A 559,878-nucleotide genomic window follows, 5' to 3' on the forward strand; every position below is an offset into this window, starting at 1 on the left:
TTGTCCATCCCTTTATGACTCAAGTGAGTCAAACCTCTGATGGATGCTTCAGCAAAAAAGTATGATGTCATAATCTCAGACTGCTTTCCTGAACATCAGTTTAATCACATGACCACCACAGTCACCAGATCTCAATCCAGTAGAGCACCTTTGGGATGTGGTGCAACTAGATATTCACATCATGGATGTGCAGCCAATACATCTGCAGCAACTGTGTGATGTTGGCATTTTAACATGGAGCAAAAACTCTTTCAGTCTGTGTTATGAAGATTTAAAGCACTTCTGAAGGCAAAAGGGTGTCCAACCAACTACTAGCGAGCTCTGTCTAATACAGCAGTCAGTGAGTGTACATTTTCACCATAGAAAGGACATTATTACGTTGTGCCATTTTTGTACTTTTATTATATAACAAGTAGCTTTCTGACTGTTTTGGCAATGGTTGTTTTTGTATCCTCATTTTTTTCTTGCTTTCTTCCTGTTAGTCGCTGGGGAAAAACATCCTGTCCAATTTGAAGGAAAATACTATTTTTTTCCTGATTCTTCCACCTGGTGATGACTTGATTTTTCCAATTCTGTGACTTTTCAGTCACAGAATTGACAATGCAAACTGTTTTACCCTCAGATAAGAGTCTTGCTTTCTATTACCTGTGAAATCTAGTTTCCAAATTCGTAACCACACTGTCCTGGAAACACAGGTCGGTCATGACAGATGGAACAAACAGGGATTTTTTTTGTCCGATGCAGCAGCTGAATTTTGAGGATGTTACACTGATTCTGCATTCTCGCCCTCGAAGGGCAGGGCTTGACTGGATGAAGGATGATTTGAAGGACGTCAACTGTAAAGGATTTCCCTCAGGGATTTGGTAACATTATTACAAAATGAAGTAACACCTGTGAATATCTAATCCTATATCGACCTCCAGCACTGTGATCAAGCACCATTCACACAGTATATAACATGATTTATGCTGACTGGGGACATTTATTGCCAGAGCAGAAAGCAGAATGACTTTAATATACTTTGGTTTGGGGAGTTGGATGAATTTCCAAAGGTGCATTAATTTAACATGTTTGTGTGCATCAGAGGTAATATTTCACTCAACCACAGTTTTTGTAATGGTAACCAAGAGGCTTTATGTGCCAAAGGAGCCATTTTGTTTCAGTAACTATAATGCCGGAACGAAATAAAATGGAAATAGTTTGTATAATTTTATATCTTCACAACAATAAGCTTTGATTTATTGGTTCATGGCAAGTGTGTATGACATTTGAAGGGGTGTTTTAGCTGGCTTGGTCATCATGGACACACCGGCCAATTAGCATTAGCAACTGTAATCACAAAAAAATTGCTATAATAATCATCTTGTAGTTTATTATTAACGTCACATGACTGCATGCATGAGCATGTTTGATTTGTGATTTGACTGTCTGGGCTGTCACATTTCATGAATGTGGTTTGATTGGGTGGCTAAGCTTAACTTTTATCAGCTAACATTTTGTTTGGCAGCACATAATCCCAACTTGTTCAATGTCAGATGGTTCAATGTTAAGACCTGAATCACGTATGTCCAAGATCCTGCCTGGAGGCTGAAGCTGTGTGGCATGCATGCATCTTGTGCAACCAAATTTGGCTCACAGGTATGTCGCAGGCTGCTTAAGGTTATCATCTTTTACTGTGACATCATCATACTTCACAACTTTCTAGCTCTAGGCTAAATATACCTTTTTCAGCATTTATGCACTTATAACCACTTAAAAAAAAAGCATCATACCATTTTGATTTCAGCACAGTAACGTCTAATTTATATCTGCAAAACGTCGGTTGTAGATGATGATATTATCACGTCATCATGTTGCCTGGCAACCTAGGAACGGATTAAAATGACCTGTTTTGTTGTTTTGCACTTACAGTAGAACATAAAAGCAACTTATCAGTTTCATTTAATAAAAATAAATTCTCATTTATAGCCACAAAAGCTTAATTATACATGACATATTATAACGTCATCATATTGCTAAGCAACTACCTAGAATAGGGCTGAAATGACCCATTTTCTGCATCCATGCACTTACAACACTTCATTAAAGTTTCATGTCTAACAGCATGTACAGGAGCATCAGGCTGGGTTAGTTTGTAAATTAAAAACAGTTTGAGGTTGAGGTTTAAATTTTTCATGTTCTTTCGTTATCATTTCAACATTTTCTAGATTAAAATGTTTCCATTGAAATAGTTGCATGAACACTAAAAAGATTAATGCAGGCTCAGTCAATGGTCATGTACTGATTTCTTTTTATTTCATGTATCATACGTGACAAGTTGGATACCATACATATTAAGAGTGTGTGGGAACATTTGGCAAAAAAAAACATTCTTTAATGAAAGGTAGCAGCCTACTTTAACCCCAGTCTAAAATTTTAGTGGGACACTTCATTAAAGTCATGTCTTACAATAAATATAATGAGATTGCAAATGATCAGGGAGCTGTAGAGCTGCTTCTCTCTTGAACTTACTATAAAAGGCAAAGCAATCACTTTAAATAACTGCCAGGAATTACTTAAGAAAGATTTAATCTGCATATGACCAAATGCCACAGCTATAACCTCTTATTACAATTCTTGGTGGCAAAAAATACTGGAAGTGAATAAAACTTCAACTTTGATTAAATGCAAAATGGCAATATGAAGGCAATTATGTTCCTCTTATTTTACCTTCTCTACATTTATATTGAATCTTTCGCAGGCAGCAAAGCAAGAGTAATATGGCTGTCACTGTTTTTGTCATACTTTTGTTCATGTTGTGTGACAACAAGAAATAACGAGGTGAATGGCAGTGACTCCAGTTTATGGTAAAAACCTTCCCCTGATTTGTCATTGAGTACTGTTCTTGGAAAAGCTTTCCTTCCTTTTGCTGTAAGACATATGATGCAATAATAGGTAAGTAGGGTTTTCTTAAATGAGCTGAACAGATTTTATCATGTAGCATCACTGACTCAATTCAGGGAAATGAAGTGGGTGGTTAAAATTACCCTCAGATGATGAACGTTGGAGTAGTTTGTTATTGCACTCTACCACCTAGTGGCAAGATTGTATACCTACACAGCAGGTTACAGTTTTGATAGAGAAGCTTCTAATTGAGTTCTTATTGTTACACATTACCCTAAAGTGCAGAAAAACATGATCAGGCTTGTTTTAATGTATTTTACTATATATATATATATATACATATAAATTTGGACATATCAATGTTGTGATAAAAGGTAATTTCTTTGCACAAAGATGCTAATTTTTGAGAAGACTGAAGGACTATAGCACTATACCATTTACATACAATAAGAAAAGTAAAAGTATAGTGAAAAACTGCCAGAAAGCATATGAGGTACGGTTTGTATATCGAAAAGAACAATAACTCATAATTCCACTGACTGATTTGCCTCCAGCTGATGTGTAAATCTATCATAATAGTACCTCCTCTTTCTTTCGTTAAAATGCATTCAGGAACAATAATACAGAAAATTATGTGGTGAAAATGAGACAAGGGGGCCTATAATCTCATTTCAGAAGACAAACAGCTTAAACCTTAGAGAATTAAAAGTAAGGAGACCCCAGGGAGAGGAGACGTATTACATGACAGTTATTAGTGTGACACTAATTATCATAACAATAGTAACGCTGAGCTGGGAAGTGATCAATAGTTCACCCTCAGAGCTGTTGCATACTTGGATTTATAAAATGATTACAAGGAAATAGAACCACATACTGCAAATGCAAAAGCTCAACACCTTAATCCATAACTTGGGCAGAAGAGGGCGTCTGAAACTGTTCTCTTGGCCACCAGTGAGCACGTGGTGCAGTGCAACTGAATTTACTGCAGGTGGACTTCAAGTTGTAGAAACAGAACGTACCTGAGCTCAATTTAGAGTGTCATGGCAAAGGCCATGAATATTAATGAATTTCAAGCAAACTTTTTGCACTTTATCATTTCGGGGTGTGGTGTGTAGAACTTTTGGGTGAAAATGATTTTAATCCATTTTGAAATAAGGCTGCAACATGACAAAATGTAGAACAAGTAAAGAGCTGTGGATATTTTCCAGTTGCACTGTATCCCTTAAAAAGCAAAAATTATTATATCCCACATTGTACTTAATTTAAGTAAATTAAGTCAATTTTAGGTTATTTTCTCAGCATTTCAAGTAAGTAAGTGTCAGACCACCCTTAAACCTAATCCTAACCCTAAATAAGTAACCTGAAATTTGAGTTATCTCGCAATTTTGAGATAATAACCCAAAATGTGGACTTTCAGAAAGAAAAAAGAAATATTTCAGTGGAGAAAATAAGCGCCTAAAAGAAACACATCCAAAATGCACTAATATATGTGTTACACCTTTTGAAATATGATTTATGAATGTTCTGATTACACACATTTCTCTATTTTTGTTTCTTTGTTTTTCTGTGATTGTTTTTGTAGATGTATGACATTCATCACAATGAAAGGGGTTTCTGATGTTGTGTGAAATAACATTTAAATAGGTCTTTCAAGCTATAGATTAGATTTGTTGTCTTCAGACAGTGAAAAAGCTGAAAAGTTGACATTCGTTGCTCAAGAGTTGGCAGTTCGTCTTGTAATCGGAAGGTTGCCGGTTCGAGCCCCGGCTCGGACAGTCTCAGTCGTTGTGTCCTTGGGCAAGACACTTCACCCCTTGCCTACTGGTGGTGGTCAGAGGGCCCAGTGGCGCCAGTGTCCGGCAGCCTCGCCTCTGTCAGTGCGCCCCAGGGTGGCTGTGGCTACAATGTAGCTTGCCATCACCAGTGTGTGAATGTGTGGATGACTGAATGTAGTGTAAAGCATTTTTGGGGTCCATAGGACTAAGTAGAGCGCTATACATTTAGAGGTGGAATATTGAAGAATGACCTTAGCACTACTGTGATATACTTACACCAACACCATGGTCAAGCCTTTTGGAATCTATCAATTTTGCTCAAGTTGTACTATCACTGACAGTTGTAGTGAACATATACTGTTGACCTGTACATGTAGGTTTGAATGTTTCTCCAATCCGTATCTTTACACTGTAAGGTTAAGAAGGTAACATGAGTAAAACATCCTCTGTCGAATTTTAGGTGCAGAGGTTTAGCCTAACTAAGCATTTGTTTTACTTTATTTACTCATCGTGACAGAAGTACAACAACAAGAACCGTTGGACATGATGCATGTCAGAGGTGTTGAAGGGGCGTATACAACATGCGAGTTTCCTGCAGGACTAAACAAATAACTTGGAGTGAAATGATTGCTTACCAGACGCATTACTGAAATCAAGGTTGTGTTTTCTTTCCAAATAAACACAGTTCAGCCAGGCCTGAAGCAAATTGCAGGTTCCAGATCTGAATTCCTCTACATCTGTCATCAACTATCAAAGTTCTTACATGTTAGTAATTACAAGATCTTGCTGGGATATCCAAGGAGGAAGTTACGGCCAACTAAAATATTCCGATAAAACATTGCTGAAAAATATAATGAATGTGTTTGCAATGCCTTACTTACATTCCCGTTGCTATCCTTGAAGTTGCGAGGAAATCATTATTTACACAAATGTGAGGAAAACGTTCCTGAAAGTCTTTCATTCTCAACACTGGTTTCATTTTGATAATAACTTGGTACTGTGACCTGTAATTTCCCTGAGAAAGCAATCTTAAATACTGGACAAACAAAATTACATGATGTAAGAATGAACTTGACTGAAGACAACATTTGTTATATTTTTTCTTTTCATATCTCATAAATATACAAGCTCAGACATATTTGTTTGTTGAAGGAACCGGTGACACCGACATACATCTTTTGATGACAATTTCTGTTTGTCCAAGTGAGGGAAACCATCCGTGTTTGTGCGTATAAAGCAGATACAATTGTCTCCCACAAGGCTGTGCCTGGTCGCTGCTGTTTCTCACTGATATGCATCTGTTTCTCTGATTATATTCCACATCCCTGTCCATACGCATATCCCAGGATAACATTGCAAATTTCAAATATGTTTTTTTTTTTCTACAGAAGTGGTTTGTTTGCGGCATGTCTTCTGAATTTGAACCACAGAGATTTAGCATTTTTTTCTGTTTTATTATACTCTCTTTAAGGAGATGAACTCTAATGAGCTTTAGTGAAAAGTGAAATGAGTGAACACATGGAGGAAAATAAGTCGGTGCCTCAGCAGCACTGATTTCATTGGTCTATGCTTACAGACAACAGCTCTTGGAGGGGTTAATACATCACTTAGAGGATGCATAAAATGATACCAGGATCACTGAACCTTATTCAAACAATTAATGAATTAAGGAGATTAGCAAATAGGTTTGTGCTAATGGTGGAGTCATTTAACTCTTAGACAGTTAAAAAACGGTGTTGGTGGATTTTCCCAGCTTGTGAACTGTATATTGTATTATATGTATACTGAACTAATGATCCAAACACCGAAATTATTTTTAATCACACACTCCAAAACAACACTGTTTCCTCTGACAAATTCCCTCATGTTATTAAGAGTAATGAATTTTTATTTTACTAACAGCACAGCATACTGATACAGTATATGCCTATGCTACATCATAAAAAAATCATGTAAAATATTCATTTATTTAAAATGTATTAAACTAAAGATGGCAGAATACATTGAATACAGTGCTGTGAAAAATGTATTTGCTCCCTTCTTGATTTCTTAGTTTTTGCTTATTTGTCATGTTTCATCAAACAAATTTAATATTAGACAAAGATAAGATGAGTAAATAAAAAATACAGTTTTCATTCATTTATTAAGGGAAATAATTTATCCAAACCTAACTGGCCCTGTGAGTAATTGCCCCTAAACCTAATAACTGGTTATGCCACTGCTGCAGTCAAACATTTGTAATAACTTGCAATGAGTCTTTCACATCGCTGTGGAGAAATTTTGGCCCACTCTTCTTTATAGATTTGTTTTAATTCAGTTATTTGTTTTTGACTGAGCCACTGCAAACCCTTCATTTTGTTTCTTTAGCCATTCAGAGGTGGATTTATCCTGGTGTGTTTCAGATCCCACAGCCTTACAAATAGCTTTGTAACCCTTTCCAGACTGATACTTGTCAAGGATGGCTGGGCCTTTTTTTGTGGTGTTCTTGAATGTTCTCCCCGAGTCAGTGCGGGTTCTCTCGAGGTACTTCGACTTCCTCCCACGGTCTAAAGACATGCACATTAGTGGGATTAGGTTAATTGGTGTTCCTAAATTGGCTTTCAGTGTTAATATGTGTGTGAATGGCTGTCTGCCTCTCTGTGTTAGCCCTGTCACAGACACAATCCAGGGTGTACTCCACCTCTCTTCGGCACTCCTGCAACCCTGAATTGGAAGGATAGATGGAAGGATGGAAAAGTAGGAGTTTGTTTCTCTGCTGTTCTTGAGTGTTGCTTTTTGAGATCTTTTAACGTTCTTCACTTTGTCAGACAGGCTCTCATTAAGTGATTTCTGAGTGCAGTGAGAATGAATCAGGTCACAGCATAACAAATCTAAAAAATTGTAACAATACACGTCATATCACATAGGTGATTACTAAATGATGCATAATGACAATTCAGTTAATATACATGAATATAGTAAGTGTGGTAATAAAATTTGCATCGTCTCTTGCCACTATGACCTTTAGTACATTTTTAAAAGGCGCAACAGGATTGCCCATTTAACTGAATTTTAATCTTGATCACGATTTTGGCTTCCCACAATTGAATGAGCATGATCAAGGGACATTTAAAATGACTGGGGGCCAATTAAATGAGAAGAAAAGCAAATCAAGCACTCCCTAAATCAAAGGTCTGGCCGCATCTTTTCTGGACTTCTGGACGTCTGGCACAGAGAAGGCGAAGAGCTTGTCCCTCGAAGCGGATCGTCATCTGTTGTTTCAAAATAGAGTTGTTTTTGCACCCCACAGCAACACAACTAACTTATGAACCACCTGAAAACACGCCACAAACAAACTGCAGTGCAATTAAAGCACAAAGGCCAAGAAAAACAATGCGATTAGCAACAGGAACCACCCGAGATCAGCTCAGACGTCCATAAAAGGGAGCCTGTTTACACATCTGTGTATCCATCCTCGTCACATCCCTGAACTCATCAGCAAGTCACATTCCATTCGACCAAAGTCGAGTAAACATGGTGAGTAACAAAGGCAACAATATGAATGTGTATTTCTTCCAAGAGTTGCACTGAAATTTTGGTAAATGGTAAATGGCCTCTATTTGTATAGCGCTTTACTTAGTCCCTAAGGACCCCAAAGCGCTTTACACTACATTCAGTCATTCACCCATTCACACACACATTCACACATGATCAAGGGACTGACAGAGGTGCGCCCCAGGTCGATCGATTGTACGATTGTATTTTGATGCCAAATAATGGTGATGTCAACACCATAATGTCTCTTTAGTCATAGCTGTATTATAGAGTCCCTAAAAAACAGCTGTATGTCACTAAACACCATTACAATTTGCTACTTATTTCCTTTTATGTTTAAATTTGTGATCATATGTTGTTGACTTTCACTGTATTTTAGCATATTCTCTCATTTATATGGAAATGCATAAAACACTCATATCAAACTATTCCACAAAAGCCCACTTTAACGCTGACATTTTGGTTTCCACAGTGACCTGTCTTGAAGCATTAATTAGAAAAAAAAACATCCCTGTGGCTGCGCACATCTCCTGCTAGCATACAGGGTGACAACATCACCATGACAACAGGACAAGATGGCACTCAATAAGCTCTGAAAAATGCTGTGGACACACTGATTTTTTCCCCCTCAGCTGCTAACATTTTTTCTCTGCAAATTAGCAGAACAGTGTTAAAATGCTATTTAAACAGTGTTTCATTGTTACGGTAAACCTAGGGTGCGAAGAACAATCATTATTTTTATTTGTCTTTTTTCAACTTCTCTTGATGCCCAGCAATGTAAAGGTGTTAAATATGGAGCTTCTGCTGTGTTTTGTCTGAAACAGACACAGGAAGGGAGACAAAACTCCCCGGGGCCCTGGTGATGAGCCAACAGTTACAAGATGCAAACTGCAGTAAACTAAATGATTCCAAACCACTAAAGCAATATTTGTTCTTTTTTCAAACAACATCACTTTCACTTGTCAACCTTTCTTTGAGCAAGGGTTTGTTTGTGTGTTTTTTTCTTTTTTCAACCATTTTTTATGTCAGCTTTTATTTTAGTGTCTTTGGATCTCTCGTAAGTTGCTTGCTTTTCTCTTTTAAGAGGCAGCAGGGACGGTTTTTGCACGTTTTAGACGCCTTAGTTTGGACAAAATGAAGATAACATTTGGCAGCGACCAAGAATATATGTGGATTTCTAACAAACCCCACATACATATGCACCATGCAAGCTCTCTGTCACCTGCTTTTCTTTCCACTGTGTATTTATTTTATATGCTCACGGGAATATTCTGGCATGACTTAGGGAAGATGTAAATAATTGATTAGTTGAATGGATTTTCTTTCTGGGCTGTTGACAGGCATCTCAACAACGTAGAACATTCTCTGCATAACTTAGAGGGTTTTTTTTTTTTTTCTTTTTTCATTCATACGATGCATTTGCTCCATGGACTGCATTGATCACAGTTTTAGATTGTGATTGTTAATCATGGGGCAATTTAAAATAACCTTAATTAAGAATGAAGTGAATGAAATGCACAATCCTATCTGTTTAAATATCATGATTTTACTATGAATTTAACAATCTCAAGCACATTTAGTTTTTTTGTCCCAACACAAATAAAGAACATGTATTAAATAAAAAGAGTATTATAAGTATAATAAAGTATGCAACAGAATGAGCTAAATAGCTGTCTGGAGCCAAAACTTTGTTAAACTAAGGAAAGGGTCGATGCACTGTGCCCATCAGTGAATGTGAAGGACTTCTGATGCCAACAAGCATGTGTGATATTTTCATACAGGAATTTAGATCTTGAAAATTATCACAACAGGAATTTTTTTTATCTTTTATCTGAATCGTTGGGGGATGTTAGGAATGTATGCTTGCATTTGTAAAGAGTTTTGACTGATGGCAGGATGAGTTTGTTGAAATGAGTCAGGAGGAGGCTGCTTTTGTTCCACACAGGCTGAATACTGGGCTTTACTTCTTAACACTATAACCACACCACCCCTGCCTCCCCTTTTTCACCATCTTATGTAGTAAGGTTGCATCTTTTGTTTTCTGCCTAGTCAGTAGTGGTATAAGAAACTGTAATGGGCACCACAGATTACACATTAAATCTACTTCACTCTTAGCCAGTGTGATGAGTAGCAGGTAAATATAAGAGGGAAAAAGAGAAGGAAGTTAAGAGGAATTCAATTAACTGGATGGCTGGCTACAAGGAAGACTAATGTTGAGCGACATGACAAACTTACTGTACGGTACTTCCTGACTTATGGACACTCGCAGCTGTAGTGCTAGTTCTAATGCTTGGACATAATCTACAGAAGCAAGGTCCATGGCACGTTGCAAATGTAGACCCCAGCTAATGATCAGCTCACTATTCTCTGTTCTCTTAGCAAAATGACTTAAATGACATTACTGTGTGTGTGTTGCTGCATTTTCCACACTGCCTTATTCTTTCAAAATACATGTCAGATGCTTCTAATTAATATTGTATTTTGTAGTACTAACATTTTTACATTAAGAGAGGTTCTTATTATTTCTTCCTCTGCTGGACTAAATAAACCCTTCAGCTTTATAAGCGTTACCCAATTTAGGTCAAATACAGTGTACCCTCTGTTTTTTTTTCCTCTCTTTGTTCAGTGGGTCTGCTGGTGGTGCATAATTTTATAGCTCATTTGTTGCATCTTCAATAAACTAACAATTCAGGCATGTGGGTGGATGAGCTGTCAAAGCTAATTAGTTTTTACATTGTTTAATATGAAACTCAGGTCTTTCATTTTTACAGAAATGAATCGAATGAGCTGGCCTTTCACTCTTTTAGTGTTATTTATTATTGAACACAATCATCCAAACCATACCCCACCCAAACCTCCACACAACAAATGTGCTCTTTACTCAAAGGGGACCAGCAAGAGAACGAATATCTCAAGATTTCTGTCAAGTATCATTTTAGTGAAAGTTTATTTGGAAAGTTTATTTACAGCGTAAGCCAAACTTTCACTAGAACTCAATTTTAATGTGTGCACAAAAGTAATTCACAGGAACATCGGCTTTTCTGCCACATCTCACCGTTTGGTCAAAGACAGACTGCAAACAATTCTCTCCTGTGTCAAAGTCAATGCTTTGATTCATCCTGAGAGGTTTTACAGTGCTATAAAAACTTTGTGAAACCTCTGCCTTTGTTTGCCAAGAAAATGTAAACATCAGTGTCAGAGGTCAGTAACCAGCCAGTGCAGCTGTTTTTCTGCTGAGGACAGAGTGTGCTATGTTATGCTTTGTCAGACACATTTACAGACAGATCTCAGTGCTTTAGGTTTAGGTTTATGTGGAGAAGAAATGCCAGTGTTTATGGTTTATATTCCATTCAGTTTGATTTATATAGCACAAAAATCCAATGAACCCCTGCGAGCGACAATGGGGAGGAAAAACTCCCTTTCAACATGAAGAATTCTCCATCACAACCAGGCTTATTAAGGAGCACAGAGAAAAGAAAATTGAGTGGATAGGCAGTTGGGATAGAACACACACTATGAAAACGAGAGGTAAGATTTTAATGATATGCAGCAGTTGTATCTAAATACCTGAGGAATGAGTAGAGAAGAAATGCTCAGTGTAGGAAGCTCTGCAGCAGCCTGAGACTATAGCAGAATAGCTGATCCAGTCCTCGCTATAAGCTTTATCAAAAGAAAAGTTTTAAGTTTAATCTTAAAAGTGGAGAGGGTATCTGTCTCCCGAATCCAAACTGGAAGCTTGTTTCACAGGAAAGGTGCTACATTTCACTTTTAGAAACTTTAGGAACCACAAGTAAACCAGCAGTCTGAGAGTTAACTGCTCTGTTAGGGTGATATGGTACTATAAGGTCTTTAATAATGATGCGGCCCGCTCATTAAAGACCTTGTATGTGAGTAGAAGGAATTTAAATTCAATTCTGGATTTAACAGGGAGCCAATGAAGACAAAGCAGGGTACAGGAAATATGGCGGCTCTTTCTTTCAATCCAGCATTCTGAATCAACTAAAGAGTCAGGGAGCTTTTAGAGCAGCAATAAGTTTGATTTGTGATATCTGGCTTAATGGATAACTATAACTGGATATCATCTGCTTAACAATGAAAATGTATACCATGTTTTCTAGTAATATTATTTCCAATAACATTACTTAAGGAATGTATGTACATTTTGTCTCAGCACAGTGTAAAGAAGACTCAGCATTTACATAAGCAAATCTACTGGACAGATATTATTCACTGAATCCCAATACTGCTGTCAGAGGCCATGAGATCATTTTTATGTTATAGTGCTGTTTATGTATGTAATGTATGTAATATATGTATTATGTAATGAATTTGTACTCATACTATAAATAACTGGTGAGCCATGAGTTATAAATTTACTAACTGTTGTATGAGAAAAGGGTGAATAGAGCCACTTTATTATTCAATCTCTTACACCCTTTTATACTTTGTTTCATATGAACAGACTAACAAATTCATCCTATAATGGGAATAAAAAATTCTTACAGGTGGCACATTTTTAGATTTGAGATATTTGTAGGCTTTTCGAGTCCTCTTGTACTGCACAAACACAAACAACCCCCTCACACACAACTAACCTGCTTTTCTGCAATCCTAGGTCAGTTCAGGTTGCTTCCATTATTCTTTGTCAGTGAGGAAGAATAGTTTGCCTTTAGATTTACAGGATTAGGTGTCCTGGTAGCATTAACATACAACAGATTTGTCTGAGGGAGACAATTAAGGCCAGTGTTTTACCAACAGTGAACTAACTTTGTATTAAAATGACTGAAGGAGCACAAGCTCATTTCTTTTTGCTCACCTGTGGCTGTATTGTGCTCGAAATCTCCAGAAGCGTGTGCTTGGATGTGTGACAGGTGTTGCATACGACTGTTATTTCTTTATTTTGTGACTGGGATTGTCTGTTTAATGTTGTTAATTATCATCATGAGTCATGGGTCTGTCCATTTCTGAACACTGTTCATCACTGTCTTCTTTGCAGTTTAGCCTGAGAGTTCACTAGCATGAAACGCTATGCTTGCACATAGTTATACAATAGATTATGAGGTTAAGTGACAAGCCATATTGTTTCAGCTCAGTATCCTATGGATGTACTCCTATTATTAGATGCATCTGCAATGCATTATGCCAACAGGTAGAGTGTTCATATATATATATATAGAAATGCAGATAATCAGGGTTAAGTGGAGGAAGAGCTGTTGACTGTGACGCATCCAACTTTCTGTGTTAGTTTAAATTGTTGTCACAGATAATGTCTATGTTACTGTTTATGTTGCAGATTTCCATTTCTGCTAGCCTTTATGAGCCTTTGCCCACATGCACATGCACAGTATCATGCTATGATCTTACCATATGCAAAATATTCTGACTTTGAGCATTATGTAGGAATTCTCAGAGCTCTCTTATGTCAGTATTTATTTATTTATTTATTTTTATTTATTTATTTATTCTCAGGCTTTAGCTTTGTTTCCAGCTATAGCTTGAAACCAGATTCCTGGAGTATCTGAGCATACTCAGGAAGAAATCTGTGCTTTCTAATTTGGTGAGTAGCTTTAAGACTGGCTGCCAAGATTTACTCACGAACGTGATTCCATTCACAGAAGACGTGATATGCTCTTCACTGGCTCTTCTCACAGGGGCTCTGTGTAATATTTGTTTAATTATTGTTCTCCATCAGTGTGTCTCCCTGCCTTCCTTCCTAGCTTATTTGCAGAAAATGGAATAACTAAACAGGTTTTCTTGGTATATTTCAGTGAGCAGGAAATGCATTTGTCACTTGCTGTTTTTGCAGTAATATATCTAAGATTTTCTTCCTCACAACACAGTGATCAAGAGTTCTGTCATTCAGTGTTGCTGCAGAACAATCTGTCTGCATTTGTGTTGTTGACTAGAGAGAGAAAAAAACATTAAGGTGGGAAATTTGTCTTTCTGAATAATTTCCTTCTGGTTTTATACTGATGGCAGCAGGAAAGAACATAAAGCTTTAACTTGCTCCCACTGGTGCTATCGCAGAGAGGTACTGTTTGTCATTTTTGAGCCTTTCCATATAAGAACATCAAAAATGAGGGATCCAAGGGGTTTTTCAATTTTGCTTCCATTCTGTTCTCATTAACGGAAGCCATTTCACAATCTCATGGAAAGAAATGGATCCTCCTCTAAAGACATTTATGTTCTCGTATAGTAACGGTGCCGCAGTATTCCTTTGCAATGGCAGCCCAGTGGGCCCCTGGTTAGCAGTTAAAATGTCTACAGGTTCAATATAAACCAGCAAGGCTGCATTCTGGGACAAGCATTCGCTTTGAAACCTCCCGCGAGATCTGTTTATAAATGGATGCGAGTCATTGAACAGGACTTTGTAGCACTGTATATTTCAGATCCTTTGACAGTACACACACCATAAAACAGCAAGTATTCAAGGATGTGTGGCCTCCAAATAACATGGCTCTCTGCTTGCAAAGTCTTTGCCCTTCTAGTTTTATTAACCCTTGGCTTTATTTTGCAGTGTAGCAAAAATGTAAATCATGAAAACGTGACATTTATTCAGTTTTAAATGTTTTTTGTGGCATGTGTAATGAAAATATGGAAGACTAATTGAATGGACATCTTATTTTATCTTCTGCTCATGTCTTTGTATTTGTAATTTCATCAAACACAGACTTAGCTGAAATACTAATGGTAGTGTATGCTTCTTTGCAAACCATATTAAAGCAAATGAGATTAGTAAAAAACAAAAACAAAAAAAAATGCCATTACACACTGAAAGAGTAAACATTCATGAATGATGTTATACAAAAGTGTTTTAAAGGGTTATTTCAAAGGTTAATTGCTTTTCCGTAAACTAAACTCCATGTAAGCCAGTCAAGGTCTTTCAGGAAAAGATAACAACACAGAGAAACAAACAAATTATTCAACCACCTTTTAAAGCTTTTAACAAAGTTAGTAAATGGTACTCCATCTTAGCTTATTTTAAATGAATTAATATGGCTGTGATTCATATTGTAAGCCAAGTGACCTCTATAAATCAAGAATATGAAGTCAGAACACTACACTGGACCTATTGTTGAAGATACTATGGCAAAGACAAATGATGAACAGTAAAGCATCATTAGTTGAGGTGAGCGGTATCCGCGGGCATCCTTGTCTGGAACTATTGTGACAGCGGCAAGCTGGCAACACCTGCAGAATGCATTTGCCCCTGATTATTTCCCTCATCCACTGGGAAGCGAGTAGAGGCCACTGTGATTTATGCTTACAGGGACTGTCACTTAAAGCTCTGATTACCACTTCATGTTTGGAATTATCGTCGTGGGCACTGATAGGAGGGTATGAAAATATAATGACAGGGTGGTGATGAATCTGTTTTCCACAGCTTGAAGTGCTCTGAGTACTGCACCAAGTGCTGACCCTTCTGTTGATGACCCAGATAATGAGATAATATATTTCTTGAGTGACACTCTGTGGATTGAATCAGTGCAATCACGCAATGATAAAACTTGAATAAGTAGCTATTTCTTTCAACTTTATCCCCATTAAATATGTACCTACTATATGCTATTAGATGCATTAAAAGGTTAAACAGACTCAAGTTTGTTAATGACAACTGCTACTAGGAAATAAAATGTTAAATTAGATGTATTTTCCCTAAGAGACCCATATTTCATAATAACTTCCGAGCACAGAGGAAGCTGATGGTGTATTTCTCAAATCCTCTATTCATTTTAAAAGTAAACCAATAATTGTGATTACATAATCTTTTCCTTGGCCCTCCTGCAGTGCAGGGAATGCTACACATGTAGTGTAATTATTTAATACAATCATCCTCTCAGCAGGAGGTCTTTTCATCTTCTGGTGCGTGTTATTCTTGTGCACACAGCTGTATGCTGTGAGTCCACCCTACTGCAGAAAAAAAATGCATACATATATATATATATATATATATATATATATATATATATATATATATATATATATATATAATGACCAGCAGAGAAGCTGAGTGTACTTTCCATAATGGGCACCACTTACTATAACATGTAAAAACCCAATGTGAAACCCTTTCTATGGATGTATGCCACTTGGTAGATGGGCTCATTGCTTTCCTCAATTACATACATTCCTCAGGTTTGAGCTTCTCCTAGAAAAGTTGTACCGAACAAGATTTTTGTTAAATGGTGCACATTCCCAATGCTCAGCATCTCATATGTGTTTAAGTAATTGTAAGAGAAAAAAAGAGGGAAAAAAAAATCTAGCGATAAATGAACAATTATATTTGTTATTGAATAAAATTGTACCAAATTATATAAACTGCAAGAACTAATGAGAATATTTTGTAAAAGGTCACAATTCTTCTTCTGGTTATGCTGAATAATAACAATAACTATAACTCAAATATTGAATATCATTATTATTTAAGGATTAATTCATTCCTCAGATTCAACAAATGTTTGTTTTGTTTGTTTTTGTTTTATTTAAAAAATGTGACACTTCAGGTGGTACTGCTTGTTTCTGAGCACTCAACTAACCGATCAACCATTATCAAGAAGAGGTGTCGCCATCCAATAAAAACCCTATGTTTTATTTCGCTGCTGAAAGCTCCTCCAGGAGTTTCCAGCATAACATCCTTAAGAATAGTAGAGCGAGACTGAATAAGGCAGGGAGCAGAACTTAAGAGAATGGAAATCACACTGTGTCTCTGGAGGGAAATGAATAAATTTAATATGTAATATTAACCGATTATGTTACTTGGGCTAACTTGGAATAGGTCAAGGCCTTTAAGTGGGAAGTTACTTTGACAAGCTGGGGACAGGGGGTTAAACAGATCTGGCTATTTCGTTTGCAGAGAGACTCATTATTTTTGCAGCTCAAATTGGGCAAACTAAATTAGGCAGTAAGGGTAACAGTATGTCTGCTGCTTTGATTTTCTAATAATTTGTTTGTTTGTTACTTAAGTACCCCTTTTGCAGAAATTTATAGACAAGTTGGGATATTTTTTTACCATCACTTACCCAGATTCAACATGAAGCCATACTTATAGTGTTACGGAAACAACAATGTTTTAAGTCAGTTTTAGGTTTAAGTTTAAATTTACTCTAAATACTAAACTATCCTAGTCCTTTGAAGAGGGAAAATATATCCAAGAAGAGGCTAGGTGGTGTAATAACACTGTAATAATAACAGTGGGCACGATAAAAACAAAACAAAAAGCAAAGGAAGGCAAAACTACCAGTAAGTCAAGCTTGTATTAGGTTAACTTAATGAGATGACTAAGCTGCTATCCCAGCATAAAAAAAACAGAGGGAAAGACGAGAGCAAATTTTGCGCGTTAATTAAATATGGATGAATTTAAAGCTCGCCTTTGAGCAGTAGAAGGAAGAGATCAATAGGCCACACCTGCACAACAAAGCATTATATCTACAGGACACTTCACACTAAATTTTATTGTTCTCACAGACTATCTGCATCGCTGAACTGTGCTATGTTCAGTTGTTAAAATGAATGGTTAAGAAAACCTGCACAGAAGGTGGTTTGTGATTGATAGTGTGCACTGGTGAGCCAAAGATTTGCCGTTAATGAACTTCCGTAGTTTCCATGAAGGTGTGTGGCATTGCTGATGAGGTCAGCGACATGCCAATGAAAGCAATTTGACATATAACACTGCGCAAGAGGTTTAAGGTGCTTGTGAAGGTCGTAAAGGCGCTTATGTAAATTCATCTCATTGTTAGTTCATGTCATTTAAAGAGTGACCTTCCTTTTAATTGAAAACCAATCATGTTTGGTACACTTGTACCTTTTTCAAGGTAAGGTCACAATTTGAATAAGCTGCTTCTGTCTCTTAATTGATGATGTTAACATCGGGGCCATATCTGTTGCAGGGTACTTTATTGTTGTCATTGAAAAATATAATTTGTCACAAAGATATATATTTCAGTAATATGTGACTATCTAATAAAATACAGAGTTAAAAAACATATTTACAGTCATGCTGTATGAGGACTCTAGTACCATGTTTTATAGTATTATTTGGGGGGGTTGGTGGTATTAAAGAAAGTCATTTTTGTACACCCTGATTTTCTTATATAAATGACACAAGTGTGTGCTTGTGTACTATGGTGTATTATTAAAATAGTCAGAGACAATACTGGCTTTCCTCCTATTTTAGGGCTTCCACATGCAAAATTAGCTGCCTTTCCTGGACAAAAGCCAGAAAACTAATTACAACACACCCCCAAGGCCTTGTTGGTACATTTACTCGCAGTATTGTAGAGTGAATTTTGTGACTGAGAAGAAAAGATCTCTCTGGAATTAAACCTCTGCTTAAAAAAAACAAATAAATGAACAAAAAAAACCCCTAACATTTGTTATGGCTTTTTTCTGGTTTGACTATGCTATTACTTCCTCAGAGCATGCATTAGACAAGTATGAAAATGAAACCTATTTTTGCCCACCTTCTCTCCCTCATTCACTATGCTCTGCAGGTTGGGTAATTGTGAAGACCCAAGGTAGCATGAGGCTAACATTGTTCTTGCATCATGAAAACCCATAACTTTCAGCACAAATTGCAGCATTTCCCCTCACAGGGATGCTGCCGTGTCTCAGTTTTTTGGAGAGATATTCTGCCATTAAATGATAACATATGAAATCATCTTTGCAGCTTTTTAGGGAGCTGGGGAAACGGCAAAATAGGAATGAGTCATACCGTAAGAGGTGTGTGTGCGAGGGTGGATTGGCAGCGCCATAAACATTTGCATGTGTAGGTGATGTGGTGATGACGCAGGGAATACTTACACTGAAGATGATGGTGAGACTTGAGTTTACAGTAGTTTGATAGTAAATGTAAAGAGGCATTTTACAACAGCTCAAAGCTTGATTTTCTAGAGGAATTCATCCATCTGCAGGCTGGGTTGGGTGGGTAAATGGTGCTGAGAAAGTGCTTGTTGACCAGTGTAATTGTTACTTCAGTCAATAAACTAATTGTTATACACAAAAAGGGCAGAAAAGGACTGCTGCTGACATCATGCTGAATCAATCTGTTCTCGCTATTATATTATTGTATTATGCCTCAAGTATTCAAAAAGAATTCTTCAGTAAACTTCTTATTATGATTTAATAAAGGTTATGTTGTTATATATTCCATTGCATATTACTTTTATTTTGTATTACCAGCCCGTTCTTTCATTCAAAAGAGCTTGGAGCCTCTCCTGAGGGCTGTGTACCGGTATGGAGCTTACAAAGGAATCGTGCAAGTGCTGTGGTGCCACAAATTGACCTTTCTTCAGCACATTTGGCCCGAAGATATGAAAAGCTTTAATAGGGTGGTTGCTTTCAGATGAAAAAGTTAGACTTTGCAGGTCTCATTAAATGCTTCGGTTTGCAGTTCCTGTCTGCAAGATAATTTTCTCAAAAGCCACCTGAGCGATCTGTTTTTTTAAAAAAAAAAATCTGAATATAGTCTTGTATGAAAATCTAACAGATGGCACCACTCAGTTCTCAAAAGGATTGTGTTTGGGATGGAAGTCTGAGATTCACAAACACGCAGACAGAGAAAATGACAGGCAGATGTTGTTTCATTCTCACTCTAAATCCCATTGTAAGGCGTGCATCTCTGGGAGATGCCCCACAAGCTTATCTAGTCAGCACACTCCCAACAACCTCAGAGGCTCACAAAGCAAGCAGCTGGGTAATGTAGAAAGGGCAGCTCGATCACAAATATGCCACCTCCCCTCTGAGTGTGTAATAATCTACAGCACATTTCACAAACATAACTGCTTTTTTTTACTGGAGGAGAAACAGTCCCTTTCCACGGCTTTATTGGATCGCTCGAGATGGTCAGTAAAGCAAGCAAGATAAAAAGCTCTGACATTATTTAATGCTTTAGTCTCGGCCCTTCTAGGGATGAATATGTGCACATTTACAAGCTATACAACCATCCTGCCTTTGATCATACTTGACCTGCAGTAAATGGATATTACAAAACTAGCATGAGTGGGGAAAATGCATTACATAGATACATTGCTTTCTGATGCAGTCCATTTGGCATTGTCAGCAGCCAAGCGAGGATTCAGTAATGTCAGTGGCAAAAGAAAATAATGGCGTTTTGCTACAGTCAAGATTTCTCTCACGCATGATCCAAAGAGCTCAGTCATTTCCACATTTACTGTGAAATGACTTCACACACTTGCTAAAGGACGCAAGGCAGCCTTTAGATCATATCCAATAATAAATCATGTCTGACAGTAACTTAAAAGATTCATTTAATCTCATCTATTAAATCATGAACGATATTTAATTCATGGTTAAGAATGCCACATGAGCTAACAGCAAAAAAACAAAACAAAACAGAGCATTTAGCAAAAAAAAGTGTTAAAAAACTTAAGGGTTTTTTAAAAAAAATAAATGCACAATGAAGAATACGTTCAGATCACAGATCTGATCACAGATCAGGCCCATTCTCCATTTACCAAGCCAAAAAAAGACTTTTTCTTTTTTTCTAGTAAGATACTTAATCAAAAAGAATCAATCTATTTTTAGCATCCTCAACTGGAACCGCAGGGATAATTGTGGTCATATTTGCACTGAAATTATGCCCATTTAAATGCAATCTTTCTCACGCTCTCCCTTTGAAAGGCAATCTCAACACAACACTGCAAAGGCCCTTTTAGAAATCATATCTGATTGCCACATTGCATAAGATTTGAATCTGTAAAATCTATTTAAATTGATGTTGAATGGCTTTAACAATACTTCTGACCAAGTGATTCGTGATACACAGTGAAAAGTAGAAGGATGGAGACAGTGGAGTCAGACATTATATGGTGATTGCTGCTGTGATCATATTTCACTGGATGTAAAGATGTAAAGTGCAGTACAGTACAATGGCCGCCCTGTCTCGAATGGTAATGATTGACTGACAATAAACTATTGTAACAGAATTCACATTGTTTTGGCAAAGTACTCGTATGCCTTTTTCCTTGTTCCTGAAATGTATTTGATGGAATTTGATCTAAAATAAAGCGCTTTCTTAAGAGATCAATTCTTTGCAACAAATGTAACGTTCAGTATTTATAACAAAGCTGAAAAGTGAGAGCTGCTGATGTGCAACTGCATGTTGTTACATGTAATTAAGCTTTGTTTGCAATATCATATATCATGTAAGACTTGTGCTGTACGTTTTTTCATGTCGTCTATCTTTCTATGGGCAAAAGCTACACACGTTATTTTACTGCAAGAGAGAAATACCATTCAGATCGAATATGCATTATGTTATTCCAACATCAATAAGGTGTATTGCATTCCTCATATTCATTCTTCTTTGTGGTTCTTCCTAAACACAAAGCACTGATTACATAGCTTCAACAATACCCACAACCATCTGATACATTTGTGTTCAAGTGAGGATAATGCTAACCAGAAAGGTGGAAACAATGGAGTCGATAGTGCCTATTCTTGACTCTGGCAATCAAAAATGAAACAGCTATTGTATTCTGTGATGTGAATAACCCTTAAATAACAATGTAGAAAAGCCAAAAGTAAGCCAAAGCCAATGTCCTCATGGGATATTAACCTCCACTGTTGGTTTTAAGAAACTGCAGTCCCAATCACGCTTCCCTGTCCTAAATTCTTTCTCTTTGACTCACAGGATAAAGCAAGGGATTTTGTGAGCTAGGGGACTTCAAAACTTTAATATTCAGCCCCAAAGTACAGCGTGTTGTGTGTAGTGATGACCTCATTATGTGGAGAGAGCAATAGAAGCCAGACATTACAGACAGTTTGACAATCCCCGGAGCTCCTGGCCTCTGGGTACAGAGGAGTGTGCAGCTGGACACTGTGGAAAATATGAATATGAGTTCTGAACAGATGGGGTTATATAAACCAAGCCAATGGTTTGCACTTGCTATTTTACATACACATGTATACACACATGCTACACGAATGATTGCAGATTGCAGCACTCACTGACTAGACAGCAATTTGCTGAAATCAGAGGAAATCTCAGCATGAAGCTGTGTAGCTTTACAAGAATAAAATAGTTTAACATCTTGAACTGCTCTAGTCTACCTGCCTTGAGCTAAATATAATAAAGTAGTTAGCAACTATTCAAACTCAGAGATTTATTCCCAGTGTAGTGTGGTACCAGGTGGTTCAAGCCAGTGAGGCAGATAGTGAAAGGCTTGGATACACCCTGAGACAACTATACAGAAACCCTATAGTCACGCACCTCTATCTGACAAATGAGGAATAGCTTGCTAACATGTTGTGCTGGATTACTGCCATGCACTAAAAACACAAGCAGATGGGAGACAATGGACTGCTATTCCTGCTCTTTTCTTCTCCCACGACAAAGAAATGAGGAGACTGAAAAAGAATACTGGAGCTTAAAACAATGCACACAACTGGCTATAACCATTTGTCCCCCAAAATAAATGTTTTTGTTTTTCATTACCTTTACTGATTATCATTTTCACGGCAATCTTAATTCACTTTTTGTTTTTTCAAACAAACCCTAGTTTTAGAAAAATTCTCTTTCTAGCCTTACTCTTGAGTTGACGATAACATGGTCATTTCCCTAAAAGACTGTTGATGCTCGGCAGCAAGATTTTGTCTTCCACAGCTGCACAGCATCAAAGGTCTATCTAATTCAGTAGTGTCTTACTCACCTAATATATTGGCTGGAGCTCTGTGTAATCCAATTTCCTTGGGAGACATAACTTCTCTGAGGCTTTCAGTGATTACCTGCTCATTTCAGACTCTGTAATTGTCCTCAAGTTCAACGGACTAAGCTTGAATGTAACTTTGTGACTCTCTCCTCTGAGACTGTCTTGTGCGCTGACATAGTGATAAATGACTAATTAATGTAGCCTATTTCTGAAGTAGTTTGGTGGTTTGTAATGGATGACTAGATAGTTGAGTGAAATAAGAACAGAGGGACCATTTGTCATGAGTTCTGGGGATATTTTTTTAATTAATTTCTGTGTATTTTCCATCTCTGTTCTTTATGGTATATGAAAAGTCTGCATGATGCATTACTGTTACAACATAGCAGGCTTATAATATATAGTTAAACACTGTACAAATGATATGTAGAGGACAGTCAGCCATCTCAATCAAGTTTGAGCTGAAACCTAATCACAAAGCTTCTTTGAAACTACTTAGAGATAAATGGTTATCATTTGAATCCATCCATCCATCCATCCATCCATCCATCCTTTTTCTTTTGCTTATCCAGGGCCAGGTCGTAGGGTCAGTAGCAAAAGCAGAGAAGCCCAGACCTCCCTCTCCACAGAGACCTCCTTCAGTTTATCCAAAATTACACCGATGTAATCTCACCAGCATATCTTGGGTCTACCCCGGGCCTCCTCCCAGTAGGACATATCCAGAATACCTCACCCAGGAGGCATCCTGAACCACCTCAACTGGCTCATTTCAATGTGGAGGAGTGACAAATGACTGTTCTCTTCACCCTATCTCTAAGAGAGAGGCCGGCCAGCCTTCAGAGAAAGCGCATTTCTGCTGCTTGATCTGCATTCATTTGAATGGGAAAGCTGAATTCAGGTAGAGTAGCTGGGTTTATGAGTGAAGCTAAGAAGGATCTGGAGACTGTGAAGTGGACAGATAACACACCTGTGGTAATCCAGGTTCTGTTTTGGGGTATCAGTGTGGTAGGGGAGTTTAGCCCAAAAGCAAAGCTCACAATTAAAACTATTATTCTGTGTTCCAAATATCACAAATGGTCATGAGCTATGGGCAGTGGCTGAAATGAGTTTCCTTTACAGTGCATTTGGGCTCACCCTAAGGGACAGTGTGCGCAGCACAGATAACCAGAAATAGCTTCTCCATTCTGTTACATGGAAAAGGACCCAGATGAGGGTGTTGCAGCGTCTCCCCACTATCGTCAAGTGATACTGGATTTCTCTGTGCGATGTTGACAAATCTTTACCTTGCAATGTAAAGTGGCACAAGATGAATTGACAAATAAAGCTCAGTTGTCTTCTGCTGATTTACCATACATAGAATCTAAAAGCATCCCATGAGGTTGTTCCCGCCGTAAAGTCAAAGATCACCTATACCAAAAACCTACTAGCTGGTAGTGCAGGTTTATGCCTTATCAATAATTTGTTGGACAGTGACACCATTTTTGTAGTTTTATTTCTGTACACCACCATAGTGGAAAAATCAATAAAAATCAAACGATCAAAATGTGCTGGGGGTGCTGGTTAAGTTCACATGTTGTGCAGACAACCATATGCCCCAAGGCAAATGCCTCCAACCCAGGGCCCTTTGATGGATGACTGCCCTCACACTTTCTCTCCCTGCTTTATTATTTCTTCTTCATCTGCTATCTATTCAAGGAAAAGAAGATCCAAGAAATCAAAACAAATGTGACTGAAGTGCAGACTTTCAACTTTCATTTAACATTTAACTTATTTGACAACCGTATTACAGTCATTTTTTTATAGAAAGTCTCCCATTTTCAGAGGCTCAAAAGTAATTGTACAAACTATCAAAATTTTAAATACATGTGAAGGTATGCAAATACTTTCAGGTCAATGACTAAGAGTGATGGTAAATGGCCTGTATTTGTATAGCGCTTTACTTTGTGCCCCAAAGCGCTTTACACTACATTCAGTCATCCACCCATTCACACACACACATTCACACACTGATGATGGCAAGCTACATTGTAGCCACAGCTGCCCTGGGGCTCACTGACAGAGGCGAGGACCACCACCAGTAGGCAACGGGTGAAGTGTCTTGCCCAAAGACACAACGACCGGGACTGAGCAGGAGCTCAAACCAGCAACCTTCCAATTACAACACGAACTGACAACTCTTGAGCCACGATCACCACAGATAACCACACTCTTAGAAAGGATGTGTTAAAAAATGACACAAAAAATGTGTTGTTACACTATTAACACATGATGTGTCAATTTTAACACATCCTTTCTACACTGTAAAAAAAAATCTGTAAAAATACAGTACAATCTACTGTATAAACGTGAAGGAATTTTCCGTATTAGTCATTTACAACAGCGGTCTCCAACCTTTTTTACGCCACGGACCGGTTTATGCCTGACAATATTTTCACGGACCGGCCTTTAAGGTGTCGCGGATAAATACAACAAAATAAAACTAGTACCGGTACCGAAAAAAGAAGATTTATTCATAACACACGTGAAAAGACCCAGGAAAACCGAGTTAATGATAAAAACGATAACAAAATAACGCTGAAAACCGATAAAAACCCTGAAAACCATACATTTCACACCTGAGCCTCAACTCTTGCGGCTCAAACGACTCAGGGACCGGTACCAGTCCGAGGCCCGGGGGTTGGGGACCGCTGATTTACAGGTATTTTTCTGTATTTCTCAACTACTGCAATGCATTGTGGGAAAAAGAACCCGAAAAGGAGGGAAAAGTAAGCGCAAGAGCAGCCATTAGGCTTCTTTCAGGCTTCATCTGGATTTTGGACTCTGAAGTTGGAGAAACTGCCTTCAAATTTCTGTGGTAAGTATTAAAACTCATGTTTCCTTTTATTAAAATAATGTTTTTCAAAAGACTCCGCGTTTTTATTTAGAAAGAATTGTTAATTTATTTGTTAACTGGTGGCTGTCTCCAGACAAGTCAGGAATATTTTGCTGACTCATTTTTTTAAAATAATTGTTATTTTGGTTTAACATGACTTAAGCTTTATTTTAGTTAATGTTAAAATAATTTTTACTGTGATGCCACCAGTTTTGCCCTTCAGTGGCTGAACCAGTTTTCATAAATATTATAGTTAGCTGTCTGTGTCTCTCTGGGTATTACACAGCTGTGACTGCTAACTAGCTAATTAGCGAAAGTCAGCGATGTGGATAACTGGGAAAAGTGAGAACTTCATGGTCCTAGAAATTATTCTAGGACTCTAATAAGTACTGTATCAATACCCGTGTTTTACAGTTGGCTCTACTGTACACTTTAAAGGGTTTCAGGAAAAGTTACACTAACCCTGGCTGACGCTAGCAAATGCTAATGTTAGCCTCTGATTTGGGCTGCTAAAGTAAATACTTTTAGCTAGCTGACCAGCATAGATTATTTCGGTGGCTAACAGACTGTAGTGGTAATATTATTGAAAGTATAGTTTCACCTCAGCACATTTACAATTATGTCTATTTTGTAGCACATAGAAATGTTTAGTTAATATTTACAGACAGACACATTTTCCCTGTAACTGTGTTTTTACTCCAACATTTGTTGAAAATGTAATTTATGAAATGCTGAGCAGCATTTCTAATATGTGGAATATTTTTGTCACCCCACTGTGCTAATGTGATTAAATACTAATAATTATTACTAAAAAATTTCAATAATAAATCAATAATAACTATTTCTTGATTGAACTATAATGTAAGCACAGTGATGGTGTGCAGGGGCTTTATATGCCTTGTGGGGGATGCTGACATATTATAAACTGTTGTGTCTATATCAAGCTTTTAGCCAAATATAAGCAGAGATATTTGTATCTTTCTTAAAAATCCAGATCCTTACAGATTATTTGAGAAATGGATCAACAGCTATCACTACTTGAAGCACTCTAAGTCCTGCAGTGGAAAAATATCCCTTATTTCACCTTTGATCACACACTTTGGTTTTCCAGTGCAGAGCAATGGCCAAGAAAAGGACAGACTTCCCCGAGTGAAAAAAAAGATGAAGATACAAGCTGGTGATGATCCAGAGCAGCTGGTCTCAGGAAATGAAGAAAAACCCTGATCACCTTCTCTACAAACACAAGGTGAGTTTAATGTTGTGGTTGATTTAGTTTTTCAAGGTATGTATGTTACTTTAATTATAAACTGCTTTTGTTGCAACAGAATGGTGTTATGTGTATGCAACTCTACGTGAATTATAATCCTTTGTAGGGCTGTGTGATATGACCAAAATCTCACATCCCAATATAAGACATATCTCTCCTGATAACGATATATATCACAAAATAGTGCATTTTCTGTAAATTCTGTGATTCTCGGGCAAATCGACTTATGTGAAATGTTTTCAGTTGGGCGTCGTGTACCTGGAGTCGAGTGTTTTGACCGATGCATGAAACTATACATTTTTAGACATGAGTTTAAACGGCCGCCATTTTCTTTCTGAGTATTTATTACACGGCGTGCTGCAAGGAAAAGCCTGTTCTAACGTTTGAGTCTAAGGATTATTTTGAGCACCTGACAGCTCTTTTTTGCTTTTCATTCGTAAACTCTCTTGAAACTCTTTCATGTGATTCTTGTGTAGGTGGTTAAAGAGGTTTGTCGTGTTTGAGTGGTGGTGGGGACCAGTTTGTGGCATAATTTGCATAGTACAGTTTTCTGGGGCGTGTCAGTCTTTTCATAACCAAACCATGTCCATGCTACAGAGGTAGCCCCTCGTTTAACAATAAGGTCCTCAATTTCTTTTGACTGGTCCTTCTGTTTGGAGCTAGCTGGTTCTGCCTCATCCTTGCTGGCCATGCTGGTATTCTCTGTGCCTTCATCTGCGTGGTGACTGTAAGCGCCATTTATAGTTACTTGATGTTTTTATTTGAGGTCATTTGTTTGATGCATATTCTGAAATTTTATGTTTGAGAATAATGTATATCATTTCAGTTTATTTTGAAAAGTCTCAACAGACACTTGAGCTTTATTGTGAAAGGTTTATGTGGAAAATAAACAAGCGGACTGCGGAGCCACACAATGGTTTTACCGTCATTGTTGGTAACGAAAGTACGCGTAAAAACAGTCACTTGTCCGTCCATAGTGTGGTTATTGTAAGTATAAGAGAAAGAGAGAACTTTAAGAAATTATATAGCCACTACAGTGACCATCAAAATCATGAAAAAAATATTGCCGTGAACAGTTTATTTTGCAACACCACAAAACAAACAATAGTGTATAATATGAAACGATAGACATTTTTATATCGTCATCTGATATATATCGTCATGTTGCACAGCCCTAATCCTTTTTTTGTTTATGTTGTTTATGTTCTAGGTAAAAAAAATTATAAAAATACAAACTTTTTAAAAATGTCTTGTTGTTTCTCTTTTTTTCCTCAGAATAAATTGCGACTAGTCTCAATGGCTGAGATGGAGGAGCAACACAGCGATACGTTAACCCCGACTGCTGCAGTTCCTGTATGAACTGAGCAACTCTGAAAATCCAAGGAAAAGCTGAGTGTATTTTATTTAAAGCTCTGTTTGAAGAAAACACTTGGTAGCCACTTGAATGAATGTAAATAAACACATTTACATGAGGGCAACCTGATTTCAAGGAAATAAAAATGCTCAAATTTGAAAGCTTGTGAGTTATTTTGTTCATGTATCAGCTGTTTAGTAGTTTTATGACAAGATGGATGCTGTCATTATATTTTAGTATAGTTTTAGAGTTGAGAATAAAATAATTAATTGTACCAATGTTGTTGTGTACGAAGCACAAATTAATTTAAGTTTTAATTTATGAATTTTTGAGTACATGGTGTACTAGGTTGTAATTGCATAGAAATGTACGTTTAAGGATATAAAGAACTATATTTAATGAGTTACAGTGAAAAGAAGTGCTTGGAAATAGTAATATAAACAGAAATTTCAATTTTTCTATTAATGGAAAATATCAGTTAATGATACAGAAAATATACTGTGAATAAACGGAATTTTCCGTTTTATAGCTGAAGGAAAGGTCCGTAAATAGTACAGAGAGTATACTGTAAATCTACAGAATTTTCCGTTTTATCATTTACAGAAAAGTCCGTCAAACTTCCGTAAAAAAACAGAAAATGTACTGGCAGAAAATTACCAGGACATTTTCCGTTTTTCTACGGAATATTTTTTACAGTGTAAGAGTGCAGGGGACTGGGAAAAAAATGCATATAAAAAAGTTCCAGTAAGGCTGAAGGTACATATGACAGTATGTTACAGGGTTTTGGACTGGGTGAGGTAAGGTCCGTGTTCCGTATAGAAAAGATTAATAAACCTTTTATTATTAGAATATTCTTAATGTGTAATAATGTGTATGTGTTAGTCCCCGTAGGGAAATTGCTCCTCTGCATTTAACCCATTCACCCAGTGAAGCAGTGGGCAGCCACCAATGCAGCGCCCGGGGAGCAGTGTGTAGGGACGGTACCTTGCTCAGGGGTACCTCAGGGTAACCGTTCAGTGGAGTCGAACCCCCGACCTTCCGATCATGGGGCCACCACTCTACCTACTGAGCTATCCCTACCCACAGTTTTTTGTTGATTTCTTGATTTAAGTTGCAATTTTACTACAATAAACAAAGGGCTTCAGTCAATAACTGATATAAATGTGAACAGGAGGAGTGGGAGCCCTTGTAGATTTTTGATTTTCATCTCTTCAGTATTTCTTAGAAAGCAAAGGCACAGCAGTAAAAGTAATGTAAATAATACAATTACTGTTTCAGCTTCAGGGTCCTTCTGCGCATGATGGGTCCTTGTCACATTTTTCCTAACTTCCTGGAAAACGAATTCCTGAAGATTAGCAGTGAAAAAGAAACTGTAGCTGTAGTTAATAGAGGTGAAAAGAAAAAATTAACTTGGTAGCTTGCTAAGAAAAATAAGGAAAGTCTCAACTTTGGCTTTGGTGCATATTGATTTGATGAGGATATTTACATTACTGTAAATGATAAAAGTGTTTGCTTTTTTTGTAAAAGGAAATTGCAAAACCTATTCCTAATAATGTTTTTTTCAACTATTAATAATAAACTAAAACAGGCAAATTCAATCCAGAAAGATCCAGAAAGAACAAAATGTGATTTTGAAACAAAAATAAAGGGAAGTAAATACATTTTAAAAAAATCTAGCGAATCATGCAAAACTATTATAACTGCCAGGCACACATTAATTCTTTATGTATCACGCACAGCGCTGGCTCTCAAGCTGGTGTCACACTACCAAAATATCGAGTGTCTATCCTGTCTAAGATAATCAGTCACAACTTTCTGCAAATCACACCTAGTGTTATCCACACAGCTAATTTAGTAGGCTTGTTATTTATTATTATATTACTATATTTATTTCTTCAATTTTGATGATGTCATAAACAAAAATACAGTATATTTTTGCTTAATATTACCAACAGCTCCATCCCGCTCTCAGAGTCCCAGATTTCCTACACCCCGTAGAAGCGCTCGCACACAGGAAGCACGCATGCGTCAACGACGGAGACTCTCCTGATTTGACAGCCCTGGAATCTACCACACACACAGTCCACTATGTTGCAAGGCTTTCCGTTAGTAGCGCACCATCATCTGCACCTGCCTACTCCGTTGTTGTGGTTGGAGCGCTGGGAGGGGTCATTATTTCGCAGGGAGCTGTAGGAGGAGGAGGCACTTCCGAGACACCGACAGAAGCGTGTAGCTTTTAGATTCAGCACCACAAGACTGAGGAAAGCGTCCGGATTGAGGCTATTTGCACGTTTTGCTGTGGCTTTACTGAATAGGAGGCCCCCCCACCCCCTTCGTTTTCTGTTTGGGAAATACTCAGTGAGAACAGGCGCCGTGAGTAGTTTGTGGACCTACAAGAGGTGTCATCTCCAACGGTTAAAGGTATGTAGTTACTTGTCAGCTGAGAGATTTTTGCTGCTAGCACACTGGTAGCATTACACTTGCTGCACTGACTGACCCGCCGTGCTGCTAACATTAGCTTAGGCGAGGTCCGGCTTTTCATTCATCATTGTGCTTTAGCCAGTTTGGCGGGGCACTTGACTACAACCCCTCGTCGAAATACTTTACGCTTCATTATTACTATAGCAGACTCAAGAGACTTTTATAGACTGAGCTGGAAATTTCTCGTTAGCTAAAAATCTCAGTGTCGCCCACTCTGCTAACGTTTTCTAAACCGCACTCCCGAGCGCTGCTATCCAGTGAACCCAGTGCTGAAAGCCTGCCTGTGGGGCAGAGCCATGCTAGGCTGCTAGGCTAGTATAGTAGCTAAAGCTAAAAGACACCGGGGTACTTTATTGCCAGTAAAATAACGGACCCACACCTGCATTGGAAGCTGCTTAATTATTCAGGGGCTGCTTAGAACACCTCCCGTTTCTTGTTTTACGCTGAGACAGTGAAGCACGCACCAGTTAACAGCACTGTTGCATTACTTAGATAATTTTAATCCTCTTTGTTTAGCCGAGACTGTTACTTTGTTACTTGTGAGCTCATCACTCTTTTTCTGCGGCAGCCGAAGACTTATTATTAGCTCGCAGCTGATTTTGATTCCGTTATTATAACACCGTCTTCGTCCGAGTCGAGGATGTGAAGTGAAGTGGCAAAGTGACGCTACACAGCTTTGCTTTGTCTCAACGCTGCAAGTGCAAACCCTACTTTTAACGCCAAGTCCGTTCCTTTTTAAATGAGGAATAGCTGTTTTAGTAGCCTCTTTATTTAGCCCCCCCCCCCCCCCGAGTACACTTACGCATAGACTTTTCATGCCCTTAAATCGCCCTATTGTCACATTATGGCACAGTGGAATAAACTAAAGCGCTCTATTCAGCGGAAGCACTCATACATAGGAATAACATACGAGTGAGGGTTTGGCATATTATACATTTTTGAGTTTCTGGTTATTATTTTTTTTTTTTGTAAAATTCTAAGTTTGTGTGTGTAGTGTTTGCGTTCATTTATTACCCTGCTTGGTGACCCAGTGTAGTTTGCCTCATTCCCTTCCTGTAACTGGAGATCTGAGATCCCAGAAGCCTCTAGAGTTCACACAGTGTCTCGATTTAGAATCTGAACTTTTGATTGGCAAGGAGGCATGCTGAGCTGACACTGATGGGCTGTGCTGGTCTCTCCCTACTATGTTTATCTTCACATTTTGTTTGCTAGAAAGGGGAAGCCTGGAACAAATGAGACAGTCGAAGTTCAAATCAAAGAGGAATCTTGTTTAGAGTTTTAATGATTTGGACTTTAAAAGAAGTCTTGAGGAAGAAAAAAAACTATATGTGTGTCCTCCAAAGGCATCAACAGATGTTATGTTTACCAGCTGTCACAGTGATTACACCTATAGTGATTATTTCCATGTTCAGGTAATTCATTAGTTATTTTCAAATACACAAATTAATCATTTAGTTTATACATTTCCAGAAAACTAGTAAGCAATTTTATGTAAAATGTCTCTACATTTTAATTTAGTTTAACGTTTAACAGTATTACACATATTGAGGATAAATTAAATAAGGCAAAATGTGGAAAATGAGGCAGTTTTGCCTGTAAAATAACCTGAATGATAGCGCAAGTATGAAAACTGTTGACAAAACTGTCACATTAGTTTCTGAAGAATAGTTATCAAATAATCAGCTAATGATTTCAGCACTCAATTAGAGTCCCGTGCTTCGATTTGATGATCAAAGAGAAGACGTGTAGCTGCGCTAATTTTGCTATGTAAAACTATAAGCACTAAATATGTCTTTTACACAATACTGACAAGAGACAGCCAAAGCAAGAGCTGTGATTCCACACTGCCAAGAATGGACAGACTCTGCTCTGCCCTTTGGGAAATGCTGCATATGTGTGTCACTGTCTAACCATCTGCCTTAGACCTTATCTTTATGCAGGGCTTATTTGTTTAACCTTTGTGATTTATATATATTTAATTGTTGTCATTTTAACCAATGTTAAGTGTGCTTTAGTCAGTAGCATGACATTGTTTATTTACAGGGTTTTTAATCACATTGATCTTTTGGAAAAACCTAAAGGGGAAGCTCAGTTTCTTTAAAGTAGTTTTGTATGAGGTACTTACCCTTAATCACTGTATTACCTATAGCATATGCTGGCACTCCCTAGTTTGGAGAAGCAGTTTGTAGTATGGCGACAGAAGCTATGCAGTGCAGTGCTGTAGATAAGGTAGGTCTGCTGTGATTTTGCCAACAGGCATAAGTGAAATGATTAGCTAGAAGTGACGCAATGCATTTGCTATTGTCTATTGCGAGCTTGGCCCTTTTCAGAAAAGGACAACAAAAATGTCTGGTTAAAAAAGTTGCTAAATAGACAACAATGAGATCAGCTGAAGCTTGGTGATAGATTCCTTGAGTGAGAGGATTGTCAGCACTCAAGCTGAGAGGGTCCATGTTTCCTTATAAACAAAGCAAACAAGAATATCCAAATTATGAAACCTAACATCAATCTAACAAGCAAATATCTGAAGAGTCTGATAATGTCTAATGATTGGCTAAGTGGTCTAGTGCAGTGGTCCCCAATCCCTGGGCCACGGACCAGTACCAGTCCGTGAGTCGTTTGGTACTGGACCACGAGAGTTGAGGCTCGGGTGTGAAATTTATGGTTTTAAGGGGTTTTATCGGTTTTTAGCATTATTTTTCTATAGTTTTTATTGTTAACTCGGTGTCCCTGGGTCTTTTCCCGTGTGTTATGAATAAATCTTCTTTTTTTGGTACCGGTACTGGTGGCGCAAAAAAGGTTGGGGATTGCTGGTCTAGTGGCTTTTAAGAGATTATAGAAGTATATAACGTTCTCTGTTTCCCGATGGAAAGAGTCGTCTGATGGCAGGATAAAGAGGTGAAATAACACTTTAAATGATATCGTTGCATTTCTTTTTAGATAGACCTCTTTTTAGTTGGCTTAATTAGAGTTTGTTTGAACCCACCAGCACGGCCTGCTGGATTTCAAACTAGAGTTGTTGCATGTGAGGAATACATTTGCTGCGGATAAGCACATCATACACCACTGCTTCGAAGAACTCAAACCTTTCAACAACAATTTGAAATCAAAGTCACACAATCACAATCAGAACATTGTCCATTGTTGAGCAAAATAAATTTGAACTAATTGTGAGACAATTAAACTCTTTTCTTATCCAAATAACAAAAATTTTAGTTTTTTCCAGCCACCTTTATGCAATCATGGAAACATTTTGGCTCATTTAGTGTATGTCATTTACAGTATAAAATCCTGTTTCTGTCACTGGGGATAAGGAAAGGCCATAATTTATGGGTGTGACTGTGCAATCAATCGCAGCCAGGAGTGCATTGTGTTCTCTGTCTCCTGGGAGAGGAAGTGATATTGGCTGACTACCATGGAACCCCCTGTTGTTGTTATACCGAAGCAGAGCTTTGAGGTAGCCATGGTTCCCCGCTAAGTGGAACACGACTGCTTCTCCTCTTAAGCCCTCTTTCACTCCAGCTCTTGCACAAATATTTGATGGTGTTTAAGAGATGAGGGATGAGGCAATAGCAACAACAGCAAACAATCGATTCTTGTAGCACACTTGTCCACAGTGTCGATTTTAACTCTCCTAAAACTAGGGTTTATATTATCCTGCTGTGCCTTCATGTAGAATTGCACTGTCCAGACAGCAGGCATTTTCACTATGTATTCATTGTCTTCTATTTTCAAGGCATAATACTGTGCTGCTGCAAAACAGTGTTATTGGTCTGTGTGTGTGGGGACAGATAACTCTTTTTCAGCCTACTCAATAGTATATGACATGGGCATATGATGCATTGGTTAGATTAATCCTTAACTTTTTATAGAACATTATTCCACAATGGACTATAGAGGAAAAAAATAGGACTGAGATCTTTATTTTTTCAAGGGGGACAATAAATTAGATGATCCAGCAGTACTTGAAAATATCGTGTCAGCAGCAGTTTGGCACAGCCACAAAGAACAGGGGTATTCTCTTAAGTTACTTTTCATGTCTATTATTCTGCAAAAGACCACAACTGCAGTTACAATGCCGGGAAAAAGGGCCGTTTGAGTGAACATTTATAGTGTTCCAGCCAAGCTTGATTCTTTACAAGACTGTCATTACCAAAAAAGAGAAAAAAAAGAAAAAGAAAAATCAATAAACTCAATCTCAATTACTGAGGATGGTCTGTGAGTGGGTGTGGTCAAATAACATTTCCTCCCATAAAAAAATGCTCATGAAGTGTTGGAAGCCATCAGGAGACTGAAGAAGCTAATAAAATTTAAATAAATGAAAAGTGCAATGTATGTGCATCTCTTGTGTCATCACGACTTGACTTGTGTGGGAACAATTGTTAAATTTTAATGTTTTGAAACTTGGATGTTAAAACCAGGTTGCAGCTAAATTTTTTAACAGCACTTTGGAATTATAGGAATCCTGCCCTTTTCAGCCACTGTAAGCTGCGAACAGATATTCACAGATTTTAAGGTGTGGGATGGCTTCAAAATCAGAGTGTGATAATATTTTAAAAAATAAAACAAAAAAACATCCGTATAACCATCCATCTATTTTCTTTTGTTTATTCGGTTCTGAGTTGCAGTGGGCCGTGAAACTTATTCCAACTGCCAGAGGGTGAGAGGCAGGGTACACCAGGGACATATCACTAGTCCATCACAGGGCTAACACAGAGAGACAGATAACTATTCATGCTCATGTCCACATCAATGGCCAATTTGGCACTGTGCAAAGGGCTTGAGCCACCCCTCATTTCTTTATATTTTGCTTCCAAGGAGCAAAATATAAAGAAATGGTTTTGAGCAATAGTTCTTCAGATTTTTTGAAGGTCTTTCATGGTTTTTCTTTGGACATTGGCTGCTTATTCACCCAATGACTATTTTCAGAGGAATGGTTTGTTTGTTTGTTAAGCCACTCAATACTGATCTATGAAACATTCAAGCGTACAAGAGACACCTAGTTCAAAGGATGAACTAATGTGCTTGAACATAACAGACAACTTTGCAAAAAGACTGTTTTAAATTGTATCTTGAGGCACCTTTTACTAGTACACTGTCACAAAATTATATAATTTATTCGCATTTCTTTACTTCAAGCTACAAAAAACAAAAGATAATACAGGTTGACATTTAAGATAATGTTTTTGCGCCATTAAGGTGATTCCCAAAGAGAACTTGGCATATCTCAGCAGGGTGTTTAATATCCTTAAGAAATAAAAGGTAAATGGACATGTGGAGGACAAACGAAGAAGTGGCAGGCCTCAAAACAATGTACAACAGAGAAAAAAGTATCTGGAAGAAATAGGAAAATATTGAGAAAGGATCTGACACAGGACCTGAGAAATGAGCTGACCCTTTAGTTGATCTGTTTAATGATCGCTGAAGCCATGTCAGAAATAATCACAGTGGAACGGTGGCTGTCACCACACAAGAAGTTAACATCAGTGGCATCAGGTGCATTAGTCTCTACAGCCATGCATGAAACATAGTGGTCGTGTTTGGAGCTGCATTAAAGTCAGCAGCATTAGAGATATTGTCAAGATTAACTGAATTATGAACATGAATAAGTGCGATTCTAGTTTAATCCATCAAGCAATGGAAAACGTGGAAGACTGCAGACTTTTGCACACTACTTTGCATTGTCCTACACACTGTATTTGCACAGTGGTTTAATAGAGTCTGCAGATAAACGGTGCATACAGCAGCAGTTTTAACAAAAGTGGATAACATTGAAAGCGTCAGTTTATATTATTGACAAGCTATTAGCAAGTTAGATAGACTGTTACATTCCCCCTGTTTTAAAGTCCCATTGCAATACAGTGAGGTAGAAGGTAAAATTTGATTTTGCACTTATTTTAAAATTCCCTTCAGCACTCCATTAAAAATCGAAATATAACTTGAGATTTTATCCTCTTAGGCTGAAAGGTATCCAGGCAGCTGTCACTGCTTTCTGCCCGGTTTTTATAGACTCAAACAAATGGTGAGGGTTTTTTTTAATGATTGTAAGAATTTGAAGTAGTAAGACTTACTTATGGGAATTTTACTGGTAAATATTTCATCACTTTAGTGTTTAATGTCAAGTTAATGTCAGGATGTAATGTTCAGGACTTCACAGGGATGCTCCCTTTACACTGTGCTGATCTACTAAACTATGTACTTTGTTGTAGTCATACAGATACTGTGTTTACTGTGGCCAGCTGCCTGTAAGCATATAGCGCTTATAGATTCAGTAGCAGTAACAGCCCCTCGGGCTTTTTGCACAAGAGCTCTTTTTCAAACATGGTTTTAAGTTTCATGTCAAATTGGAGAAAATGAGAGAAACTTTTGGTGGCCATCTGGTAAACCAGGAGTTTCATAAGTATTCTGCTACAGCTAACCCAATTTTTTTAGCTCATTTAATTGATGTGAATTCATTCGGGAAGTCAGCATAAGGATGGGAAATCTGGAAAACACTGAGGCCAATATTTCTGCACAACTGGCCACAGAAAGTAGTGAAATCCATCATCTATATTTTTAAATGAGTCACTCTTCCAAAAGCAAACAAAGATGGCAATACTGTATTTTAAAGATGATTTTTCATTCTATACCTTGTTGTTTAACTGATATCTGAGACATTTATATTCCTTCATTTAGGTAGTCACGCCCACACTCGTGCCAGCAGCTCTGCCACACAAGGTCATTGTAGTTGACTAAAAATAAACTAAAATTACATCTGGAAAAAACCCAAAACAGTTATCTAGGATCTGCTGGAGCCACTCGCCCAGTTTGGGGGTCAATGCACCGAGTGCTTAGATTACCACTGGGACCACAGTTGCCTTCACCCTACACATCTTCTTGAGCTTTTCTCTCAGTCTTTGGTACTTATCGTGTTCCTTTTTCCCAATGTTGCTGTCATTGGGTATAGCTATATCTATCACTACGGTTGTCTTCGTCTGCTAATATGTCGAGATAGAGAGAGCTGGGTGTGTGTGTGTGTGTGTGACTTTGGATATCTACAACACTGTGATCAACTGCTTTCAAAGGTTCTGTGTTTTTATTGTAATACTTGCACTAATTTCCATAAATCTTGTCTCAGACATATGTTCTCCATATAATAAAATTTAATAAAGACTTAAACTAACACTTAAACTAATAAAAACTCAACTGAAATGAGCAAACTCACCTTGAAAAAGCAAAAAGTCAAAACAAAATAAAAATAAATAGTGGATAGTGTGGCAGCAGCTGGGTCTAACACCAAATATAAGTTATGTCAAATGCAAGTTTTGTTTTTATACAATTCACTGATAAACCCAAAATTTTGTAATCGCGCGTTTTGTCAAGGGAACACTTGCATCTGGGGAAAATGCAGTCTGCTTATTTCACAGTGAGCTGCTAGTTAGATAATGGAAATCTTTTGAATCAGCAAAACATAAAGACCATGGAGCTCCTTTTACAAAATTAAAGCTGTTCTTTGATAACAACTTTAATTAAGAAGTGGAAACAACCTCTAATGAAATTTTAGTCGTATCAGTGGAAAACAGAGTGGACAGTGGACAGAGTTCAGTTCTCCCGAGAGCTGTATATTTTTTCACAGCACAGACAGCACCTTTTCTCATAGAGGTTCTGAACTAGAGCGTTATGCCACGCTGCTGCCAAGAGTCACACTACTGTTGTAATGAGTCTCCCCCAGCCTCCCGCAGATGTCACAGTCTCTTGGAAGCAGTTATTGATTCTGACAAAATTGAATTGTTAATAGCATTTTTCTTTTTGTCTGCTGGTGGCCCTATCAGTTTGAGCGTATAAAATAACAACAAAGCCTAAGTTATTTTCCAGAATTTGTCCAGGTGATTTGGATCTCTCTATCACCTTCAGAGGAGTACTTGAAAGAGTAAAAATGAAATGCATTCATGCAGATAATTCATATGAGATAGCTGATAGTTTTTTTTTTTTTTATCAATTGCATCTGTTATGATATTGTTTTGGCATAATGTTGTATTTCAAAAAACAGAAAATTTTATGTCTGTTTTTTGAAAAGATATTTGATAGTGACATGTGGAAATTGCCCAAAATTGTGTTAACTTTTTCATCTGTTCAGAGATTAACGAAGTTCTGAGGAGAACAAGCACGTTAGTTTCAGTAGGCCTCAACAGCAGGGAGGTATCTCTGTAGGAATCCACTGTGTTTTGCAGATGTAGCATGTGCATCAATGAATGAGCACTAACAATGTTGTTTGGTCAACTGTATGTAATTTCAGAAATTCAGGGTCATCCTTACTTGCACATTTGTCATTTCTCTAGCCATGCAGTGCCATGTCAGCACACTCAGGTTGCTAGAAGGTTCTTTCTCGCCTTCTGCTTTGTCCCTATCCTTATTGTTTTGATCATCAATAATGACGCTGTGTGGAAAGTCTTGCTAGAGGGCTTTCAAGTCCCTCATCTTCTCAGTTGTTCTGTGCTTCTGGGGCCTCTCTTCTCTCTCTCTCTCTGATTCTTTTTACACCCCCACCTCAGGCTACATCTGGGACCAGCATGGGCCCCAAGTATTTGCTAGCTCCTCCCCCACAGTGTGTGTGTGCGCTCTGTCTTGGTGAATTAACTTCTCTATTGTTAGGTGACTGCTTTTCTTCTCTTTTCTTACAGAAAATCTATATGCTGACCAGGAGCAATACATTCATAGCTTAGCCTAGAAGCTTGGAATGAGTGGCTGGGGAAATAATTCTTCCCCCGCCCCTCAAAAGTTGATTTCAAATGAACCTCAACCTCAGTCAAGATAAGATGGATCTTTTCTATAAATAAACCAAAAACTGGGGTGTTAAAGGCTTAGAATCTGCAGCTGCTTACCGATTTTCACAGAAATGCCCTACAGTGCAGTGGCTGAATGCAGCTTTCAGCGTCTTTCCCAATTTCTCAGAAATTATTCCCATACTTCAGTGTACTGTGCTTCCTGCTGTTCCTTTCTCTCTTGCCTACAGTCGTTCATAGTTACCCAGTATTAACTCACTGCTTTAAAACTTTACAAGAGCTAGTGATCCTGTGTGTGAGTTTTTAAACGAGAGGCTAGCTTTCTTTTACAGTAACTTCGGTGGACAGTTTCAGTTGACTTAGTTTCTATTCCTGTTGATTTAGTGCTGTCTTGGGTATGGGTTTAGGGTGGTTGTCCTGTTAAAAGATACATCTTTGGTCCAGTCAGTCAGGTGCTTTGAAACACTAAAAAAAATGTTTTTATAAGATTAAGAACATGTACATTCTTTGCTTTGGTCAACTTTAGTAACCTTGGCTAAACAACTTGTTTCTGGACATTGATCACGTTCGCCATTTTTCTCTGGTTTACAATAAAACAAAAATGAAGCCAGTTTCTGTTGAGGTCTGTAAGAAAACATTTACCCTCTTCACATGCTGTAATGAACTAAGTAGGCACTTTTTTAGTTAGTTGATCCTCCTAATTGCTTGTCTAATTGAACACAACATGATTCATTTTGTAAGCTATAGTATGGTCCCTGGCCTAAGGAGCCCAGTCACAGCCATATGTCATGTTCCAGAATTTCCATCAATGTATTGCAAGACTGGTGGTCTGGATTGACCTCCAACCGGTTCTTTGGACTAAGGATTCTTTAAAAAAAATCTTTTGTAGACAAAAGTTTCTGTTATCAAACTGTTCTCCCACTAGGAGCTCAGTCTGAGTGGAGTTTTTTTTCTCCTCCTCTTACCTCATGTTATGTATTTTCGTTGTTTTTTTCCTATCAGCCTACCTTTCTGACATGTCTCCCCAATGTGATGTTTGTGTAAAGTTGGTCAGAAGGTTCCTTTGTAAGTGCGCATGCGCCATTAGCGTGCTGCCTGCTGTAACCCTAATTTCCTTCGGGATTAATAAAGTATTCTGATTCTGATTTCAGTTACCTTACAGTTTCAGTTACCAATTTTTACTGGAGCCAATCCCAGCTGTTTTAGGGTGAGAGGTAGTGTACACCCAGTCTGTTGCAGGGCTAACACATAGACACTCACATTCATACCCGCATTCACACCTCACAAAATGTTTTAAAAGCATTTAAAAAAAATAAAAATTCAAAGAAGAGTACTCAACCATGAAAGATTTCAACGTATTACTGTTCAGCAAGATGGGAGCTTGAGGCTTTAAGACAGGACTTTATTAAGCAGTTGGTTATGTAGCAGGGGACATGTACATTATGTGCATCATGGCATGAGAAGCCCACTTATGTGTCTTTCAAGCTGACCTGATAATGACCATTATGTTGTTTTGCTACAACGTACAGGGCTATGCTAATAATATTAAATATTAGATGGCCATGGAAAACCTGACCCATGACCTACACACATACATGTTCAGCATCCATGAAGAACATTTATGGCATTCAGTGTCCTGTTTGCTCTTTCCTCCCATCACTTTCTCATCTGGCCAATGAGTTTTGCTGTGCTCAAGTTCTACAGTATTTGAAATTAAACACAAATCAGGGAGCATTCCCCAAATAACATTTCAAATAATAATAATAATAAAAACAGTCATAAAAAACAAACAAACAAACAAACAGTGAAGTGGTTTTAGTTATCCACTAGATGGTTTGATTTTTATTTTTTTTTTAGAAGTTGCAGATTGCATGCGTCTTCATTCTTTTTAACTGTATCCCACTTCCACAGGCAAACCTCATGTCTGATGTGGGATTATAAATCTTTATTTACATGTGACCTATTTATTCTAAACTGCTGTCATTACTTAATCCCAGACAGTAAACATAACTAAACTGTCATGGGCTGCCATACATCTAGTAATAATATCTATGATTTTAAGTATATAGCTCTGTATTTTAGTGTATGTGTTTATGTACATATTTAACTTAACTTAACTGAAAGCTCAATCGCTGGAAACAAGCTAGCCTTTGCCTGCCTTGTCATATGTTTCATTACCTACAGGCTGGTCTGGTTGCTGCTGTGGTGGTCATTGATTTCATTCAGCTGTCTATCCAGTGAATCTGTAATCTTTCTTGTGTTCTGTACTTGAGTGCAGCATATCCAGTTCTCTTCATACTTGGAAGATCTGGTTGGCATAGCCTATAGATTGCAGCAAATTGCTGGAAACAAATATTACTGTTGCCAGCTTCATTCTAGGACTGTGGATCTGAGCCTGTTTGTGCAGCAGACTCACCATAGAAAAGTGACAATGAGAGGAGTGTTAATAATGATAGTCACGACAGTTTTAAATGACGTGACTTCAGCTGACTGAATGTTTAGATATGGTGTGATGAAGGTCTGACAGATTTTAGACATTTGTTCTAATAAAAAAAAATTTTTTTTTGACATAATTTGGATTAAATAAAAACAGATTAAAAAAAAAGCCCATTTGGGGAATGGCAAAGGTAAATGGCAACCCACTTTGGATATAAAACATAAATTGTTTTAGTTGAGTTTTCCAACGTTCAAGATAATTTGGGTGCACTGAATAATGAGAAAAACAAATTCCTGTTTGTTTGGGAAGAGAATAACAAATTGATTAATGAGTAAAAGCCAATTAGTCTAGGGTTTTGTTTTTTGTGTTTCTTTTAAGTATTGATGGACTTCACCTTGTGTGATGTATTGTTTTAGTTGCAGTAGAAGGGAGAAATGCCGGTAACCCTTTAAAGGGACATTTGAATGATAATTGCACAACCAGTGCCTAGTCATCCTTTTAAGAATTAGGTATTAGTTGAAAGCTACTGAAGTATTCAGCACTACGAAGTACATAATGCATTCTACAAGGTATACACTCATTGGTGTTTTTCTATGATACTCATCTTCTTTTGTGTTTTCATGATAAAAAAAACAAAACTTTTAAATTCACCAGCTGTCCTGCACCTTATACTAAAGCTTAAGAACAATAGTTATTCTGTTGTTTTCTTTTACTATATTTCTAGGGTTGCCACTCAAACAGATCCTGATGAGTGGAGTAAAATGCGATATACTCAAGATTACAATTTCCCTTTCTACTAACACCGACTATATCCAAAGGACAAAATGTGACTTTTTGGAAAAGTGTTTCATTTGATTGAGGGATCACTTCCAGTCAGTTGGGGGTAGGTTATCAGAAGATGTTGTAACTCAGCTTTTCGTTGCAGACATTATGTATTTAAAAAAGGGTTTTGAGTTCCTAAGAGAACATGACTGCTTTGAGAATTTCACAGGTTGTGCTCTACTTTGATCAGTCTTTTTTGGACACTCTAAAAACACGGCTCTGGAGAACAGTGATATGACAGTTTGAGCCTTGACTTCTGCATTTACAGATTCCCTGCTGCTCCACGCATCTGTGTGCATGTATTTAACTCTGCTTTGAATCTGGGTCAGTGCAGTGTTGGCATATTAACTTTACATAATGGCAAATGACTGGGATTGTAGTCACAAAGTTGGTGTCAGAGGGTAAAAAAAGAGCTGATGCCCATTTTCTGCATTGCAAGCAGTGTTTAAATGTTGTTTTCTATCTTTGAAAAATATGCATGTTCTTAGGGAGAAAAATGTGCAATATATGGTCCTTTATAACCATTCAGATATTTCATTTCAAATGCATTTTAAATGCCTCAGCCTTGTAAGCGCTAATACGTTTTTTGACTCGCCACTAACTTTCTTTGTTGGAGAGTTTAGCAGATGGTCTAGCAGTAAATAAGTCTATAATTTTCCTTTTGAGTGTTAAAAGTATTGCAAGCTCAATTTCGAGGACCTTCCTCTTGTAGCATTATTTTTACCCGGCTTCTCGCCCATGCTTAAAGTAGAAATTAGTCAGTACTGATAATATTATATATTACTGATATTAAAACTACTGTAAACATACTGAACAAGGGCCTGGGAAATAAATATGCTTCAGCATTTACCGTTTATGCATTTATATATTTTTATTGTTTTGCATTTTTGTTTGAATATAGTGTTGTAAATGTAAATATTATGAGTAATCCCCACTTGTTTTAGCACTTGGATTTGTCCTAATTTCTCTGCTCCTTAAATGCTTATCATGTATTAACCTCATTTGTTAATACATTCAGTGTAGTGACGTTAATCCATGTTTACACGCACATGAGGCAGGGTGACATCTTGATTGTGATTCTGCCTTTAAGACCATCACAGGAGAAAATAGTCAAATCACACATAAGGACTGTAGTGAGCTAGAATATTCTTTTTCATCAGTTTGAGATGCAATATGTGTAACTCATGAGACTTTAACATAAATGTTTTTTTTAATTGTTTCTTTTTATGCACTGCACTTTGCCAGATTTACAGAATATGTTAAAAGCTGAAGAGGCAATCCAAAAGAACAACTGAAAAAAGAACAAATTGGAAAAGGATCTATTCAATTTAGCAGTTTAAATGTTGCAGTTGTGGTAAGTGGGGAAGTGGCTCAAAGTTAGTTGTAGCTGGCAGTGAGGCTGGGAAATATAGGTTTGGACTGTTAACAGAGTGAGTTGAGGAGGGTGTCTGCTGGAATACAGATGGGAGAGGCAGGCTTGGTAGCTGGTGGAGTGAAGCTTGGCTGGTGTTGGCAAGAAGCAACTACACTACCTAAAGCACAGGAACAAACAAAAGTTTCTAGAAGGTCAAACAGTATTGGAAAAATGTTGCTGAACCACCATACTGGTGAACTTAATCATCTCAGGGAGAGTGGAGTAAATAGTTGGAGCAGATATAGGCCTACACTGCAAGAGCTTGATTTGTGGGTGAATCTTTGGTGTACAGCTGGATTCTAAATTCAAACATATTATCCAATATTAAATAATAAACGTAATAACCTGCAGGCAGAATCTAGAGTCATCAGCATAGAGGAACATAACATTCCTTAACACCTTCAAGTTCCAGTGCACATGTTGGTGACAGCGGCCCAAACCGGCCTAATGATGAAGAGCAGTCATGATAGGCCTACTGGCAGCTCTGAAGATTGTCTGGGTAGAGAGCCATCTGCTGTATTGTCCAGCAAACATGATTACAAATCTGTAGAAGACTGTGTGCTGACAGACTGACGAAATGGTCTTTTTGTGGTGTTTCTCCCTGTGGGCACCCACTTATTGGCCTGTCTTTGATGTTGCCTCTCATATGGCCTTCATTTTGGAGATGATTTCAAGGCTCATTCCAAATATTGCTGCAACTTGATTTTGCAAAAAGAACAGCTTGAAGTTGCCCTTTGGCACGGGTCCTACCCATATCAGTGAAATCTGGGATGCTTGGAGCAGACTCGAACTGTAGCAGGGTTCTTGCTCACAGGTGCTGCTAATTAAGCACCAGTTAGACACCTGATGAAACTCAAAGCAAGAGTCAAAGCAGTACAAGCTGTTTAGCATTGACAGAGTTCTTTATGGGGACAACCCACATACTGAACTCTGCTGCTCAACCCATAAAGTGCATTTTCCATAAAAATCTGGCACTGTTTAAGGGGAAATAAACAGACTTTCCAAAGGTATAAGATTTACTGCCAAGGAGAATTGTAACAAAGAAATGATCAACTAAACTTCCTAACTTCCTTCATTTTTTTGTGCTAAGTTTATAATGTTTGAGTTGATCATTAATTGCAAAAGAAAACATATATAGCACTGCCGATGGCTGTCTGTTGTCTAGGTGCTCAATTATGTGTTTCTTTCCCCCCCTTTTTTGTTATAAAGACAAAAAAATGTGATTTTTGGGCAGTTGAGACCTGTGTACAGGTGAACTGGCAGCAGTGCAGAAATAAAATGCCACAGTTGTAAACATAAACAAACCCAGAAAGGACAAACACGGAAACCAAAGAACACAAAGAAGAAGAAAAATGCAGCAGAAACACTACGAATCAGGGAGATGCACAGCTGGGACCATGACAGAATTGGATTCTATTTGTGGCTATAGCTGACGGGTGCGTGTGGAACTGTTGCTTCTGCCCTTGCTTGCTCTCCCACAGCAGCATGTTGGCTGCTGTATTCCTCTCCTACATCACTCTCTTCATTAGCTACAGCTTTCTCTTCCTGAACCTCTCCCGCTGCTTCAGCTGCTGCTGGTTGGAGGCTGGAAATATTCAAAACAAATGAATTGGATAGATAATTGCATTGCTTAGACTTTTCATATGCTTGGCACTCTGTTTAGCTAATAACTCTGGTCCATACTGTGTCTGTCTCTCCTTGGGGTGAGTTTTTTTTATGAGTCTGTCAAAATAGTTATCAAAACATTCTGTGAGAGAAAGGATAAACTCTCATAACTCTTACCCAGTCCACTCTTTTCTCAGTCAATTTAAGCAGCTTTGTGTACAGCACTGCACTAGTCACGACTGCTCTATTGTTAGTTAGCAAATGTTTCCAGATAAGTTGGCATTTTATTCAGGTTGTTTTTATATCAAACTATTGGTGAAAGCCTAATTCTGCTAGCAACCAAAGGAACCACATGGATATTTTTGGTTGTACACCCTCTTTGTGACCAATTTCACACAACTTCCAGAAACCACTCCCTAACCAGTTGGAGAATACACATTTTTCCCTTACAGGTTATCAGGCCATGGCCCACCAGTCTCTAGGCCTGACTGAGGCCACAGTAGCATGATATGAACATAGGCTACCCTGCCAGCATCAGCTTGAATCCACTCATTTTGGATACATTTATATGCAGGTTCATGACCATTTGGGATTGATTTTATTCAGGGATTCAGCCTCCTGTTTTCTTACAGGGGTAAAGTAAACAATAATCCTTTCTCCCATAAATGATCTTGTTTTGATTCAGTCTGCATAGAGACTGTTCACACAAACATACAAAAACAGAGGGTGGGAGAGAAAGAAAGAGGGAGCAACTGCTGACCAAAATCAATGCCCAGTGTAGAGCTCTTCACTGGGATTAAAAAGTCTTCAAAACAAACAAAAAACTCTATATGGTGGCCTGTGATATTGGTACTGTCACCACAAAAACCATAAAATATGTAAAACACTAGCACTGGCATAGAAATATATATCATATAACTAGCAGTGGCGTTTAGCACTGTCACCTAACCACAAGAAGGTCCTAGGTTCAAATCCTCCAGCTTTATGTTCTCCTTGTGCCTGTGTGGGTTGTCTCTGGGTATTTCAGCTTCCTCCCACAGTGCAGAGACGTGCATGTTAGGTTAATTGGAAATTCTAAATTGGTTGTAAGTGTGAATGTGATCACCCCGTGACAGCTGGGATATTGCTCAAGCCACCATGACACTGCATTGCATAGTCAAAAGAAAAATGGATGGATGAGTAGCAGGCAAGTGTCTAACAACAAATGAAGAGGATTGTTCAGTGGCATCTAAATTCATAGCAATAATGATGGACCTGTGGGACCTCCTAAACTATTAACCAGAGGGGGAGAGGCAGTGTATAGTCCAGACAGGTCATCAGTCTGTCAGGGTTAAATCATGTGTCTTTTGTCTTTGTCAAGAAATACAACTGGATAAAAATTAAAAATGGAAACTTTGATGACCTTTGACGGTGTGATTTGCTGTTTTTGTTTTTTTTAATTGTTTTATTTTATTTTTTTTTTACAGTTGAATCATTTGTTAGAGTGCACTTGAGTGTGTTTTGAGTATGTGGATTGTAACATTCATGAACCATGGGGGATAGAGATATTGTTTTTAGACAAAAATAAAAATTCTAGCTTTATATGCATTTAGATAAAGATACTCTATTCAGCATTTGTGTTGTGGTAGATGACAAAAATGTAGGGGCACGTTTTTCTGAAGATGTCTTGCCTCTCATCCAAAAACCCTCTTCAGTCCTAAAACAACTGATGATGAGTCCAAGGTATTAAACCCCTAGTGGGGGTTGTCCCCTTGGAGGTAGTCCACTATTAATCCTGTGAGTCATCACATGAGCCAGAAAAAAAACACATGGCCATTACCATCACAGAGGCCAAGGTGTGAATCACTCCTCCATCATGTGAGCTATTATCACAGTGCTAACATAGCAAGAGTGACAATCATTCAGAGTTACATCCATATGGGCAATTCAGACTCACTAATTAACCTAAACAATCATGTATTTGGACTGTGAAAAGTAAACAGCAGCACCAAGACAAAACCCATTTAGGCGAGAACACAAGATTAAAAAAAAAAAAAAAAGACAACTAAAAAAAAACCCAAATACCTATGCAAGTTCACAATGCTTGAGAAAAGAATACTTCATGCAACCTTGGTGTCTATTTTTATATTTTTTTATATAATAGATACATGAATCTTTCTCTATATATTTGTATAATATTTGAAATTCTGACCTTAATACAGGAAGTAACCACAAACAGTATATCTGACAGATCCTGGGGTTTGCATGTCAGCAATACATTCGATGGTTGTATAATCTTCAGTTGAACTAAGACAACTTCTGTCATCAAGTGGGAAATTAACACAATTAACAATTAATTATCTCATTCCTTATTAGGGAAAATAAATGTTCATGAGATTTAGACTTCTTGGATGCCATAGTTTTTAAGGCAGGCAGACTTAAACCTAGCACCTTGATTACTAGCTCTGAAATGCTTCTCGTGGCCTTAAAAATCTCTTCACCATCTTCCCCCTGGAGATTTTGGATTTCTACTCAGTGGTAAGTTCACACAAGGGTGCAGCTCATACCAAGGGGGGAAAAAAAAGCCTTGCTATCACTCAGCGATAGCAAGAGAAACCTCAACTTTGTCTTGCTGCAGTCTAAAAGCACCATTTTTCATTTAGTAACCAGTGCTTGATTTCCTCCTTTGACAGAGTGCTCATTTTAGGTTAATGATAGGACCTTCCTGCTTGATCTTTTCGGCAATATGTTCTTCAGGTGTGAGAGGTGTATCATTTGATTTGACATTAATCAAAATGTCACTAATATGTAAATGAATCTTTCTCTGACAAGATTTAATTCAAGAGTCGTTGCAAGGGCTACTGGTGTTCACTGAGTCTGAAAGGACATCTTAATGAACTGTCACAGCCCTTGTCTGCATCTCTCGCTGCTACTTATTGTTAGTGCAGTTAAATTTATATTGGTCTACTTCTAAACAAGATCCTCAGGTCTAGAGATGTGCATAGTCTGTCACAACTAGGCATTCACAATGCAAGAAAGATCTGTGAAGTGTGATAACCTTATTCAATTTTGCGCTGACAGTGTGACCTGGCATGAATAAATACAGAAATGTCTGCTTTACTACAGTACTACACATATCTGTTTTGATAGGTACACTAGCCCAGTTATGTGCAGCAGAACTCAAGCCTGTGCTCACTGAATAAAGACATGGAGCAAATTATTTTGAACACACTTTATTAATAAAGGTTTTATTTTTTAAATTTGTTTGTCTCACATTTTAAATATTTCTGTGACATTGAAAATGAAATGAACCAGACAAAACTAGATACGAGCATGAAAATGAGCTAAAAGGTCATACCTGATTAATTTTTGTCAACTTTTACCACAAGAACAACACAATTACAGCCTAACAACTTTAGCAATTTTGTTCATCTTCAGCAATTATTTATTGGTTACTTTGTTACATAGAGTTCGTCAACAAAGGATTTGATGAATTGTCTGTTATAGTAGCTTTCTTATTACTGTTATTACTATTAACTTTGTTATTATCAGCTTTTTGGGATTTCTTTACCTGGATGTTTTAGCATGCATTGTTGAACATTGTTATTACTGGGTTTTCTTCATTTTAGTTTTGCTCAAACAAAATTTAATTGGCTTTTGCACATCTCTCAGTTTTACGGGGTGCTTTTTTTTGGTAAAATATAAAATAGGATTCCTGTTGCTGGATTAACATTTAACTCAACAATTGCATTATTTTTCAATAGGCTAGCTAATTGCTTTTGGGTTGTTATTTTGCTGGTTAGTGATTGTATAGCTTAGGTCTTTGTGAGATACTGGTCGGAATCTCAGGGAATCGGCAGGGAATTCCTTGACCAGTATTAAGGGTGCTAGACCAAAACCCTTGTTGTCATCTCTTTGCTTGGCAGTAGAGCACCGCAATGGCGACATGTCTGTAAAAACTCGCCAAGTATTGACCAAATAGTGAAACTAGTGAAAAAATGCAATGCAAACTGGAAACACAGAATGTTCTCTTTCAAAATAAAAAATGGGTCTTAATGCTGAAATCAACATGTTTCAAGAGGTACAACTTTTACTTTGAAAGTTAATGATCTCTTTTTCCAGTTTCATTTTTCACTATTTCACTAGCACTCAGTGAGCACTTGGCCAGTGTTTCCAGTGAAGTCGTCATATTCCATGCGCACTACAGACAACTACAGCAACAGGCTAGTGACCAGCCAATGGTGTGGTTATTTTTCTTAAAGCACCAAATACTTTTTTTGACGCGTTACACTTAGTGATAGCCTGCAATTTTCAGCAACTACTTGCCACCAGTTGGAGAATATCTATATTTTTCCCTAGTGGTTTCCAGAAGGTCAATTAATGGTTTTAGATGTGAGTGGTTCTGGCTTTAGCAATAGTTTTTACAGACATCCAGCCACTACTCATTAGCTTGTTGAGTAAAACACATTTTTACCAGCAGCCAGTGGTTGCTAGGGGGTCATCGATCAGTCTTTAGGCCTACAACACCTCTCTATCTTCTGGTATCATTTATCCACTTAATATATATTAAGGTTAGGTATTCTGATCACACCAACTTATGAGGTGATTTGCACAACTGAGTGCACAGAAACCCACCTTTTAAACCCAGACAATACCCAGTTCACATCTGGCTGACTGAGGTAATTACTTTACATCCGTTTTCAGTTGTCTCTCTGCCATGTCATCAGCGTTATTTCAAAGAATAGCTGACACAAGCACAACCAGAGGTAATAATATTGTTTAATGGGCAATAAAAACAGACAGTATCAAGAACACCCTACATTAGGTGACAAATGAGCTGACTTGCAGAGAATGGCAGCATGTGGCGAACTTGCTACGGATGCCATTGTTGCCACTCCCACATTGCTGCCATCTCTGCACACTAATAATAAAACATGTCATTCAAGCTGAGAGAGAGCACTAAATATCTGTCCTGGTGCTCTCTCCCTCTGTGTACATGACCCTCAGCTTCACAGTTGTTGCTCACTTTCACAATTTTCATTCTGGCTAAAATTAGTTAAAAGGGGAGTTTTGAGGAAGCAGAAGTCAAAGTCACAAAAAATTGTTGGTGTTGTTCTGAATGCTTTTTAATAACACATTCGAAGTTGTAGGAGGTTTTACAATTTGTGGTTGACTTTGTTAATGTCTTGGTCATCTTAGTTCTTGCTTCTGTGATTTATTTGTGCTAAATTCATTATCATTCCTAGGTTAGATAGACAGAAGAGGCATGGAAGTTGGAAAATCAAAAAGAGCAGTGTGAAGCCCCAAGATAATACACTGGAAATCATGTGTGCTTTGCCACTGCTACATAAAAAATTCTATGGTTAATTCAGTGTTTTAGACAATTTATGAGTTCCTGCATATGGCTTTCAAAGTGCATCTGAAATACTGTCAGTCTGCAGTTCATGCTTGTATTTTAATCCATCCGTTTCCAGATATTATTTTTAAGTAGTCTGGATTCGACCAGACCAACATTAAGAATCCTTTAGTTGAAATAGCCCCACCATATATGCCTTTAGACTTAAGCGGAAACCACAGTACCTGAAGGAAATACGCTCTAATAAGGAAGAGTATGGAAATTCCATGTGAGCCTGCTGTCACCGCTAAGCATCTGTGCTGCCCATCTGTGTGTGTGTGTGTGTGTTTTAATCAGAAGGTGTTTCTAAGCAACATCACAGATGAGCAACACTTAACCTAATAAACATCTTGATTAAAGTTATGTTTATATTTTAGTTGCTCCGGCCAACTGAAGGTTTTCTAATGAGTGCAATTATTGTATGAGCTTTACAAAGCATAGTACTTAACACTACGAAAATAATAGGGGTGGGGGAAAAAATCGATTCTGTGTAGTATCGTGATATTTTGTTTGCTAATAATGTATCGATACAGGGACAGCAGAAATCGATATTTTGTTACAAAAAAGGTTTTAGTGCTCTGACTTCAGAGCATGTTGATCCTTTTTCTGAGCAAGAATCCTGACATTCCTTCACTGTCCAAATGTGTTTAACTTTTTTTTTGGCAGCAATAAACATGTTTTATTTTAATTAAATTTAAAACTTTTTTATTTAATGTAAAATTATATTTTGTTTTAATTTACTTTCAAATTCTTCAGTCGCTGAAAGGGCTGCATAGTTTTCATAAATTGCACAGTTCAGAATAGCTATAATTGTACCAGATGGTTGCATTCAGTTAGGTTGGACTAGACTGTAATACAAACCGTTCAGTTTGTCAACAATAAAACTGAAATGAGAGAAAGACTGAGTGCGAGACTTTGATATTAGATAAAATGAATATTGATAAAGTTTACCTTTATGTACAGAATCTGAATATTGCAAAATATTTTAAAAAATTGCAATAATATCGTATCGTGCGTTAAGTATTGTGATAATATCGTATCGTGGGATGTATGGTGTTTCACACCTCTAGAAAATAAGTATCTTTTCAGGACGAATCCATAATGCTGAAAAAACTGTGGTTCCACAGTAGTTTCTTCAACCGGTAAACAGAAACCTATATTAACGATCGGGCATTGAGTGGGCAGACATAATTAACGTACTAAGACAACTGAAGTATTATAAACACCAACACACAAAACAAGAAACCTAATTAACAACAAAGCTGCAATTTGGTGAGCACTCTTTGCCAAACTCGAAAGGCACAGTATCTGCAAGCTTGTGATTAATTGAGCAGTGAGGGTGCTGCTTTCTGGCACTGAAATGAATTGCTGAACAGCAGCACTTGATAAAACTAGCAGGAACTTCACTTGTGAAGTACTGAGTTAAGTTGGAGTTTGCAGTATATTATATTGGCTGCTTAACCTCTGGGTGGCTTTTTCTAAATTTAATTCAGAGGGGCTTCTTTTTACATACATAAGGTATTATGTACTGAATTACTCTGTGAACGTGTGTAACGTGTCAACTCACAATTTAAGCAGGGAGGCCTTCACCATAAAACTAACACATAAACATAACATGGCATTATTTTATCATTTGGGAGAGAGCATTTCAAAACTGGAATTGATCAAGCATGTGCTTTGTTGATTGTAATAATTTTTGTTTTGTAATTTTAATAACGTGGCTAATTAAGACCATAAAAACAAGTTTATAACAAGCCATAGTGCTGCTCATAAAACTTTTCTGTCCCTGATTTCAAAACTTTTTAAATTTCCGTTGATAACTTACTGTTCAGCCTAGAGGGTAGATTATTTATGCAAGTGTTGGTGCATCACAGGTTTTTTTTGAATAAATCTAAAAATTCTAGCACATGGCCCATTTTCCTTCTTTGAATTGTGCTACTCTAAACCTTCTGAAACCTAATCACTCTTCCCCAAAAGCCTGTCCTGAGGCAGGAGAAAACCGTTGTGTAATGGGAACGAGATGGTAAACAATTCTGCAAAAACTGGTACATCACTAGATTGTGTCTGCACATGTGTCTGTGAAGAAACAAAAACACACAAATTTATAGCATGCTGAAAACAGTGTGTGACAAAACTGTAGATTTCTTGTGCGCTTTAAAAAACCTGAATGTGCTTTTTCTGTATTTGCTTTTTTTTCTTACTCATGTGTTAAAGGCAGTCCCCAGAGCTCTAGAAACTTTTGTGACATCCTCCGTTCTGAATGTATCCCGCTCATCTCAGTGCAACAAATGACCCATTCTGGGTTACGCCCTGTGCTTTTCTTTTTCTTTTTCTTTTTCTTTTTCTTTTCTTTTTTTTATTTTTTTGAATAGATGTTGCTGTATGTTTTGCATACCATTATGTATCTTAGTGATGCTCAGTGTCCAAACAGTTAAAGATAACACAAATCTTCTACATGTTACACACTTTTTAAAGGTCACTGTGGACTTTCTATTTCCATTTATCAAAGAACATTAATTAAATGATTAACTCCACAGACAAAAAAATGTTAGATGGCTAACTCACAGGACAATCAGTGTGGACTGAATTAATTTTTTATTGCAGATTAACGTGCAGATTATTTTCATGATTGGAATGTTTGCTGTTTGGTCTATAAACTATCAGAATATGGTTAAAAAAAACTGACTAGTACCAGAAAATATTCAAATTCAAGAAATTGGAGTTAAGAGATTATCACAGTAGCTGGTGATTGATTCAGCAACCAATTCATCATTGTAGCTTTGGATCAAAACCCTTCATCATGTTTATAGGCAGGTAATTTCTTGCTTTTAATGTGGTTTTTCCAGTCAGTCTAAGAAACTTGAGATGCTTTTGAATAAAACATACTAATTAGACAAAATAGATCGATAAGAAAGAGACTCTGTGCCTTCACAGAGGACACTCTCCCTGGGGTGTTGTGGTACCCTGGAGTTTATTTAAAGTACAAAGCTATAATTGTAGCAAATGTAGTGCCACAATGACAAGTAGATAAACTATTGTCCCACTTCTGTAGCTATCTCTGGTAAATCTAGAAGCTGTTTGTGATGATACTCTTTTTGTGTCATGTTATCTCTTCTATTTTGAATGTGTGCACCATTTCACAGTGTTGTTAGTTGAGAACATGATGCCAAATCATGAAAGCTGTGAAACAGAATGCAAGTCACTTAACAAACTAACACTTTATACTTGTTTCTTTAATCTCGGGACAGCACTGTTGAGATAAAAATGTGCAGTGAAATTAGAGTGACTGCATAATATGCACTTGTGGTTCATTTTTATCAATATTTTTCAATGACCTCACATTATAGGCCCCAGTCTGGGGCATGACAATTTATTCCATTGTCCATTACGTATTGTTTTTGCCTGTTTGGTTTGCCAAAGCGGTGGGTAGTTATAAATAAGGCTATATCCAAATATTCCTCTGTTCAGCTATTTGTTAGTTAAGCAGGTATTCTTTTTTGGGACTGGGATCACCAGTCCCAAAAGAGTTGATCTCATTGTTTTTTTAAATAACACCTTTTCATACAATTTTAGTGGGCTAACTAAACACATTTCAAAAGTTTGTGGGGACATTATCATGGTGCTGTCCAATAGTGTTGCACTCTCAAGCCTAGAAATACTACTCTCTCGTTCTCTCTGCTGTATACATTGTGAAAGGAAGCAGCTAGGCTTCAGAGTGACAGCAGACATGCATGGTGAGAGGAAAAATTAAGGAAAACTAAGAGCTCCAGGGTTCTTTCTAACTTTATCCCTAATTGACCATTTTATGTATAAATATATCTGAAATCACAGCAAATTACAGCTAACCTCATCTCACTTGCCTGGTGAAACTTATATTATTTGCTGTTGATTACTACCGATGCTTTAAACCCGCCCAAAATTGTATTTGAAATGGCCCTAATGAGATGCACCAATTGCCGGCTATTCAGTTTGTTAACTCATGCTGGTGACGTGTGTGTTATAGCATTGCATGCAAATTGCACACTTCTCCTAACACCTGCTGTACATGCATAGTGGTTAAATGACCAAATCTTATCTGTAACCCAGGTTGTCAATTAAGGTTCTTTTGGATTAATGTCATAGAACCTTTAAAATACATTACTGTGTCACTACTCCTCCAGAACTCTGACCACATTGACCCTGAAACTAATGACCAATTGATTAACATTAGCTACCTCTGTTTGCTAATTAGCACTCACCCTTGCTGTGACAGTGACGAATTTTGTGCCCTTCACCTGCTTAAAGGGAGCGTTATTGATCTATCCAGATTGAAAATCCTTACAACTGCCTGTACCTTTGTATGTTTTCACTGTGGAAGGATCCTCCGTAAGATATATGTAAACACAGACAAAGTCAAGCTCTGGCAGGGACTTCACTGTTTTCAGTGATTGAAATAATGGAGTGGGTAATTTGTTTTCTTCATTTGTGGTTTAAATGGTAGAAAATTAATGAGCTGGTGCTGCAGTACTATGAAGTTTCCAATGTTGACCAGTTCGTTCCGTCGTGTGGCTCTCAATACCAGCCACCTCAATGAAAACTATGAATATGTGACTCCATTCAGTCAGATGGCAGTACTGTATTACTGATAAACATGAGAGTCTGATTTTTTTTTTCAGAAATGCGTCCCCACATATCATTCTGTTTCATCATATTTGTTGTTACACTGTGCAGCTGAATGTGGTGAATAATGATGTTATAGATGACATCTCTTTGACAGATGGCAGTCGCTCAGCTGTTTATATTCTGGCTCTGTGAAAGATGTAATCTTGTCGAAACATCCTGACTGAATTTCTACTTTCTTTCCTGCTTCTGCTTTGCATCATCGGAAACCCCGCTTTGGACTATTTTTGAAACATTTTGATTTATTATTAACATAGGTGCATTACAGATACGTGGTAGATGACAGTGAACTTAATATTAATAAAAAACAACCCATAAACCATCTGAACATTCACCTTCACCGGCTATATTATAGTAATGTTATTCACTTGCACACGTTGATTGTGATTTATTGTTCATTTGTGGTGTTGCAGTTATGAAAGCATTTGTGTAGTCATTACTGTGGAAAGCATGCTTTCTTTACTTTTCTCCATAGCTTATACTAATTCAGTGTAAAGACAGGAAGGGCTATCATTATCGGCATGACTTTATTATTGCACTGCAATTTATTATGGTTCTGACTAACCAATTAATTTTCTTTCAAATGCTGCTTGCTGTTCAGACTCTGTTTTCATGGGGTTACCCTAGTAACCAAATGTTTGGTGTTTAAAATGTCATTCAAATGTCAGAGGAAGATGAAAAATGTTCATAACCAACATTAAACGAATCCTAGGCGACATATGAAATGTCATGTTTGGTATGAAGAGCATTCCACAACCCAAAGATGTTTAGTTTATGATTACAAGGCATGGTAGTATTTCTATAAATACAAATAACCTAGACAATATGTTGAATATCAAAGTAGCTGGCAGATCGACTACTCGGCTGATTCAGTCAAAATAGTTATTATAAACTTTATAAAGGCTATTTATTTTCAGCACTTTTACTTTAATGCAGTCACCACTGGTTTTGACATTTTCCCTTCAGTTGTAACTACCATCTGTGACTTAAAACCAATAGCTCAATAGACACAGTCCCCTTCTTTTATGACTTGGTTAGATAAGGTATCACAAATAATTTGAATCTTGGTGTTTGAGAAGTTACACTGACATACACCAGTGAACTGTTTATTACATTACAATAGGACACTGGTATTTTTCACAGTGCTGCTGTTTTCCCGTCAGTGGCGTGTTCTTCTGCCGCAAGCATTCACATCACTTCTGCTTATTCTTATTGTACATACAAAGCTCTGCCAGGAACATTTTAATATCATAAAAACTGTCTAACTAGTTTTGACAAGAGAAGCTCTCATTTGCATTATCTTGACTCTAAGTAGCAATCTATTACTATTATTAAGTGTTTTAAAGTACTGTAGAAATGACGATGTTGTTCTAAATAGCAGACCGTATAGTTTCTTCCTTTACAAAGTCAACATAATGATGTTAAGAGTGAATTTACCAGAAAATGGCAAAAAACCTTTACTCATATTTCAACTAAGTACAGCGGATTAAACCTACTAGTAACACATGTTATGTCATCTAGTAAAATCAGCTATTACAATGAAAGCAAGCTTGCACTCATTTAAATACTGAATTATGGATCTTAAAAATATCTGCCTCATGTTCACTGCAGCAGTAGTTGCACAAATGTCTGTCTTTCAAGGAAGTAAGTGAGAATTCTGCCATTACAGCCAGCCCCCTACTCACTCTTACCTGCTAATACAAGTTTGTTACATTTTGAAAATGTCAGAGCAGAGAAAGTACATTCATCATTCCCTTAGGTTTTGTCAAAGTGCTGTGCATGATAGATTGATGAGCTGACGCACAAGGTCTGATTCATTGTCCCTCACATTTCCTTGCAGGCGACAAAAATGTAATGACATGAGCACAAGTACAAGCCTGCAAACTTTTTAAAAATAAAGGTCCACCATTATCAGTAGTGCCAGGTTGCTACATTTCCTTCTGTCCATCTATCTTAACCTGCTGTGTGTAGTTTTGGGAGCCTGTGGCCCAGATCTGTCATTCCTATTCACATTATTTATTCCCCTCTGCCTGATTGACATTGGCAATAGACTTGGCCAGTCCCAGTTGGCCCATTCTGAAATTGCTTACCATAGAAACATCCCCACAGTACCAACAGACTGCTACCCCCCATACCAGCTGTTCAGTAGTCACATTCACCTAATGTAACCTACTGAGTCCCCCCAGAAGAACCCTCCAAAAAACAAAAACAAACCTACCATCAAAAAAATAGTTCTAGTTTAGTACAGATTGTCTGAAGAACTGCCCAGTTGAGACTCATATTGCAGAGCTTAATGTGACTTCTGGTTTTGCCCTTTTCTGCAGAGGAAGCTCTTGAGAAGGTGGTCGGATTAACTGAAGGAGCTGAACTTGGGGCTTATTTTGTTTCCAAGTTTTATCAAGCTTTCATCCCATTTCCCACTCCTTCTTCACTGTTTCTCTTCATTTGCATTCTCTCATTGTACAGTTGCACAATAATGCAGTGTTTGTACCTGAATACTTTGACGTAATCAAAATGCTGCTCAGATTCTTCTAAAGGAGTGTGGACAAATGTAGGCCAGAACTCTACAGAATGACAAATACCTTTAAAGTGATACACAATAGAGTTCTCTCTGAACTTACTACAGCTATACTCAGTAGATTACAGATTAGCAGACATATATTGTACTGGTGGTGTTAATTAATAAAGTTAATTACAGTGTCTTAAGGTTAGAGAAGTCACCACTCTTTCATTGATGGTTTGATGGAATTGTTGACTGAGCTTTTTTATGTGCAGAGCCAGCATTTGCCGTTTCCAGACTCCACTGAAACTTTGCCTTCCATTGAAACGATCCACAACACAATGCTGCTGTAGAAAGGCTACCCCCCCATCAAAAGCCTGACCCACTCTGAAACCTGTTGTGTTTGTGCACTTATCATTTGGCTGGCTTTACATACATACCTGCACGTTTTTAATTCTGCCCCCCTGTACCATTATCAGCAAAACATTGCTTTTTGAACACATTATCTATGTAAATACCCCAGAATACCTTCAATAGCACATGGGGAAATTTACTTTGTGCAAATTGTAAGATTTTTTTTCATGTCCAATACATTTTAGATGAATATGTTTCTAACTTTTAATTATTTTGTTTTTAACAGAGACCATGACGACCGCCACCTCCCCTATCCTATTGAAATGGGACCCAAAGAGTCTTGAAATTCGCACCTTGACTGTGGAGCGGCTTCTGGAGCCCCTGGTGACACAGGTAGATAAATCTATGACATAAACATAACAAACGGTTTTTACTTACCAGCCATAGCCAGAGCAAAGTCATACTTTTGATAATCCACTCATTTGTTTACAGTAAATAATGTTTGGAGAATTTCTGAAGTCTAATGGTGTCAATATTAATGAACAAGTAAACAAGCTATAATTGTTACAGTTCAGTATCAGAGCAGCAATTACTTTCTGGTTGCACCTTGGCTGGATCACTTGTTACAAGGTTGTTAAACTGTATTGGTTTACAGCCAGGGGCTTTGGCTCATCGCAAATGACTTTGCCTTCTAAGCTGAACAGATGGCTGAAGCAGACTTTGATCACGTTGGCTTATTGTGACAGAGTTTCTGACTAGAATTGAATATTGTTTCTATTTAGTAGATTCACTTTCAGGTTCTTGTTTTGTCTATTATAGTATTATATTATATTATAGTACAGAGATCCCTCGCTATAACGCGGTTCACCTTTCGCGGCCTCGCTGTTTCACTGATATGTTTTTTTATTTATTTTTTTAACAGCGCATTGTGTTCTGCGTCTTGATTGGCTGTAGACCATTGTCAATCAATCTCGTGCCATGTCTCCTTTACAGTACAAATTGCGTTCAGCTTGTCAAATTTACATAAATCTTCGATTGCTAGCAGTGTGACTCTGAAGTGCTGCACTGTATGTTTGTAAGTTTTCTCCTCAACAAACACAACTGTGTCGACAAAATGCGGTAGCACCCAAATGCAGAGGAATATGCTAACCATCGCACAAAAAGTTGAACTTCTAGACATGCTAAAGGAAGGTAGAAATTACCGTATTTTTCAGAGCATATGGCACAACTGAAATGATAAAAAAAAAACAAAATATAAACCATGTGCAACCACTGATACATAAGCAATAAATAATTATGAAAGCAATGAATATGAGAAACTCCACATGGAAAATATTTACCTGTAGGAAATTGGAAAGGTTAGTGACCAGGGAAACATTAGTCAAAACATAGTTGTAGCTATGTTTAGCAGGTAAACAACAAGTCACAGAACCACTAATTCTAACATTCAGTTTAAGGAAGAGGAGCCAAATGTAAACCAAAGAGCAGACAAGTTGGTTTAAAGAAAGAAAAGGAAAAAAAAAAGATAGTATTTAAGTATTTGCCATAACTTGTTGGGCTAGTGTTCTGGCTGAAGAAAAGGGACTGTAACCATAGATCACAAAGTTAAATCAGAAAATGAATACCACACACAATACTGTGGAACAGGAACATGTACACAGACAGGTAACAAAAGAAAAGGAAAGAAAACACAGTGGAATAGTGAGAAAAGATAAACAAGGTAATGATGCAAGGGGAACACATTTTGCACCAGAAAAAACAAACCAAAGTAAACAAACAAAAAAAAAACCAAACTAAAGAAAAACTTTTTATGGTCTTTGGTACCCCCCCCACACACACACACACCCAAACAAACAAACAAACAAACAAACAAACAAACAAACAAACAAACAAACAAACAAACAAAAGAAAACCTTAGTTTGATTGTCCTCTGCTAAAGAACAAGAAAATGAGTTATATATTGGAATTATTTTCTATGGTCAGGTGAGATGAAGATAAATCTCTCTGTATAAGATTTGATCCAGCACACTTGCTGTGAACCTGGCCAGAACTGCCACATTGTTGCATAGTTCTGACAGTGAAGCATTGGGGTGCGAATGCAGCAGTACAAGGCTGCGTGAATGCCAAAAGCTTTTGTGGAGATAGCACTTTGAATTCCTATGGCTATACCGAAAATATGGGTAACAATGTCAGAAGCTCAACAGAACAGGAAAATTTCAGCATAACAATCCCAAAACACTGTCAAAAGACTCGCTACAGAAGAGGAAAAAAAACAAGTGAAAACCACGACCTCGCTTTGTGTGTTGCCTGGAATAGAAGAACTTTTGGGTGTTTTAAAGAGGTAGAGCATCATAACCCCTCCAGCTACAAGCTGCTGAAGAAATCATCTTTTTTTTCCAGAAAATGTATGCAACACTACGATCCTTCATGCTGAGCTGGATTCACTCCTCCTTAGTACGGAGGGTTTTATCAGAGACGTTTTGTCTGACTTCTAGCATGTGTTAAATATGGTTTAAAGGCTCAAACCTTGGATGAACAATAAGCAAAACAAAATGTGTATGTGTTATAGTGATTAATGCTTTTTAAAGAGTTGGTTCAAGCACATGAATATGGCATGAACTGCTGTTTCCTTCAAAATCAATACCAAAGACAAGAACATCCTTGGTGATTGTACTTGTGTGATCACCAATTGTAAAATACAAAATAGTAATACGTTCAACTCCAAATTTTAATCACTTGACCATTTCAAATAGATTACTGACTAATAAGAGTTTGTTTAAGAACTCTGCCTGGAAGTATAAACAGAAACCTGGAAACCTGGATGACTGAGAACCTTCACAGACATATAAACAGAAACACTTTTCTTGAAGGCAAATTATTATTTTCATAATAAAAGTAATTCATTATAGTCATTATAGCAGTAAAGTGCTTTATAGCTTAAAGTCAAAATAAAGTGGTCTATTATTATTGGTACAAATATTTAACTGTAAATGAGTACCAATGTTGTACTTATTTAAATCTTTTTAAACAAAAGCGAATTTATATAACAATGCAAATGTGAGGTTCCTACATCATTATTCAGTATGTTTATAAAGTTACCAAATAAGATGACATCAATCCTTTTCACTTTTTCACTCCATAATTTTCCTCACAACTGCTTTTATCTTTTGCTCATACCGAGGCTGCTGGCTTGCAACTGGCTCTGATGAGCTTTAGCTTTAGCCACTTTGCCTTTGTTAGCTTTATTAAAATATCCATGTTTAAGTCATTGAAGGTTATTTAAGTTTCTCATTAGGTTTCTTTGCACACATTGAAAAGTTCCATGCTAACAACATGTTAGCATATGGCTGTGAGTGTGCACAGATCTATTTGCATTGCTGTTTTGCTCATGCATGAAGCAGACTGGCTCATTATCAGACATGTTGGAGGCTGACCATCCGGTCACAGGTCCAGGCCTAATCATCTGATTTTGGTTCCTGGCCATTTAGTGCATCTCTAGAATTTGTATTATTTATTTCCACTCTGAGTGGTTATCAGTGCAATCAGCCCACTTGTGATTTAGGGAAGGTAATGGCTCATAGCCAAAACACATTTGTCTTGCCCAACAATAAATATTATAATTACAAATTCATTATCATCAAATGTACCAGCAGCCTTGACCAAAGATCCAAGCTTCTTTGCTTGGCTGCACTGTAGGGCTGCACGATTTTGCATAAAATGAGAATCACGACAGTGTTGATGGGAGCCATATCTTTGGTCAGGTGAAAAGTGATAGCCTCCGTAATTTCTTTGTGCCTGCCGGAGTTCGACGGGTATGGGGAAGCGCTGTATAAGGTTCCCGTTATTGATGTTTGGGTGGTTGACCGGGACGGATTTTCTCCTGTCACTTTCTTGGCCTTTACAGCTTCGTCATCTCTCACGTGCTTTTTTCCTTGCCAGCTGACTTCTGTATCACGTGGTATAAGCCTCCGCCCTTGTCATTTGTTGAGCAGGAAGAGTGAGCGCTTGTTTTCGTGCAGCTTATGTCCCGGATCAAAATGCGGTACAATCGTCATCTTTTTTTTTGTTTTTTGTTTTTGTTCTGTTTTTTTTAAATCGTTGTCATTTCGAAATGAGATCGCACATAAGTATGAAATGAGATCGCGATTTTCTGACGATTAATTGTGCAGCCCTACTGCACTGTGCTTTGTACTTTTAACCAAGCCCCTTTCCTCTAATGAATGGTCTCTGCAATGTTACGATAGCTTAGATCTTTTCTTTGAATCTCATTCCTTTCGTCAGCGTTTGCTGGGGCTGTATTTCATTTGCTCCTCCTGCGGACCACTATGTTGTTGTTTTTTTGTGTGTGTCTCGTGTCAACATTTGTTAAGACTACTACTTTCTCTTCCTCAAATTCGGTTCTATTTGGTTGTTGTGTAAGATTTCTTTGTTTTTTGCTGAAGGATATTATATTTTGCAGGCAGAACTATACAATGCATTTTCACATGTTTCAGTGAGTTTTTTCAGAAATCAACAATGAATTTTTAAGAGGCTTATTCACAGAAATCCTAAAATTACAAATCCTAAAAATACAGAATCCCACTGAGTCTGTTCCAGCAGGCATACTTTCTTTCCCCCAAGATGGCCTAATAAAGTTGCCTTATTGCAGGGCCGACCCACTGGCAGTTGTGGATATTGGATCTGTGAAGGTTAAAATTTCCTCACAGGCTGGGGCTCAGTTTGTTTACTGTTTGGTTCTCCAGAGAATGTTTCAAGTATTGATTTTATACTTTTGCCAGCTTTATCTGTTACAACCGCACTACATAGCCCTTTCTTCTCCTATGTCCAACCTTTACTGTTTGCTATTGTAAGCAAAAGATTACTATACTGTCTAGGTTTATCTGAACTTTGAGCTTTTCTGTCAAGCCATTTTAAAATCCTTCTGTCTGACTTAAAAGTGGGACCAGGTCTCGAAGGATGCCTTCCTCTTCCTCTTATGAGGCTTTACACTAAAGTCCAAAGTCCTCAACAAGTCATGATGCATATAGGTGGCGTTTTATTTACTGTTTTCTTACTATTTGTTCCCTCTTTTAGTGGCCAGGGGAAAAACAGAAATCTTCATAAAAATAAGTTGAAAGTTTTCATTACATCAGCTTTGAAAATCTCTGCATGATACATATGAAAAGTGATGAAAGCAAGAGTCTATTTGAAATAAGCCAGATCATTGGTATTAAAGTACAGACGGTGTTTCAACAATGTTCTGCTGAAATCAAACAAACATAGGACTTTTTTTGAATTTGGTCAGGTGACTTGAGGTGAAGCTTGTTGTCTTGTTTGCTGTTAGAGCCTGACCAGTACAGGATTTTTAAGACTGTTATGGATATTTGGTGATTTAGATATGTGCTATCTGTTTGCACATATGAAACATAAACATAACAGTTGTTATACATAGTTATTTATGATTTCTTATTAAGATAATATGACAGTGTAATTTGAATATTGTTTTATTATTGCAAGAACTCGGATGGATTACTCACTTCGACTCTGTCCAAGTCTGCTGGAATCAGCGGGTTGTTGTGCTTGTGCCATTCCAAACACATGTTGCCAAAAGGGAAGACGTAGACTATGCAACATCATCAGTTAAAACATAATGAAAGTGTGCTGTGTCTGTGTTTTTGTTTGTTTGTTTTTTCATTTTGTAAATTATTATTTATCAGATGTTATAAATACAGATACTGATACATTGGCAAATAACTAATATTGGCAGATGTTTGGTAACATCTTAGTTTAATGACCAAAGTGTATATATGTCTGTTACCTAACTCCTCCAAGAAGCATTTTTCAGTCTGGATGGGACTTACTATATAAACTACTTAGGGTACTAAGATTATCACAGGTCATGAAAATTTTCTTGCATATTTGTAAATAAATGTTCACCTAAAAGTGATGCCAATTGTGGCTTTAATTGATTACTTTGTTCTAAATAATAAATATTTATCTTGTAGAGGAGACCAGGATGTATATATTTTTATTACTCATTTGTTTTGCCATCTTATGATATAAAGTGATATAATAAACATAAAAGGAGTACTATAATGAATTAACACACATGTCTGTTTTTTCATGCATGAGTGAAGTAAACAAAGTCCTGTAGCCCTTGAAAGCAAAATCACCTATAGGGTGTTTTTTTGCTACTTAAAAAAATGCAGAGAGTAGAGAGTAAAACGAGTTTCTTCAGGGCTCTGATGTTCATATCAATGTCAAACCAAAAAAGCCTTTGACAGGGTAGTAAAAGTATTGAATAGGATCAGTGCAACCTTGCCTCCATTTTCTAATCCACTAAAATAACCTTGAAGATGACATGAAGTGCCACGTATTGAGTAAAAATTAATTTGTAGCCTATTCATCTGCAAATCCTGAACATCCTGCAGTCACATTGGTGCTAGGCGTCATTGTTTTATTTTTCCTGACACGGCTGACTTTGTGCCTTTCCTGCACCAAAACTCCAAACTAAAAACAGAAGAAAAGGTAAATTCCATATAGAATAATATTATTAGCATTAATAATGTTTTTGTATTGTTTCTTATGTTTCATGCAATGAAAGGGAGACGATAACTGTATATGCAGAAGCACAGCATGAGTTCAGTCTTTTTAAGCCTGAGTTATTGCTGACCATCAAACCTTACCATCCTTCTGCTTTTCTCTGCCTATAAACTTTATGGGTTTTGGCTTTATTTGTTTTAAAAGGATTACATTAAAATTAATAATGTACCACCATTGCTGTTTGCCTGGAAGAAAACCCAGACGTGCATGTCTCTCTAGTTTTCTGGCATCAAATATCTGAACTTTCCAAATCACTGTGTAATTTCAAGTCGGCCTGAGGTTACAGTAAGTTGTCTGCAGGTAGGAAGTATTGAAAATTTGAATTGCTGGCTTCAATTTAGTGTTGCGTTTTGTGTATTATTATTTTTCCAACATCTGTCAGTCACATCCTATGCTTCTCTTATGCATGGTCATCTAAATGACAGGTAGGTAATTGCTTACTGTTACTAGGACAGAAAGCTGATGAGCTTAGAGTTTTAACATGAAGTGATCATTATTAAATCTTAAATGATGTGTCTTCTGACATAGTCATTTGTTTGTGCTGATTTATATTTAGCTGTTTTTTGCTTCAGTGACAACCTAGGTTAATCTAAAAAGATTCATTCTGATTGTGTGAATTTAGTAAGATGATAGTTATTAATTTAGCCAACATATGAACTCAGTTGATGACTGTTTTCAGGTTTTCTGACATTTTCCTTTGACTTACTTAGAAAAATCATAGAAAAAAGAGCTTGTATCAGTGGGTGTGAATGGGTGAATGAGGCAAGATTTATAAAGCGCTTTGAGTGCTCAGGTAGAGTAGAAAAGCGCTATATAAAAACCAAGTCCATTTACCTTTTTGAAATGATCGATATTACAGTTCACATTATTCATCATTCATCTTATGTGCAGCAACAGTAAAAAGATCATACTCTGGCAAAATCCATTCTCCACACAACCAGGGGAATAAGCACAATAGCTAACTATGGTAGTTCATCTTTCCTGCAATTGCACTGGAAGTGTGAAACATTTTGGGATACAAACCAGACACTGTGATTGTTTTTCTTGTCAATTTGGATGATTCAGTGAGTGATGGAATAAAAGGTTGCCTCGGGAGGATAGACAAACAGGCTCACACTGACATTGCTGAAGATAGCAGCCTCGTTTATCAAGACCAAGCCTCTCCCACCTCAGAGACAGTACTGGGCAAGTCCTAACTAATAAAACAGAAAGGCTTACTTTATCACTGTGTATGAAAGCAACATGCCTCTGATATAGTAAACATTTTTTTATGCTGCAAGCGATGGCATTGTTTTTTTTTTCTTTTTGAAAAAAAGAAATATACAAAATTGGCCTTGAGAAGCAGGTACAAGAAGTTAGGGTATTTTCATCTACTGCAATGCAAACTTTAAGCATCCTGGAAGGGGAACATGGGAGTCAAGAAGAGAAACCAGCCAGAATAGTAAATAGGCTGTGTAAGGCTTTAATATACCCAGAGAAAATGATAGAAACTGTGAATTTTTAGACTGTAGCTTTACTTTGCTTTATTCACAGCCTGACTGTGAATATTTTCCTGAAGTGCTGTTAGCCCTCTTCCTTTGTACATGTCAATGAGAACCCCAGATGTAGTAATGTCTTCAGTCAAGACACAGTTGTTGATTCTTGAGGAACGAAGGACTAATAGCCATTGATTATGCAGATACATTTACTTGGTCATAAAAAGATTAGAAATTATTTGTGTGACTCTGCTTGCTTTTAACTGTAAGGGAGCCCATGTTCATGAAAGGAAAGTACATTTCCTGTTCTTCGTCTTCATTACGAAGTCACTCATACTGATCCGAACTGAATGGAGCATAAGACGTCTGGAATGACGTTAGTTGGTGCATTAAAAAAAGTGTATTTAAAATGGCTGATACTATTCATAACTGCTCTTGCATAATAATGTGTTTGTCATTTGATAAGGTGAATAAGTAAAAAATAAATTCAGCAGTTTGTAGGAGATCTTTTGTGCTAGGCAGTAAATTTTGGGGGCTATAAAGAGCAGTATTGACTCCCTGTCAGTGAGATTGTCCTTGCTGTGCAGTATATCTTGCTTCTTGTATTGCAGAGAAACTAGACTTATACTTTAATATATGTTTGCTGAGTCCAGGGTTGTAATTGTTTTGCAGCAGGAACCACTAATGAGATTAAAACTCTCCAACTTAAATACTGAGGTTACAAGTTGTTGTCTGTCAAATAATATATCATCAGAGAAAATACTGTTCTTCTCTTTGTCACAAATACACAACACATTGTACTCAATTTTTACTCACTTACATAAGTAAGTAATGCTTGTTTTGTTTGTTATGAGTTCATAAACCACTGACAGGACATCAAGGTATTTAATTTTTGAACAAAAAAGAGATGGACATGTTTGGACCGTATTTTTAAGTTACCCACTGGACAACAAGTTTGTATTGCTTTCAGTCATCTACAGTAGTATATTCATGGAGATGTTTGGCTTGCTTTGGTAATGATCAAAATGTAACATTATATGTAACGTTTTGTTATTACTCTTTAGGTGGCCAGTTGAAAACTGCAATCAGCTAATTTTGCTTTTTTGTTCTAATATAGATTTTTTATTTTCTGTCCTCAGCTGGAGGGAAAACCACAAGAACACTTTTACCTCTTTAGAAATGTAGTTTTCCTTCCTTCAGATTGTTTTTTTTTCCTCATTCAAGAGGAATTGTAGTCTAAAGGGGTTTTGTACTTCGTTTTATGTCTAATTATAATTCAGTTAGATGCATTAGCTTTGAAGGTCTTTTGCACAGTTCAGTGCGTTCAGCCCGATTCTTGCTATTGTGATGTACATGCCAAATTAATTGGTCTTAGACTGATTAGCTTAATATAAAATTTAATAAAAAAATATTCAGCTGATCTAAACTCAGACAAAGCAGTTTAGACTTTGGGTGTAGATTTTGTGCATTCCTCTGTTGTTAAGCTTAACATAATAATGACATGAGTACCATTTGTACATGACAAAAGTGGATTTACTACCTGGTGTCGCCTCCCTAATTCCATCTTTTAGATGGATTTTCCATTATTGGGATATATGATCACTGATGTGACATTCTGCCTTAATGTGGTGTATTGGAGAGCCTCTCTGCTGTGCAGTCTGTCCAGTTTGCCAGATCACAGAGAGCTACTTAGCCAGCTCCTAGTTATGGTTTCTTCCTTTAGTGGTCTCTGACTCCCTAGTTTATTTTTGTTACTCTAATATGGATCAAATCATGGTGAGTAATCATGCTTTGGTTGCACAGGAAAAAAAATGCAAATAAGTGTTGATTGCTTTTGGTGTTCTTATGGTGTTATTAAGTTGAAAGATCCTTTTCCTTGGTATATTAACTCCACAGCCTGGTAATAGGCTAAGGAAGAGCCTTAATGGCTGTCAGCAGTTGATGCTTTAATCACCTTTGTTTTTGTATGTCATCCAAGCCTAACATTTGGCTGCAAGTTACGGTTGGCACCTGACACACATATACACACTCTCTAGTCAAGGGGCTTAACATAAAGGGAGGGGAGACGACGACGGCGAAGGGATTAAGGCTTCATGCTGCATCACTGTCATAATCCATTAAGCTAGCGGAAAAGGAGGAAGCCTGGACCTCAAACAGACAATTTTCAGAGGCAAGAAGGGATGCTTTACTTCTCCTCAGAGTTTTAGAGTGAAACCACAGAACAGTCACTCTCAAAGTTGGGTAATTTGATCTAAGTTTGGAGAGTAGTCCTAACAGCAGTGTGGTAGGAAGTTGTAACACCTTACTTTTTCTGGCGGTAGAAACTTATTTATTTATTTTGTTTAGGAAAAAAAGAAAATCACTTTAAGAGGTGACTTTTTTGTATTATCCTAGAAACAAGTTTGATGTAGTCTTCTAAGTATTTGCTATTGGAAGACATCTACTTTAATTACCTGAGAAATACACATCTGTCAGATTACACACAAGCCATAGTCATGTGATATTACTCGTCTGAGTATTGCTGCTAAAATAGCTCTAGCACAACACTTTCGCATCATTTGTGAAAGCTTGGATTTAAGAAAGGAAGAAAAAGTTCTCTTCATTTGAGGCTGAGAAGTCATCCATTCTCTGCACTTTTTATTTTATTTCATTTTTTTTTAATTCGTTGTTTGAATTTGGATGACAGTATTTCGAAGAGGCTTTGAACACTGTAAGAGGCAGTGATGTTCAAAAGCCAGTCTGGATCCCCTGCTTCCCCCCGGCATACTGCTCACTGAACTCCTGCCATGTTAGAGGAAGGAATCCTTAAATTCTTTTGGTGGGGGAGATAGAAAAGACATCTGGATTATCAGTGACATCTTGTAAAGGCCAAAGTATGGTTTAACAATGGCTTGACAGAAACATGTGAATAATAAGATTGTTGACAGTTCAGATTTGGTGTGGTATAGTAATGACCTAAACATGTTTTCAATAGACTAGTATTATAGATGTTAAAGTTAAAGGTTCTTTGTGTAATATTTACCAAATCTTTGTTATTTACGAGACCGGTTAACTGAACTGTAATAGACAGGGACACATGTACAAGTATTCTGGGCAAGGCTTGTTGTGATCAACTCAAATCTTTAATATTGATCAATCTGTGGGCCTATTATTGCCATCTTAATAAAGGATCTAATTCTAAAAAAACTGTATTATTAAAACATGTTAGAAACTATATTTGTCTCTTCAGCACTGACATGCAATTAATAGAAGATGCTGTACAAAAATAAATAAATCTCAAAACATTAGACTATTTTACTTCCAATTACTCTTCCAATATATTGTAGTCTTGTTCAGCACATGCAACCACAATCTTAGCAAAGACCACTGACATGGCACTTTCCAGATGGTGATCCTTCCTAGGATGGTTGTTCACAGAGTGCTGTAAGAAAGCACATTAATGGAAAGTTGACTTGATGTAAAAGTGTGGCATGAAAAGATATACAAGTAACAAGCTTGTAGAATGACTGGCAAGAACTTAGGAAAGCTTTTCAAGGAATGGGCTGAGGCTGGTGTCTGGAGATGAAGAGCGACCACATGCACATGTCTTCAGGAAAGGGACTTCAGTTGTCACATTCCTATTATCAAGCCACTGCTTCTGTCGAGATAATAACAGACACATCGTATCTGGGCTAAGGAGAAAAAGAACTGGTGGGTTTCTTGGTACTCTAAAGTCCTCTTTTCAGATGAAAGTAATTTTTTGAATTTCTTGTGGAACTCGGTCTGGAGGAAGAGTGGAAAGGCTCATAATTCAAGGTGTTTGAAGTCCAGTGTGAAGTTTCTGCAGTCTGTGATGACTTGGGGTACCATGTTATCTGCTGCTGTGTTGGTGGTGTTTTATCACGTCCACAGTTAGGACACGATTTAAGAGCACTTCGACTTTCCATCTGGTGACAGAGTTTACAGAGTTGCCAATTTTCTTCACCATCAGGACTCGTTACCTGCTCACAAAGTCAAAACTCCTACCAGATTGTTTGCTGACATGTTATTACAGTTCTTGATTGCCCTGCCAACCTGCCTGAACCCCACAAAGAATCAATGAGGTATTGTAAGAGGAAGATGAGAAATACCCGACCCAAAAATACAGACGAGCTGAAGGCTGTTGTCAAAGAGTGTTACAAGACCATCACTTCTATGTCACGCTGTAATTTGTAGTCGGGGGTTTCCAACCAAATGCTGCTGTGTACAAATGAACATACTTTGAAGAGTTTTAAATGTAATTTATGAGCTGTAAGCCATAATCAAAATAATAATAAAGGCTTGAAATATTTGACTTTACGTGTATTGAATAGAGCCCTTATATGAAAGTGTGTACATTTCATATAAACAAGGGCAATTTCTCAAGTATAAAGTAGGACCATTGAAAACTGTACACATTATGTTCTGTGAATGTCATTTTTCAGCAAAGACATTGTGTCTCGACAGAGATATTGCAGTTTTCTAAAAACTCGATTTTCCTCCCCTGTTGGGGTGAAATTTTAGAGCAAGATTTCCAATTAAATCTACCTAAAGCAAGGACCTAGTAAAATTGTTTTATCTATTATCATCTTTAAAACTGTCGTATATCACTGTTAGCTCTGCTACTTTTATTATTTGGAAAACTGCAGGTGGTCAGTACATTAAGATATTTGCTATCCAGGCAGTGAACTCACAACAGTTTTAGTGTAGTGTTTGCATTCTGATGAAAAATCAAACCACTGGTGTTTCCTTCATATGTGGCTGTCAGACTCAAACACTTCTTCACCTGCCCGTGAGACAAAAATACACGTGCGAAGGCATAGCACATTTTTAGCTGATGCCTTGAGAAAGGTGGTAATAGTAAGTAATGCTTCACCTGTATGATAAGAATGACAGCTGTGTCGTTATGCAGAGCGCCTCCTGTTAGCGTACGTCTTCTCATTACTTCTGCCATTGCCCGGGGGTCATTGCTGGATCTTGTGAAACAACACACTCATCTGTCTTTGGGCAGTATCTTCTGACACTTTACTATGTCAGCATATGGCTTGCCCCAGGGTTCTGAACAGCAGTTCTGCACAGATGCTGGTTGCCTCGTTGCCTCTCTGCTACTCTACCAGAGAAAATGCATCACATCAAAAAAGATTGCCTCAGAAACACAGCCCTTCTAGTTTAACTGTTGTTTTTACTGTTCTCTTACCACTATGCCCTCCAGTCAAGAGAAATCTCGGCTTTATTATTCTAAATATAGTGCCATATAGAGGTTTGAAATAGTATTTCTCAAAAATAAGAGGTCTGTGTGATAAATACATACATTTTCATATCTGATAGAAATGATAAGTGGACGACAGGGATCTTTTTCGTATCTAATAGATGTCACAGAAATTAAGCTATACATGCAGCAACAATATAGATGACTGATATTTGACACAAACTTGTTTGCGATGTAGATTAAATAAATCTCACTAAGCAATATGATTAATTATGGCTCGATCCAATTTAAGGAGTGCTATGATATATGAGTTTGGCCATCAAGGAAGCTGAAACTGAAACAGCTAAAGGGAATTCAGCCATTATTTATCTTATTACCTATATTTATGCTTTTCTTACTTTGATGTGTGAGAAAGTCTTTATTAAAATCACATTTCTTTAAAAACTCTGCATAACAGGGTGTTATTAGGTTCATTTACTTATAGGTAGGTATAAAAAAATCAATACAGTCACACATTTTGTATTTTTGTCCTCATGGTTGTCCATTGTAGTGTGAGTAAATTTGACTGAGAAGCACAGCTCTGCATGTTTTATGAGAAGAGCCTTTGGTGGTTGAAGAAAAGCTTGTTGCTAGTTATGTAAGGCTGTCTCTTAAAATACTTATCTTTTTCTCCAAAGTAAAATCGGCAGGTCTGGGCCATCTATGCAAATGAGACTGCATGATTACAAAAGTGTTTTACTTTCCACAGCTCACAATCTATCTCTGTCTACATTATGGTTAAGCACAGCTTATCTCTGTGAAGCATTTTTCTTTTTCTACATGATAGAAAAAAAAGGTTGACGGTTTTTAAACATGCACTTAACCATAAGATTAACCAAACATCCCCAATGACATTTTTTTTAAGCTAAATTTCATTCAGCTTCAGCAGCCACGTGTTGTTGATGCTGGTTCACTCTGCCTAGAGTTCATGTGATCTGTTTTTTGTGTCAAAGCTGTCATTTTCCTGATACTTATAGATATACTTTTCCATGTCAGAAGTGTTTATTCATTCTATGTGACAAAACTGTAGAAGTATGTGGGAGCAACAGGGGAAAGCCCAAGGTCAGTATGTCTTGTTTATGTTTGATAATTTGTGAATCAATTTGCTGCTAAATACACTCATGGTGTATCAATATAGTTCTGGAAAATCAGATGTTTTGTGAACCAACACAAACATGATTTTGCTTGTCCGGTACAGAGCCTGGACTGAAAAGAGAATGGCAATATGCCAGCCTATGTTGTTTGCATCTGTGATAATGAGCCCACAGGTGTCAATAATCCGAGATTCTGGCTGGTAGTGGAGTTTGCACAGATGTGGCAGAAATGGGTGTCTGCTTTTTTGGGAGTGATATTTCCTCAATAAGAAAGTATGCTTTTTACAGTTTGTTTGTCTTTTATTTCTTGCAGGCAGCCAACGTCTTCCCTTATGACCTATAAACCTGGTTTACCTTGATAAAACAGGGTCTTATTATCGTAAGAAACAGACACCAAACAAGCCAATTTTCATGAATAACTGCTGAACAACTTTGGCCTCTACATTTTCTGTTATATATATTCTTTCAGCGTTAGTTGGTGTTACACTGCTTGAAGGTGGAGTTAGTAGTCGATATAGGTTATTACATGCACAGGAGTGAACCTAGTAATTATAGTTATTATTTTTCCACATATTGTACAGAGAACTGAATCATTAGATGTTGCCCACGTACTCAAACTATATTAGCGTAGCTGTATGTGATTTTGTGCTCACCATCTGGCCAGTAAAAAAGGCCTGAGACAGTGTGGTAATGGTCTACATTCTTTTTCCATCATCATAATCTTCACTTTAAACACCTAAATATTATAGTGGACAATAAATAATTCCCTAAATAGCAGACAGAGAGTAATTCATCTACACAGTTGTTGCGTGTCTGATCTGTGTCTTTAAATTCTAGGTTCTCTCTCTTGATGACAAACCCAGGGCACCTGCGGGCATATTTAAGTGGCCTCTATAGCTCCCTCTCTCTTGCTTTTTACCCCTTTCACTTTCCTCATCCTTCACACAGGGTCCCTTTGTTACACTTTTATTTTATTTTATTTTATTTTTTTATCAATAAACTTAATTAGAATCTTAACCTGTCTTTTGTCCCAAATGTTTTGGCCCTTTGAGCTTTTTGTAGCAAATCTAAATAAATTGACAGCTAATCTATTTTTCTGTGATCATAGTTTTCTTAGAGTCTGATTACTATATTTATCCAATACATTTAGTTTCTACCTTGAGGAAACCTATAGTCTGTTGATTGAGCCAGTGGGAACACTAGTTAGATTTGTAGGACTTTCTGTGTAGCGAGCATACAGCCGGGCCAATTTGTGACTCATGAAAGCACTGTTCACATAGTGTGTCCAGTTTTCATTCTTCTTGCATTCTTGTCATGATAACATGTTCACCTGAACTTTTTTCTTAATAAAATTGCTTTTCATTAAAGTTACTACGTTGCAATCTGTAGGTTTATTGACACTTTACATAGGCTATAAGATACAGTAACCCCAAGAAACATGAAAATGAAACCCGACCTTCAGTGTATTGATCCTTTAAGACTCCGAGCCCATGTTATATTCATTTAGTACACTGTAGAAATGACTCAATTATTTAGCAGCTTCTAAAATTGAAGCGGCAGATCTTTATAATATCAGCAGGCTTAATAAAATATGGAACTGCAGTGACAACACTAAGCCTAGTTTAGGTTCTTACTTTTTTGGACAGGGATCCTATTAATAGCTTCACGTTCACAGGGCTTTAAATAGTGGGGAATGAGCATGCTGTGCTGCTAAAATGGGTAAATACATGTAGATTACTTGCGATAAGAAAAAAATAAGATCTATTTGTGAAGTTTCATCATTAGATTAGCGCATGCTGCAGAGCAGTTATGTGCAGTCGTTCTAAATCCTCTGATTATTTGTTTGAGTCTGCAGTGAAGAAGGCACAGATACTGTCGATTCAGATGACTTCTGTTGTTAATCATCTCAACATGATATAAAATCCAAACTTTGTTGTACTGTAGTGATATTATTTTCACACACTCCTCGAAGCCCCCTTTTTTCCCCTGAGGATTGCTGCACTGATTCCTTTGACACTGATCCTTGTGACCGTACCCATACCATTTCAGAATGAGATTTAAGAAAGCTTTTATGTGGTTTGTCTTTGAAGTGAGCATCATTTTGGGTGGCACATATTTTGGCATTTGTTATGAAGATTATGCGCCTCAAGGGGTGTCATGCAAAGAAATGAACCCGAGTCAAATGGGGACTCACTGACATTTTCACTAAAGAATAGGTAAATCTACTAAACTTTCTTTCTTTTTTCCTATAGAGGTAGTTGAGAGTTTGACAGTTAAAATGAATGCGCTGTTGCTGAAATGTTCTAATTGGCCAGCCTTGCACACAGATTTAAAACCCACTCTCTCCCACTCTTTGTTTTCCTTAGATTAGTTCCCAAAGGCCTAATCATGGGCTGTTTTGCACACTAGTTGAAATAATATTTTGAGATAGCTCTTTTCATCCAAGCATTTTCTTAGGCTTGCTAATAATTTTCAGTGCACTACACTCAGAGTATGTGGATGTAAGCTTTGACTCCTTTTAGACCTGAATGCAAATGTGTTAACGCATCAAATGCTCCACCTGAAAACTGCTTCTACCATTTACTGCCCCACTCAGTTTTGTTCTGTCAGCTACACATCACATTGTCCTGTCATTCCTCAGAATGAGTGAAGAAACAGCACTGATACAAAGATATCTGCAGTGAGAATGATAATGAAGGAGTAGGAGGATCAAACAGGGATTTGAGCTAAGGGGTTACTAATGAGGAAATATTATGGGGAGACTGAAAGCCTATTGCTCTCAAAGCAGAATGAATGAATGCTGTTCTTAGAGGTTCACCTTGGGGAATTAGATGTGCGAATCATTATCGCAGAAAATGCTTTTAATTCATTGGCTCTGCTGTTCTACTGAATCATGTTTTCCTGCACTTATTTGTTCAGTTCTGTGAGTGTTCACGCCTGCAAGTTAGAACCACCAAATATGTTCTTGAAGTATAAAGATTTTGTACAAATATCACATATCAAGAGCAAACACTTGAAAGAATTCAAGTTCAAACCTGGCAGTTTTTAGGTGCATGAATATCTTTATTTGTCAGAAAATAAACCGGGAAGTAGAAAAATATTTGACAGCATTGCCATTTTTTATTTTTTAAATTCATACATTTTTTCCCTTCTTATTCATTGTTATATGACACAGTTTCTCTCCAGCATTTGCGTTTAAGTATGCTGCCAAGAGACTTTTAGAGGATATAGCTGCAAGAGCACATGTTGGGGTTAAGAATGTCAGAGCTTGACACCATTGCAGTGTGACACTTCCTGCTAACATTCTTCCTATTTGCCACCCGAAAACCTATTCAGGTACCAATATTAATGCTGGCTAATCCTTCTCGCCTTGCACTTCAGGACTTGTTAACTTCAAAAGATATTTTAAATAACACAGTATAACACCAGCTAAGCAAAGTCCTCGGTGACAAGGTATTCAGCCTTGCTGAATTTTAGAGCTGTAAAGCCGCCTCTCTGCCTATTCATTCGGTTTGACTCTGTAGTTTGTGTATGAATGGATGTTCAGCTTCCTGGTGATTAAGCGATCAGTAGTGTGTATTGTTCCTGCAGCCAAACACTTGGTGGTCAGCTAGTGTGTAATATGTGGCTTTAGGTCATCACAGCAGCTACACACGTTTTAGTACAGTCACAGCGAGGCGACTAAGTTGTATGCTTAGAAAAATGTAGAAGGCCCCATCTTGCTTTCGTCCCCTGGACACATTATGCTCTTTACACATCAGGGCTTGCAAAATTTCAAAATCCCTGGTAGCCCTTCGGGCAGGGACTCTTCAGTTTTTTGGTAGCCCAAAATAAATTTAAGTAGCCCAAATAAAAAAGAGAGCAATTTTTTGATTGATGTTTTGTTTCCTGTTTTGTTTCCTTTACAATATTATACATTAAAGTGTAATATTGTAAAGGAAACAAAACATTAATCAAAAAAATTGTTGAAAAACAAATTACAACATTGTATAAAAATTACAATCATCAACTCAAATACTTGGTTCTAATTGAACAGAAATTTCTATGAACTTGTAAGAACTGTGTAGAACATGAATCAGTCTGTGTCAGATCCTGAATTTGAAATTTCCACTTAAGTCACGGGTAAGAGGAAAGTGGAACCAAGATCTAGGCCATTTGCTTTTTGAAGTTTGCAAAGACTGCTAAATTTTGCCAGTGGTAGTTCACTCTTTGCAACATAGTACGCTGTTTTAAACTGATTTTCAGGTTTATTTTTAGTATGTTATTTGCAATTGGTGTTTGTTCTGGGAAAGATATTGCAGACTGAGCAATAATGCATTTCTTGCATTTCTCATGGGTTCTAATGGGGGCCTTTTCTTAAAATGACTGGTCCCAGTAACAAAGGCGCTTGTCAACTCAGAAATCGAGGGAAAACCAACAACACACCCGGCAGAACATTATGTTATTTACAGGGGTGCACATAAGTGGTCCGCATGTGCGCATTCGCTGTCAAAATAAAAGACGCGCACCAGATAAGTTGCTGCAACGCGCGTTTGCGTCCATATAAACGGCACTGTTTTTGTCCGCTAGAGTGGGAATTTTACGGCACGTTCCGCACCACATCTCTGTGCGTTCATCATTTGTTTGAAGCCAGCTCACCTCCTGCAACCACTTTTCCGAGAATACGCGCTTCTTTTGTGGTTCAGACTCCTTCTGACATTTCTTTGGAGGTGGAGGAAAACCAAAGTAATTGCTTAAAGGAGCTTACTTCTTCGACATCTTTAAGAGTTCTAAACAAATGTCTGTCCTCCTTCAGAAAATCCTATGTACGCAAACACGCGTTGCAACTTCTTATCTTGTGCGCGTTTTTTATTTTGACAGCGAATGCGCACCTGCGGACCACTTATGTGCACCCCTGGTTATTTAGCTTGTCATATTGCAGCCACAGAAATTCTTTTGTCCATGAAACCATAAAGCTGCACTTTCTTTTTGCCTTATAGTCTGCTTTGTCATAACTTTTCCGTTTTGTGGTAAGCTTTTCTTTGGCTGTCACTTCTTCACCCTGGCTCAGCATAACTAAAATATATATCCTGCTGCTTTTACACACGCACTCACATAACGCTCAGCGATTCTCTGCGCGATCAACCGCTCACATGTTTAAGCTTGCTGCGGAAGATTTCACTTGTCATGTTTGCATAGTAAGCTAACGATTGATAAGACGATGTCAGAGGAATTGGTGCGCAAATTATCATCACTCACCAATCAGTGCTGTCGCTCTCTATACACAGTTCGCGCGATTGCAAAGTGAAAGCAAAAAACAAGCGCAAATTCAAACGCGATTTCAATATGTCACATATTGACAGTGGCTCACCGATGCCAATGACATAATTACCCAGCTACATTTCCGAAAGAATGCAAAAGCATTGACATATATTTTTCCTTCCTACGATAGCCCGACGGGCAGGGCAGAGATAGATTTTGGTAGCCCGACTGGAAAAATCGCTAGCCCCGGGACGTCGGGCTAGCGATTTTGCGAGCCCTGTACATGTCTAAAAATGGTCTTGTAAAAAATTTTAACATAGAACCTTGAGTATTGTGTATCAGTTACTATATAACATGATAAAGGTTAAAATAATCTCTCTGGATATGTGTACAGGATCTTACATGTGTAGTTGGCTATTACGCACGCACACATGCACACGCACTTCTGTAGTGTTCAGTGGTTAAATCATCACTCATCCTTTGGATGCGAGTCTTAGAGGTTGAAGGCGGAAAATTGAATGGCTACGCAGAGTCAAGGGGATTTACTACTGACGGACGAGTCCACTGGTCAGTCTCTGCAGAGGAGTGGCCACATTGATCAGCAATAAAACTGGAACAAAAGACACAGCAACTCTTTATAACTAAAAGGAGGCATAAACCTCAGGACTTCTGCAGCATAACTATGATTATAAGTCTTTTTTTTTCCTTTCGGATATTTAAAGGATAAATTATTTCTGTTACTTGGAGTTAAAATTGTTAAAGTTTGATGAAAAAGCATGGGTAAAAACTGAACCAACATAAAATTGAGAGTGCAAGTTTTTTTTTGTGTCTGCTTGGGTATGGCCAGGAAATTTTGTTTTGGTTTTGTTCTAAGCTTGTTTCTTTCTTGCTCAGTGTCCGGGTCTTGATGTTATCACCCCTGTGTTCATCTCTCTTGTTTCCCTAATCACTTTTTAGTTTCATCTTATTACTGGCAAAACAATTACATGTGCGCCTGCGTTTTATGAAATGTATGTTCAGCTGAAATTTGTTGAAGATGACTCAATCCTTGTTGATCTTCTCGTGGTATCACAGATAAAGCTGTGTATCCATACAGCTCAGGTATACACAGATCCATCGCTAGTTTATTGGATGTTTCCAGGGTTGTGTTCTTGTGGGTTAGCAATAACTATAAATCAGACACATTTTTAATTAAATTAAATTCAAGTCAAGTCACATGACTCTCCTATGAGCAAGCACTTGGCAACAGTGGGAAGAAAAAAATCCCTTTTAACAGGAAGAATCCTCTAGCAGAACCAGGCTGGCATGACCAGTTGGGGGTGAGGGAAGGGAGACAAGACAAAAAACACACTGTGGAAGCGAGCCAGAGATTAATAATAACTCATGCTTAAATGCAAAGTGGTGAATAAACACAGAAAGCGTGAAAGAAACCCTCATGGACACCAATGTCTGTGAGGGTCTCGCAAAAGTACCACAGTTTAAGAAAACCTCGACCTTTTATACTTCACATTTTTCATTTCTTATATTGTGCTCAGCTCGCACTAGACATTTGTTGTAAGCAGAAGAACTTTATTTCATACATGCCAGTAAATAAATGGGATCTGACATATTGTGTTTACATCTGGCCGCTGGAGAACCACATAATGTAAAATAGCATGTTGCAGAATCACCATCTGTGTGGAGGGCCCCTGTGGTTCAGCACATAACAACATAATGAAACAAAGCGCTCAGTGTGTTTCTCTTCACCCTCAGGAAGTGTTCAGACAGAGATTTTAATTCTTTCCTCATTCGGAAGCACTAAACCAAACGAGAGTCTCCCTGCTTAGTTGGTTAAGAATAAATATTTTACATTGGTGCATCATCTGTGCAGAATGACTATGCCTTTTTTTTTTAATTTTTACATACCACCAATGATGCCATAATTTCTGATCATTTAATTCTAAATCTACTGATTAGACATCTATATTTAGGCTTTCATGTGATTACTAATGTTATGCTGGTTAATACTTTTATGCGCTTAGCGAAAGCCAATTTTAAAATTGGCTTAAGTAAAACTGACAAGTCGGTTCACTGACACGTGCACCTCCTGTCGTTTTAACAATGTATATCATTTCACACATGACCTCATAGAGTTGATGCGTAATCTTAAAGAATTAAATACCCTACCAAATATCTTGGAAGAAATACTCACTATTTCTAAGCTTAATGAGACAGATCTATATGGGTGTGCTTTACAGGTTGCATAGAGAATAATAGTCTAGCAAAGGCTGACTGTGTCTGAGCGGTGTGCGTTAAGGCTGAGAGGAGGACATAACTTGTGGTTGTTTGGAATGAACCTCGGTGTGGTCTTGCATAAAGTCCAAACAGTGCTGCTAATATGCACGATAAATGGGCTTACCAAGGGCCAATTACCAGCTGCCAGAAAGGGCAAGGCTGCCTTGCGCAGACAGTGAATTTATTTTGTTTTGTGTCAGAGCACTAGGGAGACATTATTGTGGCTCACTTCATTTTTTCATTTTGCAAACTACTTGTTTCTAACTCTTTCCTTGGGGCATGCATTCGATTATTCAGTGAGCACAATTCTTATTTTGTGCTTGCAAGTGATAATGTATCATTCAGACTTTCTTGTGTTAAAGTCATGATGTTCGGAAAATATCTTTAAGCCAATGAGCTGAGTTATGAGTTGGTGTCACAGTGCTACAGCAGGTACTATACCTCTCTATGATGTGTACCTTTATTACATACTTTCCCCCCGCTAACATCTTTAGACGAGCAGTAAGTACCGGGTTATGTTTAATGTGACACACGCTGCATTTAAAGATGGAAACAGCACATAATTTGCATTCATTACAAGTCTTAGAGAGTGACTTTAAGGTCAGCACCATCTCTCCTGGTTGGAGCCAGAACCCTCCAAATATTTTTCCCTGTTTCTTGATTGGCTGAGAATGGCAATGGCTTTTTGTAGTGCACCATATCAGCGTGAAAGTGACCGTGATTGAATTTAAATGACTCAGCCACAGTAAAAATCTTAAATATCTAAGGACCTCAAATCGCTATGTCATTCAGCCTCATGCAAAAGCACTGAAATACCCCCTGCAATGCTTTTTGCTCCCAGTAATGTTTGTTTGTTAAGTCTGATGCAAATTCTTCACCTAATTAGCATTATCCCCACTGGCCGTTCATGTAGGTCCTTAAAATTAATTATTTGTTTGTGCTTCTTGGAGTAAATAGCCTGTGTAATACATGGGTAACAGTTTTTAACTGTTATTGAAGTTAAAGTTATTTAATATGAAGTGAAAATGGTATAATTTTTGCTTCTCTAGAGCTCATTCTTGGGATATTCAGCTAAGCATACGCATGCATGGACAGTTAGGCAAAAGCAATACAGCTAAGTCTGTATGAAGGTAATGGAGTCGATTCCAGCTCGGTGCCTGCTGTGAGGTTATCACAGATATAATTAAACATACATAATTTTTTAAGCTACTGTTGCAGAACAAAACATCACCTAGGTTTGACTTTAGTGATTCTCTCCCTGTGGGAAGTAGCTTGGCTGATACAGTAGCGATCGCTGTGTGTATTTGACAGGCCAACCCTGTGTTTATGAATGGATGAGGGTTTGAAGAGCAGATAAACCACACAGATTGATAACTCAGTATGTTGTTCTCTTCCATGGAAGAGTTATATAAGACATTATATCAACACTCAAGTTCAAAAAGGGCTGATCAACTTTTAATGCAGGCAAGATAAGAAGGCAACTCTACAAACTTGGCCTCTAATAACTAGTAAGAGAAACGAACAGCAGCTGCTTGCATTTTAGGATAAACTTAATTTTTGCTTATTGGTATGTGGACTGGTTCTGACATAGCTCTTTCTACCCTAGCGGAGCATTCAAAGAGCTTTATAATGACTCTATATGACATGTAACTCTCATAAATCAGAAATGTGTTGAATGCGTATGCATATAAGAGACACTTGACTCTTAACATCAGTTAAATAAAAAAGGACTGTGGGATTGTTTCATTACCGTATCCATACTCTGCAAAACCTTAAAGACTGCTTGGAGTGTAGGTATAATAATATGGCACCGTTAATGGGTTAATAAAATTAGTAATACCTTATTCACAGGACTGGAGCAGAAGTCATTTTAATGTAAGCTTGCAAACTGACATTGGACATATGTTACTATGTGATGGATGACAAAGGGTGAGCTGGCCTCTTCTTTTCAAATGCTGCAGTAACATGGTGAACTGTCATTATCTGCATTGTTTCTGCATGCATGCACACAAGCCATTGACGCTAGAGTAATGACTAATCTGCAACAATAGAGCTGGCTAAGCTTAGCTGTTGTGTAACTTTATCTGTAGTCATGTAATTGTAATATAACTGCATTAATTAACTTACAGCTGTTTTTTGGGGTTCTTATCTTTGTCAACAATCAAAAAAATGTGTTGGTGATCTGCTTGGAAAAACCAGGTAGTTATTTTTTGATTGTGTTCCTGTGTTAATGAATGGTTTTATTTGAGTGTCACTAACTCTGAGTGTTTCCTTATCTCTGCGGTGAAGGGAGTTTTTGGTATTATAGACGAGTGTGAGTTTGTGCGTCTGTGTGTGTGTTTCTGTCCATTCATGTGTAAATATAATGATGAGTTATTGATTTATAACAACCAGGATTGAAATAAACACATCGTTGCACTTCATATTGAGCACTAATTCCACTGTGCCAAGTGGTGCTGAACAGATGACCTGATGGTTAAGATGTATCAGAGTTTCTAAATCCTAAAATAATGCTATTGAATCATGAATTCGTTTCTAGACAAATACACGATGACCTAAAAGTTTAACTTGGTCTTTCAGCTTTACTATTCCTGGATCCATTATGAGTGAAGCCATACATCATTAACGCTTATATTGCAGGCTAGAAGCCCTGAACTAATGCCGCCTTGACAGGACATAACTTTGCTCTTAGGGGCTTTTCAGAGTGAAAGCTTCTGGTATATTCCTCAAACTAATCATATCACTCTATTGTGCAAGTTCAGCTGCCGTCAGACAGATAGTCCAAAGGCAGTCTCTGACTGGAGTGTGGAATGAGCAATTCTGCCCATGTACTTCCTCCCTGGCTTCAGATGGGAGTGTATAATTATGTACAGCAAATGTGTCACCAAGATATAAGCAGCCAAATGTTTCTAGTCCTGATTTGCCTGTACAAGCAGCAATGATTGGTTATGCTCTTGCCCTCTAAGCTGAGTGACTTTAATGTATTCTTTGTTTCATTATTTGTCTTAATTATGCTAAAAGTAGGATGTTATTCTTTGAGAGGTGATCATTTTGTTTCTATGATGATATCACTTTTGATACAGTGCAGTGTTTGGTACTTTACACTGATAGCTAAATGTTTTTTTAATGTTGTGAAAGAATCCATAACTACAGTGCTGTGCAAAAGTCTTAATATATACCCTCAGATGTACTTGTAATTTTTTAAAAAGTTTTTAAGGTCTTTGAAAGTTTTTCTTTGTGCATTGGCTGCTTTTTTAGTCTTGTCTTTTTACCTGAAAATCTTCAGAATTGTTACTTTTGCTAGTTAAGGAAGCTAACTCAAGGGATGAACCAGTGTTGTGTCTACACAAAGATGGAAACAGCACATACACAAAATAATCAACAGCAAAGGTCTTGTTTTAATAATTTATATTTGTTGTCAATTTTTCCTTTGCATCTATAAATAAAAAAATACCAGAGATAACACCTTTTGACAAACATGAAGCAGTAATCTGTGCACCAAGGTGATTCACAAAGAGCTATTTACTAAAAAGTTGGCATATCTCTGCATGATGTATACTGTGTCCTAAAAAATGTGCAACTGGACAAGTGGAGGACAAAAGAAGACTTGGCAGGCCTGCAGACTATCTGCAGCAGGTGAACAGTATCTGAAAGTCATGGATCTGAAAAAATCCAGCAATCAAACCTGACACAGGACCTGAAAAATACATTTGATCCTTGAGCAAATGTACCTATCTAATGTTCACCAAAACCTAATCAGAAATGCACTCAGTGTAAGGGTGGCTCTCAGAAAGCCATTCATAACGATGGGAAAGAAGAAGAAAAAGACTGGTCTAAATCAGTGGCAAAAAAGGTCTTATGATAGCCATCTGTAACACACAATAAAAGCTGTAATGGTTTGTGGTTGAATTTCAGCCAGTGATGTTGGGAATTTTGTCAAAATCCACGGAGTTATTAACATAGATAATTGCTGTCAGATTTTGATCCACATGCAGTACTATCTGGAAAGTGTCTGATTGGCAAAAGCTTCATTTTTCAATGTGACAAGGATCCCAAACACACTGCCAATTTATTAAAAGCCTACCTGGATAGAAAAACAGAGAAAGGAACACTATCAGTCATTGACAATCCTCCCCAGAGCCAGGACCTCAACAAAAACAACATAATCCTGTAAAACACTGAAGTTTTAGTAATACAGTTAGATGGACTAACAGTATTAGTAAAATATATTTGTGTTTGTGCGTTCCTGCAACATTCCTGCAAAAGCACTGATGGATATTGTCAGTGGTTGCAGCCCAAGACAGGTACTTGACTGATGCTGCACACAGTTTAGCAGTAATAGAATCTAGAATGAATAACCTCATTATTTTTGTGAAGGTCCAAATTATGAACGAAGCTTGGACTATTTGTCATCTTGTTTTCGTTCAACTTTTTTCCTTTGTGCAAAACCAGCACAAGTCATACTCCCTGCATTATTATGGAATGTACAGAAACCAAAGAAAGAAGATTAGTGTAATTACATTCTTTATAGGATTGGGAAAATTGCCCATATTGTGTTTCAGTATTACACTGGGTAACATTTATAAAGTGTTTAGATAACAGTATGTTTACAGAGCTAATAATACAGTTTTTGACAATATCTTCTTTTTATGCATAGGTAGTCCCGTATCTCCCCCCCCCCCCCCCCCCCCCGTGATCCTGATTTGCAAAGTGTTGAGATCAGAATATTATAAATCACAGTAATATAATGCTCCCCTATATAATCCCATACTCAAACCACTATCATCTCAGTGGCACTGATCACCATGCCCAGAACAACTGAACATCTCTGCCATCAAGCCTTGAGTAATAATTATATTACTGACTTATTATACACTATATGAACTTGAACCCAGTAATTACTCATGACCTCGGTATTGTTTACATAAGAACATTATCAACATTTCAGCCAGATTGGTGCTGAATAACACAGTAGGGTTTTCACTGCCATTATTTCATAGTCATTTCCAAGGACCAAATGAATAGAAATAAAAATATATAAAGTGGGTAAAATGAACATGTTACTTAATGGTAATAAGTATTTTATATAAAAGAGAGGGTTTAGATGCATTATTATGCTACCATATCAGTGGCATAATGTCATTAAAATTACATAATTACTACTAATTATCACATAATAGCTATCAAAAATATCCTCTGATGGTTGGCAGTATGGCTGTGAGGGGGTTTCTTGGACTGTATTTGGTTTTGGAGGCTTACATAATACAGTGGCTTATGAATGTATAAAGATTTCAGCAAGCCCTGTAACAGGTACTAGGTTGTAGCAGTTTTTAATGTTTTAGAATAATATAATAATAAAATAATACATACTGGATCTTCCTATTACTTTTGGTGTTCTCATTATCTTTAATTGCTGGGATGTGCAGGTTATGTGCCGTAACCTCAGAAACAACGATGACCATACACCATAGCAACAAGCAGCAAATCAGTGTGTTCAGTAAGTTTTATATTTTCCTCTCCTGTTATGAAGGTGACTACTCTGGTGAACACCAGCAACAAAGGGCCATCCAGTAAGAAGAAGGGACGCTCTAAGAAGGCCCATGTCCTGGCAGTGTCTGTTGAGCAGGCTACCCAGAACTTTCTTGAAAAGGGAGAGCAGATTGCCAAAGACAGCCAGGACCTCAAGGAGGAGCTTATTGCTGCTGTGGAGGATGTTCGTAAGCAAGGTAAGCCCGACTGTTTGTGCTTTCATTTTTGTTTTTAAATTGTGACTGGTCAGATAACAAGCTTGTTAGTGTGTGTAATTCCTTATGCTTATTCACTGTTAGACATCTAGTAAATTTTTCTAGATCATCAATTTCTAGAACATCAGTTATTGTCTTTAAAATGTTTTTTCTTCAAAACCCTTTAAAAGACATAAAAAAAAGTTCCTTTATTTCCAAGCATCCAGTTTGCATATACTTACAATGGAATGGAGACTGGGTTGTTAACCTGTTTATTCTCTGTAACCTATGAAATCAAAATCTCTGTCATTCATTCTGCTTGAAGTACTTTCATTTAGATACGTTTAATTAAGTATCTGTACAGACCACATCTGTCCAGGTTGCAGCTACACATGACACTACTACAGATGAACAGTGAGGAAGTGTGAGATGCATGTGGAATTCAGAGTGTAGTCACATTAATGTTACTGATATGTAGTTAACAAAATCATTCCAATAATCAAAAGTAGTTCTGTATGGGTTATTTAAGGTCTCACTCACACAGGACTATAGACCGGTTGGCAACCACCTGGCAACCTTTAGTTGGTGGGGAAAAATGTGTATTCCTCGACTGAATGATTAATGGAGGTTGCTTCCTGCTGCTGGGTGAAATCAGTTGCAAGAATGGTGCTACACCCCTAACCTACTTACGATTACTTTGCCTACTAGCAGGAAATCACAAGATTAAGAAACCAAATGCAGAAATGAAATGAAGGAAGACTCAATAAACAGTCTAGTAATGAAATCCATAAACAAAATAACATAAATGCAGAGGCAGGAGTAACACGAGGAAACACACTGGGAGTTTAAACACACAATGTGACAAAGAGAAGACAGCACTATTTATGCAAGCACAGACACACTGAGGGATAGTAAGGCAAATGAGAAACACTTGGATAGCAAGACAACGAGACAGCAGAAGTCAAACTAGACATGACACGCTCAAGACTATCTGCTATCAAAATAAAATAGGAAATCACAGACTTGCATACTCAAACTTGAGCTAGAAAGACACATCGGGGAAGGCTAGAAAAATAACAGAAAATAACAAAATCACAGATCATCGCAGTATCTGGTATAACCATTAAGTCACCACAAAAATGGTGTTGGGAAATGGCTTATGCTAAGGCACTGTATTAATGTACAACACCCATGTTTCTACTATTATGACTGAAATAAGGACCCCTACTGACTTTTGCTATGTAAGTATTAGTATTCTAGATGAATAGGGAGCGTAATTGACATAAATGTAATGTTGTGGGAAAGTATTAAGTGTTTTGAATGTCATAGCAAGTCAGCTGTCTGCTCAACTTTAGATGAATGGAGAGTTAAAAGTGGCAAGCCAAATCCATTAAATATAGCAGATTAGTACCCATTAGATTTAGGCTTCACTTGCAGTGCGTGCAGCCTCACGAATGTAATGAGTCTAGTTCTGGAGTTGTTTACCCTAAAGTCATGCATCGTTAAAGCTTCGACTGTCTGTAATGTTGACGGACCTTGCTGAATTTAAGGGTATTATAGATGCCCATTCTCATTAACGATTTGAAACTTAGTCGCTGAAACTTCTGCATGGATGCAGCGCCTCACTCGAACAACAAATCATACTCTACTTTCTGGCGGCTTACACAGATGGAGCAATGTCACAGTACTTTGTAGTTCTCCGAAGTTTATTTTCTGTGCGGAGTGCAAGTCAGTGAGCCTTTATGTGAATCAAATGTTTGTCCCCAGAATGGAATTGGATTCCCTGTTCAGAAACCACATCAGCAGAAAGAGCAAATGGAGCTCAGCATATGTTGTGTTGTAGCCGTATTCCTCATCCTGCTCTGTCAGCACGTACTTGGCTGCTGGTACTGTTGAATATTGACTTGACTGCTTTGGCACACCGCTCTTCTGAGGTGTGAAATAGACTGTTACCATACAGGTCATCACCACAGCTGACATCAGAAGGTTCAAGATTAATCTTCTCGCTTGTTAGGCATGCAAAGCGAAGTGACAAGGTGTGTTAAAAAATATTCTTGGACATTTAAAAAATGTAGGACATGCTTTCAACTAACACTGCAGCATTTTTGTGTGCAAATGGCCATATTTATACTGAAGCAAATTTACAGTCCTTTCTGACTCTTTAGAAAATATGTCCCTGAAAAAAATATTAGACTAAAATACTTACTTCCTGACTTTAAGAAAATAATAGGACGTCAATACTAATACCCCACATATTTGGTAGGTTGTATATAAGTACTGTACATACCAGGTCATCAGGGAGAACAGTTCATATTAATAATGTTAAACTTATGAGCATGAGGATATGCTATGTTGTCTGTATCCCACAGACTAAAAAATAATATCGCAGTTTAAGTGACCTTTAGCAGCTGCTGGAAGCGTGCCCCTTTGAAAGGAATTGTCTGCCTAGTTAAAGTCATTGTGAATTATAAAATGGTTTTAAATCTGTCATCGCCTCATCAGGCCTCTCTCAATGTGACCTCAGGGTCCCAGTCCCCTTCATCTTGTCATAAATTAAATTAGAGATGCTGATTTCAGACCATGGAGGGGTTCAGTAATACGCTTTTCTCTGTCACTCTTCACTGGGCCAGACAGACGTATGGCACTACCAGTATCATCATGAGTTCATTTGCAGTTCTGTGTGTGTGTCCCTGTGTGAGTGTTTAGTTGAACACATGCTGTGCATGTTTGTGTTTAACATGCTGAGTTCTGTTTATCTGATTATGAGGTTTTCACTCTGGCATAACATAAACAACTTTGTTTACTCACTAATTCTTATTTATGCTAAGAAAACTGGTTTGCCAGTTTTTGCCTGTTGCCAGGTTTCTCCTGATCCAGGTGGAACATGTCTAATTATTTAGAGTACCAATGTTTGCATGCACGTGTGTATTCAGATTCATTTTATATGCTTTGATTTAATGTTGGAGATGTGGGGGATGAGTTTTGCTCAGAAATATGAGCCATATACATACTAGTATATTGTCTGTACTACCTGGCCTAAGCTGAAATGTCTAAGGCTTACTGTGGTTGCCATGCTAGCAAACTACTTGTTAAGTAGCAGTAAAACTTTGGAAATTTCAATGTAAACTGCAGAAGGAGAACATTTGCCTTCAAACTAAAAGCTGGGTCTTTTGAAATGGAAACTGTGGGTGACTGCAGCAATCAGTTAGCAACCAAAGCAATCAGAAGGTGGTTTTTGGTGCAGCACCCTTTTTCTGATTGATTTAACCAGCAAGCAACTTCTCTTGTGACTGGTTGGGGAATACATATACAGGGAGTGCAGAATTATTAGGCAAATGAGTATTTTGTCCACATCATCCTCTTCATGCATGTTGTCTTACTCCAAGCTGTATAGGCTCGAAAGCCTACTACCAATTAACCATATTAGGTGATGTGCATCTCTGTAATGAGAAGGGGTGTGGTCTAATGACATCAACACCCTATATCAGGTGTGCATAATTATTAGGCAACTTCCTTTCCTTTGGCAAAATGGGTCAAAAGAAGGACTTGACAGGCTCAGAAAAGTCAAAAATAGTGAGATATCTTGCAGAGGGATGCAGCAGTCTCAAAATTGCAAAGCTTCTGAAGCGTGATCATCGAACAATCAAGCGTTTCATTCAAAATAGTCAACAGGGTCGCAAGAAGCGTGTGGAAAAACCAAGGCGCAAAATAACTGCCCATGAACTGAGAAAAGTCAAGCGTGTAGCTGCCAACATGCCACTTGCCACCAGTTTGGCCATATTTCAGAGCTGCAACATCACTGGAGTGCCCAAAAGCACAAGGTGTGCAATACTCAGAGACATGGCCAAGGTAAGAAAGGCTGAAAGACGACAACCACTGAACAAGACACACAAGCTGAAACGTCAAGACTGGGCCAAGAAATATCTCAAGACTGATTTTTCTAAGGTTTTATGGACTGATGAAATGAGAGTGAGTCTTGATGGGCCAGATGGATGGGCCCGTGGCTGGATTGGTAAAGGGCAGAGAGCTCCAGTTCGACTCAGACGCCAGCAAGGTGGAGGTGGAGTACTGGTTTGGGCTGGTATCATCAAAGATGAGCTTGTGGGGCCTTTTCGGGTTGAGGATGGAGTCAAGCTCAACTCCCAGTCCTACTGCCAGTTTCTGGAAGACACCTTCTTCAAGCAGTGGTACAGGAAGAAGTCTGCATCCTTCAAGAAAAACATGATTTTCATGCAGGACAATGCTCCATCACACGCGTCCAAGTACTCCACAGCGTGGCTGGCAAGAAAGGGTATAAAAGAAGAAAAACTAATGACATGGCCACCTTGTTCACCTGATCTGGACCCCATTGAGAACCTGTGGTCCATCATCAAATGTGAGATTTACAAGGAGGGAAAACAGTACACCTCTCTGAACAGTGTCTGGGAGGCTGTGGTTGCTGCTGCACGCAATGTTGATGGTGAACAGATCAAAACACTGACAGAATCCATGGATGGCAGGCTTTTGAGTGTCCTTGCAAAGAAAGGTGGCTATATTGGTCGCTGATTTGTTTTTGTTTTGTCTTTGAATGTCAGAAATGCATATTTGTGAATGTGGAGATGTTATATTGGTTTCACTGGTAAAAATAAATAATTGAAATGGGTATATATTTGTTTTTTGTTAAGTTGCCTAATAATTATGCACAGTAATAGTCACCTGCACACACAGATATCCCCCTAAAATAGCTAAAACTAAAAACAAACTAAAAACTACTTCCAGAAACATTCAGCTTTGATATTAATGAGTTTTTGGGTTCATTGAGAACATGGTTGTTGTTCAATAATAAAATTATTCCTCAAAAATACAACTTGCCTAATAATTCTGCACTCCCTGTATTTGCCTAGCAACTGGAGGTTGTCAGCAGGTTGCAAACTGGTTGCTAGGACAGGCTATTTTAATAGAGCCTAAGATGTAGTTTTTCTGACAAACTGCTTCATGACCTCTGAGCTTTATGAGAAGAAGCGTAATTACACTTAATCTTCTGTCAGTTTTAACAATATGGGTGATTATAGTCTGCACACACATGCACTCACACTCACACAGATAATATCATACTCTCTGCTCCACTTACTGTTTTCTTCTATCCATTTTGCAGGAGAAACCATGCGTATTGCCTCGTCGGAGTTTGCCGATGACCCGTGCTCCTCTGTGAAGCGTGGCACCATGGTGAGGGCTGCCCGCGCCCTGCTGTCTGCTGTCACTCGCTTGCTCATCCTTGCTGACATGGCTGATGTCATGAGGCTGCTGGCCCACCTTAAAATTGTAAGTGCAGTGAATACCCAACCAAGTATACTTCTTGGTTACGTTGTGATGGAGCTGTACTTAGAACTGCAACACTTTAAATGTGTAAAAAATACTGACTCTCCAAATCTGTACGTGGTTTTAAGACTTGTATGCAGAGTTTGCTCAAAGAAGGTCAGTAAACAAAAAAGACTTCCAGTTGGTGTACAGTCCGTGTAGTCAGTGCAGACTTTTATAACAACCTCTGCACACATTTGCATTTAGATAAGGGAATAGAGGAGCATCCTGGAAACGGACATTATAGCATAGTGCTCTGGTGTGATGAACTACTCTCAGTGTAGTCATGTGAAGAACGTGAGCTGTTCATTCACTTAGACAGTAGCTCTGGGCTTTATAACTCGAGTTAATACAGTGTGCCAGAAAGAATGATATGTATTTGGTATAATCTGAATCAAACTCATGCCTGCATCCATCTGCAGTCACTCATTTTGTCCCTGTCTCACAAATGCACAAACACTAAAAATCCTTTTTTCCAGTCTCATTCTTCAGGCCCACATAGGGACTTAACTCAAGTCTGTATAAGCCCCACCATCAAAGGCCACTTAACATTATCTCTGTCTCGTCTCCCGTTTTCATTACATCTTCCGCAGCATTTTTAACAGGGATAAACGGGTTTATAGTTAGGATATATCAGCAAGATGGATTGACACTTACTGAAATTACACAACTACTAAAAACACATTAGATATTACAATTACAGAAAAGAAATGCTTTAACTAATATTGATTATTTAAGACGTCGTCTACTGGTTTGTGCACAAAGTTTTTGAAAGACTGTGTGCGTATGTGTGTGGCAGGTGGAAGAGGCCCTGGAAGGAGTTAAGAATGCTACCAATGAGCAGGATCTGGCCAACCGGTTCAAAGAGTTTGGGAAAGAGATGGTGAAGCTTAACTATGTGGCAGCCCGGAGACAGCAGGTACCTGGAATTCCAATGTCTCATGCTCTTTCAGAAAAATAACGTGTCTCTCTTGGATAAAAGGTCCTCCAAGTGTCCGCCGTTCTTCTTCTGTCTTGATAAACGAGGGAATGTCACAGTTGAAGCCTCAGCCTGTAAAATATTAGAAACTCAAACTCAACTCAAAGCTTTAATCAATCAGATTGCAAGCGTTGTGCAAACAAATGTTGCTATAATCTGACATCACTCTCTAGCAGATGTTAAGTGTTTGTTTCAGACAGCAACCAGTTTAATCTGTTTTGCATTAAGGGCATTTGTCTCATTAGAGCCAGCTTTAATACATCCAAATTCTTCGTGCCATGGAGTAAAATTGAAAGATTGCATAGGATAGGATAAAAAAAATACAATAGCCAACACATATTGTTTAAAAATGTATTGTAAAATTCATCATTTTAAAGTCAGAAATATTATACACATTTCTTTTAGATTTTTGGTCATTAACATTTAACACTAGAATTCACAGCTGTTGTAGATAGGCCACATTTGTGTAGTCTCCTTTGTAATGTTTTAGCAAATTATAAATGGTGCGGATTATTAGTGTGTAGGATTTGTTTTAGCTGGGATGTAGAGTAAGCAAAATCTCTGCACCAGCGCTTATTTGATCCTGGAGAATTACACATCAAAGTGATTTTTAATATGGCCCCCAGTGTGACAGAAAGCTTATAGAGGATTTTTTCCTGCATGTGTCATGTTGGCAAGCACCCATGCTGCCGAGCTGAACCAGAGCAAAACACTGAGGCTAATTCTGCCCAGCTCTATAGTTGCTGATCTGCTGACGCTGCCTTAACTTTGTGAAGTTGAAACAATACCAATTCATCAGATTCAATTCATCAAATGGGACATGAACTTGTTTTTTGACAATATAGTTCTCCAACTGTGACCTGTTCCTCACACTGTTTTCAATTTCTCAAGCAATACTCCAGGGTTTTACAAGTTACACTGTTATTATCGCTTGTCTGAAAATCAAAAAAAAAACCTTTGCTATCTTCTCAGGAGCTGAAAGACCCCCAGTGCCGAGATGAGATGGCAGCTGCGCGTGGGGCCCTTAAGAAAAATGCCACTATGCTGTATACGGCTTCTCAGGCCTTTCTGCGCCATCCAGACGTGGCAGCCACACGGGCCAATCGAGACTATGTGTTTAAACAGGTCCAGGAGGCCATAGGAGGCATCTCAAGTGCTGCACAGGCCACCTCACCCACTGACGAGAAGCATGGCCATGCTGGCATTGGAGAACTTGCTGCTGCCCTTAATGAATTTGATGTAAGTCAACAAGCATTTTTGTACTGCTTTAAAAATACAAGACTAAAGCATACATATATATCACGTCTCTAGTACAGGACAAGGCTTCTGCATGATATGTTGATACAAAGAGTACTGCGTAATATAAAAGGTTGGGTGTTTATGTGGGCAACTTCTTACAGGTTATCACTGATGCTATGACTACATGGACAATAGTTTTATGTATTTTACCTTTCATTTTGACTATATTTTGACCTTTGGCTCTCAGACAACAAAAAACTCACTAGTATATTCTTTCTTTCAACATATAACTCAAAATAATAATAATCATGTACAGCGATGGTTAATCGTCTTTATTCAGATTATACACAATCATAGACCCAATTATGGCCAGAAACCTCCATGAAAAGCATCATCTGCTGCCATCTAGTGGCCAGATGTTAACAGTGCTGTATTGCTGGATGGGCTTTTTGCTTCATGTCCTCCAGATGTTGAAAATTATCAGTCCTCTTTTTTTAAATTCCCTGAAACATGTTCTGACAAAAAATATTAACTGGGCTTGAAATCCAGGAAACGTGAGTCACTAAGCCACTAAGGAATAGGTTTAAGAACCCTTATTTAAGGATAAAAGTATTATTCAAGCTTGTGCCATGACTGATCAGGATCACACTGTCTTCACATGTAGATTTACTGAAAGGTATTTTGTGGTACACGGTATTTAACAGATAGCTTCAAGACATGAAATGTTGCCGTGTGTAACAAATTTATTAGCAAAGCCACCCAATGTAAGGTTTATGACACAGTTGCCTTAACTTAACAGTACTGGTAATTACCAAAATAATATTTTTAATGATTCTGTAACGGTTAAAAATAATATTTTTTATATTTTTTTGTAAATTCAAATTCAAATTTTTATTTGTCACGTACACAGTCATACACAGTACGATATGCAGTGAAATGCTTAGACAACTGCTCGTGACCTAAAGAAAAAAAGGAAAAGGCTATGAATAAGATAGGAAATAAATATGAAAAATTAAAAAGGGTAAAGTTAACTAGGAAGGAATAAAATATAAAAAAAAAAATTAAGGTTAAAAATGAAATAACTGTACAACACAAATTAGAATGAAGGGTAAATTTAACTGGGAAAGAATAAGATAAAATATATAAATTAAAGTTGAAAATAAAATAACTGTACAACAAAATACACAATACACAGTATAGAACTATATAAGAATGTATGAAGAAATATAAATAAATAAATATATATATACACACAATAACAGCAGCTGTACAAGTATTAACTGGAAATGAAGAATATAGTGACCAGTGTTGTGCAAGCCACATTGTCTTGTGCAGTGCAAATATGCTTAAAGTGAATTTAAGTGATGAAGTGAAAACAATGTCCAGAATGTCCAGTGTGTGTGTAAGAACTATATGTGTGGGTCAGTACTGTGTGGTGGTGTGATTGAGAGACCGTATCGCCTGCGGGAAGAAGCTCCTCCTCAGTCTCTCTGTGTTGGTCTTCAGGGAGCAGAATTGCTTTCCTGACCTCAACAGAGAGAACAGTCTGTTGTTGGGATGGCTGAGGTCCTTCACGATCTTCCTGGCCTTGGTCCAGCACCGCCTGCTGTAGATTGAGTGCAGGTCAGGGAGCTCGGAGCGGATGGTGCGCTCAGCTGACCGCACAACCCTCTGTAGAGCTCGCCTGTCCTGCATGGTGCTGTTCCCAAACCAGGTTAAGATGTTTCCCGTCAGGATGCTCTCTATGGTGCACGAGTAAAAGTTCCTGAGCACCTTGGAGGGCAGTTGGAAGTCTCTCAAGCGTCTGAGGTGGTAGAGACGCTGACGGGCCTTTTTCACCATAGTGTTGATGTGACAGGACCATGACAGGTCCTGCGTGATGTGAACTCCGAGGTATTTGAAGCTGTCCACTCTCTCCACTGGGCACTCGTTGATGACAGGGGTCTGGTAGTTCCTCTCCTGCTTAGTGCTGAAGTCCACTATCAGCTCCTTTGTCTTACTGACGTTTAGAAGGAGGTTGTTCCTCTGGCACCAGTTCTCCAGATTCCTAATCTCCTTCAGGTAGGCCGTCTCGTTGTTATCAGAGATCAGGCCCACCGCGACGGTGTCGTCACCAAACTTGATGATGGTGGTGGAGCTGGTAGTGGCCACACAGTCATATGTGTACAGAGAGTACAGCAGGGGGCTCAGAACACACCCCTGGGGGGCTCCAGTGCTGAGAGTGGTGGAGGCTGAGACATGTCCGCCCATCCTTATTGCCTGTGGTCTGCCAGTTAGGAAGTTGGAGATCCACTGACACATAGATGAGCTGAGTCCCAGATGCTCCAGCTTGGTGGTGAGTGTGGAGGGAATTATGGTATTAAATGCAGAGCTGTAGTCTATGAAGAGCATTTTAACATAATTCCCCCTTCTAGTGTCCAAGTGAGTAAGTGATGTGTGGAGGAGATGAGAGATGGCATCGTCTGTGGAACGATTTGGACGGTAAGTGAACTGTAGTGGGTCCAGTGTGTCTGGTAGTGAAGAAATGATGAAGTCTCTGACCAGGCGTTCAAAACACTTCATCACTACTGAGGTGAGGGCTACAGGGCGATAGTCATTGAGAGAAGCAGGGTGGGGTTTCTTCGGGACAGGAACAATGATGGACTCTTTGAAGCATGTGGGGATCACCGACTGAGATAAAGAGATGTTGAATATCTCAGTGAACACAGGAGCTAGCTGGTATGCGCAGTCTCTGAGGATACGACCTGGGATGCCGTCTGGTCCTGCTGCTTTCCTGGTGTTCACTCTCTTGAAGGCTCTCCTTACTTCATGCTTGTATTTCTGAAGTCGAGTCCAATGTTTTGAGTCAAATTTGGATACAAACAAACATGAATTCAGTTTATTCTTTGCCATTAAACAAGCTTGGGACAGATTTCTGCATCAACATATGGTGAATTTAATATTTTTCAGTTTTCACTCACAGCTACAACAGTCAGAGTAGAAAAGCGCAATGTTCCACTTACTGTGTACATACAGTTATGTTAATTAGACATAAATAAATTCTATTAAAAAATTCCTTTCTTATCAATGAATGGGTTTTATTGCTGTCTGCATACAATGTTTTATCATAGATTTAAGTAGCTATAATCCTTGACAGTATCAGTCCCAAAAGCTGAAAGAATTAACTAACAAAATCTCTCTCAAATCTCTCAAATCTCACTTAATCTGCTTATCAAAAAAACCCATACAACCATTAAAAAGCCCTGCAGTCTATTACCTATTACCCAGTACACTAATGGTACAACATTATACCTGATAATGTACGATTCTGCTCGACTGTATTTCTCTGTTTGGTGTTACTGAGCTGACACAACAAGTTAGTTACCTCACAGAAAATAATATTTTCATGATGAAAGAATATTTAGCTTTGGATTTGTTTTTAATATATTTATAGAAGAAACAAACTGTTAAAAAAAACTTTACAGCTTCACCCTTTAGGGGCCTAAGATATGCAACCTTATGTGTAATATTATTTAAATACAATTTAGACTTTAAGGATGACAATTTGGTTTGACTCTTCAGATTTACAACGGGAAGTGCAATAAACAATGGCATTTTTAGATCCCCCAACCTTGTTGTTTAAAAAAATTTACATTAAAAAACTCTTTGTGTAAAGTGTCTCCTTAAATGTGAGGAGATAAATTACAATAGACCCTGTGGAATGAAAATGACATTGTTGAATGAAAAGTTGACTGTAATTATGCATTCTCTAATCTCGTTAGCCCCACTTTCATATATATTGTTTGATGTATTTTCAGGGAGATTGTGTTCCATGTAGGGCTTTGAGTAATCAACATTTAACTCGGAGGAAATGATCTACTCTAGCTTAAGTGTTTAAACCTACACTTACATGTTGAAGCTTTCTCTTCCAATTTGATTTATATTTCCAGCTCTTCTTTATCTCTTTGGCAGCTCAAGTTTCCACCCCTTCAAACAAACTGTGTGTGTGTGTGTGTGTGTGTGTGTGTGTGTGTGTTTCCACAGTAAATGAAATATAGTCCCCCAAGTGCCATTTTCAGTACTTTCTTTTGGCCCCAAATATTGCTGGTTTGCATTGTGTTAGTGACACCTTGTGGTAACAGTTGGGAATTAAAAATGCAATGCAGCAGCTTTGAAGAGAACTGAGGGTGAAACACAGGCAGCTGAATATTAGAAAATAAAAGCTGTCTTGTGCTGAGGGATTAGACAGAGACCTATATTTTAGTTTCTTCTGAACTTCCTATCCTATTATTTTGCACAGGGCTATGGCCTAAAATAATCATATTGACTGTGTTTTCATGTAAAACAGTAGGACTTTTTAGAACAGCAAAAGACGTGCATAATTCGATTCTATTCGGCAGGCAGACAGCCAGCAGTTAAATGAGACAAATTGCCCTTTGCTAGGCCCTCTGTGCCGCCCGAAGCTGGTGCATGTTTAATTCCTAACTTACAACAGAGACACAGACTATGGTAAGGTCCTCTCAGAATAGTAATGAACTGATATACTAAGCTATGAGGCGAGATGCTTAAAGGGTTTTGCGTATGCACATGCAGCACATGTTTAGTGCGAATATATTTAATAACGGCTTGTGCTGAGCGGTAAAACACATGCACGCATACCCACAATACTGTATAGAATATTCAGTTTATATATTCTTCCAATGCAAAAATAGCTGCACATCTTTTTTTGTACACAGTGATTAACATTCATTCCTGTCGGTGCGCATGTGTTTTCGTGTTTTAATCAAATGCCATTGGATACTGCTGAGTTTCCTGATTTTATCTGTTTTGGTGAGATAGTCCCCGTCTTGACTCGCCATTGATCGGCTTCTAATCCTTTGACTCCTGTGCATTGGTTTGACACATGGATGGAAGAGCAGACTGTAGCACTGACTGCTGTGACAGATATACGGTAAAATGTCTCTTTCCAGTGGGTGGGTTTTTGGAGGAAGGGCTGCAGTATAATGGTACTCATTTCGTTTCACTAATGGATATGAGTGACTACATATAGACAAGTTGTTCCCTCTACCAGAGAGATCATAATTTTGCCTAGACTATCAGCTTTGACTCATTGATTCTGTACTCAGTTACCGCAGTTTCCCACAGTCTCCTTTTAGACACTGACATTATGAAATAAAGGTAATTTGGTCGCACAAAAATGTAGATATATGACTAAAGGGTACAGTGATTTATATCAGTCTCACACTGACTTTTGTGTGGTCTCTATAACATTGACTTTCATTTTGGTTAGAATGAAAGTAGAGTACCCTTCATCTCTGCCATCTTAATTTCAAGAATATGCAATTACCTATAAGAGAGGTGAGAGTATGGAGTACCTGCTGTGTGGGTAGTTATTCAAAAAAAAGAAAAGAAAAACAACTTGAAGACTCTATACATTTGTAACTAAAAAAAAAAAACTAGCAAGGATGCCTCAACAAACCCTCAATATCTTTTGACACTAAAGGTTAGCTGAGATTTTTAAATGCTGGGCACAGAGATAAGTCTATAGCTGGAGTGAAAGGGCGGCTTAGGAATAAGACAGGAAAGAAGGAATGACCTCATTTGTTCCTAGACACCTGGAATTAGTTTGAAATAAGTCAACATAGGACACAGACGTATAAGATCTATTTAGAGAGAAAAGGGAGGTCAGCGTTAGTTCACATTTACTCCGTTTCAGCATCTTTTGGCATACAACAAAGAGGTGACATTAGCTCCCTGTCACCCTTTTACCTTTAAGAGCTCGCCATCAAGGACTTCCTCTAGAGCGTCTTTTGAAATACACTGAATGTCTTGGGAAGAGGTTTAATTTAAAGTACGCAAGTATGAATATAGCTTTCATGTTATTGACATTCAGTGTTAACACCAGTTTTTGGTTTAGTATAGAAAATTAATATGCTGTGGAAATTCCCGTTGCTTCTAATGATAAATGTGTGATCTGGGATTTTTCCAGGCTCACAATGATGGCAAAGAACTGATTGAACATTAGTGAAGTTAATTAAATTTAATGAAGGCTGCTAAAGAGATGTGCGTGTTTGTACTGGATTGACTATGACAGAGATAAACACAGTTAAGTTTAAGTGGAGCTGCTATCAACAATCTTCAAACGATAAATATCAAAGAGTATTTACCGATTACCTCGTACATCATATAAATGCCATCCAGCATGGACGATAACTCACGCTGAGCCTTGAAGTAAGTCAGCTAACGTTAGCAAGATTGACAACGCGTTCTGTTGTGATTTACGGCTAAAATACAGACGGGACTCTCTCTTTTAAATCACGTGACCTCATTTTTACTAATAATACGAGTTATGTTCTTAATTAGCCATCTGCTACCTCGGTCCATTATCTCTTCAATTTTCCACCGGCCCCAGCTGATTCCTTTTCTGCAATAATAGTCGACAGTGATAGATTTAACACCCTTAAAATAGGGTTTTTTTTTTATTGCAGACATGGTCAGGCTTTGGGAAAGGCAGCACAGCGTTTAAGAGTGGCTACCTTTAAATTTGCTATGCAGGAAAAACCCTGTCATGTTGGAATGAAAGTCTTTATTCTGAGGATCTGAACTCAGCGGGAGGACAGATGGAGTTGAGGCCCTACGGGGAATGTGGGTAAAGACACACTGTAGCACACACATGCTTTGATTTTTAGGTCACAACCCACATACACAATGTAGCGATTCTATTAGACCTCAATATATGCCAAGGCAGTGTAGGTATGAATTCATTTTAGAAGATGTTCAGACGTGCTATGGCTTTTTATTCATGCTTCATGTAAGCTGTTATAGCACATGCACACATAGAAATGACTTCCTCTGTGGGGGGGAAAACGGTCACTCGCTATGAGGATTTATGCACAGGGAGGAAACAGACTGTTGCACTCACCCAGTGTACATTTTAATAAGCAATCTCTTATTGTCTCGCTGCCTTTCTCCTACTCTGAGCCTCCTTATCTCTGTACAGTCAAACGCGAGAAGGATCTGATGCAGCCTTTTAAAATGGTGACACTGTCGGTCTTTTGTGCTCTCTCACACTCATTTGAAGTGTCACATAAAAGCAGCAGCAGCAGCGAACAGCAGTAAAGTAAGTACTGCTTGCAGAGACCTTCTAAGTATGAAAAAACACAAGATACACTATGACTCGGGTAATGTAACTGAGCTAGGAAGAGCCTGCCAGCACAAGTATGAGTTATAGATGGTCTTCCTTTTATTCCTCTGCGGCTGCTGCTGTGGCTGCTGCCGCCTTCGATTAGATGAGCCAAGTGGAGTGGGGAAAAAAATGAGGTTGGTGTCTTTTAACATAATTGTGATTGCATCAAAATGATTGCCTCGTCCTCAGCTTTCATTCTTTCCTCTCAACCAGCAAATTAAATTTGCTTCCTTCTGAGCAGGGATACACGATAGCATTGTTTGAATTTGAACGTTTTTTTTTTCTCCTCCTTAATATTATGTCAGATTTGGTCCAGTGCTGTGTCCTTTGTGTGCCACATCTGCTTTGTGTGGATCAGTGCAAACAGGTGGTCAAATGTGCAGCTGTTCAAACATATTACCCTCAGCCTAAAAGCTTATCGTAAGTTCACGCAGTGACCAGCAGGTGGCAGTGTTTAATTACATTTAATACTTGCCCAGTCTCTGTTTTCCTGTTCCCCACCCTCTCTATATCTTTTTCCATTTTTATCCCCTTTTCCTTAGAAACAGAGATTGTAGACTTGCTCAGAGCAAGAGCCTGCATTGCCTTGTATGTTTTTTTTCTTTTTTTTGCACCGTTAATGAGACTGAAGCTATTTTTTGATTCTGAGTCGTTTTGATGCATGTAGATGCCTTGAATTGAGCTCCGTCAAAGAGAATTCACTATTAGATTACCACATAGAGCCTTTTCAATATGGCCCCACAAATGCTGCTCTCTTCTCATCCACATTTCTACAAAGAAAGGGGCAACACAGTTAGAAGACCTCAGCTATACCCTTCTTTCACCCCTACTCCTGTTATGTCCTCGTAACAGCCCCTGACCCGAGTGCACTGTGAATGGTGCTTAGTGCCTGCATGTGTACTGTATGCGCATGCAGACAGAAACATATTCCATTCACACACATTGCAGACACACAGGCAGAGGAGAGCTCTGAGCCTGCGGCAGAGATCCAAGTTGCACTGGATCACTTTACCATGGTTTATTTTTCCATCTGCTTGTCCTCTTTCCTCATGTTTTTTTTAGGGGGTTATTTACACGGCATCTTTTTCACTGTCTCACACCTCTGTCTCCTTTTCTGTTTCTCTTTTTTCACTCTTTTTGTTTTCATTGTCTGATCTGTTTTGAACCAATAGAGGTGTTTGAAATGCTAGCTTGCTTACATGCGTGCTCTGAGCCTATTTGATAGCACCATTGTATTTTTATGCAAAATCCTTCTCCATATATTGCTGGGCCTCTAGTCACACTGCACAAGCATATGCCTGCATACATTAGGGGCTAACTCTAACCGGATTTACTTGCTAGCTCAAAGAAAGTATGCATGAAAGCCATTCTTTGAATGTCACTGTGGCAAGCATTGGCTCCTAGTGTAAGTCACTTTTCAGTGCTGCACGTCCGTCTGTGTAGCGACAGGTAATTGGACACCTTTCTGTTTATAGGATGATGCACTGAGAATCTTTGAATTACAGCTAATATAGGAATTCAAGTAAACATCACAGACATCACAACAGTGAGGGGAAAATGCTCTTCCCCTTTCTGTCCGTCTGTCTGCCCGTCTGTGTGAAATATGTGCATGTGATGAAGATTTTCATGTGTTCTTTTTGACATTTTGATTTCATTCTTTCCTCGTCGTTCCTATGGATCTCTTCGTCTTGTGGTATGAGCAAAATGGAGAATAGACAGGGTCTTCATTGTTAGTGTATACACAGTGACTGCACACTGATGACCTTTCCGCATACTGCGTTTGTGGATGAGATACTCTTGGACCAGACACAGAGATAGTGGCAGGGAGAAATGCGGCTCTAATGTATGTAGATGTATTCTTAACTGAGGGATAGCTTTCTTGGTAATTGCTATATCAATCTGGGCTCTCCTATCCTTACTGTCTCATTTCAGGCTCGCTCTTATTTTTCTCTCTCTTTTCTCTCTCTCTCACACACACACACACTTTCTCTTTCTGCATTGTCTCTCTCTCTCCTGCTTTTGATTATGTGGGTGATCAACAAATTTTAAAGCTACCTGTGAGCAGCTGGCAGATAAGAAAGAGTATATCCCGATCATCTCAGCAGCACTTTGCTGGGGAAGGTCAGACATAAATATGCCCAATCGTGTACAGATGCTCACAGACCTTAAGCATTATTAACAGTATCGAACATAGTGCCAAGTGGCTTTGCTATTGACAGGAGCCCTGGCGTGTTCAATAAACTCCACTCCCACCGTCTTTTTCACCTTGGCTGAGCCACATGTTAGCCCAGAGGTACACCTCTTAATTACAACATCCTCTGCCTGCCGATTACAACCCTGCCTTATTCTCTATGGACAGATGCACCTGTCAAGAGAAATATGAATACGGGGACTAAACTGAAGTAATGGGACATGACCGGGGAGATAGAGAAGTATTGGTTTGTTTGTTGCTGTACAGTAATTAGCCACTACCTGTCTTGTCTTGATGGGAATAAGGTATGAGCGAACTGTGAGGGAAGCAGACGGAGAGTGGGAGGGGTCAATGGTAAACAGGATCCATACTCGTTACAGTCGGAGCTTACAGTCTAAGGTCCATTGTTTCTCTCCACCTACTCTTCCCATAAAGCTCGGTTTGCAGCTTTCAGGAATTACTCAGCCCTACTTGTTTATTTCCTCTCATAGTTTTAAGTCCTGTTAGATTAGACTGACTGATGTTCTGCCAAGGCACTTTGGCAGTTTGAATTCACATGATGCACACAAAACAATGAAAATACATTATATTGTAATACATCAGATGCTTTGGAAAAACACAGACTCCCATATTCACAGACTTTTAAAAATATCTTTATTTATTTATTCATTTCACTTCTTGGTTCATATTTAGTAAAAAGAGAGACAGTTTTTTCCTGACTATGTTCTCAGTTAGAATGAAGGAAATGATTAAACAAGCAGTTTGAGTCTCTCCTTAGCACTCTCTTCATATACAGACACTCAGTCTAAGCAACTGAAGTGAAATACTGCATCTTCAGACCTTTCTCCGCATAAAACTCATGGGACCTGATGTCTGAGTGGGTGCAGCAAATTACTTTCTTTTTCTTTCTTTTTTTTCCTTTTTTTTAAGGTGTCTCACCTTCTAGTCAAGGTCTTCTCTATCAGTGTCTCACATGCCAGGTTGCCCACTCAGCTCTGTTCAGTCTCATGGATGCGGGGGCATGCTGGCTCTTGCTCATGCAATACATGTATACTGTATGCACACATAAACACATACTCACACCAAGCACTTGAACAGCTAAATGCAAAAGATAAGACCAACTAGAAGAGCCTCTTGGCTCAAGGTCAGTCTCACTGTCCTCCAGAGTCACACAAAGCAGCATTTGTTTGAGAAACATTTTGATGACTCTGAAAGTGCGACACACTCGTACTTGTAAAGGGATGTTTGTAACGGAATACATCTGGCAAGGAAGTCCTGGTTCCTCATATAAACGGACACGTGACTGTATAGAAGGAAGTCGGAATACATTTACAGAGATTTCGGCAGTCAAAGGTCTATAGAATATTAAATAAAGACTCTTTTATCAAGTGCTGGTCACAATAGACAAAATACAGTTTGGCGCCTACATCACGTCAACTTGAGGATTTCCATTATTTGGACATTTTTAGTGAATAACGATGTTCAACAAAATGCTTCCAAGACAACATTATGCAGCATTTCTTGAAGAAATTTACAAGTCTCTCAGGGAGATAAAATTACACTCCAGGTACAAGTGGAGGCACGCGGTACGGGCACTCGTTCAGCATCTCAGGGAGAGAATTTTCCATCTATAGTTTGTGAAAGTCTCTATATTCCACATGTTGGGGCTTTCCTTCTTCCTGTTCAAATGTAATTCATGCATTCAGGTTAATGTGTTGTTATGTTTCCTTCCATATATTAGATTTTATTCTGTGTAGTCAGAGTTTTCAGCTTTTGCTTAAAGACTGTAGATAAGTCAGTAGTTGCACAAGAACACGCTGTTGCCTCTGATTTGAAGTGTCTGACATCAAAACTATAAAAATGTATGTCAAAGTATACAAGGACAGTTCCTGACTGGATTAATACAAGGATGATCCACATGCATGGGTAGATAGTGTTTCTGTTTTATAATAAATGCCAAAAAAGCCTTATTTGAGTCACAGGGGAAGCTGAATTTGAAGCAGTCAAAAGAAGTACTTTAACACACCATCAATTCTGTGCTGCCTTCTTTGTCAGGGCTTTGTTCCCCGGATGTACTGGGCTTAGTTTTTTTCTCCCTCTTCATCTATAGGCAGTTATAAAAATACTTAAGGTGCCTGACTGGGATTTTGACAAGCGAGGGGAACCAACCAATAGTCGAGCATGCTTACTTAAATAGTGCTGCACTCAGAAACTCTCTAATTTCCCCCTGTGGCATCCAGAATGGAAGCGATGCCCCATATCCCTCATCTGTGTTTGGAAGATGCACTAATGCACCAGTGAAGTTGCTAAGATGAATGCAGCTTTGTTGACGGGCCAATTTAGCTGTCATTTTGAGATAATGGAGAGTTCTGTGGCAGTAAGTACATCCACATACAGTAATCATCCAGAGCTGAGCTCCTTCAAATCCTGGAGATCCTGGTCTTCTTTCACAGCAAAACAAAAATCGTTTTCCATGTCTATAGAATAACCACTGGAACTGAAGACTGCAAGCTGGTCCTAAATGTATAAAAAATAAATAAATGCAATTTACTTAAATTAAAGACATTAAATACAGTGAAGGACAAAGAGTATTTTCCATTCCCAACAAGTCAAGTGTACGTTCTCATTAAATTCATGTTTTACATCTCAGAAGTTGAAAGGGAAACACTCCTTGAATGACAACTTAGCAATGAGCCAGATGATGCATCTCCTCTCATCAGCATAGCTTTCAGGACTTCTTTTGCTGCAGTGAAATTGACTGTTCTCTTTCATACTCTTGCTTTCCCAGCATTATGCCTTCATCTTGTTAGTTCCACATCTTTTCCCTTTATCCCCTTTCCAGTCTTTTAAATCTTGTAATGGTGCCTACTAAAGCATCCACTGTGTGTACATTCCCACTGTGTGCAGTTGTTTTCTCACTTTCAGCCTCAATGGCGTCCAATTGCAAATCTGTCTTGGCTGAAGGTTATGAGTTCTTCTGAACACCGTCTTGCAAAAGCTGCAGCAGTTAAATTAGAAACTTGAGAAAATGATCCTTCCCTCCTTGCCAAACCCACTGGCTGGCTGTACCACAGCTCCACTGCCTTTCCTCACAGAGGTAAATACCCAGTTGCGTATTTCCTAGAGGATATTCTGATGATGTATCCTCAATCCTTGTCTCAATCAACAAACTTTGTGAAATACTTTAACATTAAGCAAATAATTTTCCAGTAAAGCTGAATAAAGACAGCATTATTATCTGCCTTTTTGAGGACAGGAAGTAGCTTTTTATGCCTTGCAAAGTAGGCTAGTCATGTCCCTGCATCAGCCATGAATTCTCCTATTCTGGTGTCCTGTCACTTTGCTAATATGAATTATCTTCCATCACTGTAAGCTCTTCTTAAAGCAAGCGCGCTATGACCACATGTAATGATCTTTCTGATGCGTCAGTGTTGTATTCAGTGACGTCTGTTAGATTGACGATTCACCCCCAGCCTTATCATAGGCACTTACTGTTGACTCATGGATCTCCTTTTATGTTTCTTGACAAACGCTCATCCGACCTACTTCACACTCAACACTTGATTGCCTTAGGTCACCGGCAATTCACCCGCAGAGTGTGAAGCAGATCAGATGAACAATTTAGAAGAACACAGAGACACAGAGAAATTTCTTACTTTAAATGCAGATGAAATGATGGAATACTGTATGCAAATGAATAATGGGATTGCATTTTTATCACTCATGGTGTTACATGACCTAACTCATGCTCCAAAGAAAGAGTTTTTTGTTAATCAGTATATTTAAATGTTTGTAGAGGTGAAATGTTCAGTTTAAAAACGAACCATCTCTGTTTCTGTTGTGCATCACAATTTTCAGTTTCATTATCACTAGTAGTGAGTAGTTTGACTCTTTGCATCTTCCATGCAAACTACTGGCAACCATAGAAATCTGCTAGCAACCAAATCAACTACAAAGAGTTTTCTGGTGGAGAAAGATGTACTTTTTCTTTGCAAGTAAGTGCATACTAGTGATTGCCAGCAACATCCAATAACCTCTTGCAATCAGTTGGGGAATACACATTTTCTTTGCTCTACTGATTGAAAGTTGTCAGATGGTTGCCATCCAGTCTCTGGGTTTGTGTGACAGGAGAGTCAGACAGAAATTTTAGAATTGTAAAATGAGACCATTTTACCCCTCAGCCGTAAACGACTGATGGGAAAGACACGTGTAAGTTTGGTACATGGTAACAAATAAGACGTAGGAGCCTCAAATTGATACCATACAAGTTTCTACTACGAGGCTGTGGGGTAAAACTGGTAGTTTTACTCAAGCCAGTATTTTTAATTTGTAGATTCAGGTTCTTATAGATTCCCTGTGGACCTTCAGGAGTGGAGGGCAGTCATGTGTTAAACTATTCTACTGTTTAACAAAGGGAGGTGACACACAAAATATGCTGTACAATTACAACTAAGACAGGGAAGGAGATCACACTGAGCTAGCAAGCATGGATGTAAACAAGGTTCAATTTAAAATACCTCAATTCTCGAATCATCACCTCTGGAAATGTTCTGCTCAAGAGACTCGGTCAACATGTTTGTTAGAGATTTTTAGGTCAAAATAGCAACGATGCCAGTTAATACACTGAGATAGACACATTTTACACCACTTTCATGGTCAGAGTGGGACAAAATATGATATATATTTTTTCAAATAGGCATAAACACATCAGTTAAACCCATATTTTCTTTTATAATTTAGACCTACATTTTACTGAATAAACAACGAACAACATATGATAGTGTTTAAACATATATTACAAACCCACAGACATTTAGCTCCTGTAAGTTCATCCTACAGATATAAGCAAGAAAGACAGATTATGATCGGGCAACAACACTAAGTGATTGTTGTCCTAGTAACACATAATTTGTGTTTTTAAATGTTGGATTAAGGTTGTATTTGTCTAAAATCAGCTAGAGGAATGCATTTTCCGAGTATTTCTACACAATATCTTTAATCTACAGGAATGTTACACATAAAGTATACCCTCTACCACATTGACTAACATCATCTTGGAGATGTATTCACTTTGCATTTTGCTTTTGTTTTTCTTTTCTATATGTAGTAGAAGCTCTATCTTCTCTTTAAAGAAGGCATGCTTTTGTGAAATTTCTCAAGCCATTGTATGGAGAGCTGATTTGTGCACAGCTGATTTGAAATGGAAAAAAAAAGTGAAGAGGGTTGGGTTATTGGGAGGGACAGAGGCAGTGTCTAGCAAAATGATTTCTATTGAAGTGGTTGGCAGTGAGTGAGGTTTGGGGTTATCGTTTTGCTAGGCAGAATTTGAAAAGGCAGAAAATAAAAAGAAAATAGTATTCATATTCAAATTGAGACAAGTCCCTGTGTGCCTGTGCGGATTTCAATTATGGGAGATATGTATATTTATGTCCGCTCCAAAGGAAACTGGACAGGCCTCACAATCCTTTTCTGAGGCTCGGCATCACAATCCAGGTGTGTTATTCTCCCACCAGTTTGAAACCTGTATTTTTGTGTTTTTGCCAGTCGTCACAAAACAGAAAACATTTTTCTGTTTTTTCTTGTGAAACTGTGCAACCCCTTCAACCTGCAACCTGGTGTGTATCGTTGTCGTTATTTGGTTCATTTATGTCACGAGAAATGAAACATTAAGAAACAAGAAATCAAATGACAAACCAAAAGGGTCCTGGCTGAAGATACAAACATGTAAATCACCACTTTTAATGGATTTAAAAGAAAGTATATAATGCATAAATATGTATTTGACTTTTGAGGGCAGACTGAGTTTACTACAGCTGTAATGGTGCTCCAGATAGAACGACCAAAGTCAGTATTTAAAAATAATTTGCTGAACTTTACGACTGCTGTTAAATATTTCTGTGTGTTTCTGATAAGCTTCTGGTGGACTTCTGGTGGATTTTAAGCCGAAACAGTTAAATGGCTATAGTAAATGTTATTCTTTGATTTCAGTGCTTTCAATAAATCCCACCCAAGGTTTTCAGTGGCGTTCAAACCGGCAAAAAAATACCTCTCAAATGTATTTCAGGAACAATTGCTCAAGAAAGATTTGTTTGGCTTGGTATCACTTTCTTGCTGGAAAGTGTAATGATTACCAAACTTCAATTTACACACTGATGACTTGTTCCTCAAAATGGACTGGTATTTCAAAATATTCAAGACGTCGGACAAGTTTACATTTATCTCCAGCAGTAAATGACCTCTAAGCAGCACAGTCTTACTTCCTTTTTCATTTGCTTGGATAGTGCTCTAGGCTTTCTTTCACAAAACGCACTGCTGATCATTTCAAAAAGTCCTTTTTCAGTATTTACTTTGTAGTTTGATAGAACATATGCAACCCAAGTTTACTCTCGTGCACAAGGGTTTATGGTATGGTTGCTTGTTTTGTGCTCTTCTTGTGTTTTTTTGCCTGCTTTTATCAGGTCATCCTACAGGTGACTGCCTGTATGATTCTCTTTTGACACATAGGAAAGCTGTTACTCGTGTGCCATTAGTTTTAACTTTTCCTACCCTGGAGGTCCCTGTGACAGGACTGGGCTGTCACTGATAAAACACGACATCAGATTTGGTAAAATCAGGACCCATGATGTGATACATGCCAGTACAATAAATAATCAAAGCAGTAAATTTGATTTAACTCTCTTTGTTGCTCCTTCTCTCACTGCCACCTCACAGGTGAAGCAACCCACTGGGAGAAGTCCTAGTGCTCCAGATTGCCAGCCTGCTGCAGGGTCTGCTAGTAAATACCTTGAGTCTGAATTCTTAAGCATTACCATGTCTGGTATCTCTCTGTCTCTTTCTCTTCCTCTCTTGCCCTACTTCCTCAGTATGTGCACAGCCGTTTATGTGCTTCTTTCACAAGCAAAATAAACCAAACAAAGAAGCCCAGGTAGGAACAGTAGTGCAAGCCAAGGCACCAACTCTACAAGACAAACTGACAACCAGATTCCAAAAACAGTTAAAGAAACAAAACCTTTATTCTGCTATTCTCCTCTGCTCTGTTTCCCTGTGCACAGACATATTTGGTAACATAAATAACTTTAAACTTAAAAAAAAAATGGTTCACTTGACTGATTGTTTGAATGTTCCAGACTTTGGTCTGCCATCCTGCTTTCACTTTCACTTTCATGCTGGCAGTGTATGGGATGGCCAGGCATGGCAGCAGGGCTGGCTAATGGCTTCTAAGAGAAAAACTCAAATGCACATGGAACATTTACCAAAACACTGAAGAGAGAAGCTTGGATTAGAGCACATCCATGACTAGGAAATCATTACCACTATTATCTCTTTACATAAATAGCTGCCTGCTGGTGCAATACATATTAATGCTTCTCACTCATAGAACCTTTGAAAAAATAGAAACGGTGGAAACAGCAACCTCGAAAGACCTCAATTGGCAGAAATCTGCCATGGGCACACTAAGATTAACACGAATGAATGGTAATAAATGAATCTGTAAATAAGTAGTAAATAAAACAGTTTCTTGATCCTTGATTCTTTGATCCTACAGCTGCTCATCAGTGTAATTATGCTATACAGTTGTACAGTGAAATCTATATTGACTTTAAATGCCCTTGCTACTCTTTGACTGCAGGTTTTATGGTATATAAAGAGTCATATAATGCCATGGCAACAGCGCTGGATACAAACACATTGTGGGCCAGATTTGCTAACAGTCTGTGCTAGCCCACAACCCTCTTTTAGCATTAAAAAAAGCCAGTGCTGGTATTAAGTAAATAGTTCTGTAACTGGAAAAGTGCAGACACAGGTATGTTTGTGTGAGAGTTTAGCTTTTAAAGCGTGAAATGGTGCTATGAGAGTATGTAAATGAATCAAATGTGATTCACTGAGGTTTGCAGAACCGATTTACTGCAAATTGCTCTGAATTTAACGGCCAAAAAAATTGCATGTTCTGTTTTGCCCCCGACGTGGTTGCTGTTGCTGTAGTTGCTGCGAGAAGTGTTCATTTATTTGGAACAAGAGGGGGAGAGGTTATCAGAACTAGTGCATAATTGGCGCGGGTGGATGGCTCAAAGCTGTGCCTAAGCTCTGGCTGTGTCCCGTAGCTCTTCACTAAGCCCTCACCCTGCTTGTTTAGAGCCCAGCCACACATATTTCTGCTCCTCAGTAATACTGGTATTTTGATTGACTTGATTTGACTTAAATGAATTGAACTGAGTGTCGGAGAGAGGGCCAGAATCCTAATACGAGACGCATATGAGAGTGTCTTGTTTTAAAGGCCAAATCACTTTTTACAGTGGGCTGATGGGTTTTCAGAGCATTTCAGGCTTTTAGTCACATTTCTACACAGAGATGGGTCCACAATAAAAACGTCTTGTGTGTTCTGGTGTCAGATCTATTACAAACCAGATTGAAACATAGATCAAAATGCAGCACTTAATGGCGGTTGGACAGATCTGATGTGTGTTACATTTTACCTTTAGATATTAACCTAATGCGTGTGATGCTGGACAGTGCAGCTCCACACAACCTGTTGGGAAGAAAAGTGGATTTGGATACTTGACAAAGTGACAGTACCTTCATTAACACAGAGATGGATGAGGATCTGATGGCAAATAATGCTTTGTCTTCTTCTACATATAGATTCTTCTTCAGCTGCCTCTCATTGGTCTTAATTGCCACACTGTTTTCAGAGAGGAAGACATCCATAAAACCTGCTCTTACACTTTTTTTGATTATTAGCCTACACTTACTTTCACCAGACTGCTTGTTTTTGAGCTTGCTAATTTGCCCTGCTCTTTATAGGATGCTGGTCATTGTTGCAAAGCCGTGTTTTTTGTTTATAAATCAGTGTATTATTAGTCGATCACCCGCAGAATTCTCCACTCTCATCAATGGGGATGGGAATTGATAAGAATGTAATGATTCCGATTCCATTATCGATATCACTTATCGATCCTCATTGGCTCTGTTTTGAGAGCCACCGCCATTGCTAAGCAGGAATAAAGAAATTATTATGCTGTGGTTCAAATGTTTGTGCATGTTTGTTGTGATTAGTGTTCGAGTCATTTCTCAAAAATGTAATTATGAAACATATTGCATAAAGTACTTTTCTTAAAAGTTATGCAGTATGGTACTTAATTACTCCTGGGAAAAAGTAATTCGCTATACTACTGGTTACATTACTTTGATGCAATGACATGAGAACTGGAATCAGCTGATTGCAGCGCGAGTGCAAGAACCGGTAAGCGGGCTCGATAGGCAGGCAGACTAAAAATTCTGAGGAATTGGACTACTGGGAACCAGTTTTCTGCATGAACTGGTTCTCGATTCCCATCCCTACTCATCAACACATTTTTGCCATTCCGACCTCCCATTAATTTACCAGTCCTAGTAAATCTAGCCTTGTGTGTCTGCAGTATGTAAGGTAATTTCCTCTGTTTGCTATGAAAATTTGGAGACCTCGCTGGATCTTAAAACTCATTAAAACACAGCGCACTCAGTCTGACACACTGCATATGAAAGGGCCTACTCAAGATCCTGCTGAATAACTAAGATAGTCCTCTTTTTCAGTGTGACCCTTTCTGACCTAAACGAGCAGAGAGCAAAACAAAGTATACAGACTCAAAAGTTTTAGGGTTAAATATCTGCAGTTTAGCAATACCTCAGTTATTATGATACTAAAAGTAAAGTGGTTAATGAATAAGGATTAAGTAAGCTACGATGAACATAATTAGCTCCCGGAACCTCTGTGGCATATTTCTTTTATGTTTTGTTAGTTGGTGCATGTTGCTAACACTGGCAAAGTCAGGGGAGCTAATTTGTAGTCTTTGAAAATTGGATCTGCTTGAGTTTTCCTGACATGTACCAATACCTTTCTTATTACTGTTCGCAGCTGCAACAGCTCCACAGGGTCTCACGGCCAAAGCCACGAAACAGGTGTCTCGTCATCCACCATCTCTGCATTCCAAGTGTTCTATAGTGCCTGTACCGTATGTGTGCATCATCAGTGCACTAGAACTCTGTTTGTTTCATGTGCTGTGCACAGTTAGTGGTTGGGAACATTATACCCCATGTCCTCCTACACCCACGATCATGCAATCTCCTTCAATGCTCCCCTCATTATGGAGCAGACAGTCAGAGGCTAGAGTTAATACCAGCATACAGAAGCCCCCTGGCTGAGGGGGTAATGTCATCCAAATAACACGCAGACCCCATGTGTGTAACATAAAGGTCTTGTATATGAAACGATAGCTGTGGAAACAGGCAACTTTATACATAACAGTTATACTGTTAACAGTTAATGTGTGAAGAGCACTCAGGTGTGCTTTCACAGGTGGGTATGAACCCCTGAAGAAAAGGTTTGCCACACCTGATGATGAGATAACAGAAAATGCAGTGCTACATTGTTATTTTCTATTCCCACTGTTCTTTCAGTGAACAGAAAGGCCTGCCTGCCGGTCATGGCACTGTCTGCGCTTTCCCTTACTATCATCTTGGCCACGGCGAAACTGTGAAGGCCACTGTCACAGGTATTTAGAAATTGCTCCTGAGATGGACGGGGAAATCTCTGTAACAAGATATTATGGGTAACACAGACTCGCTAAGACTGGGCTAGAGGTCAGTTAATCGTCTCTGCTCCTCAAGCACTATTGTAGCCTCTGCAAATCGCAGCAGGCTGATTGATGTGCAGTTGTTGTCCCTGTACTTTATTGGTATTTGTTTTGTTTGCTTTTGTTAGAAAGCAGACATAATCCCGACTTTCAACAATGAGACTCTCTAAGGGACGTGAAACCTGAAGACTGGTATCAATGTCAACTGAATAGCCGTTATCATGTTTTTTTTCTGCGAGGCTTCTGTTATTTACCTGCTTTGGTAATGCATTTAGTAGACATGGTCAAGATGACCTGCTGACATTCAAACTGAGCATGGAATGGAGACGTAAGGTGATTTAAGAGACTTTGAACGTTGCATGGTTGTTGGTACCAAACGGGCTGATCTGAGTATTTCATGGCCTCGATTTCTGCTGCGGCATTCAGATTGTAGTGTCAGAATTTGGTGCAAACCACATGGATTCATCCTTCATTGAATAAACAGGTCAGGCTGCTGGTGGTGTGATGGTGTTGGCGATAATTTCCAGGAACACTTTTGGCCCTTTAGTGCCAACTATGCACTAAAGCACAGGAAGTATTTTTGCTGACCATTTCCGTCTGTTTATGACCAGTGTACTCACTGACAGGTCTGAAGTGTACTGTACAATATAAAGCGCCTTGAGGCGACTGTTGTTGTGATTTGGCTCTATATAAATACAATTGAATTGAATTGAATATCTGCTCCCAGGAGGATATTTGACATGTCACAAAGCTTACATAATCTGAAACGAGCTTCACTGTACTCAAAAGGCTCTCACAGTCAACAAATCTCAATCTTGTAGAGCACCTTTGTGATGTGGTGGTACAGGAGATTCACATCGTGGACGTGCAGCAGCTAAATATGGACCAAAATATCTGAGGAATGTTTCCAGCACCATGCTGAATCTGTGCCATAAATAATTAAAGCAGTTCTGAAGGGAAGGGGGGGTTGAACATATGACAGCATATGATATAACTGCTAACACGTATATGTTCAACAAAAAGCTCATACGAATGTTTTTTTGGAAATTAAAAAAATTTGCGCTGTAAGATAAAAAGTAATAAAGTTAAATATATGGTGTGTGTAAATGCATACAAAGCCATTAATCAATTAAAATGAATGGTTTCCTTTTATGATAATAAACTGCAGTGAATTTCTCCTGCTAGCCAGGATCAGCAAATCGAAGACACCCGTTTGCATGCTGAATTAGTTAAAAGGTAATTTTAAGTAATTCAGAGTTTATGGATTATCCAATTAGCTTTTAACTTTGCAGGAAAAGAAATCACACCATCATTAATCATGCAAGAACTGTTTCCACATATTAATATCAGTTTTGAGAGCAGTTCCATTTCTTTCTTTCTTTTAAAAAAAATCTTTCTTTTTATATCTTTGGAACAAAAATGGTTGTCTGTAACCTACCAAGATCTAATTATGTCCTTATTTACTGGACTTCCAGCATAATGGGGACAAAAATGACTTCCAGAAACATTGATTCCACATATCTCCTAAACACATCAAATGAGATTAGAGGGGAAGATGGCAGGTGTGCCTTTGCTGATGACCCCCTGGGATTGGTCCTCTTTTAAATAACCACTCACTTCTGTCAAATAACCATTTGTCAGACCTGCTCTTGCTTGTTTGGCAACTTGGAAGTATGACAGTGATTTAAAAAAAGAAGAAGAAGAAGAAAAAGTAAAAGTAGAAAGGATTATAAAGTCGTCATAGATTATAAGAATATAAGGTAACACTACAAATGAAACAGGTAGTAAGTTAGTTCACAGTAAGAGTATTAACTCAATATGTGTTAATATGCATTAACCTGTGGATGAAATCTGTTTGTCTAAGTGCAGCCTTGTGAATTTAAGCTGTTCCAGACATAACTCTGGGGAGCTACAGTTTGGTTTTTGACACATGTGGCTGTGCGGTGGGCATGCATTTAAGTGACAGCAAAGAGATGCAACAGGTTAGGTAGTTAAATACCCTTCAGCCAGGATGATCACTGTTTGACAGACAGCCTTATTACCATAACCTAGTGAGTTCTTTGGATAATAACTGAGAGGCAGAGACCTGGGGTGATTAGGAAATTAGAACGATAATTGTCTGACTGCTTGAGCTTCCTCTAAAAGCTTCATTTGACATGTCGTTTGCTCACTGGCCTTAATGACTTTAACTCCATGGGATCTCATGGGAAAAAAGTGCCTTAAGAGCACTTAGATGTTTTGGAATCAGAGGGGAATGTTGTTTTTTTAAAAAGCAAAGACACTTAAAAGGTAATGGTTAATTAAATTAAAAAATATGTATTTTTTGAGACGAATGACCCTCCTCTGGCAGAAAAAGTATGATGTACAAATTAGTTTTTTTTTCTAAAGTTTTTTAGATCACAAGGTCAAAGGAGAAACGTTCAATATTCCCGAGCATCACAGATAAATTGAAGTATTAGAAACTGTCAGCTTCCCCCACAGCTTACTGTAGTTCCACAATCACAGGCCACTTCAAGAGAGCCTTGGCACTGCTCCAGCTACCATCGCCCAGCCTGGGGAGCATCCTCGTTGGCTTTCTTATGTTACCTTACTGTATGATTTATGACTCTGTCTGTGTGCATCTGCTACATTAATAAACATTCAGACACACACTTATAATTTAACTGAGTTTTGAATACATGCTGTACCCAGAGCCCGAGAATCAGGAGCGTCACAGCCGAAGATCATAATAGAGGACACCGCTTTAGTGTTTGTATTTTTTATTTTATTTTTATTTTTGGACCTGTTAAGCGACTCATATGGGTTTTTGTTTGTCCAAAGACCTTCAGTCGATACTTGAATGTGCCTGAAAAAAAAAAAAAAAAAGCTTTAGTCATACCGTTTTATGATGCGGTGTTTCGGAGGTTGTCATAGTAACGTTACCTTGATGTTAACAATGGATGGAGTTACTTTTGTACTTCTGTCTCCAGACATGCCATGGCAGATATGTGTGAGCCAGGAATAGCAGACTGGAACTGCGGTGAATTGAGGCATCACTTTTTTCTGCGAATCTGTGAAGGCAGCAAACAGAAAACCAATGAGATATCAAGTAGTGCAAACCCGGGGGAACAAATTACACTTGCAATGAGTCAGGTGTAGAGTTACCGAAGATGGAAAGTTGACAGCTTGAATGATATAAACATTCAGAAAACATGCATTTGAATATGAGTTTCAGGCATATTTTAAGGGCGGATTGCCCACAGAGAAATAAATTTGTTAATATTATGTAAAAATGTTGATCATACTGAAAGTTGTTATTTCTTTTCCCTAATCAAGTTGATTATATGCAGAACCTTGATATTCCCCCTCAGGTGTAGCTGGTAATATTCAAACTTACTTGACACAATTAAACCAGCGGGATGCGCGTACAATCATTAATCAAGATGTCTTGACCACTGAGAAATAGCTTGCGTCTAAATGTGTGTGGGAAAGTAGTAAATTTCCTGTGGAAAATAGTTTTGCATCTTTAGTGCTTTTACTTCTTCTTTCCCTGAATCATTTTTGCCTTCTTTCATTGTATTTCCAAGTAAACATTATGGCTCAGAATATTCATGTATTCGAGACAAATGGAGAATAGATTCAGATTGTTGTCTGAATATTCTGAATTTCTACCATTTTGCACTTGGAATAGTTTTTGTTGTAGTTTTGAGCAGTGTTTACAGTAATTCCAGTCTTGTCCAAGCTTTAACAAACATGTGCATGTGCTCCATACAGGGTTCATTGTGAAAATTTAACCAGAATGGACAAAGCAAGCTTAATGGTTCATACAAACACTGTTCCTTTAACAGCATTTTAAATGGTTTTTCTTTGTCACTACACTATTTTTACTTTGATTGTCATACCTTGGTTATTAAAAGATGCTTTAGTATTTTATTTTTAAGGTCTATTAAGTTGCATATTTCCCCTTTAGAGTAAATTAGGCTACGTTATGATCCAAAGCAAAGTGTGATTGCACCGAAAAGGAAAAATTCCACTCAGCTTAACAACATATTGTACCCAAGGATCATGGGGAGACGCATCCTCTCAAAAAGTGAAATATTTTTAGTATGCACTATGTGATATGAATGAATCTTTTTTAAAAAGAAACAAAAATCAGAGGTTTACTAATTGCTAAGTCCAATAACGCTTCAAGTAATTTGTACTTAAGTGGCTATATCATAGCAAAATGGTTAAAATACTCACTCTATGACAATTTCATGAAAAATAGTTGAATATACTGTATGTTTCTGTGTACCACGTTAATACGGGGAACCAATACAGCTACTTTATGGCTCTGTAAATATGTATTTAGCTTTTCAAAATGTTTTAATAATACTTTACAAGACAAAAAAGTACCCACAACTTGTGATTTTAGTTATAATGAAAGAGTTGCCTCCAACAGAATGAGCACTATTTGGTGATTCAGTTGGCTGCAGTTGTGCGCCGCAGTGTTTGATTAAATTTCAGTTAGAACTGATCATTTTTGATTGAACATAATTACACACGGATGCATGTTCCAAATGATTCTTTTTTTACTGTGTTTTGATCTGATTACCTGCATGATAATTATGCATAAGAATTTATTTTTCACATTATGAGGTTAAAAGGCAATTTAATAAAAGTGAGTTGTTTGATGAGAAAATACTGGTTGAATTTAAATAAGTGACTTTCAGGTAGTTGAGCTTTCAAATCTGGAATCAATCTTCTGTAAAATACCAAAGCTGCGGTTTTATCTCGTCGTTATTTGATTAATGCTTTTCACATTTTAATCAAAAAATGACTTTGTCCAGATTGACTGCTAAAACAAAAAATGTTAATCCTCTCGGTTATCCAACTCTGTAGCCGTTCCTCTATCAACTGCGATGAAATGCTTTAACTTGGATTTGCATTTTTCTTCTCTCTCGTATCTTCAAGCTATATGCATACTTTTCCTCAGATGTTTTTCCATCGTCTCTTTGCACAACAGTACAGCAAATGCATCTTGTTAGACATTTTAACTCTACTAAGGTCTATTTTCTTTTCTTTTTAAAAAGATTCAGCACTATAAAGTTTAGCTTACTAAAGAATATCAAATCATGTTGAAATAATATTCAGCCAAATACATGACAATGATCAGGGTTCAACTTTTTTTGCCTCTGTACTCATGTCAGAATTGTCTGTTTGCACGGTCATAGGCTGTGAACTAATTAGTGTGCTTCTGTGCCTTCTTTCTTTTCTAAATACACTGTGTACTTAAATTTGAACAGGTACAGAAGTGTTGTCTTAAACTGAACAAAACGTGTTTAAAATTTTCTGACAATATAACTAAAGCAATAAACGTTTAGCTTTGATTGTGTGCTTGCTGGCAAAGCAAGCATGAGTATTTATAAACTGTGAAATCTGTAATCTAACACATATACAGTGCTTAAAAAATTATTAGACTACCTCTGTCAGTGCGCCCCAGGGTGGCTGTGGCTACAATGTAGCTTACCATCACCACTGTGTGAATGTGTGTGTGAATGGGTGGATGACTGGATGTGTAAAGCGCTTTGGGGTCCTTAGGGACTAGTAAAGCGCTATACAAATACAGGCCGTTTACCATTTACCTGTCATGAAAACAAGAAAATACAAATACCTCAGAAATCTGTGAAGAACCTGGTCAAATCGAGAACCCTTATTCTTAGTTATTGGGCTAATAAAAAACTGAATTCACATATTTTTATATCCTAATTTAAGCCGGTACATTGGAATTTTTTCAGAAGGCAGGAGATAATCAAGCATAAAATTCAACCACTAAAACAATTTTTCTATTCAGTAGTGTAAGTGAATAACTGTAATTTATCACCTTAATCAAAAACTAATAACCTACGTTACCATATTTTTCTACTTTTTTTCATAAAACTGTAAATCTGAATATTCATGGATAACAACGTAATTATATTTAAGCATTAAACATATCATTTTGATTAAAGACTGCACATAGTGGTAGATTAACCATTACAGAAACAATAAAAAATCATTTTGGTATATTAACCATTATTATTTAACTGTTTGTGCAGCTGCGACTCAACCCTCATATTCAGTAATGGTGTAATGAATTTGTTGTGGACTGCATATAATACTAAATTTACTAGCTAACTTCCAGTGACAACATGAAATCATATTTCTGGTAATTAACCAAGATGGCAATCAAACAATGTATTATGTATGTAAGGCCACAGGCAGTGAGGCTGGTTGGCAACCTCCTGGTAACCACCAGTCCTTCGCCTAGGAAAAAAAAAGAAAAAGAGTATTCCCTGATAGGTTATAAGTTGTTGTTGGAAGCTGACTGCTAAAGCCCCAGTCACTCAGACTTGGAGACCATTCAAGATAACATATAGGGATGACACTTGCTGTCATAATTGCTTTTATTGCTAGCAGATATCAGAAGTCTGCAAACACTCCCTGGCTATTCACTAACTGGTAGTGAAACTGTGAAGAGTTTAATGCAAACTCAAAATTGTGACCATTCACCTTCAAAGTAAAAGCGCTGCCTTTTGAAATAAATTCGTTTCAGATTTAAGGCACAGCTTTTACTTTGATTGCAAACATTCCCCTTTCTGGTTTGTGTCAGATTTTCTCAAGTTTCCTTAGCACTGATTCTTTGTATATATGTTGGTGTCTTCCATGCAAATTATAGGCAATTGTGACAATATGCTAATAACCAAAGCAATCACGAGGAGGGTTTTCCAGATTTTACCCAGCGACAGCTAACAAACACTTGCAAGGTGGGCAGGGAATACACCTGTTTCCCTAGCGCTTTGGGGTCCTTAGGGACTAGTAAAGCGCTATACAAATACAGGCCATTTACCATTTAGTGACCAGATTTTACAGTGGTCTCTTGGCCTTTCTAATGGAAACCTAAAGTATTTCCACTTAACATGCCACGCATGTACATGAACCTGAAGTGTAAACATAAGGAATTTGACAAAAAGTGTATGAACATTGTGCAACTGTCTTTCAAATGAAGGTGTCAGAAGTCTGTTGGACTACATCATGCAGAAGCTACATGACTGACGAAATGTTATTGGATACCTATTGAACTAGCCAAGAAATCAAGAGTTTCCATATTGGAATGTAGAATTTCTTAAACAGATGGGGACGGTGAAAAAGTATTGCTGTATGGGTATAATATGGAAATTCCTTCACATTCATGTACTAATTTTTGTAGTAGCTGACAATTTGTAGTGTAATGGCCTGTATTTATATAGCGCTTTACTAGTCCCTAAGGACCCCAAAGCGCTTTACATATCCAGTCATCCACCCATTCACACACACATTCACACACTGGTGATGGCAAGCTACATTGTAGCCACAGCCACCCTGGGGCGCACTGACAGAGGCGAGGCTGCCGGACACTGGCGCTAGGGCTGGGTATCGTCACTGATTTCTCGAATCGATTCAATTCCGATTCACAAGGTTGTGAATCGATTTGATCCACGATTCGATTTAATTCGTTTCGATTCGATCCGATTCGATCCGATTCGATTTGAATCTGGGAAATTTTGACAGCCAGAAATATTATAATTCAGATCAGTACATTTACATATTTTTGTATCTATAAAAAGGAAGCTGACACACGCAAGACTTTATCAAAGGTGAAAGCATCACAGCAGATGCCTTTGTGTCAAAGTAGCTGAGGATAAAACACAGAAAAACATGAAGGCGATTTTCCTGGCCTGGGATTTTATAAAAATATTCTGCAGTACATGAAAAACGAAAGAAAACCATTAATCAACACATGAACATTACCTCTGAAGTTACAGCGGTTTTATTAGAGACACAGGTAAGCGTTTTGCATTTTGCATAATTTTAAAAAGTTTAAATTTGTTCAGTATTGAACGGCAGAAATTAGGTTTTCTTTTCGGAAGTATATAAAACGAAAAAAAAACGTCAGCCGACAGTGCTGTAAACAACGGTAGACTTGTGTGTAACAAGCGAGCGAATAATGAAGAAAACTGATTTTTAGACGGGAAACTGCTGTTGAAGTACAGAGAGAGAGAGAGAGAGAGCTGTGCATCGTGGTCGAAGCAAAACAGTAAAAGTAAGAGTGAATTATGTGAAGCGTAGTTTGGATCTTCTTTTGCTGCTGGTTCGGTCAATATTGTTTGGAGAGACATCAAACTAACAGCTTTAGAATCCGCGCATAAAGGGAACACAAAGCGCGGACCCGCCGACAGATCAGAATCAGCGAGCTGTCGGCTTTCAGCCCCGACTGTGAGAAAGGCGACATCTAACTGATTCTGATCCGCGGGTTTTGTCTTTGTGCAGAATCCGTGTTCCTGCTCTCATTTACTGTCTTAGCTGTTTGGTGGTTGTTGAAATTTTGTGAGATTTCACCAGAGATTCTGGCATTTCGGGCAAAATAAATTTATATTAAAAAATCGATTCAGATTTTAATGAATCGATTTTACGTTATCCAAGCCAGAATCGATTTTAATCGATAAATCGATTATAAAAACCCACCCCTAACTGGCGCCACCAGGCCCTCTGACCACCACCAGTAGGCAACAGGTAAAGTGTCTTGCCCAAGGACACAACGACCGAGACTGTCCAAGCTGGGGCTCGAACCGGCAACCTTCCGATTACAAGGCAAACTCCCAACTCTTGAGCCACGATCGCCCCTGTAAGTGTTACCGTAAGTGTGCCAGCGACTGATACTTATCACAGTCTTTATCAAGCTGTTTTAGTTGGCATCCACTGTGGGACAATATAAGGGACTCTTTCTGAGTCAGACACACTTCATTAGGGTAATCGATCACAGAGTGGGTTATGACTAATGTCCCTCATGGGCCACTGTGGGTAGAGCTTTGTCAACCACCATAATAATCAACTACACAACCCTTGAACTATAATGTGGCATCTAGAGGCATTTCAGTGGTATCTTCAGGACTTTGTTGAACTTCTATCTCAGAAAAAGCAGTTGCCATCAAATACTGGAATGTTCTGGAAGGCACATTTGACAAAGGCTGATGTGGCATGTGCCCTCTCTTCAGTTCATGCCCTAAAGTGGGGTCAAACAGATAGCCTCGCTGTCAGTGGGGCAAATATAAGGTTCCCTCCGGTCTTGATATACTGTCAAATGCAATGGTACATTCACATAGAATTACAGACTTTAAGAGACTGGTGTATAATTAACTAAAGAAAAAAAGAACTCTTCTTTTATAAAACTTGCAGTAAGGACTCTCTGACTGCTCTGTATAAAAATGCTGCTGTATTATCCTCTATATCTTTCCAGACCTTTTAGAAACCAGAAGGCATTAGGAGCCAACACTTGTCAGCAGTGTTATAGGAGTTTAACATGACTACGTCATAAGAGGAATTAAAGGAAACATTTTACCAAGCATGATGCCAAGATTCTTCTTCAAGGAAGTGTGAAACCTTTAAAGATTTTGACATATCACTCTGATAGGTTCCTGAATGCAGTACCAGAAAGACACAAAATCTCCTCTGTGTTCTGGTAGCTTTTTGAATTTCCTGATGAAACAAATATTGTATCTGGATGATTTTAAGTTTGCAGTTTTTGATTGTGTTCTAATACTTTTTAATTAATATTTATTTATAATTGTGCGCACTTGTATAAAGATTTTTCACTTACACGATGGTTTTGGGCTTTGAAGCAAAGCAGTACAACAGGGTAAGTGATTATTAGGTAAAAGGGGGGAAGAAAAGTGTAACACTGAAACTCACTAAGGGACTAGGGACTATCAGTCACATTTGTGAGTTTCTGGAAGATGACTTTAGCCATTGCCAATTACCTTGAAATCCTCCCAGCCTTTGTCAGTCCAGCATTTGCTGCTATTTCTGCTCTGCCTATTCCCAACTCCCAGTGATAATTGCAACCTGACACCATGTGTGGAATAACAATTCACTGGAGTCCTCGGGGAATGTTCTCAGTTTCCATTCATGTTATTTTCTTCTTTGCATCTTTTCATGTTGAGACCTTCACTGTATAGGGCTTTGTTGCATTTCTTGCCTCTCATTTTACAGCTCTAATTTCTGATATGAATGTCAGCATAATAAGAAGTGAGATGAAGGAATATGGAGTGTTTTTCCTGTATAAAGTTGATTAACCTAATCTGAAGTACCAGATGTAGCAGCAACCTTTGATAATAGTGAAATTTTCAAAGATATAATAGCGGCATTGTCAGACAAATAGTTCTGTGTGCCATACAGGGTTTATTTTTTCCAAATAAATGAACACATCTCCCCTCGAGAAATGAGACTTAGATTCAAGTGTTTTTGTTTATGTTTCACTCAGAGTCAGATGACATTTAAAAAAGAATTTGACTATGCTTCCAATCCAGATATAGATCGGGATATCACAAAACGCTGATGCAGTTAGCTTCGTAAACAACACCTCAAAAACTAAACAAAAAGTAAAGAAGAAGAGAGAAACTAAGAATAGAACCATCCAGATTTCAATGAAATACAGGAAGCTCATCCGTAACTCAGCATTCCCTATCAGTTTTCCACTTGACATGTCACTCTATCCCAGTGTCAGACTGGTTTGGAGTGACTGAAAAGTGCATCTTTGCTCTTTGCTGTAACCGAACACTGGTCATCTATACCATAGAGTCACATTTAATTACATCAGAGCTATTTAAAGCTTAGATGATGCATAAAAGCAACTCTGAGTTTTATGCAGACCCAAAGCACCTTAGGCCTTTCTCCTCGTTACCTCCTCAGTAGCCTCAGCAAGTCTTATGCTCAGAGAAATGTGGGTGGGGTATTGTTTTAAATTTATGAACTCGAGCTACCCTGTGTTAGATATTCTTTATGCATTCTTGGTTTTGCCTGACTTAGTCATGGTGGCTGATTGTTGCTGGAGTGATGGCAGCCCATCCAGAATTTGAGGCTTTTTGAGGGGATACTTCCCTTTCATGAGAGAAATGCAGCTTCATTTTATTTGTTTATTTATTTCTCAATATTTGAAAAACCTTTTATGAACAAAGGCCTAAATTTGTTGTAAACTTTCATGAAATTTGATGCTGTGCTTGATGTAAAATATTTCCTTTGTATTTAGATAAACACGATTTAATCAGAACAGTGGCTGGTCAGTGTGCTGCTCTTTGTCTTCTTCTTTTCAACTTACTCCATCCCGATCTTGTGCCCCAGGGACTGTGTCAAAGACACTAGTCTGTGATTAAAAGCTGAACTGCCATTTGTCATTGGGTACAGTTTCTGGAACCGGTCATCCAGTGGTGAGTCATTTATCCGTTTTGCCTGGATTACTGTCCTGACCTTCTACATTTCTGACCTACAGAACAAGATCATCCTGGACCCTCTGACATTCAGTGAGGCTCGTTTCCGTCCGTCTCTGGAGGAGCGCTTAGAGAGCATCATCAGTGGCGCTGCATTAATGGCTGACTCTTCATGCACACGCGATGACCGCCGTGAACGGATCGTGGCTGAATGCAACGCCGTTCGACAGGCCCTTCAAGACTTGTTGAGCGAGTACATGAACAATGTGAGTTTTTCTCTTATTGCTTTATTTTCACAACTGAATTGCAACTGCGTTCATTAGTGTGTGCGCACCTGTTTCACATACATCAGTGAAAACCTCCGTGCTAATAAAAACAGGCCTTGTTATTAATCTTTGGCTTTTCTTGGTAAAGCTGACATTTTATTTAGAAGTAAACACTTCTCTCTATTTCTGGAGATATTTCTTGCATAAATCTCTCTGTCCTGAAGGAGGGATGTATTCTTTGTTGCTATTCCATTTTTCTCTGTTGAAGAGGTTTAATGGACTTTTTCCTTGTTTGATTTGAGGGCCTAGGGATAGAGGTCTTGCAAGGTGTACACCTTGTAAAGCCCCCTTATAGCTGTACACCTTATATAGCCTAAAGCCCCCTTTGGGCTATAAAAATAAAATTGAAGTGCCTTGATGGTAAATGAAGGCAACAGCCTGTATATCTCTATATTTCTGGGCAGTCCAAAGACTGCTGCAAGCTACGTTAACAGTATGTTGGCAATATTCTTACCTTCAATTGCTCTTTGCCCATCCCTCATGCCTTTGGTGCTTTCATTCCCAGAGCATTGCAAGTAGACTCAAAGGTGAGAGGAGATGAGACTATGCGAGGCGAGGTGTGGGTGAAAGTCTGCTCTTTGACGTGCTGAGAATAGATGACTTGAGGATCAGGTCTATTTTCAGCACATATCACTCTTTTGATAACTTTGCATTTCCATCAGGTAATGGAAAGTGACTAAATGACAGAAATGCACAACTGCATGTTTACGAGTGATGAAACTATCATCGCTTTCAGGATTTGTACCTAAATATAGTTAAAAGTAATGAAAATCATGGCTCAATCGCCCTAGAGTAAAAATAGGACGGCGACCTCCTTACAACTGGAATAAATGGGTGGTTGCCAGGTGATTGCATTGAAGTTTTCACATTTGGTGACTGATTGCACCCTTTTGAACCAGCAACCATGTCGCCCAAAGGTTGAGCATTCAATACCCTCAAAGAGCGACAACTAAGAAATGACTGGCAAAGGTTTGTTAATGATTGCTTTCTCATTTATATACATATAAAAAAGCAATCACTCTGTGGCAGTCTACACCAACGAGAGCAACTCAACTGTGATGGGTCTCTTTGCTGTAGGGGACTCAACTGATTGTCAGTTAGTTGTATTCTATATATGTCTATACAGAAATAAGGCTGTGAGGGTGAATGTTATTTGGCAACTTCCAGCAAGCATGTCACTATTTGTGGAGGAGTTTCAGGATTTTTGTTGCTGTTGAGGTTCTGGCTGGAGTCTGAAAACAGGCGGTGAATGTTAATTCCTGTTTAATGTGATTCTTTTTTTCTATCTGTGGAAGGCAACAGATTTTGCGGTGTATCATAATTAATCACTCATGCTATCACAAACAGATAGCATGTAATAGGCAACTTCAACCCATTCAATTTCAGGCTGACGCTGTCTTACTGCCATTTTATTTCATACTTCTTGATTTACCAAAGTCACTTTGAAAATGATGACTAAATGTAATGATCACACATCATGTCGCTGTCTTTCAAGGAACCATTGAGACTGTGAGACTGCAAGTTCGTTGCACATGATCACAGTCATAGTTTTCCCTCGTGTGACTGCAGCATTAAGAAAAGAAGCTGGGTGTACAAAAGTACTGTATTTTGGGACATATTGTATGGTGGTTGGAAAGCATATGCCCTACATCAGAGTTACTAACTGAACATATAATAATGGTCATGTATCCAACAATGTGAGACCAAAAAAGTAAGGTTTTCACAAATGTTTGCCTTTACAGCTTAAAACTAAGGGTTATGTTATGAATCTCTGAATATTTACTGTATACTGAGTGTGTAAGTCATCGGTCTGCACACTGTGGCTCTAAACCCTGAGGTTAACAGTAGTATTTTCATCCTTGGAGAAGCTCATCTGGAATTTTTCTCTCCATTTAGTGAGCCATTTCTCATGCAACACTGTGACTGGCACAACTGTTTAAAGGTTATGAGGCTGACCAAGACAATGATTAATCATCACACATATCCGATTTATATTCTTCTTCAGCCCACCCTTTTGTGCACAGTGAGCCATGTGAGCTGTGTCTACATAAGGGAAATAGTAGGTGCCCTTGGATACTCTGTCATTGACCTTGCACACATGAATAAGTTCTTGGAAGACTTTGCCATTAAATGGCAGCCCATAAGATTTTTGAAACTTTCAATGTCAAATCTATTAAATGTCTGATCTCTTTTTATCATGTTAAATCCAAGTGTGTTTTACACAGTCGAGTTATTCCTGAATCTGTCTGCAGAGCTGCATTCAGACATTCATTGTTTTTTTTCTCTCCCCCCTCCACTTTGCATTTACACTGTGCTAATTCCTGATCTGCACTCTAGCACATTCACTTTAAAATAAATGACTAAATTAAGCAACTATATTAAAGGAGCATTAGTCTCACATTTAATTTAAGGTTTGCATTAATGTGGAAAAACTTGTATGGGTGATGTAGCTTTTCTTAACATATAGTAGTGAATGTGAAATCAAGCCAAATTATATTTTAGAAATATTTGCAAACCTGTTTCCAGTCAATGATGGTTGAACGTCACTAACCCATGGCATCACAGTATCCTATCTTTGTTGGTGACTTGCTCTGCAGTCGCAAAGAGGTCTTTCTTCAGAATGCAAAGGATTTTACTGTCACTCACAAGACTTTTTCTGCGTTTCAGTGTCAGGCTTTAATCTGTTTCTTCGTCTGTATGATCACATTATTGCTACCAACTCAACAGTCACATTAAGAGCAGAACTGAAAGAAATTAAAAAGTTGTCATTCATTCTTTTTAAAAGAAGCTAATGACAGTGTAATATTGGTATTGAGATCTAATGAACTTGGCAGTCTTTGTCATAAATCATAGAGACCATATATTTGTAATTGGGACATTTACTAGGCCAGCATGACTTTTTAGATAATCCCTAGTTTGCCGAGACTGCTTGTGAGTTATTGCTGTGTTAGAAATGATGGCATTATACCCATGTGACCTACTAAAAATGGCTCTTAGAGTCAACATCGGTCATTATAGCCTACAGTCATATAACCATCTGTGAAAAAAGGCAGCTTGGGGGTTACCATTACCTAGTTATACTGCTAGTACTTAATATGATACAAGGAACAATATTCTGCCCTTTCTTTTCAGTTATTCAGAGTTAGTTTTGTGAAGCATTAGTTTCTTTTTCGAATGAAAAGCTGCAGGATTTCAAAAATGAGGTTGTAATTTAAAGTAAACGATCGTACTGCTCCTGGGAACAAGACTCTGTGAAGTTCTGGGATTCTCTGAGAAGGACTGAGAGGCTGAACATCCCATTCACTACTCTAACAATCTAGGCCAGGCTGTAATCAGTTCTCAAGGCTGTCTCCTTAAAGAAAGTGAGGAATATTTACCGTATAGAAAAACAACCAAAAATCTGCATTATTATTTAGTGTAGTTGTATTCACAGATCAGAATGCCATGTCAGTGACAATTGAGTGACTTTCATGCATGTGTTACCTGCTCAGACTGGTGCCAGTGTTTGAATCATTGTGCCCTTTGTGACCAATGAGCAGCCTGCAAGTGTCTATTGATCCCAACAGTATCGCCTTTCCTACTGTGCAGCTAATATAATATGTTTGTTGTGGCATTCGTGGTCATTGTCTAAAAACAATGGGGATCTAATAATGGTTGTTATTACATCAGAGTTCCTCTGTGGTTTTAATAGGATAATTGCAGTACAGTATGTGTCTCCTGGGTAAAATGTCCTTGAATTGATGTCTAAGCCAAAACTGTTATGTTTTTTTAGTTGTGTTTAACTATTGCCTTTGACTAATTAAAAATATTTGTAGTAAGGTTTGAAGAAAATTGAAGTAGCAGTGTGTCTCTGTTAATATCTCTGTATATGAGATATTTAGACCACTTTAAGCATGATGTGTTAATTAAACATAATGCTGTTTCCATATTGAATGAGACAGTAAATAAATCAGTAAGAAAACAGATCTATTAGCCATAAAACTGTCAACTTTAATTCTTTTTACACAGGTAGGTTTGGAAGCTGTGTGGATGGATTGCAGGGACCAGGTTAGTTCAGATTCTGGAGGCCAGACAAAGATTGCAGTGGTCTTTGCTAGACTAAAAAAAAAAGCAAATCCTAGCTGGCTGGCTCCTCTGTCTATCCCTTCCAAGTGTTTCCACTGTTGTTACATATTCTATTTCATCCACTAAATGACTTCTTCAACATGATTGACAAGTGGTCAAAATCACAGGCTGTATAAAAGATAAACGCGCTCTCTAGACAGCTCTACTGTATCTTCCTTTCATGTTAGACTGATGGAAGATTAGACACTACAGTAGCTCACTATTGCCCCTTAAGTCATCGCCTTCTGCATCTACTGTGTATCTGTGCTCAGTGAACGGCAGAGCATTTAGCTGACCAAAGGGCAGCTGACATGGACATAAATGAAAAAGAAAAGTACTGAAATCACAGCACATTTTAATCTGTAAAATAAGTATTTTAACAGTGCAGATCAAAAAACACCCTAAATTTAGAAGTGGCCACTGATCAACAAGCAGGCTTAATAAACCTTCAATCCTCCACATGTGAATATGATCAGGGGCTACTAGAAGCATCATACGTGCATCAAACTATTACATATATATATAATATACACACTGTGGTATGCCATTTAACAGTAGCGTGTACTTAAAGTTATTGTTGTCATAGTGTTGGTAGTGTTACTAGAGGCCTGGGAGCTTGAGGGTCCTGCACAGTATTTTACCTGTTCCCAGGACTCCGCTCTTCTGGACAGAGATCAGAGCTACTCGCCTAGCTTGGGCCTGCACCAAGTCCTCAGATTACTACTGGGACCACTGTTACCTTCAGCCTCCACATCTTCTCCAGCTCGTCTCTGAGCCCTTGGTGCTTCTCAATCTTCTCGTGTTCCTACTTCCTGATGTTACTGTCATTCAGTATCACAACGTCTAGTCCCACAGGATCTTAGCTCGGTCATTCTCGACCACCCTAGGTGGCGTCTCCCATTTTGACCACTGGACTTCCAGGCCATACTTGGCACAGATGTGACCAGGAACCTGGGGTCTTGCCTGGTGTGATAGACCCCAGTCTCTATGGATCTTGTACTCAGAGCTTGTTCCTGTTCTGCTCTGATTAGTGCCTCTATGCAGTCTTTAAGTCCAGCTTTGTCCAGCCACTGGTAGGATTTATAATAATAATAATAATAATAATAATAATTATTATTATTATTATTATCATCAGTGCTTTTGTTTCTCACAATGTATTGTTATACCCACAGTGATTGTCTTGTTTTATTTACACTTGAAAAAACTATAATCAAGTGAGTGTTTATGAACACTCAAGATGCCCTCTCCCCCTCTTAAGGCAAAGCAGCTTTTTGCTAAAGTAATTGTGCCTTGGTTCATTAGCCCCATGAGTTGTGTTTTAGAGGCTACAGCTGGGAGATTGTTGACAGCCCCTGGCTGTCCTAGCACAGAGCACAGAGTAAATCATAGAGACACAAAGAACAAAATGCCTCCACTTCTCTGCTCAGCATCCACAATGAGGTTAAATCAACAGCTGAGTTAAGACTGAACATTGATGACGATGTTAATTTATCTCTGCTTATAAAGTGCATTATTTAATAAAGATTGGGGCTCTTAAAAAGGTGCAAATTTGTCAAATGAATTAAATTAAAAGTGAAGCTTTGCTAAGACTTATATTAAATTTAGATTTTGATGTATTTGATTACAAAAAGCAAAAGAGTTCTCTCTAAGGAATTAACTTTCATTCCCTTGAGTAAGAAATCATCACCTGAGGCCCTTTAAAGCTCATCAACAGCCTGTTCTAGGGAAGCCATTCAGTAGTCTTTCATGCATGGCATTAGACTCAGAATTTAAGCACATGACCGAGCAACACTGATCAAACAGTTGAAATTTTTGAAGGTAATCAATGCATTTGTAAAAGGCAGAGGCAGGTATGTGAATCTGCCACATATAACCTATATAGACCATAAATATCAAACACTATTATATTTATGTTATATTGTAAGATTTGTAAGAATTACAGAGTTGTGATTTACTAAATAAAATTGTTCTTATTTTTCTCATGTAAAATAATTAAGTGTTAGGAATTAAGTATAAATGAAAAAGCGTTATTTGTTTCAGAGCCGTATTAAAACAGGCCACTTTCCATGACTGATTATATGAACCTATACCATAAGGCAGTAACATTCATTGCTTGGAATGGAAAAATCTTTTTTTTTTTTTTTTTCAGATGGCATGTCAGATGGCAGGTAGAGATCAGCAACAGGCAGGGTCCAAAAAGATGCAGGAGGCCACAAATGGCATTCAAGGTTACAGAGCTACAAGAAACAGTTGGTGCAGGCCAAGGGAAAATGGCGATCCATGTGGGTGTGGGAAATCAGGTGACCTGGAAAGGCAGGAAGGCTCAGGGTTACCACAGGGCAGATGGAAGTGGCTGAATATGACAAGACAGTCAGTCAGGGAGGGAAAAAGAAACAAGTAACTGAATGCAAACCTGAACTGTAGCTTTAGGTTCGATTTGCCTTACACGTTCGCTAAGTTGAGTCAAACATATATAAATAAAAACAGCTTCTAGTGGCAGCTGGCAGCACTTTGACACCATAGGATCTGTGAGTCAGCACATTAAAGCAGCTTCACATATAACAGATTCAGTTTTAAGGTGACAACAAGTCAGAAGTCTGTGGATAAGTTTGGTTTGTAGGTGACCACACTTTTTATTGTGTGTGTGTGTGTATATATATATACATATAAACAAATAAGGAGCACTTGTACATCAAAAGTTTCTTGGTTCGCAAAGACTTTATTTTCATGATGAAACAAACGCCTAATGGAACAAAAGCCACCCACCTTGAAGCTGCTCCTGGCGGTGTAGTGTTTCCTTTTGTTCAAAGTTTGTTGAAGTAATGTAAACATCCAGTTGCCTTTATGTTTCCTCCTCCTTTTCATACAATCTCCCACGTATTGCCTCTGCCTCACAACACACAAATTTTTATTGGAAGCTTCAACCACAGCACAAGGTTAATCAATGTGGTAGCTGGCAATAAATTAGGTTCAAGTGACAGGAGAATGTCCATACCTGTCTCAGCTGCTGGTGATCTGTGATTGGTGACAGCAGGCCCGGCTCCCTTGCTGGTGCTGAATCATCAGGAGCAGCTGATTTAGTTACGGCAGCTCAGACAGGGCCAATCTATCAATTGATCTGGGGAGTAATGCATTGCCAGCCTGGGTCAAGGGAGCCTGGGCAGAATATAGCCATAGCTAGAAGCCATGGCAGGTGAAAAGGGGGCAACTCGACAAAACGGTGAGCGGCAGAGAGAAGGATTTAGGGAGTGTGATAGCAAGAACACAAATGTCACAGTTAGCTGGATGTGGCACATAAAACTAAACGGGAGATGTGAGGTAGGACGATCATTAATGTGAGACTGATGGCCGTCTTGCTCATGCGGCTCCGCCGGGAGTTGCCATGTAGAATGCTCAGTCAACAATTGCGTAACCGATTACATACACACAGATAATATCCTTTCCTTCCTTTACCTGTCACTGTCTTAAAGTGAAGATGAGAGTGTGATAGCGTTAGAACAACGATTAAAATAAAGGGAAGACAATTTACAGATCAATGAGCGCACAAAGGTGTTTGGGGAAGGTGTGGTCACTGAGCCTCTGGGCTAAAAGCCATTAGAAAAAGAAGTGCATTTTGGAAAGTCCAAAAAAAAAACATCTTTTTTTTCTGTCTTTTTTCTGTTTTAGAGGGCACTGCCAAATACAAACTTTAATGCTTTCCTGTTTCTGCAACTGTCTATTTTCATGGATAAATGGTGCCAACAGTATTTTGCTACACTTTATCTACTGGTGATATATAAGACAGGTTTGGAAAAGAGAAAAACAAAACATTGCTGAACCCCCAAAATGGTTTCTAGTGTGTTTTTGTACCCTGTGGCCTTGTAATACTGCAGTTTCGACCTCAGACCATTTTGTCTCAGATGAAAAGTGTCAGTCTGGCTAGATGCTCGGCCATCAGCGTTGGCAACTGATGGCTGAGTAGCTCGACACTCAGCCATCAGTCCACAAACTTCCTTACAAAAAAATATGTGCTTTTGCATGTTAAGCCTTCATTTGACAGTTGGTGTGAAGAGAGACAGGAAATGGGGCAAAGAGACCAGGGGAATAACACGCACCAAATGGCTGAGGCTGCCAGGATTTGAACCTGTTCAGGGCATAAGGACCCTGACCCGACCACAGGGTCACCATTTTTAAAGTTTGTTTTCTTACTTAATGAAATCACACAGTGTGATTAAAATGAAACATGTTTCAGCAAAGTTTGTCCTTTTGCTTCTCTGAGGTGCTCTTTTTTTTCTAAAATCTTCAGCTTGCTGTAAATACAGCTGCAACAAATGCAAGGGGAGTGAATTTAGCTCAGTACACTTTAAGTCTTAATGGTGTACCAGAATTTTCCGCTGGGGGATTAGGTCAGATTTTGGGGGTTTGTTGCTTGAATATTTGTTAACTTACACTTCGTTTTTGTAGACACTGCTCTATGTACTCAACATAGCATTGGCTGTGAATTAATAGCAAACCATCGGATCTAGTACTATCACCCTGTCATGCACAGTAAACATACACAAAGTGTACATGCAGTGTAAATCGATATAATTCCTGTATGTTTTTCACAACGTTATAGCACAAAAGGAGCTGGAAAAACATTGTTCATGATGAACCCTATAGGGAACTGCACCACATTTCTATCTCTCTGTTTGCTTTTAATTTCATTAATCCTTATTTGGTCATAACACCACCAAGTCTCCCTTTTGATTTCCTCATTTTTAACAATTTAATGCCCACGTGTCTGATGACGCTACTTTATCTTCAAAGACTGTTCAGTTTTAAGCTTCTACACAAAGTACAAGAACATTATTTTGTTTCTCTCATTCTTTTTTCCTGCTTAGTATTAGTGCCTTTTCTTGTTTTGATTCTGGTTTTCTATTTAATTTTTATGATGCTACAAACACTCTGTTGCTAAATGACAAAACAATAAAATTTGGAATCTTTTATTCAAATAACAAACTCTTATGCCACCATTTCTTTACATTTGGCTATTAAATTGGGAAATGCTGCAGCTGATTGATTGAAAACATGTGCGGTCTACGTGAGGTCAATCCATGGCTGATAGTGTTCCACTGTGTGTGTTTCCTGTTACATTCTGTTTGGGGGTTTTTTGTTGTTTTTTTATACAACAAACATTCATCTGAAAATGGTCAAGTGCAATGACTGACCACTTTCAGATGGTCAGTCAGTCATTAGGTCAAAATGACCTAATGTTTAAAGAAAACCTCTCCTCAGAAATCCTGAAGAACTATTTCTAAAGATCATAAAAAAGTTACATCAGGTTCCTTGGAAGAAAAATATAAAAAAATGAGGGGTGGCTTAAGACTTTTGCACGGTACTTTCTATTAAAAAAGTTTTTAACAGAATGTTTAAAAAAACCAACATATTTTCACAGCACTACTTCAGTCATGAGCACTTTAATCAGCATGAAATTTCTGTTTAATTTCTCCCTCTCCAAGACTAACAATTAAATAACTGACTTTCCATTGTCTTAAGATCAGACGCACACCATAGCTTTTGACAATAATCAGCAGCACATAAATGTAGAGTAATTACCACACCTCTGCTGGTGATAAAATAACTTAATCTGTTACACACAGCACAGTGGGGTTTCATATAAAACCATCTGCATTCAGCACACCTGTAGAGATGTGTGCCATGAGGATCTGATTGTGCTGTGAAAGGACAGATTCATCTGATACACAGAGCTGTGCACACCAAGTACTTTAAGTTATATTATTGAGTTCATGAGTACTGTTGAAATGTTGACTTACTAGGTTGTGGACCTTTGATAAGCACCTGATTTCCTTGTTAAAACCTTGCCAGATTTTGCCATGACAGTAACTTCTCACCTATGTCCTCTTTTTACTTATTTCCTTTGTTTATTCCTTCCCTTTTTCCAATTGTCCTCTCATCACGGTCCCTTCAGACTCAGCACTTACACCACATTAGATGTCCTAGACCTAGCTATAAATCACTGGTTCCCTACAGTGTCCCATGCTCTGCCTCCCATCTGTCAACACCTAATGCGCCATACGACAAACCGCAATCCACTGTGCTCCAACAAACCACTTACTTTGAGCAACTTAGCTTTCTCAGCTGTTGAAGCCTGGCTCGAAGATGTAGCCCCTGTAGGAGACTGGCCTGAACATCTAGGTAAAAACTGTTAGTTTATTTTAAAGCCCTTAGGACACCCAGAGGACATGTTTGTGCCCACCCCTTCTTTCTGAGCTTGAGTTGGAGACAGCTGAAGCAGCTAACCCGCAGCGAATGTCGTCCATTGTGATAGCAAGGCCACCTCCCTGCAGATGGACCAAAGCTCTAAAAGAGTCCCTGCACCAAGCAGCCCACGCAGTCTAAGAAGAAGGATCTCCATCAAAAAAATAACTGTAGCACTTTGCCAAATATACAACAGAGCTATAGTTGAAGATTTGCTATGTTAATTTGTTCTGCGTTTTATATACAAAAGACAAACAATTTTGCTGAAGCTGTGAGCAGTCGCTCTTCAATCCTGTTGCACAACAAGTCATGCTTGGTTCCAGCATCATTTGTTTCACATGTTGTCTTTCTTTGCCCATTTTTGAAATTATAATATAGTGCAAAACAAATGCATATATGTATAATAAAAAGAAATAATCTTTGATGAAGAGGTGAGTCATGAAAAGGTTTTGCCTCCAAAGTGCTTTACATAAGGTATGCAATGCTTTCATTAAGGTCAGGTATATACAATGCTGACTCAGTGCAGTGCAGCTTCTGCTGATTTGGCCATGAATTTATGTTTACAACCTCCAGTCATTCCACAGACTCCCACAGGTGCTTTTTTTCTTTCAGCTTCAGACTGTGCTGGCCATCGAGGCAAACTTATATATACTTATAACTTATATTCCCTCCTGTGATGGTATTTGTTGAAATTGTGCAATTTTCCGGTTTGAGTTATTGTCCTTGGACTTAAAAGTCTTAAAAATAGTGTTTGAATTCACAGGTTTGTGTGTAAGAAATGTTTTATATTAATATTTTCCAAAAGAGACAGATGTAGAATGATGAGGATGACGTGTGATCAAAGATCACGCTGATGGTTTTTAAATACTTACTGAGCAAAATGTGATCATGTAATTGTCATAGAATAGTGAATTCAGTACTTATCATGTCTGCAGTGGCCTTCCTGTTTTTATCTGACATGACCTGTCAGCCACCCTTGTGTGCAAGGAGACATTAGACATCCATATAATGAAATAATTAATACAGATATTTTAATGCAGTTAATGAAATGTGCTATTAAAATATAAAAAAATGCACAAAATGACCTTCATACATGGATAATCCTCCTTTCTAACATATAGAAAAGCCGACATTTTATTTAAATAAACATTTAAACAAAAAGGACAAGGTGTTTTTTTTGTGTTTTTCAATATGACACAAAATGACACAAAATGAGTGACTAACACTTAAACTCATCATGAAAGTGTTTATTGAGTTCAGGACAGAGAGCTGTTTTCCTACAGACTTCTGCACGACCTTTGCACAAGTATTGCCCCTTAGTTGCGATTAAAAGAATGCAGGTTTAAGACACTTCTATGTTGGCTTCACTTTTCAGACCTTGAAGCTATTTCCATCTTTTACACTATAACTGTAGAAGTGATAATGCTTCTTTTTCGTCCTGCTCTCTCTCTTACTCTGTCTCTCTTGCGTTCTCTTTTTCAGCTGGCTTATTTGTAGTTATCACCACAGAGAGATTAGTCACATGGCATGGTGATGGTGATTGCCACACCTGAGCCAACCAGAAGACTCCTTAAATAACTCAGACTAATTAGGTTCTGGAATCAACTGACTTGAAGGGTTCCTGGGATGGCCATGAAGGACATTATAAAGCTGAGTCCACACTGGAAGCAATTTGCTGGTTGCTTTGAAGTTGATTGCCAGTTGATCGTGACATTCTGGACGCCGGTTGCTTCAATATCCCTATAATGTATTTACTACAAGATCACACTGAATGTCAATTAACAGTATCCTGTGCTCTCATTGGCAGCCACTTTTAATTGGATGCCTCGAAGCTGAAATTTTTTTATCTGGAGATCTGTTGTCAGCATTTTTTTAATGCCAGTTGCTGATGTTGTCGAATGTCTTTCACTTTCATAACGTTTAGTTGCTACGTATGCTGCAAATTGCATCATGTGTGGACACAGCTTAAGGGTAACCTCAACAGCTGAGGTGTTCTCCTTGTATTTCTGCATCTCACCAAAATATACATCTATTTCTCTTTAGGCACTGACATACTTTTTAAGCAAAGAGTTGATGGCAGCAGAAAACAAAGATCACAAGGGTGTCTAACCCCTCATGCCAAACTCCTTTTGAAAGATAAAAGATTGGCCCTTTGACTCCCCAGTCACCTGGCATGTGGTTAAATAAATAAATAAAGTTTTCCACTGATTGATCAGAGCAATTGCACATGACAGCACAATGGTGCAATAGTTAGCACTCTTGCCTCACAGACAGAAGTGTCTCTGCTCTCCTGATTGCCTGGACCTTCCTGTGTGGAGTTTGCATGTACACTTTCCATCTGATACTGTGACTTACTTTCACAGTCCAAAGAGGTGCATGTTAGGTTAATGGGTGATTGCAAGTAGGCTGTAGGTGTGGAACTGAGCGCAAATGGTTGCCTGTCTCTCTGTGTTAGCCCTGTGATAGAATTGCCTGTCCTGGGTGTTACCCACCTCATGGCCAGCGCTGTCTGGGATGGGCTTCAGCTCCCCTGTGACCTTGGATTGGATAAGCGGTTAAGAAAATAGATTGATGGATTTTGCAGTGTTTGTGAAAAGCTTGCCAAGTACAGCAATGATTGTCAAAATCTGCAAGAAAAATCTCACTGATGTAAAAGTCAATCCGACTGAATCATTAAGTCTAATGATGTCTCACTTGCGTCAGCTTCTATTCTCACACTGTTAAATAGTTTATTATATCTCCTAAAATCTTTGAAGTAATATGCATAACACCTCCTTATGCATCTGATAACAGCAAGTCCCATGATGAGACTCTTGTTCCATGTGCTTACCAATTGTGCCAATTGTAGCTATAATAGAAGCTGCATGCCGTACTCGTCATTCTAACTATTCTTTGGTCTGGGGATGGAGACGAAACAGAATCCTCTGTGGGCGGTAGCGAGCAACCAGCACATGGCTGTCTGAACGCCCTCACATCACCGTCTCCGATTGAGGTGATCGGATAAATTAGACTTTAATTGGGTTTTTAGGCTAAGTCATATTAGGAGATGAGATAGAATTATCCAGGAACATATTAATGTAATAAAAAGCTCTCAGTTCTGGCAGGTCTATTGCATTAGAAAGCTGCCAGCCATTCTGTCTTCCCCCTCCCTCCAGTGCCATTTCCCCTGAAGGGCTTGGTGCTTTGAGCAGTGCTAACATGATTGACATTGATAGCTGGATCAAACTATAGAATCAACCATAATATCATTAAGTGAGCAGAGATGGAAGCAAAGACCTAAGTTCTAACTGTATTAGCTGATACATATGTTAGGGTTATGGATTCAGTCAGCTAATTGCATTAGGAATTCATGCTTGCAAGTCGCAATTTGAAAATTAAAAAAGTATACCTGCCTGTGTGTGTGTGTGTGTGTGTGATTTGTGCTGCCGCTGGTGTGTGTACAAAGCTATGTGCAGGTGTAAATGTGAAATGATGTGTGCAAAATAGATTGTGTTGGTATTCGCTTGCTTTTTATATTATTATATCAGGTGTTATTGTCAATCCTAATGTCCTTTTAGAGAACAGACAATCCCTTATTTTATGTAAATAGACTGAGACCTCGACTAGTCTCACTATCTGTCAACAGCTGTTTCTGAGGAAAACAGGATTAGCCACGAAGGGGTATCTACATGTAGCACCGAGCAGTAATGTATTCTATTTCAATAACTGGGATGTTATTCCCACTAACACTGCCAAATACTTTGGTATTAGTGAACACAATTGATGAAATCCCCCACTTGCTTCATCATACATCCTGCTATTAGTTCCAGGAAACTGATTTATTGTGTCCATGGTGACCCTTTTACTGCCAAGCTCATATGCTTACTCTAAGTATATCCCATCCATAATCCAAAGAGCTTCTTTGTGATACTGTACAACCTCTAAACAGATGCCATCAACCTTTTCAGCATGTTTTGTAACCTTTTTATAATGTATATACAAGTTTTCAGGTGCCTCCAAATTCCACGATGATAATTGTTTTTTTTTCCCGAACTTGTTTCTTTGTGACTCAACGAAGGAATTATTGGAGGTTAGAATGACATGAATGAGCGAAATACGAGATAGGAGGCAACATGAGTGAAATGTTTTATAGGTAAGGAATCTTCATATGAGATACATGGGTTAAAAAGAAACCCCAAACTTTTGGCTTTTCCCTAGAGGTCACCACAGCAGGTAGCTCCGCATGTTTGATTTAGCAGATTTTATTTTTTATTTTTTTAAATGCCGGAAGCCCTTCCTGATGAAATATGTGGCAAAATAAATTCCGCATGAGCGAGATCAGCAGCGTGCACTGAGTATAAATTAAGCGCTGCACTTGAAACTTTACTCTTGAAATACTCTAGAAAATTTGCAAACATAGCAGTGGAAAAATACATACAAAAAACAGGTGACTAAAACAAAACAAATACTCTTTGTTACTACTCATGGCGGTTAATGGAACTGGAGTCTTCATTATGTTGCCTGCATTTGTGCACAGTTATACTGAGGTAATGTCTGCAAACTAGTATTGATAAAAAAAAGTCACAAGGCATAGTGTCATATACTACTTTATTATGTTGCACTCTTACATGTACTGTCATGTTTTCTGCACAACAGCTGGGAGACCAGTGTATACCTGTTACCAGTGTATGAGTATAATGATAACAGCTAATGTCAGTTACCTTTACGTGATTAACTGATGACTATCAGTAAGTTTAGTAATCAATACAATTTCACATCATACATAAACTAATATAATAGATCATGCCAGCTCATGGAGGAATATGACAAGTAGCCAACTAGGATATACACTCTCATGTGATTATACAGGTATCATTTTGTTAGCCTGCTTGCTGAAACTTACCTAAACTTAAGTAAACCAAACTTAACTATGCTGCTTGTTTCTGTAAGTACTTTAAAAGTAGTCAGAAGAGGCGGAAATGTGGATGAATTAGCCGACCTTATCCATTCAAGACAGCAGTATATTATATTTTAATGCTGTGTTCTGCTTTAATGCCTTGGCTCCTGGTCATTTGGATTTTAGTTTTATGGATAGCACCAAGGCAGAATACCCAAACCACCCTCTGTGTAAAGCAATGATCCCTGCCACACTTAATCCATCGAGGGTCCTAAAATCCAGGACCCAAATGATCTGCTGCCAGCATCAATGTTTCAGACATCACGGGACACTATCAGAGGTCCCTTGCTCCAGTGGGTCAGAGCTGTTTTGGCAGGGCCACACAACAGCCACACAATATTAAGGAGGTGGTTTTAATATTGTGACTGATCGCTGTATATCATATTGATTCTTGGTCAACTTCTCCTTTTTATTTCATCGTTACTCAGCAGCAGAGTCAAATTTCATTACACCCTCTGGATCCATATAACAGCACAAACTCATCTTTGTGTCACTAATAAAGCGATTACTTAGATCGAGAAAGGTCTAAAATGCTTTTTCATGGCTTCTGGGTGATAATTCCCTAAAATATTGGAAAAATATGAGTGGCTATAGTGTCAGGGAAGAATGAGAGGGAGTTGTGCAGTTGGGGGAGGCTATATAGCTTACTGACCTTTAAAGAAATAGATTGTTGTTCTGTTAGATCATGTACTTTATAGACACCCATTTCTCCCCTGTTCTTTGATAATGCATTATTGATTTTTGTTAGCTTTATTACTGTATTTAAATGCCAGAAAAGCATTTCTATATAGAGCTGTGTGTCTGTTACATCAAACCTGTAGGATTTACTATGCATTTGGAAGTTCATTTACAGGAATCAATGCAGGTTGGTTGAAAAACCTGCACTATATTAGAATGTTTTGATTGATTTAATGGTCTTTGTGGCTAGCTGAATTGGTCAATATTTATTTATTTGTGTTTGCCTATTTTCCCTTAAGAACCAGGTTTATTGCATACTTCCTTTTTAAACAGATGGTCTAGTTTTACAGCTTTGTTGCAATTTTCTCATTTAATCGTTGCTTCTTATTTCATTACACAAAAATACGAACCCCTATGCTTGATATTGTTTTAAAGATATTTTATGTATATCAGTCTTTTCAAGAGTACAGACTCCTAACACACATTATTTAAAGACCGCCACACACACTAGGGCTTGAAGAATGTGATTTTCATTATTTAACTTTTAATTTCAATAAATGTTTTGGCTTCTAACAATTACAACAATTCACTATCACTAGTTTGCATAGGTAAACTATGGATTTTTATTGGTTTTCTCTAGATTTTCCTTTCCCTTGTCTACTTTTCATGGTGCCCAACACCTGGTTGTCTAATTTGTCCTTTATAAGCATCCTATACATTCAAGTAAGTAAGTAACATTATAGATTGAACACTCGCAGCTTGTTGCTTAATGAAGCAAATTGTTATTACGCTGACTTGCATAGTGTTGCAAGCTTCATCAACATTCATATGTGTTATTGTTCTGGCATAATCTATATCTGGTAAGGAGCTGCATGTCTGAGAGTGAAGTGTTAGATGAGGCGTTCTGGTAAAAGTCGTTGTGCCAAGAATAGACATTCAAGTAACAGCGGCCTCATTTTTCAGAGCATGCACGTTCTAAATCTGTGCATAGGAACTGCCTGTATGCACAAGAAAGTTGGTTAATCATATTATATTTAAGACAGGCACACCTGTATGAAATGAACAGTGATAAATCCTGCATGTTGTACAACCATCTGCTTGGGCAGAAACAGGCTCATTTAGGAAAGAAATACCCTCGATTTGACAACGAGGCGAACAAAAATACTTTTAAGAATATCTAGTAACCTTAATGTAGGACAGTTTGAAAGAAATAGGGGAAAAAAAGAGTAGGCGGCCGTGGTGCGGTGTTGAATCAAGTGGTGACTGTCCACCAGATTAATAAAATCCTGTTCATGTAAACTAAAACAAAAATTAAATACACTGTCAAAAAAATTTGCACAGTGGCTACAAATGGATTCATACCAGAGTGTTTCAGTTTTGTATTTTGTGATTAGGTTTTATTTTTTATTTTGACTTCCAGTTTTTAATACAGTTTAGATTTTTTTTTTAGTTTCTAGTGTATTTAGTTTTTATTGTTTGAAAATGTTTAGTCGTAGCTGAGTTCTTATCAGTGTGCTGAAATGAACTTTTCATTATCCAAACCTCGTTTGCAATTTTGAAAGATACATGATCTAGTTTTTCATAAGGCATTTGCTTTGAATATAGCCTAGCTTAATGGCAGGCCTATTCTCGCCATCTGTCACAGCTTTTAAGTGTAGGTATACTGCAGTGGCGGGGCTCATTTTGGACAGCTACACAGGCCAGGACTTGGACTCAAATTTTTATGGCAAGACATCAGAAGTTATCAGACATATTTATTGATTGATCTTATTCTCAAATTAATAATAAGAAATTCAGACAGTCAAACCATCAAAATAAACAGTGGCCTTGTGACTTTTCTGTATATGAAGACTGTGTCATCACCTCCAAGTGGATGGTGGCAACACATTGGAAGCTGTAGAATTTGGCACTGTGTTCTGGCATTTAAAGAAAAAAGAAAAATGCAGTTATTGGCCTGATTAGGTCTGGTAGTCACACTCTGTGAAGCCATTACTGCTTCACCTTAGGTCTAGTTTTAATTAAATGTAATGTCTGTGTGTAAATCGTGGGGAGTGTGTGTGTGTGTGTGTGTGTGTGTGTGTGTGTGTGTGTGTGTGTTGGGGGTGGAGGTTCATTTTTCAAAACGGAAACGGTGCAAAGTCCAAAGTAGCTTTGATGATTTTTCTTTTTGATTTTTTTTTGTTCCCCAGAAGTTTTGTGTATCTCATTTTAGGCACAAGTCCTTGTTCACTGCTTATCAACCACCTGATGCTGTCATCTTACTACATTTATATATATTAACTTCAAGTACTGAAGTGTTCCTGACTCGGTCAGAGGGAATTTATATCTAATTTGTTTCTCAGTCATTCACATGGACGTCAGTGAAAAAAATGACATCCCAGAGCAAAGTCATACAGGGCTCTTTTTGGATTAATATCAAACAAAACTGGTTACTATTAACAACCCTTCAGTTCAATCAATGAGACACCTCTGCAGCCCAAGCTTCAAGTACAGGAGAGTCAAAGATTTAGAAGAAGAAATCCCACAGAGACATGTGCAGAACACTAATGCAATGCACACGCAGAGACCATTAAGTCTTTTACAGTATATTTAGATATTCACTATTTCGCCCACCTACATCTCTTTTTCTTTCCCAGCTCTCCTCCTTCTGAACAATCTCCTTAGACTTTGCGCTCAGCAATGGAGGCACCGATAACCAAGCCTAATCATGCATGATCAATCTAAATGGAGCATATGAGAATACACACTACTAAGTATGTGAAAATCAGCCCGAGGATGTGTGTTGTTTGCTGTGAAACTGGAGCTGTCAGATAGTTTAACCTTACAACAGCCTTGGCTTGCAGCACAGTGAAACTCAAGAAACAGTCTGAGGCATGGCTCAGAAACACAGTGAGCTCGTCCTTAAGTAGGACAAGAGAAATCTCCAGGCTGATGTTGAAATTGAAACAATCCCTCCAGGAATTTTCAGATTTGCAGCCATATGATTTTTTTTTTTTTCCATTCCCCACTTCATCACAAATATTGCAGGGATTAGCAGTTTTTGTATATCAACATGGTTTCTGCCTAAGTCCCTTACATTATTTAGTAGGTTTCGATTTTCACAAACCATCGCACTTTCAGCTCAATCAATACTGCACTCGGAGGTCTGTTGTTAAAGACGGAATCTTTTTGGTTGTTATTCATTAGCTTTATCCACGTCTATTCAAGAAAACTTTCAAAAAAATCTTAAAGATAAATGTAAGGATTCTGTTACTGGGATGGCTGACTGTGCAACAGTCATTCGTCAGACATTCATCAGACATTCTTCTATTAAATGTTAATTTCTTGAATTCACATCTAAGACTATATGTGCTTCATAAGCCTTTCCTTAGATCTCACTGCCTATTTGTAGACTTTCCTTTTCCTGGACTTGCATGGCTTAAAAAGAGAGCTGCCACTCCTTTCTTAACTGAATTTACCCAAAAGTGTCCACTTTGATTATCAATAGCCTAAAAAGACACTTTAGGCTTGTCTACTTTTAAATGAAATGCAGGTAAGAGTCAATGGACTGCATTTGATAGTTGATCAAAAGGGGACAGTTTTTAAATTTGTCTCGCTGACAGGCCTGTCACATGAATTAGTTTTTGACCCATTAGGTTCCGAAAACATTTGCACAACAAATAAAGATATACCATCATTATTTCTATTGATGACAAAAAAAACCAATAAGAAGACACATAACAATTTTTTTTTTACCCCAGAACACACAGGAACTGCTATATACATATGACTGAAATGAGGCTGAGTCAAATACATTTCGTTACATCCCCATTAAAAGCTTAAATCAGAATGCAGGGTTCTATTTTCACCCGTAATTTCACCCATATTTAACCAAGTTACACCAGTGTGGTTTTCACATTGTCCTCGTGCTCGTCTCAGAAACTCTTCTTGATAGTGCAACTTGCAGGTTGTTTAAAAGCAAGATTATTCTGCCCCCAAGGTGCTGAATTGGTGATAGCTCATATTGGAGTGAAGGCCTTTTTAATGGATATTTTTGGTCATTTTCTCTCTGTCATGATATATTCCCCTCACACTGTGAACTCTCTCGCACTTGTTCAGCAGCGGTTGCACTCATACTCCCACAGAACAAAACTCTGCTTCGGGCAGAAGTCGGTTTTTCACATTTTATCTGTTCCTTCTGCAGACTTGACTGACATGTATCAGTAAAACATTGTTTAATTTCATTTGTATAGTTTCCATGCATACACAGCCCGACTTCCTGACATTGTTTGGAAATGTTATATTTGTATTTTAGAAGAATCACAGCTTTAAAAAAAGAAATCCTGGCACTGCAGTGATAGGTGTCACTCCACTGTACAGTATGAAGTTTAGAATCTCTTTCACTAAACTCGTCATAGATATTCTTAACTCAGCCAGCAAATGTGGAAAGTTTTATTCTTCATGAACAATACAGAAAGCTTTTCAGTTGAGAATGCCTATTCAGAAAGCAACAGTAATGGAAAAATGAAGCTGTTAGTATCAGTAAAGTGGAAAAAACACAAAAGTATAGAGATGATTTGTTTTTTTCTTTAATTCACTGTGGAAGGTCATCAGTAATGTTTGTTTCATGGATAGTAATGATATTAATAACCAAAACAGCCTTTTTGGGCTTGTTCACATCAGATGATGCAAAGAAAAAAACAAAAAGGAAAGAGTTTTCCACCTGTTGTCTTGTGTCCCTCTCAGCATTCAGGTGGCACAGTCAAAATTTGGCATGAACAACATGGAAGCATGGCTCCATCCTGCTTTGTATGGGTCAATGGTTTAGGCTGGTTGTGCTGGTGTGGCATATTTTGGACTCTTTAGTACCAACTGAGCATTTTATTAAACACCACAGCTTACCGGAGTATTATTTTCCACCATGTCGATCCCTTTATGGCCACAGTGTATCCATCTTCACACTATGTCACGAAGCTCAAATCATCATCCGCAGTGAACATGACAGTGAGTTTCTCTGTACTCAAATGGCCTCCACAGTCAACACATCTCAATCCAATAGAATAGCTTTGGGATGCGGTGAAACTGTAGTGCCACATCTTGGACATGCAGGAAATAAATTACCATCAATTGTGTGATGCTGTCAGGTCAGTATGGACGAAAATCTCTGAGGAATGTTTCCAGCACCTGGCTGATTGTATGCTGTGAAGAATTAAGGCAGTTGTGAAGGGAAAAAGGGGGTCTAACCCAGTACTAACAAGACCTAACAACGTCGTTGGTGAGCATATGTTAAGAGTGTCTACATACAAGGAAAAGTTCATATTAACTTTTCCATAAAAGTAAGAATCTATTAAATTAAATATACATCAGACCTAATATGTCCATTGTACCTATTAAAGTGGCCAGTGAGTGTAGTTATTTTACATATTTTCCATTGTAATGGACGGGGACTTGTATAGAGCAGACACCCCCACCAAATAGTCACTTTCAGAAGAATGTATAACCTTCACTGGAATAATTTGAGGTTAATTTTTCACACTGGGATCATCAGCTCTAGTAACTGTTTGGAAGTCGGAATCATTTCTGATTCAAGCTTTTGAGATCATTGTTTTAAAAGAAATGTTTTGATGGAGTATTGATTTGTGAAGCATTTTTCTTGACAAACAAACCAAAAAAAAGTATATATGCTTAAAAAAATAGATGAACGCAAGAATAAATTGATTAGACTGCACAAAGACCTCATATAAGACAGTGCAGTCATGTGAAACAGTAGTAACAGGCCTATACACACTGACAAACAAATAAGTTACACAGCGCATATAAATAAATCAATAAAAGTTCAGAGTAAATAAAACAATGCAGCAATTGAGTTTCTCGCTTTAAAGTCTTTCCTTCATCTAGAGGATGCACACTGTAGGTGTCAACTTTGCATAAATTGAAATATGTGTCAATAAAGGCATATAGGGACCCAACAAATGCTGTGATCTGGTGTCATACTTAGAGCTTTGAATTCAGCTAAGCATGTTATTTACCTTGGCAGGAAAGTCTTACAAATAAAAACACAGGTGTGAAGGTGCCTCTTGGATTCCAGTGTTGACATGCAGCCTTTTCATCACAGCAGTGTTCAGTCAGCTCGAAAAACCCTTCAAGGCATCTCCTGGTTTAAGGGCAGAGTCAGCAGCATGGAAACATGGTGTGTTTCCTTAATAACTGATTTTATAATAGGTTTCTTGATTTCCACTATAAATTTAATGTGACAGCCACGTCTGGTGTATGCATATGCACAACATGGCTTTATATAAACTTAAAATGTGGTTCAATAAGGTTTGTGTTAATGCACATTATGAGACACGGTAGACCGAATGGCTCCCAGCACGTCCTTTAGCAGCGCTTTTCAGTAGCCTCACTGAATAGTTTAATTTGTGCCTTGCAAATGGAGTCCACATTATATGTACCTTTTCTTCAGAACACAGCAATAAAAGAATCACAAATTGCTTTTGGTTGATATTACATATATATTCAGTTTCCTTGCTAATTACTGTTATCATGGCTTTTTATTTTCCCTTTCTCTTTCTGTACCTGAGAAACAAGCTGTTCAAGCCATGCAACTGCTTGGCAGATACAGTGGGACATAAATTATTCTTCCCGGTAGGCATGCAGCTCGGAGTTACAGTGCATATGGAGTAGATGGGAATAAGTGAACCGTATAAGGGGACAAGGTTTCTTTGTACGTTTATTTACATTTGATCATTCTAGATTTTACATATGAACCTATGAAAGAACATGAAAAAAAGACGAGGAAAACAAATAAAAGAAAGCTCACAGGCCTTTTTTTACTGTATGTTTTATATTGAAATTACATTTTGTAATAGAAGAAGTAAGGGAAGGAAGAAGTATCTGATGCTACCTGTATATGAAACAAGTCTACATTTCAGATATATAGCAACGTTACTGGGGAGTCACGATCACATGTTAGCACTGTTTGTAGATCACTGTTGTTTGATGTTCAGAAGTTCAGAGATTCTGAGAAAAACTAAGGAGTGAGGATCAAAACAAATGCAACCATATATGCTTTATGTTACCATACTAATGAGTCCCCCCTAACCTAGCCATTATTATTTTTAGTTGCTTAAATATTTTTCGTTTTATTTCTGGAACCTTTCAGATACTATAGAAACACAGATTTAAGAAAACAGTGAAAAGGGTGAAGCAAAAAAAAAAAATACTGCAGGAAGCACAGATGTTGCATATTAAGTTTATCCATGCATACTTACGATAAAATTTTATCATTTGAAACAATGATTTTTTTCATTTATATACTCACGTGTAAAGTAAAAATCAACACATCAGTCATAAAATAAATGCTTATGGTAATATATGTTTATAATTTAATTTATGTCGTATTTTTCCAACCTGTGTTCAATACACTAATTTTCTGGCTTCAATTTTTATTCACTAAAATGTTCTTATAATCAAGGTTCATACAGGCATATTTTTGTAACCTGGACTGTCTTTTTTAAAATTATTATTATTATTATTTGATGCGTGAGCATGTGCGCCTCGAGCTTGCTGCTCTTTTTTGCTGTAATAGCCACAAGGACTTGTCACTGAGAATAGAGCTGCAACTCTTGGGCAACCCAGATAGCCTACAGCCAAACAAGACCCATGGATAAACAAGCAAAGGAGAGGAGAGATAGGAGGCCAGTGAAGCAAGGAAGGCAGAAGGGGCAAAAGGGTGACGCAAAGACAAGGGGTTAGGGGGAGGCTGCAGTTCTGGTGTCCTACCTTGAGGTAAGTGCAGTGAGAGATGAGGCTTAATTAATGGCTTTAAGAAGGCCATTCTCATAGAATATCCCTGGAGGTGATTACTCACCTCAAGGCTGTCGCCTTCTGAGAGATAGCTTGTGTCCACATGGGCCTTAGACACACACATGCAAGCCTCATCAAAAGTCTCTTTTCCTTATCTCATTAATTAGAAATATGAGGCATCAAATGCAAGCAATTGTGAAATGAAGCATTTTTGTTATTTCTTAAATTAAAGTTGTGGTTATTCGCTCTGGGGTGGAATGAATAAGTCTCACCCTCTTAATTATGGCAAGCATGCGCAGTTAAACAATATTCTATCAATAAGTGTGGCACTCATTAAAGCAGAATCCGGAGGCCTCTCCCAGGGATTAGGAAATAAATATATATTTTCTTTATCTGTTAAAAGAGATGTGCGATGTGTTGTAAATGCTCATAAGTAAACAGATCTGAACAATGGGGAGAATCCATAACTTTAGCTCTCTTACACTTTTTTTTTTTTTTTTACCTATCTACTCCTTACGGAGTTTAATATCTACTTGACAGTTTGTGGAGTAGAGATTAAACACAAATGACAACTGAACATATCCCCTCTTGGCAAATTGTACACCCAAGGGAATTTGTTAGGCGGTGCTTTGTTTCACAGACGAGCCTGATTTATTGTGTGAAATGCATCTATGAAAATTTCAGCTCTCATTTCAAACCTTAGTATGAATGGCAAATCAGCAAGAGAGGAGAAGAAGCAAGCCGAGACATTTAGGTTTGTAAAAGTAGAAAGTTTAAAAATTTGTGATATATGCAGAGGGTAGATAAGAGAGCAGAGGGAACATGCTGAAATAACAAATCAATCATGTTGTAATTACTGGTGCATGCAAGTAGGCAAATAGAATTGCAGGCTCTTTCACATCAACTGGCAGCAGATAAACCACCACAGGCTCCGTGGGTCTGTCAACTGTTCAAATGGTTCACACAGCGGAAATGTCTTTGGAAAAATGATAAAGCCTTTATGAAATACTAAAAAACTTTATTCTCTTAGTACAAATTGGCTCACTGCTTCTCACACTTGTGGTGTGTACATAGCAGGGGTGGGCACTTAAGACAAAAACACTATTTGAAAGTCAACGGGAACTAAGTGGAAGATCGCTCCCAAGTCAAACTGCTCTCAAATGAATGTGCATTGCTGTGGCAGGTTTGTGATATGCTAGCTTAACTAACGCTGGATGCCATTTTTGTTCGTTTCCACACAAAACATTCTGGTGGCTCTAGTGGTCAACAGCCTTGTATGCGTCTCCTGCTTTTACAGTGTCATGTAATCTGAGAATGTGATACACGCTTCATTGGCACCAGTAGAAGTAGTAATAGCATTACATCCTACCAGGCACTGCTAGAAAAACATTTTTTAAAACAACAACATTTTGAATAACTTAATGATTGTTCAAATATTGAATTGCATATTATCCCAAATATATTCCCATACTTAACATTTTTAACTTGGTTGGCCACTTGTTTAGAGCACTTGACATCAACCAACTATAGTTAAAAACTGTTACAATGTCTGTAATATCACCTAAATAACAGCTAACCTAGCTGACTTTCATAGTGCTAAAAAGGCACAGTTACAATTAAGTGAATTGTTAAGTTAATTAAGTTATATATGCTTGGATGTTGGCATTTTGTTGAAACACTTAACGTTTTTGCCGTACACAGTACGATTGGGCTTCTTGAAATTATTATATATCAGAAATGAGGAGAGTCCAGAGGTGTATAAGCAGGCTTAGCCACTTCCCCTTCATTTAATGAGACATACTTGAAGCCCTTACTTACAAGGCTAACTCAGCATGTTTAATTTGACAGTCTGTTTTCACCCTGGATGACCCTCCTGATGTAACCTCAAAGGGATTTGTGTAAACCACTGCACTGTACAACCACTCTTTTTATTTAACGAAAAATAAAAACATATTGTTTTTGCATCTTTCCAATCAAATATTTACCTGAATGACCTTTTTAACATTGTGCCCCGTGACAATTAGCATATGAAAACATATGCTCACCCCATAGCTAACTAAAGTTCGATACAGTGTTGCGACAGTCCCTTCTCCTTCTAATCCTCCTAGTGTCTCAGTATTGCTTTACATTCACTGGGCAGTTGCACATTAGTTAACTTTTACTAGGTCTCTGCTGCAGCATTATGAACCCCTGATTCTGCATTTTATTTTCATGGACTACTTATTGCTGGAAATCTGCTCGTTCATAGTCTCTTCCTACATTCCCTACTTTTATAGCCAGGAGGATAATTTTCCTCTTAATTTAGCTGATTCTTTAATTACCTTTTAATATTAATAACAAAAAAATTTAAATGTGATTTATTTGCGTATGTATTGGCATGTGTGTTGCTCATTGCTGCGTCACAATTCTTGGTTTATAATGGGCGTAATCTTTGACAGCAGGCAGCTTTATGCAATGCAAAATACTGAGGGAAATGGTGTAGAAATCTGAGTTTGGTATTGCTTGGTTAGGTCTTAGTGCCTTTTTTAGTTTTACTGCTTTTGACTCATATAGTCTTCCGCTTTTAATCTTTGTAAAGCCTATGGCATAGCCTACGAAATTGGCTAACACTGTGACCAATATTTGTGCTTTTAATCTTTAGTCGTTTCATAATGTTTTGTATGTGATTTCAGCCATGATACAAATGGGAAAAATGCTCTTTTTTCCTGTCCTGGGTCCCCACTCTTTGTTTTGGCCAGTTTTAATTTCTTTAGAGGCAAACCTATTTGAGTTTTTCCACTTTCCTGAAAGTCGAATTTGATAGTTTTGATAGTCCCTTCCCAGGAATTTACTCACATCTGGAGTCCTTGTATTGAGGTAATGATTGTTTTTCTCTTCCTGATAAATTCATAAACTGCTGCAAAAAGTAGCTGGAAATGCACAGGAGGAACTGATGGTACTGAACGGGCCAATCACCATACTTGCGGGCTGCGATGAAGCCATGCATTTCTGGAGAGATGCACATCAGTTAAGGTTGTAGGATCTGTGGTTGCAATATACCTGCAACGAAGACTTAATGAAGAAGGATAAATCCCTGTTATGTAGACCAGTGGCTGTGGCAGTTACCATAACACATGGCAAAATGACTCTTTTAAAAAAAAAAAAAAGACACTTTAGGCATTTCAATATAAGACCTTAACTGGCGAAAAATTGCATATGGCAGTTTTGGTTGCAGTCTGGAGGCTGTATTTGTCTGCCCTGCAGCTAAGTAAAGTGGCTTTTAAACTGGTATGAGATGTAGTGGTAGACATGCAAGCACAAGTGCAATTGCATGTCCCAAAAGGCCACTCTGCTATCAAAGCTTTATAAGTACACAACAAACTTCACCACTTAACATCATTCAGGTGTCTGATTTAAGAACATTGAGAGAATGTGAGCACAGCCTGTAACACAGGCTGGTTTTTTTTCAGCCGTGAGTTAGTTTAGCTAGTTTTATAAGGCTAACTGATACTTAAATCCATATGTATATAATCCAACTGAGTAGGGGGGAAACAGAAGGGATGAGAGCTTCTGAAATTATCTGCAAGAGATTTATTTTTTTTTTGGTGATAAACTGAAAAACAAAAACAGCTGGATTGTGATCTGTCTGCAGGTCAGACTTAAACCCCCATACAGCAAGGGAGACACTGGTGCAGTTAATGTAAATCTCTTTCTGTGTGTGTGTGTGTGTGTGTGTGTGTGTGTGTGTGTGTGTGTGTGAGTGAGTGAGTATGTTAAACCAATTAATAATATAATCTTTTTTAAAACAACTTTATTACTAAGCAAAAAACCTGCTGCTTCAACACTATCATGCATCGACTAGTGGCTCTACCTATTTGATGACTTCTGAAGCTGTGTAGTGCTGTGTAGTGCTGCACTTCCTTCATTCTGTTTTTCAGTCACGTATGCATATATTCCCTGCCAACTTCTTGGAAGCTGCTGGTTTTGGGACCACGGAAGGATTTTCTGAAGACTCTTTTGGGGTTAAACTCCTCTAGTAGTGTGTTTCATGTCTGGATCTGCAAAAATATGTTTTCCAATAATTAAAAAGTGGGAAGACATTTTTTTTCTTGTTACATACTGTCTTTTTGCCTTTTTTATAAAGTGAAAGGTACAACCTTATGTACGCAAAAGCTGCACCTAACAAAACCTAACAACCTTGTAACCATATAGCCATTTCTAAGGCAAAATGTACATTCTCAGAATAAAGTACATTGAAATTGAATTTCGGATCTTTATATTTTCCAAAGGAGTCTTTGGGGTTTTTTCCTAATACTGACAATGTTGTTCCAGTCCAGTTCTTAATTTGCAACTCTGTTTAATTCCTCTGTGGAAACAATTATATAACAGCTACAAACATAAACGCACTATTTAGGTGACGGGCTTACTCTGTAGTATAAGGGCTTGACTTGTTCCATTCAAACTGTTGTGAATAGATACATACCTAATGAATAGAGAACAACCCTTTTGTTTCTCATTATTGTTTAGATTACAAAGAGAGTAGTGTTTCACCTGGCAAAATATCACCCTATATATCTATCATTCTGCCATGAAACAACCTTTGTAGTGTCAGAGCTACTACTGTGCATTCTCCTTTCAATTTAGGCCTATTTGATGTCTATACTACTTCCAATTATCCATATGCTGTTTCCATCTCTAGGGACAAAAACGGTTCATAAAGAATGAATGAATGCAAATTATAACACTGACTTTGTTATGGAGAATTACACAATACTGCAGTCATCTAATCACTGTTTTTTTTATCTCTTTGAAAGATGTTTAACTGTAGAATGGTGAACTAAAAGAGACTCAATGTAGTCTGTCGGTGTTGATCTGAGGTCACGCCAAGTTATTAACCCCTCCGCTTGAATCACTCTGTCACATGTAAACAGTCAGGGGAAAATAATCGCACTCTGCTTGCCTCCTTCTCACCTCTGACTATTTGACATCTGCTAGGACAAACTTCCAGCTGCCTTTTTTCTCTTAACATCACACAAAGGTATTCTTCTAAAATAGTACACGGTACCGTGGGTTGTTTTTTAACAGAATGTGCATCCACCATTTATCTTCTCCATTATTGTAGCTGCCCATGACATCTCTCATCCCAATCAAGATTTCTTGAGAAATGTGTTCAGGCAGTGATTTGACATGACAGTTAAGACAATAATTCAACAATACAGTGTGTGTTAGTTAATATTTCCAGAATAAGATGAGTGGCTGATGTCATTATGTAACTAAACATAAAAAAAACAAAAACAGAATTGAATTGAAATTGAATTAAGTCATCATTTTCATACTGGGAATACTGGTATTTGTTTATTTAGTAGGACGCTTGTCTATTCTTTAAAAGAGCTTTTAAAACACAAGATACAAAACATCAGGACACGACTAAAGACTGAAACCATGAATGTTGGCCAATCTTTGTCTGAGTGTTTTGTTTCTTTGTTTCTTTGTCCTTGAACTCCTCTTAGACAATCAGGAGCTTTGCAACCAAACTTGGCTCATGGGTAGCCTCCTGAAATTTAAATGACCTTTTTTTCAGCATTAATGCACCTGTAACACTTCATAAAAGCATAATTTTAAATTCATGACAATGACTTCTAATTTAGATCCTGAAAAGTGGAATTATATGACACCATCAGCAGTCACCTGGCATTGAGGTGAAATAACTCAATTTTAGCATGTAAACAGTATCTACCCTTTATTATTTATTTATATATTCTATATTTGCTCATCAGTTTCCAAATACAACGCGTAGGCAAATAAAAAAAAAATAAACAGATTTTGGAGCAGTACGTTTTGTTGTTGTTGTTGTTTTTGCTTCCTAATTTCCTTCCAGCTGTTTGTCACCTACGTACTGAGTCTTACAGTGTGTTGTTGTGTGGCATGTGAGCAACAAGCTAAAACATCAAGTGCAGCAAGGGTAGAGTAGCGGTAGAATTACCATAGACTTCATAATGTCAGTTTTCTGGCTGTCATGTCCTTGTCTTAGTGGCAGAACTGTCATCTCAGCCAAGCAGACGAGTGCCGACTCGTATACAAACGTCGCTTTGTGTCTTTTTTTAACGACTATACAGATTGACGCAGACACATGCACAGATACTAATAATGGTTTTGATTCCTTTTCAGTTAAGAATGTTTTTTTTAGAGAAATGAGAAATTCAGACCAATAAATCCAATAACGGAAGCAAGATAAATGTGTGAGTCACACAACACAACTTTGTATTAGTTGTTTGTTTTTTAAAGAGAACATCAATTTACCATTTTGACCATAAAGCATTGCTCAAGTGATGGATTTTTGACAGCAAAATATGAATGTAAGGGGGAAAAAAGAATGGTGGAGAAAACGGGTGTATTGATAATATTCGAATGTTTTCTTTCTGAGATTTTCCAGAGCCTTATTTCATTTGAATTCATCGAACTAAATCTAACGCTGACAGGAGAGAGCGAGAAAAGAAGCGAGAGAGGAGGGTGGGCGGTGCTGCGATTCTGTCGTGCTAATGCAATGCAGGAGCAATATAACTGATAAACAGAGCCATCTCAATTGTGCTCACTGAAGCAGTGCAATGATAACTGGATCATGACCAGATGATCTGGCGCTGTTTCAAATGATGCACCCTCATTTGGAGCTGCAAAGGCCTGGCCAAAATGCCTCTTTAGCCTTAGAACAGTAGCTCACATCTTTCTTCTTTCCTTCCAATTAATATGTTAATGGATGCACAGACAGTTTAATACTCCTGAAATGCTTTGGAAACACTCATGCACAGTGTTCTTAGGTAAGAATAACACTTGCATTAGAATCAGGCAATCTGTTCTCTGTGTGCCCAGAGAGCCAGTCGTTATTATTTCATTGTATTCATTTTTTTGGTTAATACCTGGGTGGTTTGAAACCTCTATGATTTTAATCCATAGATTAGCAAGCTTAGTTCAGGCAGTAAGAGTTAAGTGTGTAACCTGGCTATCATTAAAGCAGTCAGAGTTTCCAGTTTTTACATTTTCTTTGTTCATTATAAACACTATCTATGCTTATTGTATTATCTTTTAAAGAAGAGTGAGACTGACTTTGGAGTCAAGTGGAAATCCCTTAGTTTTGAAGGTTTTGAAAAGTTATGTCTTGTCATCATCAGTGTTGGGTAAGTTACTTTAAATTAGTAACTTAGTTACATTACTAGTTACTTCCATCAAAAGTAACTCAGTTACTTCAAGTTACTCGTTACTTTCAAAGTAACTAGTTACTAGGGAAAGTAACTTTGGTTTTACTCAGAATTCTCTTGTTAATGTGTTGCTAACTGGATACCCAGCAAGAGTGCCAGTCTTCTAGCTTGCTTACTTGCCACAGTGCACTGTGCCACCTACCAAAGGAAAAAATAATGTGCATATTTCCACGAGAGAAATCCCACGCCTGGACCGTCGTTGACCGCCGCCATGATTCTAGCCTACGTCACAGCGTCATGTGCGCTTTTTACATCCAACACAAAAACTGCAGTCGTGGTGCTTTGATTGTACTCAGAACTCGGAAATTCTGCCTTCTGAATAGGAAGATGTAGGTAACACCAGACTGCAGATGAGCTGCTTACAGGGCTGGACTGGGACAAAAAATCAGCCCGGGCATTTTGACTAGAGACCGGCCCGCCATTATAGCAAATATCATAAAGCCTTTGAATGAAAACAAACGCTGTTGTGACAGTGATGTACACTGTCTTGATGGTATATATGTATCAATCTATCAATCGTTTGTTGTAAGACTCAGATAATTATTTATTAAAAGCTAGACATTTGAAATGAGAATAAGAAAGTATTTCTTTGTGCCCCCCTCTCCCTGTTAATGCCCTATCTGGCCCCCTGGCAACACTTTGCTAGATCCGCACCTGCACAGTTACCAGCTGTCAGCTACATAAAAAAAGGATCCTGGTGTTATTTGTCTCTCAGAAACAGTTCATAACTTCCCTTCAACTCATTCATGTCACCTAAAAGGTAAACCTGTTTCTCCATCACCTGTTCAGCTCTGATGATTCAGTAAGGACATCTCCTGGTTTCATCTTCATGTTTCCCACTCACCAGATATACAAACTGATATCATGACCAGCAGCTTTTACAGCTGTGGCTCCAGCAAACATCAGCTGATACTAGAAATGAATATTAAATAAATTCTAACAACAGCTGATCAAACGTGCTGCTGTTGTTTAACGCGACATCCGGTGGTTTCCTCTTTCTGGCGCAAAGCGGACGATAAATAAACAAGCGAGAAAAGCCGATCAGCTGATCATTGATCAGTTTCATGATTAAAGTAGCAACAGGAGAGGGAGGGGAGAGAATGAGAGAAGAAGAGGCAGCTGTGCAGCAAAGACACAGAATAACTCCAGCTTTGTGTCTTTTTCATTGTAGCTGAAGTCCGGGACAAACTGTTCCTTTTCACCTCAAGACGAAACGCGTAATAATTTCTCTGAATATGAGACGATTCCGTCTTTTAGGGAACGGTTGGCAACTCTAATAATTAACCGTATGAACAAAATAAAGTTCAACATCAGTAACATAGCACCACCCAGCTGTATAGAAACCCCGTCATGCTAGCTAGCACGCAGTACAAAAAGTCAGCACAACGGAAATAAACTCCACCTAAACTTGGTTTATATCTGACCAGATAGACTGCAGGTCATAACTTCTTACCTGAAGTTCAGTTCACCTGACACTCGGACGGGCGGCCGCTTCGGGTCTCTGCTCCTCCTGCGTCCCCTTTCTCTCATCCACCTGCTGGCCTCCACCACTTGCTAATGTTACTGAATCTGTGGAAGCTCCGCGATAGCCACCACACGAAGTAACGAATAACGAGCCTATCTAAATCCCAGTAACGAGTAACGCGTTCCTGATTTTGGCATAATAACTAGTTACCGTGCTCGTTACCACAATAATAACGTAGTTACTGTAACGCGTTACTTAATAACGCGTTAGTCCCAACACTGGTCATCATAATAGATCATAGACCATTACTATCTGCATATCAATGGCAGTGTTTTCATAGACAGCCTGAAAAAATCATGGAATTTATACATTGCATTTTCCAGCCCTGAAAAAGTAATAAAGGAAAGAACAAATAAACCAGTTTTTATCCAAAAGGAACGGAGATTGATTAGCATGTACTTGTGTAACAGAATTTTTGATTTAGTTAAAGTTGTGTGCTTCATTTTTATATTTTGTAATTTCTTTGTGTTCTTTGTAGTAAATGCTCTGGCATTTTTCAAAATGAGAGTGCTAGCTAGCTGCGCTAAAGGAGAATCAGGTTGCTGCTGTGTGAAAATCAGCTCCGTGGATCTAATCACCCACTCTTTCAATATGTTGACCAGCACTGACAAATGCTATGAGCTGCAGTGTTTCCTTCTCATCCACAGCAAACAAAGGAGCATTTTGGGTGTTGTATACAGAAGCACAGCTTTCCTGTGGGCGCTACAGGAGCCACCTTTAATAAACCAGCTGTTATTTTGTAGCTGTTATTGTTTTCACTTCACTTAAGTGCGTGCATGTGTATCATGAAGGCAAACATCTAGTGTTACATTAACTACCACAAAGGTAGTTTTGAATAGTTTCACATGGGTTTATCAGGTGTTTGTATGTCTGCATGTGAATTTTGGTAACGATTTAGCATGAGCATAATGCAAGATGTAGTAACACATCTGTGGAGGTCAAACAGCATCTGGAAGGGTGATGCAGTCTCCATGTCTCTTACTTTTTGGGTTAAAATACTGGGGAGAGTTTTCAAATGATATACAAGTGTTTATCCATCTCAATATTTATCATTGTGATGTAATTTTGCTTACACAATGGTTACAGTTTAATTGTTCTTACAGTAACAAAAAATAGGTGTTGTGAAGGAATAGGAAGACGTGTGTCTTAGTCTTGGCTGTACATTTTGACATTTTTGATTACACTCATTTTCCTTTTCCAGGTCAGGTCATTGCTTTTAAAATTTGTACTTTTATTCAACTGTCAAAAAGTGATAATATCATAGAAAGGAAACTTTTCAAAGTCTGCCTGACAAATCATGGCATATTTCTCAATCAGCACCCTGCAGCTGCTTTTTTCAAACGAGTCTTTGGAACAATCTCTAACAATGGATTGATAAATGAAAAGATGCATTGTGCTGTTGATTGATTAGACAGTTTTGTAGAATAAGGCATTATTTTATTTATAGGGGTGCAACGATACACAAAATTCACGGTTCGGTTCGGTTTGGTTCGATACTTTGGTGTCACGGTTCGATATTTTTTCGATACAAAAAAATGTTCATGCTTTTTTAATTTGTCATTTATTAAAATTATAAATATATATTTTAACTCAAATGTACAGTTTTTAAATTTAATGTTGCTGAAACAACAAAGGGATAAAATAATAAATCTATCTGATCGAGAAATCACTCATCTTTGGAAAAGAGAGTTACAGAGAAATGGCTCTTTCCAAAATAAAAGCTATACTATACGCTTCTTCTGGGCTATTCTCTCAGCAGCATATTAAACATATCAGGTCCCCATAAGGAGAATCATGTGCTAACGGCTGTCTAAATGACTCCGGTAAAGTTTGTAGCATGTGTGCTTGTTGTTTTTGTCTGCTTCCACTTGTCTTTCCAGTAGGATGATGTCGGAGTAAATGTGCAGTCATATTTGTTGTGTTCCCACTTGTGCTGTCAGCGTTAATCTGAAATGACGTTAACGCCACAACACGGCAAATCTCCGTTAACGAGCTACCGCGGATCGCCCCGTGCGTGGGGCTGGACGGCGTCAACACGTTAACGAGCAAACTGCGCTAACGCAGTAGTTCCCACCCATGTAATTGAGTATTGTGTGGCACATCCAACATACTGTTTTACTTTTGTCCATGACGCACTTACCTTCAGGGTCATACTTCACATCAAGACCAAAATAGTTCCAAAGGCCAGATCTGAATGAGGGTGGGGGAGGTTCAATTTGCCATGTTGCAAGGAGAGCTTAACTTCTGTCTCGCTAGCTTGCCCTGCGCTCAGTGAATCTGCACTCGACAGTGCAGCCTAGGCGGAGTAGTCGAACGCAGATTCACTGAGCTCTCAACACAGACAGCATGGTCAGAAGAAAAGTTGATAAAATAAATTAAAAATTTTGTATTGTTTGATACATATGCGTACCGAATCGAAAGCACTGTATCGAACGGTTCAATATCGATACGAGTATCGTTGCACCCCTATTTATTTAATAATTCAGTTACATATTCCACAAAATATGCCACAGGACACAGGACTCCTAATAGTATTTATACTAAAACAGTAACAGTTGTTGGGCCACTTTTCTCTTGATAGAACTCTGAAGGTAAGAACTATTGAAATGTGACCCTCTTCCCCACAAATGTCTGAGCATGATTAGAAAATGTTGTTGTTATAACAACAGCACTGTTTTTATTGATGTCAGCAGCTCAGAGATCATGTGACCCAGATTGGTTTCCAGTTTTGAAATGAGGACTGTGTGAGAATGGAGAGAACACCTTGTTTGGGATTTTTGTGGAGACCGTTTTACCAACACAGTGACATTTATATATGTCATCGGCAATCACAAGCAGCATTGCATTAAAGATGTATGAGAACTCCATTATCTGTAGGAAAAGGTTATGTTTTGCTCTGTTTTTCCTTCTCTGGGATTATCATGTGCTTTCCCAAACATGAGACTGAATTTCAAGACTCATTGTGTGTAACGGTTCAGTGGAGTTGTGTTGTCCCATTTAGTTATATCAAGCTTTGATTTTGAATGACTGGCAGTGGAATGCCTTTATACTCTTGTGGTATGTAATTTCACATTGAGTCACTGCTTTCTTTGCTATTAACACTAGAACAGTCCAATACAGGGGGGGATATGCAGTCACGTGAGATTTTGGTAACAGAATCAGATTTTCACTAAGTCAAGTCTTATGGGGTAAGACTGTAATACACTAATGTCGTCTTGGTTTCTCCTTCTCCATCAGTGAAGTCCTCTTGCGTGTGTTATGCACATACATGTTGTGTTTTTAGATCAAGTCTTCTCTTTACAATCCGTGCCCTCTTGATTTGTTTTATTAGGGCAGCAAAGGAATCTGCCTCCATTCATTTCTCCCGAACGTATAAGATGCAAACATTTTGATCTTTACTAATCAATCTTGGCTTATATCAACTTATAACATTTGCCTGACTAATTAAAATGTCAGTAATTAAAGAAGACTGTTAAGGGTTTGTTATTCAAACTCTGGTAATGGATTTCATGAAGTTTTTTGCTATTAAGAGAAATGTACACTGTAATTAAAATTTCTGTCACCAAAGGAAACAGCACATGGCTCTCACAGCCCACACCTTGGCTGGTGGCAGTCATAATTTTGACCGCCTACCTTTGGATTATATTATTTAATGGGGAGTGCTGATGCAATTTGCAAAATTACTTATGTTTTTCTTCTGTTTCTTTTTCTGCATGCGCTTTTAGATATGCACTCTGTAATTACACTCAAAGGTAAATGTCTGTTCTAATCATTTATCTTTTCAATCCATCAGTCCATTCATTTTAATCTCCGTTTATAGAGACATGGTGCAAATGGATGATTCAGATATTATTTAGGAAACTGCTTTTGTGTCAAAAACAGAGAGACTACTAGCTCTGTTACTGTTGACATTTTTATAGAAATGATTCAGTCGTTTTTATATAAAAAGGGTAATTCCTGAAGGCCTGTTTCAAGTATGCACAGTCACTGTATGATGTTTGTTAAGCATCATTATAAACAGACTCTCACTGCATTAAAAAAAATGATTCCCTCTAATAACACGGAGCTGGAAGCAACACAAATACTTTGCCAATTTCTGCCGGGATCGTCTCATTTATTGAAATATGCAGGGATCTCATGATATCTCTGCACATGGGAGATATTGATATCAACTGGAGGCTGTTAAGCTGTTGTGGCAGGAAGCCTTCAGGTTGTTTTTGTGTGTTTTGTTTCTTTGTTTTTTAAGAATTATTACGGAGAAATGAGACCTCTTTAGTGACCTCTACATTTAAAAGTCCCCAAGAACCCAAGACTCATTTCTTAAGTAAAAGTTGGTGGTTCTGCCCTACAGCTCATCGTCTTTGGGTAATCCTGTGTCAGACAAAAAATAAGTTTTGCTCTGTTTTTCCTTTTAAACATTCCCTGTTGTTTTTTGGGGCGAAGGGTGGCTTGATTTGTGAATACACCAAGAAAATAATAGTGCCTGTTTTTGTTGGTTTGCAAAGTATTAAAAAAAACGGATGGTCAGATAGACTCAGAATACAAAATTACGCAGACAAAAATTTATTGTATGCCCAATATGCATTTAGTCACTTAATGGCTTAATTGGCATCTGTGCATATTTATTAATGCCACCTACTTTTAAATTCAAACTCATGCAAATTGTGATTGCATGGGGAAATGATGGTCCCACTCCCCTCAGATGTTTTGAACAGAGATAAGGGAAAATCACCAGCACTGAAAGAAAAAGACCTTTTTTTTTTTTTACCTATTTGTTTTTCTGGAGGTTCCATTTGCCCAAACAAAACAGACATTTCTGTTTGTCAGATGGTTAGAAAAAGGACATCATAAAGCATTTGGAAGCATGTTTTGGTGGTACGGTTTTAAGCACTTCTATTTATTCTTATTATAAATAGGAAAATATGATGAGGTAGTGCAAATGACTAAACACCATTTAGCTTGCTAAGAAATATGTTTTGTAAAAATGTAACAATTTTTTAAAAAAATGTAATTTTTTCTTAAGATGTTAGATGTTAGCAGATGTTAACTTTCAGATTGGTGTAATAAAGATTGGGTTTCTATAAAAATTTCATATGAAAGTTTTTTTTGGTTTGTTTTTTCCCCTCCAGGGTTACTTGTGCAGTCTTAGATGGAAAGTATTCTATGGCACGTGTTAGATCACTTTCCTTTGAAGCATAAGCTTTAGAAGACTGGCTGGTTTAAAACAAGTGAACAGATTAAATATTGTCAGTTGCATGTTGTAATGCTAGTGGAATCATTTAATAGTCTACACTATCATCAATCCCACTTGGCTACTTATTGTTTAGATTCTTCATCTTAATCCTTACATGGATTTTGAGTCGCCTTTTGTTCCTCTTTTGTATTCAGCTGATCTTCCTGGCCAAGTCTCAAGACTAAAAGACTTCAGACTAAAACTTCAACAGAAGTTGAAGGCTCTGAATAGTATCCCTGCTGATTTGAAGCAGCTATTCCTTTTTTAGTGTGTAAGAGGTCCCACATGAGCGATGTATATTGGGTTAGTTTTGAAAGTGATGCTTCCATCAGATGGGAATCAGTCATCTGGTTCAGTGCTGACACTGACAGAATGCCTGATTTAGTGTCACTTTGTAACCAAGTGTGTGGAACACTGCAGTATTAATAAAGCATTTTAAACCTCAAATGATCCAAAACCACATATTATATGAACACCTGTATTTTACATGGCGCGAGATAAAATGATCACTTTTCACATTTAAAAAAAATATCTATATTGTTAGACTTGTCACGGAAGCTATAGTTGTTTTTTATGTTGCATATGAAGTGTTTCTAACAAATATTTACATTTAAATGTGGTGTGCCTTAATGCATGTTCTTTAATCCCCTGAGCATAACTAACATCTCATCTCCACTAGTCTGTGCTGTCGAAAGGGATAAAGCATAACCAGGGTTCCAGCTGTCTGTCCCTCTTTGATATAATAATCAGGGCGCATGATTTGGTATTTAAGCCAGGGAATAAACACATTAATAAACATTGTGCCATAATAACAAATCCAAAGGTGCTTATTGCTTTGAGTCAGTCTCAAATTAAAATCCCTTTTTGTCAGTGTTTTGCATCCATTATTTTGAATTTCTGACCTTTTTTCCTACCGACAGCCAGTCACTCTCCTGATTTGTGCTCTGAAATTATGCATTATAAAAACAGATTAAGCTCTGTGTTTTTCATTTGCATTGCATATATAATAGATTAGCAAATCTGAATAAGGTCTTAATGGTCTCTTATGAGCCGTCTGATCAGTCTGGCCATTCAAGCAGACCTCTTTCTTTGCAAAGTTAGTCCAGTCCAAATTGGTATTTTATGCTAAGTATAAGCTTGTTTAGCGCAGTCCTTGTAACTTCAATGGCTTTTACACAACCCAGAATAACTGGCTTATGGAAATCATGCCGTCACATTTACAAAAGATTGTAAATGAATTAGCAATTTATTATTACAGACACAAACAAGGGAATGTTTTAAGGAAATATTACACCAAATGAAGACCCACACACTGATGAAGTACAGAATATGAACATACTTTACAGCTTTGTGACCATGTCAGCTATGACTCACAGTCAAGGTCTGCACCACATATCATAAGAGCTACTGTATTTCTTCAGCCTCCTTTCTTAATTCTTCTTAAAAAGGAAGCACTGTAAATTTGCCACGTTTTGAGTCAGCACAATAGCAAAGCTATGAAACAAAAATGTGCACACTGCTTGTCATATTGTAGCCTTTTTGCACAATCACCAAGATGCCTAAAGATTAATCTTCTATCACGTCTGTAACATTATTGCAAAAAGGTGGGGGAAATTACATAAATGGATGGTGAACTTGTCTTAATTGTAGGCAGTGAAATATATACCATAAAGCATACTATGAGTTGTTTTAAAACAATGCACTGTTAGTCTTAGTGACTGCCTGTCCAAGAATATAGTGTTTTAAAACATTTCTGATAAACCGATTATTTACATAGGTCATCCATCCATCCATCCATTCACTTCCGTTTGTCCTTTTCAGGGTCGCGGGGGGCGCTGGAGCCTATCCCAGCTGTCATAGGGCGAGAGGCAGGGTACACCCTGGACAGGTCGCCAGTCTGTCGCAGGGCTAACACGCAGAGACAGACAACCATTCGTGCTCACATTCACTCCCACATTCACACCTATGGACAATTTGGATTAATCAATTAACCCATCCCCACAAATACGGGGATATGTTAATTACATAGGTCAGTTTTAGTTTAATGTTATTCACATGGACAGTTGTATACTGGGCTTGCCTGTCTGTATATACAACTGTGTCCAGTTGAGACTTGTGCCACATAAAATATAATACAATAGAAACTCTCACAGAGGTGTCCAGGCTGCACTATTCTGGACATGTCTGATCACATTTTTTGGTTCTTTCTTCACTGACCTTGTTTGGTGCTGTTCACTTCTAAAACTCACCTTCGGGGATCATTCTGAAAAACATCATTTGTACAAGTAATCACAACAACAACAACAACTTATTGTGATAGCTAATAGGGTGAAAAAAAGAGAAATGTGCCTAAAACACTACAGGTAACCTGACCTTAAAAACATCCTATAAATGTGTAATGGATCTAACAGAAAGATCCTTTTCATGTGAAATTTACTGAACGAACAGTTGTTTCTATGCACAACTGAATTCAGCATCCATGCCTCACCCATTTGGCTACTCTCATCTCTCTGATGAGAATAAGCATCTATGCAATGAATCTATCCATCCATCTATTCATATATCCATCCTCTACCCATTTTCTTCCACTTACCCAATTCAGGGTCGCCAAGGGCTGGTGCCTCTCCCATTTTTCTTTTGCTGTTGAGTTACAGAATATTTGTATTGGCAGCTGTCCTTTGCAGTCATGGAATTATTATTTTTCAAGGAACTGCAATGCAAATAAGAATGTTTAGAATAGATAGAAATCACTTTATTCTGATACTGTGACGACCTTGTTGTCCAATCTATAATTAAACCTAAACTTAAAAGCCAAGTGCTTTGCAAATGACCCGAGGGTGAAGCTGACTTTTTGTTGCACTTTAAGTGGGCATTTATTACTACATGTCTGTGTTTTCACAGTCTTCAAAACAGATTTTCATAAAAGACTTAAGGCACACTTTCCTCTAAAAGGCTCAGAGATAAAGAAAGCCATCATGCGTATTTCATGAGAGGCACTTCTTGTATAATTAGGGGACTTTGCTTTATTTATTTAGTAGGTGTTCAAGGGCGAATTTTTCACAGTAGAGAATTTCCTGTGGAAGTGATTTGTAATTAAAAAATATGTATGATACCTCTTAGTGTAAAATTATTAAGATAAGTTGTGGTGCTAGAAGTTTGGCCTTCTCTCCTCCAAATGTGTGCTTGAGGGATCTGTGACAGTGAGGATAGAGGTAGAGCTTAAAGTTTTTACTGCACCTCATCTGCTTTACTCTTCAGGACATTTCAATTGTCAAACTGTCTTGAAGTACTTTCTTTTCCTTCTAGGGGCTTGCTTGCCTTTTGCTCACCTTAAAATAAGATAAGCTTTAAAAAGGTTAAACTGATGAATGCCAGCATCAAAATGTAAGTAAGGTGAGAAGCTCAGTGTATCTGATAAATGTTAAAGGTTGACTTCACTCCAGCTGTCTTTTTTAGTAATATTAAAATTCAATCTACTGAAGCCTGTCTAAAATGAATAAATAAAGAAAAGAATATTACTTGGTAGGTTTTTTTTTTTTTTTTTTAGATGGGTAGACATGTTGAAAACCTCCATTAAAAGAACTATCCTTTTTAGATGTACATTTTGTACAGATGAACATTTTGAATGAACCTGGTCCAGCATTTTCACCATGGAACGGCAATGTTCAAACCTAAAAGGCACAGATTTGATTTGTTTTTATTTTCAGTTCAAGTAATTAGGTAACATACCGTTAGCAAATTTTGTGAAGCAGAACATACATGCTTTTAATCTTTGAAGTTGTTTTTATAAAAAGAATAGCAGAATAGCCACAACTTTGAATGAGTGGGTTCATGTTCTGGTTGTCTACATACAACAAGAACAAGAATGTATTAAATGCCAAATCCAAAAAAAACTAAACCATAACAAAAATACTGCTTCAAGACCAAGATTTTTAGAAAACTCTGTCTATTCAAATCCTGGTGATTTTGACCTCAAGGATTGAGATTTTCTGGAAGCTTGACCTTACACCCCGGCCTTTGAGGTCAAACTGACTGAAATTTGAACTATTTTGAGGCTTTTAGTAGACACACCTATGTTATGAATTTCCAAATACTTCAATGCTTTGTTGCCTCATCCTATAGTTATCACATTCACAAAGTTGGGTGTCCGCCTGATGTAGTGACAGCAATACCCCCATCACCCTTTTACGGCTAAGGGTTAAAAAAAAGAAGAAAAAGGGGGATTTTAATTCTCAGTTCACCAACAGATAAAGAGCAAAGTTAATCAAACTTTTGCGTCACTAAATAGGCTTATAATCAGTTTGATCATTTCAGAGTACCAATAACTTTGATCAAAGGGAACAGATGTTAAGTTGAACTGCACACTATCTGCAGTCACAGGCTGGGTGCTGCAGGTCTGCAGGCCTCATGTTGTAGCAACCTTTCAGTCTTTACAGAGTCAGAGCAGGTTCTGATGGGCGGAGCCCTGTAAATCTGAGCTTTTGAGGCAAACAAGTTGGCAGAAAAATAGATGATGTTTTTACTAGATTTGTTGTAACGGATTCTTTAATTTTTTAAAAATCAAATATATGGAACAACCTTATCCACAAATTGAGCAATGTTAAAGTGAAACTGATAAATTAAGACACTGTTAATTAACCCAAATTAACAAAACTTGGATAGGATATATTCAGAGCACAAAGCGTGACATTTTTGAAGACAATCAAAACAAGCAAAAAATAATTACGGGTCATGATGTAAGAAACAGACACCACATTAATCACTTCATAGATTTTTGGACATTTGTTTTCATGGGCAAATACAAAGGCAAATATGCTTTGTCCACTATGCACACAGATCTCAGCACAATGAGATGTCAGCAAAGCTTCCCACAGGTGTGTGTGTACCTGTGTCATTATGATGTTTTGTTTTGTTTTTGTCATGCTCCCATCTTCTCTGATCTTCTCAGTTCTTAGATCAGGTCTTGCAATTAAAACAGAGTGTCATTGTTCACCCTTATAACTGTGGGAGTTCTGGAGTCCTCCCAGATCCTGTCATTTTTCACATTAACACTTAGATGGCAAACTGAGAAGAAAAAGAAATTCTCGCAGATTCTCATGGGGATGGCTCATGTCCGTTTTGTCACTTTTATATTTAACACTTAGGGCTCTTATTATGTTGTTGTGGTAGAATGGCAGTTTGTGAAGCTGTTTTAGTTTTTAATATTTCCTGGTTTCAGTGTCTAATTCAGACCTATGCATGCTTCAGTTATTTAAAATTTCATATATTAAATACATTTTACTAAATGTCACACAAACAGATTACCAGCAGTGAGACAAGTGGGGCTTTTTGTCTCGTGCTAATTGTTTTCATTCTGTGGCACGTGAAGAAGAGACTTTTAATTGCCTAAATAATACAGCTGGCCTGCAGAGATGCCACGACTTGACTTTAAAGACCAAATTAGAATTTCTAATGAATTTCTAATGTTAACTATTGCAACACTAACTTTAAAGACCCTTTTCAGGCCTTTAAAGTCACTGGCCATTCAACAGTAAAACATGCTTTTTGGTATGAGGATGAAGGCTTTAATGTCCTCAGTTTTAATGTTTATTGCCCTTTATTTTACACAGTACATTTTACTAAGTGGTATATGTGTGACTAAAGGTATTCAAGGCAAAGGTGTTCATTTGAGACCGGTATGTGTTCTTGTAAGACCTCATTAATCAGCAATGTCCAGTCTAGACAGTGTCGCAAGTCTTGTTTATTATTAATCTAACAGCCATTATTTTATATTTCAGGATAAACTGTCTTTTCACGTCCGTATGGGAAAGTATAATTCTGACATATAATGGGATTTTGCTGTTTTTTTTTTATCTGTCTCATTTTAAATCCCAGATTGAAATTACTTTTAGTCGGTTGGTTCATATCCAGCTAGAGTCACAGACAGGTGTAGACAGGTGTTTTTGCTGCTTCTATTAGTTCTGCCTAATAACAAAAGATGCTGCAAACAACACTGAATGGCATTTCATTAACAAGTGGATTTTCACACAAGGACAAGAGACAACATCAGGAGCAAATTATACAGTATGTATGGGGAGGTGGGGGGTATTTCATGTCAGCATACCCTGTCATTGGTGATGACTGTTAATAGGAATTTAGGTTCAACAAACTGAATCGGAGCATCACGAGTGACTAATGAGAGAACTTGATGATAATAATAATAATAATCATAATCATAATAACAAATAAAAATAATAATGTTTGTCATTCTTAAAATAATCTTAGTACCAATTCTGCCATGCGGTTTAAGGAATAGGCCTACAAATTACTTGATAACTGTTACTTCTAGTAGATTAGAGAAAATGTAATATCTTGATGGATTATGTCATCATTTTGCATTTTATTAAGCAAGCAACTTTCGAGCATTTCTTACATTGTGTGTTCAGTGATTCAACAATTTCTTGATTCCAGAAATCCCATCTTTACTATAACTCCATGTTTCATTCTTAATGAAACACAAAGGGCTCAGTTACTGTCCCCAGTCTGAGTAATACATCATAGTAACTGGGGAGTAAAGGAAGAGTAATGGTTATGCCTGTTGCTGCCACAAATCTGAGGATTCATCAGTACAAGCCAAGATGAATACTTTGGCCCACCTGACTTCAAATTTCTTTGAGATGGGAATACTTTTATCCACTGGCCCCTTTTATGATAGTTGCTGTTTGTGTTTTTAACTCGTGCCTACAGTCCGAGTATAAATTAACGGCAGCGGTGAGGTGATGTGCATGACATGGATTCGGATTAGGTGTTCATACCCCGTGGTAATCTTTTGTCTGGGCGGGGGTTATTTAGCTTTGCACTGGGGGATTAAAGTTTTTCGTGTGTTTTAGCATGTGTAAGGGTACTTACTGATTATGCTTACACGTTCGACAAGCCAATTTTAAAGGCGTCTTGAACAGTCAGGATCCATAATCTATTTTGTATTATGTTCTTTTAAATACCTTTTCATCTGACTTGTGTTCTGTTATCTATAGGGATGAGTATCGTTTAGGTTTTATCCAATACCGGTGCCAAACCGGTACTTTTGAAACGTGCCGGTGCTTAAACGGTGCTCGAACCAGTGCGTAAAGAATGGAGAACACAAACTTTGTCCAAAAACCTCTCATGTTTAGCTGTTTTTTTGTAAAAAGATAACAATGTTAGCCTTTTCTGCAGCTATAGGGCATATATGGTATCACTCTTGGCTGGAAGCAGTGCTTAAAAACTGGAAAAAACACAAACTTTGTCCAAAAACCTCTCATGTTTAGCTGTTTTCCACTTTTTCTTTGGTCATTTTAGCCTTTTTTGGCCAGGGTGAAGGGAGCATCTGCCATCAAACAAGAAGACAGCCGCATGTAACTACGACGGTGTTTGCTAGTTCATCTTACATGCATTAATGTAATAACGTGGTTAGCCTACTCAACGTAAATTACACACAAACAACATTAAGCTACTCACACAGAGAAGAACGGCTGCTGCTGCCATCATCATCCGTCATCATTTCTGCTACACTGGCAGGGCTAGGGGCCAGGACTCTATTCTTCGGGTTCTTGGGGGATGTTGCTAACTCCGGGTCTGATAACAGGCACCACACCCGCAGTAGATGTGCACGGTGTGAGGTCTTGCAGCAACTATCAAGTACGGTGCATTTCTCGGCTTTAAAAAAAAAAACACTATGCGTCGCCAGGTGTTTCATCAGATTTGAGGTGTTACCTCCTTTGCACAGTATCACCTTAAAGCACTTGTTGCAGGCTGCTGAGTTTGCATCTTTTGCTGTGAAGTACAGCCAGACTTAGACCGCTTCGCCTTGGGCATTTTTAATCTGAATCTGTAGCTCTGCTCTAAAAGAACTTACGTACCTGGGCCCGCCTATTATCCTTGGAAAGGTAAAATGATTGGCTAGAATCCAAAGTGTATCACATCTCAGGGGGAAAAAAGCACTGAAATAAAGCACTGGATACCGGTACCCATCCCTAGTTATCTATGGTTTTATAATGAAAGTTGGAGTAAGTCTTTATGAAATTAAAGACAAGTTAGAAAACAGATGGTGCTAGTTGAATTAAACTGTAGTTAAGAAGCTCAGGTAAACCAAATATTATTTTTGTCCAAGCCTAAATGTTATATTGACACAGCTTTTGCCTTGTTATGGTGACACATTTTCCAGAAATCCCATTTACATGTTTATTTGTTGAAAATCAAAACATCTGTCAGCCTTATTTTGCCCTCTCCTTGGCTTCACTCTTGTGTTCATTGCAATTAAGACAAGAGCACTCAGGCATATAGATGTAGGGGGACTAAATATTTAATTACAGTGATGGTGCACATATACAATTTCGATGCTGATGAGTTTATTTAGTAGAGAAATCTTTTTATTTTTGAGAGAGTCCCCCATTTAGATTGCAATTACCAACGACAAGACATGGCAAGCAAAAAAGCCCTACAAACAATATAGATGAATAAAAAAAACAAATCATAGAGGCTTGTCTCCCATTTGAATCTATTAAATATATTTAAATGTGAAAACAAATATATTTTAAAGACATACATTTTATTTTAGGCAATGCTTTCTCATGGTAGGATTACTGGATGTCACCATCATCTCTCTCTCCACATCCAGTGGAGTCATCACATGCTCACTTCATCTCAATAAAGATGAAGTGAGCATTTGATGGACTCAATAAAGAAACTCATGATATCTCAAAGAAGTTTTTTTCTAGCACAAATAAAAGTAGGAGAAAGTCATTTTGACATACAAAAAGAAGCAGCAGTACTTGTGAAGCACAGAAAAGTCAAATTGGGGCTTTGTTTTTATGTAGCATCACTAAATGTTGTGTTTTTTATTTCTTTGTTTTGTGTGGGGGTTTTTTTCTTCTTTGTTTTCAACCATGAAGGAGGGATTGCAATGCTTTACTGTTTTACCTGCTGTGACACCAGGATTTGCTCATGGACAGCAATCAATGTGGAGTGTTCCAGAGCTGAAAACCCTGCAGATAAACACAATAAGACAGGCTGATGCACACTGATGGGATTACTCTGTTGTCGCCATGGTGAACATGGCCTTGTTATATGTGACCTTCTCTTGGGCCACAACAAAGTCCTTCAGAGATTTTAAGACAATGCTGTTTGCTACTTAGTTTTTTTAAGGATGTCACTCTATTTTAAAGAATTTGCCTATTAGCCAAGACGTCACCCAGATGAAATCATATTCTTTTGTCAGGTAGCACGTGCGGTGTTTGTACTGCTGCCATCCTTGTGTGGATGATTTCTGAAACAAAGCTACCCTTGCGTGTGCCAGTATCTAGTCAGGTTGTGCACTGAATTTTGTTGCTGTTGTAGAGGCAATCATATCAATATTAATAATTACAAGCCAGAAGAAAATATATTTTGAATTACAAGACCACTCACTCAACATTATTATTACTTTTTTTAAAATCCGTAATCATGTCTGACTATTCTGCCCTATTTACATTAATTGTTATACATATCTTTTCTGCTATTTGTAAATGTTTACCAATCTATGAATTACAAGCCTAAATAGCTTAATTACTACTAAATTATTACTAATTATGATTTTGAAACCTAAAAGTACATGTTTACGCTATCACTAAAAGAGAAAAGCATGTGGCTTTTAATATTTTGCTACAGGTCAAACACATTAACTCTTGCATTCATATCAGTAATAGGGAGTTTCAAGTGTAAACTTTGAAATTTAGATGAACTTAAAAGGCAAAGCAATATTTTACCACAAACGACTAAAGATTAAAACTGCTGTTCAAAGCGACTGCGTGTAGCCTTTTGTGTCGATCATGGTCCTCTGGATGTAGCATTCAAACATGCGGAAAGATTCCCCTCTTTCTGCCATCTGTTGTGGCTGTTTCACCCTCAGTCAATGGTCTGAAATGTGAAAGGCGTGGCACATAGACAATAGTTGTTAAAACGTAAGCCCTCAGGTGACAATTAAAATGTACGTGTAATGTCCGTACGTGTAAACGTTACATTTGATTTACTTGAAAAACAGTTATTTAGAAGCAGTTTGAGAATAGATATAGAGACATAAATACACTACAATTAATATATTATGGTAATCACGAAGATGAGTATGATAAGAACAGTTATTTATTGGCTGATCTTTGTTAGGCTTTTGTGTCCAAATTGTTTTGAGCTGCATAATTTTAGCCTTTTTGAAACTCTGCATTCAGCTTCTCAAGTCATAATTATTAAACACACCAGAGATGGTCAAAAGAGTGCATCGAAGGACACTTGCAATGAAAAATATTCACTTTTCGGTTTCTAATTGATTGATTTATTTCTTTATTATGATTTTTATCACAAAGTTATCTGAAATAATTGTCATACAGATTTGTCTCTGTAAACTGTGAGTCCTGCGCTCTCATCTTGGCATTGTTTACATGTAAAATGATCACTAACAGATGGAGTTTAAAAAAACAACAGATTTTTTTGTCTTATTTATTTATTTTCCCATCACACTGCCTTACAAAAATTGTCATTCAGATTTGTCTTTAACAGATGTAAATAATGTGTTCACATTTTGGCATTATTTACAGGTAAATTGATCAGAAATAGTTCAAGTTAAAAACAGACTTTTTGTTTTCCTATCATACTTATCAAGACCGCTTTGAATGTGCAAATAGCCCATCCATAGATGCTTTCCTCTCTAATGTTCACTAAATGCTGTTGATCCAGTAAAAGCTCTTTCTACAGTAGCTGGACATGTATTGCAATGAATGCAAGTCTGATTGGTAATAAAAGTATTCATAGCTCTTTACTAGTTCCACTAGTTTTTTTTGTACCCTTCCCCAAATCTGTGCCTCGGCACAATCCTGTCTTAGAGGTCTAGAGACAGTTCCTTGGACTTCTGCTTGGTTTCTGCTCTGGTATGCCCCGTCAACTATGGGGCCTTTTATAGTCAGGTGTCCCTTTCCAAATCATGTCCAGTGAACTGAATTTACCACAGGTGGTTTCCAATCATACTGTAGAAGCATCTGACAAACGATCAATGGAAACAAGAAGGTCCTGAGTTTGAGTGTGAGGATTGTGGCAAAGGCTGTGAATACTTCTGTACATGTTGTGGTTTTGTTTTTTACTCGTAATAAATCTGTGAAAAATAAAATTAATCCATGTTAGGACAATACTGTAACATAACTAAATGTGCAAAAAGTGTTGTGAATATTTTCTGGATTGACTCTTAAGGAAACTGCAAACAGTTTTTTAGCAAAAGTAAATCTTGCATCTGGTATGAAACCATACAGATTATTACTCTGCAAAAATAGCAGTATAAATGTAATCTACGTCAGTCTGTCAGTTTACGTCAACCTACGTCACTCAAACAGATTAGCAGTTTTTCACACTTTCTTGCAAAAATTGTATGAACAGCCATTCATACCACTTCACACAGGTGTGAAAACAACTGAGCTTTAACTATTTGTGTTGGTTTTGCTGTATCATGGGGTCACTGAATGTGCAGGGTTGGTAAATACTAACCTGTTTCCCATTGCAGTGCTGTATTTCCACATGAGCACATGACGTTACTTTTCATTTGAACTGTACCATTTGAAAAGGTTAAATTATTTCATTTAAATTTTGTTCAAAATTTTTGCAAATTATTTTCATCGGTTTAGAAGAGGTCCATTTAAGCGAATCAAATGAAAGCATTAAAAAAAAGATTTAATAATCTGACATGCTTGGCATTTCAGGTTTACACAAATGTTCCTTTCAAATAAATGCTTGTCGTTACTATTTTGAAATGTTTAAACTTTTAATCATTTCTGCTTTATCAGTCTTTTTCTGTTCAACATAATTCATTTTCTAATTCATTTTCTTTTCCTTCTCCACATTCTCAAAATAAGACAAATTAAAAGGTTGAGGAAGCAACGTTCAAAAACATTTCTGCATTAGAGACGCAATACAACTGGTTGCATAAATAATAGTTATAATAATAATAAGTGATTCACAGCTGTAACATAAATAACCAGGTAAACCAGCAAAATGTTCCAAATATATTACAGATTACACTTGAACAGTTATTCGTTTCTTTTGTGCGTGCTGGGCTGTACTGTGGGCGCTTGCTCTGGATCAGTACGTTATGAAACCTGAGTTCAAAGAAACTGAACTAGCAAACTGAAAGCAATTTATAAAGTAAAATGGTTATTATTCAAACATCAGAGAGAACAACGAAAAATGAATTCCTCAAAATTGCAGGTCTTTCTTTCTCTTTTCTTTCTTTCTTCCTTTCTTTCACTTTGCACTGGGTTTAAACAGAAGATTGTATCAGTAGCAGGAAGGCACAGAGGATTTGGACACTGTTTGATTCAGGAGACTGCTAGGATCAATTTCAACCTGGCTGGCTCACTGCTTGGGTAGCTTCTGTGGCTGCCAGTTCAGGGCTCTGACCTGGATTACAATGCTCAATCAATGGGACTCGGGAATTTTACCCAAAGTAAGCAAGCAAGAGATAGAAACTCGGTCTTCCAGCATAAATACGCATGCTTACTTGGATTCACATCTGACTTACTTGAGTTTCTTTTTATTTCCATGTTTTAAATGTAAAATATTTACTGCTACATGTGCATTTGTAGAATGCCCTTTTAAACTGTGATGTAAACATTTAACACTATGCACGATTGCAGAAGAATCCTAAGTTGTTCTTTTATAATTGGGACTTCACGGTTTCTATCTGTCTGTCTGTGTCATGTTCAGCCATACTGAAAGTAAGTGTGTTTTAAAATAGCATGGATTAGAGTAGACTGACTGAGCTGTTCTGAATTCCATACAGCTGAAGAAAACGATTCAAGGAAGCCACTAATATGACAGTAATGTTGTTTGTTTGGCTTTGATAGTCAACCTGGTGATTGATTTTATGTTAGTTCTGCAGTTCACTGAATTTAAAAGCTACACTCAACAGCGCACAACACAGTGTTTTTTACAATTAGGGCTGTAAAACTTTGAGATGCTTTTCTGGGTGTATTGTTAGGGCGGGACTCATCACAAGCGAAATGGAAGATGGAGCTCTCTAGCGCGTGCTTATTGTTGTGAAAGAGTCTATATAAAACCTAACCAAGCAATGTTTCTGCCTAATACAACCCAAAGATTGACTGAAAACAAAAAATGAAACAAATAATGAAAGTCTTAAAGTGCTACAACACAAAATCTTAAAAAGACAACACAAAAAAAAAGACGAATAAATAAAATGTATAGTTAGGATGCTATGCAGGAGACAACCTTCAGTCTTTTGGGGCATTCTTGCCATAACTACCAACTCAGATTAGACCGTTATCATTGTAGAAGTGTATAATGTTCAAATCTACATTTGGGCATGGTGTTAGTGCTACCAGGTGACACTTGAAGTAAATTTACAGGGAAGTGAAATGAAAACCTGTTTAACATATTGGAATCAGAGGATGATCATCAAACAGTATCATTTGCAAAAAGTAAACAAGGAAAAAAACAAAAAGCATACCCGTGTGTGCTTGCTTTTAAAATAACAAATTTAAATCCTGCATAAAAACCTCGTCTTGATCAGAAGTATCAGTTGTATGTTGTTGTGAAACTAGACACCGCATCATGTACCACATGTTAACATGCAGAGAGTCAAAAGTGTATGACTGCATTTGTGTGTGCTGCATTATCCACTGTTGACACACTATCACTGGTAACCCTGCTACTCACACACTGGGTCTCTGAATAAGATCAGAGAGTTCAGGTAGTGTTGAGTGCCTGTGGATGGATGGGTGCTTTGAGGCAGACAGCCATGCTTTATGGCTCCTTGGTTTTGGAGTGGCAGTGTCAGAGTGAAGTGTGTCGACACAACAGCGATCAGTCAGAGCTGCTGATGCAGTCCTCGACAGCAGACCCGCTTGCTTCTTTTGCACATGTATGTGCACGACAAACACAATAAACACCTCTTTGTCAATCCCCAACTAACAGCAGGTACCTAAGTTACATGAGAATAATGCACCCGTGGATCCTGAATTGTTTCGTGTGTATGTGTAGTATTTGTGCTCAGAGTGTTGCAGGTGGTTTCTCATACTGTTAAACTTTCCCATCACATATCCATTTTCTTTAAATAGGACAGAGGAAAAAGAAAGTAACACAAGGAGAGAGAGGTTCAAGGACAGAAAGGGGAAATGTGATTGATCTAAAGGGAGATGTGTCTGGCCAGGCTCTCAGCTATACCCCCCTCCACCAGCCCTGTTGCAGCCCATAGATCCAGCCGTCCTACCTAAGTCAGGGTGATGGAGGAGCTTGTCTGCTTCTGTGCTGCAATGAGAAAAGAGATGGGGAGAGCACGGTTGTACAAGCAGTTCTGGACAAGTCTGAGAGTTGGCCGACATAGACGGTAGCCGGGGTTTTATGGCCAAGTCTAAAAATGTAATTTTTTAACTTCATATTAGGACATTTTTCATACGTTTGTGCTGTAAATGCAACTCTATTTGAAGTTAAGAATTTAATAGGTTTTATAAGAAATTAATAGATCTCTGTAAAAGATATTGTTTTTGGTAGTGCATAAAATATGTAATTCTTTAAAAGATTTTGTGACACCAAACCTTCACTGAATCCACATGCACATGTCTGAAATCAAGTTCTAAGTATCTTACTATATATTACATGTACTGTACATAGGCTATGAATTAATTTTACAATTTTTCCTAACAACAGTAAGATTTCACATAAAAATTTCAGGGTTGCATATACACTGAAATGACTGTCCACCATTTATTTATTGATCTTTTTGTGGCTTTACTCATATTTTAGATATGGTCCACATACAAGCCACACATGCTAACAAAATCATTTTGTGCTAGAGGAGTGACAAATGTGCCTACTGTACCAGTGACAGGCAGGGAGGGTGTGTGTTTTTCAGCTGCAACTCATTTAGTTCCCTTCTCAAAATTAATATGTGTATTTTGCTGTTGTGTTGTCCAGGACACCCCAAACACACACACACAGCCCAAGTGACTTTGTGAGTGCAGTGCTTTAGTGTTTAGTGATTAGCCGGAGAAGGTGTTCTGAGATTTAATGGCTGCCAGCTGAAACAAAAGGGACAGAAGGGTTGACCAAAATAAATCACTTTGCTGGCAGGGAAGCAATATTTGGGATGCAAGGGACATGAATGAATGAGTTAAATTTTCTCATTTGAGAAAATAAACAAGGGCCATTGCTGGTGGATGATAGCTGCTAGAGGAAGAGAAGGGCACCTCCTTATTGGAGTGAAGACGGGGTTTGGTCTGGCGCTGGATCTACTCCAGTATGCCTTCTGGCCCTCCCCGAGGGAAGAGCATACTCTGAAAGCTCCTGGCCAGCCTGTGGACAACCTTGGCATCACTAATGAGCCTAGTGGGCCTGAACCTCTGCAGAAGACTGTAACCCAGGCAACAGGCTAGCCACCACATGCTCCCTGAGATTGTTTACAAATGACAAGTAGCTGAGGTGGGAGTCTGCTCAGATGTGTTAGCCTCAGCTAAGCTGGCAGGGCCTATATAACATGCAGGTGCTGCAATTATTTGTCACCCCTTCATACTTTAAACTTTTTTTTATTTTTTCTAAGCAAAGCATTCATAAATCATGCCCACTGAAGTTCAAGACCTTCTGTTTCTTCCATTTCTCCCCTTCCCATCTTATATCCTAAAACGATTCATTATTGCAAGACTGCAAGTCCTTGAGTAATCAAATTTGATATTTTTTTGTTTGTATTCGTCTACTGCAAGGTCTGCAGAGGACACAAATTCAAAAAAAATGTTTTTTTCTTTTTCTTTTGTTGCTGTGCGTGCTAAAGTTTGACAGATAAAAAAAACATAATCTACTTGCTGAGAGTAACAAATAACCATTTATTATACTTTACCTGAGCACGGTATTACTCCACAGTTGTCAGCTTTGCTTCGTACAGCTCTAAGCTAACAACTGTGGGTTGTTCCTGGATTACTGAGTATTGCTGTTTCTAGCTATTTCAGCTTGTCATAGTTATGCACATTGTTTTAATATTTCAACATATAAACATTGAAATGTGCTACTGGGAGAACTGGTGTGGCAGGCTTCTTAAAGTGGCAGTACAGACTGGCATCCATCTTGATGTGTTTCTGGTTTGAAAGGGACCTGGGTACATATTCAGTTACTGCTCTAAAATTGTGAATTTCCCTCTGGAAGAGAAGGCTTGTTGTTTTTCATGTCATTGCTGCCACATGTTAGCTTGGCAGCTAATTGCCACTTGAGATCACATTAACAAATATAAACACATGCACACTAATTAGCTCTCTTCTTCATTAATGAACAAGAGAAAAAAGTTACAGTGACTATAAGGGAAAAATAAAAAACTATATTAAGTGAAATACAGAAAAAAATAAAGAAAAAAACAAAAATAAATATGTTTCTGTTTATATGTTTATTTTTCTGTTTACCTGATAAGAAAATCCTGATATTCTATCAAAGTGCGATGCATTTGGTTAATTAGTAATAGAGAACATGTCAGTGACAGATACAAAATACTTATTTTGTACATTTTAAAGAAGTTTGTGTTTTTGGGGGACAATGATGGACTGGTGAGGTACATTTTGAGCCCTGCTTGTCATGGCTTTTACAAATTTGATCCCACGGCATTAAAAACAAAAACAGGTAGAATGAATAACACTGATAATCTTGTTACAATGCAATGTTCTGGTGGGAAACCTTAGACCTGGCATTTAGCAAGTAGCCACTCCTCCATGGCAACTGATAGCTGTGGCCTGCCACAGTAGGAAAATGGCCTTATAAGCAGCAAAAGCTGCTCAGAAAAGACTGGTGAAACATCGCAAATTGTCAAAGGTATTGACCTGGTCTTCATACTCTCCTGATTCTGTTCAGATGCACATATCCACCCATATCTCGCAACACACAGGACCTAAAGTCTCAGCAGTAGAAGTAAGCAGCAATATGTCAGAATGTAAAGGAGTCTTGACCAGCAGTCAATCAGCATGTGTTGCAGATAAGATATGCCCTGTCTTGCTAAGAGAACCATACCACATGATGAAAAACAACAGCCCCTTAGTCATGTTTGAGCATGACTGTGGAGTATGGTGTGAAATTGGTGTGCACTCAACTGTTTAAGGGTGGGATGAACTCTGTACAGCAGTGCAAAAGTTTCTATACCTTTTCAAGTCTGGACTGATTTATTATTTCAGTACTAAAAGTTAGGATGCCATGCAAAATGAAAATAAATCTAGAATGCATAATAAACTGAAGAAGTGCCATTTTAAGAAAGAAAAAGGTCATTTTGAATTTGATGGCAGCACAACTCTGAAAAATTGGGACAGGGCCATGTTTACCACTGTATAGCATCCCCTCTTATTTTAACAACCGTCTGTGAACGTGGAAAGGGAACCATCTGGGAACCAGCTGCTGGACTTTCTGCAGAGGAATGCTGCAGTCGTGGGTTTTCTGCCATATTTTACGTTCCATGAAGCACCAAATGTTTTCAGTTGGTGAACGGTCTGGACTGCAGGCAGGCCAGTTCAGCACCTGGGCTCTTCTACTACGAAGCCATTCTGTTATAACAGATGCAGCATCCATAGGCACTCGTACACCCCCATATCATCAGCGATGCAGGCTCTTGAACTGATTACTGATAACAAGCCTTATGGTCCCTCTCCTCTTTAGTCTGGATGATGCAGTGTGCATGTTTTCCATAAAAGAATTTAAAATTTTAATTTGTCTGACCGCAGAACAGTTTTCTGCTTTGCCTCAGTCCATTTTAAATAAGCTTTGACCCAGAGAAGAAAGCGCTGTTTTTGGATCATGGTCATATATTTCCTCTTCATTTCTTTAACCTGTATTTGTGGATGGGACCATGAGGCGGTAATTTCAGGAAGTGTTTCCATTACAGAATCATGCCTGTTTTTAATGCAGTGCCCCCTAAGAGACTAAATATCACAGAGATTTCTCAAGTTTCTTTATATGACATTGTGCACTGTAGATAATGGGATATTCAGAGTCTTTATTTTATGCTAAGGAGCATTATTCTGAAATTGTTCTATAATTTGTAGACACAGTTTTTAGCAGCTCCTCTCTAAGATTTACACCCAGTGATGTTTCTGACCTCCTGCCAATGAAGATAATTAGTTAGTAAGATGTTCCTCCAGCTGTGTTTTCCCCTCACTTTAAATATTTGATCAGTTTTCAATAAATGATAGACTTATGTGATTTGCATAGACATTGTCCCAAGTTGTTTTTATGAATTGGGGTTGAATCAATTAACAGGTTTCATCTGTTCATTCATAACTACTGAGTTGTGTAAGAACACAATTATATTAACGGTCCCTGTAGGAAACACTTTCAAAAAACCAAATCAAGTTGCTCTACAAATTATTATTGGTTGTTTCTTCAATAACTCTCTTAAGTGTAACTAATTGCCTTGTATAACAAATATCCAACCTTGTCAATGTTGATTAGATTGTCCCAGGATTTTGGAAAGTCAAACTAAATCATACTATCTGACCTCAGCTTTTATATTTGTACATTTTTTCTTCCCTATTTATTACTATGATGTATAATTTTGGATGCAGTAGAGCATCATTTTTTCAATACCACCTTATGTATTCTTTCCAAATGGAAAAGCAAATGGGTCCAAAGAGCAATCTGGATGGGCAGATTGTGTAGCAGGGATGGTTCAAATTGGCATGGCAACCCATCCCATCCCACCATCCCCCACGTCATCGCCAAATTCTCCCTTCGAGCTTTCTCAGGCTCACTAAAATAAAGCTTTGAGGCTGTGCTGCAAACCCTGATTTACTAGGCTTTGTCTATGTAATGCACCCATGAATATGAATATCATTATCTGCTGACATCAAGACACAAGGCAGATTAAAACACGATTATCTGGCTTGTTGTTGTTGTTTCAGGCAAGAGATTTAAACAAAAATTTGAAGATGAGGGAGCTAAAATAATTTACATCCAGCTGTGCTGTTTGTTTACATGTCTTGGGGTATCATGGGCCTAGTTAGAGTTTATGTACATGAGCTGTTTTGGAATCTCAGTAATTGCCATCTTCCGCCTCTGTGTTTATAACTGCAGTATTAAAAAAATTCAGAATGGTCCTGTGAATTTGTAACAATGGAGCTAGACACTTATGTTTAAGTCCTTGAGACGTAACTCTGTTGGAGACGTTAAATTATGTAACACAGATGACCTTGGTGGTCTGATACTACAAAGCGGTGTAATATAATCAGACAGTCTATTCTCAAAGACTGTAGAAACACATGTAAATGTGTAATAGTGGAGTACGACAAACCGAGAATATGTGATTGTGATTAAAACCCTTAATGGATAACCTGTACCACGGGCTTGTAGCGCGTGTTTAAATTATGTAACTCGTATGGCCTTGGCAGTCAGATACCACATCGCACGCTTATTTAATCATATAATTTATAGTGAGTGGATTAGATTTGAATCACTCGGATACAGCTCCTACTTTTTCCCCCTCTCTCATTGTTATGAATGGGTCAAAGCTATCAGTTTTCTCTCTCACTTTGCCTCTTTGCTACCATTTCGATTCTCAACTTTGTCATGCACATCATCGGGTCTGTCACAGACAGGCAGATGACAAAAGTAATCTTGGAGCCTTTGACAGGGTGTCAGTAGCGTGTGCAAAGCCCTTTAAACATTCCCCGTCTAAGTTAATGGCACACTCTGAAGGGAGAAAATGGATAGCCTCAAAGAAAGAGAGGTGTGTTGACAGCCTAAAGGGCACACTATGAGTCATCATGTGTTTCTGACTTGGGCTGTTCTGACATGGGGCACAGTAGGTGTTTCAGAGATTACTCCCCTGACAGCTGCAGAAACAAAGACTTTCATTCTCATTTCCTAAAACCAAAGGAAAAAGAAAAGTGATGATTACTGTTAGTTCAACAGTACAGCCACAAATCTATGGGACACTATACTGATGTTTCAACAGATCAATCATGGCTATCCAACTGGAACAACTGTGAAATATGCACTGTGCATTTGTCAAAATACGATATCTTTTAGTTACATGAAACCATATCCTTTACGGGGGAAGAATCAGATTGTTGAAATTCCAAGCGCATCTGTTTTTACAAACAGCTATGATTCCCCATATCCATACCAATTTTTATACCTCTTTCCTCAGTTTGAAGCACTAGGTGCAAAGAAGTGTGGCTCTGCCCCTCAGGTATTCTATTTATTATTTGTTTATTTGTCTACATTCATTTCTCTTGTCCCTGGCAGGGGTTGGGGAGGGTAATTACTGGTGTGGAACAGCAGGAGAAGAAGCCAAATTAGCGTGGGCACTAGTGAGGTGTGAGGCCGGCCCCGAGAGGCTGTGGTTCCTCACCTGTTCCATTTAGGCCTAGAAGAAGAGAGTGGCTACTGGAGCTCACCACAGTATGGGATTAGACACAGAATTTGGACACACACACACTCTATCTCTGGCACTACTTCTCAAAATCAATAAATAATAACACGGGGACAAAAAATGTTCCATCCAACAATACTTTTGAGTGACTGATGCATTTCATGCTGTTCCAAGAAGAAAGCAAATAGCAAAAAGAAATGTATTTTCTTATCTTATAAGCAGGAAATTTAAATGATTAAACCCTAAGAATGCAAGAAAAAATAATTGAATTCTATTTAAAATGCAGATTGTTAATTTTTTCTTTGCAAGGTCGGTCGTAGCAGCACAAAAGCACAAAGAAACAACGAAATATTCCTTTAAGATGAAATGTTTGCGCTGTAAGACTTACAGCCAACAGCTGTGTAAATATGTCTTTTGCACATCATTAATACAATTAATGATATATGTTAAGAATGGGAAAAGTTATCCAGTGTCATATGAAAAAAAAAAAATTTGAGACAGAAAAAAACACAAGTAAGGCTACTTTGAAATAACATTTTAGTCTTAATTGATCATTTGATTGAAACTGACATCACCAAAAATGATTCCTGTTTCAGCTCTTTACTCATAAACAGTTTCACAAACATCCATAATCTGCCAAATCTGGGATATGATCTATTCCATTAAGGATTATTTAGGTGATTATTTTTAAGTACACCCATTATAACTCCTATATATTTATGTTAAAGAGTACTTGACCTGAGAAGGCCAACGTGTTGGACTTTTACTTTTTGTTGTTTTTACAAGAGATACAGATTTATTTTAAGTAGCATCAGTATCATTGTATTAATTGAAATCCCCCGACATTATTTTAGGACAATAAATGTTACATCCTTGCAGTGTACAAATAATGTATAGATACGTGCTCACAATAATGGAAAACATGCCGAAACTCAAAATATAAAATGTTCAAATATAGATCCAGTTGGTAGAATTGTTAAATTAGGTGAGTATGCTTCAGCAATTTTGCAGTTGATATTAAAACAATTATAATGGTAAATTAATTTAAAAAAAAATTAATAATAGTAGAAATATTAAAAAATGAAAAAAGTAAAAAGTAAAAGCTGATGTGAAGAGAAACATACTTTCTTCTTTGTTCCCATTGTGACCAGAACATGATTTATGTCCCTGTTACTTTATATATACTGAACATACAGTTCATAACACTACTCCCCCACCCACCACCACCTCCCTGTCTGTCTGTGTATGTGTGTCTGTCTGTTTTGCACACACACACAGACCTTGGGAAGGCGAGCAGTCAAATGGCCATTGAACCCATATGTAAGCTGGTCTATGCAGCCAGCCAAATTACATTTTCTCTTTCTTTCCCCCCCCCTTTTTCTTTTATTACACCTCAGCGTGGATGACACTAGTAACAGTACCGTCCAAGGTCCGCTGAGTGCTGACTAAGCTAACCACTGTTGTTTATACCTCATCTCCACAGTACTTGTCTAAGGTCAGTTTTATTTCCTGTATATAATAGTGGCCTGAGGCCCCATGCCATTGAACACTATCTTTTGAAGCTGGAAGAATTAACAGCTCTGACAGGGGCACCTATAGAAAAATAGTCTATGGGCTATGGGTAACGCCAGTATTCATTAATAACTCTTACATGAGCCGTTTCACATGAAATTGACGTCTGTTCTTTCCCTGACTATACCAATACTTCTGCTTTAATTGCAGTAATATATTGGTGTGTCATGGTAATTGCATTACATTTGACTACCAAATGGCCGTCTGCACTCATCCACTCTCTGATACCCAAAACGTAACATTAATCAGTGGGTTGCTTCATATTCAACCATGGCCTCATTCGTCTCTGTCGACTGTCTCTCTAAAATCTTTATCTTTTATTTTTCTTTCTCATTTTTCCCCCTTTGACTAATCTTTTTCCATTCTTTATCATTTGTCTGGAGTATTGGTGTTTGATTCGGGGTCCTGTTTTTGTTTTGTTTTTTTACAGTTGTTGACTCCTTTCAGGCGTATGATGCTGCGCTATACTAGATCCACGTAGCCTGCTCTTTCCTTTTCTGCTTTTTCTGTTTTTTTGCTTTAGAGATGATGGGATCGAATGACGGGCTTTTCTTATAATTTCTATAGACTCATTTCAAAATGTTGGAGTTGCTGTTTTGGAGTAAATTGATTTACTTTATTTTTAATTTTTTTGTTTTTTTGTACTTCCTAGCTGTCTCTGGTCATCAGCCATGGCAGAGTTTGTTTTCTGCAGCCACTTTGGATTTAATTAGATTCCTGTCACTGTCTCCTTCCCCATGGCTAATTACACACAACATGCCAGACTAAAAGTTTTTAAATTATGCACTGCCTTCATGTGAATATTGGTAACAAACCACCGTAAACACAGTCCCGTACTTCTGTGCAGAAATGCTACCGTAGAGACAAATACTGGATGGACTCATATGGCACATTCAGATTTCACCCCAGACTAAATCTCATTTGACATTTTGTCTGATATGTTATTTCAACTAATCTGCTCTGAACATCATTCATTTCTATCACTAGAGTTCGAGTTTTTTCTTCAACTATTCCTCTTCAACTAATTCTAAACTTAATTATGATCTGAAATAAATCAAACAGCTCAATAAGACGTGGTTTTTATGTTGAACACATACTATATGACAGAAAATAGTTCATAGATATTTAAACTGAAAACTTGCACATTTAATCAAACATATGTGCTCCACCAACAGAACGCAAAGCAAGAGGAAATCAGCACCTGACAATGTGCTTGCATGCGCCAATCACACCCTGCAACTAGAAGTTACGGGTAACAGTATGTTAGAAGACACATAAACAAAAAAGAAAAAGCTAAAGAAGGCAAACAGCATGTTCCAAGAAACAGAGCATCACCCATTCTTTCGAATAGATTTAGGGTAAGTGATGTTAACCAAGAAGACATCATATGCAAAGAGTGCTCTAGTTGTGTCTGCACTGTAAAGCAACACAACTAACTTATTCAACCACCTGAAAAGACGCCACTGACTGCAGTATCATTAATGCATGAAGGCCAAGAAAAACAATGCACCGGTTACGAAGGTGAATCGTCCAACATTAACTCAGATATCTGTAAAAGTGAACCTTTGCAGGAGATCGTGCAGTTCAGATGCACTGGAATCACCAACACACACTCACGTTAAACACAAAGAAGAAAACTGTAAACATACTACAAAAAAGGATATGTTATCCCCTCATCCCATTGTTTTTCCAAAGTGTAAAACCTGCTCTGTGTAGAAAACATTGCAGGGGAAATGTAGAGCTGTCATAGCTGTCAAGTACTTTGCTGTAAGTTTTATTTACACCTGTCATGCGGGTAAAATGAATAAGGTGAAAGACTTTGCACTTAAGTCACGTGAATAAACATTTGTTTGCAAAAATGTTTTAATCGACAGGACTGCACCACAGTGTACAAATATTATTTCTTATTTCTGTTTTTTAAATGAAGTTTTTATGATTACCTGATGCCTCTGAATTGAAGCGAATGAGGAGGACCAGTTTTGTACATTAGCAGGAATCAGTGTTCTGATTGCATAGCAGTGCCACTAAATTCAATGACATATAATTGTGATCGCAATGTTGATCAAAGATAATCGTAATTATCATCATATGATCATATTATCATTTTGGCCATAATCTCGCAGCCCTACTTGTCTCATTGAAATTCCTCCTCTAAGACTCTACAACAGTATAACAACTTAAGTTGTGCAGTATCCACTGCCACAGGCATTCATGTGGAGATTATTGAAAATAAGTTTATCTTCTAAAAAAAGCCCAAGCTAGCAAGACAAATTCATGCTGTCCTTTTATTGCAGCATTGTTTATATTATTGTTGATATTAATATAGCTATATGAGTAATTCATGTTGCTGCAAGCAAAAATCTACCATTCGTAACGGTCTTGTACTGTCTGTTGAACCATACAAATTGACTTAATTTGTTTTGTTGCTGTGTATGCATCACTGTTACTAAAGTATACATATAAATTATTGCCGTGTGTTGTAGGTGTACACGGTACATAATAGAACAAATCTTATATTGTCTAGGGACTCTGTGATGGGTCTCATAAGGCCAGTTTAGAGATAGCACTCTCCTATTTCCTGTTTCACGATGTCAAGTTGGAAGAAGGCAAGTTACACACTCATACATTAAACGCTTTGGAGTAATCATGCTTCTGACCAAAAGTAAAAAATCTTGAAGGAAGGAAATGGGTAGAAAGAAAAAGAGTGGATAGAAAAGGGATGAAATAAAGACATTAACAACAAAAAAAGGTGTAAATGAGTGCGTATGTGTGGTTTGCTGGGGCGCTGAACTGCCAGTTGGTGGATCTCTCTCCCTCCCTTCCTCCCTCTTTAATCATTTCTTTCTGTGGAATTGGCCTTGGATCTTGCTCACCTTTATTCAAACAGGTCAGTCAGACAGACAGCCTATTACTGATGAAAGCAAAACTCAAGGAATCAGTGAAAGACAGCAAGATCAGCATTCACGGCACATCAAAAAGGGGGGAAAGGGTAAAACAGTAAAGGGAGTGAAAAACATTTTTTTCTGACCTGTCATCTTGCGATCATTGAAAGACATGCTAATGAAGTTGTGTTTCTTTAGCCGATTGTGTCACTTCCAACATTTTTCTAGTCAATGCGAAAGTGCCTTTTATGGTATTTGTTACATTTATTTGGATGAGAATAGCATCCAGCATGTGTTTTGATTGCTTTTCTATGCTCCATTTCACGGTTACAAACACATGTTTGAAGCTGCCACAATGATTTTAGGCAGTGTCACCCTGCCTTTTTTTTTTCTTTGACACTTCACTTGACACATAAAGCCTTTATGTTTCAAATCGGTCTTCACAAAATTGCAAGGAAGGAAAAGGAAGAATTTCTCAGACGCACTGTCAGCTGGAATTCAACAAAAACCTGAATTATGGGTGGGAGTGAGTGTAGAGTTGGGATGTAAAAAGCCCTACTTAAAAGGGATGATAGAAGACAGGTCTTAGAATTGTGAAGTTGTGAGAAATGGGGGGGGAAATACATTTCTCTCGACTCTAATGCTCTTTGTTTATCTTTTTGTGACATCAAAATTTTTTACACTGTACATGTCATCTCGAGAGAGTAAAATAACAAGAAGATTCACCAAAAAAGTCAGCAGTTCCCAGTCTTGCAGCAGGTTACACACTAATCAAAGCAAGCTAGCAGAAAGTCCTATGTGGACTGAACCCATAAATGAAGCAATGAGAGAAAGTCTGTCTGCAAGAGCTTATAAACCAGCTGTGTAGGATCCAATGAGCTAGTGCACATGTGCTCTTGGCAGGAAACCTGATGTTCATTTCCTGATGAGCTATTTGATCATAAGTATCATTTCTAAGTAATTTTCTCCATGCTGGGGATGTGTTTCCCTGCTAAACATTAAACATACTTACTAACTGAGGCCCACATTTTGCCTTCGTTTAGAGGCTAATTTACTAGGACTTTGATTTATGTCATGTCAAAGTCAGTTAGCTAATTGGAACAGCGGGGGGGGGGGGTCTTCACTGAAGTTGTGGGATGGCAATGCTAGAGAAATACAGAAAAGATGTAATTTCACATATATAGTTTTAATTACATAGTTTTAGTCTTTGTACGATATACCTGAACTACTTCATGTGCAGTGTGTTTGCTTTGGTTTCTTTGCTTTATGTTTTATATTAATTATTTATTATTCTATATGCTGTATCCTTATCATACATATTCCAACAATGAAAATGAAAATGAAACAAAGTAAATAGACTGTTAGGGAATCAACAAGCTGATAAAGAATAAAAGGAATAAATATTCTTGAGGCTAAAATTCATTATCCCACTGCTCTTTCAGTGCTGACTGATTTTTAACATCAATCCTTTACCATGTTCCAATACATTTTACTTATAAAAGCCAAGATTGCCTTTTCCTATCAAATAATCAGAAAACACATGGAAATCTAAGATAAGATAACCTTTATTAGTCCCACACGTGGGAAATTTGCTTTGTCACAGCAGAAAGTGGACAGTGCAGAGTTATATAGCAAAAATTAGAGAACACTGGAATGCAATAAGAATAATATACTGTACACAACTGTACAGAATAGAATAGAATAAAATAAAATACTATATACAGTAGAATGAAATAGAATAAAATAAAATATACAATAGGATAAAAATAGAATACAAATGCTATATACAACTGAGTAAAAATACAACTTTGTCAGAAAAGAGTATTGCACTTAGTCTTATTGCACGTGTGTGTGTGTTTGATCAGCTGCAAACGAATATGTAGCAATATTTGCTGTCATATTTAGCTAAACTAAATCTAGCGAGAGTGAAAACAAAAAATACTTTATATTTGGGACACATCCATTTATCTAACACTGACGTGTTTGTGTTTAGGTTAAGGGTAAACTGTTTAAGGCGGATTAAAGCAAAATCCGAACTGAACTGAGAGGTTGTGTGTGTGTGTGTGTGTGTGTGTGTGTGTGTGTGTGTGTGTGTGTGTGTGTGTGTGTGATGTAGTATTGAGTGCAGGAAAATGTAAATCATTGCATACATGTCAGTGCAGTGTGTTGTTTAATTAGCACATTATATTTGCAGCAGGTACATGGGTAATGTTTTTATTCACTGCCGTGTTTGAACCCTTGTTCTGGACCAGGTTCAGGAACTCTTATTTATTTATTTAGTAGTGTGTAGTGCACATATTAAATTTAAAATAAACCTTGACTGACACTGAGACTCATCACTCTAATTCCAGCAATATTTAAATGTCTGCATCACCCTTAAATTAGATATTTAATTATTCAGGTAGCAAATTGTGAGTGTAACAAATGTTATATGCCAGCCTGCGTGTCAGTGAAGAGGACTGTGTGAAGAATTTTGAAGAGCTAAACTCAATATAGAGAAGTGTGGTTTACAAAGAAAAAAGTTGCAGGAGACAGTGACGTATTAACTGTGATATAAAAAGGTAGCAACGGAGAAAAAAAGAAGAAAAGCAAACAAAAAACCCCAAACATTTATGTCTCCCCATGGCTTTGGTTATGGGATCTTCAAGACTGTCATATCTGTGTCATTCAAAGTCTAAAAGCCCTTCTGTCTTTTGCAGATATTTCACCTTCAACCTTAATTTACTGTAACATCTGATCCGTAGTAGAATCGGTGTGAGTGAGTGTAGGCGGCCCATGGTTTACAGTGAAGCTTATAAAAGTAGTTTTCAACTTCATTCACCCCTGTTTCGCTGTTGCAGTATACATTCTTTTTAATCAAATGCCATGGTACGCTCCACATATAGCTGGCAATACTTGGGACAGCTCATATTAATAATTGCATAGTTACCCCATGCGATTCAGAGATAAAGGGTGTCTAATCATTTTTCGCATTATGCTAATACCATGCAGCATATTATGGGAGAGTGATAAAATTCCTGGTAAGCCTTGCTAATCCACCCTAGTGCTAAAATAATGATTGCTTTTTGCTGTTGAGAAAGCAGTCCAAACCATGTGGGTCATGCACCGCCTAAAAAATCCGTATCTGCATGCTTCATTTTAATATATTCTCTCTCCATCTCTGCATCTTGGTACTCTATTTGCCTCTACAAGTGAGCCTTGGGCATTTCTATTAACAAACGTCGTATGGGCAGATGTGTGCACGTGTACACACAAACACAAGGACTTTTCTTCTTCCTCACAGATGCATCCCCCCCACCCCCCTCGCCGTTCAACACAGTTGTTAAGTTTTTCCTGAAAAATCTGCAGGAGCATAAAAAGAGCATGCAGAAGATCCGATTTAACAGTTTTCACACGGTTATTTGTTTGACTGCCAGTAGACAGAATACTGCAGCAAGTAATAAAACTTGACAGGGACTCAGGGGTTTGTGTCCTGCTGCAAACCCACCAACACTTCCATGACTGTTGTTGTTGGCGTGATTGTGTTACACAAAGAAGCTCTGCTGGAGTTTTGGTCATGTGTGATTAAACATGATACAGCATAACATGCATTCGGTATATATTTCTTTTGTTAGCTTGAAATGTGGTTGAATCGCATTCTAAAAAAAAGCCTATAAACTTTACAGTAAAGTCTGGGGCTATGTTACTGTACAAAAGCCTCAATCACCCATCATTTCTTTGTAGTTTGCTTTTTAAAGTTCCCTTGAACAATATTTCATCATTCTTTCTGAAGTCTTTTTCTTGTTTTTCCTTTGACATCTGCTGCTTTTTACTCATTTTCAATCCAGACTTTGTACCTGACCAGGTACAAGCAAATGATTTACATTGTTAAGCCACTTTACACTGACCTATGAATCATTCGAGGATGAAAAGCACCTAACTCAGGAGATGACCCAGTGTTGTGTCCACAAATAACAGATGAGTTAGGAAACTGGACAAGTGGCAGATGTGGCAGTCTCCACTGGTCTCAGTGGAAGTGTGGCACCCACAAAGCCATTCTTAAAGAAAGACTGAGGTATGCCAAATTGCAAAAGAAAACCCTGTTTTTGCCTTATGGCTCATTTCTGTAGGCAAACATTTTTATAAGCTCATATTACTGTGATGTAGTTTTAATGTACACAGTGGTTGTTTTTCCTTTGATCATATTAAGTAACATTCCCAAAGTGGTCTATGTTATTAGGATTATTCAACTACATATTTGCAGTAGAGTAATGATGACATGAGTGTCCGCAGTTACAAAAGCCATAAAAGATCAGCATAATCAGTGATCTGTACTGATACATAGCTTCAAAGTCTTGTTGTTTTGGAAATAAATTAGAGTTTATGACCTTAATGTAAAATGCCCCCTAAGATCAAAGCATCGCTATTTCAAAGAAATGATGAGGACGCGATCTCAATGTGAATTAGCTCCTGTATCCAAATCTGTTCTTCTGTTGGAGAATAGTAAATGCGTTTTGACTGGTCATTATACTTTCCCTTCATAAGGCCGGCCCGCATTATGCATTCCCTACTCCAACTAAATGCATAATTAAAAATAAGCATCTCTCTGCATTTCAAACAATCTCTCTCCTTCTCTTATTTCCACAACCAGGCAAAGGGAGCTGGCTCTGTGTACGTTAGCTACTGCAGTGTTGTGCAGCAGCTTGTGCACATGCTGGTGTTTGTTGCTCTGATAAACCCCAGACCACACACACTATCGATTGCTCTTTACTCTGATTTGATGTGTATGATGGCTGAGCTGTATCTAGCTGTGAGGAGGCTGCGCCATCGGTTGAGACCACAGATATCAGCAGAAATGGAGCCCCCACAGACAGACAGGAAGGAGTGAGGAAATGGAGGACGCTTGCCTTCTGGGAAAGCAAGGGGGAAGACTGTTTAACTAGAGAATGGAAGGGGGAGACCCCATGAATCTCTCTTATCTTTAAATGCTGTTGGATTTTTATAAATGGATGGATAACAATTATTAGATAAGACACAGAAAGATTTACAGTACAGTGATGAGCAGTGGCTAAGTGGAAATGGGGAAACAACCAAGACAGACATCAGGGACTGAAGAAAGAAGAGCAGCGTTGCCTAAGCTGCTGGTCATCTGCCATCAATCAGCTCCCTGCCAGCTGCTTGGTTGGCATGCTCTGGGGGCAAGAGGCAGAAATATGTGCGTGTCAGGTGGAGGAGGGTGTTGTCGTCACTGGTCATTGCTGCCTTTCTAACAACAGACATCAATAAAATTTCTGATGGCGTGTAAGCCAGTAAGAAGGAAGCCCACAGCTTGAAATTGGCTATGTGTCTGCTGTCCCTTTGTAATTAAGTTGGCTTTTGTGATAGTTTTTGCTCGCCCCTGACGACAGATTACTTTACTTTTAATCATAGTTGCTCCGGGAGGACACCTCAGAAAGCTCTGGAGATGGCAATGTAGAGTACCATTAGAGTGAGGAGCTAAATTAGAGGTTTCAGTGGGCCTGAAAATTCAAGCATTTGCTTAACTGTCCCATGTGAACAGAAGCTAGGCCTTAATTATCCTTAACATGGAGTTACATGAAGAAACCCAATTGCAAAAAAAAAAAAAAAAAGAATAAAAGTGTGCATATTTTCTTCATCTCCCCTGCACCTGAGACCACAGGACTGAAGGCAAGCTTGCAGCACTATAAGGTAATAACAAATCCTAACTAAATCAATAGAAATATATTTGCCTTCCACTTTCAGTGTAGTTTACCGGAGTTAATTGCTGATTGATTTTATGAAAAAAAACATATTAATCAGAGCATACTTTGCTCCTTAAATAACTGTGTATTACACAGAGATTGGATTAATTTTATTGATGCCTGCCAGTTCCCCAATTCCTGTCCACTGCCCAGTGAATACATGCTGAAAATACTGATCCAAAAGGTTCTATTTAAAGACACCCAACAGCGTTATTGTAACTATCATTCTGGAAAACCATTAGACTTGGAGTCAAGTAAGGCAGACTCAACCATGGTGAGTGGAAAACAGCCTGCCAGCTTAATTTCAGGCTAGTAAATGCCACGCACATTTATGCAAATTGCACATACAGTAATGCAAACCTGATACAGTCCAATCTCCCAGAGGGTCGTGTCAGGTCCCAAAGAATTTAGACTTGAATACAAAGTCAGAACTAACTGGAGCCTTCAAGTATCTTCTGCTTAAAATGGAGGAATTCAGGAAGATATAAGTCTGGCTTGTAAAAACTCTGTCATGGTACTCTGCCTTCAGTGGGGATTTTTTTTTCTCTTTATGTATATTGCTGTCAAAATCGTCACAAGAAACTTTTCCAGAGAGATAAATGGGTTTCTGAGCTGACATCACAGTGCTTCACCTCAAAGAAATGTCAATTAAAGAGTTATTTCTGTTCTTGAACTTTCACAGCTGTGTCATCCGTATCCATTCTCAATGCGTATTCCTGCAGCTGCTTTTCATGAATGGTAGCTACCTGTAAAGGAAGATGACATCCTCGTTCGTAAGCTGGCACGCACATATATAAGTTGCTGAAACGTGTGGCTAAAGCACTGTCTACACAAAAGGTAGTTTCAGCGACGCCTTTCAAATCTGGATTTTTACCCGTTTGGAATCACGTGTTTCTGCCGTAACAGATACAACGTGTTTTTAAATGGTAAATGGACTGGTTCTTATACAACACTTTTCTACTCTGTCTGAGCACTCATTTCATTAACCCAAACACACATATTCACACAAGCGCTTCTTCTAAGTTTAAGTGCTGAGTATCTAACATTCATATACATTCACACTCCGATGGATGCATCGGAGAGCAACATGGGGTTAGTATCTTGCCCAAGGATATTTGGCATGCAGACAAGGAGCAGCCTGGGATCAAACCACCGACCTTCTGGTTAGTGGCTGAGCTACAGCCACCCTCCTTCTACTGAACTGTTTTTAATCAGTTCAGTAGAAGCTTTAGGTCTTTCTTCTAGCATTTCCCACATGTAACTACAATTATCATGTGCAGTGCTCTGAGCACTTTAAAATTGAGAGTTCTCTGAAGCTCATTTCCAACTCTGAATGGCTCCTATATCCCTGCCTACATACATACAGAGCGCTAGAGCTGCTGCTGCTCTGCTGCTGTGTTAGTTTTGGTAGGCACAGTTTCCTCCCCGCACTGGTGTTAAAATAAAAAGGAAAAGAAAGTAGAAAAGAATATCCAAAGTTTAATGAACCATCATCATATGCCCTCATAGGCTTTAAAAGATATAATGAGTAAATTGGTTATTAAAAAAAGAGTCACCGGTTTATACTTAAGAATGATACGTAAACATGTTTATGGTGTTAATATTTGGCTGTAGTAACATTTAGTCTACATTTATTGTCTACAGGCATCTGCAGCTCCAGGAATCCTGGCTACCTTATTTATGGCTTGGACTTGTGTTGTTTTAGTTCCTGTCAGTGCATTTGAGCTGAGTTGTCAGTCCATTTCATCTTTCCTTTGGCATTATTTTTCTGTGATACAATCTTGACTTTGGGCAAAGGAATAGAGCAGCTGATAGGATGAGACACTTTTCGTTCCACTTGTCCCCCTCCCTGCTTCCTGGACAAATACTCAGAGAGGATAAAAATCACAAACCGGACAGCAAGGGATCAAGAAAGGCAAAAAAATATAATTAGGAGAACAATTTGTCTCATTCTATTTTGTGTCTTCTTTCCGTCTCTTCCTCTCTCGCTCATCATCTAATAACTCTCAAATCAAATTGCATTACACTGCACTTTACTGGTCATTTGGTACCTTCAGGATTGCCTTTTCTACTGGCCAAAAGAGAAGAAGCCTAATGACCCATGATGTATTAATTCAATCATTCCTCTTTGGCCAAATCATTCTGACAATGTGACTACTAAATTCCATAATTGCTCACAATGGCAGCCTGAATTCTTGTGAGTGTCACTGGTGTTTTAGGTGGCTGGGTAAGTTCAGAGGCAAAGTTTTGTAATGCCTTCTATTGCACTTGGTGTATATAAATAATAGTGATGATAATAATACTAATGAGCCCATTAGTAGCATGTTTGGATTGCCAGAGGTGCATATTACATATAACAGTTAATGAAGATTTTTATTAATTTCTTTTTTAATCTTTTATAGATTGCATGCATAGTCTGATAGCATGAGATCATCTGAAATGAAAACATTATGGTCTGATAAGCAGGCTTTTCCAAATCCCCTTCTCCCCAGCAGCACCTTTCCAGTTACTCCTCGGGTATCCCGAGAGGTTCCAAGGTCAGATGAGATATAAAATCTATCCAGCAGATTCGGGGTCTACCCCAGGGTCTCCTTCAATTTGGGGTTGCCTGGAACAGTTCCACAGGGTGGTATCCACAAAGCATCCTAACTAGATGCTCAGACCTCCTCTGGCTGATCTGGTGCCTTTTGAAACAGTAATGTGGCATCTCTACTTTGATCTAGTAATATAGGAGCCATTCAGAGACAGAAAGGAGCTTTAGAGCAGTCTCATTGTCAGAGGGCTCAGAGCGTTATACATGATAACCGTTTTTGCTTGTGGAAAATGCTAGAGGAAAGACTCAAAGCTTTTTCTGAACTGATGGCATATCTGTTATCTGCACGTGATTCTGATCATGTAAAAATCCAGATTTGAATATTGCAGCTGAAACTGACTTCTGTGCTTTAGCCACATGGACATAAGTCTGAATACCTATCTCTCAGGATAAGCTGGTCACCCTACAGACTCCTCTATGAGGCAAGAGTAAGATCACATTTGCAATCATATTATTCGGTTATTACCCGACTTGCGTGATGATAGGTTAAAGCTGGAATCAGGTACAGTCCCCTCTGGGGAACAGTTTGCTGTGGGAATACCCTACAAGGCGCTGTTGCCCTAGACAACGCAGTTTCACGGATCACAGAGACAGGCAAACAAACCCTGTACCTTGATGAGGTGGCAGTTCTTCAGAGGGATAATCAAACGTGAAGTCAGTGTGAACCAGTAACTTGAAGTAAGCAGCTATGTGATTAGAAGGCGTTTGTGGGATATTCACACTTGTTTCCTGATTTCTGATAGAAGAGTTCTTCAAACCATTGTTTAGTGTTGAAATTAGCTGCAGTTGTTTCAGGTTGCTGCTCTTCTTTTCTGTTTGTTTTAGATGAGGAATTGCATGCTTTATCCCTTCTATTTGACACAATATAATGCACATACCTGTGTCTTTCTACTGTATGTGTGCTCACTGCATTCGTACCTCATCTACTGAGGTGTGCAGTCCCTCAGAGTTTCTGATGCTTATCTCTAGGTGTGAGTGGGTGTCTGTTAGCCTTTTGGTGAACTGATGACAAACAATTTCTTCTCTCATAGGCACATACAGCATGAGCTGAAGTAGTTGGATATCAATGCCTATATAACCTTGTGTCGGTCTTCTGTTTATGTCAGTTTGTCTTTATTTTTCGCCTGTACGTTGATGCGCATTTGATGTGGGTTTAAAAGCTTAACACAAGGCCTGGCAGACTTGGCGTTTGTTTATATGTTAAGTTAGAAGTTTAGAGGCTTCAGTATCACTTGTGTTAGAGATGTGCACTGGGGACATGTTGGGAGCAGGCCAGTGAACTGCCTATCTTTTGTCAGCCACAAAAGGCTGTAAGCCATAAATCACTATCAGAGACAGAAGTGAATGATGTATTCACTCCACACACGCAAATCATCCATTTGCTTCAGGGCTCAAATGTAAACAAGTATGATTCTGTATTCAAGCCAGTGGATGCAAATGACAGGAAAAGAAGGACAAAGATATGGTACTTTGAATAAATATTCCAATGTGCCACAAACTTCAATAATAAACCTAATATGAATGTAGCGAGAGTAGACAGCACTCACGGTGCATATTTCCTCCAAGCCTGCACAATCATCTTAATTGGTTGCTTAATGAGTGAAAAATATTTACAAATGTTTAGTCCACATTTGGCTTTGAATTTCCATTCAGGAGTGGCTGATGGTGGCCATAATTTTGGGTATTCATATTGCATCTCCGTCTTTTCCATTGTGTTCACACATGGTGTTGGTGGTGGCTGGGTTTCAGGAAGATGGCAATAATGTGATTGGTTACTCTTCATTGCAGTTATATCAATGTTCAGCCTGATTCAAGGCTTTAATCCTACAACATATTTAACGCTTCTTCAATAATGTAAAAATAAGCCTACCAATGGCATCAAAAGGTCATTTTCTTCATTTTAATAAGGTTTGCCACAGCAGTAAACATGTCACACAGCTTATTTTTACAAGATGAATTGGACTGAGTCCCTTGTATGTAAAATCAGTGAAGGCTACAATACAATTTTTATATCAACTGACTGTAAAGTTACAAGTTGAATGACAAAATGTGATTACAGCAAGCTGCAAGTATATATGTGTGTCTGTTGATATCTCGAAGGAAGGAAAAGGAAGCCTATACACTCATTTGCATGCAGTTAAAACTTAATTGGTTGCGTTAATGTCTAAGAGGCTCGAGTAAACTAAACCAACTAGAAAAATAAGAGGTCATCACGGGGTGGGGGGTTTGAGATATGAGACCAAGTATGTGTAATTGAACATGCTGTCTTTTCATAAGACATGTTTTATATTCTTGGTTCATTTATTTTTGAACAAGGTTGGATTTCACTTAGTAATGAAACACATCCACCCTGACAATTAATGGCTGGGGGATGCAATGGGTGGCAGCCAATAAAAGTTTATGGACTTGTACATGTTGCAGAGACTGGTTAGTGACTCTTGTAGGAAACGGGGCCCCATATAGTTTAACGAGCTCATTATAACACAGGCGTTAGGCATTAGCTTGTGTTATATCTTGTCTCTCATAGACATGGGTGTGAGAAGGTGTAGACACGTTGGTGTCAACAGCCCCACAGGTCACTCAAAGATCACTGCTATTTTATTAATGCAGGCAGAGGGAGAAGCTGAAGTTATGTCTGTGCAATGGAATATGATGAGGTGCACTAATTGGATATCCAGAACACGTCTGTTGTGGATTACTGGATCATTTCTGTGTGAGCCATTGTGTTCGATATGATGACACACACATAAATGGAGATATTAACAACTGAACTTTTGTTTTGTTACTTAGTGATCTTTAAAAAATGATGTTAAATTGATTTGATGTCTTTAGGAAGATCCAGGCAAGTGGTTAATTTCCACATGAGGCTAAGATCAGTATCAGTATGCTCATCTCAGCTCATTCCCCCAAATATCAAACAACACCTTTACTTTACTCTGTTTAGCCTGTAATGGTGTAGCACAGCATCATTATGTCCATAATTATAGAGCCATTTTTTCTTCCAAATAAGAAAAAATAGATGATTGTTAACCAGATGCAGCTAATTTGCTATGAAACGATTTTTATTTAGTTTAATTTTTCTGTTTAATGGTGGCCTTAACAAAAGACCCACAAAAGGAATACAGCTGTTCATAGATGGTGAGGGACAATATGTTTACAAGGTGTTTACAGCTCTCTTGGAGCACAACATAGTTTAATGCCTTAGACTTGAGATAGCATACAGCTCAAGCTAAATATGGCTGTGCAAATCATCCCTGTGCAACACAGGATGATGGTTTTTCATGCTCTCCCTTTGTGTCTGCCTTTTCCCTTCCTCTTTCTCATTTACTCTTTCTTTCCTTCTCAGAAACACACACACATGAATATCACATCTGAGTGAATAAGAGAAAGATGTAAGATTTGCGGGCTGACTTTACTGTAAGTAAAGCATTGTGTTTAGAGTCAAAGCTGCCCATGAATGGCAGTCCCCATCTGTATTCATTTATGCACTTGGTTAGGCTCTAATTAGTCAACTAGAGAGCACTGCCAAGCCCTCAACCCCCAGGCAGTGAGGCAAAAAAACTTGATCAACTGTAATATTGTAAAATCTTGTGGGTGTCTAATGGATGAGTCCTTTCATAATGGAAAAGCCATAATATGGCAGATAAGAGACGTCTGTTGTAATGCCTTTTTAGAAGGGGGTACATTTGTATTGTGGCCTGCAGAGGCTACAGGTTTGATTTTTGGTTCTTTTATCCTCTAATTCTTCAACTCATCTTTAAATACTACAGTTGTTTTAACAGTTCTGGGGCCAGCTATATAAATGATGTTTTCACACAAAAGGCATGCGTATGCCTTTTCCAACACACAAACTGTTATTTTGTCTGTTGTTTTACAGAAGGAACGTGTGGTAAGAAATGTGTGAATCTCACACATACTTCAGACTATGGACACACATATTTGGAGTCAAATCTGACTTGTAAAAAAAGAATTTTCTTTTGCATGCCAGATGTGAAACCCACACAGCACACATCCACGTTTCCTGTTCTCCAATTTTTTCAGAGGGGCAAATTGCACTTCTGCTTAGAGTTTGTCTTAATTGTCACATCCAGTGACATTCATTCATGGTTAAAAATGAGGCTCATGCGTGTGTAAAATTTCATCATGACTGAGATTTATATGTAAGGACCATCACTTTGTAAACCGGATGAAAAGAATTTGTATGCACTTTTCTACCTTTGTGCCTGGACACAGTTTTACATGTAAATTTCCACCCCGGTGTCTGTGGACGTGTTTTGTGACAAAGTGAATTTGTGACATTTTTTTTCCAGTGATAGACAAACAGACCCTAACACTAACATCACAGCCCATTCCCATAAAAATACACGTGGTTTGATTGATGGCCTCTTTGGTTTTTGGGTTTCCTTAGATGGGTTTCCATCTGCCTCAGGATTCTCTGTGCTTACACAGTGATCCTCGAAGGATGGTGATACAACAATTATCATTTGTTAATGTCACTTTTTAAAGATTATTCAAGCTTGTTTCCTATTTTTCTGTTTCCTATTTTTTTTAACATTAATGTTTTCTAATTTATATGTTGATGTGATGTTGGTTAAGGTGTTGTCAGTCATTCATTCTCTTTGGGTTTTTTTCTCTCTATCATTGACCCGGTGCAGTGTCTCACTGCTTAACTTGAGCCCATTTTTTGTTGCACATAAATAGCATCAGTGAGCTCTGTGCATTTGTATGATTTGTCATTACAAAGGCAGCTCTAGCCAGCCTGTCCATCAGTCAAAGTAAGCGGTGCACTATTGCCCCCTTTTCTGTAAAAGCATTTTCTGCGTATTGACTTTCTAGAATATGAAACTATAATTTAACAAATCCTGACTTTTCTTCCATGCAAATATACCCTAAATGAAGAAAGTGAAGAAAAAAGCTTAGTTAGTTTTTGCATTTTTTTAAAAATATACAATAAAAATCAGTTTTACTTTGCAGAAATTACAGATAAATGTTTCTGATATTCACTGTTGTTTATCAGTATCCAACAGGCAGGCCTTTTCAGTCCATTTCCTTACTGCGGCTAACACCATTAAGATCTGTCTGTCTGGCATGGATCACCAGTTGCTTCCTGTCGTTCTGCACTTTTGCAGAAACACCCTTGAAAAGCGACTACTTTGCCTCAGTAATACCCATTTAGCAACCTTTTTTTTTAATTCAACATGTTAACGCTAAATATCCAACGCGTGCACTCATTAAAATAACATTATTTCCTAGAACCATGTGATGAAATTCGAGGTGGCTCTCCCTGCAACTAGAGCAACGTTAATCATCAGAAAATCAAACAATGCTATTTAAATCTTCATTACAAACTGTCAAACCACATTGATATTGCAGTTGTAAATGCTTCTTTCCTAACAACTGCATTTGTTTCTCATCTAATTGCCCCATGCAGAGATCAATAAGTATATAATGTTTTGATATGAGCCTGAAATACCAGTATTTAACTAGCAATCCCTGCATCAGACAGCACTCACTAGGCCCACCACTCAAGTCACCGTATCTCCCTCTGTATACAACATTACATGATGCATGTAAAATTTATTCCAGCTGTAACACTTTAATGGCCCATTGAATTTGAAGTGCATTATTTGCTGTGTGCTCTTAAATGTCCAGCATCACGTCTGCACTGTGCCTTTCTGAATGGACACCCAGACTTTAAAAAAAAGAAGGAATAAAAGGAAGTGGGGCCTGCATTGTGTCCCATCTTAAACAGCTCTATAATTTATGAAAGATGCATTTATATATACAGGCTTATTGAATAATCTCCAGCTCGAAGTGGATTCCACTACACTGCAGACAGTCTAACTGTTGCCATGGTTGTGAAGAATCAGTTTCTCGGTTCCAATTTTTTTTGTTTGCTCTTTTTGAATTTCTAAACCTATTCAAACCTCCTCCTACAGCCTGAATACTGCAGGTGACTTTGTAAACACAGTAAGAAAGAGTCTTCTGGCTTCACTTTTGCCCTTTTTTCAGTAGGTCCTCAAGGCCCAATGTGTGGGTGGAACTGTCAGCAGCTGTTACCTTTTCCCTGAAATTATGCCTGTAAAAGTTTGATGGCATTTCATATGGAATAAATCCTTTTGGTCAGCTTCCCTACTGCCACCTCGCTACGCTGGAGAGATTCATGTCGTTGTTGCATATTTTTATGTGTGCTGGTGACATGCCACAACTTCTCTTTGCCAGTTTAATCCTGTTAATGTTGACAGTGGACTGTATCCCAGTCCATCAGCAACAGACAGTGTTAAAAGTGTTAGATGTGCTGTTAAACTCCAGGACAATGTAAATTCTCTAATGAACTTCTTTTGCATAACTTCAGAAACTGCTACGACCACTTTGAAGACAAGGATAATGTTCATGTAGGAACATGTATATTAAAAACGAAGGGTCCGCGGCCAGATGCCGCGAGGTGAAGGCGTTAATGAGATTCTACTTTTGTAGGTTATTATGAGCACGCAATTGTTCTGATTGATGGCGGCTTTACAAAAACAAGACGTGGATTCAGATACGTGTGAAAAATGATGCACGTCGTTTTTCCATTCGTACATTTTTGCACTGACATAAGGTACAGCCATTGCAGAAGACACAGTTTTATGGCATTCTTCTTCCAAGTAGAAATGTGCAGAAAAAAGAAAAGCAATAAAGCCAGAATTAAATGAACTCTTCCTGTGCCAGTGGTAATGTGCAGATATGACAAGTATTTTGATGTTTAGTTTTTTGCAAGTACGTGCATTTCAGATGGCCATTATACTGGAACGCCATCAAGAGCACCCATGACCTGGATGATGAATCGTTCTTTTTAACTGTGGCCGCTGTCACCCGGTTTCATCAAACAATAGCTCAGTGTTGCAGAGAGACTGGGATGCTGACTACATGATGGCTAGTGATGTATTATATATTGGAAAGCAGTAGGGAACATGGTGTTTTCACCAGTTCTCTGTGACATCTATGCAGAGGTCAAGAGCATGAGAACTTGCTTTTAGAATAAAGCCTGCAGCGACAGACTGCAGTTGACCCAGTGGGTCAGCAATTCCCTCTGTTGTGAATAGATGCATTTACACTCTATGTTCCAAACTATTGCTGGTTTTGTTCCAAAGGCAGGCATGATATACACACACATCATTTGGGCAGTTCCCAACAGTGATAGAATTTATGCCTACTCTGGGTAAACAGTTCAGTTACTGTTCCCTTCCAGTCCTGTTTCAGTGACTTGCTCTACATGAGTATAAAAGTGCCTTTAAGTTTAACTTAATCTTAGATGTTGTTGATGTCAATCATTTTTTATTTGTATTTTCTCCACAACTTTATCAAGTGATGTGAAGAAACACACCACACCTCTTAGTCTTTGAATTCAGGTGTTTTCAGTCCCATTTCCACAGTATAACATAAAGCCATGCTTTACAATCACTTTTAAAGGAATGGGTCATTTTTAGAATGACACATTTTTCCAGTTGTTGTTTTTGCAAATCATCAAAAATGGAATACAAATGTGTGGATTACTAAGCAATCTAATTCTAAATTTACTCAATGAACTCAGAGATGACTTTGGACCTCTAACCAAGAGCACTCCCACAAAACCAGTGGCAACACTACTTCTTCCATCTCTTCAGTTTCTAGTGCCAGGTTCTTTTTCAATATACTATGGCTACTGGGGCAGGAATTACACAGCCTGGGCAGGGGTTCAAAGTGAATGGCTTAAGAATGGAGAGATGGCATGCTGACTTTAGGCCCTGTCATTGAAAATAATCAGGCCTCCGATGGACGTCAGGCACAGGAATTCTTATTTGTTTGATATTTTACATTGATAAACTTTAAAAAAGATATTTTTCCCTTGATAAAAATTTAATTACAGTTTTACTTTAAACTGTTATATTTTTAGGACCACGGACAGCGTGCACGGTTTTCATGATGATCTCAAAAGCTGTACTCAAATACATGGAAATAAGAGCGCTATAGAACGCACATGAAATCTGCTAAGCCTGTTTTTTTTGTTGTTGTTTTTTGTGTTTTTCCAGGGTGGGGGATTATTAAACAAATGCTCTGTGGAAAAACTTCTGTGTTTATAGAAAAAACCCTTTCTGATCAGGCATTTTATTTCTTAAATAATTGTATCCCTAGAAAACTGCACAACTTTGTAAATCAACCACAAACCAACCACAACTATCATTGCTAGGCATTAACATCTGCATAAAAGCTGTTCACAAGGAGCTTCACGGCATGCATTTCCATTGTCGAGTAGGTCCTCTACGTGTAAGTGGCACAGTGCTATTGTAAAGACTAGTGGCAAAAAAAGCATTTTTGGTATGCATACATATCTATTCAATCTACACATTAAACACTATTTTCAGTGAGCATTACCACTCCTATGCTCTACCTTACATGCTAAATTAGAGCAGTGTATTTTGCCACAGGCGTTCATGTTATCAACAACATCTCTGCTTGACATTAAATGGCAAATATGCGTTGGTACCAAACCAAGGCCACGCTCGTGTGCAGCCAGGCTTTCTCATCCTTTCTCCCTGGCCTGTGTTTTTCATTACAGCAAAAGAGGACAGGATATTAGTCTCCCTCAAGGGCCAAGGAGTGACCTGTTAGTCACAGAGCACAGTACTGTTAGCTACGGGGCAATAATATGGAGAAAGAATGCCCTGTAGTTTAGGGTGGGGTTGGGGGATTGGGGTGACCTATGGTCTGGTCTGAGCGTTACTTGGATACTGAATAGACAGTTTAATGATGTCATGTTGAATCAGCACTGTGCTGCAAAGTGATGCTAAAAAAATTTATAGCCTTTTCTTATTTTTTCTTTTCTTTCAGTCTAGTCATGGCTGAATAAGGAGTAAAAACATATTGTTCAAAATACAGGCTGTTGCATGGATATATAAAGATATGTTCGAACCACTTTTATAGATTTCTCTGAATCTCCGGTTCATCAAAGAAAAAAAATGATAAGAAAACAGTAATTTCTTATTTACTGTAGTGCAAATCATTTTAGAGGCACACATGCCATCAATATATAAAGTAACCTGATATCTGTACAAAGAAATTGTAAGTCATTATAAGTCTTAGTGAGGGCCGCTACTTCATGAAAATGCAAATTTTGCACTACAAGTTAAACATGTAGTGACAAGAACAAAATACCTTTTACTGCTGCGTGAGAGAATTTGTGCTTTGTGTGAAACATTTGTTTCTGAGAAATTGCTGTTTAGTGTATATGCTTATATGCTTTTCATGGCATCAGTATGCCTGTTTATCTTCTTGTCTCATTGCATCTGGGATTTTGTGTGCATGTGCTCTGTGGGGGGATGGTGGACAACCTAAAAACCGAAAGCCGCCAGGGTGACCTAAATCAAGAGAGGTGATAACTCAGACGGATAGCTGGAGATTACCCAGGGATCAAGAGGCTCAGTGGCCTCTCAAACAACAATGACTGGAGAGCATATCCCTTCTCACCACCCCCTACAGAGATCCTTATGGCTGTTATGGACCAAAAACTTGCATGCCAGTATTTTCCATAAAGCTTATCTGTCACATGGCTCTCTAGTTGTTTCCTTGTTTAATGAACAAAGAAGCATCATGCTTTAAAAGGCTCCCAAAACCCCAAAAATACTTTAAGCTCATTTTGTGACTCTAAGATGATTTTGTTGTTTCGGTTTAATGTCCAGACATCGTACTTATCAGTCTTTTTATGCTACATAGTGTAGAATAATAGGATTTGTAGCACACCATATTAGTTTTTTTCAGCAACCATTTAGTAAACGATTATAGCTATTGAATTACAACTGGGTTTAATGAAATTGCTTTTGTGATTTGATTCTGTGTCATGTGTGTCTGTAAGCTAGGAGTCTGTATCTGCACGGGTGTGTGACTGCAGGAGTGCGTGGCCTAGCCATTAATTCATGATTGATCGATTGAGTCTCCTATACTGTGGCCAATAACAAGCCTATATTCTCTTCTCAGTATATCTGTGAGTGTGGGATGTGTTGGTGCGTGGGCTCATGAAAGAGGGGCAAGAGAGGTTGCTCACTGATTACTTTGTGCTTTGCTTTGTCCAAGGAAATAAAAACCATTTGTTCAGGATAGTTAGATATGTCTTTTCCTTTCTCAGCATCCTCACCTTTCACTCTAAAAGGTGCTGCAAAGACAGGCTTTTTCAGAGATGGAGACTGAGTGGATGCATAAATGCTCAAAAAAAAGAGAGGAGAAAAAAACAATTAAAGCAAGAAGATTTTATCTAAAAGAACAGCTCAATGTGCATCCCTTTCATCTAAAAAAGAAATAATAGAAGAATGGCACGGTATCTGTTGCTATGAAATATATTCTTTTTTTTTTTACCTTTTGCAACATATTGAGATAAATCAGCATAAACAGTTTTTCAAAACAGACTGTGGTATCTTACCGTCATTCTTAAAAAATATATTTAAAGCATGGAGTATGTGGATGTAGGCCCATGCTTGAATATATAGTAAATTGTGATGGGGGAGGTAGCTTGCTCTAGGCGATGCTTGTTCCAGGGACCATCTGGTTGCATTGGATTTTGGCATTGTTCACACTGTGTTCTCCAAACCTTTAACCCGCTTTCAGTCTCTGTTGTTCCTTTCATCAGATGTCAAGGTTACAATTAAACTATTTCACAATCTATTTGATTTCATTGCCTTCTAGTTTACAAGAAAAAACGATTCAATATCTGATTCAGTAAAATTTTATTTAAAGAGTTCTGTCTATTTTTTTCAGCTTTTCTTTTTCCTTACAAATTGTAATGTGATAGCAAATTACTTTACTTGCTAATCCGTCTCTCTCCTCACACTGCCAAATCTGCAGTTTTAATGAAACATCAATAGTAACAAGGTGAAATATACTATAAACTACTTACTGAATAGTATGTCAGTTTTATAAGACTTTTAAATGAAAGTAAGGAACTGATTAAGTCTGTAGGATGAAAGCATTTCATTAAGCACTGAGGCATCAAATTAAGTAACATAAGTTAAAATGCATAAATGACACACTTATATGAGGACAGGAGTAACACAGCAGAATATCTCCGTTGGTCTCTTTGTGAGAAAGATATATTGAGGGGTTACAAACAAATTCTGCAGTTTTATACCCGTACCCCAACGTGGGGGAAAACAAATCTAAAATTGTGCTGCAGTGGGTGCACCCCTTTTCAGACATCAGCATGCAAGATGCACAGTATAGTGTTGAACATCCAGTCTCTTCCCTTTATAAATACCTAAGAGCTGCAAAAGTGTCCTTGTACCAGGAAAGCTGGGATTTAAGAAAATTGCTGCTTAAAAGGGGGTTATTTGGTGTTTCTAGGCTGTGTACTTTAACCTTTAGAGAGCTAAGCTTTAGCTGCTTGACATATACATTTAAGGAAATCAAATGATTTTGAGAGGCTACAAATGTGGAATAAGGTCACAAGATAATGAGTCATACAGTTGGGAATAATGCCAGTATGTGATATGGCTGTTTCTGGTTGTATGGTTTTTGCTGCCACAGATGAATTTGAATATAAAACATTTTTGTTGTTTGTTTTCTATGTGTGTGTGTGCTAAAATTATACTAAATAGCTGAAATAGTTGCTTAAACAATGCCAAAGGAAATTTGTACATTAATTTCCGTTCCCTTTATTGCAGCTGCAGATTTTGTAGCTCAGCTGAAAATTCAGCCACAGCAATGTTTTCTTTTACCCGGTTATTTTCTGGTTGGGTTCAACTTTGCATATCGGTTTGCACATTTGGACTCAACATTAAAGCATAACTCGTGACATTTTTAGCTCTAGTGGAATTTTATATTACCCATTTTAATGTTACGCAAGTGCAGTTCCTGAAAGGACTTTTCATGGTTCATCTTTGAATAAATTGCTAACACTTCTGGAATTTCCCCTGAATATGCTGTGAGTATACAGTATTTCATTTTCAGAGTTTGTGTATTAGGTTTGTTCTGCTTAGCTGTTGTTAGATGTCTGCTTGAAGGCTCTTTTTCAGTTTAAAAAACAACAACAATTGCAATATATTCATTTTTATTTGCAGGCATGAGACTTAAAAAAAAAAAAGCCGATAAGCCATATGGGTGGTGTAAACAGATTTTGTCGCAACACTCTTTTTCATTGTTGTTGTTATTTTTTTATTTTTATTTACTCGCGCTCGCTCCTTTGTGCACATATGGACGCACAGGCAACACCACACACAGAGTACAGACCGGACCAAATACTTTCTCATCAAACATCCTCTCATTGTCATCTCAGGCCCATGGGTTTCATTAGTGCCAGCTTTAAAACAACAACTCTCATTCCCACTCCCACACACTAGTCCCAAATGTTTTCAGTGAAGAAGGATACAACACTCGCCTGAAGGGTAGGTGCATGTAAAATTTCACAAAATAGCGAGAAGTGGGAAATGCATTCTCTCCTCTCGTTTGACCGGCTCAGAAGAATAACATGCCATCCACACTAACGCCGGTTTACCTTTTTAAATTCATGATCCCAACAAATGCGGTCGAGTAACTGTAGTTTATGTTTACTGGAGAGATTCCAAATTTGAATTGCAACCAAAGTGAGCACCAAGCGTGTTTATTAATATAAAGCTTTAATTAGAGGCTTTCTGCTCTCTGCTATGAGCAGAGCGGACGATCACTATGGACGTCTTTTTGGCAGCGATTCTTTCCTTTTGTATTTGTTTTCACAGGATCTGAAGGATTTAATATGCCTCTTATGCTCCTAGGGCATCTCACTTTTATCCCTCATCTCACTGACTGTTTTCTAGAAATGCCCTTGAGCACCCCAAGTTGACAAGTTTTCCAGGGTGTACTGAGATAATCTTCTGTGTCACCAAAGTGTGTTCTCTGCATCCTAAACAAATTAGTGCAGAGAGGTTTTTTTTCTGTGTTCTTCTGCAGCGCTGCCAGTGGTTTAAATGGGAAGAGTATAATAGCGTCTGATTTGTAGCGTCGTGACTTCTTTCCCCCACTTCAGTTGCAACAACTTTAACTAAACAGCAAAGTAGTGGACAGCAGCTGACTTTGAGGTTGCCTAGCAACAAAGTCAAGATGCTTCGAGGGCCTTCATCTGCAGCTTCATAATAAAAGAAGATCAGAGCATCTAATGTTTCACTGTAAAGGATATTTAGCTGTGTAGTATTTCTCACGACTATGCTTAATGTGGAGCCACATGAAACATCTCCCATCAGGTTTTTGATTATTGTGTAGGTGATTTTGTTTTTACCTGTAGCACACATACACCGTGTGTAACTTGCGCTTCACTCTTTTTGTTGCCTGTCTGAAGTTTTCAGAAGGCCTGCGGGGACTGCATATCTAGAGCGATCAGACATTTTACCATAGGGCAGGGGACGATGAGCCGGATTCAGGAATTCCAGCCCAGAAGGCTGCCTTATTCAGTATTCTGCCAGTGTGTGATCCTGACCTTACTGTAGCATGTCCTTGGTGCATGCGGAGCGCAGCAAATGCCTTTTTGGGGGATTGCATGCTCCAGCCCATTTTAATGTGTCGTTTCATTCTCAGCACACCATCGCTAAGCCGTGCAGCGGGGGCTCGGAGCAACCATTTTGATGATGAGTCTGATTGAATTAATACTGTTGAAGCTGACACTTAATGGTTTATGATTAGTTAGAATCATTAAAAGATGAGGCAGATCTGTGTAAAAGACGTCCTAAAACCCCTGTGTTTGCCATACAATGAGGGAATAGGTTTTAAACTATGACCTTAAGCTAATCCATGAAGTCTCACCTACTGAAAATCACACATTTTGTACACAAACAACAAGCGTTACAGGTGGCATGAAGTGCTGGACATAACACAACGAAAGCTGTGAAAACTTCTCTGGGTAATTTAAAGTTGTTGTTGTAGAGTCGCTTGGGGAGGAATATCGATGCAAACAAGATCTTGCACTTCTACACGGGATCACCACAGCAGGTAGCTCCACATATTTGAGTTTGCCATTTTGAATTTTTTATGCCAGATGACCTTACTGACCCGGACCCACAGGGATTTGTCTTCTCCTGGGATTCAACTGGTGATCTTTTGCTTGTAAATTCCTAAAACACACCACCGTGGAGCTAATTGACTTGGAGGGAATGTATTCAAATTCATTATAAATATTCAAACAGTATTAGAGCAAATATTGTTAAGCAACAACTTTTGTTATTGTATTTTAAAACACTTTCTCCTCCACTGTTTTTGTTTACAGGGGAACTATAATCATAGATGTAAATGTGCATCATAACTGCTTTCTCATAATTATTGGCAAAACTGCAGTATATTTTATTTGCCTTTTTTTCAACGCAATTTCCTTTTACCTGTTGTCTTTGTTAATAGACTCTGTTTTTTGTCTGTTTCTCTGTGTTTTCAGCACCTATTTCCTCTCTTTCTCCACACTCCCACAGTTCGTCTGGCCATCTGGGCTTTCTCATGTTGAAACAACAAAAAAAGCACTTTTCTGTTTGACTCATACCTACTTCCTGTTTAATGATGCAGTGTGAATTATTTTCAGTTTTCTTTAACATACTTGCTGTTGAAACTAGAGTCAGATGGAATTTGCAATGGCGTAACGAAAACTAATAGATTTGTCACTAAACATTCGCTGTAGCGTTCTGATCGTAAACACAAGTTGTTCAAAAGTTGATTAAAGAACTTTACAAAAGTTCTTTGATCCACTTTTCAAACAGATTGCTTTCCTCTATAAAACAACTGAAGTACCAGAGTAACAACTGCACTCCTTTTCAGCATAGGTAGACTGATAATCGCTGTATTTTTCACTTTATTCATTCTTCAAATGTCCTCTAAGTGGCAAAATTATTAGATGTAAACTCATAAATGAAATTTCTTTGATTACCTAAGCATTTTTAGCAACAAAGGCAAACAACCTGGTAAATGCAGGCTTGTAGTCATTTTAGCTCTTAAAAGAACATCCTGGGTACAGTAAATGCAACACTGTACGGTGTGTTTGAAATTAAATGATTGAGATGAACATAGATCACAGAATTTATATATTTATACAGAGTATGAAAAACCCCCACTTTAAATAAAAACATGGCCTGTCACACGTTTGTATTCTTAGAACTGTATTGCCTGTGTATTAAACTAGCGCGCAACATCACAGTGTAGTTTACACATTCAAAGATGATTGACACTGTGGGCAGACTCCCAGAATATCTCATGACTGGTAATTCAGAAACAGTTTTCAGTGTCACACTTTATTTAAAGATATACGTCACATAGATATTCGAAAGCTCATTTCGCTCCTAGCAGCCTCACGTTTGTGTGTTTGTTTGTTTGTTTTTCTTTTTACTGTGCAAAGTTGTAGCAGTGGTAGAGGTGTTCAGCTGGAATGTTTTTTTTAAGTGATGGAGGGGGTTGATGTCACATTGCATCATCGTTTTTTGTAAGAGAGCAAATAATATTAATACTGTTTTTTATTTGTATATATTTATCAACCAAATCAACTATTACAGGTTCAGTCAACCTGTGCTTATCTGTGCTCCCCCCACAAGAAACACACACACACTCCTTTTACCCCACCCAGTTGAAACAAATGGCTGCACCACCCGCCCCCCTCCCCCCCACCCCATAACCCTACTTTTCTGTAGTACTGTGTTGTGACATTATGAAGTAAAGTGTCCTGATATGATTTTTGTTGTGATTTGACACTATATATATCAAATGTAATGATATAAAATAACTAGATTTAAACATTTAAAAAACTGTAGGATTAAAAAAAATGAAATTAAAGAAGTTATATTCAAGCATAGTTTTTTAGGCAGGTATGCTTCCTTTCCGGCCATACAAGAATATAAATATACCTCCCGGAAACAGCTGAACACACTGAGGCACCTAAAAGAGGTGGTTTCTCAAGGATGTGCCATATGTGTCATGCTAATCATTAAGAAAAAACCTTCAAACATACTTCTAGTGGCAGGTAACAGTGCTAACAAGCCTACCCAGTGGCACTTTTGTGATCAAGCCCAGACATCGGTTTTTAAAGCAGTTAGGCTGCACAGAAACATGCACAGATTTGTAGTGGGGCGCTGCTTGGTTGGCAGAATGTGATCCCAGCGTCGCTGCTGGCCATAATAGTCGATAGTCAGCAAAGTCCAATAAAAGCTTGTCTTTCTGTTCCTCCTCTTCTTGCTGTCAGGTACAATGGTTTTCACAAGTTAGACATTAAACGCACCATCAGTTTAACTGTGGTACTGCAGTAATGCAAACATGCTGTTTCACTCTGCCATAGGCTGTCTGATCCCACTACCGAGTGTTGCACTCTTATGGTGACTGTCTTGAAAGAAGCGAAGCTTCAGTGTGCTGAACGCATTTTTACCTTTAAGTGTGTAAGGATGTTGCATCTGACCCTTTCAGAGTTTGCAATGCAGACGTAAATATTTTAACGTTGTTCTCTCTGTCTCTTTCTCTCTCTCTTTCATGGCTTCCTTTTTGGATCCACTTGTCTTCTGCCCTGCATTTAATATGACAGGTAAGTCCATCTCTTGTATTTCTACCGACGCCTCTGGGCTGGATCTCGCTTGTATGCATCGAGTGTCACACTGAGAATGTTTACCAAAATTGCATCTTAAGTACTGGGGATGCATCTTTAGTCCAATGGTTTTGTAAACAGTGAGCACATTCCCTTTTTCTCAGCTGACACTTGGAGAATGGGGCAATTCCATTTATGCAGCCAATCTCATTGGCTACTGGAGAGATGCCAATCTCCCTCGAAGATAGGGAAAAGAGAGGGAGCAAAGGGAGTAGGAGAAAAGCATTTATTCATCCTGACACAGATCAGATAAATGGGAAATGATAAATGCTGTCTATTTTTACTTCCCCTAACCGGTGTTAACTTTATATTCAAAAGGAAGCTCTTATGGGCTTACTATGCCTCTGAAAAACCTGATCAAAGTTTTGTTAGGGATTTACTTTTATTTTTTGTGATCTGCCTATAAATTATGAAAGATGTAATTATTGTGATTAATAATTTAGCATAAAGAGTGAATATGCTGAGCTAATGATATACTGCTTGGAGAGGAGGGAACAAAAAGCATGTGGTTATAAATTAAGAAAACAAAAAAAGGGCCTTGCTTTAAAGTCAGTTCCCATTATGCATTTAACTATTGCTAATGTTTTCTCATTTGAATTCTTTCGATATCTGATTCCGCCCACATCTAACATGGTGAATTTAAACATTTACCCAGGCAGCTTCATTTGTAGCTGTTGAAAAGGCCAGGAACCTTTTTAAAATGACAGCCAGGGTGACATTTACATTTAAGACAATCTGCACATTTTAAATTTAAGTCCAGATAGACAGAATACCATTCTGTATTCGAGGAGCGTAACAGACGCTGTGGCTTGAATCAAATTCAGACCTGTGCCTTTTTTAATATTTTAATTTGTTCTCTAGCTTTTTAAATTTAAAGGTTACAACTCCAATTTAGCAGTCATTATAAAAGAGCAATTTATTGTTTTTGTTTGTTTGACTTGTTTAAACACACAAATCCTTGATCCCCTTGGCACAATTACTAAATGATGACATTTGTATAGTCTTAAAAAACAAAAAGAAAACATCAAATTGACATTTTGTAGTTATAAGTAAGTGAAGATTGAAGCAGTTTTCATTCCTTTGGATACATAAAGTTTGAATCTGGGGCTCCAGATTAGGAGCCACTGATAGGAGACACCTCAAGGCATGAACGTTTGTTTTATTCCAGGGTCCGGTGGTCCCCTTTGCTTTTGAAATATGCACTGTCCTCTTGCCGAGATCACGGAAGCTCTCAGAGGCCTTCAGGAAATAAAGACCAAATAGCAGAGAAAAATGACATTTTGAATCAATAGAAGGCTTCGAGATTAACCTTGTCTCCTAATAATTACACACAGTTTCAACTAAGCTACAACTTTTGAGTTAGCACAAGTGTGGCTTTCTATGGTAGTTATGTGTGATACAGTATAGAGACATTTTCCCCCGTTTTATTTCTAATTTAGACTTTCCAGTTTTGTTGCTGTTAGCTTTAACAAAGCTAAAATACGCTGGCCTTAAAAGCTTCACCACAATTTCCTGGATTCAGGCTGCTGGAAGTGAAGGAATAAGTGGCAAAAATATTGAAGGCGTGCTAGTAGACGGTGTTTTAAACATTTAAGTAAAACTACAGGTCTCCTTTAATAATATATCCCCAAAGCAGCACTTTGGGAATACCACATGCTGGTGGAAGAAGTGTTTGCCGTGTGCTGTCTTGTCTGTGTACAATATTGGTAGACTACTGTACACTAAACATTACCTACATATTCTTTGTAAAGGCGATACATATTTAAACATAAAGATTTTTTGTTATTTGTTGAATTTCTGATCGGTCCCTCCAAAGATGTTTCAGAACCTCGTAGGATCAGTCAGGAAAAAAAGGCATTAAAAAAAAGCTAACATCACAAAAGTAAGAATTTTTCTTCCTGGTTCCCATCTGTTTGTTTTTTATTTTGGTTTTTATAACGTTCAGCTTTGGAATTGGGAAATTTTGACAAGTATATAACAAATTCATGACTAGTGCGTTACAGGAAAACTAGCTCGCTGCACTATTTAGACACTCTGCGTTTCCGTCTCATACTTCCATTGTTACTGATGTCACAGTCGCCCTGGCAAGTGATGCAACAAATATGTCCTCCATGGCAAGTATTTGTAATACAAGGTATTTGTTGCTATAACCTTCAAATGTATCACTTAAATATGATTTCATCTGCAGATTTTCTTTTTTTTTCTTTTTACACTGAATCAGACTATACTTTGTTATTAATTTCTGCTTCTTTAGATGCTTTAAGATAAGTGTTAGATATATCTCCAAACATCTAATTTAATAGGACAATGCCCATATCCACTAACATGGAAACAGGAAAATCATTATGTTTAAAATTGCATACCAGACAATGCATGATAGACAATGTGAGGTGTGAGCATTATATCCTATATTGGATTTGTTTAATATCTCATCATCTGAACTATCTGTAAAGGTATAAATAACTATGATAAAAGAACAGGAAATCCTGCTTTCAGTCCTGGATAAAGCTTTGTCGTTCAGCCACCGTAATACTCTGAATATTAGGCACTGACCCACATCTGCCATCATGCAGGTTACATAGAGCCCCAGATGTAGGCCCAGCTGTTGCCATGTATTATCACACTGACTGACCCTGATGTTTTAAGTTAAATGCAAGACAAAACATTAGCATACGCTAATCCAACCATACCATGGCATGTAAGTTAACTTTAAAACAATGCACTATTAATAATGATAATAATAATAATAATGATAATAATAATACTAAGCCTCTCCCACCCCCTAAGTCAGAGTAATGTCAACCTTGCCCCCATTCTCTAACTAGTTTTACCTTCAGAGTACCACAGCTCTTCCATATGTAGGTAAGAATAATGACTCCTCAGTCATTATTATTAATTCAGTGTTGCTACAGTGTGGTGCATGTAAATGAAGCAGTGGGCAGAGAGAGCTATAGGCTGCCTGGAGAGTTAGCCTGAGTAATGAATGTAATTATTGTGCCCTATTGGACCCGTGTCTGTTTTAGCAAAGTTATTATTTTGACAGTTTGCGCCACATTTATAAGAAAAGGTCTGGAATTAAATTATAAGCTTCCTTTACTTTTGCATCTAAATGTATTGTTTGTCAGAGTAATCTCTCTGTATAATTTATGTGTATGTCTGTATGTGTGTGTGTGAGTGTGTGTTAAATTCCCCTCTTACTGTCCTCTTTCAATTAATCCCCAGCTTGTACACGCAGGTTATATAAACACTGGGGTTTTGATAGTGGCTATCAGTGAATTTAGTGCTGTAGAATCGCACTTACACCAGTCACATGCGGCATTGGGATTAAAAAGGAGGGAGAGAAGGGGATGTACAATGAGAGAGAAAATGGCGTGTCAGAGGATTTGGATTCTAAGATAATGTTGATGATTATTAGAATATTGATCCTGATAACCCACCTGTTATAAAAGAATCAGTGCAAAGCCACCCACACATTGTCATTAGTCATCAGCAGCTCCTTACAGCCCACTGCAGTACATGCTGCCACCCATGATTTAGCTCTGCATCCAGTTATGAGGGGGTGTTTAGCATTTATTATGCAGCACAGTCCCAGTTCCAGTGAGATGGCAGAATGCTGCCTGATCAATACCCCTCACAGGAACCTAGGTTAATTTATTCATTTTAGAATGTACTCATGCCTCTATGGCCCTCTGTGGTCTTGCCTAACACGGTAGGAGTGTTTAGTTACTGACACTCACACCATTGCACAGACCCTACGTGCTGAAACTCTGACATCATTATGCAAACGCCATATTGGTATGTGTTATTAAGCTGTCGTTTTTTGTGATACCAAAAGTCGGGCTGCCCTTTTAATAATACTGAAGCATGTTTCTGAATGCTCGCTGTATAGTCTGGCTAGAATGTGTACAATTTGAGTCCACAGGGTCTCTGTATTGTTAGTATTTGACCTTTAGTTCTTACCCTGGCCTTATGCACCTAGTGTCCCACTTTTTGCAAACCATGTCAGAATTTCCTTTTTCATTGTTTTGACCTTTGCTCTTCATCCCTTTGTGGCTTTCCGTCCAAGCACCAGTCGTGTTGTTGGTCTACAACATATCCCTAGACACCCAAATAGTTTCCAAGTCTTTTATGCAGGCAGCATATGCTTGAATTTGCGCACACGAGCTACAAGACAATAGCTTCAGACCTATTAGCTTGTGATCTGGACAGGCAGCTACCATATATCCTCTAGCTGCCAAACAGCAGCAGCAGCAGCGGCAGCTCTGCAATCTTATGCTCTCCTCCCTGGCTGCTCTTAAGCAAAACAACAATCTCACACTTTTCCTCTGACTGAACAGTGATCTGATTATGGATTATTGCAGTTATGGATTTCCATGTAAATAAAACATATCATCTCTAACCATCAGTTTACGCCTCAAAATGTGAGGACGAGATGAATACATTTGTTATCACTGTGATCATTTTGGTTACCACTCATCTGTATTGATTTTTACCGAGCATCATCAATCAAGGCACTCATAATGGATGCTGTCTGAGAGCACATATCTCCCTTCAGAGAATTATCACCTCAGGCTTGGGTCAAGCAGAGATTTGATCTCTTGTCAGTTAGATGAATTGATGTCTTACAGACACAACAGAGAGAGGTAGGGAGAGGATTAAGGTAAAGGTGAGTAGGAATAAAAAGAAGTCTAAAGTAGTTAAACTTCAGTCCTGAGGACTCAAAGGTATAGAAATAATCATATCCATTCTCCATCACCATTTGCCCTGGTTGCTTGTTTAAAAAAGTAGTTAAATGAAATCAATAGTGGTGCTAGTACTGGCCTCCATGCCAAGCATCATCCAATATTTATATAAATGAAGCTTCACAACCTCAATTTACCCTGCAGTTGCCTGTTTAAGGGGCTGTGAAGTACCTGGAGGTAAGGGAAATTCTGGACAGGATATGAAGATGAAGAGGATAAAATAAATTTCTGTCCCTATCAAGATGTCCTTACATAGTCATTTGCATTCATGTCATTTGACAGGTCATGAGTTCCAGCTGTACCGAGTTTTGAATCGGGGTGCGCTTGCTACAATAAAAAAGAACCAGATCGTAAATTTCACATGGCAACTTTAAGTCATTGTCAGTCCCTAAAACACATTTTCAGACTGAACTGCTAAATTACTAAGTTGTTCCCAAGGCTTGAACTTCAAGCGTCATGGCTACACTTTTGCTTTTTCTTTTAGTGGATCAACTACATAAAAGTGAAATAAATCCAGTCCTGAATCTGTGCTCTGCTGAAATTCCATGCCATGCTATCAATAGTCAAAAATAAAAACATAATTTCTATTTATATCATTTTATTCATCTCCCAGAATACTCGCATAAAAACTTTAATTGTAGCCCGAGGCCTCTGGTAACAAGCACAGGTATTTGTTTTCCTTTCACTGACAGCTGGAGAGACCCTCTGGGGTTTAAGTTGAACACTGAGGTACGCTGTGGTCGTTGCATTTCATTATGACCACACCATTTCACTTTTGCCAAGTGCTCAGAATAAATTATTATTTTTCACCCACTGCGAGACATTTCCTCAGACACTGGTTTGATGTTAATGATTCATAAAGTGTTTATTGAGATAACTTTAAGATTTAAACTAATCTTAATTTTGGGACTTATATATCTGAAGAGAACAAAAAGGGTCTAGTTTGAAAACCGATTAATGACCAAGTTATACAATTTTATGTTTATGTATGTTTACTGCTGCTTGCATTATGTATAGAATGGGACAGTTTATTCATTTTAGAAAAAAATCACTGAATTCCCACCTTGTCCTTCATAATAATTAGAATGATTTCTATGTGATGGGATTTCTGTGGGCCTGGGAGAAATCCTATGAGCTGTGGGAGGAAACGAAGGAGCTTCGGTATTACATATTCTGTGGCTCACTGGCATTCTGGCTAGCATTTTGGGGATCTCGAGATTGTAAGAATTAACACAATTAAATAGATCGATGAAATGTTTCAATATAACAATATATTTTCAAATTTTCTTTTTTAGCCACTCAAATTTTCCCTTCAAAATATTTCATTTAGACCCAGTAAATAGTGGCACACTTCAATTAAATTTAATCCTTACTCTCTGCAAAAATCCCCTCCCCCCTCCCCGTTTTTTCCAGACACTTTATTGCTTAAGGGACCTTAAATCCTCTATACTTCATCTTAGGCTGGGTTTACTCCCAGGCCTTTATCAACTTCAACAAGTTATAACAATTTAAAATACACCAAAGCATCTCATTTTGTACCACTTATTGCAAATGATTAAAAAGAAGAACAGCCAAACACCATCTCACAATGTTATCGAATTAAAGATTTAAAGAATGTAAACTTATTGTGTAATGATTGTCAGTGAGTTCTTAAAACATTTTTATTCCTGATGACTTACAAGTTGTAAACATTATCTTATTTATCGCAAAATAACACAAAAAATAATGCAAATTGATCTTTTCGTCTTCTTCTCTTTTTTTTTTTCTCAGAAAAAGCTGCTGTAAAATCAGTATATTGATGTTGCCCCCATTGTGAAATTTTTCAGAACATGGTGCACAATTGGTATAATGCTGCCACGGTATGAGAATATGCACACTAGAGAGCAGTCTGTTCCCTCTTTCTGCAGTCGTTGTGATCCTCCATCTCTCTCTCACATAACATACTGTTCATGTCAAAGGACCCAGGAAACACAACATCTGTCAGTGCGGTAATGTACACAATAAACACCAAAGGGAGAAGGATATATACACGCACCTGGAAATGGCCTTGTATTCAACACACATTTTACATCACATGAAAAAAAAACAAAAAAAACAAAACAAAGTGACCAATATGTGCAAATCTTCTTGAAGCTGGTGAATAATTCCTTCGGTGGTTTGGATATTATTTGAACAGTATTTTTGATTTTACTATGGATGGTCTGAATGATTGTTGGCTTTGGTGTGCTTGATTCAGTAAGAGGAGGCAACGCTCCTCTGCGACAGCCAAAAGGTGAGAAGCAACGAGAGGCATAGCTTTAGCTTTTTTATACTCTGCTTTCTTCACTTGGATGGAGCACAAATATTGTGATATCACTAAATGAAAATATGATTACTGATAAAGGATGAAATAGATCGTTTTTAATCTATTCACAGACAGGCAATGGGAAAGAAACTACACTGATAGAAAGTCAACACAATGAATGCAAAACAAAATGTGATTCAATCCGAGAAGAGGTCTAAAACTCAGATGGTGGGTTTTACACTGGAGATGAGATGCAGATATCCCTCTTCCCCTTTTCTTCTTTTTTGTTTTTCTTCTTATTTTTTTTAAGGGGGGGGGGGGGGGGGGGGGGCTGTTTGATGCACTGCAGAGTCATGGCTCTACAGTCCACGAGCGCAAAGACTGCGTCTGTCGTCATTCATCCTCTCTGACAGGCTTCTCATATACAAATGAGTTTCTGTGAATAGCAATTCATTTATTTAAACACTTTTTTGTAGTTTACAAAAGAAATAGATTATCTTTTTTTTTTGTCCACACTTGCACGTCTTCTTCTTTAACATATTTTACAGTTTTATTTTTACATTTTTAATTAAACTTAAATGTGTTTTTAATATTTTAAATGCTCAAATATTGTGTGTACCATAATACAAATGGTTTCTTTTTTTCCTCTCCTGTGTCCCCAGTTTATTTTTAAACAATAATTAAATGTCCTGAAATAGAAAGACACATTAAAGCTCAAATATCCATCCTCGAGAGAAAAGCCTCAGCGCTGTATTCCTCTCTCTTTTTCGATAGAACACGAACAGGTCCAAGAGTCCCATGACCATTATGTGACTTCAGATCAGCAGCAGATAGCAGTAGCAGTAAATCCACCACAAAATAGTCAGCCACATGAAGCACACTTCTTCCACATCACAGTGAAATGCTTTGTAAAAAAAAAGTGTCCAGAAGATTGAATAATTCCTTCTGTCCCCCTCCCCGGTGTATCCAAAAAGGAATTTACTGTATATCCAGATAATCACAGGTAAAGACTTACTCAAAAGCAGGGTCACACTTCACATTCCCGAGAAGCTTGTTGTTGGCAAGTGCAAGAGCCATATTCATTGATGATTACCAAAGCTCCCTCAATATGGTTAGGTTTATAGTCAACATAGTACTCTGGTGTAGAAATTGCAGCCATCTGCTGCATGCTTTGCTTTTGCTTCTGCTTACGGCGCTGACTGCTGAAGCACTGCCTCAGTTGCCTTATTCCAGCTGGAAAGCACTTCCATGCCACGTATAGCATGAGCACTATGATGAGAAAGGAGAAGATGAGTGCCATGGTGCCTGTTACCACCTTGTGGATCTGCATGGTGCTCTCTAGGTCATCATGGCCCACTGTGACAGTGAAAGAATTTGTGACCACTTCACTACCCTCGCCCTCATAGGGGTTGGGAGTAATGGGGCCCAGATCCCTCGTGGAGGCGTACAGGCCTGCTGTGGTCACCTCTACTGGGGGATCCTCACATAGCTGAAAAGCATAGACGGCATCCAACACATCCTCACCCTGTGCTGTGTCAGGGCTTGAACACAGCAGGGAATTGTCATGCTGGCCTCGGAAGGCACTCAGCCAAGAGGCCAAGGCACACACATTGCGGCTGCACTCCCAGTCATTCCCTGCCAGGGTAATGCTGTCCAGAGATGACCACGAATCCAGAATGCGCTGGTCCACAGAGGTCAAACGATTAGAGTCTAGCATCAGTACCTTGAGGTTTGGTGTACTCTCAAAAACATGTGGCTCGATGTACTCGATTTCGTTTGCTGACAGGTCAATCTTCTCTAAAAAGTGCCATGTCCAGTCTAGTGTGTTTACAACAATAGTGGCACGATTGTTGTGCATGTACAGAGTGCGTAAAGAGATGAGGCGTGGGAAGTGGGCTAGGTTGACTTTAACTAGCTCATTGTGCTCAAGATGCAGCTCAGTCAACTTAAAGAGGCCAGCGAAGGAGTTTCGTGCCAGGCTCTGCAGTTGGTTGTATCCCAAGTCCAGAAACTGCATGCTCCTGCAGTCCTGAAAAATCCGCACTGGCACAAATTTGAGAGCATTGTAGCGCAAATGCAAATTGGTGAGCTTTCTAAGGCCGTGGAACAGGTCAGGCTCTAGTGCCTGCAGCCTGTTGTATGAGAGGTCCAAGATACGGAGGTTTGGGAGGGGCCTAAAGGTGCCATTTGGCAGACTCTCAATCCGGTTGTTGCTCAGGTCTAACTCCTTGACTCGTCTCAGCTTGTCAAATGCACCCTCCTCTACAACGTCAATGCTGTTGTGATCTAAATAGAGCCAGGTGAGCTGTGACAGACCAGCCAGTTGGCCTTCACGCAGCTCCGTTAAGTTGTTCTCTCTCATGGACAGGCCCATGGCACTGCTCAGATTGCGGGGAATGTCTGTGAGGTTGAGCCCCTCGCAGTACAGCAGCTTGCTGTCGCAGCGGCACAACCTTGGACAAACCCCCTCTACCAAGGGAACTGTTCTTAGAAAAATGCCCAATGAACACAGTATCAACCCAGGGGGCTTCTTCAGTGGCCACTTTAAGTACAGTCCAATTAGAAGGAAATCCATTAGCATAAATATCCAGGGATGTCAGGGAGAAAATGTCCATTGAACCACTCTGGATATCGGTTTTGCCCGTATCAGATCATATTTATCACATCATATCTATCTCGTTCAATAAGCTGTCTCATTCTATGTATGTCAGCTGAAGACAGTGATAGTATTTTTGTTATCAAGTCCCAAAAAATGCCAAAAAAATAAAGTCTCTTTCCTTACGTTATATATCAAGCAGTGGGTGGAGAGTAGAGGGGATGGAAAATCAAACTGTCCTCACTGATCAATCTTATTCGAAAAAATTCCTACTCACCCCTATTCAAAAGCTGACAATCTCCATTCAGCATCTCGCTTTGTGCCCCAACACTAATTATGTGCGAATCTAAAAAAGACCCCACTGTGGTACAAATTCTCCCCCCCTCCCTTCTCTCTTTTCAGTGGACACCAGATCCTTGGCAGGCTTACAATGTCTTAGTTCTCTTCAAGTGAAAGAGCCAGAAAGAGAAGGAATCCAAGTAGCTTTCAGCGAGATGGTAGGAAGTGCAAGTACCCCTGTCTGCATGCATGAGCTCTGTCTCTCCTGCTCCTCCGCAGTCCTCTGCTGCAACGATCAGAGGGAAGAAGAGACAACCAGAGAAAGAAAAAAATAAGCAAGAATCTTTTTTTTTCTTTTGTAAAATAATCTGTCTTGCTCTTTCCTCCTTTCCCTCCCGCTTAAGTTTCAAAAGATCTGTCAAAATGTGTTATCGTCCATCGCTTGAAGAAATCACTGACTTGTAAGGTTTAAATCCATTCAAGCACTTAATCATGATTTCAGTGACGGACGCAAGGGAAAAAAAAAAAACCAAAACAGGATATAAAGAGATGAACCCTGTTCACTGTTTTCTTGTGTAACAGTATTCCTCGTCATCTGAGTGGCTCATATTGGTTCGGTAGCCGCTCGCATCCCCCGTGGCTCGCAGGTTTCGTTTACTCCCTTGCTCTCTGGGTGTCTTCTCAGCCAGCTGGAAGAGGCTGCTGAAGGCTGGTGCTGGTAGGCAGGCAGGGGCGGTAAATGTGGGAAGCAAAGGAGCGCGCAATCCCTTGCAGCAGACCAGTACACTGACAGCGCATGCAGAAGCACCTTCTGTTCACTGAGTGTCGTAAGCCACTCACAATTCAGAGTGCTCGCTCCCTTTCCCTCACTCTCTTGCTCTCTTTCCCTTGATCGCTCTCTCACTTGTTCATGCTGCTCCCCTCCTCCTCTTCGCTCTCACATCTTCCCTCACTGCTTTTTTCTTGCTGTGTTTTTCTCTGTGCCTCAGACATTTACATATCCAGAATGGGCTGGGCTTAAACCAGGGGCTTTAATGAACCCCCTCCACCCCCCATATCTCTAGCGCTCTCTCCCTCTCTTTCTCTCTCTCTCGCTCTCTCTCTCTCTCACTGTCTCTCTCTCCCACACATACAAACACTCCTTCCCTCCCTCAATGACTGCAATGAAATCGGCCTCTTGACGTTGTCTGATTTCAGGCTTGCAATGATGAAAATGGGATCTTATATTATTTCTTTTCTTAAACAGATGTTTTCTTATATATCTGTGCTATATAGATGGAGAGGGAGGGAAAGAAAAGATATATAATTTCTTCAAAGAATTTCTAAATATCTTCAATGAGACTTAAACGCATTAGTCACCATGTATGTCCTTCATTATGTCATAGATGCCACAGGAGCATACGTGTATATATGGTATACTTGTTGCTTGCTTGCCAGCAGCAAAGGTTGGCCTGTGAGTCAAGATGATTATGGCGTTCTTCATGTGCTCAAACCACCAGAAATTCTTTGTCGCTGACAGTTATTGCTGTCTGTGTCCATTCTGAATGCAGATGCAATTGTTTCCCACATAATATTAGCATTAAGCTAACATAAATATTCCCTCTGAAGGCTCACTTGTCTTCCTTTGCACTTCTCTTCTAGCCGTGTCATTGTTCTGCCCTAAAAGTTCAAAGACAATGAGCTGTGACTGTGTCTTATAGGCTTCACACGAGCCAAGTTTTAAACTTCTGACTCACCTCCTTCCTTTTCTGAGTTAATTGCACATTGGCTGACGGAACTTTCTTGTTCACTTATTCAGAAAACAATGAATTTAAGATGAACAAAAATGAGTCTGAACAAAAAGATAAAGAGTGTTTTTTAATTTTTAATTATGCCCGCTTGACAATCCAGGCTGAGGATATAAAGCCAAGTATACAGTGTGAGAGCGAGACGAGAAAGGATGGGAAAGGGTTTACATCGGCGTACGACCTCAGCATTCCTAGCCAAATTAGCAGTTTCCACAAGTTTCTCGAATTTATTGCCTAATTCAAAGTATAGACAGAAACAATTGAGAGGATCGTATCAAAATGTAGGATAGATAGAAAACAGAAACAAATGTACATTAGCAACAAGTGCAGAAAAAGCAGAAGCCAGAATGATATGGGTAAAAATGAAAATTTGACAAAGCACAACTTATTTTCTTCTTTAAAGTTTTACACCCTCTGGCAACTGGGGAATTGCATTACTCCCATCTTCTAGAAATAATTGCGAATTGCGAAATAATCGATCAATAGATCTTTTTCTATGCAATGTTTCTGCTAGTATTTATCTCTGCATTTCATTGTTGCAAGTGATAAGCATACAGAGCCAAGAGGCAGGTGCAAGCATTGATTGGTTAATTGGGAACAGGTGAGGTGGGTGTGATTGTCATGTGGTCATAACCAGGAAGACAGACTGAGGACATCTGGTGGATGTTTGAGGGGTGACATGAAGCAATGTGGAGCACAAATGTGGATTTCTTTCCCCTGCATTTTATCAATTTAAAAACAAAAAGAATGTCATTTACACATCATAAGCATTTACATTTTTTAATCCCTTTTATTTTTTTTTAATTCTTCAGTTTTTCTCACCATTGTGTTGTATCATTATATGTATATCTCTGTCACATTGTCATGAGCCTGGTGTGTTTTAAACATCAGGAGTGAGTTTCTTTAAATTTGGAACAAACATTTGGTTTGATTCAAGGGTGATCAAAGGTCAAAAGGTCACTGTGATTTTTTTTTTTTTTTTTGTGGTCCTAACGCAACCCATGAAGAGTCTTTTTGAGAAGTGGCTTAAATATTTATTTTTATTTGTTTTTTTAGTATTTGATATTCATTATTTATTTGTTTAATAGCACATATTTGTGCTTATGCTTGGAGTTAAGAGATTGAATTAAATAAATTAGGTTAGTAATCAAGATTAGATCTTATAGTGTAAAGCTCAAGGTCACTTTGACTTCACCTCACTCCATTCTCATAAATGTGATATCCTACAGTTTCCAGGATGGAATTTCATTACAACTGGAGCAAATGCTTCACTTAGACTCGAGGATGAACTGATTAAAATTTGATGGTCAACATTTAAGATCACAGTGCCGTCACAAATCACATTTGCAGCCATATCTCAGGATTCTGTGTGATAATTATTCACTTAGTGTCAGACGTAAAAGCGAACTGTGGACCGAGGATCACGCAGATATGTGGAAAACTCTTTGAAGTGTGGATATTCCTTTTCCCACTTTTTTCCTCAGCGTGCAGTTAGCAGTCACACCAGAGGACAGTGATGGCATGCTTTAACAAAGATGCTGTCTTGATGTGTGTCTGTGTACTTTTTTTTTTACCTGGTTGACAATATTTTTAAATCTTGTGTCATGAGTGTTTTTCACATTGTCAATAAGAAAAACTATTAAAAGAATGTTATATAAGAATCAGACTTTCTAGCTATCAGTGATGCTCATACATAATATAATATAATATATAGTAATAATATACACATAATATCATTATTTATTTTGTAATTCATAAATAGCTTTTAATAACGAAGTGGTTATCAGTTATGGTGTATTGTCAGCAGACTGAACTTGATTTGAGGGCTCAAATATGTCTCAAAATTAGAAGCATCTGTGATTGCAGGCCCATTATTAAAATCATTTATTGAATCAGATGACGTCCCACTGTTTGAGTCCGAGAAAACAAGACAGATGATAACTAATTGGCCTGCCGCAGCGATAATGTTGATGGGCATCTCGGAAAGCACTAAGATAGGGGTCGGCGGAAACACTTACACCACAGAGTGGAAACAGCAAGACATGATTTCACGTCCACAATGGACCGGGAATTCCAGCAGATGGAGGTTGTCTCAGTTTGAAAGGGTCACAAGCGGACATGGAGTTTATTAATTTCAATTTTCGTATTTGTTGTGTCTCTTCCTTAGTATTTTAATATCCACAGTAATGATCTGAGGAACAGAGGAAATGTCCTGTTTCCTTCACATTTAAACCAGTAATGACAGTAGCCTCGTGAAGGCTTGTGCAGTCTGAGTTTACTCCACAGTATCAAGAAAAGATCCACTTTGTTCAAACAATGATTTTAAAGGAGCTTGTACTAACTGCAGCTTGGGTAAACAAAAAGGGGAGCGTCATCATGTTCAGTGGGGCATGTGACAAGAGGACCGTGGGTGTCACACTAGGTTATAGCTCCTTGAAGTATGCTTTTGTATGATGCAAAGTTTATTTGTGTAAATATTCTGAATTATTAGCATGACTTGTCCATGTTTTTTAGCTTTAGGGCTGATTGTTTGGTTGGATGTATGGAGAGATGATTTACTCAGCAGAATGGATGAACTTAGAAAACTCTTTGTATTTCTCCATATAATATGATGGAGGAACAATAGCTCAAGGCATTAAGAACACACGCCTGCCATTACATATTAAAATCTTTAATTCCACGTTGCTAACCCCATTTATATAAATGCATGTAACTTTCAAGTCTGAGACAGCTTGCTCTTTCTCTGCTTATTTTTTGTTGTTGCTTGAAACAGCCAAGCTTGTTATTGTTGGCTGGATAGAAGACATTGCCAATGATTGGCCTTAATGGCTGCTTTTTCCATATTGCATGTCGTTGAACTGTCCAAAGTTCACTGTACTTTCAGTATCTGGCATGTTTTGAACCACACGGGCACTTTAGTTTAAGCGTTGGATGTTTTTTGTAAACCACAGAGACTTTCATAATTCCCTCAGCCAGACTCTTTTTAATTTCGGCAGTTTTCTCTGCAGATGCGTTTTGCTTTAGTGACTAGAGTTTTAATTCAGGATTTGATGATTTGTTTGTAGTTTCACCCCACACTCTTGTGACTTCTCTAGGCTTTTGAACATGCTAAACATGCACAACATTTTGAACTTTGAAAGAGTGCAAACATAGAACTTTGAACTTCTTATTTTGATTATGTTGTATATACCTTTTTTTCTGTAAACACAGGATATTGATGAAGTATTCCAGGTGGGTAGCTATATCAGAGATGAAACCTCTATGTGGCACTGGCAGTTCTTCCCTTTTAGATGGCATGGCTCTTAACTCTGTCCTCAGTGAAATACAATTATGTGAAGAACTGGACTAACTGCATTGACTAGCATGTTACTTCCCTAAAGTCTAATGAGTATAAATTTGTATATGTACATAAAATCTAAGTTCACTGAACTTTAGCATCCTTTTATGTTAACAAAATGTGTCAAAAAGCAAACAAATAACACAAAAGTCACTAAGTCAGACTGCACTCATAAACTAAAGAGTTATACACAACAGTCAGATAGATGATAAACATCAAATGCACTTGGTTGTCAGAGTAGGCTCAGACAAAGATGTATAAACTAAAGAACAAGAAAGAAATGCAGTGCATTTTTGTAAGGCACATTTGAAGAGAGAAAATATGCTGCTGTTACTTTGTGAGAAGATCTCAAAAAGTAACGCATCATGCCTCTAAAGAAACAACTGACAAAGAAAGTCACTGATATCTATCAGTCTAGAAAGGGTTATAAAGTCATTTCAAAGGCTTTGAGGCTCCAACAAACTATGGTGAGAGCCATTATTAACAAATGGAGAAAACTTGGAACTGTGGTGAACTTTCCCAGGCGAGGCCAGTCTACCAAAATTACTCAAAGAGTGCATCGGTGATTCATCCAGGAAGTCACAAAAGACCCCAGAACAACAACTGAAGCAAAACTGGCATCAATAGCAGAGTCTCAAGGTGAAAACTACTGCTGAACAAAAAGAACACAACACGTCTTTTCTCATTTAGCAAAAAACATCTTGATGGTCACCAAGACTTTTGGTGAAATGGTTTGTGAACTGATGAGACGCAAGTTGTACTTTTTGGAAGGTTAGCATGTCATTAAATCTGTCAAATTAACACAGTATTTCATAAAAAGTACATTATACCAACAGTGAAACATGGTGGTGGTAGTGTGCTTCAGGAATTGGATGACTTGCTATAGTTGATGGAACCATGAGTTCTGCTCACTACCAGAAAATTCTGAAGGAAAATGTCCAGCCATCAGTTCATGACCTGAAGCACTTGGGTTATGCAGAGGGCAATGATCTGATCATAACACATCAGATGTACATATCTATCTATCGATATAAGTAGTGGTACCTAGGCCTCTGGGACCCTCAAGCTCCCATCTCAGGTGCTGTTCCCAGATCTGCTGGAGCCACTCGCCTAGCTTGGGGGTCAATGCACCAAGCGATCCAATTACCACTGGGACCACTGTTACCTTCACCCTCCACATCTTCTCTAGTTCTTCTCTGAGCCCTTGATATTTATCCAGCTTCTTGTGCGCCTTGTCCCTGATGTTGCTGTCATTCAGTATTGCTACGTTTATCACTACAGTCTTTCTCTGCTTGTCTACCACCATTATGTCCGGTTGGTTAGCCACCACCATTTGTCCGTCTCTATCTGGAAGTCCCACAGGATCTTAGCTTGGTCATTTTCAACCACCCTTGGGGGCGTCTCTCATTTTGACCTCGGGACTTCCAGGCCATACTCGGCACGAATGTTCCTGTACACTATGCCGGCCACTTGGTTATGGCGTACCATGTATGCCCTGCCAATTAGCATCTTGCACCCTGCTGTTATGTGCTAAATTGTCTCAGGGGCGTCTTTACACAGTCTGCACCTGGGGTCTTGCCTGGTGTGATGGACCCCAGCCTCTATGGATCTTTCTTGGATTTCTCTTTCCTGAGGTATTCACTAAGCACATGGTCAGTTGTGGTCATCTTCCTGATGTACTCGTGGATGTTCGTTGTGTCATCCTGGACAGCGGTTCTGACACTCCCTAGTCCTCAGCCTATGAGAGAGAGAGAGAGAGAGAGATGTACTGCTTCACCAAGCAGTTGAACAGGTGTATTTTTTTGTTGAAATGCATCTGTGTGTATTTGTTGCTCTGACAGAGTGAGAATTAATATGGTTCTAAATTGCTTCCGGCCATGTCCAAAGCAACACGTTCCCAGTTGAGAAAGAGAGAGAGAAAACAACACAGTTTTCCCATGTCACAACACAGTGCAGTCACACACTTCTTGCTTTTACACTGAAACGAGATCAAAATTCTTCACCCTCCACCACATGCGCACTAATTTACAACAACCTGACACAGCCAGTTTTTCACCCACCTTCAGTGGGTTGGTGTGTGGCTTTTCCATATGCAGTATTTCATTCAATTACTTGTTTTAGCTTTGCTACTTAGTCTGTTTCTTTATGCAATTGTGTTCTGGCTCTAATGTTTTTGGATTCAGAGACTACATCAAACAGTGGCTTGTAACTGGGCTCTGTCTGCCAAAGGAACTTTGTTCAGCTGTCAGATGATGCAGAAATCCCACTGAGCACCACCAAGCCCATTTTCAAAACCCAGCTCTCTGAGGCAGCACCCCCCTCCACTTTTGATAGTCCTGACTACTCTGGCCTATTGCCTCATCCAGAGCCAAACAAGCCTGTACATCCTTTATGTGTCCACTAACCTCTCTCATGTTTGGATGAATCGGAGCAGAATGCAGTGACAGAGTCTCTGATGCAAAAGGCTGAAACACTTGTAAATTTAGACAGAAAATTACTTGTCCCTTTATCCCGTGTCCCTGCTTCAAGGTAAAGTTAGAACACTAACCGAGAGTTTTGTATAAACTTTCATTGAAGGTCTTTGTGTATATGAAGTCCTAACCCTTGGACCGTGAATTGAAATTTAAATCAGCAATGACTCATGCGAAGGAAAGTAAAACGATTTATTTGACATGGGGCACACAATAAGGAAATGTAGGAACGTATTTAAGGAGGGGAAAAGCGCTTCTCCAAAAATATCCCAGCATTGGTGGTATGGTGGTGGTGCAGGAGTAATGATTTAGATCTCAATGAATGTGATGTGGAGAAGAACTGCTAATGAGCAGAGTCAAAGAACTCACGAGGACTGGAAGATAAATAGTAAGGAGGAGAACAGCATCAATGTGAAACTGAAATGAGAGCTGAAACCAGCAGAAAAAGGAAATCTTTTAAAAAATACAACAGTGGCATGACAGAGATTTCTCATTGGTTTAACAGAAGGTTGAAGACAATCAGTTAGGTGAATAGACTGTACCAAAAGTGCTTATTCTAAGCATGAGATAGAAAAAGTAGATAGATTCTGTTACTCGTAAATTAAAACTCCACTGGTTAGCAATGTACTTGCAAAAATTTGGAACAAGACACTGTTTCTTTGTAAAGATCTGATTGTGCTTGAAATTATGTGCACAGTGCTGCATCCTTCTTTTGATCAGCCATAATTACCATGTTAAATGGCTATCTGATTTTCCTCGACTTCATCTAAATGTCCCTGTCATTTGTGTGTGTGTGTGTGTGTGTGTGTGTGTGTGTGTGTGTGTGTGTGGAGAAAAACAAATAATCGCAATCCAAAAAATTACAGGGTATTAGCAACGTTTAATGGTTTTTATCTTAATGGATTGTTTAAAAAAAAGAAAGAAAGAAAAGAAAAACAACACAAAAAGAGAAGAACTGATGCCAAGAACCTCCCGGCTGTTCATTCACAGTGACAGTGCCACAGGTGGTGATGTACATGCAGTCCGCTTTCTCCTTTACTGATGACTGACCTTGACAGTAATTAGCTACACGATGACTGAAAAACAGGATGACAATGTTATTCATCACAGGCACAGCTGGGGGTGACCCGGGTTTCCTAAAAATGTCTTATAACTGAAGCCAACTTTATATTCATCATGTGATACTTTAAATGACCTTAAAACACACACACACACACAAACACATGCATACACACACAAACACATGCATACACACTGCAGTTTAACAAGATAATTACCGTCTTTAATGAGCTAGTATCATATCTCACTGCTTTTACCAAACAAATGGTAGATGCTGACGCTTATCTCATATGACTGCAGTATCTCATACTTAATCCTCTGGGTTATTATAAGGACATCTGAATTGTGAATTGGTAATTACTGTAAAATGCATTTCTAAATAACAAATGAATCATAATGAATTCATGTTCATATTTGATAAAATAATACATGATCACTTCATCATCCTGTACTTCCTTTTATTTCCTCCTTGTTCTGATGAATTAGACGTCATGGAGTAATGAAGATGAAATGAATACTATACCTGTGCCAGCATCACATCTGTACAGCACAAAATGCACACAGTGGCATATATTATCAAGCCTACCAACACAAGTCAGTGTTGCTTTAGCTCACCTGACTGACCAAGTGACCCATATGCCAAATGACACTGCAGAGACCTTGGTTGAAATCCACCCCAGACGATTTCCTGTGTGTCATCCCCCCCCCATTTCTGCTCTCCTGTCCACTCTCTGTACTCCACTTAGGGATGGGTATCGAAAACCGGTTCTTGTTGAGAACCGGTTCCCACTGTTTCAATTCCTTGGAATTGTTTGCCATTTTTGCAAACGATTCCCTTATCGATTCCAGTCGCCCCGAATGACGTCACCACATTGCTGAGCGTCATTTACCTGGCAGGAAACACGGCGCCTAAGCGGCTCAAACGCTCAAAAGTTTGATTATACTTTACGAGAACGGATGACAACAGGGCAACTTGCAATACTTGCAAAGTGGATATTTCATTTAAGGGAGGAAACACTACGAATATGCAAAAGCATTTGCTCACAAAACACGCGATAACCTTAAATGAATGTCGTGTTTTTAATTCCGCTCCGGACTCGTGAATCTCAACGCAGCAGCAGCGGTAACGTTTGCACGTCCTCTCCCGTTAATGCGGCAGGTGAATAATCAACTAACAGTGCATATTATGTTAGCGCGATCTGCCTTATTACAAAACCTGTCATTACTGTGCATTTAGGTGACCATGATGAGAGAGACAGAGAGAGTCTGGCTGGCTCAGATGCTGGCAGTTCTCGCTGCAGTCTACCGGTAGCGTCTCCTTTCGGGCCAGGATAGACGAATGTCACAGAGCAGTGACTAAGTTTGTGGTCAAAGGCTGCCACAGCAGATGCCCCCGATTTTCAGTAAGTGAATGTGTTTAATTGTAGGCAGGGACATTACTGGATATTCTTATGTAATTGCTACAGAATAATTTATGTTATACTTTGTTATTGCTACAGAAGAATATTTATTTTATTATTTTACGTTTACAATTTTTTTTTTCCTGGGGACCCTGTGACACCCCATTTTAGAGCTGTAGGCTGGATCTCTTAAGATCTACACTGTTGGGTTTGTAAGGCCATGTTACTCCTAAATTTCTATCTTGTTCAAAGAGAAGATATAAAACAAAGTTCTAAGCTATTCGACCTTAGTGTTCTCCTTTTTTAAAAAGAATTGATAAGAGAATCGATAAAGAATCTAATCGTTAAACAGAATCGAAAATGGAATCGGAATCGTGAAAATCTTATCAATACCCATCCCTAACTCCACTGCCTAATAAAGGCTGAAAATACCAAAAATTTCCTCATGTGTATATATATATATATTAGGGATGGACCGATCCGATATTACGTATTGGTATTGGTCTGATACTGACCTAAATTACTGGATCGGATATCGGAGAGAAATTAAAAAATGTAATCCGATCCATTAAATATCACAAGAGCACCTCACAAAACTTGCAACATGGCGTATTTCAGCTCGTAACCTTAACACGTCGGAGCAGCATGCGTCACGTGACAGAGCGGCTATGGCGTGTGAGACCTGTCGGAGGTCTGGTTGAGCATTTGGAGCCTCGCTACCAAACCGGCATTTCATCTCCCAGAAAGTTATCCCAGAGAGAAGTAAAGCAAGTGTGTAAGTTCACCCTTAAACATTTTTAAAGCATTCCCACGCTAAGCTTAACAACCGATATATGGTTGTTAAAAGCTTTAGTGTTTTTTTTGTTTTTTAAACTTGAGTATGAGCTTGTACAAAATGCAGCAAAAAAACAGTTTTATTGTTTAAAAAATACACTATATCGGATTTATATCGGTATCGGCAGATATCCAAATTAATGATATCGGTATCGGACATAAAAAAGTGGTATCGTACCATCTCTAATATATCCTAAAAATGAAATGATACACTCTAATATACATACAAAAATCACTATCAACATTATTTAAAGAAAAAAAAACGTATAGGACTTGCCCCTTGCAGGTGCAGGGACGATAATAAAAAAATATTTCATTATTATTACCATACCAAATTTCTAAAGAGCCAGTGTAATTTGGTTGATATTCCAGGAATATCTTTGAGCACATTGGAAAATAAATGTTTTTCAAAAGCACAGCTTCACAGTTTCACTTACAAACTTCTAACAAAAGGCAAAACAATATGAAATCCCAAAATGATGATTTTTGGCTCAGATTCCTTAAGGCAATATTTTTGTTGTTGTCCGCATTTATGAAATGAAAAGATCTAACAAATGCATGTACGGCTGATATGTATTACCTCAATTTCTTTGAGCCCTTTTCCACTAGTACCTGCTCGGCTTGACACATGTCGTTTTTTTAGGGTTTTCCATTAGCTAGTACTACCTGGTAGCAGGTACTTTTTTGGCACTTGCTCAGCCAGTGAGCTGAGTTGATCTGAAAATGTGACATCAACATACTGCATGCCACTGATTGGCCAGTCAGTGACCAATCAGTGGTGTGCGTTCATGAATCAATGAGTCATGAAAGCGGTTACTTAAAAAAAAATCGAACATCATCTTGATGTCATCTGCTGTTGCATTTTTTTGTGTTGCATGCAAATCGTGTCACAGGACTTTCAGGTATAAGGAACCACGCGCATTAGTAGATACTCAGTTCTAATGGAAAACAACACAACAAAATAAAGGAGAGTCGAGATGAACCCTCTAAGTACTAGTGGAAAAGAGCCTTTTGTGCATTGATATTATCACTTTCAGTGTGATATGGAATTGAAATAACCATTTTCCCCATTACCTTTTCATATTTCCTTTAGCATGCTGTCATCCTGATAACTTTGCAACCTTAGTATTAATAACCTTTTTGCCAGTGTAGTCTGAAGGCCAGTTTAAGATGAATGTATTATTTTAGTTATATTAAATGCATTAGTGGAGGGATTTAGGAAATCCACACAATATCCATTCCATAAGTCAGACTCACCAGCAGCATTCAAATAACTAAAAGTCTGCGACCGCAGAGAGCACGCCACAGTAGAGATGGTATAATTGGTTGAATTCTCATATTAATGAAACCGAGATCTAATTTTGAACAACTGTGACACATCCCTAAACTTCTTTCACTTTCATTCTGAAATCAGTAAAACTGTATTCATAATGCACGATGCAACAGCAATAAGATCAGTGTAAGTGCTGCAGTGAAACCATCCTGTCCCATCATACACCAGTTTCATACAGGAGAGTTTGTGATTTTGGCTGTTTTAGTTTCATGTCTGAGTACTGTGTGTGCTGGCTTACAGTGACATTGTCATGGATTACTGGAATACAGAGCAGAGCCACCAAAGCTTTAGTGGTGACATCTCTGCTTTTTCAATTCAAAATAAAAAAAAGGCCTACTGTATCCGCTTTCCAACATTGTAACATTTATTTAGGCTGCAAAAAAGTTGCCTTGAATTTTCACACAGAAGGGGGATTTGTAACAGGGACGGATAGCAATGTGGATCAGAGTAAAATATTTCTCTGTGTCTATCAGAAGTTTGTAAAAGTGGATTTTGTTCATGAAGAATTGATAGAAAATTCCATCATGTTTTCTTTATCAGACGTCTGCACAAGGGTTATCATAATAATGTTACCTTGGCATTTGTGAATCTTTACTTTGGCATTCTAAGTGTGTACACAGCGTTAACACAAATAAGGTCTCCTTACAAATATTGCAAGGAGAAACTACTGAATGCAACCTCTTCTCTTCATACATTTATTGAAAAAACATCCCCAGAGATTTTTATTGTGAAGACTAAAGGTTTGTACTAGTAGGCCGTTATTCCTAACTGATTTTCAAACCAGCAAAACGGTGTTAACATAAAATCGTGTGCTCCGAGTGTGATGCCTGCCCAACAAAGAGCAGCTCCATGATTAAAAATGCAGTCAGAGTTGTTTCAGTGCAAACTACACTTGCTCTGTTGATTACAGTGAAAGAACATGTCACCAAACAACAGTGTCAGTTACAGAGTGGCTCTTTCATGTGTTTTTAATGGGTTTTTTTTTCTTTCTTCAAAGACTGAAGATCTGAAGATAATGTCATCTTAAGCCTTTACTGCCACTCATTGCTTAGTCACAGGCAGCGCAGGACACAGTCAGGGTCACATTGGGCTAAGTTAGGTGATCTTCTACAGCACTTGATAAAATTACACTGACATCAGCTTAGTAGTTAAACACTGTAATCTTGCACTCGTGTGGCTGCGCGCACGAGCTGGTGTGTGTACTGTTTTCATGTTATGTCAGGGTGATAACTTTATTTATCTACCACTCAAATTTCTTTTCCAATATAAAATAACATTTTATATATAAATAAAATAAATATATTAAACACCAGGCTTGTTAAGTGCGTCTTTACTGGGAAGTCTTTACTAATCATTTTGCACAGTTTTACTTGATTTGCTAAATCTTGTTCTTGAAATATTTTAGGTGGAAATGTAATTTATTGTAGGCGGCAAGAACCAATAAAAGGTGTCTGTTTAGAAAGGGATTCTTTTCCTTTCTTAGTATGGGCGATGATGACTAATGAAAATTGTAATTTATGAATTTCCAACGTTCGAGTTTATAAACAATACTCTAGTCAAGGCAAATAAAAGGTCGACTATACAAACTGCATTAGTGGCTCTAAAGTGTAGTTGTTCACACATTTATCTGTCCAGTGAAAGATCCCTTGTTCGATCCCTGGAGGAGACACAAATCCATTGGGGGTCATTCCAAACAGATGGAGCCACCCGCCGTGTCGACCTCTTGTGAAGTCAAAATTAGCTTATACAAACCACAATGGGGGAATGTTTGATAGATAACCCCTTTGTTTCAAACAGCAGTTGTCATAATTGTATCAAGGTATAGATCTATTTCACTGGTGGGTGTAAATTGACGTTGGATTTTATATCACAGTGATTTTATTTCAGGGGTCAGAGTGTAACAGTTGTTGACATGTGGAGCAAATGACACCATTGCTGTTGTGCACGTTTGTATGAGTGTATGGATGTATGGGGATATTTATCTCGTTGTCTCTCTGGTTTTTGTTTTTTTTTTCTCATATGTTTTACATAGTATATATCAGTCATAAATCAAGTTACCACAGTCAATGGTAATGTGTGCAGAATCCACTTCACTCAGTATATCTGTACCTGCAGGGAAGCAAACATTAGTAAGCCACACTCTGGAGACATCAGACTGGTGTCAAAACTCAAACAGCAGGAGCAGAGAAATTAGTGCGCCCTATCTATGCTGCAACTGATTATTAATGTGGATAACAGCGCTTTAGATGTAGCCTCTAGCACTCATAATCCATAGGTGAATCGAATTGTCTCTATGCTCTTAATGTGCACTGTCTTGTAAGCAGTGCAAGTATTTTATTATTCTCCTCAGCTGTGTTGCACCTGAAGTTATAAAGCTATCATTTATCCAGGGGGAGAAAAAATGTGATTACAATTTGAAAACAATTATTGTAGCCTTGTTACAAAGCCCTAATTGACGTGAATCTTTTTAGATGAAAACAGCTACTGGTTTAACATGGATAATATTTATAAAGTAGACAACAACTGGGACGATAAATTCTTTGACCATATTGATCTTAGATCTCTGCCTTTATTGTGATGTCAGGTTAAATATGCTGAATGAATTTACACAATTGGAGCTCTGTTGAGGTGACTAAATTTGTCCACTTGCAGATAGACAGACAGGTACAGCTGCCAAACTGACATTTTGCACACCATAAAAACACATACACACGCATAAAAAAACCCCACAGTCGCCAACAATTGCAACTGTTAACAAAATGGCTCAGATTACGTCTGTATTAGGCCATCTACCATTAAACATTGTTTTCATAGCGAAACTACCTGTGTCTAGTCTGCTAATTGGTCATTTATTTAGTGAACTATGTCCAGAGTGATGTGCCAAAACAACATGAAAATGGCTAAATCTGCTATTATTATTTTCTCTCTTTGAAGTTGGCCGACAACAAAACAGTCCAAAAAAAGCAGCAAAACATAGCCTAAAGCTTGGATTAGATGGAAGAACATCTACCTCTTGCTGATAATATCTGTCCACAGACAGACAGGTAAATATACTGTAAACACTTGCCAAGTATCCCAGAATGCTGTATGTGATGGTTCCCGCTAAAGTATGTACTTCCAAGACTGTATGCATCTCCGTGATGATGTACACACAGGCAGACTCACCACGTGAAAGCAAGACTGGAAGTTAATTATTTGATTTTTGTCTGGTTTATGAGTTTTATTCATTTTAGTTTCAATACAAGTGTTTTTTAACATATTTATTCAGCTGTTTTAGCCTCAAAACACCATAAATTTTTTTTTTTTTTTCATGTTGCATTATGTCACTCACCTCACACCACTTGACCTTATTTTCCTCTTATGTACACTTGATAACACACATTTAGATAAAAGCACTTTCGAAACGTTGCAAGCGAATACTGCAATCTCACGTATCTTGCCTGACTAAAACTTTTAAATTCAGCAGTAATGATTTGTATTGTGCACTGTCAAAATGTTAGTTCTGTCCTGTTAATGTGCTTCGTGTCAAATTTATTGCACCACTCAACCCTTAGAAGCCAACATTATTTCTCATCTTCCAGCAATCATGACATGATGTATACCAACCACAAGCACAATGTACAGATAACTAGAGAGTATGGCAGATCTGTGCAATGTGACATTACATGCTGACACCCCCCCCCCCCCCAAGCCCCACTCAATAGACGGAAAATATACAATAGTTATCACATCATAAGACCAGTGGATTCAAAACTGCACCCTTGATTAAAATGCAGAGTGCTGTCTCTGGCAGCAGACAATGGCAGCTAAATCCTCTGACAAGAAGAAAAATTCACAGCCTCGCTTCCTCTCCGCCGTCTCTGTGCTCGCGTGCATTTATTCGTGTCTTGTGCACACTGTCTAACTGCTTAAAAATGTTTTGCATGATTGACTTTCTCCCGCTCAGTAATGTCAACCCTAGATGTCTGTAAGAGAATCAAAATCACCATTTATTTACAAAGCCATGTACCCGTTGACAACCCACTAAAGATGAAATGAATTCAAAGTTAAAGACCTTCGGTTTTAGGGAGTCATTTTAATATGCAAACACCTATATGCGAGCACGCTGACCTTTACGAAACACTAGCCCAGCATCATCAACCACTCGATCCAAGCCGTCTCGGTATCGGCGTGATTCATCGAGTCGTTCTTCTATCAATTCCAGTCTCTCGCAGCTGCCCACCTGCACCAGAGCCTTGTCTACCAGACGGGCCATGCATAATTAAGATGATAACCCACAACAGAGACCTGACCCTGTCACAGCATTGAAAATAAGTCTGACCAGCCCAGGGGCACACTTCACCCTCTATGTTATGCTCAGAAAGTTCCTATTTGGCCTCTCCCAAGCTACCACAACTTATTGCTTGACAGTTTGCTGAACTGTTTTAATACAATTTTAGAATAAATAAATAAATAACCTATCCCTATTGTCTGTTTAAATATGTGAAAGGTCTCTACTTTACAGACTTCTTAAATATAATGAAATCAATATTGTGACTTTGACCAGAAACTGTACTTAACAAAAAAAAAAGTTAATTAGGCTTCACAGAGATTATAAGCCTCTTGTTGCATATATTAAGTATAATTTAGGTGGTATTGGGTTTGGAAAAAAGATGCTGAAATATGCAGCATTGTCCAAAAATGACATTCTACATTGAAAGCGTAATCAAAACCTATGGAGATATGGACCATGGGCTCCATTCACACCATTTGCTATGACGTTTTCTTTCTTTAACCATGGAGGAAGTGATGTCTTTGCTGTACAAAGCCAATGTTTTTATAGACAAAGAGTTGCCAAGCCCACATAAATAAAGGTCCATCATATGTAAATAGAAGACTGGTGCAGAATGCCCTTGTTTCCACAGCTGAATCAATTTATCAGTCTGTGATCACATCAGTGCTCATTTAGATGTTGTGCGACAGTTTAATAAATCAGCTCTAGAGAGGTTCATATGTCTCTCCGAGTGTTTGAATCTGTGCCATTTCCAAGACGCTTTGATAAATGACGGCCAATATTTTCAAGGGTGATGTCTACATGTCATTTCCTGAAAATAGTGGTTGGGCTCCAACAACTGTAACCATTGTAGGAATACATTTTATAAGTCAGCTTAAGGTAGAGAATGGATGTCCTTTGAAAAGACATCAATCTCTAAACACCCACCATGACAGTAAGTCCTTTCCCCCAATCCATCCTCACACAGTGCAGTTATATCATGTCCAGATATTCTGTGGCTTTACTGTTTTTATTTTTATTTTTTTATCTTCTTTTTTTATTTCTTGCAGCTAATAGCAACAACTCTGTTAGTGGCTTGCTCTGGTGCCTGGCTAGACTCACAAAGCCTACATTAAAGGACAGTGGGAGAGATAATCATTCCACCAGTGCAGCCAGCTTTTGCGATCTTTGAAGTTGTTGCTTGCTCAATCATTACAGCAAGGAAACACCCTGTTGTCTTGCTCTATACAGTGTATCGGTTTATATTTACACAGTTACTGTCTCAACAGCAGACTCAGATACAATAGCAGTTGGTATGTCTGTATTATCACACTATCATTAGCAAGTTTGTATTCTGTATTTTTATATTGCTGTCAGACCTGAGGCCATTCTTTCTTTTTCTTTTTTTCCTTTTCTTCCCCCTGTTTTTCCAAACTGTCCTAATCCCTGATTAGTGCCACCTACGGTGCTGCAGTGCACCCACAGGAGCAGTTTGAGTCATCATTATCCTGGTTCACAAAAATGTGCATATCACTCTCTGTGTCCCTTGCTAACCACCAATTTGACACTGAAGGCAAAGAGCAGCTGGCTCTGGAGAATTTTTGTTGTGTAACCTGAGTGTTTTTCTTTGGCTGCTGTGTCACCTGAATTACCCAGCACCACTCACCGACGCACCCGCCTCTCTTACCTAACAGCGGAGGGGAATAATTACTTGATCCCCTGCTGAATTTGTAAGTTTGATCACTTACAAAGAAATGATTAGAATATCAATCAAAAACTCAGAATGAAACACACATTACATAAAAGTAAGGATGTTTCTTGTAGTCGGTCACCAGGTTTGCACACATCTCAGGAGGGATTTTGGCCCACTCCTCTTTGCAGAAACTCAGAAACCATGTCACCGCTGTGCTTGCCAGGATGGCTTTCTCTACCAAGTACCAAGCAATGCATTGCTGGAAGATCAAATGCTTATTTCGCTAAATGACATGCAAATCAATTTATAACTTTTGTGTAATTTTTGGATTTTTGGTTGATATTCTGTCTCTTTCTATTAAAATTAAACTGATTAAAATTGGAGACTGCAGGGGATCCAAGTAATTATTTCCCCAACTGTACCTTCACTTTACCTATGCGGCTCATTTGTTTGAGCAAACGTGTGAGTGATGGAATGGAAACCAAATGCATCTGCGTTTGAAAAAACTTGTTTTCACGTCAGTCACTTCAGGTTTCTGGAGCTACCTCTTCGACTTGTCGTCCTGTACTCGACACTGTATATTTAAAAGGTCACAGAATGGTGGGTTTGACAGTTGGGAACGGTGAGCAGAACGAGGCCATCAGCAAGTGTGACGGTGGATAATGTCTAGACACAACAATCTGCTTCCTTATTTCTCTGCCATTGCACTTTTTTCCCATTGACTTGGTACCTATACTCTGCATTTCCAGTATACTGTCTTATACTAATCTCTGTTTTGTAGTATCATATATTCTCAGAACTCTTATGTTAAAAGTAGCTGTAACTGGAATATGTCTGTATTACATGATAGCCATAGACAAACCTAGTAGTAGTGGGATTTTGACAGAGACTAGAGCCTGATTTGCAATTTAATTCGCCATTGTTTGGTCTGATTTACTATGGAGGAGTGAAGAATGGAATGATGCAATGCAGGAAAGGAAATTTATGATGAAACTGGGTTATGCATTGAGGTATTAATAACAGGTCCTTGAACTGGACCGACCTATAGCGCTGTGTTGTGGGTGTTCTAGCTGCTCTGTAGTATTGGTTTTACATTGGAAGCTTTAAACTTAAAAAAAACAACAGCAAAAAAAACCCCAAACCCACGTACTTCCAGACAACCACATCACGGTTGTGTGTGTATGTATGTATAGGCAAGTGTGTGTGTGTGTGTGTGTGTGTGTGTGTGTGTGTGTGTGTGATAAATTGACTTTTTCAGCTCTGCAGTGAAACAAAAGTACATCAATGATACTCAAACCTTCTTCTCACCCCATTGACTCGCTTTTTTTCTCTTTACCACAGCCCTGCTCTCAGAGATATCGCACCGCTCTCTTATTTTCTCACCCTCTCTAACCTATTCTCAGCCTCTCCCTCCCTTCCTTCTCTCCTGCTGCCCTTCCTTCAGTCCCTCCCTCGCAAAACTACTTGCTATTCAGTTCAGGGAGGCTGCAGGCAGCATTGCTCTAGCTCCCCATACTGCTGCTGCAGGACTAGACTTTTTTATTCCCTACTCTCTCTCTTTCTGTCTGATAACCAGACATGTCCCCTCACTCCTTTTCTTATTCTCCTGAAACTATGCACCTAAAACCTTGGCTTATGGCCCAACACACTTAATATTTAACCCTCAATGTTCCGTTGCTTCTACTTGTTTCCTTTTTTTTGGGGTGGGGGTTGTGTTTTGAAGAGGGCATTTCACACTGTACATAGACATACGTGTCTTTTCAAATAGGCAAACCTTTTTGGAAACTATACAAGAGTCCAATATCTTCCCATGCTGGGTAGATCTTGCCAGGATGTCATAAGTATTTTATTCACTTCAGAGCCCTCAACAACCCCTGTTATAATTTGACATCACCTTTCCTGTTACCAGCTCAGCCGCTGACTGACTTTTTTTGGGAAAATGGACAGTGATAGTTCAGAGCTTCACAGTGCCGTTGTACTGCATCTGACTAAATGGAAATGGATAATAAAATCTTAATGGCATCTGTAGACTATGGCTGTAAAGGCCACATAAGGTCTGAATTTTCTAGAACTAGCTTATGACTATCAGTTTATTAGCTTGGTTGAGCTTGTAATAGATTCATTCAATCATACATACACCTAATGTGTGTTCCTTAAAACCAAATCAGTTTATGTGTTTACACTCTTTATTTTAATTCGCTTTGTTCACATCTGGCTGTCGAACAAAGTGCACAGCGAGGTAATAAACTCGCAACCAGATATCCTTTCTTTCCTGCCCCTGCGTGTTTGTTTTTTTAATGGCACCACCTCTGTCTTTGTTGTGTTTTTGCTTCCTTGACCCCGAATTTTCATTTACATCAAGTTACAATGTTATTTGTGTACCTTAAAAAGCTAGGCTGTGCAGTGTTAAACTGAGGATTGTCCTCATGCCCCGATTGGTTTAAGATGCATACCAGCTTGTGCCCTTTGCTGCATGTCATCCTCATTTCTCTGTGTCAGTGTGTATTTGTAGTGTGTCTTTTCAAAGGAATAACAATGCAGCAATCATTTATGGAGACAAGCCTGGGAGCTCTAGTGCATTTAGCTTTAAAAAAAAAAAAAAAAAACTTTGTTGAGCTCTGTAGTTCTTCATTAAGTCTCTGAATTTAGTGTTTGTGTAGCATCCATCAAACAATTAACATTTAGCCTTTCACACAGGGCGTTAATACTTCCTTCTGTGTTTGCTCCATCCCAGACAAACTGTTCATTTCATACTTACGATGCACTTGATGATAAGCCAGATGCTTCCTCTCATGCACAGCCTGCTTGACCACAGATGCTAATAGCCAGTGACAGGCCCACAGTCTAAACATGAGCCAGTGTAATGAGAGGAGTAAGCAAACGGCATCAGCCATTAAACATAAGAGGGCTTGCGCCAGAAGGCACTCCGGCTCCTCCTCAGGCAGTGCCCTTCTAGGCTGCATTAACTGTAACTGACAAGAGACTGCCAAGATAAAACAGCACAGTTATAGATACTATGGTTAACCATGTGAGAGGAGAAGAGACTTGAAGCTCTCATATAAGGACTGCATGACAGGTTGGGAGCCTCGTACTGTCTGCCCGAAGGGTTAGAATGAGAACTTTACTCACTGCTTCATTCTCCCAAAGCAAATGGTTTACGAAGTGTGTGTGTGTTTACTGTTTAGTATTGTACTGAATGTGATCATTGACCATTTATCTGACATGCTCATCAAGAGCGTGACAAAAAGCCCTTTGTTTAATCATAAGTAATTGGTTAAGCAACTCTATGATCCACATTTTTTGTTAATCTAAAATAAAATTAATTATAGATGAGACTGTAATTTACCTAAGCATTGTGTAGACCCTCCTCAAAATGATAACTGATGTGTATAATTAGTGAAACATAACAGATAATGGGTAACATGAAGCCGACAGGGATTCAAGGACTAAGAGCCGCTGCCTTGGGTCATTATTGAATTCATTAAGCCTCATTTATTAAAAAAGAAAAAAAAGACAGGTTAGTGTTTGCACCTATGTGCTTGTCTTTACAGACATCACTTAGTGTGCAGCTCATCTATTAATCAGAGCTTCCAGCAAGTCTTTCTTTTCCTTTTTTTATTTCAATTTGGTATCATTTCAGCATCAGTTAGTGTAGAGAAAAAAAACTTACCTGAGACTGTGACAAGAATAGCTGAAGCATGTAAAATTTCTGCAAGACAGGGAGTAAATAAAATGTGTCCAGTCAGTATCATTGAAATTATGTATGTTGTGCAATGCAGCTCACCAACCTGCAGTGGTGGGAACACAAACAGCCACTTTCCTTCTGACTGAACTGTGGGGGCAGACTTCTACTACTACTACCTACTTTGCATAGGATAAACTTTCATTGACTATCCATATTTTCAGTTTTTTCTTTGTCCAATTTTTTCCTGTCTGTCTTTTTTGTGTACTGAACTTTCTTCATTATGTTGTTTATTTAGTCGGAGCTTTTCTAGGACATAATTTGAAATGTACAACTTGTAATTTATTTTAAAAAAGAAAACATTCACATGGAAAAAAACTGACAAAGAAATAACAATATGACTCATCCTTCATCTGAATTAATGCATCAGAAATTCTAAAACATTCTTTTTTTGTTGTTGTTTTTTTTCCACATGAAAACAATTTGCTTGCATATTAGAATTTCAGGAACATTTTATATAAAGACCTTTGTCCACATTATATGCCTGAATAAGATAAAAACCTCTAATGCACATTTTTTCAATGGGCCAACAACAAAACTGCATAATAGAAAAAAAAACTAGACTACAGTTTAATGACAAGAGCTGTGTCTTTTCATATGCATAAGAAGCATGATTGCAGACAATGTTTCCCTCATTATCTAAAGAAAAGCGGGTGAGTTATTCACTCTAATTTACCTGTGGTGTCAATATGTGAACGGTCGCCTGTCTGTCTCTATGCGTTAGCCTTGTGATAAACTCTGATAGGTTCCACGGTCTGCATGATAAGCAGCAGGTGATGGATGAACGGTAAAACAAAAGGGCATACCACCTTCACATATGCTCCTAACTTTTTTGGTTGACCTTTAACCCCCCCCCCCCCCGGAACAATTTTCAGGTAACTGACCTGTTTGAGTCTGTGTGCAGAGACATTTGAAAATATATGGTCACATGCAGACTGTTAATATTTACTGATGTGCTTCAGGACTGAATTTTGCCTGTATAATGTACCTAGTAGTTTAATGCGAGTTTAGAGGCTTTAATGAGATTATGATATGAGATCTTTTTCTGCACAACATAGCTCTATCATCTCATTTAAAATGAGTAAAAAGAAAATTCTAATCTTGAAGTATCCTTTTTTAGCTGTCTGCATTGTAGTGTGTTTTCTTTTTGGGCATCCTGTAATCAAACTATCTGATAGCTGCCGCTGCACCTCTTTAAGATGCACTTAATGAGAACAAGTCAAATTGGCCCATCTGTGGCACTACGGCTGAGGGAGCACAACTTATCTTAATGAGGATCGAGCTACCCATTATATGCTGGTAACCCGACCAACATGTTACCACTATTATCATCCCCCACCCCTGGCTCTCGCAGACACAAACACATTTTCTCACCCCCTCATTATCAGCTCGCCTCCCCCTTTAAGCCTGCTGCAGACAGTGTAACCACATTGGACAGTAATTGTACCTCTCGCTCCTGCCTAATTGAATTGACAAGGAGCCGGAATTGATATCATTTAACACATTGATCTTGGGAGACAATGAGACACAATGCCTAGTGCCCCCACCCCTTCCACCTGACTTCTATTTTCTTCCCTCTGATTCATCTTCCCATTCCTTTGATTTGCCATGTTATTGCCTATGAATTACCATATTCAATCCTCACCTCTTTCACCAGCCATCGAGTTTGGGATTATTTTTCCATTGTCATTTTAGTTTTTTTATTGCATTTGTTTGAGGGGAGGAGCAGAGAACAAACAAGAACAACTATGTAGTTCATTTAATACGTGAATGCAGTGACCCTGTCTTTTTGAATGGCTTTGGAAACTATTGACCACCTGCATTTTCTTTATGTCTGCTCATTTCTTTGTTTCCTAGAATAAAAGCTTTAGTCATTTATTCAGTTATTGCTCAAAAAATGTCATAAAATAAACAGACAACAGTTTGGCCTCAGGAAATCAAAGACCAACAACATAAAATGTATTTTCCCTCAATTCTGCCAAAAACATTAGCTTACAAATGCATGCAGTAGACCTCTTTATCCGATATAAATACATACAGTCAAATTTCAGCCTTACATCTTAAAAAAAGGAAAGTATGTCACGTCCTTTCGTGCGTTATTCGGCTTATATGAGGCTATTACAGCTGTTATCTTAGACATTAGTATAGCCAAAGGTTTCCTGATTAGACATATAATGCACATGAAACGTTTTCTATGTCTCAGTTGCATAACAAATAGAATCCAGGTGTTGACCAGGTGTTAGCCTCAGTGCTAACATCTTCTACGTAGAGTCTTGGATTTAAGGATGTCAGATTGGAATTATGAGTCCTTATAAATAAACATTAGCAATGCATGTACTTTCAATGTCTGTTTTTGCTCTGAAAATTGGATTGGTTTGTGTGAGTCATGTCTCAATCGCTGTAACTTTCAAGGGATTTTAGAAGAGGCGTTATCAGGTGTGTGAAAGTGTAAAATTTTGCAAAAGCAGCCTGTCTGTGGTGAGACAAATTGTCTTATTGTGTCTCATCATGAACTGAAGAACATTAATGAGACAAATTGTCTCATCAGAGAGTGGGCGTCATGCAAAGCCCACACTAGAGCAGGACGGTATGACCAAAAATATTTATCACGATATACATTTGAAAATTTGCGATAACGATATAACTGACGATATAATTGACACTAGACAAAATACTTTACAACTCCTCAACTTTATTAGTGCAAAAAAAAAAAAAAAATCAATGTATTTTCACTTAAACAAGCAGCTGTTTTTTATGTGCATTAAAGTTATATAAAAAAATTAACAGTGCAAATGCAAAATCCTTACTGACAGTTTAACCAAAAGGCATTTCCAGTGGAAATTGGCCGACATACCCTCAGCATAAACGTGTATAATATCCACAAAACTTAAAAAGTTTTATTATATTATGTTGAAGCACAGTACGTATCACTCCGCGAGGCTCCTGCCTACGATAGCCGTAAGGCTCCGACAATCCATCAAGCGGTGCGGCTTAGTAGCTTAGCAAAGTCGTACTAAAACATTTGACAGATTTTCGAGCGCCGTGTACCACATAAAATCATTTCGAGGTCAGTTAACACATCCAGAATTCATACATAAGGCACACGGGATTATAAGGGGCACTGTCTATTTTCAGAAAAATCAAAGGATTGATTTTAAGTGTGCCGTATTTTCCAAAAAACACAGTAATAACGACGGCCCGCTAGCATGCTCTACCAAAAATAGTTCTTTGTTGTGTATCTGATGGACGAAAGCCAAACCAGTTCCACACCACTGAAGTTGCAGCATTTTTACAAACCAATTCTGGTTCATCCGTTTCATTTAACGATCCACTTTCGCTCTTCTCATTCTGCGTCGCCACCATATGCGTATGAAAACAAAGGCACTGAGCATGCGCGTTTTACCCATATTCTATCGCGATATTTCATTTTCCTATCGTTGCCCAACATTACACCGGTATTACCGTGAACAGTATGATATAGCCCAGCCCTAGCCCACAACAGTAGCACTCTTTAGAGTCAAATAGAAGACACAAATAGAAACATCTACAACTTCCTAAAAAAGGCAACAATTGGGAAAAAATGAGGATAAAAACATTATACGAACACGATGCATGGGTTAGAGACACTTTACTTTTTTTAATCGCCTGAAGAGGGTGTGTTCAATCAATCCATGTCAGAAATGTGAACGAGTTTTATAGTGAAAGAGGAAAACTGTGGCGAAAGGACGTGCTATGAGTTTCTAATCCAGTGTGTTTAATAAAGGCATTAGAGCACAGCTGTGTTTGTGTTATGATGTTTAGTAACACTGTGCTTGACTGGGTATGATCAGTCCACATTTTATAAGAATTCAGCAGAGATTAGAAAAAAAGCTTTTTCTTGCTACCATATATGTCTTATTCCTTTGTAACAGCGTTGAAGGTCAGGTAGTGCGCTGACACATTTGTGGTGCACTGCACTACTCAATTACACACTTACTGCAAAAAAGCCAGCAAGAGTGAACATGCTTGCAGCTCTCAGCCTTTCCACCAGAACACATAACCATAGTGTAACCAAACTTACAAATTATTATTAAGAATGACCGAACTCCCACTAGCCAGTATCAGAAGATCTAGGATCGGCAGGAGCCCAAGGTATAAACACCAATAAGGAGAGACTAGGGCTGAGCGATATATCAAAAATTTATCGTTACCGAAATTTATGACTCTCATCGACGTCATTTTGCCCATGTCGGTAAATTCGGTATTTAAAAAAAAAAAGAAAAGGCATGTGCAGGTTGGCGATGTTCATGTCCCTTTAAGACGCTGTGCTACGTTACAGACTTGACGGGGTGGAGTCACATGACTCTACTACCTGTAACAAGACGAGACACGGGTGAACAAATGGAGGACGATTTAAATGTTGAAGCAGCAGCGACGGAGGTAGAGCTGGTGGAGGAGGAAGAGGAGACGCTTGTTAACAAAAAAAAAATGCATCATCAATCGTTTGGCAACATTTTGGATTCAACAAGGATGATATTGATCAAAAAATTGTTAAATGTAAACTCTGCAAAAAGACTGTTGCATCAAGTCAAGGTAACACAACCAACCTCTTCCACCACCTGCAGCACAACCATGTGATTCAATTCGAAGACATAAAAAAAAGCTCAAAGAGAGAAGAGATTAGGAGGACCAGCAAAAACGTCTTCCTCCACCAGGCAGCGGTCAATAACCGAAGCATTTGCTAGTACTCAACTATATGAGCGAACTTCAAAAAGATGGCAAGAAATCACAAATGCTGTAGGCTACCACATAGCAAAAGACATGGCTTCTATTGCTACAGTGGAACGCAACGGGTTCAGACACTTCATGAAAATAATTGACAAGAGATACGAACTCCCATCACGAAAATATTTTTCAAAAACTATCATTCCCAGCATGTACAGCACAGAGAGGGAAAAGGTTGCTGCTGAATTGAGATACGTTAAGCACGTTGCAGCCACATCCGATCTCTGGTCCAGCCGTACAATGGAGCCGTTTTTTGCAAACAGCACTATTTAATGTTTTTGTTTAAGAGTTTATAGTTTTCACTAGTCACATGGCAGTGCTTAGTATTTATTATAGTTTTTTCTGTGTTCAATTGACATTTGTGTTTGTGACATTATTTGTTTACAAGTTATAGTACCTCAAGGCCTTAGCAGAGATAGGCCTTTGTCCATGATGGCATTACATTTGCACAATCATTGTTTACTTTGTGAATAGCCAATGTGAAACATATTTATTATTAAACTATTTTGTTTACAAGGGATACACATTTTTTAGAGAGCATGGTTACATATTGTATCCTACACTGTGGTGTAGTGGTAATAATCTAATTGCAATGAATAGGTCTAGGGGGAATAATATTATCAAAATAACTGGAGGAACTATGCTGCCTGCCACAGCCCCATCAAATGAAAAAAAAAAAAAAAGTTTGTTTTTTTGGCACTTGGGGTGGTTATCGTCCATTTATCGTTATCGAGGTTAACTGCTCAATTTATCGTGATATTGATTTTAGGCCATATCGCCCAGCCCTAGGAGAGACCACACCACAATAGACTGTTCACAAATTTGTTATATTTGACACACAGCAGCTGCAACAAATGTAATGAAAGCAATAAAATAAAATACAAAATATTTCCCCCAAAATAACAAACTAAATAAAAGTGCGCGCATACAGCTTTCTCTGAGTCAATTGTATGAGTGGATAATGTCTGGTAACTGATGGATCGTTGGGGCCCGTTCAGTTTGTTTAATGTTTGTCCTACCACACTCCGATGAAGGAAGAAATTTCGTAGTCCTGCAGGTATCTGAAGCTTCAATGGGAACGAAACTTTGGCTTCAATAAAACCTCGGCAAATCCTATTCAATTTTGGGTTGGCTCGCCATCCAGTTAACTGGAACTGTGGAATCACTGCTCCTCGATGGGGCTTGCTTCAGACTGGGTCCGTCTGTCGAGTCATCCTTTTACCAGATAGCAAAAAAACCTGACCTATAAACAGGTCACAGGTCCATATAGTTACATACACCGTTGTGAAACAGCCACACTTACTTAAAACATTCAAAATGAACAATAAGTATTAGTGTAACTCTATATCTTAATTCAGCTAGCTCTGTTGTACAACAAAATTATATCACTGCAGCATCATATCCTCTTAGGTGAGCTATAATTTTATCAACCTGACGGGCTGACAATGTTCACAAAAACACAGCTTCTAGAGTTAACACTGTAGCTGCAGTCAGCAACTCACTGTAGCTCACCAGACTTGTACATTATAACCAACTCAAAGAACACAACTGAAAATCTGAGAGTCGGCTTACAATTGAATTAAATTGTTACACATAAAACTGATTAGCACCATTTCTTTTGTTTTTGTTTCTTTTCTTTTTTTTTCTTAAACGTAATATGATTGCAGTCACTAGCCATTTCACACACAGAAACACATTCAATTCTGCTAGCGTGAGCGCTAGCTGTTAGCTTAGCGGCTAGCGGACTTTCCGTCCCGTTAAGTTTGCCCTTTTATCCTTAACAAATTAGGTTTTCCCCACTTTTCGTACTCACCGTTGACAGGGTGAAAGTCTGAACGACCAAAAACAACTGCAGCAGACTTGCTTTTAACTCCTAGCGATTCGACTTCGGGAACATTAGTTTCTCTGGCACATGGCATTGTATGAACAGGAACAAAATGGCAACACAGGAAATCATGTGATCAAGGTCAACAGCAAGGGTCACTGGGAGCTCATTGCTGATTGGCCAAGTTAAACGACAACAGAAAATCTTATTTGTCCACGTCTTCCTTTAAACAAAAAAAGAAAAAGAAATGACTAAATTGTTTACATCATACACGAAAAAAAACTACTTTCCACTGCTCTTTTTTTCTAGCTGGGCTACAATAGTCTTCTGGAGCTGGAAAGAATAACTCCACTTGCTCTGCCTCCACTACCCCACATACACTAGATGCTTATTTTCAGGCAGCCTCAGTCTGTCCTCCTCTCACCAACAGAGAATGAATGAGTGCACACCAGGGGGTGCAGAATAATGGATGGGGGACAGTTGGGAACATTGTTGCCAAAGCACCATGGGGAATTGTGTTTACCAGAAAACCAAACATGCACATTTCATTATGTGGCGGTCAAAAACTAAGCAATCAATGTTGCTATATTGGCGACAATTCAATCAACATCCAAATGTGTTGTCAAGCTTTTAATGGTCGTGAATCGCAGTGCACCGTTGCCTACACTACAGGGCACACCTGGACGAGAATGGAGGAAAGTCAAATAGATTTTCAGATAAACACTGTAGATACATAAATCCCATATTGTGACTCAGGCGGTTTTAAACACTTGTATGCACGCACATAGCAAAGGTCGCAGTTTTGACTGAGCTGAGCTGAGTATGAGCCCAACACATCGGCTAACCTATGAGTCATCATCGTGGGACCGCCTTGTATATAAAGTTTGTGATGGGGAATTCATGCGTAGTCTTTTTAATTGGGTGTTTTATGTTTTTCAGAAAACCCAACATGAGCAATAAATTTTTCATCTCAAGTTGAGGAAGCTTTGACATATTAAAGCGGAAGAGTAATTAAAGGATAAGGGACGCATATTTTCAGTAATGGTCTTTTTCACTTATTGTAGTTGTCAAAAGTGTTGTTGCTGCATCCGTCTCGAAGATTCAAGAAGAAAATACTCTGCTGCTGCTGAGCTGTCAGTAAGAGCTCAAATATGCGCGTTTAGATTTCCGTCCCTTTACCTGACATCACTGTTCTGTTTTAATCTTCTTTACTCAGATTAAACAGTTCAGAGATCTGAGCAATAAAACATCTGAGATTTCCAGTTCTAGTAAATAACATGGTTTGGTTTATCAGTGTGCCTGTTCATCAGATGACTGTTTAGCGAGGGCGTTTACAGTATTTGCACCATGATGACGTTTCTCTTTCACTTCAGTTTGTCAGTTAATGTATTATAATACAAATATTTTTGAAGTGTCCTTAGAAAGGCTCCAGTTAAACGCCTTTTTATTTTTGATGGTGTGCGTTTATAATCCTGCACGTCCCTCTGGAGCCTTAATGACACATTAGGCTCTTCAGGCAAAACAATGACTAATGCTGTCGTGTCCTCTGCTCTGTACATTAACATGAAAATGTGAGGGCACGTGTAAGGGTCTAGTAATAGAAGGAAACTCTGTGCTGTCTTCATTTCCTCCCCTCCCCTTATATCAATCAGAAAACTGGTTAAAAGCCATTTTCAGAGCAATATTTGCAAATATAATAAAACTGCAAGCACGTCACATAGCCAGGTTAGGGCCAGATAGAAGTGAATCTCAAACATGATGTTAAAATTATATGTGGCAGTTTGCTTCTTGTCAGTTTCAGATATTGCACTGCAAAACTCCAGAATGCAGCATTGTGTGATTGCTGTTTGATAAGAAAGAGACTAACTATAGTCTCTTTCGTTAAACTGAGTTAACGATAAAAACGATAACAAAATAACGCTGAAAACCGATAAAAACCCTGAAAACCATACATTTCACACCTGAGCCTCAACTCTCGCGGCCCGGTACCAAACAACTCACGGATCGGTACCCGTCCGAGGCCCGGGGGTTGGGGACCGCTGCTCCATAGCACGTGTCCACAACAAAAATACATGTTGAACTTTGAGTCTGACAAATCCCAAAAAGAAAACACTACATGATCATGGTTGTTTGTCTTCAAATTGGTATATTCCTGAATGTCAAGTCTTCTGTGAGGCCGGAGAAAAGAATTTGAGTCGCACAAGTTGCTTTTAACTTCCAGCGCATGGTGCCTGCTCACTACAAATGTAACATAACTACACTAAAATAGCTACCAGAGCTCGTGTACTGCACCGTTGTGCTTCCAGTGCATAGGTTCATAATATCAGTCTTTTTTCGGTTCCTCTGTTGTTCAGCAAAGGAGGCTGTGTTGTAACTAAACTATAATTTTATAACCCGATAGCCACTGAAAGTAAGAATCAGTGTTTACCTTGAGAGCAGTTTATCGTGGGGTGAGTTTCTGATGTGAGCTTTTTTACTTCCCTGGATATAAACGCTGAGTTGACACAGTAAAGAGAATACTAAAGTCAAGTTATCTTTGTAAGTGTCTGAGCTACTGTTAGCCACCTGAACAGCTTCAGTGCTGTTTGCATTGATTCTATAAGCCTCTTAAACTAAAGTCTCTCTAGAAAAATAGATTCTATATATGTAGATTTAGAATTTATAGACATGGGACAGGACCAATTGTACCAGAGGTTTGCAGTTTTTTAAAATATGTAACGAGAATGAGACAACATAGGATTTTAAAAATCAAACCATAGATGCATCTACTTACAGTCTCAGTTTGAATTTCAGTGACCTTGACCTCAGTATACCAAGTGTTCCTCTATTAGGAGACTAAGGACCTGAGCACTGGTGGCCACCAGTATTTTTCAAATTTATCTGTCTGTAAACTATAAACCAGCAGGTAGAAACTAAAATCTTGGCTTAGAAATCTGCTGCCTACACCTGAAGTGCTGGAAAGCTTTCTGTTGCCTTTAAGAGGCTTTTAAGTTGACAGACTTGAGACTTGCACAATTGGTTGCACATTGATTCGCACGTTGCGCATTCCCTTGAAGTTGGTTGCTTGTCGATATTCCACACACCAGTTGCCTAGATGCTTAAAGTCTGAGTGTCATTCACTGTCTGTGGTCTCTGGTCACCACATTGATGCAAATAGCTTCCAGTTTGGACTCAAGTTAACTGATACTTTGTTTCAAAATTGAGTTGCACTCTGGCGATTTTAAAGCCTACAAGTCACATCAAACCATTAAGTGACCACCTCTCTACCCCCAGCCCCAGTGCCCTGGAAGTGGAAGAGGCATTGTCATCCTTGAAGACACCACTCCCATCCAAATCAAACTGTTTCATCATAAAATAAAGGAGTTAGACTGAGGAAATACCCTCCACAGCATAATAGAACCACTGGGTCCCCGGAACTGCAAGATCCAAGGGTTCAGGTTTTCTTTTAATTCATTACATGTTTGTTTGTCGATGGGTGGCATTATGCTCCACTTAGTTATCAAAAGGGCAAAAAAAGCAACGCTGAGATAAGGAGGCAGTCTCATGGAGCAGTACAATCAAAGTAGCCCTTTTTTATTTGACTCATTTTGCACTGGAGTGGTCAGTGTTTTTCCAAAATCCTCTTATAAAGCAGACATAAATGAATTGAACTTCCTGTGATCATGCGTACGTTTTCCTTCAAGGATAATTTGGGCCTTGATGCTGGGCAGAATTGTCAGATGGTTGCCTGGCAACAATACAAATAATATTTTACGCTGGTGTTGCTTTGACAGAAGATGACTATGTCTTATAATCTGTTGATCATCCTGCTAACCCCTCTTTTTTTTTTAATAACTTGACAAAAAAATGTGAATAAAAGGAGCCGTGTGAAGGATTTCTACAAACAAATTTGGCTTTGTTTTGTTTTTCTCCTGTTAACTTGTTTGCATACAGCATGAATCACACCATTCAGTAAACAACAGGACAGGTTTCAAACGCGAGATGAGACACATTTTTTTCTCATTTGTCAGTTGTCAAAATAAAGGGGCATAGTAATTACCATGAATGAATATTTGTTCTTTTAGTTTAAAGAGTGATGGCTTTTGACTCCACATAATAGCTGATTGAAAGGTATTAAAAACACTAAATTCTTCACTTTTAAGGAACATTTATGTTTTTCTCCATTTCCCAATTGTTACTTGGAATAAGTTTGTTTCTTATTCTTTTAGTGACACCTGTTCAGTGCATATTTTTAATAAAGCAATAACCTTTATTTATTTTAATCATAATAACTTCCAAACCAAGCTGCCATTGAGAATCGGAGAGAAAAACTGGACATTCGCTGTATGCATTTACATAAAAATGCCTTTCTAAGCAAAAACAGTTAATGCTCTAAATGAACAAGCAGTGACATGTAACTGAAGGTGGAGCTGCTTGCTTAGCCACGCTTTTCGGTGAACACAGTTGGCATATTGAGTCATAGTAGCTTAGCAACTTTAACTAGTTGATTGGTATGCTTGTTACTGGATAGCATGGAAGTCTAAAACAGCAAGAAGCTCTGCACTGCTTGTTCAGTGAAACTCCCCACAGTCAGGTGAAATGAAGCAGCTTGTGACTCTGCGTGTATCAGGTGAAGTCTACACCCTCCTAAAGCCAGCAGTAAGAGTTGGCACTGACAGGAAGTGCAGCGCACAGGGGCACTGGCAACAACTAAAGTAACACATGCCAGATAGGCTAGTTGCTGGTGACATTACACACATTTTCTGATCTGTTTTCACTGACTCCGCTCAGATTAATGACCTCTTGTAATGTTGGCAAATGATTTTGTGGGGAAGCGTGTTTTCAGTATTTACAATCTGCACTGAATATACCAAAAAAGTGAGAAAGAACTGAAAAACTCACAAGAACTGTAAGATGTATTATATTGTGCACTGGAACTCCACTAACCTGTTTCTACTTTTTTGTTTTTGTTTTCACAGACTGGCAGAAAAGAGAAAGGTGACCCCCTGAACTCAGCCATTGACAAAATGACCAAAAAGACCAGGGACCTGCGAAGACAGGTGAGTCCTTGCCCGCAACGTCTCAGATCTACTGCTGATGAAAACTATGTTTTTTTTTTTAATTAATACACCTCTAACAATGACCTTCACTATTTATTTATTTTTTTACTGCCACTATAAAAAGAGAAATACCAGCAATATTCCAGTCCATCTCAGTGCTATTTCAAAAGATCAGGTCACAGTTATGTATTTTTTTAAGTTACATTTTTGGCAAATGTTTCTCAAAGAGCAGCACATAGTGTATTTATTAGAGAATTTATTTATTGAAGTTGACGTCATACTTTCATGATTGTTTATAGCAGGCATATACTAAATATGGAATTGAGCTAATTAAGCTTATAAGTATGGCACATAGGAACAATATTCCTTTGATGGTTTTTCGTTGGCTTTGTGTAGAAATGAAGACAAATGCCAAACAGTTATGTATGTATATATACAGCACTTGACTTTATGAGAGTCATGACCATCGACAGTCACAAAAACTGACAAAAATGTGTTTAAAACTTCAAATTGTTTTAATTTGTCAGGCAAAAAAACAAAACAAATTCACATTTTAATACCCAAATTTAAGCTTCTCTGAGAAGTCAGAAATTAATAACATTCAACCACTGAAACCAATGTTTGTGTTCAGGAATGCAAGTAAATAACTCAATAATGTGGCATCTTGATCAAAAAATAATGCTGTGATTTACAATTTTTTCTGCTTTTCTTTTTTTTGTTATAGAACTGTAAATCTGAAAGTTAATAGATAACAACAATAATTATATTTCAGCATTAAAAATACAATTGTAAATAAATAACTTACTGATGGATTAACCTTTACACAAACAAAGAAAAAAAAAAAGATTTTGGCAATTAGCAATGCAGCTAATATAGGCCAGCGGTAGCATATATCTCTTTGCCGATGCAGGGTTGTAAACACTGGATGGACCAGCAATATGCATATAATAGTATATATCATATCATTGCATCTGTAACAAACAGGACCAATAATTGTTATTGACCGAGCCCCTCTGCCACCTACTCGTGATAAGCAGCATCAGGGGTCGTGGGGATTCATTTGAGACGGTGCTTTATCTGACCCTAGACAGGTCACTTCTAATAGGGAAACAACAGAAACGTGTTCATGTAGCTTTAGAGCAGACAGAACCACCTTTAAGACTCAGACCAAGCAATACCTGCCATCTGCTGACCCTATGTGCCGCAATCTTTGATAGCTAATGATACCTTCAGTCTGGGGCACTCCAGCTCTGCCAGCATCATTCACTTTTCTGCCAGTGGTTTTGTTTTCAAACTACTTTGAGATTTCCTCTTATTTGGGTTGGCTGCACATCATGAACTAACAACTGACAAGAATTGTAATGAATAAAATTAATATCAGGCCACATATATAGCATTCAATTCTAATATTGTATCATGAATCTGGATTAAAAAACAAAAAAAGATTTCTGAAGCTACCTTCTGGTGGTGAATAAGTATACGATTCCTGCTGTGATACAAAGTGTCAAAACTCAGAAGCAATGCTGGTTTCTTTCTCATCTTCACTACAGACAAGATTAATCTGGCTTTCCACTGCTGGATCTTACGCAGAGGAAAAAAACAGCCAAGACACGACAATACTTAATGAGTGCACACAGGTGTCTGTTGATGTAATACTGTGACTGCAGTGTGCTTTAGAGCTACTCTTTCAGTCCTAATCAATTATACTGAAGTGCAGACTTGAGTGCAGACGAACCATCTTCTTGCCCCCCCCCCCAAAAAAAAAAAAAAAAAAAAAAAAATCAGAATATCAGTTGTGTTCAATATTCAGTTTTTCCACCGTCACATCTGGCACTTCTTGGAAATCGACTGTAGCAGCTTCCTGACCTCTGAAGACCCAGAGGATCATTCCAGATGGGAGGCTATAACGCTCCCTCCCATTGGGCTTTTGGTGGGGCTGCTTGACAGGCTGGCAGGCGGTATTCACTCTGACAGGATGTTCTTTTGACTCAGGGGTTGGCTTGACAGAATGGGCGGTGTGTTTGAGCTTTGAGTTAAGATGGGAGGGCAAACTTGCAGCACACTTGCAGGCATTTCATAGTGCTGTGATACTGTAATTATGTCAACAAAACACATGTTGAGTTTAGCAAGTCAGTTGCACCGTGTAGAGACACAAGACCTTCCTGAGGGGAGGAGCACGGTTTTGCATTTGAGCATCCAAGTTTGCGACATCTCCATTGTGTAAAGGAGGGATCAAATAGCAGAGCAGACAAGCACAGATGACAGACAGCATTTCTAAAAGTGGAGCAGGTAAGACCAAACATGCTGTGCAACAACACCACCAGAGACATGCGACATTGTTTTCTCTTTCATGCTGTTGTGTACACATAGATAGCAATCATAAGCTGTTTCTTATCCGTGGACAATTCAGCTGATATCTTTTCCGCCCTGATTTTGTTTTCTTGGAAAGAATAAACTCTTGCGATGCTTTCTAGTCTGGTAGAGGAAATGCAGTGCGGCTTAACCCCACAGCATTAAACAAATGTTAACAAAATGTTAAATTGCCAACATTTTATATATTTTTGCTTTTCATTCAAAAAGGGAAACTGAGAAATGCACCAACAAACATAGAGCTGGCCTTTATGACTCAAAATTGCAGCCTGGTTCCCTGTTATTCCATTCCCAATGATTACACAGTTGGTCTTTATTCACAGAGTTTCAGTTTTTTGTATCTTCTTATGAGAGACCTTCAGTGAAGTGTGCAGTCAAGTTATTGTTATTGTAACGCCTCAGTACGAATGACGCCCGTAGCTGGAGTTGGTAGAAGATTGCGGCATCTCTTCAGGGAATATTTTTCAGTCATGTCACAAACACTTGTACTTAGCGATGAACCGAAAAAATTTTGGTGGTCAGGGTCAGTGTGACCTTCATCCTATTCTCTTAAACACAATATTGCTTGACAAGTTAAAAGAATTTCTTCAAATTCTGCAGAAATGCACATTTGTACGCAAGAGATGAGTAGTCGGTGGTGAGCAACAGCTCAAATTAATCGACTGCAATAAATATGGTATGCTATTTAATTTACATAAATTAATATAATTCTATAATTATATAAGTAGTTTGAGGAGCTAATGTACTCCTTTTTCACCACAAGCCTATGCTGTAGGCACTTTTGAGGCTCGTCTGTGGCCCTCAGCAGAGTAGAGTACTGTATTAACCCATATGGAAGAGATATATATAAATCTTATAAAGTTTGTATCTGTCTTGTGTGAAACTTGTATGAAAAGCATACAAGAGTGAAAACAGATATAAGATCCCTTGAAAAATTATATAAATGAAACTTGTATGTTTTGGATACTTCCTAAAACAATATATGAAAGTAATGAGAAAGTGGCCACTTTCATGAGTAAATAATATAAGCCTTATATGATTCACTATATGAAGTAAGCCAAATCTAATGCAAGTCTTTTATAAGTTTTTTCTATTTCTTTTCCATATGGGAAAATTTGCAGTCACCAACACCCCTTAAAAAAGGCAAACATGTAGGCAGTCTGACTAAGAAAACCACCTGTGCACACACTTTTATTTCTTGACAAAATCAGATAACAAGTTGTTGTTTAGAAGGCAACTTTACATAAAACTGCTTCCTCATAAAAAGTCAGTACCTTACCTAACAAAGAGCAGATGACCCACAGCTGCAATATTGCAATGAACACTGTTTATTGAGAGTAATGCTTACTGTAATTTAAGACACAATTTGCTGGTTAATGAATTAATTGCGTCCACGGTAAACTAATATATAATATGTTAAGAAAGGTCCTTGTAAGGTTTTGCTCGGCACATCAAGTAATCGTATTTGTGCTGTGGTTTTCACTTTGCTCCAATACAGAGTAAATCCTTATGTTCTCGTAGAACCAGCCTTATTATTCTTATTCACTGTTTTAATCAAAGTACACTTGGTATAATTAAGAAGCCACTGCTGCTATGGCTTGTTTGTATTTTTTCCATTTTTTTTTCATAAGTGTGAAACAAATTGCTTTACTAGTCACTTATGATGCTCATGCAAAAGAGAAAGTAAATGGAACTCCATTAGAACATTTAAATGCAATTAAAATGTAACATAAAACTAACTGAGCTTTGACCTTGAGGCTTCTTAACAGATTAGAAAAATAAAATGTCAAGGCGGGCTAATGAGTGATTCGAGTATTCTGAAGCACAATAATTAGCCCATCAACTCAAGCTTGAAAATTAGCAATCCAAACTGGCATTTGTTTAGGAGAGTGGTCATTTCTAAAGTTCAGCTTATTCATAAACAAGCCATAATTTCTTTATAATATTAAATGCACATTTTAAAGCACTCACTTGACTTTTTTATGACAAAAACACTGTAATTATTTGTTCTGTGCCACTACTGTTCAGAGCTGGAGGTAAACAGCATGTCACTTTAAGATAAGATAAGATAAAACTTTATTAATCCCTCGGGTGGGTTCCTCTGGGAAATTCGGTTTCCAAAAGCACAGCACCAACAGAAGTTACAGAGTTACAGAATATTATATATATATACACACACACATATATAAATACAGAGACATATATAAATAAAATATACGAAGGGGATAAATAGAATAAATAGGAATAAAAATAAAAATACAAGTGAATTGCACATTTCAAGTATTGAGGTCTATTGCACCATTGACTATTAACAAAAGTATTGCACAAAAGGTAATTGCACAGTGAAGTGAAGAGGCACTACAGCTTAGTTGTTCCCCCCTCCTTTGTCCTCCTGTTTCCCCTCCCTCTCCCCTCCAGAGAGGAGTTAAACAGTCTGATGGCGTGTGGGACAAAGGAGTTTTTAAGTCTGTTAGTTCTTGTCTTGGGGAGAAGCAACCTGTCACTGAACAGACTCTTCTGGTTGTTAATGGCCGTGTGCAGAGGATGCCCAGCATTGTCCATAATGTCCAGCAGTTTTTTTAGTGTCCTTTTCTCTGCCACTGTCACCAGAGTGTCCAGCTTCATGCCGACCACAGAGCCAGCCTTCCTGATCAGTTTCTCCAGCCTGGATGAGTCCTTCTTTGCTGTGCTGCTCCCCCAGCACACCACAGCATAGAAAAGTACTCCAGCAACCACTGACTGGTAAAACATCCTCAGGAGCTTCCTGCAGATGTTAAAAGACCTCAGCCTCCTGAGGAAGTACAGTCGGCTTTGGGCTTTTTTATACAGGTGCTCTGTGTTGCATGACCAGTCCAGTTTATTGTCCGCCCACAGCCCGAGGTACTTGTACTTGTTGACCACCTCCACCTCCTCCCCCTCTATCTGAACCGGCAGTGGACCTTCTCTGGACCTCCCGAAGTCCACAACCACAACAAGGCTTGGCCACTTTCAGACATATATGGGGAAATATTTTGTGAAATAGGGGGAAAATGTTAGATTATAATAAATGTATAAAGATTTGCAGCAAACCCAAAAGCTCTTAAATCATTGGGTCTTTTATAATGCCCCTAGTTTTGAGTTTACCAAGTCAGCCTGCATTTGTGTTCTGCACGAATGCACTGAAAGTAAGTTATTGCATTTAAATTAAAGGCCTGTTTGCCTCAGTGCACAAGTAAACGGTTTCTTATTACAGTTGGATATATCAATCTTATTTCATCTGTGATCGTTTGACTATCTTTAAAAATCTAAGGTTGGGATAGTTGCACAGGAAGCAAACTGAGGACCCTGGGAGAAAGTAGTCATTTGGCCTCTTGAACAGAGAAGAGTGTGGAGTGCTTTATTCACTTCAGAATATGTGTGAAATGTGCACCTACTCCACAGATGTAAAACACATTTCCACAAAGAACTTAGTTCAAGCACATCAGTTGCCATCCAATAGTTATAGGTAAACTCCCCCCTTTTCCTTTCTGTGTGTTTCACACTGAGCGAGTTGATGGAGACATTGTTTTCTCCGTACCTGTAATCAACGAAGCAAGCAAAACAATTGAAAAGACATTTTTTGCTTGAAATAGGAGGGTGAGTGGACTTTATATAAGGCAGGCATGAAGAAGCGTGTATGTAAAAAATATAAATAAAAACACTCATCAACCCTTTAAACTATAGTATAATTCTGAGTAGTTTTTTTTCTCTCTCTTTATTAACATTCACTTGATAGCCAGACCAAAAAAGCCATTGGAAATGAGCCATGTGTTGTACCTCCTGTCATCTTGTCTGTAATGGATGCATCTGTCAAGTCATCTCTCTGGGCCATTTTTTGACTGATGGCTGATTCCAGGATTCCCTATAGCACAACTGCCTCGCATATTTTGCCTCACAAATTTAGTTTTTTTCAATCCCTCCCCCTCCTCTCTGTCTGCATTGGGTTGTTGAAATCATTTCCATTTTTGCTATTAGATTGTTGATTGGTGCAGCTGTTTTTTAATTGTTTAGGGTTTTCATGTTAAGGAGAAACAGCTGGCACGAATCTTGTCAGCTGTAACTCTTTGTTTAGACTAGCAATTTCCGAATTATTTTTGAATCCCTTTGATCCGTTTTTTTTTTTTTTTTTTTTTCCCCAAAGTGTTTTGAGGTTAAGTATTCAAGTTTCATTAGCTATGGTAGTGAAGATTCCTCTTGGAGGGCTGTAAAACACATATTTTTCGGATTCGTTTATTCAATTGTATATGGTCACCAGCCACTTTATTAGGTTAAACTTGCTGGTATCAGGGTGTATTACCATGTTCAGAGTTGCTTTAATTCTTTGTAGCCTGGATTCAGATGCTCTATTGGATAGAGATCCGTGACTGTGGAGGCCATTTGAGTACAGGGAACTCATTGTCATGTTCAAGAAACTAGTTTGAGATGGTTTGATGTTTGTGACATGACATGTTATCCTAATGGAAGCAACCATCAGTGATGAATGTGGTCAACAGTACTCAGGTACGCTGTAGCATGTAAAAGATGCTAAGTTAGATCATACTGAGATAAGATAATATCCCTGACACTAGAGCAGGGCAATATGACCAAAAATATTTATCACGATATACATTTGAAAACTTGCGATAACGATATAACTGACGATATAATTGACACTAGACAAAATACTTTACAACTCCACAACTTTATTAGTGCAAAAAACCCCATCAATGTATTTTCACTTAAACAAGCAGCTGTTTTTTATGTGCATTAAAGTTATATAAAAATTTAACAGTGCAAATGCAAATTCCTTGCTGACAGTTTAACCAAAAGGCATTTCCAGTGGAAATTGGCCGACATATCCTCAGCATAACCATGTATAATATCCACAAAACTTAAAAAGAGGCTATACACACAATACGGTAATATTATGTTGAAGCACAGTACGTATCACTCCGCGAGGCGCCTGCCTACGATAGCTGTAATGCTCCGACAATCCATCAAGCGGTGCGGTTCGTAGCTTAGCAAAGTCGTACTAAAACATTTGACAGATTTTCGTGTAGCACATAAAATCATTTCGAGGTCAGTAAACACAACCAGAATTCATACATAAGGCACACGGGATTATAAGGGGCACTGTCGATTTTCAGAAAAATCAAAGGATTGATTTTAAGTGTGCCGTATTTTCCAAACAACACGGTAATAACAACAGCCCGCTAGCATGCTCTACCAAAAATAGTTCTTTGTTGTGTATCTGACGGACGAAAGCTAAACCAGTTCCACACCACTGAAGTTGCAGCATTTTTACAAACCAGTTCTGGTTCATCCATTTCATTTAACGATCCGCTTTCGCTCTTCTCATTCTGCGTCGCCGCCATGTGCGTATGTAAACATAGGCACTGCGCATGCGCGTTTTACCCATATTCTATCGCGATATTTCATTTTCCTATCGTTGCCCAAAATTACACCGGTATTACCGTGAACAGTATGATATAGCCCAGCCCTACCTGACACCATCATGCCACCACCAGCAGCCTAAATTGTTCATATAAGACAGGATGGATTCATGATATTTATGCCAAAGTCTGAACCTACAATATGAATGTCACAGCAAAACTTAAGACTCATTGGATAAGGCCGTTTTTTTTGTTTGTTTGTTTTTGGTGGGCCTATGTGAATTGTAGCTTTTGTAGCTGACAGAAGTGGAACCTAGTGTGGTTTTCTGCTACTGTAGGCCATTGAAGTTTAGAAATGCTCTTTTGCATATCTGGTCAGCTCAAAGCATTTTGGCCCAGAGAACTGCTGCTCACCTTTTCAGAACCAAGAGATAACTGTGTGAATAAACCTCTGTAGTTCAGCAGTTTCTGAGATTCTTAGAGAAGCTCATCTGGCCCCATCAACCATGTCATGTTTAAGGTCAATAAAATGACCTTTCTTCTCCATTCTGATGCTGGGTTTGAACTTCAGTAGGTTGTCTTGATCATGTCTACATGCATACATGCAAGAAATGATAAGCAGCTTTACTTAATCAGTCAGTGAATGATTGTACATCAAGTTGTGTTTTTACACATCAACATAATCCTAAATCCATGTTGTATGAATGTCCCTGCTTTGATTACATTTGAGTACAATGCAGAAAATGTCCAAGTACATAAATAGAAAGATAAAAAAAATCTAGACATCAATATCCTGTTTTCTATTTTAAGAACTATAAGATGCTTTTTGGGTGGCCCAAAAATCTATGTGTGAAAAACTTCCACTTTAGGACCTTCAGGGCTATTTTCAGGGCAAAAGGAACCTACCCTGAGAAAGTCTTTGGTAGGGCTAGAGGCTGATTGGTTTTACTTGAAGACAGATAAAAGTGACATATTTAAAACTCCTGCAACTGAGTGCAGGCACAAGAAAGAAAAAAGAATGGGGGAAAAAAAGAAAATATAAAAATATAGGTCAGAAATACATCGAAGAGGCGTTTCGTGTTTCTTCTTTCTTTATTACACCAGTGATGAAGTCCAGAGAGATTTCATGTCAGAGAAAGCGAAAGGCAGTGAAACAGACAGAGAATGTGAGCAGGAGAAGCAAAAAGGGAAAGAAGAGAACCAGTGGCATTAATGAAAACAAAGCAGTGAATGGGAGAAATAAAATATGAGTGTCTGATTGTTTAATATTGACGACGTTCTATAGCACTAAAATTACGTGTCTACACATTTGCACAACCCTGCAGGAAGGTGCCGCATTGCTGGGTTTTTGCAACTGAAGACTAGTCTTCATTCTGTCCACTGTTGCTGCTTTGTGTGCGTGCACACAGACCTGCAGGTACAGAACAAAAAGAGATGGATATAGTCGAGAGACAGAGAGCAGAAAAGAGAGTCGGAGACAGACAAGAAAATAGTCCGTATGTGTTGGAAACACGGCAACAGTAGTTCGAAGGAGCCTTTTAGCAACCTAAAAAGGTTCCTGAGAGCACAACCTCCGGACTGATTGGAAAATGAACCTTTTCTTCTTTTTCCCCCCCACAGTCAAAACACATGTATGCTAGGTTAACTGGAGAATTTAAATTGGCCATATGTGTGGATTAAAGGTAAAATGCAGTAAAATGTCACTTGCGTTGAGTGCTTTGCACAGTTAAGGCTAGAAGAGCCCAATAAAACTGCCAGTCCGTTCTATTTGAATCCTTACTTCTGCTGCATTTTATCTTGTTTTAGAACCCTATAAGTTTGTTTATAGTGGTTACTCCACTAACTCCAATGACTAACGAGTCTTGATCATGCCCCAGTGAAACATGGCTAAAGCAGACCCTGTTTGTAGCAAACCATCACAACTTTGTAATCAGACTGCAGCCTGCCTTTTTTCCTACTTTTCCTTTTCCAAATGTGGCACCACTCTTCTCATTACACTTGCTAATAATGTGCATTTTCAGTGTGTGACATTAATGATTGAAATGCTACTAATCAATGTAGCAAACTAGGTTAGTTAGTCACTGCATATGTTGTAGAATTTTGGATGAGACACACAGTAGATAAGCTTTATGATATTAAGTAAAAACGAAACAGCTCAATAAAGGTTCATAATGGATAATATGTAACCAAAACTATGTATTTAGGGTTGCAGCACAGTTACCATTCACCATGCACCACTTCTGCTTGCCTCCTCTTTGAGTAACTAGAGGTAATTAGGCTGGGCTTAGAAGAACAAAAAGATGCCAATCAGAATTCATCTGCTCCAGTTTTAGGACAGACTAGCGATGTGGCGCTGTAACACACTGTGGAGCACAGGAAAACCTGACTTCACACAGAGCACAAATGCTTAGAGCAAGACAAGCACCATTTTTCATGTTGGATACTTCTGTTAGTACACTTCCTTGTAGTACACTGTCTACATAGTGGCTTTGAGCACCCCTGGTTAAAGTTTTGGTTACTATCAATAAATAAGTGAGTAAAAGATGACCTGATTTCCAAAAGGCATAAAGCAGCCTTCTTATAGCCTTCTCCTGTTTTGCGGTTATCAATTATTTAAATTTTCAGAGTGCTATGCAGCTGCTTAGAGAAGCCCATGGATGCAGATTGCTTAGACAAGGTTTCAGGAGTCTGAGTATTTAAAATGCTTTGAAATTTACATCACTTGGCCTTTTCAAACGATGATTGTGAACTTGCTAATTAAGGTCTGAGACCTTAGTAAAAGTTATCTCAAAGCTCAGATCTCTTGGGGTGCCCCAACTTTTGAGTAGGACTCCTTTCCTTTTATTCATTCTAAAACTGTACAAAGCAAAACCCATTGCTTAAATGTTGAAAAAAATGTTGTATTGTGTTTAACTGTATGCCTTTTGGAGATCAGTTCATACCACCCCACCTCCCTTTCTTTTATTCTGCTCGGCTTAGACCCTGCACCCACCCTGGTTCAGTTCCCCAGCCCCACTCCCCCCTAAACTGCTACTTTGGTGTCTGTTTTTTGTTTGCCCTTAAAAAATAATAATATCCCGGTTTTATTGTTAGAACTGGGATATTTATAGTCTCTCCCACTTTTTCCTTCCTCTAGTCTCTTAAGAACAGATCACACTCAACTTTTTGACCATTGTGAGTACACCATCTGGATACTCATAATGCACTGCGTGTTGTAATAATTGTCAGCGTGAGCGTGCTTATGCACTCATACTTGCAATTGTAAGTAGGATTCGAGACATGGCAAAGTACTGTGTGAGTGTTTTCTGTTATTGCAAGCAAAGTAGGGGAGGACAGTGAGGATAGAAATGAGTAAAACTGGAATAAAGGATCATAGTGCACCTACACAGTGTGTGTGGATAGAAAGAAAGAAGTATGTTGTGCTTAAAATTGGCTTTATAGATTTCAGCTATAGGCTGAAAATGCATTTTACAATGATTCCTCAGCTCTTTGAAATCAGCCTGTAAAAATATAAATGTAAATACCAATATCATTTATTTATATGATAAAAACCTATTTTTTCCTCACAGTCACTTCCTATGCTGATCAACTGCTGACATACATAGATTCAAGGCAAACATTCTTGCGTGCACCAGTCATTATCTGTTGCAAAGAAATGAGTTAACATAACATCATAGCTTTGTGACCCTGAACAGACCAGAGCTTAGAATGAGTCAGTCTCTCTCTGATTTGGTCTTGAGGAACTTTGAACACACTGGCTTCTTTCCTCATCTCTAACACATTCGTTCCTCTATACTAAAGTTTCAGATCACTAGTTTCGCAAATGATAGTAGTAACTACCTTAAATAGTACCTTCCTATATACCTAAATATTGTAATCACTTTAATGAGAATGCTTTTTATATATTATTTTATGAAAATAATATTTAGGCTCTAACATGCTCTATATGAAGAGTCCTGAGGTCCATAAAGATCATCATACCCTAATTGAATTTGACTGATTTCACCACCAAGTTCCTCATCTTGACTCTTTTTGTCATTGCTGACATTTTTAAAAGTGGAAGTTGTGTTATCAATCCGGCCAGATGGGCAGCTTTGGAAAATGTGAAGGACAGGATACATTTTTGACTTTAAACTATATTTTCATAGATTCCTCAAGCTTATTTTTACTATACCAAAGTAATAAAGTAATAGATAAACAATTAAATGACAGAAAGGTTCCAGGTTTTGTACATTTTTGTTGTTGTTGTTGTTGTTGTTTTTTAAATAGATCCTTACTGGAAAAAATGGGACATCTTCTGTGACTTAACAAAAACTTTCAGTATTATAATTACAGGACAGTCTGGACAATGAGCTACCAGAACCTTTTCTATAATTTGTATAATAAAATTTAATTCCAAAGAGTTGTGCTCACAGATTTCTTTCATTTACTACAGTAGCTTTTCTTTATCATATAGAAAAACTGAGACACTCCTTTTTCTTATTCTACGATATCTCAGGGAATAAATGAGCAGTTAAACTTCTTGACACGGACAGAAAGGAGAATTTCACTGGTCTGGCCCACTTAAGATCAAAATGGGCCTGAATGTAAAATGAGTTTGACATTCCTGCTCCAGTGTCTCAAAACAGCAATCGTTCATCTTTTTTTAAAAGAAATGAATAAAGTTGCAAAACCCCAAATACAGGCAGTAAGGTTTGTGTGTGAGTGAGGTTTGTGTTTACATGGTCACAAGACATGTTCAGTGTGTTCTAAGCTGGAAGAAATGGGATACTGGGATGCACCACAGTTCAGGTCATTTTCGCTGAGTTTCCTCTCTGAGTCCTCAGGACATTACAACAGAACTCACTCCAGCGGTGACACGTTTACGGTGCACAACCTGATAAATACTGAATAAAACTGACGAGCAAGCTCATGGTCTTGCTCCCCACCTGACACTTTGCCCTTGGGGTTTAGAAAATGTGGACTCTTAAACTGCTGACAACTGCTTGGTCATAGCTGGAGTCCAGTCTTTCAGCACCTGCCTCAATCCTTGAGATTCACAGGGAGCAGAGTGCAAATGGTCATTAATCTAACAATAATAGCTGTATTGGAAGCTGTCTGGACATGCCCAGGAAGATGACTTTGAACACGATCAAATTTTAATCAGTTAATATTTTTTATAATTTATTGGTAAGAAAAAAAAGCATTTGAGCGTACATCTTGAAGAACGTAGGAGCTTTGTTCATACACAACAGAAATAGCAAAAACAATATTAGATAACAAATAATTACTGGCATTACCAGAAACCAGAAACTTCCTCACTCAGCATTAATCATGAAGCATCTCCACAAGTATGTTTCATCTTCTGCAAACACAATAAGACAATCAGTACCACTCAGTGAACTGCGTGTTTAGACTATACATCCACTAATGCAGACCTTCCCAAAGTGTGGGGCCCGCCCCCTAGGGGGGGCGCAGAGCCATTGCAGGGGGGGCGCGGTATGAAAATGGGAAAAAAAATGCTTGGACACTGCTAGCACGGGGCGCCCACACAAACGCAAAGCAGGAGATGAGATGAGATAGCCTTTATTTGTCAGTTGCAGGTCTTTTGCCCACAACCGAGATAACAGACCTTGCCGACCATACATACAATACACAAACATCACATTGGGGAGACAGGTCAGGCTAGGTAGCGAGGAAAAAAACATCGAAATGTGTAACACAAAAGGATAATACAGGAATGCACAGATATCAACACACCATAGCACAATAAACACAGACAAGCAACATGGGAAAGTGTTCCAGTGTGTACATCTGATCTGGGACCGCTGCAATCTTCGACTGCGCCTCCAGCTGACCCGATGTCCACATCAGAGGGGAGGTAAGCGTTGGAGGTGGCGTTGGATCCGGGGTAGGGAGGGTGATGCGTCAGTGAGTGCTTATCAGTATCAGTATATGTATGTGTGTGCGTGTCCATAGTTCAGCTGAGACAGTGTCCTTCATCCTGCCAGGCTAAGTAAACAGTCTTCCAGCCAACCCAGGTGGCCTTGCATGGAATGGGAAGGAACAGACTCAACACAGTCGTTATCAGGGAGTTTTTGTTCGGCTCCAGCCTTGAGCCCACAGCTGGCGCCGAAGGGGTAGCCGGATTATGATGGTAATTTTTCTTTTGCAACAACTCATGAGAATTTCAAAGCTGTTCTTTAACACTCCGACACTGGTCTCTCAAGCTCAAGATGAAGCATAGCTGAATATGTTTCCAAACCAACTTCATTCTAAGCCAAAGACTAGAAAATATGGTGAAGCATATCTGCCCTTTGGTTTCACCTGCACAAGTGCCAAGGTAGGTCTCCCCTGCAGAATTGGTTTTCCCTTTATCGGGAGCACAAGCTGGGCTGTTCAAATCACGGACAAACATAGTCGCGAAAACTTTTCTTGTAAAACAAAAGGGGGCCTAGCAAAAAAAAGCTTGGGAAGCACTGCACTAATGTTACTGAAACATGTAACATGTACACACAGCGACAATGACATTGGAACAGTTCCACTGAATCTAATCAAATTTATTTTCTGTCACTCTGGGCTCAACTGTCGTCATGCTGCATGCTGATCATCGCGTCTGGTCGCACAGTAGATGTTACAGGCAGATAGAAGACATTTGTTTTAAATAAAAGCAGGAATAGTCTCAAAGAATCTAATATATATAGAGAGAAAGAGTGAATCATGTGACAAAGAAAGAACACCCTCTGTCAATTCTAAATTGTAATGCGTGAAGACATAATGAATCATGTGGCACTTAGCAGGTCTTAAACTTAGGTAAAGATGGCCTCAAATTAACAACAACACATGTCATACTAGACATGTCATTATTTTTTTTTAGCAAAACTTAGGCCAAAATGCAGAAACACTGTGTGAAAAATTAAGCACACCCTTACTTCTTCCATAGGAATTAAGAAGGTAAGTAGCAGCCAGGAGCTACTAATAAAATTTATTTGATTAATGAATCATCAGCAAGTGTGACCGCCTCTATAAAAGCAGACGTTTTGGAAGTTTGCAGCCCTGGAGCATCGAGGTGTGTGTTAACACCGTGCCAAGGAGGAAAGACATCATCAGTGATTGTAGGAGAAGCAATTGTTGCTGCCCATCAATTTGGGAAAGATTGTCAGGCCATTTCCAAACAATTTGAAGTCCGCCATTCTATAGTGAGCACGATTATTAACAACTAGACACCATAGACCACTTTCAGTCTACCCAGGAGTGGACATCCTGGCAAATTTACTCCAAGGTCAGACTGTGCAATCCTCAAACACACAAAAACATGCTAAACTCAGGAGCTTTTTTTAGACTCTGCTGTCCTTAGTGTGTTAAATGCTTATGTTCATGACAGTACAATTTAAAAAAAAAAGAAGAAAGATTTAACTTTTAACTAGACTTCTTTTGGATAGATGGGAGCAAAAATGTTTAGTAATGGTGGATGAAAAACAAACACAGCATATCATCACAAGTGCCTCATACCAACTGTCAGTCATGATGGTGGAGAGGTGACGAATTAGGCTTGGTGATCATGAACTTCACTGTCTGACGTCATTAGCCATGTCTGGGCCCAAACTTCGCTGCAGGTTCCTGAGAGTTGAAAAACTGTCTAAATTCTTTCATCTGTAATAAAATCTGTAATAAAATGATCATTGTGGCTGCTCTACCAGGTGTAGCAATTAAGTTTAACATCCAGGCATCCATGAAAATGGAATTTATGACATTTAACAGAGTTAGAAGTTAGCAGGGAGTTAGCTCGCTAGCTTCCATCTATATATAATATACCATGTTCTGACTGAGGGATTTATGAAACAAATTAAAACATACAGCTCTGCTATCACTTCCGACATAAATGAAGACAGGAAAGTAAACAGCAGTGATGTTTGTAGGGTTACTGAAGTTGAGCTAGCTGGTATATAATGATGTGCTACGTGATCGCTAGCGACACAGCTATGTTAGCATAATATAAACAGTAAAGCTGGAGGATAAACGCTAATGTGAGGGTTCCCAATGGTTAGGGGCAAATGCAATTGCATGGCAGGATGCTGTAAACGGACCAAACGTCAGTCAGGAGAACTACCGAGATAATCTATCCACAGTATGAGGTTAGTCATTAATATACTGCTGCATGGGCTGGCCTGTAGATACATCGTAAGGGTTAAAAACTGAGCTTTAAAATGATTAGCGATAATAAAAACCGAGAGAAGCAGACAGTGATCACTGACTGTTTTTAGGGGCTTGTTGAGATTAAACAGAACAAGATACAAAGCATTAAAACATAAACATATTAAAAACACAACAGCCTTATAAATGCAGACTACTTTGGGCCCGGACGCAGGATTCATCACGTCATCACTTAAAGACCGGATACCAATGAATTCTAGAGTCAAATGTGAGGCTATTGGTTAGACAGCTAAAAAAGTTATCCAAAATTGTGACATGAAACAGGATAATGATCCCAAACACAGCAGCAAATCTATAACAAGATGGCTGGAAAAAAAGAACTGAGGTGTTGAAGTGACGCAGTCCAGACTTCAATCCCACTGAAATGAAGCGGCAGGACCTTAAGAGAGCTGTGCATAAATGAATGCCCATAAATGTCAATGACCTGAAGTAGTGTTGTAAAGAAGGCTGATCCACAATTCACAAGTCATATCGAAAACAATTATTTAATTGCTGCCAAAGGAGGTTCTAGAGCAGCGGTCCCCAACCTTTTTTGCGCCACGGACCGGTTTATGCCTGACAATATTTTCACGGACCGGCTTTTAAGGAGTCGCAGATAAATACAACAAAATAAAACTAGTACCGGTACAGAAAAAAAAAGATTTATTCATAACACACGTGAAAAGACCCAGGAAAACCGAGTTAACGATAAAAACGATAACAAAATAACGCTAAAAACCAATAAAAACCCCTGAAAACCATACATTTCACACCCGAGCCTCAACTCTCGCGGCCCGGTACCAAACGACTCACGGACCGGTACCGGTCCGAGGCCCGGGGGTTGGGGACTGCTGTTCTAGAGGATAATGAATCATAGAGTGTACTTAGATTTTTCAAATACTGCTTCTGCATTTTGGCATTTGTGTTTGTTAAATATATAATAGTCTTAATATGTCCTGTGTCATTGTTCATCTCAAATTGCATTTACCTAATCATGAGACCTGCTAAGTACCTCATGTTTCTGCTTTTTGTTTTTGTTGTTTTTTTTTTTTTAATGTCCAGATATATAAAACCTTAGTTTACTTATTTACCTTTTTACTGTGTATATTATTATTTACACCATGCATATGCAGACTTGCAGTCCTAGCTGCAGGTTAAATGTAACTTTTTTTTGTCGCTAAAATGAAGTTTGTTTATATAGAAGTCTGCGGGAAAACAGCTTGCTTCTTGATCCATGATCTCAATAAACAGTGGTCATAAACGTAGGCTAAAGGCATGTTAAATACAAGATGTTCACCTTTTAAATGATGGTCCCCATTAGAATCAAAAAAGAGGAAAAAGCATGGTACTTTCAAACGGACCTATCTAGTGTATGGTTGTGCAATCTCCCTCGATTTCTTGGCCAGATTTTTCCTTTGCTCTTCAAAACACTACTATGGTAATAGTTCATGTTTAACATCAAGACTTTGACCAGTAATCTCAGTGTATTAAGCCCATCTCTTATACACAGTATATGGATTTAGTAGAAATTCTAGATTTAAAAAGCCGCTGTTTTGAACTTGGAGCCAGTGCACTTCCCTCCAGCACCATCCAGCAGAAAGACAAACTTAGCAGTTAGCTAGCTGTTAAACATTTAGCACCCAGAAATACGTCTTAATATTATTAAAGAAAAGGTTTGGAGCTTAAAAGAAAGCATGTAATGGGGTTGTTCCTCCAGTTAACCAGAAGCTTCCGTCCACATAAATGCCAGTTTTCTTCCTATTTAACTGTTTACAAGAAAGTGCTTCATAACAATTTATTACCTCAGTAGTGTTCAGGAATTGTCAGACCCCCAGAGTTATTAAAAAACATGCTGCTTATTTCTGGCGATCAGCAGCGACTATACTGAGAGTAAATGCTGAGCACACAATGGGCTTGGAAATTTGGGAAGCGCTACAATGACAAATCAGTGTTTATTCTGAGTTTCCTTGTTTTCAACACTGGATTCCCTGGACGAGTGTTTTATTTTGAAAGATATACTAAGACTCTGGGATTAGGTATCATATGTGTTTGTCTACAGGCTATTGATGCCCTCTCAGTCACTCTCTCACAGTTTCATCTCCGCACTCTCCTCTCACTCATCATCTTTGAATGCTGCCTGATAGATATCATATATGAGGGCTATTACTTAATTTTTGATTTGCTTGGGCTGTTTTCCCTCAGCCATTACTCTAGCCGCTTAAGCTGTGATTGCTCTTGACATTTTAATAAGAAACTTTCCTGTGCTGACCCTAAGGTACCCACCACTATGTGTTCCGAATCACAAGTGAAATGTAACAGAAACTAAAGCGCAAAAGTAAACATTCAAAAATCCACCACGGTGTTCTCTTCCAGATTCAAATCCACGATTTCCACTGTAAACAAGTCAAGTTACTAGAGTCTCTCATGCATGTGTGTGCAATCCTTTGTTTTCCAGTGATACACCGATGATAGTGAATGTTTGCAAAAATTTCTCTCAGGATCTGTTTTTTTTTGTGACAGAACAGATGCCTAATCCCACAAACTGCAGATTCCTCATAACAGAGCAGATGCAACAAATGATTGCTCATCTTATTTTTGAGGATCACCCTCTTATCATTGAACAAAGTTATGACAAGATTTGTTAATCAGATCATTTGAATGTTTGTTCTTTTTTTATTCTTTATGTTAACCACTTCAGTCCAGTTGGGGTTTGAATGTATCTTTGGATTAAACGACTGTGCTGAATAAGTAGCATGGTGCAGGAATAATGTAACATAATTTCTCAAATAATTAAAAACCACTGACAGTTGAAGTGAATACCATTGATCATCCTGATGTTATAGGTCCACAAAAGTTGTAATCACATTTTATTACAGCTAGAAGATTTTTTCATTAATGACATTGATGATTTTTCAAATGCCTCTTCAATTCTGCTTGACAACCAATGTAACAGTGACTTGGGTCATCTATCTACATTGGTTGGTGTGCTGGTTTTCAAAAAACATGCTTTGCATACATATGACCATTAAAAAACGCTGTGGATGAAAAATGGCACCAGGACCTCCTAAGGGTCATCACCCGGCTGGGCTGACAGCCAACATGGACACCTAAGTTTGTGAATGCGATAACTCAAGAACGACGTAACGTAGCAGCTTCAAATTGATACCATAGGTATATCTACTAGGAGGCTGAGAGGTATCACTGGAGGCCTCCAGTATTTTTATATCTGGTTATGCTGAGTTATTAGTTTACTTTACTGTTCCTGAACCCTTCAACATGTGGAGTTTGTTTGATCATGAAAAAGATGGCCCTACATTAAATCTGATGCTGCACGATTACTAGCTAGTTCCCCAACAGTTAATGTTCGTTTGCATGCTCATTTAAAAGCCAGTATTACATTTAGCTATTAGTATGATAGTTTATAAAAGCATATAAAAACCTTAGTAAACTAGTTAGAAAGATAAAACTAAGAGAAACAGAGCTGCTACAGTTGTTTGCATGCTTGTTGGAGTAAACATACAATCACAATTGCAAATGCCATTTGATCAGCCTCCACTTGTCTTGGTAGGCTCATCACAAGATTTTGGTATTTGAGTGCAAGAATGTTCTCCTGTTGAGGATCAGAAGTATTTGTGAGGTCAGATACTGTGGCAGTAAAGCCAGAATCACCATTGATTTTCTAATTCATCCCAGAGCTGTGCAGTCAGGCTGTATCTCTTTGTGTGCTGTCTGCTTTTTCACTCATTTTCAGTCAGTGCAGTACCATTTTCAAGGGAATGTTTGTCTTGTTGTTGTTGTTTGTTTTTTTTTGGTTTTTTGGTTTTGTTTTTTTCCTTAAGCCACTTAACACTGATCTATGGATCATTCAAGCATATAAATGGCACCTAACACAATGGATGAACCAGTGTTGTATCATAACACACAACTTAGCAAAGAAACTATTTTAAATTGTTTTTTTAGGCACTTTGTTTATATGAGCTGATGCAAAAACACATAACAAGTTCTGCTTTTTTTTAAATGAATGTATGATGAATATAACACAGTTTGACAGGCATAAAATAGTGTTTCTCCCAAAGATCTATTACCAGAAACCAAACCTCACAATTATATCACGATATTTAAAGGAACTCTTCAGGAACTGTACAGTCATACTGTCACATGATAAAATAGGTTGTTGTAACTTTTGTCAAGCTTTTTAAACAGCTGCTTAAAGCACTCCTTTTCCACCATGTAACCATCCACTGCTTGCTCTTGCTGTCCTCACAAATGCTCACAAAAACCTGATATTTTTTGTTTTAAATTTACATATATTTCCTTGTTTTAGCAATTAATAGGATACATGAATGTTTTTCTACTGCCTGTAGGTGGCAGTACTGCATTTAGAAGTGGTTAACCTATCTCCATTAAACAAACAAAAAACCTGTTAACAGCTGCCAGCATGTCTGAACAGTGACATTTGATTTTTATTACACAAACAAAAGAAGAAACTTAAAGACTAAAAGGTTACAACAACTGTTAAGTGGTTCTGAAAAATTCAATGAAATCTCTGCCAGAAATAGCTAGCATGTAATTTGGGAGTGCAGCGCGATGGACAGCCTTTAAAAAGAAAAAAAAGGCTGAACAGCCTGATGATTGGAACATCCCACCACACAGGTTAGTTTTATAAGAAATGGACTATTAGCATTAAAAATGAGCCCAAATCATTAGAAAAAATGATTTAACTTTTCCGTATACTTCTTTGTCTTTGACATGACAGCAGTCTCACAACTTTTTCATTTTTCTGATCAGTCTACATTCTTACAGCCAGCAGCACAGCGCTCTATAAAAATAAATAAATAAATAAATGCATAGCTATGAATGGTACTCAGAATTTAATACTCATCTCACTTCTCAGGAAATACAAATACTTTCATAGCTAGAACTGCACTGCTTGATAGGTGAGACAAATGGCTCCCCCACTAACTTGTAATGGGCAGAGCCTTTTTTTTAGCTTTTGAAATTCTAGATCTATTTTCTTTAAGTGTAAGTGAAATACAGACAGGCTGTTAGAGGAGAGACAGTGGGGGTGGAGTATGGAGGGAGGTGAGATCTGAAAAATTGAAAATGGATTTCAGAGGGAGTGGTGTGTGGGCATCAGAATGCTGATGGTGCAGGAGAGCGTGCAACTTGGGAAATCTCTAGTCTGTATCGTTTCTCCACTTAAACATTAGGATCAGTTTCACTGTTAGGCTTTCATGAGTGTCCTAATGCCTCACGCACTTTTAGGTTCATGCATGTCATGCATGTGTATTTATACACATTTAACTAATGATTGATCATCATCATCAACAACAAACTACTCATAACAACTGCGAAGACATTTTACTATGCAGTTGCATTTCAGTAAATGACATCATCTCTAAGATTATTGTTATAACCTTCACATTTAAAATGAAAAGGGTCTGTTTTTTTTAATTTCTTTGTTTTGTTTTAATATAGAATTCAAATTAAACTGTGTTTGGCAAACAAAAAAGAATACCATAAGGAGGTTTCTGTTAACAATAATGCTCAACAGAAATCATTTCACTGAGCAATACCAAGATAATTGAACACAGAGAGAATTATTTTACTTTGCTGGCTTTAATGCACAAGTGACATTCATCAGAACTGAAATGATTGAAAGCACATAATTGATGTGAAATGCTTTTCTTTTTCTTTATACTGTTTTGCACTTACAACTCATTTTAATCTTAAGAATTTATAACACAGTCTAAGTCTTATCTGTCTCAAGAAGATACAAAATAGATCCAATCACTTTTTTGTTTTTTGGGTTTTTTGTAAGCATATTTGCCTCTGTAAGGCATCTTTCCCAATGGCTTATGGTGTTACATTGTGCTGTTATCTGCTCTGGAGTCTGTTCTAATTGTTCATAATTTTGTTTAGCTAATCTAAATGACATAAATATGATGGAGATACAACACATATGAAAACATACATGTTATATGAACATGCTGCATATGAAAACATATATGTTATATGAACATGCTGCATTCAAAACCTGGATGATCAGTATGGACTTATAGCACAGTGGTTGTAAGGTCATTATTTTCCCACATGCAAAATGCAGGTCACCTTTTATATCCTGAAGTAAGAAGTAAGATAAGACCTCCAGACAACTCTGATCTTTGCATGTATCCACCACGACTTTCCCCTGTGCTGTAACATCACTAGAACAGTGTGAAGATGGTTCTGGCAGTGCAAGATTTGTATCTGGACTGTTTCCTCACCTTTGCACGAGGTGACAGGATAGCAAGGTTACAGAATAGCACTGATGCCGGTCTCATCTCTGCAGGAAGAATAAGATGCAATATTCCCCATTCAGAAATGGCAAAGTTTATCAGCCTTTGAGAAAAGCATCATGTTATGGTATTGTGTTGCATCTCAGATGCATTGCTTCACATCAGTGAGCTGCAAGTATATAGTTCTGGAGCAAAAAACAGTGAGAGCACTCCTTTATCCAGAAACCTTTACATGCTTACAGTGAGTGTGGGCTTCAGGGCAGTTACAGACCTGTCCTCACCACTAAACTGTCCAAATCTAGTGTGTTCCTGAAGGTAGTGGTGATGGATTATCTGCCCTCCAGAATTCTCAATTATTCTCCTCCCCTCTGTGGACTGGCAATTAAGTTTGTTATTGCCGCAGGTGATTTAAGTGCGACTGACAGACTAACATATGATTTTTTTTTTGTAGGCTAAATGATTTTTTCTTGTCACTCGGTGCTGTTAGTCTTCTCTTCCCTTCTGTGTAGTAGTCAACATTTGTTATTTAGGAATATAAAAATGACCTAAAAACCAGTTTCATCTTAAAGTTGTTATAATACAATCAGAAATACGAAACAGTACATTACTATTTTAATTTATATAAACTTTAACTATGTTTGATACCATTTTTAATTTCTCATGCCACTGTTTTCTCCTCTTCTGTCCTTCTAATTCGTTTTTTGTGAAAAAACATCACAACTGTGGTAATTCAACCCACTGGAGTTTTAAAGTTGCATTACATATAAGCAGTATTTATTAAAGGTAGATGATTAGAGCATTAGTGTAGTAATTAATTAGTAACAGAGGCTTTGCAAATGAAAGGAGCCTGAAAACAAATATTTGCATGTGCGGGAATCTACTTTCTTTTCCTCTGACGTCGTTCTTGTCTGTCTTTGCTTTGGCCTCATGTGGATATCTCCCTCTTTGTGTAAGATAAAGGACCTGTCTATAGTGGTTTCTATACTGTTTCCTCTGGCATCTCATCAGATATCACAGTGAGCAGGATCAGGATCCATTTACTGTCTTATAAAACAACCGGTCCCTTGCCAGTTTGGTACAAAATGATTCCATAAACAAAGTCACAATGTCTGCCCCAGTAAAAGGCCTTATGGGAGCAATGACACCTTATGAGCAATTTACGCTCCTGGCCTGGAGTTTTTTTGGTTTTTTTTTTAGCTCCGTCTTTTTCACTCTTCTTCTTGTTTTCTCCTCCCTCTGTCCTTTCATCTAATTATGTTACTACATTATATTCATTACAATTCTAAGTGATATGTAATCATTGCCAAATGTAATAGAGTGAAGTCATCTGTAATATTATTAATAATATGACCTCTTTTCTGTCTCTGTCTCTCTCCCTCTGCAATCTAGTTGAGGAAGGCAGTGATGGACCACATCTCAGACTCTTTCCTAGAAACCAACGTCCCTCTGCTGGTGCTTATTGAAGCAGCTAAGAGTGGAAACGAGAAGGAGGTCAAGGAGTATGCCCAGGTGTTCCGTGAGCACGCCAACAAGCTGGTGGAGGTCAGTCATGAATTAAACACGGGGGCACAATCACACATGTACACATGCTCACCGATTCTCTTACTTTATATTAAATGACGCGTAGCAAGAAAAAAATATATAAAGTTTATAACTTTACATTTTACATTTAAATGAAAGAGTGAGCAGGCAAACTGCAACTGAACATGTAATAATTAAAAAAATGTAGAGGTGGGTTTTTTTTTACCTTTTCATTTCCCTATAAATAAACTGCTGGACTGAAAAGAATATTCTGTGTATTAAATGCACTAACAGAAGCAAGTGTGCATGTTCATGTGCACTTGACAATTAGTCATTGTCTCTTTGGCTTTGTTGGCCGAGTAGTCTTAGCTGCATGGAGACGGTATGAAGAGGTTTGACTCTTGCTTAAAGAAGTATTAGGTTAAAAAAATCCTTTTTACTGCCTGACTGCATCCTAATTTGAGGCGTTCAATTATGCTAAGTCATAGACAGTGAATGGCATGCTGACCAAAGGTCTTCACAGTGGCCTGTCTGAACTGCTACCAAAATTTTAAGGCTGCATTGAGGAAGTTATAGTCCATCTCTCTTTCTCTTCTACTGACTAAGTCTCCAAGGCCAATCAAAACCTCAAAAACCAGATTACTGTGAACTGCTTCTAACCTTTTGGGGAATAACTCCAAGTAGTTTAGTCATATGCATCTGATTCCTTTTACTGCTAAACAGCCATTTGCCTCCCTTCATCTCTACATAGAAAGCATAGTGGAAACGACACACTCACACACATTCTAAACCCAATACACTGTCGCCATGCATGTAGCCTAATAAAATATGCGTGAGGTCGAAGCTATATGCCAATAGCACATATGGTACAAGAGCCATTATGGCAGCGATAAAGACAGTGTTACTGACAAACATTTAAGGATAACATCATGTCAGACATGCTTCTGTGTAGTTTCTGTAACGTAATAAAGCCAAGCTGCATCCTGTGCCTTATCCATGTGAATGAATGGAAAAGACTTATTAAGCCTTCATGCTGTCCTTTGAGGGTGCCTAAAGTTCCTGGTTTAAAAAAAACCCAACCTGTGACCTGGGAACTCAGTATGGGGTATGTTTTTTGGTGTAATTTTGGTTGTCTCACCATACGGAGGTTATTTGTGAGGGTCTTGAGGGGGTAAAAGTGTACCAGTAGATAGGAATCTGGTATTGGGGGTTTCTTGGGCAGGCGTTGTTGAATGACGAGGTGCCCTATAGGGATCTATTCCAGTCCATTTTAAACGGACTGTCCAAATACTAGGCAGCACGGTGGCATGGTGGTTAGCACTGTTGCCGCACAGCAAGAAGGTCCTGAGTTCATTCCACCATCAGGCCGGGGTCTTTCTGTGTGGAGTTTGCATGTTCTCCCCGTGTTTGCGTGGGTTCCCTCCGGGTACTCCGGCTTCCTCCCACCGTCCAAAGACATGCAATTAGTGGGGTTAGGTTAATTGATTGATCCAAATTGCCCATAGGTGTGAATGTGGGAGTGAATGTGAGCGCGAATGGTTGTCTGTCTCTGTGTGTTAGCCCTGCGACAGACTGGCGACCTGTCCAGGGTGTACCCTGCCTCTCGCCCTATGACAGCTGGGATATGCTCCAGTGCCCCCCGCGACCCTGAAAAGGACAAGCGGAAGCGAATGGATGGAAGGATGGATGTCCAAATCCTAATTCATCAGTAATTTCCCAGGATCACTGTAAAGATGAATGGAATATCACAAAATATCCATGAGAAATAGTGAGAAAGCTTAAAAATGTGGAAGAATATGTGTTGTGTTTCACTTGAAGTTGGTTTTAGGACATTCCATATTGCTTTTATGAGGTTTTCGTTTATTGCCCATCCACTCAACGGCAGGAAGATAGCGGATGGAGTCCTGTGATAAATGTCTGTGCCCTTTGATGGGAGTTGCCTTTTGTTCTCATGGTCCATTCAGGGGAGCCTTTAGAGCCTTTATGTGGGCCTCTCGTAAAATACTGTCACTTAAAACAGCACTCTAGCTTTCGTTGACTTCAGCTGAGCGAGTGAGTGATTTGTGTGCCCTTTTGGTTTCCCCCAGCTGTTTGTTGATGAGAGGAGTCCTGACTGATGCTACACTCAAAATCTGTGCTTTGCATACAGCAATCTTAAAGCTTTCTGTAGCCCTGGGACATTTCAGGCAGATGAATTGAGTTCTCCTTATAAAGGAAAAAGGAAGAAACGTTGCCTTGTGTTTATATGCAGTTGTTTGTATGCATTGAGTTGGCTGTAAACCCCAGTCAGACCTGAGGGTAGTTTATCAGCTGTACATTGGTTTGTTGCAAGTTGTTTTTGGCTTGTTGCAAGTGGTTGTTAGCAGGTACAAAACCCAGATCAGCTGTGTGTGCAAATTATCTTATCGAGCAAAATGAAAAATATTTATGACAAAGTTGTTTCTAGCTGCGAACACATAATGTCCACATTGTAATGGTCTTGGACGTTAAAATTGTATTACAGTATCCTGAGCTAGTTCTACACAAACTTTTTTTTGGTATAAAGATGATATTTTCCAATGAAGACTGATTGAGAAAAGATATTTTCATGCCCCAGAGCTCTGTAGGGTTAAATTGGTTCATCAAATGCAACCTGCAGCGCAGCACAAGCATCTAAATTTCCGTTCATGAGATAATGAGGTGCTATGTCAATAAAGTTCTCTTACAGTGCTCAAGCCATGATTGTATGCCTACATTTATGGTTTCTTTTGAGTGATTGGAATTAGTTATTATTGTGGCAGAACACTGACTCGGCTGTCACGCAGTTAAGTTTTTTAAGCAAACTTATTAAAGGAGCTTATAGAATAGTGATCAGCTCATTTGAGCATTTTTCCTTCATCAGATTTAATACTAAGGAAGCATTAAATTTGATGTTTGAATGATAAATTGATTTGATTCTTAGATAAGTGTCAGTGCTGCAGTTAGAGAAACATTATTTTAAGTATTCCAATTAAAACTTCAAAACATAATGTGCAACACATATTAGCAGCTTTGTAAGCGCATGTTTCATCTGAGAAAAGTGAACCACTATGTAGCTCATATGGAAAAGTAATGTACTCACGTGTATCTCACTGACCATTCAAAGTTGTTTAGATGACAAATCACATTTAATCATGCATGTGCATTCATCCAGCTTTGTATTCTATACGTTTTAAGCACTTTATCTACATCAATCCAAGCCCAATTTTTTTCAAATCACTATTTTACTTAACATGCATGTGTTTGGTATGTGTTAAGAACCCAGAAACCTTGCTGTAAGGCAGCAATTTTAAACCAATACACCAACCTGAAAAGTATTTCCTGTTTTATCGTTCTTTTCTCTTTGTTCTTCCTTTTTCTCTTCACTTCGTCCTCACCCTAACTAGTGTATAGGCAGATGACCACCTTTCTGCAGCCTGACTCTGCGAGAGGTTTCTCCTTGTTAAAAGTCGACATTTTCTTTCTCCACATTGTGACCAATTGCTTTTTTTCCTTTGTTTTCTTCTCCTTAGTTTTGTCAGGTCTTTACTTTGTAGCATAAAGTACCCTATAAGTACTGTTAAAGACTGTTTGTTGCAAAGAAAAGGTAATATCATATCACAAATCCCAATACATACCTAATTAAAAAGTGCCATATGGATATTACAAGTTTAGAGTGTGCAATGAGCAGCTCTGCGCTTTTGTCAGGGTAAGCATGTAAATTACTTGTCCATACTAGCTAATACACTCACGGCTGTCCTATATAGCCGGCAATATCATTGTCTTTCCTGTCATCATCATTATTCGTGCTATCGTAGACATAGTCATCATAGCCACCATTGCAATCCTCTAATATATTATGGTAATTAACATTCTGATGAATGTCACTGCAGTCATCTCCCTGATGTCAGGGAGGAGCTGTCTTAAGCCATTAGAACAGAGTTTGGACACGATCAGAATCAAAGTAAAGTCAAATCAAAGTGCCTCTTTTCATGTCTGCTTGGTTTCCATTTAATTCTGCCCCATTTGGCTCCACAGTATACAATGTGTGTCTTTTCTTTCACCATTGTTCTTTTCTCACTTCGGTGATGAGCAAAGTTTACCCTGAGGACTCCCTTAATCACATCATATTCATTACACCAGCTTGACCACTAACAGGAAGTAAATAAACTTTAAGCTGAGGATGTGATTGCCTTAAAGAACTGTAATGACAATGGACCTGCCATAGCCAGGCAAAGATTGTCTGTAACTTCCAGAATTGATACTCTCAGTTGTATCAATTTGGTCACGTTTCCTTTTCCTGTTTTTTGTATGGGATACATGCACAGAGAAATACAGCGATAGCTCCTTTTCAAGTCAGAGAAATAAATTTCTGGGTACCTGTGTATCACTATTCTATTAGCACAGATTGTGCTAATTAATTCCCATGACTATCCTTAATGAGGACCTAATACTCACCCATCATCAGTCCAAACAGAAGCATCAGAGGTAACAGAATAATGAACTTTGACTCCACTTACACAGAAGCTTCTAAGATAAAAGAAATGAAATGTGCAAAAGAAAAAAATATTGTACTATAATATGTCCACTCACAGCATTTCATGCATACATGCATTACATAAACATTCAGTATATCCTTATATATATTTAAGGCATAACTTTTACATAACCTGTTGTTGAATCACAAATTTACTGTAGTGCAACTATAATCTAGATATTTTTCCAAGTTGCTTGTTCAGTTCTGGCTGTTATAATTGGAGCTATTTAAATGTTTAGATAGCAATAAACTATTTAAACATGGGGGGGTGGTTAAATATAAATTCATGAAAAAAAAAAGCCTTTCAGTATGAACGATAGATCTCTTTTGATCGTTACTTCTAACCGCTCTTTCCTGACTAACTGTATTTGTCTTGCTGTAATTATTTGTTTTCTACTTTCTACTAAGTACATATGTCCAGTTTCATTTGGACCTTTTCTATTACATCTGCAGACCGAGCTCACCACTGCCCACATGGATGTGCTCTTGTTAATTTAAACACAAGATGAATATCCAATCTTTTAAAGTTACCGTAGTTCCTTTTTATTACCACTGCAGTGAGAATCTATACGTGCCAGCAATTCTTGGACATCTAAAGGACGATACGCTCCATCACTATTCTAATGTCAGAATCAGATTTTCCTCTGACCTTGACTCCATCTTGGAGCAGTTCTGTTCAGCAGCTGTGGCATTATGAAGGACACTTCTACATATGCTTTATTTCTGAAATACCTCTGCAATGCTTTCAGAACCATGCTTGGTAAACACACAAATCCACATGATGTCTGATGCGTGATTAGGTTGCTTGGCTACTATCAACCTCTTTGCGAGCTTTATAGATTTTTGTCTTTTTAAATGTTGTTTGATGAGATTTAAAAAGTCTATTTATTTGTCACAGATTGTGCAACAGCTTAATCCCTTGTGTTAAATATGCAATAATTACTCACAGCAAATGTAATATTTCCTGTTTAGGAATTTGGTGTGTTGTTGTCTGCGAGCTGTGGAGTTTTCTCCATACGTGGCTGCAACTTTTGCTGGTCAGTTAATCTTCATCAGTTCATTAGCTTTTCTTACTTTTGATTCACAGCAGCAACCTTACTTTGGACATGGAGTGAATAAAGGGGATAGTCATACCCTCTGTGATTACGCATAATCAATACAAAATTGAATGTAACAAATACTGAACTGGCCTTCGGGGCTCAACGACATGAGACAGACTGCAGCACTAAACATTCTTCTGAGGTCCCCGCATTAAGCACTTTACTGGACGGTTAACTGGGAAGTAGATGGATCACTGTTGGAACAAGTCTATTTGTGATGACCTGAACCTGTAGGCCAACATTAATCCTCTCTTTGCATTCAAAGTTTTTAGCCCCCAAAGAAATCGTCCTCTGAAAGATTGGGAGTGCATTAAAAGGTACATCACATGCTACCTAATCCACCTCATGTTTTTCCCTTTTGGAGTTATTTTGATAGCAGGTGTGTTGATAGCAAGAAAATTCCATAAACAAATGCAGATACACAAACACAGTCACGCTTGAAGTGTGACTGTGTTGAATGATTTCTTTTATCATTTGGATTCTTCCAATAAATCATGTGATTGGATGCAAATTCATACTGCTGCTTTTAAAATCCACACTTTAATTGTGCTTGTGTTCATTTTGAATTCTTTACCATATTCTATATGTGATACACAAATACATCCGCTATAAACTTGATCAACAACAGCAGCCTTTACATGAGTGAAAGTACATGCAGCCATTTGAAATTAAGCACTTTTTATGTGAAGCTAGTTTTTCCACTGGGTGGAGTTTCTCTGATCTAAAGACGCCGTCTTTTTTGTGGTCACCTTTGACTGCAAGTTTAAATCCGCTTAAAGTTTGAAAGGGAAGTTCTTCTCCTCAGTTTTACTTTTCACGAAATGGCCTTGAGATGAGATGGGAGTTAAGGTTAAAGTTTAGCACAAGGGAAGTAGAGGAAGTACTTTCATTTTTTCAGCAAAGCAGGTAAAACTGTTGAGCGCACATTGAGTGCATGCTGAACATCCCTGGAACTGTGGGTGTATTTTTTATAGTCAAAACTATTGTACTTTTGTATTTCCCTGTGGTACTGTAGCAAACTATAGTCGTGATACAAAGCTAGCTGGCACAAGATCACTGCCCAGCACCTATAAGAGTCTTTGAGGTGGGTGTTTTGTTTTTTGTGTGGTGCTTATTCCTTAGGCCTCTTGGTGCTTTTCTACCCATCAAAGATATCTAATAGGCAGCCAAGGTTTTTTCACATTGCAGGGCATGTCAGACCTGAAAGTGTACCGTCAGTTTAGTCCATTAGAATTCAAAGACAGAACTGAGGAGAGGTATACCTCTGAGGGAAGTACAAAGGGGATTTTGAAAGAGTGTGGTTTGAAAGAGAAAAAAAACCCAGTTGGCTGCATCATTAGGAAGTAATACTAACTATAATAGACCCAGTAGTGATTGAAATAAACTAGACAAGAGTTTCCCTGGTAATAAAAATGAGTCTGTAATATACTGACAATATCGGATGTCTCCAGAGAGCAAATGTCAATCCCAGTTCAGTGAAGTCTGTAAAAGATCAGATCAAAGTTCATTAAAATAAATAAATATAAGATAAGATTATAAGAATAATCCTATTTCTATTGGTAACTGACATGTTCAGTGGTCTTAATTTCACTTAAAAATTATTAATTATTTTATTTTATAAATTGCAGTGATGCGATATATTCAATTTAATAAATGATTAAAGTGGATCCATTAAATAAATTCAGCTGTTTAGCTATGGCTCCCATGAAGAGTCTTTAATTAACTCAATCTTATAGACTTTAAATTCGCTTCCTAATGACTTCTTGAAAACAGTCTTTAAAAAAGACTGGCGCAATCTGCACAACAGAGGGCACACAACACTGTACTGACGCTATTAAGCCAAAGAAAGTGTGTGAGGGACATGCTTTTAAAGTCATGAATTTAGATTTATGAACATATTTAAAGAAACAAATTGTCTACATTTAAAAAGCATAAATAACACTATTTTTAAGTTGATTTGATTAAACCAGAACTGTAAAGAAAACATTTTAATTTCCACGTTTAAAATGATGCAAGTGAGGCTACCAGACCCACCAGACCAGTGGCTGCCACTCTACCTGACTGACCTTGGTCACAAATAACAAAGCACTTTTTTTGTCCTTTTTTTCACGCCTTGCACACACCTATGGGCATCCTCTGACTTATTAATTACATTTAATATTTAATTAAATTACAGAATTATATTAAAACTCTCCCTACATTTCCATAAACACTAATATTTACTGTTTTCTAAAAATGAAAATATTCTGAATTTGATATATAAATACATATTTCGTTTCGGACATGTTTTGAAATGTAGCCTTTTTCAATAAGACAAGGCCACAGACCAGTAATATGTTTTTTTTCTTTTTGTTTGTTTTTTTTAGCACATAGGAAATACGAGGCTCGATTAAGGCTTTTTCTTCCGATTCCCAACCCACGGCCTGTTTCCTTTCTATAGTTAACTGTGTACTGCGTGTACTGCGTGTACTGCGTGTACTGCGTGTACTGCGTGTACTGCGCACAAAACTGCAAACCAAAATGAAAACCCCACACTTTCAAAAGAGGGCTGTTAATGGTTTTGGGGGATTTTTTCTTTCGTTTTATTTATGTGCAAAATATCACGGCAGACTTTCAGCTATTTCATATTTTACATCAATTGAAGCGTGTGCTAATGTATAAATATTCAAGTTAACAGGCTAAAGGCTAAGGCTTTTGTTATTCTAAGAACATTACATTGGATAATCAGGTCAAAACAAAATTTGCTGCAGATTTGCTTGGGGAAAAAAAGAAAACTGGCAGCTAAAGGGAGACCCAGTCCCTGCGCTTAGCAGTCATTTCTTACATCTTTAGTATTGAGGGTCGTCTTAGGGGGATCAAACCTAAAGTAAAGTAATCTGATCAGTACTGCTACAGGCCACAAACAGTAAGTCTCAGCCTTGAGAGGTTCTCACTGAAAGAGAGCCACTGCTAAAGCTGGAGTCATTGATTTCTCTCAACTGTACTGTTCCACATTACAGTGGTGCTATGGCCTTATATTTTAGTACTACCATCATTATCACATATTATTCTTGTCTGCTCAGTATTAACATTACATCAGACTTATGGAAATAGTATGACAGGAGATGAGGTTAAACTATTTGCACTGATCATAAGCTTTAAAGGTAAGATGTGTATAATAAAAATAGTAATTCTTTCTCCACAGTGGCAGATGCTGAGCAGACATTGCCAAACACATATATATATATATATATATATATATATATATATATATATATATATATATATATATATATATATATATATATATACTGTACACATAATGTAGAATTTGGATTCTAATAATAACGCGGCATCTTTGGCAGCTTTCCCCCTTGGGCTCTTTGTTAATTTATTTCTGACTCATTCCATGTTTCTGAGAGGGAATTTGTCATCATCCCTTTTTCTGATGAAATACCGCTGCGCCCTAGGATGGAATCAAGCAATCTTTTAATCTGAGGCTGACATTTATATTCTTTGTGTTACATCTCCACTGTCCCTAAAAGAGGGAAAAGAGAGATAAACAAATGGAAATTACACTGGCATCAAGCATGTATTCACAAAAGAGTGCCCCTAACCTTCCCCTGCAGGCCTAAGGGAGTCAACTCAAGGGTCTGTTATCTCTCAGAGAATACAAGACTTGGTGGCAGTGTTTATGTGGCAGACTTCGCCAAACCTTGCCCGAGCAAGTTGCCGTGGAGATAAGCTTAGTTCTGAGAAAACAACGTCAGCATTCCCGCTAAGAGCTGGGATAGCTTCTCTAAAGGTGCTACATGACAAGGACTAGAGGAATTCCTGTCATGTTTTTCAGATATGACACTAAGTGGATTACACAAGATTAAGTCTGACAAAAGAAAAAGCAAAAGAGGAATAAGGCTTGACATAGTACCATGGTTCCATGCTTTGAACAACTATCCTTCCTATGGTAATATGAAATATAGCCCAGCATAAATCCTTAATTATATCGTGTACCCGTGGGGCTTTAGTCATATCACTTGAGATGTCACATAATGCCTGTTTCCCTCAGATTCATGTACCATTTATCCAGGATACGAAGAGAGTTTTTTAGCGTGCAAGGCATCCGGACATACGCCTTCTGTCTGTAATGCAGAGCTACATAAAAAGGAATTCTCCTCATTACTCATGCAATGAATAATGTATAGTATGTACTCCTGGGACAACATTTTTCTAAATATCTGGTTAGGAAATGAGTAGATGATGACCTTGAATCGCAGTGTCATATTAGTTTTCCGACCACTGAAGACTAATAAGTAAGGAGCACTAACCTACAGCTGAGCTAGTCCTTTTGTGGTTTTATAGTGAAAAGCATGGAATATGTGTGCTGTGTTTTAAAGAATAGTGCATTAGAGAAAAAAAATATTTTCTTATTCACACCAATGGAATATGAACCTCAATTAGTCATTGATTGTGTAAAGGGCATATACTTTGAGCAGGGCAACAATTCAATATGTGTAATTAGCTGCACAGTGATGTTATATCGCACACAATAGTCTGTCTGTGTGAAATAATTTGAGTTTTACAGCCAACGTAATATCACAGTAATGCAAAACAATGGATTTGGATTTTTATGGTGGCTATGAAGATTCACGGCTCTGATGTGAAGAGTTTCTACATGTTCAGTAGTGTGGGAGATGATAGATGTCTCTTGTATTAGGAAAGAAGTTTAGCATGCATAGCGTTAAAACAAAGCCAGGGTCAGAGGTGAAGATGTTTAGACTACACAGCTCACACACCTATCGTATGTAAGCTGTGAAGACAACTCGCATTGTAGAAAACCACTCAGTTCAATCTGTTTTTGAGAGGATACACCTGAAACTTATTCATGTCACCTATGTCTTGACTACACGAGCCGCAATTGGCTAAGAGAGAGGTCTATTGCTATGAATAGAGTCAGCATGTAACTTGCAGTACCACTGAAGGCCTGGACACATTCATGCACAGAACAGTCTATAATTTTCAATTTTTCTCTTCTCCTTTTCATTGATGGAAAGACCTCCACTAGTCATCTTTTGTCTATTAAAATTTATCATCCATAGAGGTACTGTAATGGATGGTGAAGAGACCACGTAGAACTCTTTGGCAGCTTATTTCAAAGTGAAAATTGACTCTTTGTACCTGCTGATGGGTATTTTTAAAGCGAGATCTTAAACTCAACTCTGTGAATGCTGAGTGCAAAGAAAGATAAATGAAAGAGCTGACTGACAAAATAAAATGTTTTGCAAAACTGGAAGTCATTTGGCCTACTTCACCGAACATACCTACATTATCGGTAACAGCTTTAGCTAAAAACAAATATGAGACGGGAATTTAAAGGATTTCATTTTCAAATTGAACCTTGCCTCCATAAGTTCTTAGATCTGTACTATTATTGTCAAGGATTTGACCACAAGTATCACGGCGATTCTCTGAAAGCTTAGATTGATTGGGACTATTGACTGCTCATCCAATTCCTCACTCAACCTGTTCACCATCAACCGTGCTAATACACCAAACCAGGGGTATAACTCTTTTCCTTTGGCTCATCAATTAAACGACCTCTTTATAAAAGGGTAAATTAAACCTCGTCCCACAGCCATTTTACCTCACCGACAGCAGGTTAATGGCTCATCGAGAGTCTGTTCTCTCTCCTCAAACTGATCTCCTCGATCTCACTCCTGCTCGCCATTATATACATGTCTGTTTATGACATTGTGCACATATAGATGTACAGGACAATCTTTTACACATGTGTGGCTTTACTACAGTAAAAACTGATGTTGATTTTCATGTTGAGTAAGGGACAAGCTAAAATTCAAGGTTTTGGTGTGTAGTTAAAGTCACAGAAGGACAAAAGAAAGGGAGACTCTAAGTATCCTTGTGTAGTGTCACAAGCAAATAAGCCCAGATTTCTGTCTCCATCCTTAGTGAACTGTCTGGGCTGTGGGAGGTGTGGGATTATTAGAGGTTTGTACAGAAGAAACAGAGGACAACTCCCAGTAGATATAAGCTGCCCACAGGAACTTAACAGATCAGAGGAATCAGTTCATACTTTTAGGTGAAACAGGAAAAAAAGACAAATGATCACTGCTTTCTGCAAAAGCACAGCCAAGACTGTATTGTGTTTTTTAGATCACTGAACAAGGCTTCAGATACCTTTCAGTTTTTGTATTTTAATAAACTGAAATTTTAAAGAAACACATGCCACAGATAAGACGAAGCAGATTTTCTACTCAGAATATGTAATATTTACCCTTTATTAACATTACAGTACTGTGCAAAGGTTGTAAGCAGCCAATCATCTCTTTATATTTTTCATCTAAGGGGTTAAACTTTCTTGTATTTTTTAAGTAGTCCTCAGCAGTAGTACTCCAGGCTTTCTGAAGGTCTTTCCAAATTGGTGTTGTTGTTTTTGTTTTTTTGCAGTCCTTGTACTTGACCATTTTGTTTTCAGGATTTTCTGTGTGATTGATTGTTTGTTTGTTAAGCCACTTTACACTCATTCAAGCATAAAACAGACACATAACTCAAGGGATGGACCAGTGTTGTAGTTAGCAAATTATAAACTTAGCAAATAACCAGTTAAAATTTTTATTTATAGGGACTTGGATACTATCAACCTTCTGTAAAAATATATAATAATATTAATTGCTCCCATTCCTTATATATCTATATCTATATCTATATCTATATATATATCTATATATCTATATATATATATGTGTATATATATATATATATATATATATATATATATATATGTCTATATATATATGTCTCAGTACTACATGGAAGCTCCTGTCAGGCATCATATCGGCTAAGATGAACAGGCACATGGGTCAATACATGAGCGGGACACAGAAAGGAATTGGCAAGAATACCAGAGGCGCAAAACACCAGCTACTGGTAGACAGAACAGTCAGCCGAGACTGCAAGACCAGACTGACCAACCTGTGCACTGCCTGGATTGATTACAAGAAGGCCTATGACTCAATGCCCCACAGCTGGATACTGGAATGCCTAGAATTGTACAAGATCAACGGGACCCTAAGAGCCTTCATCAGGAACTCAATGGGGATGTGGCGTACAACACTAGAGGCCAACTCCAAGCCCATAGCACAAGTCACCATCAAGTGCGGGATCTACCAAGGAGATGCTCTGTCCCCACTGCTGTTCTGCATAGGCCTGAACCCCCTCAGTGAGATCATTAACAAGACTGGCTACGGATACCGACTACGGAACGGAGCAGTTGTCAGCCACCTCCTGTACATGGATGACATCAAGCTGTATGCCAAGAGTGAACGAGACATCGATTCACTGATCCACACTACCAGGCTATACAGCAATGACATTGGAATGTCGTTCGGACTGGAGAAGTGTAGTCGGATGGTAACAAAGAGAGGGAAGGTAGTCAGAACTGAGGGGATTGAACTACCAGAAGGCAACATTGCAGACATAGAGGACAGTTACAAGTACCTGGGGATCCCGCAGGCGAATGGGAACCATGAAGAGGCCGCTAGAAAAGCTGCAACCACCAAGTACCTGCAGAGGGTCAGGCAAGTCCTGAGGAGTCAGCTGAACGGTAAGAACAAGATCCGGGCCATCAACACGTACGCCCTGCCCGTGATCAGGTACCCTGCTGGGGTAATAGGCTGGCCAAAGGAGGAGATAGAAGCCACTGACATAAAGACAAGAAAGCTCCTTACCATGCATGGAGGGTTTCACCCCAAGTCCAGCACCCTGAGGCTGTACGCTAAGCGGAAGGAAGGGGGCCGGGGACTGGTGAGTGTCAGCACCACAGTCCAGGATGAGACAACGAACATCCAAGAATACACTGGGAAGATGGCCCCAACTGACCGAGTGCTCAGTGAATACCTCAGGCAGCAGAAACCCAAGAAAGAGGAGGGAGACCAGGAACCAGCATGGAAGGACAGGCCCCTGCACAGTATGTACCACCGGCAGATAGAGGAGGTGGCTGATATCCAGAAATCCTACCAGTGGCTGGACAAAGCTGGACTGAAAGACAGCACAGAGGCACTAATCATGGCAGCACAAGAACAAGCTCTGAGTACAAGATCCATAGAGGCTGGGGTCTATCACACCAGGCAAGACCCCAGGTGCAGGCTGTGTAAAGATGCCCCAGAGACAATCCAGCACATAACAGCAGGGTGCAAGATGCCAGCAGGCAAGGCATACATGGAACGCCATAACCAAGTGGCCGGCATAGTGTACAGGAACATCTGTGCCGAGTATAACCTGGAAGTCCCGAGGTCAAAATGGGAGATGCCCCCAAGGGTGGTGGAGAATGACCGAGCTAAGATCCTATGGGACTTCCAGATACAGACGGACAAAATGGTGGTGGCTAACCAACCGGACATAGTGGTGGTAGACAAACAGAAGAAGACAGCCGTAGTGATCGATGTAGCGGTTCCGAATGACAGCAATATCAGGAAGAAGGAACACGAGAAGCTGGAGAAATACCAAGGGCTCAGAGAAGAGCTCGAGAGGATGTGGAGGGTGAAGGTAACGGTGGTCCCCGTGGTAATCAGAGCACTAGGTGCAGTGACTCCCAAGCTAGGCGAGTGGCTCCAGCAGATCCCGGGAATAACATTGGAGATCTCTGTCCAGAAGAGCGCAGTCCTGGGAACAGCTAAGATACTGCGCAGGACCCTCAAGCTCCCAGGCCTCTGGTAGAGGACCCGAGCTTGAAGGATAAACCGCCCGCAGGGGCGTGCTGGGTGTTTGTTATGTATATTATAAGATAACATACTTACAAAATTGTATTTTTGCACCAACATAATTCCTAAAGACGAAAACTTGACATATCTAGACATAATGTGTAGTATTTGCTTAACAATTTGAGAAAAGTACACAACTAGAGAACTAAAGAAGTGTCAGATTTTTTTTTTAAAGAACAATGCACAGCAGATCATGAGTATCTAAAAGCCACATCCTTAAGAAAAGAAAAAAAATCAGGCAAAGACCTCAGCCCCTTAGATGCAGCTGCACCTTCAAACAGTTCAATTGTTCATTGATGCCTAATCAGAAATGGTCTGAGTGGAAGGGTGGCGGTCAAGACACTGTTCTTAAGGAGGGAAACGGGAAAAAAGGCTGAGGTAAATTACAGAAGAAGTGGACTGAAAATCGGTGGCCACATGTCTTATTTTTACACTGCTGAGGCTCTGTCATTGCACTCAGTGATGTTAGGGATCTTATCAAAACTGCAATCTCATTTTTTGGTCACTACCCAGAACTTGTGTCTATAGGCGAGGGTAAGGGTATAGAGTCACTGCTAAATCATCAGATTTGTTTTCCATTGTCAGGTTTTTCTTCACCACAGCACCCCACTGTAGAGTCTGATGTGATGCAGATTCTGTTCATCCCCCGTTTTCCTCCTCATTCACTCGTACACAAGATCCTGATATACTTAAACTTCACCAGCAACTTGTCCCTTACGCGGACAAGCAACCATTCACCATGGCTTCAGAACTGGAGGTGCTAACCCTAACCCCTAACACTTCTTCACCACCTGATTTAGCCAAAAGAAATAAATCATCCACAAAAAAGCAGAGATGAGAGTCCTCTAAAGTGGCAGCCTTTCACCACTTGACTTCACCTAGAAATCCTGTCCATACAAGTCATGAATAAAATCAAAGAAAAGGCAATCCTGGCAAAGTCCACCACTCACTGGAATGAGTCAAACTTATAAGTGCAAACCAAACACTTATTGGCTGTAAAGAGATTGAATGGATTCATAGCAATGGACCAGATAACCAGCATCCACCATAGGAGCCCATCCTCCACTCAGCCGTCTTAATTGTCTTAAAAATAGGAACCACTCCAAATCACCATGACACATTCACCAAGACATCCCCCCAACAGTTAGAGCTTCAAGTAACTCAGGGGGAATCTGATCCAACCCAGGGGGCCTGCTACCAAGGAGCTGTTTAACTGCCCTATTGACCTCATCCCCAGTGATGAGGGAGTCATCCCAATTTGTCTCCAGATTCTGCTGCTGATATAGAAGGTGGGTCTGCCTGAAGACTTCTTAAAGAAATTACGAGAAAGCTTGCCTCAGGGAGTTTAAGTTATGCTGAAGAATAAAGGTGGTCATACCAAATATAAATTTTTAATCTGGTTACAATTGTCAAAACTCTGTTTTTGCCTTACATACTGTAATTCCATGTATGTGTGTACACGTTTCACAGCAAAATGTAAAGAAATGAGGGGTGAGGCTATTGACTATGTGCACGTTAGCATATGCTACTTCCGGTGCGGAAACTCCTGTGGGGAGCTTTGTTTCCGGTGTCCTATTCACGCCCTGTTTACGGTCCAAAACAAGTTAAGCAAATGAATGAATCAAGCGGCGATTTACATTTCTATAGATGTCTTGGGCATTTACCCAATATGTCTGTAAATGATGTTCATCGACTTGTCGATATTTTTTCCCCGCGCCTCAGAGCAAAAGAGAAAAGGGATTCAAATGTTATATTTCTCAGCTGTCCCTCGTTTATCGCGGGTGTTATGTTCTAAAAATAACCAGCGATAGGTGAAATCAAGTAGCCAATTTTATTTTTTGACGGTGCAAAACATTTGGTGGACATCGTGGACATACAGTACTGCACTTCAGAGTCACACTGCTAGCAATCGATGCAGCGATTCTGTACTGTACAGGAGAGACGTCACGGAGGAGATCGTCTGCAGCGATCAGGACGCAGGACACAATGTGACGTAAAAAAAACGTGCAAACTTGCACTAAAAAAATCTGTGAAACAGCGAGGTGAAAGGTGAACCGCGTTATTAGCGAGGGACCACTGTAATTTTGAAGGTAAGTCACAACATACCCTTCGTAAATACTAATGTATAGAAACCCTTACCAGCAATCATTCATTTTTGTGTGGCTTTTTTCACGGTTTGTTAACATACTGTGTAGGTGTGTACTTGACTAGCTGATATCGACATAATGGGGAAACATCTGGTTTGACTATTCTTCACCTGTAGTTTGAATGCTGAACATTTGCCTGTTTAAATCATAAGACCAGTCACTATACAGAGATGTGCTTCTGAATGTGGACGATGTGTCTTCTGCTGCAGTGATGCAGTTCTGCTTGTGTTGAGTGATGTAAACAACTGATCGATCTAAACTCTTTAAACGTCAAAATTGATCATTAGATTTGTTTATGACACAACAGTGGTGAATGTTCCCACCTTCTGCTCTTTGTAACTTAACGCAATCTTTCCGTTTTCGAGTTTTGGACATGATTTTGGAGTATATCTTCACAGTAGCGATTGACCGCAAAGTAAAGCTACCGGAAATGTACAACCCCACATCCGGTCTCAAACCAGGAAGTTAGCATTTTCTCGTGCACAGGGTCAATTGCACACTACTGCATTATTTTAGAAAAGAAGTGTATGTAAATCACTGCAAGGAGTGTATACAGTTGATACAGACAAACTAAAAGGGTTTGACTTTCTTCACCAGTGTCTTGATGTCAAATAGCCACTTGCACCTAACTGTTCACCTGATTCCAAACACCAACTTCAGCTAGCCTTTCTCAGCTATTGGGAAATAGTCCTCATCAAACTTTCCCAGTGTCCGCATTGATGTGATATCAGCCAAGAGCATCAGAGTGAGTACAGTTGTCGATCCCTGTTTAGAAATAACTACACGAGAAACTGTGTGCAGTGATCCCTTAAAGTTCCCTGTAGACATATCTTTGATTTTTAAGAACACGCTTCTATAACTGGTTTCCTGTATCATTAATTAAGGCTTAAAAGAAAAGCTACAAAAAAGATGAATGGCCACTATTACAAAAAACAAAACAAAAGGAAAAATGAAGCATCATTTTATAGCCCCAGTATATTTAACTTTCACTACATTTACATTTTGTCACTGTGCTGGTATTTGAAACTAGAACCATCCTATTCTGTAATATGAATGTTAAAAAATGTACCGCTCGACTCCTACCAAGCTAGATTGCTAATGCGGAAGTAAAATCTCGAAGGAGCTGCTCCACAGCCCCGTCTTGCCTTCCCTGAGGTAGAAAGCCCTAGTTTGAGTGTTCACTTACATCATCAAAGGGCCCTTCTGTCTCATGTAATATTAACATGTGCTAAATCAGTGGCAAACAGCAGCAGCAATGTTTACACAGCATTAGCACAGGCTTGCAAAGTCTCATAGACAGGGTCTCTCTTTGTGTTCAAAGATTAGGAGGCTCTGACACCCACATGAAGTGACAGGATTATTGTAGATATGGGTTCAGTGTTTTACAAGGTGGTTAATTTAGACTCATTACATTTGTCCCCTACAGGAGCCTTTTTGAGCAGGGGGGGACATTCCTGTGTAAACTGTCTGACATTTTGACACTGGCTCAAATCTAATAATCAGAAAGCATTTCGAGGTGAAGTAGGCTGTCACCGTGAATTCAGATTTGCTGGACATTAAGTCCATTAATCACATAGTGTTTCATTTAGCCCTTTCCTATATACAGCTCTGAAGTGTACCTAGGTGAGAGAATAAGAGAGACCGGTGCCTTCAGTTGTAAATACTGAGAGAAAGTGAGAAAATGCTTGGTAGTGCAGAAGAAAAGCCATCAATTCTCATTATGAACAATAGATCATCGCTCCTAATTAGTACTACAGCTTTTTACCATAGTACAAATGCCAAATAACGCAAGCTAGCGATTGCCGGCACCTCCCATTACTGATTAATGAGATACACGAATAATACCTATAAGGGGCTCGAGTTTTTGCCCCAGATAGCTTATTAAAGATAAGATGTGATATACTGTGGGTTAGGTCCTATTGGAAAATATATGCTGAAATATATCCATTCACAGAACCGTTAAACTCTGCTTAGTCTGAAGCACGTCTTGTTGTTTAAAGCAAAGGCTGTAACTTTTCTTTGGATTAACAACTCGATCTGGAGATTTCTGAAGGTTTCAAGTTACACTCACTGGCATTTGTTCAGTAATCATGAAACAATAGAATAGATGGGGTGACTGGGATTTGTCCCTTGTCAAATTTAGAGTGATGGGTGTGGAGAGGAGAGGAATTTTGGCACCAACAAGAGAGTATTGGTCGAGCAAGGGCCACTATAGATAATTGGGATCTTCCTTTTTAGATGATTAAGATGGTGTTACAAATCTAAAAAAAAAGAAAAGGAGACAGGGAGGGGCTTCATTAAGGTAACAAACTTTTATACTTGTCCTTACTTTGAAATATTCAAAGTACAAGAAGTTAATTTAAAAGCTAGTCTTTTAAAGGCTACTTGTGTGACACATATGCTGTAGTATATAGTACATAAGTGCTGATGCAGTACAGTTTTGATTCATTGACTGTATAGCACACATCTTCTCATCTGTCACATTTGTCCCAGTTTTGCAGATAACATCCCAACTGGGTCCGAAGACACAGTGCCTTCTGTCTTTTCTACATGACTATTCATATGCCAGTTTTTTGACCATGTTCACTCATTAATATTTCTGCTTATGGAAAGCATGCCGACTGCTCTTAACATAACCACATATTTGCTTCTGCAGTTCTCGGAATGAAATAAGTAAAGCAGGACTCTAAATCCAGCCAGGCACAAACAGGACATATACCTAATTTCATTTCCTTTCTCTTCTAACCCAGTGTAGTCTTATCTCTCTCCTCAGCACTTTTTGTGCTTTGTTTGTTTATTTCCTCGTCTCCATTTCCTAGTTTCTTTTAAGACTATAAGCGAGATAAGTTGCAGTTTGTTTAGAAAAGGTCGCAGATGGAGAGAGTATCCTGGAAAGGTGAAAACACTGAGCAGTGCAACTCGAGTCTAAATGGACTCATAATGCAAGTAGAACATTTTCTTGTGCATATTCATTGGGCAGGTACTGCTCATCACACTATCTTTGATCCGTTTCAATAGAGTATGCAAATGCGAACACAGAAGCACACAAGGCATTTCTAGACCTCCTGCTGCCCTCTCATATCATCAGACAACATCATCCAGAGTTATCCACAGCTGCTCTTCTCCAGAATTTACATTACAAACACAGTTCACTAGACTGTCTATTTTAAGTTTTACTAAAGATTCTTCATGTGTTTGAATACAATACTACTATTTAACAATGTAGCTCCAGTGGTATTTGAATTTGAAATGAGGAGTAACATGGAAACACAATAGCACAGGTGTGCATACATGAGAGTGTCATACAGCTGTTTTTCACAGATGGCTATGGGTGGGTGTACAAAGACATCTCAACTTCTTACACAAACCCTGGTGAAAACGTGCACATATGTGTGTCGCGCACACAACTGCATACACGTCAGCTAAGTTTTTCACCATTTTAATTTGACAGTGACCTGAAAAGCACCAGTAAAAACACAATATCAAAGTCAAAGCAAACATGTCCTCTGTACGAAAAAAAAGTCACTACCAATATTACTGTAAAGACACTTTTTATGATTGTATTTTCTTCCCTAATGACAGAGCAGAAAGAAACATTTGCAGGTTCAAGGTTGTCTTGTGTTTTATTGTGTAAGGTTAAAAATAGAACTTGAAAATAATACTTTTTTTTTTATGCACTGACTGTTGCCCCTTAGGACATCATCAGTTCAGAAATTGCCATAAAGTGGAATGCATCTGGAACTGTTCTTTCTTTGTGTATACTGTAAATCCATGGTACTTCTTTTGTGTGTGTGTGTATACACACACACACACACACACACACACACACACACACATATATATATATATATATATATATGTATATATATATATATATATATATATATATATATGTGTGTGTGTGTGTGTGTGTGTGAGTGACATGTATATGTGAGTGACATGGCGGCGCACAGTAGAGCAGCGGCTACTCACACTCCCGGAGAACACGTCTATTCTAATGTTTTTAATGTTTGTAGTACTGGTTCTGACTTTGCCCGCTGTAAGCGTGTGGCATATAATACAGCACTTTTGAGCTTAAGGCACAGTACGACTACAACAACAACTATAGACCACAGACTCAGAACTATGCTAGGCAGACTGCAGCTGCTACGGTCTTGGAGGAGCAGAGCGCAGCAGATAACGGGCAAGAGGAAGCGCTGTGAGCGGAGGCAGGAGAGGGGAAAGCGCGGTGGTGTGCTGGAGAGGCTAAAGGCTAATGCTAGGAGACCGCCGATTCCGTCCCTGTTCTTGGCGAATGTCCGCTCTCTAGACAACAAGCTCGACCTTCTGTGAATGAGAATGAGGGTTTCGGAGGAGATGAGGAACTGTTCCATACTCTGTCTCACAGAAACATGGCTAAAAGACAACAAGCCGAACTCAGCCTTCCAGATCTACGGCTGGCAGCTCTTCCGGGCTGACCGCAATATGCTATCGGGGAAAGCTCGCGGAGGCGGCTTATGCGTCTACATAAAGAAAGGTTGGTGCACGAACTGTGTGGTGATAAACAGCCACTGTTCCGAGGATGTGGAACTCATGACTGTGAAATGTCGCCCATTCTATTCACCTCGTCAGTTTTTGGTGATGTTTGTCATAGCAGCCTACATAGCACCGCATGCTAACAACGCACTGAAGGAGCTACACAACAACATCAGCTCACTTCAGAACAAGCACCCAGAAGCTTTTTACGTAGTGGCTGGGAATTTTAACCATGTAAACATGACAGACATCTTGCCAAGGTTTTACCAGCATGTCACCATACCGACACGGGGAGATAACACACTGGACCATGTTTACACCAATATGCGAGACGCATACAGAGCAGTACCCCGCCCCCACCTCGGCCTCTCCAACCACATCTGCATTATGCTGGTCCCTGCCTACCATCCCCCACTACGACGCTCCAAACCCACACAGAAAACCATCACTGTGTGGCCCAATGACGGAGACTCTGTACTACAGGACTGCTTTGAATGCACAGACTAGCAGGTCTTCAGGGATGCTGTGGTGTATAAGGACAAGCTGGATTTGGAGGAGTATACATCTGCTGTCCTCGGCTACATTAGTAAGTGTGCGGAGGATGTTACCACCACCAAGTCCGTGATGTGCTATCCAAACCAGAAACCTTGGCTGAATGCGGGAGTCCGTGCCCTACTGAAAGCCAGAGACGCCGCCTTCAGGTCTGGTGATGCACAGAGACTCAGGAGGGCTAGGAGAGAACTGACTGCAGGTGTAAAAAGAGCCAAAGCCACATACGCACGGAAGATTCAGGGTCATCTTTCTTCCCAGGACCCACGCAGTATGTGGAGGGGTATCAAGTGCATCACTGACTACAAAACCAGGGATGCACAATGCCCCAGGGACCCTTCTCTTACTTGTCATTTCTGTTTGTTAAAAAAAACAAAAAACAAAACAACAACAAAAAAAACAACTATTTATTATAACTTTAAGAAACAATTTCGGTTTCTTCATTATTTTGTTTCTTTTCACTCTGGACCGTGTGTACTTAATTTCGTTCCACCTCATGTTAACATGCGATGCGAATGACAAATAAAGCTCCTTGAATCCTTGAATATATATATATATTTATATATATATATATAGACATATATAGATATAGATATGTATATATGTATATATTTATATATATGCATGCCATGTGACATCAATTCACTGATCCGCACCATTAGGATCTACAGCAATGAAATGTCATTTGGACTGGGCAAGTGCAGTCAGATGGTAACGACAGGGAAAGTAGTCAGAACTGAAGAGTTAATGTAATGTAACGCCTTCTGGAAATACCAGAAGGCATTACATTAAAGACATTGAGGACAGCTACAAGTACCTGAGGGGATTCCACAGGCAAATGGGAACCACGAAGAGGCTGATGCTGCTAGGAAAGCTGCAACCACTAAGTACCTGCAGAGAGTAACACAAGTCCTGAGGAGTCAGCTGAATGGTAAGAACAAGATCCGGGCTGTCAACACATAACCCATGCCCGTGATCAGGCACCCTGCTTGGATAATAAGCTGGTCAAAGGACGAGATGGAAGCTACTGACATCAAGACCAGGAACCTCCTGACCATGCATGGAGGGTTTCACTCCTAGTCCACCACCCTGAGACTGTATGCTAAGCAAAAGGAGGGAGGGCAAGGACTACTGATTGCCAGAGCCACTGTCCAGGATGACACAACAAACATCCACGAGTACATCAGGAAGATGGCCACTACTGACCATGTGCTTAGTGAATACCTCAGGCAGCAGAAACCCGAGGAAGAGGAGCAACCTCAGCCCAAGATCCATAGAGGCTGGGGTCCATCACACCAGGCAAGACCCCAGGTGCAGGCTGTGTAAAGATGCCCCTGAGACAATCCAGCACATAACAGCAGGGTGCAGATGCTAGCAGGCAGGGCATACATAGAACGCCATAACCAAGTGACCAGCATACTATCTATATACTACTACTATATAGTGACTAGCATACAAACATCTGTGCCGAGTATGGCCTGGAAGTCCCGAGGTCAAAATGGCAGATGCCCCCAAGGGTGGTCGAGAATGACCGAGCTAAGATCCTGTGGGACTTCCAGATACAGACGGACAAAATGGTGGTGGCTAACCAACCGGACATACTGGTGGTGGACAAGCAGAGGAAGACAGCCGTAGTGATAGATGTAGCAATACCGAATGACAGCAACATCAGGAAGAAGGAACACGAGTACCAAGACCTCAGAGAAAATGTGGAGGCTGAAGGTAACAGTGGTTCCGGTGGTAATCGGAGCGCTAGGTGCAGAGACTCCCAAGCTAGGCGAGTGGCTCCAGCAGATCCCAGGAAAAAATCGGAGAGCTCTGTCCAGAAGAGCGCAGTCCTAGGAACAGCTAAGATACTGTGTAGGACCCTGAAGCTCCCAGGCCTCTGGTACAGGACCCGAGCTTGAAGGATAGACCACCCGCAGGGGCGAGAGGGGATTTTTTTAATAAGAATTTTCAGTTCTTCATTGCAATGTTAGATTTTTAATAATGCCAAAAAAAAAAAGGTTTCAGACCAGATATAGCTCTATCAAACATTGCATGTGATCTACCAATCTAGCTTTGTTAAACCCTTGACACAGTGCCCTCTAGCATTTTAATTGGATACAAGTGACATGAATGTATATTACAATTTATAGCCGCCCCAGCACATAATGTACTCATCATTTCCGAAAATTGCTGACATGTACTAAGTAAACAATTGCAAGCAAACTGTGACAGATTGTAATGGTTTTTGCAGCACATAATTACTGTACCTGCAGTAACAGGCAAATGACACAGCAATGTAAAAACTTTTAATCCTTGCCTTCCTGCCTTTCAGAATGGCAAATTATGTTTCATTTTTCTCTTTGTTCAGTCAGTAATGAAATACTGTATTAGCTCCCTGCTTTCTCTATCACCATGGCAACAAACATTCTTCTTGGTAATAAAGCAGAAGAACACTCAATCATGCCTGAGTCACTGAGGTGAGAACATTTTTACCCCCAAACAACATGGAAATAGGAGCTGCGCTCTTATGGCTAAAGCACTTAACATGAGATTTCACTGTATAATCAGCTTTATACTTGAAACAGGGCTTCATCGATTGTCTTTGAGTCAAAATATTTGATTGAATGCCATTTAACTAGGGGATGGCTTTAGATAAATACAGAGAGGGTTTCCTTTCTTTGTGTATCTAACGTGGAACCTTTAAAGACCTGTGCGTTCATGAATAAACAATTGCGGTCTTTTAATTTAAAAATTTTAATCTGATTCTCTATTCTCATCATAAATCTAGTGTTATGTCAGCTTTTCAGCCATTCTTTTTTCAAGAACGCTGGTTTTGACCATTTTTTCTATGTATTTCTTTCAGATAATTATAATTTCCATTATATGTTAATGCCTCATAATGTGAGCCAATACCAAGTGAGCAACACGGGGTTTGCTCTGTTCCATTAACTCTTAATGTGAGTTAGAATGTTTGGCATTTAACTTTACTAGAGTGTCACACATGTAGTTAAGAAGCCTTGTCTGCTCTTGTTGTGTGGGAGGCCTATTTTTCTACACTGACCCTGTGCTATTCTGGGCCAACAGCTCTGCTATTTGACAGCCAACTTCTGGTTGCTATTTCCCCAGAGGTTTGGCTGAAGCGGACATCTCTCCTATGAGACGCTAGACTAACATAGACACAGTCTGTGCTCCTTGAGGACATCAGCAAGCAAAACATACACCACAGAGCGCTGACGTTCCCAGAGGTGTCAGATGGAAGGGGATGTTTCTACTACCTTCTACACAGAACTGAACTAAAAGTGCATCATAGTATTCTAAAGCATAAATTACAGTTGAGGCAGTGCTATAGCTATGCTGTAGGTGCAGTGTGACTAGCTAGTGACTCGTCGCTCTGTGTAGACTGCACCCGTTGACTGTTCACTGCGGCACATTAGATCGCAGTTTTGCACATTCATGCTGTCAGAAAAGTTGTAATTATGTAAATAATCTCAAATACACTGCATGAATTTACTGAGTTGTTACAGTAGCAACAAAGAAGTGGTTTGAATCGGAATCACTGTCATTGCAATATGACAAAAAGCTGTTTTGTTTAGCATTACTGAGAAAAGACAAGATTTTGACCCGTTAAATGCTGTCGAGCAGTGCAAGCCGACTAATGACAGTGCTCGTGACATCTGGGTAGCCTGCATGGCTTCATGACTGACGAGGTGAACAATGGCCCTGCAGACTCCAGAAATCCTGTCAGTTTTTGGGAGCTATTTATTTATCTTTTCATTCATCCATCCTTAAATCCATTACAGAATTATTAGTTGATAGGAATGTTTTCTACTTCTCATGAGGCCATATATAATTCCACTACATTGATAATTATAGATGTGATTTAGGGAAATAAATAACCGGACTTCTCTTAACTTTGTTTTGACAGTTTTCCAGTTTCTACAGTTCATCAAACCCTTTATCAGTGCTGCTATGTGACATCCCTTGGTAACCATGGACACCAGTGCAATATAGTCTGGCCATTGTTTGTCTCTACTCTGTCTCTCTTTATTTTCTTTCTCCTCCTCCTTTGCTGTCATTGCCCCCGTTGCATTCATGCATAGATGGCATGCTAAGTGAAAGAGGAGCCAATGGGGATGAGCAATGCCTGCTAAGCTGGTCTTAGTCACGGGGCATTGTCATTAGATTAATGGAGCAGAAGGAGCCATCCCTTCTCTCTCCAGACGGGAGTTTTACTTTTGGTGGGGTAGGGTGAGGAGAAGTGAAGGGGAGGATGTGCCTCAAACAGAGGATGATGATGGCAGTTAGCACTGTCCCCCTTCTGCTCACGCCTCCTGCCGATCTCATATGTCTACAGTGATGTTTTTGGTATGGTTTCTTGTGATCCTAATGGGCTTCTAGTATTCTCACGGTGGGCTTCAGCGGACATTAAAACAAATATACATTTTTAATCTATGTTTTACTTTCTCTAAAAGCGCTTAGAAATTTTAGAAAAAAATAAAAGTAAGATAAATATGTCGTTCTAGCGGAACATCCCTTCACTTTGTTTAATTATACTTTACATTTTATATTAATATGTTTAAAATAAACAGACAAAACAAAGTGACAAATCCATTTTACTGTAATTACATCATGTCTTTTGTACAGTCATTAACACCTAATTACACATTAAGCTGTCTGTAATTACTGTTGTCTTTAATGAGGCTCTGCCCAAATTCTCTAAAAGAGCAACTTTACAGCTTTGCCCGTAGCATGTAAATTTATATCAACACACTTCATGCAGTGTGGAATTAGGATTTTGTTCTATTGAATTAATTCTGGCAAGAGGAAAACCAATAAAGTGGAAACCTGAGGAGACTAAAGTTGCACAACAATGTTAGCTGAGAGGAGAAAGAAGAAAACTGTTACTATGGCAAATAATTCAGAACTTCTTTGCTTTAACATTTTCAGCCAATTACCTGGAGACGAGTGTGTCATCTAGGTGGCAAAGGTTTTCAGCTATAAATTTACTTGTATCCAGGATGAGTAACTGAGCAGATGCTACATGTGAAGATCTTAAATTTGAGTTGTTGCTATGGCTTCTTTTTTCTTCTACCTCGAGTTGTAGATGCACATCTAAAACTTACTGGACTATTTACTTGTTTTCCTAAATCATTCAACCATAGTTATGTGGGATGATCCTATGCCTGATTGTTTAATGATATTAAACCAGGCCAGGATATTGCTCATAATTTCTTAAGTGACTGCATTTGAAATGCGAACAATTTGACAGCAATTTGTGGGCTGAAGGTTTACGGACAAGCATAGTCAATTATAGTTTAGCATGAATGAATATATTGCTATAACTGAAATGACTGTTTACATGTTTTCTTATCCTTTACACTGTAAAACAGGGAGTAAGGTTATTCTGTGGCAGGCACGTGAGGGTTTGGACAGCACTGAGTCATCATCTTACCGTCATCATTCATAGCGTTCAGTTGCGTTTTTTGCATTTAAATAAATCAAGATACTGCAATTTTCTTGATAATTTTTTAAAATGTTAATCCTTTTCTAAGTATTTGAAAATACCATACAAAGCTGAAGTTAAGACACACTCGCTATTTGGGTTAGTTTTTGTTGTTGAATTTTGTCTTTATTCCCCCTTGCAGTCAGCGAGAAAACTGAACAAATTCCAGTTTTTTTGTTCTTTTATTGGAATGATGATTGTTTATCAAAAGTTCCTTAGTCCCCCTTAGTTAGACACTTGCAGGTTCATCTTCTCTCTGTGGGGTGCTGTAGACGTCATTCTAAATATTGTAGTGATTGGACTGGCAGACGAAGAACTCTAAAGAGAGCTGTGGTGTTAAAATTGAAACAAGCTGCATCCCACTGAGACCAACAGCAATTAAGGCGCATTCAAAGATAATGCTGCTGAATGCTATTCTTGTCTCTTCGTTTTCTCACAAAGGAAATAAGAAGCAAAAATTGATGGAAATTAATTATTCATCTTGTCAGGGTTAAACAGCGTTTCTATCTGTCTGTCTATCTGTCGCTTCTTTAATATGGTGTCAATATATTGAATTGACCAGTAGTGCTTTGAATATTGAGTCATAGCCAGAAGGCTCATCTGAGCTTGATCTGAGCTGTGAGAGAAAAAGTCAAGTAAGTCAAGACATCGGCTCATCAAATAACTTTTAATAATGAACCAAGATAACCCAAATAAATTCGAAAGGCAGTTTTTAAATGATTATTTCATTTTTTAAGGGAAAAAGTTTATCCAAATGTACCTGGCCCCTAAACTTAAGACTTTGTGCCACCTTAACTCCAAAAACCACTCAGGCAGTAACAGTAACTCACAATGTGTTTTTTACGTCACTGTGGAGGAATTCTGGTCCACTTTTATGTAGAATTAATTTAGTTTGATTTTTCGCATATTAACAGGTAGATTTGGATGTTTTTTTTCCTGAAATTGTCATTTACAAACTGTTTGTATATACTCAGGTTATCTTTGTCTACTAGAAAACATTGTTCTGTAACATGTAAGTATGACAAATATACAAAAAGTGAGTGGCAAACACATTACATATAACATAAATTTATAACACATTGCTTCACAATTAAACCAGAAATAAAATATAATTTCACAGGAATATAAAACTTTAAAAACAAAAAACAAGTAGTCATATGACAACTTTACTGGTTCACATGTTAATACTATTCCCTTGTAGTAAAGTTTCTACTGTGGCTCTTCTGCAAAGCCAAACAGACGCATGATTTTTAAGTCAAATGTCCAATCACATTGTGACGCGGCAACAGTGAGATTATGCCCTTTTAGGTGACTCCCTCTTACTGCTGTTTGTTATACACTGGCTAAAAAATGCAGTGCAATGTTACTGGATGGACCCCGGCTGATCATAAGGCATCAATTTCTGAAAGGTAGTTGATGACAGCAGCATGCTATAATGAGTTCTTTATATGAAAGAGCATTTTCAAGGTTGAAAGAATAGTGGGCGAGCAATATTTACTGTGCTAATGTCTAGACGCTACTCTCCAAGGAGCAATAGGTGCAGCGGTGTTCAATTCCCACAGCTTAATTAAACCAATCCTAAACGAATTGGACTTACAATTTATAGTTTGCCATTGCTATGTAAGAAAAGTACCTGTAACACATTTGGTTCCAGGGTTCACATTAATTGGCAATCCAGGGCAAAAGTTATGCTTGCTCCTTAATTAAGTAATTAGCTAAAGTCATTGCATCAGTGGGTTGTGCTGATTGCATATTTGACTTTGTCTGGCCACTGGTCCTCAGACCTGTGATTCATTTATTATTTTGGTGAACATCCTCTCTTCGAATATTTGCTGATATCACAGTTTTAAATTTAAAACCGCTAAGACATTAAACGTAAATCAAACATAGATATGCAGTTCCTCTAACACTCCTCTTTCCAAAAACTTCTTTTCATTAGGGAATAAAATGAAAAATGAATGTTGACATTGTGATATTTTTTCCCCCCCGAAAATGTGACCAGAATATTTAAGGGCCAGGAAATTACCCGAAGACAAAATGGCTTCTAGAAAAAGAAAACTCCCAGAGGTTGTTTTTTTTATCAGTTCCTGATTTACCCTCTGTCGTCATGACAGGTCTTTATCACTGCTAAAAAAATACAGTGTACTGTGAAATAGAAACTATTTATAAAACTATTCAAATATCACCAGCCTCAGTACACACTGCATTCTACACTATGTGTTATTTATTAAAACCCTGAAAGGTTAAGGATGACTAATGGCCATCTTTATGTAGACTATTTAATTGTGCTCTTAATTCTCTTTACAGCCAGTGCCATCATGGCCTTTCACGTCTTCACACTTCTTTGTTCTCACCTGAGAGAAAATTACACAAGCATAAATTTAAAAGCACAGGAATAAGTGTGACATTTCCACTGGCACATTTAGACTGCCTAACACACCACATACTGCAGCTCAAATCAAGTCTGTGTGATGCATCTCTTTTTCTCCCTGTCTGTCTGTCTGTGTATATATACATATATATATACATATATATATATACATATATATATATACATACATATATGTGTATATATATATATGTGTATATATATATGTGTGTGTGTGTGTGTGTGTATATATATATATATATATATATATATATATATATATATATATATATATATATATATATATGTGTATATATATATATATATATATACATATATATACACACACATGTTTCTAATTGAAACACTCAAGCAGTATGTCTTTTTTTCTTTGGCAGCACAGGTTTTTCTGCCCCATGCGCTGTGATATTTACATTTCCCCGCCATGCTTTAAATGCGCATGACATAGAATGAGTAATTATTGTCACCAAGTCATGTCCTCACTGCTCATGTTTTTTGTATTTCATCTCTCTTTGCCCATCCCCCAGTTTAAAGGTTGAGGCATTAAGGACTGACAACCGCTGACCTTTCCCTCTGCGTGCATCTATTATCCAACAGGACTAATCATGTTTTTCTTGTGCCTTAGATAGATGTGAGAAGGCAGAGGGGTGTGATATGGAGAAATGTCAAGGTCTTGCTGTCTGAGATTGGAATATGTTGTTATAGATCCATTGGATCAACTGATAATCTAGTTCTGTATGAAATAGGATGCTATTCTCTGATCTATTAAAGGCCTTTGACCAAGGTTATGTAGATTACACACAAACTTCTCAAATATCACAAACATGGGCTTTAACTAAAGTTTCAGGTAATAAAAATGACAACATCTATGATGTTTAATCTAGTAACCAAATCTGATCCTGATACTGAAACCGATGACTCATGACACTGATGTTTTGGGCAAGAAAACCATTTACAGACTGCAGCTACTGTAGTCAGCAGGCATGCTACGTCAATGTCTAGAGAATGAGCCTGAATTTAGAGATGTCACTCACTTGTAGGTTGTGGAAAGAGCAGCAGTTACTGTCTACATCAAGGAATTTTGTCATAGCGGTGTCACAGAAACTATCAAGCAATACAATCTCACGTTGATTTGGTAGTTAGACATCTGTGAGTACAGTATACGTACGTTTATTTCTTTCTAATTTTGGCTAAATGTTGCAATGCAGCTGTTACACCTGATTTAGACAGCGACCAGTGTTGTGCTACTGTTCTTTACAGTGAAGTGGGTTAAACATTTCAATTCCCCTGAAACAGTTTTAAATGGCTTCTGTTGCAGAGGGACTGTGGAATGTACAGACAGATTAAAACAACCCAGAGGTCCATTTTCATAATTATGTTTTTGGTGCCAAACCCAACTGCTTGGCCAGCACTCCCAGAAAGGGAGGGTGGGAGAGAGAGGGAAAGCAAAGAGAAATCAATAGTTCAGTTGAAACAGCCCTAGCTGTGTATTTTTTGGGCGGGAGGGGAGATGGATGGAGAGGACCTGTGTGAGAGAGGCAGTCTGACCTCTGCGGCTACAGTACCAGTTCGAGCAAAAGGCAGAAGATTTTGTAAGATGAACAAACTACTGTTCTACCTGGGAGACACAAGCTTTTTGACTATATAGGTGGCACCGACCACCCAAAAACCCATCACTGGATGCTCAAAGCAAAATCGAGAGCTATCGGTCTACCCAGCCTTTACTCCCCCTGACTTAAGCACAGGAAAGCAGCAAGACACCTTTGCCAGCAAGAAGTGTGAGTAGTTGCCCCCTGCCGAGGGCAAAGTGAGGCAGCCATTTGTTCTCCTCTCCCTTCCTTCTTTAATGCTGTGTCACTCACAGTAATGTGAACAAGATAATCCAATATCCAGGACTGAAGCTATACAGTAAGGCACTCATCTACAGCATGTGCAGACACATGATTTGATTTGTTTATATTGCTTTCAATTACCTCTCTGTGTCCCTTGTTGAGCTCAATAAAATTTTATATTGTGGATATTTATCTCTGGGTGCCCATTCTCTCGTCTTATGGCCTTCTTCATTTAGGCATTACAATTTCCATGTAAATAAATCATGTTTTGAAGCCTCTGTATTTGGTCACTGAGGAAGCCAGTCGTCCTTGGCATTTTATAAAGGATCAAACAAGCAGCGTACAGAGTGCTCCAAACAGACTGTTAGCATCTTCTTTTGTGTTGCATCAGATGCCTGTTTTCTGTTTTCCACTAGTCTGAGTGTGTACACACATAGCCATGTGCGTGTGTCTGTGCTTACTGTGTTGTCATCCACCCCTGCTGTTGTCTCATGTCAGTTCTAACCTCACCCTGCTAGCAGTGCTTGTTCACATCCCCAGGAGCCTGCAGCAAATTATCATATTTATCGAGAAGCGAGCCATAGCATTAGCAGGAATACACGAGCCCCGGCTGTGGCTCCGGAGAAACGACCACTGTAAATCACACTGTCAGCCTTTCATGCAAGCTCAGTCACGGTTGTCAAGGAGACTGTGATGTGATTCTGAAGGCTACTCTGTTTCCTGGAGGATTCAAGGATATATATTATAACTAACATTTGATTTTGCTTCTTCATAAGTTCAGGTCAAAATCAGGCACTTGGGAGTTGCATATTGGGGCATTTTCATACTCAACTTCTAACGTTAAGTCAACAAAAACTTTGATTTATGTTAAACACAGACTTCTGAGAGTTCTAAAAACATTTCAGAATCACAGAAATGCTTAATCCATGATAAATAGGATTTCTAACATTTAGCCACATTTTATAAAAGATAAAAATATAAATACGGTTTGCAAGTCTGACTATATGAAAGTCGCAGTGAGAGCTGATATTGCTTCAGTGTGGCTGGGAGCTTATTCACAAAGAAGACTGAATGATTATTCAACACAAATGTCATCTGGTTTTAGATATATATATATATATATATATATATATATATATATATTTTTTTTTTATATATATATATAATCATTATATATATATATATATATATATATATATATATAATCATTAGATCTAAGACTTTTAGATGGCACACCATACAAATCCACTTTAAAAAAAAAGATTAAGAGATACATTAACATTCATTTGTTCCGTTTACTCCACAGAGACTAACAAAGCCTTTGAGATTTAGAGCTGAAACGTGAAAGACACACTGGGAGAACATATGAGCTTTTCATAAAATTGTTAAAAGCCATACTTTATTTGATGGTTTTATTTTTGCCTTATTTTCGGGAAGTATTGAGGTTTTTGAAACTTGTGGTTTCTTAGCATTGTAAAGAACAGGCCTGAGGTAAGATTAAAGAGAATTTTTAAATGTTTGTTTTTCTTATAAAACCCTTATGAGTACTTGATCTATACACACTGCAGGCGGTGTTGACCATGAAATGGGAATACCAAAACATTAATGCAAGGTCTTTTACTCCAAATGCTCGTCTCGATAAATGCAAACAGAGGACGGAAACTGAACACTGCAGGACTCAATTAAAATTAGTGCTGTCAAAAGACGAGCTTAATCACTTAACACGCCGAGGAGCCGCATTAAACACATTACAGGGTAATTAATGTGGAAGCCTTTTTTTCAGTCAAAGAAAGTCATAGTATATTAGTATAATCAGTGTACTACAAGCCTCGTGACTTCCGCTGTAGCCCCAGTGTACGTCTCCGCTTCAGTCTGACTCGCATACACGTGTTCATGTTGTAAAGGTTGGCTCAAAGGAGATGTGTACAATTGCTAGAGCTGACCTAGTAGCATATTTGTTAAGGATTCATTGACCGCACAGAACAAGGTCACTGAACTTCTATGTTCCTATCAAGGCGTCATTTTGGATGCCTTAACCTTGGTTAGTTACAGTTTAGGAGCACAGAACATGAGCCAACTAGGGGCAGTTCTTGCAGCAACACATAGAAATTAGAGCATTTTTTTACAGAAATTAATTTTATTTTAATATAAAATGTATCTAGTTTTTTACTTTTTATATCGATCATTTGATTGTAATGTTTGCGTTACAGAAAGGCATCTTTATATTTCTTTATATTGTTTTCATGTGATTTATCAGCATTGTAATCTTGCATGCTCAGTATAAATCACCCATCCTTAAGCCTAGGGTCACTTCCCGATGGCTCTCGAGTGAGTGAAGCCTACAGTTAAGGAGAACTTCTATGACAAAAAATTTAACAAGAGATACTCATGCGCTCATGTGCTGTCGTGTGTGTCTGCATCTTTGCCGGCTGGCTACATTGGTATGTTGAATAAAGGGTGTGTAGAGAGACTGTGGAGCAGACTGTATCCCAGTCAACCACATATTAGTGGAACTGTCTTGGTAAACACTGACTCATTTCCATCCTGAGTTAGGAAGTGTAGTCACTCGCAATTTAGGTCCACTTTTTCTTTCAGTCGAGGGTGAATGGGGAGTTGGGGAAATAAGGTAACAGAGGTAGAAATTTAACAGCATCCTGTAATCAAAGTCCTGCAAAGATGATGCTGCATTCTCTTCATACTGACTAGCAAATGGCATTGCCAGTCTTTTGCTGTTTTTTTTTTAAATATACTTTTTAAATATTAAGTATGTATTGTTATTTTATGTAAATGCAAATTCCTTTTTTTTTTTTTTGCTTCCTTATTAGGAACTAATTACTTTTGCAGGAGATGTCCGCCAATCGAGAAACAGCTCAATTGGAACGAGATCCAAGCATTAAACAGACATCACAGTCATTATGATGCCGAACTTGCTGGAAAAAAAAATCTATTCCTTTTGTTCTTGTTACTTCACACTTTTCTTGTTTAATATTCCACAAGTTCTGGCTTTCGTTTTGATGTTGCCGCAAGCCCGGTGGGCATTCTTCCGGAGGCAATATGCACTTCACTCTTTAATAGGGATTGATTTTCAGAGGCGTGGTTTGTAGTCATTCACAGCAGGTCGTAATCCCCTGCTGCTTTATGTCCCCCGTAGACTTGAACCTCATGCAACCTTGACAGCTTTGTTATCTAGGGTCATGCACCTTAACCCGTTTATGTCACCTCTGGTCCATACACAGTATGTAAAATCTTTACTATTGGGAGTTGGCAGCTCCTGACTATAACAAATAGAATTGCTCCTGTGAGAGCTGGCCTGTAATTGTTTCACACTGCAGTTTGTATTCCCCTGTTGCATGTTCTATTCCATCTATGTTGACAGACTGATTTATTTACTGTGTATGAGTGTATGTCGGTGTTTATGTGTCTGCATAAGTATCAAAGAGGCAGTAAAAGGCAGGGGGAGGTTACAGTGGTTCTGTGAACGGGATGTAACAGAACTAATAGACCCCCACTTTTTAAAAAAAATACCATCCCTGCAACTAGTTAACAGCCAGATAGTTGACTGTAACAGAAAAAAAAAGTATTTCTTACATCATATACAGTGACTGAAAGACATTTTTCTCTTTTCTAAGCTGCCTTCATGCTTTGACCCAAGGCAAAGCTGTTTTGCCTTGGCAGCTCAGCTAGTTGTTCTTGAGAGTAGAAGTAACTATAAGGGTTATTTGTGTAGTGTAACTGCTTTGGGGCTCTTTAACTTTTCTCCTTCTATCTACTCTACCAAGAAATTTTAAAGATTTTATTTTAAAGGGGAATAAAAAAAGGTATTGATTCGAAGGTACATTATATAAAGAGGTACAACAGAAGATATTCATGAGATTACTCAAAGACTGACTGATTATGTGGACTGTATGCAGTCAGTGCGGTAATAAAGAGAGACTGCTGAGATGTTATTTATTGTATTACCCTCATCACTTTGTGGCGATAGATTTGAAGTCCACCGCCACAAGCTCATGTTTAAAAAAAACTTGAAAAAAAATTAACACTATCAGAGCTATTTCCAGTTACTGAGCTCCATTTAGGTGATTTAGATAGCATACATGAGAATGCCCATCTCTCCAAGTGCCATGGAAACCTTCATCAAATTAGAATTGAAGTGATTATCCAGGGCAGGGCAAAAGGACAAAATCGATAGTTCTTTGTTCGAGGCTAAAATGAAGAATGGGCATTCAGCGGGGATCTCTCCCTCTCTATTTCTCCCTTTCTCTCTCCTACACACACACACACACACACACACGCACACACACACACAGGCATGTGCACGCCCACACGAGCCTCTTTGAATTGCCTATTCTGTTCCAACATCCTTGACCGTATCAGCATTAGGCTTGCATGGTGTAGTCTCAAACCTTCTGTCTTGGTTTTTCCCTCCTTGATAGGGAAAAAAAATCCTCAAAGGAGAAGTGCTTCCCTAGATAATTGCAATTAGCAGTTTTGGCTGGATTTTGTAGCTTTGGCCCTGACCTGGCTCTCTGTGTTAGGTAAGAGGGAGTGGGAGTGGGCTTGTTAGGCATGTTTCCAACCTCTAGAAAGCCCTCTGCCCCTTTGCCACACACAGGGCCAACGCTGCACTCAGAAAGCTGGTTAGAAGAAGCGATAAGAAACTATGTAAGCAAATAAAGACAGAGAGCAGAGTCTTGCTTTCTGCTGGTTAGGTGCTGCATTTATACTATAATTGCAAAAAGCTCTGAATGGGAAAGGTGCTGCACTGTGGTTTTATATCTTGAGAGCTTGTTACTTAGCAGAGACAAAGCAAATGACATGTCAACACTTTGCCAGGAAAAATGTTGCTGTTTCCAGAAAGGCTGTGTAAAATACAATGCCATATCTTAACTTTATAAGTTTAATCCCCATTTGGAATTTGTTGTTCATTTTGAATTTAGAAGAGTGGCAATAAAAGACAAGAAATTGTTAATTGCCACAAAAGGAAGCAGACAGGTGGAACATTTCACAACAAATTGTGTTAATTAGTAACATGAGTATGAAAAGAGGATACCAGAGAGGCTGAGTCTTTCAGAAGTGCAGGTGGGGAGAGGTTCACCACTCTGTGGATGAAAGTGTGGGTAAATATTTTAAGTACTTAAGAAAATTCGTTTTCTGATGCAAAATTGTAAAGAATTTAGGAATCATCTGCAAAAATATTATGTCATTAAAAGAGAAAATGCCTGTTTGGAGGAGATAACCAGTGCTGAATAGCTGTGATCTTCGGGCCCGCAGACAGCACTGCGTTAAAAGCAGACACAATTTTGTAGTGGAAATCACAGCATGGCCTCAAGAACACTTCTGAAAACAATTGTCAGCAAACGCAGCGTTCCCTGCATCCACAAATACCAGTTAGAACTCCATCCAAAGATAAATCAAACATATATGTATGAAATTAAGTAAAACCTTTTCTGCGTTGCTGAGTTATTGAGTTTGGCGACTGATCGCAAGAAGTTGCAATGATGAGCTGATCGCCCGAGACTGAGCCTGCAATGCTGTCAACCAATAAAATTCTGGAATTAAGTAATAATGCAAAATAGGTACCAGTGATAATGCTAAACCACATTCTGCAAGTGTCACAGCAGCATGATCAGTTTACGCTACTTCAGTAAAATATAGTTTTAATCAAGTATTAAAGTCCTTGCATTCTGTTTTACAAATTCCCATTCCCATGTATTTTTAAGTTAACTGGATAAACAAGTTAAGCACTAAGAAATACGACTGTACAGCTAAAAATATCATGTGACAGAGAGGAATAGGTCCATTTACTCCAATTTCATTTTTCATATTAATGTGTTTAATGAGAGAAATTATTTTAATTGCCAACACAATAGCAAGTGTTTATTTTTCAGTCAGGAACTGGGAATAGCTTTAGTCCACTGCAGTAAAATGAAACTCTTAAGGGCATTTTAACATCAGTTGAAGTGTTTTTATAAGCTTGTACATTTCAAAGGTGCTTTGCAAACAGAAAAAGATTTTGTTTATATTTTTTATTATAAGAAATATAGAAAGGTTATGCAAATTTAGCTAGAGCTGTAACTCAGGTAACTTAATTTGTGATTTGTGTAGCTCTCAAATATGCAAACCGTCTTTCATGTTTATGTGAAGTGAAGGCTCTCACTCACCCCCACCCCCCCTCTCTGACACACACACACCGCTTTAAACACATACACACTCTGATTCGCATAAAGGCCTATAATCCATCAATGTGCTCATTGCTGTCATGAGTAAAGAGACAGAGCTCTAAGCAAGAGTCCTCTAACACAAATTTGATTTACCTCAATTTGCCTCAAACAGTGACGTGTGAGTACTAGAAGTGCTAATGCAGACTGGCACCTTTTACTGCCAACCGGCATGTGTCTGTTTAGCTCAGTTTCAAAGCCTGGGCTCATGCCGAAATGTGATTTGTTTAGAGATGGTGTTGGGTTTTAAACAGTTTAAAGTTATGAAAATTAACAGTGAGAGACAGTGATATTGTGGATGACTTCACATGGGACTAGCACAAACTGTGCCCCTGTTACTCATAGCCATAAAGACAAAAAATTGCTGTGGTGGTTTCAGATATTTTATAGGAATACCGCACGCAGACACTAAAATATAAAATCTTGAAATGTTGTCAAGCTCTTATAATTAGTTTAAAAACTAGAGAGGCATGGGATTTTCTAATTTAGTTTTTAAAGTGAAGCTTTTTAACAACAAAGTCTTTAAAAGTTAACTTGGATAAGCGTCTCTATGTGTCTCCCATAAAGGATTCAAGCTGAAAGCATGTGATCAAGAAACTGTGCCTTGATATAAAGAAAGACATAAATCAACCTAAGGGTGTGTCATACATAAAAACCATCTGGCAACATAATTATATGATAAAACACCTCTCTCCACCACCACCAGGCCCCGTGATTATTTAGGCATGCCAGTCATGCTTTATACCTGAAATCCTAATTGCATATACATATTTGATAAGCTTGGCCATTCGGATCTGAATTAATATTATTATCTACGTTCAGCCGGTGCAGCAGTACTCTACTCTCTCACAGACCTACCTGATGTGCATGCCCTAAATAGTTATGTTACTGTAATACTTTAGACGTCTGTGCCATTATTTTCCATAAGAAAATGTCCACACACAAAAACATCTGCTTTATGTCACCTGCTGCTCATTTACAAATCTATGTGCACCGCCTGTCTAATGAAAAATGAAAATGAAAGCCCTGTAATCTGATCTGATACCAGCTAATTACTGCAGTTAAAAATAAGACGGGTAATGCTACGCTGTTGTGCCTGCTTTTTGCCACTTTTTGCCTTCAGATGTGTCTTAATTTTTCATGGCAGAGATTCAACAAGGTCCTCAGACATTTTGGTCCATATTGATGTGATAGCGTCACACATCTGCTGCAGATGTTACGGGTGTTCATACATGAGAATCTCCTGTTCCACCACATCCCAGAAGATGCTCTGTTGCATTGAGATCTGGTGACTGCCATTTAAGTGCAGTGGACTCATTGTCACATTCAGGAAACCAGTTTGAAATGATTTGATATTTGTGACAGGGCACATTTATCCTGCTGGAAGCAGCCATCAGGAGAGTGGGTACACAGCGGTCATAAAGGGATGGACATGGTCAGCAACAATACTCTAGTAGGCTGTGGCATTTAAATGATGCTTATTTGGTACTAAGAGGCACAAGGTGTTCCCAGAAAATATCACTCAGACCATTACTCCTCCAGTAGCCTTGAACCATTGATACATAGGAGGACGTATCCATGCAGTCATATTGTTTACACCAAATTCTGACCCTGTCATCCAAAAGCTGCAGCAGAAATCGAGACTCGTCAGTCCAGTCAACATTTTTCCAATCTTCTATGAGCCTGTGGAAACTAAAGTCTCAGTTTCCTCGTCTTTGCTTACAGGAATGGCACCCGGTGTGGTTTTCAGCAGCTGTAGCCCATCTGCTTCAAGGTTTGACCTGTGGTGCATTGAGCAATGCTTTTTTGAATACCTTGGGTTATTTGAGTCACCGGTGGCTTCCTATGAGCTCAAAACAGTCTGGCCATCCTCCAAACTGCCTCTCACTGGATATTTTCTCTTTTTGGGATCATTTTCTGTAAACCCTAGAGATGGTCGTGCGGGAAAATCCCAGCAGAGGATCTCAGCAGTTTCTGAAATACTCAGACAAGCCTGTCTGGCAGTAACAACCATGCCATGTTCAAAGTCAACTAAATCACCTTTCTTCCCAATTCAGATGCTCGGTTTGAACTTCAGTAGGTCCAGCCTGCAGGTTGTCTTCACCGTGTCTAAATGACTAAACCCATTGAGCTCCTGGGACAGGACTTATTAGAGATTGGTATTAACAAGCAGTTTAACAGGCATACCTAAGAAATTAATGTACAGTACAAACACAAATGTTTCAGTTGGACAAATAATGATACAAAGATAACCCAGATTTGCATATTAAATGATAGGTAAACACTCATGTTCATATGGACAATGAAACACAAACCCTTACTTTTCATTTGCAGATAATAGAGAATAAAATCTTCTGTCCTCTTGTTCAAAATTGCTTTCTAACTTTACAACACACCAAGTGTGAGTCACAATTACACCAATCAAGTGGGATTTTATCACAGTTACAGTATTTTTAATACAAAATCCCCCCTCGTTTGATGCCTTGCTGTGCTGTGGAGAGAATACACAGGCAGGGAGTTTTGTACACAAAGAATAGACTGTACTGGCCTGTGCTGGAGTATAATTTTGGAACTTGGTTGCTTTAATTCAGACTGTTGAATTCTACCTTCAACTACACAATAAAATGTTTCGCCACTTGTGGCCCTCAAACTTAAATTGAAACTGGTTTAGACAGGAATTTATGGCCAGCACGCAGAAATATTTGCTGCAGCAAAAGTCTTGAAAAAGATGAAGATATCCTTTTTGGAGCATGACCGCTTGATAGAGGCACAACATTTTTTCTTTTTGTTTTCCTCAATGCTAACAGTTTCAAGATTAAAACAGCTAGGTCTCTTTTTTGTGTTTGTTATATTCAGGTGGCCAACTTGGCATGCTCCATCTCCAACAATGAAGAGGGCGTGAAGTTGGTACGAATGGCCGCCACCCAGATCGACAGCCTGTGTCCACAGGTGAGGATTTTAAAACACCTACATCACATAAAATTAGTGCTGTCAGCGTTAATTTTGTTAAAATGACGTTAACCCCATAACCGAATCAACGTTGCAAATCTCAGTTAGCAAGTTAGCGCAGATTGCCCCGTACATGGGGCTGCACGGTGCTAACGCGTTAACGAGCTAACCGTGCTAATGCGTCGACGCCGTGCAGCCCCACGTACGGGCGTTCCGCGCTAACTCGCTAACGGAGATTTGCCGCTTTAAAGCCATTATGGCGTTAACGTCATTTTAACGAGATTAACGCTGACAGCACTACATAAAATACAAATTCTTAACATAAGATCAAATCAAAATGTTCTTTTAAGGAACTTTTCTATATTTAATTACTGATTTATGAATGTGTAATATTTAGGAATATTAAAGGAAAGAGGTTGTAGTTGTCAGATTTGGAGGAAAAGCTATGAATAATGTGTAGGAGGACATTGTAGTCCTGTTTCGCAGGAAGAAACAAAGGAGGATGTTGAAATCCATCAGTTGTTTCCAAGGTTAACAGTAAGCCTTATCCACACAGGACCAAACATTGTAACGAGAATGAGAAATGGAGAAGGGAGGTTGATTTTAAGATTCATGATCTAATGTGCAGTCTCCTCTACCCGTACCTACCGAGACCAACTAACTTATAAAACTTGGAGCGGCGCTGTCCCCTGACACTGCTTGGCACAGCTGAACACAGGCAGATTAAAAAACATAATAGACATAGGCTTTGTGACTGGAGTAGAGGGAACAAAGAGGAGGTGCAACAAAGAAAGGTATTTCCATCTGTTCCAAGTAGAGTTAAACCAGACTGGTTATTCTTTACACGTGCAAATGCACGCAGTCGTGCACACACACACTGCCTCAGTGACTGCCATGTTAAGATCATAATCTAGATCAGATTCATTTCACTAAAAGTAAATCTAAAAAGCACAAAGTGAGAAAGCAAAGGCACAAAAAAATAAATAAACTGGTCCTTGTTGTTAAAGTGGCAGTGCCCAAGTTATTTGCTTTAACTTTTCATTATGCAGTAAGTGTTTATTGAACAATTTATTGGTGGTACTAACTCTGCTAACTGCCTCCGGGTATGAAATCCCCTGGGAAAATGAGGGTTTGACTGTGCAACAAAAGCAGGAAGAGGAGAGCACTTTCATTTTCCAAAGGAGCTATTGCTACTTCCCTTGGGTAGCTAAAATATTGTCTATTGGTATTTCAAAGTACACGATAAGGCCGGTATTATTTTTATCATCCCTGTATCCCTGTGAAGTATTTATCTTATTTTTTTCTTTGTCCTAAAGCTGAAGGGTTTACCTTGCACATATCAAGGTCTTGTGCTTTCTTTAAGCCTTGCTTTTTTAAGCTGTAAAAGATTCTGCATCATTTATTACATTTGTGCAATTAACAATATATTTCAAGCATATATATATTTTTTTATCTCACAGCAAATGTGGCAAACGTTTGGTTGCTAAATCCTTTTAGTCTGTAGCTGTAGCTGCTACTAGCAGGCCACAGCATAGACTGAAAACCTTAATGACTACGAGAAAGAGCATAGCACTCAGCTACTGTGCCACTGCTGCCACACTGTTCACCTCACAGTGTCAGAGTCTTGACATGATAGCCAGACTTTGTTTCATCATGCTTTATGTTCTTATATATCTTATATATAAACTAGTACAGATGTCTTTTCTCCTGAAATTACTCACAGATGTGCAGAAATGTCTTTAAGACTTCATTTTAAACGCACACATGTACACCTACGCTACTGCAAACGTTTCTTGTCCCATATCAGGTCATCAATGCTGCACTCACTCTGGCTGCCCGCCCCCAAAGCAAGGTGGCCCAGGACAACATGGATGTTTTCAAAGATCAGTGGGAGAAACAAGTGCGCATCTTGACTGAGGCTGTGGATGACATCACTTCTGTGGATGATTTCCTTTCTGTGTCAGGTATGAGCCAGCACAAATTCCTCACAGACTGACTGATTGAAGCAAATGGTCCACATGCTCCTGATTTTCCCTTGAAGCGAGTGAGTTATTGAATGTTGTTGCTTGTGTCCTCTGGCACCAAATTTTCACAAAAAATCTCTATGGAGGCTTGATGTGAAAAACAAAATTACTATTTAGTTAATAAAAAATAAGAAATCACAGCATTTGAAGCAAAATACAGTGAACTAGAAAAAAAAACATCTAAAGGCAGAAGAAAAAAGTTTATTTTTTGGACGGGGGTGGGATGGTGTCCAAAAAAAGCAACAGGTATTGAATTTTATCCATAATCAACATGTTTCTTGGAGAAATAAACTCAACAGTGTATCCACACTCAGAGATAAAAATGAGTTTAATTTCCAGGAAAATCTGTTTATTAAACAATAATTATGTCTCTCAACAACAGAATCCTTGGGTCTTTTTCATTTTTTGTTTCCCACTTTCATTCACTGTCATCTTTTCTCTCTCTCTCACTCTCAAGAGAACCACATCCTTGAGGATGTCAACAAATGTGTAATAGCTCTCCAAGAGGGCGATGTGGACACTCTTGACCGAACTGCTGGAGCTATCCGGGGCCGAGCTGCTCGCGTGGTCCACATCATTAACGCTGAGATGGAAAACTATGAGCCCGGGGTCTACACCGAGCGTGTGCTGGAGTCCATCAAGCTCCTGTCTGAGACTGGTTAGTGCACTGTACACAGAGCCTGTGTAGCTGCAGAAGATCCACAATGAGCCATAGCTTAATGTATTATTAGTATGATGCATACACTGTGCTTCACCCTGTGTCAAAATATTTTGCTGCAAGCTTTTTGGCAAGCCAAGCTACTTTTAGGAATAGCCTAACACATAGAAACACATACGTATATGCACCCACACACACGCGCGCACACATGTAGAAGCTACATTAGTTCACCAGTCTGGTCTCACTTACAGATACGACTTGACTGCTTCTGTGTCCAGTGTCTAAAGTTTTGAGTAGTTTCCTGGCTCTAACAGAAAGTCTTATCCGCTCTCACTCTTTTATTTATTCATTTACAGCCTCTGTCCAATGTCATCTTCCAGGAAAGTTGCATTTGTCTCAGTGCCAGGCCGATCAAACAATGAACACATTTCCAAATCCTTGTTTAGGAGACAACTTTGAATTCTTATATTGTCTCAGTAGTTTTTACCTCTGAACATACTGGGGGAATTCAATCAGCAGCACAAGGGTCAAAAAGAAAAGCGGATTGTAGATATATTACAAAAATTAAATAAATAATAGTAAATAAACAAGGTACAACAGAAAAATACTTTTAATATGGTGTTGGAATACCCGTTGTTGCTATAACAACTTCAACTCCTCTGAGAGGGCTTTCCACAAGGTTTGGGAGTGTGTTCATGGGAATTTTTAATTTTTAATTAAAATGTAATTTTAATTATTCCAGAAGGTCAGACACTGATGTTGGACAAGAAGGCCTGTGTTGCAGTCTCTGCTCTAGTTATCCCAATGGTGTTTTGTTCATCCATGTTTTTATGGACAGCTAACAGCTGACTGTGGAATATTTAGTAGCGACGAAGCTTCACAACTGGACTTGATGCACAGGTGGCATCCTATCACAATACCACGCTGGAATTCACTGAGCTCCAGAGAGCGACCCATTCTTTCAAAAGTGTTTGTAGAAGCAGTCTGCATGCCTACCTGCTTAATTTTATACACTGTCGCCATTAAAGTAATCGAAACACCTGAATTCAGTGGTTTGGATGGGTGAGGGAATACTTTAGACATTGCAGTGTAGTATATTGTAGATCTGAGTCTACTTCCTGACTGTGGTTACAGGAAACAGTGTAACATATACAGAAAGCATCTGTGAAAGTGAGTATGTACAGGAGGTGGTAACATCAGCAGGGCTGAGTATACAGTTAGTACAGCCGGCAAGCCCAGAGGAGGAAAACATGTATCACTCAGTCACCACCTACACCACTTTTAAAGCTAAACTTTGACATTGCTTCAGCGCGTTTGCAACGTTTCCACTTTCAGCGCAGGTGTTGAGCTGCAGCCTAGTATTGTTTGCGAGTTGGAAGAAGGTGAAAGCTTTTGCAGTGTTCTTGATGATATGTGCACCGGTGAAGACGTGCCACATGAAAAATGCAGAGAAGTCTCAGTAGAAACAATTTGTTCATTTTTGCCAGGGCCGTTCACGTGACAACTCCAAATGTTACAGCGATTGTTCATACAAAAACATTCCTGCAATACTCAGAGAAGCAGACTGGTGACAGTTTCTGTTTTTAATGTGATTTTGTGTTACTTTGTCTTGTTTACAAAGTGTCTAGACACAAGCAAGGAAGATAGAAAATGTGCAGCGTTTGCTATGAAATACTGTCTTAGCCAATCCCTTAAAAATATACCATAATATGCCTTTAAAATGTGGCATCATGAAAGATGGCCAAACCCTCCCCCCCCAAAAAAAATGCGGGATGAAAGGAGAGAAGTAATTTAGCAATTACCTGTCCACGAGAATAAAATCTGACCACAATCCCTTTTCACATCAGCACAGCAGCAACTCCCCTCCTTGTTATATTTTCTCCATTCTCACCCATCCTTCCGACTCGGCTTTCTATCTCTCCCATTAGAGCCCATTTAGCGAGGTGGTATATCTATTGTTTCGCTCGTTACTTTCATCTGCCGGGATAATTGAGAGACGCAATCAGCTCTCCTCCCTGCTAGCTGATAAGTCGCAAACAGCATTAGGTGTGCCACGTGTGTTCACACAGCCATCTGTCTGAGACCCTCTTCTGGCGCTGAACCCCACCATAACAGTCTACTTACAGTATTAGTTATATGGTACTTTAAACACATTCTGTTCACTTATTGCATGATTCAGTTTAATTGATTGGGGTAATTAATTGATAGAGTTCAGCGGTGATTATCTTACAGACACTTGGGGTCAATTTTGTATGACTCTAACCTCGTCACATGCTTCTATTAATCCTTCATGGAGCAAGAGTCAGCACTATGAAGAAGCATTATGTCAGTGTTACTAACACCAACAAATCAAGAGCTGTTGACGGGGTGACGTCACTTACACAGTTTCCTACTTCACGCAGGCTGTATTTTGCAGCGTTTTTGATAGATGCAGGGTGGTAATTTCTCCTGTAAATTTAGCACTATAGGCAATGAAAGGAAATGATTGTTAACTTATGTAACGCTTCCCATTTTGCAGTTGAGGATTATGTGTGCGCGCAAACTTTACACTGTTATTCGTGACAGCCTCAGATTTCAGGGGAAAGACAAAAGTAAATCTAATGGAAATACATTTTCAAACCTTGATCTAGTTTTTGGTTTAGATTTAGTCAACTGTGGTGACCTTGCACTTTGCTATACCCACAGATAAACAGACTTTAAAACTTTAAAACAGACGTTTAAAACACAGGTTCAAGGCGACTTCACATTAAGGTCAGGGCTGAGGTGATTTCTTCTTCACAGAAAGAATATGCACCAAACAAATTTTTGTTGCGTTTTCTCGAGATGCCGGGCCTTTGGGAGGGCTTCTGTCTTTAATTTTAACAAGGTCTCCTCACGATTTGGGCGCTAATTGAGACGTTAAGGTGGGGAATTAGCAACCGTGTTAGACGAATGTTTCATTGGCTCCATATTTCTCTTTGATGAAGAGCTGTTGTGTTTCCCCTTCCAGTTTCCGTCTTAGCAGTAGTTGGGGGTTTTTAAGGGCTACCATGCACATCTGATCTGGACCATAAAGCACTTATTGATCCTTGTGAACTTTTGCCTCCCTCTCCCCTCCGTCCTCACAGACCTGATGTCTATGGATTTGAACACAGTCAAGGAGAAATCTATAGCTAGGGGGAAAGATGATTAAGTGTAGCTGAACAAAGGGAAGGGATATAGGACCACACAGTTTTTAGAGGGTACTGAGCCCAATTAACTAGACTCCACTAAAAAATCAATAGCTGTCACCAAGGATTTCACTAAGCGATTTGCGCAAGGATTTTAGTGGAATTCATTGATGTGTTCTCTTTTTCTTAACTTTCCTCCAGTGGTGAGCATGTGTAAAACATTTATCCCTTTACTCTGTCTGTGCCAGTGTGTGTGGGTGTAAGTGTGCGTATGTGGGTAGTTGTGTGTTTTGCGTTGGCTATTTGTGTTTTTATTGGACTGCTCCTGTGTTTATGCCCACAGCCACTCATGCCAATCACAGCCACTTGCCTTTCTTTCTGACAGCTGGCACACAGCGCTCATCACAGCTACCTACCCTTTGACCTTGTCTCAATTTGCCCGTCCCTCTTTCTCATTTCGAGTGTGGCCAGATTTATGCTGAGGCCAAAACACAGGCAGCCAAGGCTCACAACTCTTCAGTGTAAAGCTTAGCTATAGATTCCTGACAGACAGTCTACACATGGGCCCGGGACTGAAGCGTGTCCTTGAGAGAGAGAAAAATCAATAGCCTAATGGGAAAGTGGTTATGGCTTCCCTCTCTTTCTTCCTCTCCCTCCTTCCTTACTGATACACTATTCTGCCCACTAACTGCCTTGGTTTAGACTAATCTTCTCCTCAAAAGAAGGGACAAATTTTTAAGTTGGTCATTAATGTGGTGCCTGGAGAGGGTAGATTAAAAAACTGATATATTGCCTAAGTCAGAGTGCCATTTAGGTAGCAGGGCGATGTTGCTCCTTGTTATTACATCAGGGCACAGTAAATAGGATTTAGCCAGGGTTTTGCAGTGAGTGCAGTGAGTAATAACACACACGGACACACTGCCACCCACATGTCATTCCTGTAAATCAGTGGATCAAGAGCACTAAAAGGAAGTGCATCAGACACTAAGGCTCGGCTCATACCTGGCATTAACATGCGCCTTCAGTGATCTGATCTCAAGTAGAGTGCTCAAGCTACCACTTCCTCGTTTTATTTGCAGAAAAGGAAAAAGGAAGCCTGCAATTGTTTCTGTTTGGAAGGCTAAATGTCAGTCCACACCACCGGAGTCCTTAACTGCCAAAGTTTCCAAGTGTAGGACACATTCACAGAGATGCACGTGCTAATGGAATGCGTCCATATGCAGGAACAATCTGCTTTTAATGACTCATCACTGTGTTGGGCACATTCACACATGTACCCAAAGAAGCCACTTGTTAATGCCAAGTGGAGGGTCTAATGAAGAAAACTAAAGACCTTTCATTGAATGTGTCTCTAAAAAATAACTGTTAAGGGGAAATGTGGAAGTGAATCAGTGGTTTTTATCATTTTTTTTAACACTGAAAATGGCGTTTTTTATATGGCCCATAAGTGTACAACACGGTTGTTGAGATAAATGAGTTATAATTTTTGAATCTGTGTATATTGTTTTAATGATAGGAAAAGAGTCTTTAACCAGAATGTGAAGCAGATGGCAAACTAAGCTTGCAAGGAGAGGAGGTGGGGCCTTTCAATCAGTGCGTAAAAAGAGGCAGAAGTTGGGAGAGAGTACTGATGAGGAAATTGCTATGAGAATAGCAGTGCAGTAGGAAGAGGTAGGTGGAACAATTTAACCAAGGTTAGAGTGAAGGAGAGGAGACCAGTAAGCAGGAGGAGCATCATATACAGCACATTCTCTTTGTGGTTCGACCGCCGATCATCAAAGCTGTTAAGTTCAACGTTTTCAAAATTAGGAAGTGGCTATGCAAGCTGTGTGGATATCTTAAAGCGCATTTAGTGATTTTGCTTTATGTAAGTGCAGTAGCATTAGATTTTAAAGGCCTTGCTGAGTGTTACGTAGTGCATGCCAGAAATTAGCCTTTTCCCATTCATCACCTGCACTAAATGGAGAAAACGCAGTTTTAACTCTAGAGAATAATCTGATTGAACAGATAAATTGCAACGCTCTTGAATATCTAGCCAATATGAGAGAGGAAGTCGATCTGACCTCTCATTTGGAAAACACTGATTGTTTCTTTTTGGTCACATTTTTGTGCCTACCTGTGCAGGGAATTAATACAAGCAGCAGATAAGGGGCGATGCTGCTTGGCTGCAGTGCGTGTAGGACAGGGATGAAGGTTAATGACAGTAATATGTTTTATAAAAGCTTCTATAATTTTCAATTTCGTGGGCTGCTGTTATTAAGCCCCTAGCTATTCTTGACGCACCATGTTTTGCAACCCTTCCCACCCTGTTTCCTCTCCCATTCTGCTTTTGTAAATTACACCAGGCGAATTATGGTCCGACTAAAGAATTAAGGTTTAGTCACATGGTATTTCGTGTTTTCAAACATTTGCCCTTTTCTCAAATTCTCATTCGGTCACACGTTCCCTGTTTGAATAGGTGGATGTGCTCATTTAGCAGACACCAGTGTACTGTACTTGGAGGTTAGTATTTACGCTTGGTTTTATCTCTAGATTGCGAGTGTTAATCGCATTACCAGAAAACAAAACTGTACCACTGGTCTCATTGTCTATATGAATCACATCTCTGGCCTCACTGGCTTTGAAATAACTGTGCCAATTACAGTGACGCATGACAATTACAGCTCACCAAATGGGCTGAGGCTTCTTGAGGAAAACATTTTATTCTGTCATAGTGAGTGAACACAACACCATCCACAGCCAGAGGCAGATGGCAGGGTTTTTTTCTTTTTTGTTGCTTTTTTTTATATAACTTGTGCAGGGATGATGGAAATAAATATTAAAACAATGCGCATGAAATTGTTCATGTGACCATCATTAATTCAGCACTGTTCCAATTTCTCCCTCTGTATCCCATCAATAGTTGTCATAAAACTATACATTTGAATACTGATAAGGTTTAAAGCCTTACCAGTATGAGAGCTGTTGGCTAGGCCTTATCCCTACCAGTGTAAGTGTAGTAGTTTAGTAGATGCGTTTGGTTTATGAATACAGATTGCTAACCAAACTTGCAACCCTTGATAACGTTGCAGTTCTTCTTGTTGTCTATATATAGCAACTCGTGACTCCAAACAGCAGTCAGAATGTTACCTTCGAGGCTTCGAAGCCAACACAGACACAATGCACATTTTTTATCTACAGTCTGTGCAGCATACTTCAAAATGTTACACAATGACGGCTTTAATACTGAACCGGGTTAATGTGTAGCTCCTAAATGTAATTTTCATATGATTTAATGAAGGTAAACATGGTGGATCCAGCCTGCATAATAGCACTTCACGGATTTATCAGCAAATGTGTCATGCCGCCATTTGATAACTGCACTGGTTCAATGAGCTGAAAGAAAAAGCTTTTCACATCGTATAAAGGAACTGTGCATAACAAGTATTGTAAGAATGGATCATTTGGGTAACTCTAGTGGCATTTTGTTTGCCTTTAATTTAATTATTTACCTTGTTGCTGCTGATAAATTCTCCAAAAAAGGCATCAGGCTCACATTATGCGGGAAATAAGTATCTTTCTGTATGATGTCTAGATAATGATGGCTTTGTATTGCCTCATTTTAGTGAAATTTCCCACCAGGTGTGCACAGCAAATTTTAAGGTAAATCACCTAACTGTGATTGTTAGCTCCATTTGCACACTGCCATTAAAGTCAGACGCAACAACACATGATTTCCTCTGTAGGGAAATGATCATATATGGCATCTTCAAGCAACTTAAAGAAGTCCAGACGCTTTTCTTTGCAAGCTCCTTTGATCATATATGGCGTTATTTTTGTGCCACTATTCTGAGCGCATGTAAAAAAGGATTGAGTGCAAGTGAAAAAAAATTTGCAGGTGAAAATGTTGCATTTTGAGGAGAAATTTGTTTTGAGCGAAGAAAAGCTAAATTTGAGTGAACAAAATTCATTTCTGCGTGCAAAAAATGTATTTCAGTGTTTGCTGTTATCCACACACACACACACAACAGCAGCCCCTCTCGCTCAGTTTTTGTATTTGCGCTCGCTCGCAATGTGTTGCTCGCGCTCTCAACATTTCTGCCCGTGCGCGTTCAACTCTTTCTGTACACCGTTATATTTGTGCCACAAAACCAGCCAATCACAGACTTGGATGCAAAAAAATCTGATTGGCTGTTTTGGTCTCCAATCAGCTCGAAATGACGAAATGCAATATCCCAGAATCCATTTCGTCCAAAACTCAAACGAGGCAGTGGCGGAGGAACACAGAGTGGCGGAGTTTGAAATATTACTCTTTCTGGGTCACATGATGCTGTGTAAACTTCAAATACAGTGGCTTGCAAAAGTATTCGGCCCCCTTGAACTTTTCCACATTTTGTCACATTACAGCCACAAACATGAATCAGTTTTATTGGAATTCCACGTGAAAGAGCAATACAAAGTGGTGCACACGTGAGAAGTGGAACGAAAATCATACATGATTCCAAACATTTTTTTACAAATAAATAACTGCAAAGTGGGGTGTGCGTAATTATTCAGCCCCCTGAGTCAATACTTTGTAGAAACACCTTTTGCTGCAATTACAGCTGCCAGTCTTTTAGGATATGTCTCTACCAGCTTTGCACATCTAGAGACTGAAATCCTTGCCCATTCTTCTTTGCAAAACAGCTCCAGCTCAGTCAGATTAGATGGACAGCGTTTGTGAACAGCAGTTTTCAGATCTTGCTACAGATTCTCGATTGGATTTAGATCTGGACTTTGACTGGGCCATTCTAACACATGGATGTGTTTTGTTTTAAACCATTCCATTGTTGCCCTGGCTTTATGTTTAGGGTCGTTGTCCTGTTGGAAGGTGAACCTCCGCCCCAGTCTCAAGTCTTTTGCAGACTCCAAGAGGTTTTCTTCCAAGATTGCCCTGTATTTGGCTCCATCCATCTTCCCATCAACTCTGACCAGCTTCCCTGTCCCTGCTGAAGAGAAGCACCCCCAGAGCATGATGCTGCCACCACCATATTTGACAGTGGGCATGGTGTGTTCAGAGTGATGTGCAGTGTTAGTTTTCCGCCACACATACCGTTTTGCATTTTGGCCAAAAAGTTCCATTTTGGTCTCATCTGACCAGAGCACCTTCTTCCACATGTTTGCTGTGTCCCCCACATGGCTTGGTGCAAACTGCAAACAGGACTTCTTATGGTTTTCTGTTAACAATGACTTTCTTCTTGCCACTCTTCCATAAAGGCCAACTTTGTGCAGTGCACGACTAATAGTTGTCCTATGGACAGATTCCCCAACCTGAGCTGTAGATCTCTGCAGCTCGTCCAGAGTCACCATGGGCCTCTTGGCTGCATTTCTGATCAGCGCGCTCCTTGTTCGGCCTGTGAGTTTAGGTGGACGGCCTTGTCTTGGTAGGTTCACAGTTGTGCCATACTCCTTCCATTTCTGAATGATCGCTTGAACAGTGCTCCGTGGGATGTTCAAGGCTTGGGAAATCTTTTTGTAGCCTAAGCCTGCTTTAAATTTCTCAATAACTTTATCCCTGACTTGTCTGGTGTCTAAATCCAATCGAGAATCTGTGGCAAGATCTGAAAACTGCTGTTCACAAACGCTGTCCATCTAATCTGACTGGAGCTGTTTTGCAAAGAAGAATGGGCAAGAATTTCAGTCTCCAGATGTGCAAAGCTGGTAGAGACATATCCTAAAAGACTGGCAGTTGTAATTGCAGCAAAAGGTGTTTCTACAAAGTATTGACTCAGGGGGCTGAATAATTACGCACACCCCACTTTGCAGTTATTTATTTGTAAAAAAATGTTTGGAATCATGTATGATTTTCGTTCCATTTCTCTCGTGTACACCACTTTGTATTGGTCTTTCACATGGAATTCCAATTAATAAATTCCATAAAGCCTTTGAACTAAAACAAACGCTGTTGTGACAGTGATGTACACTGTCTTGTTGGTATATATGTATGATTTGTATCACCTTCATGTTTACCTCTCACCACATATCCAAACCAATATCATGACCAGCAGCTTTACAGCTGTGGCTCCAGCAAACATCAGCTGATACTAGAAAGTAATATTAAATAAATTCTAAGAACAGCTTATCAAGCTTAAACGTGCTGCTGTTGTTTAGTGCAACATCTGCTGGTTTCCTCTTTCTGGCGCAAAGTGGGCGATAAACAAACAAGAGGGGCGGGACTTTTGGCAGAAAAGCCGATCAGCTGATCATTGATCAGTTTCATGATTGAAGTAGCAACAGGAGAGGGAGGGAGAGAGAAAGAAAGAAGAACAGGCAGTTGTGCAGCAAAAACACAGAATAACTCCAGCTTTGTGTCTTTTTCATTCTAGCTGAAGTACGGGACGAATCGCGTTCCTTTTCCCCTCAGTAAGGATGTATTGTAATTGGTCCAGCCCAGAGTTGATCATGACCAATTTGGCTAATCCACCACCTTTCATTGTTTATACCGTTACAAAAACAAACAAACAAACATAAAAATGAAAAATACCCATCTTTGCCCGGTGGGCCGATGGCCAGTCCAGCTATGCGGTTAGCTAGTAGATAACGGGCATCTCCAAAAACGTTAGAGCACTTGTGCAAATATGTGATGTCTTGATAAATCGAGCAGATATTTGAAGTTTACACAGCACCATTCTCGCATGAAAATATCTTAAAAGTTTATTTTGTGACCCAGAAAGAGTAATATTTCAAACTCCGCCACTCTGTGTTCCTCCGCCACTGCCTCGTTTGAGTTTTGGACGAAATAGATTCTGGGATATTGCATTTCGTCATTTCGAGCTGATTGGAGACCACACAGCCAATCAGATTTTTTTGCATCCAAGTCTGTGATTGGCTGGTTTTGTGGCACAAATATAACGGTGTACAGAAAGAGTTGAACGCGCACGGGCAGAAATGTTGAGAGCGCGAGCAACACATTGCGAGCGAGCGCAAATACAAAAACTGAGCGAGAGGGGCTGCTGTTGTGTGTGTGTGTGTGGATAACAGCAAACACTGAAATACATTTTTTGCACGCAGAAATGAATTTTGTTCACTCAAATTTAGCTTTTCTTCGCTCAAAACAAATTTCTCCTCAAAATGCAACATTTGCACCTGCAATTTTTTTTTTTACGTGCGCTCAAATTTTTTTTTACATGCGCTCAGAATAGTGGCACAAAAATAACGCCATAATCATACAGCAGTTCAAAAAATGGTTAAGAGGTAAAACAAAGATTGTCTAAAGATTGTACTAAAATATATTTAAAAATTATTTAAGTATATAAATTTGAAAACATATACATAGTAATATTTTAGTGGCTCTCAAATTGTAAAAGCAATCTTTGTGAGTCTCTGTCTGTGTGATGTTGCTGACACAGGTAACATTGTGGAGTAAAACTTAATATATATTACTTTGTGAATTAATAGTCACACTTTTGGTTTGCACGTTATGTAGCAGCTTTAAATATCATGTAATAACGTGATGAAGTAAATACCATGTAATTAAATAATAAGCAGTAGCCAAGTAATAGCTTAGTATTAACGATGTGTCTGTGTTATATTGTCTTAGAATGTAAGTAACAGGGCAATAAGGAAATGAAAACAATAAGTAAATGGGTGGATAATTGTAAGAGTGGTAAACAATGGCATTATATTTTTCCTGTTCTTTGTAGAGCTCTATCACCTGTCCCTCTAATCATGTCTCTTCGGAGAGTCTAAAGTTAACAAAGAAAGTAGAAAACCCCTGTCGTGATAACCATTATCGTTTAATATTTTGAATTTATCAAGTCAGCTAACAGAAAGTAAGGCAGGTCTGTCAAACCTGCTTCATACTACAGCATTGCTTGGGAGTGCTTTTATTTTTTGTTGTTGTTTTTTGTGTTTTCTTTTGAAACAGACTGTGTTGGGGAATTGTGGAAAGAATTGATCTGGAACTGGATAAAATGCAACTTTGTTGCTGTGATATGTGATATCTTACTGTAATATCCAAATTCTCTGTCTGTGTGTTTATTTTTTGCTTTGGTCGTCAGGAGTTGAGCAAACCACCTAGCAACAGGCTAAAATGATCTGTTTTTGGCATTTATGCATCACTAACGCTTTATAAAAGCCTCACATCATTTACATTTCACAACACTATGATCTAATTTATATCAGCAGAAGTTGAAATATCGATGGTATGTTATGGCACCATCACACCGCCTAACAACCACTTAGCAAAGGGTTCAAATGACCCATTTTTAGGATATTAACAACATCTACCACCCCTTGTTTTTTACTTCTCTCACTATGATTAAATAGCAGTTTGCCATCATCATGAGTAGGTCAAACAATGTTGTAACATGCAGGTGTAGTAGTGTCACACAATATAAATAATTGTGTTAAATATGCACATGCTTATTTTTTTATTTGTTTGTTTTGATTTTTTTTGCCACAAAAGTGCAGAAAAAGTACCACAGATTTGGAAACCTTGTTCGCAAACTTGTACTTGTTAAAATTTTCCGTCCCAGTGGGCCAACATCATCGATTTGGAGATATTTCTGTGTTCACCTGTTGAAGTGCATGCTTCCGTGCAGTTTTGCTGTGTGTTTGATTGTCTAAATGTAGCTGTCTTAATTTGAATTTTGTGGCTTAGAAATCAGGAACTGTGCAGATTGTGCTGTTTAAATCTTGTTAAACATGGCACAGGTGCACACCATGTCTGCTTTGAGGTTTGAGGCATTCATTGTACTTCCATAACTTCTCACTTAAAGTATGCTTAAGCTTAGAGGGTGAAAAAAATCCATCCCTACATGGTCACATTTAATTCCCTTCATCATTTTTCAACTGGAATGAGTGAAATTGCTCCTTACCATCAGCAACTTTGCTCATTAAGAGCACAGAGAACATTTAAATATTTCTATTTAAAACGCCTTCCCAGCAATTCCCAAAAGCCTATTTTACGCTTCTCCAGTAAGTGGATTAAACTGAATTAAAAATGAAAAGAAAAAGGGAGAGACTTTTTTGTAGTGCCTTTTATGTTTGGTGAAATATACCGTATGTTTTATATCAGACAAATAAGCACACTGCAGATTCATACACCTTTAGTGCAAGCTAGTTAATTGATTTAGTTCACTCTTCAAGTCAGAATGGGGCGAGACTGTGGAAGATGCTAATAAAATCACAAACATGGCTCTCTGGCCAAACTGCAATACCTCATTTGTCTTTTCCACAGTTTTTCTTATCTCTCTGTGCTCATTAGAGCTGTCTTCTCCTCTAATGATGTTGTCTTAAACTATTCATAGTATCAGCACTTCAAAAATCCACTCCATTGATACATATTTGTTGCTTATTACTTCTAAAGCAGCTGAATGATTTTTTCCCTAAGACACATAAAACAGTATGTCCTTCTCTTACTTTGTCTCACCCTGTCCTTCTGTACATAAAGTCATTTTCTAATATCTATTCCAGATTCAAAGAAAATACTTTTCTATTTGTGCTACTGTAATGAAATCAAAAGTAATGGTGGGTTTTTAGGCTTTTGTAGTGTTTGAAAAGAGACCCACAAATCTACAGTAAATGGACACCTTTTTCTAGCTGGCAACTGGCTTTCTAGGTAAGCCTTTGCTTTTGTTATGATAATTTGCTACAGCGCAAAGTCCATAAGAAGAAAAAAAAGTACATTATCATAGCTGGAATTCAATTATTGTGACACAACAGGAGATTACTTGGAAAGGTGGCCTGCTAAATATTTAAAACCTTCAGTCAGTATTTTTGGATATTAAACAATATCTATTCATATTCAGCACAATTCATTTGAAGACACAAAAAACATAAAGCTCTTCCATCAGGTCTAGCCAATGGGTACCGACAACAAAACCAACCATTTTTTATGGTCAGTAGGGACATTTCTTTTGTTGCTTGGCTTTTGTCTGCCTCGAAAAGACTTTGATGAAATTGTTTCCCTTCGTCAGCATTGTGAATTGACAGGCTGAGCTCGCGTCCTTGCGCTGTAACACTGAAGCACACAGACATCTCTGAGCGAGCTCCCAGGTTACGCACACATACATACACTTCCCCGTGCCACATGGCAGCAAACACACAAACCGATCTGGGAGAGACAGGTCAGTCTCCGTGCCGGGTAAGCCAATGTGGAGTAGCTAATTGGTGTGCAGTGTGTGAATGGCATATTGTTGTTTACAAAGAGGTTTAGGGTGACATTCCAGAAGTGAACACAGACTGATGAAGAATGTGCTGCGAGACATTTTGAAGACAGTGGTCGCCATGTCCTTGGATAGAGAAACAGCACAGTCATAGCTGTGTTTTCTTATATAATCATAATCCTTCACCTATCATAGAAAAAAGTGATAAACCCATACCTCTTGTCTCTCCTTTGTTCTCTATCTCTACTTCCATTACCTCTGTCTTCCTGCAGTAATGCCCCGATTTGCTGAACAAGTGGAAGTAGCTATCGAGGCACTGAGTATGAACCCCCCACAGCCCTTTGAGGAGAACGAGTTCATTGATGCATCCCGTTTGGTCTACGATGGCGTCCGCGACGTCAGGAAAGCCGTCCTCATGATAAGGGTACGTCCATTATCTTCTGTAAGAGAGCAAAAGGGAAAGACTAGCTGAGATACTTTGAAATGCTTCTAGAGCTCAGCGACAGTGTCAAAGTGTTTTGAATTGCCAGTTGGAAAAAAAAAACATATTGCGCCAATTTCCTTCCTCTGTGTATTCAAAATATTTGATTGGGTATTTTATTTTAAACATCTGAACAGTTTGCTCATTTCCTAATGTTGAGCTTATTTAGTTTGAATATATGCTTTTTTGCAGCTTCACTACCATTAGCATATTTGAAATTTGGTTTAAATATCTGTCTTGTTGAGGTAATAACCTGTGTTTTGTGGGGGGTTTCTATCATAAAACCTGTTACATTAAAAACTTCCTGAATCTACTGGTGAACATGACAAATTTGTCACACTTGCACACCCCTTTCCAGAATTTTTGCTTTTCATCACAGGGACCTTATTCCCACTGAAAACCGTGCTGCTGTCTGTCTTAGGTGATAGTGGAAGTTTTGTGACAAAAATACATCCGCCCTAAGGATGAAGAAGCGCATAATTGAAATCTTCAATTCTCATTTGGAGTGTCACCCCTGTCACATGATCTGTTTTATGAATCTGGCAGAACCCTTGACAGCGTGTCACGATAAAACGGCTCCATAACAACAAGATACCAGCTCTGCTGTTTCATGTACCAAATCTGATGTTACAGTATCTGCACCCCCACACCCCCACCCCAACTGTCCCTCCTCTTTCACCACGTAATTCATTTATTCAACTTTATGCAGGCTGGAAGGTTTCCCAGTTCAGCTTCGGAAAGAAAAAAATCTAATTATGGAAAATAATTTGATGTTAGTAAATAATGTAAAACAGGCAGCTTTGAACTGCCCGGGACCAGCTGGCTTTATAATCCTATCCAAGTTCAATTACTTTCTGGGGAAACAACTTGGAAGATCCTTGCTTTCTCTGTCGTCTGACTTCATCGTATAGATAGCAAATGTTGGTGCCACGTGTAATTTTTTATTTTTTTTTTTAAGTGTACTTTTTTAAATTTTTCCCCCTCTTAGACCGAGTAATAGCTCCTTTAGAATTTTTACAGAACAGATCTCATGAGCAGTCAGCGGATTAAGAAACCAATTCTCCACAGTGTTTAAAAATTGAGGCTGAACTTGAGTAGAGTGGAAAGTTATTATGAAAGTTCTTGGAAACATGGTTTTTGTCCTGGCCTTTATGTACCCGCAGACACATGCACACAGGAGTGCAGGGGGGAAAGTAGTAAGTATTGCACAGAATGGAAGAGATATGAAACTGAACAATGGGTGGAGACTGCAATATAACCAATATTTACACAGTTTCCCAGTCTCAGGAAACTGACCTACAGCCTGTCTCACCTAGAAAGTTCAAACTTACCAGACATTCAGATTAAAAATGAAATCAATGAAAGGAGCTGCTGTGATCTGATGGGGTTAAGTTGTTTCATGGCCTGTGTAAATGCTAAAATGTAATCGTAATAGTAGGCCTCTTTTATTGAAAGATCCTTAGGCTTGTTAAAATCATCACAAGGTAAATAGCAGAAACCTATACACATAGCAACACAATCTCCAAGGTAACGCAACCTCTGAGTTGGCACCCCCACGCAATGACCTGATTGAAATCAATGAGGGGGCTGCTTTTGTTTTTTTTTATCACAATCTTAATGTCTGTGTGATCACAGCTCTAATCAGACTTTTTTTTTTATTGACGAAAAGCAAAACCGATCATCTTCACTGCTGCACATTCACACAGCTGGCTCTTTTTTTTCTTTTTTTTTTAAATTGGCTATCATGAATAACCTGTCTCACAAAGATAGTCAGCAACTGGTTCCCTTATCCTGGATATTTTACCCGAGACTTAAACAGGTGCACCAGTAATATACTGCATTTAATTTGTGACAGGATAACACTGTCATATCTATAAACTGAAATTAGATCAGTAAAGAAACAAGATCCTATAATTTAGTGAAGCTACCAACAAAAGAAATGATTAAAAAGTGATTTTATGTTCAATAAACAGTAAAATAAATGAATTGTATGCTAGCTAAATTGTAGGTGTTTGCAGTAGAATGAGTTGATAAAACATTTGCTTTTATAAAACCTATTACAAATGGATATGCACGAAACGGCTATTATGAAACTATGAAGAAATTGTATTCCCACTATTGTGAGCAAACAAACTGACTTGAATTAAAGAATGGATAATGAAGCTCCATATGGCCTGAGATTTGTGTGAATAAATTATAAGTAGCTAATTTCCAGTGTGTAAATGCTCTTCCCTTTTGCCTTTTATTTCCTTAGTTCAACGATGCAATCATTAGGGCAGAATGGGCACATTTTTTATTTTTATTTAGAGAATAATCATATCACTGACTGAGTTGAAAGAAAATCATTCGCATTGTACTAAAATTAAGAAGGAAATTTAGCACAGTTAAATGTAGGCCTTCTAGCAACCTGTGGTACTTTTGTGGTCCTGTTTTATACTGTAAGTGCTCCTTTTGAGAAAAACTAAACTACTGTTAGTTTATTATAATACCGATATAAATAACCAGGCAACACTATGCACTTCACAACCATAGCTGTGACAGAACTGTGAATACAGGCTGTCACCATGTAAGAATAATTTTACACAGATACATGTCTATATTTGATCCTCTGCTCCACAGAAGCTAAGCCGCCCAGCTGTGTTATCATTGTGATGCTGTTAAAATTGATCCATCTGCATTAGATCAACTACTTGCTTTGAAGTTACCTGGCAAACTAGCAGCCTTTATCATTGGGACGTCACTTAAAAGACAGCAGAGAGGAATAAAGATGCTTATTAATGATTGAGTCACTCGCCTCGTACAGAAAACACATACAAAGTTATAAACAAAGTGAAGCAGATATTCTCTCATTTCTTCTTCTTTTTCTTCTTCTTGCTAATTCCTCTGAATTCTTTATTTGATGAAACACACAGGGATTTTTCCCCAGCTTTGAAACTATTTTAGCTTTGAATTACATTAAGAATTTACAATCACTGCACAGCAGTTTTTAAATCTTATGCCAAAAAAAAAGCATTCAGGATTCAAACAGTAACTTAAGAGTTTGGCTAAAGACTTTAAGTCAAAATGTTTCAAAGAAAATTAATAATAACACTGATTATAATATTTAAGCGATTGAAACAATATTGGTAGCATCTCTGTTATGCTCATTTGTAAAGAGTTTTGACTTTGAGCTTTTCCGTTTCACAAATACTCTGCAGTTAAACAACATGCTTTGGGACATGTTACAGTAAATGCATTCGCAGATGACTTTGTCTTTCCTCCCAGTTATCTTTTTAGCACTCAGTAAATAATGCATAAATCATTATGGCTGTGAATTTGATTTGGAAATACCTATTGGATATGGTTTTTAATATGACGGAAGACTTTACGTAGGAAAATGGCAGAGACAATTATCTTTTCAGGGATCTTTAAGCCATTCTCTACGCATTAGAAGGACATGATTTCAGCACATTGGGGCTTGAAAGCAGAAAAAAATGCCCTTTTCAGCTGTCTATTTCAGTTTGTTCCCTGATCTCTGACTTTATCTCTGTCTTTGTGTTTGCTGCAGACACCAGAGGAGCTGGAAGATGATTCTGACTTTGAACAAGAGGACTATGATACTCGCAGCAGGACTAGTGTCCAGACTGAAGATGACCAACTTATTGCTGGACAGAGTGCCCGGGTGAGTGAATGTTCACATCCCTTCTGTGCTGCAACTGCTCAAATGCACATCAACATCAAAGCTGACATAAAAAGTAACATATATTTGTTTTGGGTAAAGAGTAGCAGCAATACCAAAGTGACTATAGTGTTGCTGCTTTGTATACATTCGTCCCCATTCCCTGTCTACTCATAAATTGATTCATCCAACTGTGTCCATTTACATAGCATATAAGTCCATTTAAATGGTCCTAACAAGCTGTATTATTTTAAATAAACACCGTTCTGGGATGGCAGGTGTAAAATTGCAATCACAAACACAAAAGTAATTACCAAATTCCCTTCAGACACTAGCCACAACACAAAATACAGTACAGTGCTGAGCCAAGGCTTCAGTCGTGATCGCCATGGTCTGGGCTTTGTTTCACATTAGTGATTTTTCACTTGGGCCCAGCTTAAAGGACATTAAGAGGGTATCAGTGCTTGCTCCCCTCCAGCAACACACACAGAGACTAGCGGTGTGTTGCATGTTGAATGGATTGTGGATGGCAGGAGTGCGACTTGGCCCGACACCTCTCTCTGTGGCAGAGGCCTTCATTATCCCGCCCGTGTCTCTCCACAGTGTGCACGCATGGGGCTAATGCATAAAAAGGGAGAAATAAAACACATCAAAACAGCAGCTTGTTATAACTCAATGTGCTACATGTGACATGTGGTGTCTGCTGACAGGTAAAACAAAACAGCTAACTCATGACTACTGAACCCTGTGCTGGACAGTAGCCTGTGTGACAGGAACTGACTCAGTTAGACATTTAGTCGCAGTAGTCTACTGGTCATGGCTTCAAAGTAAGGCCGTTATTGTTTTTTGTTTGTTTCTTATTTTTTCTGGGGTGGGTCATCTACTTATCAGAAGTTCAGTGGTTTAATCCCCGGCTCATCCAACCTGCACATCTCTGAACCCCGAGTTGACCCCAATGCATTCATTGTGTGCTTTAACATTAGGGCAAAAGTGCTTCAAACTACATAGAAAAAATGAATTTAAAAGTAGGTGAATGAGGATTGTAGTAGGAACGTGCTTTGAGTGCTCAAATTGAGTAGAAAAGCACTCTATAAGCACCAACTCATTTACCATTATTGGATTTTAGAAACTAACCCATAAATGGAGGTTTTCTATGAGAACATGTTGTATAACTTTTCAATATCATCACATGATTCCTGCCAACAAACCCTTGAAAACAGAACCAAAAAAAATTTATTTATTTATTTATTTTTTTATCATTGCCTTGGGTTAGCTAAAGATTATTTTCATAGTTTAAAGAGAGAAATGCAGAAGGAAACAAATAGGCTCCTGTGGGCAAAGCTGCATATCATGTTGAACCATCCACCCACCCCAACCTCTTCCCTCCCACATTACGACTCTATGACACCATCTTGCTACTTCTGCCTTTGCACCTTAAAGATGGAAGTCACAATCAACACTGGAAGTACTTGTGAGTGAAATTTAATTACAGCTCATATCAGGCATCTGATCGAACACCTGACACTGTTTTATTTCTTAATAAAGCACCCAGAACATCAAGAACTAGCAGCACGTAGAAGAAAATGTTTAAATGACTCAGGGAAATTCAAATGATATATTTTCCATCCTTAAAAACAGACCAATAATGTACACTCTATATACAAGCATGGAAGAATATTTTAGATTTGATTTCTGTCAAGAGAACAAATGTCAGTCAGTTCAAATGAAGAGTAAGAATTTATTCTAATTATGAGGATTAAGAACAGGCGCAGGCTTTTGGGTGCACAATAGCCGATCCAGCACTGTAGGGGTCCTGGGTGCGAAGTACTTTAAGTTTGCTGTATGTATACTCCCACTAAGGCACCCGCGGTGTAACGTTGCGTGGCCATCTGAGCTTAGACGCACCAGCCTTTGCACACAAAGGAGCTCCACAGCACCAAACTGTTAACTAGTTTTCCTGGCACTCAGCTGTGATTTGAGTGGGCAGCTCTTCTTGGAAACAGTCTGAAGTCACAACATGTCCCTTTGTCATAACTTATTACTGCGATATAAGGATATAAGGTGGTTTAAATCAAAAAGCCATATATCACAGCAGGTTATCAAATGTGATTACTTGTATTTGTACGTTGAGTTTGCATCGTCATGTGGTGCCTTCTTAGTATCTGACGTGCTGACAAAGCTTCTCACATAGTTAATTGATATTGCCTGTTTTACTCATGGTTACTGTTATGCCCTCAGAGCTTAAACATGCATGAGGCAAGTGCATTCATAAAAGATGTTTTTGCTGTGAACCGCTGGTGATCTGCCCAGTCTGCCTCATCCAGTTGTGTCAGGATAGAGCTTGCTATCCTCTCACGGTCATGCCAAGTCCATGCTAGCGAGCTGTGTTTCTATTCAAAGAGACAAGAGAAAGCGTAATCTGGTTTTGCCATAGGAGTTGACACGAGCATACTGGGGTTTACAGTCACGATCCCTCCAAGCCCCTTCAGTATGTCGTATCACACACAGGACACAGGCATGATATCTTCAGTAAGTTCCTCAATCTCTTTCTTTCTCCAAAGAGAGGGGAAAAAATCAAATTAAGTCTAGGGCAGTCCCAGGAGCCTTTGTTCCCCAGGCTTGTGTAGTGCTCTGCTTTTCACTTGTATTATACTTTTGCATAAAGCCAAGTTATTAAAGCAAACATGTATAATGAGGGGGCAGAAAAACACAGAGGCGAATTGGGTCTGTGTATAGTGTCTCTTTCTATCAGAACATGCCGAAGCAAACTCTGCTGCTATAACAAGCCACAGATAATGCACGGGGAGCCAAACATAAAGCACCCCAACACACGGCAAACATTTCTTAACACTGTGATTGGATAACAGCTGATAGGTCATCCATAAAATTGAACTCTGAGTGTCTGGGCAGTTTATTTCAAATGAAACAAATTAAAGTCATTTCAAGATGCGGCACTTGGTGAAGAAACCCGGAAAGCGCTCTAATCCCTGCAGACGTAGCCGAGCCGCGGAGTGTATTGGCACAGAACTCCCTCGGCCGGATTTGCCACTATGTTAAGCTCCCGAGGCCCGCTCCTTGTTGTTATCAGTAAAGTAGGGAAAGGGATTTGGGGATAAGTGAATTCTAGAGTGCAGGATAGAAGGAGGAGGAGGAGACGACGGTGTGTGTGAGTGTGCGCGCGCTCATGTGTGTTTGGCAGGGGGGGGGGTGCTTCACCAGGGGCCCTTCCTGCTCCCCTGACGTCCCAATTGGCTCGTGTGTTTACCCTTGTTCTTGCAGCTCTCTTTTGTGTTCAGAACCTCTTTCTCTCTCTTTTCCTCCCTGACGCACTCTCTTTTGTCACGCCGTTTTCAGAGTGAATCGGTATACTAACCAAATCCCTCACTTTCTCTCCCCAACTTCCCCTGATCCCTAATTTTAGAGAAGGAATTTTCACTCTAAATTGTTGAGTTCAAGAGACTTTTTGCTCCCTGTAGTTGTTTAGGAGAGCAGTTTCACTTCGTTTTATGTAGTTTCTACAAGCAGAAGATGGGGAGAAGGAAAAAAACAAACAGTTTTAGTGCATCTAGAGGCTCTCTGATTCTCAATTTACATTTTTATTTCCCTGCCTCATTGCAGTGCCATTTTGCAAAACCATACCATGCATACCATGTGTTTCTCCTAATGGCGTACTCACCCTTTTTGACACTGGCAGCATACCATTCAGTATAATAATAGAAATAAGTGAATTATTGATGCCTCAACAGTTGGGTGCTGGAAAGATGTGAACAGCAAAGATGATAATGACCACCTTCGAGACCTGAGATCAGAGAGCTCTGCCTGTCACAGCACAAGCACCAGTGTCCCTATTACTGAGGCAGCACTCACAGTGCATTATACAGGGAGTGCAGAATTATTAGGCAAGTTGTATTTTTGAGGAATAATTTTATTATTGAACAACAACCATGTTCTCAATGAACCCAAAAAACTCATTAATATCAAAGCTGAATGTTTTTGGAAGTAGTTTTTAGTTTGTTTTTAGTTTTAGCTATTTTAGGGGGATATCTGTGTGTGCAGGTGACTATTACTGTGCAGAATTATTAGGCAACTTAACAAAAAACAAATATATACCCATTTCAATTATTTATTTTTACCAGTGAAACCAATATAACATCTCCACATTCACAAATATACATTTCTGACATTCAAAAACAAAACAAAAACAAATCAGCGACCAATATAGCCACCTTTCTTTGCAAGGACACTCAAAAGCCTGCCATCCATGGATTCTGTCAGTGTTTTGATCTGTTCACCATCAACATTGCGTGCAGCAGCAACCACAGCCTCCCAGACACTGTTCAGAGAGGTGTACTGTTTTCCCTCCTTGTAAATCTCACATTTGATGATGGACCACAGGTTCTCAATGGGGTCCAGATCAGGTGAACAAGGAGGCCATGTCATTAGTTTTTCTTCTTTTATACCCTTTCTTGCCAGCCACGCTGTGGAGTACTTGGATGCGTGTGATGGAGCATTGTCCTGCATGAAAATCATGTTTTTCCTGAAGGATGCAGACTTCTTCCTGTACCACTGCTTGAAGAAGGTGTCTTCCAGAAACTGGCAGTAGGACTGGGAGTTGAGCTTGACTCCATCCTCAACCCGAAAAGGCCCCACAAGCTCATCTTTGATGATACCAGCCCAAACCAGTACTCCACCTCCACCTTGCTGGCGTCTGAGTCGGACTGGAGCTCTCTGCCCTTTACCAATCCAGCCACGGGCCCATCCATCTGGCCCATCAAGACTCACTCTCATTTCATCAGTCCATAAAACCTTAGAAAAATCAGTCTTGAGATATTTCTTGGCCCAGTCTTGACGTTTCAGCTTGTGTGTCTTGTTCAGTGGTGGTCGTCTTTCAGCCTTTCTTACCTTGGCCATGTCTCTGAGTATTGCACACCTTGTGCTTTTGGGCACTCCAGTGATGTTGCAGCTCTGAAATATGGCCAAACTGGTGGCAAGTGGCATCTTGGCAGCTACACGCTTGACTTTTCTCAGTTCATGGGCAGTTATTTTGCGCCTTGGTTTTTCCACACGCTTCTTGCGACCCTGTTGACTATTTTGAATGAAACGCTTGATTGTTCGATGATCACGCTTCAGAAGCTTTGCAATTTTGAGACTGCTGCATCCCTCTGCAAGATATCTCACTATTTTTGACTTTTCTGAGCCTGTCAAGTCCTTCTTTTGACCCATTTTGCCAAAGGAAAGGAAGTTGCCTAATAATTATGCACACCTGATATAGGGTGTTGATGTCATTAGACCACACCCCTTCTCATTACAGAGATGCACATCACCTAATATGCTTAATTGGTAGTAGGCTTTCGAGCCTATACAGCTTGGAGTAAGACAACATGCATGAAGAGGATGATGTGGACAAAATACTCATTTGCCTAATAATTCTGCACTCCCTGTATTTTTGGCCACACTAAGATGTGAACATGTAATCAGCAAGTCATATCCAAGGGGGGGCTATTGAATCGTCAGACCCCACCTGCTGAGAGCACAAGCACCTTTAACGAATCTGGACTAAAATATATTTTGTTGTTCTCAAGGTTATATTTGTGAATACTTGAAGTATTATTCAGACTCATTTGAATTTAAAAACAGGTTGTAATTCAAGTCAGCAACATAAATACAACTTTCTTAGAGCTGAGAAACAGCAAGCGGTGTTAAATAGAACAAAGCAAAAAAATCAGCCGAGAATTTCGAGAATATAAATGTAGAATGTGACTAAGTGTTAATACTTGGCATTTAGACTTTGACCTTGTCATTTCCCACATGAACACACCTGAGGCTCAGCTCAGCAGGTTGTGACTTCCCCACCAGTGGACTGTGGGGTTTAAAAAGCTTTTGAAATGCTGTAAGAACAACTGTAACACCAGTGGCAGCGACATAGATTCAGGTCAGCGAGAAGGAAGCAGGTGTGCATGAAAAGAGTGAGCAGAGCAGTTCATGCAACATATTAGTGTGGCCACCATCCAAGAATTTTAAACTCGATACTGATGCCCACAGAAATACTTGATACTTGACACCATTTTTGATATCATGGGCGGGGGGGATGACATGTAATTATGAGGCTTTTTTAAAAAAATTGTTTTAAAGATTAGAAGAAAACAGCAACATTTTTAAGTGGCTTACACAGTCCAAAAAATGTATATTAAAATAACTGTACGGTTATTTTAAGGCAAATGTGTTAAGATGTGTTAAGATTAGGATTCTTAGGTAGTTTTGAAGAATAAATTGAAAATTAAAAAACAGCTATGTTTGAGGTTGTCTGAGGTGAGGCAGTGCCGTGCTGCTGGTGACTTGGCTCCATGTTTTCATTGCTGATAAAATAGAGTTGTTAAAGTAGGCTGTGACTGTTTCTGGGTGAGTTTCTTCCACGTCAAAAAAATGCCAAAATAATAAAGAAAAATAGACACAGCATCCTTGTTTAACTGGCATAAATTCATCCCATTTGAATGTATTAACTTTTTTATCATGTAGCACAGTTTTTACGATTTCTGCAAATTGCCATCCATAAAAAAATCATCATTGGGACGCTATGCGACACAGACACCGCTTTAAGAACCACTCGTGACTCTAATAAAATAATACAAATCTCCTTAGTGAACTAACATTTGGACGTGTTTTTGATGTGTAGATGAGCGAGCGCAAAGTCGATGTTCAGCCAGTCAGCGGTGTCGAGGACCCAGAGCCCCTGAGCAACGCGCGCAGGCATACCTGCAGTGCGAATAGAAGTTTGCCCTGCTGGAATCACTTGTGTGATTTAAATGGTTTATTCCTCATTGTGCAGTCTGAATACATAGTAACTTGGTATTTGTTTTAAGTATGAGCAGTGTTTTCACCCCACATGCTGTTAAATGGGATTTGCTTCAGCTCTGTTGTTTGTGTGTCTTGGCACAAGCAGCAGAGGAAATCTACACTGGGCTTGAGGGGGCTGGTTTTGCTTGTTTGTTTATGCCGTATGGGCTTTTTTCTTTCTTTTCTTTTTCTTTTTTCAAGCTAACCGCCATCAAAGCTTTGCAGCACCCCGCTCACAAAGTGATCAGTAGGCCAAAGCTCATGGACGCATCTGCTGGCCTCTGATGAGAAAATTGTGCCTCCATGCTTCCCTATTTCTGTCTGTAATTTCAATTTTCTCTTTTTCATTGTTGGCCCTCTCCCCTATGCTTATTCGCTTTCAAAGAATTTCAAGAAGACAAGTCGTCTATGTTTTTTTCCCCCCCCGTTTCCCTCCTCACGCATCTACCAGAGGCACTGAGCAAAGTGACGCACTCGCTCATCAAGCTCGCCCCACACCCCCACACACCAGCTTTGCTGTGAGAGAGGGAAAGGGAGGAGTAGGGTGATTATTTCATTAAGAGAATGGCAATTCTTGGAGGGCAGTCAATAATAGATGAGGTTAAAAAACAATGGTGACTTTCCTTTTTTCACTGTACTCGTTTTCTCTCTCACCCTCTCGAGTCAATAGAATCGACCTAATGGAAACCAGGTTACTCTTCCTTCCATCTCACCTCCCTGACATAATGTTGAACAAATGCATTATTCATTCTCTGGTCTAAGAAGCGAGGTAATTATACATTTATCTCCCAAATAATACTGGGTCCTTACTGCGCCTGTGACCTTGCCACAAGATTTATGCCATTTTGGACCTGCCCCCAAAGGCCGCTGAGAGAGCAAATGTATTCTCATGGAAGGAGAAAAAAAAATGAAGGCGAATAAAAAAAAATGGATTTGCTTTTTATGGATATAAGATGTCAAGTGGTTTGAAAAGTTCCAGTCATTAAATATAAAGTTTAGAACTTTATTTTGAAGTGTTTCAGAGGAGCTAGTCGTCAGACCCCAGATTTAATGTTTAACTTTTGTCCAAGTTTTTGTTGAGTGGATAAAAAAAGTGTACCAGAAGGGAAAAAATGAACAAATGGTGCAACAGCTCTTTTATAAATGCCCTCTATGCTGTTTCTCTTAGCATAATCCCTCTTTCTTTCTCATTTCCTTCTCATTCTCTCCTCCCCAACTTTAACTCTCTCCTTTATTTTCTCCACTGTTTTTTCCCTCATGAGCCATCTTCCCAATTTATTCAGCTCAAATGTACCCTTTCATAATATCTTCCTCCTTCTCTAATGCTTTTTGCTTCCTTCATACTCCCGTGTTGCCTGCAGGCCATCATGGCACAGCTTCCCCAGGAGGAGAAGGCAAAGATTGCTGAGCAGGTGGAGAGCTTCAGACAGGAAAAGTGCAAGTTAGACGCAGAAGTTGCCAAGTGGGACGACAATGGCAACGACATCATTGTGCTCGCCAAGCAGATGTGCATGATCATGATGGAGATGACAGATTTCACCAGGTAAGAGTGACACACAGTGGACATTTTTATTTTAAATGTGAAAATTATGCAGATGGAGATTGTTTGAAAAGGAAACTATATTCTGTTTTGTTGAAGGCAAAAAAAAGCACTTTGTTATGATCAGACTGTAATGGTTGTCATGGTTCAGAGACGGGCTATATGTTGGCTCCTGCTTTTTTTAAAGCCAGCTGTCTCCTTAATCTGAGCGTTCAGACAGACACATTAACCCTGCCACAGTACTTAAGCCACCCGTAGTTCGTGATCCGTAGGTGTCCTCAGGACCACATTTTGCCACAATGACACTTACTTACGCGCACAAACACTCACAAGGTGAAAACAATACCGGTCACACCATTGCGGCTGGTGAAAATCAGAACCATGATTAGTCATGAGTGTTTGTGACTGCGGTGCTGTGACTGCACCGTTATTACTTGGCAGTGACCCCGTTGACTCACGCTGGCATGAACAAACTGAATGGAAGTTTCAACTTCCAGTGACTAAAAATGAGACATCAGTGAGAGGCAGGCACAGTTCTCTTATCCACATTAACTGTCCGCTTTGTTGCAAAAAAGAAAGAAAAAAACCCCCAACTTAGATCACAAACAATCTGGTTTCCTCTCCTGTATTTTTTCCCTTTTACCGTAACTTCTCTGAAAATTTTCATGTTTTGCTTTTAAAGCATAAATTGTTTCCTTCTTGGAGAGTGCTTCAAAGCATGTCTCCAAGATGGATCATTAGGGATACAGGTAGACTGTATTTGTTTCATGCATTATCTGGGAAAATCTTTGTTATTGTATTGTGTCATATTTTTAATGCCACAAACAGCAAATTAGCTTCCCTACATGCCTGTGCAGCACTGGGGTGAGCGCAGTCTTTAAAGGGAAGCTCTGCATGTCTCCTGCCTCTGCAGCTCCACCCACCATCCCTTTTTTCCCTTCTTCTCTCCTTGAATTTTCCCAGAGGCAAAGGCCCCCTGAAGAACTCCTCAGATGTGATCAACGCGGCTAAGAAAATTGCAGAGGCTGGTTCGAGGATGGACAAATTGGCCCGTGCTGTTGCAGATCAGGTAGCTTTGCAACTCAGTTTGTGTCTGCTTAGTTTAATTTTTGCCATTATACACGTACTTTGTATCAGACTAAATGTGTCTCTGACTGTGTCACGGTTTCTGGCGGAGGAGCAAATTGTGAATAAGCCGGCATGGCCGATGGAAATCTTTACTGTGGGCATTGATGAGCCTTGCCGAAGCAGCAGGGTGTGTTTCTGCATGACTTTGTCTCCCAAAGGGACCAACACTGAGAGAGCAAGACAGCAGAACCAAGTTGTGTCTCTAATATAATTAGCTCCCAACCGAGGTGTTGCATTCATTATCAGATGAGTACCTCTCTAAAACACGCTGACAGACCATTTTCAATATCTAATCAATCAGCGCTGCGCCGGGGGAAGATGGAAGTGAAAAGCAATACGTGTGTATGTTGTGTATGTGTGTGTACAGCAAATGAAGTGGGAGGTATTTCAAAATGCTAGCAGCACTCCAGGTAATGCATAATGTTCTTCTTCATTTCATCTGTCTCTAATAAGAAGTGAGAATAAACTTAGGCTCAAGACTCACTGATTCATTAAGGCAGCCTGTTGTCATTGTAATTGCTGCTGCTGTTAGCTAGCAAACCTTTGGAATAATTATTGTTGGTTTCACTAACACACACTGGGCTTCCATCCATTGCTGCTTAGCTGAAGAAATGAAGCTAAATTTTAGAGTGAAATCTTTTTCTGAAGCCTCCATAAAGCGTCATGCATCATCACACACAGCCACGTTATATTAGTGAAAAGCACAAGGTTTTTATAAGTATAATCTCTATACTTAAAGTTTATTTTATATGTTATATGCATAATAAGTGTGTACATCCATGAAAACTGACCAGATAACATTGCCACATACACTCACTAACCACTATATTATGTATTATTCAACTTTATTCACTTTGTTGTTCATTTTATTGTCCAGCTGCTTGTTAATGTCAATATCTGATCAGCTAGTCCCATGGTAGCAGCTCAGTATGTTTAGGCAAGGTCAAGACAAGCTTTGAAGTTGAAACGGAGCATCAGAGAGGGATTTGCAGAAGGTGATTTCAATGCCTTTAAATGTCGCATGGTTGTTGGTGTCAGGCGAGAGGGTCTGAGTATTTCAGAAACTGCTGATCTACTGGGATTTTCCCACACTCTCTAGGGTTTATAGAGAATGATCTATAAGATATTTACTGCTGCTCCCCCAGAAAATATCTAAGGAGCAGCAAGTCTCTGGGTGAAAATGCTTTGTTGATGCCAGAGGTTGGAGGAGAATAATCGGACTGCTCTGAGTTGATAGGAAGGCAAAAGTAACAAAATAACCAGTCACTACAACCAAGGTATTCAGAAGAGCATCTCTGAAATACACATTGAACCTTGAAAAGGATGTGCTACAGCAGCAGAAGGCCACACTGGCTGCCACTCCAGCTAAGAACAGTAAGTTGAGGCTACACACAGGCTCACCAAACTGGACAATGGAAGACTGGAAAAAAGTTGCCTCATCTGATGAGTCTTGATTTCTGCTGCAGCATTCAGATGATGAACGAGAGAGTCAGCAGCTCAGGCTGGTGATGCTGATGTAATGGTGTGGAGATATTTTCTTTGCAGACTTTTAGTACCAAAGGCCTTTAAATGAGAAAACCCTTTTGTTTTGGCCCATGACCTAACCTTCTGGAAAATTAAAATATGCTGAAAACCTATTTAGATGTCCGACATCTTAAAAAAGACAAAAAAAGGAGAAAAGAAATAACCTTTGTAACATTTTTCCTTGAATGTGGATTCAACCAAAGAGGATTTTGACCAACTCTTTTAAATGTTCTTTATCTTGTGCCTTCTTGTGACAATATGTGATTTCACAACAATATATCAACAAGCCTTCTGCTCTTACCACAGCACAGAATGCCCGCTAGTTTTTAAGGCTGCAGAGTATGTTAAGCTTTCAGCGGCCCAGAAGGAATCTTTAGTCAAAGCTGGCACTTTTCTGCTCGTGTCACACTATCCTGCTCTCCAGACCATATTGCACTACAGAACAAAGTTTCGGGCTCTTTTGCATGTTTCCATGTGTGAAAACATTTGCCTCTGTTTGGTGTCGCGTATGCTGTTGAGAGAAATATCTGGGACAGAGAGTACAAAAGAAGCACGGATTTGTATTTGTGTGCCTTTGTATTCACTTCTTGGCTCGTAGACTGCCAAGTGATGATCAGTGTTTAACAGGGTTTAGGTAGGAGTGAATCTGTCACATGGCAAATCACTTCCAGAGCCTGTGTCTGAATCAACAGTTGCCGTAATGAAAAGAGCAGGTGGCTTGCCATTTTTAATTCTCACTTAAATGTTTCCTAGACCAGTGTTTACTGAATATTCAGAACCTTCTGCTACACTTCCAGGGACATCAGCACTGTGTACTGAAAATAAAGTGGGACTTGAGGACCTTTTCATTTCCAGCATGTATTTATTCTGAAAGTACTCATGTTGGGCACTCGGTCCATTTGCTGCCATGCCATCTAGTAATCAGAGTGAGTTAATAAAAGTTAAAAGCTGAAAAGTTTGCTTTTATCAGGCATCTTAATGGAATTACACAACAAATCAAATGACCTTTATTGTTGTGGATAAAGACAAGTATTTTGCATTCGCACATTGTAGTCAGTAACTGGTGCTTGTCGAGAGCGCTGTGGCATGACAGTAAAAGTAAAGCCTTCTCCACTGCATTCAGACAGGTCCCATAAGTAGCAAACCTTGTCACCATGACTCCACGTCAGCCCTATTGATGAGCACATGTGAGGCAGAAGGCAATTCAATATGGAAGTGGGGGACTTTCATAGTCGTTTGAGCACAGCACATGACATAGAAAAAAACCCTAGAGGCACTTCACCCCATTTCACTCCAGCTCTTTTTTTCGACTCTATTTCTCCCTCTTCATTTTCTCATGGTGCTTGATTTGTTAACCCCTACATGCATACTAAATATCTAATTCATCATTTCATTCAGTTTAAGCATCCAACACCCCGATATTCCTCAAACTGTGTCTCTAATCCAAACGTGCATTTTTTTCTCTCTTGAAGCATCCTTTTGCTTGTGTTATGTGTTTTTAACAGTAATCTGAATGCACATGTTGGCAAACAAAAACTGTGTATTTTCCAATATAGCACAGTGGTATTGTTGTCCCACTGTTGCACAACAATAAAGCTTATGTGAACACAGCCAGACGTTGAGGCTTGATCGCGGTTTAACATAATTCAACTCAGTTCAATTCAATTTTATTTGTATAGCGCCAAATCACAGCAACAGTTGCCTCAAGGTGCTTTGTATTATGAGGCAAAGACTCTAAAATAACACAGAGAAAACCCCAACAATTAAATGGCCTCAAAGGAGCAAGCGCTTGGTGACAATGGGGAGGAAAAATTCCCTTTTAACAGCAAGAAACCTTCAGCAGAACCAGGAACAGGGAAGGGCGGCCATCTGCCGCAACAGGTTGGGGATGAGGGGATGGAGAACAGACACGCTGTGTAAGAGAGCCAGAGATTAATAATAACTAACGATTAAACACAGAGTGGTATATAAACACAGTGAGTGAATATGAAATATTCAAGCTCCCGGCAGCTTATTGCAGCGTAACTAAGAGAGGATTCAGGGTCACCTGATCTAACAATCATTATAAGCTTTATCAAAAAGGAAATTTTTAAATGTAATCTTAAAAGTAGAGAGTGTGTCTGTTTCCCCAAGGCATACCCATTTAAAGACAGGAAGTGAGCTTAGAAGACATAACTGAAAGTATTTTTAAGAAAACATGAACCTGATGCACCTGATGAAAATATGAAACATTTATTTATAACAACAACAAACACAGACGCAACAATAACGCCACAAAGATGTTAATTACGCATGAATAATAAATGCAGTTGATGAATGAAAAGCATTAAACATGAATGTGCCGCAAATTAATAAATACGAAAAAGCAGTAGCCGTCACTTCAAACAGCAGCTGATAAATGGAGTTTGGAAATGCAGCAAAAGGTAATTTGAGGTTCTGAAAAGCGAGTAAAGTTGAGGGAAAACCGTGGGTGTGTCATCATCTTGATGGAGACTGAGGACAGCATCAGAGATCCTTCCAGCTGTTGTTCCACACAGCTAGAAGATCAAAGTTATGGTGTCTTATATGTACAGTTCTGGAGGCAAATTCAAAGATGCATCTGACCGATCACAAATGTTTTTATCATTCGACAGAGGAGCGAGTGTTGACTGCCTTCTGTGGACATAAATGGGTCACAACATAGCAGCTTTTCAGGTGACTTTGAATGTCCCAGCAAAAGAAGTGAAACTGGGGTTTGAAGATCTCAGCGAGCACATCTTTGGACTCCTCACGCTGTTAGGATTCTTATGACACCAACCGCCACCAAGTTTATCTTTAGGAGTTTGTGTAGCGCAGAGCACAGCGTTATGAAAAACTGTGATATGTAGCAGTATGAATAACTTGGCTTGAGGCAGGCACACTTTGATTGCCGAGTCATTCTGTCAGCGCAGGTACTTGGTATCTGTGTTGACAGTTGTCGTAGGTGTCTTTACATTTCTGTGTAGTATGTCAAGGTGAGAAAATATGACTACACCTGAGATGGTAAGAACTTCAGGTTGGAGCTATTCTTAGAAAGGCATCATACAGAGTGACCCTGTAAGTGTGATACAGTGCCCATATTCAGTGTAATATTAGACAAAGTAGATGTCTTTGAATGATTGTGGCTCCACAGAAGCTATTTACCAGGAGGATCATAGTTTTCTTGCCCTTGGTAGTATTGTAAGATTTTCCTGCTAAGACGTCTTGAAAATATTTAATACTGCTTCCCTTATCTTTTTTTTTTTTTTTTTTTTTTTTTTTTGTGTCCCGTTTGGATCTTTAGCCATCAGAATTGTTGTCTTAAGGCCAAGAAAGATGCCAAGCGGATTTGTTTTACCAAGTGGATCATCATGGCCTTGCCATATTGGTCCATTTGATTGACCTTTATTATAATTATGAATTTATTTTATTTTCGGTTGCTACAAACGGGACAGACGTGACTGGGGGATAGGACAGGGAGAAAGAATGAAAGAAAGAGAGGGAGAGAAAGAAAACCAAAGGGGAGAAAAGACGGTGAGAAGGGGGGGAAGAAAGGAAAAAACAAACAAACAAACAAACAAAACACCTGGATCACCTGTATGGAGAAAAAAAACAGAAGAGAAAGCAAACAACAAAGAGCAACATAATAAAAACACATTACTTTTGCTACTTATCATTGCTTTGAAACTTTTCATTTGCGTTTCACTTTTGTAAATATGCAGTTTGAGTTGCGTTGTGTTGCACAATAATTTATTAAAGGTCATTACAAATGCTTCAAAACATACCCTAACCCTTTTAAAGCTACATACACAGACTTTCAGATGTTGCTTTAGTTGTCAGAGCAAAAGCTTCTGTCACAGTGAGTGCAAACCAGTACCAGCAAAGCTCCTGTCACTTCGACAGACAGCAGCAAAAACTAGACTCATGTCTATTTTTATATATATATATATATATATATATATATATGATATAAACAAAAATATACAGTTTGATAGGCACTGGCTGGAGCAGTCAGAAGTAGCTGTATTTAACAATGATTGCTACAGCTCAAGAGGTAGCACAGGTCATCTACTAACTGGAAGGTTGGTGGTTCGATCCTGGCTGCTCCAGTCTGCATGCTAAAGTGTCCTTGGGCAAGATAGTGAACCCCAAGTTGCTCTATGCATTCATCGGCCTGTGTGTGGCTGTGAATGTTAAAAAGAAAACACTTGAAGACAGAAAACAGTGCTTTGGTGAATGAGAGATTCACTTGGAGAGTGCTCAGGTAGAGTAGAAAAGCACTTTATCAAAACCAGTCCACCTACCATCCCTGTCGCCTAGTGAAAAGTTGTGTGGAAGATCTTCCGTGTGCTTTGTTTGATCATTTGTTAAAATCCTTTTTTTTTACCTAAAATATTATGTGACCACATTGCAAGTGTGTGAAGTGAAGAGGATGTATCTGACATTATAAGTTTTGGGGGGGTCTGTAGTTCTTATAGGTAAGACACAACCTGAGCAGAAGATTCAGTTAATAATAATTTTAATTCTGGGCAGAAATTGCACATTTTAGATGTAAATCAATAGTCACATGTTTTAAAAAATCATGAATGGTACTCAAGGTCACTTGAATTATTTATTTTGTCGATGGTGGGAAATTGTAATTTATCTTTTAAGACTTTTCCTGTGCAACATGCCAGATAATGGAATGAATCATAAGAAGAAGATGTGGTGCATTAGGAATGCACTAAAATATAATAAGTGATTTTAGTATGTATGAGAGCACAACAGTGCTTGGCCTTTGGTGGAGATGCAAAGACTGAATGAGCAAATAGAAAGATTACCAGCTATCTTGACGTAACTGACAAGTGACAGCTTACCATCAGAGAGACTGTAGCTGTCCAGTCAGCTAGAAGACATATTGTGTAACTGAGTGTAACATGCTCTATTTGAATCTGTCATCGTACCATCTTCAAGTCAGCCTTTTCAGATTTCATCCTTGTCTTCGTCTACTGTTATCCATTTAACGCACAACAAAACACTACAACAAAGGCAAAACCGCAACAGAGCTCAGGCTGAGAGCAAAACAGTTTTTAATTACTAATTACTACTTCTTACAAAGTGAATCATTTAGGAGAAAAAGTCCAAGCCTGCTTATAAATGCAGCATCAGCGTGAGGTGTGACTTGTGTTTTGACAGACTGCCACACTCTGATGGTGTTGCCCTCATCTTAGCAAGAGAGTTCACATCATCTTGCTAAATTATCCATTTGGAGCATGTTTTATTCATTTAGGGCCAAATTATGCAAAAACAAAAAAGAACTCTCTTTCTTGTTCCTCTGGACACTAATATAAAATGTTCATATAATAGTGAAAGAAGAGAGAAGGTCAGAGAGAGTTTGGCGAAGGCCGAAAAAGTCCAGTTGTCACTGCACGTTGTTTCCTGACTAGACAGTAATGAATCCTATTTCGCTATAAAGAGAGAGGGCTTCAATGAGCCAGGCAAAGTAATGGGCCATACAATTTATTTACATCAACAGGGAATCTGTGGAAGAACTGGGCTATTAGTCAACTGTACAATAGGGAACAATTGTGTCATGTCTGCATCAAAGTTGCCTCGGGCAATAGTGTGAAGTGCCAGCAGTGTGAAGTGCAGTTAGCAGTTATTCTAGCCAGGACTGGCGGTGCAGTGATAATGCCCAAAGAGACGCTTCACCCTCACTGGCTGCTTTATGAGCTAGCAGCTCGCCCTCAGTCTGCACTCAGCGAGAGGAAGATGGTGCTTTATTGTGCTGTTGAAAGTCCTGCTCTAGCCGTAACTATGCCTTGAATTGCTTTTTGCAATTATATTTGTAGCTTGGAAAGAAGAAAAAAACTCCAAACATTTCACCAAAGACAAAAGACAGACTTTTGCTATCCATTTGTGAGCATCAGTGAAGGGCACTTTGGGCCGGTCGATGCAATTTTTCTTGGCCCAGGAGGCCTTGTCTCAGGTAGAAGGAGATGAAACAGGAAGCCAGGAAAGTTGTAAGTCCTGGAGGGGGTATATTCATGTCACAGCTCGATGTTTAACTTGCCATCCCCATATACCCGAGCCCAGAAGACAAGGAAATGAGCTGTGCATTTCCCCACACATTGGTGCTGAATGTCCTAGTTAGGACCGTTTAATATTAATGGCTGGAAGAAAGGTGCTGCTACAAAATGATGCTCACAGTGTTTAAGCAGCTGATGCAGTGTTCTTAACCCACTGGGAGCTTAGTGGGCCATAGCTGACTCCTGGAAGACTTCCAGATGGAATAATAGGGGCAAACTGTGTGATAGTAGGATACCTGAGGAGGCTGTCCTCTTATTTCCTGTTGGTCCATTTGCTGCTCTGTATGATTGGTCTTTCTCCTGTTGAAGTAGCACAAAGGCCAGCAGGACCAGGTCAGAACTTCTGATTCAAAAAAATAATATAAAAGTGGGTCACAGGGGAAGAAAGGCTGCTGTGGAAGCAAGTCGTTCTGGGTTTTGAAATATTATGTCCATTCATTGTGGATTGATCTGCTTTCTTCTTCTGCAACATGCTGTGAAAAACTTGTTTCATGTGAAATGAATGTGTTTGACACCCTGCAGTGCAGCTCAACTCGCCTTTGAAACTCATGCCTGCAACAACTAACAATGGGAAAAAAAATATTGAGCAACAGCCTTCGTGCTTCGCGCAAAGATGTGTAATTAGCAACCAAAAACGCCGGAACCCCGCTGTTCCTATTTTTTGTTTGGTTTGTTTAGGATTGTTTTTCTTGGTGTTAAATTTTAAAACCGGCTCAACTTCAGACACCATGACTATTATAACAATCCAATTTAATGGAGAACTTGGATCTGAATTATTTTTGGGGGAAAACGTACCACCTTTAAATCCAGATGGTAGTTCTGCGATAGGCATAGACTTAGATTTTGGCAATAATGTCTGAAACAAGTCCTAAGACCATTTTCCATGGCTTTGACTGGATCAAAATGTAAAAACATTTTCAGCCATGTATACAAATTACACTTCATACAGTGGGAGAAATAGTTATTTGATCCCCTGCTGAATTTGTAAGTTTGCTCATTACAAAGAAATTAACAGATGATAGTTTGATTTTAATGGAGAAAGAATATCAACCAAAATTCCAGAAAAAAACAAAAAAACAAAAGTTATAAATTGATTTTCCTCTCATTGAATAAACCATAAAATTAGACATTGTTCATTTCTTTATAAGTGAGCAAACTTACAGATTCAGGAGGGGATAAAATTATTATTTCCCCCACTGTAGATGCAATAATCACATTTGCATGTCACTACACATCATTGTGATGATGCAGGAAGATGTATGTAATTCTCTGTGTGAGTCTGCTTATATCCTTTGCATTGGAAACTATTTCATCAAAACGGTGTACATTTCAGGGCACATCCCTTTATTTGTATTGCAGAATTTCTGAATTATGATGCACAGCTGTCAGCGTGAGGAGGCTAAAGATGAAAAATTAAAAACTGTTGGGTTTTGCTGCTGTTAATTTAAAGTCTAATTGCCATGATCATATATAGACTGCATGTGTCTTTGCACCTCTTTTCCATTCAGTGCCCTGATTCAGCATGCAAGCAGGATCTGCTGGCTTACCTTCAGAGAATTGCCCTGTACTGTCATCAGCTCAACATCTGCAGCAAGGTGAAAGCTGAGGTCCAGAATCTGGGTGGAGAGCTCATCGTGTCTGGGGTAAGTGCTTCACCATCACTGATGTTGTAGATACGCTTTAAGCGTAGATTCACTAGACTTGATCCATTTAAGACCTTTTTTATGCGCCGTGCTGCAGATGGGCAAATCTTTTTTTTCAAGGTCATAATGAAGCTGGGAAGATGAGATAAAGGGTCATGGAGATTATGGCTGATGCAATTATTTCAAAACGATTGCCATCTAATAATACCTGAAATATGCACCACGGGCTTTTTTTCAGTTGTAGTGTCCATGCCTCATGAACTCCTAATAGTCCTCCAACCAAAATCAGACAATTATTCCATGTTGCTTGGATTTAATATTCATGAGGTTCTTAAACTTCTTATCCATCATGTTTTTCAGTGTATAGAAATATAGAAGTTAATACAAAAACTACAACAATGCACAATTTTATGAACCTTTCTAAACAGTATCATTTGTATAACTTATAAAATAAAGCTGGTATACAAGTCTCTTCTATCATCATTAGTGCAGCATTTGTGGACTTTAAACACATTTTAAACTATTAAAGTTGAGCCCTGCAGTTCTCCTTACTGACCAGTTTTTGTGAATTTTGATTTTATCTGGGGAAAAAATAAAAGATCTGTTTCAATGGAGCCAACTTAAAACAAACTTGACTTTTATCTTTGCTTTGGATTTCCCCGCATCCTGCGTTGATACACTTCTTAATTTCTCAGGACTCTAATGTTTGTCTCACATGAGATATGCAAGCCCTGCTGAGATTTTAACCTTTTCATGGTGGCCAGCTGGAGTCCACACTCATTAAATCTAAACTGTTGACTCGTCTCAGTGTGATGTAGGAGGAGGCCCACTGGCCACGACCCTTAAATGTCAGCCAAACAAAACAGACGGAGACAGAGGTGCACCTGACCCCTGCCTCTGCTAATTAAGAACTGCTAAAATAAGATGTCATATAGTGAGAGCCGTGTTTTTATCCTCTCTAATTGCTGGTTGCGGCACAGACCTTCTAGGTGTTGTATCTACACTGCTGTGCAAAAGTCTTGAGTCACCCTTCATTTCTTCATATTTTGATTCCAAGGAGCCAGATGTTATTGTGATTTTTGGTTTTAAACAATAGTTGTCCAGGCTTTGAAAGTTTTTCTGTGATAATTCGCTGTTTTTTACTAACTTCTAGTCCAGTCCTTGTACCTTATCATTTTTAAAGAAGCATTTTTGTTGAACCACTTAACACTGAAGTATAAGTACAAGTATAAAAAAGGCACTTAATTCAAGGGATGAAGCAGTGTTGTGTCTGAACATAACAGACAACTTACAATTTAAAATTCATTCTTTGCTATCTTTAGTCACTTTCTTGCAAAAACACATCATTTGTTCCCTTCTCTTTAGGTGAATCCATGAAAAATGCCAAAAATAACAGAGTCTGACAGGCACACGATACAAGTATTGCAACAACAACGTAATTCTCAGAGAGCTGTTAGCCAAAAACTTGGCAAATTTCATTATGGTGTGCAGTGTGGCCTTAAAAAATCTGAGGAAACTGGATAAGTGGACAGTTTCTAAAAGACCCTAAAATCTAGAGCAGATGAACAGTATCTAAAAGTCATAAGAAATAGGAAGGAAGAAATGGAAACAGGAGAAAAGTCTGAGACACGCCAAATTATGTAAGAACTAGACTGAAATTTTGTGGTAGCAGGTTATTGTAGTGATGAATCCATTCACCATCATTTGAATCATTTGAAATTTTTGGTTCAAATTGGAGCCGCACTTCAGCCAGCAGTGTTCAGGATGGAAATTGATTGACTTATGAACACAAAAAGGTACCATCACATTTTGATCCACCGTGCAAAACCATCTGGAAAGCTTCTGATTAGCAACAGAATTTTTTCGTCTGGGATCATTTTTCAGAATGATCCCAAACACACTGCTAATGCATTAAAATCATACCTGGGTAGAAAAACACACAATGCAACATTATCATAGAAATAGAGAGAGAGACCTCATTAATTCCACACTGGGGAAATTCAATTCAGTTACAGCAGCACAAAGTTCAGCAAGAAAAAAGTGAATTACAGATATATTATAAAAATAAAATAGAAAAATAAATAGATTAGAAAAAAATTGGGTACCAAAAAAAAAAATATGCCCAGACCCTGGATGAAGTGAAGAAGTGTGCGATCATCGTGACAGAGAACAGAACAAAAGGTAGCCACAGCAAGAAGAGCTTTGAATGTCCTTCAAGAAACCTGGAGAACTATTCCTGAAGAAGACATAAAGAAATTACCCAAAAGTCTGCCCAGGAGAGTTCAGGCAGTGTTTAAAGACAAGTGATCATACCAGTGTTACTTTTTCTAGCTTAACAGAACTGTACAAACTCTGCTGTAGATACTGTGTTTCACTGCACCCATTTTTCCTAGCAAATTAAAAAGAAATGAGGGTGGCTCTACACTTTTGCACAATACTGCAACTGATATGTTTCAATGTTGTTTAAGGCAAGAAAATTAGTGTCCTTTTCATTCTAAGACAAACCGACTTTTGATGTAATATTTTTCTGTTTCCCCTCCAACTCATCGTACCCTCTTCAGCTGGACAGCGCCACCTCCCTGATCCAAGCGGCCAAGAACCTAATGAATGCAGTGGTGCTGACTGTAAAGGCGTCTTATGTAGCTTCCACCAAGTACCAGAAGGTGTACGGAACAGCGGCTGTTAACTCGCCCGTTGTGTCTTGGCGCATGAAGGCCCCCGAGAAGAAGCCTCTGGTAAAAAGGGAGAAGCCCGAGGAATGCCAGACTCGTGTACGACGAGGCTCCCAGAAGAAACACATCTCCCCCGTCCAGGCCCTCAGCGAATTCAAGGCCATGGACTCCTTCTAAGAAGAAAGAGAAAAACGAAAAAAGAAGTCATGCTTAAGAAAAACAACTCAACATGACGGCGAGAAGTTGATGAAAAAGTTCCCTTTTTACATTGTGTTAACCCAGCTCTGTTTGCCCTGTGTGTGCTTGGTGACACCTCAGGAGGACTACAGTATATATTAAAACTGCCACACTGTGGCTCCTGTTAACACTGTGGTCCTCATGGCTCACAGACAGCCAGCACACAACCCAACAGTATTTATCGATCTTATTGTAGCTTAATATGTGAGAGCCAAAATGTGACAAAGACAGAACGACATTTTGAAAATATGAAAGTTAAAAAACAAAAAAAAAAGGGGAAAGAAACATATCAGAGGAGGAAGTGAGGCATTTAAAAAAAAAATTTAATTGTGGCAGTTGATATTCTAGCTGTATCATTAATGTGCTACTGACTGGCTGCTTGTATACACACTTAAACAGTCTCAATGGAAATCTTACATGGTTCAGTAAAGGAGTTGCTCTAAGTGGAGGATATCAGTGGTGGTATGATCCTTGATGACTTTGTTTTTTTTTTCAATTTGAATGTTAACCTGTAGTGCTAGGAATAACCTATGTTTAAAATACCTGGAAGTGTCAGCATCCGAGTAGTTCCCCCATTCCCGATGATTATAATAATAATAATATTAATAATAATCCATATGGTGTTGTTTTTTTTTTTACCAAAGCACACTTATGGTCTATTGTATTGCCTTTTTAAACCCCTTTTCTTGAATGGTAACGTCACTAACTATGATGACCTTGTTTGGAAGTCGTGTAGCGTATAATATAGACAGAGAGGTTTGACTAGTTGTGGTTTGCTCAGAGAATAGAATCCCTGCATACGATACCTTTATATCCACCCTTCTCTAATAAATCCCCCAACTTGACACCTCAAGTTTCCTGTGTCTTTATTACTTTCATATAAGCAGCAGCTACAATATCAATCAGAGTGTTACAGCCCGTCATTAGTCAGAAGGATCTGACAACCGCTCGAGATTCACGTGCAAGATGAAGGAGGAGAAAATATCCATTAGTGCTGCAAGCTTACAAGAATAGGTGTATTGATTCGGGGTCACAGGTCAACTCTGCGCTGTGACTGGAGATAATTGGTCTTGGCTCAGCACGGTTAGTGCTGTCGTTGTGATATTTCCACACATTCTCCACACAAGCAGTCCTAACGTATGTGATCGCTTTAGCCTTGAAGATCTCAGCACATCTGAAATAGATCCCCATGATTTTTACTGACATTCATGTTCAGCAGGTGTCATGTATCCTTTGTAACAGCGCAGCGTCTGCCACTAAAGTTGTATATTTGTCCTCAGACATCATCATCATATCCTACTTCCTTGGAGAGTGTGGAGGAAGTGCCCTGACCTTTCTGCTAATGCCTCCACGAGACAGACGCTTAACCGAAATGTCTCGACCACGATTGTATGGATTGATATTGAGCGTAGCGCCGATATTCGAGTCCCGCCTTCAGGCTTTGATGGTTCCTAAACGTTTCCCAGAGCACCATTATCGACCCAGAAACGAACACTTAAATAAATGAACAAATTCCGCCCTCACTCGTGGTGAAGCCAAAACATGGCAAACATAAACACCAGCAAACATAAACACCAGCTCACCATCACCACGTAAGCGAGCGATGTTCCCACTTCACTCAAAGCTTAGTGGTATTGTATTCTCTTAAAATACACTTTGTCTATTAAATTGACATTCATGTGATGGGTGTGATGTGCTGCCAAAGCTGTATCAATTCCTCATTGTCTCAAAGTTAACTGCTGACTCCATGTCAGGTGTATAAGTCGGTATTGATTACTGAAGTCCTTATCAATCTCTCTTAAATCTGCTGAGCTGTCAGAGAAGGAAGGAAAGGATTGGTTATGAAAGAGGCGCAGCTGTTGGGGAGGCAAGACGAGAAGCCCCACAGTTCTCTGAATGAGGAAGTCGAGCTCTCTTAAAGAAAGAGATCAAAGATCAGCGTGAATACTACCACTATAAACTTTATACAGCTGCAAGACCTGATTACAATCTCCTGTTTTGTTTAATTCCAAGAAATTAGCTCAGTTTTAGAGACAGCACAATACATTCATTATTTATATATATATTTAAAAAAAAAGTCCCCAGAGGCATTTGCACACTGTGGCATTACAACACCGGAGAGCAAATCAACCAACTGCTTAACACGACCTCGATCTCTTACGAATCAAATCAAAAGCATCGACGTGCATAATTGTCCCAATAATGGCTCATGCGACATTAGTTTGAATAATTCTGCAGTTTGGTCCCTGATAATGAATAAGGTTCTTTATGTATCCACATTGTGCTGCTAATGACCATTAAACACAACATGCATCAGGCATCCGTGCATCACCAGGCCACCCTCTGTTTAGGAAACAGGGCCACAGGGGAGAAGTAGTAACACAATCCAGTTAATGGAGGGATTAATTCCTGGCTGTTGTGCTGTCTTAACTAAAATTATCCCTGTGTGTATCCATCCCTCCTATCCAAATAAAGCGGGCCGCGATGGCTGACAGCTTGTTCTCTGCGAAAATTAAAAATAATTAAAAAGAAATAACGACGGTGGCGGAAATGCCAGTGCAGTGTAGGGTTTTAGCACTTTGATTTGAGATGGGATTCGCTGTATTAAAAGGATTAAAACAGAGTTCTAATCTAGTTAAGCAAACCTCCCTCAAACCAACTATAAAAATAGACGGAGAGGAAAATGACTGTCAAAGTCCCAGAGGGAGAATGGTGATGAACAGCACACAAGCAGCTGCCGCAATATGCTTTTTTGGCTTCTGGTCTATGGTGTCACAATCCTTCTGACACCAAGCACTTTGCCATCTGCACACATGCGGACATAAGCGCTGTAAAGGGACCTCTTTATGGCCGTTGTTGTAACGTCGAGATTAAATCTGGGAAACCATCTTAGTATGACCTGATGACACTGTTGAGTCTCTCTCTCTCTTTTTTTCGTCCGTTCACTAAGACAAGAAAGGTTATCAGCGAAATGCATTTTCTGAAACGTCCTTAGCTCCACATTAGGTAGGCAGGAGGTGGTTGTTTTCTTCTTCTGGACAAAAACATCACTAATGCAGCGCACAATATTTACCACCTGATGAATAATTCCAGTCTGAACCCACCGACACATTACTGCTGCAAATTAATTGCGGACGGTTTTTGGGGAGATATGAAATGAAACCTCAGGCTTTGTCTTCTTTATTTATTTATACCTTTAGCTCTTTGGATGGAAGTACATCCAAAGAGCTAAAGGTATAAATAAATAAAGAAAGGGTTAGACCTATTTCTAATTCTAATTTTCTCAAGAAAGCCACGAGGTATAGAGAGTCTAGACAATTCATAATTTCTTCAGAATGCTGGCCTATGCTTTTAAAAGAGTCTGAGTAATACAAACACTTCAAGTCCTCTGCCACTGGTTCATACCTCTTTCAGGTTTAGCTCAGCTTCTCGAACACGCCTGGAGGTCAAGCAGGTGTGGCTTCCCAGAAGTTGCATACTTTTGCATATTGATATTTCAGTTTTAATCACATTTGAAATTTACCCAAAACACAATAAAACTGATACCACAGGACTGTATTGCTATTTAGTCCCAAAATACCGCTGTGATGATGTGGAAATATTCACCAACTGCACTCTCCACCATTTTTAAAAAATCATAAATATTAAAGAAAATCATTATCTCCATAAATATTCAATATTCTTCCTTTAAAGTTCCCTTAAATAGCTCCTTGTTTAAGGCGATTGCCAGCTGAGGAAGTGCAGGTTTCAGTACTGACTCGTCTACAAAGGAATGCACATTTTGAAAATTCTTGTAGATTTTTATGCCCTGGTTGAGACAAGACTACTAAAAAAATGGGTTAAGATTTATTTATTTATTTAAAACAATTTTTTCTTTAACTGTTGCATTGAGACAGGATGCAAGCTGCAGTCTCCTGCATCAAACTGCATATGCTACACCCCCCTACTGCTTCCTGTGCTACATAAAGGGCACACTATTTCCAGCATTTGCTTTGAGTATTTGCGCTGGACATAAATCATGCAAAGAACAAACATCCAAATGTGAGTGTAATACACAGGCTTTCTGGACTGGATATATAGTTAAAGGATTATTCCTTCGGAAATAAATCTTAAGGTCATTCATCTTACCAACAGTGTGGAGCACTGTTGTGTGACCCACCTTATAAGGACTGCCACACATTCTCATTTTCCTGCTGTACGTCTCAACTGGCTCAGTAATGCAGGAGATTTCAGTCTTGGAAGTTACTGTGGCTCTGAGCTTTTATGTGTAAGAAAGGGATGAAAACATTTCCCCGGTTGTGCAACACAACTAAGAAGTAGTTTTAACGAGTTGAATCGAAAAAAGAAAAACTTTTTTTTGCTTTATGTGTTGCTTTGCGTTGTCTTTTCTGGAGGCGCCGGCATTCATGATGTCAGAAGGTATGTTGAACAGATGCCGTCAAACCACCTCTGGCTGTCTGGTACATTTTCTGTGCACTCTAAATGCTGTCAGAGGCCACTGCTCTGCTCCGACAGAATCTCCTCAATTACCTTCTCACCTGGATGGCAGTGATGGACAGCTGGGGGGAGGGGGCAGGACCTGGAGCGTTGTCTCCAGGTGTGTCTTCCTCTCTCACACACGCACTCACACACATGTGGATTTGCTGCTTGGAGAGACAGCACTCAATTTTTATCCAATAATCAAACACATTTAGTATTTATAAAATGCATTTAGTAATTCTGTTTTTTCATCCACATTTTAATCACTTGAAAGCCCGCTTCCTCTAGTTTTCACCGATTTGTTATGTTCTTCATTTAGGCTGTTTGTCATTGATGGCTCACAGCCAATGAGCTCATTTTTAGCCTAATTGCATCTCTCTGTTATTTCAAATAGCAAACGGCCATAAGCTAATACTAAAGGTAGGACCAGTGGACCATCTTTTCATCTTTGTGCTTTATCCACGTACTGTGATACATACAATCATAGTTATGCCAAATATGAAAGTCAGTTTTGGCAATTCAGAGGAGTTTGATTATGGATTTACAGATTTCTCTATCTGATTTCTTTAATTAAAACAAAAAGCCCTTTAGTTGCTGCTCTGTAGTTTGAAAAGCCATCAGATCAGCATCAGTTACTGTTGTTTTACGTGCTTGTAATGGAACTGGATGTAGAAAGTTTTCACTTTAGAAGATTTTCTACACTACATGGCGTCACCAAAACAACCTTTGGCTATATCCTGCATTTTGAAGCAGCAGAGTTTCTCACAAAATCTCTCATTATAAGAACAGCTTGACATCTTGGGAAAACAACCTTTTTTTGCTTTTTTGCCAAAAAGTTCTAAGCGATCAATACCACTGTGGCCACTCTGTCCATTAGATATAAAGTTACAGCAGCAAAGAAAAAAAGAATAACATGACATGAAATAGTGAGATGTAAATATGCTGAGAGCTGGATTTAATTTTTAGTCATTTAATCACTTTTTAAGTAGTGTTTTTGCATTCATGTTTTTTTTATGATTTTCATGCAGTTCATCGCTGATACTGTACATTTTATGTCTACTTCTATAGTACTATAGTCACTCATCTGCCTTCACAGGAATATAAACGTGAGTGTCATTTGTAATCCATAGGGTTTAATATGATATCAGCCCACCCTTTGCAGGTATAACAGGTTTAACTCCAAAGGATGTAGGAGTGTGTTTATGTGCACCGTGGAAGCCTTCTTCAGAGGTGCAAGGTCAGACACTGTTGGAGAGAACCTGGCTCATAGTCTTCGCTCTAATTCATGCCAAAGGTGGTCTCTCAGGTTGAGGTCAAGACTCTGTGCAGGCCAGTCAAGTTCTTCCACATCAAACTCACTCATCCATGTCTTTATGGACCTTGCTGGTCCTCACTGGACCACCTCACTGGTGTGCAGTCATATTAGAACAGGAAAAGTTCATCCCCAAACTGTTCCCACAAAGTTGGATGCATGAAATTATCCAAAATTTCTTGGTATAGTGAAGCATTAAGAGTTCCTTTGTGATTTTACGCTGTCTATGATTTCATGGCCTTTCGTTCCCAATCGCTTCCACTAACAGCTGACTGGAATATTTAGGAGTGAGATGTCATGCCTGGACCTGTTGCACTGGTGGCACTATGATGTTTGTAGAAGCAGTCTGCATGCCTAGGTGTTTAATTTTATACACCTGTGGCCATGAAAGTAACTGCAACACCTGAATTCAATCATTTGGATGGGTGAATGAACACGTTTGGCAGTATAGTGTATATCCTTTATACATTCTCACTTCTGTATACTCTCTTTGTGCAGATCACAACATTATTTTCTGCATGGAACAAACCTAACTGAGAACACCGCATACATTTCCCTCTTCACGCGCGCTAACACGTGAGGCGCTTTACAGCTGAGCTGCCCCATGGCCCATCACACAATAATCAGGACAAACTTTGCCTTCTCCCTCATAACAACTTTTAATCTATCTGGAACATTGTTGAAAATAATGTTAACAGCTTAGAGAGGGGATTATTAGAGCCCACTGGAGGTCTGCACTCCACTGTTTTCTTCTTTTACAGTGCATTTCACCAGATGGTACCTTAATGAGCCGGAGCTGTCAATGTTTAAATTACAGAGAGGGAGGGATAGAGTGGCAAGCAGTAAAACGACCTTTGTGAATTTGAACAAGGTCATAGTAAAGTGGTCAGCAGACGCTCAAAATAGCTGTAGAAACCGTGCGATTAATGTCTTTGGAAATTAAATGAGGAAAGAGAGTGACCTCTTCTTGACCAATCAAATGGAAAGCTACAACACACGAATGATATGGATCGCCTTTTTTCCCCTCTTTCTATCACTAACTATTATCATCCCTTCAACTATTAAATATATACTATTAGCTTTAAAAGAGAGCAGACATAAGAGCAGCTCTTCGGCTGGAGTCCATATTTACCCATCAGAGGGGATGTGCTTTCTCATAGAGGCTGAAAAGTGTTTGACTGATAAAACTTTAAACACTTCTCTGCTTGGTCAGCAGCTTTTTATGGGTTATTCGGCTCAAACAGTAAAACACAGATAACTACTGATATAAATCAAACTATGGTATAAAACCATTTGTTTTAATGTTTCATCAAATTATGGTCTTTTATGCCCAGGCTAGGATTCATATGCTGAAAGCTATTAGTGCCACATGGGGCTGGAGTGGATGGATGCCCCTCGAAAAATAATTCAACACTACAGTGAAAAATAGGCACATAAGCACACTGTAACAGGACTAACATAGGCCCTGCGCTCTGGTAAGTGGCCTCGGAAACCTCCGTTCAATGCTCCTGAAATGCCCCCACCACGTACAATTTTAAAAAGCCCATTATTTCTCATGATATTCGTCCCTCTGAGTTTATGGTTCTGTGACGGCACATGACTCAGTGTGTTGAGCTTACATGTCTCATTTATCTAGAAACAGAAAATAACATTTCAAATGTCTGTGAATGAAGTGTTTCATAGTCTTTCTGTAACCCATTCCTGCTAATTACCCATTCCTTTTCTAAGCATCTATGTTGCATACAGTATCTTTAGTTCATTATATTGTATCTCAAGTTTTTCCTTAGAGGAGGTATTACTCTTGTTATTTCGGATTTCAACATCTACTTTTTATTTTCCAAGTTGTACAAGTCCACAAGTGACGTTTTACTTTGCATTGCCTTATATGCAACAGAGAATCTTCACCAGCTAATAGCACTGACACAACTACTGGCTGGAGCGAGGTCTTCTCCCAGGGAAGCTACCGAGGAAACATACTAGTGCCGTTGCTCTTCCAGTGATCATCAGAGGGAATGTGACATATACATGTGCTTTATGTAAGATGCTGCTACACTCCCACATGCTAGATCACACAGTGACTGTACCTGGCTTCAGGACTTTCAAGGTTAGCTTCATAAAACTTGCTTCTACATGCACACCACCAACCCCCCCAGCAGGGCCTCTTGCCAACTGATAAGGTGTGATATCACATGAAAATTCATTACCCAATTTCCAAAAGTCAAAAAACAGAAGCATATATGATAAAATAAAGTACACTGCATGGTGATCATTTCATTTCATTTATTTATTTATTTCACACTTGGTCAACAGTTTCCGCAGTTAGTTCTTTCAAACAAACCAACTACACTTTCTGTCAGTAAAGCACTGCAACCATGTGTGAAAAGGAGCAGGCAGAAGAATATATTCTTATTAAACCCTGCCCCCTATCTACAATCCAACTTATATTGCAAGTGGGCACCAAAAGTCAAGGAACAAACTAACATTAACACTTATTTCCAGTCCTAACTCAAACCAAACAACAAATTTACAATCAGAATATACCACTCCACATAGTAACAAGGAGAAAAGATAAGTAAATAAAATAAATGAAACAAAAAATAATGAATCATATGTATTCCCCCAAACTTCGACACAGTAACTAAAGTATGGAAAAAACAATGAAAAATATGCACATTGTTTTGTGGTCTAATAAATCTCTTACATTTCCCAAAATATAAATGTTTTTAACCATCTTCTTTCTAATATACTCAATATGTGATTTCCACGTCAAATTTTCATCTACTATTACACCCAAAAAGCGAAATTCAGTAACTCTTTCAATCAATTCTCCATTACTGGACATAATGACTTCTTCCTCCTTTGCACGATTGCCAAATATCATGAATTTCGTTTTTGTCAGATTCAAAGATAATTTATTTACATCAAACCAGAAATCATAATTTCAACCAAATCTTTCAAATTCTCTCCAGAGCAATAAAAATTTGTGTCATCTGCAAATAAAATAAAATTTAACCTTTTTGATACGTCACAGATATCATTAATATATAAATTAAAAAGTTTAGGTCCCAAAATAGAACCTTGAGGAACGCCACATACAATCTTCAATCTTTCAGAGGTATTGCCGAGAAAATGTACATATTGCGACCTATTTTCTAAATAACTCCTTAACCAATTCAATGCCACTCCTCTCACACCATAATTATACAATTTAGAAATCATAATAGAATGTAGTAACGTGTCAAAAGCTTTTTTTAAATCAACGAATACCCCAACTGTGTATTTATTATTATGGGTTGCAGATGAAATCTCATCAATGAAAGTCAACAATGCTAATGGCGTTGATCTATTTTTACGAAATCCAAATTGATTTTCATTTATTAGTTGATTTTTTTCAATAAAACTATCAAGTCTTTGCGCAAAAAGTTTTTCAAGCACTTTTGAAAACTGTGACAAAAGAGACACTGGCCAATAGTTGTTAGAACTATGCTTATCTCCTGATTTATATAAGGGTATCACTTTTGCCACTTTCATTCGATCAGGGAATACTCCTGATTGTAACGAGAGATTAAAAATATAGCAAAGAGGAATACTTATATGGTCTAAAGTCTTTTTAATTATAACCATGTCTATACCATCACAGTCAGTAGATTTTGTATTTCTAAAATTTTCTACAATTGCTACTATTTCTTTTATGGTAATATCAGCTAAGAATATAGAATTAACCACTCTACTTTCTCCTTTCCAAACTTCATATTCTGGGTCATCATTTTTTCTAATTAAATTTGCTAAAGTAGGTCCAACATTTACAAAAAAGGAATTAAATTCGTTTGCTACTTCAGTCTTATTATCGACAACTTGATTATTCCTAATAAAATAAATAGGCCGATCTGAGGGTGTGTTCTTGTTACCCAATACTTCTTTAAAAATATTCCAAATGCCCTTAATATTATTCTTGTTTCCCTGAAAAAGTTTATTATAATAGTCTTTCTTGGCTTTCCTCAATATTAATACCAACTTATTTTTATAAACTTTATATTTCATTTCCGCATTCTTAGTTCTCTGTGCTATATAGTCCCTATATAAATTATTCTTCTTTTTACACGCATTTGCAAGACCCTTAGTTATCCAAGGTTTCAAATTCTTATTCTTTTTCCTATACTTAAATGATACCAATATAATAATCATAATCATATAATAATAATTTTCATTTCGCAACTTTTCTCGGTCATTTTAGTGCAACTTTCACATCACTGCTCTTAATGCATTTCCCCACTGGTATTAGACTGATGTAGCACATTAGTACTACTGAATCTCACAACCCATTGCACTTTTGTCAGTCAGAACTCTAGATCTCTCGCTTTCCCGAATACTCAAGCATTGCATCATTGTTTTCAATCAAATTACTTCAAACTTTTTGTGCCAGTAACACACCATGAGTGGTAGCGAAATCACTCTTAATTCAAAGCAAATATAAACATGTGTGCGCAGAAGAATTTGGGGTTCAGCAAATAGAAATACATACTCTTGTGTCACAGGTGTCATGTTGCTAGTACCAGCTTGGACACCCTTTCGTCTTGGAACTGGAGAATGGCCAGACTACTTTGAAATGATAGAAGGGCTACGGTGACTCAATCAGCCACTCATTACAAACAAGGCATGCACCAGAATATCTATCAATGCACAACACTGGATCTTGATGCAGAGGGGTTCCAGCAACAGAAGACCACACAAGATGCCATTCCTGTCAGCTACTACAAGGTGTTGAGGTTGCATTTCACATGGACTCACCAGAGCACCTTTGAGATGTCCGAAAGTATGTAAAAAATGTTTACACACCATTACACCATGAGCCTTGATTGTTGATATAAGGCAGGATGGATCTGTACTTCAATGTTGTTTACACCAAATTGTGACCTCACCATCCAGAAGTTGCAACAGAAAGGGAGACTCATCAGACCAGGCAACATTTTCCAGTCTTCTGTTCTTTCATCTTAAACTTGATTTGGACAACTGGAAATCTACGTCCTAACTGATGTTGTAACTGGAAACTCCTACACCGCAAACTTGCAGGTAATTCAAGTTGTTGCGACTTGACATGTAATTACATTTCTCATAAATGTAAAAGGTGCAGAAGGTTGTGGCGTTGCATTAAAATGGGGTTCCAGTTAAGTTAAGAAGTATAGTTCACGTATTAGTGAGCCCATGTGAATTGAAACCTCAGTTTCCTGTTCTTAGCTAATCAGAGTGGCACTTTGTGGTGTCATCTGCTGCTGTAGCCCATCTAAACCCATAACATGTCAAACCTTCATCCAGAAATGCTCTTCTGCGTACCCCCGATTGTAAGAAGTGGTTGTTTGCATTTTTTGCTGTCTGTATTGACTGAGAACTTTGCACAGAGAGCTGCCGCACACTGGAGAGTTTCTGTTCTTCTGACCCTTCTCTGTAAACCCTGGAGATGGCTGTGTGGGAAAATCTCAGTAGATCAGCAGTTTCTGAAATCCTCAATGAAACTATGAAAGGTCATTTAAATCACCTTTCTTCCTTATTCTCATGCTTGCTTTGAACTTCAGTAGATCATTTTGACCATGAGTTGCTGATATGTGATTAGCTGATTAGATATTTGCATTAATTACAAATTAACTACCGTTCCTAATGAAGTGATCAGTTTGTGTATATTCATATTGTCATAACTACATTCTGCAAAATAAATTCTTGTTTCTTGACCTTGTTTTTTTCCACTTTGTAGTTAAGTTTAGTGCTGAGAATAATTATTCAAATGTCATTTTTACCAAAGCCAAGCACTTAATGACCCACACTGAGGCCAGGTTGGATGATGCATGTTGACCTACTGCAAATGACAACCAACATATGTTTAAGTTGTGCACTTTGTTTTGAAAGTATAACGACATCTGACCTAACACTGCATTAACCTCGCTGCTTATTAGAGCAGCAGGCATGCCCTTTTTTTCCTACAGAGAAATGCAGATGTGGTAATATCTGAAGGCTTTATATATCATCACATAAACACCGTCCTGTTGTGACGGATTCCATTGGTGTTCCGTTAAAATTAACCTTGCCAAGTCTAGAATCTAATGTGGAGTCTGTTTTCACAGCATGCTACTGTCACGTTAGCCAGTGCCTAATTCTATCTAATTGAGTAATGACAACAACTCTGCAGAGTGACACCTCCACTGCAAGGTCAGTCCATAGCATTGCCAGCTTCACACAGAGAAACTGAGTCAAACCCACTTGTACCACAGAGCACATAGCAGGAGACACCTCCGAATCCAATAAATCTAACCGCAGGTATCAAACACACACACACAAAGACACATGCGTGCAGGAATGCACACGCTGTCAGATACCGAGCAAGTGTCGGTACAAGCCAGATTCTGCAAGGGGGTTTTCACGACTCCATGGTTGGCGTTGTATCATCACAGCAAGATGGATCTGAATTGATTCAGACTTTTTTATGTGTGTGTGTGGTTTTTGCATCAGCTCTTGTTTCTGCCATCGTTGTCTTGGTACACTGAATTTATCTTTGGGCATAACCATGAAGTGGAACGTCTTCCTTCCTTTGTTGATCCCATTGATCTAACCATTCAGGGAGCCAGATTAATCAAAATCCCGTATTTTTATGACAAAGCCTATGCAAACCCACAGAAGTGTTCATGAAAATTATTTTGTAAGATTTAGCTGAGTACATGCATTTTTTATGACTCTTGAATTAAACCGGTGCTCCATTCATAGCTTAGTCATCATTATTTAATATTAGAAACCTGATCAAGGATTTAGCTTGTAGAAAAGCATATACTCATTTGTTGTGTAAATGTGTGTTGTTACATTTAGATAACCTGATCCCCTAAAAGAAAGAGCCTTCAAATGTGCAAAATATGGTAAAAAAAGGTAACCTTAGAAGTATTTTGGGTGCCTGAATCTGTTCTGCTGTGACTGAAAACTGAAGAAAAAGTGAATTTTTAAAACAGGCTGGTAAAAATGGAAGAACTGCAGTTTAGAATAAATTGCAGTTTATCTATATCTCTTAAAGAAGTTAAATAAGAAGCAGAAGAAAATGGATGAATGGACTGAAAAAATGAACCATAAATCCAAAGGCTTGATGCTCCATATGTCAGATTTGGCCCTGCTGGTGTATGTTTGCTGAGGAATAATGAAAAACATATGCTAGGTAAATTAGGGACGTTAGATATAAATTAAATTTCATCGACTGACACATTAACATATGAGAATTGGTGGTGTACTTCAAGAATAAACGCAGGAGGACAAGAGGACAGTCGCACCATGCCACTGTTTGTCCACTGATATTCTCCGGGGTAAGGATTCAGACGACTAATTTCCTTTAAACCTTGTTCATCACTTTATAATTCCATTCTTGTTGCACTTAATAACAACAAGAGCTTAGAGAAGGGCACCAAGGTGCTCCTCTAGCCATTAAAATGTTCCACCGCTCATTAAATGCATCTGTACCTTTTTGTAAGTAGCTCCATCCATCAATATTATGACGGGTGAATTTTCATTCACATGGCACTGGAGAGACCATCAACACTTAGCTTAGGCTGAACACAGAAAATATTGTCTACTTAAAGCCATGTTTAAGAAAGAAAAAAAGGAAAGATGGAGGAAAAAATAGGGGCTGGTACTGAGCACGAGACCAACCCCCAGCTGAAAGCCCCGGTCGTGAGCAAGCAAATAGAGCTCTGGTGAAGCTGTGTAGGGTAATTCTTCATGTGGTGGATGAAGCTGGATTATAAAATTATTGATTAACATCAATGTTGAAGTATTAAGGATGCAATAAATCATCAAAATGATTCCCTTAGAGACAAAAATGACTAGAGCTGATCAATAAAGCCAAATATATGGTCACAATACAATACAGCATTATTGTTTCATATTCTTTGATATTGGTAATAATCACAATATAAAATACAAAACAAATGCAATAATGGGATAGCATTATCAAGAAGGTTCTGGGTTCAAGCCTTCCTAGTGCCTTTCTGTGCGGAGTCCATTATGCCTGGTAGGTTTTGGTCCCCGGGTCCAAACGTGATAGTGTTGTGCTGTGTTACCCTGCGATGGGCTGGGTGTACCCGGCTCAGTGTCAGCTGGGATGGGCTCCAGCTAAATAGTTTGCTAAGCAGTTTCAGAATATGGTTCCAGGAATAGACATTTAATACTATTAATGAGGGGAAAGACATTTTCAATACATCAGTTCGATGATAGGGATTTACAAGAATCTCTTTCTTTTTGCTATTATTTCATTTTGTTGCAAATTTGAGAGCTCTGTCATTTTACCTTTGACATAGAAAAGCTATTTTTTAATTACACTATCACAGTGTGTTTTTACAACAAAAAACACATTTATTTTGTATCCAACTTTACTAGCAGACAACTCACTGACGCTCAAGGTGGGTCACAGTCTATCCTCCTGTGCTCATCAGCAGCAGCTGTGCTTCTAACATCCTCACCACTGTCACCAGATTCAGGCCGAGTGTTTAACCAGCATGATTATAGGAGAACAGGCTTTTTCCCCCCTCACAGCACAGGAAAAGCAGCTATCCCAGTTAAACATAATTTATATATAAAATCTATGTTTAAGTTATACAGTGGGCAATGCATATGTCGAGGGATCAGTTAACCATAAGCCCATAATAATATGTCAGTGAAACAACATGCACAATACTCTGAAACCACAGAAGTTAAACGAAGCCAACAACGGTTTTATAAACTGCTCAGCTTGTCCTACTGCAACATGGTGATTTTAGTAGGCACTGTAAGTTTGGCTGTTTAATGTAGACTTTCCTCAGCAGTATGGTATTTCTTGGCATGTCTTCTGTTATTGATAGTTGATTAGTCAAATGTAGTCATGCACCGAACACGTCTTGATAACATCCCACATAACCACGCTGAGAAAACACCTGCTGTTATTTCAGTCTGTCAAATGCATATGTAGTCTTAAGGTCCGACTTGGTATGAGAGATATGAATATTGCTATGAATTATAATAGGGTGTTTTGGTACTGAAAAATTGTTGCTCAAGAACAGCATGTACTGTAAAAGAAGAGGCTGAGCCAATAGCCAGGCTTTTAAGGGCTTTTGTTTTTGTTAAAAAAAAAAAAAAAGCATAATGATGATTTTTTTTATAAAGTAGGTTCGTTAGGTAAAAATATTTGGGTTTTTCTTGCATGGCATCAAAGAAAAAAAAAAAAAAAGAAAGCGTATCAGAACCATTAATTGTACTCAATAATGACTTTCCCCCTCAAATAGGTTGCCACATTTTCCATTTGATCTCTGACTGTGGTTATAAAAGCCTTCTGCAGAGAGCTAACTAAATTCTTTTTCCCGCATACAGCCCCCCCATCACCATTGTTCCTGGCGCCAGATGTGAAGTAATACCTCTTCATCTCTTTGACAGGCACTTGGTAGAAATGAGGCTTTTAACTTTAAAAAATGACTTAATGGAAAGCTAAAAGAATACTAAAATAAAAAAAAAAAAACCATTACATCTAAACTGAAGCATTTTCTTCATCAAGCCAGCCCCAGGTGCATCACTTTACTTGGCTATGCATATGAAATTGCACCCCCCCCCACACCCCAATCTATATTAACTTCACAGCTGTAGCGGTGTCAGCTTGGGCTAAGCTGATGTGTCCATTTCAAACAGCATTTCATTGCTATTCAGAGCCCCTTTATTTCATCATCTCTGTGCTTACCTCCAGTCCCTCTGGCTTCGAAGTAAACTGCAACATATTATGGACAATAACATGCTCAGAAATGTCCTATCATCAGACAATGGCCTATTCACGTGATAAAAGGTTCTGGATGGCAGGCGAGGTGCTGCCCAGTGTTTCTGACAGGAGGAGGAATACAGGGCAGCCGGCTGAGCACACCAGCACTAACGACTTCAAAATGGAATCTTTCATCTCACCAGCAGTCACGGAGACATATCATTCAAGCATCAAACGCAGCAGACATTCTGATGTAGCAGAAAAAAGGCCCGAGGTGTTTAAAATCTGATGGCCCTTTTGCAGTTACCCTCTCTGATTAACAGTCTTAAAGAATGCACATCTGTTGTCATATACCGCAGAGATGAATGAATCGCTGTATTATCTAATATCTAACAAATCCTGCATCTGATCGTGTCTCTAGCGATGACCACCGTCCAGAGCGAGCAACAGTCGAGGTCATAGATTTGCTAAAATTCATAGGCAACACAAACAACAAAAATAGCAGATGTCAATATACACAATGCGACATAACTCATAAATTACAAGGTCAGCATAGTTTTTGCTTCTGAAAAGGTCAGAACTAGAATCTTAAATAAGTTACCACAGAAATACTTGGAGGTCTTTTTTTTAAAAGAGAAAGTTAAAAAGAAAAAGTTGCAAAGTAGGTCTTTGTCACATTAAAAAAATGGAGCGTGTATTGTCCAAGCTCAGTTGCAAACTGTAAAATAGTCTACAAAAGTCCAGTTTGCAGTATGGAAGGTGATTTATTCTGCAAGCACAACAGCAAAAGTTTGCTTTAAGTGCCTCCTTCGATACGTCCTCACTTTGGCTGACTGTTGATCATAACTGTTTCAGGGGAAGGAGGCAATAAAATATGAGCCCAAGGCACCATATGTCTCTTTGCACACATGCGTATGCCTAAATTATCACACGCACGCCAACACAAAGCGAGCGCACGCGCGCACATACAACGCAGCAGCAACTTCTAATTTTGATAAAATAAAACGCTACCATCCCCTGTGCAATTCAATACTGGGCTGCCTCTGAGAACAACAAGCTAAATGTTGGCAGTGGGGCCTCTTTGATTTCCAATTTGGAGTCAATTTGGAAAACATTGAAATTGCCATTGTTGCACAACTTGCTTGATTACATTTTTCATTTGTGTGTTGTATTTTCTACTCAACAGGGAACAATACTTGATGTCTACATTTGCATGGTGTACATTTTGCAGAATGTTCTCCCTTTAAGCGAACACTGTGAGCATCAGCTTTGTTTGTGCTGAATGATTTTTGCATGAAATGAGCCAATGTTTTCCCCGAGTTATCAGAAACACAGAAATGGGTTCCAAACACGACAATATCTGATCGCATGCGTCAAGTGAAGTCGCCATGTACTTTCTTAATATAATAAAGTAGTCAGTTTAACAGGTATGCAGTGCTGCTGCGGTTATTGCAGAGGAAGACAATTCTTCCCTGATAGTTATTAGCTCTCATCAAATTACAACAAAAACCACAGATTAAAAACTCTACTACAGATCTGTGGTGCAAATAATGATCGTGATTAAAGCACGAGCACGGATTCTGCAATCCCATTAGGTTGGAAAATCAGTCATGTGAAGATAAATTGAAAAATCTGCTCAGTGTAATTCTCAAGGATAAAGCAACAGTATACTAAAAGGCTATAGAGGAGCCTTTGAAATACAGCTTCTTTAATCTCTCTACTAGCATTGTGCTCCTTTTCCTGTTGTACTGCAGCACACCCCCATCCTTCCTTCATTTCTCTAGCCTTGGGAACCTGGATGTCTCCAGAGACCTCCACTTCAGTACAAAAACGGCATTAATGAACTCTTTAGCCTGCGCAATTGCTTTCAGGAAAAGAAGAGTACAAAAAAAATACTTCTATTTCTTTGTTTTTTCTCTTGATTTTCTCAAACGATCAGAGATATTCGTGAGCCACTAATTTCTGGCAGTGATAGGAACAGTTTGACTGTTTCATCCCCACAGAGTTGGGGAAATAGTGAGAGGGAGGCATAGAGAGCAAGATCATTCTGCTTTGACTGTCAGATAGGGAGAATGGCAGGACTTGAATGAGCCTGGGGGCCCGCACTCTGGATTCTCTTTATAGCTCTGCCATCCCATGCAAAAAGGAATTTTGAATGTAGCTCCTACATATTTAATAAACAACTTGTTTCACAGATGTTTCTCCAGACATTTTCTGCCTCATAAAACAGGTTATATTATTTTTTAATAAGCCAACATCTCCTGTTGTTATGAGGATAGTTTATGAAGCCCATCAGCGTTGCTTTGATGTGAATGTTGACAGATATATGCATAAGCTGAAATGACAGGGCAAAAGATGCACGCAATGCTTACAAGCAACTTTGTGAGCAGTAATGGCTGATGTAGATCTTAAAATAATAATAGTAATAAAAAACAATCATGCAACATATCATGAGAACTGAACTGAATACTTAATTTACTCTCAGCGTGATTTATCAACGGTGGTGGTAAATGCAACTTACAGGTAAGAACAGCAAACAAATGAAAGAAAGCCCCACATGAAGTGTGACATTTAACATTTCAGTTGGATGACTGGCCAACTGAAATTCATGGAGGTCAGCAAGGACAACCAAGGGATGTATTTTACCTTTAAACAAAGATGGCTCACATGGTCACACCTTTTCCGTTCCAGCTCACAAAGGTCTATACACTGCATTTGGTGTCAGTACATAAAACATGATTTAGTGCTTCGAGTCTGTAGACTTTCAAGTTCTGTTAATTATCGATATTTTCAGTTTTATTCTTAGTTTCCTTGTCGTCTACATTTTTTTCTTCTTGTACTTCCTTAGTGGAATTTAGTTATTCACTTCAGCTCAATTCAGTTTTATTTATCTAGCACCGAATCACAAAAATGTAATGTGTCTTAAGGCACGTTACATTGTAAAGTTAAGACGCTACAATAATAGAGAGAATACAACAATCAGATGACCCACTATGAGCAAACAGAGAGTGGGAAGGAAAAACTCTCTTTTAACAGGAAACAGCCATCTGTCGTGACCAGAGAGAGACGGGGCCAAAAGGCACTGTGGAAGAGAGACAGAAATTAATAATCAGTGATTCACACAGTGGGTGAAAAACATTGGTGAAGAAAACTTTGTGCATCATGGGAAGAACCCAACAGCAAAACTAAACGAGGATACAGGGTCACCTTATCCAGCCTTAACCATATGCTTTGTCAAAGAGCACATGTACACAAAGTACAAAAACAGCATTTATCAGAAATAGAGAAGCTGTCACTTCTGAATTTTAGAGTTTAGGTTCCCTCAAGTTTCCCTATGCTAAATTCACTCACGTGTGTGTATTTCCCCCTTTAGTTTTTACAGTAACGATATACAGTTCAGATTAGTACCGACTTGTATATCATGTAAAAACTTCAGGTGGGAGCAAGAGTTGGTGTACATGTATTACATGTGATATGTTAACCTCTTACCAAGGTCACACAAAAAAATCTGCATCATTTCTACTGGGAGTGCTGAAGCTTCCTGAATGTATGATCAGATTACATTCAGGAAGCTTGAGTCACTAAAATTATCATCCAACATAAATTTACCAACATTCAGTTTAATTACACATAACACACAAACATGAATAAAGAAGTTATTTTTTTTTAATCTTTTTTTAAAAAGGTGCCAAGAAGGGAGCAAATGCAGACAGGTAAACAATGAAAAAATGTCTTCACCTCCTCGAAGGTGTATTCATACTTTAGTTTCTGGGTCTTAGATTTACTATTCTATGAATTTAATTCTTGCAGTAAATCCCATTATACTGGCTGAAAGACTGGCTGCTTTCAATGAATAGACCTACAATGTACTTTTCTGGTTTTGCACAGTGGCCAGTTTTCACTAGGTGGCTATTCCTTTCACCCCGCTTGGAGAAGCTTTTGAAAGTGTTGGACGTTTATTATGAGCCTTTTAGCAGAGTGGATTCATGCTGAGCTGTGAAAGTGTTGGAAGAGACCATACCAGGTCCTTCTTTACTGCAGCATCTAGGGCTCAGGAATAGGTTAGGTTTCTCTGAGACGGTAAAATACCGAACTTTATTTTCCTATGTATTTTCAGTGAAAGAGTCTGCGTGTATAGAGATAGACCAGACAACACTACAGTGTTTTTTTTTCTGCATCTTTCCTTAAGAGCAGTTTAATGGTCTTAACAGAACCACAGAAAGTGGAGGGTTCATTTGGAAAATGTTCCTTGTTAACATGGTGAACTCTGCATGCAACTGATTAATCTACAATTATTAAAAATTAATTACACCAGTATGCCACCTTTATATTTATATATATATTTATTCTAAACCTGTTTTCCATAGCTCATGCTACACCAGAGTCAAAGTTTAAAAATCCATCTAAACCTCTTCTCCTCTCTTTCATTAATTAAATTACTCGATAAATCTGGAGAAATGAAGACTCTTACCTTCAACAGCTGATCCAGTCAATGTATTTAAGGAAAAGGCAGTAAATCCCAATACAGAATATAATAAGAGTGAATCTGACCATGGAAGATGGAAAGTTGTCATTAGTAAGGATGGGAAGTGAAGATAAGTGGGTGAATTGGACCAGTCTTAAAATCTTAAAATGGGGATGTTTCAGTTGTAATATGCTGACCTTGAGTATGGAAGCAGATTTTTAACATTTCAAATGTGGTCACATTTGAAGTTGTGAAGAAAGTACCCCCTCTGTCAACTTGAAAGTTTTACATATCAGGACATAATAAACCAGGTCTTAAATTTATATAGATGACCCCATATGGAAAAGATATATATAAATCTTATAAAGTTTGTATCTGTCTTGTGTGAAACTTGTATGAAAAGCATACAAGAGTTAAAACAGATATAAGATCCCTTGAAAAATTATATAAATGAAACTTGTATGTTTTGGATACTTCCTAAAACAATATATGAAAGTAATGAGAAAGTGGCCACTTTCATGAGTAAATCATATAAGCCTTATATGATTCACTATATGAAGCAAGCCAAATCTGATGCAAGTCTTTTATAAGTTTTTTCTATTTCTTTTCCATATGGGACTCCTCAGATGAAAAACAATGCACAGTGTATTACACCGCTTCTTTAACTATTTAACAAAAATTAACAAAATTCAGAAGTAATTAAATTCAATTTTACTTATACAGAGCCAAATCACAACAACAGTTGCCTTAAGGCACTTTATTTTGTAAGGTAGACCCTACAATAAAATATACAGAGACAAACCCAGCAATCATATGATCCCCTATGAGCAAGGACTTTGGCGACAGTGGGAAGGAAAAACAGGAAGAAACCTCCAGCAGAACCAGGCCCAAGGAGGGGCGGCCATCTGCCACGACCGGTTGGGGTGAAGTGCACCTCATGATTCAGTAGCTTGTAGAACCATCACCTTAATTTTCTTCATAAGTTCACCAGTTTGTCACATTGTTGTGGAGGAATCTTTGCCCACTCTTCTTTAAAACGTTGCTTTGGGTTGTTGAGATTTGTGGGCATTCATTTATGCACAGCTGTCTAAAGGTCAAACCACATATTTCAGGTAGCTGAGGTCTGGAAGACTTTATTCTTTTCTTTTTCATTCATTCTGCTGGAGATTTGCTGCTGTGCTTGGGCTCTAGTCATCAGACAAACTTGCATTTTGCTTCAGAAGTTTTTGGTGTACAGAACATATCCTGGCTGACTTAGTGACTGCAAGATGCCCAGGTCCCGTGGGTTGTAAAACAAACCCAAATCATTGCCCCTCCACCACTGTACTTGACAGTATGAGGTATGAGGGTTTTGTGCCAATATGCTGTGTTTGGTTTTCTCCAAATGTGGTGCTGTGCATTAAGGCCAAACACTCTCTACTTTGTCTTGTCTGTTCAAAGGGCATTGTTCCTGAAGTCTTGAGGTTTGTTCAGATGCAATTTTGCAACCCTAAGCTGCCATGGTTTATTGTGTGTTTTTCCAATAAAAAAAAAAGTCTTTCTCCAAATAAAACCTCGTTCTTCAGCCTAAACCTCACATGTAATTAAATTTAACATTTCATCTGCTAACTGTGGCCTGTAGATTCTGATGATGCTGTTGGGTTTTTGCTGTTTCTGAGCATTGTGTGGTCCAGCCTTGGGGTCAATTTGCAGGAATGTCCAGTGGCAACTGTAAATGGTTGAGAAATGGCTTTATCCAAGACTGATGGGCAGCAACAACTGCTTCTGAGGTCATTGCTGATAACTTTCCTCTTTGGCACCGTGTTAATGCAAACCTGAATGCTCCAGCACAGCAATCTGCCAAAATGCAATGAAACTGCTCACGGTTGCTGATGATCAGTGAATGTAATGCATCTGATTAGCAGTACCTGCCTGCTACTTACCCTCTTAATTCCTATGGATGCAGCAAGGATGTGCTTATTATGACACATCTAACATGCAATTTTCATAGTTGAGCTGAAGTTGTATTTACTTAATTATAAAAACCTTATCAAGTAGCAGGTGTGCTCTTACTTTTTACTACAAAAACAGTATATGATGGCTAAGCTGGCAAAACCATATGTGAATGAAAATACTAGACCGAACCCTTTTATCATTGACAGTCCCAACAAAATCATAAAAAATGCAGACATTATTTTTTAAAATATTAATTGTGATAGAAGGCTGAGATTATTTATTAAAAACTACTATGATATGCCTCTCTACCAACTAAAAGTGCAGATATCTCTTAAAACTGTGTGCTAATTCACTGCATTACAGATGCATTGTGAAACAAACTCAATGCCAAGAAATTGTCTGCTCATTGTGTTTTAATGGTCACGGCACACAAGGAGATGAGACTCGAGTAGCTCTCATATCATGGCATGGTCTCTCCTCTGAAGCTAACCAGAAGGGATGAATAATATTTGCCATGTGGATTCATGTAGCAGCGATGCTATAAGCACGGACACATCCTCATCATTATCTCCATAATATGCTGACAGCATTGGTCTAGATTTTGCTAAATCCAATTGGAGTTGCTCTACTGTCCTTCACTTACTGCTGAATTAAGTCAGGGCACTCCTCTGACAAACTGTCATGCTAATAAACTTGTCACTTAGAAGTATTTCACTGTAATTAGCTTTACTTTTTTTCTAAAAAGACACAGCATGGTAGCTTTAAGTGTTTCATCTCTGGCATTGAGCCACAACATGAGAATAAGCAGAGCTCTGCTGGCTGTCGAGGGGGTTTGGACTTTCTGATGAATTATCTACAGCTGCAGAGCCTTCTGGCAAGTAAGACTGGACAAGGTGCCCTGCTACAGTGCTTAGCATGACTGAAACATATAGTTCAATCAGAGTGCTCAGAGGGAGTCTTCTTTTAGTCATTCACTCTGCAAAAAGATATAACTTAAGACATAAAGACATTCTTTATGACATAACTGGCCAGAGAGCAGAATTGAAACGGCAGCATGCTGTTAACTGTTAGCAGTTTGGACAGCAGTGTGTCATGATTTATACAATTAGAGATCATACAAATGCTACATTAGAAACGAGAAAACTAAATTACCTTGATTTTTGCTTTTCATCGTTAATTAGTTAAAACAACAAAACATCTTTGACAGGTTTTCAAGTATTTTGCAACTGTGTTTTTTGAAAACCTGGAATTGAAATGCACTTACCTGAAGAGCACTTTGGATCAGCTTCTGTTGTTGTAAATGTGCTATATAAATAAAAAATAACTTAGCTTGACAGTTAACACAAAAGGATTATTATATCCAGGCATTTTCATACTTCATGTCTGAGTTGTACTTTTTCATTGAAACTAAAATAATTCACTTAACATAATTCAGTGGGTTGAGTATATTGTTTGAATGTCTGAACATAGTCCCCAACTAATGAGCCTGTTGAGGTAACAACTATGATGACCAGCAGATTTACAGTCTGTTAATGATAATTGCACTACCATTAGCACGAATTCTATTCTGCATAGTTCTATTCTTATTTATTTTATTTTTTTTTAGATTACTTTAACTTTTTTTTCTATCACTTTTGGATATAAAACTTTTCACTACTTCACTCTCTCAGTCAGATAGAAAATTCAACAGGAGCTGTGAATGAAACATCACTTTTAGTAGTTGTGATATCTGGATATTTGTTGTCTTTCTGAAAGTTTCTGCTGGTGGTCTGCCTGAGATTTTGTTTCTTCTCTGTTTCTTTTCTTCCTTGTTCCAGGAAAAAAAAATGTTTTCATGAGTTTATATAAATTGGTGCTGTTGCGCTATATATAGAAGTTCCAGTTCAGTTTTTTAATTTACAGCTATAAACTTTTTCCACACAATGCTCTTCTTTTCTTTCTGCTGATATGACACAACAGAGCATGGGGGGACGAGTTGTGTGATGAAAGGTGAGCAATGTACTGAACTTAATGGAGAGAAACAAACTAAAGCACTAATTTTATCATTATTGATTTGATGCCAATGCATTGGTATTGCTCCTATCACTAGTTGGATCGTCCTCAATTCACAGCATCAACCTACAAATTAGATGTGTGAGGTAGTGATAAAACTCTTACAACTAAAGTGTGAAGTGCTACAAAATTGTATTCTATTTATTTATTTATTTTTTGTTAAATTGCAGGCAGTTAAACGGTGCTAAAATACTGTTTCTCAGACTTTTTGAGTTACCCAGGAAGCTTATTGGAATAAAAAAGAAATTCTTGGAGGGATGTCTAAAATTACATAATAATTTGTAGATGTGCAGCTTTGAAAAGTAGATAATTCTATGAAAAGCAAACAAATGAAAAAGTTTCAGTATTTTTTTGCCAGTTATTTATTTCTTATTTTTTTAGGATAAGGTGGAAAATTCAGCCCCTAAAAAAAGTTCAGTAATTCAAACAAACTTGTATTTGCTTATGTCTGGACAATCACCATGAATACATGGGCACAACTAGTGATGATTTCACATCAGAGATTGAACTTGTAGAAACCATTTTTGGACACATGATTTTAAGTTAAAGAGTTGTAGCCAAAAAGAGCAAATAAACAGGAGAAGAGATCCAGAGAACTCTGAAACTCACAAAGTAGTGCATCATCAAAGCTTGCAATGTAAGAAGTTCAACACAGACAAGGTTTCAATAAAAGAAAATCAAGCATTTCCTATACTAGTAATTAAATGCCCCTGGAAATGCAAAGCAGCATGCAGTTTGTAACTACACAGCTTCTTTTGGTAGAATAAAAAAACCATACAGTTCTAAATCAAACGTATAGAGGTCCGACCTCTTACTGACCTTTAAATGTTTGAGAATTCATGTCAGAAAGAGGGAGACATATGCTCCTCTTCATTACCCCCAGGATTATCCTCTCCAGAGTGCAGCGCAAGCATGTACAGTGATTGTGTGAGATGCTTTGAAAGCTGACCCGCTGTTATCTCGCTGGCAACCTCCGTGGCCTGCTTGCACTGTGTGCCTTTTATGAGATCTACTGAGAATACATGGAAACACACTACTGTATGACCTTGTGTTGCCCTACTAATATCCTATAATATATTCTAACTACTAAAATGACTCATAAACCATCTTCCAGAAGCTTTAAAATCATATTTGCGCCCGATATTCTTTGACATGGCATTTCATCTTGAACATCGGTCCTTGAGCAGTACAAGTTTGGACATCTTAAAAGCAAATAGAAAACACCTGCAACAACTTTATGTTTTATTTGTGCACTTTTTTGAGCATATGCTATGGTTATGAGAGAACAACATTGGAATATACATCAATTATGCAAATAACACAGCACTTGTTGTGGGTAATGTTTTTTCTGTGTATTGAATCAGCATGACAACAGATGTATACATCATCATCTTTTTGAGTAAGAGGGGAAGGGTGTGGGATGTAAGACTAGTTTCTTTACTTTAAAAGTGCATTAGGAGCATCATTTCTTTCGTGTTTGATGTATTGCATGCAACTGTTAGATGCATGTGCTCCCTGTTTTATTCATACACCTCTAGAAAGTATGCTAATGCAATTTCTAAAATGATGAAATACATAAAAAACAGTTTATTGCAGGTAGTGAAATTCAAATATCTGCTTGCCCTCTTCATTTACTCCATTCTCTTTTAATCACACTCCTTTCTTTTTCTCTCCTCTTGGTATTTCTGCAGGTCGTGAGGTGTGATTTGAAGCTGTTCATGTTCAATATAACCCTTATTGACATGTGTGCAGAGGCTACTTCCATCACATCTGTAGTAACTGTTGTAGTGCTTTGAGTTTTCTTTATTATGTTGTGGAGCCAGAGGTTGCTGAATCTACCAGCTTCTTACTGTATTATTAAATTCCTTGTTGAAATTGTTCCAGAAAACTCAACCAAGCACTCCGGATCAATTCAACACTAAGTGAATGAAAGTATAAACTTCTAGGGAAACCGAATTTAAGATTTACCCTTAATTCTCCTGACAGAACCATTTTTTAATGCTCAAATAAAGTTTCTCAGTTACCTATTACCTGTTATACGTGGCTCATTCAGGGGAGCAATAATGTTAAACTGTTACATTTTACACTTATTAAAACTAAGTGAACCCAAATGGAACAGATAAATTTGTGGCTTAAACAAAGAATAACTGCGACACAATCAAACCAAAGAAAACTAGTCTGGGTACCTGAAAAGTTCAAGTCTTCCAGATTTGCAGAGCAACAGTCATCAGTGAGGGAAACCATTCCTCCCACTATAACCCTTTGCTAACACGAGAATCACGAGTAATTTTGACTATAGTAATCTAGATGGATTTCCACGACATTTTGTACCTTATACTCATATGGATTTTAATTCTTCAGATTCCTGGGTTTATTATGTAGTTCCCAGAACTAATTGCTAAGGGTATCATATCCCAATCCCATGTCGGATGCATCATCTGTGTATGTATTTGCCTATTTGTTATGCGTAGACCTATAACTGTCAAGAAACCATAATGTTACTTATTAATTGATGAACGTGGCTAGGCGTTTACATGCAACTGTCAAGATTAAAGCATGTGAGACATGAATCACATCTATGGAAGGCTATATGAGGTATGCTGACATGTCAGAAATAATAACAGCAACAGTAAAAAGAATTCACAGCGTGCACGACATCTTTAGTGCCAGCCTGCAGAGACAGGTCAAGTCAGATTAGTAGACACGATGTTAGATTAAGGTCATGTTTGTTGTCACACACACACAGCTAAATATCACAGCATTAATTAAAAAGGACACTGTGGCAATTTATGCAGAAAAAAAACATAAATGAAATGCGTAAATGAGAAATTAATTTAAATTAACAGATTTATTTTTAAACCTTGAATCAGACAAGACAAGGACAGTGAATTATTTCCAAGATGTAAAGTAAGCACTGGATGATTTGCAGTGTCGGTCTTAAAGGAAAAGCTTATATATATTTATACATATAGAGCCCAGCTTTTGCAGTGTTAGGGATACCGTATGCTGTTTTCAAGCTTCTCTTTTGTTTCTGTGTAATGGAGATTTAGACATAAAATGTGCTAACACGTCAACATTTAGACAAAATACCTGCATTCTGTAAGTTCCATTTCCTAACAGGGCTTTAGGCTGTGCGCATTGGTCAAGCTCGAATGCTTGGCTCTGTCAGAGTCAGCAGACAACGAGCTGACAAGGGAAGTCTCCAGGTCTGTCTCCCTGGAGAGCACCTATGGCTAAGGAGGTTGTTATTGATCTAAGTAGGGGGAGGAAAGAGAGATGCGGGGCAAGCAGGGAAGAACCTCTGCCCTATTCTGCACTCTAGTGTCCCACTAGACAGGGCAGTAAGTCTTTATCAACTCCACAAACTGCCCATGTGAAAAAACAAAACAAAACCAACCCTGGAAAAGGAGGCCCGTGATATCCACAAGAACAAAGTTCAAGAAAATAGATAGATAAATATTAAAAATGAAGCAACCATTTCTCGCCAATATTTTTTCCTAAGCATGCTGATCATTTGAATATTTTTGCAATGCTGAAACAAATTTCAATAAATAAAAGAGACACAATTAAAAACATGTTGAACATTTGCATCAACAAAAATTCGCATAAAAAGACATTGCTTACTTCATACACTGAAAAAAGAACATGTTGGATTTACTTAATTCAGTAGTTGACATTGGTTGCACACAACTGTTTTGCTTTGGCAGAAACTTATACAACTGAATTAAATCACCACAACTTATTCATATTCAATAAACCTGTGCACTTTGTGTTGATAAAACATGATTGAAACATGTTTAGATGAAGTAAGTTGAGCTCATAGAATATTTGAATCCCTCACAATTTCGTCATTTTATTCCAGCACTATTCAATAACTTTTACCACAATACTACTTGGTTACTTAAATACTACATATTACATATTATTCTTCATATTACATAATGTTTAACAAAGTCAAGAGTCTGGTTAACATAAAAAATTGAGTGAATTTACAACGACTTCCATCCTCCTATCTTTATTTGGGTTGCAGGGGGGCTGGGGCATAAGCCCAAACTGAGAGGTTAAGAGGCAGGGTACACCCTGGATAGCTTACAAGCCTATCACATAGAGACAAACAACCATTTGCACTCATATTCATGGGTAATTTAAAATCACCAATTAACATAACTCTAATAACTGCAGGAGGAAACCAGAGTTCCCAAAGAGAACTCACTGCAAACCAGCCAGATTGTCGATTTGAACCAGCAACCTTCTTGTTGGGAGGTAAGCGCACTAACCACCACACCATCAAACTCGGCTTAGACAGATTAAACCACAATAAATAGCGATAGCATACACATGGTGTGTGTTTAGTTGTCTGCCTCTTATAACTCCAGTAATTTTCCTGGAGTTTGAGATCTCATGTGATCTTGTGCATTTCAGCAACTAACCACCCTTACTAGATTGTATCATGTCCTCTCAACAAGAACAAATTAAGTTGTTGAATTTCATACAGATCTTACATGATTTAATTACGTTCACCATAGAAACATAAAATTATTTGTTTCAAATTACAAGTTAGACTTTTGTAAATGTAACAACCACCCAATTTCCTTTTTCAGTATATACCACAAAAAGTAGAGGTGGCTGCTTGACGTGACTGAGATGGATGCCTTCCTCAAACTATGGTCCAAAGCGCGCGAGATTAAATCTCGATGCGGTGTCGTGAGATTTAACATTGCTATATTATTGACTTACTTCACTCGAACGTGATAGGAAAAATTTAATATGCCCTCTCTGCATATCATGTAGCTTCTACACTATATAGTTACACTTCACTTTAAAGCATGAGGCAACTGTGTTAAATAAACACAAAGATGCTTACATAAATCCAACAGATGGCCAATCCCTTTTTTTCAGTGTAGTCTCATGATGGATTATAATCCAGTATTTAACTAAAAATATGTTTAAAAAACAGTGTTATTTATTTATGTGTATTCTTTCAGGCCTGTTGGTTTTCATCAGTCGGAAACCAATAAAGAACAAGAATAAAACCAGATGTAGGCTTAGTCTACGGGCATGGCGATATGAGATCAGCAAGTACAAATAGGTTTCTTGCTTTGGGATCGATCATATATTAATCTTTATAGAACAACAACAAAAAAGAGCTTAGACTCTATTAACAAACAAAGGCCTCCTACTGACTTGCCCATGGAAGTTCAGGGGTCTTCGAGGAATGGTGACGAATTGACAAATCGGTGGCAGATGATTTCATCTGAAGGTAACTGTCGGCTCACAGCAAGTGAACCCAAGTTACCATGATGGTATTCCTCAGTAAGAATGGAAACCACCTTCATAGTACAGAAAATCGAGACTTAACGCTGAAGTTACCTGAATAAGTTCAAATTCTACTTTGTAATACAGAGGGAAATACTATGAAGGAACTTCAACAAAGCTAGTCAAAGGAGCTTGCAAAGAAAAGCGTCTGGACTTCTTTAAGTTCTTTGCAAGCTCCTTTGACTACGATGACCTGGATGACTGAGAACCTTCACAGACACTTCAACAAAGCTAGGTTCTCTTTGCATTATCTGTTTTGACCAAACCTAAAACCTCATTTGGAAATGACGTATATCATGACAGTGGTTATTAACTTGCTCTGGCTGCTAACTGGCTCTGGGTTAGGTGACTCTTCCTCACCACCTGTGAGTGCCACTTTGTCATCATCTGATAACGTCTACAATCAGAGACATTATCAGGTGATGATGATAAAATGGTGATTAAATATAAAGGACTCAAAAAATAAAAATAAAATGCAACACTGCCAAAAATAAGATGAGATAAATGCTGCAGAAAATCTTTAATCTTGGGATTATGCATAAAATAAACATTTTAATTCCAATTAATTGTTTAACACTCATCCCACCGAGTGGGGTCCGTGCAGACATATTTTTGATATATCCTACAGGTCATTTTTAAACATTCAATTTTTTATGACTTCAATCAATTTGTTTTTAATAAGTTTATATTATTACTTTCTTTTCTGGTTTGATTAGTATTTAGTTAAATGCACCATTTCTGCCTAAACAGTTTTAATAAATTATAATATTGATTTGCTTAATGCTTGCCCTGAGTCCTAAATTTAAGATTTTAAATAAGAAAGACTTAGACATCATGGCTGTCTTAATCATCCGGATGCAGAACTTCCCAGATTGGAAGTTGGCAGAATGTGGGCAACACATCCAGACCTACAGTACCTAAGAGCACTGGGATGTGCCCTGGTCATGCCTCATATGAAAAGGACAGCTGATGCTGCTACATTACAAGCCACAACCTGAGCAGTGATGACCCTCCTAGGAGTGAGGAAAACATCTCCTGCTGATGTGACTGTTCAACTCTCAGCTGGAAGATCTGCTGGGAAAAGGTGTTACCGTTGCTCCTGAATCACAACAGGAAAGTATCAACAGTTTCCTCCTGCTGTCACATGCCAGCACAGCATGAGGTAAATTGTGTGCTACAAACTGCCTCTTGTGTCTGATTAGCTTTAGCTGTTTTTGGTTGTTTCTGGTCTCTGTACAACCACAGGAAGAGCTTGGTTCATGTTGCGGTAAATCAGACTGGGCAGACAGAGCAGACCAATTTTTATCACAGTTTTCTTTTTGCAGATGATGTGGTTCTGTTGATTTCATCGAGCCATGACCTCTGAGTCACACTTGGGTGAAGTGTGAAGTTGAGTGTGAAGTAGCTGGGATGAAATTTAGCAGCTCCAAGTCTGAGGCCATGGTTCTCAGTTGAACAAAGGTGGCGTGCCCACTCCAGATCAGCAATGAGTTGCTGCTCTTGGAGTTTTGTTCAAAAGTGAAGGGGAAGTGCAGCAGATGATCGATGAACAGGCTGGTGTGGACGCTGAATCTACAGATGCTGTCTCCCATTTATGGTCACAAGCTGTGGCAAGTGACCAAAGGAACAATATTGCCAATGCAAACAGCAGAAATGAGCTCTCTCTGAAGGGTGCCTGGTCTTGGCCTTAGAAATAGGATGAGGAGTTTAGACATTTGGGACTAAAGTCCCTATGCCTTCACTCGATATGAGCTGGCTGGGGTGGTGCCAGCCTATGACCTCCCGGGTACCTCCAAAGTCAGGTGTTTTGGAAATGTGACGGAGGCCCCGGGGCAGACCCAGGGCAGTTATTTTGTTTTGGGGCTAAATTACCCCAAATGGTTTCATCATATACAGTGGCTTGCAAAAGTATTCGGCCCCCTTGAACTTTCCCACATTTTGTCACATTACAGCCACAAACATGAATCAATTTTATTGGAATTCCACATGAAAGACCAATACAAAGTGGTGTACACGTGAGAAGTGGAACGAAAATCATACATGATTCCAAACATTTTTTTACAAATAAATAACTGCAAAGTGGGGTGTGCGTAATTATTCAGCTCCCTTTGGTCTGAGTGCAGTCAGTTGCCCATAGACATTGCCTGATGAGTGCTAATGACTAAATAGAGTGCACCTGTGTGTAATCTAATGTGAGTACAAATACAGCTGCTCTGTGACAGCCTCAGAGGTTGTCTAAGAGAATATTGGGAGCAACAACACCATGAAGTCCAAAGAACACACCAGACAGGTCAGGGATAAAGTTATTGAGAAATTTAAAGCAGGCTTAGGCTACAAAAAGATTTCCCAAGCCTTGAACATCCCACGGAGCACTGTTCAAGCGATCATTCAGAAATGGAAGGAGTATGGCACAACTATAAACCTACCAAGACAAGGCCGTCCACCTAAACTCACAGGCCGAACAAGGAGAGCGCTGATCAGAAATGCAGCCAAGAGGCCCATGGTGACTCTGGACGAGCTGCAGAGATCTACAGCTCAGGTGGGGGAATCTGTCCATAGGACAACTATTAGTCGTGCACTGCACAAAGTTGGCCTTTATGGAAGAGTGGCAAGAAGAAAGTCATTGTTAACAGAAAACCATAAGAAGTCCCATTTGCAGTTTGTACCAAGCCATGTGGGGGACACAGTAAACATGTGGAAGAAGGTGCTCTGGTCAGATGAGACCAAAATGGAACTTTTTGGCCAAAATGCAAAACGCTATGTGTGGCGGAAAACTAACACTGCACATCACTCTGAACACACCATCCCCACTGTCAAATATGGTGGGGGCAGCATAATGCTCTGGGGGTGCTTCTCTTCAGCAGGGACAGGGAAGCTGGTCAGAGTTGATGGGAAGTTGGATGGAGCCAAATACAGGGCAATCTTGGAAGAAAACCTCTTGGAGTCTGCAAAAGACGTGAGACTGGGGCGGAGGTTCACCTACCAGCAGGACAACGACCCTAAACATAAAGCCAGGGCAACAATGGAATGGTTTAAAACAAAACACATCCATGTGTTAGAATGGCCCAGTCAAAGTCCAGATCTAAATCCAATCAAGAATCTGTGGCAAGATCTGACAACTGCTGTTCACAAACGCTGTCCATCTAATCTGACTGAGCTGGAGCTGTTTTGCAAAGAAGAATGGGCAAGAATTTCAGTCTCTAGATGTGCAAAGCTGGTAGAGACATACCCTAAAACAGCGGTCTCCAACCTTTTTTGCGCCACGGACCGGTTTATGCCCGACAATATCTTCACAGACCGGCCTTTAATGTGTCGCAGATAAATACAACAAAATAAAACTAGTACCGGTACCGAAAAAAAAAAAAATTTATTCATAACACACGTGAAAAGACCCAGGAAAACCGAGTTAACGATCAAAACGATAACAAAATAACGCTGAAAACCGATAAAAACCCTGAAAACCATACATTTCACACCTGAGCCTCAACTCTCGCGGCCCGGTACCAAACGACTCACGGACCGGTCCGAGGCCCGGGGGTTGGGGACCATTGCCCTAAAAGACTGGCAGCTGTAATTGCAGCAAAAGGTGGTTCTACAAAGTATTGACTCAGGGGGCTGAATAATTACACACACCCCACTTTGCAGTTATTTATTTGTAAAAAAAATGTTTGGAATCATGTATGATTTTCGTTCCACTTCTCACGTGTACACCACTTTGTATTGGTCTTTCACGTGGAATTCCAATAAAACTGATTCATGTTTGTGGCTGTAATGTGACAAAATGTGGAAAAGTTCAAGGGGGCCGAATACTTTTGCAAGCCACTGTAAATACAAACACTGAACACAATTACTGAAAACTAAACTATAATTGTAACTTCATGCAATAATAATATTGAGTTACTATTATTACTATTATTATTATATAAAATGCTATAATATGACATGTTATATTAATATTTTTTTCAGATTCATTAAAAATACTGCTCAAACAAAAAAGGAAGAAAAACACATCACATCTCACTAGAAAAAAATCATGCTGGCTATGTTTAATATTTGGACTGGATAATATATTAGGAATGAAATGACGCCACATCGTTGGATGGAAATTCAAATAAGCAACCTACAAAGGACTGAATTCAACGACATCCTGAAAATCAAAATGAAAACATTACACCGCAGTCTATTTGACCAAAATCTCATTGCAGCAACTTAAAATGGTACTCAGTAGTTTGTATGGCCCCCATGTGCTCCTAATGAGACTACAGATGGTGTCTTGAGGTCCAAGGATTTCATCCCGATACTTAATGGCACTTGGGGTGCCCCTATCTAGCCTGTAGATGTTTGTGCATACCTTCATGGATATACCTCCCCACACCATCAATGACCAACCACCAAACCAGTGATGCTGAACGATGTTAAAGGCAGCATAATGTTCTCCACAGCTTCTCCGGGCACTTTAACACCTGTTACATATTCAGCTTTATTTATATAGCATCAAATAAAAACAGTCACCTCCAGGTATTTTATGCTGTGAGGTAAAGTCCACACAACATATGCTCAGGCTTAACCTGCTCTCATCTGTGAAAAGCACAGGGCATCAGTGATGGACCTGCCAATTCTGCTATCCAGGCTCTGCAGTGCCAGGCAGTGAGCACTGGGCCCACTACAGGAAACCGACCAAATTGATTGTTTGGGATGAAACATTCACGGCAGTGGCCTGCTGGAGTCCATTTTGTAGCTTTGGCAGGGCTCATCACAAAACAGCAGATACCAGTCCTGCTTATTGGTTAAGGACCTTCTATAAGCCCCGTCTAGCTCTACTAAAGTAACTGCCTGACTCCTGGAATCTACTCGCTGCTCTTTAGAGTGTGCTGGAAAACCGCAAACCTTTTGATAATGGCACCCACCCATGGGATGATCTGATATCCTCGTGTCGGTGTTGTTCCCACATCATCATAATAAATGTTGTTCCAGGTTCAACCTTGCAAGTGACCAATCACATTGTTGTGACGTCATACTTTTGCAAGCCAAGCGATTCATTCATTTATGAAATTCCAATGTTGCAAGGACAATATGTATATTGCTTACCGTTTATTAAAGAACAGTATCCTGAAATGCAAAGAATTCAAATTGCTGGATTGGCGGACAGATGCGGTTTCTCGCAAGTTAAGTAGATTTTTTTTAAGGCATTTTTTTCCGAAGTCGCAAAAGTATGACGTCACAACAATGTGAGTGGTCACTTGCAAGGTTGAACCTGGAACAACATTTATTATGATGATGTGGGAACAACACCGACACGAGGATATCAGATCGTGCCCCATCCATGTGCCATCCTGGAGGAGTTGTATACCTGTGTGACCTTTGTAGGGTGCAGGTATCACCTCATGCTACCAGCAGGGACACAGATCCTAACCAAATGCAAAACTAGTGATAAAATAGTCAGAAAATATAAGGAGGGAAAAATGTCAGTGGCCTCCACCTACCTCCCCATTCCTGTTTTGGGGGGTTGTCTTATTGTAGTGCACCCGTTGTTAATGTAATTAGCACCAAAGAAGCTGAAATTGATTAACAACACTCTCTATTTAAGTGACTAGATCAATATCCCAGAAGTTTTATTGACTTGATGCTATACTCTGATTATAAAGTGCAATTCTTGAGGAGTATGTGTCACTAATAATAACATGAGAAGTAATATTTTTTGGTATTAATATTTTGCTCCTATCATTGATTCTCACAGTAAATTATTCTTGATGTCCCCAGAGATCCCTGTCAGTAGTCCATACATGTTAAATATGCTGGTAGGGCGAGAGTTAGAGGCTGAGTTTGCTTTTGGTGGTGCTGTTTGTTTCTAATATGATAGCTGCACATTAGAGGCCTGAAAGTTTAAATGCATTTAAACATTAAAGGTAACTGTTCCACAGCCTAATAATGGAGACGTAAAATTGCTTCAGTTTGCATTTAGATAAAAAAAGAAAAGATATTGATATATTAGTGGGTTTTCTGTGGTCTAGTAGCTGCAACTCCAGCAGTGGAAAAGAGACTAAGCTAGAAGTGAGTAAAGAAATATAATAAAATTATACATTTTCTGCACCACCAAACAAATATATGCTCATTCCAGAAACAATGTAACAGTTTGTGCAGCTATAATGTTCTATCTTGGTTTCATTTGGATGCTGATGAGTTACACCTTAACAACATACACCTATAAAACATACTTCCCAGCAGAGGTGGGACCAAGTCATTGTTTTGCAAGTCTCAAGTAAGTCTCAAGTCTTTATCCTCAAGTCACAAGTCAAGTCTCAAGTAATGTCAGACAAGTCAGAGTCGAGTCTCAAGTCACTGGTGTAAAAGTCCGAGTAAAGTCACAAGTCTGAAACTTTGAATTTCAAGTCCTTTTGAGTCTTTAAAAAAGAAAGAAAGAAAAAAAGAATGTTGCAGTTATATGCTAAATGTAAATATTAGACCATGTAATTTTTAAATCTGTGTTTTTCTCAACACATGACAAAATAGTGAACTTAGAAAATATACACAAATTGTGAAATTGCACCTCTATAAAATGCAGCTCAATTAAACTTAGTTCCAAGAATAATTTTCACCGACAGTTCTGAGATAAGCTGCATGTTATTCTTGGATGCGCTTGTAGGACCGGCTTTAAAATCGCATGACAAAAATATCATACACATTTAAAAAAAAAAAAAACTGTATCACCAACGGAGCCTGGACAACATTTGCTAGTTAGATGAAGTCAGCTATCTCATCGTAGCAAAAGAGAAGGGCCACCTACCGTTCTTTATGCAACTTCAACCGTCGGAGAAAGTTGGAAGTTGTTCCATCTCTGTATGTGATTCTCTACTTGGATGTTTTGCATATTGCATTTCGGTTTTTGTTGACTACTTCATAGTTTATGTACCTGAAAAAAATATCTGCTTGCAGCATTTTTGAGCATTTTTTTTTCCTTTTTAAAAAAAATCTGGTTAATTTGATTGGCTGTGCAACAGCTCACGCACACATACGTACGGAGTGTGGTTTGAATAAATGAATGAATGAATTGAATTAATGGTGCACACTTTCTATATAATATGCGTGTTAAATTTTATATTTGGGGTGAAATATCAAGTCTTTTCAAGTAAACCAGTTCAAGTCCAATTCAAGTCCCAGGTCATTGGTGTAAAAGTCCAAGTCAAGTCACAAGTCTTAGAACATTTTTTCAAGTCAAGTCTAAAGTCATAAAATTAATGACTCGAGTCTGACTCGAGTCCAAGTCATGTGACTCGAGTCCACACCTCTGCTTCCCAGCTGAGAATCTATTTTGCTCTTAAAACATGTTTCAAATAACAGAATCGGTGAAAATGTGGTATTATCTGTGAATTTTTAATTGAAATTGTGAACATAACCAGCTCCTGACCAGGTTATGTGTTCGGTGTAAATGATCAATTCATCCAGGATAAGAGGGCCACTTTTATGACTCAGAAAACTTTAAGCTAATGCATTAATCTCACTTTTTAGCAAACAGCTCAGTGTTCTTAGTTTTTACTTCATACTTTCCACTTGTGGCTTCTTTTTTTTACCTTTGTAATCAGAAAACCATTTTTTTAATACTCTATTTTAACGTTTGAGCTTTTGCACTAAATTTATCAGTCTGTTAAAATAAAGCTTGTCATTAATTTGGACGTTTTTTTCCCACAATGGCACTTAACAAGCAAAGGTGCAAACCACTGGAAATTTCAGTTTCTTAAGTGAGGATTTTGTCATTTCCTGTTTCATTTATCGATTCAACAAATGGTATAGAATGCATCTTGGTTTTGGCGTCACAGCTTGGTACATTTATGCTATGTCACGGAGAACAAAATAGATCTCTTAATAAATAATTTTTTTTTAATATTTACATATTCTTTTAATACCAGCCAAAATTCTCACTGTAAGAGCTGAGACATGTAATTGGAGGCATATTGTCAACAAAATCAATTAAAAGAAAAAAAAAAAAGATATGGTACAAATGTCAGTAATGCCCCACAGATAATCACAATTTAAATTAACCTTTAAAAACAGCAGCACAATTTCAGCTTTGGAACTGCAGGGAGTAAAGCACTACCATGAATTGCACATGACCATCCATATTGTGTGAAGGGACCATTTCTGGCTATGCAGGAATGTAATGTTAGTTAATGGACACAAGATTAATAAAATCTGCACAGTGTGTACCTAGCTTTGTATTCTAATTTTGCTAGCATGATCACAGATGCAAGGCTACAAATGGCACACTGCCAAAATATGAATTCACTCTAAAATTTCTGTTACAAGCCCAGGCACAAACACATAGACTTGAGCGACCATGCCATCAAAAATGCTTACACCCCACCAAATGTTCGGCTTTCTTTTTTAAAATAATTTTCCTTTTTCTGTGAACTATTACCATATTAAAAAGATTGAAATTAGACAAGAACAAAGATCTGTGGGGGGTTGCATATCTGAAACCTTTGCACAGCAGTACTCAGTACTTACCATGCATCAAGGTGCTTCCACACAGGAAGTGATTTGCTTGTCGGGCATCACATTTAAAGCTGACAATTGATCTGTAACAATTCCAGCCTCTGGTTGCCTAGGCAATCCTCTAACGTATTTACTACCCTGTTATATATTAATCACCATTCTACTGCATTTTTATTGGTAGTATTTGTTTGCTGCACCACTGTAAATCATTTCCTGTGTGGACACAGCTTAAGTGTCACAACGTCATCTTCTTTTGATATGCTTTTCCTTAACTTGCACATATACCTACAAGGAAACTAAGGAGTGAATGATGTAGGGGAGGTAACTTAAACAAGTGAAGAAATTAAGTTTAATATAATAATAACAAATATGAGACAGGTTTAACTGTATACTCAGTCTTATAACAAGACAGACTTGGGTCTCTACGGACTGTGCCAGAAAAGGCTCCTAAATCCTCCCAGATCGATTTTGCGTGTTAGGTTTGTGCAGTGTAACAAACACTTTTATGCTTTTGAGTGCACAACAATCACATAAGTGATTGGAACCAATGTAGACACTGCAGCTGCTCCTGATGTGCTGCTGACAGGTTGCTTTTAGCAATGTGGCCATAAAGACAAGGTGTTGGTTGAAGAACAATTTCAGTTGACAGTGGTAGCAACTGTTTTGAGACACCAACGTTTATGGAATATTCAAGGGTCTGGGAACATGGAAGGCTTAGACAGTGAAGTTTGTTGCACCCAAACACAACTCTCTTGTAGAACTGCTTTAGAAATATATGTGGAATCCCCCCTTTACAGATGATGAGATGAGCAGCTGTATCATGATCTATAACTGAAATTATACCATAAGCGTTCAAGTGAAACAATAAAGTAAATATTAAAAAACTCCCATGTAAATACTTACTGTAGTCTGGAATTCCTTGGTTCTTGAGGTACTTGCTCTGTAATAGGAAAATAGTATTATTCCACACCCACTTCAACACACAACACATCTCTCATACCTGCGATGTGCATGAGAGTGATGTGTTAATGGTACACATATAAATAAAGTTGTGGTCGCAGTACGTCATCACTAAGTTAGCACTATAGAAGTGGGGCTAGCATAAACTGAATAACTTGAAGTGACAGGTGATTTCAAATGCAACTTTTCAAACAGCTCGGTATATATCAGTAAACAAAACAGTTTCTGCAGTTTGTCACAAATTGTTTGCATTTCCCAGGGAGAGGCAAAAAAAGGAAAACATGTTCATGTTTGACACAGAGACGGAAGAAAAGATGCAAGGAGGAGGACCAGTGTGGAATAGGAAAGCACTTGAAATTTTATAAACTAGAAATTCGAATCTTACTCTTGTAAAACTCTTATTCCCCAATTCATAGCATTTGTAAATTAGATATGGTCTGTACATGTGCTGCTGATTTATGTTTATGTGAAGTGCCTTGCAAAACAAACTGAAGTATAGTCATTTTTCAACCGGAGGTAACTAAATATCAAACAGAGACAGCGACTTGACAACAAGATAAAGAGAACATATAGACAGAACCCAAATAGCTAATACTATAAAAGGCCAGAGAATGTAAACATGATGAAGCCTATTGGGAAATAGATCTAAAATGTCCAATGACAGCTGTGATAGGCTCCAGCGCCCCCCGCGACCCTGAAAAGGATAAGCGGAAGCAAATGGATGGATGGATGGATGGATGGATGTCCAAAATAACAGACTGCAAGACCTGCAAAAAACCAAGAATTCAACAGAACAATAATACAATAACAGAAATAGAAAGCCCAAAACTACAAAATGCTGGAAAACAGGCCCAGAATCAAACCCCGTATATATTCTGTGGTGCTCATGGCCAATAGTTACATTATGGGTAGCAGACATCAATTTATATTTAAGGATGGCGATGTTGCTAGTTAGATGCATTTACCTACATACCTTTTATAAAAGCTCCATGGTATCTTGAGGCTGGAAATAAAACACATGGCTAATGAAACTGTTTATAGTTTGTTGATTTTGAAATTATTACAGCCTGTAGACAAAGAAAAATCTGCTTTATAGAAATTATTATACAACTGATTTCTAAGCAGGGGCGATTCTAGGATCAGAGCTTTGGGGGTGCTGAGCACCCAGAGAGCTGCCCAGCCAGGCAAGATAAACTTTACTCGTCACGATGAGACGTCTTCCCCGTGTCTGTCAGTCCCTGCACCCTTAAATGTCTCCAGTTGTCCCGAGTTCCCTGTGACTGTCTCCTTGGTGCATTTAAACCCCTGTTCCTCCCTGTCCTCATCGTCTGTTGTCTTCGTTTCCATTATCAGTCATCATAATTTTACCATCTCTGAGTAAGTCTGCAAATTTCTTTATTAAATCATACGATTCTTAAATTCATCAAGTCTCTCTGTGCCTTGGTCCTCGTCACAAAACATGACATCACTGTTTTGTACATTTTAACACAACTTAATCCCCATATTTGAGAAAGAAAAGCAAAACACTTTTTTTTAAAGTCTGTAACAAAACCATCAAATCTGATCAAGGTTATTTAAATGCTGCAAACGAAGAATGGATTGGAATAAAAAAAATACATATCCTAACCTTAATTACTGGGGGAGAATAATGAATGATGCTCATAGTGAGTAAGAAGTAAATTGAGTGCATTTTTTGGACAGAGATTCACTTTTAATGTGTATGTATAATACAATACTGATATATAAAAATACACTCCAAAAATAGAGTCCTTGAAATGTACAAAATATTGATAAATAAAATTATAAAAATGGAGGCAACTTTGCCTGTGGTACAATGTACACAATGTATGAAAAGATCTTTAATGCAGATACTACTATGGCTCTGCAGATTTTTTCTTTTCTTTTAACCTATGTCGCCTCACCTTGAGGCTGGCAAATCTGTCTATCACTGTTTGGTGGTCAACTCTCTCAAGCAGTTTAACAGTTTCTGTTTTGCCTGTCACTTTTCCCTGTCTGTTTTCTTACCTGGTTCTTCCTGACCTTTCTCCTCACGTTCCCCTCTTTCCTCTCTCCCTCTTCGGACTGACAATCATACACAAATAGATTGTATTCAATTAGATGAAAAAAATTACATTAATATGAGAAAACAAATACTATTAAGATCACTAATTTTAAAAAAAGTCCTCTCTCAGTGTACTTTCAATCAAAAGGCAAATAACCAAACCACATGAACATCTAATAAAAGATATAAATATTGAAACACTGATCCAACATTATCCTTGATTGACGGATCATTTGATTTTACACTTTTACCTGAATGTTGCTCCTGGGTTTAATCTTGGCACATGCACATGCACATATGACAAAATAACAAACGTCACTCATTCCATTTCAAATAGGACAGTGGTAACAACAGTAGGCTACAGACAATTTTAAGTTTTAGATTTTAAATAGGTTATATGAATTTTAATGGGAGCAACAGGGCGGTCAAATGTCGCTGATTTTACTACAGAGCAGGACGGATTGTAGGGTAGCAAACATCGTCGGAAAACACGTTTCCAACACTGCAGGTTACCTGGGTGTAATGTTTTTCAGCTCAAAAGAAACATGGTCTGACTCCTACCTAACTATATAAAGAGTAACTGAAGGTTAAATGTAGCTAATATGTCCTGTTTTAAGCCAAGCACTCACACCTCCGATCCGCTGCGTCTCAGCCACCATCGCTCTTGCAGCAACGGTGCTAGAGCCAGAGAAGGGGAGAGGCGAGCTGGAACAAACCATTTTTTTTGGGGGGGGGGGTATCTATACTTTCGTTGTTAAAATGTTACGTCTCAAACAAGTACTGAATGCTTTTTATATTTTTAGTAGTGTGTCACAAACAGTAAATATTGTCAAAAAAAGTAAGAAGTCTTTGGGGGTGTTATGATTCAAAAACTAGCTAAAATCGCCCCTGTTTCGAAGTAATTTCCCCCCACTCTGCACTGCTAGAATCTAATCTAAGGGTTGCCTTACTGACCAAACCCGACCTCGGGTTACAACAATTAGTAAAGTTAATAAATTACAGCAATTGTTTGAATACTGTGGGTATAATTGAGATGAAAGAAAAGCAAATTCTGAAAAAGGAAAAAGATTTAATCTACAATCAATCCAAACCAGAAATGTTTTAAATAAATTTTTAAAAAAGATATGGTTTCCATATACAAATGATACAAGTTCAGTAATTAATTGGTTGCATGATAATGTCAGTCTGAACTTCAGTTCATGTTCCAGAGGGGTGAGAAAAATTGATATGATCTCAGTGACTTTCACTATGGCGTGACTGACAGTGCCAGAAGGGGTGGTTTAATTATTTCACAAACTGCTGATCTCCTGAGATTTTCACACACAACACCGTGAGTGTCAGTTCTGTGGACAGAAATGCCTTATTGATGAGGCCAGACTAGTTGGAGTTGACAACCATTACTTACAATTTGCGTAAGCAGAAAACATCTCAGGATACACACATATTGTACCTATAACACGAGGCAGGTGACCTACAACCACAATTGGCTCCAGAATACTAAAGTAAAAAAAAAAAAATTTTTAAGGAAATAGGAAAATGTTCATTGAAAACTGGACACTTAACCACAAAAGTCCAAACTGGGTGTAAACCACAGTTTTCTGGTTAACCTTTCTTGGCAAACCTGAGACCACAGCTTCCTAATGTGGTATTTGTAGTTCCCTAAATCAGGATGGTTATGGCTATACAGCATATTGGTTATGTTGGCATCTGACAAAATGGGATTTATCACGAGCTAGGATGATAATATGTTGGTAGTGTAATGATGTGGGCAATGTTTTCTTGGGAAAATAAGCAGATAAGCTGGTTTTATTGGAATATACATTATGCAGATAATCCCTTTATCGTCACAGTTTGCTAATGATGACTATTTATAGAATGATAAATTGTGCAATATCACAAACTGAAAATCAACCGATTTCAGGAAAAAGTTGACTGGAATAGATTTAGTATTAACCAGATTTTTTTTTTATCTTTGTGTTACTGCACAATGAAAAATTTACAGGAATTTTTGGCTATTTGTTGTTGAAACTTAAATTCTGTTTATTTAAATTTATTTATTTTATTTCTTTATTTTTTATTCATTACTTTAATTCAAACCATTGCTTGTTTTTGTTTTACATGAAATTTCCCACTCGTGGGACTAATAAAGGTATCTTATCTTATCTTATCTTATCTTCTCACTGAGATTATTCCATAGTATCTTAGCTACACTGTGCACTAAAATATATATCTTGCCGAACAACAGGGAAATTTTATATCCAACTGTGGTTGTCTCCATAAAAAACTCTTCCCACCAGAGTACTTTTTGACCTTAGTAGTGGCACATGAACCAGAAACCATTCACAGTCTCCTACAGCATTTTGTTCTATGACTATATTTACATATAGATATCAAACAAAAGAGCAGAAAGCCATCTTTCTAATATCATTGCTTACACTATTGTGTAAGAGTCCACAATATTAACTCTTCAGTCCTATGTATGGACCCTTGACTCCTATGCACATATAGTGATAGCCAAAGACCATCAATATATGCAACATCACCATGTTCACTTCCATTACCATTCTGGATGGCTGCCAACATTATCCCTGTAGAACATTATTGATATTTTCTGTTATATTGTGTCATTTAAGCAAGATGAAGGACACCATTCTGCCCAGCTGTAGCAAATATGACAACATTTTCCCCACACTGACCGGGACACTGGCATTTGTACCTTGGCTAGTGATATTCATTAAATGCCCCCTTGTCCAACTTCATCAGTAAATGTGTAATTAGTGTGGGTGCAGCATTCTAGCCCATTATTCTAAAAAAAAAAAAAGAATCAGAATAACCAAGAATCACTGATGAGCTACATGTAGTTGTCATAGTTTACGTCTGTACAAAGTATTGCAAGGTGAATATCTATCGAATAGGTCCTTGAATCTCTCTTCTCTCAAAGGCAACCATGTATATCTGTTACATATGTACTCTATGCTGTTGTAGCACACAAGCTAGTGTTGACAGGCCAACCCTCTTTATGTTGTGATATGTAGTGTTGTTGTCCATGATGCACTCATGCATTTGTCTCGGGCAAATTCTCTTGTCGGCCAAGGCTACGTTTACAATAGCTGTTTTCTATTCAGCAGTGAACATCTGCTGTATCCCACCAGAAATCATTTTTCTAGTGGCTGTTCACAAGAAACAAAAATGTTTTACTATAAATTGTTACCGACCTTTACTGATCTAAAAAAATTTAGTTGGGAAATTAAAATTATTGGTTTTACCGCTTAGAGACTATTGGATAGTTTTGCAATTCTACATAAAAAACCATTATAACAAGAAAATTGTAATAAGCTGGTTAAAAAACAAGAATTATACCTTCATTTTGGTGCAGTTTGTAATAAATGCATTAAGAATTAAACATGATACAACTAGAGCAAAACCTCAGTCCAAATCAGCAAAGAAGCTAGAGTTTCTTAGTGAATGTAGTTCTTTGTGGATGTACATAACTTAATTCAACCAGATGTCAGCAGATGTTTATCCTGGCTGATTTCCATCCTCTACACTGACAGTATAATATTTATGCTGTCTTTTTTCTAGATGGTATAAAGTTGGTATGAAGGTGGAATTCAGTCAGTGAATCTAAGCATCATCAGCTAAAATTCATATGAATCTCTGCCATAACCAAACTGACCATGAAACCACATCCACATTGTACCAATCACAGACTGTTCTTTACTTTAAACCCATCACAGTACAATAAACTAACCTGTTTATCCTGCGCTAGCATGTAGAAGATTTTCATGCAACCTTTAAGTAGCAATTAGTCTACCTCAGTTTGATTTGCATATTGTTTCACAATATGAAAAACATAATATTGTGTGTACAGACCCAATATCTGATTTAAAAACTAGGATTTACATTTCAGCTTAAAATTTCCAGTTTATGAAATCCCACTTCTTCCTCTCCTGTCCTATCTATCTTATCTTTCTCCATCTCTCTGTGAAATACAGCAGCTGGACGTTTAGCTAGGAGCACACTGTGAGACAAACTGAACACAAACAGTTTGTGTGCTTGCTGATGTTTGTTGAGCGGATAGAAACACTGCATTTCGAATTACTAGACACTAAAAACGTTACTGCCTTCATGCTCGCTCCTCTTCAGTAGAGCAAGCTAGTTGCTAAAGTACCTCGACCGCAACTTACGGACACTGCAAGTCATTTCAATGTTGTGCCAAAAATGTAACAAAAACATTGTCTCCCTTTTAACCCCTGACTTAGGCACATGTCATCTCTTTTTATACCATCCTCTGGTGATTAGTACACGAACAGGGTTGCCTTTCATCTGTTACTGATTAGGCTTTGATGTTTGGAGGCTCGCAGTGACAAAATAACAACTCACCAAATGCGTTAAATCAAAATTAGCAAGCCTGTTTTGAAAATGTAAGGAGTAGAAAGTACAGATATTAGTTTAAAAATGTAGGGAGTAAAAGTAAGAAGTAGTATGAAAAAAAACTACTCAAGTAAAATGAGTAATAATATTCATTATTATTTTTTCCTTTGCCACTTCACCATGTTAGGTTTTATTGCTATAGAATGTTTATGACTTTTTTAAAAAACTTTTTTTAAGTCAAAATTTCCTGAACTTACACACAATTTTCCAATGTAATTTACTGTTCTTGAAAAAAGAAGTTGTTTTGTTTTTATTGTAATGGTCATGCATTATGTGATGCATTACCAAAGCCACAGGTGGCAGAAGTTCAGTGCAATTACAGAAAACAGAAAATTGACTGCACACAGCAATGCTAAATTTTCACAGTAATCTGATGAAACCATTATATGTGAGTACAAAAAGCACAGGAAGCATGGGAGAGTTAAGTTTGGTATCTTTTCAAAACTGCAAAAGCAGGGGAAGATTATAAGTGGTGGTGGGCGTGGGGTAAGAGGAAGATTACAGAAAAACCAACAAGAGTAATTTTAGACTTAATTTGACCAATTGTGATGACACATGTTCCTGTCTGTAGAATTATAATAATAAAAGTAGAACAAGGAGCACACCTCAATCTCAGCAGATTCAGGGATTCACAGAAATAAACTTTTTTTTTTTAAGTTTGGTTTTTGGTTTGGTTTGGGCTATTTTATTAATTTATTTATTTGAGCATTAAAGCATTGCAAAATAAGGGGATGAGAGATTCTCATAAATACAGTTGATAGAATTCAGCAAAATGGCTATTCAAAACAATGCTGTGCAATAAGGCATTGAACATACATAGTAACTTTTGTGCATAACAAAACTGTACAAAATAGCCTTTAAAGCATATAGGTTAAAGCCTTGTTGTGGTCTAACCTGCGTGCTCTTTTTCCAGGGTGCTAAATAATGCAGTATTGCCAATCGCTGTATGCACCATTACGTACATAGTGTCCTAGTGTCCATGGGGACTTTAGTGACTGCTACACTATCTGACCATCAGGAGTTAATATCTGTTTTTGAAACTTGCAAAGACTATACTTGTAGGTTAAAGGGGTGACATTGGCCTTAGTTATAGGTTTATGAACTAGGAGGCTGTGGTTTTGACACTGGTGTTTTGCGCTTGAAAAAAACCCACTTGCTCCGCACTAAAATGAAAGGTTTGGGTCAAACCTCTGATAATATATCTTCCAGCATGATGTACATTTCATTCATATGCTTCCAAATGAGCCTTTTATTGAATTTTCTTACAAGACAGAAAATTTTGACAGGAAACTGTCGAAAATGAATGATCGCAGTTGCATTTTGGGTACATGGACTACTGCCACTCCAATATGTTGCTCCTCATATTAAAGTCACTTGATGACTATGTTTCTATGGAAACAGCAGGGTGGAAATAAATATTAGTACAGATATTTTTCCAGTGACAACAGGATCCAAATGACCATACATTTTCTTTATACCATTAGATTTGTTTTTCTTATTTATATCTAGTCATGGTCTGATGATGCTCCTATTATTACTGCTGATCATATCTTTTCATTTTGACTTTCTCATCAGTTTTCCTAAATCACTTTGTATTTCTTGGTTAAATGTTTTTATTATTCTTAATTGTATCGTATTGCTGTTACTATTATATCAGTTTCATTTTTTATTTTGACCCTAGGTGTTTTTATGACATATGTATTACTTATTTATTATTGTTGGAATTTCCCAATAATATGATCACATTTGTTAAATACTTAGTTAATAGAGAGTAAAACAAGATTAATGTGATCAATTCCTAATTTGATTTGGCTTTGGGCCTTGACAGCTGCTTTAATAGAGAAAACTTAATAGTTGTTCCAGAGAAGTGTGCAGACCTGACCCAGTGGAGTAAAGGTGTCTTTTGTATTTTCTTTTAAAGATCAACCTTTAGTTGATCTAACTCACTTACTTGACATTAGTTTGGACAGTTTGACATTTATGTACAGTTTGACATTTTCTTTAGAAAGTGGGCAACTTTCAAATAGTAGAAATATAATAAAACTGAACATCTCAAGTAGGGCAGTTAGTTTACTATTTAGGAAAAAAAAGATAAATTGGGCATGACGAATCTGGTGGGGTTTTTTTTGTAGTTCTGTTCCTGCTTTCAAACTGTTTGCCTAGCCAGCTGAGCCACTGTACTATTTGTAATTACTTCTTTGCTCACAGGAATGATGCTTTCAGTAAAGGAGAGCCAAAGGGACATGAGCGAGGCATGTACCACATGCACATCTTAGCTTTTACTTCACTAAATAATTTACAAAAAGATAAGAAGAGGAAAATGGCATGATAGAGTTGGGGTGCTTAGAACAGGCTACTTGAGGACGCTGAATTTTTAGTTTCCAAAATAAAACACTTAATGTTTAAGGTCCTGGAAAACCAAATCTTCTAAAAGGAGGTTTTACTGAAACAAGATATAAAAAGATATATAGTCTTAGTGTTTTTTTTTTTTTGATGCCTTTTAAAGTTAAAAGGAACTCATTGGGGTATGCTTAGGGATAAACTTTATACTATACCTGTATGTGTCCTCAAAGTTACAGTTATACAACATTTGCGTACAATATTCATACGAAAGAGCTGTGACCTGAATGTTGTGAACAGTGCTAATCTTGCCCTGAAGGTTAATGGCAGTGATAAATATTTTTACCCCCCAAAATGTTTCTGCTGTGGGATTTAAAATATGGCACCATGCACCTTGGATTATTTTCCACACAGCTGCACATTTTGATAATTAAAAAGAAGGAAAACCAGTTCATCTATGATAGATGCATACGTTCTGCAGCAGCAAACTGCTGAACTGTTGTAATAAAGTGTCCAATGTCCCACTGACTATTCATCTCTTACATGACTTTTGTAATCTGTCATCGTCACCATGTGTATGTGGTTGAATTAAGTGTGTCAATTGTTTTTTGTTGATGTTTGTTTGTTTGTTTGTTTGTTTGTTTTTTCATGGTTTTGATTATATGCAGCCAATTTAGTGATTTGTGAATTTTAGTGACTTTCTTCTTTTTAAACAAATGCAAATTTTTAGATTAGCGGCCTGGCAGATCATCAGAGGACCCTAGCCACTCAGCATTTGCCGGGTCAGAAGGGGGTGTGGGTCTTCAATACTTGGTGAGTCTCAGAAAATGCTGTTGAGTCAAATCATAAGTGATAATTGATATTTGATATGGTAAATCAAGAGATACTTTGTATTATGTTGTATGGCATGCAGAAAATAATACGCACAAGTTAGATTTACACAGAAATATATTTAAGCTAGAGAAAAAGATAACTGAAGATCTTATAGGTTTTCCAGTCGAAGGGAGAAGTGAAATGCTATCTATCTTTTGTCAATCTTTTAAGAACCAAAGTTCTTAAAAGATTGACAAAAAAAGAACTTTGGTTGTTTTCCTGAAAATACTATCAGTCAGTGTGCAGGTAACCATTTTAGCCAGTATTAGGACAATGTGTCTGTGTAGGTTCTCAATCATATGGGTCATTTTAGTTGTAACACTTTGAAAAAAAGACTTCTTTAAGTTTGAGAAGATGTTTCACTTCTCACCCATGAGGCTTTGTTAGTTCTAAAAACACAAAATTTGGAGAGTCCCAGATAGCAAACTCTTAGTTGGTGTTGTCCTCTTTGGAGGTAGTTGCTGACCTACCATTACTTGAGCTAAAGTGTGAAAAAAGCATGGCTCATTACCATCACTGGGATTTCAGGGCAATGTTCCCTCTAATTTTTCATGTGTCTGAGCAAACACACAAACTCCCTGAGCGGTCCCTTGGACCACTGTGAGCAACATTAGACGTGTGCACTGTGGTCACGCCAGCATCGAACGTGGTTTATTAAAATAATCAAATTACAGCATTTACATTTATGTTGGACTACTTTTAAATAACTGCTTTAGCCCACTTACCATGAAAATGTAAAAAATAATTCTTGTTTATGACCTGTGTAGTATGTTAACACTATTGGAAGGAAAAATAACTTGACCTCCAATTTTGAAAACAAAACTTTCTTTCTTTCTTCTTCTTCTTTTTTTTTTTTTTTTAAATAAAGCTCTGACTTGTATTATGAGTATGAGTCTGTGGTCTGGGAGAGAGTCCTGTAACTCTCTGTCTGCAAAATACAGTATATAATGACCAATGTTGGGCAATTAATTATATAGTTACTTCTTCAAAAAAGTAACGGAGTTTTGCAAACAACAAAGTTTTTTGCAGCTATTTACCTGAAAATGCAACCAAGGCGGGTTTTTTTTTTTTTTTTTTTTTTTTAAATAAACATTTCAAAGTATTTCCAGAACAATCAGGTGTTCTGCATCAAATCTGATGCTACACAAATTATTTGTGTCACTCCAAAAAACAATTTCTTTCCACTATGAGATAAAGGAGAACATCACAAGCCTGATACCTGCAGGCCTAACAACAGGAGATGTATCACTCCTGTAACACCTGTAACATTCAGCAGTCGCCTCATTGTTCTGACACACAGGGCTGGGCTGGGACAAAAAATCGGCCCGGGCATTTTGACTAGAGACCGGCCCACCAGGTATTATAGGAATAACCTAAAACATAAAGCCTTTGAATGAAAACAAACGTCATTGTGACAGTGATGTACACTGTCTTGTTGGTATATATGTATCAATCTAATAAACTTAAACCTACACAGCAAATTCTGGTCTTTGGAATAAACTCTCTGGGAGTTCAGATTAACTACATTTGAGTGTACATGGGTGACCATCGAATGAACTCTAGTGCAGAGTTAGAGTAGCTCTTTTCCGGGAGTTGATTTTTCAACTCTTTATAGGAGTTAAAACTAAACTCTCATGGAGTAAAATTTCTACTACCATATAGAGTAAAATTTAACTCATAACTAGAGTTGAGTTTGATATTAACTCTTTTATAGTGTTACTCATCAAATGAAAAAAGTTTTAGGTTTTAGGTGCAAATTACTACAAAAACACAATAATGATTATAATGAATGTATGAATTTTATTTATCAAAAATAACATATTCAAATATGAATGCTGCATGGATTAACATACATTCTGTGTAACAGTACTGTAATAGCATAACATCCACCATTATTGGCAGCTAAACAGTTGAGGTCAGATAGGCCTAACATTGGGCGAAAAGAAAAAAAAACAGAATTAAAGTAAAAAAATGACTACAGAATAAGCACTTCTTGTAATGCAGTGTTAACGTGAGGAAGACTCTGTAAAGTCTCCATCAAGCCAACAAATTAAGTAATGCAACTCTCTCACAGAACATAAAATTGTGAATCACACCCATATGACATTTGGGCATCAAAACATTTGAAATGTCTTACTTTCTCCCTTTCTAGGACCAGTATCTTCTTAGAAATGGTTTCATTTACCTGAAAAGCAGGACACTGATCATGGAAACACGTTTCATGGTTAACATACATAACAAAAACAGCCATATATTTGTAGAGAGAGAGAGAGAGCAAGTCTTATTACACACTACAATTGCAGAGCAAACTACATGAAATACTATATTAAATTATTTTTCTCTAATCTGTTTTATCTTCGTGTTTAAGCTTTTTCAAGTAATGGCAACTAAAGAGTCAAGTATAAGTCAATTAAGTACTGTATCTACATTTCTTTCATGTATGCTGTCCAATAGAGGCTGAACCATTTGAAGTCCGGCATCACTTGTGTCACTGCTCTGACTGCTGGTGGTTGAGACAGACAATGTATCTGTTAGACTTGGAGAGGAGGGCTTTTCCACATGTTGCTTCAGGACAGTCAAATCTGAGGGTGACAAATAAAAATATTAGAATATAAGGTATATACAATCAAAAACACAACACAACAAAGATACCATTTATGCACACAGGGCCAGTAAATTGCACGCTTTGATTAAATTATACTTTCTCCCAGGAGAACAGATGGTTATTTTGTATTTTATTATGGTAATATACAATTTACATACCACAAGGTGTGAGTGTCACATAGTGTGTTAGGTCTGAGCAGTCACGCAGCTTCTTGGATGATTGTGTTTCCAGGATGTCTGAAATGCATGTGATAAATCCAACTTACTGTTGAGCCATTAAAACAGCATTTTGTGATTGTTACCACAGGATATTAGACAAATTAAAATGTTTATTTAAGAGTAACTGTACAAATCAAATCCTTCAAAATCTATCAGAGCATATATTTACTTACCTTCACCTGTATAGATGACAAAACACACCTCTCTGACTGCTGCAAGTTCAGGAAAGACATCCTCATCCACCTCTATACCCTGCTCATCTGTGACTTTCAGTGCTGCATTTTCTGGTATGAGAAACTTCTGCTGCACTGAAGTAAAATCATCACTCAGTTACTAACAACATTATCATTTCCTCTTTAATGACTTAGTACAAACCATAACTTACCTGCTCTCACAAAATCTGTGAAGCTGACTTCTTCCAATTTTGCATATTTCTTTGTCTCTCTGTGTTTTACTTTTATCAACATCTTGGCCACCCACGGAAAAAAATACCTTTACTACTATGAAACACAACACAAGAAGAAGAGGTTGTTTATGGTAACTTTATGTAAACTGTGTATAACTTAATCAATAAACACTTTCTTACATTGAGTTAGCCTGTCCACACTAAATATTGCTTAAAATCTATTTAGCTAGGCTAGGTTTAGCAGACAATGTGACCGCATGTTTGCTGTGTCCTTGTCTTTACAGTTCTGGAGACAGGGTTGTGTGCATATCTCAGTGTGCAGCAGGACTAACTTAACTGATGTTAATGGTACCTCAACATCTCATCAGTGCAGGCTGCACCTCTCTTTGGTTAAATACGGCCATTACCATGAGTCTAAACAGAATATTACTGTAGTTAGCTAACGTTAAATTAAACGTTAGTGTTAAAATTAAGAAATAGAAATAAACGTTTTCATTGACAACGTGAAATGTGTATCTTAAAATACAGTAAGATAAGTTAGTTAGCTAACTTTTGACTAGCATTAGCCTAGCTGCTATCTCCAAATCAGCATAACATACAGAAAACACATGTAGTGCTAGTTAGTTAACTTTATATTTTACTTATGCATCCATGTAACTGAATATATATAAATAACATCACTACACTCACAGAAAATTCCAAAGTAAATAAAGTATTTTTACCTCCTACATGTAGGAGTCCAAGAAAGAAACACAGATAGGCGGGGTAACGATCGACAGACAAACAACACCAGCAATGTGTTGAATTAGACTCCTTAGCACCCAGTGAATGAACACCTAAATATTACACCGCTTTAGAGTACTCCCCAACACTGACTGTAGTATAAGGTGAAAAATAAACTCCCGGAATGTAACTCTTGTGCACTTTTATGCCTAACTCCAGAATATTTAACTCCAGAGATTTGCTGTGTACACCATCCTCCCTATTCTGGTATTCTAAAGAGTACTTAGCCGAAACCCAAAGACTGCTTGGTTGAATTAACCTCCTGAAAACAAACATTGCATATATTTTTTATCATAACTCTGGTTTTACGTGGCCTATCAACACAATTTAAAAACTGGTATAAAGTCCACACTTTTTCCGTCAATTGTTCCATCTGTCCTGCTCACATCTCCAATGGTTGTACACGTGGTCATTTAACGTGGCTTCACTCCACATCAGCCACGCCGCTTTGGTAGTGTAACAGAGTTAGAAAATAGCTTAATGAATTTCCTCAAATTGATGTGCTTTGTGAATAGTTGGAGCCACCTGGTGGACAAATACCGCAACTGCAACTGTTAAGGTTCCAAATTGCTGCACAGCGCATGCCTCAGCAAAGGAAAATACTCCCAAGCTGGTGGTAGGTGCTTGTGAGTGATGCTGTTGTCAATTTTGTGTGTGTATTAATGAAAACATTCTTACAGTGGTAATTGTCAACATGAATTTTGATTGTAAGTAGTATGTATCCTGAAAGTTACAGGCATTTTGATGCATGGGTAGTAACTTTATTCACGAGTAGCCTTTTTTAGTTAGCATGCTAAGCTAATACTCGTTAGCTAGTCGGGTGCTTTTTGACTTGTACTCAGCTCTAATGTTTCTCTATGAGATTGTAATTGTTCTAATTATTGTTAACAGAACTGAATGTTGCAGTTGCTTTTCACACTGTTGATGACGACTGTGTGCTGTTTTCTTTGTACCAGGTAGGCGCTGTTAAGTATAAGTTTTAGTTGATGCTGTTGTATAGGGAAAAAAAAAGATGAACAATGATGATTGTTTTATTATAGAAAAGCTGTTTTTATATGTTATTGTTGTTGTTGGTTAGGAAAAAGGAGATATAATGTCTCTGATCTCTCAGTTACAAGGAGAAAAATAAATAAATAATACTGCCACTATATGATCACAGGTTTGGTTTCAGCTAGAACCTTTAAAGAAAGACTTTGTTGATGTTGTGTTGTATAAATATATCTTAGTCATTTGTTAAGTGTTATGTTTGGGAAAAAAAAAGGAAAATACTCCCAAGCTGGTGAACTGAATGTTGCAGTTACTTTTCACACTGTTGATGATGACTGTGTGCTATTTTCTTTGTACCAGTTGCCAGAATAAAGAGGGAGCCCAGAGTAAGGGCAAGTCCAGCATCGCAGTGCCGTCCTTTCTACATGGGCATATCACACCACTTGCATCATAGACTCACAGAACAGCAACAGCTACACTAGCTAAAACACCGGTGTCGGCACATAAGGACGCTGTCATAGCCTGTCAGCGACATTGATTAGCTGTGTATATACGAATGTGAATTTTGAAAGCCAGGTTATATAATTAATGCAAACTGTTCATTTTCAGAGGAATTGTGTTATTCATCAAAGGTACGAGTATGCCATTTGTATTTCTGTTTCCTATTGTGTGCTTACACTGTGATCCGAGCGTGTTCATTGTTTTGTATTTGTTCATCAATAAATCTTTTTGCTATTCTTTTAGAACACTCAGCCCTTATAGCTACATATGAATAATTGAATAAGTCCTATTTCCCAGTGGTTTAATGTAATATAGCCACAACACACACCCATGCTTGATTCAGAAAGGCTTCCCTTTGGTCAAATCCACTTTGTCTGTCACCTCTTCATATGGATAGAAGGATGTGGTGAATTCTAAAGACTTCTAAATGTGGATAGGTTATTAATATGGAAGACCAGGTACTGTCTAGCCATGGGATAATTAACATTGCCTGCACGTGCAGCATACTTGTGTTCTGGTATACTATCCTGCAAATATCTTTAGGTGCTTCCAAAGTAAGAAAAACTTTAGCCTATATATAACAAATTAGGCTTTATAGTCAAAGATGAATAGCACCTTTTGAAAAGAGAAATCAACAAATGTCTTGGTGTGTTTTGCCTTTGTGTAGTGAAACAGACTAATGGTGGTTCAGAGAAGATGTCTCTCAGTACATCATCACTCTTAATAATAGCTATTCATTGATTGTTTAATTTTCTCTGTCTCTGTACTGTATGTTATAACAAGAAACATCTATCTTTGTTGTAAGTTTCTGTGTCTGCAAAGTGTTTGGCCCTAGTGCACATTATACCCCAAATCTTGAAAACATGACCCTGTGCTGAGATTGAGCCTCAAACTCTACCTGGTCACAAATTGTCCTTACACATTAGAATTTCCCATAAGGAACATTTTGTTTGAGGCACTTCAGATGAAAAATGCTGGCATGTTGTAAAGTAGATCTGCTTAAAGTCCTTTTATTATCTTTAAGGATCGAACCCCTTAATGCCTACTGTATAATATTTGATACATACAGAGTTGTTGTGAGTTTTTGAGACTTCTGCATCATCATGAGTGATGTGCATTGCACAATACATTTTTAAGCAATTACAAGAAACAGATGTCGCAAATATAATGTAAATTGAAAGTCATATATCGGAATAAAAGAAAATGTTTAAATAAATTGATGGTTCAATAAACTCTCAATTTTTTAATGGTACACACTTTAAAGGGTTAAGAATTAGGCCTGTAACGCTTGTTGCTCCTTGAAATACAATCACAATGAACTCTTTTCCGTTTAAAGACAGATTCATTAGTATAGGCACATTTTAAATTAAGTATATTGTTATTTAAAACATTATACTTTGGAGTTGATGGTAATGTTTAAACTTATGCCTTATCATTTATACCTTGTTCTAAGAAGCACCTTAAACAAAAGCTATTTAATTCCAGGAATCAACCCTGGTCAACAGCTGTTCAAGTGCAATATTATACTGTCTCTACTGGGTTCAAAACATTGATGTTATCACATCACATTACTATGACATTTTTTTTGTGTAGCAGTAATGTTACTCATTACTGTGCTAAATTCCTAATCATTCAACTATGTTTTGACTTCTAGCTAACTTTTTAATATTATTTCCATATTGCATGGATAGAAAAATCATAAAACATTTCCTTTTATTGCACATTTGCACTACAACTCTGAGTGAAAATGATTTTCTTTTTTATTGTACAGAAGGCCAAGAATGTGAGAGTAAAGTACATATTGCACTAACACCAGAAAAACATATCCACAGCTGATAATATGACCTTTATTATTTACAAACATCTGTGATGCTATCACAAAGCAGATAGCACAAAAAAATACTCCCACTGTGTGAATGCCGACCCCACTCAGGCAGCCAGAACATGATTTTTAACAGGTAAGTAAAGGAGTGTTGAGCAGTCAGGTTTTAGGCAGGGATCAGAAAGATATGAAACAATATCAATAAAAATGTCAACCCACAACAAAACAAAAAGTAAGAGCAAGACGGAGAGAGAGACAAGAACAGTGGAAATGAAAAAAGAGGCAGAGAATAATAGCCTGTGAGCATAGGAAATACACAAGCTGTCCTGGCACACAAGACGAAGATGAAGTAGGCAAAACCCACAAGAGACGAGATTGAAGAGACTCTCATTAAAGACGCTGGCATTGATTTGTCTGAATTTTAAGTAGAATTTAAAATGTTTAAAAAGTTCAGAGATATAATAAGACTGCAACCAAAGTTGCTGCTGCCATTAAAATAAGTACAGTAAATCATAAGCAATACATTTCATCAGACTCAGCAAATACCTTCTCACAGTCTGCTCGCTGTTTATTCTGTGTGCAAGCACTGCCCTGTCTCTGTAAATGGGTTAGAAAAAAGTGGCTCGACTGATCCACCCAACACTTTTTTAGCTTGTCAGCAGCAACAGGCTACAGTATTGTTTGTTCAGCGTTCTCTTTGGTACAATGACATGTGTGTACCGTACTGTACTGTTGTGTTTAGCGTAGAAGTAAGAGGTACAAGTATAATGTAAATTTTATTTGGGGGCAAAGTGAATGAATTTAGGCTCATTTTTATCACATGTGACTGGTGATTGTATACATGCAATTCAGGGCTGGACTGGGACAAAAAAATCGGCCCAAACAACTATCTTCCTATCTACAACTATCTAGAACTCTGAGTGCCCAAGTCTTTGTGGTATAATAAAACACACACACACACACACACACACACACACACACACACACACACACACACACACACACACAGAGAGAGAGAGAGAGAGAGAGAGACCAAGGAAAAAAAGAGGCAGAGAGTAATAGTCAGCCTGTGAGTGTAAGAAATACACATGCTAAAGCTGTCCTGACATACCAGACAGAGATGAAGTAGACAACACTCACAATAGACTAGACTGAAGAACTGGCATTAAAGCCCTTCACATGACACCACAAATGCCCCGCAGACAAGGAGACAGAGGAAATGTCAATCATAGACAAATGTGGCCTGTCTCTTCCATTGTGCATTTTTCTTTCTGTGTGTGTTCCATGCACATACTGCATCACTGTGTGTGGTTGTAATTCTGTTTGAGAAAGAATGCAATGATTGCCAGAAGTTCTACAGTTTCTACAGTATTTTTTTCACCAAAAGGCTTACTCTTTTAGCTTCTAGCAGGCTATATGGGATGCCATTATCCACTGCACAAAGAGAGCAACGAAGATCATGTAGACATCTAGTGGTCATATGAAGCAGTGCACATAAACTCTCGAGTGTTGTATTGTCGCATATTGTCATAAGCTAGCAAATATAGTGTAGCATGCATGACGGACCCAGCCACACAGTTCAGTACATACATTTCAGCACCTTTATTTGGTTGTTGCCATTTACAGCACTCGGCTGGTGACAGTGAAAAGTTGCCACCACACAACAACAACCTCAGGACCCAGTTCATTCTTTTTATGCAGGTGAGGCGTGATTGCTGATGGCACTTTGGTGTGTCGGCCTCCCCTGCTGCCGCGCTGCAAACCATGCCTGCCACATATAGGTTTATAACATGACCTTTACCCAAACAGTGATTTCTTTTTATAACACTAATTAAGTACTTTGAGGGACTAAATCTAATTTTTCCTAACTAAGTAGGTTTGGTGCCTAAACCAAATCAAATGTCTTGTGAAAATGAAAGCAATGCTGCACAGTAATGCCAGTTAAAATACAGATTTTGAACCTGAGCGTTTGAACGTGGATTTCTGCTTCTATGATAAATTGGAAATACAGTAGAACGCTCGTTATTGCATCCATTCAGCAAGGCAAACTGACCTCACTGAATGAGCTGATATGAGGTGACAGCCTCTCTGTAGGCAGAAGAAGCCCTGATAACAGCTGTCAACAGCCATTCAGTTGTCAGGTACCATCAAAACAGGTGATTTTGTTTAAAAACTCTAAGCAATTTCTCAGTGATCACAAAACCAAACATGAACCAAAGCACAGAACTATTTGATAAATAAAACATCAAATGCAATGTTAAGATATGTAGCAGGTGAAAACCCTGCTGACTAGAAGATCGATAACCCCAGCAGATTTATGTGGAAGCTTTGACTCCTATTTACGGCCTTTTTTTTTAATCACAGGTGATGGGTTAATGTTGTCACACCACCAACCAGATGGACAGACGGGTGGGTGGGTGGCATAGATGAATGAAGCAACGTAGGACCTTTAAATTGATACCACAGCTGCATCTACTAAAATCTACTAAAAATCTTGGAAAACCATGAATATCAGTGACCTCAACCTCGAGGTCAAAGTTAGAGGTCAGTGTTTCTGAAAATCTTGTGAATGTAATGACTCAAAAACAAGACAGTGCAGGATTTTGAAATTAATATCATAGGTGTGTCTACCAGAAGGCTGAGGAGTAACCCTTTTCCTACTAGCAATGTTGTTTAAATTTCAAGAGCAAAAAAGATGGAGATACATAAAAAAAACCCATCACTATCCAAGTCACCAGTGATGATTAATTCAAATTAACACCCTTTATTAGAAACTGTGTAATCCTCAAAGCTCAACACTTAAAAGCATACAATACCTGCTAGTTCAGTACAAAGCAGAGGCACTTGATGCAAAGTAAATCTGAATGTGCTGAGTGTGTGATGCTCATGCCTACAAAGCAGACAACAAAGAAAAGGGGAGAGTTGATCACAGTGTGTAATACAGCTTAAGAAAGATCTCATAAAAATTCACTTAGTAATGACTGAATATTTAAATGGGTTGTTTCACTTTTAATTTAATTTCTGATTTAGTTTTATTCTGTGCACAACAGCTGTGTCAAGGCACTTTACATTGGGAGGAACGTTTGCATGAAACTGGAGAGAAAACCCCATAGGTTGTCGACCACAGACAACCTATGTTCAAGCACCTAGTGACAGTGGGAAGGAAGAACTCCCTTTTAACAGTAAGAGACCTCCAACAGAACCAGGCTCAGGGAGGGGCAGCCATCTGCTTAGGGGATTTAACAACAGGCAGTTTTGTGTTTTGCAGTCATCTCTATGTTCTCCCTGCTTTCCCCTTCACCCTCTCTGTAAAAATAATATTCCTAACTCCATGCATAATAACTGCATAATCTGCAAAAACACTGTTATGAAGTATGGAGATGGGACACAGAAGGTTGTCCTCTTTATAGTGATCAACATGAGTCTCTCGTTACGGGTAGGCTTCTATTTCCTGTTCTCAATTTCCTACGCCTGCAGAACAAACAGTGTTTTAGACAAATAATACGCATGAAGATGCAGAGAGGTTAAATTGGAGAGGAGCACAGAGGCTCTATCTGTATGCAAAGGGAGGACATTGTCAGTGCGTAGGCCCTGCTTTCCCCTACTGTGACTCACTGCTATAGTCTGAAGGGTCACTTAAGGGTCTGGATGCAAAATGCAGTGAGGTTGTAGCTATGTGTTGAAAAACATCCTTTCGTCTGGTGGAAAGCTGACAGCAAAGGCTGTTAGCAGTCTACCGAGCTGCAGGCCTGGATGTTTGTGTATGAGTGTGTGTTTGTGCGGTTTTTACAGATGTAAGCATGAGTTTGTGGAGAGATAAAGGGAAGCCAAGAATTTGTGCTATTATGTTCTAAAATGTCGGTTAAAGGCATAAACTGAATACTGTCAAATGAAGGAGCGATACTGTATTTTTTATTTTATTTTTTTTTACTATACACAAAGTTGTGCTTGTTTGAGGATTTTTGAAAAGCTTTATTTCTTCTTTCACAGCATATTGTGAAGACTTTTTCATCAGATAGCTCTGCTCTGTAGTGTACACACTGATTTATTAATTTGTGTGGCAGCTTAAAAGATTTCACTGATAAATTTTTGCAAAGATGTAACAAACCCTTTCACTGTCTCTACTTGGTCTGTTTTTTCCTCAGTGTCTTCTTTTTGGGACACTTTAGCAGGCATAATTGTGTGTGTGTGTGTGTGTGTGAGTGAGAGAGAGAGAGAGAGAGAGAGAAAAAAAGAGGGAGAGAAAAATAGAGAGGTCCTGGTTTTCCCACCCTTTATAGTATGCTATATGATATATAATTTGGACTAATAATAATCATAATAGCAAAACTTCTTGCAGCCACATACCCATGAAAAGCAATCACTAGACATCTACCGTTTGGAAATCTTATTTGGATAAATCATTTTGTGATGCACTGTTAATTTTCAGGCCCACACACACACACACACACACACACACACACACACACACACACACACACACACACACACACACACATCTCTAAATGCTCTGGTTTTCTACCACAGTTTAAGGCCATATTATGCTAAATCTAATTAACCTAATATTCTTAATTGACTGCAGGTGTGGATATGAGCATGAATAATTCTGAGTGTCTTTCTCTTGATTACCCTTGTAATTTGTCTAGGCTGTAACCCTTAAAATGTTAGCTAAGCTCCAGCCCTAGTTCAGAAAAAAACGCTTCAGCAACAAAGTGGTGAGTCGACAATGGCGAGGCAAAACATGAGGTCAGTTTAAAGATTACATCCCCGGCCTAGGGGTACCCTAGACATACCATGAAGTACAACTCCTCACTCCTACCATTCCCAAGAAAAGACCAGCAGTGCGAAACAACCCAAGATGCTGAGCACCAGTTCATTCACGTTGGTGGTGAGCAATGCCAAAACAAGAACAACTTCTAATGATCGCTATTCTTCTCTAACAAAAGTAAAACGCAAACAAAAGAAAATTCTCTAACCGACACTGATGAACATGTAAAGCATTTTAACAAAAAGAGCCTCTCAGTCCTGCTGAACTGCTTCAAACTGCTCAATATGTACAATGTATAAGTATTTACAATTTACTATTTACAAGGACTATTTGCAAAAAGCCTTCAGCTAACCACAAAGAAGTCAATTCTCACAATTTAATTATTAACTTCTACTCAAGGCTTCTCACTTAGTCTCATTTTAACAGGTGGCTCCTTGTTGTGGGCAGAAGAGTGGAGGAGAGGGGCAGCTGGAGGTTAAGAGGCTGCTGTCCATTTACTGATCCAATCCACATACAGCAACTTGTTTAAACTGGCCAATCAGCAATCTCTACATGTTTCAGCAGCAAGCATGCAGACACGTTCACGAAAAACGTTGGAGGGAGGAAAGAGAGAGAGCAGCACACACACATACACACACACAAGCTACTGGGAGGAGTAAACAAACATCCCTTTTATGTCTTGAAAACTTAAACTTAAAACTTCATAAGCCTATTAAGCTGTTTTGGGTTATCAGTAAAGTTATTAGTGCTTACTAATTCCTAATTCATTTTCATTCACATTTCACACTCAAGAATATAATCAATGGTTAGAATTACATTTCTGTCAGTGTGTTTTAATAAATGAGTTAAGCTCAAATTTATTTATTTATACTGTACAGCCCCAATTCACAACATTAATTGCCTCAAGGTGCTTTATATTGTGAAGACTCTCCAATATTCAAGAAAAACCATCCATCCATTTTCTGCTGCTTATCAGTGTTTGGGTCACGGGGGTTGCAGCCTCAGCAGAAAAGATCAGACTTCCCCCTTTCCAACCACCTCCTCCAGCTCAACTGAGATGTTTATGCACCAGCCAAGATATATCATCTCTCCAACGAGTCCTGGGTCTGCCCCGCAGGCTCCTTCTGGTAGGACATGGCCAGAATACCTCACCTAGGAGTTGTCCAGGAGGCATCTTAGTCAGATGCCTGAACCACTTTAACTGCTCATTTTGATGTTGGTGTTGCATGTAACTGTTTTTGAAGAAGCACTTGGTGACAGTGGAACTGAAAAACTCCCTTTCAACAGGAAGAAACCTTTTCCTGTTGAAACCAGCTATCTGCTGTGACCGGTGGGGGTTGAGAAGGAAGCAGAGAAAGACAAGACAAAAGACTGACAATTAATGAATCACTAGAAAGTCTGCAATTTTGAATATCTGTAGGTTGCTTGTTTTAGCGAGGTTAACACATTGAGCAGTTTGTAGAGTTATATTATGGTTTATGGTCTGTAGAACAAATGATTAGGAGACCTATTAGCCAACATCTGTTTCAGACAGAGAACAACAAAGTAATAAGGGAAAGCTGTCAGGGCTTAAGCTTTCGAGTAATGTTTTAAGTAACATAGGAAACATAGGAAATACCTCTTCAGTATTTCTTAAACTCCTGATACTGGCTTAACAAAGGCAGACCTATACTCCTTCTACTGGCAATTAGTAAATGGTCAAGTATTTGTCCTTGTCATGTTTTTCATGCTGAAACTCAAACTGGTGAAAAACAAAACAAAAATAAATTTATGAAAATCATGTACTTATAAATTGCCTCCAAAAAAACAACAACTATAATCTGCAAATTATTGCAATCCAATTTTATGTTGTATTGAAGGAAGAAGTTCCTGTACTACTACCACTACTACTAATAATAATAATATTTGCATAGTAGAGTTTTAACTTACATTTTTTAATGAACTGACCACTGTGTTCAATGATATTTTTGAAGCCTTCCTGATCACATTCTTCTGTTCCAACTGCAGAATAGTGCTACACCTCTCTGCCTGAGGGCCTAAAGATCACAGCCATTCAATATTATCTGATTTTGTGTTACAAACCTTAGGCTATTTCACAAAACCCTACACACAGACCACAAAACCTAACATAAAACCAATATAATGTTTCATATTTAATAAAACAAAATGTGCAGTTTGTTTTTCTTTTTGTGAAACTTCAAACACATAAAATGTGATTTTTTTTTAATTGACATTACACGCAAATTAAAATGTCCCACCTCCAAAACTGCAGTATAAGAACACGAAAATATTCGTGCTTGATGAAAGCACATTAAAAACGTACCTTTAATTTCACTTTTTTCATGGGTCTGTCATAAGATTTCATTCACATCGAATGCAGTGTTGGCTTGAGCAGGGGCTGCATGAAAAGCATTGCCTGTCATGAGAGACCCCTGATTCATGTTGCCACAAGCATCTTCCACTGTCTGTAGCAGGGTTAAACAGGGATGGTGATCATACACCTTCCAACACGCAGCAAATAATTCTCAAAACAACTGAGGAAAGGAGAGTATGGACAGTTGGCAGTGCAATGAAAAGTGGGTGAACTGTATTACACACTGGGTGATACCTCTAAGAGTATAGTGGCTTAGATATGGCTGAATGATTTTTCCAGCCTCCCTCATCCCATGCTTGACTTCAAGGTCAACCACAGTCACACTGATCACCAGTTATTGTGCTTCTAACTCCCCATACTCTTTCCCTGCTCTCCCCGTCTGGCCTGAACTTCACGTCTTCATTTTCCTCGTCCTACAGATTCTCACGTTGCTTACTCTCTGCCTATTACTGGCCTACATTTTTAGTCAGAACCAGATATTTACCTGTGGCCTTTTTATAGTGCTCAAGGTCTGATTATTAAGTAAACTTATTCAATAAAATACAGGGAGTGCAGAATTATTAGGCAAATGAGTATTTTGTCCACACCATCCTCTGCATGCATGTTGTCTTACTCCAAGCTGTATAGGCTCGAAAGCCTACTACCAATTAAGCATATTAGGTGATGTGCATCTCTGTAATGAGAAGGGGTGTGGTCTAATGACATCAACACCGTATATCAGGTGTGCATAATTATTAGGCAACGTCCTTTCCTTTGGCAAAATGGGTCAAAAGAAGGACTTGACAGGCTCAGAAAAGTCAAAAATAGTGAGATATCTTGCAGAGGGATGCAGCAGTCTCAAAATTGCAAAGCTTCTGAAGCGTGATCATCGAACAATCAAGCGTTTCATTCAAAATAGTCAACAGGGTCGCAAGAAGCGTATGGAAAAACCAAGGCGCAAAATAACTGCCCATGAACTGAGAAAAGTCAAGCGTGCAGCTGCCAAGATGCCACTTGCCACCAGTTTGGCCATATTTCAGAGCTGCAACATCACTGGAGTGCCCAAAAGCACAAGGTGTGCAATACTCAGAGACATGGCCAAGGTAAGAAAGGCTGAAAGACGACCACCACTGAACAAGACACACAAGCTGAAACGTCAAGACTGGGCCAAGAAATATCTCAAGACTGATTTTTCTAAGGTTTTATGGACTGATGAAATGAGAGTGAGTCTTGATGGGCCAGATGGATGGGCCCGTGGCTGGATTGGTAAAGGGCAGAGAGCTCCAGTCCGACTCAGACGCCAGCAAGGTGGAGGTGGAGTACTGGTTTGGGCTGGTATCATCAAAGATGAGCTTGTGGGGCCTTTTCGGGTTGAGGATGGAGTCAAGCTCAACTCCCAGTCCTACTGCCAGTTTCTGGAAGACACCTTCTTCAAGCAGTGGTACAGGAAGAAGTCTGCATCCTTCAAGAAAAACATGATTTTCATGCAGGACAATGCTCCATCACACGCGTCCAAGTACTCCACAGCGTGGCTGGCAAGAAAGGGTATAGAAGAAGAAAAACTAATGACATGGCCTCCTTGTTCACCTGATCTGAACCCCATTGAGAACCTGTGGTCCATCATCAAATGTGAGATTTACAAGGAGGGAAAACAGTACACCTCTCTGAACAGTGTCTGGGAGGCTGTGGTTGCTGCTGCACGCAATGTTGATGGTGAACAGATCAAAACACTGACAGAATCCATGGATGGCAGGCTTTTGAGTGTCCTTGCAAAGAAAGGTGGCTATATTGGTCGCTGATTTGTTTTTGTTTTGTTTTTGAATGTCAGAAATGTATATTTGTGAATGTGGAGATGTTATATTTGTTTCATAGGTAAAAATAAATCATTGAGCATGAGAGATAATCTGGTGTTTTCTGGTATTCCAGAGTCTGCCGGAGAGGACCCGGAAACGACCGTGAGAAGCTTCATTAAAATCCACCTGAAGCTGCCGGAGGACACGGTGAAAAACATAGGGTTCGAAAGAGTGCATCGCATAGGGGCTCCGAAGACAGGAAGCGGGAGACCACGTCCTATTGTAGCCAAATTCGGCCACTTCAAGCAGAAGGAGCAGGTGAAGAGTCGCGGCAGAGAGCTGAAAGGAACGGATTTCAGCGTGAACGATCAGTTCCCCAGAGAGATCCTGGAACGACGCAGGGTCCTCTTCCCAGTCCGACGTAGTTTTATCCAGAAAGGCTCCCGGGCTGTCATCGCCGTGGACCGGCTCTACGTGGACGGACAGCTCTACCGCGACCCTGGCACCACTCCATGGCTGTATTGACCGCACACCAGATAAGAATCCGCTACACTATTCTCTTCACTCACACTCTCTTGTATTAACTTTTGCTTAACTATGTAATTTCAGTTTGCTAATTTAGTATAACGTCACCGTCACTCTCCGCCAATGCTTTAATTGGAATGTTTCCGTTTTTATTCCTTTTTCCCTCTCTCTCTCTCTTGTCGCTCACCTTGCTCTTTGGTTTCTTTGCTTCTCTTTTCTATCACTATGTCGATCACCTGTTTCCCTATCCATCCACAAACGACACTGTCTATTTCTACATGCTCACTCTGCACGATCACGCACACACATGCGTTTAAAGGCAACACATTTACAACAGCCACACAGCGCACACAGATATAGGACACATGCACACATTTGCTCATATTAGTTATTATGCACACACATAGTCAGACCTATGGAGCTTCTTGCCGCGCATTTTCTTCTCTTTACTTACCAAAAAAAAAAATGATGCGTTTCCATTTTCCTCACCCGTCTAAGCGAGACACACAGCGTACATCATTAGCCACAAACACACAACTATGGGCATGCTAAGATTTGTCACATGGAATGTGCATGGAGCTGGCTCTAGGGAAAAAAGGTTAAAAATACTTAACCAACTTAAAAAATTACAGGCAGACGTTGTTTTATTACAAGAAACCCACATGCCTGTCACAGGTGTTGAATAAACTTAAAACACCTGAGTTTCCTAATGTGTTCTCAGCCTGTTATAATTCTAGACAAAGAGGAGTAGCAATTCTAATACATAAAAATATTAATTTCACAGTACTCGATACAGTTATAGATCCAGAGGGCAGATTCCTAATCGTCAAACTATCTATACTTAACCAAAAGCTAGGTATTGTAAGTATATATGGTCCAAATGTTGATGACCCCTCATTCTTCCACGGTTTTTTTAGTACACTCTCCGAACACCTAGACTGCACAATTGTTCTTGGGGGAGACCTCAACCTGGGACTAAATGAAGAAATGGATAGGCTCAATACAGCAGGAACTCAGCGTAACTGGCAGTCCACAAATATAATCAAACAGTATATGAGCGACTTTGGTCTTTGCGATGCATGGCGCTCCCTTCACCCCAACAGTAACGAATATTCTTTCTTCTCACATGTCCATCACTCCTACTCTCGTCTGGATTATTTTCTGGTCAGCAGCTCACTGCTGAGTAACATTTCAGACACTGAGATTCATCCTATAGCTGTCAGCGATCATGCTCCTGTATCTTTAACACTAATACAGATGAATAATACTACACCAAGAAAAAACTGGAGATTTAATACATCACTGCTCAAAGACGAAGAGTTTATCAAATACTTTAAAAAAGAATGGACTCTATATTTAGGCTTTAATGACATTGATGGAACATCAGCATCTGTCCTCTGGGAAGCAGGGAAGCCGTGATGAGAGGTAAAATAATCTCTTTCTCATCACATAAGAAGAAAGAAGAAAACAAAAAAATTCAGGAACTAGAGAAAAACATCAAATCCTTAGAAAAAGCCTATGTGTCACACCAAGATCAAGAAATATTAAACAAAATACGCAAGACAAAACTAGAATTAAATGAAATTATTAATAAAAAGACTAAATTCTTAGTATAAAGACTTCGCCTGCAAAATTATGAACATGGTAACAAATCCGGACAATTTCTTGCTAACCAGTTAAAAATCAATAAAGAAAAAACAACTATATGTGCTGTTAAAGATTTATCTGGGAATACAATATATGATCCTAAAAAAATCAATAAAATTTTTAGGGATTTCTATGAAACTTTATATACACCACAAATAAACCCATCTAAAAACGAAATTGATCAATTTCTCGACAACATAACTCTTCCAAAATTATTAGACACCCAAGCAATGGCACTGGATTCGCCACTGACGCCAGGTGAACTCCAGGAAGCTCTGATAAGTATGCCCAATAATAAGGCTCCAGGTCCAGATGGTTTTCCAACAGATTTTTACAAAGAATTCTGGACGATTCTGGCACCAGTTTTTCACAGGATGTTGCAGGAAATCAAAGAAAATGGTAGACTACCACCAAATATGAACTCTGCAAATATCAGTCTCTTACAAAAACCAGGCAAAGACCCTGTATATCCCTCAAGCTATCGTCCAATATCCCTTATTAATGTAGACCTTAAAATAATCTGCAAAGCTCTCTCAAAGAGATTAGAGAAAATAACCCCCCTTTTAATTCATCCTGACCAAACTGGTTTTATAAAAGGTAGGCACTCATCAACAAATACACGTAGATTACTTAATTTAATAGACTACTCATGCAGTGAAACCATAATATTTTCTTTAGATGCAGAAAAAGCATTTGACAGAGTTAACTGGAAATTTCTATTTGCAACTTTACATAAATTTGGTTTTGGACCCTCTTTCATAAACTGGTTAAAAATATTATATAACTCCCCAACAGCTTGTGTCAGAACAAATGACCAAACATCCTCCCGCTTCTCTCTTCTGAGGGGCACCAGACAGGGATGCCCACTCTCCCCTTCACTGTTTGCAATTTTTATTGAGCCATTAGCAGCAGCAATTAGACAGGCTACAACAATTAAGGGCATAAAATGTAAGAATATAGAACATAAAATCAGCCTTTATGCAGATGATGTGTTACTTTTTCTCCAAAACTCACAGACCAATATCTCTGGGGTAATTGCATTGATAAATTCCTTCTCAAGTGTCTCAGATTATTCAATTAACTGGTCGAAATCAACAGTTCTTCCGATTAATTGCTCCTTCCATAATTCTTCTCCTTCCCCACTGCAATCTGGAAATATAAAATATTTAGGTATTAATGTCTCTTCTAAACTTTCAGAATTAACTAAATTAAACCACATCCCACTTTTAAAGACAGTAGAAGGCGATCTGGCTAGATCGAAATCTTTACCCATATCACTCATGGGAAGGGTCGCCGCTATAAAAATGATGATCTTGCCAAAAATAAACTATTTATTTTCAATGATCCCAAATAAGCCATCACAAGATTGGTTCAGATCTCTATACTCGTACATTTCTAAATTCCTTTGGAAAGATAAACCCCCACGTATCAGCTTAAAAACACTACAAAGGACCAAGGATAAAGGAGGATTAGATCTGCCTAACTTTAATCACTATTTTTTAGCCAACAGGCTTCAGTTCATCTCTAGATGGTTTAAACACACCCTCTTAGATGAACCTTGGATAGATGTAGAACAGGCACTATGTAATAACCTAGAAATTTCAGACCTACCATTTATCAGCTCAAACATCAAACGACATGAATGCTTTAAAAGCATCAATATTAGCTCTTCTCTGACAGCATGGTGGGAGTTTCTAAAAATGACAGAGTCTTCATTAATCCCATGCAAACGTACACCTATCTGGAACAACCCGGACATATTACAAAACAATAATATGATAAACTTTTCAGATTGGAGTTGCAAAGTAAATAAATACTTGGAACATATATTGGAAGGAACAGACTTTATTTCGTTTGACAGACTAGTTATACAATATGGGATCAACAAGAAACGATTTTTGGAATATCAACAAATTAAATCCATAGTAAAAAAAGAAATTTAATCCTAGTGAAGCTGAATTACAAACACCACCAAGTGTGGTACAATTTTTTAGTCTAAAACCCCCCAAATTATTGTCTAAAATATACAGAACACTTTCTAAAATAGATGAATCAATATCCCTTCCTATTGCAAAATGGGAAGCAGATTTATCGATCAGCTTAGACCCAAACCTTTGGTCTCAGATATGCTTAAAAACCTTTCAATGGATCAGAAATCCCAGTTTGCAATTAATACAATACAAAATATTACACAGAGTGCACTATACTGGTCATAGGATGTTCAAGATGGGCTATACGCCTTCCAACAACTGCTCACACTGCACAGCAAATACACCGGACAATTACATCCACGCTCTTTGGTTCTGTCCACCAGTTCAGAAATTTTGGCGTGAGATATGTGAAGACTTATCAAAGTGTCTGAAATGTAACATTCCAGCCTCCCCTTTAGTATGCTTGCTGGGCAACTTGGATGAGGTCACTGCAGAAATAAACACAGCCCACGTTGTTTTTACGGCCCTATGCATTGCCAAGAAAATGGTCCTCATTAACTGGAAAAATAAAAATAATCTTAATTCTAACCAATATAAAAACCATCTAATAGATCACATTAGTCTTGATACAGCCTCTGCCATCACATTTGATCAATCCCTTTGGGCTCCTTTGATCGGCTTCATCACCTAGTGGGGGTGGGGGGTCATGGTTTGGTCCTGCCTTCGCTATTGTGGTTGATATGGGGGTAGGGACGGCCTTAGGGCGTCTGGGGAGTCCCTAGGGACGTTTCCCTGGAGGGCCTAACCTGGGGGATGTGGCCATGACCTGGTTAGAAGCTCTGGGGCTCTTGGATGGTGTTTTCCTTGTGGCTGCGTACAGCGGAGATGGGGGAGGGTCTGTGCTGGCGGACGTTGGTTACTGGCCTGGTAGCCTGGCTGCCCCTGGGTGGGTCCGGGACGGGCGTGGAGGCTTGGGGGTCTGGGGGTGCTCCGCCCCCCGGTCTGGGGTGCTGGCCGGGCCTTGGGGGCCTTGGGGGCCTTGGGGGCTTGGGTCCTGGCTGTTGTGTCGCCGGAGCAGTGGGCGGGTGGGTGCAGGGGGGCTCAGCCCCAGTGCAGGGGACCTCTGGTGCATCGGCCCAACTAGGGGGCTCTCTAACTGGTGGGGAGGTTGTTATATCTTTGCAGGTGGTCTCCTCACTTCAGGAGCTCACTCTGCAGGTGGGGGGAGAGATATAGGAGAGGGGGAGAATGAACTCAACCTGGGTGTCTATTGTCTTGTGTAGTTTGGGAGATGATTGGATGATGGGGTGGGTGCAGTTTTCTCTGGGGTGGAGTCGGGTGGGCTGCCCCGGACTCTGTGGGGCTGGGCGGTGCTGCTGCTGCGGGCCCCGGTCCGGATGGGCCTGGGCCCCCTTGCCCTGGTGGGTTCCAGAGCGTGGGGGTGCCTACTGGGGTCAGCGGGGGCCGCTTGCCCCTCCCTTTCTTCCCTCCCCATCCTCAGCTGCCTCCCTATCCCCGCTCTACCACACCCACCCACACACGCAGGGCTTGGGGTGCAGGTATGTCACCAGGGTGCAGGGGAGGCACTCCCCTTCTGTCCCCTTCTGGCCGCCTGTGCCTCAATTTTATTCTGCAACCTAGACATCCACATTACTCACACTCTCACATAACACATACATATAGGGCCTTGGGGGTGGGCACGTTTTACAGCATCCAGAGGATGGTTGTTGTACTCCAACCCACCTCTGGCGCTGGTGCCCTACCCTCAATTTTAAATGCATTTAGACACTAAGGGTTTTCGGGAGGAGCCGTGCTGCTCTCTGAGAGGAAGCTAGTACCATGCTCTCCTGAGTTTTAAATGCACTTTAGAACAGCACACAGCAACGCTACATATGAGCGGGCGTAGGGAGGTTTGAGGTCTTCACTCACCCCGGTTCTGTTAGCCGTCAGGGCTGGGGGGCTGGGAGGAGGTGCTGGCCGTCGGACTGGGGTCTGGGATGCGGGGCCTCCCTGCTACTGCAGATAAGGAGGTGGTCCGCTTGCCTCCACCCCAGAGAGAAGGGTTACATCTCCTGGGTCTAGATGCGGCTTGCCCCTCTGGGGGCGGGGGTACCTGGACCTGGGATATAGAGTATGTTTGGGGAGTGCGACTGTCTGTGCAGTGTCTATTTGTGTCTGTCTACACGTTGGGTGAGTGCCGAGTATTTGGTTGTGCATATGGGGTGGGAATGCACGTCTGTGTCCGCGTGTGCCTGTTTGTCTGTGTCTATATGTCAGGTTGGGTCTTAGACTCAACCTCTCTGGGTACATCTCAGGCCCTCCAAAGTACGGAGGCCTATCTCCCCTCACCACACTCCCTGCCGGTGGCTGATGCCCTCAGACGTTGGTGTGTTGGTGGTCCTTGTCGTCTGGGGCTGGGCGCTCATGCATGTACCGGCTCACTCCTGGTGGCCGATTGGCGGGGCCGGGCGCCTGTGGCCCGGCTGGGCTCCTTCCGGGGGGTGGGATGCCCTCAGGCCTCTGGCCTCTGGGCCTGAAGCTCGGTCCTCTCCGGCACAGCTGGCTGCCGGCAGAGCCCGCGGGCACGCCACTGCAACCCCCTCTGGCCTCTGCTCCGTAGCTGCGGGGTGACCTCTCGTTTGGGGCTCTACTCAGCTCTTCCCAGGAGGGTGGCACGGTTCCCCCCCCTTTGGTGGTCCTCCTCGGGTCCTTGTACTCTGGGGCCTCTGGATATCTGGGAGCTGGATCTCCTCCATACCTGCTTCATACCCTGGTGGACGGGGCTATGGCTCCCCACACTCCCTAGCAGATCGTTACATGGAGAAACCTTTGGAATACAAGCATGCTGATCCACACAGGTATGCACACAGGTGTACACACGGGTGTTCACAGACGCGGACTACACCTTTCTTGGCTGCTGCCTCAAAGCACATTGTGCGCTGTCTATCTTGCGTGCTGCACAATATCGTTTATTATTTAGTATCTACTGTTATCTACTGCTAGCTAGTTTATTGTGATGGTGCTGTTTTTATTATGTTGCTCTTTGTTGTTTGCTTTCTCTTCTGTTTTTTTTGTCCATACAGGTGATCCAGGTGTTTTGTTTGTTTGTTTGTTTGTTTTTTCCTTTCTTCCCCCCCTTCTCACCGTCTCTTCTCCCCTTTGGTTTTCTTTCTCTCCCTCTCTTTCTTTCATTCTTTCTCCCTGTCCTATCCCCAAGTCACGTCTGTCCCGTTTGTAGCAACCGAAAATAAAATAAATTCATAATTATAATAAAGGTCAATCAAATGGACCAATATGGCAAGGCCATGATGATCCACTTGGTAAAATAAATCCGCTTGGCATCTTTCTTGGCCTTAAGACAACAATTATGATGGCTAAAGATCCAAACGGGACACAAAAAAATAAATAAATAAATAAATAAATAATTGAAATGGGTATATATTTGTTTTTTGTTAAGTTGCCTAATAATTATGCACAGTAATAGTCACCTGCACACACAGATATCCCCCTAAAATCGCTAAAACTAAAAACAAACTAAAAACTACTTCCAAAAACATTCAGCTTTGATATTAATGAGTTTTGTGGGTTCATTGAGAACATGGTTGTTGTTCAATAATAAAATTATTCCTCAAAAATACAACTTGCCTAATAATTCTGCACTCCCTGTAGTCTTTAGAAAATTGACAAATGGACTACTCATTGATTGCTCATTCAGTTTGTCATAGTGGGTAAACGTTTTAATAGTTTAAGACATAGTTCTTCAAGAAGAATGATACTGTTTAATCATTCAAAACAACTACAATGTTTGGCCTTGTCCTTGGCTTCAATTTCTCCAGATTCCCATTATACCTTTGAAATGACCAGAAATAATGAAATCTTCAAATTTCATTATTTGAAATAATGAAATCTCCTCATTTATCCTTGTATCCTTTTCTTGGATGTTTTACCCCCATATTACTCAAATTATTCACTCTTTCTGCTAATGTTGCTGTTCTCTGTGAGTTTGCATGTTCTCCATGTGTTTGTGTAGGTTCTCTTCCTCCCACAGTCCAAACACATATATTATAGGCTAATTGCTGACTGTAGGTATGAATGGCTCTCTGTGTTCACCCTACAATAGATTGATACCTGTGACAGACTTCAGCCCAACCGTGACCCTTATTTGGGTAAGTGGAAGAAAATGTATGGATGGATCATATGCCAATTAATCGAATATTTTGCAAGCTGTTCCAAACAAGATCATTTTAACCCCTTCCCCAACATTAAACTCTGTTTTTGTTTTCTCTAAGATCCCTAACCCTAAGCCTTTGAGCTGAATCAATAATATAAAATAAGCCTACTTGGGCATATTGCATATCAGAGACTTTATTTTTGAGGGCTGCTGTTTTTGAGAAACTACACAACATCGAACACTGATTAATATGGTCTGTCATGTTTCCTTTACAGTCTTCAGGGAGACCGCAGCAGAAATGGGAAACACTTTATTTTACTGTAGGACTTTGTTGTTAATAAAAAGCTGTCTGAAACGATCATAACTTAACCAGAAAAGCTTGTAACCTGTTTGGATAGATTTCTGTGAGCCCATTAAATGTCATGGTTGCAGCACACCCATGGCACCCATTGTAGCACTGCTTACTGTATTTCAGCTTAAACCATAAAGCATATGGAGGCAGTGAAAGCTCAACAGACATTTATTGTTAATATCACCTGGAAAGGATTGTATCCTTACAAATAAGGACAGCTAGTAAAAACGTCTCTGCGTGGAAGTGAGTTTCTACCTCGTGTGTTCTGCTACATTTTTGTGACTAAATAGGAAGTCATATTAAGTTAGGTTTGCTTGTTTGTGGAGTAAATATTTAAAAACTGATAAAGCAAAATAAAGAATATTTAAGAAACACATCCATTCTGTGCTTAAACCCAAGAATGTTTGTTCTCATCGATGAAATGTTACTGAGCAGGTTTACTTGTGAGAGTTTCTTTTTGTGGTTTTGACTTTAAATACTTCAGTGATCTGCCATGTTCAAGCACTCTCCTCACCTCCTTAAGTGATTAAGGCATAGTAGGTGGTAGCAGAGGAAGGCCAAGAGACCATCCGAAATTCATGAAGACATCTGTCAGTGGTACGCATGAGGTATTTGGTTCAATAATAAAGGAACATGTCAAAACTCATCAGATGACATTGTAAATTGTGTTTTTGTTTGTGTGAACAGTTATAAAACTGTTTCATGTCACTAAATCAATGTCAAGCAGAGTGTTCTCTCCAGGCAGTTTGTGATGACACCTTCACAGCATCATTTATCTTTCAATATTTCTTCTAAGAGTTTGGCCGACTGCCACTGATATACGGGGAAATTCTGTATTTTATTTGACAAACATCTGTAAGCCCATACGAGTGTAAGCTTTACCTGAAGAGAAAATTTAAGGCTCAGCTAACCCAAGTGAAAAAAAGTATTAACCCTACTCTGGATTTGATTTACATGCCTAATAAATCAGTGCCAGGACAACGGTGAATGTAATCTGTGGGGTTTGGGGAAAACTGTGTTTTGAGCCATGTGATACTATTATCTTGTGACTGTGCTCACAAGGACATCAATAACACATTATTAAGAATTTGGTTAACAAACCAAGTAAAAATCTGACTGTCTGGTGGTGCTAAAGAAGTCAGGGGATAATCAGATTTAATGACAGTCTGCTGAATGGTCGTCCATCCAAAGATATCGTCTAAGATAAAAAAATAAACACTCTATTCAAGTGGAAAATACAAGTGCAAGTAGATCAAAGCACAAAAGCACTGATCTACTTGCAAATATGTGCAGTGGCGCACATATTTGATTTTTTTCTTCAATGCTCAAATGGAGTTTACTTAAGCCAATGCAAATATGTTTGAGAATACTGAGTATATATATATTTTTCAAAGTATTAGGGTACATATTACGTGTATTACGGAATGTCAAACTCAATTCCATCCCTTCAGCATTACATTTGCCCTGTTGCCAAGTGAGTCCACACCAATCATCCTATCAGGTGCAGCTGCTTCTGCTACTAAAGTAAATAGAGAGGAGTGAGAAACTTGGAGGATGGGCTATCACAAAACTAAAGGGCCAGGTTATAATTCTAAGAGTCTATATATGTACCTACTCTTTATAAGAGTACTATATTGCAGTGTTTCCCAACTTTTGGGAGCCATGGCACATATTTCACATTAAAAAAATTACACGTTCATCTGGGTCTGACTTTTCTCCAGGACCCAGGTCCAGATAATCAGGAACCAGATAATCTTCCATGGCACACCTGATCATTTCTCATGCCCCGAAGGAGAACCACAGGATGTTCTCTTACTACAGTCTCGTACTTTAGTCTTGTATGTCAGGAACTGGAGTTGAACTGTATATTAAGAAGGCACAATGCTGTTTTTGCCCTTGTTGTGGAACACTGGACCAGCTCTTTATTCTCTCTCTCTCTCTCCGCCCTCTCTCTCTCTGAAGGATTTATACATGAGAGTTTGTCCAAGACACTTGGCCAGTCCATTCCATTAGAGCTGCTACTCCTCCACAATGAAAGGACCCAGTTGTGCATAACGCATCTGTCTGGAATGCCTCATAGGTGGCTCCAAGGGGAGGTTTTTTGTCCTCCCAGGAGGAGAAACCTTGACAGACCCACAACATGATGGAGAGATTATATCTTTGGCTTGATTTGGGAACACCTTGGTGTCTCTCCAGAAGAGCTGTAAGAGGTGAACGGGAAGAGGGAGTGCTGGGTATTTCAGCTTAGACTGCTGTTCTTGCAACCTGGACCTGGATAAGCAACAGGAAACTCGATGGATGAAAAATTGCCTCTGGGTTTGCTTATTATTATATTTAAGCTTTGAAAGAAAAATCTAGGAAAAACAATGACAAGAAGAAAATTAAGTGCACAACTATTGTAAAAGCTATTTAAAAATATTTTTGGTAACAAGACATACTTGTGTGTTTACATATATGCACCTCAAGATAACAACACTGTATGTGGGCAGACATCCCCAAATTCTCTGTTCTTATAACATAAACCCCAATAATTTATGAGATTAAGAATACCTTATCTATTCCATCAAACATCAAAATTTACAGTGATGACGTTTTTTTTAACTACCAGTATGTATTATGATGTCACAGCATGGCACATATAATACACATTTCTTGGTAAGTGGTTAAGCATATATCAACAAACACAAATGAACAAAATGCAAACATTAAGATTAAAATTCACAGATTACTTTGTGCCTTTTCTCAGTTGTAAACGTTGACATACATGAACGTTTTAAAGAAACATTTACCTGTTTGTTTTTCTTTACATTTATTTTACAACTTGTTCTTGTCAGCAGCTGTACATACAGTATGTCTTCGTTGTAACTAACTTTACTAAAAGAGTGCAATAGTGGAAATCACTCTGTATAACAAAATAACTGATCACTGAAGTAAGCCTATTTTTAAACTGCAAAAGCAGATATGAATATCAGAAGCGTTTTTCATAATAACTTCAGTGCACAGTAAGTTGATACAGTAATGAATGCAGTGTAAAAGTCCTCTGCTTTTAAGTCCATCTGATGCATTTTTAATGCTTGGCCATTGTATGACTTTTGCAAGCCGAAAGAAGTAGGAATATTTTTTATGACTACACAACAGTGTGCAGTCTTGTTAACGTGTGAATATAGTGTAGTATTATTACATTTGAATACACCATGTGGCTAAAGCTTCTGTTTTATTGAAAGGGAGCACTGCACTGGAATGATGATAATAATAATAATAATAATAATAATAATAATAATAATAATAATAATAATAATAATGATAACAACAATAATAATAACAACAACAATAATAATGATAATGATAATAATAATAATAATAATAATAATAATGATGAATGTTTACAACCTTGCAAAGATGTGCACACCATGGTAAACGTTTTTGAAACTATGTTAAGCTTTTTTGACAAGATAAGTGAACATATCTTAAATATTTTGAGTATGATCACTATTTTATTTGCATCTTTTTCATTCTGAAATAAGAAACAGTTTAAATAGCCTAAAGATAAAGTTAGTCACTCATTATTTCCGCAAGAGGATTCTGGTTTTCGGACTTTGGTCCCTTTTGTTTATGTGGTGCTCTTGTCCCAACCACACTGAGACTTTCGGACTGGGCCTGTTGAGGTGGCTCAGTGTAGATTTCTAAGGTGCAATTAGAAATATTGCCCTTTTCAGTATCAACCACTTTTTGAGACTTTGATTTATGCCTCCAGAATTTGCTGGTGTTTAATTGAATTTAATCCTCGCTTTTACCAGCAAATATTTCTCTGGTCTACTAGCTGCCACACGTTGCTGACCAAAGCATAATCGATACAACCAAATGTATAACAACTGGAAAAGTGTTCTTTTCATTAACTTTTGCACCCTTTTTTAAAACCTTTTCAACATATCTGTGCAAATTTGAGGCAAAAAGTTTCATTTTAACATCGTTAGTCCGCAGGACTTGTTTGCAGCAAGCTGCAGCATACTTGTTTAGATATTAACTTGCAAACATCTGATGCTGATTTGTTGTGAATATCAAGGAACAGGTTTTCTTCTGGCAAGTCCTCCATAAGGGTCATATTTGGGCATGTATTGCTGCTCCGAAGAACAACGCTCCACTATGCTGAATATCCTTGACGGTCTTTTGTGGCAATGAGAGATTTGAACATATCTTTATCAGTTCTTCAAGTTAATATTATTTATTTTTTATGGTCTTACACACTCCCATTGTTAGTTTACTGGAGTTTCTTAGTTACAGTACAAACTGAAGAAACATCTTTGCATTGCTTTGCATTCTTCTTATATCCTCTTCCTGCTTTATAGGCGTGGATTGTTTAAACCTTCAGATAGTTAGTCAGATGATTTAAAGAGGCTGATGATTGTTGGGTCAAGGTTCAAGTGAGTGAGTATTTATAAAGCGTTGAGATGTGCATCACTTGGCCTTTTCTGCTGATGACTTAGTCCTAACAAGCTCATTAAAAGGCCCAGACCTTGGGAAAAGTTATCTGAGTGTTCAAATCTCTTGGGGTGCTTAAACCTTTGCATAATGCCATTAAATTATCTTCCTGGAAAAATGTTTTAGAACACCTAGATATTGATCACTATAAGTGGTAATAGTCTTAGTGATCTAGACAGATGTAATTTATGACTTCCATTTATAATTGGCACTGCATTGTTTTTGTTCAGAACATTAAATCTTAATTTATTTGAGTTCAGAATGTTTATTAACTTGAGATTTTTTTCTTGTAATTGTACAGAAACAAGCAAGTGGCCTTGTTCTCCCCTCAGTATTCTGTGTTAAGCTTATCCTTTTGGATATATCCTGGTGTCCTGAAACCACAACTGAGTTCTTGGCCTGAATTCATACAACTGAGTCCAGGCGGTAAAGATGTGTTTTACTGTTATTGTGGTAATTTCATAAGTAAAAATCCAAGATCACATTACTCACAGTTTGACCCACAGTCAGCAGAACGTCACACACAGAGCTCTCCAAAACGATAAATCAACTTTAATATAACAATAAACCTCAACTGGGCCCATTTCCCATTTCCGTTGAGTGGTTACAACCCATGCTGCAACAGCAGGAGGTAGTACAAATCTCACAAGATATAAAACACTGACAAAAAACCCCTCCACGAACTGTTTGCAGCTCTCCTTGGAGAGATTCATCCAACAGTGTTTCCTATACCATTGCCTTTGACGGTTTCTCATCTGGCACTGCTGTATTACATATTTAAAGATTAAAAACACACACATCACATTTCACAAAACAAACTGCAATATTGGAAAGAAAATTGCAAATTATTTAGCACTCATGCCCACAACACTGCATTGTTGACCTGGGTATTATAGTGGCAAGAAGAAAGCTAATTTTAATTGACCTCAAACTACCAACTTTTCCCGTATCTCCTCCTTGTCTTTCTCCTTCCCTCTCTCTCTGTGTACCTCAGCCCTATTAGCATAGTGCTATCTTTAACCTCCCTTTCCCATTAATGAAGCCAGGGAATAGGTGAAATGTATTTAATGAAATCAGAGTGTGACCAGGCCTTCTAAATCATCTGCACAGGTTAAAGAGCAGATGGCTTTTTACATTTCATTATGCAGACTATAAAGCTCCGTATTCTGGATAAATTCTGATGATCAAACTAATTGTGGAATTCATTTTAAATGGAACATGATCTGATAAAGACATGAAAGTTATTACAGTTTTCACATAACCTTATTATAACTGCATCAAAGGCCTACAGTAGTAAGGGCTCATTTTTCATGACTGTTTTTTTTTTTTTGGTCATATAATGCGTAAAGGAAAACACATTTCTCATTTTTATTAACGATATTTCTTTGCTCTAAAAAACTGTATATAATTTAGAAAAAAACAGTGCTATTTATTTTAAAAAATGAAACAGGACTCCATGTGTTTTTGGTCTCTACGCTTTGTTTACACATCTGTTCTGAGGTATAGTGTCTGAAGCTATTAATCGACCCCTCACCTCCCCATCCCCATCTCCAACACATGCATAATTACATTTTGATTCGCTACAGTAATGACCAAAGGTTAGATACAGTGATAGTGCACACAATCTCAATTTAAACATTTAACACCCCCCAAAAAACATTTTTAGACAAATAAAGCTTATCTGTGTATTTTCCATAAAACTACACTATTGCATCTGAGCACTAAGTGTGAGTGTTTGAGGAAGGTCACTCGGAAAGTGGGACATGATTGGCGAGTGGTTATTTGCAGTCAGTCATCGCTGTGACGTAAAAATCCATAGGGAAGAAGAGTTGCCTCTCTCTCCTCGGCTCGAACGGACCACCAATCGATGGTGGAGGAAATTGGTCGGTGGTGCATGGCTATGGGGTATGGAGTGAGGGGGGCTGAAACTGTTTGGTGAGGCATTAGCTAAAGATTATTTATGATCACACGTATATTTCTGCTGACACATCAGCAGTTATATCCTGGATTACTGGTCTTTCATTATTCGCCAAATGTTTCTGTTTTCTTATTTCAAATTGCAGACTTGGAATTGTATTTCTCAGTAAATGGCTACTCTGTGATTACATGCTGGAGTCCAAATGAGGATCATTTACTCATCTACATTGTCCTCTCTTCTGGGCACAGGTCTGCAAGCCCAAATGTGATGGGCTCTCTTTGCCATTTTCTCATTTTATCTCTCTTTCCTCTGTCTTACTCCCTCTCCCTCATTTCCCCTGGTCTAATTTTTTTTCTTTCATTCTCTCTCCCGTTCTCTCTTATTTTCTCTCTTCTCCCAGTACCACAGAGACTTGGAGATGAGCTTATCACTTTCTGCATCACAGGACCAAGCTGTCATGCTGGCTCTGAATAAGCCACTGTGTGCGTGCAGAGAAAAAGAAGTAAGGAACAGCTTGAGAGTGTAGGTATGCTCTAGAACAATACATTTTTGCTCAAGCCTTACTTTCATTCTGGATATGTGTATAACATGCCACAATTTAATTGTATACATGCTTTTTATACTATAGTAAGGAAAAAAGATTCTTAACTACAAACTAGTTATCTGCACAGGCAGGAAAGGGAATGGATACAGACTCAGTGTGGCCCGTACATCCATGATGATGCAAGAATAGATACTGATATTTCAACATGTTTTATTTTGGAAACTAAAGCATATTAAATTGGACTTTACTCTTCCTTTATCCTTTTAATAAATGAACAAAGTTACTTTTCCTCAAAGTACTTTGTGCAAAGTAAAAAAAAAACAAACCTCTGGACAACCAATTTCAATCAAAAGGTGACTGTACAGGTCATCTGGTGGGAGGCAAGCTGTCCCCCCCCCACAACGATCAGTTCCACAGGCTCCCAACTGAGCCCCACATCCCCAGTATCTCTACCAATCCCATGAACGAGCGGCACCCACCCCAGAAAGCTGGGCACAGGGAGCTGGAGACAACACAGGAGTAGCCACATTATTAACAGCCAGATGTATTCACTAATTTGACCCTATTCAATATCAAAGTGACAGTAGACTGACTCTGTCTAAATACCACTTTTTCATAGTCTTGATGCACCAAAGCGACTTTAAAGATAGCAGCTGAGGCTGCAGACCTAGTCCGCATTTTTGAAGCAACCATTTCAAAGGCAACAAGTTCATTCAGTTTTTAAATTAATGCACATATGATCAATGTCTGGATGTCACCATTATCCTACAAGTAGCTCAATATTATTGTCACTATACTTGGACTCTGGATAAATTGGATAGTTCGTCTGTAGTTTCCTGCCTGAGTATAGCACTGACTTACTTTTTTCCCCTAATCCCTTGGTATTAGTGACAAAATGCAACACATTTGGGACAGGTTTTATATTTTTACCATGCTTGCCATTTGGCTTGACCATCTTTCCATCTGTCACATTCACAACAACTTGGTAGTTTGTTTAGAAAATATATGCAGGCAGAAGGAAAGCATACAAATAAAAAGGTCTCGGCTGGCAGATTTGAAATTAAAACCTTGTTGCTGTGAGGCACTACCCTTCAAACATTACTAATCAGCACAACATTTCGGATCTAGTCTTCTACAAACACAGCAAGGAATACTTTTTATTGCAACTGTAAATACTGAACTCAAACTATGAAATACTCCCTAGATTACCAGCCAGTGTATGTTTCTCCACTGCATACATCAATGTACTTTTAATTTATGATTTTAATTACATTAAGTTAAAAAAAAAAAACAACAGTAAATAATAAAATTAATAGTCCACAGAAAGCTTCAGTTCCATTACCTCTTAATATTGGACCCATTTTTCGTTTTCCCTCTCTTATTACTTAAGATATACGTGGATGGATGACCATACTTAATTTACTATAACTGAATACCTTTAACAGCATTGCTCTATATTTGAACTGACAGAAGCATTAGTAGCACCGAAATAGTTTTGGTGTTAAGGATATAAACTGGCTCGCCTGCTATGTCACAGCAGAGTGCTCTGATGTCCTGTTTTCAAGCAAGCATCAACAAACAGGATCATAGTTTCTGACAGTATGAGTCCATAGTGGTTTTTGAAACTGCCATAGCATAGTGAAGCTGAGCCTCACACTTTGTGAATAGTTTTTTCAGCCCATAAGTTTCAGTTTTTTATAGTTACAAAGTATCCTATCCTGGGTTTGTATAATTCCAGGGAGTAATAATTTAAGAAAAGTTAAAAGAAAACCTGTTTGCTTTGGGGCTTTTTTTCGCATCCTGCAACAATGCAGCAGCTTTTCCTCTTGTGGTCAGCAAAAATATTTACATAGTGATAATACACCATAAAAACCTAAACAGTGTCATATAGCATTAAAAACTGAATAATGACTAGAGCATAAATAAACACAAATAGCTCCTAATAATACCATCGTACCATATAAACTTTAATGACCTTAATGTTTTGTGACAATGTAAATATCAATATTCTTATTAGCACTGCATTTCAGCAGTTCAACATAATGAAGGCAATTTCCTAAAGCACACATATTAATCCCAATTAAAGTAATAATTTCTTTTCTTTTCAGCAGTCTAAGCAGACACATCCAGATCCCCCTCTCAGTACACTACAAGGTGTTCCTATCCCAGCAGGGATCACTCCAGTATTTCCTGAGCCTGCACTGGGGCCTTCTGCTGGTAGGACAATCCTATAACTTCACCTATGAGGAGCCCAGAATGCATCCTGGTCAAATAATAATAATGGATTGTATTTATATAGCGCTTTTCAAGGCACCCAAAGCGCTTTACAATTCCACTATTCATTCACACACTGGTGGAGGCAAGCTACAGTTGTAGCCACAGCTGCCCTGGGGCAGACTGACAGAAGCGAGGCTGCCATATCATGCCGTTGGCCCCTCTGGCCAACACCAGTAGGCGGTAGGATAAAGTGTCTTGCCCAAGGACACAACGACCAGGACAGAGAGGCCGGGGATCGAACCGGCGACCTGCCGGTTACAGATACGCTTCCCAACCCCCTGAGCCACGGTCACCCCAAATGCCAGGTCAACTGCCTCCTTTGGATGTGGAGGAGTATTGGAAGAGTCCCTCCTGAATGACTGAGCTCCCCAAGCTATTGCTAAGATCCAAGACTCAGAGTGCCAAGACGCCTTGCAGAGGAAGCAAAATTCTGCCAATCTGTACCCTCATTCTTTCAGGCTTTTAGCTTGTGGCCAATGCAGAAAGACTGGTGAACCAACAAATTTGCTTTTATGCTTAGGGTTCTTTACTACAGATGGGTGCAGCATCAGCATGACTGTGGACACTGCATCAAACCCTCTGTCAGTCTTCCCTCACTTGTGAAGAAGACTCTGAGATATTTGAACATATCCACTTGGTGCACCAACTCATTCCTAACACACGAACCTATCATACTTTGCCCTTTTCAGGTTGACAACCCTAGCCTCAGACTTGGAGATGCAAATTCTCATCACGCAACTGCCTCAGTGCAAGCAGGAAGTTATGGCTTGGTGAAGTCAATAGAAGCACATCATCTGCATAGAGCAGAGAACAAATCCTGACAACACCAAACCTGACACCCTCTACCCCTTGGCAGTGGCTGGAAACTCTGTTTATGGCAAAGGGCAACCCGGGAAGAATGCAACACCCACCAGGAAGTAGTGTGAGTCACTTCTGACAATGCTGTCACTACAGCTGCAGAAGGACCGAATAGTTTGAGATAATGGGTCTAATACTGCATTCTCCCAAAGCACTCAGCACAGAAGAAGAACAAGAATGCTTTCTCCAAGTCCACAAACATATGCAGACTTGTTGGACAAAATGCCAAACACTTCTGATACTCTTGTGATGATAAAGAGCTGGACCACTGATCCATAGCCAGGATGAAAATCACAGTGTTCCTCCTAAATCTGTGGCAAGGAGATTGGGGGATGAGATCCCCCTGATGTGGACACACCCTTCTCAAAAAAGGGAACCATCACCCCAGTCTGCTAACCCAGAAGCACTTTCCCAGACCTCGGCATAGAAGTTAAAAAAATCATTAAAAACCCTAAGATCCATCAAGTGACTTCATGCTGGTGTGGCTATGGGGATTACTGCTCTTTGTCAATTTATTGCTAAAATCACACTAGCTGTGCAGGAATAAAATATAAATACTAAGACCACACACAAAATAAATCACAAACAAGAGGAAAATATACAAAACCAGAGGAAGACACACAGTAGAGAACAGGTTGCAAAGAGCTATAAAAAATAAATTTCAGCATTAAATGATGGCTGCTCCACCTGACTAATAAGTGACAATGGATGCTACACCCTGCCCTTTACAATTAATTGTAAATTCTTTACAAAAATACTGAAAGCTACCAACTTTCATGGTTTGTTGTTTAAACTGCACAGTATTCTCATACAGTTTCTAAATGGCAAAAAATAATTTATTGTCAGAGACATTTCACAAGATGAATTGGCCACTTAAGCACATATATATCTACTATCTGATAAAAGAAAAAAAAAAAAACCTTAAATGAACTGCATTGCTTATTCAAGCTCTGAGGTTTTTCCAGTTCATGAAATGTAATTTGCTGAACAGTACTTCACCTAATCTCTTTCTTCTCCTCTGGCCTTCTTCATCTTTCTCCATCTTTGACAGAGGAACTATTACATATTCATGTTAATAATATACTTTCTAACACAGAAATACATCTACTATAGTAGTAACTAGCAAACATAGTTGAGTTGGACATCAAATAAGGCCCGATTTTTAAATTATATCTTATTTAAAAACAGTGGTTATTTTTTAATTATTTAATTATTACAGGGTTACATGCATAAAACAACATCTTGTCTCTGTTAGCTTTTTCAGTCAAATGTTTTATAACTTAAAAAACTCATCATTAAATTCACTAATTATTTATTTTTATAAATACCCACTCACTATTGGATAGCAACTCTTTGATTATAAAAGCCTCAATTCTTGGTGACATGCACTGAAATATATCTTAAAATGTGGGGAAATTGCATATAGTGCCATAATAGATAGCTTAAATGCTACACATAAAAATATAAAGTGCTGTAAATGATAATGAAGTAACTAATTATATAATAAAGTCAATTATGCACAGTTGTAAAATGATACTGCACAATCTAATGTACAACATGAATTAATATCATATCCTACATAACTTAAATACAAGTGCAATGACTATAGTTACAGTAGGTCTGCACTTGGTTTGGCTCTGTACACGTTTTGTGGTTGCCCAGTGCTGAGTGAGAGTATGTTCCAAATTTCAAGTTTGGGTGAGCCTGTGCTCTCTGCAGCCTCTGATTTTTGTTCTTGGCTGATAGGAGAGTAACCCAATGTGGCCATCTGCTGCTGTAGCACATTTGCTTCAAGGTTAAATGTGCATTCTCAATTGTTTTTCTGCACCCCAGTTATCAGTGATAAAGACTGGTAACATAGAAGAAGAATGTGTAAAAATATAGCTCTATACGCATTACAAAAGCAGGTTGTTTATCAATTAATTGTTTAATGAGAGAGAATACGTTGAGGGTTGAGGGTATGCATCATTCCATTGGAGAGTCAAACTGACTCTATGATGTCCCTGCATGTCAGTCAGATGCTATACTCATATTTTATGATTATTTGTCAGGGTCATAAAGGGTTGCGGTGGAGTGTAGTATCACACCAATCTGAACTGTAGCATTCAGGCAAGCTTTTCCTCACTGAGTCTGCCCTTAGCATTTAACAGTAGCTTAAGTTCTAGCCAATCCATCTCTTGGCCTGTCTACACCTTGCTTGCTAGCTGCTTCCAGACAATGTTCTGTGACTTTGTGACCAACAGAAATAAGAGCAACTATTTCATCTGAAATACTCAAAACAAATTATCTTGTATCAATAATTATGCTATGATCAATTCATCACCTGCTAAGTTTTAGACCTACACTATACTTACAATATAGGCATTTCTAAAAAGGGCTTAATAACAAAACCTTTGGGTAAAGTTTTAGTATTTTGCAAGTCTGTACCAGCTGTAAACCAGTGGAGCAGTAAGTAGTTAAATCAGTGCATGCTTGCAAGACCAAGATTTTTAGAGGTGTTACGTATCAAAGTAGCTTTCTAAGTCTCTTAAAAACATGAATTTACTGTATGTCACTTGCAGTGATGGGAATAACGGCATTACTAATGGCGTTACTTTTTTCAGTAACGAGTAATCTAACTAATTACTATTCCTATCGTTACAACGCCGTTACAGTTACTAAGAAGAAAATGCGGTTCGTTACTATTTTTCAACAAACAGACGGTTGAAGCTGTGTTCAGCTTACCGCATCTTATATCAGTTGCACGGAAGTAGCTGACTACGTAAGTAATCTGGATGCTACAGCTTTAAGCAGCTGCACGCGTTTCCGCGTACGGTAATCACTTTCTAGCACAACACCTGGAGCTAAGGGGGCAAAACAATTGCATGAGTGCTGCTGTTTGACTGAGGAAGAATAAAGTAGTCGTGGTAAGCCAATCACATGACCACTTGAAGACAAAGCAACAAGGTGATATATACCAGTTTTTAAATTGTGTTGATAGGCCACGTAAAACCAGAGTCATGATAAACAATATATATGCGGCGTTTTTTCCTCAATAGTTTCGTCATGTTTACTGTCTAAGGACAGCGCTAGCAAGCACTCTCTGCTTATGACCAAAAAAAAAAAACAGGGGAAGTTTTAGGAGTGACGGCGAGAGAGAGAAAAAGACAGCAGAAAAAGAGAGAGAGAGCGAGTTTTGAGATGTGAGAGATTTGTGACGTTTAGCATGTTTGGAGTGTGTCGTTTTTGTGTTGTCTTGTGTAGTTAGTGTGTAGTGTTGTGGATAGTTTTGTGTTGTGTGTCAGAACAATGAGGCGATTGCTGTCTCCAGGTAGAAAACAGGAGGAGTGATACACCTGCTGCTGTCAGACCTGCAGGTATCAGGCTGTGATGTTTTCCTTTATAGTGGATAGAAATGATTTTTTTGGAATGGGACAAATAATTTGTGTCATCTTATTGAATGCAGAACAGCTGATTGTTCTGTAAGTAGTTTGAAATAGTTATTTTAAAAAGGGTAAAAGGTAAATGGATGCAAATAACTTTGCTGTTTGCAAAACTTGTGCATAGGATTTTAAAATTGACAATTTATATTTGCATTTAAAGTTATGAAATATGATTCATTAAACATGTTTGTGGTTGTTACAGTAAAAATATAACTTTTTCTACTCAGATCTTATGTTTTTTTGTCTGATTTTAATCAGACAAAAAAGACAATCAATTGTATTAATACAGTATGTCAAAATGAAAACATAACTGTAAATTCAGACACGTGAGGTTGTGCTGAAAAGGATGATACCAAACAAGGCAAAGTAAATATTTTTAAAGGTAAAATGTGGAGGGAAAATCAAAAGTAGTTAAAAATGGCCAATTATACCCTGGACCCCAGAGGGTTAAAGTTTTTTTTTTAAAGTAACGCAATAGTTACCTTTCAAGTAATTAATTACTTTTAGAATATTGTAACTCAGTTACTAACTCAGTTACTTTTTTGAAGAAGTAACTAGTAACTATAATTAATTACTTTTTCAAAGTAACTTGCCCAACACTGGTCACTTGGCCACACAAACACCATATAGCATAATAATTATACAAACTTCATAAAAAATCTTTTTTCAGACATTTTCATGATCATATCAAGTTAAAATCATTGTTCTTCCTGAACATATTTTATATTAACTGGATAACTGTAATATAATTGTATATCTCTTGAGGCAAGTGTCACCCGTGTGCAGTATTGGCCATCTGGGTAAATCTTCAGGAATGGAAGAGACAATAGTGCAGAATTATTAATTGAATGAGGTACACAGGAGGAAAGAGCAAGTATGATAACATGATTAGGCATTAAAGCAATGTTTGCTGGAGATGTGGTGTTTCTCTCTTAGGATTATAGAGTAATATACTCTATATGGACACTTAGCGTTTATAAGACGTAGTCCTTTATTCAGGCAGCCATTGACCTTCTGATGTCACTATTACTACTAATGATGAAATAAACAGATAGTGTCATAGCCTGTATTTTTGGGTCATGATGCCCTGTGATTCAGGAGTCAGATGAGTCATAGGTTTAACTCTCCAGAGCTTCAGCACACTCCTAAGATTAAGAGAGTGACTATTGTAGAAAATACATTCATGTTCAAATTTTAAATTAATCTGATGACTCAAAAATGATATTTTGATGCAAACATCATGACTCTTGTTAGTTCTATCCACTTATTCTCTTGTGTCAGGTAGACAACATCTGCTTCACTTCTTTTCTGTATTGCGTATCCCTTTGTTCTTTGTCGCGTTCTCCCTCAATGTAGGTAGTGGTTCTGTCTGTTTTCCTTCCTATTAGTGATGCAGTTTAATTTTGTGTCTTGTTACTGTTTAGTTGGGTCGTTTGACAGCTACATTGTATTGATCTTGGTCACAGAGGTGTGAAATATGTTTTTAAGTGTTTTGGTAATGTTTCTTCCACTTACTGATGAAGATCTAAATACAGAATGAATAAAACTATACAAAATGTAAGGCTTACACAAAATATTCTTAAGTCTTTCCTTTATGGCAGCAGGAGGGAAATTCAGAAAGGCTTTAATACTAATGTGTGTGTGTGTGTGTGTGTGTGTGTGTGTGTATATGTATATACGATGGTGTGATGGCAGACAGTTGGTGTCGTAAACCACCGCCTCTGTTCAAAGATGGTCGTTCACAGTGGACATAGATGGCTTCTTTCACTCCTCTTTCAAACCATCTGTCCTCTTTGTCCAAAATGTGAACATTGGCATCCTCGAAAGAGTGTCCTTTATCCTTAAGATGCAGATGGACTGCTGAGTCTTGTCCTGTGGAGGTGGCTCTTCTGTGTTGTGCCATGCGCTTGTGAAGTGGCTGTTTGGTCTCTCCAATGTAGAGGTCTGGGCATTCCTCGCTACACTGTACAGCATACACCACATTGTTAAGTTTGTGTTTTGGAGTTTTGTCTTTCGGGTGAACCAGTTTTTGTCTGAGCGTGTTGCTGGGTCTGAAATGCACCGGGATGTCATGCTTGGAGAAAACTCTCCTGAGTTTTTCTGATACACCGGCTACATAGGGGATGACAATGTTGTTGCGTCTGTCCTTCTTATCCTCCCTCGCTGGTGTCTGATCTTCTTTTCTGTGCCTCTTTGCTGACTTTATGAATGCCCAATTAGGATAACCGCATGTTTTGAGTGCTTCCTTTACATGTGTGTGTTCCTTCTTTTTTTCTTCAGGCTTAGAGGGAACATGTTCTGCCCGGTGGTGTAGGGTCCTAATCACTCCAAGTTTGTGTTCCAGAGGGTGATGGGAGTCAAAGAGGAGGTACTGGTCCGTGTGTGTGGGCTTCCGGTAAACCTCAATGCTGAGGTTGCCATTCTCTTCAATGTGCACAGCGCAGTCCAGGAAAGGCAAACAGTTATCCTTTGTGTCTTCCCTGGTGAACTTGATGTTTTTATCCACAGTGTTAATGTGCGCAGTGAAGGATTCCACTTCTTGTGTCTTGATTTTGACCCAGGTGTCGTCTACATATCTGTACCAGTGGCTGGGTACTCTTCCTTTGAAAGAGCCAAGAGCCTTCCTTTCCACTTCCTCCATGTAGCCAACCTTTACAGGAGAGTTTTCTCCAAGCATGACATCCCGGTGCATTTCAAACCTAGCAACACGCTCAGACAAAAACTGGTTCACCCGAAAGACAAAACTCCAAAACACAAGCTTAACAATGTGGTGTATGCTGTACAGTGTAGCGAGGAATGCCCAGACCTCTACATTGGAGAGACCAAACAGCCACTTCACAAGCGCATGGCACAACATAGAAGAGCCACCTCCACAGGACAAGACTCAGCAGTCCATCTGCATCTTAAGGATAAAGGACACTCTTTCGAGGATGCCAATGTTCACATTTTCGACAGAGAGGAGAGATGGTTTGAAAGAGGAGTGAAAGAAGCCATCTATGTCCACTGTGAGCGACCATCTTTGAACAGAGGCGGTGGTTTACGACATCAGCTGTCTGCCATCTATAATCCAGTTTTGAGTTCCCTTCCCAGACGCCTTAACGCCCACTCACATCCTGGGCCATCTGACCTCAGGAATTCGCATGATAAGGTGGGGCCAGGTTTCACAATGAGCTCACCCGAAACCCTGGCTGATTGGGACCCACACCCATTTTCACACCTTGGCTCAGGCGATTAGAGGATCATCAGGGGGTCCTTTTGTCCCTCTTTGGGGGGAAACTCCCACTAGGTTTAAATCTGGGACTCTCCACCATTTGACCTTAGAACTGACGAAGCTTCTCGGATAAGAGGTGAAACGTCTTCAAGCAACTTAAAGAAGTCCAGACGCTTTTCTTTGCAAGCTCCTTTTACTACGATGGCCTGGATGACTGAGAACCTTCACAGACAAGACAGTATGTGGTTGGTCTGTTGGAGGGAATTTTAATCTCAGTGCAGCTAAAAATTGTAGATAATTACACCAGGAACTTACATAAAAATGCTAATTATCTAATAAATGGCCTCTTGTCACTCATAAATAAACTTTTAATGTTCTTCCCTTATATAATGAGCTTTTATGTTTTTCCCTGAACACCTCGTATAAAATTAGAAAAAAAGTTTACTGAGATGCAGGTTACAGGTCACCTGTAGAGATTCAGATTTAAAATAGCTTTCTTAAATGCAGCTGCAGGCAAAGTACTGTAAGCAGTTACTTTGTTTTGCCGATATATGCTGGAGAACATACTAAATATTCGAATAGGGTAACATGATTTATAATTGTATAAACATTGATAAGATAACAGATAAAAAAAATATGCACACACTTCCTGTGTGCATAATTCTTGATGTGAGAAGCCTGGAGAGCAATGAGGCGATGCTTTAATGTTGTTTTTGAGTGATCCATAATAAAAAGAAATGCAATGTCTGAAAACAGGTAAGTGGTTCACGTTCGGGACATCAGTAAAATCAGAGTTCCTGTAAAAGCTTGCAGTGCAAAAGACATTATAAGCAGCAAAGTAATAAGCGCTTGCTTGCTTTTTGGTAGAAAACTGCAGGCCAAACTGGGAGCTTATTCTTTGGTCAAATAACACCATACATTTATGATATGTTTGCTCATCGCAGCTGGAGTCCAGCACTTTCGCCTTCAACCTGGCCAGGACTAATACAACCTTACTATCTAACTGATAGTAAGGTACAGATGATGTGGGGTATGTGTGCAAAGGGTTTTGGGGAAATAAAATTTTTCGATGGCACTATAAATGCCTGTGGATATACCAGAATAGTGGCTGAGAAGATGACTCTTTGTTGTCAGAAGCTTGGCAGAAAAGGAGTACTCCACAATCCAACTCACACTGACAAAAACACTGAAAAAAGTAAAAACTATCTGGCCTGGTATGCCGCCTCACTTGAATCCAATAGAAGAACTTTAGGGTATTTAAAAAAATACATCTAGAGCGACACTTTGATTTGTCACCTTTTTTGGCAAATTACTTGAAAATTCAAGTGTAGGGAGGCAGAGACAGAATGTGGAGTTAGTATTTAACCATCGCTAAACAAAAAGATACAAAGAGAACAATTACAAAGCGAAAATGTGGGTGGAATGTGTCACTCTTGTTTATCATCTCATCTGAGTCTGACATGACTTTATAGAAGAGACACACTATGGTTGTAGCTACCTAAATATTCACTTCATCTTTTCGCTGGTGGGAAATACCACAACTTATTATGTTGGAGCATTCCATTAACTGTGAAATCAGTAATGAGTGGGCAAATAAACAATACAACCCCCCCCCCCCCCCCCCCCCAGTTGTTATGTTAATGTGATATAAAGCCTAAAGTGCTTGTGGTGTCTGCTTTTACCTCACACATTAACAGTAACACTATCATTTAACTTAATCTGCGAGGCGTTTTTCAAAGTGGTAAGAAACGTTGCATCCTGAAATCTGAAAATGAAAACAGCATGACCATTATCATTAGCTTGTAGCCTACTCAGAGTAATTTTTGTAATCTGGGAGTTAATAAGTGAGCCTGACAATAAATGATAAATGGGTGCTAATCAGTAATCGCTGAAGCACAACAGACATGAAGTCTGCATGCACTCAAATGTGACAACCAATATAAGATGCTTACTTCCTGAAATTCACCCTTTACCTCTTGCATCCATAAAGAATTAATAATCGTCAATTTTAAATGGGCTAATAAAGTACCAGTGCCCTTTGACAAAGCTTTATATAACTTTGTGCAAAGTGACAACCATATGTTGATGGTGGAACATATAAAGAAATAAAACGAGAGTCACCTAACTGTATATGACAAGGGAAAAAGGGGGCTTGAAATAGCTCTCGAGTAATTACCCTGTCTACGACTCTCCATGCACCATTGCAGAACCATGATGTTAATGTCTTGTGGCAATGGAAGTATCTGATAAAAGACTACAATGAGAAGCATGCCACTTTTTCATGATTGCAGTTTTCACTCTGTGTTACCTTTGTTGTGCTTTGTTTGTAGATGAAATGGCTTAGATCTTCTTAAAACTGACAGGCATGCTGGACAAATTATTCTGTTCCAGCTTTGATCCCTCGCATGGCCTTCCAAGGGTGCGAGGCATCAAAGGGTACTATAACTGAAAAAGGACATGCTACTATACAAGAGGCCTTCTCCACACCCTTGTTAAACAAGATGCAGACATGGTCACATTAGCAATTATCCAAATATCTTATACTGTACAAGGTACATATGCAGTGTTGGGGAGTAACGGAATACATGTACCGTCGTTACGTATTTAAAATACAAAATATGAGTAACGGTATTCCATTACAGTTACTGTTTTAAAAGGTGGTATTCAGAATACAGTTACTTTGTATGAAATGAATGGATTACACGGCGGTATTATCCTGTTTATAAGGCTATGAACTCTATATTTTTGGTGTCCACGCCGGTGGAAACCAAAACAAAACACGCATTAAGAAGTTCTCATGTCTGTGTCTCAATCTCGCAGCCCATGTCACCTCTACTTGCGGCCCGCATAATGACGTGAAGAAATATTTCAAAAATTATTCACAAAAATGATTTAATATGAAGGCAATAGGCAGAGTGTTACAAGCATAGCCCTAAAGAATGTAGCCTCATGGGCAGTGTAGTCCGTGCTGCAGGGAGAATGGACTGCCGTACCCGTTATGTGTCTGTGAGCGCCAGGGAGGGAGAAAAAGAGTCGAAAAGTAAGATGTCACCGACCAGAAACGGGAGATGGAAGCATGTAAATATATAATATATATATACAAAGTTGGTTTATTATAATAATATTTGGTTTATTACCTAATTCACAATACTGTGCAAAAGTCTTGAGCCACCCCCTCATCTTATATGTTGCAGGAAGAAAATGGGAAATAGTTGCAGCAATTTATTCAAAAATGCAAATATACATGAAAATTGTCACGGCTGGGGCAGCAGTCGTGTTGTGGAATGAATGAGGACCCAAAATGCAGGCAAGCGACTGGTGATGAGAGTGACATTTGTTTACAAAGTGGCAGTGGCAGAAACAGGCAACGAAGCATGAGAAATTACTAACGGAAACCTAAACTGGGAAAAACTAAAGAGCAAACCTGAATCATAACGAAACGGAGAGAGGAGCAGAGAGATGCAGACTAAGGAACAGGATACCAAGAAACACAGAGACATAGACATGGAGATAGAACATGAACTTAACCTAACCAGAGACATGAAACATGACAGGTAGACACACGGACCAGGGAGAGATGACAAAAGGGACTAAGAAACCAAGGACTAAACTGCAAACTAGAAAACAACTAGATGCGTTAAACTACACATGTGGATACAAAAACAAGCATTAGAACTTAAACCCTAGGCCTCATGGCCCAGTACCGTGACAAAAATAGAGTATATAATGCAAAAGCCATATTTTTTCTTCAACACAGCTTGAATTTTCTGAGGCAAGCATTTTTGTAAGCTTTTGTTTTTTTTCTTTGACTCTTCAGGAATACATCTCCAGGCTTCTTGAAGAAGCTCTTCATTGAACGGGCGGCCTTTTGTTCGTCATATTTCAATATGATGGTAGTTCCAGATGGTGTTGCATAGTGGATCACAATCTGATGGTACTTTCCTGTCTACATATTTCCATCCATTTTCATGAGGTCCCAAACACCACTGAAATGCAGCCCCTAACAATGACATAGATGGCTGTAGACACTCAATACAGTGTGTCTACAGCCAAGAATTTGGATTTATGACTCCATAAAGCCTGTTGCCACTAATTTAAAGTGCATTTTTTATGTAATTTGGGATTCCACAGGGACTTCTGTCCCTGTTTCCTTTCCTTAGGAATGGCTTCTTGACAGCCACCCTTCAAGTGGTGATGACCATTCAGTGAACAGTAGATGAATGAAATAAAGGGCCCAACGCATCTCTTAGGTCCTGGGTCCAGTCTTTGCTGAGACTTTCAGATAGTGTTCCTACTGTACATAGTGTTTTTAGACCTCTTCTTTTTTTGTCTTCCATTTTTCCAGTTTCCTCAAAATTATTTAAGAAAACGCTGGATACCATACCAAATTTTTGTTTTTTCAGTTTTCAGTTTTATTTGTCATATGCAAGTTAGCACAGGGTCAACATCGCAATGAAATGTATTTGATGAGCAGCAGTCACTCAGCAGAATGGTACAGTAGAAAAAAATAAAATAAAATAATAAAAAATAAATAGAAAAATAGTAAGAGCAAAATATTAATAAGATGTAGTAAAAGAAAAAAGAGATTTTCAGTTAACTGACTAAATATATATATATATATGTATATATAAACATATGTACACACTAGTGATTAAATAAAGAAAATCTTAAATAGGAATGTGTGTGTGGGGGGGGGGGAAGGCAGATGGGATATTGCACAGGAATGAGCAGCAGTACAAACTAAACAGTACAAAAGTTTTTGTTTTTTGTGGCAGTTGTTACAGTATTGCACTTTTTAAAAAATAGAAATATCAATAAAGTGGAGTGACCAGTGCAGATTTGTGAAGCTTGTGAACCTGCAGGGTAGCTTCTGAGTGCGTCCTGTGGAGTGTGTGTGTGTTTAAGTGTTGTGGTTGAGGTGTCGTATGGCTTGGTGGTAAAAACTGTTTTTAAGTCTTGTAGTCCAAGCAGACAGACTCCTGTAACGTCTGCCAGATGGTAACAAGGAGAACAGCTGATGTGCTGGTTGGCTGTGGTCCTTGGTGAAGTGGCTCTTAGAGATTCACCATGCTGGTCCAAAAATACAGTTTTATGCCTGTCAATATCCAAGCCCAGAGAACTACTTAAAAAATGACTACAAAATCTGGCTCTTTGCAGGCAAACTATAAAGAAATGAGGAAAAGCTCAAGACTTTTGCACAGTACTGTATATGAGGAGGATAAAATAGTTATTTCTCTGGTTCAACATTTTAAGGAATATTCTTATCCAGGGATGTACTGGCTAAACAGCTTTGTTATTAGCACATCTACAAATATGACATGACGGCCTTGGCCAATGTTTATCTGTTTTATCCCGCATAACCCATCTTGTTTTATAAATTTATGCTGAAATGGGTCTTTAAAAATGACTTATTTAAAGAGATATTTTATTTATTTTCCTGGTATTCAGTCCTTGTGTTACATACAGATCTTGGGTAGGCAAATGGTCAGACATAAGACCGGCTGACCTTGGCCTTTTCAAATCTTACAGGATTTAGAAACTGCAGTTATTTGCTTGATGGGATTTTGGGTGTTATTTGCTATTCTTGCAGAACAATACACAGGAATGGTGTCCCTTGTTATCACAGAGATTGACATGACAGCAGTGAAGAGGCTTCACATGTGTGTGGAAGGATAAACTGTTGCTGGTGGATATGCAGTTTTAGCTTCCAATTCCCTCTAAAACCACAAATTGTCATTTTTCAACATTTCTGTAAACAGAATTACCAAACAAGATACAACATGTGATTAATGCTTGTAGGCGTATGTTTGAACACAGATGGAGCCCAGCTAACAGTTTTTCTTTGGTTCATTGGCTCATTACTTAGTACACAGACATGATATTGGAACTGATAGACTCATCTAACTTTCAGCAAGAAAGTTTATAAACCCAAAATGTTCAACTACCCCATTAAATTGTTTTTTATAGCCAATCACAGCAGTGATTATCACAAGATGTATCAGAGCCCAAATAACTTCTAAAATGTGTGCAGATCTAGCTGCTGGGATCAAAAACAAACTGCATGACCCAAATCTTGTGTCCCAGTATGACCGCATTTAACACGTGTGAGAAAAGGCGTTCAAGAGTTTAATGGTTCACTCGAGTCCTTGCTGATTCAAGCACAGACAAACCTAAATTCAAAATTCTAGTCCTTAGTCAACATGTAGAAATATATTGTCCCTTCCAGCCTATATCTAATCATCTTTTAATTCAACACCAGTAATCTTGTACCTAAGCTGAGATGTGATATTTAAAGGGAGGTTGAAAAGAGGTTGTCCTGCTAAGGCTCAAAGGGGAGAAAAGTACTTATTTGATAATCTTATTGTAAGGGAAATATCCTGAAAAGAACGGAAAACAAGTTTGTGGTGGGACAAAATAATAAGGGAAAATTGAAAACTGCAGCATCACTTCATTGGGGTGTTAATGTTTTTTTCTAAGGCAGCTATAATTTAATCAGCCCTCTAGGGAAGGACAGAACAATAAGTCAGACACTGGTGAGAAAATCAGTTTTTTGACTCATATATTTGCTATAAATGGTTAGTAATGTTGTTCAACGAATAAAATCAGCATGATCCACAATGCACTTTAGTTGTGAAATTTCCTTTAACCTTTCCTGCAGAAGTAGGGCTGTCAAAAGACCTTTATGGTGAGGTCTACAATCAAGGAGTATAGAACTGTAGAAATGTAGTAGAGAGAATTCATGTAGGTAAAACTGCAACATCTTAACACAAAATAGAGCCTGAAACACACAGTGAACACAGATTAATAATAATTCAATGACGGTAGAATTTGCCTTAAAGCATTGTCATTGATTATTCACATTGATTATTTTGAGATAAATGTTATGTGATGCTTATTAAGAGCATTATAGAAGCTGAGATGAATATAGCTGCTGGCTGAGTGAGAGCTTCAGTACAAACAATGAGTGTTTAATTATTTATGGTACAACGTCACAGTGGAAGCATAGTGCTATTCATTTATTTTGCTTCTGGGCGAATAGTCTTGTTTAAAGGGTCACTGCCATTTTACTGCGTCTCACTTGAAATGAATTTCCTTTCCCTCATGTAAGGACTTTGGACTAAGATAATCAGCAACTCAAATGTGGTCACCAGAATATCAAATCTGAATGACAACACAAAAAAGTTGAGGAGCAGTTTTGAGTGTTAAAAAGGTTACATTAACACATATCAGTAGTTTTAGCATGACTGATATAACTGAAGCTGGAGGTACTAGTTTCCATTGATTTTGCTGTGGTATTATTAACAATATTCATATTTTATCCTAAAATTATATGTGCATGGTTAAAGATAAAGCATACCTATGATGAGTTTAGTTTCAAATATCACTGGATTAATTCACAGTGGACTGCAGAAAACAGCAAACACCTGTGGCTCTGTTTACCACGGCCATTGCTTTTTATCACAGTGAACAAATGAATATCAGAATGATTACTTACGTGCTTGTTATTGATGACTGTATGGCAGAATTTTCCAATTCTGTTTGATCAGGAACACCTTCCCCTTGTTCTGTTGGATTATTCCAACATACTTTAAATGATCCAGCCACACTATTTCCTCTGGAGTAAATTGGTCTTATTATTGTTAAAACTAAAGTTTCACACACATCAAATTGAGCTCCGGTAGCTAACTGGGTGAGGACAGACTAATTACATTGTGCGCTAATAACCCAGTTTAGTTTAAAATAAGTATCCTGTTGTTGTGAAACAGGGAGTGATAGGGTAATATAGATAATAGACAGAAATAGCTGAGTGTAAGGTAATTACAGCACACGTTGCTTATTACAGCCCATAAAAATACATCACTAATTAATGTTTCAGCAATTATAATATTACTCACTGCAAAATTTTAAATGTTACATGGTTTTATATTGTTCTGGTGGCTGTCAAACTCATCTCATTGTAAGGACGATGTATGAAAGAATTATCACAATTATTGTGGGATATTAATTGCAAGCTGAAAATGAATGCCAGATCTGCAAGGTACCAATATTGCACGACTCTATACTATGATGGAGAAGTTAGAATTCCACATTCATATTTTAGCAAACATTTATTTATTACATGAATTTTCACTATTAATATAAAGTTTCTTTTCTTTTCTTTTCTTTTTGTGTTGGTGGAGAAGCCCTAAAATTAGATGTGGAACTGCAGCATGGGGTAAGGAATTCTTTAGAAATAAGTCACATAATAATTTGTTTTGTGAGCTGTAGCAGATTTTTCATGTGCTGCTACTTCAGTATTAGCTGGTCTTAATGAATTTAGCCAACTGACCTGACCAACATATGTTGGAGATGTTAATGAACTTTCAACTCCCACCACAATATAAAGCTAGTGTAGGAAGAATAATTTGGTGAGCAAATCTATTTGTGTTATCACCTTAACTTTAAATTGATGTCTGCTTCCTTAATGTAACCTAACATTGACCATGAACACCACAGCCTGTTCTACACCAGTCCAACATAGTACTGCTCTGAAACTTCATCCCTATATCCTGCACTTTACTGTACCAAAATGTCTTGACATTTCATGCAACCCTTGAATAAAATTTGATAAAATCAGTAAACTTCAATTTTATTCACAAGGTGCTTCACAAAAACATTATTCAGCAACACATGTATAGATCCAAAATCTGATTAAAAAACACTAAAATGAAACGGCACCTCAACATTAAAATGTTACATGTAAGCTTTATATTTCCATCAGTTCCATGTATTAAAAAGAATACTCTTATTTCAAAAGGCTATTATTTGTTGAAGTGATGGACATAGAAGCTTGGCATAAATTTTAAAATACATTTTAGACCTTAAGGCCTTAGGTCTTTTTTTCTCTATTTTTGACACCAACCTAACAACACAGCTGAAAAATGAATTAAACTTCATTTTTACAGGATGAATAAAAATGTGGTCTCCCGGAATTTATTAAACAATTCTGCAGGATTTTGTCAACTGTTTGGCTCCGTTTACTACAGTGTACTGTGCCAGTACCCAATATTTACAAAGACACTTGCTAATCCAGTGCTCTGCTATAACTACATTTAAGTACTTAATGGCCTACTACTTAACATCTCTGTTCTAATCACTAACTCTGAAGTGGGTTGTGGTTGTTTTTGCAAACAGTATGTGCAGAATATGAAAAGCCAAGTCAGTTCTGCAAGTACTAAGATGGCCAAGATTCAAAGGAGTCCCTTGGGGCCAATTGCATATGCCAGTACCTCTCAGATATGGACCTCGGTGCCAGGAACGGGCTCCAGTTTCAAGCTCACTGGTGAAAGTCAACAGGTTTAGAGAGAAACAGAACATGTGATGGCTTTATATTTCCTGAAGCTTTTCCCTGTTCGTCCTAGAAAGATGGCTTCCTCACAGCAAAAAAGAAAAAAAGAAAAAAAAGGAACTATCCAAAAGTATTTTCAGTTCAATTAATTACATGAGAACACATTTTCTCTTTTTCTTCACTGCTAGTGTAGTAATAATTAACTATTCAATAATTCAGTTATTTATTCATTATTAATAAATTTGTAAAATTATATGCCAAATCCTTATACATATTTATCTATACAACTGCTGTTGTAATGTTGTCTAATATGCATAACTCAGTGTCCAGGTGCCTCTCTGTGATTGGGGTATCCAGAGGCTGGACCGTAACGATTGGCAAACTAGCTGGAGATGCCTTATAATGATGACACCACCATGGAAAGTTATTCATTCATCCTCGGCTCATCTCAACCAGAAGACTTTTTGCAACATGCCCAATGCTGTTCTTTTGATTAGGTAAGTTTGGTAAATCCTATCGATAGGCTCCTTTTGTTTGTTGTTTTGGTGTTAGGTCCACTCTGAAGCTATAACCAGCTCCTTTTTTACTGTCAAATACGCTAACCAATTAACATATTGTAAATAAACCACTGTCACTCTTTACCAATTGTGTGATGTGGCTGCTTAGGGTCTAACGAGGGTGGATCAATTTTATTTTGTGGTCTGGTCACCCCTAGATGGTCCATAACAATAGACAGATAGATATAAGTTGTAACATTTATGCTAAAGCAGTAAATTTATACATGTTCTACTTCAAAAATATATTTTTTTCTTCTGTTTTTGTTAAAATTACATGACTAATTCCAAAAAGGTGGGGTGCTGTCTAAAATATAAATAAGAACAAAATGCAATGATTCAAAAATCTGTTTATTCACATAAGAACATAGAAAAGACATACATTTTTTTAAACTGTAACTTACTCTTTCATGAAAAAGAAAAGATTGTTGACTGATTGTTGTATTTTTAATTTCAAATTCCATCCATCACCGATCAAAGGTCTGGACTGCAGGCAGGCCAGTTCAGCATCTGAACTTTTCTACTATGAAGTCATCTTGTTATAATAACAGCAAAGTTTGTCTGGATGGGAGCATATGTTCCTCTAAAACTGGTCAATACCTCCATCACTTATAGTGCCTTACCAAATTTGCAAACTGTCAGTTTCATTGTCACTGATGTTGATTGATTGATTGTTACTGACTTTTTACCAGCTAACCTAATTAGTTGCAAATGTTCCTCTAGCTGTTGTTTTAGTACCACATATTTTTCCAGATTTTCATTGCCTGTCTCAGTTTGTTTAAGATGTGTTGCTTCCATTAAATTTAAAATGAACTGATATTTTTCTTGAACAAGCAAAATGCATCAGTTTAAATTTTTCACGTTTTCTTTGTTCTATTGTAATTAAAATGTGTATTTATGAAATGTGCAAATCATTGATTTTTGTTTTTATTTGTCTTTTACACAGCACCCACTTTCCTACCTTTTTTGAAAATTGTGTTTGTAAAAATTTACACATCCAAGTCCAAACAAATACATATCAAACTAGAAATAACATGAAGTGTGCAACCTTTGTGAAGGCAGATGCCCTACCAAAGACCAAAGGTGTTTTTAAAGGCCAAATTTGGTTCAACATTTAGGAAATCTTGATACTCAACAAAAAGCACTGATGATATACGTTTGGCTCAGTGAAAATAAATGTTAACAATTTCTAATTATTCAATCTTTTAGTATTTCACCAAGGAAGAGTGGCACACATAAGAGTAGCACTTTTCATGTTTTACACCAGAACAAATTAAACGGGTTTTAGACTGAGTGGAAAAAAACAGCAAAATGAAAAAGAAATATAATCAGCTTGACTTTTTATGTTTTATGCTGGAAAACAAAATTTGCCAAATGAGCCAGTTAGTCTACGTCCTTACTCTTCTACCTGCAAGACTTTTACTTAGTCTCATAATAACATGTTTCTATTCTACCATGAAATGTTTTCTTTCCTGTGTCTGTTTAATTTAATAACATTACTGTGTACATAAATATACAATATAAAAAATTATGCCACTGCTTTTTTATTTGCATAATGTTAATACATAATGCAGTTTTGAGTTAAAATGTACATTTTGAATGTCAATGAGTGGTAAACAGTATTATGTTTACTAAAGACATAATACAACAATCAAACAACAAACAATCAAATACAAATACCATTTACATACCATTTACATAGCAGTATGTTTACATACAGGTAAGCTGCAAAGCACTGTTGATGTGCAAAATTAGCATTTTGTTATAAAACCCTGTGTTTTCCTGTTTCTCCAGATGTAAGAATTTAACCACTAACAAAATCTTCCACACAAAAATACATGCATTCCTGATGGGTACATTTTCTAGAAGTACACTGAAAAAAAGGAATTGGCCATCTCTTGGATTTATGTAAGCATCTTGCATGTATTCAAAACAATTGCCTCACACTTTAAAGTTAAGTGTAATTGGGGTCTGGAATGTGGAGCATCCCTGCTGCGGAGTTGGGCGGTCTGCTTCTCTCAGGGAAGAGGGTAACACTACCTGGGTCTGGGTGCAGTTTCCCCCTCTAGGAGCAAGGGTACCTAGACCTGGGGTATAGAGTACGCTTGGGGAGTGTGATTGTGTGTACAGTGTCTATTTATGTCTGTCTCCACGTTGGGTGAGTACTGAGTATTTGCATATGAGAGCATGAGGGTGGGAATGGATGTTTGTATCTGTGTGTGCCTGTTTGTCTGTGTCTACATGTCAGGTCGGGTATCAGACGCCACCTCTCTAGGGACATCTCAGGTCCTCCAAGGTATGGAGGTCTTTCTCCCCCCATCACTCCCCCTGCCAGTGGCAGACGCATTCAGACATCGGTGTATTGGTGGTTCTTGGTGTCCGGGGCTCACTCCTCGCTTGGGCCCCTTCGGGGGGTGGGGTGCCCTCGGCCTCTGGGCCTGGGGCTCGGTCACTCTGGCACAGCTGGCTGCCGGCGGAGCTCACGGGCACGTCACTGCAACCCCCCCTGGCTTCTGCTCCACGGCTGCTGAGTGACCCCTCATCTGGGGCTCTTCTCAGCTCTTTCCGGGAGAGTGGTACAGTTGCCCCTTCATTGGTCTTCCTTGGTCTCTTGTGCTCTGAGGGTCTCTGGATGTCTGGAGCCTGGATCTCCTCCATATCTGCTTCATGCCCTGGAGGACGGGGCTGTGGCTCCCCACACCCTCTAGCAGATCATTACATGAAGGAACCTTTTGAATACAAGCGGGCTCATGCTCACAGGTGTACACATGGGTGCTCACACACACAAACTACACCCTTTTTGGCTCCTACCTCAAAGCACACTGTGCGCTGTCAATCCTACGTGCTGCGCAATAATATTTAATATTTAGTATTTACTAGAATACTACGATACCACTTTTTTATGTCCGATACCGATACCGATATCATAAATTTGGATATCTGCTGATACCGATATGAATCCGATATAGTGTGTTTTTTAATCAATAAAACTGTTTTTTTAATATATTGCTGCATTTTGTATAAGTTCATACTCAAGTTTAAATAAACAGCAACACTAAAGCTATTCTGTTATACCTGTATGTAAAAAATACACTGCACCCAAAATATTTCATAGTTCAGCAACACTGATCAATCTATTAACTTAAACCTACTCCATCCTCCCTATTTTGGTATTTTAAAGAGTACTTAGCAGAAATATTAAGCAACCTAACTAATAGGGTTGCAAACTCCCAGCAAAAAAAAAAATAGGGAACCACCCTCCACCTCATGATTCTTAATCGATGTAATCAACTTTAATTTGATGCAGTGTGGAAAAAAAATGCACAGAAATCAATTATTTTTCAAGAATAATTAAATAGATTCAACATCTTTCTTCAACAGAATTGCAGACTGCACAGATGGTACATTCCCAAAGGAAAAAGTAGTATAGCTTACTAGGGTATATTAGACTTAACAGTTACTATATACAGTAATGGACTTCTATACATTTTACATAAGATTAAAACTTTGGGTGTAAGATTCAGATAATTATTTATTAAAAGCTAGACATTTTAAATGAGAATAAGAAAGAAAAGCATGTCTTTGTGCCCCCCTTTTCCCTGTTCATGCCCTATCGGCCCCCCTGGCTAAACTTTGCTAGATCTGCCCCTGCACATTTACGTAGAAAAAGATCCTGGTCTAGAAAGTAATATTAAATAAATTCTAATAACAGCTTATCAAGGTTAAACGTGCTGCTGTTGTTCAGCCGCTGGTTTCCTCTTTCTGGCACGAAGTGGGCCAAAAACAAACAAGAGAGATGGACTCGCACAGAAATATGAGGTGCCGTAAGGGACATTATTACTGAAACGCTCTCACACACTACTGAAACGCTCTCACACACACTACTGAAACGCTCTCACACACACAACTGAAACACTCTCACACACTACTGAAACGCTCTCACACACACTACTGAAACGCTCTCACACACTACTGAAACGCTCTCACACACACTACTGAAACGCTCTCACACACACAACTGAAACACTCTCACACACTACTGAAACGCTCTCACACACACAACTGAAACGCTCTCACACACACAACTGAAACGCTCTCACACACTACTGAAACGCTCTCACACACACAACTGAAACGCTCTCACACACACAACTGAAACGCTCTCTCACACACACTACTGAAATTTTAGCTCTCACACACACAACTGAAACGCTCTCACACACACTACTGAAACGCTCTCACACACACAACTGAAACACTCTCACACACACTACTGAAACGCTCTCACACACACAACTGAAACGCTCTCACACACACTACTGAAACACTCTCACACACACAACTGAAACGCTCTCTCACACACAACTGAAACACTCTCACACACACTACTGAAACGCTCTCACACACACAACTGAAACGCTCTCACACACACAACTGAAACACTCTCACACACACTACTGAAACGCTCTCACACACACAACTGAAACGCTCTCACACACACTACTGAAACACTCTCACACACACAACTGAAACGCTCTCTCACACACACTACTGAAATTTTAGCTCTCACACACACAACTGAAACGCTCTCACACACACTACTGAAACACTCTCACACACACAACTGAAACGCTCTCACACACACTACTGAAAAACCAAGGCGTTTCAGTTGAACAGGAAGTTAATTCTTGACAAGGAAACTGAAGGAAAAAGTGGTAGATTTCAAACAAACCACTACACAGATGTCTACTCAGCAACCTGCTAGTTAGGGGTGGGTTTTTATAATCGATTTATCGATTAAAATCGATTCTGGCTTGGATAACGTGAAATCGATTCATTAAAATCCTGAATCGATTTTTTAATATAAATTTATTTTGCCCGAAATGCCAGAATCTCAGGTGAAACCTCACAAAATTTCAACAACCACCAAACAGCTAAGACAGTAAATGAGAGCAGGAACACGGCTTCTGCAAAAAGACGTAAACGCACAGCTGGGACCCGCCAACAGATCAGAATCAGTGAGATGTTTCTTTCTCACCCGACGGCACGGACACGGTCGGGGCTGAAAGCCGACAGCTCGCTGATTCTGATCTGTCAGCGGGTCCGCGCTTTGTTTTCACGCCGTTTTTGCGCCGATTCTAAAGCTGTTAGTTTTATCTCTCTCCAAACAATATTGACTGAACCAGCAGCAAAAGAAGATCCAAACTGCGCTTCACATAAACATCGTCATGAATTCCCTCTGACGTTTACTCTTTTGCTTCCACCACGATAAAATCACACGTCATGCACAGCTCTCTCTCTCTCTCTCTCTGTACTTCAAGAACAGTTTCCCATCTAAAAATCTGTTTTCTGCATTATTCGCTTGCTTGTTACCCACAAGTCTACTGTTGTTTACAGCGCTGTCGGCCGCTGTTTTTTTTTTTTTTTCGTTTTACATACTTCCGAAAAGAAAACCTAATTTCTGCCGTTCAATACTGAACAAATTTAAACTTTTTAAAATTATGCAAAATGCAAAACGCTTAGCAGTGTCTCTAATAAAACCGCTGGAACGTCAGAGGTAACGTTCATATGTTGATTAATGGTTTTCTTTCGTTTTTGATGTACTGCAGAATATTTTTTATAAAATCCCAGGCCAGGAAAAACCACCTTCATGTTTTTCTGTGTTTTATCTTCAGCTACTTTTACACAAAGGCATCTGCTGTGACGCTTACACCTTTGATAAAGTATTGCGTGTGTCAGCTTCCTTTTTTTAGATACAAAAATATGTAAATGTACTGATCTGAATTATAATATTTCTGACTGTCAAAATTTCCCAGAATCAAATCGAATTGAATTGAATCGAATCGAATTCAATCGAATCGTAGAACGAATCGATTCTGAACCTTAGTGAGACAGCTGCATTACTTAACAATATATTAGCCTCAGCATAAGTCAAAATTTAGAATACCAGGAGATGGGCATTATCCTGGTTATTTTTTTTGGCATATGTGCTTTTTGTCTTTTTTAACAAAGAAAAAAATATCTTAAAATCATCAATAAAACCAGGGAGAGAAGGCTTACCATTCCTCCATTTAGCACAATGGATATGATATTTACTCAAAAGTATGATGATGTTAATAATGTCTGAGACACCCAATGCTAGATGATCCATATAAAAAAAAGTATGATGTAATTCAAATAGTGGCACATCATTAATATTTAGGGAAATCCAATTTTTTAAGTTGCACCAAATACATTGTGTGATAGGGCATAGAAAAAAAAATATGTTCTAGGGTTTCATTTTCATCAGTACAAAAAGAACACTGATCCACCTCAAAGCCAAATCGCTTTTTTTTTTAGAAATTCTGCCACAGGATTAATTTTGTTTAAAGTGTGTTTCTTTAACTTTAGGTAGAATAGGCTATTTCATAAATTTTTAGTATGCTTTATCCAGTGTTTATGAAATAACTAAATTAGAACCATGCAATGTAACCATTCTGTTGTAACTATGAAATATTTTGTCTTTGAAGAAACTACTAACAAATTTCTTATTGCATTTTTATCAAACAGCTGACATTGCCCTAGCAATAAATTTGGGAGCACTGATGAGAAATTATCATGTATGTATATCATAACATTTTTAATCAAATGAAGCAGAGGCAGTGGGACCAGTTCACAAAATTTGTTATATTCTCTTTGAGAACAGTTTAGACAATATTTTTCTGAAAAGTCTGTGTAACTTAGAATGACACCGTTATCATCCAACAAATCTGTTATGAATATAATCTTTTTGTTCAAACCAGTCACTCTTGAAAATTGATTTTTGATTAAGTGTTATTACCCTATTATTCCATAAGGTTGAATTATGGGGAGAAGTTGTGGGTAAATCTCATTTTCCCAAAAATGCAAAGTCTGTTTTGGAAAGTTTGATATCTTTATGGGGATTTTATTTACCGCAAAATCACATTTCAAAATAAAGTCTAATCCTGTATACTATTTTATTAAACAAGGATCATGGGATGTGGAGCTAAGTAGAGTCTGGCTGTGACAGACAAGATTTTAACCATTTAATTCTAAGGGTGCCAACCATAAATTCTAATTCTGGAGTTTTGATACCACCTTTATTGCATTCCTTCACAAGCTGATATCTTTCTATGTAATGGGTTTTATTCCTCCACAAAAATTCGAAAATAACTGTGTTAGCCTTATTTATGCTTTTAGAGGAGATATATAGAGAGTGACAAGGATAAATCAGTTTGGAGATGCCTTCAGCTTTAGATAGGATGTTTCTGCCAAAAATAGCGAGGTCTCTGATTAACCAGTGGCTAAGTGATTTCTTCATCTCCATGATACAGTTAGAAATATTGGTGTCTTTTCTGCTAATTGGGCTTTTTAGATATTATCAGCCCTATATATTTAACTTTAGATTCAACTCTAACCAAAGCTATTTAGGAGCTTGTATGAATCGGGAGAAGTTCAAATTTTTTGATACTGAGAGATAAACGAGAAGCTTTAGTTTTCTCTACCATGTATTTATCTTTCAAAAAAATAGATGTATCATCTGTGAATTGACTTATTTTGAAGTCTTTATTAAAAATTGATATTCCTTGTATGTTGTTAGAATTTTTGATTAATAGTGTTAACAACTGAGTTGCCAATATAAAAAGCTTAGGGGAAACAGGACATACTTGCCGAATTCCCTGTTGCACTTTGAATCCATTCCTTGATTCAAGGAAGCTAAAATATTGTTAAGTAATGCGGCTGCTTCACTTAGGCTACAAGCACAGCCGTCCCCAACCCCCAGGTCCTGGACCAGTACTGGTCTGTGAGTCGTTTGGTACCGGGTCGCAAGAGTTGAGGCTTGAGTTTGAAATTTATGGTTTCCATGGTATTTATGTTTTTTGTTTTTTTTTTATATCGTTTATGTGGCGCAAAAAAGGTTGGGGACTGCTGTACTAGCAGGTTGCTGAGTAGACATCCTTGTAGTGTTTTGAAATATACCACTTTTTCCATCAGTTTCCTTGTCAGGAAACAACTTCCTGTTCAGCGGAAATGCCTCTGGTTTCAGTGGAGTGCGTGAGTGCATTTCAGTAGTGTGTGTGAGAGCGTTTCAGTAGTGTGTGAGAGAGCGTTTCAGTAGTGTGTGTGAGAGTTAAAATTTCAGTAGTGTGTGTGAGAGCGTTTCAGTAGTGTGTGTGAGAGCGTTTCAGTTGTGTGTGTGAGAGCGTTTCAGTAGTGTGTGTGAGAGCGTTTCAGTTGTGTGTGTGAGAGCGTTTCAGTTGTGTGTGTGAGAGCGTTTCAGTAGTGTGTGTGAGAGCTAAAATTTCAGTAGTGTGTGTGAGAGCGTTTCAGTAGTGTGTGTGAGAGCGTTTCAGTTGTGTGTGTGAGAGCGTTTCAGTAGTGTGTGTGAGAGCTAAAATTTCAGTAGTGTGTGTGAGAGCGTTTCAGTAGTGTGTGTGAGAGCGTTTCAGTAGTGTTTGTGAGAGCTAAAATTTCAGTAGTGTGTGTGAGAGCGTTTCAGTAATAATGTCCCTTACGGCACCTCATACAGAAAAGCCGATCAGCTGATCATTAATCAGTTTCACGAAGTAGCAGCAAGAGAGGGAGGGGGAAGAGGCAGTCGCTCCATATATCGGTTATTAAGCTTAACGTGGGAATGCTTTACAAACATTCAGAGATGAACTTACACACTTGCTTTACTTCTCTCTGGGATAACTTTCTCGGAGATGAAATGCTGGTTTGGTAGCGAGGCTACAAATACACACAGCCGCTCTATCACGTGAGCATACTGCTGCAACGTGCTACGGTTATGAGCCGAGTTACGTCATGTCGCAAGTTTTGTGAGGAGCTTTTTTTGATATTTAATGGATTGGATTACATTTTTTATTTCTCTCCGATATCGATCCAGTAATTTAAGTCAGTATCGGACCAATACGTAATATCGGATCGGTCCATCTCTAGTATTTACTGGTATATTCACATAGATTATTGCGATGATGTTGTTTATTATATTGCTCTCTTTTTTTGCTTGTTTTCTCTTTTTTCTTTCTCAACAGGTGATCCAGATGATTGATATATGCATTTTTTGTCTGTTTGTTTTGCTTGTTTTTGTTTTTTGCCCTTTATCACCGTTTCTCTTCCCCGCTGTTTTTTTTCCCTACCTCTCTTTCTTTCTCCCTTTTCTTTCCCCCAGTCATGTCTGTTCCTTGTGTAGCAAGTGAAAATAAAATAAAATAAACAATAAAAGGTGAAACAAATAGACTATTACGGCAAGGCTGGGATGGTCCATTTGGTAAAGTAAATCTGTTGGGCATCTTTCTTTGCCTTTAGACAATAATTCTGATGGAAAAAAGAACAAAACGGGACAGGCGGAAAATAAATAAATAAATAAAGTTAAGTGTAACTATATACTGTAGAAACTACATTATATTCAGAGAGGGTAGATTAAATTGTTCATATCATGTTCGAGTGAAGTAAGTCAATGATATAGCAATGTTAAATCTCAGGACAGCGCATGGGATTTCAGTCTTGCACGCTTTGGATCGTGGTTTGAGGAAGGCATCCATCTCAGTCAAGTCGAGCAGCTGCCTCTACTTTTTTGGCATACGGAAAAAAGTAAATTGGGTCGTTGCTACATTAAAAAAGTCTACCTTGTAATTTGAACACAAAAATTTCATGTTTCTATCTTGAACGTAATTAAATCATGTAGGATCTGTATGAAATTCAACAACTTAATTTGTTCTTGTTGAGATGACATGATACAATCTAGTAAGGGTGGTTAGTTGCTGAAATTCACAAGATCGCATCAGATTTCAAACTGCAGGAAAATCACTGGAGTTACAAGAGGCAGACAACTAAACACACACCACGTGTATGCTATTGCTTTTTATTTTGGTGTAACCTGTCAAGGACAAAAACGTACAGAAAATTCTGCATCAAGCCTTGAAATCATAGCTTTCCTACGTTTGTTAAGCCTGGATTGGTGGCATGGTGGTTAGTGCTGCTGCCTCACAGCAAGAAGGTCCTGGGTTCCAATCCACAATCTGGTTAGTTTACAGTGGTTTCTCTCTGGGTATTCTGGTTTCCTCCCACAGTTAAAAGTCATGCAGTTGTTAGGTTAGGTTAATTGGTGATTTTAAATTACCTGTGAATGTGAGTGCAAATGGTTGTTCGTCTCTATGTGATAGACTGGTGAGCTGTCCAGGCTGTACCCTGCCTCATAACCTATCACTTCAGGGTTATGCCCCAGCCCCCCTGATACCCGGATAAAGATAGGAGGATAGTAGTTGTTGTAGATCCATTCAATTCTTATGTTAACCAGATTCTTGACTTTGTTGAACATTATGTAATATGAAGACAACATGTAGTATTTAAGTGACCAAGTAGTATTGGGGTAAAAGTTATTGAATAGTGTTGAAATAAAATGACAAATTGCGAAGGATTAAAATATTCCAAGAGCTCACCTTACTTCATCTAAACATGTTTCAATTGCGTTTTATCGACACACAATGCACAGGTTTACTGAATATGAATAAGTTGTGATTTAACTCAGTTGTTTAAGTTTCTGCCAAAGCAAAACGGTTGTGTGCAACCAATGCCCACTATTGAATTAAGTAAATCCAACATGGCCATTTTTTCAGTGTACTTACTGAAAGTTACTGAAAGCATGTAACATGCAGAATATGTGCATGAACCTTTTCTGCTTCAAAACCTTTGGGAACTATAACTTCTTTATCCAGACCATTGTTGCAGTATCCCTGGTAATACCAGATTGTCCTTTGTTACAATAAATTGGCAACATGCAACTCTGTGAAGACATCAACATATTGTTTTTTCATTTATTTATTTTTTTGTACAGGTTGTTGTAGCTTTATCGTTTAGTATAACGTTTTCTGATGCTCTGGTTTTCATCACAATACTGCAGCTCTGAACATAGAATGCAGTTTTGTTTATGAGGCTGTATTGTAGGTATTTGTGGCTGTGGATGTTTATGATGTTTATGCAGGAAACATTAATATATGTGATTGTCCAAAGGACTGTCTGTAAAATAAGGTGGAGGTGGATGAGTGGAGAGCCTAGTAAATCTGCCACAGCCTTCTTAAAAGATGAAATTACAACTTAGTATGGATTTTTACGCAATTTATTTTCATTTGTTTTGGCCAAAATCACGCAGGTTAGATGGTTCGAAATGAATGTTTTAATTCGTTGAGCCCAACAGAAGACCTTGACCCTGAAATCAGAGACAAGGAAACAAAACGTGATGTCTCCCATTTTGATGAGAAAACATCTCTCATATGACTCTGTGAACATTAATTTGTCCTTCATGACTTCTGTATGACTACCAGTGCATTTGCTTTGAGAAATCACTGTTGAAAATAATGAGGAACCATATTCCAGAGCAATGACACACAAAGTCATTTCCAGTGTCACATCAAATTGCATTCCACTCTGAAGAGTTATCATCCTTACATTTGTAGGTCAGAGGTATACTTACCTGCCAGAATCTTTTGTGTTTGTACATCGACGCTTTTGTGTTGATGTACAAACACAAAAGAGCTGCTTTATTCTACTTTAACGAGTTACCCTAAAAACACATAATGCTGTAGGGATGTGTTTTAATGAGACCAAATGATATTGCACACAAGCCATACATCCACTGTGAATAACAGCTAGTTTCTGAATTAAACATTGGATGGTGGGCGGCATAAAGGAGGAAAGGTTACTAAGTGTGGCATCCACCTTAGTATGGTCAAAGCACTATACTGAAAAATGTTTTTCAATAAGATTCTGAAAAGCAAATGACTGGTAATTACACTCTCCTCCATAGAGAACATATTACAAATGTTGAAGTTGAGGTGAAATTGTGGTACCCTGATGAATACATTGTCATGTAAGACAGTTTGATGGATTATGAAGATCATGACTTTTGATGCAGATTTTGGTCTGTAAATAAGTGATTTCTGATGTTATGGTTAAGGCTGAGCTCAAATCAATGTATTTCCCTGGACACAAAGAGTTTTTCAAACTGAGCGAGGTTGTAAATTCAAAGACATATAATAGTAATATTAAGGCAACAAATAAGAAAGTTGTACTAACCAGTGTTTCCCTTACATTTTTTCTTCTCCATGATAATTATTGAGGAACCAGAGTGGTCCTACTCTCTGAAACCTATCATGTAGTATTTATAACTGCTGCCATTATTATTTCTGTAAATCAATTAAAAACTTAACAAGTACACAAGTTCAGAACTACAACATGTAATCATGGATACAATATTGTCAGAGTCACGTGTTCCTCTTCCAGACACAAGTGATCTGATCAAAGGTCATTTTAACACGTCAGATTTAAATTCCCCTTCATAATGACATAATCTCAACTTTCAGCAGCAAGTAAATACTATTTTACAGTAGTTTTCTGAGACAACAGTCTGTCTTGATGACTTTTTCTCCTTTAATGTGGACGCTCTTCACATGAAGGTGTGTCGGTCCTCTTTTAACCGCATCTGAAAATCTCTAAATAGGGAGAGAGGCAATTCTTGTTGCATTTACTGAGTCTGAGAGTCAATAAATATCTGAAAATGACTCGACTCTATAATATGCTTAAAAGCTTCATGGACTGCAGGTTCTAACTTATGACTGCTGCACTCAATGATGGTAAGGTTGGGGTCGTTCTTTTAAAAGTAGGAGTGAGGTTGCAAAGCCAACAAAGTTTGGAGCTTGGCAATGTCTCCAACTAGGGATACAAATAATTTAGCACAGACAGAGATATACCACTTTGTTAATTAATTTCAATTTCAGTGAATAAGGGGAAAAAAACTGTTCAAACTTCAGCTGTATCTATCATACAATGACTTTGACATAAAGCATGGAGCATTCCTTTCCTATTTCAATTTCTTATCTTGAGATATTGTAAAAACATGTATTTAAATATTAAAATATTAAGTTAAAAGAAAAAAAATGTCAGCTTTTAATAGGTAGTTTAATAAAAAGCATCAAGGAACCAAAGCAGTTGTGTTTTCAAGACAATAAAGCAATATAATTACACACAGGTACGTGGAAGGATGAACATTTTCATTGTCATGCTGTGTTCTGGTTATATGTATGTCTGAAGCACACTGCTATAGACATCATTCATGATTTGTGAGGAAACTGTTGGATTACATTATTCCTCAAAGAGTAAACAAATAACAAAACATAATAAAGTAAAAGGCTGCGAGCACAATATATTGCTTCTTAGCTTTTGGCAAAAAAGTTCATAATCTAATCATATAGCACATGTTCTTTCGATAAAAATGCAAAAATTATGTGCTAATCATTTGTGTTCCTTACATTAAGTAATTAATTTATTTAATTTTTTTGAGATAGATGATAATATTTTTTAAAAAGATCATCTTCAGACAAGTAATTTGCCTGTGTTAGGTCACTTACTTCCTATGAGTGGATTAGCAATGAAATGTACAGATCTCATTTGCGGTTTAACAGAATTTTTTTTACAGGAGCCTCTACAGATGCCCTTTTCCTGAAATTAATGATACCCCTGAAAATGCACCTGCGTTAAACAAAATTACATATTTGGACTTTTAATGACATTTATCAAGAAACACAATCATCACAAAACATTACATGTTTTACAAAAAAGAATTAAAAAATCCTAAAGGGAAAAGGCCTTCATAATAAAATACCTTACTTGCACAGACAATGAAGATAAGAGCCTACATTCCCACAGTGTCATTATATTGACAGACACTGAGTGTGGCATTACTTTTCTTTAGCTGCTCAGTAGTTGCTGAGCCTCATTAAATCCTCATTTGAATGAGATTAACAGATTACGTTCTAGAGTTTTCAAGAAAAAAGAAAATGTGACTTTTTGTAAAGCAGAATAAGCTGACACATTAATAGATTTAACAGTGTGCATAATTGGTGTTTTTGAGACAAAACACACACTTGTGGAAGATGAAGACCTCACAAAGACCAAAATACACCACCGTGGCATTCTTTTGTACTGTTGCTGTCTTGCAGTTTGGGAAATATAAATGTATTATAAATAAATGTATTTTACCCAGTGTATTAGTTAGCAATTTGCAAAGCTTTTCTAAAAGAAATAGTCTCTCCTTCTTCACATTTACTGTATACAGCATAACACATCCATAACGACTACTCTGCAAAGACATTGATTTAAACCTTACAAAAAGCAAGCTCAGAAATCAAATAATGGGTTGAAAAATGGGGGCAAATATAGGAAAAAAGGCAAGGGTAATACAGGAAAAAGTCATTATTTACTTTTCTTTCAATATATGCTCCTGTAAACTCCAGTAGGGTTGTTTTACAGTAACAATATTTATTAAATACTTCTACCCTTAAGGGATTTTTCTTGGCAGAAAGAAGCCTTTTCATGCTGCATTTTATACAAATACGTATTCACATTTTTTAAGAACAGGCTAAGGCTGTCTAAAAAAAAGAAAGAAAAATGTATTACTACTATCCCAGACTTGATTATAGCCCACCCAGAGAACCGTTTTTTTAATTTCAGAAATTATGAGAAATGTTGGGACAATTCAGTGCATATATTGGCATAAAAACCGCTTACTTTTGTGAAGCCATGAGGAGTTCTTCTTTAATTACCATTTAGTGTCACCACCCAAGAAGATTACAATAATTTAAGTTTATGTGATTGACTTTTATATAGCCATTTGTGGGGTAAAAATCAAGGGACAAAGGTCTCATTTCTATCATCACTGAAGATTATTCTTACATGTGCAGATATTTCTAGCTGTTTATAGATGTTAAAAAGACATTGTAAGTCTGGGGAATAGCACAGCAAGGGAGCAAAGTAAACACAAAAGTGCTCTTTATTTGTTTTAACCTCCACTGTGCTTGCGTTATATAGGGCAGAGTCTTCTATATTTTATCAGCATCCTGTTATACACATGACATCAGCGAGTTAATGGATAACTGCATATCAAAACTGATTTGAGCAGTTTAAATTAATAATAGCATCTTTAATACATATTAATTTTGCAGTGGCTGAAAATATTTGCAGATTCTAATTAATGGAGTCTTTTTCATTTCTTATAATGAAAGTGGGCTGAACTTTGAATTTATATTAATGTCAATGAAAGTAAACAGGTCAGACTGAGAGTTTACATTTACTAAAAAGCACTTTACATTACTCATTAAAAGTGATTATACATATTTACATTGGTTAAGATGTATTTTATAACTTGCTATTTGCAATTAAAAACTTTTTCTACTTACTCAGAGGTTTGAGGGGAAACAAACTCAGTGTGTTTGGGTAGTTTATTGATCCACTACAGACCAATGACTGAATACAATGCAGCCCTGCCAATGTGCTCCAAAGGCTAAACATGGTCAATTCTGGCTTCAAAAAACAATGTGGTGACATAACTAAACTCAAGGACTCAAAAACAGGACTCACAAAGCAATGAGTGATGTGGCCTTGGCTTGATAGTCCATACCTTTCCTGGGAGACCTCTGTGCTCACATGGCTGTCAATGAAGAATGACAGACAATAATAAACCACCACAGAATACTGTTATGTTATTGTTTGGATTGGTTAGAAAACCACTTTCAAGCTCATAAGTGTTCTTGGCCTCGTGTCAAAAGTCAGTGTGCCAGATATGGATGGGATTCCTACTGGAATGTTAAATCCTAGGGCTGTGCTATGAAGTATAGCATCTTTATTTATAACGCACTTTACATCCAACAATGTTGGCCAAAGTGCTACAAATATAAAACAAAGAGAAAACTGTTTAAATTACATATGGAGTATCTTAAAATTAAAAATAATATAATTAATAAGAAACATATTAAGAGACATCAACAAGTCCTGCTGTGCTGAAAGCCAAGGTAAATAGATATGTTTTAAGACGTGATTTAAAAACAGATAAAGAAGGTGCCTGTCAAACATTTAAAGGCAACTCATTCCACGATTTTGGTGCTACCACAGCAAACACCCAATCACGTCTGAGCTTACGATTTGTCCTGGGCACGCTCGGGAGGAGCTGGTCTGCCGACCTGAGGGACCGGGAAGGTATGTATGGATGAAGAAGCTCAGAGAGGTACAGAGTATGGGTTACTGGGAAGGATATTATGAGACATCAAGTCATAAGACAGAGCTGTGTCTATGTTCTTGGCATGTTATCAATGGACATTTGGGGACATCACAATTTTCTTTGTGGGTATCTCAGAATTGTTGTTCTGTTAACTCACAGTAATTGCCACATGCCCATTAGGATGCATGCATGAATTTTCAGATGGTTTCGCAGCGGCCGGTATAAGAATCAGCGCCTCAAAGTCTGATCCCATGGTTCTCTGGCAAAAATGGCACAAGTTGTTTACTGCTTACTGGCAGCAAGAAGGTCCTGAGTTCAGTTCCACCATCAGGCCAGGATCTTTCTGTGTGGAGTTTGCATGTTATTTGGCAGTGCAGGTAAAGATAAGGCTCATGAAAAGACAATTAGGCTGAAAAATATAAACCTTTGTTTGTTATTTTGAATATATTAGCTGTACTAGACCTTAAGTTTAGAGTTGAAATGCTACCCATGGTAGATTATTTCCTCCCAGTCTCACCTGTTTTCAGTATACTAGGAACAATACATTTTGCTTTTAGAGTGGAAAGATTCTCAAACGTCCTTGCGTTGCTGTGACTGGCACATTTAGGAAACGAGTCAGTACTTAGCATTTGTTTATTGTGTAAACTATTTAAAACAGCTTCCTTGCTGTCTTTAACTTGCAGAGTGTGGTGTGTGGGTGTGCATGACAGGAAGGGAGAGAGATAGAGAAAGAAGGTGCAACTTTTCTACTAGATTTTTTATTGTCCATTTTGTAGTGTGTCTGTAAAGAACACTATTAGTCTCAAAATGGAAATCGTTTGGGTTAAAATTAACATGTCACTCTTGTTTAGTCCATGTAGTAATCTCTAAATCTTGTTTGTTTGTTTTTCAAATCTCCAAGGTTATGAAAAATCTTTAATAAAATTGTGTTTGCTGAGCCTAATTATCAGTTGATAATGATTGATAATCATGCCTATGATATATGTATAGCAATTGTAACACAGTTCCCAGGTTTAGGATTTCAAAATAATCAAATATGTCTGAAGCTGAATAATTGTTGTTCTATTGTTATTCTACAATTTCTTTTTAACAAGTTTTGGCACTAAGTGCAAATTGAGAGAGCTTTAAATCGTGTGATTTCCAACTATAAGTTTTTTTTAAAGCTTTCATGGAGTTTGTATCTTGTTAACCATCAGGTTATAAAGTGCCTTGAGTGATCTGTAACACCAGAAAAGTGTTTTATAAATGTAATTATCTTCTTGTTCATCTACTATTTTTTGTTTGTTTTACTATTCTGCTTTATCATTATGTATCCAAATACAGATTTTTGGCAAACGAAGTACTTTGAGATTTGATTTCTCTGTAGTCTTTCTTTGGCACCTTTGATCATTTTCAATTTGTTTTTGACTAGGTTGGCTGTCACATCCTTACTTGATGTACATATGACATGGAAAGATTCAACACAAGGACTTCACTTTCTAAAAAAGGGAATTTATTCAGAATAAACTAAAAAAAACCCACAAACTTTCAAAGGGGTTGATTTAAGGTGAAATAGACGAGAGAGCCCTGAGCAGATCATCTGAGCCAGTTTTATACCCAGGAAGGCCCAGATGAACTGCATCAACCAACAACTCTCCTGTGTGTGTCACTTTTTATGCAGTGTAGGTCAAACTGCCTCCAAAACAGTGAGAGGGTTTTTTAAGGTTGCATTATGCAACTTTTTAAAAGCAGTTGCAATAGCAGTTTCACTGGACACAAGTGGATTTCTGTGCATTAAATTGAGCTTGATTCCCACAAAGCTTGAATGGGAAAAAGAACTGAAAACCAGCAATTTAACTGTCAAAAGCAGCAGGTAGATGTTGAGCATGTCATTCAGGTGAATAAAACAAAAAGTTTTCTTTTATTGTCACTAAAACCAATAAAAGTTTGCAATAGAAACCAGGGTAAAAACAGATTCTGTTGATGAGGTAAGATTCTTGCACTGGAAGATTTTTGGCTGCTGTTTGTAGTTTGAGCAAGCATGCATGTAGTTAAGCAGTCAATGTGGAAAACAAACATATGACATGACAGGCTGGCTTTAGCTGCTGGAGGACAGAAACAGCAATCTCTATTTGAATACATCAAAAGCCTCCAAAGCTTTTGGTAACTTATCCCAAAGGATAAATCTGTTGACTTACCAAACTAGCTGATGGATTTCCCCAATTTCAGTTCTATAAAAGAGATGCTGTCTAGTCTAGTCTCTGTCTTCCTTTAGCTCACTAGTTGTCCTGACATATGTTCACTTCTGTTACACCTGTAAAAAGAACCTTTTCTTTTGTGTTTTTATTTGAATAAGGCAACTGTCTACAATGTAAATGCTTCTCTTACATTTAAAAGGTAGATAATAGTTGTTATAATATGTGCTACATGATGTAATGCCTTAAAACATATAATATCTCTCTATTAGTGCTAGAAATGTACCAGAATGTGTTCTGTCCTTGTAATTACATTAATGAGAAAATTATGAGCAGCCTTTATCATGCCAGCTGCTACACAACAACTAATTTTGTAATATTGAATATTTGAAATTTTCATGCTTATTTCAAGAACTGACATTTCAGGTATTCAATTCAATTCAATTGTTATTTATTATTTTGGATCAACTGCAGGTTTTCAATGAGTTTTTAAGACAGTCCGGTAATAATGAATTATAATAGTCAAGCCTAGAAGTAATAAATGCTTGTAGTTTTTTCAGGATCTTTCTGAGACGGAATGTTTCAAACTTTAGAGATATTGCGTAAATGCAAGAAAGCAGTCGTACATATTTGTTTTCCTCACAGTGTTACTTGGAGGCCAAGGTAATGCCATCCAGAGTAAGTACCTGGCTAGACACCATGTTTTAGGGATGAGTGCAATAAGACTTATTTACTAGAAAGAACATGACTGTTTTCTACAGTCATTGATTTAAAGCTATGAGTCTGATAGCGAGCAAAAAATGTATTAAGTACATGCCAGGGTGTTAATCATCAGAAACGTTTAAGATAGGCAACTAAAATGTTTATACATCCAAATGTGTTTATAATGTTTGTTTACTTTCACATGATTATTTTCATATTGGCTTGAAATAAAATATCTCCCTCGGCTGTTACTGCAGATTATTGCAACTTCTGCATGCATGTACATTCCACGTTTCCAAAATGTGGAATGTACAACCATGCAGAAATCCAACACGTGGAAAAACATTAAGGCAAAGCATGAAATGGACAAGGTGGACAGGCGTGTCTATTACATGCTTTGCCATGATTTCGGGTTGGGAGGGATGCATACACACTGGACATATCATCAATTAGGTAATGACTAAGTACAGCAGTTATCAGTCTGGCTATTTCCTTAATAAAGTTGCGCTTATTTTTAAGATTGTGTACTTTTATTAAATATGTAAACCTTCACAAAAACAAAACAGGCAATATATTGCTGCATGCACATGGTGGACTGTAATGTAACAATAGTTACTTAAGATCTGAGATTATGTTTCTTTTTTAAGTTTTCCATCTGCTTTTGAACATCACTATTTTTCCTTTTTTAAATCTTCAGTATTTTTCACTACAGACCCAATACCAATACAGACTAGAAATAATAAAACAAGAATAAGAATAGTACACAATAACATGAAACCTTACTTGGGGAACACAGGGGACACAATAACAGATAATTCAACAAAGACAACAAGGAAGATAACAGGGAAGTGCTGACAAGTGGCGAATAAGGCACAGCTTAAAATGCTCAAGGCAATCACAACAAGTAAGTAAAACTCAAAGCAAGACAATCAGTAGATGCATCTATGACATGGAAATTATTAACTTGAGCACCTTTTAATTTTTAGAGAATACTTACTTCAAAAATATGAACTGCCTCCATACTCGATGGAGAGGTTAACAGGGATAACAAAGTCTCTATGAGGACACATGCTTGGTTCTTACAAATGAGTAATAGAACATTGTAGTTCCTCTTGTTTTACATAGTGCTCTTATTGTCTCATAGCTGCTTCTGTTTGTGTTCATACATGCTGTAGTAAGCTCTTGTGGAAACAAATGCTCATCAGTCTTGGCACGAGTATGGAGCGATTTATAATGGTGAGCTATGGTGGCATAGGCCTGTGGCACATTGGGCTAGGTCAGCAATCTCTCCCAAGGCTTAGGTAATGAACAGATAGAGCCGTTATCATCACAGTGATAAAAGTGGGACAGTGCCACTATATCAGTACAAGAGCACGTCGGCACGGTTTGTCAAACTTTTCATTAGAACATTTTTGGATTACTTACACAGACTTTATATATAAAAAAAATATAAAGTCACTCAGCTCATTAAGCATCCTCAAGACTGTGACTATGTTACAGTCTTTATGTAGTCTTTGACCAGTGTATTTATACTTTAAATTCCATTACATTTATTAGATGACAATGTAGCCCTCAACAATATTTTTTTCAGGCTCTGTTTGCCTAGAACTTGTCAGAATCAGAAAATTTTGACAAAACTTTTCTTTTTCAAACCTCAGTAATTTATTTACATTTTATGCAGTTTTTTCATGTGTGGGCACTGTATGACTAATGCAGTGTTAGGTGTAACGTGTTATAACATATTACACTTCTGTAATTACATTAAACTTTTCAGTAATGCAGTAATGCAACAGTTACAGTACTAAATTCAGTATTTACATTGTTATAATTATGTCATTATTTTGGTTACTAAGATTATTCAGTAATCTGCACACCTTTTTATTGCACAAAAAGACATGAGTGCAATGGTAAAGTGGAAACTGCATTCAGGACAGAAACAAAAATTACGCAACTTCAGCTCTTTACAAGAATTTGCATTAACAGCATGCTAACCCAAAGCTAGCCAAGAACTGGGAGTGTTTTTAAAGCTGAGTGCAGCTGACCCAGGCCCAGCAGCCAGAGCCTGATCTTCAATAAATAACAAACTAATGAGAAGTCAGGCCGTTTTGATTGCTTTTAAGTGTCTTTGGAGTCTCTTTAACATTTCTTTTTCAAAAAACTAAAAGGTAGCTCATATTTGTGATTTGTGTTACCCAAGTTTCTGTGATAATCTGTTTCAGGTCATTTTATGGAGTAACAAGAAAGTAATGTAGCAAATATTGTAAAAAAAAAAAAAAAAAAAAAAAAAAGATTCTCTGGCAAGTAATTAAGTAACATGTTGTATTACTTTTAACAAAAGTAACAAGTAATGTGCATTACATTAGTTTTCTTGAGTAACGACCCCAACATTCACTAAATGTTACTAATAAATGTGAATTTGCTGTTGTTCCTTTGATAATTACACTGACTTCAGTTATTCAGTGTCTACCTGTGATGCAGTATACTGTCTTGTTGAGTAACACCAGTACATTCTTTCAATTGGGATGTAAATGACCATCCTTAAAATCTTACATCTCTTGTTAAATCACTTTATTTTTTCATGAAGCTTAAAGTAAGCGTGGTTACATCCAAGCCTAAAGCTCTTGGATCATGGGGAAGCTTTTGAATGCAGTTTAAAATACAAAGAGTACCATTGAAATTTCCCCCATCCATTTCATTTCCTTTGTGTAAGTTTCATGATATATGTTTCTGTTTATTCTTCCCTATTTGTATTACCAGTTATTTGCTTCTCTTTACACCCACTCAGTTATTTTATATAATTACCCTTCTTCTCGTTCTCAGCAGTTTTCGTTCTCTCTTGTTACCCTTTCCCAGTTTTTCTCTGATTCATTTTTGCCTACATGTCACCCCCCCCACGCAACTTCATCATTCCATCTTTGTACTGATGCAGCTGCAAAAATAAGACTTGGCTGTGACTAATCTGCTGGCAAAGCCTCTGAGGGCCCCATGTGGTGAAGCATCTTCACAGAGGACACATGTGATTGATTGAACCTAGGGAAAACTTTGTCAGGCTGGCTATCATGACTGGATCTTATTCCTGATAATAAATTCCTTCTTCCTAGTACTATGGGAGGGGAGTGTCACATGGTGCATTTTTAAGACCCCTGGGTTATTATTATGGTTAATCTGCATCTTCAGATTATGCTTCCTCTTGTATATAAGTCAATTTCTCTTATGGTTGTGTCATTCTATCTCTTTGCAGTCATATATAAATATATATGCATATATATTTATATATTGTTATATTGTCTGAGCGTGTATCGACAATAATTTAACAAACACAGCTAGTGCGCATATAAGATGAGTACAGGTAAAGAATGAGAGAATTAACTTTATTGGTAAAGTGTCATGACAAATCGATTTCTTCACGTAAATCCCAGATAGTGGACAAGACATAGCAAGTTGACTGTTTCTCTCCCTAAATGGCCCATTTTCTCTTTTCCTTCACAGATCAACGGCACAGAGTCATCAAGAATCACATGGTAGATCCCAGTGCCAGAACCAGTGGGGCTACTGCACCAACTCTCTCTCCCTCCCCCCCTCTCTATCCCACACATGTTCATTAATCAAGCTTGCTACTGATCACTCTGGAGCATACGTCCATGTATTTTATTGCAGGCTAAGTCACCCATTGTAAGACATTCATGTCGATTTGTCAATGACTGCAAGATTCATGGCAAAATTAGACACAAATGTCTGAGAAAATACATTTATCTAGGTTACTGTAAAGTCATGGAAGTTAATTTTACTGTGCTAAAATAAATATTCACCAACAGCCACATGGATCTTGTAATCAATGCATAATTTGCAATGATTAATAACAAAGATCATTGTGATCTCAATTCATAAATGCTATTCAAAAACTAACGTAGGCACATGACTTTTATTCCAAAAGTTACGGGCAAAATAAAAAGTTCATAAAACGCTATCCCACAAAGACATCAGAATATCCCAACACTCTATTTTAACATTCATTCCCATGAACAGAAAGGCCGGTTTACCTTGACCGCTGTCAGTATCACACTTCCACATTCTTGTACACTGCCCTGCAGTCCTTGCATCTGATAAAGATGTTTAATTCTGTGAAAGAACTCCCCACAAGGTAGTAGGACACAAAATAGATATGCAACATCTTTTTTTTTCTCTAACAATTTAACCTTCCCATTTATTTTTGGTAATTTTCAGTTTCTTCAACATAGGCATCCAAATGCATATATTACTGAATTGATCCTTCATGCTTTGCTACATGTCTTTAGATGTGGGAACAGTCCTGGAAATTAGACGTGTGTTTATGTGTGGTTGTATAATTCATGTAAACTGTGGCATTTACAATCATATGTCACCCATTGCAAGCAGGTCTCATGATAATTTATAGGAAATCATCTGAAAAACCTAGCACTTTGCTTATGTGAATCACCTACTGTGTGATTTACGTAAAGAGGGAAACAAGTCTCACTACAAGGAAAATGAAAACAAAACACAGTAGCTGTTATCTACCATATAGTATTACATTTTTAAGAAAATACTTTCTGTGACTCATCTCTTACCAACATTTCAATTTTTGTGTATACTAAACACCCTGGGTTGGCTCTGACTGGATGCAGTGCTTACAAGTTCTCTGCTGGGAGGATTTTAGATCTTTGTGTACATTTCTTGTAAAGGTCTTAAGATTTGCTCTTGTTTTTAATAAATATACAATTTCAAATTTATTTTGAAGGACATTTTCTGAAGTGCATAGAGCTTTAGTCTGACTATGTCTCATGACAACTGCCCTGACAACACTAAAATGATCATGAATAAATACAGTATATTGTGTTATACATCTTACATTAGGAGCTGATCACTGACAACGCAGAAATGTAAATATAAATTTTATCAGTTATACAGACATTTGTTTGTCTAATTTTCTTAATTAGCCCAGAATCATACACAATGAAGTCATTAGTCACCTTTTCCTTCTGCCTATATGTATTAATGGCCCCATTTGTACTGCACACTTGTGAAATGCTGACTTCCATTCATTTAACCACAATAAAGCGGCTAAAACTAGCCACATCCTCTAAATTAAACTCCAGTAACTGCTTTTGTCACTCAAGTAAAACAAGTTGAATCTTTTTTGTTTGAATTTTTTTGACACAGCAGCAACCTATACAAGTGTCTATAAAATAAATTTGTCAAGGCATATTTACAAAAACATGCAGCCAAGACTATCACAGCCAGGAAAAAGAACATTTCATTGGGTTGTCATCTCAGTTTCGCTCTCTGTGTAACAGCTTTTCTCTATCCAGACATTTGAATGGAGGTGTAAATGTAATGAATGTAAAACTCCAGTATACAAGGAAACATTCATGCCTTTCGAATGAGATGTCAGATAACCCTAAAATGGTGTTTCTGTGTCTGTGTTATGGTCTGTGGGTCTTATATTCTGGAGTTTTGAATTCTTTATATTTGAGTTTGACTTTCTGGTTAAATATTTCCTATTATTTTTGTTTACTGTATTTTCAAATGTCAGTCTGTTCTCTTTATTACTTTTTAAATTTTAGTTTTGGAAATATTTGTTTTTTGTCTTTCTGCTTACTATTTATCTATTTGATATTTCTCATTTTACTTAAATAGTTGTCTCTTGCCTTGATTTGATTTTTTCTAAACTTTTCCACTGAATTACATGAAGGAAAGGTTAACTATTTAGTGACTCCAGACATGGGAAGGAACAAAATACAAATATTTGTTGCTGTACTTAACTATCAAAGTGATTTGAACTTAAATGGATGCCACATAAAAAAGACTATCCTATTTGTGCCCTCCTCACTGGTGCCATGTTTTGATGCATCCTCCAGGTAAGAAAATCCCAAAAGTTGATTCTGTTCATCTGGACGTAGTGTTTTCAGTGGGAGAAACGTTTTGTTACTTATCCAAGTGACTTCTTCAGTCTCAGCTCACTGCAGGTTTCCCCAACCTTGAGAACAGGACATTTGCATAATGACTAAAATCAGCACCACTGAAGGAACAATGGGCTAATATGCAAATTGTCATGAACATAGATCAACAACCAATGATCAAAGACCACTGATCAATGGCCATAAGTACCATTCACAGAGAATTGAGGTTGGCTGCAATAGTTTCAGTCATTGTGCAAATGTACTGATTACAAGGTTGGGGAAACCTGCAGTCAGCTGAGATTGAAGAAGTCACGTGGATGAGTGATGAAACGTTTCTCCCACTGAAAACGCTACATCCAGATGAACAGACTCAAACTTTTGGGACTCACTGGTGCTAATTTCACATTAGCAGATGAAAGAAACACAAATATATAATTTATGCATCATTTTGTAGCAGGGGTTAAAGTGGGCTATAACAATCCAATACGGAATTTTTATCTATAGTAGTAGAGGACGAGAGAAGCAAGCATAAAGAAAGCCATGTGTGGAGGGCAATTTCAAGTGAAATATTGAAAAAATATCAGCCAACACACAAACTGTGTGTCTGCTAGCTAAAGGAACAGCTTATTTCCCAGGGAGAGAAAGAAATGCGAGATAGCGTCACACAAGATATGGAAAAAGATGTAAGGCAGACAGAACAGGACAGAAAGGAGATTATTTTTAAAGGAAACTTACTCTGTTTTTACAGTGGAAATTTAAAGTTACCTTTGCTAACAGTTCACTATGATGGATTGCTGCACAGCAGCTGTGATATTCATGGTCAGTGTTAGGTTACACCAAGGGTAGCATACATCTAGGAAAATTTAAGCTAATGATGGTTGGATTAACTCACTGAGTTCTACCTTTATTTTAGCTTGTGTGGGAGGGAAACAGCCATGATAACTCATGTGACATCAACTATAAAATCATGGAAGAGCAGTGAATCTCAGAGCAACAGCAGCACAACTCAGCAGCATAACAATTTTTTAAGTGATTCTTTTCTCCATGCTGCAGCGCTACAACCTTAGGTTTCTATCCGTCCATCCGTCCATCCATTTTTTCTCACTTATATGGGGTCGGGTTGCAAGGGCAGCAGCCTAAGCAGAGAAGCCTAGTTAGATGTCGGAATTGACAAATTCACGCTCAAATAGCTCCTCTCCATGTGGTGAAATAGTGGCTTTGCTCTGAGCCTCTCTTGAATGACTGACCTTCACCCCCTAAGAAAGCTAATTTCAGACTCTTGTATCTAAAATCTTATTCTTTCTGTCACTATCCACAGCTCATGACTATAGGTAAGTGTAAGGACATAGCTCTACTGGTAATGTCACTTTTTTGATCAGGTGTGTCACAGCTGATTGGTACCAATCAATGAAATAATCTCCTGCTCCCCTCACTCATGAACAAGATCCCGAGATTAAGTTAAGGGACTCCTCATCATTATCCTAGAGTGGGCAGTCCACCCTTTTCCCCCTAAGAAATATACCTTCATGTTGGGAGTTGCTAATTTTCATTTCCGCCACTTCACACTCAGCTGTGCACCACTCCAGTGTAAGGTTGAGGTGACCATGTGATGAACCCAACAGAACTGCATCATTTACAAAAAGCAGAGATACTGAGGCCACCAAAGTGGAAGACTTCTGCCACTTGGGTCTGTCGAGATAATAATATTTATGATCAGAATCGATGACAGAGGGCATCCCTGGTGGAGTCCAACACTCACTGGGAACAAATGGTAAATGGCCTGTATTTGTATAGCGCTTTACTGGATGCTTTACAAGACTTGGTACCGGAACCAAATGGCTTGTAGCAACAGCACAGACGCACCATAGTCCCAAAACACCTTCCATAGGATACCAGAGAGAACAGCGCTTTATCTTCTCAGTGATAATCCTGTGTATATGGGAGTTGCCCAACCAGTCTGGAAGGCATTTGATCTTAGGTTTTCCCCGCTTGCCATATCTCACTGAATATATTTAATTTCCTGTTTAGGTGTGGAGGCAAAGTTGCATCTACAATGTAGGCATCAGCAAATAGAATTTTTTTTTATAATTTCCTTTTGTCCAGTTAGCATTGCACAAAAATAGCCTTCTAGAAGAACTACTTTTTACTTTCGGTATATTTAATTGCCTGTACTTTTTCACTTTTACTTGAATGAAGAAACTGAATCGGGACATCAGTTTCTAACAGGCATTTATACTTCTGCTTAAGTGAAGAGTATAGATACAGACTTTACATGTACTTTCACCAATATAGCATAAGCAGGCATGCTTGTGTATCTCAGAATAAACGTCAATGATATTTTGCAATGTTACATGGTTGGTTGCAAAACAATGTGCTGCAAGAAAAACTTAAGTTACTATATTTTAATACCTGCTATGTATTATGTTAATATATACAGTATTTACCTTTGAGTATATCTTGACACAATGGACTGTTAATCTGTTAAAAATATGGATGTTTGTTATAGGAAATAAGTTACTGGGAATCTATGTAGTTTTTATATTTACAGAAGCCAGTGATGAGTGCTTTAACTTCTGTTTTTGCAAAATATATGTGAAATTGATCAGTTGGCACTGATCAATATGAGGCTGTAAATATTGTAGAAAAACCTATTCAGAAATAGGACAATTTCACTGTAACCAAGGTGACCGTGTTGGGAGCTCTCTTTCAGTATATGCTACAGTACCATCGTAGAGATACTGCTTTTTTTTTTCTAATTATAACACTAACAAGCACAACCCTGTAGTACAGGAAATTGGTGCTTCTCTTGTATTCCTGTATCCTCTCTATGGATCATTAACTGGTAGGTTAAGGCCTGAAACAAGTTAGCTTTAGCCTCAGTCTTTTTGCGCATCATTACACCACTCTTAATTAGGACATCATGCAGTATTTAAATTCATAGTTGAGATTCTATTGTAATTTTTCTTTCTTTTGTTTTTCCAAACAAGAGAGTTGGAGAGCTGCAGGGACACAAGCAGGCAAGGGTGAGAAAACTGACCTCAATTAGGTGGATTATTATTATTGATTATTTTAAAGTCACACACACACACACACACACACACACACACACACACACACACACACACACACACACACACACACACACACACACACACACACAGATAAATCTTCTAATGTCCTACTGTTAGGGTGGTATAGAGGAAAATCCCCTGAAGCGCAGATGCAGAGAGCAGATAGTCAGCAGAATCAACAACGAGTACCACATCTTGCATTCGAAATGATCCACAAACAAGCAGTATGGGGAACTGTTCTATCTTCTGCATGAACATTAAATATGCCTACCTTTAACACTTCAGGCCAAGTTTGCAATCACAATTTTATTAAACATGGTGTGGTTACACTTTACCTCGCTGTTCATAACTAACAAGCATTTAAAGGATTTCAAATATTGTATGTAGTTCTTTTATGTTGCTTATGTAGCAGAATTAATATTATATTTTAATACTGGTTTGTCAATCACCAGTAACCTGACTTCCCTAGCTGTTGCAGGTAGGAGTCATGTAAATGTCAAGTTGCCTCAGTTTGAATTGGCTACTTTTTGTAGAGATCATTTGTGGATTGCCTCCCTTGAAGCCTTCCCTCCATCAATTGCTGGTATATTTTTATTTTGTAGCGTATGTTCAGTTAGTTTACTTGGCAGTACACTGGTGTGTATAGGTTGTAGATGCAGAAACCTCCTATTGGCCACTTTACTTGAAAATCATTGATTTGTAAATTTCCACTGCTACACTACTGCGATGAGGCCTTTTTTCTAGCTGCAGATCACCAGTGTATTTCTGCAGTAGGCTTAACCACAGAGGGTGTATTTGATTTTAAGTTCTGGATATATTAATAACTGGTGTTTCTGTTATTCAGAAGCTGAAGGTCTAAAGTGGAGTTGACTTGGTGGTGCCGTGATTATTTATGCACCCCTGTTTGAGCTGCACTTTACTCTGAGTGTGTGAGTGAAGGTGTGTTGCACTTATCCTCATCTGGTGTCCCATTCACCCACTGGTAACCCACAACTCTGAATTTGCAGTTCATGTGCAACTGAATCATCTGTATTTCAATTTGAAAGGTTTTAAAAATCTGTCAATAAATTGTTTATTTTACACTGAACCAAATCTCTGTCTCAAGTACAACGCACCTGAGCACAGTCTTGGAAATTAGAATAGTTTCAGACTAGAAATTCTCTGGGTGAAATTTCCAGAGTGGCGTTGTCAGATTTTCCCTGTAATTGTAAAAGCTTTTGAGCTTCCATTTGCCACTCCACTATTCTAGGGTGTGCCTGTAACATCGTTGGTTCCTTGCCCTTTTCCTTATTATTCCCCACACCTCGTGTTGCAGCAATTGAATACCAAAATTAACATAAACACACAACAACAAAGGTATTAAGGTTGCACTGACAGACATTTTTTTTTTTGCCAGGTCTGAAATCAACTGAGACCAGTGGTGTCACATTCATTTTAGTTCACAGGTAACACAAGTACTAAAAGAACATTCTGAAAACATTCACATTTTTTGAATCATCTACATGCAAAATAGATGGTGGTCTGAGATGCCCGGAGAAAGATAAGCGCAATTTCAACAATATATTATTAATTATGCATTACAACTGACAGTGGATCTACATGTACAAAGGCAAAAAAAAAAAATAATTCAATCAATTATTTTGTAGTATAAATAAATGTTTGTTCTGTATGATTCAAACAAGTTGTCCAATTCCAGAACTCAGTATGTGTGACTTTTCAACAACAGCGGTGTATTTATATGAAAAACTGAAAAAGAAATCATTGCTATTTGCAAACTTTGCAATGCCAGTGCATCTAGCTCAGTGTGCTAGATTGAATTCATGCTTGAGACGACTGACAATAGCAATCTATTGTTCAAACTAGTATTTTTACAAGTGAGGTGCAGTTTAAACTTTAAAAGTTATGGACAAATATTTTGTCAGCACACTGTGAACATCCTGTAATTTGGCACAAATGGAACATTATCTTTTGCTTCTTGGGTGCATGCAAAAGGCCTGTTGCTTTCATAATTACAAGGTTGACTTTTTTTTTTTTTGTATTTCACAAATAATTCACTATGCAAAGAACTATATTTAAATAAATATGGGTATTTGCACCTCTCTTTTATACCCTTGTGTTGGGTTTGTGTTCCTATTCTCTACCTTCCTTATGAGTCTTTTCTTGTTGTGTTGTACTGTTCAGAATTTGTCACTGCAGTATTAATAATCACTTCAAAGTGAATTGGTTTGAGGAGTCAGATCTTGAAAGCCCAAGAAAGCACAATCAATTAACATTATTAGGGAGACTTGCTTTCTCATTGACCAGAAAAATAGACTACTACTAATTCCCCTTCAGAAGAGTAACACCATTTCAGCATCACAAATTCTTATAGTGGCTTTAGGGCTGCTCCCCTCTGCAGCCTGTCAGCATACTCTCAGTGATGTCTTACTCTAGAGTTCACTGTGTGATGTCCATCCAGTAAAGCAAGGATTCCCATGTAAAGCTGCCTCAGTTTATCATCCAGACCATGTTTCTCTGTGTTCTCTCTGGCTCTGTTCTCCCTGGTGACCATGGTATGACATGTGTCAGTGGTGCGTGTTAGTGCTGGCCGATGGAATGGAGAAAGGGCAGGGTTAGCCTCCCTTGTATCAGAAGTAAATGATTCACTGGGGTGAGAAGGACATTCTGCTACAGTGAGCAGTTTCTTTAGAGTGCTCTTTTTCCTTGCACACATTTCAAATCCCTCACTTAATGGTGTCTGTTCTTTCCACTAAACACTATTTATCAAACTGCCATACAAAAATGAAATGAATGAATAGCTAAATTATGAAACAACGTCAAACTATAATATAATGAAGATAATAAATAAGGAATTTCAACTCATGTCGAGGACAAACCCCATTAAGTATTGAACAGTAAATTTAACAAATAACTTCGGTCTACTTAGATGTGACTATAAACTAGACAGCAATGCAATATACTGCAAAGAGCACATAAATACACTATAGAAACTATAGAAACTATTATAACACTTAACATTTACAAAACAAAAAACAGCTTCTGTGATCAGTGGTAAGCTGTTTTGGTTAAATTAACGTTCAAGTTATGTTCAACCAGAACTGACTCATACAGTGTGCTGTCCAACTACAAAGGAAATCACAAGCATGTATAGCCATGTCAAACAGCTAAACCGTGGAGGTCAACAATATTAATTCCATATAAAGAGGTGGAGATGCAATTAAAAAAAATGTAGAAATAAGAATTCTGCCAAAAGACTTTTTTGGTGTTCACACCAGAAGTAGTGGTGATAAACAGCAGGTGTGCTCAAAACATCATACACTACTAGCAGCGATAAATAAAGAAACCGGTGTTCTGCAGCATGCGAACTGTGAATTCTTTTCTGTGTTAAATATTTTTCAGGCTTGCACCTGCCCTGCATGGCGGTGAGAATGTGTGTGGATTTTTTTCCTGTTTTACACTAGAAATAAGTATAGTGCACCCAGGAAATAGGGTGGATACTGGAATGCCTAGAATTGTACAAGATCAACGGGACCCTAAGAGCCTTCATCAGGAACTCAATGGGGATGTGACGTACAACACTAGAGGCCAACTCCAAGCCCATAGCGCAAGTCGCCATCAAGTGCGGGATCTACCAAGGAGATGCTCTGTCCCCACTGCTGTTCTGCATAGGCCTGAACCCCCTCAGTGAGATCATTAACAAGACTGGCTACGGATACTGACTACGGAACGGAGCAGTTGTCAGCCACCTCCTGTACATGGATGACATCAAGCTGTATGCCAAGAGTGAACGAGACATCGATTCACTGATCCACACTACCAGGCTATACAGCAATGACATTGGAATGTCGTTCGGACTGGAGAAGTGTAGTCGGATGGTAACAAAGAGAGGGAAGGTAGTCAGAACTGAGGGGATTGAACTACTAGAATCCCGCAGGCGAATGGGAACCATGAAGAGGCCGCTAGAAAAGCTCCAAAGGAGGAGATAGAAGCCACTGAGATAAAGACAAGAAAGCTCCTTACCATGCATGGAGGGTTTCACCCCAAGTCCAGCACCCTGAGGCTGTACGCTAAGCGGAAGGAAGGGGGCCGGGGACTGGTGAGTGTCAGCACCACAGTCCAGGATGAGACAACGAACATCCAAGAATACATTGGGAAGATGGCCCCAACTGACCGAGTGCTCAGTGAATACCTCAGGCAGCAGAAACCCAAGAAAGAGGAGGGAGACGAGGAACCATCATGGAAGGACAGGCCCCTGCATGGTATGTACCACCGGCAGATAGAGGAGGTGGCTGATATCCAGAAATCCTACCAGTGGCTGGACAAAGCTGGACTGAAAGACAGCACAGAGGCACTAATCATGGCAGCACAAGAACAAGCTCTGAATACAAGATCCATAGAGGCTGGGGTCTATCACACCAGGCAAGACCCCAGGTGCAGGCTGTGTAAAGATGCTCCAGAGACAATCCAGCACATAACAGCAGGGTGCAAGATGCTAGCAGGCAAGGCATACATGGAACGCCATAACCAAGTGGCCGGCATAGTGTACAGGAACATCTGTGCCGAGTATAACCTGGAAGTCCCGAGGTCAAAATGGGAGATGCCCCCAAGGGTGATGGAGAATGACCGAGCTAAGATCCTGTGGGACTTCCAGATACAGACGGACAAAATGGTGGTGGCTAACCAACCGGACATAGTGGTGGTAGACAAACAGAAGAAGATGGCCGTAGTGATCGATGTAGCGGTTCCGAATGACAGCAATATCAGGAAGAAGGAACACGAGAAGCTGGAGAAATACCAAGGGCTCAGAGAAGACCTCGAGAGGATGTGGAGGGTGAAGGTAACGGTGGTCCCAGTGGTAATCAGAGCACTAGGTGCGGTGACTCCCAAGCTAGGCGAGTGGCTCCAGCAGATCCCGGGAACAACATCGGAGATCTCTGTCCAGAAGAGCGCAGTCCTGGGAACAGCTAAGATACTGCGCAGGACCCTCAAGCTCCCAGGCCTCTGGTAGAGGACCCGAGCTTGAAGGATAAACCGCCCGCAGGGTCGTGCTGGGTGTTTTTTTTTTTTTTATATATAACATGTACCTCAGCATTCACAGCATTTGCTCCATACTTTGTTGAAGCACTTTTCACAGCAATTACAACCTTAAGTCTTTTTGAGTATAATGTCACAAGCTTGGAACACTTATTTTGAGGCATTTTCTCTCATTTGTATAACCCCTCAACCTCCATCAGGTTGGATGGGGCGGTGCACAGACATTTTCAGATTTCTTCACAGATGTTTAATTGGGTTTTAGTTGGAGTTCTGACTGGGCCACTCAAGGACATTCACAGAGTGGTCCCAAAGCCACTCCTTTGTTATCTTGGCTGTGTTCTTATGGTTGTTGGTCTGTTAGAACCTTTGACCCCAGTCCGAGGAGTCTGGAGCAGGTTATCATCAAGGATATTGGGGTATATCGCTGCATTCATCTTTCCCTTGATCTTAACTAGCCTTCCAGTTCCTGCTGCCATAAAAAATCCCCACAGTGATGCTGTCACTACCATGCCTCACTGTAGGGATGGTAGTGGCCAGGTGACGAGCGGTGCCTGGTTTCTTTCAGACATGACGCGTAGCATTCAGGCCAAAGAGTTCAATATGTTTCATCAGACCAGAGAATTTTGTTTCTAATGGTCTGAGAGACTTTCATGTGCCTTTTGGCAAACTCCAGATGGGCTGTCAGCAGTGTTGGGTAAGTTACTTTAAATTAGTAACTTAGTTACATTACTAGTTACTTCTATCAAAAGTAACTCAGTTACTTCAAGTTACTCGTTACTTTCAAAGTAACTAGTTACTAGGGAAAGTAACTTTGGTTTTACTCAGAATTCTCTTGTTAATGTGTTGCTTCCGTAACTGGATACCCAGCAAGATTGCCAGTCTTCTAGCTTGCTTACTTGCCACAAGTGCACTGTGCCACCTACCAATAGAAAGAAAAAAATAATGTGCATATTTCCACGAGAGAAATCCCACGCCTGGACTGTCGTTGACCTTTATATCTGACCCAGATAGACTTCTTACCTGAAGTTCAGTTCACCTGACACTCGGACCGGCGGCGGCCTCGGGTCTCTCCTCCTCCTGCCTCCCCTTTCCCTCATCCACCACTTGCTAATGTTACTGAATCTGTGGAAGCTCCACGATAGCCACCGCAAGAAGTAACGAATAACGACCCTATCTAAATCCCAGTAGCGATTAACGCGTTCCTGAAATTTAATGTTGCTGAAACAACAAAGGGATAAAATAATAAATCTATCTGATCGAGAAATCACTCATCTTTGGAAAAGACAGTTTATTACAGAGAAATGGCTCTTTCCAAAATAAAAGCAATACTATACGCTTCTTCTGGGGTATATTCTCAGCAACATATTAAACATAACAGGTCCCCATAAGGAGAATCATGTGCTAACGGCTGTCTAAATGACTTGGGTAAAGTTTGTAGCATGCATGCTTGTTGTTTTTGTCTGCTTCCACTTGTCTTTGCACTAGGATGATGTCGGCGTAAATGTGCAGTCATATTCATTTTGTTCCCACTAGTGCTGTCAGCGTTAATCTGAAATGACGTTAACGCCACAACACGGCAAATCTCCGTTAACGAGCTACTGCGGATCGCCCCATGCGTGGGGCTGGACGGCGTCAACACGTTAACGAGAAAACTGCGCTAACGCAGTAGTTCCCACCCATGTAATTGAGCATTGCGTGGCACATCCAACATACTGTTTTACTTTTGTCCATGACGTGCTTACCTTCAGGGTCATACGTCACATGAAGACCAAAATAGTTCCAAAGGCCAGATCTGAATGAGGGTGGGGGAGGTTCAATTTGCCATGTTGCATCGAGCTTAGCTTCTGTCTTGCTAGCTTGCGCTGCGCTCAGTGGATCTGCTCTCGACAGTGCAGGCTGGGTATCGTCACTGATTTCTAGAATCGATTCGATTCCGATTCACAAGGTCCTGAATCGATTCGATCCACGATTCGATTTGATTCAATTGGATTTGAATCTGGGAAATTTTGCCTCAGTCAGAAATATTATAATTCAGATCAGTACATTTACATATTTTTGTATCTATAAAAAGGAAGCTGACACTTTCCAGACTTTATCAAAGGTGTGAGCATCACAGCAGATGCCTTTGTGTCAAAGTAGCTGAAGATAAAACACAGAAAAACATGAAGGTGATTTTCCTGGCCTGGATTTTATAAAAATATTCCACAGTACATCAAAAATGAAAGAAAACCATTAATCAGCATATGAACATTACCTCTGAAGTTACAGCGGTTTTATTAGAGACACGGCTAAGCGTTTTATTTTGCATAATTTTAAAAAGTTTAAATTTGTTCAGTAGCCCATTGAACGGCAGAAATTAGGCTTTCTTTTCGGAAGTAAGTAAAAGGGAAAAAAACACCGGCCGACAGCCGACAAATAACGGTAGTCTTGTGCATAACAAGCAAGCGAATAATGCACAAAACAGATTTCGGGGATAGACGGGAAACACTGAGAGAGAGAGAGCTGTGCATGAAGAGTGATTTTATCGTGGTGGAAGCAAAACAGCAAAAGTAAGAGGGAATTCATGACGATGTTTATGTGAAGTGTAGTTTGGATCTTCTTTTGCTGCTGGTTCAGTCAATATTGTTTGGAGAGAGATCAAACTAACAGCTTTAGAATCAGCGCAAAAAGGGCATAAACACAAAGCGTCAAAACATCAGAATCAGCGAGCTGTCGGCTTTCAGCCCCGAGCGTGTCCGTGTCGTCGGGTGAGAAAGCCACATCTCACTGATTCTGATCCGCGGGTCCGAGCTTTGTGTTTACGTCTTTGTGCAGAAGCCGTGTACCTGCTCTCATTTACTGTTTTAGCTGTTTGGTGGTTGTCAAAATTTTGTGACGTTTCACCTGAGATTCTGGGCAAAATACATTTATATTAAAAAATCGATTCAGGATTTTAATGAATCGATATCACGTTATCCAAGCCAGAATCGATTTTAATCGATAAATCGATTATTACAACCCACCCCAAGTCGAACGCAGATCCACTGACCTCTCAACACAGACAGCATCGTCAGAAGAAAAGTTGATAAAGTAAATAAAAAATTTTGTATTGTTCGATACATATGCGTACCGAACCGAAAGCACTGTATCGAACGGTTCAATATCGATACAAGTATCGTTGCACCCCTAATATATATATGTAGTTTGCTTGAAATTCTTGCTAAATTTGCAAGAATTTCAAGCAAACTTTGTTCACTTTGTCATTATGGGATATTACCATATGTGTTGAATTTTTTGAAAAGTGAAAAACTACTAGCTTTTACAGATTTGCTGCCAAAAAAACATCCAGATGCACCAACAATGAGAGAGTGACAACCAGCAATGGTAGTAGTCATTATTATTTAAAGATAAAATAAGATGAGAAAAGGAATACTAGAGTATGTTACAATGAAAAAGCCAAAAATTTGTCTTTTAAGATTTAAGATTTTTTTATGTGCAATTTAATGTTTCACCATTAGTTATTCAGTTGTAATTCTGGTGGCATATAGTGTCTGGAAAGCTGCAAACAATGACCGAAATGAGTGTCAGTAGTAACAATAGTAGTGGTCAGTTTAATGATATATGCTTAGAATTTCTGCATTAATTATGTGTTCATGTAATCAGAGAAACATGTAAACTTCTTCATAGAGCACAAACAATTTCAAGTACTAGAATACAGATCAGTCACTGATTTGTGCACAGAATATTATAAATGAGGCCCATTGTCTCAAAGGGGGGGGGGGGCACGAACACGACATTAACATACCGTCTGTTCTCTTCAAGTGTGAAAGAAGAGGAATAACAACTTGACTTCTGAATTCATCCTTGTCACTATCTTAAAATTTAATTTGATTTCTTATTGACAAATAGTACTGAATAATCATTATAATTTTTCCATAATTTATGTTTAAACTTCATAAAAAAAAAAAGATTTATGTTACCATAGAAGAGAATAAAATAGGATGGGAAATGAAAATCCACCGTTACAGTATTTAAAATTTAAAAACAGTTTTAAATTTGAATATTCATTTTGTAATTGCAGCTGAGAGTAGTGTAATGAGCAAAGAGAAAGTTGATTTAGCCATTTTGCTCTTTGTGGGTAAAAAAGTTTATATTGTATGTGTTTAATGTAGCTGCCATCATATGACATTGCTGTCTCCCTTGACGGGTGTCATAATCACCCTGTGCTTGTTCGAGTGGCCTTGAGGCTGTTAAAAATGAGGACTGTTGGCTAGGTTACATGAAACTTCTTTAAAAATGATGGAGAAACTTTGATAAGTCTTCAACAGGGACAGCGAACTGTCAGGAAGACAGATACCTTAAGTGAAGAGGGACCTTTCATTAATGTAACACAATCCCTCTACCATCTGTTTTTGCTGACATCAAGAAGCTTCTCTTAAGGTATTCTACCCTTAAATCTCCAGGTGATTAACCATAGCATTTACTTCTGTTTTAACATAAGGGTGTGTATATTCTTTATTTACTTAATGTGGGGGCACTGGTTTATATTTCAAATCTAATACGTAGCTTAGAATAATCTTGAATGAGGTTTCATTATAAAGGGGGTGTGTTGGTTCAACAATGACGTGGTCGTAAATATTTGTGTCAAGAAATACAGAAGCTATAAGACATGACTTATTGGGAATATATGTAGTTTCAGAACCACAAAAGAAAAGAGAAAGTGCTTTAATTGCTGTTTTTGTCAAAAATCACCAGATATTAAAGGACTATAATTCACTTTTCAACAGACCTTTTAAAACATCACAAGGCTGTAAATTATACTGCAAAACCCCTCTTATAAGCTAAATTCCCTGTAATATTGCTGTCACATATTAAAATCTCTTAGTGAATTTTCAAAACACATTCATTATTTATTCTGAAAACCGTTTTAATTTCAAATTAAAACATAATTCAAACCCTTTTATGTTCGTCCAAGTAATGCCTGTATATGTTTTTCACAAGTACACTAATTCTGTTAGAAAGTCTCATGTGCCACCCTGCAGTTGAGAACAATTTTATTTCTTGTATTCCTGTTTCGTCAACCATTTAAGAATCATTAACTCATAGGTTAATGCCTGGAACAGGTTAGCTTTAGCCTCAGTCCTTTCATGACTCATTACCCAGCACTTAATTATGATATCATTTAGTATTCAAATGCATATTAGAGACTTCTTCAGGTTCCTCTTTTTCATGGTTGCCAGATCATGGTTCAGTGAGTCCATTTTGCATGGAAAATGTATGGCTATTTACAAAAATAGTTTTTTTTTTTTTTTCAATTTACTCATATCCACATCTTACCAATCTAATTTCAAATCAGCATATACACATGTCAACATGTTGGATATTAGAAAAAAATGAAGAAAGTGTGTTGCGTTCTCTGCCTCATGCATATGTCAGCAATTACAATTACATTATTCTGTCCAACTTTAAAGATAAACATCTAGCTAACGCATCAGTTGATCGGGATGGTCTTGTACCTTGCTAACTCTGCAATTGGTATTCCAGGCACAGGGCAAAGACACATTTTCAAAACAAAGCAACTGCAGCAGACAAAAAGCGAGGTTTGGAGCTCACCGGGGAAGGCCAGAAGAGGAGCTAATTTTTCATAATCAGTGACAGTTGCACTGATGTAATCTTTGAACACAAGCGCAACTGTCTGAGAGTGACAAGGGTCTAAAGGGGAAAAGGCTGAAGTGGGAAGGCGAAAGCACTAATGCATGTGACAGGGCAAAAGAGAGAAATGTGAAGAAAAATCCAGAACCTCTAATGAGCAAGGGTAGACACTAATTAAATTTGAGAGGAAATCTCAATACAAAACTTCATATCGTAGAAATGTCTGATAAAAGGGACTGCTCTTTACTGTTCTTTGAGTGAGGTTCAATTAAAATTGGTGGTCATGCATGACCGAAGATGATGTTTGGCAAAGCAGACAGGCATGTACACACAACCTGAGGGACGCAGTGCTCAGTGTGATAGGTGTGAAGTGATCACATGGTGTTGGGGGAAAAATGAGCTTTTAACTGAATGTAAAAACATAACAGATTAATAGAAACACGAGTTCTTTCTTTAGAGTCTCATTTTTAAACATTTAATTTTTTCAGTGTAGTAGGGCAAAAGCTACCCTGTACCCAAGAATACGTTTTAGTAAATGGACTCTCAAGGTAGAATTAGCCTGAAGCTGAATAGCGAAAATGATTTTTATTATTTTTTTTATCTGACTAAAAGGTGTTGCTGCTGATTTCACTAATGGATTTGGAGAGTTCAGTTAATACTGAGAGGGGGGGAGGTACACTACAGAAGCAGACAAATTACCATTCGGGACATGACAGTGACTTTTCCTGGAAGGAACACAAAGAACTTTGGGAGTCCAATTAAAAATGTATCAGAAGTTAGCTTTTTCTTAATAAGTGGGTCTTACATATGCATGCACAATCATTTCATTTATTTAAATACAGAAAGTGCACTAGGTTAATTTATTTTTCCTTCAAAGTATTAATTTAACATTTTAGTGTTAACTGCTCTAAACTATATAAACAGTAAAAACCATAGGAAAAAAAACCCATTCTTTCTCAGTATTTAGGATGACACTACTAGCCAGCTGTGAGTGTAAATATAACATTTATCTTATCTTTCCTGCTTATATTCTTTATTACTAAAACATTGTTATTAGAATTTTATAAAATAACACAATTAATAGCAAGATTAGAATAAAGCATAGGTTTAAGAGCAGCAACAATAATCTCCAGGGCAGCAAACTCACTATGGCCTCAGTAATATTGCACTACAACAAATTAAAAATACCAATAAACTAAATTATATTCTTGTCATAAAAGCCCTGAGTGAAGTTTAGAAAAAAATTAATAAAAAAAAAAACCACGAGTCATCATCAGTCATCTTGTCCTCCTCCCTCTGCTGCTGACGTGATTTCATTGCCTACCAGTAACACTGGTGGAGACAGGGGGAGTCTGCCTCCTATTATGATTGCACATTTTACGGTTTTGTGTTAGCTTATTTTCAACACTTTACATGAAATGCAAAAAGAAAATATTTTGAAAATATGACTTTTCCACATGTTCAATCTTCTCGTTGGGGTTTTTTACTCACAAGAGGTTTTGATCGCACCTAACTGTAGTAATTGTTGTCAACTCAAGTACATTATCTTTCTCTTCAGTGGCTTCATTGTCTCCATCATTGATCTGTCTGTGTCTGGTGTGTGTGTGTGTGTGTGTGTGTGTGTGTGTGTGTGTGTGTGTGTGAGAGGGAGAGAGAGAGAGAGTTTGTGTGTACTGCAAGAGAGGCTGCAGCAAAATCAGCTAGTGAAGACTGTCATTATCATTGATGCTGTGTTATCGTCTTCTTCTTTTTAAAAGAAATACATACATTTCCGAGCCATTTTAGCTGCAAGCATGACTAAACACTGTCCTGCTACTATATAAAAAACATAACATACACACTGTGACTGCCATGTCAGAAATATCCAATAATTACAACATGATATTGAGAACCTATGTTCATTACCATCATTCAGTCAGTGGAACTGGGAATTTTCACAATAAATTGAAACAAAAAGCCAGATGTAACAAATATGATACAAATGAAAACAAATATATGCAAATTAAGATATTTTTTTGTTAGAAGGTTCAATAAACACTTGTAGCAATAAAGTGCACCATTATGTTGATGTAACATTATAAATTTTACTGACTCTGTGTCACTGCCTCTCAATTAGAGAAGTCCCAAGCTGATCCTAAGGATTAGTGTTTTGACCAAGCCGCACATTTTGTTGTACTGCAGTGAGTAAATGAAGGCGATTAAAATTAGTTGTTGTCCACAGCCACCTGCTAGTGTTGCACTGTTGCTCTTGAGTATATCACTGCATATAAGAATGGAAAATACAGCCTGTGCATATTTTGGTCTTTCGGTCAGAGCAGTTCTGTTCTGACACTGTTTTGACAGGCAAAATTCATTGAACTCAGGCAGTAATACAATACATTATCTCTTGTTCATGCATTCAGGCATTGGGTTCTCATTTTAGCCTTCGCTGATTGTCACTTTTACTGCTTAAACTGAAAAAATGTTGCCAGTTGCAGCTCATATTAACTGTTTTAAGCTGACTTCTTTCCATGATTAACTTGAAGACATGCCAAAAAAGGGCCTATTGTTGAGTGTGTGTACTTTCTGCATTTTTGTACTCTGCCAAAGTTTCTTTATAAGGGAAAGAAAGTATCATTTTATCTTTTCTGTAGACCTCTGTGATGGACCGAGTTGAAAAACAGGAGGAGTCCCAGGAATTATTAGAAAAATATAGTTTCCATTTATTTAACCCCCAAAATTATATTTACAAGAGTAATGCATGTTGAGCTCATAAAAGAGGTCAAAGAAACAAAACTGAACTCAGGCAAAGACTGCAAACTTAACAAACCAAATGACTGCTACAAACAAACATAACTGACCTAAACATGAAATGACATACAAGGGTATATATATAATGGCTGATCAGACCATTGTGACACATGAGGGGTAACAAACAAACACAATAATAAATCACAACGATGCAGTACAATCTAGTTTGTTAATAAACTAAACACCAAAGAAGAAAATCAAAACCCCATTAAACCCTAAACTCAAATATTTAATTAAATACAAATACTTTGTTTTTAAAGTAAAGAAAACACACATTCCCCCTTCAGCAGGAAGTGGTGGTGTGGTCCAATTATCTTCCTTTGCATTTAATGGTTTCAAACCCTGGCTACCATCTTTTGTCCAGCAACTCCCAGGGATGATAGCAGGTAAGAAATAAAAGACAAAGGTTAGTCAAAAATCAAAGAAATGAAGTAGTATGAATACATAAGTAAACTAAATGTGCGCGCTTACAAATAGACCAAATGTATCCAAACCAATCAATAAAGTTATTGGCAACTTAAATGTATTACTATGTTCAAATGAAGAATGAAAATACAAAAGTTACCGACTTTAGAGTGTGGCCACGGGTCTGGCCATCACAACCTCCAACAGAGAGACTTGATGGGTTGTTATGCCACATTTGCTGTATTTTTGGATCTATTAAAGGTGCAAGCAAGTACAATGCTAGCAAAAGTTTTGTTGTTTTATTTGTCTTCCTTTGTGGATCTAATTTCTTCTTTTTTTCATATCTTGTTTTTTTCTTTGTCACAGCTACAGTCATTTTTCAGGAAAAAGAAGTAATAAAATTAAATATGTATCCAGCTCATCAGCAATGTGTCTTGTGAGTGGTTGTGTGCTGATTAGGCAAACCAGAAAACACCAAAGTTAAAGGTAAGAAATCACCGCAGATCCCACTCATTGCTCCTAACAAGCCACTCCCTAGATACAAGCAATCACAAAAACAGGAATCAGGCCTAGGGGCCTTAATATGTGCGCCATAGTTTGAACTTTGTATTTCAGGTTGCTCGATATTTTTGCTATCTAACATTCTATGTGTTGTTGTTCATGGTTTAGAGATTTCAGACATTTGAAATTAACTTTTTTTCAGTCTCTGTCTTTATTTTTCCAAGCAACCTTATGCCTCTGCATGATTCACATATAATTTTTTTTTTAAAAAAGAAGAAGAAAGTTATACTGACCCTACTGTATTTTGATTGGCCAGCATGTCAAAGTGACTTTGGTACAAAGTTTCTGTCACATATTCTTAGCTCAAAATGTCAGTCTTTCAAATGACATATATCTTGAGGACTGAGCGTCACCCCAAAATTAGCAGACATGTTATCAGCACAGCTACACCACCAACAAAGGCTGTCAAATGTGCAACAGTTGTCAGTATACAAAGTTAATTTGAATATATTTTTGATAGTGAAGTAAAGATAACATTGTAGATGATTTTTAGACTTTCTTCCATTTAGTCACAAATGCAATATGAATAACTTTCCCTTGGTACATCAGCACAAAATGTCTGAACTGAAAAAAGTGTGATGCAACAGAAGTGCAGACTTTTACATTTAATTCCAGCATTTTATCAAAAAACACTGAGTCTTAGAGTCTCAAATGAGCTAAGACATCATAATGCTCATTTCTAAAAATGTGTTAAGAATCTTTTGTTGACAACTACCTGAAATCTGGACTCCATGACCAATGTTGATTACATGGATTTTTCTGTAAAGGTTCTCAGTCATCCAGGTCATCATAGTCTAAGGAGCTTGGAAAGAAAAGCATCTGGACTTCTTCAGTTTCAAGTTTCCTTGAAGATGTTTCACCTCTCATCCAAAAAGCTTCTTCAGTTCTAAGAGCTACTGGTGGAGAGTCCCAGATTTTTAAGCCCTATTGGAAGTGTCCCTAAGAGGGTGGTGGACCCCCTATTGATCCTGTGCCTAATCACACGGTCACAATCAGCCAAGCTTTCGGGTGAACTCATTGTGAGACCTAGCCTCACCCTATCATGTGATTTACTAAGGTCAAATGGCCCAAGATGTGAGTGAGAGTTAAGGCATCTGGGAAGGGATCTCAAAACAGGATTATAGTTGGCAGATCATTGGTGTCCTAAGCCCTGCCCTCTGCTCAAAGATGGTCGTTTACAGTGGACACAAATGGCTTCTTTCACTCCTCTTTAAAACCATCTGTTTTCTCTCTGTCCAAAATGTCAACATTTGCATCCTCGAAAGAGTGACCTTTGTCCTTGCAGGTGTACAGCTGAGTCTTGTCCTGCCGAGGTGGCTCTTCTATTTGTGCCATTTGTTTATGTAGCTGTTTGGTCTCACCAATGTAGAGGTCTGAGCATTCCTCGCTGCACTGCACTAAGTTTGTGTTTGGGAGTTTTGTCTTTGGGATGAACCAGTTTTTGTCTGAGTGTGTGGTTGGATCTGAAGTACAATGGGATGTCGTGCTTGGACAAGACTCTCCTGAGTTTTTCTGATAAACCTGCTACATAAGCGATGACAATATTGTTCCATCAGAAGGACTTCTGATTCTCTCTAGTTGGTGTCTGACCTTCTTTTTTGTGCATCTTTGCTGATTACATGTGTTTCCTCATTTTTTGTGGTTTACCAGGCCTTTACTACAAATGTCTTCAAGAAAGTTAGTCTTTTACAACTGAAATGTGTTATGCACCTAAAGAAAGTGGAGGAATAAAAATGGTGTCACTTAGAACTATTTGAATAAGGAGCAGTCCACTTGGTAAGCAGGTGGAGATAAAAGCAATGAATTTCAGCCTACCTGATTCCAGCCACTTTGCAGATTGATTAATATAACTGAATTTATCATTGTAATATTCTTTTTCAATATTTATATTATGATAAGTTCATTCTTAACAATAAAGAATGATATACACTAGAGATGGCACGATACCACTTTCTTATGTCCGATACTGATACCGATATCATAAATTTGGATATCTGCCGATACCGATATGAATCCGATATAGTGTGTTTTTTAATCAATAAAATGTTTTTTTAATATCTTGCTACTTGCCATAGTTCATACTCAAGTTACAAAAAAACAAACACTAAAGCTATTCTGTTATACCTGCACAGCAAATTCAAAAGTGTTAAATGTTTTGGTGTTAGTAGTCTTCTTGCAAAAGTAGAGTCACATTCTTTTAATGTAACTCTGAGGTGTAAAATGATAGTAGTTAAAATCGAGTGTTAAAAATGAGTGTTTCTATTTCAAATCTGGAGGTGTTACAATGGAAACATTAACTCTTGACCTCTTAATTCTGAACTCCTACAGGGGCTATGACACCAATAGAGTAAATTCACAGACTCCGCCCCCAGCACCATAGGCTCCAATCGAAGCTGAAGTGAAGCCGTTTCAGAACATTTTGCTCTACATATTTGAGTTGTTTGCCATGCTTGGTAAGTCATTTTTTCAAAGATTGTTTCAATTATTATTATTAGCTTTTACCTCTGTGGCTCTTTGGAGTTGAGACAAAGCTGTGTGAAAGGCATTAGCCATGTTGCTCGCTGATAGCATAATATTCTGTTTTAGCTAGCTGAAAGGTATTGTTTGCGGGCAAATACCACAGCCTTGAAAAAAAGCTTGCATGTGAATTTTCAGTCAAACCTTTGGTCAAATACACCTAAAACAATGTCTAGAATGTGGAATGTTGGTATAATGGTGCTACTTGAAGCCTGAAAATGATCTCCCATAAAAAAAACGAGCAAACAGCAGTAGCAGATGTCCTGACTGGGATCTACGTTAGCATTTAGATCCCTCCAGAGTTTTGTGCACACGGTTTAGGTAAAAATTAAAAAGGTTGAGGTTTTACATTTAGTTCAGTATTACCTGTTGCCTGTGTCCTTGTCTTTTGGGAAAATAATTTAATAAAATTTAATAAACAAAATTCTAATGAAAGTGAGAACATGTACACTGTTACATCTTTCAGAAAATGTTTTGAAATTGTGGTGCACAGTTCAGAATAAATGTTCTTCAAAAACCATTGCGTCTTTTTAGTAAATGTTTATTTCCAAAAGAAATTTCTAGAAGTTCAGAACAGTAAAATTCCCGTTTTTTAGAATTAATTAGAAGATAACTCTTGCGTAGTTAAACTGAAATACTCTTTGAGAGTTACTATATAAACTCTTAACACCTAGTTAGCATTAGTAAGTGTTAAATTATCAATTATCAACAAGATTTGGTGTTTAACACTATATCAGAGTTAACGTACCAACTCTCCAAAAAGAGTTAAATTAACACTTTGGACATGCTGGATTTGCTGTGTGTATGCAAAAAAATATACTGCACCCAAAATATTTCATAGTTCAGCAATACTGATCAATCTAATAAACTTAAACCTACTCCATCCTCCCTATTCTGGTATTTTAAAGAGTACTTAGCAGAAATATTAAGCAACCTAACTAATAGGGTTGCAAACTCCCAGCAAAAGAAAAATAGGGAACCACCCTCCACCTCATGATGCTTAATTGACGTAATCAACTTTAATTTGATGCAGTGTGGAAAAAAAAATGCACAGAACTCAATTATTTTTCAAGAATAATTAAATAGATTCAACATCTTTCTTCAACAGAATTGCAGACTGCACAGATGGTACCTTCCCAAAGGAAAAAGTAGTATAGCTTACCTAGGGTATATTAGACTTAATAGTTACTATATACAGTAATGGACTTCTATACATTTTTCATCAGATTAAAACTTTGGGTGTAAGATTCGGATAATTATTTATTAAAAGCTACACATTTTAAATGAGAATAAGAAAGAAAAGTATGTCTTTGTGCCCCCCTTTTCCCTGTTAATGCCCTATTGGCCCCCCTGGCTAAACTTTGCTAGATCCGCCCCTGCACAGTTACCAGCCATCAGCTAGAAAAGGATCCTTGTGTAGAAAGTAATATTAAATAAATTCTAGCAACAGCTTATCAAGCTTAAACGTGCTGCTGTTGTTCAGCCGCTGGTTTCCTCTTTCTGGCGCAAAGTGGGCGATAAACAAACAAGAGAGACAGACTCGCGACAGAAAAGCCGATCAGCTGATCACTGATCAGTTTCATGATTGAAGTAGCAGCAGGAGAGGGAGGGAGAGAGAGGCAGTTGCTCCATATATCGGCTGTTAAACTTAACGCGGGAATGCTTTACAAACATTCAGAGATGAACTTACACACTTGCTTTACTTCTCTCTGGGATAACTTTGTCAGAGATGAAATGCCAGTTTGGTAGCGAGGCTCCAAATACTCAACCAGACCACCGACAGGTCTCCACAGCCGCTCTATCACGTGACGCACACTGCTCCGACATGCTAAGGTTATGAGCTGAGTTACGGCGTGTCGCAAGTTTTGTGAGGTGCTTTTTTGATATAACGGATCGGATTACATTTTTTATTTCTCTCCGATATCTGATCCAGTAATTTAGGTCAGTATCGGACCGATACCGATATCGCTCTAATATAAGCAAGAAAAACTTGTTAGTTTTTAACTCCTTTTGTAACAAGATGAGATTTTTACTTGTTACTGAACCGTTTTTAGGCATCTCTTATAAACTGTCCATCATAACTGTATGATCCTTTTAACTTATCAATAGAATAGAATGCCTTTTTACTGCCACTATACACATGGACAATGAGATACAGGGCATCTCCTACTCAGTGCAGATGTGGGAAAAGAAAGGGGGGTGAGGTGCACAGTTCTTCAGCACTATGTACATATGAACAGTATGAAAAAATATATATAATGTACAAATATACAAATCGGGAAAATAAATAAATAAATAGTGTTATAAATTTACAGTGTGGGTTATTGCATGTAAATTAAGTAATGCACAGTGGTGATGGCAGTTGTGTAGTCTGTGTATAGAGGGAAGTCATTGGACTGGAGCGCGGGACTGTGTTTTCAGTGCATGTGTGAGTCCAGGGTGGTTATGGCTTTTGGGAAAAAACTATTTTTGAGTCTGTCGGTCTTTGTGCTGATGCACCTGTAGCGCTTCCCTGAGGGAAGCAGGTTGAACAAGTCAAAACCCTGGTGGGTGCTGTCCTTGATGATGTCTGTTGCTCTGCTGAGGCAGTGAGAGGAATAACTGTCCATCAGGGAGGGGAGAGGGCAGCCAATGATCTTCTGTGCTGCCTTGACTACACTCAAGGCAGCACAGAAGGCGGTTTTGAGTGTGGCTGCCGTGATGCAGTATGTCAGCAGGCTCTCAATGGATGAGCGGTAGAAAGTCAGCAGCAGGCTGGGGTCCAGTTTGTGGCAGCTGCTGGGCCTTCTTGACAACCGCTGTGACGTTGTCTGTCCAGGAGATCTCAGTGGAGATGAGGATGCTGAGAAACCGGAAGGTGTGGACACTCTCCACACACTAACCGTTGATCAATAGGAGGGCTACGTCAGTGCTGTCCCTCCTAAAGTTGACTATGACCTATTTGGTTTTTTAATTGTGAACAACCTGGCACTGAACACCATGCTGCCAACTTCAGGACCTTCTCTCTTTAGGCTGCCTTGTCTCCCTTTGAGATGAGTCCAGCTACCGTGGTGTCATCAGCAAACTTGATGATGAGGTTGTTGTTGTGGGTCAAACTGCAGTCGTGGGTGTATAGGCAATTAGGCAATACAGGAGCAGGCTCAGCACACAGCCCTATACGGAGCCAGTGCACAGCATGCGAATGGAGGAGAGATGAGGGAGTCTTACAGTCTGGGGTAGTGAGAAAGTCCTTTATCCAGGCACATCTGAGACCAGGCATTCATACGTCATCACTTAACAACCTGATGTACTTTCATATTTCTTCTTCATCTTCTTCTATTTTGCAGGCGGTTGGCAACTAATTGGAGCAAGAACTTGTACTGCCTTCTAGTGGAAGCGAATCTAATTGTTCTGTCTGTCACTACATAATGCTCGCTTAGAGTATCAATCAGGTGAAACTGGGCAATCTTCCACGGCACACCTGATGATTTCTCATGGCACACGTATGTACTGTGGCACAATGGTTGGAAAACACTGGTTTAAGGAATCCAGAACCTTACCTGCTCAGATGATGGAAATTAACAAAGAAAAAGCCCAAGCCTGTCCATATAAACAGATTTTGACTCAAATGTCTAGCTACATTTGCTCCCTTAAAAGCAAGGTCCTGCAATAATTATGGAACTCTTCCTCCAATTTGAAAGTCCCCAGAATTAAGCTGAGAGTCTGCAAAATATGTCAGCTTTTATGTTTTAACTGTAACTAGTATATGTTTTGGTAAATGGCTAAAGTAAAAGCCTATGTCAGAGTAAAAGACTCTGACATTGCTCCAGCATATAAATGATGCACAAAAACATTGTATGGCCAATTTAAGAATAGGCATTGAGGCATGTGTGTCTTTGACTGTTCCACTCTAAGCATACCATACATAAATTATATAATTAACTGTGATCACTCGAAATGCCTGTGTGCGTGTGTTCTGAATAGGACTCCCAAGGCTTGTTAGGGTGTATGTGCTATTTGCACAAACTTCACAGAAGCCTAGATTTCACTTAAAACCAATACCAACTATATTGCTACTACAAAATTCAGTCTAACAAAAATAATGAGAAATTAGTCATATTCCAGTATGTTAGCTCATCACATAAAGCTGTCCTTGCATGTTCGTGTTGGATGATTCGTGACGCTTTCTGCAACCATATCTTCTTTAGTTCCTACTGCTGTGAAACAGCTGCTTTTTTTGCTTATCCAATCAAACACAGTTAGCATCTTCTGCATAAACACTTTTTTTTTCTTTTCTGTGTCATGTGCACATATTCACACAACTGCATGACTTCCCTCTTGCCTATTAACACCACTTGCCTGTGGGGAGACGGCAAAGTTAAGTGAGCTCTCCATCTGTTAAATTAGAGAGTGTCAAAACTTTTAGCTGCTGAGTGATCCAGAGACATAATCCCATGTCTCCCTGGGTAATGAATTGTACTCATGCTAATTAGCATACACATGGCCAGCAGTAGCAGTGAGAATGTCCTAATCAAACAGACTTGCGGTTTTGTCATGTCTATGGTTACTCTCGTCTCTTTCTGGCTGGCTGGGCCTCAGTTAAAGCCTTGTGGCTCACATTTCCCCAACATGTCCCACTGAAGGACCGGCTTTTCTAGCATAGGGCAACTTTATATTAGCAAAGGCCAATGGTATGTGTCAGCAGGTAACAGCAGTCTCCCTTTGCGCTCAAAGGCAAGCAAATGCGCAATTTCTGTAACTAGTGTGTGTGTGTGTGTGTGTGTTTCTCTCTCATATATTCATATATATATATATATATATACATATATATATACATATATATGTATGTATTTGATTTTAATGGACTGACACTTGACCTCATCTGAGTGGATAATTTTTCATTCTCAGAAACCAAAAACAGTTCTGATTAATAAACAGCAATGAAATAATAATACAACATGGGGTTGCATGAATTGGCTCTCTGTATAGCATGATATTATATCATACTGTACCATACATTTCAACTTTATTTATCAAGCACTTTTGAAAAAACAAGGACAGCGCTGACTGTACAATAAAACTAAACACAAAAGACAAACACAGGCTAAGGGGTAAAAGATACAGAGACAACTGTAGAAGTTAAACAATAAGGTGTACATGAAAAGTAGCTTAAAATCACAGTCAGCATATCACATTGGGTCAAAGGCCTGGGACTAAAAATGTGTGTTTAAACAAAATATAAAAACAGCAAGTGAAGGAGCCTGTCTGATGTGCAAGACACAACACAGTTTGTGTTGTGTTTCTGGAACATGTAAAAGCACCTGGTCTGCTGATCTGAGTTGTGCAGTAGTATTTTGCACCAGTTGTCAGTGAGCAATGGAGCCCTGGCTAATTCCAAAAAGAAGTGCATTACAGTAATCAAGATAAGAGGTTATAAAAGCACAAACTACTGTTTCATGGTTGCCTTTGGACAGATAAAACTTGATTTTTGACACCTGGGTCAAGTTCCTATAAAAATGACAGGAAGTGCTATGTCTCCGAAAAATAGTGTCGAGTGGCAGCAAACACAAGGAGTAAAGAAGAGGTCCAAGAAGGAAGCTCTCCTTGCAACATGGCAAATTGAACCTCCCCCACCCTCATTCAGATGTGGCGTTTGGAACTATTTTGGTTTTCATGTGACGTATGACCCTGAAGGTAAGCGCGTCATGGACTAAAGTAAAACAGTGTGTCGGATGTGCCACGCAATGCTCAATTACATGGGTGGGAACTAGTGTGTTAGCGCAGTTAGTTCGTTAACGTGTTGGCCGTCCAGCCCCACGCACGGGGCGATCCGCGGTAGCTCGTTAACGGAGATTTGCCGTGTTGTGGCGTTAATGTCATTTCAACGAGATTAACGCTGACAGCACTAGTGGGAACACAACGAATATGACTGCACATTTACTCCGACAGCATCCTAGTGCAAAGACAAGTGGAAGCAGACAAAAACAACAAGCACGCATGCTACAAACTTTACCCGAGTCATTTAGACAGCCGTTAGCACATGATTCTCCTTATGGGGACCTGATATGTTTAATATGCTGCTGAGAATATACCCCAGAAGAAGCGTATAGTATAGCTTTTATTTTGGAAAGAGCCATTTCTCTGTAATAAACTCTCTTTTCCAAACATGAGTGATTCCTCAATCAGACACAGGGCTCGCAAAATCGCTAGCCCGACGTCCCGGGGCTAGCGATTTTTCCAGTCGGGCTACCAAAATCTATCTCTGCCCTGCCCGTCAGGCTATCGTAGGAAGGAAAAAATATATGTCAATGCTTTTGCATTCTTTCGGAAATGTAGCTGGGTAATTATGTCATTGGCATGGGTGAGCCACTGTCAATATGTGACATACTGAAATCGCGTTTGAATTTGCGCTTGTTTTTTTCTTTCACCTTGCAATCGCGCGAACTGTGTATAGAGAGCGACAGTACTGATTGGTGAGTGACGATAGTTTGCGCACCAATTCCTCTGACATCGTCTTATCAATCATTAGCTTACTATGCAAACATGACAAGTGAAATCTCCCGCAGCAAGCTTAAACATGTGAGAGGTTGATCGCGCAGAGAATTGCTGAGCGTTATGTGAGTGCCTGTGTAAAAGCAGCAGGATATATATTTTAGTTCTGCTGAGCCAAATAAGACAGGTCAGGGTGAAGAAGTGACAGCCAAAGAAAAGCTTACCACAAAACGGAAAAGTTATGACAAATCAGACTATAAGGCAAAAAGAAAGTGCAGCTTTATGGTTTCATGGACAAAAGAATTTCTGTGGCTGCAATATGACAAGCTAAATAACCAGGGGTGCACATAAGTGGTCCGCAGGTGCGCATTCGCTGTCAAAATAAAAAACGCGCACAAGATATAAGTTGCAACACGTGTTTGCGTACATAAGATTTTCTGGAGGAGGACAGACATTTGTTTAGAACTCTTAAAGATGTCGAAGAAGCAAGCTCCTTTAAGCAATTACTTTGGTGTTCCTCCACCTCCAAACAAATGTCAGAAGGAGTCCGAACCACAAAAGAAGCGCGTATTCTCGGAAAAGTGGTTGCAGGAGGTGAGCTGGCTTCAAACAAATGATGAACGCACAGAGATGTGGTGCGGAATATGCCGTGAAAATCCCACTCTAGCAGACAAAAACAGTGCCTTTTATATGGACGCAAACGCGCGTTGCAACTTCTTATCTGGTGCGCGTCTTTTATTTTGACAGCGAATGCGCACATGCGGACCACTTATTGTGGTGTATTCATAATTGTGTCTGGTACATTTGTTGTATGGGCAGTATGTGTTCATTGTTTGATTGTGTAATTACGTGTTACGCACTGGCAATGCATGCCGGGAGATGGTAATACAGGAAGTAAAGAGATGGTCTTACCGCACACAGTGGTCCCGCGTACTTATTCAGATTCAGAGTAAGAATCACACATGGTGTCAGAAGTGCTGTGTGACTTGTAAGACTCCATACATCTGCCGAGTGTGAGGAGAAGGGGAAGGTGGAAACAAAATGCCGAATGACGACATAGACGATCGTCCGAGGGCAGGAGTTAGCACCGCGGCTAGCACTCCCAGCGCTACGTTTAGCATCCAACCACCGGAGCCCTTTGATTTTTCCAAACCACACGAATGGACAAGATGGGTCCGTCGCTTCAAGAGATTCCGTCAGGCAAGTAATCTGTCTGCGAGCTCGGAGGAAAAACAAGTGAACACTCTCATATATTGTATGGGAGACGAAGCGGATGACGTCCTGAGAGGACTAAAGTTAAGTGATGTAGATCAACGGGACTATGCTAAAGTGAGAGATAGCTTCCACAACTTTTTCATTGTCAGGAAAAATGTTGTTTATGAGCGCGCACGTTTTAATATGCGCAAACAAGAGCCGAATGAGACTGTTGATGCATTCGTGACTGCCTTGCATGCATTAGCAGAGCACTGTAACTACGGACCGCTCCACGATGAGCTGATAAGAGACAGAATAGTAGTGGGCTTGGCCGACACGAGGCTGTCTGAGCGCATGCAGATGGAAAAAGACTTGGACTTGGATAAAGCTATAAATATGGCCAGGCAGTCAGAAGAAATCAAAAAGCAACAGTCAGCTTTGAGAAGTGAAACAAATGTAATGCAAGTAAATGCGAAAACTGTTGACAGAGTGATACAAAAGCACGACAAAACAAAGTTCAACATGTTCAAAAATAAAACTGTCAAAACACAACAGCAATATAGCAAGAGACAAAGTAATAAATGCTACAAGTGCGGAGGCTCTCCACATCCGAAACCTGAGTGCCCAGCAAATGATGCAAAATGTCATTTATGTGGAAAAAAAGGTCACTACCAGCGAGTCTGCAGACAAAGCAAGACAGTGCAAAGTACTGAGGAGGAAGAGGAGCAAGGTTTCTTCCTAGGCTCAATTTCCAGTGACGGCCAGGCGTGGACAGCCATCATACAAGTGAAAGATGCAAAAATCACTTTCAAACTGGATACTGGAGCAGATGTGACTGTAATAGCTGACTCGGACTTATCAAAGATTTTTGCTAATGAACACCGACCAGTTCTCCAGCAGCCAGAAAAACCTTTGTTAGGCCACTGGACGTTGCAGGTTTTACAAAGCTACAGCTCAACTACGGAGCAAAACAGACAACAGAGAAGGTCTATGTTGTAAGAAACCTGAGCACTCCACTGCTAGGCCTGCCCGCCATTACAGCTCTTGGCCTGCTGGTGCGAGTTGACGCGGTTTCAATGGACACTCTGAAGACTACTTACCCTAAACTTTGCAATGGTCTAGGGAAAGTGCAGCGGGCCTATCACATTAAACTCAAACCGAATGCTGTGCCGTACTCACTCAAAACTCCGCGAAGGCTTCCTCTGCCTCTAATGGGAAGGGTAAAGGAGGAACTCCAACGAATGGAAGAGCTTGGTGTCATTACCCGAGTTGAGGAACCAACGGATTGGTGTGCCGGCATGGTTGTTGTTCCAAAGAAAAACAGCCCTAGGCTAAGACTTTGCGTAGACTTTACCGGACTAAATGAGTATGTGTGCAGGGAAAAATATGTGCTGCCTTCGGTTGAACAAAGTCTCGGAATGCTCGCAGGAGCCAAAGTGTTTAGCAAACTGGATGCCAACATGGGCTTCTGGCAGATTCCCCTGTCCGATGAGTCTGCCAAACTCACCACCTTCATCACACCCTTTGGGCGGTTCCACTTTAACCGCCTACCGTTTGGGATCAACTCAGCGCCCGAACACTTTCAGCGCATGATGGCGGAGGTCATCGAGGGTCTCGATGGAGTGGTGTGTCACATTGACGATGTGTTGGTGTGGGGACGTAACCATCAGGAGCATGATTCCCGTCTCCATGCTACACTGCAAAGACTGGGAAAAGCGGCTGATCCTTATCTAGCTCTTCTTGCCTATAGAGCTACACCACTGCAGTCCGGCTACAGCCCCGCAGAGCTTTTAATGGGCAGACGTCTGCGAACCACACTGCCGATACTTCCATCGCAGCTGGAGCCTACACTGCCGGACGACGCACTGCTCGCTCAAAAGGAAAGGGAGAAGAGGATGATGGACATGGCAAACTTCAACACGCGCCACCGCGCAAAACCTTTATGCAGCCTGTCCCCAGGAGAGCAAGTTTGGGTGACTGATGTCAAAACTACAGGCACTGTTATCCAAAATCACTCTACACCCCGATCATACACAGTGGAGTTACCACAAGGGACTGTGAGGCGTAATCGTGTGCATTTGATTCCTTTAAGTTCACCAGTGCATGAACCTGCTAATGTGCCTGTGTTGCAGAAGCCTCAAACACCCAGTGTGATCCCTGCTACACCTGTTAACACTGATGTGGTCAGAACCAAGTCAGGGAGGCCAATAGTTAAACCTAAAAAGTTAGATCTGTAAGAGAAAAAAAAAGGTTGTTGTTATATAACTGTGTTATAATGGTTTTGTAGAGCACAGTAAAATACATCTAAAAGGAGTTGTCACAAAAAAAAGAAAACAAAAACAAAAGGTTAAAAATGTAATGCAGATTGTTTGCCAGATGTTCTTGTATGGCTTTGAAAAAGAGAAAAAAAAAGAATCAAGAGGTAGTCTGGTTGAAAGTTCTGTCCTGAGAAAAGTAATATTCTGTTTTTGTTTAAAAGGGGAGATGTGGTGTATTCATAATTTTCTCTGGTACATTTGTTGTATGGGCAGTATGTGTTTATTGTTTGATTGTGTAATTACGTGTTACGCACTGGCAATGCATGCCGGGATATGGTAATACAGGAAGTAAAGAGATGGTCTTACCGCACACAGTGGTTCGCGTACTTATTCAGATTCAGAGTAAGAATCACACACTTATGTGCACCCATTTAAATAACATAATGTTCTGCCGGGTGTGTTGTTGGTTTTCCCTCGATTTCTGAGTCGACAAGCGCCTTTGTTACTGGGACCAGTCATTTTAAGAAAGGCCCCCATTAGAACCCATGAGAAATGCAAGAAATGCATTATTGCTCAGTCTGCAATATCTTTCCCAGAACAAACACCAATTGCAAATAACATACTAAAAATAAACCTGAAAATCAGTTTAAAACAGCGTACTATGTTGCAAAGAGTGAACTACCACTGGCAAAATTTAGCAGTCTTTGCAAACTTCAAAAAGCAAATGGCCTAGATCTTGGTTCCACTTGCCTCTTACCCGTGACTTCAGTGGAAATTTCAAATTCAGGATCTGACACAGACTGATTCATGTCCTACACAGTTCTTACAAGTTCATAGAAATGTCTGTTCAATTAGATCCAAGTATTTGAGTTGATGATTGTAATTTTTATACAATTTTGTAATTTGTTTTTCAACAATTTTTTGATTAATGTTTTGTTTCCTTTACAATATTATACTTTAATGTATAATATTGTAAAGGAAACAACACAGGAAACAAAACATCAATCAAAAAATTGCTCTCTTTTTTATTCGGGATACTTAAATTTATTTTGGGCTACCAAAAACTGAAGAGTCCCTGCCCGAAGGGCTACCAGGGATTTTGAAATTTTGCGAGCCCTGAGATATATTTATTTTTTTAATTACTTTTTTGTTTCAGCAACATTAAATTTAAAAACTGTACTTTTGAGTTAAAATATATATTTATAATTTTAATAAATGACAAATTAAAAAGGCATGAACATTTTTTTTTTGTATCGAAAAAATATCGAACCGTGACACCAAAGTATCGAACCGAACCGTGAATTTTGTGTATCATTGCACCCCTAATATATATATATATATATATATATATATATATATATATATATATATATATGTTGAGGAGTACTTGGTGAGGGCTAGTTCTTTTAGGTTCAGCAGCTAACAAGATGGTGTATCGGTCAGGATACAGGAAGGAGGACAAGAGGCTTCCACTTTGCTGGATTGTCACCGCCAGCTGTTTTATTGCCATCTAGATGCTCAGTGTTGCCAGCAGTTTCCAGTCATGAACTTAGCACTCGGAGCATGACCGTGAAGGATGGCAACTAGGAACACAGCTTACGTGATGAGGTAAAACAGGACTACCACGGAAAAAAATCTCCCCTTCTCGAGTAGCATCGTGCTACCCCCAACTTCTGCCTACGTTATTTCCTACGACTCCACCCCACACAATATTGCAGAAAATAGACATAAAATCCCAGAGCCTTTTATAAAAAAAAAATAAAAAATTCCCCACTCGCCCCTGTGGGCGGTCAATCCTTCAAGCTCGGGTCCTCTACCAGAGGCCTGGGAGCTTGAGAGCCCTGCGCAGTATCTTAGCTGTTCCTAGGACTGCGCTCTTCTGGACAGAGATCTCCGATGTTGTTCCCGGGATCTGCTGGAGCCACTCGCCTAGCTTGGGAGTCACTGCACCTAGTGCTCCGATTACCACTGGGACCACCTTCACCCTCCACATCTTCTCGAGCTCTTCTCTGAGCCCTTGGTATTTCTCCAGCTTCTCGTGTTCCTTCTTCCTGATGTTGCTGTCATTCGGAACCGCTACATCGATCACTACGGCCGTCTTCTTCTGTTTGTCTACCACCACTATGTCCGGTTGGTTAGCCACCACCATTTTGTCCGTCTGTATCTGGAAGTCCCACAGGATCTTAGCTAGGTCATTCTCCACCACCCTTGGGGGCGTCTCCCATTTTGACCTCGGCACTTCCAGGCCATATTCGGCACAGATGTTTCTGTATACTATGCCGGCCACTTGGTTATGGCGTTCCATGTACGCCCTGCCCGCTAGCATCTTGCACCCTGCTGTTATGTGCTGGATTGTCTCAGAGGCATCTTTACACAGCCTGCACCTGGGGTCTTGCCTAGTGTGATAGACCTCATATATATATATATATATATATATATATATATATATATATATATATATATATAGCTATGCGTTAGCGCGGTTAGCTCGTTAACGCATCAGCGCCATCCAGCCCCATGCACGGGGCGATCCATGATAACTCGCTAACGGAGATTTGCCGCGTTCATGCGGTTATGGCGTTAACGTCATTTTAACAAGATCAACGCTGACAGCACTAATATATATATATATATATATATATATATATATATTTATAGATAGAATGCCAAGTCAGCTGAACTGTAAGAACGAGATCCGGGCTATCAACACCTACGCCCTGCCTGTGATCAGGTACCCAGCTGGTATAATAAGTTGGCCAAAGGAGGAGATAGAAGCCACTGACATCAAGACAAGAAAACTCCTTACCATGTATGGAGGGCTTCACCCCAAGTCCAGCACCCTGAGGTTGTACGCTAAGCGGAAGGAAGGAGGCCGGGGACTGGTGAGTGTCAGCACCACAGTCCAGGATGAGACAACAAACATCCAAGAATACATCACGAAGATGGCCCCAACTGACAGCGTGCTCAGTGAATACCTCAGGCAGCAGAAACCCAAGAAAGAGGAGGACGGCAAGGAACCATCATGGAAGGACAGGCCCCTGCACAGTATGTACCACCGGCAGATAGAGGAGGTGGCTGATATCCAGAAATCCTACCAGTGGCTGGACAAAGCTGGACTGAAAGACAGCACAGAGGCACTAATCATGGCAGCACAGGAACAAGCTCTGAGCACAAGATCCATAGAGGCTGGGGTCTATCACACCAGGCAAGACCCCAGGTGCAGGCTGTGTAAAGATGCCCCTGAGACAATCCAGCACATAACAGCAGTGTGTAAGATTCTAGTAGGCAGGGCATACATAGAACGCCATAACCAAGTGGCCAGCATAGTATACAGGAACATCTGTGCAGAGTATAACCTGGAAGTCCTGAGTTCAAAATGGGAGACGCCCCCAAGGGTGGTGGAGAATGACCTAGCTAAGATCCTGTGGGACTTCCAGATAGAGATGGACAAATGGTGGTGGCTAACCAACCGGACATAGTGGTGGTTAATATATATATTAACCAAGATGGCGCCGCGGATGGCAGCCTCGGTACTGCGCTCTCTCGCACTTTTCTTGTTTCTGTTTATTTTCTGCGCTTTTGGTCACTCAGACCACATCACTTTCTCCAGAGATCAACTGCTAAACATCAGGCAGTCGTCTCACTATAGTTCTTATCCATTTTTCACAAACCCGGAAAGTTTTTTGGAGATTTTAGTTGGAGGCGCAGCAGCTCTCTGTGGCTCCTGGAGAAGACGTAGACGGGGGAGTCGCGCTGGTGCGCTGGTGAAACTACGTCGGCGAGGATTCCGCACGGCACTTCCCTCCATTCACCTCGCGAATCTCCGCTCTCTTCCAAACAAAGTCGACGAATTACTGCTCTTAAACTGGACTAATTTTGCCTAATGGTGGTCCATCTTATTCCAGTTTATAGGCAAAAACTCAAACGTGCGAAGCCTGTAGTCAAAACTGTGAAGAAGTGGACTAACGCAGCAAAGCAGGAACTGCAGGACTGTTTTGACTCCACTGATTGGACTGTTTTTGAAGCTGCATCTGAGAACCTAGATGAGCTCACGGACACTGTGACATCATACATCAGTTTCTGTGAAGACGTGTGTGTGCCAACAAAGACCTTTTGCACATACAACAACAATAAACCATGGTTCACTCCTAAACTTCAACATCTTCGTAAGGCCAAGGAGGACGCCTACAGAAGTGGTGACAGGGCCCTGTACAAGCAAGCTAGGAACACACTGACCAAGGAGATCAAAGCAGCTAAAAGCATCTACTCCCAGAAGCTGGAAGAACGGCTCTCAGCCAACGACCCAGCGTCAGTGTGGAGGGGCCTGCAGGAAATCACCAGCTACAGACGCCCCCCACCCACTATTGAAGCAAACAAAGACCTGGCCAACGAGTTAAACACTTTCTACTGCAGGTTTGAGACGGACAGACTCCCACGCCCCACCCTCCCCTCCCCAGGGACATTGCTTCAGACATTGACCCCCAACACACCTTCCACCTCTCCCCCCTTCACCCTCCCCCTCCCCAATCCAGTCCCAGCGACCACCCCCACCCTCCCCAATCCAGACCTAACGACCACCACCACCCTCCCCAATCAAGACTCAACGACCACCCCCACCCTCCCCAATCCAGACTCAACGACCACCACCACCCTCTCCAATCCAGACTCAACGACCTCCACCACACCTCTCACCCCCCTTTCCTCCTCCCTGAAACTCAGAATACACACTGAGGATGTGAGCCGACTATTCCAGAAACAGAAGCCCAGGAAAGCCCCCGGACCAGACGGCGTCTCACCCTCCTGCCTCAAAACCTGTGCTGAACAGCTGGCTCCCATCTTTACTCGCATCTTCAACAGATCCCTGGAGCTGTGTGAAGTTCCCTCCTGCTTCAAACGCTCCACCATCATCCCTGTTCCCAAGAAACCCATCATCACAGGACTGAATGACTACAGACCTGTCGCCTTGACGTCTGTGGTCATGAAATCCTTCGAACGACTGGTGTTAGCCCATCTGAAAGACATTACAGGCCACCAGCTGGACCCTCTGCAGTTTGCCTACCGGGCAAACAGGTCAGTGGATGATGCAGTGAACATGGGGCTGCATTACATCCTGCAACACCTTGACCGCCCGGGAACGTATGCCAGGGTCCTTTTTGTGGACTTTAGTTCGGCTTTTAACACCATTGTGCCTGAACTACTCTCCTCCAAACTCTCCCAGCTCAGCGTGTCACCAGCTACCTGTCAGTGGATCACCAGCTTCCTGACAGGTAGAAAGCAACAAGTGAGGCTGGGGGAGATCACCTCTGAAACTCGGTCCCTCAGTATTGGTGCCCCTCAAGGATGTGTCCTCTCACCACTACTGTTCTCCCTCTACACTAACGACTGCACCTCCAAGAACTCAGCTGTTAAACTCCTAAAGTTTGCAGATGACACCACTATCATTGGCCTCATTCAAGATGGTGATGAGTCTGCATACCGGCAGGAAGTTGAGCGGCTGGTACTCTGGTGCAGTCAGCACAATCTGGAGCTGAACACTCTTAAAACTGTAGAGATGACAGTGGACTTCAGGAGACATCCCTCAACTCTGCTCCCCCTCACCATATCAGACAGCCCTGTGTCGACTGTGAAGATCTTCAAGTTCCTGGGTACAAACATCTCCCAGGACCTGAAGTGGGAGACCAACATCAACTCCATCCTCAAAAAGACCCAGCAGAGGATGTACTTCCTGAGACAACTGGGGAAGTACAGTCTTCCACAGGAGCTGCTGATCCAGTTCTACACTGCGGTCATTGAGTCTGTCCTGTGCTCCTCCATCACAGTCTGGTATGGAGCAGCCACTAAACAGGACAGGAGCAGACTGCGGCGGACTGTACGGGCAGCAGAAAGGATCATCGGCGCCCCCCTGCCCTCCATCCAGGATCTGTACCTCTCAAGAACCAGGAAACGGGCAGGGAAAATCATCACAGACCCCTCACACCCTGGACACAGACTTTTTGACCTGCTGCCCTCTGGCAGACGGTACAGAAGCCTGCAGACCAGGACCACCCGACACAGGAACAGTTTCTTTCCCCTTGCCATCTCCCTTCTTAACAGTTGACCTGTCACACTGCTCCCACTGCCAGACTGCAACTGCACCTTATGTACATTTTGTAGTATTCATTCCACCTCATTTCATTTCTGTATTTTATGTATATAAGTTTAGATTCGTTATTTATAGTTGGTTTACACAGCTTTGTGTATGTATGTGTAATGTGTATATATAGACGTGTGTGTGTGTGTGTGTGTGTGATTTACATTGCTGTGCTTGAGAGCCACCATCTACCGGAACCAAATTCCCTGTATGTGTCTGCACATATACTTGGCCAATAAATACGATTCCGATTCCGATATATATATATATATATATATATATATATATATATATATATATATATATGTGTGTATATGTGTGTATATATATATATATATATGTGTGTATATATTGTTAGGATTTAAATATATATTCTTAATGCTTATTTTCTGATTATATTGTTTTATGTATTTTAATAAGAGAGGCCTTTAGAAACCAAGCCCAGACGAGACAAAAACTAGGTCAGAGGGTGACAGGTCGCCCTGGCAACAGACTTTAGAAAGGGGAAGTTTAGTGCAGAGCTGCACAGGAAATCAGACACAAAGAAACAGGAACTAAGTAAACTGAGTGTGTGTGACGTGCTACAGAAATATAACCATGCTGGCTGCTACTGCATTCAGACCTGAGCTTTTGTCTTCATGTGTTCGGGTCTCCATATCCGGAAATGTAAAATAAAGATTATTTTTTGAGCTTGACCACTCTGAGTCCAGTCTTTCTCTTTCGCCAAAAGAATTCAAAATAACTGAATTTAATAATTGGTGCCAGTGACCCGGATTCTTTTGCGACTGAGAGGACAAATTCGGCTTAACAATAATAATAATAATTTTATATATAAATTATTATCAGCGCTAAACGCGATATATATCTAGATATATATATATATATATCTAGATATATATATCTATATATATATAGATATATATATCGCGTTTTAGCATTTATAAGAGTAATATAATCCGTCATTGTATTGATATCAGCAACAAACAGATAATTATTTCAAAACCTTAATTTCCAGAATCAGTATTTACCCCTTATGCATGTGGGTCTGTGTGGTAGTTAATATAATGATAGAATGAGAGTTTGAAACATGGAGAAGTCTTGAACAGTGAATGGAGCAGAGGGTGTCTGTGTTGCTAAACACTGGGTATAATAGAGGCCAAGGATTAGATGGCAAACTTTATACTTCTGCACCCACCCACACACACACACACACACACACTGCATTTCATCAGGGCTTTATCTGGCCTTTTATTTGCCTTTATCGAGCATGGCGGAGGCAGCCCGCTCGGCGTTAACAATGTCGGGCTAAAGTCATTTCACACAACACTACTTGGTCATGTAAGCTGACAACTTTTATATTCCCTTATGTCCTTGGCTTGCTCTGTCGCGTGGGCTTATCTGGAGCGAGCAGTGGCGCAACCGGTTGGTTTTCAGCACCACAACGTGCCACAGAGTGGGGTAAATTGTGCTAATTTCAAGCCTGGAGGAACCATTACTGGGAGGTGAGCATAACTCGTAGTGGCAGACAAAACTGCTTAGAAGGAGGGAGCGCTCATGGCTCTACTACATGCTGCACTGGGTTTAAGTGTTCAATACAGGGCATTGGTGTGCATCAGTGGTTTCACGTGGTATTTATTCTTTAGTGATGCGCGGGGTGGGGTTGTTGCTTGTCTTGTATGTGTATCTGTGGTGATGGTGCTTTTTGGTTGGGGTTCATATGCACAGTCTTTTATTTAACCTTATGCCCCGTTACTCTCCACACCGCCAGGACACTGTTGACCTTACACTGATTTATGCAGCAATAAAAATGGCAAGGTTATGGAAATACAGGCTGATATAGGACGTGACAGAGAGGTTACTGGACCAACCTTTAACAGGCTGACTGAGGCCATTATCCTTGATGTCAGATGAAGAGGTGTGAGATGGAAATGCCCCTTGCATTTCATGCTTCACTTCTCGCTTAATGCAGAGATAGCAACCAGGGAGAGGGACTAATAGTGGACAATGAAATGTGTTCTGGTAATTTAAGGCTGACTCAGACATGTACACAAAAAAAACCCATTGTCATCTCTTGAGGGGTGAAGAATAACACTGATAAGGAATTTAAACTCACAAAGATCCTATGAATGTTACTACTACAAACACTGTTTTATGTGTATATACTCTTAACCAATAGTTTTTTTAATCATAAAAAAATTACATATTGATTTTTTTATTAATCTTTTTGTGTAAATTTAGTTAAAAGTCTAAAACTATCTATCTGAATTTCATTGTTTTATCCAATAAAGTGTCCAGAGTGTCAAAATGGCGGTGCGATCGTGGCTCAAGAGTTGGCAGTTTGTCTTGTAATCGGAAGGTTGCTGGTTCGAGCCCAGGCTTGGACAGTCTTGGTAGTTGTGTCCTTGGGCAAGACACTTCACCTATCGCCTACTGGTGATGGCCAGAGTGGCCGATGGCGCGATATGGCAGCCTTGCTTCTGTCAGTCTGCACCAGGGCAGCTGTGGCTAAAACTGTAGCTTGCCTCCACCAGTGTGTGAATGAACAGTAGAATTGTAAAGTGCTTTGAGGGTCCCGAAAAGCGCTATATAAATGCAATCCATTATTATTATTAAAATATTCTGCTTCCTATCACCAGAGAAAGTGGGATGGTTAATATGTTTGTTGGACAAATGTCAAGGTCCTTTAAATTTTAATTTACTTCTTGACACTCAGTAGATTACTGAATCAAACTGCATTGCACATAAGTTAGTTGAGTAAACTGTCGGCCTACATGGTATTTATATATGTGTAGAGCTGTCTTTTGTAGCCATATATACATTTTCTATAGTGTTTCACTTATCAGATATAGTATTTAATTTGCTCTACACTGTATTATCAATATTATTGCTTTCTCTGGTTGCCGTACACTATTAAAGTAATTGTATTAGATGGGTCATTTTTACATTTTTTTCTTGATAAGTCCTTGTTTTACGTCATCATTATATAATCCTTGATCTAAAATGACATTGGACACAAACAGCATATGAATTGCTTAATATAAGAACTGTCTTAAAACTACTGTGTTTAGTAAGCTAAATGAAAGAAGCATAACAAAAAGAACAGCGTAATCCAATTCAGTTTTGGATTGCTTCTGTCTGAGTGGATTCAGAGTGACACTGCTTGATTGAAAATTGTGTGTGTGTGTGTGTGTGTGTGTTCCTATCTGTCTTTCTCTGCATTGCTAAATCAATTAAAAAGTGTGATATGGGTCCATTCAGCAGTACATAATTATGTTGTCATTCCAGTTAATTAGCTTCCTATAAGGATTCACAGCCCACAAGGTAACTGCCTATCAAACAGCAGGGCAGATGACTACATTATAAGATGAGTTGAGGGAAGCGCACTTAGGTCAAAAGGTAGGTCTCTTTCCCACTGGAACCTGGGGTCAGGTATTCAAACTCTTAGTCATGCATATTAATATCAAATCCACAGTTAATCATGAGACAACACGTGCTGCGTGGACATACACGGACATATAAACCCAATCCGTAGGACATAAACTAATAAAGAGTGCTAAAAAAATCCAAATGTTTTCATAATTTTCTAATTGTGTATGTTTTTTTCTGATGGTGACCATTTTGGACTGCATTTAAGGAAAAAAATAACATTTAATATGTACTAAATGAATTTATTGTTACTAATAGATCAGGATATCTCTGCATCTCTACCTGGTATGTGCACTGTAGCTGTAGCTCACAGTCTTGATTGTTTCAGTTTCTAGAATGATTGATTATTTCATTTCCAGATTAATCAAAATTGTAAAAAGAACTGGATTGTTTTTCTGCCCAACAGTGCAAATAATCATCTATAGTTTATTATAATATAAGGCAAGAGCATCAATTAGCAGCAAAAACCAAAAAAATACAACAACTTTTGGCTTCTCCATTACTCACAAGGGATCAGTTTTATACAGTACAGTAATTATAGTAAATATCATTTGCTCCGGTAGTTTAACTGAGAGGAGATAAGAAATTTGATGCATTACTTTAATATTTGTCCAGAAAAAGAAAAAAGAAAAAAAGTTTCCTGAATTGTGTTAATACTTTTTAGGATTACTGTACACGTGTCCTTGAACACGTATACAGTAATCCATCTTAACAGATTTCTTTAATCTTTAAAAAGCTTATGGCAATTTTCATTGATCTGCTACACATTGTGAGTGGATGTTGTTTTGGAGATTGGGTAGGATGAAGCAGCTTATGTAAGCAACAGCTGAAGTCATCAGGGGAAGCAGAGATTTAGCCATATATCTCTGTTAGGAAGAAACGATATTACCAATATCAACAGACTCACACTGCGCTTAAGCACATCCATGGACTCCAGAGGCTGACATACTGCTGTGGAATGGCAAAACATCAGTGCTCTGCATGAACATCTGTTCATTATACTGAAACTGCTATTACCAGTGGTAAAAATTAACTGGGATCTTGTACCATAATGACACTCAAGCGCTAGGAAAATAGAAAAAATGTATGTATTCAAATTATTTGTCAGTTAATTTAATTATATTGTATTATAGTTGCAAACAAAATGATGCATATACTGTAGGTTTTCAGATAATAAAAATAAAAATACTTACACTGTAGTGTAAGTACTGTACACTGGAAGCAGAAAAAAATAATAAATTCCTCTAAACAATACATGTGTATAGCAAAACGACAGACTCTCGCTGTACATAGAATATATATAATAATTTTCTATACCCATAAATTATTTCATTTGTCCCCAAGAAATAAGAATTAATCTTAACTACAGTAAAAAAAATCTTTATATATTCAGGGCTAATATGCATGTATGTTTTTTTTTTATTTCATTATTCCTATGTGCCACTGGGTCGAGTTGAAAAGCTGTTAACAAAATGACAACATGACAAAATGACAACTACCTTACAAAAGGTAATTTAGTTAATGTGCCAGCTTATTTAATGATAGATTAACCAGGCAAGTAACATTACGGCTTTGTGTCTTTGGCCAACCAGTGAACAAAAACAAAATGTTCAGTCTCCATGTGTCCTCCATAGGCACTTGCTGAAAGAGGTGTAGTGGCCCTAGTGCCCCTGTGACCTCCAGTGAAAAAGAACTAATGTTTATGAATAATAGATGGACACTTTGAATAAAACTCAAGCTCGGTGTAAACTGTGCTTGATAGCACTCGCAATGTATTACTTGTCTCATCACAATGTTGCATTCTACGAAGCCATCCAGGAAATTAAATACTGTTTCTCAGATGGTGCACACGTTTCTGCTTCTCATTTAGGAGACTTCAGTTTATATCCTGTTTTCACTTAGTATTGGTTTTGTGTTTGTTTTCAGTCAAAGTTTGTTAGGTTTAGGCACTAAAACTACTTCAGTAAGGAGAGATCATTAGAAGGAATTGAACATGCCTTATTTATATACAGAATTTAATTAAGGTTTTGGTGATTACACTCCGATGGCCCATTGGACAGACTCCCAGTGGTGATAGGAATTAGGGCAGTACCCAGTCTAGAACCTGGTGGTGGAGATAAAGATGGAGGCTTGGAAGAAACTTGGGTAACATGGGAGAGGTGGGGATGACAAGGGCATCTCTAAGGTAGAATGACAGATACACAGTGAGCTGATTGAACAAGTGCAGTGATGTCAGCAATGAGTTTAACAGCGTGGGAAAGTGGAAGTGATGAAGAGCATGGATTAGCCACCAAACCCTCAGGAACCAGCCATTGGACACAACACTAACCATGTTAATTATTCAGCCTTCATGTGTTTTTGTTTGGTTGTTTGTTTGATCTGCTTCCCTTGTTTAGGCAAATCTGTGTATAACAGTGTGCACCTGGCAGCTGGCGAGCAGCTAGCTATTACCTTGTAATTCTGTTTCAGTAAGTTGGACGTAGGAGTAAGAATAAAAATAGTCAGTGTGCATGTTTTACGATCTCAAAAGTAAATTCATTTGTGTAATTATGTTTTTGAAAAAGGCATATGCATACACTTAAGGCAGCTGCTGTTGTGACTAGGTGCTATATAGATAAAGTTGAATTCAGTTGAATTAATTCAACTGAATTCAATTAATTGAATTAATTTTTAAAAAGTTATTTCAATTAATTGAAAATCAATTATTTTTTTGTACAGAATTAATTGAATTCTGTACAGAAAAAAAGTAAAATGAAACAGATGTCTGTGAAAAAAAAAGTTTTTGCTAAAATAGAATTAAAAAGAAAAAAATGATTTTGAAAAGTTAATACAGAAAATTCTTTAACACATTTTTAAAGTGCTACTTTGCTTTTTTACATACTACTAAATGTAAAGAAAGGCAGCAGGCCCAGACAAGGTGTGTCCTAGGATGCTAAAGGCGTGTGCTGCTGAACTTGGGGAGCCGCTACAACGAGTCTTCAACCTCAGCCTGCGACTGGGGAGAGTGCCCGCCCTATGGAAGACATCCTGCATCGTCCCGGTCCCCAAAAAGAACCGGCCCAATGAGCTGAATGACTTCCGACCGGTGGCACTGACGTCACATCTTATGAAGACTCTAGAGCGGCTCTTCCTTAACCTCCTCCGACCACAGGTACAACATGCCCAGGACCCACTACAGTTCGCCTACAAGACAGATGTCGGTGTGGAGGATGCCATCCTGTACCTCCTACACAGAGCCCACTCACACCTGGACAAGGGAAAAGGCACGGTCAGGATCCTGTTTCTTGACTTTTCCAGTGCCTTTAATACAATCCGGCCCTGTCTGCTCCAGGAGAAACTAAACAGGATGCAGGTGGACCCCTGCCTGGTCGCTTGGATCTCCGACTACCTCACCGACAGGCCACAGTACGTCAGGCTGAAGGACATCACGTCGGACACTGTGGTCAGCAGCACAGGAGCACCACAGGGAACTGTGCTGTTCCCACTTCTCTTCACCCTGTACACCTCTGACTTCTGCTATAACTCTGAATTATGCCACATTCAGAAGTTTGCAGACGACACGGCCATCATGGGGTGTATCTGGGATGACCAGGAAGAGGAGTACAGGAGCCTGGTGAGGAACTTTGTCACATGGAGTCACACAAACCACCTGCAACTCAACACTTCAAAGACCAAGGAACTGGTTGTGGATTTCGGGAGGTCCAGACCAGGTCCACTGCCAGTTCAGATAGAGGGAGAGGAGGTGGAGGTGGTCAACACATACAAGTACCTCGGGCTGTGGGTGGACAACAAACTGGACTGGTCATGCAACACGCAGAACCTGTATAAAAAAGGCCAAAGCCGACTGTACTTCCTCAGGAGGCTGAGGTCTTTCAACATCTGCAGGAAGCTCCTGAGGATGTTTTACCAGTCAGTGGTCGCAGGAGTCCTTTTCTATGGCGTGGTGTGCTGGGGGAGCAGCACAGCAAAGAGGGACTCATCCAGACTGGAGAAACTAATCAGGAAGGCTGGCTCTGTGGTCGGCATGAAGCTGGACACTCTGGTGACAGTGGCAGAGAAGAGGACCTTAAAGAAACTGATGGACATTATGAACAATGCCGGGCATCCTCTGCACACGGTCGTAAACAATCAGAGGAGCCTATTCAGCGACAGGCTGCTTCTCCCCAAGTCAAAAACCAACAGACTTAAAAACTCCTTTGTCCCACACGCCATCAGACTGTTTAACTCCTCACTGGAGGGGAGAGGGAGGAGAAACAGGGGGACAAGGGAGGGCGGGAACAACTGAGTTGTAGGTGCTTTTCTACACTGTGGAATATTTGCAATATTTGTTTTTTGTTTTGTCTTTTTTCTTATATTTGACTGTGCAATAACCACTGTGCAATATACTCACTCAAATGAGCAATCCTATTTATCCATATTGTATATTCTGTATCTATATATGTGTATATGTGTATATATGGTGTATTTATGCTTATATCCTTACTCTCATTCCCCTTAATGTATCTGTAACATGCAACTTCTTTCGGTGCTTTGCTACTGGAAACTGAATTTCCCGGAGGAACCCACCCGAGGGATTAATAAAGTTTCATCTAATCTAATCTAAATGAGGCCCATTGGCTTCTTGCTCATAGTAAAACTATAATAATAATCCTTACAAGGAATAATATATTGTCTTTGGTGTTTTCAGATGGATGTAGTGCAAAGCTGTTAGTTTTAAATCAGTGCTACCTTTAGCTGCAACTAAACCACAGCTGAGTTTTATTACCATGTGGTATTTATAAAATTCTCCTTCTCTCTGGAAATCTTCAAATCAAACTTGAAGACCAACCTACTGTCAAAGGCTTTCAAATCTCTTTCGAATCGTTTATTCTGTCTTAGTTATTCTGGTCTTTTATCTCATTGGATGACATATGCATGTGTATATGTATACATATATTCATGTCCACGTGTGTACATGTGTGTGTATAAGCATGCATATATATGTGCATATGTATGTGTACGCATATACTTGCATACACATTTGTATATATGTTTTGTAATCCCTTTTCCCTCATTTATTTTAATTCTTTCCTTTATTTGATTACATTGTTCCTTTGTTCAGCACTGTGGCTGACACTTGATGTCTTTTAGACCTGCTATACAAATAAAGCTGACTTGACTTGACATGACTTGACATCAACAGCCAAAGGTCACACTGCCTACAGCTGTTTTGTTAATCATCACATCCGTTTCAAGGTAATTCATTTTTGTAAAATACCATGATGTATAACAGGGAAAAAGTTGTGACATTTTGGTGTTTAAGATAATTTTGCTTTCAGTTCAGTGCACAAAGAAAGAAAAATCCTTAAGAAGGTGAGTCAGCTTGACATTCCATGTCATGTAAACATCTTGGTCTTATCTATGAATTGCTCAGTAATATCCATAATGTCTATATGTCCTTCAAATTATGCATTAGTGACATTATCGCTTCCTCTCTGTCACAGGGTATTTGTTGAAAGCAAACAAAAATCCATTTTTGGAACAACAAAGCAAAACAACTTTAAGCCAGTTTAATATTAGAACTTTGCAACTGAGTTTTATAGAACAGAATAGAGAGGAGCTCAGTTTTCCATTTCCAGATGACCATATTAAAAGCATTCTTTAAATAAATATGCATTGAGGAAACTCAGAGCATATTTCTTCCAAGACCAAAGAATTGGGGAATTCCAATTAAATAATGCCCTTGGACATTTTAATACCAGTGCTGCAACTGCATAAAAGATACCTGCTCATCGGGCCAGTGGTAATGAAATAAAAATGAAAACAACTAACAGTGAAGTCGGCCTCTACCTATAGCTAAAAGAACCTGAGATCATCAGAGCATATTCAAAAACTTTACTTCTTTTAAAGATTCTTCAAGGAAATATGGCTGCTGTCATAGAGAGTATTTAATGTTTAAACTGCTTTCTCTTGGCTAAAGAACATAATCTAGCTTTACAAAAACTGGGTAGTAACTGGAGTTCTGGGCAGGATGTAGAACAAAAGGTTGCATAACCAATGTCAAGTCAATATATCCAGCTGACAGAGCAGTGCAATGTTCTTTACTATTGAGGCTGATTAACATGGGAGACAACTGACTCGGTGACATGGGAAATATCAGTTGTTGCAGAGCCAGAAAGAAGGAGAACGTTGGACCTGGAAAAAGCTGACTATAGAGCACCCAGGGTTTTGATTGATTTGGGATCAGGAAAGGTGCTGGCCTGTCTAATTAGTCTTTGTGTTGACAGACTTTGACGGTGACTTAGGAACAGTCTCTGGAACAGCTGACTCACATTCTGCAGTGAGTATTTTGTTGGTTAAAAAGGAACAGTCTTAGTGGAGTACAGAGTTACATAAGGAAATGAAAATACAAAAGTCTACACAGACAACAGGAACCAGATGAGGCATCGTTTGACTTTGATTGCGGACAATTATAGGAGTATTGAATAACTCCGAAACAAAGAGGAGTTAAACAGGAAAGGGGGTGGTCAACTGAGAAGATGGCGTGGAGTTGATTCAACCAGAGACTGTAGGGACACTGGCTCTGAGGCACTGAGTGGACATTGTGAACAGAGTCACAATACAGGCAACAGTTGCACTTAGCAGCACTGGCTTTTTGTTATTAAACCAGTAAAACTGAGCTGTTACAATGACTTTAATTCTTTTATAATTGAAATTGTCATAATCAGTGCTGCCCTCTTGGCCAAGTCACTCCTGAAATTTTGATACAGGTATTTAGTCTCAATTACAGTTTAACCTGAGTGCATAAAGGATATTATTATTCGTGTGTAAAAAAAAAAAAAAAAAAAAAAAAAAAAAACTTTAATTATTGAATTGAATAGAAATTGATTCTCTAGAACTCTGGAAATAAATGAATTTCCGGTGTTTAAATAAAGTATTAAATGCAGTCTGCCAAATCATGTGAAGCCCAGGATATATCTGTTTTGGGACACTATGACTATGACCACCCAAAACGTATTTATTTCAGTGTGTTTGTCCAATTTTGTGTTTTTGTTTTTTGTTCACTTTCACACAGGCTCATATGCTCAAAGCTGCCATGTATTGAAAACTCCATTCAACCATTAGTTATACCTATTTAGCCTTGAGGGTTTCTGGAAGCTGAAACAAATCCTGACACTAGTGAAGAAGCAGGATTCACACTCACGGTTGTATTGTCTCCATACCACAGATCAGGTTGGCAACAAAAAGGCTCCACATGGATCAGTTTGCATTAACCTGGTTGCACCTCCCCCTTTCTCCGTCTATTTCCTGCTTCCATGTCTATCGTGATGTGTGTGAGAGAGAGTTAGTGGAGCGGCACCGTTTACCTGCCCCTGGCTCCTTTCCAACGAGCATGTACACCTTTCCCGTGGTCCTCAGGCTTCAGCTGGAAATCTTTCTCCACAGAGGCTCAACTCACCACTCACAGTATATCTACCCCACACTTCCTGTCACTGTCTGCCAGGTCTTTGTGCTCCTACAGTTAAATAAGGTTGTTCCTTTGTTTTACTTTTCATTCTGTGGTCTGCTATGCTCACAAGCCATTCGTTTACTTCCAACTCTGCCATACCTTGGTTACTCTGCCACCATCATCAGCCATTAGTTACACTGCATCCTATCTCTGCACTCCGTCCTTCACACTCATTTCCCAAAGATCCATTTCATCTTCACCCTGTCTATGTACCACATATACCACATATATTTAGGACAGAAAGTCCTGTTAAACTTGTGTCCTGCTTTTAGGTCCAGAAATTGTCCTTACTGGCCTCGACACAGTTATGAAAAACAGGTGAAGCCCAGCACCCGAGAGGAAAATAGAAAATACAACTTCTAACTTGGGGACATGGACAGTCTCGCATGACCAAATTATCAAACATGTAAAAAAAAAAACCCAACATGTACTTGGATTTTTTGTGTTTTGAAGCTGTTGAGTTGACTACAATTCTCAATTGTTCAACAAATTTACAAACAGTTGTTTTTGATTATGAGGAGCAAAGTTACTGTGTTGATTATACCGTCTTAACTTTTCTCCAAACACAGTAAACTTTCTGTTGTCCCAGTAGCTTTAAAAATTTGCATTCAAAGGGATGTATTCACCCAATGGGACATACACTGTTATAAACAATGACAAACTCTTTCATGAATAATACAGTTGCTGGGACTGCTTCCAGAATACTAAACTTGTAAGAGGACAGGCTTGCAGTTTTATAGACTCTATATGTTTAAATAAAAAAAGGGAAAAATGCTTGGAGACTAAATTTATCAATCTGAGAAAGAGATCGTCATGGATAACAAGGAAGTATAGTAATAATTTCAATACATGGTTTGCTTTTTGCTTCATGTAATAATTTCAGTTACTTTTGTTTCCAACTGTCCCCTGGCCTAATGACTCCATTATTTAATCAGCTGTTAAACTGCAACCCCCACACACGCACATAATAGTGACTGTTCCTATACAAATCTGTTGTTTTGAAAAAAAAAATTCTCATTTTTGAGAGACGCAGAGCAACACAGGAAGAAAAAGACAGGAACCATATAGGCAAATTAACATTAATGAAGTGAGTTATACAAAAGGGCCAGGTCACAAAAGGCACTCAATATCAAGTGACAGAGGGAGGTGAGAGGGAGGCATGTATTAACACGCAAGGAACTTCCTTGACACTTTTTAATTGCCACCTTAACCTCTGGTGTCTGAGCCATTTAGTCACCACAAAAGCATCAAATGCAAAAGGGAGGAGAAGAAAATCCAAGCTGTGCACTGCATCAACCTCACTTATCCTCCTTAGCCTCTGACACTGTGTTCCCTTATAGTGCTTTGCCAATAAACCACTAAAACTCCCCCAAGGCTCCGGTACACATGACAAGCCCACCCTGCTATTATGACCCCTCTTGCTTGGCACTGGTAAATGTGGCTTTTAATTGCCATCTTCTGTCATCTGGGTGAACTGTAACCACAGGCATCACTGGTTGCGGAAAGTGTATTACATAACATAAACTCAGTCAGAAGGCACAATAAAAGCCTCTTTGCTCCATTAATTACAGGTAGGGAATCACACAGGATAAGAATGATGCAGAAGATGAAAGATAAACAAAAAGTTTTTGCAATACACACAATACAGTCTTCCCCATTTTTAGGTACATTGATTTACCAGTTTATTATATACACCTTGCTACAATGGGTGTAGTCTGAAAAAAAGTTGTTCAATAAATCCTACCATGTGGTTAAGGTGTATAGTGTTTTTAAAAACTCTTTTCAAGAGATGCTAATGATGATTTATCTGGATGGGGTGAGATGACTTCAATTTTATCTGCACTGCAGTGATATTAATAATGGCTAGAGTGAATATCTGTGGCTTTTTCCCATTTTTTTTACTAAGCACTCCAGCAGTAATTAGAGCCCCAAATTTTAGCAAGAAGTAAGTTTACTAGATTGTTGCAACCTACTTCTTATTGCTGCATAAGGTTAGTGGTTCAAAGCAAAAGAGCTGCTGCTAGCATAAATCACCAAAATCTGTCAGTAATCAAGACACATTGTTGGTAATGCAGGCAGTGGAAAGAAGCTCAGAATACCAGAATATTGTTTCTTAAGTTTTACTTTAGTAAAAGTTTATTTAAGGAAACAACACAGATATATTCTTCCACGACTGCAGAAGTCCACCTTTGAAGGAGATGTTTTCCATTTCTCCTGTTCATAATTAAGTGCAAATAATCACTTTTAATACACATATTAAAATAATATGAGGATCACTGAAAGGTTCCTTAATTCGCTGCAGAGATGATTCATCTTGTTTTAATGTGATCTTGTCAAAGTGACAGGGCAGAAGTCTCATATTATTATGTGGGATTTTGCATTATTTATCATCAGTAATGTAGATTGATTCAATACGACAAAGCCCTCAGTTTTAAAAGACAATTACCTCTTCAATCTCAAAACAATCAAAAGACGTGTTCATCATTTCATCATACTCAATTTATCTTTAAACCAGAAAATTAATAAACCTGGAAAGTAATCATATAGAAATGCAATGAAATCCAACGGCACACTTATATATCTATCTTTTTCAAATACCTAATCAAAAGACTAATCAAACTGATATCATTTAAAAAAAAATGTAAAAAATTGAGTTTCACCAGTCTTGTCATCTCTTCAATGTGAATACTAATGCGCTATTTAAAACCAACATGTTCCAGTGCAGGACTCCAATGTATTCTATATTCATCTGTGTTTGTGGTTAGTCCTGGACAGTTCAGCAGACCATGATATTTCCTTAAACTAAATGTCATGAAGTCATTCAAGCATGAAATGTCAGACTAATTCAGGGTACAAGCACAAAATGTGAGCTTGCAAGGGACGTGCTCAAACCATACAGAGCAATTCATCAAAGCGAAAAGGTGGCTCAAGAAGAATGACGTAAAAAACAAATGGTCAGCAGACAGAGTTTCAATTGATTTTGCAACAAAAATTGTGCTTAAAATCTATCTCAATTTCAATGAAACATTGTTGCACACAAATTCTTAAAGCAAAATCTATAACCTGTGCCATTTTATTATAGGTGTCTGAAATAACACTGAGGACATTCTGTCCTTGAAAGATTATTATTGACTACATATTTGGCAGGGATTAAATTCACAGTAACATCAGGGCTGCACATCAATAATAACTTGGCACAGATTCCAATATATACAAGATGAATATTTTTGAAATCTTTTCATATTTATCCTGCAAAAGTTTTATTTATTTTTGGCACTTGTGGTCTTGCCAATAATATATCTCTTGTGAGCTTCCTGCCAAAATAAATAAATAGAAAGAAAAGAAGATAGAAAAGAAGATAAAAGCTGCAACCTGACTTTAGGACTCTTTGGGCCAGAATAGAATATATAATAATAAAAGAATGATGAAAGCTTTTATTTAAACGTATGCCATGCTGGACTAGTCGATCTATCTATCTTTGTAGACAGATCGATCAATTGCAACAAATTGCATTTATTATTTTATATGAGCTATGACTGGGACATTCACCGGGAACCATATCTTTTGAAACTAATACATTTTTCCAAGAGGGATCCTCACCACACAGAAATAAAAGTCAAACCAAGTGACCATGTATATCCCATAGATCCCAAGAATAAGACCATGTTTGAATGTATTGCTGTCAAGGAAATAATTTTCTGTCAGTTGCCATGTGATGCACTATTACTTTTAAATTCACTGCATAAAGCGTCATATATAAGTGTGATTTTAAAATTCAATTTCAAAACACGAAAGAATTGTCTGTTTATTTGAAATCAGTTGTGAAATCTAAAAAAACATTCTAGTAATCAGTGCTATCAAGTGTTCTTGATACATAAAATGCATCCACTCATCTTGAGGTGGCAGAGCAGGTCAGCCACTAATCAGAAGGTCAGTGGTTCGATCCCAGGCTGCCTCCTGGCTGCATGCCAAATATCCTTGGGCAAGATACTAACCCCATGTTTGCCTACTGGTGGTGGTCAGAGGGCCCGGTGGCGCCTGTGTCCGGCAGCCTCGCCTCTGTCAGTGCGCCCCAGGGCAGCTGTGGCTACAATGTAGCTTGCTATCGCCAGTGTGTGAATGTGTGTGTGAATGGGTGAATGACTGAATGTAGTGTAAAGCGCTTTGGGGTCCTTAAGGACTAGAAAAGCGCTATACAAATGCAGGCCATTTACCATCTTATTAACCATTTATCCATTAGAACTGCAGGGAGCTAGAATGGTCAGAGGGTAAAATCTTGCCTGTTCAACACAGAGCAAACACACAGCAAAAGGTAACTTAGCCCGACCAGTTCACTAAAAGAAACCAGATTCCACATAGAAAGTCATTGGATATTCATTAGCCAAAACCACAGAATCCTCACAAAAGTGTGGAAAAAAAGAATAAAACTTTAATATCTATTGTAGCGAGTGAGGTTAATCCTTTCAAAGCCATCTTCCAGGTCTTTCTCCTACATAAAAGAACACAGTAAGTTGGCCTCCCACAGTGCTTCACAAAAGGACTCTGAGACCTCTCGGGGTCAGATGCCCAGTCAGATCAATGCACTCCACTTAAGGACCTACTGAGCCTGACTTTTTCAGATCTCCTCCTGTTTGTTTATTTACATTTATATAAGTAGTGGTACTGAATACTTGGAAATATCTTTGAGTTGTAGCGCTGATGCTGTCAGCAGAACAACTGACTACATTTATTTACTTAAAGATTTGAAGTTTGCGAAATACTACATTCAGTTATACTGCCACTCTATTCATGCTGTACCAAGGATACTGTGAAACCTATAAATGTATTTAGATGACTATGATTGGACTGTTAAAATGCTCTTAGGGTTTGGGTGTGGGCAAGTACTTAATGTGTTATATAACAATCAACAAACAAGGTTCATTTAGCATAATTTTAAAAATAGTGGAACACAGTGCTGTGCTAGGATGCATTTTTTCCATATTTGGTTGGAAACAAATCAGTGTTTATGGACAGACTGAATGACAAAAACAACTAACTGGAAGGGAGCCAAGCCATATTCCAGCACACCCTGCAATCTGTTCCCTGAAACAAATCCATTAAGTTTTTAATCTCTTATTTGTAGGGACCATCAATTATGATGCAAGGGAGAAACACAAATCTTTAAAATGCATAAATTACACAAGTGTAGGGTATCTATAAGAAGTTCCAGTACATTAATGCAAGAAATTGTCCAGTGAAATGTTGCAAACATAAATGCAATCCATGTTGTCCACTTCAGGATTCCTCAGTAATCATTTGGTGAGTGCTGATATTTCTCCATGACAGCGTTAATGTCCAACGTCAACCACCCTGGTGCTCTGGTGGTCATTGATCACCAAAATTTATAGTGAAAAATTGCTGAATCAGACAGGGGCCTTATTTTACTGCTACAATTGACAGCAAAATATCAATACTCAAAGAGAGAAGGAGGCGAGCTGAAATGAGCAGAATGATCAGGAGAAGATGTAGCTTGTTTTTATTAGGAAGTGGCTGATAACATCAGATGATTAATTACCATCGTCCTCTTGGCTGTAATTCTTTACATGAGCTGGAAGAGATATGTAGCAACCAGTCACAATAAAGTATTCTCCTTGGTGTAAATCAGACCCACACAGTACATGTCCAAAAAAATAAATAAATAAAATAAATGTGAAACTGCTTGGTGTTTTAGTGGTAACTGATTCAGAGCCTCAGTTTTTTTTTCTGAGCATACGAACAAAAATCTGTCATGTAAAAACACTTGAGCATTTATACAAGCAGCAGACATTTTATTCCTGCTGGTTAGAAAGGGGAGAAAAATGTTATCTTTGAAGTTTGTCTTAATCCTTTAAATAAAGTAGTTCAGAAAACAAGTGTCATACATAATACATGGTGAATTCCTCCCACAGAATTCGTTTTTCTGTATCTTTAGTTCAGCTGGAGGCACATGAAAAAGCTTGCACAAAGTAAAAGCTCAGTTTTCCTGTGTTTGTAGTGGACTAGGGCATGCTGCTCTTACAATGGCCGATATGCCAGGCTGGTCTGATTTCCCTGGGGACATAAAGGCTATCATATAACCTGCCACTTTCTTTCAACTCTTTCCCAGTTCAATTTATTGGGTACAAACATAGTTCAGATCCCAGCTTTGCGAGATTCAAAAAGATGGCTTCAAAACTACAATAAACATGTTGAAGAGACTGTCTCAGTCATAGATTTACACTCTGCAGGATGAACTTCAGGGATAATCACTGCTGGTACTTTAGTAGTAAAATATAATATCTTCAGGCTCTAGTGTTAAACATTCAAACACCTGGCCAGCAATTTGATATGTTAGGAACACAGCTGTATATTGTGACCGAAGGTAACTTTCAGAAATCTCAGATAATACAATATCTTGGACATCTTTGGTTTGTATTTAATTAAATTATAACTCTGGTGATGTAAATGCTGTGAGACCCATCCCTTCTGCTTTCTTTTGTAGACAATTCATTCACAGGATTTGTACCAAGCTGCAGTTCTTTTTCTGCAATTGCCATCAAAGACATCAAAAAAGATGAATATACCTATTGACCGCAAATATAGTCTTCCAGCTCTGAAGTTTATTCTCCCACAGAGAGTTTTTATACTGAGTTCAATGCTTACTCTTTCTTCCAGATAAGGAAACACAGTAATATCTCTTCAATTAGATAATAAGCTACTGAGCTGGCCTTTAAGTCTCCACAGATGCAAAACACAAGACAGATGATTGAAGATGCCAGGGCAAAGGTCGAGAGGTCATCCACAGAGTCACATCATCACATTTCACAAAGAGGCTCTAACTTTCTAACTAACCTAACTTAATGAAAGTGCATTACTATATCATGTTTGGGCTTCTGCAACTCTTAATGTCTCTGTAAGAGTCAGTAAAACCTTTGTTGTCTTCTAAAACTGCTTACCTGTTAACCTAATATCATTACAGTATATTGCACTGCTGACTATACACTGTAAACTAAAAGATTTAGTTTTCTTACTTTAATAACATGCAATTTACATATATAGTTTACAGTATTTTTTTTTTTTATTTTATTTTATGTATTTATTTATTTTAAAACAACAGACTTTCCATTTGAGAATAGCTGGGAAATCATCTGTTGAATTCTCAGCTAATCAGTGGTCATCCTGCATCCTACCTGCTGCTTGCTCTGATATGTGAAAAACTGCAACTTCAGGTTATGTTCCAGTCTGATTCTTGTTACACTGTCTAGAAAAATTGCAATTAGGGTCAGTTATCTAGTGTTGATGGCCTGGTGTCATCATAAAAATCCAGATATCTATTTTTGCTAAAAACTGTGGAGGAAAAGTAGGTGACATGATGCTTATCATGCATCTATATTGCTGTGTTAATGCACCGAAATATGACAAATAAGTATAATAAATATTATACTTGCCACACACAGATATCAAACACGGGAGAGTGGGCTGCATATATTTCTTTAATGGAACTGAGCTACATTGAATTCTAATATATATACAGGGAGGTACAGTGGCTTGCAAAAGTATTCGGCCCCCTTGAACTTTTCCACATTTTGTCACATTACAGCCACAAACATGAATCAATTTTATTGGAATTCCACATGAAAGACCAATACAAAGTGGTGCACACGTGAGAAGTGGAACGAAAATCATACATGATTCCAAACATTTTTTACAAATAAATAACTGCAAAGTGGGGTGTGCGTAATTATTCAGCCCCCTTTGGTCTGAGTGCAGTCAGTTGCCCTGAGTCAATACTTTGTAGAAACACCTTTTGCTGCAATTACAGCTGCCAGTCTTTTAGGATATGTCTCTACCAGCTTTGCACATCTAGAGCCTGAAATCCTTGCCCATTCTTCTTTGCAAAACAGCTCCAGCTCAGTCAGATTAGATGGACAGCGTTTGTGAACAGCAGTTGTCAGATCTTGCCACAGATTCTCGATTGGATTTAGATCTGGACTTTGACTGGGCCATTCTAACACATGGATATGTTTTGTTTTAAACCATTCCATTGTTGCCCTGGCTTTATGTTTAGGGTCGTTGTCCTGCTGGAAGGTGAACTTCCGCCCCAGTCTCAAGTCTTTTGCAGACTCCAAGAGGTTTTCTTCCAAGATTGCCCTGTATTTGGCTCTATCCATCTTCCCATCAACTCTGACCAGCTTCCCTGTCCCTGCTGAAGAGAAGCATGATGCTGCCACCACCATATTTGACAGTGGGGATGGTGTGTTCAGAGTGATGTGCAGTGTTAGTTTTCCGCCACACATAGCGTTTTGCATTTTGGCCAAAAAGTTACATTTTGGTCTCATCTGACCAGAGCACCTTCTTCCACCTGTTTGCTGTGTCCCCCACATGGCTTGGTGCAAACTGCAAACGGGACTTCATATGGTTTTCTGTTAACAATGGCTTTCTTCTTGCCACTCTTCCATAAAGCACAACTTTGTGCAGTGCACGACTAATAGTTGTCCTATGGACAGATTCCCCCACCTGAGCTGTAGATCTCTGCAGCTCGTCCAGAGTCACCATGGGCCTCTTGGCTGCATTTCTGATCAGCGCTCTCCTTGTTCGGCCTGTGAGTTTAGGTGGACGGCCTTGTCTTGGTAGGTTTACAGTTGTGCCAGACTCCTTCCATTTCTGAATGATCGCTTGAACAGTGCTCCGTGGGATGTTCAAGGCTTGGGAAATCTTTTTGTAGCCTAAGCCTGCTTTAAATTTCTCAATAACTTTATCCCTGACCTGTCTGGTGTGTTCTTTGGACTTCATGGTGTTGTTGCTCCCAATATTCTCTTAGACAACCTCTGAGGCTGTCACAGAGCAGCTGTATTTGTACTGACATTAGATTACAAACAGGTGCACTCTATTTAGTCATTAGCACTCATCAGGCAATGTCTATGGGCAACTGACTGCACTCAGACCAAAGGGGGCTGAATAATTACGCACACCCCACTTTGCAGTTATTTATTTGTAAAAAATGTTTGGAATCATGTATGATTTTCATTCCACTTCTCACGTGTGCACCACTTTGTATTGGTCTTTCATGTGGAATTCCAATAAAATTGATTCATGTTTGTGGTTGTAATGTGACAAAATGTGGAAAAGTTCAAGGGGGCCAAATACTTTTGCAAGCCACTGTATTTGCAAAGAGTTCTTGATGTTTAAAAAGACAGAAAATGCTACAAAGCTTTCCCAGAGTTTAAACTCCAGTCATCCACCGTCATATATGCTGTGTACAAATGGAGGAAATTCAAGACTGACAAACAAAAATTATTCAGAGAAAGGTAAGTCATTTTTTGGACGTTAACCAAGGACCTACACTTATCCTTTGAGCAACTAAATTCCTGTCTGATGTTTAGGCTAGAAAGACAGTGAAAAACAATGTTATGCAGGGTTCAAAGGAGAAAGCCAGGGGGCTAAATACAAAACAGAGGGCTGTTTGAACAAAGTTTTCTAAAACGATGTGACTGAAGAAAGTAAGTCATGTATTTATTATTTTTTTTAAATGGTGGTGCGGTGGTGCTTATGTCATGGTTTGACTATATATATATATATATATATATATATATATGTATTTTTTGTTTGTTTGTTTGTTTTTGTAATGGAAAACTTCATTAACTCAAAGCCAAAAGAAGCTTGGGTTATGTACCTAACCTGCACTCTGTGGTCTCATGAGGCCTGCACTCCAGGAGTGCCATACATCTGCCATCATTGTGATTCTGATGGTGATTAAAAACTTGACACAAACAGTTCAGTTGATGAAGCTGTTGAACAACAACATTTTTTTGTTCAGCTTCATTATTATGTAGGTTACAATGTCCACTGAGCCAATGAGGCCAACCTCAAGTAGGGCCAACCAAAATTACCGTATTTTAGGTAATTTTGGCGCATTTAAAATCACTTAAACATTTTCTCAAAAATCAACAATGCGCCTTATATTCCGGTGCACCTTATGTATGAATTCTGGTTGTGCTTACTGACCTCGAACCAATTTTATGTGGTACACAACGCTCAAAAATCTGTCAAAAGAGTTAGAACGACTTTGGTAAGCTACGAAGCCGCACTGCTTGATGGTTTGTCAGAGCATTACGGCTACCGTAGTCAGGAGCCTCGTGGAGTAATCTGTATCCTAAACTCCGTCTGCTTCAGGTCCCAAAGTCAAACGAGCACCGCAGCTGCTTTACCAGTGTAACAATTAAGTTTAACATCCAGGCATCCATGAAAACAGAATTTATTAAATTTAACAGAGCTAGAAGTTAGCAGGAAGTTAGCTCACTAGTTTCCACCTAACCATGATATAGTTCTGACTGAGAGATTTGTGAAAAAATTAAAATGTACAGCTCTGCTATCACTTCCAATATAAATGAAGACAGAAAACTAAATAACAGTGACTTTTGTAGGGTTACTGAAGCTGGGCTAGCTGGTATATAATGCTGTGCTATGTAGGGATGGGTACCGGTATCGGTTCTGACATAAACGGTAGTAACCAGACCGAAAAGCAGCGCACATTTCAGTGCTTTATTTCGGTGCTTTTTTTTCCTGAGCTGTGATACACTTTAGATTCTAGCCAATCATTTTACGTTTCCGAGGATAGTAGGCGGGTCCAGGTACGTACGTTCTTTTAGAGCAGAGCTACAGATTAAAAATGCCCAAGGAGGAGCGGTCAAATGTATGGCTGTACTTCACAGCAAAATATGCAAACTCAGCAGCGTGCAACAAGTGCTTTAAGCTGATACTGTGATACTGTCAAAGGAGGTAACACCTCAAATCCGATAAAACACCTGGCGACGCATAGCGTTTTTTTTAAAAGCCGAGAAATGCGCCGTATTTGATAGCTTGCTGCGAGACCTCACACCGTGCACATCTACTGCGGGTGGGTTGCCAGTTATCGGACCCCGAGCAACATCCCCCAAAAACCCAAAGAATAGAGTCGTGGCCCCTAGCCCTGCCAGTGTAGCAGAAATGATGACGGATGATGATGGCAGCAGCAGCCGTTCTTCTCTGCGTGAGTAGCTTAATATTGTTCGTGTGTAATTTACGTTGAGTAGGCTAACCACGTTATTACATTAATGCATGTAAGGTGAACTAGCAAACATCATCATAGCTACATGCGGCTGTCTTCTTGTTTGATGGCAGATACTCCCTTCACCCTGGCCAAAAAGGCTAAAATGACCAAAGAAAAAGTGGAAAACAGTTAAACATGAGAGGTTTTTGGACAAAGTTTGTGTTTTTTTCCAGTTTTTAAGCACTGCTTCCAGCCAAGAGTGATACCATATATGCCCCATAGCTGCAGAAAAGGCTAACATTGTTATCTTTTTACAAAAAAACAGCTGAACATGAGAGGTTTTTGGACCAATTTTGTGTTCTCCATTCTTTAAGCACCGGTTTGAGCACCGTTTAAGCACCGGCACCGTTTCAAAAGTACCGGTTTGGCACCGGTATTGGATAAAACCTAAACGATACCCATCCCTAGTGCTATGTGATCGGTAGCAACACGGCTCTGTTAGCATAACATAAACACAGTGAAGCTGGAGGATGAATGCTAACTTTTTTCCACTCAATAAAAGTTAACGTGAGGGTTCCCGATGGTTAGGGACAAATGCAGTTGCATGGCAGGATGCTGTAAACAGACCAAACTTCAGTCAGGAGAACAACTGAGATAATCCATCCACAATATGAGGTTAGTCATTAATATACTGCAACAACATGGGAATAGAACAGCTGCGAGAGAATTGAACATTAATGAATCAATGGTACGGAAGTGGAGGAAGCAAGAAGAATGAGATGAGTGAAGTTTGACTTATCTGACTGTTTTGTTTCGCTTAATGCTCCTTATAATCCGGTGCGCCTGATGATGAAAACAGCCACGTTCATTGACATGCTCCTTATAATCCGGTGCGCTTTGTGGTCTGAAAAATACGCAAATGAAATATTCAGCTAGTGAAAAATAATTTGCCTTTTTTTTGTTGGAATATTTTTAAAAACGATATTTCTGCACTCTGTCTCTCTCTCGCTCTCTCTAACACAAACACACACACACACACACACACACACACACACACAGCTAGATGAATTGTAATAAGTGCATTCAGGTGTTGAATAAAAAAGTTTTAATGTTAAGATTTTGTCAGTACCCTTATTTCATTGTGTTGCGTCTCACCCTACACTGTAAAAAAAAAAAAATCCTAAAAAAACAGTAATATTCCGGCAGCTGGGGCGCCAAAATAATACCAGAAAATAACAGAAAATAACTTTCTCATAAAAATACGGTTACTTTTAGTAATGACAATACAGTTTGTTGCCCTAATTTTACATGGGATTTTGCCTTTTTCAAGTGCTTTTAAACATTAAATTAGGAACATTTTAACGTGATTAAACAATGAAATTACCTATAAACAAGGTCAATGAATGCGACAATATGAATAATAATACTTAAATATACAGAAATATACAGTTAACAGTTGGTTTAAATAATAATAATAATGGATTGCATTTACATAGCACTTTTCAAGACCTTCAAAGCGTTTTACAATTCCACTATTCATTCACTCCCACATTCACACACTGGTGGAGGCAAGTTACAGTTGTAGCCACAGCTGCCCTGGGACAGACTGACAGAAGCGAGGCTGCCATATCGCGCCATCGGCCCCTCTGGCCATCACCAGTAGGTGGTAGGTGAAGTGTCTTGCCCAAGGACACAACTACCGAGACTGTCCGAGCCGGGGCTCGAACCGGCAACCTTCTGATTAAAAGGCGAACTGCCAACTCTTGAGCTACGATCGCCCTAAATAACATTATTTGATGTGAAAAAAGTTTATAAGATTCATTTTATATATTTTTCCATAGCATTACATTTGAATTTAACAGTTCAATCTTTCAAATAACGGACAAATATTTGTGAAATTATGATACATTTGTGAATGTATTTTAACAATCTAAATATGCATATGTACAGACAAATATATTTAAAAAGCAAGAAAATTATGTATTATTACATTTACAGTGATTTTACGTTATTTTACATTTGAAATGTAAAATCACAGTGTATTTATATAAATTTAATGCTATTCTAGAAAAACAGTACAAAACTGTATAATACACAGTAAAATACTTTTATATTACATATTTTTTTTACAGTGTAGGGTATGTTACAACTAACCCAGACTATGAAGTTAAGAGTAACATTTCACTCTTTGTGTTTGAGACCATACCATGCAATTAGTAATTGTGTTGCAGAGAAAATAGCTGTGCGATCTAATAGCAGTTACATGTAAATACATTACATTTAGAATCCACTACCTTAAAATGTTTCAAGCTGCAGACAGAAATGTCAGAAATGTTACAACTATCCCAGGGATAAGTGTGGTACAGGCTTTATACAACTTGTTTTCTCCTAAACACTGAAAAAAACACCAATGCAACTTCCAAATATGCAAGGCAGAAGTCCTATATTTTGTAGTAAAATTAAGCAAAAAGAAATAGAATTTATCATTTCCATACTTGACATTCCTGAAGACAAGACACTCCTTATTGAATACGAAGTATTTTATTTAATTTTTTTATAAGAACGTGTGTATCCACAGCCAGGAAACTCTTACTGCCCTCTAAATCTTGCATGCAAGTACTTACCTTATTACATGCTGGTTTTAATAAAGCTGTCAGTTGTGCTAGTGACCTCTCCAGGGACCAGTTTGGTTTATACTGCTGCTGCCAAATCATTCAATCAGACACCTATACCCTTCCCCTCAGTTCTGAGTTTGTGAAGTTTATAGACACTATATATCATTCAACCCTCTTTAACTGAACAACTCTTTACTGCAGATAGAACAGCATCATCGGTCAGTGAGGAAACACATCTGAAGCTTTCATTTTTTTGGTGTTTTTAAGTCTCATAAAGAATAATTTGCAATAGATTTAATTGTTTAAAATGAAAAGATGAGGCAATTTTAGTCTTTAAAAACTCGCCAAACAAATCTATATGCCCTTTATTTGATACGTTCAAATTAAATATGCCATCTGTATACATTTATAAATGATGGCTGTCAAATTATTATTTCTTAAAAATCAAAATGTGCAGTCAGTTACCAACCAGCAAATTATAACTAAGAAAAATCAGAATGTAATTTGAAACTTGCATTACCACTTATGATATTCTTTTTAGATAATTAGTGGTAACCATAGAAATGTTTTCTGTGAACAAAATCCAATGTGCAGTGATTTTTCAAATAATATTCAGTACTACAAAACCAAGGATGTAACTGTCATCTACTTTCATCTCTGAATTATACAATTATTTTTTTTAAGTCTGCATAATGCCAGTAGTTCTCTAGTCATTAATATACTGCTGCATAGGCTGGGCTGTAGATACATCGTAAGGTTTTAAAAACTGAGCTTTGAAATGAACAGTGGTAATAAAAACCGAGAGAGGCCGACAGCAATCACTGACTTTTTTAGGGGCTTGTCCAGATTAAATAGAACTGTTACGCCCCAGTCTAGGGGTACAGATGTACTGCTGTCCTGACTTTGTTTTTGGAAGCGGACCTACACAATCAATGATTATGTGCTCAAATGGTTCGCCTAAAGCCGGGATTGGATGCAATGGAGCGGGAGGAATAACCTGGTTGGGTTTTCCACTGACCTGGCAAACGTGGCAAGAACGGCAATACTTGGTCACATCAGACTTCAAACCTGGCCAAAAAAAGTGACGCAGAATACGATGGTAAGTTTTCCTAATTCCTAAATGTCCAGAGAAACTGTCATGTGCGAGGCTGAGTACTTGGGGTCGGAATTTTTGCGGTACAACCACTTGTTGAAATACATTCCGGCCAAGATCACTAGATGAGGGAGGATGCCATTTGCGCATTAACACATCATTCTCAATGCTGTAGACACGGGGATTCTGATCGCTTGAATTTGCTGTGAGTAAACATTTGGCCAAAGTCGGGTCATTCTGTTGCGCATGAATAAAATCTGTTTTGTTTACCTCAAAAGACAGGTCAGGTGTAGCGGGTAGCATTTTATCAGACACACATTTTTCAGCTTCTTCCACAGGCAGTTCAGCTTTCTCAGGAACAGCTTCAGAACATAGAAAAGAGTCAGACAAGTCAACATCGCCATATTTGCGCTTGTGGGCGCGTGTGACAACACAGGCAGGAAAAACAGAGGGCAGACTGTCAGCAGCAGGCTCAAAAACAAAAACAAAATCATTGACGGGGTTTTCAATTACTTCAGGGATCGGGAAAACTTTTCCGTTGGCTAGATCATTCCCCAGAATCATAGTAACCCCCTGCACGGGCAAGCGAGCGCGCACCCCAACTGTTACCGGGCCCGAAACGAGAGGTGACTGTAGGAAGACTGTGCAGTGGAGCTCGTAACACACTCATTTTCACTCCCCACACGAGAGCATCAGCACCACAAAACGAGTTACTTGATAAAGGCAACGCGCTTTCCAAAATGAGAGACTGGGCAGCTCCAGTGTCGCGCAAAATTACAATCGGCACGCGATCCTCCTCTATTCCAGTCAGTGAGGCGAACCCTTTTGAAATGAAAGGTCGGTAACTGTTGTCAAGACTGTCATTTCCTGGTTCATCACTGACGGGATTAGGAGTAGAAACCGACTGAACAAAACCAACACTTTTTGGCTTTTTCCATGTGTGAGTTTGCTCTTTGCGACGGAGCGATGGACAATTGGCAATGAGATGGCCAGTATCATGGCAGTAAAAGCATTCTCGGACAGTCATGGGAACCTGATCAGGGCGCGTTTGACGCTTAGGAGAAACCCTCAAACTCCTCGCAGGTTTAGACAACGGGGCACATTCACGGCGCACAGCTGAAAACGTAACGTGATGGGTCAACACAAACTCATCTGCGAGAACAGCAGCTTTAGACAACAAATCCACCTTTTGCTCATTGATATATACAACAACATTCTCTGGAAGACACGTTTTGAATTCTTCCAGCAGGACCAATTCTCTTAGCTGAGCAAAGTCCTTCACTTTACTTGCAGCTAACCACTTATCAAACAAGAGAGTCTTCTCCCTGGCAAACTCTACATGTGTTTGGTTGGCAGATTTTTCACATGACCGAAACTTCTGGCGATATGCCTCTGGAACTAGCTCATAAGCCCTTAAAGTAGTGGATTTCACAATTTCATAATCCAGGCTGTCATCAATAGATAAGCTCGCACACACTTCCTGTGCTTTCCCCACCAACTTACACTGCAGCAACAAACTCCACACATCCTTGGGCCATTTCAGTAGTTGCGATGCGTTCAAAGGCATTAAAGTAAGAGTCAACCTCACTTTCTCTGAAAGGTGGCACTAAAGCAATTTGCTTGCTTGCATCAAATTGGTCAGAGGAGAATGAATCAGAAGATTTACTCACAACTTTACTCACTGGGGTAGAGGTAACATTGCGTTGTCGGGAAGGATCCAGCTCCATAGCCCTTATGCGGAGATGCATAAGCTCAACTTCTTTGGCTTTAGCCTCAAGCTCCACCTCTTTCAGGCGAAGGGCGAGCCTAAGATCCTCCGTAACCAATCCTGTTAATTGTCCGGTTGGGCTAACGTCTGGGATCTGAATGGCAGCAGGAGCCTCCGCCCCTGGCGTCATCCGTCCACTGGCAGCTTGTGGGATGGTTGCAGCAGCTTCTGCTCCCGCATCCACCACCAAACCTCCAGTCGCCTCAACCGGCCGAGGTTTCGACTTTGCAAATACCCCCTTATCCACCAGCTGTGCTGACAGGCACTGCTTAATTTCTGCCTTTTTAGCATGTAAAGGCACACTAACATTAAACAAATCTGCCACCAACAACAAATCTGCCTTTGTGCATCGATCCAACTTATCCATGGTGGGTTGCAGTGCAAAATCATCCACGTCAAAAGTCATTGTGACTAGATCACCCCCAACAGTACAAGAAAACTGCCAACCAAAAACTGCAGACAACCCACAAAACACAATGAGCAAAAAGAGTGGCAAAAGAAAAGAGCGGACGAGCCCCCACTTTATGTTACGCCCCAGTCTAGGGGTACAGGAACGCAACATAAGTTTGAAAAGATTGCCCCGCCCTGGTCCCCAAAACCATACACACAGGGTAAACCAATTTCTTAGTGAATGGTGGTTTATTTCTCTACACTGCAAAATGAAGCTCCGGGGTGAACAAAGGCCAAAATAACAAACAAAACAAGCTAAGTCAGGAGGAGGTGCTATCTAAAACCCTATGTGAAATCAAACATCAAACAAAAGACAAGCGCTACACCTAACTCCCTAACTGAAATAAACAGGAGAAAACAGTGCAAGGAAAAACAATAAGGCAGCTCACCCCTTCTGTTCCAGTGCTATTTACAATGAAAACTAATGTACACACTATATACAGAACTCAAGAAGTCACACAAAGTCACAGGCACAAATGTCTCAGGTTTTGGAGGCCAGGGTCAGGTCTGCTGCTGCTGTCAGTGGCTGCCCCGGGACAACTGCTGGTGATGGACCAGCGGACCAATCGGCAGCCGTCAGCTCATCCAATCCGGGGCCTGCAAAGACTTAAAGATACAGACAAAAACAGCCAGCAAAACAGATTATGGCCAGGGTCATAACAAGAACAAGATACAAAACATGTTAAAAACACAACAGCCTTAATAAATGCAGAGAAGTTTGGACTTGGAAGCAGGATTCATACGTCATCACTTACAGACCAGATATCCCACCTGCTGTGAATGTTGTACAGTTGTAATTATTATAACTTGTCACATCCTGTTTATGACAGCTAAAATAAAAAACATTCATATAAGAAATAAAATTGTCTGGTGTAAACTGAGTATAGTGTTAAACAGGCCTATACTACTGTACTTTAATGTTGGTCATAAGGGTGGTGTGTTAAGAGCCATATATTTTAGAAGGTGGTACTCACTGTGAAAAGTTTACGAACCACTGTTCTAGAATATAGAAAACTGTTCAGGATTTTCTGATTGTTGTCTCTTTTATGTCTCTTTGCTTAACTGCAGGTCAACAAAGGTAAAATAGTATCTGTTGTCTGGGTGGTGGTTGAGTTTGACTTATCTTTAAAAACCTTTGTATACATACAATCATGGATGGTACTTCTTCAAGTAAAAATACATAAGTTGCATAAGTAAATAAATAACTTTATAAGACTCTATAAAAGTCAACACATTTCTCTCAGGAAGTGTGTGGTTCAAATAGAGATGTATTGATTTAAGGATGGATCCCCACTAAAGCCCAGACAGCATTACCAGACAGAAGAGTAAGTGAAATAATAATTAGCTTTAACAGTTTTTGATAGAAAAGGGTACTACACAAGTGTGAACACTTAGATTGTTAAGTTGGATATATAATGATTTCAGACCAACTTTCTGCACATAAATGTTTCCCACACCAAAATACTCCTTGACACATTTTGGGTTCTTGTTAAGGGTGACAATATTTGGCTTTGTAATTCTAATTAAATTTCACAATTTAACTAATGTGTATGATGATTATGCCACTGTTGCCACAATCTGAATGACATTTACCCTACCCTATTCAAATAAACATGGACTTCAGTGTAATATGTTTGAGATAATACATGTATTGCCCTCCATTTACGGGGCTAAGCTAAGTAGTGTAGCTTCACTCTTGGCAGATTGTCAGACTCAGTTAGTGCCAGCTAACAAATCTCTGAGCTCATACCCATATACAGATCCTGACCCAGAAAGATGCTAAATAGAACCAACAATGGACACAAGTGGCTATAATTTGTAGGTGCGATTACAAATCAAGATACTAGCTGCAGAAAGATGATCAAAAAGCAGCATTTTTCCTGGTACAACAGCAGCAAAGCAATGGCAGAACATCGCAACTCTAAATCCAATAGTGACATTAGCAGAAACAGACAAAAATAATACTCAGAGGCAAAAGTTGACTATTTCAACACACAGAGAACAGTGCACCAGATGTTTTCATTCTGATACACGCCTGCCTTGCCTAGAGGCTATGCTGCTTTCTTCAAGTTCTTTCTCATTGTACTCATTCAAATGAAGGCTTGTCTTAAAACTCTCTCTGGAAAAAAAATGAAATTTGACACTAAACATATATGAAGTGCATCTAATAATGTACTGACAGTACTATACTTAGAAAATTGCAAGGCCTCATCGTTTTAACAAAGATTTAACAACCGCTCTTTTTTCTGTTTGACAACCGTACCTCCTATGCATCTGACATAGATCCGTTAATAAAGTCATAAGATGGCACAGTGCTCTCATATACATGACATTTTGGAAGACATAGACTAATTGGTAAATTGAAAAATGATCCCTGTCTCTAGTTGGGAAACTAATTTGGCCTTATTAATCGTGTGATTAATGAGACCAACACAGTGACTACCAGGAAAAAGAAAAGGAGATGCTTCAGATTTTTCTCTCTTGCTAAGTCAATTAGTAACTAAATTGCCTTTGATTTATCTACAGCCACAGCAAAAAACAAAAATAAAAAAATATAAATTAGCTAGCCTGGATTTTGTAAGGGAGAAAAACAGCAAAACAACATTCTAACTGTCCAAATCCAATACAGCCACAGCATTTTAATAAAGTCTCACTTACAGAGTAAATGTCATCACAGACTTTCAAGCTTTACAATACATGAGAAAATAATCCACAAAATAATTGACTGCCACTGATTGTATATTGCAGTGTATTTGAAGTGTATCTTTCAACCATAGCGAAACTGTAGTTAAGCATCGTGGTCAATTATGTTTGCTCCCAAACATTCAGATTAGTCTTAATGCTTATTTAATCTTATGGGCCCACGTGAAGATACAACCCGATATCATGGCAAAGCGTGTAGTTCACACGTCAGTCCACGGTGTCCATTTCATGCTTTGCCTCTCTAAAATGTGAAATGTACACGCATGCAGAACTTGCAGTAAGAGCAGAAGGAGATATTTTATCTCAAACAAACATGAAAATAATCACAAGAAATGCATGTATATATGTGGCTTTAAATGTATTATCTCCCCCTGCTGGTAATGCAATTTCTGCACGTTTGTCTATTTCATGTTTTGTGAAGGCAAAGCATGAATAGACGTGGTCGACTGGCCTGTCTATTAAACGAGATACTGGGTTGGAAGGTGGGCTTACATTTACTTTGACTAAAGCCAAGAGGACCAAGCAGGCACTCAAACGTCTGTTGTGAATATCAGGAAAAAATTATTTTTACAAATATTTTTCACTGATGAAGCAAATTGTGATCGACTGCCTTGATTCTAAAGCTCTCCAGGTGAAATTTGCCATAGTGACTGCTATTTCCAGACAAAAGTATTTAACCTTTTAAAGCCAGGACTATCATGTTTGATAAACAAGTTTCTGAGACTTTGCATCATCAGTGTGAGAGCTGAAATTACTGACATAAATTACAAAAATAAATTAAAACTCATATATGCAAATTCATCTTTAATTTGTTTTTTAAATTTTCATCAAAAGATTCACTAAACACTCCATTTTCAAAAAAATTAACATTTTCTGGGAAATATGTCATGTTTTAGACTTAAAAGGGTTACAAATTGCACAGCATACTAAAACACTTTATGAGTAAAATAGAAAAATTACTGCTTAAACTGCTAATCTATTAAAGCAATTGGAAGTATGCTGGCAATGTGCAGCCATGTGAGTCTGAGGTAATATCTTTGGGTACATAGCATTCATTTTGTTCTAACCACCAACTAAAACTGAAACATGAAATACAAAGAATAAGCACTCTGTGCTCCATGGGTATTCTGGTAGGCGCACTTACTTCTTCTGTGTAACCAAACCGTGTTTAGTAAGTAATTAAAAACAGTGTCACAGAATCATTTTCCTTATTGTGATGACAAAGTTGTATAATCTCTCTGTTAGTCCAGTTTTATTTGCTTTCTTTTAAAAATTGTGGTATGTAGTTGTAAATCTATCACACTTTCACATTTGCTAAAAAACAATTTCTCTTCCAGGATTGTTTAAGTTGTTTTTATTATTGCGCATACATTATCAAAAGGACTGTGTTAATGAAAAGCACTTCCCACATCATATATGACAGTGTGTACAGTCACACACACACACACACACACACACACACACACACACACACACACATAAAGCCTGAACTGTGAAAAACAACTGTTGTAATAGTCAATATTTAAATTGATTTTGTAGTACATGAAAAATATACAAGGTTTTGAGACAGGCGGTGTCATGCAAATGGTGCTTTTCACACTAAATAAATACAAAAAAGAGAAACTTACTGCAGATCAAAACACAAAAAAAATAGGCCTAAATGTCTAACAACTGACTAAAATCAGTATTCCCATATGGGATACAAATCCAAGCCAAGTGGATTATGCTAATGTTTATGTCCCTGGGAATTTACATTTGAAAAGCAACCCTTATAACTACACTCATAATTCAGTTCTACAGGCACTCACCTTATATCACATGCATTGTATAATTCAGAAAACTATAGTATGTCAGTAAGACCAAGGGAACAATTCAACCTGTCCAGGATATGGTAGCATGGGCCCTATCCTGGAGTCATTGCTAGCATAGGGGCTCATGGGTGGTGTCTTAGGGTTTAGATGCATTGTAATTTGGATGGAGTCATGAGAGTTAATGATGAGATATAGTTGGGCTCACCTCAATGCACAGCTCAGACTGTGGAAATAATCTCCTGCAGAGGAGCTGGACACCCTGTTTTCCTGCTAGTGGAGTTGGAGGAGGTAGCCAAGTGATGGAAGCCTGGGTGTTAGACTGCTGCCTCCCCACAACCCGGACCTGGAGGTAGAAAATTGATGGATATTTATAAATCTTGCTTCTTTGATATATTTAGACAGTTTTGCTGCGGGATATTGAATTCAATTTAATTTTATAAATTCCTCACTCGCCCGGTGGGGTACTCTTTATCCTTCAAGCTCAGGTCCTGGGAGCTTGAGGGTTTTGTGCAGTTTCTTTGTTATTTCTATGACTCTCCTCTGATTTTACTATCATTCAGTATAGCTACATCTATCACTATGGCTATCTTCCTCTGCTTGTCAATCACTACTATGTCCGGTTGGTTAGTCATCACCAGTTTTTCCATCTGTATTTGGAAGTCCCATAGGATCTTAGCTCTGTCATTGTCAACCACCCCAGGGGGTGTGTCCCTAGGACCCTAGGACTTCCAGGCCATAGGACTTCCCCACAGATGTTCCTATATAATATTATGCTAGCCACTTGGTTGTGGCATTCCATGTATGATCTGCCTTGTAGCATCTTCCACCCTGCTGTTATGTGGTAGATTGTCTAAGGGGGACTTTTGCACAGCTTGTAATTGGTATCTTGCCTGGTGTGTTAGACCCTGGCCTCTGTGGGCCTTGTGCTTAGAGCTTGTTCTTGTGTTGCCATGATTACTGCCTATATGCTGTCTTTCAGTCCAGCTTTGTCCAGCCACTGGTAGGATTTCTGGATGTCAGAAACTTCTATCTGCTGATGGTTCACAGCATGCAGAGGCCTATCCTTCGATGATGGCTCTTCTCCTTGCTTCTTTCTTCTTTCCTGGGTATTTACTAAGCACACTGTCAGCTGTGGCCATCTTCCTTACGTACTCATGGATGTTCAGTGTGGATAGAGGTTCTGACACTCACCAGTCCTCAACCACTTTCCTTCCGGTTAGCGTGCAGTGTCAGAGCGCTGGATTTGGGGTGAAACCCTACATGCATAGTAAGGAGCTTCCTTGTCTTGATGTCAGTGGCTTCTATCACCTCCTTTGGCCCGCGTATTATCCCAGGATATCTGATCACCGGCAGGGCATAGGTGTTGATCCTTGTTAGTCCCATGCAGCTGATTCCTCAGGTCTTGCCTTACACTCTGCACGTGTTTGGCAGTCAGAGCTTTCCTAGCAACCTCTTCATGGTTCCCATTTACCTGTGGGATTTACAGGTACTTGTAGCTGTCCTTGATGTCTGCAATGTTGCCTCCTTGTAGCACAATCCCCTCAGTTTTGACTATTTTCCTTATCTTTCTTTACCATCTAATCCGAGTGGTGTGGATCAATGACTCGATGACTCGTTCACTTCTGGGATACAGCTTGATGTCATCCATGTAGGAGGTGGCTGATGATTGCTCAATTCTGTAGTTGGCATCTGTAGCCAGTTTTGTCAGTGATCTCACTGAGGGGGCTCAGGCCTCTGCAGAACACCAGGGGGGACAGAGCATCTTCTTCGCGGGTCCTGGACTTGATGGTGACCTGTGAAATTGGCTAAAAGTTGGCTTCTAGGGTTGTTCACCACATCCCCATCGAATTCCTGGTGAAGGCTCTTAGTGTCCTGTTGATCTTGTATATTTCTCGGCATTGTGGGATCCATGTGTGAGTCACTGAGTCACAGGCTTTCTTATAGTTATTATATTGTATTATATACATATACAATATTGTATTACATTGTATCCACAAATGTAAACAGTCAAATGTGGATTATTAAACATTCAGTGTCTCTCTTCTAAGTCCCTGTTAGTAAATGAATTAATAATTGATCAACAAATTGATTTACTCTACCTGGTTACAGCATGATGATTATGTTAGTTTAAATGAATCAACAACCCTAAATTATACTCAGCTTGTTGATCAACCAACCAAAACAGAGTTTCAATACACTTGAAAACTTGAAACAGACCTTGTCCACCCTAGTTGGAAAACTCAAAAACAGTTTTATTTGTTGTTATCTATCATCCACTTGGGCCTTACTCAGAGTTTCTGTCTGAATTCTTACACTTTTTTTTTCATTTAGTGCTCATTTAAGATAAAATAATGATTGTGGATGATTTTAACATCCATGTAGACAATAAAAAATGTCTGCCTCAACACAGCATTTAATCTGTTATTAAACTCAACTGGCTTCATTCAAAATGGAAAAGAACCCACACACCACTTTAATCACACTCTAGATCATGTTCTGACATATGACATAGAAACTGATCATTTAAAAGTATTTCCTAAAAACCGATGATGGTTGTTCCATCATCGTGGAAGGACAGACCTCTGCACTTTCTCGTTGCAGTGACCCCCAAGCTAGACTTCAGTAGATCCCAGGAACAACAACATCTAAGATCTCTCTCCAGAAGAGAGCGGTGCCAGGAACAGCAAAGATACTGCTAGCATCTTGCATTATCAAGCTCCCAGGCCTAATTTAACACAAAGACATCTGTGGTAGAACCAGACTCAGAGAGGGGCAGGGGCAAGGAGAGAAAGACAGGACAAAGACATGCTGTGGAAAAGAGCCAGAGATACAGTATCTAATGCTAGGTACATTATAAGCAGTAATGTGAAGAGACATTGACTAACCCTCATTAAAGATGTGAGGCCAGATAGCATGTTGCCCAAATGTCCTTGAATGATCTCTAACATGACACATCTCTGAGCGAGTATATAACACCAAAGAAAAAGCATTACTTCCACTAGACCTTACACTGGATATTGACTAACGTGAGAAACATGAAACGTGTAAAGTGAGAGCTTATGAAGCACAACAAACAGTTGACACATTTTAGTTGATTCTAATTGTTCAGTGTTTCTCATTAAATGTGTGAAGCTTATAAAGCATGCTGACTAAACAACTTTGTTTGACCTCCAGTAGGACCCTTCTCAGAGTAAAATTATAGTGGCAAAGCAAAAGAATTGACTCCCCTATGTCTTGCATCAGATTTTGATAACTGTAAAACAGCTGCATGTTTGACACTGACAGCTCACTCAAATGAAGCACAAATAAATGGTTTGTCTCAGTTAATTAACTCTCTGTCCATGCAGTCAATATTACAAAACATGTATGGTATATTGGTATTGTCTATTTAATATTTATTTCTACTTATGATTTTCATGATTTTCCGCTGTCACTGCAAATACTATATTTATATGTATTTTCTTAAATTTACTGATCTGGTTTCCCCATAAAGAATTTTCTTGATTAACATACTCATTAATCTACAAGTAATTGTAACATAATTTGAATCCAGGTAACTGGATTTGGGAGTTGAATAGTCATTATGTAATTGCAGTTGTAATGTTTTATATAATATATATTATATTATATATTATTATAGATTTATAAAAATATTATTTCTCCATAAATAATATTTTTGTGCACCTTCGCGTTAAAATTCTCCATGATTCATAAATATTTAAGATACTGAGATCAATACTTTATGATGCTATAAATACATACATAGTATCTTGCGATGAATTGGACATTCTGCAGGTAATCTCTAGTCACAAAATATGAGGTGCTCTTGTTGTGACAGGTATATTCCAAAAAAACTCCTTATAATCTCTCTGTGAAAAATGGGGCTTTTCTGCCTGGCATCACTCTCCTCATGTGGTCAGCTATTCTGCTGTCATGGTCTGCTTTCTGGGCACATTGCAAATATTTAAAAGTGAATACTATTGGTTTTATTTATTCATATTTATTTATTTATTTATTTTTAAATCTTCCTTAGTTTTGGACATGCCAAGATAATACAATGCACAAGTTTTCGTTAAAAGATTCCCTGTAATCAATGAAGTTGTGTGGCTAAAATAAAATTGTGTCATCTGAAATCTACAATCTGTTTTAAAAATACCTGATTTCTATACCCATGACATGGGATTCCTGTTAAAAGTAGAGAGCTTGATAGGAGAGAAGGATTGTGATACCCGTTGTTTAAACTTAAGGATGAAATCACCTCAGACATAGATTTGACAATAAAACCATTAACAATAATGAAACAACAATACAAAAGTATTTACAAAAATGAATCCAATA

The 559,878-nt window shown here is 38.6% G+C and overlaps 2 protein-coding genes and 1 long non-coding RNA gene across 3 annotated transcripts; 2 read left to right on the forward strand and 1 right to left on the reverse strand.

The window, feature by feature from the left end:
• Positions 1 to 25,578: 25,578 nt before the first annotated feature.
• LOC146385575 (uncharacterized) lies at positions 25,579 to 28,512 on the forward strand. Its single transcript, XR_014800380.1, has 3 exons — positions 25,579 to 25,712; positions 26,842 to 26,976; positions 28,273 to 28,512. It is a non-coding gene; the product is annotated as an uncharacterized LOC146385575 (long non-coding RNA).
• A 1,908-nt stretch (positions 28,513 to 30,420) lies between these two features.
• On the forward strand, positions 30,421 to 363,184 carry ctnna2 (catenin (cadherin-associated protein), alpha 2). The gene is made up of 18 exons (XM_084931407.1): positions 30,421 to 30,772; positions 59,046 to 59,152; positions 86,201 to 86,396; positions 91,528 to 91,694; positions 92,530 to 92,649; positions 93,682 to 93,948; positions 125,217 to 125,420; positions 256,311 to 256,391; positions 279,991 to 280,143; positions 320,507 to 320,599; positions 322,407 to 322,563; positions 323,081 to 323,281; positions 336,830 to 336,981; positions 340,586 to 340,699; positions 348,892 to 349,073; positions 350,034 to 350,139; positions 359,296 to 359,430; positions 361,992 to 363,184. Exons 2-18 carry the CDS (start codon positions 59,051 to 59,053, stop codon positions 362,277 to 362,279), a joined length of 2,718 nt encoding a protein of 905 aa, XP_084787533.1. The 5' UTR covers positions 30,421 to 30,772; positions 59,046 to 59,050; the 3' UTR covers positions 362,280 to 363,184.
• Positions 219,344 to 223,849, reverse strand: lrrtm1 (leucine rich repeat transmembrane neuronal 1). Its single transcript, XM_084931406.1, has one exon. It carries the CDS (start codon positions 222,559 to 222,561, stop codon positions 221,008 to 221,010), a length of 1,554 nt encoding a protein of 517 aa, XP_084787532.1. The 5' UTR covers positions 222,562 to 223,849; the 3' UTR covers positions 219,344 to 221,007.
• Positions 363,185 to 559,878: the final 196,694 nt, after the last annotated feature.

Source organism: Perissodus microlepis, chromosome 6, assembly GCF_051167445.1.
Source record: "Perissodus microlepis isolate ML-2025 ecotype Zambia chromosome 6, ASM5116744v1, whole genome shotgun sequence".
Lineage (NCBI taxonomy): Eukaryota > Metazoa > Chordata > Actinopteri > Cichliformes > Cichlidae > Perissodus > Perissodus microlepis.

Coding starts and splice junctions, on each gene's coding strand:
- ctnna2 (XM_084931407.1), top strand. CDS start 59,051: ATGACGACCGCCACCTCCCCTATCCTATTGAAATGGGACCCAAAGAGT. Junction 59,153..86,200: donor TGGAGCCCCTGGTGACACAG/GTAGATAAATCT, acceptor CCTGTTATGAAG/GTGACTACTCTGGTGAACAC. Junction 323,282..336,829: donor CAAGCTCCTGTCTGAGACTG/GTTAGTGCACTG, acceptor GTCTTCCTGCAG/TAATGCCCCGATTTGCTGAA.
- lrrtm1 (XM_084931406.1), bottom strand. CDS start 222,561: ATGCTAATGGATTTCCTTCTAATTGGACTGTACTTAAAGTGGCCACTG.